A 411,488-nucleotide genomic window follows, 5' to 3' on the forward strand; every position below is an offset into this window, starting at 1 on the left:
CCTCTGAAATTCAACAAACTCAGATCTGGGCAAGACCCCCATTTGTTATGTTCCCAAATGATGTTGCTATGGGACAAGTCAGATTCCAGAATAAAATCTGGCTTGATACATTTTTTTAATGTGACAGCCTTTCATTGAAACATAAGCATGCAGGATGCAGATTTGACTTTAACAATAAAATATTTGTTTATTATGGAAGAAATAAAAACAAAACAAAACAAATCAAGCTTTTGAAATATAGATAAGAGTGTGGAGCTGGAGAAACACCACAGGCCGGGCAGCATCAGAGGACAAGGAAAACTGACATTTTGGATCCTCTGATGCTGTCTGGCCCACTGTTTTCCTCCAGCTCCACACTGTGTATTCGCTGACTCCAGAATCAGCAGTTCTTACTATCTCTGAGGAAGCTATTAAAATATAATGCCTGTAATTGTTCTGAACAATCTCCTTTCTGTAAGAAGCTTAGTGGAATTTTATAGGAGCCTGAATGATGTAGCTCAAGTGAGAATTGCTGTAGTATCATGTGAGAAGTCCAGCCAGGCCTAGCTTAATACTGGGGGCCACTAGCTTCTTTTATGCATTGCAGAGCAGTGTTTTCACTAAGAGCACGTTTCTCACTAAGCAACAATGAGTTAACAAACAAGCAGAATTGTAGCTTGTCAAATGTCTAATTAACAGCATGATTGACCTAATTAATATTCAGTTCCTTATCTTACCAAAATGCATCGCACAAACTGGACACGACCTCCTCTACCTGTCCGTTGAGGATTTCAGGCTCTACCAACATTCGCATCCTCATCATGATTCCTAACAAGAAGAGGTGGAACTGCCTCGATTGAGTATGAGGCTCCCTCCTTTATTGCAGTGAAATAATTCAACTTGCAAGCTGTTGCGTCTTTTTCTCGTCTGACATCCACTTTCAAAGGTTCTCTTTATTCTAACAGTCCTCTATAATGAGAAACAAATTCTTGATTTTTTTTAAAAACTCCGATCCTTTATGTAAAAGTAAAAAAACATAATTCAGTGATTTTTATGTACCCGTTGTCAAGGAAGGAATCGTTTTCTTCACGTTTTATTAGTTTTTTTTTGGTTGTTTGAAAGGAATTTTTTTAATATTCAATTTTTTTTGAAAACAGTATATCTTAACCCCCTTAAAAAAACATGTCACTTTTATTTAGGCGATCGGAAATACCTAAATTAAACATGGGAGGGTCGGAGAGGAAGAGAAAGGAGCCGTGCTAAGGAGGTGTTTTTGACCCAATGTGGTTGTGCGGCGGTTCATCAGGAATCTGCCAGTTTGAATTGTGTATTTCTTGAATGGATGCTGGTAGTTACATACACGCAGAAGTGATCCAATAATTGTGTAACCATATAAATATGTTTTGACATAACAGAACAACAATGTCTTTTTTGACGTCACCTTTATTTTTAATCGATTATGTAAAACTCGAAATTCAGTATTTGTTCCCGTATTCAGAGACCCCCAAACTGTAGGTTAGCTTATGCCTGAATCCAGCACTCTGGCTCGGTGCCTGTTCCACAAGCCATGTCACTCACAGTCGCAAGAGATATAGCGCATTTTCACTCGTTATTCAATCACTGGGGAAGGTGATATTGCTCGAATCAAAGTCTTAAATCGGACGTGGGGCGGTAAAAGAAAAGCGGGTACCGGTTTCCGTTGCACCGGGACGCTTATATTTTAAAAAAGCAGATACGCTTGAGTACGGTCTTCAATATGTTCCGCAGTGCCCGTCTGCAGTGCTTGAAGGACGGGGAGAGGAAGATGCGTCGCTGATTGCTTGCCCCGATGGATCGAAGATACAGTGTGTGGGAGAGAACGCAGAGAGTTTGCTGCCAGATGCAGTTGCTGTTGTATATCTGGAGTGTGGGAGGTTGCAGGTTATGTAACCGGGGGAGTGCAGCGCTGCCTCAGGTGCTGCTTCGTGTGACGCGCGCGGGACTTTGGTGGGGTGTGGGGGGGTGGCTGTTGTGGTGGTGATGGAGGAGGAGGCGGCACGTGGTGCGAGCGCGTGCCTCTCTCCTCCCCGGTTTGCTGGCCGGCCGCGCGCCGTTTTTCAGCTCGCGCCGCGCCCACAGGTAGGTCCCAGCCGGTGCCGTAACGGTTGCTGCATCCCAACCATAACGGTATTCGCTGTAAAATATATCGTGTTTAAACGTCTCTCTCTCTTTTTCTTCCCCTCCCTCTCTTTCCTCTCCCCGGTTGCCGCAGCCTTTTGGTTTTCTCTCGGAGAGACATCGGCCCTTCCGGAGTGAAGCTGCCCATTCCCTTTGGAGAATCAGTGGTATAAAAGGTTCAGTTCTCTTTTAATCTGTCAAGGCGCTGACCCAACGTGACTGTTGTTAAAGTCGGCTGTTTTCAGGTTTGTGTTGATGTCTCGGTGACAGTTTAGCATGGGGGGGGGGTATTTTTGGCTGTTCCTGTAACCCCCATCCACCCCGTTTACAGTGCAACGTGACTGGTGCAGCTGCCATCCTCCCCCCCCCCCCCCCCCCCGCTTCGTGCTACAAATGCTAAAAGACCTGTATGTTCGAATCAAGTGTTTTGATTGTATTTTGGCACGGAGTAAAACATGATTTCTTTCTCTCTTTGAAATAAGCCTTCATTGGTGAATTGGAATGTTTTCTCTTCTTTTCTCTTTTACCCCCCCCCCCCCCCCAGCATTTTAAGAAGGATCCAGCAGGTTTGTAACCAGGAATTGGGAGTGGTGTATTGCCTTCTTCGGAAATCAAAAACGTGTAACTGTCAGGTTTAAGAGCACATGATTTTATCTTCAACAGAATGCTTTGGAACAGACTGAGGTTTATAGAATTGAAATGGTTTTAACGTTCGAGAAATTCTCATTTTGATGTTTTGAAAGACGTTAAAAAGAGCATTGTTAGGTATGAATTTGGAATGAATTCCGAATTACAGAGGAGGGAATTAGTTGTTTTCACACTTATTCCTACTACAGTTCATGAAAGGAGGGGTGTGGGGAGACGTCTGTTGCTGGCCCCCACAAGTCTCTAGACCAACGAAATTGCCACTACACTGCTTCCTCCCTCAGTGTAATCTACAATGCACTCCTTTTATTCCCCAAATAGACTAGTATTCCCTGATTTTCCAGAATTACAAACCAGCATTTTGAAACATTCTCAGTCCTCACTTTTTTTTAAACAGTAGCCTGTTGTTTGTCACGATAAAACTTGAGCATCCCAGCAGCTCAGGAACCATTCTGAAATTTAATTCTTCTGTATATTATACAATAAGACGCTAAATGGGGTGGAGGAACAAAGATCCGGGAAAACACAGACATCCATCACTAACAGTATCACGGCAGGTAGATAAGACCTCCCAAAGCCTGACAAAGTACTGGCCTGTGGATGAATAGTATTCAGAAGCAGTGGGTTTTGTTGAAAGTTTACGATGTTAATCTCCATAGATGATGTCTCACTTAGAATTTTTCTTATAGGAGGGACAATGAATGCCTGGTTATTGCCTACCACTTCTATGCAATTAAATATTGTACATTAATAAAGTGTCTCTACCTAAAAGGCTGCTTTGGCACAGCGGTTATAGCTCTAACTCTGAGCCGTGAGGCTCTGAGTTCAAGTGTTACATGCTTTAGAAGTGTGTCACAGCATATCTGAACAGGTTTATTTAAAAATATCTACAATTATCAGACATGACACAACTCTAAAATTAAAATTACTGATAAATCAGCCCACAGCAATTGAGCATAAGTATAAAATAGCTGCTAATAAATCAGTAAAGAATTTAGGAGAATATTCCCTGTATAGTGCTAGATGGGCTTTTAAGCATATAAGTATTAACATATTTGAGGGAAACTTGGAACAAACTTGAGAGTCATGGAAGAATAAAAGGACAGTGATAAGGAATAATTATACTGGGCAAAAACTTGTCCTGAATGTGAGCACTGATGGGTGGAGTGTGTCTGTGTTAAATTGTGTAATTATTTCTCAATTTCAATGCATAGCTATCCTGGAGCTTTCAGTCAGTGACTCTGAATTGCTTATCCATGCCTGTACACCATCCTCTGATCACAGTTCAGGCCAAACACCAAATTCCCTTTGAGTTGATGCTTGTGTTGCTGCAAAGAAACAATGATCATAAACATAAAATCCATACTCAATAAACAAAGTGGATTTCAACTAAACATTTACACATTCCCTTTTAAAGGAATTATTAATTTTGCCTTCACAGAAACAGACCCTCTGGTCCAACTCATCCATGCTGACCAGGTTTCTATTTGCCTGTATTTGGCCATTATCTCTCTATACTTGCCCTATCGATGTACCCATCCAAATGTCCATTAAATGTTATAATTTTATCTGTCTCTACCACCTTCATTGGCAGCTTATTCACACAATTTGGCATAAATTTGGTAAATGTTGCCCCAGGTTCATTTTAAATCTTGCCCTTTCACCTTAAACCCATGGCCTCTAGTTTTGGACTCCCATACCCTGAGGAAAATGACTTTGGCTGTTCACCTTATTTTTGCCCCTCATGAATTTATAAACCTCTATAAGGTCACCCCTCGGCCTCCTATGCTCTAGAGCAAAAGGTCTCGGCCTATTTAACTTTTCCTAACTCAAACCTTCCGGTCTCAGTAACATCCTTGTAAAATTTTTGCACCCTCTCTAGTTTAATAACATCCTATAGCAAGGTGACCAAACTTGTACGCACTACTCCAAATGTGGCCTTACCAATGTCTTCTACAGTTGAAACATGATATCCCAACTCCTGTACTCACTGCTCAGACCAATGAAGATAAATATGTCAAATACTTCTTCAGCACTCTGTCTACCTGTGACGCTGCTTTCAAGGAATTATGTATCTCTACAGGTGTCTGTTTGACAGTGCGTCCCAGGACCCTACCAATAACCATATAAGTCCTGCCCTGGTTTGTCTTGCCAAAATGCCATGCCTCACATGCATCTGAATTAACCTCCATCTGCCATTCCTTGACCCAGTGGATCAAGTTGTACTCTTGGATAAACATCTGTCCCCTATATCACCAATTTTGGTGTCATCCACAAGCTTGCTAACCATACCTCTTGTATTCTCATCCCAATTGTTTATGTAAAGGACGGACAGCAGTGGACTCAGCACTGATTGTTGTGGCATACCTCTGGTCATAGGCCTTCAATCTAAACAACTGTACTGCCACCCTTTGTCATTACTGTCAAACCAATTTAGTATCCAGTAGGCTAGCTGTCCCTGGATCTCCTGTCATCAAACCTTACTAACCAGTGTGCCATGCAGAACCTTGTGGAAAGCCTTGCTAAATTCCATGTAGACAATGCCTGCTGTTCTGCCTTCACCTGTCGTCTTGATCACTTCTGAATCCTCTAGCACTGTGCAGCTAGAAATCAAAACTTCATTTAAGTATATTAACTGTGCCTCAGAATTTTTAAGTTCAAGATCATTTTCTGTTTCCTGCAGTGCAAACAAGTTGAATGCTATACATCTGTTTTCATGAATAAGTTTTATGTCCTCAACCTGACTTCACAATTTGCCTAAATATGATTGTGGTAGGATTTAAGTCTAACAATCTCTGTGAATGACATAGGCAAAGAAACTAAGAGTAAAGAATCAAGGTTTACAGGTGATGCAAATTGAGGTGAGAATACAAACCCGTGAGGAGGGCACAGACACTAGAAACGTGCAGGTTAAATGAGTGAGCAACAGGATGACAGATGTAGTCTAATGAGATTATTTATTCTGATGATAAAACAAGTAGGAACTGGAACACAAAATTAGCATATGTTTTATCTAACAAGTAGAAAGGCAAATAACATGTTAGCCTTTTCTGCAAGTTAGTTAGAGAAGAACAAGAAAGAGTTACTACAGTTGCACGTTAGTGAGACTACCTGGATTATCAGTTGGGCTTTGATCTCCATGCTTTAGGAAGGATCTACTTGCATTGCAGGCAGTACAAGGAAGTATTACTCGATTTGTTTCTGGGATGAGTGTGCTGCTCTGTCATGAGATGGAAGGAAAATTAGGCCTGTAGGCCTTGGAGTTTAGAAGAATGTGAGGTGGTCTTCTTGAAATATGCCAGATTCTGAAGGATCATGATAGGGAAGACACATGTGGTTGCCACTAGCTAGGGGATCTAGACAAAGAGGACACCATCTTGGAACACAGCACTGATCATTTAGAATATGAATTGTTGAATTTTATAGATAAATAGCTTGCCGGACAAAGGAGTCTCAGTTTCCAAGGGCAGTCGGGGAAATGGAGTTGAGACTATGATCATATCAGCCACGGTCTTGTCAAATTGCAAAGCAAGCATTAAGAGATGGATGGTCTGTTCCCTGTTAATTTTCTGTTTCTATGATTGAGATGAGAAGGTTCCTCACTAGAGTTGTTAATTTTTGGAATTCTTTACCGTAGAGAGTTGTCGTGGAGTTTAATTTAGATAAATGTAAGGAATTGCATTTTGGTAGAACAAACAAGGGCAGGACTTCTACAGTTAGAAGTAGGGTCTTGAGTAATGTAGTGGAACAGAGACCTTGGGATTCGGTACATAGTTCTTTGAAGTTTGCATCATGTGGGCAGGGTTTTTAAGGTGTTTAGCGTGCTTGTTTTACTACTCAGATCTTTTGAGTATAGGAGTTGGGATGTCATGCTGAGGCTGTAGAGGATGTCAGTGAGGCCTCTTCTGGAGTACTGTGTCCAGTTCTGGTCACCCTGTTATAGGAAAGATATTATTAAGCTGGAAAGGGTTCAAAGAAGATTTACCAGGATGTTGCCAGGAATGGAGGGTTTGAGTTATAAGCAGAAGCCAGGTAAGCTGGGACTCTTTTCACTAGAGTGTAGGAGGTTGAGGGGTGACCTGTAGAGATTTATAAAATCATGTGTAGATAAGGTGAATGACGGTTTTCCCTAGGGTGAGGAATATTGAGACTAGGTAGCATATTTTTAAGGTGGAAGGTGAAAGATTTTAAAAAGACATGGGGGCAACATTTTTATATGGACTAGTTTGCTCGTGTATGGAATGAACTTCTAGAGGAAGTGGTGGATGTGGGTACAGTTACATGTTTAAAAGAAACTGGGATAAGTATATGAATAAGCGATGTTTGGAGGGATAAGGGCCTGAAGCAGGCAGGTGGGGCTAGTTTAGTTTGGGATTATGTTCAGCATGGACTGGTTTGATCGAAGGGTCTGTTTCCATGCTGTACGGCTCTGACTATGCTGTCTGTGTTTCGAACGTATTTGGATTTTAAGTGTCAGGGAATTGAGGGGTATGGGGAGAGGCAGGAAAGTGAAGTTAAGACCAGTGATCTGCTTTGCTAGTGAATGTGGACCAAGCTGTATGGTTTACTTCTCTTTCTTGTTCTTAAATTTAAGATGTACTTCACTAAAACTTTACAGAATCCACAGTTCTTTTCTAGTGAGGTCATTGCTGCAAGAATTCAATAAATATAAACCATTATAACGATTTCTCCTTTAGTATCAGCTCTCCTCCAATGCCAATTTTGTTTCTAATATCACTTGTATCTAATATCACTTTGCAATTGTAACCATGCCCACTAAACAGTGGCTTTCATGCCTTAAATTATTTAGTTGCCTTTGTTGTCTAGTTCAGTTTTCTAGGCTTCAGAAACTGCCAAGCACGTTTCACTCGCTGTACACTTTCCAGCCATGTCTATACTTCCCTTGGGTTTTGCAGTAGCTTTTCCATTTGTTTTTATTTATTTCTGTCTGTTTCCTGGTAGCTCAGATTGATTATACTTATTTCAGAAATTGGAACACTTGTAATGTTTGATTTGAGTAAAAAGTTTAATTAAATTTTTCGGTTACACTATTAGTCATCCGTTTATACCAGACATCACTCCATAGACAAGACTTCATATGTTGCAAATTATAATTACAATTCAAATTCAGTCACATTGTCTAAATCAATATGTTTGCATTTAAAATAATGGTGTGATTACAGATATAACTGCTCCCTGGTATGCTAATGTCACGTCAAAATTAGTTTTTTTTAAGATTGAAAAGCAAATAACACTTCTTGAAAATAAATTTTCTACTGCTGTATTAATCACATTGGGATATTTTAGACTAATTCATAAAAAATGGATTTGTTCCCAGCTCAGAAAAACCAACAGAATTATTTAACCCAGCCAATCTCAATTATTCCTTTATTTTGGTTTGGCTATAGAATTTGCCAATTTCACACATCTTGTGCTCTTGTCCGTTTACAGAAGTATATAACATTTTTCAAAATAGGTTTTAAGATTTGAGATGTTACATTGATGGTTATATCACCACAATTATTCTCTAGAGCAGTTTTCTCTATCCTTTTTGGTTAAACTATGAGTAGAAAGAGACATAACTGCCACCTCGCAACTGTCTCTTGGCCACTTTGAATCTATCCCACATATGCCTTGATACTATTCAGAGCAGCAGTTTTATTTCATGATCCTTGTCGTTCCTCAATGTATACATGAATGAAACATATTTCACATTTAACTTCTCTGAACAATACTTTGATAATTTGGCCATCTGTCAGGGGAGTGTTTTATAGAAAATGACAACACTGCTCTGCAAAATTGCTATTTGGCAATGTACATCTTCAGGAACAATGGGAAGGAAATTAAGATTAGGGATAATAGTTTCTTTAATGTTTGCTGACAAGCATTTTTGTTTTAATTCCTTGAAGTCAACTGGCAAACTCAGCATTTGTTGCCATCTCTTAAGGGACAGTCAAGTCCATTGCCCTCATGTACCACCCCAACCAACCTCTGCATACAACGCGTCATACTCCAACGCTTCCGCCATTTGCAATCTGAACCCACCACAAAAGACATTTTTCCATCCCCGCCCTCGCCTGCCTTCCGGACAGACCACTCTCTCCGGGACTCCCTTGTCCACGCCACACTCGCCTCCGTCCACGCCACACCCGGCACTTTCCCCTGCAACCGCAGGAAGTGCTGCCCCCACACCACCTCCCTCACCCCCATCCCAGGCCCAAAGATGACTTTCCACATCAAGCAGATGTTCACCTGCACTCCCGCCAATGTGGTATACTGCATCTTCTGTACCCATTGTGGATTCCTCTACATTGGGGAAACCAAGCAGAGGCTTGGGGAATGCTTTGCTGAACACCTACACTCAGTTCTATCTAAACAACTGCACCTCCCAGTCGTGAACCATTTCGACTCCCTGTCCCAGTCCTCAGATGACATGTACGTCCTGGGCCTCCTGCAGTGCCACAATGATGCCACCTGAAGGTCGCAGGAACAGCAACTCATTCCGTTTGGGACCGCTGCAGCCCTATGGTATCAATTTGGCTTTCGCACATTTCAAAATCTCCTCTCCCTGCCACCTCCCCGCCCCTGCACTGCATCCCAAAACCAGCCCAGCCTGTCCCCGCCTCCCTAACCTGTTCTTCTTCTCACCTATCCCCTCCTCCCACCTCAAGCCGCACCTCCCTTTCCTACTTCCTAACCTCATCCCGCCCCCTTGACCTGTCCGTCCTCCCCGGACTGACCTAACCCCTCCCTACCTCCCCACCTATACTCATCTCTACAGGCTCCATCCCCGCCCCTTTAACCTGCCTGTCTTCTCTCCGCCTATCTTCTCCTCTATCCATCTTCAGTCCGCCTCCCCATTTCTCCCTGTTTATTTCAGAACATCTCCCTATCCCCCCTTTTCTGATGAAGGGTCTAGGCCTGAAACATCAACTTTTGTGCTCCTAAGATGCTGCTTGGCCTGCTGTGTTCATCCAGCTCCAACCTTTGGTATCTCGGATTCTCCAGCATCTGCAGTTCCCGTTATCTCTGATACATGTAGGTCAGATCTGGTGAGGATGTCAAACTTCCTAAAGGACAGTAGTGAACCAGATGAGCTTTTATTACATTCCGCAGTAGTATTATGACTACACAAACTAGCCTTCAATTCCAGCTTTCTTTTTAATTAATTGAATTTAAATTCCAGCAGTTGCTGTGGGATTTGAATTTCTATCCTCAGAAAATTAGGCCAGCAATCCACGTGCCCAGACTAGTGACTTTACCATCTCCTTACAAATATTTTAAACATAATTTTAACATGATGTAATTTTTTTTAAAATTGAGGGTTATTTTCAACAAAGCAAAAATATCAGTCACACAGAAGTCACTTGATTTCTGGACAGCTAATTAATAGCAGGAGTTTGACACACAGTTATCATAACAGTGGTATTCTACACTTTTCAGTATCCCACTTTTTCATCGCAGTATTTGTGAAGAATGTAAGGTCATCGTTGGATTTTCAAATGCTGGTACAGAAATTAAATATAGTTGTTGTGTTGTGGTGCTCGGAATTCCAACTATTTTTAGCCACCCTATGCAGACACATCATGATTGATCTTCTGGCAGGTGGCACTTGATTCTGGACCTTCGTGCCCAGAGAAAGGGACATTGCTACTGCCCCTAGCTCCCAGACTTGTGTTATAATCTTTGCTAATTATAACTTATTGTATCAATTGATTTTGAAAATCTGATTAAATTCAAAATCATATCCAAACTCAAGCAATTGAATCTGAGGTGGCAAAATATATAGGATTAGGATATACTGCACTGGAAATTAGCATTTTTCTGGAGTTGTTGGTTGGTTCACCGAGCTGACTGGTTTTCTTGCAAACGTTTTATCTCCCTTCTAGGTGACATAGTCAGCACTGTGTAGCCTGTGAAGCGCTGTTGTTCTGTCCTGCTCTGAATTTATATGGTATTGTCTGTTCTGTCATTGGTGGGCAGTCTTGCTTCTGGCTTTGTACCGTAGTGATATATAGTTGGGGTCTATTTCAACGGTTATTGCTTGCATCAGTGGTTGAAAACCAGGCCTCCAGGAATTCTCATGCATGACTTTGCCTTGCTTGACCTAGGACTGTAAAATTTTCCCAGTCAAATTAATGTCTTGGAAAACAAGGTGTAGAGCTGAATGAACACAGCAGGCCAAGCAACATCAGAGGAGCAGGAAGGCTAATGCTTCGGGCTTCGGGCCTCGACCCTTCTTCAGAAATGGGGCAGGGGAAGGAGGTTCTGAAATAAATAGGGAGAAAGGGACAGGTGGATAGAAGATGGATAGAGAAGACAGCTGGAGAGGAGACAGACAGGCCAAAGAGGCGAGGATGGAGCTAGTAAAGGTGAGTGTAGATGTGGAGTTAGGGAAGAGATAGGTCAGTCCAGGGAGGATAGAAAGGTCAAGGGGGCGGGATGAGGCTAGTAGGTAGGAGATGGGGGTGGGGCTTGAGGTGGGAGGAAGGACAGGTTAGAGAGGCGGGGACGTGCTGGGCTGGTTTTGGGATGCGCTTGGGGGAGGGGAGATTTTGAAGCTTGTGAAGACCATATTGATACCCTTGGGCTGCAGGGTTCCCAAGCAGTATATGAGGTGCTGTTCCAGCAACCTTCGGGTGGCATCATTGTGCCACTGCAGGAGGCCCAGGATGGACATGTCGTCTGAGGACTGGGATGGGGAGTTGAAATGGCTCACAACTGGCAGGTGCAGTTGTTTAGTGTGAACTGAGTGTAGGTGTTCTGCAAAGTAGTACCCAAGCCTTCGCATGGTTTCCCTGATGTACAGGAGGCCACAACGGGAATAGCGCATACAGTATACCACATTAGCAGAAGTGCAGATGAACATCTGCTTTGTGTGTAAAGTCTTCTTGGGGTGAGGGGAGAGATGTAAGGGGCAGATGTTGCACTTTCTGTGGTTGCAGAGAAAAGGGAATCCCGGGGAGAGTGGTCCCTCCGGAAAGCAGATAAGGATGGGGATGGAAAAATGTCTTTGGTGGTGGGGTCAGATTGCAGATGGCGGAAGTGTCAGAGGATGATGCGTTGGATCTGGAGGTTGCTGGGGTGGTACTTGAGGATGAGCGGGCTTCTGTTTTGGTTGTTTTTACGGGGAGGAGATGTGAGGATGATTGGTGTGAAATGCAGGAGACATGATCGAGGGTGATCTTGACCATTGATTGGGGGGATGTTGCAGTCTTTGAAAAACAAGGCCATCTGAGATGTTCGGGAGTGGAATGCGTCATCCTGGGAGCAGATGCAGTAGAGGCAAAGGAATTGGGAATAGGGAATGGCATTTTTGCAGGAAAGTGGGTGGGAGGAGGTATATTCTAGGTTGCTGAGAGTCAGTGAGCTTGAAATGTATGTCGGTTTCCAAGTGGTTGCCAGAGATGGAAACAGAGGTCCAGGAATACGAGAGAGGTATCAGAGATGGTCCATTTGAACGTACGATTGGGGTGCAAGGTGTTGGTGAAGTGGATGAACTGTTTGAGCTTCTCGTGGGAGCATGAGGCGGCGCCGATACAGTCATCAATGTAACAGAGGAAGAGGTGGGGTTTCGGTCAACTGTAGCTATGGAAGAGGGTTTGTTCCACGTAACTTACAAAGAGGCAGGCATAGCTTGGGTCCATGTGGGTACCCATGGCCACCCCTTTTGTCTGCAGGAAGTGGGAGGAATTGAAAAAGTTGTTGAGGGTGAAGACAAGTTTGGCTAAGCAGATGAGGGGTGTCAGTGAAGAGGGACTGGTCGGCCCTGCGGGACAGGAAGAAGCGGAGGGCCTTTCGGCCATCTGCATGGGGAATGCAGATGTATGGGGATTGTTTTCAAATGAAACAAATTGATGTATTTCTGTGCATGAAAACCAGACAGCACAGTGAACCAACCAGCCAACAAATTCAATGCAATCCTTTGTTAAAATAACAGATCTTCGTTTAAAATATTAGCACTTTCTGGCACAAAGTGGTTGTGGCTAAAACATTAAATGTTTTCAAGAAAGAATTAGATATTGTCATTAGGGGTAAAGAAATCAGAGGGTATGGGGTGAAAGTGTGAACAGGATACTGATTTGTGTGATTAGCCTTGATCACAGTGAATGAAGATAGCCTATTCCTGTTTGAGTTTAGATTGACCAGATCCCTGTAATGTCTTAGGTTCATCTTGAGTATGGTGATGTTATTTCCACTTCCAAAGGTCCAACTGTGTAACAGTGGGAATACAGAAAAGTTAATTCTGCAATACCAAGCCAACCACCAGATATCAAAGGGTTCAATTCTAATGTACTTCATGTTTCAGTGATTTCTCACCCTCCTGAAGTTAATGGACCTTCTCAAATGATCATGTACATTCTAATGAGGCACAGGATAGACCAAAAGAACATCAACTGTCATTGTTTGTACACCTGTTAAAAACGAGCCATGTCCTTGGGGTCTTTCATTTCAGTGCATGTGCTGATGTTGCTAGGGAGTTCTGATGCTTTATTATATAAATACAAATTTGGGAGATGAACCAGATGTTGGGAGCATGGAAGAAACTGGACTGACAGAAGTGACATTGAACTGAATCTACTTAATACGAAGACAAACTAATGAGTGAATCAATAGCTTAGACTGTTTTATAGATGTGTGAACAAATGAGTGTCACTACCTTATCTTCATGCCATGGACTTAGAGCTCTATCTCCGATTCCATGGCACTGGTCTCACAGATCCCAGTCCAATGAGTAGGACAAACTCCCTGATATAGTAATATTATTCTGTTTACATACTGTATCACCATTTTGTAGTACTTTCACTACTTTCCAGACATTCCATCATGCAGGAAACAAGTTGAAAACAAATCTCTCAGGTGGCTCCTTGTTAACTACCTAAAGACTGGTTTCTACAGACAGTCAAGATAATGCAGTTACATTCCAGCCAAACCTATTTTCGTGCATTTTTCCACTTTATTCATTTGCTGTTTGCCATGAGCATTCAACCCTTAATGGCTTGGTTTGATGACGTCATTTTTCAGCCCAACATTACACCATGTCAGTTGTGATTATATCTGGTTTCTTGACTTATATTTATAAATTCTCATAGTCGTCTTCCATCTTGCCACAACATATTCTAGTAGGCGTGCATTCGGTTCCCACATAATTCTTCTGAATCCAATCTGCACCATTTTTCTCCCTCCTTCAACATAAGAAGTGGGACCTTGTGTAATTTTGACCCTATCCTCTGGAATTCTGTTAACATACCTTCCACTACCTGTTTGATCAAATTATGAACAGATTGTTCAGACTGCTGCTGTCTCTTTACAAAAAAGAAACATCATACATCCAACGAGTGTCCATAATAGAAAATACATCACACTCCTTCCACGATTAGAGATTGTAAGATCTTGGAGTAGATTTGTAGTTCTGGTTGTGGGTGTTGAGGTTCGTTGGCTTGCTGAACTGGTTTGTTGTTCCGCCTGATTGTAAGAACTGCTGTTGCTGCAGTTAGAGATAATGCAGTGTGGAGGTGAAAAACAGCAGGCTAAGCAGCATCAGAGGAACAGGAAAGTTGACGCTTCGGGTCCGGAACCTTCCTCGGAAATGGGGAGGAGGAAGAGAGTTGGGAAAGACGATGGGTGGGGCTTGGGAAGGTAAGTGGGATGATGATAGGTAGCGAGTGGTGGGGATTAGTTAGTGAGGTGGGAGGGGCATTTAGGTGGAAGAGAAAATGGACAGTTTGTGTTGGGTCAAGGAGGTAGGGATGAAAGGAAGGAGTGGTCATGGGATGAGGCCGGGGCTGGGGAGATTTTGAAACTGGTAAAATCTACGTTTAGACCCTTGGCTGTAGACCCCTGAGGTGGAATATGAGGTACTGCTCATCCAGTTTGCAGGTGGTGTCATTGTGACACTGGAGGAAGGCCAGGATGGACATGTCTATTCCTATTTATCCACTTATTTATGTCCTTATTTTGGAGGTCCCTTCCCTCTCCCTATTTCTGAAGGGTCCTGACCCGAATCGTCAACTTTCCTGCTCCTCTGATACTGCCTGGCCTGCTGTGTTCCTCCCTTCTACAATTGGGTGCTTTGTAAGGTAGAAGAAGAAATATGCAGGCAAATTTGGAAATTAATAAATAAACCATGGACGATGGCAGCTACTCTGATTAATTGGACAGAGGAGGCAGTTAAAGGGGAAATGGAAATTCTGAGAAGTGTATAGGATTCTGTTGTAACCTAATCTGTGAAAAGCTCAACCAGTGATTTTACGATTGGATTGAGTAGTAAGGAATGAAGCAGAACAGGCAAGAGAAGTAAAAGGAAAATATTTCAGCAATAATTAATATAATATACTTTAAGATGATTGCAAAGGACTTGATGACAAAAACCAGGTTGTCAGGTTGGAATAACACTTCAGATCTGAGAATAGAACTTGTTTGGAGGAGAGCTAAAATGAGAACAGCATTGGCAAATGACTACATAAATAACAGTAGAAAATGGTGTTCACTAAAACGCAGGAAAAAAAACTTGTTTTTCCAAAAGGAAAGGACAAACAATACTAGTGGAACTCTGTGAATCAGTAAATATAAAAGAGCACATTTAATGTTTTTAGAAAATAAGCATAAAGGCATATCAGTTAGAAAGGCATGCTTTTGATGGAAATGGGACCATTACAAGATAGACAGTGTAATACTATTTATGATAATTAGTGTCAGAGATATTGAATAATTATTTTGCTTAACAAAAGATATGAACAAGGTATATCTGCCATTGAATGGTGAGTTGAGTAATGAGAACACATGTATTAAACAAATTGAATTCAAGATAACAACCCAAATGTATTCAGTTTGTTTGTTTATTTTTAAAGAATCTAGAGCAGAAGTATCAGACATTTCTACTCCGATGTGACAATTTGTAAGAAGGTGGTATAGTGGCAGAGGGCTATTTAATAGCTAATTCGTACATGACAAAAGGGGACTCGATATGCCCAGGGAATTAAAGGTGAGTCAGTGTAACATTAGTGTTGGGATAAACATAGACATTCTACTCTAGTAAGCATTCCATGAGAAATATGATAATGCAAAGCCAGCATTGAATTTAAGGGAAACACTTACTTGACCATTTTCATTGAAATTGTTGAAGTAACTGGGTAGTTATGGATAATGCAGAAAATGCATTTCTGTACTTCAACTGTCATTAATGAAATGCCTCATGAATAAGGTCAGAGAATGTGGGATCAGAGAACAATTGATAAAATTGGTTTAAAGTTGGCTTCAGGACAATCAAGGGTTTCCTTCCCTAAAGGACACTAGTGAACTGGATGGGTTTTTCCAACAACCAGCAATGGATTCACGGTCTTCATTAGACTCTTAACTCCAGATATTTGTTGAATTCATTCAGCTGCTTTGGCAGGTTTGAACCCAGGTGCCCAGAGCATTACTACCTCTCTGGATTAACAGTCCAGTGATAATACCACTAGGCCATTGCCTCCCCTCTAATACCAGTACTGCTCATGATTTTCATTAATTTGAATTTTAGAGTGGGGCTGGGGTTTGGTGGTGTAAAGATGTTTGAGGCTGAAGAGAATTTCAACAAATCAAGAACAAATGAAATTCAACACTGAAATGATTTGAAGGTTCAAATAAGGAAAAAGTGGGTTTGATTTAATTGGTTTTATGGAGATTTGAGTCCAGGGTGACCAGGATTTGGAACAAAGTATTCAGAAATTTTCATCACTGAAGAAGAATTGTTAGAGAGGAAAGGAGGTGAGGGAGCACTGTTATTATAGGACAGGATCTACACGTTAGTGAGAGGGGATCATTGTTTGAAGCATCAAGATGGAGAATGAGTTTGGGCGAGCTAAGACAAAATGGGCAGAAAATATTGGTGTGAGTTTTTTATATGCCACCAAACTATTGTGGTAATGTTAGCAAGATATAAATCAAGAAGTTAAAGCTGCAAGTAATCAGACTTAAAAAGTAAGAATTGACTTCCCTTTCATACGTACTGGGTAAATCTGATTAGTGCCAATGCTGTGGAGAATGTCTGTCTGTCTTTCTGGAGTTTACGTGGGTTTCTGGATCAGTACATTGAGGATCCAGCTGGATATTGGCAATATTTTGTATTTAGCATTATGTCATCAGAAGGGGCTAATTCATTACCTTGTTATAAAGGAATCATTTAGAAAATAGTAACCCCAATCTGATGAGAATTTTACATTAAGTTTGAAAGTGATCTATTTCAGAATGAGCTGTGAGTCCATATCTGAACAAAGGGAACTGAAGGTATGAAGGGGCGAGATGGCTGTGGTTTTGAAAATATGTTAAATATTTGAGAGACTGGCAATGGCTAGTATTTTTAAAAAGTATTACATGGTCTCTAATGGATCTGCATTCTTCTAAGACACACAAACCTGACAGGAAAAGTGGATTTACTGTAATTAACCAAAGTTAAACATTGCATTCAGTCAAAACAATTAGCTTGTAACAATGCCAGTAAGTGATAAGGCTGAGGATTGGGATCAATTTAAAATCCAGCAAAGGATGACTAAGAAACTAGTAACGGGAAAAGAGAACGGGAAAGTGAACTAGCAACTAAATTAAAGATAGACTGTAAAAGTATTGTTATGCATACAGAAAGTAAAAGATTAGCAAAATCAAATGCCCTTTACGGGTGGAGACAGATTAATTCATAATGGAGAATGGAGAAACAGTGCTCAAGAAAGAAATGTTTTTTGCCTGTCTTCACTAAGGATGGTATAGAATGTCGTCCAGAATGAGTCAAGGAATTTGTAAAAATGTGAAATTGAAAAAGTTTGTGTCAATAATGCAGTCTAAAATAGCCTTATTCTGATCGGATTGAACTTTGTGGGTTAAATAAACTAAACAATAAAGTATTAAATGAGGGAGCTATTATAACAAATGTATTGATTATCTTTCAGAATTCTATAGATTGGCTACTTTCCAGTCTGGAGGAACCATTTTACAATGTGCCCAAGACTGGCTACTTAGAGGGTTGGAGAGATAAGACAGAACTAAAGACCAGTTAGTTTGACTTCAGTAGTATTGAAAATATTAATTTATAAAAGGTGTGATAACAAAGCACTTAGAAAATGACCGAACAGAATCAACATGGATTTATGAGAAGGAAAATAGTCAGAATAAACCAATTTCAAGATGGCAGGTTATTACCAGTGAAGTACTAGAAGGATCTGTACTTGGATGTATGCCCAAATGTTCAGGACACAAAATTAGGTGCAAAATAGGAGTAATGGAGAGGCTGCAAGTCTTCAAGGAAATTTTTTTCCCTTTATTATTCACTAATGGGATGAAAGTGTTACATTATAGGCAGCATTTATTGCCCATCCCTAACTTCCCTGAGGGCAGCTGAGAGTCACCGACATTGCTGTGAGTCTGGAGTCACTTGTAGGCCAGACCAGGGAAGGATGGCAGTTTCCCGTCCTAAAGGACCAGATGAGCCAGATGGGTTTTTCCAACAGTTGACAATGGATTCGTGGTCATCATCAAAACATCTGGAATTAAGAATCTATTGAATTCAAATTCCACCTCTGCCATGGCAGGATTCAAACCCAAATCCCCGGAATGTTATCTGGGTCTCTGGATTAACAGTCTAATGATAATATCACTGCTGTCGCCCAACGGATAAGAACATGATGGCACGGTGACTCAGTGGTTAGCACTGCAGGACTTTGGTTTGATTCCATCCTTGGGCAACTGTCTGTGTGGAGTTTGCACATTGTTCTCATGCCTATGGGTTTTCTCTGGGTGCTCCGGTTTCCTCCCACAGTCCAAAGATGTGCAGTCTAGGTGGATTGGACATGCTAAATTGCCTGTAATGTTCAGGGATGTGTAGATTAGGTGGGCTATAGGGGGATAGGTCTGGGTGGGATGCTGTGTAGGTCAGTGTGGACTTGTTAGGCTGAAGGGCCTGTTTCCACACTGTAGGGATTCTATTTAAAAAAAAGACAGTTGGAATATAATGTAAATGAGTGAAGTTATCCACTTTGGTTAAAAAAAACAGAAATGCAGAGTATTTCTCAAACAGTGCAAAGTTAGAAAATGTTGATTTCCAAAATAACTTGGGTGTTCTTGTTTGTGACTCACTGAAGCTAGCACGCAGGTGCAGGAAGGAATTAGAATGGCACGTGATATGTTGGCCCTCATTACAAGGGAATGTGAGTACAAGAGTAAAGATGTCTTGCCACAGTGGTATTGAGACTGCACCTGGAGTATTTTGTACAGTTTGATCTCCTTATTTCAGGAAGGATGTTCTTGCTATAGAGGGATTTATAGCAAGACGTTCATCAGAATAATCCCCAGAATGGTGAGATTGCTATTTGGTGACGTTCAGTAAACTGGTCTTGTATTCCCTGAAATTTCAGAGAGCTGATCTCAGTGAAACTTACAAAATTCTTAATAGGGATAAGCTTGGGATCTTTCACTTTGCTGGTGACTCTAAAATATGGGGACACAATCCCCATAAAATAGGACAGGCCGGTTAAGACTGAGAAGAGGAATTTCTTCACTCAAGATTGTGAACTTCTTAAAATTTTGTAGAAGTTTGATAATACAGTATATTGGATTATAAACACATAAATCAATCAAAGGTGTCCTATAGATTGACAAGACCATATGTGACACTGCTTGACCTGGAAGGAGTGTGGTAGGAAAAATTTTTAATCTCTAAAATATGAGTGAAGTTAATTGTTTTTAATAACGTTTGAGAAAAATTTTAAGTTTGCATGAACTGTAACTGGATCAATTGTAATTTTCGTGGGAAATAAATACCATTACAGCCTGGCAACCTTTTTCCTGCAACAAGTACCATTAAGAAAAGTTAATGTGGGTGGCAAAAAAGCATGCTACAACAGAAAGGAGAGCTATAAACAGCAGAGCTTGAGGTCAATGTGATCAGTGCACAGATGAAGACACAAGGAGAAGAGATTTCTTTTGTTTGTTGGATAAGGATACAGGAATGCTTGGAGATACTCTGAAAGTTGACTAACAAATTCTAAAGCCTGAAAAGTTGTGTGCATAGCTTGGAGATGCTAAAGGATTGGGTGTTGTTCCAGAAGTGGCCTTGAACTGGGACGTTATTAGTCAGTTTAAAAAGAACTCTAAAGCTGCACTGAGAGGATGAGACACTGGCTTCACAGATTTTAGAAAAAAGTGCTGGAGAAACTCGGCAGGTCTACCAGCATCTGTGGAGAGAAACAGTTAATATTTTGAGTCCAATGTGACTCATTTAACAGGTTCATAGAAATGTGCCTTGCCTACAGTGGTTGTACTTGTGAAACTGAAAGGTGAAAGCTTTTGTCTGATCGGACTCTGCATGAGCACTGTAATTGTTTGTAAAGTGTACCTTTATAGTTGCTAAAATGAAATTTACTGCCTCATTTTGAGATGAAAGCTACAAAAAGTAGAATTTCATGAGGGTGTTATTCAGCAAATGTGATTTATTTTGTACAGTTGCCTTACAGGGATAGTAACTCAGAAAAGAAACCAAGATATTATTTCTAGACTGCTCAGATTGCAACATTAACAAAAATTTGAATTCTCACTGACTCAGGATCATACAAGATTTCACATACAATAAAGTCAATGTGAACTAAACATTGAGAAGTTATATTGGACTTAAAGTTTCAACTTTTTTTCTATCTCTCAGCTCTTGCAAGAGATGGCAAATGAGACGAGATTTTAAGATATCTGGTCATCATGGATGAGTCGAACCAAGGGGTCTGTTTCTGTGCTGTATTTCTCTATGATTCTATGACCATCGAGTTTTGAGAAGATTTGTAGCTCAAGTTCAGGTTGTGGATGTGAATTTGCTCGCTGAGCTGGAAGGTTCGTTTTCAGACGTTTCATCACCATTCTAGGTAACATCATCAGTGAGCCTCCGGTGAAGCGCTGGTGTTACGTCCCGCTTTCTATTTATCTGTTTAGGTTTCCTTGGGTTGATGATGTCATTTCCTGCGTTGATGTCATTTCCTGTTCTTTTTCTCAGGGGATGGTAGATGGGCTCGAAATCATTGTGTTTGTTGATGGAGTTCCGGTTGGCATGCCATGCTTCTGGGAATGCTCGTGCGTGTCTCTGTTTGGCTTGTGCTATGATGGATGTGTTGTCCCAATCAAATTCTACGGACTACCAAAAATTCACAAACCAGGAGCCCCCCTCAGACCCATAGTCTCGCTTCCTGGAACACCAACCGACAGATTAGCCAAGGAACTACACCATAGACTAAAACACCTAGTAGAAGACTCACGCCACTCCATTCACTCCACCCAAGAATTCCTGAACACCATCAAAGACGCCAAGATAGAAGAGGATGAAATAATGGTCTCCTTTTGACATAACAGCCCTGTTCACATTCATCAACATCAACCTGGCCAAAGAAACACTGACTACACTATGAGAAGAACCAAAGACTCCAGACACCACCAACCTCATCAGCAATGACAACATCATCAAGCTAGTGGACTTATGCCTTACCACCCACTTCACTTTCAATAACAAAACCTACAGACAAACTGACGGAACACCCATGGGATCTCTGATATCAGGTTTCTTAGCTGAGGCAGTAATGCAGAGACTGTAACAAGCAGCTCTGCCAATCATCCAACCCAAACTTTGGGTCCGCTACATGGACGACACCTTTGTCATGCCGAATCAAAATAAATTAGAGAAAACATTCAAGACCAGCAATAATACCCTTATTGGCATAACATTCACAAAGGAGGAAAACAACAACAAACTACCATTCCTAGATGTCACAGTAGAGCAAACAGTCAATGGGGAACTTCAAACCAGCGTCGACAGGAAAACAACACATACGGACAAAATACTGAACTACAGAAGCAACCATCCCAACACCCACAAACGAAGCTGCATTAGAACATTATTCAACGAGCTACCACACACTGCAGCACAGAGGAACTACGAAGAGTAGAAGAAAATCACCTATACACCGTATTCAAAAAGAACGGGTACCCAATGAACACAGTCCGCTGATTTTTTTATTTTTCTCTCAGCAACAAACCCAAACAGACAAAATGTGCCCAGAAACCAGAACCACTCTCCCCTACATCAAAGACATCTCGGAAATGACTGCCAGACTACTCAGACCTCTTGGCATCATGGTAGCCCACAAACCCACCAACACACTATAAAATGAACTTGAACTTAAAAGACCCTATACAGACAACAAGCAAAACGAACGTCATCTACAAAATACCTTGCAAGAACTGTGACAAACTCTACATTGGACAAACAGGCAGAAAGCTAGCCACCAGGATACATGAACATCAACTAGCCACAAAATGACATGACCCACTATCACTCGTATCCTTACATACAGATGAGGAAGGACACCACTTTGGGACAACACATCCATCCTAGGACAAGCCAAACAGAGACACGCACGAGAATTCCTAGAAGCATGGCATTCCAACTGGAACTCCATCAACAAACACATTGATTTGGTGCCCATCTACCATCCTCTGAGAAAAAGAACAGGAAATGGTATCACCAACCCAAGGAAACGTAAACAGATAAATAGAAAGCGGGACATAACACCAGCGCTTCACCGGAGGCTCACTGATGATGTTACCTAGAATGGTGATGGATTGTCTGGGAACGAACCTTCCAGCTCAGTGAACCAGCTTACGTCCAGAACAAAATAAAAACCCACTCTTTTGTGGACCGAGAAGAGGAGAGCGTGACTGTGTTAGAGGATTTAGGAAGACGTCAGGTTGGCTGTGCACCCTTGCAACCGGTGATCAGAGGAGCAGCCAACCTGCAACAATGGCTGCAGCAAGTGCTCGTGTCCCGGGTCAGGGGGTCCGGAACACCATCCGCGTTTCCGTGAAGAAGGTGGATGAAGGTGCACCTGTGGACCGCACCTTCTTCATTAAGAGGGTCCTATTGGACTGTTGTGGATTCGCTGCTGCTGACGTTTACTGCCTGCAGGATTTCCCTGGAGGAGGTTTCTACGATGTAACCTTCAGGAGCACCAAGCTTTGCAAGCGCTTCCTGGAGGTTTTTAAGGAAAAAGGTGGTGAGGGTCCCCCTCTCTGTACTGATCGCCGTCCCTCTGTTCGTGCTGCCGGTGCAGAGGAGCCGTATGGTCACTGTACGCATGTACAACCCGCATGTGCCAGCAGCTGATTTCCTGACCTTCCTTGGAAGGTACATGAAGGTGGAAGGGGACCCAACCAACATAATGGACCCCTTCGGGATCTGGACAAGTAAGAGGCACGTCAGGGTGACGATGAGGACGGGCGCGGACGGGAACATCATACACCCACCTTCCAGCTTCGCAATCGGTGGGAGCAAGGGCTACCTGACCTACACAGGGCAACCCAAAGTCTGCCATGCCTGTGGTAGGTCAGGTCACATGTTGGCCGACTGCAAAGTCACCATGTGCAGGAACTGCAGGGAGGAGGGACACCTTGTAAAGGATTGCCCAAAGGAAAAAAGTTGCACCCTTTGCGGGGAAGCGGGCCACATCTACAGGGCATGCCCGCGGCGGGGTCCACCCAAGCCCAGGTCGCTGGCAGGGGCAATGCAGGGCAAGCCCCCCCCCCCTCCCCTAGAGGAGAGGAAGGCACCAGGCCCCTGCAAGGACGACACCCCCCCGGGGTGCAGGAAGTCCAGGTTGTGCAGGAGGGACCAGCCCCGCAGGATGGACCCGAGGCCAGCAAAGCGCCCCTGCGGGCTCTGCTTCCCCCGACAACCCAAAGTCGATGGAGGACACGACAGGTGACTCAGGGGAGTGGACAACGGTCCGGAAGGCGTGTCGGAGTTTCCTGCTCCGCAACCATCCAGTGGGAAGAGGCAGCTCCAGGGGGGCTATAAGTGCTCCTCTGACGAGGGAGATTCGGAGGAGGCCTGCCCAAAGCAGAAACTGAAGACTTCCACTGAGAAGGAAAGCAGCACCCCGCTTCCAGGGGACGGGAGGTATCCTGAGGTTCCCTCTGACACCCAGCCACGTGCCTCTGGCGCCCAGGAGGACCCTGGAACCTGCAGACGGGAAGCAGGAAACAATGTGCCCCCAACCTGACCCAGAGCCGGACTCTCCTCCCTCCTTACCCCCAACGGGGGGATGCCCCCCAGAAGGCAGCATGGACAGTTTCCTGAGCCCGGAGAGCATCCAGCAGTTTACCCAGGCAATGGGCATGAAGGGATAGATGGAGGGGCTGGACCTTGGACTCAGGGACGGTACTGCGATCACCCCCCTCAATGGGGGTACGAGTTGCGAGCGTTAATGTGCACAGCGTCAAGTCCACCGCAAGATGTGTGTCCATGTTGGCCTACCTGACCACCATCAAGGCAGACCTCCTGTTTCTGCAGGAGTGCGGGATACCGCAGCTCAGCAGGTACGGGAAATGGTCGGGGCCCTGGACCTGTGGGCCTTCGATCTGGTCCGGGGGGTAACGACTGTCGCTCCTCGGACCTGGCTGTTCTGCGGGCGTGCAACTTCACCATTTCTCAAGTTCAGGAGGTGGTGGGGGGACGCCTCCTAGTGGCTGATGTCACCGACAGGAACGCTCCCCTGAGGCTGGGCAACATGTATGCCCCAGCGGTACGGAGTGAGCGGTTGGCCGTCCTGCAGCGGCTTCCACCCCTGCTGGTTACGTCCAGGCCGGTCATCCTAGGCGGAGACTTCAACTGCATCATCGATGTAGATGGAAGATCCGGCGGGTGGGGGGAGTCAACTGGACGTCACGTCCAGATTCCTGATGGGCACGATGAAGGACACCAAGCTGCTCGATGTCTTCAGCACCCCTGCGGACAGAGCGCAGGAATTACACCTGGTCGTGGCCAGATGGGTCTATCCGCTCCAAGGATAGACTTCCTGTTTGTGCCACGGGCATTCTCAGTCACGTCCACCGGCGTCAAGCCGGTGTTCTTCTCTGACCACTACCTCCTGCTGGCCGACTGTCACTTACAGGACAACCAGCAGGCCGGCAAGGGGCCGTGGAAGCTCAACACGACTCTGTTGACCCCAGAGAACGTCGAGGAGCTGAAGAGGGAATATGCCGGTTGGAGAACCATGAAACTTCTTTTTGAGTCTCCCGGTGACTGGTGGGAGACAGTGAAGGAGAACATCAAGAGGCTCTTTGTCCTCGAGGGTGTTCGGCAGGCGAGAGAGAGGCGGGGAAAGCTGTCGCGACTCCAGAAAAGGATGCAGAACCTGCTCCTTCTGCTGTGGATGGGGGTCGATGTCACGGAGGACCTCCGCGAGGTGAGGGGCCAGCAAGCCTTGCTCTTCACCGCAGAGGCCTCCAGGATAATCTTCCGGTCCAGGGTCCGCTCCGTGGAGCAAGACGAGACGTGCTCGCGTTCCTTCTTTCAGAAGGTGCACAAAGAGAGCTCTGTGCTTAGCCGGTTGAAGGAGGACAATGGCTCGGTGACGTCATCTTGGCCCGACATTTTGAGGATCAGCAGGTCCTTCTATGCCGGACTGTACGATGCGAAGCACACGGACAGCACGGCCTCCAAGTTGTTCCTGTCGTCTATCACGGAGGTATTAGATGACGGCACGAGGGAGTGGCTGGACCGGCCGATATCCCTGGACGAACTGACCAGAGCCCTCAAGTCCTTGGAGAGGAATAAGACTCCTGGGAGCGACGGCTTACCAGTCGAGCTGTATTCTGCTCTGTGGGACCTGGTCGGCCAGGACCTGCTGGAGGTGTACGATAGTGTGCTTTGGGCAGGGGAAATGTGCAAGTCCATGAGAAAGGGCATCATCACCCTCATTTACAAGAGGAAGCGGGGAGAGGGAAGAAATTAATAATTGGCGTCCCATTTCACTATTGAACATGGACTACAAAATCCTGGCCAAGGTCATAGCCAACTGGGTCAGGTCTGTCCTGGAGTCGGTGATTCACCCTGACCAAGCCTGGGCCGGGCAGAAAGATCGCTGAGAGCCTCGCGCTCGTCAGGGATACGATTGTCTACGTGCAGGACAGGCGGGTGGACACCTGCCTCGTCAGCCTGGACCAGGAGAAGGCCTTTGACAGGGTCTCTCATGCTTACATGAGGGACGTCCTCTCCAAATTGGGGTTCGGGGAGGGCATCCGCAATTGGATCCGGCTGCTCTACACCAATATCGTTAGCACAGTCTCGATCAACGGGTGGGAATCGGACAGTTTTCCCATCAGATCTGGAGTCAGGCAAGGCTGCCCGCGCTCTCCTGCCTTGTTCATGTTCTGTGTGGAGCCCTTCACCGCATTTGTCAGAAAGGATGTGAGCCTGAAGGGCGTGACTATCCCAGGCAGTGGAGGCCTTCAGGTCAAGACCTCCCTTACATGGACGATGTCGCCGTCTTCTGCCAATCGTCGGTCGGTGAGTAGGCTGTTGGACATCTGCGGCCAGTTTGAACTGGCTTCGGGTGCCAAAGTCAATAGGGGTAAGAGCGAGGCCATGTTCTTCGGGAACTAGGACGACCGCTCCTTCATCCCCTTCACCGTCAGGACAGACTACCCGAAGGTGCTGGGTGTTTGGTTTGGTGGAGCTGGGGCATGCACTAAGATTTGGGAGGAACGTATCACCAAACTGAAGCAGAAACTGGGCAGGTGGATGCTCCGGTCCCCCTCCATCGTGGGAAAGAACCTGGTTGTCAGGTGTGAGGGGCTTTCGGTACTGTTGTGTGTGGCACAGGCCTGGCCTATTCCCTGGACCTGCGCTGCTGCGGTCACCCGGGCCATCTTCCACTTCATTTGGGGGTTGAGAATGGACCAGGTCCACAGGGACACCACCATGTACAAAGACCTGGAAAATGGGGTAAAGGATGTACCGAACACCACCCTCGCCCTGATGGCTACCTTTGTGTGTGGCTGCTTCAAGCTGTATGTAGATCCTCAGTACGCAAACACCAAGTGTCACTACTTACTGAGGTTCTACCTGTCCCCGAAGGATGGGTCTGGCCTCGTTGCCGCGGAACGCTGAGTAGTTGGACTGTCCCGTACCACCTGTCCTTCGTGGAGAAATTTTTGAAAGGAAACACCTTTGACCGCAAGGCCATCAGGCAGTGGTCAACACGTAGTATTCTTGAGACCCTTCGGGAAAAGAAAGGGGGTGGATCCCGTTGTGTGGTTCCCCACGCAGACTGCCAAAGTCGTTTGGCAGAATGCCTCATCGCCAGAACTTTCAAACAAGCACAAGGACATTGCTTGGCTGGCCGTGAGAGGGGCTCTGCCAGTGAGATCCTTTATGCACACCCGGAATCTCTGTGCCACCGCACGCTGCCCTCGAGGTGGCTGTGGGGGGGACGAGACTGTCTATGTGCCGGAGGTCTGGAGGGAGATGCAGTGGTATTTGTCGAGGTTCATCTCGAGCAGCTCCGTGACACGGGACTTCGTGCTCTACGGGCTGTTACCCGGGACGCATACCGAAACGAACATCGACTGTGCCTGGAGGACCATCAGTGCGGTGAAAGATGCTCGCTGGTCTGCCACCTGAAAGAACTGACCCCGACCGAGTGTTGCAGACTAGCGCACTCCAAGGTCCAGGACTACGTGCTGAGGGATGTGCTAAAGCTTGGGGCAGCCGCCGCCAAGGCACGGTGGGGAAAGACCACTGTATGAAACCCCTCGTCCAGAATAGAAACAAGGGTCCTATCTGGTAAATGGGCCCAGCTGGCGCCTTCCCCAACTGGTCAGGGGCCCAACAGGCACTGTGCGGGGAGACGACTGCTGGGGTATTTTCTTTGCTTCGTTTTTTTTCCTTTGTTTTTGTTTTTTCCTTTAGTTGGTGTATGTACCCCCGGGTAACCCGGAGCAGCTTGCATGACTGGGTAGGTGTATAAATGTTTTATTTTTGTACATACTTTATTAATAGAATGTTTTTTTCAAATAAAAAAAGTGACGAAACATCTGAAAACGAACCTTTCAGCTCAGCGAGCAAACTCACATCCGTTCTATGACCATCTTCTTTATTTGTTCAACACTGTTTTTGTTTCAGATCTACAGTTTCTGAAGCAGTTAACTTTTCAACTAAATGTTACATAGGCAACTAATGCAGTAAACTACAGACCTTTCTACGGCCTTTATAACGTGAATGAAACCCCGTGTTCTTTTATTCTTTACACGGCATTTGGTAGAATTTTTCTCTTTACCAGGAACCAGTGCCGAGTTCTCCCATTTTTCCTCTTTATGAAATAAGAAGTCTTTTTTTTAAAGTTGTATGTTTGCCCAAAGCCGTTTTCCTCAGATTTCTGAAAATTCCCGAACTGACTTGGAGTAGCAAGGTCCAATCTAGGCGGTCCCTTTTCCTAAAGATGCTCGGGTGAATTTTCCAGTGTCTTTAAATCCCCAAATTTCCTGTTTGTTTGAGCAGATCTGAACTGCCGGCAGTATCCTTCCTGATGAACTGAGAATGGTCTTTATTTTCTTCGCTGCTATTCCGAACAGCTGTTGTATTTCTGTCTCTTCATCTTTCGAGGGCCTTTGATTTGATTAGCCTGCTCGCATTAAGGCCAGTAACTTTTTCCCCTTTTGTCTCCTGGTGTTACAAATGGCACCCCGCTATGAGCGTAGCTTGATCTGTGCTCCTAGCCAGCTGGATCACATGGCCTGCTCCCGTTTATTTTACACAAGGAGACGGTTGAAGACAGAGATAATGGGAACTGCAGATGCTGGAGATTCCAAGATAATAAAATGTGAGGCTGGATGAACACAGCAGGCCAAGCAGCATCTCAGGAGCACAAAAGCTGACGTTTCGGGCCTAGACCCTTCATCAGAGAGGGGGATGGGGGGAGGGAACTGGAATAAATAGGGAGAGAGGGGGAGGCGGACCGAAGATGGAGAGTAAAGAAGATAGGTGGAGAGGGTGTAGGTGGGGAGGTAGGGAGGGGATAGGTCAGTCCAGGGAAGACGGACAGGTCAAGGAGGTGGGATGAGGTTAGTAGGTAGCTGGGGGTGCGGCTTGGGGTGGGAGGAAGGGATGGGTGAGAGGAAGAACCGGTTCGGGAGGCAGAGACAGGTTGGACTGGTTTTGGGATGCAGTGGGTGGGGGGGAAGAGCTGGGCTGGTTGTGTGGTGCAGTGGGGGGAGGGGATGAACTGGGCTGGTTGAGGGATGCAGTGGGGGAAGGGGAGATTTTGAAACTGGTGAAGTCCACATTGATACCATATGGCTGCAGGGTTCCCAGGCGGAATATGAGTTGCTGTTCCTGCAACCTTCGGGTGGCATCATTGTGGCAGTGCAGGAGGCCCATGATGGACATGTCATCAAGAGAATGGGAGGGGGAGTGGAAATGGTTTGCGACTGGGAGGTGCAGTTGTTTGTTGCGAACTGAGCGGAGGTGTTCTGCAAAGCGGTCCCCAAGCCTCTGCTTGGTTTCCCCAATGTAGAGAAAGCCGCACCGGGTACAGTGGATGCAGTATACCACATTGGCAGATGTGCAGGTGAACCTCTGCTTAATGTGGAATGTCATCTTGGGGCCTGGGATGGGGGTGAGGGAGGAGGTGTGGGGACAAGTGTAGCATTTCCTGCGGTTGCAGGGGAAGGTGCCGGGTGTGGTGGGGTTGGAGGGCAGTGTGGAGCGAACAAGGGAGTCACGGAGAGAGTGGTCTCTCCGGAAAGCAGACAGGGGTGGGGATGGAAAAATGTCTTGGGTGGTGGGGTTGGATTGTAAATGGCGGAAGTGTCGGAGGATAATGCGTTGTATCCGGAGGTTGGTAGGGTGGTGTGTGAGAACGAGGGGGATCCTCTTGGGGCGGTTGTGGCGGGGGCGGGGTGTGAGGGATGTGTCGCGGGAAATGCGGGAGACGCGGTCAAGGGCGTTCTCAATCACCGTGGGGGGGAAGTTGCGGTCCTTAAAGAACTTGGACATCTGGGATGTGCGGGAGTGGAATGTCTTATCGTGGGAGCAGATGCGGCGGAGGCGGAGGAATTGGGAATAGGGGATGGAATTTTTGCAGGAGGGTGGGTGGGAGGAGGTGTATTCTAGGTAGCTGTGGGAGTCGGTGGGCTTGTAATGGACATCAGTTACAAGCTGATTGAAGGTTGAAGACAGCCGTCTTATAAAGCCCTACATTAATGACAAGGGGTAGAATTGAAAAACACGGACGTTATGCCAAAAGTGCAGAAATGTTTTGAAGTTCTAGTTGGCATATTAACATGCAAAGATTTACAAAGATGATACCAGAAACATACATGAAGAAAACATTGACACACTGATCTCCTGAAAGAAGGATGACCCACATGTGTTTGAAATTCTGTAAGGTTGGTGGGGTGGGGGAAGCGGAGGAGTTAAGATACCAGAAACTTAATCGGTCTGGTTCGTTATTTTCTAATGAGGTCTTAGCAGGGCAACAATCATAGCACTTTCTGTACGCCCCACCTCCAGAACTAAACCCTAGTCTACCAAAGCCTCAAATTTGATTACCGTCTCCAGGTGTTTATTGAGGTCTGATTGGACACCCGATCAAATGTGTTTTCAGCGTCGAAGATGTTATCTTATTGCACTAAGCCTCGTTTTTTGTAACTGTACCATTGGGGAAAATTATTTTCCAGCAATAGGAGTTTGTGGTTTACACAAAGGAGCCGTACTCGCGGGGTATGTTGTTAAGTCAGTTATTTAAGGGAAATTCATGACAGTTGTTACATTTTGTTTTGTTTTAAACTATTGAAGGACGGAAAGAGCACGAGTAATACTTTACACAAACTTCTGAAATGTATTATTTAGAACAAGCCATGTGTCATGCTTTGAAATAGTTCCGAGACGAAGTATAAGTTTTAATAACCAGATCAATTAGTCACTTTTTAAAGGAGCAGTCCGCAAACATGGTAACACAGCGTGCGGATCGCGAACGTCTGCTTCTGAGATTCTAACTGAATTTTCATCCGCTTAACTTCAGCTGAAGAATTTCCCTATTTAGACGAGTCGAATGGCGCTGGATCGACAAAGCTCAAGTAAAACCAACCAGAGGTGTCTATAAATCTTTTCAGTTGCCTAGCAACCAATACAATGAAATTGAAAGTGGAAAAGGAATCTGTGAAAGTAACTAATGCTTTACAACCGTAAATCCTGCATTTCTTAAAGCATACCTCGGCTTTCGGGACTACGTCACATTATTTGTTAATAAGGTCTTTTTAAGTAACCCTCACGCAATACTAGTGGCAGGTTATCTGACAAAAATGGGAAATATTTCAATAAATCTTTCGCAATTTACCCTCGGCTACTTCTGGCTTGATTAAGTTTATTCAATCTCAATCATGGAAAATAAATCATCAACTTATTTTCATTGAAAACAATTGACTGAAAACGCGAGGCAGTCAAAAGATAAAACTGACATTTTTCATATTGCATTCATGTTGCCTTTGCAAGGTTTAAATGTAAAGGTTTTATCTTTCATTTCCCACGGTGCAATACGCCTGACGATGTAAGCACGTGACTTTAAGTGCGGCTGAAATGTAAATAATTTATAAATCATTACGAGGCTAGAACATTCAGAATGAATCGATTGATGGGAGCGGTTTTAGAGACACTTTTAACAATAATTGGAATTTTACAGACTTTATTCAATGTGTGCGAACTATATTTCAAATGCAAATCGCTGTCAGCAGCGTTTGCAGAACAAATGTCCTGTCGCTTTGAGGAGAAATGCTGTGTATTTAAGGAGGTGCTGCATTTTTTAAGGAATCGACTGTGATAAATTTAGACTACCTTTAATCCATTTTCATATTAATTCTGGCTTATTTTTTCTCCCTTGAAATGGAATTTTTGCGTGCATTCAATCACTTATAACATCAAAGGTTTTTCGTTTTTGTTTACTGCCTCGCACCTTTCATCTCAACAATACGGACTATTTTAAACGCAAGTCTTCTAGTCATCAAAATTGCTGCTGTAACTAGGAAGGCCCTTTATGCACTTCTGAGCTCCCGACATTCTGAAATAATGGTGAAGAGAATCAGAAATGAACACCTGTCTTTCCCTGCATTTTGTTTTGGTTACGGATAGCGTTACTCCACCGAATCCACTTATAACTACTCCAATCACCACTGATGTGCCGCCTGCTGTAACTGTGTATTCTGTTGCGCCTCTGGTAGGAAACGAGAATTTATCATCTACAATTTTTATTCGATTATTGATATTGCTTAATGGCTTTCTTTTCAAAGTTTCCTTTCGTCCGTTCTTGTTTGCACAGTTTTAATTTCCTGTTCTAATTTTTCATGTCTCAGGACTGAGCTGTGGATCCCGTGATTGTTCGTTTCCTCTTGCAGTTTTAAAATATCTGAGGAGGGGGACGTTTTTGTAGTCAATTTGTAGTTTTGAACTGTTCGTCATCTTTGAGTTATTAATCTAAAGAACTTCCTTATTTGGCTCACTTGGAGTGCAGCTATATGCTACTTTTTCTGTTTGGAAGAGAATTCGTTTTCCGTTATCTCAAATTGATTTGAAGTAATCATAAGGAGCACAACCTGAATTCTGTGCATTTAAAGCAAAGTGCAAAACCAAATGTAAAATTAACACTCCCAGCTGATGATAGTGCTGCTACTATTAGTTACAGGGGCGGGATGAATGACCGGAAGACAGGGAATTTCCATTCACAATATTGTCGAGAGCCGGTCGGGAACTCGAGCGCCACTCTCAGGAGCTGTAGTTACGGCGTCGGCTATTTTTTTTCCCCCCTTATAGTATCGGTACTAATAGATCTCTGACTAAGCGACGGTGACCTATTTTGACATGTTCAGTCGTAGCACTAAAAAACGAAACTCGAGCAGAAAGGTGAGTATTTTGGCTCAAGCTGCGTTGTTATCGGGTACTCAATTTCACCTTGCGCGTTCGTGCCTTGCAATACCCTTCTTGCCGACCTCAGCCGCGGACATTACCGATACTGAAACATCCTGCAAAGATTAGGAAGTCGTCCGGGTACAGTGCAACGTCGTCACTGCTGTAATTGATTGGCCTGTTTTTTTTGGAATGAAGGGCGCGCACGTCGGATTTGAGAACCACGCAACAGGAATGGGCTGCATAGAGAGTAACGTTCGAACCTGGTGCCCTACCTTTCTGTTTTGCTTGCGCTAGCAAGTTGTTAACGCCATGGTGTGAACCTTTTCATGTACTCACCTTTCACTAGTTTGCTTTTGTGTATTCGCTAAATGGGCATGAAATGCGAGTCAAGTTCTAAGAACTGGCAGTTGCTTAGGGAGTAGTACAGTACGTCAATCAGATAGGGTTGTCTGGGACTGCTTCAATTGTGAATTGTAATGATCCCATTAAGATGTCTGGGAAGCGGAAAGAGATCCCATTGCGCGCACAGTACGTGCAAATTGTATTTTTGAGATGTGATTACACTATTCTTGTTAAACTGTTTGCACTCTTGCTGCGAGTTTTGCAAAAGGAAATGCTTTTTATTAAAACATACCGTTGCTTCACATTTTTAAGGTGTACGATGTTAAAGTCGGAACTTTAATATAGAGGGCCTTTTAATTGCATTTTGGAAAATTTTTAAAAATGGTTTGATAACTGTTTAGAAGAAAATTCCTATTCCAGTGATCAATTTCCATATATACAGATCGCATCTTGCGTTGAGTGATAAAATTAATTTTCCCTTTCAAGTCCCTTTTACATACATTAATTAGCCTTTCAAGATGGAGTCCTCGAAATTTGAGGATTAGTCAATATGTACCAAGCGGGAGGTAAAGGGTTTAAATAATCCAAATTGTTCAGGAATATAGAATTTAAAATTCAAGGTGATACGAACCTCAATCAAGAATGAAACACTTCAATTTTGGCTAAAAGAAATTGTCATTATTAACGTAGTCATGTTAGTAACTTCAAAAAGCCTTTTTAAAGGCCATTACAGCATCTCTTTTTTTTGTAAAAAGACTTTTAATGGCTGAATCAATTTCATTTATGCCTAAATATTTTGCTTCTGAAGTTGGTGAGTTTGTTTTGTTGAACCTTTTTAAAAATTAATCTCCCCAGCTAAATGGCTCTCTTCCATTTGCTCTGAATTCCCAATACCTGTACTTTGATAATCTCACACTTTCCGGAAAATTTAGTTGTTGACTATTGCCATTTAAAGCTGAAGTTTAGCAGAACTCCTTTAAACTCTTTTCTTTAGTAGTCTTTGCTGTTATTGCATGACTTTCTAACATCATTAATATTTAAAATGAACTCTGCATTTGTTTTCCTGATTTTTATCTCCACTTCTCAAGAAAGAATAAATTCCTTTCATTTGTGCCTTTTCCCTTAATGGGCTCAGGGCTAAGTATTATCAAGAGATATATTCCAAGGTAACAGCAATCTAATTGTCTTGAGGTACAGGGTAAGGTTATTTGTTTGCTGCTAGTTCATATTTGGTTAAATAAAGAAACGTGGAAGGAGGCTATTCAGTCTGTTGTGTAATGCCAGATATCTGCAAGAAAGCAAAGCAATTAATCCAATTTCTTCCCTTGTCTCTCCAGGTCTGCATTTTTCCTTTTTTTTGAAAGCTAGAGCTGAATCTTTTGCCACACTCTAATGCAATTAAAATAATTACTGTAATTTTGAATCCTAACTACTGTATGTGTTTGGGGAGCAGGGTGGGGACGGTTGGAGGAAGTACTCATTTCATCTTTGGTTATTTTATTCTCTCTGTAATAGTATTTTATGGGTCTTGCCTGTTCTGTCAAAAGAGAAAATTTAACTTTATCTGCTCTGTCTCGAACCCTCATGATTTTGGAAACCACTATCACATCTCGTCTTCACTGTTTCCGCAGGAAGGAAAGCTGGTCTAGCTCCTTTTAAACTCTCAAATAATTTGAACTCTTTCATCCTTGCCATTCCTTTTTTTAAAATCTTTTCTCTTTTTTAAAAAATATCTCCTTCGTAAATGACTTTTGTTTCGAATAATTGGTTAAATTGATTGGCATGTATAAGCCTATCCCTGTGCACACTTTTTGAACAAAGGTCTAGTATTTTTCTCCTTCTGTTCTCTGGTGTCAATACATCCGCAATATCCTCCCTTGTGTCAGTATCATTGCATCATGTTTGGTCCTCCTGAGTTTTCACTTTCAGATCAAATTAATTTATAGGCCATCCAGTGTCTGTTGCCACCTCTTTCACAGTAACTTCAACTGCATCTTCATTGGTAAGAATAAAAGCAAAATACTAATTTAGCAAATTTCTCTTCTCTTTCTTCACACCTTATGCTTTCATTATACATTCCACCCCCTCATCTTTTTCATCATCCAAGGACAAACCTTGCTTGTCCCACTGTTCTCTTTGCCCCCCCAAGCCCCCATAATGTGCATTGTCATAACCTACCCATCCCCACTTGTTAGCAGTTTATAGTTCTGTATAATTCTGTATGTTCCCAATTTACCTGAGCAATACTTGTTTCCACTCCATTTAAACTGGCTTCATCCAGTAAAGTATTTTTACTTTAGATTGTTATGGACTAGGATTAGGGAGAAACATAACCTTGTGGTACTGTGACCGCTGTTTCAGAAAAGTTCCCCAATTGTCACTTGATCCACCTCATTTTTCAGAACCAGATCTAGCACAGAAACACTGATAAAGAAAATTCTCGTGAAGACAATATTTTAAAACTATTTCCCCTTTGACCTGTACTATTATGTTTCCAGTTAACATTAGGGACAATTAAAGTAACCCCCCCCCCCATATCACTGTAATGTTTGCATATCTTGTCAATTTCCCTGTAAACTTACTTCCTTATGCTTTTTTTCTATTACTTAATGGCCAATACATTTTCACACAACACCTTTTATGAAGCACTTTTCACAATCTTTGGGATGTTAGCCAAATATGTAATTTTGAGGTGTTATTTTAAAAAAAGAATGATCATGATCACTTGGGGTTGTGAAACTTAACTGCAAGGGGCATTTCAGCCAATTAAGAGGGTATATTTAATTCTATTTAATATTTATTTAATATTTAGTCCTTTTAAGTCTACTAAATTATGCAATACAATATAAAACTATTTACATATTGATTTGTATTATTTTTCAGCTCTCCACAGTGGATGACCCAGAGAAAGGGCAGCCCTGTAATGTCTGTGGAGACCGGTGTCCTGGATTAGCATTACATAATTGGAGGTATTAATTTTTTAAACTGATGCTTATAAATAAACTGCCTATTTGTAATAATGGCATAATCTTGTTTGTCTTTTGTAATGCAGTTCTATTCCTGGGACTTTAGAGTACATGGAAGTGTATGTGAAAATTGTCTAAAGTGAACAGTTCCCTTTTTTCAACATTTTGTTTTCTGACTTTGGACATGTGCTGTTCTTTACTGTCTATATTGAAGTTAAATTTATTGTGAGGAAGTAACTGAAGGTATTTTATTTAATGAACTATAGAAGCTGTGCAAAGGTTGCTTACACCACAGAAATCTGAATATGGGCTGGCCTAGAAGGTTTTTGTAAACATTGTTTTTGCACACTTTAAAGTACATAATATTGTTACTTTGAGATAATGAAAAAGCATTTAAAATTTTTGAATTCTCTCTTAAAAAAACTGAACACTGTTTTCCAAGGAGTTGTGAATTATGGACAATAGTGGATAATTATATTCACCATTGAGGTGACACTTGAGCTGTAAAAGAATACCAGGAGGTTGTATCTTGAAAAAGAGCAAATACTGCATATTTGTATTGAGATCTGTTCTGTAGTGTATCACTTCAGTTGTAGTGTGGGTCATTGGATACCTGCTAAATATACGTAGATTGTATTTGTGTATATTTTGATAACACATGAGATAAGGTGAGGAAAATAAATTAGCAGCCCAGCTCTTGCAGTTGCCATAACTATAATTGGACCAGCTGGCATGTCTTTTTATAGTACTAGGCAAATATGTAACTACAGTAGTTTTGTTTTTGGTTTTAACTATGTACGAATCATGTGTGAAAATAACTGTAAATGGAAAGAAACTTCAGAGTGCTTCAGTGCAAAGGGATCTGGATGCCCTCATGCCAGAATGGAATTTTGGCATTTATTGCTAATGTAATAGGGTATAAAAGTAACACAGTGTGCACTTGTACAAGGTTTCAATGAGACCTCCCTTACTTGAGGAGAAATGTGGTTGCATTAAAGGCAGTTCGGAGGAAATTCAGTAGATTAATTCTAGTGCTGAGGTGTTTGTCTTGTAAAGAGAGATTGAGCAGTTTAGATATATACTCTAGTGTTCAGAAGAATGAGAGCAGGTCTAATTGGGATGTGTAAGATGCTAAAGGGATTGACAGAGTATACGTCAAAAGCCTATTCCTGTGTGGGGCAATCAAGAATGAGAGGTTGTAGTTTTAGAATAAAGGTTAACAGGTTTAAAACACGGATGAGGGGCACTTACTTCTCTCAAAAGTTCATGAATCTGTGGAATTCACTACCAAAAGTGCAATGGACATCAGGACATTGAGTAAATTTGAGGAGATAGACAGATTTTTAATAAGCAATGGGTTGAAGAGTTATGGAGACAAGGCAAGAAAATAGAGTTGCGGCTCAGATGAGATCAGTCATGACCATATTAACTTGAGCAGGCTCTGGGGCTGAATAGCCTGCTCCTGTTCTTGGTTCATATGTTTTGATTTTTTTAAAGTCAGAGGCCATTGCGTATGTTCTAAAAGATTCCAATCTACTGTGTAAGATTTCATAACCATATATGTTTATACCTTCACACTTTTTTGTTGGCCCTTTTGGACATCTAATTGCTTCACATTAGTTGGAATTTGGGAAGTGATTACTACATTTTACTGGACGCCTTCATTGAGTCAAGGATTAATGCAATGCTACACTAGCCTGTGCTGTAGACAATAGACCTGTCCTTTACTCAACATTTCTACTTCTGTTAAAAATTAGCTAATCATCTGAAATCTTTCTTCCTTCATTTGCACTCTATTCTGTGGCATGTGTATCTCTTCTCTAAATTTTCTAGTCAATCTAAAATTAATCTAATATTTATATTAAAATGCCCTGATGTGTTCATAAAATAATGCAGACAAAATATTGAGTCTGTTTATGGTTGAGATCAGTCAAGATTTCTGTAATATAATTTTCTAAAGAACATCCTGCTATAAACTGCTATCCATGTTTTACATTTCTACCTTATTTTAAATGTTATTGGCGGGAGCGGGGCAGTGGTGGTGGGGAAGAAGTAGGCAGTTAAGTTGTTGTTCATAATTCATGTCAAATATATGATGTAATTGTTTTATTTATTGTCTTGTGTACCAAGATACAGTGAAAAGCTTTGTTTATGAGCCATACAGGCAGACCATAGCAAGCGAAGGATGTACAGATCAAAAAGACTTGGACAGAGGCATTCACGTTATATTGCACAGTGTGTGGGCTAGGTGAGAGCAGTGTTAGTGAGACCAGCATTATTTGAGGCAAGAGAGTCCATTCATCAGTCTGATAATGGCCAGGAAGAAGCTGTTCCTGAACTTGCTCAAGCGTGTGTTCAACTTCTGTACCTGCTGCCTGCTGGAACAAGTATTTGGAGATTTGGGGTGTGATGGGTCTTTGATATTGGCAGCCCTTCTGCAGCTATAAGCCATGTAAATGGAGTCCATGGATGGAAGTTTGGTGTCTGTGATGGTCTGGGCCATGCGCTCCACCTTCTGTAGTTTATTCCAGTCCTGGACACAGTATTACCATACCAGGCTGTAATGCACCTGGACATTATGCTTTCGGTGGTGCATCTGTAGAAGTTGGTGAGGACCCTAATGGACGTGCCAAATTTCCTGAGCTGCATGAGGAAGAAGAGGCAGTATTGTGCCGCATTGACTGTTGCAATTACATCTATCTCCCCCATCTCCCGTCTATAGTTTGACATGTTATTAGATATCCGTCCCACTATGGTGATGTCATCAGTGAACGTGTAGATGGCGTACCTTCTGAATTTGGCGATACAGTCGTCGGTGTAAGGCGCTGAGGACACATTCTTGAGGGGGCTCTAGTGTTGACAGTTATTGTGGAGGAGGTGCAGTTACCTCCCTTTACTGATTGCAGTCTGTGGTTCAGAAATCTGAGGATCCGGTTAGAGGGCAGAGCTGATACTAAGGTCATGGAGTTTTGAGATCAGTCTGCAGCAGATAATGGTGTTTATGGTGGAACTGTAGTTGATGAGCAAGAGCCTGACGTAGATGTCTTTGATGTCCAAATGTTCCACAGATGAGTGCAGGGCTAGGGATGTGGCATCCACTGTGTGGACTCATTAGAATAGAATAGCAATTTATTGTCGCATCTATTTCGAACAAGAAGTTTTATAAGTCACTTAGATTGATGACAGAATTCATAATGGAGAGTGAAATAGAGTGGGGATGCATCATGGTTCAGTTGATGGCTCCTGGGTGCGGGTCATGCTGGAGGGCTGGTCTGAGGCCGTCCCACCATGCTGAGACGGAAGCTCTGCACCGAAACATTGAGGATGGATGTTTGTGGAGCCTCCTCGTCCAGTGGGTGGTTTGATTATCCACCACCATTCATGGCTAGATGTGGTGGGATTGCGCAGGTCTGGTCTTTCTGGGGAGGTGTCTAGGCCCGAGGTGTCGGCCTTCCTGCTCCTCTGGTGCTGCTTGGCCTGCTGTGTTCATCCAGCTCTGCACTTTGTCGCCGTGGATCTGATCCGTTGGTTGTGGGATTGCTTGGCTCAGTGTGTTGTGTGTTGTTTGCGCTGCTTGTCGAGCGGGTGGTTCTGTGTTGTGGTGCCATCGGGTTGATGCCAGACTTTTTTTGAAGAATGTGACTGGTGCTGTTTCTGGCATGCCTTCCTCCAGTCTTCGCTGGACCAGTGTCAGTCCTCTGGCTTATTTGTGATGGTAGATTGGAGGTATGCCAGGATATGACATCCAACTAGATGTGGTAGCCCTTCACCTCAGGAAGGACATACTAGCCCTGGAGTGTGTCCAGTGGAGATGCGCACGGATGATCCCTGGAATGGTAGGTTTAACGTATGATGAATGGCTATGGATCCTGGGATTGTACCCATTAGAGTTTAGAAGGTTGAGGGGAGATCTAACAGAAACTTACAAGATAAAGTGTCGCTTAGAAGGGGTGGACACGAGGAAGTTGTTTCCGTTGGGTGGGGAGACTAGGACCCATGGCTACAGCCTTAAAATTAGAGGGGGTAAATTTAAAACTGAAATGAGATGACATTTCTTCAGCCAGAGAGTGGTGGGCTTGTGGAATTCATTGCCACGGAGTGCAGTGGAGGCAGGGACGTTGGGTGCCTTCAAGGCAGAGATCGACAAATTCTTGATCTCAGAAGGAATCAAGGGCTACGGGCAGAGTGCAGGGAAGCGGAGTTGAAATGCCCATCAGCCATGATTTAAATGGCGGAGTGGGCTTGATGGGCCGAATGGCCTTACTTCCATTCCTATGTCTTATGGACTCGTTCTGTTGGTAGGCAAATTGCAGGGGATTAAGGTTGGCTGGGAGACTGGTGTTGATGTGGGCCATGACCAGCTTCTTGAAGCACTTCAAGATTATTGAAGTCAAAGTCACTGGGTGGTAGGCATTAAGGCATATTGCCAATTCCCGAAGGAACCAACATACCCTGATTCTACAGCCTCCTGAAAGCGCACAAGCTGGAAGTACCACTTAGACACACAGTCTCCCTATCAGGCACTTCATCTCACGGATCAGCCAAGAAACTACAAAGGAGATCTGGCAACATCTGTGGAGGAGAAAAAAAGAGTTCGCGTTTTGGGTCCGGTAGCCCGCCCTTTGAACCCTGTTCTGAGGAAGGGTCACCGGACCCAAAACGCTAACTTTTCTTTTCTCCTCCACAGATGCTGCCAGACCTGCTGAGCTTTTCCAGCAACTGCGTTTTTGTTCCTGATTTACAGCATCCGCAGTTCTTCTTCTGGTTCTTAACTACAAAGGAGATTGAGGCACCTAATCAACAAGTCACCCCACTCAGTCCACTCAGCCCAAGAATTCCTCAACTCCATCAAAGACAAAAGGATAGATGATGACGAGACCTTGATATCATTTGATGTCACTGCCCTATTCACATCAGTAGACATACCAGCAGCAAGAGAAATAATGACAGCACTACTGGAACAAGAGCAAGACCCCAGTGAAACCATCTGTACAGACAACATGCTCAAACTACCTATGTCTCACCACTCACTTCACTTTCAACAGCCAAACATATGAACAAATCAATGGGACACCCATGGGACCACCTATCTCCAGGATCGTAGCAGAGGCAGTGATGTAAAGACTAGAAAGGACAGCCATTCCTCTAATCCAATCAAAACTATGTATATGCTACGTGGACGACACCTTTTCATCATTAAACGGACCAAACCTGAGGAGATAAACAGCACCCTCATCAGAATAAAATACACTAGGGAGGAGAAAGAGAACAAACTTCTCCCATTCCTGGACATCATGGTAGAGCCCAAGACAAATGGGGAACTCCAAACGAAAATACACAGCAAAGCCACATACGTGGGCCAGATACTGAACTTCATCAGCAACCATCCCCCCACACACGCACAAAGCTGCGTGCGAACTCTATTTAAATGGGCAGCAACAAAGAACTACGCCAAGAGGAAGAAGAATACCTCTTCCAGGTTTTCAAGGATAATGGATATCCAAACAACTGGGTCAGAAGATGCCTACACGATCAACATCAAGAAGAGACTACATGCCCTGACACATTCATCACACTACCCTACATCAGGAACACATTGGAACTCAGCACAAGATTCCTACAACTGCTAGGCATCAGAGAGGCACACAAGCCTACATCAACCCTATGACAACTGCTCACTCAAATTAAAGACCCACTCCCCGCCATGGACAGGACCCAGGTTCATCTATAAGATCCCCTGCAGAGACTGAGAAACGCTACATTGGACAAACAAGAAGGAAACTAACAACGAGGTACATTAACAATAACTGGCTATAAAAAGACACAACCAATACTCACTCATCTCAATCCACATGGAAAAGGAGAGTCACTAATTCGACTGGGACAAGCTAAGCAGAAGCAGGCACAGAAATTCCTAGAAGCCTGGTACTCCATTAAGAATGCCATCAATAAACACAGAGCTCGACTCCATATGCACTCCACTATGATGGAAACCAGAAGTGAGGCAATCCAGCTCAACGGACTCCAGAGTTTAAAAACCAGGTTGGAAATCATTCTGATGCTTCATCGGAGGCTGCATTGATGTTACCTAGCAGGGTAATGAAACGTCTGTGGAACAACAAACCAGCTCGGCGAGTCAACCAACCTCAATACTTCCATCAGATCCCACATAGGATCCAATTACTTGGCTAGCGACACCGTCCAGACCCATTGCTTTCCTTGGATTCACTCCCAGGAAGACTATCCGACATCTGAAGTGATGATGGTGGGAACAAGTCTGTCTCGGGCTGTCAGGGTAGCTATGACTGTGCCACTGGCATTCGGCTCAAACCGAGCATAGAAAGCATTGAGCGCATCAGAGAGTGATGTGTCTTTGTCTGCTGTCTTGTACTGGTTCATACCTTATTCTGTAATGTTGTTTAGGCCTCACCATAGGTGGTGTGAGTCTGGCACGTTTGGGCTTCTAATGTAGTCTGGTGTTACCTCTTGGCATCCTTGATGGCTTTGTGAAGGTCATATCTGGATTTCCTTTTATTGGTCCAGGTCATCCCAACTTGAATGTTACATGTATAGTCTTAAGTAGGGACTGGACTTCTTGGTTCATCCGAGGTTTACGGTTGGGGAACACTTGGATTGACTTTAATAGAAATTGAAAGAACTGCAGATGCTGTGAATCAGGAACAAAAACAAAGTTCCTAGAAAAGCTCAGCTGGTCTGGCAGCATCTATGAAGAAAAATTAATGTTTCGGGTCCGGAGATCCTTCCTCGGAACTCGGAACTATTGACTCTGACTTCTTTGGTATGCAGTCCCCCATAGTTTGCTAATAAAGTCTACAAGAAAGAGACTGATTAAAAAACAAATGTAGGTCTCCTACAGACAGAAACGGGGGAATGTATAGTAGGGGACAAAGAAATGACTGAGGAATTAAGTACATGCTTTGGTTCTGCCTTCACAAAAGAGGACACAAATCAGATACCAGAATTGTTGAGAATTCTAGATTTAGTGAGAGAGAAGAGCTGAGGGAGATCAATATTAGTAGAGAAATGACACTGGAAATGTGGTTTTGAGTGAAGGCTGATAAATCTCCATGGCCTGATAATCTACATCCCAGAGGACGTAAGGAAGTAACTCTAGAAATAGTGGATGCATTGGTAGTCATATTCCAGGACGCTATAGACTCTGGAACAGTTCCTGCAGATTGGAGGGTGGCTGATGTCACTCCAATATTCATGAAGGGAGGTAGAGAGAAAACAGAGTTATAGACTGGTGAGCCTAGCATCAGTAGTAGGGAAAATTCTCGAATCCATGGTCAAGGCTTTTATAGCAGATCATTTAGGAAGTAGTGGCAGGATCAGGCAGAGTCAGCATGGATTTATGAAAGAGAAACCATGCTTGACAAATGTTGGAATTCTATGAGGTCGTAACTAGTAGTTGACAAGGAGGAACTACTTGATGTAGTATATTTGGACTTTAGAAAGTGTATGACAAAGTCCCACATAAGAAGAGATTAATTTGCAAGATTAAAGCGCAAGGCATTGGGGGAAGTGTATTGAGATGGATTGGAAACTGTTTCCTCTCTGCCAACCAGAGAGTAGGAATTAGCAGGCAGTAACTAATGGGATCCCAGCAGCGATCCATGTGGTACCCCAGCTATAACAATAATATATCATTAATTTGAATCAGGGAACAAAATGTAACATCTCCAAGTTTGCAGATGACACCAAGTTGGGTGGGAGGATGAACTGACAAGGATGCAGAGGTCCTTCATGATCTGGACAAGTTGGGTAAGTTGTCAAATCAGTGGCAGATGTTGTATAATTTGGATAAATGTGAGGTTATTCAGAAGCAATAACAAGAAAGGTGGGTTACTACCTGAATAGCTGTACTTTTGGAGGATGAGTGTGTAATGGGACCTAGATATCCTTGTGCACCAGTTGCTGAAGTTAAGTATGCAGACACAGCAGGCAGTAAAAAAGACAAATGGTGTATTGGTCTTCATTTGTGAGAAGTTTTGAGTACAGGAGCAGGGATGTGTTGTTGCAGTTGTACAGGGCCTTGGTGAACCCCTGGAATATTGTATGCAGTTTTGGTCTCCTTTTCTAAGGAAGGATGCTGTTGCTCTTGAGGGAGTGTAGCAAAAGTTTACCAGGCTGATTCTGGGGATGGCGGGTCTGATGTATGAAGAGAGATTGATTAGGTTGGGGTTAAAATTATATCGGAGATAATGGATACTGCAGATGCTGGAGAATCCAAGATAATAAAGTGTGAAGCTGGATGAACACAGCAGGCCAATCAGCATCTCAGGAGCATGCTCCTGAGATGCTGCTTGGCCTACTGTATTCATCCAGCTACACACTTTATTATCTTGATTAGGTTGGGATTGTTTTTTGTGGGAGTTTGCACGAATGAGGGGAGATCTCATAGAAACTTAAAGCTCTAACAGGACTAAACAGGGAGGATGTTCCCGATGGTGGCTGTGTCTTAACCCAGGGGTCACAGTATGAGAATTCGGGATAGATGATTTAGGACGGCGATGAGGAGACACTTTCTTCGCTCAGAGTGGTGAGGCTGTGGAATTCATTACCACAGGAAGTAGTTGATGCCAAAACATTGAACATATTCAAGAGGCGACTAGATGTAGCCCTTAGGGTGAATGGGATCGAAGGTTATAGGAAGATTGGGCTGTTAAGGTGGTTGATCAGCCATGATCGTGATGAATGGCGGAGCAGGCTTGGTGCCACCATCTCCCCCTATTTTCGATATTTCCATGACGGTTGGCATACTCGTCTAGGTTTTCTGCTGATCATTTGAACACTGTCAAGTTGACTGATTCCAAGCAGTCCTGGAGACAGACTTCTGCCTGGGACCAGCAGTGTACCACTTTTCATGAAGGATTCTCCTGTTTCAGCTTCTGCTTGTTAACGAGGAGGAGGAACACAGTGCTGAGATCTGATTTTCTGAAGTGTGGTCAGGAGATGTTTTACAGTAAGATTTTTGGTCATGACAAATGTCAACCAAACTGTATTATGACAAACTGACCAAAAATGTAGCTCCTATGAAAGCAGTTGAATGTGCCTAATACACATTTTCCTTTGAAAGACAGTCACCTTTTTAAATTCAGTTCATCCACTTCACTAACACCTTCCACCCGAACCTTAAGTTCACCTCGACCATCTCTGATACCTCTCTTTCCTTCCTGGATATCTGTCTCCATCTCTGGCATCCACCTGGAAACTGATGTCCATTTCAAGCCTACTGACTCCCACAGCTACCTAGAATACACCTGTTCTCACCCACCTTCCTGCAAAAAGGCCATCCCCTGTCCCCAAGCCTTTTGCCTCCGCTGCGTCTGCTCCTGAGATGAGGCATTCCACTCCTGGACAACCCAGATGTTGTCATTTTTCAGGGACTGCAACTTACCCTCCACAGTAGTCAAAAACTCCCTCAACCGTGTCTCTCGCATTTCCCGCAACTCTTCCCTCACACTCCCTACATGCAATAACAACCGAAACAGAATCCCCCTTGTCCTCACGTACCACCCCACCAACCTCTGGATCCAAAGCATCATCCTCCGACACTTCTGCAATCTGACCCCACTAACAAGGACATCTTTCCCTCCCCACCCTTGTCTGCTTTCTGGATGGACCAGTCTCTCTGTGACTCTCATGTCTGCTGTATGCTCCTCACCACCCCCGGCACTCTTCCCTGCAACCGCAGCAAGTGCTACGCCTTCCCCTACGCCCCCCCCCCCCCCCCCCCCCCCCCCGACCCTAAGAAGACCTTCCACATTAAACAGATGTCCACCTGCACATGTGTTAATGTGGTATACTGTATCCACTGTTCCTGTTGTGGCCTCCTCTACATCGGGGAAACCAAGCGATGGCTTGGGGACCACTTTGTGGAACACCGACACTCAGTTTGCAACAAACGACTGCACTTCCCCAGTCATTTAACTATTTCGACTCCCCCTTCCATTCCTTGGATGACATGTCCATCCTGGGCCTCCTGCGTTGCCACAGTGATGCCACCCAAAGGCTGCAGGAACAGCGTCTGTTATTTCGCTTTGATACCCTTGGGCTGCAGGGTTTCCTTTTGTGGACTTCGTAAGCTTCAAAATCTCCCCGCCCCTGACTGCATCCCAAAATCAGCCCACTCATCCCTGCCTCCCTAACCATTCCTCCCACCTCAAGTCACAACCCCCCACCCCCCCCCAGTCTCCTACCCACTGACCTCGTCCCACTCCTTGACCTGTCCGTCCTCCTTGGACCGACCTATTTCCCTCCCTAACTCCCCACCTATGTTCACCTTTACTGGCTCCAACCCCGCCTCTTTGACATGTTTGTCTCCTCTCCACCTACCTTCTCCTTTATCCGCCATCCCCTTTGTCCCTATTTATTTCAGAATCTCCTTTCCCTCCCCCATTTCTGAAGAAGAGTATCGACCCAAAACGTCAGCTTTCCTGCTCTTCTGATGCTGGTTGGCTTGCTGTGTTCATCCAGCTCTACGCTTTGTTATCTCACCTTGGTTGAGGGTGGGGAGTAAGTAAATGATTAAATGGATGTAATTTTGCAGACCATTGTAGTGTTGTATTCTTAGTAAAATAGAATTTCACCAGAGTATGAATTTGCATAACATTTACAATGATTCTAAATGGCAACATTCAATACTGGTATATTTTTAGTTTAGGTGGTAACCGTGAAATGTTAAAAAGTTTGCAGCGTTAGTATTGTACTGTTGCAAATGTGACTTTGAAGCACTGCAGTTCTGCACAGTGTCAGACCTAGAAATTTCTGTTACTTAAAAACCTGGCACAAATATTACCCCAAATAAAGTAGGAACTTTTAAAAATGTAAATGTGCATTGATCATTAAAAATGTAACACCTGCAGGAGTGCCATGTATGATGAAGATAGGAACATGTGCGTTTGGAGGACAAATAGGACGTTTTGCCCTTCAGGCCTGTTTTACCAATTTATAAGATCACACCTGATGTGATTGTGGCCTCAACTTCACTTTGGTTATCTCCCATAATCAATCATTGTGTTGACCAAGAATCTATCATAGTTAGCGTTAAAAATCTTCGATACTCCTACTTGCACTGCTGTCTGGGAAAGAGAATTTCACAGGCCTAATAAGACTTTGAAAGGAAAAGAAAATCTCATCTTTTTTAAATAAGAAACTCCACATTTCTAAACTGTTTTTGTTTCTTGTCTGCTCTGTTAGGGGAAGCATCCTTTAAGCTTTCGTTGTCAAGTATTTTCAGGATGCCACATCTTAAAAAGAACACCTCATTTTTCTGAGCTCCAAATAAAGTAGGCCCAACTTGTCTGTCCTTTTTCCCCCTAATAAGATTACTACTTTATCTTTGGAGTCGGTTAAGAGAGCCTTCTCTAAACTGCTATTACAATCCTGTCCATTCTCAAATGAGGTGATTAAACCTGTACATGGTACTCCAGTTGTGACTTTGTCAATGCCTTGTACAACTGTAGCAAATATTTAGTACATTTGCATTCTGTTTCCCTTGTAATAAGCAGTAATATTCCATTTACCTTTCTAATTACATTTTGTACCTATTTTGTATCAGCTAATTATGATTCATGGATGAGGATATCGAGAGCGTTCTACAACCTCTATCTTCATTTGCAGAGTAAAAACTTCTCTACACTTACTGCTAAAATGGACAAGTTTTCAATTTTCTGCATTATGTTCTGTCTGCCAGATTTTTACCCTCTTACCGAACCTAACTTATTCCCTTGCAGACTCCTTGTCTTCTTTGCAATATATTCTCCTGTCTATCTGTCGCATCAACAAATTTAACATCATTGTTTCCTTTATTCAAGCCATTAATAGAGACTGTAAACAGTTGGGTCTGCAGAACCTATCCTTGTGACACTCCAGTGGTTATATTTTGACCACCCCAAAAACGCACATTTTTGCCTATTTTCTGCTTCCTGTTAGCCAGCCAATCTTTCATTTAGGAGAATAGACTACCCCTTTCACCATGAAATCTATTTTCTGTGGTCCCCTTTATGCAGTACTTTATCAAATTCTGGAGATCTAAGTTCAGGACACTCTCTCTCTCTCTTTGGCACATTACACTCACTTATCCCTTAATCTGCAGCAGATGAAAGGAAGAATTCCAATAACACAATTTTGTTTTCATAACACCATGTTGACTCTGCCTGATAACTTGTTTCTAAATGCCCTAAATGTTCGTAAAAGCTTTTAACATTTTCCTTACGACTGATAAGTTAACTAGCCTGTAGTTTCCTGCTTTGTGTCCCCTTTTTGAATAAAGGAGTTATCTTTGTCTTCCAATCTGTTTGAACCTTTCTTGAGCCAAGGGAATTTTGGGAAATTAAAATCAAAGTATCAACATCTCTTTACCAAATTTCCTTAAGAATCTTGCTGATGCCTATAAGAACCTTTTGGTGCATGTTGGCCTGCAGCTCCAACAATTTACTCCATACCACTCCACTGACTCTTAATTTTCCCACTTTCTTTGCTCCATTCCATTTCCTGATGTATAGCTACTTCTTGGATGTTATCTATATCCTTTTATAGAGAAGACTGATACAAAATAATTCTTTAATTCATCTGTCACCTCCTTGTTATCCATTATTCTCCAAAAATCCATTTTGATGCCTCAGTTGTTGTCATTTGTAAACAGGATACTTCTGGTTTGGTTTTATAGGTAAATACAATATATTTCAAAGTGTAACATTTTCTTAGTCAAACTGGTGGGTGTTCTGGTTGTGTCGATTCATGTGTATGTCTGACCAAAGTGCAGCTACTTTGGTGCTAATGAGACTCATTGTAATTAGTTCTGACATAACAATTTGCTATTTGATCTGTGTACTGTGATAATTAGAAATTAATCTAAATTCTTGTTTCTAATTGGCCTAATCATGTATCGTTTTAGAGTTAGGTTTTCTTAAATTGTGGTTGAGTGTCTACTCAACTCCAGTAGGCATTTTACAGACATTAAAGTTTGTTAAAATTTGAAGAAAAGATACAGAAATTTTAAATGAGCATTATTAAAGTGAAAGAATGCAAGTTTATTTTAGATTATCATTGTGAAGATTTAACACATGCCTGTTTTGTTTCTTCTATATTATGTTCTAAGAGTCACCAGACCCGAAACGTTAACTCTGATTTTCTTTTTCTTCACAGATGCTGTCAGACCCGCTGAGCTTTTCCAGCGACTTCAGTTTTTGTTCCTGATGTACAGCATCTGCAGTTCTCTTGGCTTTTATTATGTATAATGCGTTAGTAATTTGGAAAATTTTAGTCTGTTTCTCATGGCATCTCAAGGTGTAAGTGTCTGTGAACTACAGTTGTTGGCTCCCAGTGTGGGTAGGCGATTAATGTGGCCTCAATTTGCAGAATTCATTACTATTCCTTAAATGTGAAGTCAGTATATGTCCAGAGGTATTAAAATCTGTTCAAGTATCTTGGAAGTTAGTAAAGCATTAGGAATCTAATTGCATGTACGACTTTGTTTTGAAAATTCAAGATGGCTTCTCAGCACTAAAGGGTTTCTCTGAATCCGGGTTCTTCATCTCAAATCAGAAAAATATAAGAAACTATGAATTAGTATGAGGGAAAAGTCACTTTGTCCCTTGAGCCTGCTCTGTTATTCAATAAAATATGGCTGACTGTTGCCTTAACTCCCCTTTCCTTCCTGTCTCTGTAACACCGGACACACTTGTAGATCACAGATTCTGTCAAAATCAGCCTCGAATGTCGGGCAATCATTCAACTTCCTCTGTTCTCTGGGGTAAAGAATTTGAAACGGAGCTAACCCTCTGGAAAAAAAAAATTCTCCTTTTGTGTGCCTTAAGTAGGAGAATTCTTTTGATACCATGATGTGTAGCTCTGTGTACCCCAAAAGAAAAAACATCCCTTTTCAGCATCTACCCTGTCAAGACTCCTCAGAATATTGCCTCTTATTTTTCTACATTCCAACGAAGATCTACCCTTTCCTCATAAGCTAAAGCATCACCTACAAGAATTAGCCTAATGAACCTTTCATGCTGACCAAAATGTGCACCCACGCTAACCCCATTTCCCTGCTCTTGGCCCACATCCTTTTAAACCTTTCCTATCCATGTATTTGCCCAACTGCTTTTTAAATGTTAATATACCTGCCTCAACCACTTCTGCTGGCAACTCATTCCACATGCATACCACTCTCTGCAAAAAAGAAAGTTGCAGCTCCGGTTCCCATGTATTCTTTCCTCTCTTACCTTAACCTGATGCCCTCTAGTCCTCGCTGGGGAAAGACTGAGTGCATTCACCCTATCCATGCCTCTCATGATCCTGTATGCTTTTCTGTAAGGTTCCTCTCAGTCTCCTATGCTCTAAAGAAAAAGTCCTGGCTTGTCCTACCCCTCCCTATTACTCAGTCCCTTGAGTCCTAGCAACATCCTTGTAAATTTCTTTTGCACTCATTCCAGTTTAATAGCATCCATCCTATAGCAAGATGACCAAAACTGAACACACGACTCCAATTGCAGCCTCATCAACATCCTGTACAACTGCAGAATTACTTCCCAACTTTTGTACTCCGTGGGCAAGCCAAGTTGCTGGAAGATCTAAGCAGGTCTGGCAACACCTGTGAAGGAAAAAACAGAGTTAACATTTCAGAGCTGGTGACTCCCCCTCAGAACTGAGAAAAGGTCACCAGACTCAAAATGTTAACTGTTTTCTCCTTCATAGGTGCTGCCAGACCTACTGAGATCTTCCAGTAACTTTGTTTTGCTCCTGATTTACAGCATCCGCGGTTCTTCCGGTTTTTCTTCTTGTACTCAGTGTCCTGACTAATGAAGGCCAGTGTGCCAAAAGCCACCTTCACTGCCCTGTCTACCTGTGACTCCACTTTCAGAGAACTGTGCATCTGAACACCAAGGTCCCTCTGTTCCACTACACTCCTTAATGACCTACCATTCAGTATGAAATTCCTACCTTGATTTGTCCAAAATGCAACACCTCACACTTATTAAATTTCATTTACCATTTCTTGGCCCACTTCTCCAGCTGATCAAGATCCTGCTGCAATTTCTGATAACTTTCCTCACTGTCCACGATACTGTATACTTTGTCATCCACAAACTTACTAATCGTGCCTTGTACATTCTCATTGAAATCATTGATATGGATAACAAACAGCAATTAGCCCAGAACTGATCCCTGAGGCACACCACTAAATACAGGCCTCTAGTCTCTCAAGCATCCTTCCACTATTACACTCTGCTTTCTACTATCAAGCCAATTGTGTATCCAATTTACCAGCTGTCCCTGGATTCCATGTGACCTAATCTTCCAGAGAAGCCTACCACGTGGAACCTTATCATAAGCCTTACTGAAATCCATGTCGACTATGTCTACTGCCCTGCATTCATCAACTTTTTTTGTCATTTCTCCAAAGATTTCTAACCAACATGTGAGGCATGATATTCCATGCATGAAGCCATGCTGGCTACACTTAATCAAACCCTGCCTTTTTCAATGCATGTATATCATATTGCTCAGTATCTTCTCGAGTGAATTACCTACTACACGTGTTAAGCTTACTGGTCTGTGATTCCCAGGATTTTCTTTGCAGCCCTCCTTGAATAAGGGCACAACATTCGCTCCCCTCCAGTCTTTCTGGGCCTCGCCCTTGACTAACGATGATGCAAGTATAGCAGCTAGGTATTCTTCTGTAGCCTCTTGCAGGGTTCTTGGAAATATCTGATCAGGACCAAGGGATTTACCAACTTTCATACATTCTGATATTCCAACACCACCTTTTACTGTGCTATGGATTGTCCCAAGATATTGCCACTATCTTCCCCAAATTCCAAAGTCTTTTTGTCTTTCTGCACAGTAAACATAGAGGGAAAATATTCGTTGAGGACCTTACCCATCTCCTGCGGTTCCACACGTACGTGTCAACTTTGGTTCTTGAGGAGTCCTATTCTGTAGCTAGTTATTCTTTTTCCTTCAACATACTTAATCTTCTCAGCCTGGGAGATTCTTTATGGTGAATCCAGAGCTATCTCGTACCCCCTTTCTATCCTCTTGATTTCCTTCTTCAATAAAGTCCTATATCCTCTGTACCTCCAGGGATTTTCCTTGATCCAAGCTGCCTGTTCCTGAGCCATGCTTACTTTTTTTTTCAGGTCAAAGCCTCAATATCTCATCATCCGGGATTCCCTATTCCTGAAACTTTTGTGAGCTCATTTAACAAATCCCACCCCATCTAGGTCCTAAATACTATGGTAGTCCTAATTTATGTTAGGAAAATTCGAATCCCCCACTATAACAACCTAATTTTGCCTCCAAGTCTCTGAAATCTCCCTGCGTATATTTGTTCCTATAATTCCTATTGACTATTTGGGGGCCAATAGCACGACCCCAATAATCTCACCATCCCGTTCTCATTTTTAGCCCCACCCACAAAGCCTCGCTGATGGTCCCTGCGTTATTTCATCTCTGACTACTGCTGTGATACTCCCCTTAATCAAAAATGCAGCTCTTCTACCCCCCCCCGGCCAAAAAACTTTTCTCTACCTCGGTCCTGCCTAAAGCACCTGTACCCTGGTATGTTAAGCTGCCAGTCATGTCCCTCCCTTAATCATGTTTCTGTAATGGCTACAATATCCCAGACCCACGTACCTATCCATTCTGAGTTCATCAGCCTTACCTGTCAGCTCTCTTGCATTGAAATAGATGCAATTTATTTCAACAGGCATTCCTTCCTCCCTGTCCTGTTCCAGCCTAACCTGCCTCTTTGACTTGCTATTTCTGATTACTATATCTGCTTCCAGCTTCACAGTTGCCTCTCTGCTGTTGAGTTCTCTGAACTGTTGCCAAAAGAACGAATAACAAGACCAAGACTCTGTTACACTTCAGTCGTGGTCTCAACCGTGCATTGTACAGTACTGCAAGCCATTCCTACTTTTGTATTCCGTTTCTGTTGAAATAAAGTTTGATGTCCCATTTGCCTTCCTAATTATTTGCTGTGCACGCATGTAAACTTTGTCACTTGTGTACAAGGGCACCACATCTAGCCATATTTTGGAATCTATTGTTTTCTACTTCCTTAAAGCATTCGAGCCTTTTCCCAAAGTCAAATGTTAGACTAACTTACCTAGTTCTGATTTCTGTCTTCCTGTTTGAATAGAAGTGTTACATGTGTGGCTTTCCAATCTATTAGGACCTTTCCAGAATCTAGGAAATGATAACTAATGCATCCACCATCTCTGTTTTAATATCCTAAGTTGTTAAGGAGATTTATCAACCTATAGTTTCACTGGTTTACAACATTGTTACATTTAGAAGGGAGAGTGGTTCAGCCCATTGTGTCTGTGCCAGCTTCCAAATAAGCAACTCAATGAACTTGCCTCTATTACGCACTCAGGCAGTGCATTTCAGATCCTAACCATTCTTTCCATAAACATAACCCCTATTATTTTTGCTTTTACTAATTAATTCTATGTTTGCTCATTCTTAATCTTCTGCTTGTTTCTAAAGTTTTATCTACACTCTGGCATAACACTAACTCTCAAAAGTAGTTTATGCTTTTTCTTTCAATCCATTGCCATCCTTAATTAGCCATGGATGATAGATCCTTCAAAGGCTTTTTTTTAATCAATGGAATATATCTTGGAAGGTTAAGTATCTCCTTAAATGTTTTTTTAAGTTAAGTAATTTTTCCCAAACCATTGAAGCCAATTCGATCATCAAACCTTTGTATATCTTTATTTAATTTTAGGACACTGATTTCAGGTCAGAGGTTCTCATCCTTTAATTGAAAGTGAAATTCTGTCATATGATCACTGGCTTGTTTAGAGGATTCTTTATGTGGTCATTAATCATATATAATTATACATACAAATTCAAATATAGCCTGCAATCTGCTTCCAGAAAATATTGATCGAAGAGACTGCGTGTGCACTATGCACCCATCATCTGAGTTACCTGTGCAGTTGTAATTCATCCGATATGTATAAAGGTTAAATTTGTCCACGATTATTGCATGAGAGGGGCTGTTGTGGCACAATGGCAGTGTCCCTTCCTCTGAGTCAGGAAGCACAGGTTTTGGCCCCATCTGCTCCAGAGATGTGTAATAACATCTCTGAAGAGGTTGATGATAAAGTATCTATAAGGCCCAGTATTATTTGAGGTGTATTTTGTCCTATATTGTTAGCGGATCCATAAACTACATTTAAAAAAAAATTCAGTGTGAACCTAGCTGGTTAGACGAGCATTTATTGCCCACTAATCACTGACCTGGAGAAGCTGCTGTCTTGAAATCATGTATTCCTTGTGGTATAGTTAGACCCCAAGTCATTGTTAAGGTGTTTGAGTATTTTACTCAGTGATGGTGAAGGAATGATGATACAGTTCTTGATCAAAATATTGTTTGACCCTAGACCATTAGACATTAGAAGCAGAAATTAGTCCATACAGTCCATCAAGTCTGCTCAGCTATTCAATCACGGTTGATAAGTTCCTCAACCCCATTCTCCCACTTTCTCCCCATAACCCTTGAATCCCTTGATAATCAAGAACCTATCTGTCTCCGTCTTTTTAAATGTACTCAATGACCTGACTTCCACAGCCTTCTGTGGCAGTAAATTCCATAGATTCACCACTCTGTGGCTGAAGAAGTTTCTTCTTCTCTCTGTTCTTATTCCCTATATGTGGTTTGGAGTGGAATATACTGTGGCATTTCCATACGTCCTGCTACCTTTGTTCCAGGTAATGGAGGTCATGCTATTGGAAAGTGCTGTAAAAGGATCCTAGGTGAATTGCTGCAGGGCCACTTGCAGATGTTATGCACTACTGCCACTGTACATTGATGGTGAGAGGAATGAATGTTAAAGGTAAGGAATGGGGTGGTGATCAAGTAAGCTGCTTTGTACTGGATGGTGTCGAGCTCGAATGTTATGTAGTTGCTGTAGTTCAGTTTCTGAGAGTGACCTAAGCATGTTGATGATGGAAAATTCAGAAATGGTTATTCTGTTGAATTCTCTTTTATGGATCATGTTCGTTGATGGGTACTTCTGGTGCCAATGCTACCAACCCTGGATATTGCCTTCTACTTGCTGCATACAAACAGAGACTATTTCAATTTCTGAGGAGATACAAATGAAACTAAGCATTCTGCAATCATCAACGATGTTGCCCGTTTCTGACCTTTATGATGGAATGAGCTCATCAGTGAAGCAGCTGAAAAACTTTGGTTCTAGGACAACATGCTGAGGAATTCCTCCAGCAATGTTCTGGGACCGAGATGATTACTCTTCAAACACCAAAGCTAATCTGCTTTATGCTAGATTGGTTGATGCTGTCCTTCCTCCATGACCCCCATTCCCATTGATTTCAATTTACGTGGGGTTCCTAGATACCACATTCACTAATGTACCTTTGATGTGAAGCGCAGTTAATCCCACCTGATATCTGGAATGTGGCAATTTTGACCCATTTAATACCAAGGGTGTACAGAGGTCAGGCACTGACTATTGCTGGTCTTCCTGATTCAAAACTGAGCTTCAGTGACCATTTGTAGCTCAGTAAGTACTGTATGATAGACTTGTTGACCGTTCCTTCTATAAGTTTTTATTGATTGAGAATAGACTGCTGAAGTGGTGATTGACCAGGTAAGATTTGTCCTGAGTTTTGTGGGCAGGGATGTACTTTGGCAATTTGCTATGTTGCCAGCTAAGTGCCAGTGTTGTATCTGTTTTACAACAGCTTATCCATGAGTGCAACTAGTTCTAGCATGCAAGTATTCAGTATTATTTCTGCAGTGTTGTCAGGGCTCATTCTCTTGTCAGGGGAAGGTAGGTGGAATAGTGATAGGTGAATACAGGTAGGCAGTGGTAGGGATTGGTCAGTGAGGTGGGAGGAGTGGATAGCTGTAAGAGAAGACCATGGAAGTGGTGATGATAGAGAGGGTTGGTCGTGGGATGAGGCCAAGGGTGGGGAGATTTTGAAGCTAGTCAAGTCCAAATTGAGACCATTGGGTTGTAGGCTCCCAAGGTGGAATATGAGGTGCTGCTCCTCCAGTTCCTGGGTGGTGTCATTGTGACAGATGAACATGTCATCCAGGGAGTGGGAGGGGGAGTTGAAATGGTTGTGACTGGACAGGTAGACTGGACATTTGTCGTAAACTGAACGCAGCTGCTCGACAAAGCGATCTGATATAGAGTTTGGTTTCACGATATAGAGAGCGGTCCCTAGGGAAGGCAGATAAGGGTGGGGAGGGAAATATATGCTTTGTGATGACATGTCCAGCATGGGCCTCCTGCAGTGCCACAATGATGCCACCCGAAGGTTGCAGGAACAGCAACTCATATTCCGCCTGGGAACCCTGCAGCCTAAATGGTATCAAAGTGGACTTCACCAGTTTCAAAATCTCCCCTTCCCCAACTGCATCCCTAAACCAGCCCAGTTCATCCCCTCCCCCCACTGCACCACACAACCAGCCCAGCTCTTCCCCACCCCCCCCCCCCCCAACCCACTGCATCCCCAAACCAGTCCAACCTGTCTCTGCCTCCCTAACCGGTTCTTCCTCTCACCCATCCCTTCCTCCCACCCCAAGCCGCACCCCCATCTACCCACTAATCTCATCCCACCTCCTTGACCTGTCAGTCTTCCCTGGACTGACCTATCCCCTCCCTACCTCCCCACCTATACTCTCCACCTATCTTCTTTACTCTCCGTCTTCGGTCCGCCTCCCCCTCTCCCTATTTATTCCAGTTCCCTCTCCCCATCCCCCTCTCTGATGAAGGGTCTAGGCCCGAAACGTCGGCTTTTGTGCTCCTGAGATGCTGCTTGGCCTGCTGTGTTCATCCAGCCTCACATTTTATTATCTTCAAATAATAGCTGATGCCTTTAGGCCCTCTGATCAGTGATGTCATATACATCTTCCATTTTTTCCACTTCTTCATGGGCAATTAATTGTTTATTCTGATTCACCTGAGGCTGTTTCCAGTCATTAGCCTGTAGCCCTCAAACACTCATCTCTGAGCTGACACGGATGGAATAAACAAAAGTGTGAATGACTAATGATGCTGTATAAGCAGAGCATCTGTCAGAATTCAAGGACCCCTCATTCATGCTAGCAAACCCTTTCATTTGGTTGAAAGAGTACCCAAAATTAATATTGGACTGTTTGACATGGTGCTGCATTCAATCTTACAACATGCAATAACGTTGCCGTAGGCTGGCAGAATGAAGATATTTTCTATCACCGGCTCATAGACCAGAACGTTTTTATTAATGTACTAATGTGTTTGTGTCACTTGCCTAAAAATCTGTTTCTGATGCTTGCTGCTGCCCAACATCCTGTGGTGCTGACTGCCTTCATGTACAGATTAGGTTGCATACATTTATAATGCCGCCTTTTGCAGATTTCTTTTTGCCATCTCATCTACTTTTTAAAGAATTTGGATTATTTGCAAACTGAACACTTCTGACATGGAATAGTAAGGGTTTAGAGGAATATGGGCCAAATGCTGGCAAATGGGATTAGATTAATGTTGAATATCTGGTCTAGAAAAATTTGCATCGTGTGTAACTATGGTTGAGGTGCCTGATGACTGGAGGATTGCTAATGTTCTACCTTTGTTTAAGAAAGGTTGTAAGGAGAAACTGGGGAACTATAAACCTGTGAGTCTGACTTCAGTTGTCGGTTAATTGTTGGAGATGATTATAAAATATAAGACTTATGGACATTTAGAGAGGCAAAAATTGATTTGGGGATAGTCAGCATGGTTTTGTGCGAGAAAAATGGTGTCTCATAAACTTGACTGAGCTTTTGAGGAAGTCACTGAAAAGGTTGATGGCAGAGCAGTAGACGTGGTTTATTTGGATTTTAGTGAAGCCTTTGAGGAAGTTACACATGGTAGACTAATTAGTAAAGTTAGTCACATGGGATTCAGGGTGAGCTTGCCAATTGGATACATTGTCTCCTGCCACTAAGCCAACAGAGTAATGGTGGAGGGTTGCTTTTGGATTGGAGACCTGTGACCAGCGATGCTCCACAGGGATAAGTTCTGGGGTCCCCTTTTTTTCTGTTGTCATTTATACGTCTCATTTGGATGAGAATATAGAAGGCGTGATTATGAAGTGTGCAGATGATACCAAAATTGGTGGTGTAGTAGACAGTGAAGAATGTTGCCCAAGATTACAAAGGGATCTTTAATGAAATGGGCCAATGGGCTGAAAAATAGCAGATGGAGTTCAATCTGGATAAATGCAAGGTTTACATTTTGGTAAGCAAACAAGGTTAGCGCTTATAGAATTAATAGTGGGGCCTTGTGTCCTGTTGTAGAAGAGGGACCTAGGGGTGCAGGTACATAATTCTTTGAAGTTTGAGTCACACACAAACAGGCTGGTTGAAAAGGCATTTGGCAGGCTTGCTTTCATTGCTTAATCCTTTGAGTGTAGAAGTTGCGAAGTTATGTTTAAGTTGTACAGGACATTGGTGAGGCCTGTTCTGGAATACTGTGTCCAGTTCTAGTCATCCAGTTGTAGAAAGGATATTATCAAGCTGGAGATGGTTCAGAAGAGACTTACCAGGATGCTGCTGGGTATGGAACATTTGAGTTAAAAAGCAAGGCTGGATAAGCTGGGACTTCTTTCACTGGAGCATAGGAGGTTGAGAGATGCCTTGATAAAAGTTTATAAAATAATGAGAGGTATAGATAGAGTTGATGGTAATAGTCTTTTCCCTACGATGCGGAATTTCAAGATTGGGGACACATTTTTAAGGTGAGAAGAGAGAGACTTTTAAAAAAAGACATGAGGTAAATTTTTTACGCAGGGGGTGGTTCATGTGTAGAATGAACTTTCTGAAGAATTGTTGGATGCGGGTACAATTGCAATGTTTAAAAGACATTTGGATGGATATATGAATAGGAAAGGTTAGAGGGATATGGGCCAGAAGCAGGCAGATGGGACTAGTTGAGTTTGGGATTGTGTTCAGCATGGACTGGTTGGACTAAAGAATTTGTACTGTGCTGCATGACTGTTTTGCTGTGAAGCATACAGCTTGTTGGCAATTGTGTTATTTAGCAGTGCCAGCAACTAGGTTTTAGCACTGGGTTTTAACAATCAATTCATTGTTTGTATCAGCATGGTGCACAGAGGCTTTTGTGGTGGAGTAGTAGTGTCCCTACCTCCGTGCGAAGAGATCTAGTTTCAAATCTCAACTCCTCTAGATGCGTTTAATAACGTCTGAACAGGTTAATTAGAAAATATCAGATTATTTTGGCCTCCTGTGGCACAGTCGTAGTGTCTCAGAAGGTTGGGTTTAAGTCACACTTTCTCCAGCAACATCTCTGAACAGGTTGATTTAGAAAATATATACATGATGGTGCATAGAGGATTTTTAAAAATGGCCTATTCTGATCATGTTAGTAATTTCTTTTATGGTGCTGAATTGGTGATCTGAGGATTCTGGAGTCGGAACCATTTGCTTCAGCCAGCTGCTACCACCACTACGCACAAGGTGCCAGTAACCTGGCGTAGGATGAACTTTTTGCCTACATACAGAAGAGTTCTACTTGCGTACTTTGCTTCCAGTCATACCTGTACATCATCGGTAGTTAAATTAGAGACTGACTGAATAATGTCTGAGCTATTGTGATTCTTCTTTTCCTCTCCTGTCTTCAAAAGCTGCCTTTTCACTTTTTAACCTGTTCCAAGTCTTTAAATTCTGTAGCATATGCCAGTTTCAATTATTGGTAAATACTCCATTTTAGATGGGTCAACAAAAAGAGCTGTCAAAACATGGACTAATAAGCTGACCCTGGAAAATCTGGATAGGTGAACTGAGGTACAGTGAATATGCACTTATACAGAATGTTTTCCATTAAACAAATTTGCACGGTCTGTTTTCTCCTCAAGGGCTACGTTTTGCGTTTTGGAGACTCCTTTTTCATTCTCACTAACACTTATTAGGTAACGTGCTCAAGTAGTAACATTATATCCTGTCTTTGTATGGGCATTCGTAAGAGTCAGATTAGGAGAATGCATCGATATCTTCAACTAGTACTTGCTGTACTAAACTTAACTCCAGCACAGAAGGGAGCATTAACTTTTTAGACGGCACAATATTTAAAAATAACAGGCATACGTTAGCAACAATTGACTTTTTATTAAAAATAAATGACACTCACTTCTGTACAAAAATTACCATCATCCTAAACACACTGGAGAAGTTACAGCTAAACATTTGTATGTTTGGCTGTAACGTAGTCACTGCACCACAAGTAATTCACAGTATATGACATGTGATAGCGTAGGCATACAATAGTTGAAGTAATAACTGTTCATCATTAAATTATGCAATTGACAGTGTTCTTGACAAAGGCATCCATTCCGTTCTTCTCCCACATACTTGATCCTGAATTTCTGCAGCCTTAAAGGAGTGACTCTCTGAACATTTGAAAGTAATTCATGATCTGAGAGTTCAAGTTTTTCTGGTTCCCACTTTGCTCAGTATGTCATTGATTGAAACGTTTTGAAACTGTTGTTTCTGTTTTGTCTCCTCCCACCCCTTTACAAATCCTGTCTTGCTTTTACAGTCCTTCACTTCGCTTTGCAGTCCTTCATCACTTTGCAGCTCCTTGTTCCAAACTCCATCCAGTCTACCAGTCTTCTTGATTCCAACCACACTGGCCTGGTAGCTTCTTGCCCTGGCCTCACTTCCGTGTTACCTTCAGCCTCCACAGGTGCACTCACTTCACCTTGATGTATCGGCTTCCTTCCCTGAGGCCTACAACATGGCAGCCTTGCATATTGCTGTACTTAACATCTCCTCCTCACTTCAACAAATTCAGGCTCCTTGTCTTCTGTGTTTGCTACTGATAGGCATGTAGTGATTCTATTGGCAGCAGATATGAGCGAGAACCAGCCTCTGATTGATGGATATCTGTTCGCCAACTCAGTCCAATCTGCTCTCAGGGTGATTCCATCCCCCCAACTTTTTGCTCCTGTGATTAATTTTTCTCAGGGCTTAGATGACTCTTGGGGACAAAGTCACATGCTGCTTATGATATTTTTGATATAGGTAACTTGTTATATATAGGTTGTGGAGCATATAGAGTCACACAGCATGGATTTGACCCTTCGGTCCAACTTGTCCATGCTGAATAGGTTTTACAAATTAAACTAGTCCTATTTGCCTGTGTTGGTCCACATCCCTCTAAACATTTCCTATTCATATACCTGTCTAAATGTCTTAAATGTTGTCACTATACCTGAATCTACCACTTTCTCTGACATAACCATCCTATGTTAGCATTGGAGGCAGTTCAGCAGAGTTTCACTAGGATGATTCCTGGAATGAAAGAGTTGACTTATCAGCATTAACTGAACAGGTTAGACCATTTTTTTTCTAAGAACGACGAGTTGTAATCTTATTGAATCATACAAGATTCCAGTGGCAGTTGTCAGGGTAGATGTTGAGAAGATGCTTCCACTGGAGTGGGGTGGCGGGGAGTCTGGAACTCGGGGACAGAGTTTTATAGGAGTGACCTCCTTATTCTCTTGCTAAGATACAAAGGAATCCCTCCTCCCAGAGGGCAATGAATGTCTATAATTCTGTCCTAGAGAGAATTGTGAAGGCTAGAATAGTGAAGGTATTTTTAGATTGCCCTTAATTCCTCTTGCAAAAATCTGTCAGGAGCTGTCATGAAAGAGTGGGGGCCAGGGACAGATCAGTCATGATCTTCTAGAATGACAGGGCAGTGTTGAGGGGCTGCATCATATGCTTCTAATTGTGTCCTTTAAGTCTTAGAATTAAAGTTAAAAGTGATACTCTTGACTTTACGTAATAACAGATTACCTCTTAAAGTTCTTGAGACACGGGGTGGCACACTAGTTAGCATTTGTTGTCTTGCAGTGCTGTGTACCCCGGTTCAATTCATGGGTGACTGCACAAACTCTAGACAGATATTCTCCTGTGTCTGTGTGTATTTCCACTGGGTGCTTTGGTTTCTTCCCACAGTCTGAAGATGGGCAGGTTACGTACATTGGCTATCCTAAATTGCCCTGTAGTGACCAGTGACATGCAGGCTAGATGGATTAGTTGTGGTAAATGTGGGATTGTGGGGACGGACTGGATGGGATTCTGTTCAGAGAGTTGGTGTAGACTCCAGGCTGAATGGCTCTTTACACTGTAGGGATTTCATGATCCTATCCAGGTAGTTTTCCTATGATATGGTTGTGTTCTTGTGTGATCTCGTGCTATAAGAAAAACATTATAGGGAAGTTGCTGTATGTGCGCAGCAGAAAGTTTGCATTCTCCAAACAGTGCCCACTATTCATCAATTGCGTTACAGCATATTCGTGTCAAGAAAACACACGTTGTAGTAGAACTACCTGTAATATGGGCATGGGTGTTTCTGCCAGCATTATTACCCTTTCTTAACTGCTGTCTTGGAATTAGTGGGGGTGAGTTGCCTCAGACAAAAAACAGACTTGAAGCAGGGTCACAACTCAATGTTAACTATTTTCTCTTCAGATTCTAGCAGGCCCCTTGAGTTTTTTTTCCCAACATTTTCTATTTTTTGATTGTTTCAGATCAGTATGCACAGTTCTGTGTTTTATCATAGTGGTGACCTGCTTTTCTAAACCTTCACAAGGGGCTAGATAAACCCACATTGCTGTTCAGGAGCATGTTTTTAGCATTCTGGCCCCAGGGCAGTGAATGAGCAGTGTTTAAAGTTCTAAGCCAGGATGGTGTATGTCTCGGATGGAAACTTGCAGATGAAACTGTTTTCATTCATCTCATTGACCTTAGATGATGTAGGTCGCAAGCTTTGAATGGCTATCAAAGCAGATGTAACAAGTTGCTGTCATACATCCTACAGATGATACACACTGCTGTCACTCTGCACCATAGTGGAAGGAGTGAATTTTATAAGTGGTTAACAGTTAATTAAGTTGGCTGCTTTGATCTGCATAATGCCTAGCTTTTTGAATGTGGTTGGAGTTGGCCATAATCCAGGTAAATAAACAGAATTTCATCACACTCTTGGCTTGCACATTGTTGATGGCGAACAAGTTTTGGGGAAACAGAAGGCAAGTTATTCACAGCAGAATTCCCAGTCTGTGACCTGATCCTGCTGCCACAGCATTTGTATGACAAATTTAGTTCAGTTTTTGCTCAATGGTTACTTCTAGAATGTTGATAGTGGGAGATCATTTATATAAGTAAAGAATACAAATCATTGTCAAGTCAAGCCAACGCCACATTAGCTTGGTTCAAAGTGATTACTTGCCACTTAATCTTTAAAGCGTAATGTACTAAAGCTTCAGTGAATAGGCTGGTTGCACAGGGACTCTGGATATCTTAAACATATTTGGCAAGAGTAGCGCTTGCTATAGCAGCTCAAACCTGCCAAGAAAGTTGTTAGTGATTTCATGGGTTTCCATTCCTTGATTCTAAGAATGCCTGCTGGTAGATCTTGCTGAAAAATATTGCTCCATTGGGGAAGATGGAAGGTTGCAGTAGGTGGTTAGAACATGAATTGCAGTGAAGGATTCGATGATGGTAATACCTTTTGAAAGTCGAAGGGAAATACTTCGATTGTCTTGTTGGAGATAGTGATTGACCACGAATTGTATTGCATTAAATGTTACTAGCCACCTGACAGCCTAAGCTGAATCCTGCCCATGTCCTACTGCATTTGGACATCGTGTTTCTATAGGAGTCTCAAATGGTAATCAGTGACTGCCCCACTTCTGACCTCATGACTAAGGAAAGGTCATTGAAGCAGCTCAGTATTCAGATCTAGGACGCTACACTGAAGAACTCCTGTAGTCTTATCTTGCAACACAAATGATTGGCCTCCAAAAACTAAATCCGTCTTCCTTCGTGCTATATTTCACTCCATTCCACACCCCAATTAACAGTGACATTGTTTGAACCCATGTCCAGTTAAATGCCACCTCAATATCAAGGGCAGTCACTCTTATATCGTACAGTACAGGCTCCTTTTGTCCGTGTTTGTACCAATGCCATAATGAGGCCAGGAGCACGGTGGCCATTGTGGAACTTAAATTTTAAAATCCATTGAGCAAGTTATTGCTGAGCAGCTGCTGCTTGATAAGGCAGGAATCAGTTGAATGTATCCCTCTTTCTGTGAATGGGAAGCACCTGTGTGTTTTCTTTCCCCACCTTACCAGGTAAATGCTAGTGTTGCAGCTGACCTGAAATAGCATCTAGCTTAAGAATGAAGCTAATTATAGAGTACAGTCTTCAGTAGTTTTGGCAAAATATTGTTAGGATCCAGAAACATTGCAGTATCTAGCGTCTTCACCTGTTGCTTTACATCGCACCGAGTGAATCAAATTGGCTGAAGACTGGCTCAGAGATAGTGAGAACTACTGATGCTGGAGTCAGATAACTCTATGGAACTGGAGGAAAACAACAGGCCAGGCAGCATCAGAGGAGCAGGAAAGCTGGTTTTTTGGGTCAGGACCCTTCTTCAGCTGAAACCTGGCACTGTGTTATCACTTTTGTTGCAGTGTAGTACATTCAGTTTCATTCCTTTTGATGTAAGTTTACAGTGGTTAGACACACCACTGAATTTCTGGGTCATTTTGGAAGGCATTTAAGAATTAAATAATATTGCTGTGGTACTAGGGTCTTTATATGAGTAAGAATGGACAATTTCTTCCTTCAAATGGCATTGGTAAACCATATGGTTTTTATGACCACTGTTTCATGATTGCCATGAGGCTAACTTTTAATTTCAGATTTGTAATTTAAATTTCACAAGCTTCTGAAGTGGTACTTGAACTCCTCTCCCAGAGCATTAGTCTGAGCTACTGGATTACCTTTCAAGTGACATTACCATTGGGCCTCTGTCTACCCATAAATGCCAACATAACATATCTTCTATGAATAAAATGCATTTTAAGTGATCAATTTGCCATAAACATTTCCAACTGAAAAATGGAACAAGAATGAAAGAGCAGAGATCTTATGAAAGTAAATCAGTTGATGTGGTGTATGTGGATTTCAGCAAGGCGTTTGATAAGGTTCCCCACAATAGGCTATTGTACAAAATGCGGAGGAATGGGATTGTGGGAGATACAGCAGTTTGGATCGGAAATTGGCTTGCTGAAAGAAGACAGAGGGTGGTAGTTGATGGGAAATGTTCATCCTGGAGACCAGTTACTAGAGGTGTGCCGCAAGGGTTGGTGTTGGGTCCACTGCTGTTTGTCATTTTTATAAATGACCTGGATGACGGCGTAGAGGGATTGGTAAGTAAATTTGCAGATGACACTAAGGTCGGTGGAGTTGTGGATAGTGACGAAGGATGCTGTAGGTTGCAGAGAGACAAAGATAAGCTGCAGAGCTGGGCTGAGAGGTGGCAAATGGAGTTTAATGCAGACAAGTGTGAGGTGATGCACTTTGGTAGGAGTAACCGAAGGCAAAGCACAGGGGTAATGGTAAGATTCTTAGTAGTGTAGATGAGCAGAGAGATCTCGGTGTCCATGTACACAGATCCTTGAAAGTTGCCACCCAGGTTGACAGGGCTGTTAAGAAGGCATACAGTGTTTTAGCTTTTATTAATAGAGGGATCGAGTTCCGGAACCAAGAGGTTATGGTGAAGCTGTACAAAACTCTGGTGCGGCCGCACTTGGAGTATTGTGTACAGTTCTGGTCACCGCATTATAAGAAGGATGTGGAAGCTTTGGACAGGGTGCAGAGGAGACTTACTAGGATGTTGCCTGGTATGGAGGGAAGGTCTTATGAGGAAAGGCTGAGGGACTTGAGGCTGTTTTCATGAGAGAGAAGAAGGTTGAGAGGTGACTTAATTGAAACATATAAAATAATCAGAGGGTTCGATAGGGTGGACAGGGAGAGCCTTTTTCCTAGGACGGTGACAGCGAGCACGAGGGGGCATAGCTTTAAATTGAGGGGTGAAAGATATAGGACAGATGTCAGAGGTAGGTCTTTGCTCAGAGAGTAGTAAGGGAATGGAATGCTTTGCCTGCAACAGTAGTAGATTCACCAACTTTAGGTACATTTAAGTCGTCATTGGATAAGCATATGGACGTACATGGAATAGTGTAGGTTAGATGGGCTTGAGATCTGTATGACAGGTCAGCACAACATCGAGGGCCGAAGGGCCTGTACTGTGCTGTTATGTTCTATATTCTATCTAAAGTATTTTGCAAAAACAACAAGTGTGATATCAGAAAAAAACATGTTTGTTCTGAGTAGTTAGGATATGAAGAGCTCTGCATTTAGTGTTGTGGACGCAGGTTCACTTGAGGCTTTTGAAAGTGCATTGGATGATTATTTTTATCCAAATAATATACAAGGGCATGGAGGAGGATAAAGCAAGAAATTGGCAATCGGAAATGATCTTCATTTCAAGAGCTGGTGCAGGTCTGATAGACTGAATGGCTGCCACCTTTACCAAAAGACTTCACAAAATCACAGAATTGATTAGTATCTGGAATTTACTGTTTGCGAATGCAGTTAAGACCAATTAATTTGTAACTTTCCAAAGAACTTGGTTAATTATATGAAGTTGTAATATTTGCAGACCTGTCAGGAAAATGCTGAGAAACAGGCTTAGTTGAGCTGTTCTTGCATTCATTCAACACAAACATGACCGCCTAAATGGTCATCTCCTATGCAACAACCATTCCATGATTGCGTGTGCCGGGTTGAACTGCGTTAACTGTGTAATTATATTTCAAGGGTGGGATATTGAAAAATTTAACTTCTGAGAACTTTACACCACTGTCAAAAGAAATGACCAATGTTATAAAAATAGTGTTAAATTAAGTGGGCAAGTAAGATAGCAATGTTGGCCTGAGGATCTCCCCATCAATGTTGGTCATCTGGGACACCCCAAGCAAATAATTTCTTTTGGTCTGAAAGCACAATGAATTCCTAATGAAATCCAGACTAAGAATCAGCATCACCAGCAGGATAAAACGATAAAGCTCCAAAAATAGGCAAAAATAAAGATGAGTAAATTCAACTTAAATATAGTTGAAATGTAGGTCATGGTTTTTACTCCTGGAAGTTGAATGTTTTCAGTGGCATAGATACTCCAAGAGTAGATTTCATGGCAATTCCATTCAATTGAAATCCATCAAAATATAAAGTAGAAGATTATCCACAACACAACTCTACACATTACAGCAATGCATCTACTGGGACTCTCTTTTTTTCATTCTAATTTTGGACCTGAATTTGGCAGTGTTTCGACAAGTATATGTTGTGTACCTACATCTTTGACAAAGTTAGACTAGTTAGTAAAATGAGGTCATGGGACCCACAGAGAGCTGACCCATTGGATACAAACTTGGCTTGACAGTAGGAGACAGAGGGTAGTGATAGAGGGTTGCTTTTTGAACTAGAGGCCTGTGACAAGTTTTGTTCTACAGGGATTGATGCAGTGTCCATTGTTGGTCATCATTTATAGTAATGACTTGGATGAGAATATAAGAGGCATAGTTTTTAAGTTTGTGAATGACCCCCAAATTTTGGTGGTAGATTGGACAGTTATCCAAGAGTACAACGGGATCTTGATCAACCAGCACACTAGGCTGAGGAATAGTGGATAGAGTTTAATTTTGATGAGACAAACCAGCGCCCAGCTTGCACAATTATTGGTAGGCCCTGGGGGTGATGTTGAACGAAGAAAAAAGGGTTCACGTAGATGTCACAGGTAGACAGGGTGCTAAAGAAGACGTTTCGAACACTTGCCGTTCGTGGTCAGAGCTTTGAGTACAGAAGTTGGAACGTCATGTTGCGGTTGTACAAGACGAGGTCCCATTTGGAGTACAGTATACAATTCTGATTGCCCTTCTATAGGAAGGATATTATTAAATTGGAAAGGGTGCAGAAAAGATTTACAAGGATGTTACTGGGACTGGAGTGTTTGAGTTATAAGGAGATGCTGGGACATTTTTCATGAGAGTGTAAGAGGCTGAGGAATGATCTTATTGGGGTTTATAAAATCATGAAAGGCATAGATAAGGTGAATATACAAGATCTTTTCCCTAGGGTAGGGGAGTCTAAACCTATTGGGCAAAGGTTTAGTTGAGAGGGGGAAGATTTTAAAAGGGATCAGAAGGGCAACTTTTTCACGCAGAAGATAGTGTGTGCATGGAATGAGCTGCCAGAGGAAATGGTAGAGGGGATACAATTAGAACATTTAAAAGGCATTTGGATGGGTACAAGAATAGAAAAAGTTTAGAGGGATATAGGCCAAACACAGGCATATGAGGTTGGTTTAGTTTGGGGAGCCCTGGCCAGCATGGATAAATTGGACGGAAGGGTCTGTTTCTGTGCTGTTCTGGATTTTGAATTTGCTAATTTGATTCTTCCTAGCAAAGTGCCTGACCCCTCCCTTTCCTGCATTAAATTACATCTGCCAAGCTTTTCTGCATTCAACTCATCTACATACACTAGCAGATTCCATATATTTATTTCGTAAAATGCCGTCACACCTATTTTTGTTATCAGCGACTGTCCCAGGATCTGGTGATTTCTAGAATATTTTGACTAATACTTCTGCTATCTCTGCAGCCACTTCTTTTAAAACCCCTGGATGCAGACCATCGGGTCTGGTGACATGACTGCCTTCAGTTCCAGTTTGTCAAATACTTTGTCCTTTCTGTTGGAAACCGTTTACAACGTCCTCTACCTATCCTCTACTATGAAGACAGTCCCAAAATATTTGTTTAAATTACCTACTATATCCCTATTATTAATTCTCAGTTGAATCCTGTTGGGATCCCACACTTACTATAGTTAATGTTTTTCTTTTTATACGCTGGTATAAAGTATTACTTTCTTAATATTGCTTGACAATTTACTTTCAAACTCCATTTCCTCCCTTTTTATTAGATTTTCAGTTATCTGCTGATTTTCTTAAAAACAAAACATAACTTTCTTGCCTATCACTCGTTTTGATCACATTGAATGCCTTAATTTTTGATTGGGTACTCTTTTTGTGTATCTTTGATAACCACAAGTGGTTTGTCCTTTTTGTCTAGAATTAGTTTTGGCTTACTTTAAGATTTAATTCGCTTCCTGTTGCACTCTGGGTGGGCTAATCTGAAAGGTCTTAAAATTGACTAGTCACAAGGCCACTCCAAAATGAGAGTGCTTCTGCACATGTCACAGAATTTAAGCTTATCACAAGTAATACAAAAATATGGTACTTATGATGCTAATGAGAGTTCATTAATCAATAGCATGAGACAAGCAGCTTTTGGTTGAAGTATCAGTCAGCAGGGCAGTCAAGATTTAGGGAAGTGAGGCTTGAATTGTTGGTATCTGGCAAGTAGTAGATGGGGTGTCAGGTGAGCAAAAGGCCTAGAGATCAGTTGTAGGTGATGAGGGTTGGTGGGGGACTAGCTGTTGACGGAGTGAGAGGAGGTAGATGAAAAGATACCAAGGGAGTAGTTGGAACATGAAATAGGAGAAGAATTCCCAATGGAGTGGGAGTTGGCAATGAGATGTTACCAAGGGAGGCAGGGGAGAAGGTGAAGAAGGACTGTTATGTCAGTTGGGGATAGTTGTAATGAGGAGAAAGCAGTCATAAGCCTTTCAACTAAGGAATACTTAGTTAACTGATTTCTAAGAGCCCAAGCAGGAAAAAAGGACCAGTGTGTTTTGAAAAAATCTGATTTTTCCCATTGATAGAAAGTTGCATTGTCCAGTTGGGACACACATTTCATTATTGCTCCCACTGTGCTGTGTTTCACATCTAGCCCATGGTGCTTACTGTAATTAAGTAGATCCCTTGGATATGTTCATCAACATCTGAACCGGTGCTCTCTACCCTGTTATCATTTTGTTGACATCAGGGCGTAGAAGCTTTGGACTGTGTAACTGTGGTCAGAAAAGCAACAGTTGTGCTTGCAGTGCCTCTGTTTTATACTGTTTTCCAATCCAATTGATTTATTTTGAGTCAGTGTTCGAAGGTATTGTTAAATTTTCACACTGTGACTAGGCCAGATTTAGTTTCATAAGTAAATTTTAAAAATGTTTTCTGAAGAAGGGTCTAGACCCAAAACATCAGCTTTCCTGCTCCTCTGATGCTGCTTGACTTGCTGTGTTCATCCATCTCTACATCTTGTTATGTAATATGAAATTGCTCCATTTTTATGTTAAAAGTTGTTTTGCATTACAGGGGATTTGTGGAACTTATAAACCACTGGAGAAGGTTCTCACAAGTAAAAATGCTGGGACCCTGAACTGAGCAATGGCAGCTTGACTATCTTCAAATAATACTGTAGTATGACAAATGTCTTTAAAAATCATAGTGATGTGCAACGTGCCAGAAATGTATGCAGTACTGCTAAAGCAATGAAAACAAATTGATATAAATTTGTAGGAGTTGCCTCGGTTCTTTACAAAACCTTTCAATTGGATTTTTTTTTGGTAAGGCAAAAATTGTCCCTCTTCCTCCACATCAATAATCTAAATTTTGAAGGAATCCATGAAGCAAAAATGGAATGGTGTTTACTAGCTAAACATTTAATCAACTAGTTAGTAAAGATAAATGTGAAATTTGGATTTGTTCTGCTTCCTAAAATAAATAATTCCAGGAACTGAAAGCTGCTCAAACAGCAAACATCAAACATCAGGTGAAAGCAATCACTGTGTCTTACAATATGAATATTACTCAAGAGATCATCACTTACTAGTGGAAACAGCAAAGCCAAGAGACTGTGAGATGACAATTTGTAGAGCTGGATGAACATAGCAGGCCAAGCAGCATCAGAGAAGCAGGATAACAAAGTGTGAAGCTGGATGAACACAGCAGGCCAAGCAGCATCTCAGGAGTACAAAAGCTGATGTTTCGGGCCTAAACCCCTCTTAGAGAGGGGGATGGGGAGAGGGCTCTGGAATAAATAGGGAGAGAGGGGGAAGTGGACCGAAGATGGAGAGAAAAGAAGATAGGTGGAGAGGAGAGTATAGGTGGGGTGGTAGGGAGGGGATAGGTCAGTCCAGGGAAGACGGACAGGTCAAGGAGGCGGGATGAGGTTAGTAGGTAGGAAATGGAGGTTTGGCTTGAGGTGGGAGGAAGGGATGGGTGAGAGGAAGAACAGGTTAGGGAAGTGGAGACTGGCTGGGCTAGTTTTGGGATGCAGTGGGTGGAGGGGATGAGCTGGGCTGGTTTTGTGATGCAGTGTGGGGAGGGGAAGAACTGGGCTGGTTTAGGGATGCAGTAGGGGAAAGGGAGATTTTGAAGCTGGTGAAGTTCACATTGATACCATTGGGCTGCAGATTACCCAACCAGAATATGAGTTACTGTTCTTGCAACCTTCGGGTGGCATCATTGTGGCACTGCAGGAGGCCCATGATGGACATGTCGTCTGAGGAATGGGAGGGGGAGTTAAAATGGTTCGCGACTGGGAGGCGCAGGTGTTAATTGCTTACTGAGCGGAGGTGTTCTGCAAAACGGTCCCCAAGCCTCCGCTTGGTTTCCCCAATGTAGAGGAAGCCACACGGGGTACAATGGATACAGTATACCACAGGAAGGCTGATGTTTCAGGCCTAGACCCTTCTTCAGAAAAATCAGAATATTTTCTGATTTTCTGAAAAAGGGCCTAGGCCCGAAACATCAGCCTTCCTGCTCCTCTGATGCTGCTTGGCTTGCTGTGTTCATCCACCTCTACACCTTGTTATCTCAGATTCTCCAGCATCTGCAGTTCCTGTTATCTCTTCAAGAGGCTATACAGGTTTTCCTTAATACAATGCAGTTGATATGAATATGCAAATTTGGGAGTCTGAAAGGTGACAAATGAGATTGTGAATTACACAATAAAGCTGCTGTCTCCAGAGTGAATTTTCTTTCAGTGATCTCATCTGGCATGCAAAAAAGATTTCAAGATTGTTTTAGCCACACCTTCTATTCTTTCCCCTGCTGGAAAAATTGTCTTTAACAAAGAACCTTGTATTTGTTTGAGGTCCAGAATGATACAAGTACTAAAGTAACATTTCAAAGCGGGACCGCTTTGCAGAACACCTCCGCTCGGTTCGCAATAAACAACTGCACCTCCCAGTCGCAAACCATTTCCACTCCCCCTCCCATTCTTTAGAATGACATGTCCATCATGGGCCTCCTGCAGTGCCACAATGATGCCACCCGAAGGTTGCAGGAACAGCAACTCATATTCCACTTGGGAACCCTGCAGCCCAATGGTATCAATGTGGACTTCACCAGCCTCAAAATCTCCCCTTCCCCCACCACATCCCAAAACCAGCCCAGTTCGTCCCCTCCCCGCACCGCATCCCAAAACCAGTCCAACCTGTCTCTGCCTCCCTAACCTGTTCTTCCTCTCACCCATCCCTTCCTCCCACCCCAAGCCGCACCTCCATCTCCTACCTACTAACCTCATCCCACCTCCTTGACCTGTCCGTCTTCCCTGGACTGACCTATCCCCTCCCTACCTCCCCACCTGTACTCTCCTCCACCTATCTTCTTTTCTCTCCATCTTCAGTCCGCCTCCCCCTCTCTCCCTATTTATTCCAGAACCCTCACCCCATCCCCCTCTCTGATGAAGGGTCTAAACCCGAAACGTCAGCTTTTGTGCTCCTGAGATGCTGCTTGGCCTGCTGTGTTCATCCAGCCTCACATTTTATTATCTTGCATTCTCCAGCATCTGCAGTTCCCATTATCACAGTTCCATGAACTGTAGTTTTTGAAATAGAGCCTTTTGCCTCTAATGTCTTCGTTTTATGATTTAGCAAGTTTTTTTTAAAAAATCTACAATCCTTTTGAGTATTTTGTCAACTACATGGGTTTCCCACCTCCCAACACAATAGTCTGTTTTGCCAGAAATACCCAGAAAATTATACAGTACAACATAATAGTTTTTGGGGGAAATTTGTCAGTAGTTATACTCTTCAAAATTATTGCTTATAATGAAAAGATCTCTTTTTCACTGTCAGTGCAAGAATGTTGTTGCACTCACCCTTCTCTTTACACCAAAAACAACTTGGTTAAATTTAACTTGCAAGACACAATGCAAGAGTAAGAGAGAATATTTTCCGATTACCTGGTTGAGTGCAGCTCCATATACTTGCATGACAAAACAGCCCAATTGGCATCTTATTCGCCATCTTCAATAATCCCAGTTTTCTCTACCAACGCACAATGCAGCAGCGTATAATCTACAAAATATCCTGTTGTGATTCACAAAAACCCCTCTGACTGAACCTCCCAATTCCAAGATCTCTGCCACCTGGAAGAACAAGGGTTGAAATTGCAAGTGCACACCACCACCTTCAAGTTCCCTTCCAAGCCACACGGTACCCTGACTTGGAAGTTTATTGCCATTCCTTCGGTGTCACTGGATCAAAATCTTGGAACTCCTGTCCTAGTAGCAACTTAGCTGTTGTTACACCAACAGTTGCTCACCGTTATCTTCAGATCAATTAGGTCTGAGCAATCAATATTGCCTTAAACAGAGATGACCAAATTCCATGAATGAACAAAAATCCCAAGAAAATCCAGGCCCATATTACGTGAAGTAAGAATCCCAAATACTCCATTCTGTTAATGTTACAAGATCAGAAGTTGAACCAATGTCATTTCATACATTCATCATACTCTGATGTGAATATGGAGTAAGCGGTTTATGAATCAAATTGTTATAATTTCTCATTTAATGTTAGCTAAGTCTAACCTTGTGAAATTTAAAAGACGACACATACTTAAGGCTGTAGATCACAGAGTAATTTCAAACTTATTACAAAGCAGAAAGATGACATTGGAGATCTTATGCTGTAAAATAGTACGCAACCAATCATAAGGAGCAACTATAGAAAAGAATTGCAGTCGACCTGAATTTGGAACAGAAATTAAACTTATTTCTCTTCTTAAAGAAATTTCCCAATTCTAGTCTGTGGAATTGGGAGGTACTGTACATTTTTCGTCTTAAATGCATGTGCAGCAAAGCCTGGAGAGAATATTGGTGTGTCAAGATACTGCTTGCTTACAGGGCATGCTGTAGATTGGTCGACTGCTTTGGGAAAGGAAAACAGTTATTAATGTATTTAAGAGGGGTAGTGAATGTCTGTTAAACGGTCCCCTTTTTGCATAACATCCTACTATTCTGCATGCTGTACCAGTAAACGAATCAAACCTCTAAATTTGATTGTGGCACATTGTAAAGTTACATTATTGCCCAAATATTCTTGTGGAGGATATGCAATAACTTGCATTTCTCTAGTGCCTTTGCATTAAAACGACTCTGGTCTTCTTGGGCCAAAATTTGGCATTAGCCTAAAAGAGATATTAGGGTATTTAACCAAAAATCTAAACAAAGAGGTAGATTTTAAGGGAGTGCCTTGAATGAAGGAAGAAAGTCACAATAAGCAGACATGGTAAGAACTGCTGATGATGCTGGAGTCTGAAATAACACAGTGTGGAGCTGGAGGAACACAGCTGGCCAGGCAGCATCAGAGGAGCAGGAAAGTTGACGTTTCAATTCGGGACCCTTCCCAACCTGAAACAATAAGCAGAGCCATTTGAAGAGGGAGTTACAGATCTTAGTGTCTTGGCATCTGACAACACTCTTCACTGTAATTGAATGATTAATATAAGGGTTGCTCAAGGCTAAAAATGAAAGAGTACAAAGGGTTGTCAAATTGCAGAAGAATACAGATGCTGGAAGAGGTGAAAGCTTTGAGAGGGATATGAATAAAAGGTGAGGTGAGACATTGCTTAACTAGCATGGAGTCACTGGCTAAACTGTGCAAATCAGAATTATCAGCAGGTGAGCTTTGGATCTCATTACATTCGCAGAAAGTAAATGTATGGAAGGCCATCCAATTGTGCATTGGAATAGTGAAGTCTCAAGTTGGCAAAGGTATCCATGAAGATTTTAGCAGGAAATAGAAGAAGAAATCATGTTTGCAATGTTATGGATGTGTAAACTGTTGGATTTGGTGTGGATTTGAATATGCAATTGTAAACCCATAGTCGTGTCAATAAGGAGGATACCAGGACTGTGAAGTGTCTCATCGCGCCTCACACTGCTGCCAAGGAGAGAGAAGTTGGTGTTTAAGAAATTATGTATGTGGCAGGACCAGAAGGGTAAAGCTTCAGTGATCCCACTATTTAATTGAGAAATTTTTGCTCCTGCAGTACAGGGTAAAGAACAAGCAGTCTGACAATTTAGAGACAGTAGAGTGTATAAGACAAGTAGTAATGCGATGGAGCTAGACATCGATAGCTAACGTTTTGGAATTTGGCACTGTTTTTAGATGATGTTACCGAGGGTTGAATGTTGATGAGAAAATGGAGAGGGTAAAAATCTTTGGGCAAAACAGAGCTAATGGTGCAGAGCAGGAAAAGAAACTGTTGCAAGTGATACACTGGCTACAGTTGAATAGACCAGAATGGGAACAAGGTGGATGCAGTCCACTTCACTAGACCATAGCAGAGAAGTGTTGGAGCAGGATTTAGCCAATACTTAGGTCCCTGAAAATCACCAAAACAGTTTACCTAGTCTTTGTCATATTACTCTGAGTGGGAGATCAAAAATACTTCATTGATTGAGTGCTTAGAAATACCCTTTGAGCACGAGGGCATTACATAAATGTAATCCTCTGTTCTTAGAAGGGTTTTACAAAATCATTTCTCTTTCTAGAATGATTCGCATTGTATCATGATTGATCTATCCACCACAATGGGGGTCATTCACATCTCATGAACTCTGAATGTACAAGGCCTGCGTAGTGGTAGTCCTGCCACTGCTGGCTCGTTGGTATCTGCTAGTTGGAGACTTTAGAAGCTGAGATGAGCTTGTGTATTGGCACTGCATTGTAATTCTGATAATGCACAGAATTAGTCATCCATTATATTTTTGAGACAATTTCTGAAGTTGTGCCATGGAGCAGCATTTGCCGAAGTACATGTCTTTTCAGGATGTGTAAGGGTAGTATGTTGACACCAGCTTCTGTGTTGATTTTAGAGCTTAGCCGTTTAAGGACAGCTGAAGTTAATGGCAGTAAAAGCTTCTGATTGTCTTGCATCAGCAGTGTGGATTGTGAGGTTAACAATATGGCAAGCTTGATCACCTTTGGAAATTTACCTTTCACTTGATTGACAATGCACTTCATTGATGTATGCGTGCATTTTCTTACTGAGTTGATCTACACTGTGTCATGGACTTTGGCCTCCAGCATGTCATTTGTACCTGATTAAGCAATATTTATGTGCGCTCTGGTAACACATGAACTAGACATGGGGAACGTAGTACTGAAAGATTCAGTACACATATATTACTGCCTCAGGGGTTGCGTGTACACAGTCATAGGCATTTGAGTGTCTGGGCTAATACAGTATTCAGTTATGAATAGCAGCATGCTTCTATCAGTACATTGAGCTTAACATGATCCCTCTTAAAATGGATACTCAGACCTTTTTACTCCCAAATTACATGCTTGTATATGATGATGACATAATTAGCATATCTCATAAAGTTACGTTGCATAGTTTCTGAGAGACGTAACACAGCATTTACCTTTCTCCTAGGCAAAATAATTGTGACCACAAAGGCATAGCAAGCCTGACCAAATCAGACTTGCTGACGCTGGATGTTGCAATATAATGAATTGAAAATATTCAGTACCCCTCAAAATTTCCCAATTGTTCCTCACCAGGCTTTATGAATAGCAGTTATTAGACACCAAGTTTATGCCCTAAACATAAATTATTAATATTGTAACATTATCAGAGCATAGTTAAATAACAAGGCCTATTTCATGTCTGATTTAAAGCTAATCTTCACTGAGCATAGCCTGCATTCTCTCACAGACAGACAGATGTAGTTAAGGGATAAATTTAAAGAAAAATAAGAGTTGCAAGTAGCCAGTTCACTTAAGCAGTTTTGAACAATGGTTGCTGGACTTTCTGTTAATCCTTGGACAACGTACAGTTCAAGCTTCAATGCAACATCGTCCTCACCCTGTGATCGTAATATACCTCTCTGGAGAAGTACATGTTGTGCTTGATCACTCTCGATTGACAAATTGGTTGTCTTCATTGTGTTGCTGTCAGTCAGCATCACTGCACTATCACCTGAGTTTTCTTCCTTCCTGTTTATGTTTGTGATTAGCGTGTTGTACTTTGGACAAAGCTAGCTTCGATTCATTTGCACCATGATCAGTAAAGGGTTTGTACAGTTTGAGCTGGTAGCATGCTTTGAGTCTTTGTAAATGGTTTTCTAGCTTGCACTCTCTGCCCAGTGCATAGTTGTGACATCTCTTTCTCTCTCCTCTGTCATTGAAGAAGAAAGCCCCTATGTCTTGGAATGGTTAGACAATTAATGGTTGGCAAGATCAAACTTGCCTTCTGAGCATAAGTCATTCTGGGGCTTGTAATACATTCTCCTTTGGGGTTGCATAAAAATGCAGTGATGTAATGCAAACAATGTTTTGTTGATCAATACTTGTAGTATGGCTCATACAATCTGAACATTTGAGCAAGGATAGCGGGGTAACTCTGAGTTAGATCACACCCTACTCAGTGCATATTTTGAAATTGTTTGTCAACAAATCCTCAGACACTATTCTAGCATATGGAATAAAGTGAAAGTAGTGGCCATTGCATCTTTGATGGTTGCACACTTTGTGTTGATAAGTTGTTGAACAATGGAAAATTTGGGGAAATAATCACTCACGAGGATTTAGTCATCCTCATGCACTGAAAACATTGCAGCTGCTTTCATCCAAGGAGTGGATGGAGCATCATGTAGATTTAATTTGGCATGCTTCACGTGCATTCATGAGTTGTTGAAAATCCTGATTGATCCGTGGCTAGTACACGGATTCATGACTAATTCATGCTCATGTGTTTCTGATGTGACATATTCATGACATCTTTGTTTAATTTTGGTATTAAGACTTGTTTGTCCCTGATAATGACTTGCTGAGATACAACAGTAGTTATAACAAGGTAATCTCTGTATGGCTAAAACAACTGGATGCTCTCAGCAACTTCTTTTGATGTTGTCAGGCCATCATTGGATAATGGTCTTTTGCAACTCATGTAGGTAGTCATCTTCAGCAGTTGCCAATTGCTCCTGTTCACATTGACTCTGGCCAAAGTATCAACTTTAAAAATGTCTTCAATTTTAACTTCTTCCATTGCGTCATGATTGATCTGTCTGCCACAATTGGTGTGGTTTGAATCTCATTAACTCTGAATGTACAAGGCCTGTGCAGTGGTTGTCCTGCCACTGCTGGCTCATTGGTATCTACTACTTAGAAGTTTTAGAAATCAAGATGAGTTTGTGTATTGGCACTGCATTGTGATTTTGACATTGCACAATTAGTCATCCGTTATATTTGTGAGAGATTTTTTAAGTTGTGCCATAGAACAGCATTTGCTGAAGTACATGTCTTTTCAGGATGTGTAATGGTAATATGTTGGCACGAGTTTCTGTATTGATTTTAGGGCCTAGCCTTTTGCGGACGGCTGAAATTAATGGCAGTAAAAGCTTCTGATTGACTTGTGTTGTCAATGTGGAGTGTGAGGTTTACAATATGGCAAACTTGATCATCTTCGTAAATTTGCCTTTCACTTGGTTGATATTGCACTTTTTGATGTATGCGTGAATGTTCTTAAGATTTTCCTTGCACTCAGTGTTATTGTGTTATAATACTATTGGTCATCTGTTTTCTGAAGGCTGAATTAGGTTTCAGAACCAGATTTTCCGTACTTGTGCTCAATATCCTTTGGTACCGTGTGTGTTTAAGGTATGACAAAATGCTGGATAATATTGACTAAGTGAAAGAAATTACATCTCTTGACAGATCTGATTTGGTACATTTTGGTAACTGTAGCACTGGTATTGGCTGCACTTAAAGCATTTAATTGTTATTATGTGCTGCTATGTTTTCATACCAGCATCCATCTTAAATAAACTGTCTATGGTATGGTCCTTTTCCTTGCTCAGAAGACCCTTCTTTAAAGCTGTAATTGATGTGGAATTTTTCTTTGGATAAATAACACTCATGCCCTTTGCTGTGGCATCGTTTGACAAATCTAAGAGGGAACTCTTCAGGTTTCCACCTGTATGACCTGAGTTGGAGTCCATTAATCCTGCAGTTAATTCTTAGCTTGAATAGTTGTATCATATCATTGAATCACATCTTGGATATCATTTTGCTGTTCAATCCACATGTATGTTTTCCACTGTTTCTCATTGATGGTCTGTTGCATTTTAATTTCATTGAAGTGGAGTGCAGGATTTGTAATATTTTCTTTCCTCTACTTGTTTTGCTGTTCTGACCGTTTACTTTTCCCCCGTTGCTTTTGTTTGACTTTATTTTCCCTGTTACCACCCCTTTACTGCATTTTAATGACATTTGGGCTGTACCTATCAGATATATCGACCTCTAGTATTCAGTTGTTTCAGTTGTGTTGTGATGATGTCATTCATGCATCCTGTGTTTTGGCATTGTGTTAGGCAGATGAATTGTAGGAACTAACTAACCTCTACATAAATGCAAGCAGTCTTGGATTAGAAAAGCGGTGTTTAGTGTTTTACAAGCTGTAAGTTTGATCAGGAGGACAACAGATTTAAGCTGAGATTAGCTTTAGCCTGATTTTTAAAAACTTAATGCTGTAAGAAATCTTTTGACATTTAAGTAGGGAAGCAGGCTGTTGGCTTTGTTCATTTTTAAAGAAGGCATCCCCTGGCTTCAGAAAGAAAATAATTCTAAATCCTGGCTGGTTAATTTACAGATCTATACTCAGTGTTGCAAGTTTTTGAAATGCTTTCATGTTCAAGGCTGTCTAATCTTCAGTGTGAAGTTCAAGAGCCTGCGACTGAGAACTTAGATTCTTTGTGAGCAGCTACTGCTGCTATCATGATCTGTGGTGGGTTTTCACCTCTGGTAGGGTATTTGTACCTGATGAAACAATGTTTATGTTTGGTCCTGTAACAACATAACAAGAGTTGGATATCATGGTACTGAAAGATTGAGTAGATGCTTTTTATAGTTTTTGCAATGTCACACAGATACTTCAGTTGGGGCTAATGCTAAGCTATTTGGTTGCAAACCGTATGCTTCCATCTGTGCGTCATAACACAAGATAGCATAAGATAAGAACTAGGAGCAGGAACGGGTAGATAGCTCCTTGAACCAGCCCTGCCATTTGATATGATCATGACTGATCTCACATCAGCCTCAGCTGCACTTTGCTGTCCACTTTCTGGAACCCTTCAACCCATTACTGATTAAAAATCTATCTGGTTCCTAAACTTACTCGAAGTCCAACATTCCACCACACTCCAGGGTAGTAAATTCTACGGATTCATGATACTTTGCGATAAGCAATTCCTTCTCATCTGTGTTTCCGTTGGTCCCAGTTATGATGGAAACTGAAACTACTATATCTATGGTCACATGCCATGATATGATATAAAAATCATGTCACTTAAAGATATAATGCATATTAGCTGTGAGATGTAGTACGCCATGAATAATATTGGCAGATTACAACAAGATGTGATGTTGTTTTATTTGGTCCAGCCAGAGCAGCTTGTCAATGTTTAAAATATTAATGAATGTATCTGTTCCATGCTCTTGAGCTTGAGAACTGTGGTGAAGGCCATTATAGGAGCAACAGACAGGTTAGGAGAAAATAATCACCACAGTGGGGGGTTGGCTTTAAATTTTGAGGGTGAAAATGTGAAGGAGCAGACTAGTAGCATCTTGATGAATGGAGGGCTAAAGGGTAGGGAGTTTGGATTTTGAAAATACAATTTTATGTCAGGTAGGAAAAGTTATTTTCCAGGTTGATGCAGGAATTAGAGTCAGGCAGAGAACCTAAGTGGAGAATGATTGAATGATTCAAAGTGAATGATAAGTACAAGAGAGTAGCCATAAGTACAGCTTGGGGAATTTGCAAAGTGAATGAGATGAAGGAAGGTTGGGAGGCAGAGTGGGGCGAGCATGCTGAATTGAGATGGAAATTAAAATCCTTGAGGATGGAAAAATTGCTCAATGCAGAAGCTGAGGAAGGAAAGCAGTGAAGATATCTTGATACAATTTTTTTTGATATTGGAACTAAAGATTTTAAGTGTAAGGCAGGAGGGTTAGAACAATGTGAAATACTTAAAAATTGAAGTTCCAAAGGAGTAGAGATGGGAGAAGGTTGTGATTTGGTCATAAGAGCCACACTGTCATAATGAAGATGTGGAAGATGTAACAAGGCAAGGAGACATATCAATTTCATAGTAACTGTTGAAAGCTGAGAAAGAAAGGCAAAACAACTAAGTAAGCAATTTACTGTAAATGATAATGCCACTTTATATTTTTGACCATTATCTTTATCAAAGAGCTTGATGGTAATTGGCATTGATCTAGCTCTGCTAAAATCAATGACAATCACAAATTTCTGCATTTAAACAGTTTTCACCTCCATGTCACCGAGACTTGATCGAAGTTACCTAGTTGCTAAAAATGTTATAAACCTTAAATGACTAGAATCTTTGAACAGCCAATTTATGCATTTAATATTGTAATATTAGCATGCAGTACATTGCATGAACAATGCTTAATAAGTAAACTGAAAAATACAGACCCCCCCCCCCCCCCAACCGAAGTAAGTCCATCTTATTAGGAAAGTCAATATATTAATCCTTGCTGTCTGCTCTAATTTTTAAACTTCAAGTTCATTGTATAAGCTTAAAAGAAGTTGAAAGTAGTTCAACTTATTTAGTACCCTCATAGTTCAAGAAAATAAAGCTCCATAACGATTTCATTCCTAAATTCTTCATTTAGAATATAGTGTCATGAACTGGCCTACATTCGTAGATCACACCAGAGAACAGATGAAAATCAGGAATTTCAAAGACTCAACAGCTCAAAATAGTTCTGAATTACAGTTATTTAAGAAGCTACACTTCCATGCTTTGAAACTTTCAGGGAATCTGAATGATGAATATGATGTCAACTCAGCTCATCACTGCCTTATTTGTTACACAGCACCCATATTCTATTTTGAAAATAAGCAAAAATTGGAGCGCATTAACAATGACGCCATTAATGCAGATTTATTGTGTTTGTTGCCAATAGTGCTGGAAAAATATAGGCTTGGGAGACATAGCTCGGTACTATAGCGTTCACATTTATTTTCCACCAAAGAGCTGTTAGATTTTTTAAAAATTTAATTTGCAGTTCATTAAATCTTTAATGTAAACAATTCTTAAGTGATCTTAGATGTAATATTATATAGAGAACATGGGAAGTTCTTTTATTGCTTTGCAAGCATGATTTTCCCAAGTAAATTATGTTTCTGTTCCTTGTATACTACATCGTTGTTCTAGTATCTGAGTTGCTGTTGAACTTCACTTTATATAATGGGTTACAAAACCATATAAATTTACATGGCCCTGCAGGTGTAATAATGCATAGTGTTTTGATTGTAGTCAGTGTAGTAATCTCCTGGCCTTAAGCCTAGTTCATGCATTATACTTCACCAGACAGTGTGTGTTGAAAATACTGTGAGCCAGAATTAAATACAAGAGAGCTTTGTGTTCCTAAAATCCTTGCCTTGTAACACAACCCGTAGCAAGCAGATAAAGTTCAATACTTGGGTAGCTGTATGATTAAATTGCATGTACTTAAATTACATGGGAACTTTAAAAACAGTAACTTTTATCTCTCTTACTTAATTTTCAATACATTCGCGTTTATATTTAGAAATGTTGATGACATCAGAAGCTTTACTAACAGTACCCATTCATGTAAGTAACTAAGCTTGTTAAAGGAAAGTAAGAGACTAGTGTAGTCATTAGTTTCTGCGAAAAGGGGAAGAATAGCCTGTTTTGACTTTGCATTCAGTCAGTGTGCTGTTGTAGATTACGAGAAGCCTTTCCAAACAGCGTTGCCTCCATGAAAATTAATGTAGCCAAGTGTGTTGCATTATGAAGTAATTATTAAGAATTACAAGGACTTTATTGGTAATTTTTGAGTACTTATTAGGTTTTGCATGTGGTTAAACTCACATAAGCTTACTACAAGCTCATTACAAGATCATTAATGCAATCAGTTTTGAAATTAAAGACATAATTTTTTATTGTAATTTTAATGGTATTCAGTTTTTTTATATATATATATATATATATATGTATGTATGAAGACAGTACAAAAGGAACGTTGCACTGCTTCACTAGTTCACACTGGCATATCTGCAGGGTGTTTCTGGGCTACTATGGAGATTTCACGTATGGTCCCGAGGGGATCTCACTCTATTTATATGCCTTTATCCTTCGATTTCCCTCACGCTTCTTACTTTGTGTCATGCTAATATCAACTCTGCCTTTCAACCCTCTTCTGTTTTCCAGTTGAGCACATTACAGGGCATTATGTTTCCTTTACTGTGTGGCTATGCTATTAGCAGTCATACAGTTCACATAATTAGTCAGATTTGTACATTGGCAGATTTAGCTTTTTGACATTACGTCTTCAGTTGCAAAATCAGGATATTTGGCCATGAGCCAGAGAGCAGAGAGAGGAAGGTAATGAAACTTTGTATCCTTTTGAACAGTTATAATTATTCAAGAATGCTCAATGTATATGTGATATTCACAATTTAACACTTCAACTTTAGTTTCTCTTTTAAGATTTTCATTATTCATAATTGTGTTAAGTGCTAGTGTTCTAAAGCCTCGGGTAATTTCTTGAATTATTGATGCTCATTGGGAATATGCAGCTGTATAACTCAGATTAAATTATGCAAGCCGAAGATACTCCACATGAATTTCTATCCAAGTATAATTAAAGAAAATTAATATTTAAGATCAATTCAGTTCTACAGGAGCGAATTGTTTGCACTGGGATACTGTAGAAATCAAACTTATTTTTGTGTTTTATTTTGACTGCTTTTGATATTCAAAATAAGATTTTTTTGTGGCAATTCTGCATTTTGTACCACAGTTGACAGAGGGATGCTTAATCTTCATTTTAATGGAAACTTCGAGATATTGGCCAAAAGAATTTCATATTGTTTTAATGATACAGATATGACTGTTCAGTTGAATTTCAAGGCTTTGGAATGCTGAAATGTAGAGAGTACAAATGATAGAGCTTCATATGATTCAAAATGTGCAAACTGTACAAGTACACTTATTAATTGTAACTTCAACATTGGAAAGTATCCAGTTAGGTATTATTTTAATTCATGCCTAACCTTTATCAAATGTACTTTGTTGACGTTGGTTGGCTCGCTGAGCTGGTTTGTTGTTCCGCAGACTTTTTGTTACTGTACTTGGTAACATCCTCAGTGCAGCCTCTGATGAAGTGTCGGTGTGTTTTCCCGCCTGGCTTTTAAACTTTGGGGTCCATTGCAATGGATTACCTCACTTCTTCACGTTCCATCGCAACAGACTGAGGATGTTACCAAGCACCCACAACCCAAGCTACAGATCTACTCCAAATCCTTAGAATGTACTTTGTGCTTCAGTCATGGGTCGGCTAGCTCAGTTGGCTGTACAGCTGGTCTAGAGTAATGCAATCAACATCAGTTCACTTCCCATACCGGCTGAGGTTACCATGAAAGGCTGTCCTTTGCAACCTCTCCTCTTGCCTGTAGCATGGTAATCCTCAGGTTAAACTTGGTGTCTCCCTCTCTAATGAGAGAGAAACCTGAGGTCTGGTGGGAGTGTCACAATTTTATCTTTTACTTTGTACTTCACAATTCTACCAAAGGAAACCTATCCAAGAATGTAAAGTAATAACACATGGTTGTTACTTTCTGAGCAGTTTTATTTTATACATTTTGGATTTACCTTTACGATTCAAAGTAGTGTATTTATCGAAGAGTACAAATGAAATCACCAGGTTAACCATCCAAGTGACATTTGATTCGTGAACTCTAATTTAATAAAAATCCCTACACTGATCAATTTTAAATTTTGCCGACGCATATAAAATTCAGTGGGCAACTGTTGAAGCGCTCTGACTCTTTTCTAAAAGGTAATACTGCAATAAGATTACAAAGTGTGAAGCTGGATGAACACAGCAGGCCAAGCAGCATCTTAGGAGCACAAAAGCTGATGTTTTGGGCCTAGACCCTTCATCAGAGAGGGGGATGGGGAGAGGGCTCTGAAATAAATAGGGACAGAGGGGGAGGTGGACCGAAGATGGATAGAGGAGAAGATAGGTGGAGAGGAGAGGAGAGTATAGGTGGGGAGGGGATTGGTCAGTCCGGGGAGGACAAACAGGTCAAGGAGGCGGGATGAGGTTAATAGCTGGGAAATGGAGGTGTGGCTTGATGTCGGAGGAGGGGATAGGTGAGAGGAAGAACAAGTTAGGGAGGCGGGGATGAGCTGGGCTGGTTTTGGGATGCAGTGGGGGAAGGGGAGATTTTGAAGCTTGTGAAGTCCACATTGATACCATTGGGCTGCAGGGTTCCCAAGCGGAATATGAGTTGCTGTTCCTGCCACCTTCAGGTGGTATCATTGGGGCACTGCAGGAGGCCCATCATGGACATGTCTGAGGAATGGGAGGGGGAGTTAAAATGGTTTGCGACTGGGAGGTGCAGGTGTTTATTGCGAACTGAGGGGAGGTGTTCTGCAAAGCGGACCCCAAGCCTTCGCTTGGTTTCCCCAATGTAGAGGAAGGCACAACGGGTACTGTGGATACAGTGTACCACATTGGCAGATGTGCAGGTGAACATCTGCTTAATATGGAAAGTCATCTTGGGGCCAGGGATGAGGGTGAGAAAGAAGGTGTGGGGGCAAGTGTAGCACTTCCTGCGGTTGCAGGGGAAGGTGCCGGGTGTGGTGGGGTTGGAGGGGAGTGTGGAGCGGACAAGGGAGTCACAGGGGCGGCCCATGAAGAACGTGGACATCAGGGATGCGCGGGAGTAGAATGCCTCATCCTGGGAGCAGATGCGGCGGAGGTGAAGGAATTGGGAAAGGGGATGGAATTTTTGCAGGAGGGCGGGTGGGAGGAGGTGTATTCTAGGTAGCTATGGGAGTCGGTGGGGTTGATTTGGACATCACTTTCTAGCTGGTTGCCTGAGATGGAGACAGAGAGATCCAGGAAGGTGAGGTATGTGTCACTTGCTTGTCTGCCTTCTGGAGAGACCACTCTCTCTGTGACTTCCTTGTCCGCTCCGCACTCCCCTCCAACCACACCACACCTGGCACTTTCCCCTGCAACTGCAGGAAGTGCTACACTTGCCCCCACACCACCTCCCTCACCCCTATCCCTGGCCCCAAGATGACTTTCCAGATGACTTTCCAGATGGCCCAGGTGAACTTACGGTTGGGGTGGAAGTTGTTGGTGAAGTGGATGAACTGTTTGAGCTCCTCTTCGGAGCATAAGGTGGTGTCGATACAGTAATCAATGTAACGGAGGAAGAGTTGGGATTTGGGGCCAGCATAGGTTGGGAAAAGGGACTGTTCCATGTAACCTACAAAGAGCCAGGCATAACTTGGGCCCGTGCGTGTAACCATTGCCACCCCTTTTGTCTGTAGGAAGTGGGAGGAATCGAAAGAGAAGTTGAGGGTGAGGACGTGTTCGTCTAGGCGGATGAGGGTGTTGGTAGAGGGGGACTGGTCGGGCCTGCGGGACAGGAAGAAGCGGAGGGCCTTGAGACCACCTGCGTGAGGAATGCAGGGTCTAGGGACTGGACATCCTTGGTGAAAATGAGGTATGGGGATCAGGGAATTGGAAGTTCCGGAGTAGGTGGAGGGCGTGGGTGGTGTCACGGATGTAGGTGGGGAGTTCCTGGACCAAAGGGGAGAAAATGGAGTTCAGATAGGTGGAGATGAGTTTGGTGGGGCAGGAGCAGGTGGAGACAATAGGTCGGCCAGGACAGGCGGGTTTGTGGATTTTGGGAAGGAGATAGAAACGGGCAGTGCGGGGTTGGGGAATAGTGAGGTTGGAGACTGTGAGTGGGAGATCACCTGAGGTGATTAGGTCATGGATGGTATTGGAGATGATGGTTTGGTGTTCAGGGGTGGGATCATGATCAAGGGGGCAGTAGGAGGAGGTGTTGGAGAGTTGGCGTTTGGCCTCAGCAATGTAGAGGTAAGTGCGCCATACTACAACTGCGCCTCCCTTGTCTGCGGGTTTGATGCTGAGGTTGAGGTGGGAGCGGAGTGCTGCCTGTTCTGCGGGGGAGAGGTTGGAGTGGGCGAGAGGGGTGGAGAAGTTGAGGCAGTTAATGTCTCGACAGCAGTTGGAGATGAAGAGGTCAAGGGAGGGTAGGAGGCCTGGGGATGGTGTCCAGGAGGAGGGCTTGTGTTGGAGGCGGGAGAAGGGGTCAGTGGTGGGAGTGTTAGACTCCCGGTTAAAGAAGTAAGCATGGAGGCAAAGGAGGCAGACAAACTGCTCTATGTCCAAACTGCAATAAGTATCATTTGTTCATTGATTTCCTTGAATTTTGCAAAAAGATATTCCATCTGTTTTCTAACTGGAGCTTTAGGAAGATTGAATTAGATTGGGAAAAGTATAGAATGGAGCCCAATAATCATGACATGAGAGAATAGCTATTCGACTTTAATTTAGTTTAGAAAGGGGCAAATACCAGTCTAATTGTCTGATATTTAGTGCAAGGTAATTTATTATAGCTATGAATTGAATATCCTATGACTTTTTTTAAGCATTGCTTGCAACTTGCATGATATAAGGAATACCTTGACTTTTACCTCCACACCATTGCACCTGGAGTCCTATGTGGATCCATGGTTCACTCAATTTCCTTTGTTGTCTCTGCAAATTGAAAGCAATGCAATCTACTCGAGTTTTTCAAGGATATAACTGGTAGAGTTGGTCGGAGAGACCCAATGGATGTTATATACTTGGACTTTCAGAAGGTATTCAATAAGGTCCACCTAAGAAATTAGGATGTAAAATAAAAGTGCATAGAATTGAGGTTATGTAATGATATGGGTAGAGAACTCATTGGCAGACAGGAAACAAAGAATCGGAAAAAAATGGGTTATTTTCTAAGTGGCAGCCAGTGACTGGTGGTGTAGCACAGTGATCAGAGCTTGGACAACAGCAATTCAGAATAGTTTCAGAGATAGTAGGAACTGCAGATGCTGCAGAATCTGAGATAACAAGGTGTAGAGCTGGATGAACACAGCAGGCCAAGCAGCATCAGAGGAGCAGGAAAGCTCAGAGATAGTAGGAACTGCAGATACTGGCGAATCCTGCTCTTCTAACATTGCTTGGCCTGCTGTATTCATCCAGCTCTACACCTTGTTAACTCAGGTATTCAGACTATGAATGATTAAGAGGAGGGAAGCCATTCAATATCTCCATGTTTGCAGACAACACAAAGCTGGCTGATGTTGGAATGCTTAGATTATTGTTTTGACCGGGACAGATTTGATGAGCTGAAGTGTCTTTTTTCTGTGCTGTAGACCTCTGACTCCATGAAAAGAACTTCAGTAGAAACAGATTCAGTATTTGCAAGTAAGCTGTTACACCCAGCATCTTTTCTCTGTCGTTTCCTCTTCAGCTGACTTCACCTGCTACATTTCCTTGCAACTAAAACCCCTTGATCCTTTTCTCAGGTTGAACCAGAAGCTTGTATCTCCCATGTCATACTCAAAGTATAGCTGTGCTTCCAATCCCATGTCCTGCACCACCGCCTACCACCCCAGTAATTATCTACCCCACAACTAGCCTTAGCCCCCTCCCAATGTTCACCCTCTACACCCTTCAGCATACCCAAAATTCTTGACATATTATTAGTAGCTTTTTGCCCATCATTCCATACACGATGAACTGCCTCAGCATCCAGCCCTGGTTGCCTCCAATTTTAAAAACTCATCCTTGTATTTTAGAAAAGATCAAGACTTTCCCTCTGTTGGAATGCAAGAAAAATGCAGGGTGTCATGGAGTGAGGGAAAGGTTAACCCATTAAAATGAGGAGGAAGGAACAGCAGCCTAGCTGATAGGCAGCAGAGAAGCATTGCCAGTTCTATTGGGAGCAGCAAGTACAGGTTCTCCCAGGGTTAATTCATGCTAGCCCTGATCACTGAGGAGGGGTAATGTGATTCACTAGTTGTAGTGCTTGAAACGAAGACTGCAATGGATGAATGTCATAGAATAGGGGTTCCTTGAGTGGGGCTATTAATCTGGTCCAATCAGGAGTACTAGCTAACAGATATAAAAAGGAGTGTCAGGGGTTCTGTTCACTCTCAGAGCCAGCTAGTACACATACCACACATGTGCAAATAAGGGGTAACTTGATGACTGGATACTGGCCTTCGTGGAGTTCTTTCAGTGGCGATGAGAGAAAAACATGCCCTGAAGAAATTCGCTCACAACAGTCGTCTTTGAATGGGGATAAGTATTTCTGGCTTCATGCGCTATTTGGGAGGCCTCACTTAATCTTGCCATCGAAGACTAGGACTAATATTGTGGAAAGAATGTGTTTTTTTACCAAGCAAATGACATTGCAGCTGATGAGAAACAGCAAGTAATTCTTCTGACAGCTTGTGGACTGGCAGCTTTTCTGGTTATTAGAAGCCTAAATTTCCCTGAAGCACCAGTTACTAAAACCTATCGAGTTGATGGATTTAGTTAAGGAATATTATCTACGCTAATTCTGAGACACTATCAGTTTTACTCGGCAGTTCGAGAATCAGGAGAATACGTATCAAGATTTTTAACAAGGTGAGGATGACTGGCATGTGATTTGGTTTAATCACAAGTGGGATGCTGAGAGACCATTTGGTGTGAGGGTTTAATGATGAAATCATACAAAATTGCCTACTAGCTGAAGCCCAACTGGACTTCAAACAGACACTACAACTGGCTTTGTCGTTAGAAAATATGGAGTTAAAGGGTATGCCTTGTCAGGCCACTTGGGACATATCCAGAACAGAGGGAGTCTAGGACAGCTCACAGCAAAACCCCAAAACAAAGCCTAGCCTCAGACAAATGGTTAAATTTTCTCAAAGATCTGGACCAGTAGTTTGTCGTAGTTGCTGCTAGTATGCAGACTCCAAACAGCATAAGAGTCCCTCTAGGGCTGAATTGAGTAAGAGGAACTCATTGGGCAGTGTCAAGGAGCGTGCACACCCTAGAAAGTCCATCTACATCTGGTTTTGTACAGTTAAATTGCTTTGCAACATTCAAATCAGGACCACTGAAAATAAACATCTTGTTAAATGGTCACCTAGTTCAAATGGAGGTTGATACTGGCATAGCTGTATTAGTGATCAAGGAACCAGTCTTTATGAAAATTCGTTCTGAACCCCAGTCCTCAATTTTGCCCAAGACCTTGGCTAGGCTGAGGGGAGCCCAGACAGATTAAGGGTATGACTTAGTTCTGGTCACTTATGAGAAGCAGTTGGTTCACTTACCTCTGATTGCATTAAAAGGCTTGGATCCAAGTTTCCTGATGCAAAATTGGTTGAGAAAGATTCTCCTGGATTGGCTCAACATTTTTCGATTTAAAAAATACCTGCCTGAGTTAATGATCTAATTAAGTACCTTGGCAATTTTCAGGAAGGTCTAGGGACTATCAAATGGGCCAAGGCCACCTTAGTATTGTCGACCAAGAAGCAATTCCATGATTCTGCAAGTCCTGCCATTCGCCTTGCGTGCAAAAATAAAGGCAGAAATCAGGAGGCTGAAAAGCTAAGAAATCATCAAACTGGTACAGTTTGCGGAATGAGTAGCTCTGATTGTACTGCTTTTGAAGCCCGACAGGTCGGTTTGCCTTTGTGGAGTTTTCAAACAAACAGTAAACTGCTTTTCGCTGCTGGATAAATATCCAATCCCTCGCACAGAGGACTAAAACACAGAACTGGTGGAGGGGGCAGGTGACTGTACTTCATGAAGCGAGACATGAGCCATATATACTGGCAATTGTGATTAGATGAGGATTCCCAGAAGTATGCTACCAATTAATATCCATAAAGGTTTGTACCAAGATGCAAGACTGCTTTTTGCGGTATCATCAGCCTGTGTCCTTTTACAGCAGACAATGGAGAACATTTTACAAGGTCTACTCCAGGTTGCTGTTTATCTGGACGCTATGCTAATAGCTGGAAAGACCAATGAAGAGCATTTAGAAAATGTGGACATAGTGTTTAAGCATTTTTCCAAGGTGGGTGTATGCTTTAGAAAGGGAAAATGTGTGTTCCAGGCACCCCAAGTGACCTACTTTGGCTACAGAGTCAACAAAAACAGGGTTACGCTCATTGGAAAATAAAGTGAGGGTGATCAAAGGTGCCCTGGCTCCCATGCCAACATTGGAGCTTATGTCTTATCATGGATTGGTGAATTATCATCAAAAAATCATGCATACCCTGGCCTCTATCCTGGCACCCTTGCATCTGCTCTTGAAAAGGGTCAGCTTTGAAAATGGTCTGTTGGCCAAGATGTAGCCTTTAGGGAAGTGAAGAAGAACCTATCATCTAAGGTGTTGGCACACTACAGCCCCAAGTGAGATGTAGTGCTGACCTGCAGTGCCTTTCCATACAGTATCAGGGTGGTGTTGGCTCACCGGTGGTCTGGCAGAGAGGAACACCAGCTAGTGTATGTTTCCCGGACTTTGGCTCATGTCAATCGAAGATACACGTATATAGAGAAGGAAGGTTTGGCGGTCATCTTAGGTGTGAGGAAGTTCCACCAATATCTTTACAGATGTAAATTTGTAAAAGTAATGGAACACAAATGTTTTCTAGGGCTACTTAAAAATGATAGGGCCATACTGCCTGTAGGTTCAGGTTGGCATTGGTTCTTATTCTGCATGCATACAATTACAAGTTGGAGCACCATGCAGGAGGGCAAGTGACACATGGGGATGCATTAAGCTACCTGTCACTGACGGATACAGCACGACTACAATAGTCTATTCTGGTTTTAAACTTTCTGGACAATATCAGACTGTGCACTATGGCGAAACTAAAACAGCTGATGGTGATATGGGAAACAACAGGACTGCCACAACCAGAATTGAAATGGTTTTGGATCCAGCAAGACCAGACCGCCATAGAGGACAGCATATTATTATGGGAGCAAAAGTAATTGCCGCAAGTGAAGGTCGCCGCCAGACACTGGCTGAACTCCACCAGGGTCACCTAAGACTTTTGAAAAGGTAGATGTTGGTGAGAACTTAGTCTGTGGTCAGGACTGAATGCCAACATAGCTGCGCTGATGTGAAGAGCCCAGACTGCCAACAAGGACAAAATACCACCAGTTGCTCCCCTAGACTTGGTTACACATCAACTATGCCAGTCCTTTCATAAGCTGTATGTTTTTAGTCATTATGGATGGCCATTCAGAGTGTTTGGACGTTCATAATATTTATTCGTCAAACATGGGTTGACAATTGAAAAGTTGCAAGTGTCTTTTGCAATACATGGATTCCTAGAAATGTTGGTCATAGACAACGGGTCGTCATTTATCAGCAGGGAATTTGAATATTTCTTTAAGTCAAGTGGCATTAGGCATGTAAGGACAGCTCCATACCATGTATCATCCAGTGGTCTGGCAAAAAGCACAGTCCAAGCATTGAAGGCAGGCTTAAAGAAACAGGCTTAAAAAATGCCCCAGAAGAGACTACAGGGAAAATAATGAGCCTTCATCCCAGGACTTAGAATGGAAGGGATGTAGTGATTGGAACGAAGACAGCCAGATGGATGTCATAAAATGAGTTCTCTGATTGGAACCATTAGCCTGGTCCAATAAGGCAATGTTTGCCAACAGGTATAAATGGAAGAGTTAGGGGTTCTGTCTACTGTAGGAGACAGCTCTGAGCTAGTTGGGTCAGTGCCAAGTACAATGCACAGTTAAATAAAGGGTGACTTGGTGATAGGATACTGTCTTTAGTGGAGTTATTTCACTCGTATTTCCAATAAAAAGCATAAACTGACCTGTGATTCTTCAGGCTTAAAAATGCCAACATTGAATTTCAAAATCTAGTTTCCAAACTCCCCAAGATCTTGGTCTCTGCTCTGCCCTCTGCAACTGGATCTTCGATTTCTCTGACCCACAGACTGCAATCGGTCAGATTAGGCAACAACACCTCCACAATAATCAACAACACTGGAGCCCCTTGAGGCAGCATACTCGGCCGCTAACTCTACTGTCTATACACTCATGACTGTGTGGCCAAATTTCCTTCCTAACTCAATCTACAAGTTTTCTGACAACACTACCTTTGTAGGACGGATCTCAACCAATGACAAGACAGAATAAAGGAATAAGTTAGAGTGCTTGGTGGCATGGTGTAAAAATAACAATCTGTCTCTCAATTTTAGCCAAACAAAAGAGCTGGTCATTGACTTCAGGAAGCAAAGTAGATGGAACGCCACTGTCTATTATCAGTGGTGCTAAGGAGAGCGTCAAGTTCCTAAGTGTGATGATCATCAACAACAATCTGTCCTGATCCACCCACATTGATGCTACCGTCAAGAAAGCACAATAATGCCAGTACTTTCTCAGAAGGTTAAGGAAGTTCAGCATTCCCATAAAGACTCATTGTTTTCTATGGTGCATCCATAAAAATTATTCTATCAAAATGCATCGTGGCTTGGTATGGCAACTGCTGTGCTGAGAACCATAAAAAACTGTAGAGAGTTGTGTACCCAGCCCAGTCCATCAGATAAGCCAACTTTCCATCCGTTGACTTCTTCTATACTTCTTGCTGCCTCAGGAAGGCAGTCAACATGATCAAAGACCCTACCTGGTTATCATCTCTTCCAATCCGTTCCATCAGGCAGAAGATAAAAAGGCTTAAACACACATATCAACAGATTCAAGAACGCTGTAATTAGGCTTTTGAATGGACCTTTCAAATTTAAAAGTTAATGCTTATCTCACTCTTTGTACACCTTCTCTGCTGCTGTAACATTGTATTCTTTGCTCTGTTCTATTGCCTTAATGCAATTTTTATGGTATGATCTGCCCGCACTGCCTGCTAAACAAAACTTTCCACTGTACCCAGGAATGTGATGATGATAAATCAAATAAAAAAAATACTTGTAGATAATGTATAATTTTTATTAACTTGCACTTTTGTGTATTTTAGAATGCTTTTTGTGTACGAAGGTTAACCACTTGGCAAGACATTTATTTTAAATTACGGTGCCCTGTGGCCAGGTTGGTTGATATTCAATTCCGTTGAGAATGGAATAAAACTATTTTCTTTTTCCATACTTGAAAACAAAACTCTTTCAAAATGGAGTTAATGCAAATAAGTGTTGCAAGGGTGTAACTATCTTCTGGAAGTACAGCAGATGGTGCTACTTGCTTTTGGCAAACCAGCCTGAATCATATTTTAAGAAGAAGAAAAACTGAGACAAAGCCAGTTTCACCAGAATATTATCAGTATTATCCATCTACTTTGGTATATCTTTCAGTTACTTTTATCCTTGAACTTTTGTTTCATGTTTGAGTGATCAGCTGTAGACGTTGAAGAGGTTCATGTAAGAGTATTGCAGTCTGCTCTAAAGTGACTGCTGTATCCAATCTATTCTTTCTCAGTTTTGAAGTTGCATTTGTTGATCACAATCAGTTATTATGACTTGAAGATTAGAGTTGTTCTGGAAATTACTGACAGGAAAGGACATACATATTCCAAAATTGAAAGAATATATCCTGAAAAGTGCAAGGCATCTGTAGCATCGAAAGCATGATTTCAAGGTTACAGAAATATGTTCTGAATCCTTTTGGAAAACATTTCCTATAATCTTGGTATCACAGGTTTAAAATTTGTTTTGTTTTCCTTCTGTTTCTCTCATGATTTGATGTCACCTGAAATATCAATCTCATTAACATTAATTATTTCTTGACAGTGCTTTAAGGATACTGAACAATATTCATTTTGATGCATAATAATTGATAGAATGAGAGTCTGACACAGACATCATTGTACCTCACTTCAGATATTTCAACACACAATTTATGCTCATTATTGATTGGTACGTAATGCTCATTGAAAGTACAGGACACTTCATAAATACTGCTTTTCGAATGAGACTAAAACTGATACCTTGGCCTTTTTTTTATGATTTCTTGGCTAATGGTTATGCCTCAACCAACATTAACAAATAGATGTAACTGCTTGCTTACTTCATCACTGATCTTGGGTATTTACAATTGTTTGCAATTGACCAACACAATGTTCATTCACGGTGAAAATTCTCAAATTTTTTTAAAGCAGTATTCTCATACTTGGCAGATAAACTCTTATTTTATCAGAAATTGTTGTTAGAAAGCAGTATTGCCACAACCGTTAATGTATTCTTTTGTCATTTATCAATTTTGTAATCTTACGTTTCTTAGTTTTTATTCAATCTAAAATAATGAATTGGGTTTTTCAATTTGCTCTGTAAGCCATGAAAAAGATTAGTTCTGTTGAATTATGAATGAATCAAGCATGAAATAATCTTACCTAGTTTGCCTAAGTACAAGTGTGACAGTACCATAAACATTTGAAAATGACATAAAATGCATAAGTAACACCATTCCAGTTACCAGTATGTTGCAGAGGTAATGGTTACGTGACTAGCAGCAGCTGCAGAGGTACTCTTGTTGTATGTTGCCTGCACCACTATATATAGTGCTTGAGGGACATCCAATATCCAATCCTTACTGTTCTGCTTATCCTTCAGTCCCACAAAAGTTCCAATGTATTCTGAATTTTGTTATTTTTATTCTGTACTGTACATGAATAAAACCTACTCATCTTTCATTCATGCAATTATTGACCTACGCTGGCTCTTTGTCCTTGCTGTTCTCTATGAAAATAATGTCTTCTCTAATCTGCCATACCCCTCTGCTGAATGTTTCATTCTTCGAACTCTGTTTAATAATACCTCGAGATGGTCATAATTTTTATCAGTCAGTACGAAGACCAGAGAAGAAATATTTGGTTTCATGTAATAATTACATCCACTGAGTAATTCAGAAGTGATTCACACCCAGAACGATGCTTTCAAAGTGATTATTATTAATCTGTAGGATAATAGCAGTTAATTTGTCCACAGTAAGGTCCAAATAAAGAGCAATTTTAACAATTGATCAGTTAGTCTGTTATAAAATCTGAAAGAATTATGGTGCTGTAAATCAGAAACAAAAACAAATTTCCAGAAAATCTCACCAGATTTGGCAGTATTTGTGGAGAGAAATCAGAGTTAACATTTCCGGTCGAGTGTAAATCGTCAGTGAGGCTACACTTGAAATAGTGTGTACAGTTTTGGTCACTTTGCTGCAGGAAAGACATAGCTAAACTGGAAAATGTCCAAAGAAGATTTACAAGGAAGCTGCCAGGACTAAAAGGCCTGAATTATAGGGAGAGGTTGGCTAGGATAGGAATTTATTGCTTGGAACATAGGAGAATGAGGGGTGACCATATTAAGGTGTATAAAATCATGAGGGGTGTAGATAGGATGAATGCATTTAGTATCTTTCCTAGGAATGGGGAATTGAAAACTAGAGGGCATAGGTTGGAGGTGAAAGGGGATGGATTTAAGAAGGACCTGAGGCGGCCAAATTCTTCACGCAGGAAGTGATGCGTGTATGGAATGGTCTGCCAGAGAAAGTCATTGAGGCAGGTACAATAGCAGCATTTAAAAAACGTTTGGTAGGTACATGTGTGGGGAGGGTTTAGAGGGATAATGACCAAATGTGGGCAGTTGGAACTAGCTGAGTTGGCACCGTAGTCAGCATGGATCAGTTTGGACCAATGACTGATCTCAGAACTGATTGTGACTAGGAATTTTTTTTTAGCAGAAGATAGAGTGGGGGAATGGGGCAAGGACTACAATGGGTAGGGATGGAGACCAAAGAGAAAAGCAGTTGGACAGACAAAGGAGTGGATAACAATTTAGCTAGGAAGGTGAGTAGCTATTAATGGGGACTGTTAGTGGCTAACAGAGGATTGTGTGTAATAGCAGGCCTTGTAATAACAAGGTCAGCTGTGTGGGGGTTGGGATAAGGACATGAGAGTGTTCAAGCCCTGAAGTTGTTGAACTGGATACTGATTCCAGAAGACTGCAAGGCTCCCAAGCAAAAAACTAGATGCTGTTCCTCATGCTTGCATTGAGCTTCGCTGGAGCACCGCAGCAAGCCTGAGACACAGATGTTGGCCAGAAAACAAGATGAAGTGGCAGGCAAACAGAAGTTCAGGATCGTTTCCCCAACATAACAGAAATCACATTGTGAGCTGTGAATGCAGTAGACTAGATTGTATGAAGCGCAGGGAAAGCACCGCTTCATCTGGAAGGTGTGTTTGGGACCTTGAGTACTGAGGGGGGGAGAAGGAAATGGATGGGTGTTACACCTACTGCGGTTACAGGGGAAGGTGCTGTGAGGATGTGGGGTATGTTGAGTGTGAAGGAGGAGTGGCCGTGGGGTCCTGGAGAGAATGGTCCCTGCGGAAAGCTGACAAGGGAGATGGAGGAAATATGGTGGCATCATCTCACTGGAAGTGGGTGAAATGGCGGCTAAAGAATCTCTGTATGTGGATGCCTCTTAGTAGAGCAGTTAAACATGAAAACTCTTAATAAATTAGTTAAAAATGTTTCATTTTCACAAAGCCATGTTGACTGACTGAAGACATTGTGATTTGTTTCAAGTTTCCTGCTTTATTAGTAATGCATAGACAAACATAGGAACCGTAGGCAGGTTTGCTAGAAGCAGTCATTCAACTGGATCGAAGGATGGAAGAGTTTTCTGACACTATTAAAACAGTAGAGTGTGTTTTTTTTTATTTTTGACGTATTTCCATAGTTCATGCCATTACCCATACCATTCAAGGGACTACCGATCTTGTCCATCAGAATAGATTGAAAGAGTTGCAACAAGTATTTGCTCAAGAGTAACTAGTGTTGGTACACTAAAGAGTGAGTTAATAACAGCTAACTGGCTTATTGTTTTATGATTTATCCTTTTTTGTAAGTATTACATTTGCTATTTCCCAATTCATTTCATTCTTCCCAGAATCTAAAGAATCTTGGAAGATTATAACTAATGTGTCAACAATCTATGTTGCCACATCTTTCAAAATCTAAGCATGTTGGTGATCTAGACCTGTGGACCTGTAAGTCTTTTGGCTTCATTACTTTTCCTAACACTTTTTCTCTGCAGATGGTGACTGTTTTATGTTCTTCCCTCCCTATCACAGCTTGATTTCAAATTATCCTTGAAAATTTTTCTAAGTCTTCAGTCGTAAAAACAAACACAAAATGCCCATTCAAAGCTACCACTGTGTCTTTACTTTCCCTGAACTCAGTCTCTAGTCTGTCTTCAACTTTAGGTGCTGAATGGATGATCCATCCTGACGTCCTCCTAATGTTTCTAGCAGCACAGATGTCAGGCCTGGACCTGAAACATCAGCCATCCTGCTCCTCTGATGCTGCTTGGCCTGCTGTGTTCATCCAGCTCTATACCTTGTTATCTTTAATTATTGCTGTATCAGTTTACTGTCAACCACGAACAGTGTGATGGAAGTGGTCATGTTATCAAGCTATACTTGCAAAGTAGTAAACCTGCTCACTGATGGCCTGTCCATGTATGTAAATTGTCAGAGCATGGATAACATCAATGTTTCTGCCTGAATCTGAACCTTATGATCATTTTTTTAAAAAAAAGAACGAGCCACATCACTACTGAAGAGAAACCAAGTCATGGCTTTGGCATGTCATTTCCTGTCAAAAATAATATCAGTGGCAAAGCACTTAATTAATTGGATACCAATGAAGTTTGGATATCCTGTTAATCTTCATGGATGGAACTTATGAGGAAGATAATATTTATTAGATTCCTCTGAGGCCTGATGTGATACTAATAGATTTCTGTGGAATCAGTTCTGACCACCAATCATGGTGCAACTGAAACTTTTCAGTGCTGTCATTATGACATTTTAAGATTATTTAGGTATGGGTCAGAGGTGTTTGTACAACAATACAATTACAAACAAAATGAACAAGTATGAAGACTCTTTTTAGCATCTGTGGCAAATGACCGAACCGCAGAATTGTTTGGGTGTAGAAGGATGTCATTTGGCCCATTATGCTCTGATTCTGCTGCCTACTGCCAATCCCCTGCTTTTTCTCCATATCTCTGCACACTATTTACAGCCAAATTATCATCCTGTGCCTTCAAGTGTCTCAATTGAACCTGCCTCGACCACATTTCCAGGCAGTGCATTCTGTGCCCTAATTACTGGCGCTGTCAAAAATTTTCTTTCCACATCTCTCTTGCTTTGTTTGCACATCATTTTAAGCCTATGCCCTTTTGTTCATTTTCTTTTGAGTGGGAACTTTTTCTTTCTTTCTATATGTCCAACCTGATTTTGAAAATCACCATCAAGCCTTCTCTCCAAGGAGAACAGTCCTAACTTGTTAAGTCTGTCCTCATAACTGAAGTTTCTTGTTCCTGGGACCACCCTCGTAAACTGCTTCTCCACTCTAATGCATTCACTTATTTCCTGTAATATGGCACTCACAAGTGTACACAGTACTCCAAATGAGGTCTATCAAGTATCTTGTACAGGTTGGCAGGATTGGAGCATTAGTAATACATGAATGAATCCTACGAATGCCGATGCAACAGTTACCAAGTGCTTTAGATCTGACTTAAAATTGTATCGTGCGATGACCTGCTCAAAGTGGAACTAAGTTTTCAAAGTGATGCTTGATGCAGAGATTTTGGAAGTTGAAGATGATAATATAGCAATTGTAATGGGGTCAGCCAGATAGAATAAGTTCCTTGTTTGGGGCTGCTACTGTGGTCCAATCACAGAGCCCTGGTGGACAGATATAAACAGGATTGTCAGAGATTCTGTTCACTCTAAGGGCTGGCTCTGAGGAAGCCATCACAGTGTCAAGTGCTGTGCATGTCTGAATAAAGGGTGACTTGGAGACGGGATGCCACCCACCATGGAGTTATTTCAGATAATGATAAACATGATGAAGTTGTACCAGTTAGAAGAGGCTTCATTCTCATAATTAATGCATTAATTGCAGATATATTTATCTGTTCCCTGATAATAAAATGTGAGGCTGGATGAACACAGCAGGCCAAGCAGCATCTCAGGAGCACAAAAGCTGACGTTTCGGGCCTAGACCCTTCATCAGAGCTCTCTGATGAAGGGTCTAGGCCCGAAACGTCAACTTTTGTGCTCCTGACATGCTGCTTGGCCTGCTGTGTTCATCCAGCCTCACATTTTATTATCTTGGATTCTCCAGCATCTGCAGTTCCCATTATCTCTTTATCTGTTCCCTGTTGGATTATGCTTACACTGTACTTTCATGAGTGGTACTGATTGGTTAAAATATTATTTAGATGCATTTAGTCATAAACATTGAAATAAAGTCAAGGAGTGTGAAATTTCTACTTGTCCCATATTCAGGGATGACAATATGTTCAGGTCACTTAGAGTAGTAATTCCATGCATGATAGTTTCACTGAGTTAATTTTCAGATAATAATCTGTAATGTGATAGCCTTGCTCCTGAATAAACCTGCAGTGAAAATGATACAGATGAAACTACACATAAAGCACACCAAAGCAATTGTGTTTTGGAAAATTAGCAGATCCACAATTTACCCCATCAAGGCACTCTTGCATTCTCTAAATAAAGCATTACATTTCTAATCAGAATATTAACATACTGTGATCAGTTGATAAGAATTTGAGAGGAAAAGATAGCAAATTGTCTAAAAGTTAGGTAGACAATTTGATTGTCCTTCTTGTCTCAGATGAAAAATTCCACTAAAGGATGCAAGAGTATGAGTATACAAGGTACAGTAAAGAGACTAGTGAAAAATGCAACAAATGTAAAATGTATTGAGGGTGCTGCCACATTTCCTTATTAGTTTTGCATTGTTACGTAGTAGTAATAGTAGCCACTGTGTATATGTGGTGAGTTCAGTTGAATTTCTGGTCAATGGTAACCCCAGGTTGTTGATGGTGGAGGATTCAGTGATTGTAACTCAATTCAGTGTCACGAGGCAGTGGTTAGATTGTCTGTATAGGTCATTGCGTGGTATTTATGTGACGAGAATGTTATTTGCCACTTGGCAGCCCAAGCCTGGATGTTGTTCAGATCTTGATGCATTTGAATATGGACTGCTTCAGTATCTAGGGGGTTGCAAATGACACTGAAGATTGTGCAGTCATTGGTGAACATTCCCACTTCTGTCCTTATGATGGAGGGAAGATCGTTGATGAAGCAGATGTCTTCATTGGCCTAAGACACTACCTGAGGAACACCCGCAGAGCAGTCCTGTAGTTGGGATTACTGACCTTAACAACCATGATCATCTCCCTCTGTGCTAGGAATAATTCTAACTAGCAAAGGGTTTACTCCCTGATACCCATTGATTCTAGTTTTACTAGGGCTCCTTGATGCCACACTTGGTCGAATGCAGCCTTGATGTCAAGTTCTGTCACTCTGACCTCACCTCTGGACTTCAGCTCTTTTGTCCATGTTTGAATCATGGTTGTAATGAGGTCAGGAGCTGAGTGGCCCTGGCAGAACCCAAACTGGGCATCACCTAGCAAGTTGTTGCTGAGCAGGGGCTGCTCGATAGCACTGTGGATCACACCTTCCATCACTTTACTGATGATCGAGAGTAGACTGATGGGGTGGTAATTGGCTGAATTAGATTACAGCAGTTTTCGTATGTACAATACATATCTGGGCAATTTTCCACATTGTCAAGTAGATCCCAATGTTGTAACTCTATTGAAATAACTAGGCAAGGGGGCAGCAGGTTCTGGAGCATAAGTCTTTAAACTTTTGCCCGAATGTTGTCAGGATCTGTAGCCTTTGCAATATTCAGTGTTTCCAAGCATTTTCGATATCACATGGTGTGAAGTAAACTGGCTGAAGGCTGTATGGCCAGGGCCCACTCGTCTGGATGAGTGCATCTCCAACAACATTCAAGAAGGTTGAATCCATGCAGAACAAACAGCCCTCTTCGTTGGCACTACATCCACATCGTCCATCACTAATACTCAAAAGCAGCAATAAGTATGATCTGCAAGATGCATTGCTGAAATTCACCAAAGATCCTTATATAGCACTTTCCAATCACTTCCCACAACCACTTCCATCTAGAAGGACAAGGACAGTGGATACCTGCATACCTGCAAGTTACTCTCCAAACCATTCACTATTTTAACTTGTGAATATATTGTCACTCCTTCACTGTTGCTGGGTTAAAATCATGGAATTTCCTCCCTTAGGGCATTGTGGGTCTACCTTCAGCAGGTAGACTGCAACAGTTGAAGAAAGCTGCTCAACCCCACCTTAAATTAGAAATAGATAATAAATGCTGGCTAACCGAACAATGCCCACATTCCATTCTCAAGGGGAAGAAACATTGAATAAAATACTCCAGCTGATTGTTGGTTTGATCCACATCCTGCCCCGGCAGATTTGCTGCTTGTCACTGCCATTGGCTAGGTTGATTCTGAACCCCAGTATTACCCAAGTAATAGAGAGGCGATGTGAATTCAGTTGGTTCTGCACAAAATGGAGAAATCTAGGTAGGGGGAGTGCGGCGAAGGATGAGGGATGAACAAGTGGGATCTTTGTGGGAATGGAGGGCAATAAATGGGATTTGGGTCATGAAGGTGAAAAGGAAGTGTTAGTGACTGAAAATGGATGGAAAGAGGGAAGGAATAAATGAAGGAGGCAGTAAGAGGTGCATGGAGGGAAAAGAGGGAAAATTTGGTGGTGTGGCGGTGGATAATGAGAGAGGGAAGAGGTAAGTGAATGTAGGTGAGGGGATGGGAGAGCATAAGTGGATGGGTTGAATCGAATAGAAGGACATGATGGGACTTGCCAGGACAAATTTAATGAGCGAGTGGGTTTTGGAGAAAAGCGCTGCTCTGTGGCAGAAGGAGACTAACCAATTACAATTTGTACTTGGTTGAAGATAAGAGGGACTTCAAGTCTTTCAGTTACAATGGACTATGGAGTGTGTAGCTCCAACATTAGCATATAAGATAATATTTCTAAGTATCTTAAAAATACAGATTTTCATACTATATGTTATTATTTATTGATCAGCACATGCTTAGTGTTAACCACAGTGCTGTATTTCTGTTTTGTTTTTGATGTTGTTTTGAATTACTTTTCAAGTTTTTTTGTGTATATTTGTTCACCTGAAATCACCCCTTGATAATGCAATAATGAGCTAAAATGGGATACTGTGGAAGTATTTTGTTGTGAAGTTAAGTGAGTACTTATGGGTTGGAAAGCAGGATGTTCAAATTTATTTGTAAAATGACAAGGGAGAAAGAGTGGTCTCTTTAAAAGATGATGGACTTTTTCTAGGGTTGGAGATTTTTTAAAAAGTCAGCAAACAGCAACAGGCACAGAAAATTCTTGAATTTGGAACATTTTGTATCAAAAGGCTATATGGTTAGCAATCCAGGCCTCGTTTTGTTATTAAGGCAACCAGTTTGAGTATCAGTCAATTAGTTTAAAACAGGCACTTACAGACTAAAAACCAATTAAATTTAAATCTGATGGTTTTTGACAACGATAACCAACCCTATTATAAGGAATTCATAGGTCATCAAAGGTATAAAATAAGAGGGTATTTGAAAATCAGTGTGAGACAAACTGCCATCTATTAGAGTTAACAACCAGCAGCTCTAAAGAGAAAATCCCTGGTTCCCACAGAAACATTTAAGCTATCAGAAAACCACTATCTGACTAAAAGTATAGCGGCAGTCTTATCTAATATTCCTGACACAAGAATTTGACAGAGAAAGGTGTTCCTGACTGTAGAACAGCAGAGAAGGCGCCAAACTTCCTGTCCAGGCCTGAAACATCAGCTATTGTGCTCCTGAGATGCTGCTTGGCCTGCTGTGTTCATCCATCTCCACACTTTGTTATCTCGGATTCTCCAGCATCTGTGGTTCCCATTATCTCTGATTCCGGAAGATGTATCCTGGCAGCAATTTCAACGGACTAATTTTTAATTTTGTTTCATTAATCTGGTTAATATAAGTGAGAATTGTATCTATTGGAACAGCATACCATTAAAATTTGTTTTATTTCGGAATAATTTGTAGTTGAAGGAGGAATTGTTCAATTTGCTAGTAGTTCTGTTAATTTGTTTACTGTTAGACATGGATAAATAAATTGTTACATGATGATTATAGAGTGAATGTTAGGAGTTAATTTCATTTAAGCTCCCCTTTAGAACAGAGAGACAGGTTATACCACTTTTCATATTTCCTTTAATAGATTATAAGGCAAGCGAACTTCTTTGGGTGTTTCTGCTTTAGTTGTAAGAGGGCGTATTGACCTCTGCTCCATAACAGTTTAGCTTCATTTTACAGTACAGAATCGAATGCTGTTATGTTCTCTTATTAATACAAAGTCCTTATTTAAAGTTTACTTATTTAATGTTGTCTCACCATAACACTGATAATAAAACAATGGCAATCTTTTTGTTTAAGGTTGAGTTTCAATTTAATATTGTTTTCTGCAGACTTCTGTGTGACTTTCCTGTTCTGAAGACCACTTCCCATGCTTCTAGTTGCACACTAAAACCCCAGCCTTTCTTCTGTTCCAGCTGTTCCTCTCAGTCCCTATAACTGTTTGCCCAGGCTCCCATTCCAAATAAGTCCTGGCCTTCACATTAGTGACATAAATTGCCCAGTCTACCTGCACTGACCAACTTCTATTACAAGGAGGAGGCTGGTTAATTAATTTCACCTGTTGAAATTTCAACATTTATAGTAATTACAATTATATTGTATTAAACATATATTTTTGAACGTCTTATTTTGAACATTATTTTATTCATGAACTTTGGCATTTAAAATTGTACACTATTTCAACTCAATCATAGTTTAAGGTTGTCTTTGTTGAAAACAGATTGGACATCCCTAACTTCTTCCTATATTTAGTAATTTATTTTGTTTTACAAGTTATTTTTAACTAGAAATACATAGTGTTGCACTATGGTACGGTTTTACAACGTGTACACAGTTTTCCCTGGCCAAAAATATTGTCAGAAACCTGACTTTGGCTTTAGCATTAATTCCTATGGGATACCATGCTTCACTAAAAATTGTTGCACTTAAATTCAAAATTTTTACCAGTGCGTCCGCAATTTGAGGACTTCCTGTACAGACTTCAGCCTACATTGCAATAAATAATTACTGATCTATCTAATGAAGTCCACGTCCCGTGAACATTTTTTAAAAATGCAGTAATTACATTGAAAATATTGGTAACCAGATACAATGCATTACCTCAGATACAGTAAGAACTGCCGATGCTGGAGTTAGAGATAACAGTGTGGAGCTGGAGGCACGCAGCAGGCCAAGCAGCATCAGAGGAGCAGGAAAGCTGATGTTTCGGGTCAGGACCCTTCTTCAGAAATTGCTTTACCTCACAGTATTGTTGATAAAGGAAAATAAAATTGGAGAAATTAATTAGTAAGATGGGAAGCTGAATAAGAATGTTGCAAATTGGATCATTAATAGGTGTTTAACAAGTTTTGATCTCTGTCAATTAGCAAGTTGCTGCTGCCTGTTGAGAATTTCATGACACCATTGTGAAAAACGTGTAGGATGGATTGTGATACACCCAGTATTGAGATGGGCCTCAGAGTTACTTAGCCAGGAAACAGGCCCTTCAGTCCAATTTGCCCATGCCAAGTTTATCAAACTTAACTAGTCCCACATGTCTGTATTTGGCCCACGTCCCCCTAAATCTTTCCTGTTCATGTACCTGTCCAAATGTCTTTTAAATGTTGTAGCCGTACTTGCAGCTATCACTTCCTCTGGCTGTTCACTCCATGTACAAACCACACTCTGTGTGATAAAGTTGCCTGTCCGGTCCCTTTTAATCTTTGTGTCCTTAAAAATATGCCCTTTCATTTTGAACTTGCTTAAACGAGAGAAAAAACTTTTGCTATCCATCTTATCTATACTACTCATGATTTTATAAACCTCTATAAGGTCACCCCTCAACCTCCTACACTCCAGTGAAAAAGGCCCCAGCCATCCAGTCTCTCCTTATAACTCAATCCTCAAGCCCTGACAGCATCCTTGTAATTTTTTTCTGAACACTGTCCAATTTAATAATACAATTCCAATGGCAGGATCATGAGAACTTTACACAGTACTCCAAAAGTGGCCTCTCCAATGTCCTGTACAAACTCAACATGACACCCCAACTCCTATACTCAATGGTCTGAGCAATGAAGGCATGCATACTGAGTACTTTTTAAATCCCCTATCGACCTGTAATGCAAATTTCAAAGAATAATGTTCCTGAACCCCTAGATCTCTCTGTTCAACAACATTACCCAGGACCTTACCATTAACTGTATAAGTCCTGCCCTATTTGTTTTACCAAAACGCAACACTGTGCATTTATCTAAACTAAGCTCCATCTGCCACTTCTCAGCCATTGATCAAAATCCCTTTGTAATCTTAAATAACTTTCTTCACTGTTGACTACACCATCAATTTTGGTGTCATCCACAAACTGACTAACCACGTCTCCTAAATTCTCACCCAGAACATCATACAAATGACAAACAATGGTGGACCCTGCATCGATCTCTTCTGGACACAGTCATAGGCCACAGGCCTCCAGTCTGAAAAACAGCACCCTCTTTCTCCTATCTCTGCCACACATCTTGTAGCTCACATGGTTCAGACCCCTCAGAACTTAAGATTCTGCCCCGTGTCACTCTGCTTGGGTACGTACTGCCCTACAAAGAGGACAGACCCACCAGAGAATGCAGCAAAGTGATATATATTCAGGAAGAGATGCTGCTTGGCCTGCTGTGTTCATCCAGCTCCACACTTTGTTATCTCGTATTCTCCTCCGTCTACAGTTCCCATTATCTCTATATTCAGGAAGAAGTTGTTCTGGGAGTCCTCAACATTGACTCCAGATCTTGTGAAGTCACGTACACAACTCAAATTACTTAACACCTCCCCAGCCCCACATCTGCTGAATTGGTACTCTGTCATGTTGAATGCCACTTAAAAGAAGCACAGAAGGTGACAAGGAATATAATCTGGGGAGGGGGACAACCTCAGTGCCCCTCACTGAGAATGGCTGGATACTCTCAGTCCAAAGATATGCAGGTTAGGTAAATTTGTCACGCTGAATTGCCCTGCAGTGCTTAGGGTTGTGCAGGCAGGTGGATTAGCTATGGTAGATATGGGTTACAGGAATAGGATGTGAGACTCTTTCTGGAGTGTCAGTGCAAGTGGATCAAGTGGCCTCTATTTGCACTGTAGGGATTCTATAACTCTACTCACTGCACTGCCTGAATTATAAAAGACATAGCTGCTAGACTGATTCACTGACGCAAGTTGCAAGTAAACCAACAAGAGGAAAAAACCTTTAGAGATGAGGGTGGAAGAAACAGAAGAACAACTTAAAATGGTGTGTATTAGGGTAACAACATCTTCCAAGATGACCCTGGAGTTTTGAGCAGAAGATAGTTAGACTCAAAAGTGCTTCTCATGGTTCACAATGTGGCATGGTTAGCTAAACACAGTTAATACTCTATAAAATTCTATAAGCCAGTATCCTTTGGAATAAAGTGAACGAAGATGAGGGAACAGCCAGAGTGGGTCAGAATAATGGGCTTTAGATGTTGGAACTTCAAAGGTAAAAGTGTGGGTGCATAAATCATTAGCTGCAAAAATGTTGCGGTGAATGAAAAACTAAAGAAAGGCAATTGGGTTTTAAAAGTACACAAGTATGTAAGTTGCTAGATGCTTGAGTTAGGGCCTGGAACGGGCTTGTGGATGTTGAATTATATAAGAAAGAGATCAGAAATTGACTGTTTTTATACAATGGAACTAGCAAGATCTTGTGAAATGGCGAAGCCCAGGGTTCAAGTGTGCTCTGTTGTGAGTATAGGTTGAGGATTTCATATGTAGGAGAGAAGTTTTCAACAGTAATCTCAAAAGAGAAAGATATGATGAGAAAGAGGTTGAAATCAAGGATGAAAAATGGTATGGTGCAAAGACAGAGAGAAGAAAACAGTGAACGTATCTTGTTATGGGCCAGTGCTGGGTGTCTGGATATCCCTTGGGAAGATGCCAGGAGAGACATAGAGTAGACATATCAGTAAACAGTAGACATATCTAAGAGGTAGTCAAGCTTGTGATGGCAGCAAACAGAATGTTGAAAAATTGAGATATAGTAAGGGGAGGTCATGACGCTTGAAATGAGAGATGATGACTATATAAGATGGTTGTAAAAAGAGGGAAAGAGGAAAAATGTTTTTAATAAGTAATTGTTTAAAATAACTGATAATGTTTAAATTTGATGCCTGATGGCTAAATCAAGTTGTTATTCTTAATCATTGAAATTACGCCTTAAGGCACGTCATGATGCACAATGTCAGAACCTAAAAGTATTAGTTTATGGTTAAAGTTTTGTACTAGTTGTATTTCTGATATATTCCATTCATAGTTGTTTTATGTAGTTAATGGGTTGTAAACTAATATGGGTATTTGAATGTAGTACTTGATTGTAGCAGTGACAGATGCTGTTGACATCTGTTCATATAAATTTAAATTTGATTTGTTTTATTACAGCTCCACTGGCCTTAGGTAATTTAACGATCTAGTTTTATTCTATGCAATGCCAAACATTGGAACAATAAGCTCCTTTTTTTTAATGTAATTTTTTCTGATGGTTTGTCCTCAATGTCCAACGTATTTTGGAATACTGACAGTGGGTTGGCCTCGTTCATGTGAAACTCAGTGGATATTTATGACAATTATTACTGTTCAGTCCACTAACAGCTGAAATCATTGAGGTTCTTTTGGGAATTTGCATTCTAATTTCTTCTCATGTTTGTTTCCCATAACAATCAGAAATACTTGTGATTGTTGTTCTTTGACGTTGCTGTCGCTGCAAACAATACACCACTTCTGCATTTATTGATCAGCCTTGAATAATGTAGGTGAAAATTACAGACCAATATATAAACTCTCAGTAATGATGATATCAAGTGATTGACTGCAAGACATGACCTATCTAACACAATATAATTTGGTCATAAACTCTAGGAGTACAAATCTCCCTATGAAAGAAGTGTGAGCTACCAGATTCCATAAATGTTTTGCCCTAATATCGGGATCGGGGGTATTTGTGTTTAGCTGTCAGATTACCAGATCAATGGGTTGGGGGGGGAGGGGCGCGGGGGTGGAGATGGGGAGGTCTTTCTCAATCATCTTGTTTTATTGGGGAGGTCTTTCTCAATCATCTTGTTTTGTCTGCATGTTTGCCTTTAGGTATTTGGTGAATACTAATCAAGTGAGCATCTGAGGAGAAAAGCATAGTTTTGTTTCATTTTTAAGGTACTGCTGTTATAAACTCATTTGATTCTATTGTGCTGTAGAAAGGATCACAGAAGTGGCATTGGAAAACAGTTTTAGACTTTAGTCACAGAGCTGTTCATTTCTATCCCTGTGGTTCTCCTTTCTGATGCTGTCTCTGCCCGTACTCTTGTTCTTTTTGCTGTGCATGTGCACATGCCTACAAATGCATATATTTAAAACCTATGAAAGATTTAGATGATTGGAATCCAAATCAGGCCACTATTGGAAATGTAGCAGGAAAATATTTGACTAAAAGTTGTTAAGTTTGTTGAACAGAATGTATACATAGTTGTGGAACAAGAAGCATTAAGAAATTTCAAGAAGGAATTAGACAAATTCTTGTCAGGGAATACAAATCAGTGCTCTTAGAAAAGTACCAAGGAAATATTACCAGTTGCAGGACTAGAAAAACAAAACATATTCTCTGGTCTGAAACTGTTCCTGTGCTACCCTTTATAAAATGCTCAATTTGGATAACATCTGGTTATCTGGAAAAAATCATAGAATGATAAAGCAAGGGGAAATAACATTAGCTCCTTGATTTGCAGCATTATTCATACGGTCCATTACTACTTCCCCAGCTTTTTCAATGAACAATCCATTTAATCTGACTTCCCTACTTTTCCTTATATCTCCTCATTCAAATTTTATTGTTTACTTTTGAAAAGTACTGCCAAGTCTGTGTCTTGAACCCCATTAGCAGTCTATTTCAAAGAATAACCACTCAATGAGCAGAACCTTGAATCTTTTTGGGGTTTTGTCAATTGGCTAGAGAGCCAGAACTGCAGTGCTTTCAGGGAAAGATTGGTGTAGGTTTTGGCAATCAGGCAGTGGCAAAGCCATGCTAGGCCCACTCCTGAAACTGAGACACCTGGGGTCAGGAGTCCTGCTTCGTGACAACTGCTAACGAATCATAGAACTCTGCAGTGCTCTCCAGTAAGCTTCGGCTGCTGGTGGAAGATCACCCCAAAGTTCCAGGATTGTTAAGGTCCCAGGACAAAGTCATATAACGCAGAAACAGATCCTTCGGTCCAACCAGAACATTCTGACCATAATCCCAAATTAAACTTAGTCCCACTTGCCTGCACCTGGCCCATATCCCTCCAAACATTTATTATTTATATACTTATCCAGTTGCCTTTTAAACATTGTTTCTGTACCCACTTCCTCTGGAAGTTCATTCCACAGTTAAACCATTCTGTCTGGATGTAAGTTTGCTCGCTGAGCTGGAAGGTTAGTTTTCAGACGTTTCGTCACTTTTTTTATTTGAAAAAATATACTTTATTCATAGAATGTACAAAATATAAAACATTTATACACCTACCCAGTCATGCAAGCCGCTCCGGGTTACCCGGGGGTACGTACACCAACTAAAGGAAAAAAAACAAAACAGAGAAAAAAAAACAAAGCAAAGAAACCGCCCCGGCAGTCGTCACCCCGCACAGTCCCAGTTGGTCCCCTGACCAGTTGGGGAAGGCGCCAGCTGGGCCCAGTTACCAGATAGGATTCTTTTCCCTTTTCTGGACGAGGGGGCTCATACGGTGGTCTTTCCCCACCGCGCCTTGGCGGCGGCTGCCCCAAGCTTTAGCGCGTCCCTCAGCACGTAGCCCTGGACCTTGGAGTGCGCCAGTCTGCAACACTCGGTCGGGGTCAGTTCTTTCAGCTGGCAGACCAGCAAGTTGCGGGCAGACCAAAGAGCGTCCTTCACCGCATTGATGGTCCTCCAGGCGCAGTTGATGTTGGTCTCGGTGTGCGTCCCCGGAAACAGCCCGTAGAGCACGGAGTCCCGCGTCACGGAGCTGCTCGGGACGAACCTCGACAAATACCACTGCATCCCCCTCCAGACCTCCTGCGCATAGGCACACTCCAGAAGGAGGTGATCAACAGTCTCGTCCCCCCCGCAGCCACCTCGAGGGCAGCGTGCGGTGGTGCAGAGATTCCGGGCATGTATAAAGGATCTCACTGGCAGAGCCCCTCTCACCGCCAGCCAAGCAACGTCCTTGTGCTTGTTTGAAAGTTCTGGCGATGAGGCATTCTGCCAAACGACTTTGGCAGTCTGCATGGGGAACCACACGACGGGATCCACCCTTTCCTTTTCCCAAAGGGTCCTGAGGATACTACGTGCTGACCACTGCCTGACGGCCTTGTGGTCAAAGGTGTTTCCTTTCAAAAATTTCTCCACGAAGGACAGGTGGTACGGAACGGTCCAACTACTCGGAGCGTTCCGCGGCAACGAGGCCAGGCCCATCCTTCGCAACACCGGGGACAGGTAGAACCTCAGTAAGTAGTGACACTTGGTGTTTGCGTACTGAGGATCTACGCACAGCTTGATGCAGCCACACACAAAGGTAGCCGTCAGGGCGAGGATGGCGTTCGGTACGCCCTTTCCCCCATTTCCCAGGTCTTTGTACATGGTATCTCTGCGGACCCGGTCCATCCTCGACCCCCAAATGAAGTGGAAGATGGCCCGGGTGACCGCAGCGGCGCAGGTCCAGGTAATAGGCCAGGCCTGCGCCACATACAACAGTACCGAAAGCCCCTCGCACCTGACAACCAGGTTCTTACCCGCGATGGAGAGGGACCGGAGCGTCCACCTGCCCAGCTTCTGCTTAAATTTGGAGATACGCTCCTCCCAAGTCTTAGTGCATGCCCCAGCTCCACCAAACCAAACACCCAGCACCTTCAGGTAGTCTGTCCTGACGGTGAAGGGGATGAAGGAGCGGTCGTCCCAGTTCCCGAAGAACATGACCTCGCTCTTACCCCTATTGACTTTGGCACCCGAGGCCAGTTCAAACTGGCCGCAGATGTCCAACAGCCTACTCACCGACCGACGATCGGTGCAGAAGACGGCGACATCATCCATGTACAGGGAGGTCTTGACCTGAAGGCCTCCGCTGCCTGGGATAGTCACGCCCTTCAGGCTCACGTCCTTCCTGATGGAGGCGGCGAAGGGCTCCACACAGCACACGAACAAGGCAGGAGAGAGCGGGCAGCCCTGCCTGACTCCAGATCTAACAGGAAAACTGTCTGATTCCCACCCGTTGATCGAGACTGCGCTAAAGATGTTAGCGTAGAGCAGCCGGATCCAATTGCGGATGCCCTCCCCGAACCCCAATTTGGAGAGGACGTCCCTCATGTAAGCATGAGAGACCCTGTCGAAGGCCTTCTCCTGGTCCAGGCTGACGAGGCAGGTGTCCACCCGCCTGTCCTGTACGTAGGCGATCGTATCCCTGATGAGCGCGAGGCTCTCAGCGATCTTCCTGCCCGGCACAGCACAGGTTTGGTCAGGGTGAATCACCGACTCCAGGACAGACCTGACCCGGTTGGCAATGACTTTGGCCAGGATTTTGTAATCCACGTTCAAAAGTGAAATGGGACGCCAATTCTTAATTTCTTCCCTCTCCCCCTTCCTCTTGTAAATGAGGGTGATGATGCCCTTCCTCATGGACTTGCACATTTCCCCTGCCCGAAGCGCACTATCGTACACCTCCAGCAGGTCCTGGCTGACCAGGCCCCACAGAGCAGAATACAGCTCGACCGGTAAGCCATCACTTCCGGGAGTTCTATTCCTCTGCAAGGACTTGAGGGCTCTGGCCAGCTCGTCCAGGGATATCGGCCGGTCCAGCCACTCCCTCGTGCCGTCGTCTAAGACCTCCGTGATAGACGACAGGAACGACTCGGAGGCTGTGCTGTCCGTGGGCTTCGTGTCGTACAGTCCGGCATAGAAGGATCTGCTGATCCTCAAAACGTCGGGCCGAGACGACGTCACCGAGCCGTCGTCCTCCTTCAGCCGGCTAAGCACAGAGCTCTCTTTGTGCACCTTCTGAAAGAAGAAACGCGAGCACGTCTCGTCCTGCTCCACGGAGCGGACCCTGGACCGGAAGATTATCCTGGAGGCCTCCGCGGCGAAGAGCGAGGCTTGCTGGCCCCTCACCTCGCGGAGGTCCTCCGTGACATCGACCCCCATCAACTGCAGAAGGAGCAGGTTCTGCACCCTTTTCTGGAGTCGTGACAGCTTTCCCCGCCTCTCTCTTGCCTTCTGAACACCCTTGAGGACAAAGAACCTCTTGATGTTCTCCTTCACCGTCTCCCACCAGTCGCCTGGAGACTCAAAGAGGGGTTTCACGGTTCTCCAACCGGTGTACTCCCTCTTAAGCTCCTCGACGTTCTCTGGGGTCAACAGAGTCGTGTTGAGCTTCCACGTCCCCTTGCCGGCCGGCTGGTCGTCCTGTAAGTGACAGTCGGCCAACAGGAGGCAGTGGTCAGAGAAGAACACCGGCTCGACACCAGTGGACCTGACCGAGAACGTCCGTGACACAAACAGGAAGTCTATCCTTGAGTGGATAGACCCGTCTGGCCGCGACCAGGTGTACCTCTGCTGCGCTCTGTCTGCAGGGGTGCTAAAGACGTCGAGCAGCTTGGCGTCCTTCACCGTGCCCATCAAGAATCTGGACGTGACGTCCAGTTGAATCCCCCCACCCGCTGTCCCCACGCCGGATCTTCCATCTGCATCAATGATGCAGTTGAAGTCTCCGCCTAGGATGACCGGCCTGGACGTAGCCAGGCGTGGAAGCCGCTGCAGGACGGCCAACCGCTCACTCCGTACCGCTGGGGCGTACACGTTGATCAGCCTCAGGGGAGCATTCCTGTAGGTGATGTCAACCACTAGGAGGCGCCCCACCACCACCTCCTGAACTTGAGAGATGGTGAAGTTGCGCCCCCACAGCAGAATAGCCAGGCCTGAGGAGCGACAGTCGTTACCCCCCGACCAGATCGAGGGCCCACAGGTCCAGGCGCCGGACCATTTCCCGTACCTGCCGAGGTGCGGTATCCCGCACTCCTGCAGAAACAGGAGGTCCGCCTTGATGGTGGTCAGGTAGGCCAACGTGGACACACATCTCGCGGTTGACTTGACGCTGCGCACATTAATGCTCGCAATTCATACCCCCATTGTGGGCAGTGACCGCAGTACCCTCCCCAAGTCCAAGGTCCAGCCCCTCCATCTGTCCCTTCATGCCCATTGCCCGGGCTAACTGCTGGACGCTCTCCGGGCTCAGGAAACCGTCCGTGCTGCCTTCCGGGTGGCATCCCCCCGTCAGGGGTGCGGAGGCAGGAGGGTCCGGCTCCGGGTCAGGCTGGGGACGCGCTGTTTCCTCCTTCCCGCCTGGAAGTTCCGGGGGGCCCTTGACTGGGTGTCGGAGTGAGCCTCAGGACGCCTCCCATCACCTGGAAGCGGGGTGCTGCTTTCCTTCCCCCTCGAGACCTTTAACTTCTGCTTCGGGTGGGCCCTCTCCGAATCCTCCTCGTCAGAGGAGCTCTTATACCCCCCCTGTAGCTGCCTCTTCCCGCCTGATTGTTGCGGTTCCTGGGCCCGTCGACGCACCTTCCTCCTCGCTTTCCGGACTGTTGTCCACTCCCCTGGGTCGCCTGTCGCCGCCTCCATTGGCTCCGGGTTGTCGGGGGGGATCGGAGCCTGCAGGGATGCTTTGCTGGCCTCGGGCCCATCCTGCACGGCCTGGCCCTCCTGCACATTAGTGGGGTCCTTGCTGGGCCCTGGTGCCTTCCTCTCCTCCGGGGGGGGGGGGCTGGCCCCGCATTTCCCCTGCCGGCGACCTGGGCGTAGGTGGCACCCGGCTGCGGGCATGCCCTATAGAAGTGGCCCGCTTCCCCGCAAAGGTTGCAGCTTCTCTCTCGTGGGCAATCTTTTGCAAGGTGTCCCTCCTCCCTGCAGTTCCTGCAGATGGTGGCTTTGCAGTCGGCCGCCATGTGACCTGACCTACCACAGGCATGGCAGACTTTAGGTTGCCCTGCATAGGTCAGGTAGCCCCTGCTCCCGCCGATCGCGAAGCTGGACGGTGGGTGTGCGACATTCCCGTCTGCGCCCATCCTCAGCGTCACCTTGACCTGCCTCTTACTCGTCCAGATGCCAGAGGGGTCCACGATGTCAGTTAGGGGCCCTTCCACCTTCACATACCTTCCGAGGAAGGTCAGGACATCAACTGCTGGCACATGCGGGTTGTACATGTGTACAGTCACCATATGGCTCCTCTGTGCTGGCATCACAAACAAAAGAAGCAACTGTTTAGTATGAAATAACTTTTTAGCTGTTATCCTTGCAGCAACTTAGGGACTTAATCTAGCACCTGATGTTACTCATTCACTGGGACAATCATCCTTTCATTAATAAGACTAGAACTGGCCATTTATCTGCCCGAAGGCATTCTTTTATCAGAACTGCCTCTGATGGGAACATACAGTGTTCTTTTACTGATCTTTTATAGCAGTTCTGTTCAAAGGTACCGTTGTATTTCACTGTGAGCAGGCTGCTTAGTTTTGTTTACCTTCTGTCTGCCATCTTGTAGGCAGGCATAGGCCGCTTAGTGTGGTCAGGTACAGGTCAACCACACATGATCCATCCACGTGTTAAATTGAGAGATGGGATTCCAGCATTGAGTGGTGAGAGGCCTAATAGGCACTGGCACATGTTAATATTATCTTTATTATATCTTTTTACTTCATCAAAATGCAGCTTCCTATTCTCACACCCACTACATAGAAACTGGTTTAGGCAAATTTCCAATAGGTACCAGGCAACTCCAGCTCAGCGCTTGTTCCTCCCTAATTCGGCAACATCACAGGGGACACTCCATGGGCTGTAACCATACACACTGTCCATCCAGCAGGACCTCCAGGTCCCTGTCGACAAAGCAGGTTGTCAATAATCCTTTATCTGTCAGATTCACGGGTCCAACGTTCCCAGGCTTCTTAGATCCCTTCTTTAAACAAAGACACAACATTTCACTCCCCTGTCATCTGGCACCTCACCCGTAGTTATAGATGATACAAATATTTCTGCAAGAGGCCCACAATTTTCTCCCTAACTTCCCACAATGTTCAAGGATACACTAAATCATGTCCTGGAGATTTATCCATCTTTATATGTTCTAAGACCTCCAGCATTTCCTCTCTTGTAAAGTGAACTGTTTTCAACTTTGATCTTTAAGGGGCCCTACTCTGTCTGATTGCTCTGAATTTCCTTTAAGAATCTCTTTAGATTATCCTTAACCTTACATTGCCAAGACTATATCATTTCCTGTCTTTGCCTTACTGATCTCCTTTTTAAGAATGCCCCTCCACTCTTTATGCTGTTCAAGAAACTCATTTGAGCCAATTGTCTATGTCTAATGTATGACGTTTTATTTTTGACTGGAACCTCATTATCTTTATTCATCCATTGTTCTGTAGTGATGTGAAGAAGGTGGTTTCCCTTGTTGGGAGTTTTGGAATGAGCATCAAACGAGTGTGGAATTGGCACCTGGAAGGCACTCCCTTCCTCATGTTTAATCTCTTAGTCAAGCACTGATTCCCCTCAACCCACCCAATCAGGTTATTCATCTTTCAAACATCAAGATTAATTTTCTTTTCTTTTTCTTTTATGAGATCTAGGTGTCACTGGCCATCATTTGTTGTCCATCACTAATTGCCCTTAAGGTTAGTGGTGATATATCAGAATTCAATGGTGTTAACGACTTTTAATATAACTCCATAAATCATGTCTATTAATCCATTAACCCACTAATTTGTGGTTATAATACTAACTGCAGATTTCCATGTACTAGCCAGACCCCATTCAAACTAATTCAGGGGTTTGCTACCGTTTAGTTCAAAAGCAGCCATTTTATACAGAATTCCAGCATACATTAACATTCTAACAGTTGAATGTTAAGCAGTAGATATTGTACAAAAATTGCTTCGCAGGAAATTGGAGATGTTTTAAACGTGCTAAATGTTACTGGTTATTGCTGGGCGTTAATAGTTATTTTAATGAAATTAGAGTGATCTTGCATAATTTAAAAGGTATTAGTCTTGTTTAGTTAGTTCATGGTTGCAACCATCTGTCGGTTCTATTTACTATCATTCAAGGTCATGCAGGTCTGGTCATAGCACCACTAGTTTTATTAGTAAATTACAGGTTGCTTACATACACTGCATAGTGTTTGTTAGTTCTATTAGTGGGGTAAAGTTTTGTAAACATGTTGAATAAAAACTTGGGACAAGTACCGAGCTACATAATATATAGGAAAAGTCTGCAGGGCTATCCAATTATCACCTTTGACTGATACTTGGAGTTAGTCTAGCTGGAGGGAGAAGACAAACGACTTGGTATTTGCAGCTATTCAGTTGGATTTTAATATCAAATGATACTGTTTTTGGTTTGGGGGTGCGAAAAGGTTCCATCCTGTAGTGAGATAACAAGGTGTAGAGCTGGATGAACACAGCAGGCCAAGCAGCATCAGAGGAGCAAGAAGGCTGATCTTTTGGGCCTAGACCCTTCTTCAGGAAAGGTCTAGGCCCGAAATGTCAGCCATCCTGCTCCTCTGATGCTGTTTGGTCTGCCGTGTTCATCCAGCTCTACACCTTGTTATCTCAGGTTCTCCAGCATCTGCAGTTCCTATTATCTCCATCCTGTAGTGTCTGTGCAGTTTTGTTAGCTGTCACGCCTGACTGCACCTTTGAATGGAATGTCAGTCTTGTTTAAATGGGGTTGTTTACATATTGTGTTATGTATGAGTGCACTTTCAAATTGGGTGTAACCTCAAATTGAAATGGTTGTAACCTGATATGGTAGCGAACCCCTGAATTAGTTTGAATAGTGGCTGGCTAGTACATGGAAATCTGCAGTTAGTGTTATAACCACGAATTAGTAGTGCGTTAATGGATTAATAGACATGATTAATCAAGTTATATTAAAAGTTGTTAACACCTTTTGAATTCCGAAATATCAGTGGCTTGCCTGGCTATTTCAGGAAGCAGTTAGGAATTAACCTTAAAACAGTGGCTTCGGAGCCACATGTGGGTCAGACCAGAAAAGGATGGTAGATTCCTTTCCATAAAGAGCCTTAGTGAACCAGATGGGTTTTTTTAACAGCAATTGACTATAATTTCCTGATCACCATTGCTGAGACTAGCTTTATATTCCATACTTTATTCATTGAATTTAATTCCATTAATTGGCATGATGGGATTTTGAATCCATGTCCTCAGAGCATTAGCTTGGTCTCTGATTGCTGGTCCAATTACACAGTGCTACCATGTCTGAATGTCTTTGTGATTTTAAACAGTCCTAGCAAAGCTCCTCTTAGCCTTCTCTGCTTTCAGGAGAACAGCTCCAATTGCTCTAGTTTATTCACAATTACAATAATAGTGTACCCCTGGAAATATTCAAATAAATTCCTTCAAAATGTTCAACTACTTCCTAACCAGAATTAATAAAATACTCACTTAGAAACAACTATTGTTTAATGAAGGGTCAGCATTCCTGGAACTTGTTCTCATTGGGATTGTTAATAAGCACTTAAGATCCTAGATGCTTGACTAACTACTTTGTTAAACACCTTGTTAACTCACCCTGCCATTTTCAAAGATTTGTACTCAAATACATCCCCTTTAAAATTGTACCATTTGGCCGTTTTTACATTCCCTACTTCTGACCAAAATATATTGCCTTAGACTTATTTCTGTGTTAATGTCATCTGCCATCTACATACCCATTCCAGTAGTCTGTTTATATCCTCTTGAAGTCTTACTTAATTTCTCTTGGTTTCTTATGCTTGGTAATGTTCTGTGCTATTTTTCTCGTCTCTGTAAGTTTGCTTTTCTTCAAGCACTTATCCAATCGTAGCCTTCAAGGTTGTATTGGATATGGACCTTCCACTCTTACAAGGTATTGCATTCCAATTCTTAATCATTTTCCCACCTCAAAATTGTGTTCTGTACTCCCAGGTGAAAGGCATTACAATATATCAGAGATAATTGGAACTGCAGATGCTGGAGAATCCCAGATAACAAAGTGTGGAGCTGGATGAACACAGCAGGCCTAGGAGCACAAAAGCTGATGTTTCGGGCCTAGACTCTTCGTCAGAAAAGGGAGAGGGGTAGAGGGGTAGGTGGATCGAAGATGGATAGAGGAGAAGATAGATGGAGAGGAGACAGACAAGTTAAAGAGACAGGGATGGAGCCAGTTGAGGTAAGTGGGAGATCGGGAGGGGGTAGGTCAGTCTGGGGAGGATGGAGAGGTCAAGGGGGCAGGATGAGGTGAGGAGGTAGGAAATGGGTGTGTGGCTTGAGGTGGGAGGAGGGGATAGGTGAGAGGAAGAACAGGTTAGGGAGGCGGGCGTGAGCTGGGCTGGTTTTGGGATGAGGTAGGGGGAGGGGAGATTTTGAAGCTTGTGAAATCCACATTGATACCATTAGGCTGCAGGGTTCCCAAGCTGAATATGAGTTGCTGTTCCTGCAACCTTTGGGTGCATCGTTGTAGCACTGCAGGAGGCCCAGGATGGACATGTCATCTAAGGAATGGGAGGGGAAGTTGAAATGGATTGCGACTGGGAGATGCAGTTGTTTATTGCAAACCAAGCGTAGGTGTTCTGCAAAGCGGTCCCCAAGCCTCTGCTTGGTTTCCCCGATGTAGAGGAGGCCACATCGGGTACAGCGGATGCAGTATACCACATTGACAGGTGTGCAGGTGAACATCTGCTTGATGTGGAAAGTCATCTTTGGGCCTGGGATGCCGGTGAGGGAGGAGGTATGGGGGCAATTGTAGCACTTCCTGCAGTTGCTGGGGAAAGTGCTGGGTATGGTGGGGTTGGAGGGAAGTGTGGAGCAGACAGGGGAGTCACGGAGAGAGTGGTTCCCCTGGAAAGCAGACAAGGGTGGGGATGGAAAAATGTCTCTGGTGGTGGGGCCGGATTGCAGATGGTGGAAGTGTCAGAGGATGATGCGTCGGATCCAGAGGCTTGCTTGGTTTGCTGTGTTCATCTAGCTCCACACTTTCTTATCACAGTATATCAAAAGGACAAGCTGGCCTTAACATTGACCATTGAGGATCTTCATTGCGTATTGCCCCTCTAGTCTTTAAAAAGACAGTCACTCATAAAACCTGCTACCTATCACTTAGTCATTTTTGGACCCATGTTATTATCACTTCTTTTCTCCCATGGGCTTCACTTTTGCCACGAAACCTAATAAGTTATACTTTACTGAATACCTTTTTCAAGTCTATGTATATAATATCAATTGTTCTTCCCTCATCCTTGCAAATAAACTCAATCAAATGAAGCAAACATAATATAACCTGACCAAATCTCTGCTGGCTCGCCTTTATTAGCCCAGGCTTGTCAAGTACCTGTAGGTGTTAATTTTCTGCCAGGTTATTAGATTATTGCTCTTAAAAACATTTGCATCACTGATGTTAAAATGACTGGTAATAATTGCCAGGCTAATCCTTCTTCCTTTATAATATTGCAAGCCCCCGTTCCTCTGGCACAACCTTATATCGATGAGGAATTGGAAGATTAAGGTCAGCAACTCCAATTTTTGATTTTCCTTTTCTCAGCAAACCGTGATGTTGCGCAGTGATTTATCCAATTTAAATACTGTGACAGCATTTCTAGTATCACCTGTTTCTCTATTCTTATTAGTGCCTTGGCAACCTCCTTGGTTACCATAGTTTAGGAAACATCATCTTCCTTGTTAAAAAGGAAAGATTTTGGATTCCTTTTTTTGTGTTAGTCACTGGAGTTTTCATACTGCCTCTTTGCTCCTCATTTTTTTGCTCATCCTCCCTCTATACATTTCATATCCAATCTGTTTTTCCATGATATTATTGTTAAGCTTGTGTAGTAACTTGAAGTCTACACTCAAATGAGAGAATGAATGAACATTACAGATTTTGTTGAACATATTACATAGAGGGGATAGCAAGAGATACCATTGTTTGGAACTCTACAGATTCCAGTTCTATTTCATATGATTTGACATCGTTATCTCTTGCTATGCATGTACTCAGTAACCATTCCAAGAGTGTAGGATAATAGTGGACCTTTACTCCACATTTCCCTACATGTCTTCATCCCTAAAGTCTATGTATACGTTACTGAATGTACAGTAAAGTTCTTAACACCACCACCCCTCTTCCCCCCCCATCACTCTCAAAAAAGGTTCTGTGCATCATGGGCAAAGTCTGTAGGTTGTTTTCATCCATCTCCCTGAATGTATACGGAGTTCATTTAGATGTTGAGAGGGCTGGTGAATGCCAGACTGTTTCTCAGAAGGTCCTTTGCCTTCCCTCAGTTGTTATTGGCTCTGTTGTCAAATGTTTCTCCTGAGAATTAGTGCATATATGTCATCTGTTTAATGACTTTTATATAGCAATATAGGCACTCCTGTTTTGAATGATGTTTCCTGATGTTCAGACAAGGAAAGATTTTTGGTGTTCAAGCCTTACAAACACCAGACCCTCATACTGCTGGCCCTTGAACAGCAGTTGAGCACTCTTGCACAAAATGGGTAAGTTGTGAGTTTGTGTCTCTTGTGAAGGTACAGGCTTGATGTGCCCTATAACACTATATTTTCCTGCCAGTGTTGTTCATCGTCCTGCACCATGACACTTTGCAATAGTACCTGATAAAGGAAGGGAAATTGAGTTTGCAACCTTTAACCCATTAGCACCTAACCACATTATAACCCTGGTTCAAACCTGGACAAAAGAGTCGAGTTCTAAAGATGAGATGAGAGTGACAGCCCATGACATCAAGATCACTTTCAAACTAGTGTGACATCAAGGAGCCCTAGCAAAACTGGAATCAGTGAGTATCGGGGCAAACTCCTGCTGGCTAGATCCATTCCTGGCACATCAGAGGATGATTATGATTGTTGGAGGTCAGTTATCTCAGCTGCGGGACATCTCTGCAGGAGTTCATCAGGATAGTGTCCTAGGCCCAAACATCTTTAGTTGCTTCATCAACGGCCTTCCTTCCATCATAACATCATGAGTGGGAATGCTTGGCAATAATTGCACAATGTTCAGCACCATTTGTGAGATCTTATACTGAAGCAGACCATATTCAAATAGAACAGGATCTGGCCAATATCCTGGCTTGGGTTGACAGGTGGCATGTAACATTCGTGGCATACACATGCCAGGCAATGATAATTTCCAATAAGAGACAATCTATCCATTAACCTTTGACATTCATTTATGTTTCCATTATTGAAACCTCCACTGTCAGCATCCTTCAGCTTACCAATGACCAGAAACTCAACTGGACTCGCCGCATAAACATAGTAGTTACAAGAGTGAGTCAAAGGCTAGGAATACTATATCAAGCAACTCACCTCTTGATTCTCCAGAGGCTGTTCACTATCCACAACACACAGTCAGGAGTGTGGTGGAATAATTCCCATTTGCCGGATGAGTACAGATACAGCAACAGCATTCCAGAAACACGACACCATCCAGGACAAAACATCCAGCTTGATTGGCTCCACAATCACAAGCATCCACTCCATCTACTACCAATGGTCAGTAGCAGCAGTGTGTTCTATCCACAAGATACACTTCAGAAATTCATAACGGCCCTTAGATAGTAATTTCCAAACCCATGGCCACTTCCATAGAACATAGTTTGGCCCTCGATGTTGCGCCGACCTGTGAAATCAATCTGAAGGCCATCTAACCTACAGTATTCCATTATTATCCATATGGTTATCCAATGACCATTTGAATGCTCTTAAAGTTGGCAAGTCTATGACTGTTGCAGGCAGGGCATTCCATGCCCTTACTACTCTGAGTAAAGAACCTGTCTCTGACATCTGTCCTATATCTATCACTCCTCAATTTAAAGCTATGTACCCTCGTGCTAGCCATCACCATCCAAGGAAAAAGGCTCTCACTGTCTACCCTATCTAATCCTCTGATCATCTTGTATGTCTGTATTAAGTCGCCTCTTAACCTTCTCTCTAAGGAAAACAGCCTCAAGTCCCTCAGCATTTCCTCATAAGACCTTCCCTCCATACCAGGCAACATCCTGTTAAATCTCCTCTGCACCCTTTCCAATGCTTCCACATTCTTCTTATAATGCTGCGACCTGAACTGTACGCAATACCCCAAGTGCGGCTGTACCAGAGTTATGTACAGCTGCAACATGACTTCATGGCTCCCAAACTCAATCCCTCTACCAATAAAACCTAACACACCGTACGCCTTCATAACATCCCTATCAACCTGGGTGGCAACTTTCAGGGATCTATACCCATGGACGCCGAGATCTCTCTGCTCACTTACACTTACCATTAGCCCAGTACTCTGTATTTTTGTTACTCTTTCCAAAGTGAATCACCTCACACTTTTCCACATTAAACTCCATTTGTCACCTCTCAGCCCAGCTCTGCAGCTTATTTATGGCCCTCTGTAACCTGCAACATCCTTCCGCACTATCCACAACTCCACTGACTTCAGTGTCATTCGCAAATTTACTAACCCATCCTTCTATGCCCTCGTCCAGGTCATTTATAAAAAAGACAAACAACAGTGGCTCCAAAACAGATCCTTGCAGTACACCACTAGCAACTGAAATCCAGGATGAACATTTCCCATCAAGCACCATCCTCTGTCTTCTTACAGCTAGCCAATTTCTGATCCAAACCACTGAATCACCCTCAATCTCATGTCTCCATATTTTCTTCAATAGCCTACCGTGGGGAACGTTATCAAACGCTATACTGAAATCCATATACACCACATCAACCGCTTTACCCTCGTCTATCTGTTTGGTGACCTTCTCAAAGAAATCAATAAGATTTGTGAGGCACGAACTACCCTTCACAAAACCTTGTTGACTACCCCTAATCAAATTATTCCTTTCTTGATAATTATAAATCCTATCTCTTGTAATACTCTTCAACACTTTACCCACAACCAAAGTAAGGCTCACTGGTCTGTAATTACCAGGGTTGTCTCTACTCCCCTTCTTGAACAAGGGGACAACATTTGTTATCTTCCAGTCTTCTGGCACTACTCCTGTAGACAATGACAACATATAGATCAAAGCCAAAGGATCTGCAATCTCCTCCCTAGTTTCCCAAAAAATCCTAGGATAAATCCCATCCGGCCCAGGGGACTTATATATTTTCACACTTTCCAGAATTGCTAACACCTCCTCCTAATGAACCTCAATCCCGTCTAGTCTAATAGCCTGTATCTCAGTATTCTCCTGGACAACATTGTCTTTTTCCTGTGTGAATACTGACAAAAAAATATTCATTTAACGCCTCTCCTATCTTTCAGACTCCACGTACAACTTCTGACTACTGTCCTTGACTGGCCCTAATCTTACTTTAGCCATTCTTTTAATCCTGACATACTGATAGAAAGCTTTAGGGCTTTCCTTGATCCTACCTGCCAAAGACTTCTCATGTCCCCTCCTGGCTGCTCTTAGCTCTCTCTTTACATCCTTCCTAGCTAACTTGTAACTCTCAAGCCCGCTAACTGAGCCTTCACGCCACATCTTTACATAAGCCTCCTTTTTCCTCTTGACAAGAGATTTAACTTCTTTAGTGAACCCCGGTTCCCTCGCTTGACCATTTCTTCCCTGCCTGACAGGTACAAACTTATCAAGGACACGCAGTAGCTGTTCCTTGAACAAGCTCCACATTTCAATTGTGCCCAGCCCCTGCAGTTCCCTTCCCCACCCTGTGCATGCTAAATTTTGCCTAATCGCCTCATAATTGCCTTTCCCCCAGCTATAACTCTTGCCCTGCGGTATATACCTATCCCTTTCCATTGCTAAAGTAAATGTAACCGAATTGTATCAGAGATAATGGGAACTGCAGATGCTGGAGATTCCAAGATAAAATGTGAGGCTGGATGAACACAGCAGGCCAAGCAGCATCTCAGGAGCACAAAAGCTGACGTTTCGGGCCTAGACTCTCTGATGAAGGGTCTAGGCCCGAAACGTCAGCTTTTGTGCTCCTGAGATGCTGCTTGGCCTGCTGTGTTCATCCAGCCTCACATTTTATTATCTTGTAACCGAATTGTTCTCACTATCACCAAAGTACTCACCTACCTCCAAATCTAATACCTGGCCTGGTTCATTACCCAGTACCAGATCCAAAGCAGCCTCACCTCTTGTTGGCCTCTATCTACATACTATGTCAGGAAACCCTACTGCACACACTGGACCAAAACTGACCCATCTAAAGTACTTGAACTGTAGCGTTTCCGGGCAATATTAGGAAAGTTAAAGTCCCCCATAACAACTACCCTCTTATTTTCACTCCTATCCAGAATCATCTTTACAATCCTTTCTTCTACATCTCTGGAACTTTTTGGAGGCCTATAGAAAACTCTCAACAGGGTGAGCACTCGTTCCCTGTTTTTAACCTCAGCCCTTACTATCTCAGTAGACGAATCCTTATCAAACGTCCTTTCTGTCACAGTAATACTGTCCTTGACTAACAATGTCACACCTCCCCCTCTTTTACTACCTTCCCTGCTCTTACAGAAACTGGAACCTGCAAAAACCATTCTCGGCCCTGCTCTATCCATGTCTCTGAAACGGCTACAATATCAGAGTCCCAGGTACCAACCCGTGCTGAAAGTTCAACCACCTTATTCCAGATGCTCCTGGCTTTGAAGTAGACACACTTCAAGCCACCTTCCTGCCTGCCGGTACACTCCTGAAACCTTGAAGCCTTAATCATGACCTCACTACTCTCAATCTCCTATTCATTGGAGCTCCAATTCAGGTTCCCATCCCGTGCTGAATTAGTTTAAACCCTCCCGAAGAGCATTAGCAAATTTCCCCTCCCATGATATTGGTACCCCTCAGACTCAGTTGTCGACCATCCCATTTGTAGAGGTCCCACCTACTCCGGAATGAGCCCCAATTATCCAGGTATCTGAATCCCTCCCTCCTGCACCGTCCCTTTAGCCACATGTTCAACTGCTCCCTCTCCCTATTCCTCACCTTGCTAGCATGTGGCATGCGTAACAAACCAGAAATAACAACTCTTTTTGTTCTAGCTCTAAGCTTCAACCCTAGCTCCTTGAATTTCTGCCTTACATCCCCACCCCTTTTTCTATCTATGTCATTGGGCCTATGTGGACCATGACTTGGGTCTGCTCCCCCTCCCCCTCCCCCTTAAGGATCCTGAAAACAGGATCCGAAACATCACGGACCCTGGCACCTGGGAGGCAGCACACCAACCACGAGTCTCTCTCGTTCCCACGGAATCTCCTATCTGTCCCCCTAACAATGGAGTCCCCAATGACTAATGCTCTCCTCCTCTCCCCCCTTCCCTTCTGAGCAACAAGGACAGACTGTGTGCCAGAGACCTGTACCCCATGACTTACCCCTGGTAAGTCACCCCCCCCCCCCCAGCTGCCCACGGCCAACAGTATCCAAAACTGTGTCCTTGTTATTGAGAGGAAAGGCCACACTGCACTGTCTGCCTATTCTCTTTCCCCTTCCTGACAGTCACCAGCTACCTTTCTCCTGTACCTTGGGTGTGACCACCTCCTTATAACTCCTGTCACCCCCTCAGCTTCCTGAATGATCCGAAGTTCATCCAGCTCCAGCTCCAGTTCCCTAACACGGTATTCGAGGAGCTGGAGTTGGGTGCACCTCCTGCAGATGAAGTCAGTGGGGACACTAGTGGTGACCCTTATCTCCCACATTCTACAGGAGGAGCATGCAACTGCCCTAACGTCCATTCCCACTGTTCTGAATTCCCAGACAGATTATTCAAAAAAAAGAAAAAAATAACCAGTAATCTTACCAATTCGGTGCTCAGGCCCTTTTGTTCTTGGTTAGAGGAGGAGGATGGTGGGAGACACTAACTCGGTAGTGTTTCGGGTAAAGCAACTGCCCAAATATATATATATACTGGAGAGAAAAAAAAACTTATCTTCCCGTCGACATTCTGGCTCACGCTGCTGCCGCTGAAAAACAAGAGGGCCTCTGCTACACGAGATAAATTTTTATACTGGAGAGAAAAAAAAACCTCGCCTTCCCATCGACACTCTGGCTCGCGCTGCTGCCGCTGGAAAATCTTCCATCCAGAAGACCTGGGAAGTTGATACATGGAAACACCACCACCTGCAATTTCCCCTCTTAGCCACTCATCATCCTTACGTGAAAATATATTGCTATTCTTTTACTGTCACTGGGACAGTACCCTGAAATCCCATCCCTACAGGCATTGTGGATCAACCTACAATGTGTGGACTCCTGTGGTTCAAGAAGACAGTTCACCACCACCTTCTAAAAGGCAGCTAAGGATGGACAAAAACTGCTGGCCAGCCAGTGATGCTGACATCCCACAAAGTGAATTTAAAAAAAGCTAGCATGGGTTAAAGCTCATCTGTGATGGTGTAGGGCAATAGTTGAGCAGAATTAAATGAAAACCATTACTTTTCAGGAAACTTTTTATGGTGACAGCACTCCATCAGCTCACTATTATCTTAAGAAAACCTCCGTGAGCTTGTAATGTAGCCAAATCCATAAAAGATAATAAAGGATTGACCAAACACTTTGGCAAATTGTGACCGTTCATCAGGGGTTACTGTGCTTGGGATTTGATGTGTAGAAAGGCCTTTACAGAGACCATCCTGGCCTCTGAGTTGGATCAGATGAATTCTGGACCTCGATGCATTGGGAATAATGGGCAACCAAGACATGCAAGCCCACCCCCTATTAACCTAGAAAGTCAATCAAGGCAGTCCTGTGACATAGCTAGAAAGGAGGAGGGCACAAGAGATTCTTTCTGCTCCAGTCTGTGAATAGCACAGGTGGCTCATTGGGAGACTGTGACCTTACATGATCGAGATTTAGCAGGACACTATATAGTTCGCTGCATCCTAGCCCAGCACTTGGAAATGCACAGATGATTCTAGTAAATCTTCAGAGGGAATGACCAGATGGCAAACTTGAGGAGCCACCAGCCTCTCATTTTGGCCTAAAAGGTCAGGGATAGTGCTGATGTGACAGCATTGTTCAAAATACTACCACAGGAAATGGTTATTAGTGAAGTACTTCACGTATGCCTCAGGGTAAAACTTATGACCTGCGCATGTGCTTTATCATATAAAGGTTCTTGAAGTTTCTTTCCTTGCCCGAATGAATGTATGGTTAAGGCCTTGACTGCTTGAACAAATTTTTTATCTTCCTTGCTTGGGCTGCTGATGGGGACTCTTGTTAGAGCATCATTGGTAGTGTACTGTTTTCCCTCTGTATATTCCAAAACCATATCAGACCATGTCAGCTCCAGCTAAAATCTGCATATTGCAAGCTCTTTTGTGATTAATAAAGAATATTCAACAACTTGTGATTATTTTCAATTTTGACTGACAGGCCTTACTTGTAGTCAGAGATTCCACGTCACTGTGCATGCCTCTTTCTCAATGACAGTAATGTCAGTAAGAGTTCCAGAGGAGTGGAAAACCGACCATCTCATCCCATCATATTGAATTTGAAATAAGATTGCTCCGTTACCTGGTGTATTTGCCACTATTATATTTGGGTTGGTAGGATAAAGCATGCGAGGACCTTATACAAATACAAATATCTTTGATTTGGCCAAATGAAAGATAGACCAGCACCATGTTTGATCATGCTTCAGAAGTTTCATGTGAGGCTTATTATGTTGTGCAGAATACAGTAACAGTTTGCTCAGCTGGCTCACCATTCCCATAAATAATTAGAATTCTGTAATATTCCTAGTGGAATGACTGAAGAAGCCAAGATCCCTTATGTCTGAACAATGTGGCTTCAGAGTTTCCTTATCTTGGTATTTTAGACTTTACTAGTCTCATGAATGATAAGTACCAGACATGTGGCACAGGGCATCTTCGGTATTTCCTAATATATAGGACGTTGTCCACTGGAAAGCCTTGTGTGCAGAAATGAGGCGAAAGAACAGACAGTTAAAACAATAACATCTACAGTTCCCGTTATCTGTAACATCTAAACAGTGTTATGAATGTGGTTAGCAATTTTGACTGGCCACTAATTGTTCAGGGCTTAGTGTAGCAGCAACACTGATTAGTAAGGGCTGAGGTTCACACACACACCCTGAGGGAGGTGAAACAGAGAAAAGCAAGGAGATCTCCTGAAGTTAGCTGTATCGATCTTTCTCTACTTCTTTTACTGTAAAATTGCATCCAATTTTCTGTTTATAAGAGTAAAAATAAACTACCTTCATAAATGCTGAAGGAAGTAATTCTAAAAACCCAAAGGCAACCAGAAAGACCCCAGGACTAACCAAGCAACCTTGAACTACAGACTGATCATTTGTGTGCTAATATGATTGAGAAATTATTGAAGCAGTGTAAAGGATTTTGAAACCAACTTGTCTACTTTCATGATTTTGAATTACAGGTATAGAACTTCTGTTCTTCTGACTATTGTTTTTCCTTCCACCATAATATTTGCTTTTTTTTGTGTGTGTCTCTGTACATGTGTGGGAATTTAAAAAGGGGTAACATTTAAATTATATAAATTATAAGAACCGGTTCTTCTATTGTTCTTGCTAAATTTGAGTGTTAAATAGTTATTTTTTATTGTTTGTGAACTAATCTATTGTGTTTTTCTTTCATATTGGGTAGCAGTAATTCAGAGGCAAATTGGGATTCATGACTGTTTCTTTGAATCTTCATATTTGTGTTAACTCCAGGCATAATGGGATTGTTTCCAGGGTACTAACTCATCGGTCAGCCAATTGTGTTTGGTCGTTCTTTGCTAGTTGTTATAGTCTGCCCAAACCTCTAAGCCACCTCTAATTTTTGCAGATTTGTGCAATATTTTTGTTTAACACTATCTTTAACTTACTTATTTCGCTATGGATGACACATCCTTCTTAAAGAACCTTGCTTCCTCACTGGGTTAAATTTTCACTGAGATTTATCAAATATCTCCTTAAAGGTCTGCCTCTGTAATTCTTCTGGCCTAACTTTTAATCTACTTTCTCTTAACCAACTCTGCCTTCATACTTCAATAGTTACGTTTTTCGGGGGTTATAATGCTAAAATAACCACACTTCTCCCTTTCAAACAACAGTTTTGGTTTTCATATTGTAAGGCTCGACCATGATGTTACTGGTTAATTCTGGCTTATTGCACATGACCTGAAATATGAAAGCCTGCTTTCTGGTTGACATTCTGCTCTAAGAAATTGTCATGAAGATACTCTATGAACTCATTTTCTTTTACCTACATTTTCCAATCCAATTCTTGCAATTTACATGTAGATTAAACTTTCCTATGATTGTTCAGTACTTTTCTTGCAAGCCCCATTTCTTTCTCCCTGTATGCTGCCTCCTACAGCATATTTCCTGTTCAGGGGACTTAGTTTTTTCACCTTCCAACCTTCATATTCTCTACAATTCATGCAATTTTCAGCAATTTCTTTACAATCTGTTCCTAGGAATCGTAGGCTGTGCGGTCCATGGAGGCTGTGCTGACATTAGTGACATATATGAAGCTTTACAAGCACTCTACTCTCCTACCAGTTTCCATTCCCCCTTGATTCCCTTAGAGCCTCAAAGTCTGTCAGTCAGCCTAAACGGTGCTCATCAACTAAGTGTCCATAGTGGTCTTGCTAAAGAATTCCAAGGATTTGCAACCATTTGAGGGAGGAAATTTTGGCATCATTTATTAATGACCAACCCATATCCTGAGATATTACCCTCGAATTAAAGACCTTTCAGCCAAGGGAAAACAGCTTCTCAGCTTCTGTCCTTCTCTGAACTTCAAACATTTCACAGGATCAAATTTTTCCACTTCAGAAAATCTAGAGAATGTAGATCCATTCTAGCTTACCTCTCCTCTTAGATAAACCCTCTCACCCTAAGTATCAATCTTGTGTACTTTTGTTTCACCCTGTCTAAGGACAACATATCTTTCCCTAGCTAAGAATACTCAAACTATGCAGAGAACTCTAGGTGTGGGTTCACCATTGCCCTGTGTAATTACAGCCTGCATTTTTTGCTGTCGAAGCAATAAAATCTGGTGTTCAACTTCCCTCCCTGTTTGCTTTATTTGCATGTAACTTTCTGTGCTTTGTAAATAAAGCCCACAAAATATTTCTGGATATGAACATTTACTGTGTTACATTTCTTAAATTTTTGTTTTACTTTACCTATTAAATGGAAAACTTCACTCTTTGCAAATTATACTAAATCAGCCATTTCTTGTCCCATTGCCAAACTGGTCATTATTCTTTTGCAACTTATTCACATTCTCCGTGTGGCCTACCTTCCAGCCTAATGTTGTGTCATCAGCAAACTTGATTTGCTATACCAAACTCCTTCAACTAATTAATTTATAAAGGTTGAAAATAGTTCATGTCCAAGCACTGGTCCTTTGGTATTTTATTTGCTGCCATCCCAAATTAATATTTCTCCTCCACTCTCGTTTCTGAGCCATTCGTGTTAGCTAATTCTCTATCCACTCTAATACGTTACCTGACACCTAGGAGCTATATACTTGGGTGACACCTTATTTTAAATCCAAATATGCTACTAAGATCCAGTAATCCTCTTTCTCTATCCTTTTACCTCGAGAAAAACTGTTAAACTCTCAGAGGCAATATTGAATGTATCAGTTACTTAAATTGCAGTTGCTTGATAAGCTCCTGAGGGGAAGAGATTGTCAAGTAAATTATCAGTTGATTTAAATTGAGATGAGCTTTGTGCAGTTGCAGTATCCTCAAACCTGCCGGTTGCATCAGACAGCCAGAACAATTTTCCAGAAAATTCCTAATCAGTCAATAATTGTTTTCTCAATGATAGTAGGAACTGCTGAACAAGGGTCCCGACCCGAAATGTCAAGCTTTCCTGCTCCTCTGATGCTGCTTGGCCTGCTGTGTTAATTGTTTTCTCATTATTTGGTTTGCAGCCTTTTCCAAGAGGAAATAGGTAATTTTTCTGTTACTTACCAAGAGGTAAAACCCAGGGGGTCAGGTGGAATACTGATTTTACACTACAGCCAAAACCAGCATGGCCCCCAAGCTTTTCACTTATCTAACTGGTGCATTGATTGAAAATGAACGCTATGTTTATAGAGGGTAGGAAAAGGTGTGCAGTACTGATTGATGTTCACTGTATTTTTTATTTGGATGTTTGAAGATTGTTCGATGAGAACTCTTAACATATTGGGAATTGTCATGGGTTTGTTAGTGATTCTATTGATGACTCTTAATCATAGCTAAGAATTGAAATCTCCCAGATTTCACTAAAAATGTTAACTCTGATTTCTCTCCACCGATGCTGCTGAGTATTTCTAGAAATTTCTGTTTTTGTTTCTGATTTCCAGCATCCGAAGTTTTTTCGTTTGGGGATTTATTTAAGTTGACTCCCCCATCTAAAAATCGTTATTATAATATAGCATAGGTATTGCTGTACTCAGTTTAGCCATGAAATAAAGTTTGAAATTTTGGCATTTCTTAGATTCTGGTTGTTTTGTTGAGTAAGGTGTTCAAATTTGTTTTTAAATGTTAATGTGTAAACCATTACAGTAAAAGGTTGCAGTATATATAATAGGCTCATACTTTCATCAAAGAACTACACCACACAACACTGTTGCTATGGAAACAAAAAAGGAGACTAGCTATAGCCATAGCAACGTCTTTATGGTGCTGTTGTTGCGTCTTTCGTTATGCATAGAATTTGAAGTGTCACTATCTATATCAGTGTTTTAACAAAATTATGATTAAAGTTAACTTATTTTTATTTGTTTAAAGGCAGTCCACTGATGATATTGTTGAGGATAACTTTACCTAAGTACAGATCCCACCCTTGTAAGAGAGTTGAGGCAATATGGAATTGAGCTAATCAGAAACTTGGCAGTCAAAATCTTGAGGAAGGTTATGGTATCAACCCACCAGTTAGATAAGTGAAAAGCACGGGGGCCATGATATTTTGGAAACTGGCCTAATTGGAAATAACCAAATGTGGATGTATAGTACAGGGGAGAGATGGGATGGAGATGATCTCTTCCACAATCATAAATGCTACTTCTAGTTGCAAGGTAAATGAAATTATTGAATAAATGCAGAACTGTTTGAGAGTGAGTTGGCTCAGCTAGATCATGTTTTGTGTTAGACAGGTAAAAACAACATGCAGAGACATATAATGTGGAAGTCAGTTCAGGTATTAAGTAAGATATCTTGAAGTTATTTTAAGTGCCACAATCTAGGTAATATAAAAAGGAGTGGATACAGACTAACATTTTACAACCATCAATGTGCATATAAGGCATAGCTTCTCAGAAAATAGCTCTCATATTAATTTGCTAGGATAATCTGGCACATCAACAAGAACTAACAGCAGTAACTTTGCATTTTCTGCCACTAGGTGTCTGCAGAATGTTTCTGTATAATGTACAGACTGAAATTATTTGCCATTCCAGTTCATGGAGAAACAAGATGAAGAGGAGCAAGTTCAACTGTGAACCTGGTGGCTAGGGGTCTAGTGCTGCAGTGTAATTTCCGAATCCCTGAGCTACGAGGCCTTCCTGTTTCAGAGTTGTGTAATAACATCTCTGAACAGATTGATTATGAAATATTCTAAACTCATGGTTGTAATACAGTGATAGTAACAGCATGGGATCAATTCCTGGTGGTGGTTAATGGTACTGGAGAGAAAAAGCATGTTCAACTGTGTGGAATAGCACTTCTAGACATGGCTGCTTGCAGTCATTGCTAATCTGAATTCCCCCAATCTCATACAATCTTAGAAGCGAAATTGACTCAGGCCTGGCTACTACTTGGATGGGAGACTGCCTATGAATACCAGACCCTAGGCTTTAGGGTTTTATGCGTAGGAGCCATGGGTTCTGTAAAAATATGTCTGAACAGATTGATTAGAAATATGTAATGAAACTCATGTGGAGATCTTGTGGTGCAATGATCATGTCCCACCTCTAGTCCAGGAGGCCGAGATAAAGTGCCACCCACTTCAGACATCTGTCATAATATATCAGAGTGTGTTGGTTTAAAAGATCTTAAACTTATGTCTTAACCCTTGGTGCAGTGATAGTGCCTCTGCCTCTGAGGCAGAAGGCCCAGGTTCAAGGCCACCTGCTCCAAAGGTGAGTAATTAAATCTTTGAACTGATTGAATAGGAAATTAAACTCATAGAATCTATGCTTCTGTACAGTGCAGAAAGAGACCGTTCAGCCCATCAAGTCTGCACTGACCTGCAGAGCATCCCACCCAAACCCAACCCCCACCCTACCCCTATACCCTGCATTTACCTTGGCTAATCCACCTAGCCTGCACACCCCTGTACATTACAGACAATTTAGCATACACATCTTTGGAGTGTGGGAGGAAACTGGAGCACCCAGGAGAAACTCATGCAGATGCTGAGAGCATGCAAACTCCACACAGACTCAAGCCTGGAATTGAACCTGGGTCCCTGGCAATGTGAAGCAGCAGTGCGAACCAGTGAGCCACATGCGTGCCATGGCTCAATAGATGATGAAACTGTAAAAAGGTGTTGTCTTTTTTGTGTGGTCTCCAAGACTCTTTAAGGATAGCTGATCAGCATGCAGAAGTAATGAAAAACTGGCAAAGTTCTACCCAGTTTTTAATCCATTTCAATTAAGATTCTGCCCTTAGCATGAGAGATTGATTTGCATATATAGTATGTATACACCCATTTTAGGTTTCTAATATGTTAATTGCCCATTCACATTCATCAGACCTCACTTTCTGATTAAAAACAGCAGGTAATATTTCATTTATTCTGTCCATGTTTTAATTATGTATCAATAATCACGGTTCTCATCACTAAAATAAGTGTAAACATGTAATTGCCCATGAAAACTAGCACATCTCCTGGATTATGTTATCATTTACTTAAACCAAAGCTTTAAATTTACAAAATGGTTTTGATTTGGGTTTACCATCAAAGATTGGTGAAAAATACATAAAATTGCCATGGAATTGTGCATTATTAAAAATTTTTGTAAATGCTTTTCTTTTTCAACTGCTTGAATCTCTGTGCAGCTCATGGTTTAACACCACTGTCTTCTCTCTTTCCACACCGTGCACCCGCAACCCCTCCACTGCTGTTGCAGAACTTCTGAAGGAGTGTATACCTCCAGAATTAGGCCACTAAGAATGTCTGTGCCATTATGCAGCCTAGCAATGGCCAGATACATGCAGGCGAGTCATGTATGTATATATATAAACACTGTTGAGCTAGCACAATTGATTGCTCTTTGCCAATCTTCAGACCTCACTGCTATAAGACCAGTAATCTAGATGTGTGCAAGTTTTCTTATAATGGATGTAGCCTTTCATAACAGAATTTTCTGTGGAGAATTCTTTATGTTGTTTTGTCTTCCCAGCCTTTGATAGGCAAGACTGTGCAAATCGTTAACCAGAGTACAGTTAAAAGATTTTGGGATATGTCCTGAAATATAAAATAGAATTTTACAACACTTTTTTTCTATTTTTGTCTGAACAAAATTGCACTGCATTACATTACAAGAAGCCTACATATGGTGTTGTTTAGATAGTTCAAATTACTTCTCTTTCAGTTCCTGCCAGCGTTGCTCTTGGTTAATATTTGGTTATCTTTCTTCTTTGTGTGGCGCAGTGTTTTACAAGGCATTGCAGTCTGCAGTCATCTTGGATGCCTTGGTCATAGTGCACGATCAAGTTGTTCCTGATAAGTAAAAGCTATTGTTAAGTGAACTATTTCTGCATCCTAAAGTTCTGCTGTGCCAGGATCATGACACCTCGTCACGTGTAATGAACTATAATTCTGTGCTATGAATTTGTCAAGGAATTTAGGAGCTAGAGCCTCACAGAGCAGCCGATCATGTTGAAAATAAGAAATTTTGTGGTGCTGAATGCCTCAACTGTTCACTGTACCTTTGGAGAAGTGTTGACATAAGATATCAAGAATTGGAACTTGTCACAACCAATAACAAACAAATTTTTAACAAGCCAAAGCAATAAAATAAAACAAAGAACTGAAGATGCTCTAAATCTGAAACATAAAAGGTCATTGGACAAGAATGGTCACTGGACTCAAAACATTAACTCTGTTTTCTCTCCACAGATGCCAGACCTGCTGAGTTTCTCCAGCACTCTGTTTTTATAACAAAGCTGTCTCTGCTTCCAAAGCAAATAATCAGAGTCCTGTAGTGACCTGTTTCATGAATTATGAGGAAATTTTAACTGCCAAGTACACAGGTTCGGTCTGGGTGGACAGTCAAAGTTATTGATGTTTACAGTAGAAGCACAAACCAGCTCCAATTCCATATATGATAGGATGTGCTTGAATGCTGATGAGAAACAGTTTCTCTGAGGCTTGGAATTTCCACTTGGATATCTGTGTGTTCCAGAGCAAACACGTCTGCAGTAAGTGTACTTTTTAACCCCACCTATTGGCATTACGAGACAAGTCTGATCCCAGACTGAAATTTGGCTTAATATATTGTATTTCTGTTTTTCTTTTGGTTTAAATGAGGTGGTCGCTCACTGGAACATGAACATGCAGTGTTGCAGGACTAGTTTTAACAATAAAACAAATGTTTACTATGCAAGATAAATTAAAATAAAATAGAATACATTAGATTATTTACACATAACACACTTGTAGAGATTTCAAGACATACAGTAAAAATATAATCCAATTAATCCAAAAAGCACCTTTCTACAGCACTCTTGCCAGAAGAAATTCGCTATCAACCTAATAAGTCTTAATTTAACTGTAGCTTCAATTCCCAGTCTTGAGAAACTAATAGTTTCTTCTTGGAGCCTTCAATGAACTGGGCTTTCTGTCAGCTTTAGATAACCCCTTCAGAGTTTTAACTAAACACTTCTGATCTGGAACTCTAACTAAACTTCATCATCTTTTTAAAAATTCTCAATGATCTTCCTGTTTTTGGGGCAACCATCATACACATCCACCTTCAGCTAAGAATGGAAACTGAAAATAAACTGTTTTTTAACCAAGTTATGGATGTTTCCCCGAATCACGTTATTACAAACAAAGTGTAAGGGCTCTGACCCAATCTTCTAAATTCCTTTTTTGTCACAGTAGAAATGCAAGAAAGGTTTTGGGAATAAACCAGGGAATTACGGACCAGTGAGCCACACATATCAGTGATTGAGAAGTTATTGCAGAAATTTCTGAAAGAGAGATTTAATCTCCACTTGGCAGGTAAGGTTTGATCAGGGAGAGTCAGCCTGGCTTCATTAGAGGGAGGCCATGCCTAATTGACTGCCTCCTTGAAAAATTCAGTCAGTGTGTAAATGAGGGTAGTGCAGCTCATTATGAGTGTGGTGGACAATGAGGAACCAGTGGATGTGGTGTATCAGGATTTCCAGAAGGCATTCAACAAGGTGTTACACTAAAGGCTGCTGCATAAGATGAAGGTGCATGGTGTTGTGAGTAATGTATTAGCACAGGTAGGAGATTGGTTAACTAGAAGAAAACAAACAGTGGGGATAAGTAGGTGTTTTTCTGGTTGGCAATCAGTGATTAGGGGTGTGCCTCAGGATCAGTGTTGGGACTACAATTGCTTACAATTTACAGTTGGGGACTAAGTGTAGCATGCTAAAATTTGTAGATGACACTAAAATGAGTGGTAGTGCAGAGTCTGCAGAGGACGCTGAAAATATGCAAGGTATATAGATAGGTTATGTGAGTGGGCAAGGGTACTGCAGATGTGGTGCAAGTTGATGAATGTGAGGTCATCTGTTTTAGTCGCAATAACAGCAAAACAGACTATTATTTAAATGGTGAAAAATTGCAGCATGCTGCTACGCAGAGGGTCTCTGGTATCCTTGTGCATGAATCACAAAAGGTTGGCTTATAGGTGCCACAGGTAATTAAGAAGGAAAATTGAATATTGTCCTTCATGGTTAGAGGGATAGAGTTTAAAAGTAGCGAGGTTGTACTGCAGCTATACAGGGTGCTGGTGAGGCCACACCTGGAGTGCTGTGTAAAATTTTGGTCTTCTTACTTGTCTCCGGCAGGTGAAACTAGAACTAGGGGGGCGTAGTCTCAGAATAAGGGGGAGCAGATTTAGGATTGCATTGAGGAGGAACTTCTTCTCCCAAAGGGTTGTGAATCTATCGAATTCCCTGCCCAGTGAAGCAGTTCAGGCCACCTTATTGAATGTTTTTAAGGCAAAGATAGATTTTTGAACACTAAGTGAGTTAAGGGTTATGGTGAGTAGGTGCGTAAATAGAGATGAGTCCAGGAAAAGATCAGCTATGAATATATTGAATGGCAGCGCAAACTTGAGGGCCAGATGGCCTACTCCTGCTCCTATTTCTTATATTCTTGAGTTCTTATGTCATTCTTTGGATTTTGGCAAAGCCTTTTGAGAAGGTCCCACATCAGAAACTAATAAGATCAAAGCACACAGGATCAAAGGTAACTTGGAAAGATGGATCCAAAATCAGCTTAGTAGTAGAAGACAGAGGGTGGGGGTAGAAGTCTATATGTGTAACTGAAGGCTGGGGTCCAGTGGCGTAGTGCAGGGATCAGTGTTGGATCCTTTATTGTTTATGATACATGTAAATCGTATAGTTGAGAATGAGGGGGCAGGGGTGGGGATAAATGATTAAGATTGCAGTTGATATTGAGGAGAAAGGTTACAGGAAGATATAGATGGTTGGATGGACAGGTCAGTGGCAGATGGAACTTAACCTTGAAAAGTCTGAGATGATGCACTGTGTAAGAAATAACAAGATGAGGGAGTACTCAATGAATGGACACTAGAAGTTCAGAGGAACAGAGGGTGGGGTGCATTTTACTGAAAGCATCTTGACAGGTTAATGGGGTAGGTAAGAAGACATACAGGACACTTTCCTTTATCAGCTGTGGCATAGATTCTAAGAGCAGGGAGGTTATGCTGTAGCTGTAGAAAATTTCCCATTGGACAGAATATAAAGAACAGCAGAGAACAATTTAAATATAATCCTGGGTGATTGTCCAGTGAAGTTTGATGGGTGGAACTGAGAAATAAGAAATGGATGATCACCTAGAATCCCTATAGTGTGGAAGCAAGCCATTGGGCTTATTAAGCCCACACCAATCATCTGAAGAGTATTCCAGCTGGACCCACCCCCTCCATCGTTTAATGGCTAATCCATCTGCCCTGCATGTTCCTGGACCATGGGAGGAAACTGGAGCACCCAGAGGAAGCCCACGCAGACATGGGAGAATGTGCAAACTTCACACAGACAGTCGCCTGAGGCTAGAATTGGACGTGGGTTCCTGGTGCTTTGAGGCTGCAGTGTTAGCCACTGAGCCACCGTGCCGCCTACCTTGTTGGGATTGTATTATAGGCCCCGCAGTAGTCAATGAGAAATTGCAAAGCAAATATATAAGGAAATCTCAGATATCTAAGAAAAATAAGGTTGTAATGGTAGAAGATATTAATGTTCCATGGATGGGGAGCGATTTGTTAAGTATGTACAAGAAAACTTTCTCATTCAATTTGTGGATGTACCTGCTAGAGAAGAAACAACACTTGACTTTCTGTTGGAAAGTAAGGCAAGGCAAGTGACTGGTCTCAGTAAGGGACCCCTTCACAGCAGTGATCATAATTCTATTAGTTTTTAAATAGTTTTGGAAACCGATAGAACTGATCAAAAAATTAAAGTTCTGCATTGGACTCAGGACAATTTTGACGGTACCAGACAGGAACTTTCAAAAATTGATTAGGTGAGGCTATTTTCAGGTAAAGGGATAGTTGGGAAGTGGGAGGCCTTTTAGCATGAGATAGAGAGTTCAGAGACAGTATGTTTCATGTTGGCATGAAGGCCAAGGCTGACAGGTTTAAGGATTGCTGGATGACAATAGAATTTGAGGCTCTGATCAAGAAAAAGGAGGCACATATTATGTATGGACAGATGGAATCGAATGAATATCTAGAAGAGTATAAGAACAGTAGGAGTACTCTTAGGAGGGAAATCAGGAGAGCAAGAAGGGGACATGAGATAGCTCTGGCAAATAGAGGTAAATCTAAAGAGATTCTGTGAAAACATCAATGGCAAAAGACTAACTAGGGAGAGAATAAGGCCCTGTAAAGATCGATGTGGCTGTCTATGTGTGGAGCAACAGGAGATGTTTGAGAAGAACTAAATGAATATCTTGTGTCAGTGTTTACTGTGGAGAAGGACACGGAAGAAAATCAACTTGGAGAAATAAATAACGATGTCTTGAAAAAAGTTCATCTTAAGTAAGAGGAGGTGCTGGAGGTCTTAAGACGCATAAAGGTAGATAAATCCCTGGGACCTAATCAGGTGTTTCACAGAACTTTGCAGGAAGCTGGCGATATGATTGCTGGGTCCCTTGCTGAGATATTTGTATCACAAATAGCCGTGGTGAAGTGCCGGAAGGCTGGACGTTGGCTAATGTGCTGCCATTATTTAGAAAGGCTGTGAGGAAAAGCCAGAGAACTATAGACTGGTGAGTCTTATGACAGTGGTGGGTAAGTTGTTGGAGGGGATTCTGAGGGACCGGAATTGCATGCATTTGGAAAGACTAGGACTGATTAGGGATAATCAACAAGGCTTTGTGCATGGTAAGTCATATCTCACTGGCTTGTGTGAGTTTTTTTTTTGAAGCGGTGGCAAAGAAGATTGATGAAGGCAGAGCGGTAGGCGTCTACCAGACTTCGGCAACGTGTTTGACAAGCTTCTGCATGCTCGAGTATTAGTAAGGTTAGATTGCATGGGTCCAGTGGGAGCTAGCCAACTGATATAAAATTGGCTTGGAGGTAGGAGACAGAGGATGGTGGTGCAAGCTTGTTTTTTGGGCTAGAAGGTATGCTACAAGGATCAGTGCTGGGTCCACTGCTTTTTGTCATTTAAGTAAATGATTTGGATGTGAATATAGGAGGCATGTTTGTGAGTTTGCAGCTGACACCAAAACAGGTAGTGTAGTGGACAGTGAAGAAGATTGTTTCAGATTTCAATGGGACCTTGACCAGATGGATCATAATTTGGGTGCATTAAAAGGATAGGTCTTAAGGGGATGCTCTGTTTTGAGTGGATTGGGTATGTGGGCATACACCCGAAACCTGGAAACATTAACTCATTTGGCCTAGGTATATGACATTTACAAAAAGGTATTTAAACGCAGTTCCCATTTCTTTTGTCTCCCTTTTGGTGCAGGGGGTTGGTAATTTTCTAGTAAGCAAACACTCAAAATACACATAGTTAGCAATATAAAAAATTTCCCTATCTTGAGCTAAATGTAACCATTCTTATGCATGGATACAAGTTTATTTACTTTGGACATCTTTAATTACGGGAGTGGCCAGCAGCATTTGGTTAGGTCCTTCCCAGTTGGCTGCTAGTGGTTCTTTATTGATTTTCTTTACATAGACCCACGTTCCTGGATGATATCATATCCTCCCTCTGGTGGATCAACCCAAGTGGCAGATACTGTTGGGAAGTAAGCTTGACAACATGAGTTAGGGCTTGACAATACTTCAACAGTGTGACTCTCATCAAGTGGCAATCAGCTTTCCATAAATCAGTTGTTCCTAGCAGTGACATAAGCCTTCCGGTGATGACTTCAAAAGAGCTTAGCCCTGTTGTCCGATTGGGAGTTGCCCAGATGCTACATAGTACAATTTTCACGGCTTGTGGCCAGCGCAGTCCCTCTTGGTGCTGCTTAGTGAGTCTTTGTTTATTCAACCTGTTGGTTCGTTCCACAAGCCCCGATGCCTGGGGGTGATGAGGGCTGTGGAGATCCCATTTAATGTTTATCAGCCTGCAAACTTCCTGGCAGACAGCACCTGTGAAGTATGCCCCATGGTCAGAGTCTGTCCTGGTCAGGACTCTTCACTGAGGAATGTAATCCTCACAGAAAACTTTGGCTGTGGCTCATCGGGCTGCAGAGGCTTGTACCCATCTGGAATTTGTCAACAATAACTAGTACTTCAGCATAGCCTTGACGTGGTGGGAGGGATATGTAGTTGACTTGTAGGTGTTAGAATGGTTCCGCAGGGGATCTTGTTTGGGGCACAGCTGTGATGGGTCTGGCGTTGTTATTCTGGCAGACCACGTAACAGTCTGCTACCACCAAGGCATGTTTTGTTTTTGAAACCCCGACCCCACCGGCTTTTCTGGAGTCATGTCATCATTCGTTGCGGACCAACTGTCCCCATGAATGGATTTGTTGTGCCAAAAGAGGCATTAATGCCTTTGGGGCAACGGTTTTGTCCATCTCTCTTTGTCTCCAGATACCCTTGTCACATAGTTTAATTTCCACTTCATTCCAAGTCCTTTTTTATCCCCTCTTGGGCGCATTGACTCTGCAGATACTTCATGCCATGTGTTAAAGTCTTGAGCATCTTTAATTTACACATTTCGGATCAAATGTTGTTCTTATCAAGCTTCAAGTTCAGTCACTAGTTGCTTGTTAACCTTATATGTGGGCTTAACAGTCCCCAGCTCTATTATCTGTATCAATCTTCTGGATACTTATTCGATATCTTTTCTTCACTGCCAATTTTATGAATGATTGTGTCATGGAGTGGTAACTACATCCAGTTTCAAGTATACCCGCAATGTCCATGGTCTCACATAATACAGCTCTAACAAATGATAGTGCTTATCAGGCCTTACCTTCATCCTATGCTTCCCCTGTATTTTTCTGAGGTATCTGTATATCATCATTTTGGGCCCTTTCATTCCAGCTCACTGTCACTGTTTTAAAGTCAGTTTCTCTGTGGATTATGTAGCAGTGTCTTAAACTATTTGTGCTCTTTCAAGCCACACTAATCTATTTGTCAAGTAGGTGTATATGCCTGAGATCCGTTCTTCAGCATAATCACTTTTTTAACCGTGCATTCCCTCATGTTTGTTACTTACGAGGTAACAATCACTTTTGCACACTTACATCACTATCCCAAGAGCATGTCACACATTCTTGACTCTCGTATGATCTTATCCAAGGATCTGAGATTTTACTTATCCATCAGTGTATAGTCCTGATCCCACAGGTAACAGCTCAATCACCAAGTTCAGTTCTCTTTAAAGGAAAGACAGGGACACAAACATCACCAAGAGAAAGCCATCAGTATAGTACTCTGAACTAAATAGCCTTTCACTAAGGTGCATGTTAAACTCTATTGCCATTACAGTTTATTATTCTGATTTATTTTTTTCTTGCCACTACTCCATCCCTAATTACTTAGGCTCATGCAATTTTGCAGTTTAACTATTACTGTGTATCTAATACCAGAGCTCTGAAGAAATTTGTAGTCTATGGAACATCATCTTATAATACTCTAAAACAAAAAGCAGACATTTCTGTTTGATTCAGGCAAAACATACTTTGTTTGTTGTTTCTCCAAGATGGCTCTTTTCTTTAAAATTAAAGTTATTTGTTAACTCAGTCTAGATATTTGATTCATCTCTCGGTAAATTTGTCTAAATTCAAACTTCCATTTACTCCCTCAAAATCACTAACAAGTTTTTATGCATTGAAGCCACTGAAACTGTGTGCATGCAATTTATCATTTTCCAGAATCTTTTAAAATTTTTGGATTACTATTCCTTTTAAACATTTTTGAATGTCAGGCTATATGAGTAAGTGTACCCAGACTTAGTGGTTTTCAGATTCCTGATACTTAATACATTTGATGTTTGAACAGTTGTTCTCTAACTCCTGAGATGCGTTGTTAATGAATGGCTTGATGGATTGAAGATGCCTCATCCATCACTGTATTGCGACATTGAAAGTCTGCAGACAGGTTCGGAGGTTCGTAGCCATCAGCGAAGGCCTTCAGTGTCTTTCAGCCTTTGAAAAATAAAACAATATCTATCCATTCCACTTCAAGCAGAATGGGTGAATTAGTAGTGATTTAAGAGATAAAAATTACTGGAGGTAATTATGTCAACCATCTCTATTCCTCATATACAGAAATAAGTATATTGTAATTAACAAAGGAAAAGCCCACTTTCACACTAAAATACATTTACAGTGAGTAAATTTTATCATCCAGAATTAAAGGTTCACTCATGTTAAAACAGTGTTTGGACATTCACTCTGGCCAGAAAATGGAATTCCAAACTTGATCATTTTTGAAATTAAAATTTACCCAAGGCTCTTTCCACTCCATCCAAACAACAAGGAGCCAATTCCAAGAGATGAAATTTTTACCAAACTTTACAACCCAAATTTTTAAATCAACATTTTGTTGCATATTTTTGCTTTACACAACCACTGATAGTTTCCTAAAAGGGCATTATATTAGCCGTACATATTCACACTGATACAGGCATACAACACTCTTTTAAATCAGAGATAGTAGAAACTGCTGATGCTGGACAATCTGAGATAACACGGTGTAGAGCTGGATGAACACAGCAGGCCAAGCAGCATTAGAGGAACACCTCAAACCCCACCCCCATCTCTGACCTACTAGCCTCATCCCGCATCCTTGACATGTCCGTCCTCCCTGGACCAACCTATCCCCTCCCTAACTCCCCAGCAACAGTCACCTTTACTGGCTCCAACCCCGTCTCCCTGACTTGTCTGTCTCTTCTCCACCTATCTTCTCCTTTATCCATCTTCTATCCGCTTCCCCCTCTCTCCCTATTTATTTCAGAATTCCATTCCCCATCCCCCTTTTTTTGAAGAAGGGTCAAGACCCGAAATGTCAGCTTTCTTGCTCATCTGATGCTGCTTGGCCTGCTGTGTTCATCCAACTCTGCACTCTTTTAAATCACTTTAGATTCCCAAAATGTAAACTAAATTCAAAACATTCCCAGATCTCAAGCTGTAGAGAATGAAAGCAGAAATATTGCATGAGACATCGTTTACCAACAACAGAGTTAACACTTAATTCAGCAAATTCATTCTCCCTCTCACACACGCACAGACACTCTTTTTTGTTCTCCTATAACCATTTTCTAACTTCCTTCCTATTTCGGTATGTAGCTTTAATCTTTGCTCGTAAAGAGAGTGAGATATACAGTAGTTTCACGTTCCACAACAATCGTGGAGATTACCTACGTAAATCCTGGATATGATACATAGCCACGAACCAAAGACTTTCTCTGTCAATTCTACATGAGCTTAAATTGTGAATCAAAATACTCATGCTATCAAATTATCCCCAGGTCTGTAAACCTCCCCTTTTGGCAGGGGTAGTTGTTTGGACCATTTATCCACCATTGTTGGCGGGGCAAGGTCCTGTCCATGCCAGTTGGCTCATTTATATTTGTGTTCAATACTGTTCCTCTTTTTCTCCTGGGATTGTGTTTTGAGTTGCCTGGTTAATGGGGTTAAACAGGACCCCTCGAATTCACTGGAGTAGTGGAGGACTCAGCTCTCTCTCCCTTTTGTATTTTGCTTTCTAATTAGCTTAGCGAGGGTAAAGAGTTGCCTTCTGTTGGGCTCTGGGATCCAGTCGTGAATGGTGGTAGACAATTAAACAACTCACTGGAGGAGGAGGCTGCACAAATATTCCCATCCTCAATGATGGAAGAGCCCAGCACATCAGTGCAAAAGATTAAGCTGAAGTATTCAAAGCAATCTTCAGCCAGAAGTGCCGAGTGGATGATCCATCTTTGCTTCCTCCAGTGGCCCCCAGCATTACAGTTACCAGTCTTCAGCCAATTCGATTTACTCCACTTTATATCAGGAAACAGTTGGAGACACTGGATACTGCAAAGGCTACCAGCCCTGACAACATTCTGGCAATAGTACTGAAGACTTGTGCTCCGGAACTTGCTACTCCCCTAGCCAAGCTATTCCAGTATGGTTACAATACTGGTATCTACCTGCCAATGTGGTAAATTGTCCAAGTATGCCCTGTACACACAAAGCAGGACAAATCCAACCTGGCCAATTACCGCCCCATCAGTCTCCTCTCAATCATCTGTAAAGTGATGGAAGGTGTCATCAACAGTGCTATCAAGCAACACCTGCTCAGAAATAACCTGCTCAGCGACGTCCAGTTTGGGTTCCGCCAGGGCCATCAGCTCCTGATCTCATTACAGCCTTGGTTCAAACATGGACAAAAGAGCTGAATTCCAGAGGTGAGGTGAGAGTGACAACCCTTAATATCAAGGCTGCATTCGACCGAGTGTGGCATCAAGAAGCCCTGGCAAAACTGGAATCAATGGGTATCGGGTGTAGGTGCTCCAGTGGTTGGATTCATACCTAACACAGAGGTCATGGTTGTGGGAGATCAGTCATCTCAGCTCCAGGACATCTGTGCAGTAGTTCCTCAGGGTAGTGTCCTTGGCCCAATCGTCTTCAGCTGCTTCATCAATGACCTCCATCATGAGGTCAAATGTCGTGATATTTGCCGATGACCGCACAACATTTAGCACATTTGTGACTCCTCAGATACTGAAGCAGTCCGTGTTCATTTGCTACAAGATCTGGACAATATCCAGGCTTGGGCTGACAAGTGGCAAGTGACATTTGCGCCACACACGTGCCAGGCTACGACCATGACAAATAAGAGATAATCTAATCACCGTCCCTTGACGTTCAATGGTGTTACCATCACTGAATCCCCCACTAACAACAACCTGGGGGTTACCATTGACCAGAAACTCAACTGGACTCACCACATTAACAGAGTAGCTATAAGAGCAGGACAGAAGCTGGGAATACTGTGTCATTTGGCTTTGTGATAATTTTAGGTCTCGGGTCCTGTGCTTAATTAGCCTTGGTCAGAGACTACCTGAGCTCCACTGTATTGCCCTGTTCGGAAACTATGATGTCAGCCCTGCCGTATCAACCTGGTCGGAGATGATACCTCAGCTCCACCGTATATAGAGGTCACATTTAAGGGAGCTCGGAATTCAGAATTACTTGAAGGGTGACACCGTCAAGTTTAGACAACTGACCTTTATGTGTATGGACAGGGGTCTCTAGTCTACGGAGGGGTCTGGGTTCCTTCAGCGATCCTGCCCGACCACATCAAATTGTTGGATCTCATATTTTCAATGAGAGTCCGAGTCTCTGTGCAGATTCAGGTGACCTTTTTTTAGCGATTTACAGCACAAAAGGCACAAACACATGCAGGCTTCAATGATAAGGAGGGGTGGGAGCCATTTTTATTATATGAAACTGGTTTGAATCTTTAAATGTTTTTTTTTAGTATATTACAGATTGATTACTAAGTTATAGGCATCCCTAGCAGCCATTTTGCGACTCAGTTACGGGTATCTTTAACCATAACGTAGTATTCAAGAGGGTGGGAGGATGAAAACAGGAATCAGTTCCAGGTAGCTTGATGTCTCTTGTGGGAAAATGGCAGAATTGATCATTAACGTTATAACTGCATATGTAGAAAATATATTATAATCAAGGAGGGTCAGCAGTGGCTTCTGAAGATAAATCATACTTAATCCATTTATTGGAGTTCTTTGAAAGAGTAACGTGATGTAGATGAAGGGAGTGTGTTAACATAATGTTTTCGGATTTTCAGAAGCGCTTGACAAGGTTATTGCAAAAAACAAAACGTCATGGTCCCAGCTAGCATGGATAGAAGATTGGATGGTAGGAAACACAGCTTTATGCTTAAACGGGTCTTTTCTGATTGACAGGATATGACAAGTGGAGTTCCACAATGTTGTGGTCTCAAATGTTTACAAGTCCTTTCAGTGACTTAGATGAGGGAGCAAAGGTATGGTAGCTAAATTTGTAGATGACAGAAAGATAAGTAGGAAAGTACAGGTAGTTCTGCTATAATGCATGTTTCATTAATGCGAATTGTCTGTAACGCGATTGAAGAACAGTGGACACTGTTTGATAACGCAAACTTTCTATGGTACTGTACAGCGATTTTTCCATAGCAATTTCCCTACAATGTGATTTTCTATAGCCCGAAATCACAAAAGAACACAACTATTATATTACAGGAGAACATTGAACATAAAATGATGTTCTGTTCAGTACATTGGTGAGATCACCTCTTGAGAACAAAGCTGGATGAGAGGGTGCAAGAGGATTTGAGTACAAGAGCAAGAATGCCTTACTGCAATTGTACAGAACCTTGCTGAGACCACAGCTGGAGTATTGTGTGCAGCTTTTGTTTCCTTATCTTAGGAAGGATATTCTGGCTTTGGAGAGACCATAATGAAGGTTCACCAGAATGATTCTTTGGATGGCAGGATCCTCTGATGTATGAAAAGAGATTAGATCAGTTTAGGACTATTTTTGCTGGAGTTTAGAAAAATGAGGGAAGATCTCGTAGAAACCTATCGAGTTCTAACACGACTAGATAGGGTAATCACAAAAAAAAGGTTTCTGATGGCTGGGCAGTCTAGAGCCAGGAGTCTCAGTCTTGTGGCTATGGGGTCAGCCATTTAGGACTGAGATGAGTTGAAATTTCTTCACCCAGAGAGTGGTGAGTCTGACTGCCAGAAAAATTGGTTGAGGCTCAAACATTGAATGTTATCAAGAAAGAGTACGATATAGTTCTTAAGGTTAAAGAGACCAAAGGGTATGGGGAGAAAGTGGAAACAGGTACTGAGTTAGATGATCAGCCATGGTCATTGAATGGTGAGTAGGCTCAAAGAGCTGCCAGATTTACTCCTACTCTTAACTTCTCTGTCTCTGTACCGTGTTCAGTTTCGGGCTCCTTATTTCTGGAAGGATAAGAATGCGTTGGAGGCAGTTAAGAGTTGGTTTATCAGATTAGTACCTGGAATGAGTGTGTTCCGTTATGAGGAAAGACTGAGCTTGTTTTCACAAGCTTAGAAGAGTGAGAGGTGACTTGATTCATGTATACAAGATCCTGAAAGGCCTTGACAAGGCAGATGTGAAAAGGATGTTTCTTGTGGGTGAATCAGAAGTGAGAGAGTTTTATTTTGATACTAGGTGTTGGCCCTTTAGGACAGAAGTGAGGAAAACTTTGAGGGATCTACAGCTTTGGAACTCTGTATCAAAAGGCTGTGGAGTTGGGGCTACTGAATATTTTTGAATCACAGGTAGACTGTTGTTGAGAAAAGGAATCAAATGAGAATGCGGTTTGAGAATGTAGAATTCATATCACAAACAGATCAGGCATGATCCTATTGAATGGCAAAGCAGGTTCAAAGGGTTAAATAATTTACTTCTTTTCCTAACTTATACTTGGCTGGAGAAATTGAAGTCAACGGGATGATAGGTTTCTTACAAACCAATATGGAGTTTCTAGCTTAAGGTTGCATAACTTTCAGAGCTACTGTATACTTATTATAGATGTTATTCTAAATGAAGACGCTGTTAATTGAATACTGAACAGTGTTGAATAACACAGTAGCATAATAAAGGTTTCCATTTATATGTTACAGAATATTTAAGTTATTGTGAATTAGGTGCAGTTAAAATCCACCTTGCAACCATTACCACATGTTAAGGTCCAAACTCCTTAAAAATGACCTGCATTTTAGAACGCTCTTTATGACATGAGAATATCTCATGTGTTTTGCAGCCAATTAAACATTCTGGAACCGTAGTTACTGTTGTATTGAAGGAATATAATGAAATGAGTTATCAAACCACTTAGGGAATCTAGGACTAGAGTTCCCCTGGAAACCAAAAAGTGGTTCTTGAGAAAATCTCAGATAAACTTCCCCCAAAAAAGATGCCTGTATGGCACACCACTATAGAAAGGTCCAATAGGGATAAACCTACATGAACCAACTAGCATTGATCTAACTATGACAGAGGCACACTTGTCCAGTTGATTTTATAAAGTTCTTATTAAATCTGGGGACTTGTGTCAGATTTGGTAGAGGTGTCCCACAGACTAGAAAAGCAATGGTAACTCAGAGAACCGGTATTGAAGATATTTCTGTCACCATCCCTGGGTTATACCGTGTGCAATTGGTAGTGTAGACCAACTGGAGTTGACAGCAGACTGATTAAAAGTCAAGAGGGAGTGGCTGTGGGAATTCTCAATGTTGACATGGTAACTGTGAAGTCTCAGGACATTGTGTGAGACAAGGGGAGGAAGCCTCCTTTTAAGTCTTGACTGATTAATCAGTATTGCGTGTTGAAGCCACTTGAATGAAGCACTAAAGATAGTAAGGGCACAAGAAGTACACTGGATGGACACATTAGTCCCCTTGTGGATATGGGTTTTTGTCTTTTGCTTCCAGGAGGCTTCTTTACCTGATGTGGAAATGTTTACGTTACCTCTTATAATTTAAGAACTGAACAAATCCAAAGAAGTTGAATAAAGCTAGCTAGTATATACAAACATTACATTCATAGGCATATAAGCATTACTATTAAGTTCTACAGAATAGCATGTTTTTGTATCATGTCATGCTTCAAATTTGTTACATCCTCCATTCATATGCTGTGGTACAGTGATAATATTCTGAACATGTCTGTTAAAGATATACTAACATATTGTATCTCATAAAAGTATATTGATCTGAGACATAACACAACATAACTCCTTTTCCCAAAGATAAAAAAGTTATCCCAAACAGATATACATTGTTAATTTGATAATTGCGCAAGTGGTAAAACAGAGCTTACAAGGTTAACAGTTCAGACTTCAATGTAATGCTTTGGAAGTTTGACAATTCATCCTAATCTGATTAACATAAATCCATCTGGAAAGATATTTGTTGTTACTTGTTGCACTTTTGACAATTTAGTTGTTTAGTTACAGCTTGCTGTCACTCATCTTCACTGCTTAGCCATCATTATTGGAATGTTCTTCATCAATCTCTTTGTGTTTGATTAGTAAATATTGGTCTGAGCTGGCTTTTGTTAATTCACAATATGGCAGTATAATCATAAATAATTTTGTACGATCTGGATTCATTGCATTTTCTGCCTAGTGTGCAGTCTTGGTAGTTCTTTACCTGTTTGCTCATTGTTTATCTCTTTCATTCTCCTTTGGCTTTGAAGAAGAATGTCCTCTGTCCAGAGAGACCTCAGAATAGATAGATAATTGCTTGCCAGGCAAAGTTGTTTGTACCAGCCTTTTGAGCATAAAGTTGCACTAGAGATAGTAATCCTTACTGTATTGGTGTTGCATGAAATGTAGCAAAGCAGTGTAAAAATTGTGTTCTGAACACTTAATGATCACTGATTTGATAGTATGTACCTTATGTTCTACTAGACTGTTTGTTTGGATGCTGGAGTGCTGCTTACTGTGATACGTATCTTTCAGGACATGTTGTGGTAATATTTTGATACCAGTTCTGAATAAATCTTTTATGGATCTTTCTGAGCATCTTATGGGAAGATTAGGAATGTTAATTATGTGATGCGTCTTTCAAGGGATATCAAGATTTTTAGAGGTTTCTTTTCCTGAGGATCATTTGTAGCCTGATCTGTACAATAAAACTTCATATGTTGTTTGCACAGTCAACTTTGAATGCCTAATCCATGATCAAAGTGTTTGCTGCCAGTTTCTCTTTCCAAGGTGTTTGCTTTTATTTCAGAAGTAGAATGTTGTGCATAGTTGATTTATTTCTTTTACTGGCTTTGCTTCTGTCATTTTATTTTGTCTTTTTTTTGCTTATTCTTATGTTTATTTTTCTCTTCATTAACCCTTTAATGGGCATGATCCTTTAAACTGCTAATTTAAGAGAGAGTTTTGTCACTTAAGAACTGCAGGCTTGTGGTTGCATGTTCCTGCCTGTAGCTGGCATTCACACCGAATAAGCAGTGAAGATGTCACATAGGCTCCAAGATAACAAAGTGTGAAGCTGGATGAACACAACAGGCCAAGCAGTATCTCAGGAGCACAAAAGCTGACGTTTCGGGCCTAGACCCTTCTTCAGAGAGGGGGATGGGGAGAGGGTTCTGGAATAAATAGGGAGAGAGGGGGAGGGGGACCGAAGATGGAGAGAAAAGAAGATAGGTGGAGAGGAGAGTATAGGTGGGGAGGTAGGGAGGGGATCGGTCAGTCCAGGGAAGACGGACAGGTCAAGGAGGCGGGATGAGGTTAGTAGGTAGGAAATGGAGGTGCGGCTTGCGGTGGGAGGAGGGGATGGGTGAGAGGAAGAACAGGTTAGGGAGGCAGGGACAAGTCAAAATATCCCCTTACCCTACTGCATCCCAAAACCAGCCCAGCTCGTCTCCTCCCCCCACTGCATCCCAAAACCAGCCCAGCTAGTCCCCGCCTCCCTAACCTGTTCTTCCTCTCACCTGTCCCCTCCTCCCACCTCAAGCCGCACCTTCATTTCCTACCTTCTACTTCATCCCACCTCCTTGACCTGTCCGTCCTCCCTGGACTGACCTATCCCCTCCCTACCTCCCCACCTATACTCTCCTCTCCACCTTCTTTTCTGTCCATCTTCAGTCCGCCTCCCCCTCTCTCCCTACTTATTCCAAAACCCTCTCCCCATCCCCCTCTCTGATGAAGGGTCCAGGCCTGAAACGTCAGCTTTAGTGCTCCTGAGATGCTGCTGAGCCTGCTGTGTTCATCCAGCTTCACACTTTGTTATCTTGGATTCTCCAGCATCTGTAGTTCCCATTATCTCTGATCACACAGGCTCCATATTTTTCACAAATCTGAAGAAAGTCAGTAGTGGAATTGTCCAATATCTGAACACAGGTAAGACTATAGAAAACCTCTCTCAAAATGTTCTGCTGGTGCATTTTCCCTTAGAAGGCCTTTGGAGCTGTAGTTTTAGGACTATGTAACTGGTTTATTTTTGGTTAATTGGATGAGCAGACTCTATTTTGTTTTCATCTTTTGATAAAAGATAGACAGGGAGGTATAGTGCTTACTGTATAATCTTTAGTTTTGCTTGTATTTGTATCATCAGCTTTTTTCAGTTTTTGACTAATGGGGCCGAGAAATTTCTTGAATGTTGAAAGACATTAGATTTCGGTCATGAAGAAATTAGCTCTGTTGTGGTGTTTCTATGGATCTGTACAGCTGTACATACTCACAAAAACTGTTGTTGCTTATTATCCTTATTCTCTGATGGCTAGAACTATTTTGCAGTTGATCAATAATTAGTTCTCTAAATGTCTGGCACCAAGCTTTTGATGTCTTTTTTTTCTTTGATATTCACCACTACTAGCAACTAAACTAACCACTATAGGTCTACACATTTATGAAAGTATTATTCAGAATGATAACAACCTGTCTTCATTTTGTTGGCTCTGTGTCATGTTGTGTGGCACTTCCAATGTGCCAAATTGGACAGAATCAGATCAGACCTAATTAGCTTAAGACTGCCACCAGGATCAGCAGAACTGTTTTCCTCTATAATCTGTAACCTCATGGTCCAGGATACCCTCATTCCACCATTACCATAGAGACATACAACCAACTGTGGCTCAATGAGACGGGCGTATCATAATTCAGTTCTATAGCACTGACTGCTTGCATGAAACAGACAAAGTAATTCCATAGCAATGAATCAGATCAGTGTTCTATAGATCTGTAATATCTAGTCATGAATGATCATGGACAGTTCAACCGCTAATGGGAGCAGAAGGTTCCATGAATACCCCGATTCTGTATGATGGTAGAGCCCAGCATCTCAGTACAAAAGACTAGACTGATTTGCAGCACTGTAACACCAGAAGGGCTGACCAGATGATCCCTCTTGGCCTCCTTCTAAACTCCTCTGCATTAGAGTTGCCAATTTTTAGCCAAATCATTTCAGTCCACATGATTTCAAAAAAGATTGAATGACTGTGGTACTGAAGACTTTTGCTGTAGAAATCACCATATCCCTTGACATGCTGTTTCATTAGTTCTGCAGTATTGATATCAATTCAACAATGTGGAAGGTTCATAGGTATGTCTGGTCCACAATAAACAAGACAAATTCAGACTGGAAAAGCTTTTGTGCTCCTGAGATGCTGCTGGGCCTGCTGTGTTCATCCAGCCTCATATTTTATTATCTTGGAAAATTATTGTCCCAGTGTTACATTTTCAACCATCTGCAAAGTGATGGACGGTTTGAATGTAAAATGCTGCCAAGTGGCATTTGCTCATCAGTAACCTGATCAGTGATGCTCAGTTTAGCTTCTGTCAATACTATTTAGCTCCAGACATCATTCCAACTTTGGTCCAAAAGTGGATGCAAAAGCTGAATTCCAGAGATAAGGAGACATTAACTGCCAACTGCTAACATTAGGACTAACGTTAGTATTTAATTAAATGTGCCATCAGTGAACCCGAATGAAGTTGAAGTCAATGGGAATCATAGCTGGCTATCACAAAGGAAAATGATTGTGGCAGCTGGAGACAAGTAATCTCAGTCCCAAGACATCACCATGAGTTCCTCAGAGTCATATCCCAGACCTCTCTTTCTCTCCATCATAGGATCAGACAGAGGGACATTCATGATTTATGCAGTCTTCATTCCCACTTGTAATGTTATAGAATCATAGATTCCCTACAATGCAGAAAGATGCCATTTGGCCCATTGACTCTCCACCAACTCTCCAAAGACCATCACACCCAGACCCATTACCTCAAACCTTCCCCTTAACCCTGCATGGTATTTATTCCCCCCACGGTTAGTCCATCTAACCTGCATGCCCCTGACACTACAGAGCAGTTTTTAGCATAGCCAATCCACCTAACTGCACATCTTTGGACTGTGAAAGGAAACTGGAGCACCCAGAGGAAATCCATGCAGACACACAGAGAACGTGTGAACTCCACAAAGACAGGGGCCCAAGGCTGAAATCAAATCCAGGACATCATTATGTCCACTTATTCCAAAAATATTTGCCGCAACTTTGTGCGGATGATTTAGCCACTCATCCTCGTAGACATTATGATTACAGGAACAGTAGCATGTATTTTTCATTATATGGATAAGCCGTGCACCTACTGCATTAAAATACCCAACAATTAAAGTGTAGTGGTGGGCATATGAAACCTACATAAGTGAAATACGGTCCAGTCACCCCACATTCTCACCTAGTTGATAATGGCAATCTCAATTTCCAATTTAGAGTTAAACACACAGATTTTAACAATCTGCCTAGGCAATGGGACAGATGTGGATTTGGTGCTTGTTTTACACCCAGCCTAATTTGGTGCTCCAGTGACCTGGCAGGCTAGGTTAGAATTTGCCTAACTTTGTTCAGAAGATTTTTATTTGAAGAATTGGGTAAGAAAGTTGGAACACAGTATTTTGCCTTTCATAAGACTTTACCATATTTTGTTCTCTATTAAGCAGTATGTAGAGGCTCACATAATTTGTGCTGTTTCCAAATTGTGAAGGTTGCTTCCAGTTTATTTTAAAGCAGCAAAAGGACTCTGCATTTGGAAGCAGTCAATTACTATTTGCAGAATGATCTAATAATTATATGCTACTACAGTAGCTTTCGTACAGTACGTCTCTGCCTTTTGCAGAAAGAATGTTACCTTTTTAATGTTAAACAACAAAAAAAACCTCTTAAACCTGTCTGTCTCCTCTTCATGGTCCTGTATTTAGTATTGTAGTAGATCAGCAAAAATGCAGGAATTGCATTCATCTGCTGTGGAAATAAAAATTTGCCTGTGAGCAATATTGCATGTAGGACGTATTACAACAATTAAAACCATATGTGGAGAACTGATCACTTTGAATTCAGGGCTGGTAAATTATGTACAGCTGTCAGGATTAAAGGTGCTCACAATTTAAATTTTGTATGCTTTTATTTGTCATTTTTTAAAAATACTGAACAGTAGTTCTGAATTTGAAACATAGTAAAAACAATGACAGTGGTGCTATTTCTTATTTTAGGAAATCATATAACAAATGTTATAAGGGATATTTGTATTGTTCCTCTGACTTGTACGGAGCAGGACCTCTTCCAGCAAAACCTCCCCTTAAAGCTGAAGGAATCAAATTTTGTAATAACCCAGCTCTGGTTGGAGAAGTGGGTTTGGCTTAATCTGATGACTTTTGCCAATAGGCTGGAGGTTAGCTGGGTGTATGACAAACGCGAGTCAGTCTGTGAAACCTCCCAACCAAGTGACCTGACTGGCATTTTTTATTACACAGTCCTTGAATAGCTAAGCCACTGCAAATGGCAGTTCGACAGACTGTGTGAGAATGCTTCTCCACCTCTTGCTGAGTACCCCACAGGGCCTCGTCAAGCGGTTTCTATTTAATGTAGAAGCCAGATTTTCCTTATTAAAAGGACATTGAAAACCTTTCTTTGTTTCTGCTATGGTGGTTATTAAATAGGCACATAGACAATACTGGTTAAAGGTAAGTGTTTCAGTTTTTTTAAATTAGATCCTCTATGTAAGAAGTAATTGACATTGTTACCTGAAATACTGAATTTCACAGCTATAATACAGGCAGTTTTTTTTGTTCTGAAACTGTTTGATCCTAAGTTATGTGGTGTTGCAGAATGTAAAGTGGAAGTTATATCTTTAAATCCTCTCTGCTTTTTACTGTTACTGCTTCTGTATGTCTTTTGATACATCAATTATTGCTGCAACAGAGTTATATAGTGGCAATTTTAGCATCGCTTGTAGTAGGTCTGTGTAACTAATTGGATCATGCCATGAAAGCTGATTGGCTTTTCATTAATTTTCAGAGTTACTGCAATTTTAAATGTTAATTAGAAGTCGGTGCAGGCATCTGGATTTTATATTCATTTCTAAGTTGCTTAGAAAAAAATGAACAGATTTGATATAGAAATGTGTAGCATTCTAGACACAACTAATCTTTTTCTCTTTTTTGGGTCAACATGGATTTCCATTAGGAGTCTGAGGTTTATTTAAGCTTCTGAGCAGAACTGTGTGTGTCAATTCAGCTGTTGTAAGGATTTAAGGGGAATGACAGAATGCAAATGGTGAACCTTCTGACACCTGGTTTTGCAGTAGTTTGCAGTTTACTTAAATCATTTTCACAAAATATCCTTTATATTCTGTAGCTAATAATCTTTCTAACTGTTCAATCTCGGAAATTGTCTACATTTTATAGTGACTGCTTCATGAGTGGTGTTAGCAGGGTCAAACTCTAGAAAACTAACATGGAAAAGTACAAGAACATTAACACCAAATTGTCAGCATTTTTACTTGTTCTGTAAACTGAATTTATTGAAGTGCTGTAATGTTAACAGTAACCTATATTAATTGGGTTTAATTTTATTTTCATTGTTCTTTTTTGCAAAAAGCAAAGTTGTCTGCTCGTGAGCACAGAATTCTTCGTCTAGTAGAGTTTCTTAATATAATTATTAGTGAACTGTATAGCTAGTCAATGTTAGTATAGCAATAGATTTGCTGTGTAGTGCTTATAGCAATGCTTTAAACTTCATAAACCTGAACAGGAGTTCTGAAGTAGCTGTGGTTCACATTCACAAAACAGGTTGTTAGTCAATATGTTTGTCAAATTTTTCATTTAAGTAGCATATTGCTTCTGAATTATTTTGTTTTTATTGTTCGGTGAATAAAGTTTGATTTTGAAAATTGATCATTACTGAATAGCAGTTATTTAGTTTATTTTATAGTTTGCATTTCTTCAAGGTTAGCATTCAGGGCTGCATGCCATGATTTTAGGTTGCTCAAGAAGCTAGCATCAATCAGGCTTGAATATGTCATCCAATTACTAAATGGAACCAACAAAAACAAAGTAAGGCTGTAACATTAATGGAAACTAATAATCATAATTGTGGTGGGTTTTATTAATAAGAATATTTCTGCAGCATAATTTGTTTTGCCTTCAGATACGATCTGTTACAATTTCTGAACTCAGCCGAATCCTCTGATTTCAGAAATGTGATAATACTTCAGGTTTCTACAGTAATTTATCTGTTGATCAGAACTATTTGATGCTTTTCTGTGATTGAAATTGATAATAGTTTAAAATGCTTTTACATCTAGTGAAAAGTAAAATATTTCGGTTTCTGCTCTGTTCCTTTTAATAACACATTTTTATAATGTAAAGCCGCTAATAATTAGTGGGCATGCCTGTAGGCCAGTGTTCTGGGTTTCTGACTACGGGCTTGGAAGGCACATTCCTTTGAAGCATACAAGGGAGAACAGACTGTGTGTGATGCACTGTTTTAAGTTTTAGAACTCCTGAGACAATTAACTTCAATTTAGATAATTCTAATTTCATCCTAACAGTCCACATATGTGTGTTTTTCTATTAATTATTTATTTTATAAATTTAGTTTGCATTAATTTAAGGACAGCATAACAATCAAAATTTTGGTAAATTTCTCTATATCTGAACACTGTAAAGCAATCTGCAGCATAAAAGGCTTACTTTGTTAAATAATTTGTTCTGGAATGTTTCACACAAATAAATATTAATATTAAAGGAGCCTGACAACTGCTAAATTTTTTTACTGTATGAAATAAGCCTTGCTTTTCTGTTTTCTGAAACACTGCATATCTGCTTTCCAGTTTGTAAAGAAAATGTATTTGGTGTAGTATCTCCCTAATTAATTAATAATTAATAGCTTCACTTTTCATAAATCCATTATCAGTGTTTACACTAAAGTGTGGGTGATAGTATCTGATTGCTGTTAAGCCTTATTATAGTATATCAGACAATGTCTTGCAAGCTGCTGTTGCTGTCTGATTTTGCTGACTGGTGATATAAGCTGGATCATTTTGTGAATTTTTTTTTGTTTTTCTTCATTTAACTATTAACAACAGTCGCCTCAAGGAATATGCTTTGATTTGTTTCTGCTCCTTTTCAACTAGTTGTAATAAAAAAAATGCAATTTCTTGCTCTTATTTCCAAGTTTCCATTAAATACCATAATTACAAAAGTAAGGAAAAATGAAGAATAATTCTACTGATAATAAAATGTGAGGCTGGATGAACACAGCAGGCCAAGCAGCATCTCAGGAGCACAAAAGCTGACGTTTCGGGCCTAGACCCTTCATCAGAGAGGGGGATGGGGGGAGGGAACTGGAATAAATAGGGAGAGAGGGGGAGGCGGACCGAAGATGGAGAGTAAAGAAGATAGGTGGAGAGGGTGTAGGTGGGGAGGTAGGGAGGGGATAGGTCAGTCCAGGGAAGACGGACAGGTCAAGGAGGTGGGATGAGGTTAGTAGGTAGCTGGGGGTGCGGCTTGGGGTGGGAGGAAGGGATGGGTGAGAGGAAGAACCGGTTAGGGAGGCAGAGACAGGTTGGACTGGTTTTGGGATGCAGTGGGTGGGGGGGAAGAGCTGGGCTGGTTGTGTGGTGCAGTGGGGGGAGGGGATGAACTGGGCTGGTTGAGGGATGCAGTGGGGGAAGGGGAGATTTTGAAACTGGTGAAGTCCACATTGATACCATATGGCTGCAGGGTTCCCAGGCGGAATATGAGTTGCTGTTCCTGCAACCTTCGGGTGGCATCATTGTGGCAGTGCAGGAGGCCCATGATGGACATGTCATCAAGAGAATGGGAGGGGGAGTGGAAATGGTTTGCGACTGGGAGGTGCAGTTGTTTGTTGCGAACTGAGCGGAGGTGTTCTGCAAAGCGGTCCCCAAGCCTCCGCTTGGTTTCCCCAATGTAGAGAAAGCCGCACCGGGTACAGTGGATGCAGTATACCACATTGGCAGATGTGCAGGTGAACCTCTGCCACATTAAGCAGAGGTTCACCTGCACATCTGCCAATGTGGTATACTGCATCCACTGTACCCGGTGCGGCTTTCTCTACATTGGGGAAACCAAGCGGAGGCTTGGGGACCGCTTTGCAGAACACCTCCGCTCAGTTCGCAACAAACAACTGCACCTCCCAGTCGCAAACCATTTCCACTCCCCCTCCCATTCTCTTGATGACATGTCCATCATGGGCCTCCTGCACTGCCACAATGATGCCACCCGAAGGTTGCAGGAACAGCAACTCATATTCCGCCTGGGAACCCTGCAGCCATATGGTATCAATGTGGACTTCACCAGTTTCAAAATCTCCCCTTCCCCCACTGCATCCCTCAACCAGCCCAGTTCATCCCCTCCCCCCACTGCACCACACAACCAGCCCAGCTCTTCCCCCCCACCCACTGCATCCCAAAACCAGTCCAACCTGTCTCTGCCTCCCTAACCGGTTCTTCCTCTCACCCATCCCTTCCTCCCACCCCAAGCCGCACCCCCAGCTACCTACTAACCTCATCCCACCTCCTTGACCTGTCCGTCTTCCCTGGACTGACCTATCCCCTCCCTACCTCCCCACCTACACCCTCTCCACCTATCTTCTTTACTCTCCATCTTCGGTCCGCCTCCCCCTCTCTCCCTATTTATTCCAGTTCCCTCCCCCCATCCCCCTCTCTGATGAAGGGTCTAGGCCCGAAACGTCAGCTTTTGTGCTCCTGAGATGCTGCTTGGCCTGCTGTGTTCATCCAGCCTCACATTTTATTATCTTGGAATCTCCAGCATCTGCAGTTCCCATTATCACTAATAATTCTACTGAGTTTGTTTTTGGAAAGAAAAATGCTTGCCTCATGCCTTTTATCAAATTTTTGTTTATTTTTAGTACATGTTTTAATATTAATGAATTTAATTGCAGTAAAAAATCTGGGTTGTGTTCAAGATGTTTTGCTTTCAAAATTCTAGAACTTTCCTTGTTTGAAATAATGGTGCTGATACTCTCAGTGAGGATGTTGGGGAATACAACACCAAGAAGAGACTTGGGGAGACTAATGGATAAGATGATATTGCAAAATCTAATAGGAGAACTTCATACTGTTCATGTTCTGTTTCCAACAAGCAGCCAGACAGATGATTAAGTGAGGTTTATGAGGTCATTTTTCACTTGAGAACGCTGCATGCTTCAGCACTAAACATTGAGTTCAATGGTTTTAGGGCCTGAGCACCTCTCGTCCTTAACTCAACCCCCACACACCAGGCCTTTCCATTGCATGGCTAAAACAGCAATGTGCCTATTCGCAGCAACTAATGGTTCCCATTAGCAGCTATTGATTCTGTCAGGTTGACTTTTACCCATTCCTTTGCCTGCCCAACTGTTTCTTTCTTTTTCTCTCTCTGGGTTCCAAATCCACCTCTCATTCACAGTTTCCCCCCAAACCCCAGTCAACATATTCACCATATCTACCAATCTTTGCCTAGCTATAATCAGTTCTAATGACAGGTTGCTGGACCCGAAACATTAGCTCTGCTTTCTTTCCACGCATGCTGCCAGATCTGCTGAGTTTGAAATTTGGGTCAATTGGATTTGGCGCGAATCAACAATGACTAATGAGAAATTAAGGCTTGGGTGGTGAGGAGAGGTCAGGAATAGTCATTGAGTGAGGCGAGGCTTGAATCAATAGAGGCTATATTTGGCAAAAGTGAGGCTTAAGCTTTTTTTGGGGTTAGGTGTCCCTATGGCACTCAAAGTGATGTGTAAATATTCATATTGAATTTATGGAGCCTCATCAAATTGGGCTTCCTATTACGCTGTTGAAGGCTATTTAATATATGATATGATAGATGTCCCACTTTTCTAAGACATACATATATTCATAATTGTTTTAAATTTTGAACTCCTTGTTCTCCCATCCATTGTAAAGCAACTTATTTTGGTGCTCATAATACATTCTGTTGTTTTCATGAACCAGGCATTTTTTTGTAAGTCCAAGATCATGTCACCTAAAAGAGGTCATCTGTTGGTCCATCTTAGGAATTACAGCTACTATACCTATTTCTATGTATTTTATGCTTGACATCAGGAGAGAATCATATCTGTACTAGATTCCACTCTGTATTTCTGTGACCCACACTTGTAGACCTATATTTTGTATTCAAAGAATTGGGCCTCAGAGCAGCAAATTCTTGACATGATGGAATGTAGTCACGCGAACGAACTCACTTCGTTGGGCTTTTATTCAGTAGGGGTATTTTAGGTTTAATTGGCAGATATGCGTATTACCAAAGGGAAGTGAGGAAATAGTTGTTACTTAACCACCGTACCCAGTATGCCTGTGATTAAAAATGCACTTTGATATTCATAGATATAGCATTTGCTACATGTCTTGTTCACTTACCTGATGCTTGCCCCTTGTTATTCCACTGCCATTGATGCACTGTCAGCACCAGACCCACCTACCACCAGAGCACTGTACACAAATGCAATGGTATCTGGACTGAAGATATAAATAAACCGCTTGGTTTTCCAAGGCCTGTATCACAGTCCAATGACCATGATTGAATGTAAGTATTTGACCTCTAGAAATGCTTCTGCGGGCATAAGAAGGACCATAACCATAAAATTGCAGCTAAATGTTTGATTTTGAAATTTTACGAATCAAATGCCAGGTGTAGAATAAGAGGTCAAATTTTTTCGACATCTTGGATGTGGGCGTCTCTGGATGGGCCAGTATTTATTGCCCATGCCCAGTTGTCCTTGAGAAGGTGGTGGTGAGCAATCTTCTTGAACCACAGCAGTCCATGTGCTTTAGGTAAACCGACAATGCCGTTAGAGGAGGAATTCCAGGGTTATGACTCAGCAATACTGGTGGAACAGTGATATATTTCCAAGCTGGGATAGTGAATCCCTTGGAGGGGAACTTGCAACTGGTGGTGTTTCCATGTATTTGTTGACCTTGTCCTTCTATATATAAGTGGTCATGGGTTTGGAAAGTGCCATCTAAGGAGCCTAGATGAATTTTATCAGTGTGTCTTGTAGCTAATGTACACTGCTGCAACTGAGCAACAATGGTGGAGTGAGTGGGTGTCTGTGCATGTGGTGCCAGTCAGGCAGGCTGCTTTATCCTGGATGGAGTAGAGCTCCTTGACTGTTGGTAGAGCTGTATCAGGTAAATGGCCAGGTTAGATATTGTGGAGGTCTTGCAGTATTTGAACATGAACTGCATTAGAATCTCAAGAGTTGCAAATAGCACAGAAGGTTGTGCTATCGTCAGCAAACAGCAAACACCCTCTCTTCTGGCCTTAAAATGGAAGTAAGGTCACTGGTGAGGCAGCTGAAGATGATTGGGCTGATGAAACTACCCCGATGGACTCCTGCAGAATTGTCTTGGAACTGAGATAACTGACCTTCAACCACCGCGACCATCTTTCTTTATGCCAGATATGAATCTAATCAATTGAAAGGTCCTCCTACCCCATTGACACCAGCTTTGCTAGAGCTACACAAATATGACCTTGATGTCAAGAGCAGTCACTCTCACTGACTTCTGGAAATTAGCTCTTTTCTCCATATTTGAACCAGTGCTGTAATGAGGTCAGGAGCTAAGTGGTAAGTCACACTGGGCATCAGTGAGCAACTGCTGCTTCATATTAGTGATGGTGATCTCTTCTATCTCTTTACTGATTCTCAAAAATAGACTGATGGGGTGGTAAATGGTCAGGTGGATTTGTACTGCTTTTTTTCTGTACAGGACATACCTGGACAGTTCTCCACATTATCGGGAAAATGCCAGTGTTGTCGTTGTACTGGATTAGCTTGGCTGGTGATGTTGCAAGTTCAGGAACATACATCTTCAGTGCTACTGCTGGAATATTGTCAGGGCTCACAGGCTTTGCAAGATTGGCTGCCTTCAACTATTCCTTGATGTCATATGGAGTGAATTGAATTGGCTGAAGGCCAGCACCTGCAATGCTAGGGACCTCTGGAGGAGGTTGAAATGGATCATCCATTTGGCACATCTTGCCGAAGCATATTGCTGGTGCTTAATCCTTATGGTTTGCACTGATGTGTTAGGCTCAAGGCTGGGGACACTGGGGAGTCTCATTTTCCACTGAATCATTTCATTGCCCACTAGTGTTCATGACAGAATGTGGCAGGACTGCAGAGCTTAGATCTGATTCCATTGGTTGCGGAATCATTTAACTGTATCACCGGCTGCTTATGCTGTTTGGCATTCAAGTAGTCCTGTTTAGTACCTTAACCATGTTGATATTTTTAGGAGTACCTGATGCTGCACCTGGCATGCCCTCCTACACTCTTCGTTGAACCAGGGCAGATACCTTAGCTTGATGGCAAAGGTCAAGCGTGGGATCTGACACAGCATGTGTCATGAGGTTGCACATTGCGTTGAGTATAATTCTGCTGCTGTTGATAGCTCATGGCACCTTGGGGATGCTCAGTCTTAGGTTGTTAGATCTGATCAGCGTCTGTCCCATTTAGCGCAGAGATAATGTCACGCAACACAATGTAAGTTATTCTCAATGTAAAAGTGATAGTTTATATCCTTAGTATAAATTCATAATATGAACAACAGGGGTTGCTTTGGTACTCCTCTTATGAATTTTAATGACCTCTTTCCTGATCTCCCAAGCATCTTGCCACCATTTTCAAAAGCCTATAGTTTCATGAGTTATTTGTGAATCTGATATGAATTTCCAAATTCATGACGTTAGCAACAAGCTTTAATATCTTTTCAAATTTAGCTTAGCTGTCATAAAGAAAGAGAAGCCATTCTTACCACTTCAGCTCTGTACAGCAAACCATAATTACAGTGCTAGTGCTCTGAATGTGCCTGAATATTGCAGAAGAGTACTTACATGCATCTCATGGGGAAATAATTGCTGGTATGCTGGCTGATGACGTGGCAACTGTGGAAATCTGATTTTCATTTCACAGTTGGTAGACCACACAAAGATATGCACCTATCACTGCCTATTTTGGAATGTAACTGTTTGAACTTTCTGGAAGATATCTGTCAATTACAGTAAAAATGTTACTGTGTTTGTAATGAGTTATAATGTTTGTTCTGATAAGATTTTGGTTGACAACTCTGAGTAGATTTTGTTTTCAGGAAATTTAGTATTCATTTCTTGCTGATGTGAAATTTATTGTCTTATTGTGTTTCTGCAGATATATTTTAAACGTTTTATTTAAACTACCGAATATGCTTTGTGTCTTTAATACCATGTAACACAGCTAGGGAAAAAAAACTTCACAAAAGAGAGATACTTATAGAAAAGTAAACATAAGTTTTGTTTTTTTTAAACCAAGCTTGCAGGCATTTTGTGACAATCTGTACTCTACATTTCTCCCAAAATTTCTTTTAGGAATTATAATGCAGTTCTGGCTCCTCAGTAGTTTAATTGTTGTAATGTTTACTTTTTAGAAAAATACATCAGTAATTACTGTTAGCTAGATATTTGTAACAAATTATAAAATTATTTTGTGCAAAAACTGATATATAGACTGCTAAAGTTTTATTTGGATCAATTTAAAATTGACAATTTTGAAGAAATCAGATTGCTTTTATGGTTTTAGCATAATTTCTGTGGTTAAAATTGGCCATTTTGTTTGGAGGTCAGAGAAACTGCATTATAGATATGCAACCAATAAAAATGATAAACTTCCAGGAGTTTAATTTTCCAAGTCTGTCCAATGCAGACAAGAATTGAACTCCTTAGATGATGTTTGCACAGCAATACTAGCCACCTAAATGTCATTTTATAACCACTGATATTTAAAATATTATTACTCATTCATGATAGCAGATATGAAGGAACCTTTGTAAGTGAATCTTATCTTATAAACAATAAGTGCTGTTCAGCACAATGTATAATATGGCAGTTAAATACACAGTTTATTTTGTTGCCCAAATATTTTATACTGCTTGTATTTATGAATTTTGAAATGAATGAACAAACCACCTTTTTTGTCAATCATGTTAATATTTGTATGTTACATGGTCAACTAGCAGTATTTGTGTGAAGTAAATGTTGGCTTCCTTTTAGAATGAAACTTATCAATTTGAACTGCTTTAGCAAGTTTAACCGACAGACAACTACGATCCATGCTGTCTGGTCAACGTTGAGCTGGTGATCTCATTTGGGTCAGCAGGGGTTTGCTAAAATTGGCCACAACACTGCTGAATTAAGGAAAGGAAGATTAGCCACAGTTTCTGCTCTTTATTACTATCCCGCAACCCTGCTGGAGGTGTGTGTGTGGGCGTGTGAGGTTCTTATAACATTGGGCTTAGCTGTGCTATTTCTTGCAATCAAATAGCCTCTGGTAACTGTCAGATCTCACACATACATGATGATTATTTGGCTGAGACGCAGGAGAGTGAGTAGTGCCTATCGAAAAGGGCGGAGGAAATTATTTGCATGGCTGGAGGAGACAAAAATACCCAAAAACATTTTATTACGTTGATTCGACTGTAATATACATTGCAAGATCTTTCATAAAAATATTTTAATTATACCAAATTCAGGATCATTTTCATCAAAATAGCAATTATTTTGATCATATATACAAATTTATGTATTTTTTTCTTCACATTCCAATCAAATGTCAGATTTTGTCTGTAGTTGCTTTAAATGCCAAAGTAGTTACAACGGAAAGGGAAAAAAAAGTTACTTTCTGGTTTTGTAAGAATCACAGCGCAGCAATTAGCAAGTCTGCCTTTCACACATAAGGCAAGTACGATGGTATGTTAATAGATGTGTGGGGAGCCTGCTGAAAGGAAAATAGAGCCACAGATGCAAAGCAGAATGTTCCAAATCATTCTTAAATATATTTGGTGCAAAGGACTACATCACTGATGATGCAGCCTTTCTGAGATCCAAACAAATGTTATGCAAATCCAAAATATTTAAAGCTAGCACAGCTAGAAGAAAAGTGAATACTAATGTAGTGGAATGCATTTCTTCTTATCCATTTATGCTGCATTTAAGCTTTGATGAAGCTGAATTTTCTAGAATCTGCATGCTTGTGGATGTATTTAGATTACTATTTCCAAATGGTTGCATTTCAACCCACAGAAATGGGGAAGTATAGAAATACCTTTTGAGTATTGTAAGTGATTTAGTCATCACTTCAGCATTATTTTCTGCATGGTAATCCTGCATTTATTTGAGCCTTCGTTAGTTACAATTTTTGTCTATGTTATTGTTGTGCTTTCATTGTTCAGTTTAGCACTCTGATTAAAACCAGTTCCAAGTGTTCAGTTTTTTGTTTCTCGTTATGAAGCAAATATTTTCTGATTAAAGTTACAATTGCAATTTAGTTTGCAGTTACCTTGTTTTATTTTAATTGTTCTAATGTTTCAATTAAATCAATATTCAGTTTTCTTCTCAATTTCCTTTGTGTATTTGATGGATCCATGGGAATGTTTATTTTTTGCATTGGAATTGCAAACCTAAAATAAATTATGTGCTATTGTAATTTGGTTACTTGTGCATTTTTTTTTAGAAAAGCATAAGACAGAATGTATCATGAAAATGGCTTTGCTCAAGCACAGAATTTTCAGAGGTATTGAAATATTATCATTATCTTATGGTGAAATCATCACCATGCTGTGATGATGACAACTACGTTGTTCACAACCCAGTTTAGCTGCATAAACAATTTCCACATATGAAAATTGTTACTTATAGCTGCTTTAGTAATTGATATTATGTGGAACGTAAATTATAATGAACTGAAGAAACAAGGATATCTTAAATGCTTTGTATACTATAACCTTTGATTTATGGTGTAATATATTATTTTGCATACCAGTTGACCTTTCGATGTACTCTTGTTATAGTGGCAAATAAACACTTTAACAACACAGTATAGAAAAGGATTTTATGAATGTACAAGCATTCAGGAAGTGTTAAAGTAACGAAATGACCTTGACAGGACTTTGCTTGGAGCAGTGCCAGGATGTCTATCACTTAAAAAGTCTTACATTTCTGGAATGCTCAGCAGTATTTCCACTGATGGTGAATATAAGGCAATCACATATTGTTTATTAACTGTCAGAATACAATGCTTTTTTATGTCCCGAACTCAATTTTATAATCTGCAAAATGAAATTCAGTAGATCATGGATAAATCTGGCTAATAAAATGACAGTTTATGTTATGATGATAATGTCATTATGCCTTCAAGAGACATGCTCACGATATTGTCACTGCGGCAAAACATGAGGCCTGAAGCTGTAAAGTTGTCATGTTCCATTTTACCTTGAATCACTTGAAGCATGATGCTCTATTGAAAGCAGACTTCTCTGTTGTGATCTAATAGCTTAATATTAGCCCAGAAATGTACATGTTTGAAGAATCTAATGTTTGTACATAATAGCCAGTTATAATTAATGTCTGTTGGATTCTTTAATACTGTGATATCCATAATTTTTTTTTAATAGTGCAGGAAATAATGTAAACGTTGCAATGTCAAGAGGCAAACTCAGTGGCATGAATTTAAATTGAATTCAGTTTCTTTGCATTTAAACCTGTGATTTACTATGGAACAGTATTACAATCTAAGTAGTTCTACACCATGTAACATTTTAACACAGCACAAATATAAATTACATATTATTGAGAAACCTGTTGTTAGGTGGTAAATATAGGTAAAGTTAATACCACAATTTAGACAAATATCGAATAATTGTGCATTACTGTAAACAGTGTAAAATTAAGCTTTAAAGCAGGCCACTTACCTTTCAATTTTCCTGCAACTGTAATGTGCCCTGGTTCAGGAAAAGCAATCTGATAATGCTATACTGGTGTATTATTTAAAATGGCTGCATATTTTGTATAAGCCTCTTTTGCAGCTATATTTTAAATGACTTAGTGACTGTTCCATGAAGAATCATGTAGCATCTATTGAGAGTAACAGTCAACATTTCAGGCTGGTGCCCTTCATTGGAATGGGAAAGTATTAGCGGTAAAGTGATCTTAGCTAAATACAAAGATTGGGGGATGAAGAAGAAAAGGAACTGTCTGACAGGATGGAAAGCATGAGAGATTAAATTGTAATGAGATAATAGAGTATGAAGAAAGAACATGTGATAATGGGAACTGCAGATGCTGGAGAATCCAAGATAATAAAATGTGAGGCTGGATGAACACAGCAGGCCCAGCAGCATCTCAGGAGCACAAAAGCTGACGTTTCGGGCCTAGACCCTTCATCAGAGAGGGGGATGGGGTGAGGGTTCAGGAATAAATAGAGAGAGAGGGGGAGGCGGACCGAAGATGGAGAGAAAAGAAGATAGGCGGAGAGGAGAGTATAGGTAGGGAGGGGATAGGCCAGCCCAGGGAAGACGGACAGGTCAAGGAGGTGGGATGAGGTTAATAGGTAGGAGATGGAGGTGCGGTTGAGGTGGGAGGAAGGGATGGGTGAGAGGAAGAACAGGTTAGGGAGGTAGACACAGGTTGGACTGGTTTTGGGATGCAGTGGGTGGAGGGGAAGAGCTGGGCTGGTTGTGTGGTGCAGTGGGGGGAGGGGACGAACTCGGCTGGTTTTGGGATGCGGTAGGGGAAGGGGAGATTTTGAAGTCCACATTGATACCATTGGGCTGCAGGGTTCCCAAGCGGAATATGAGTTGCTGTTCCTGCAACCTTTGGGTGGCATCATTGTGGCACTGCAGGAGGCTCATGATGGACATGTCATCTAAAGAATGGGAGACCGTCTCTCCGTGACTCCCTTGTTCGCTCCACACTGCCCTCCAACCCCACCACACCCGGCACCATCCCCTGCAACCACAGGAAATGCTACACTTGCCCCCACACCTCCTCCCTCACCCCTATCCCAGGCCCCAAGATGACTTTCCATATTAAGCAGAGGTTCACCTGCACATCTGCCAATGTGGTATACTGCATCCATTGTACCCGGTGTGGCATCCTCTACATTGGGGAAACCAAGCGGAGGCTTGGGGACCGCTTTGCAGAACACCTCCGCTCGGTTCGCAATAAACAACTGCACCTCCCAGTTGCAAACCATTTCCACTCCCCCTCCCGTTCTTTAGATGACATGTCCATCATGGGCCTCCTGCAGTGCCACAATGATGCCACCCGAAGGTTGCAGGAACAGCAACTCATATTCCGCTTGGGAACCCTGCAGCCCAATGGTATCAATGTGGACTTCACCAGCTTCAAAATCTCCCCTTCTCCCACTGCATCCCAAAACCAGCCCAGTTTGTCCCCTCCCCCCACTGCACCACACAACCAGCCCAGCTCTTCCCCTCCACCCACTGCATCCCAAAACCAGTCCAACCTGTCTCTGCCTCCCTAACCGGTTCTTCCTCTCACCCATCCCTTCCTCCCACCCCAAGCCGCACCTCCATCTCCTACCTACTAACCTCAACCCGCCTCCTTGATCTGTCCGTCTTCCCTGGACTGACCTATCCCCTCCCTACCTCCCCACCTATACTCTCCTCTCCACCTATCTTCTTTTCTCTCCATCTTCGGTCCGCCTCCCCCTCTCTCTCCCTATTTATTCCAGAACCCTTACCCCATCCCCCCCTCTGATGAAGGGTCTAGGCCCGAAACGTCAGCTTTTGTGCTCCTGAGATGCTGCTTGGCCTGCTGTGTTCATCCAGCTCCACACTTTGTTACCACAAATTGCGATAGGGTTAGGGGAAGGACACTTAGAATGGTTTCTGCACAGAGTGACTATAGAACGACTGCACTTCTCGAGCAATCAGTTCTACGAGTTACAGTGTCAGTTGGGACCTGCACAGAGATCATCAAGAACTTGGTTATTCATTACTTGGGCCTGTCCATTCAAGTCAGTTAGGAGAGGGTCCACTCTGTGGTAGGGATGTTAGGGAAGTAAAATCTGGGGATTGGAAGCAGCATTCTGGGGTGTAGACGGAATATTAATTGTGAAGGGAGGAAACAACATATAACAGGCGAGGTACAATAGGTAGTTGAAGGACATAGGTTACTGCAGGATGGGGAAGTCATTGATAGTCACAACAACCCATGCTGCAATGGGTGATGGTGCAGCATGATGTTTGGAATGACTAAGCTATCAGGGCTTAATATTGGGAGCTGAAGTCATAAGCTCCCTTTCTTGAGTGAAGTTGGGGTGGGAGGACAAGATTTCAGTAGTCCTACTGCACTTTCAATCTCCTACTTCCACAATGTGACTTGTTCTGCATTCATCGACATAAAGCCACCTGTGTCAACGGCCCGCACAGAGACTTTGGTCTACTATCACTTAAACCATCGTTTGTTTGTGCTGTGAGTACTGACAGCTCCCATTACTGAGGACCTGTGAGGTCTCAGGTATTCTCCACTCATGTTCATTGTAAGCGTGAGCAATGGATCCATCTACAGCAGGGGTTATAATCACTGAGGCCAGGGTGACTGTTTATTGACTGTCAGTTTGTTGTTCCTCAAAAGGGAAGTTTACTGTCTCTTTCCAGAGGCAAATTAAGCCTGTTTGTTTTTTGAATTTTTTCAGAATTTTTTTCACTTCTGTTGCTGAATAATAGCAATGTTTTCAACCATTTGAAACTTTCCTAGTATGTGATGCCCTATATTAAGGATAAATTATGCAAGAGGGACGGGTTGCACCTTAATAGGTAGGGGACCAGCATTCTGGCAGGCAGGTTTGCCACTGCAACGCATGTGTGTTTAAACTAAGTAGTGAGGGGGAGAGGACAAACTGGAAATGTAAGCAGGAAGTTAAAGGGAAAGTGAAAATAAGAGAAGTTAAGAAAGACAACATAACAGCAGAAAACTCAAGAAGGGATCATACAGAAAGGGCAGGTGAAATAGGGATTGATAGGAAGGGTGAGGGGAGTAACAAATTAAAAATATTATATATGAATGCACGAAGCATAAGAAATAAGGTGGATGAGCTTGAGGCTCAGTTGGAAATTAGCAGTTACAATGTTGTGGGGATAACTGAGACGTGTCTTCAAGTGGACGGGGCCTGGGAAATGAATATTCAAGGCTATACATGCTGTCGAAAGGACAGACTGATGGGCAGAGGGGGTGGGGTAGCCCTGTTGTTGAGGAATGATATTCAGGCCCTTGCGAGGGGGGACATAGAATCAGGAGATGTAGAGTCAGTATGGACAGAGCTGAGGAATTCTGAAGGTAGAAAGACCATAATGGGAGTTATCTACAGGCCCCCAAATGGTCGTCTGGATGTAGGGTGTAAGTGAATCAGGAGTTGAAATTGGCCTGTCGCAAAGGTATTACTACAGTTGTTATGGGGGATTTCAACATGCAAGTAAACTGGGAGAATCAAGATGGTACTGGACCCCAAGAAAGGGAGTTTGTGGAGTGCGTCCGAGATGGATTCTTGGAACAGCTGGTACTGGAGCCTACCAGGGAGAAGGCAATTCTGGATCTGGTGTTGTGCAACGAACCGGATTTATCAGGGACCTCGAAACAAAGGAGCCATTTGGAGGTAGTGACCATAAGATGATGTTTTAACCTGCAATTTGAGAGGGAGACGGGAGAATTGGAAGTGTCAGTATTGCAGTTGAACAAAGGGAACTATGGAGCTATGAGGGAGGAGCTGGCCAAAGTTTAATGGTTCAATACCCTATCAGGGATGGCAGTGGAACAACAATGGCAGGTATTTCTGGATATAATGCAGAAGTTGCAGGATCAGTTCATTCCAAAGAGGAAGAAAGATCCTAAGGGGAGACAGGGGCGGCCGTGGCTGACGAGGGAAGTTAAGGACTGTATAAAGATAAAAAAGAAGTATAACATAGCAAAGATAAGCGGGAATCCGGAGGACTGGGCAACTTTTAAAGAGCAACAGAGGATAACTAGAAAGGCAATACGTGGAGAAAAAATGAGGTACGAAGGCAAACTGGCTAAAAATATAAAGGAGGACAGTAAAAGCTTTTTTAGGTGTGTGAAAAGAAAAAAAATGGTTAAGACTTAAATTGGGCCCTTGAAGACAGAAACGGGTGAATTTATTATAGGGAACAAGGAAATGGCAGAAGAGTTGAATAGGTACTTGAAGGCATAAGCAATCTCCCAGATTATAATAGTGCCTGAAGGATCTAGGATAATGGATGAACTGAAGGGAATTTATATTAGGCAGGAAATGGTGTTGGATAGATTGTTAGGTCTGAAGGCTGATAAGTCCCCGGGACCTGAGGGTCTGCATCCCAGGGTACTTAAGGAGGTGGCTCTAGAAATCGTGGACGGACGCATTAGTAATTATTTTCCAATGTTCTATAGATTCAGGATCAGTTCCTGTGGATTGGAGGGTGGCTAATGTTGTCCCAATCTTCAAGAAAGGAGTGAGAGAGAAAGCAGGGAATTATAGACCGGTTAGCCTGACGTCAGTGGTGGGAAAGATGCTGGAGTCAATTATAAAAGATGAAATTACGAATCATTTGGATAGCAGTAATAGGATAGGTCAGAGTCAGCATGGATTTACGAAGGGGAAATTGTGCATGACTAATCTTCTGGAATTTTTTGAGGATGTAACTATGAAGATGGACAAGGGAGAGCCAGTGGATGTAGTATACCTGGACTTTCAGAAAGCCTTTGATAAAGTCCTACATAGGAGATTAGTGAGCAAAATTAGGGCACATGGTATTGGGGGCAAAATACTGGCTTGGATTGAAAATTGGCTGGCTGACGAGAAGCAAAGAGTAGTGATAAACGGGTCCCTTTCGGAATGGCGGGCGGTGACCAGTGGGGTACAACAAGGTTCAGTGCTGGGACCGCAGCTATTTACAATATACATTAATGATATAGATGAAGGCATTAAAAGTAATATTAGCAAATTTGCTGATGACACAAAGCTGGGTGGCACGGTGAAATGTGAGGAAGATGCTATGAGAATACAGGGTGACTTGGACAGGCTAGGTGAGTGGGACGGGTGCATGGCCGATGCAGTTTAATGTGGATAAATGTGTGGTTATCCACTTTGGTGGCAAGAACAGGAAGGCAGATTACTATCTAAATGCAGGGGAAGTACAACGAGATCTGGGTGTTCTTGTACACCAGTCAATGAAAGCAAGCATGCAGGTACAGCAGGCAGTGAAGAAAGTTAATGGCATGCTGGCCTTCATAACAAGAGGAATTGAGTATAGGAGCAAAGAGGTCCTTCTGCAGCTGTACAGGGCCCTAGTGAGACCGCATCTGGAGTATTGTGTGCAGTTTTGGTTTCCAAATTTGAGGAAGGACATTCTGGCTATTGAGGGAGTGCAGTGTAGGTTCACGAGGTCAATTCCCGGAATGGTGGGACTATCATATGTTGAAAGATTGGAACGACTGGGCTTGTATACACTGGCGTTTAGAAGGATGAGAGGGGATCTGATTGAGCTGTATAAGATAATTAAAGGATTAGACACTCTGGAGGCAGGAAGCATGTTTCTGCTGATGGGGGAGTCCAGAACCAGAGGACACAGTTTAAAAATAAGGGGTAGGCCATTTAGAACAGAGTTGAGGAGAAACTTCTTCACCCAGAGAGTGGTGGATATATGGAATGCTCTGCCCTAGAAGGCAGTGGAGGCCAAGTCTCTGGATACTTTCAAGAAAGAGATGGATAGAGCTCTTAAAGATAGTGGAATCAAGGGTTATGGGGATAAGGCAGGAACAGGATACTGATTGTGGATGATCAGCCATGATCATAATGAATGGTGGTGCTGGCTCAAAGGGCCGAATGGCCTACTCCTGCATCTATTGTCTGTTGAATTACCCTTCACTGAATATTAGGAAAAAAGTTGCACTCCCTGTGATAGTGCAAAGATGGGATGATGCTAAGGATGATGATATTGTAGCTTGGTTCTTATACCTGCAGTTACTATGACTGTCGATAAGACAAGTAGTGATGTGAAATAGCAATGCATTTATGAATATGCAGAGATAGTAGGAACTGCAGATGCTGGAAAATCTGAAATAACAAGGTGTAAAGCTGGATGAACACAGCAAGCCAAACAGCATCAGAAAAGCAGGAAAGCTGACGTTTCGGGCCTAGACCCTTCTTCAAAAATGGGGGAGGAGAAGGGGGTTCTGAAATACATAGGGAGAGAGGGGGAGGCGGATAGAAGATGGATAGAGGAAAAGATAGGTGGAGAGGAGACAGACAGGTCAAAGAGGCAGGGATGGAGCCAGTGAAGGTGAGTGTAGGTGGGGAATTAGGGAGGAGATAGGTCAGTGCAGGGAGGATGGAGAGGTCAAGGAGGCGGGAAGAGGCTTGTAGTAGGAGATGGGGAGGGGGCTTGAGGTGGGAGAAGGGGATAGGTGGGAGGAAGGACAGATTAAGGAGGCGGGACAAGCTGGGCTGGTTTTGGGATGCAGTAGCGGGGAGGAGAGATTTTGAAGCTTGGGAAGTCCATATTGATACCATAGCGCTGCAGGGTTCCCAAGCGAAATAGGAGATGCTGTTCCTGCAACCTTCGGGTGGCATCATTGTGGCACTGCAGGAGGCCCAGGATGAACATGTCATCTGAGGAATGGGAGGGGGGAATTGAAATGGTTTGCGACTGGGCGATACAATTGTTTAGTGCGAACCGATCGTAGGTGTTCTGCAAAGCAGTCCCCAAGCCTGCCCTTGGTTTCTCGGATATAGAGGAGGCCACAATGGGAACAACGGATACAGTATACCGCATTAGCAGATGTGCAGATAAACATCTGCTTGATGTGGCTGCCTACTAGCCTCATCCCGCCCCCTGGACCTGTCCGTCCTCCCTGGACTTGCCTATCCCCTTCCTAACTCCCCACCTACATTTTCACCTTTACTGGCTCCATCCCCATCTTTTGGACCTGTCTGTCTCCTCTCTACCTATCTTCTCCTCTATCCATCTTATATCCGCCTCCCCCCCCACCAACTCCCTATATATTTCAGGACCCCCTTCCACTCCCCCATTTCTGAAGAAGGGTCTAGGCCTGAAACGTCAGTTTTCCTGCTCCTCTGATTCCTCTTGGCTTGCTGTGTTCATGCACCTCTGCACCTTGTTATCTCAGATTCTCCAGCATCTGCAGTTCCTACTATCTCTGAAACAATTTTAATCCCACTGGGAAGCCACTTGTAAGGGTGCCTACCTTGAAGAAGTTACCCTCCTCCCTCCGGAAAGACCTCAGTGGATCTCTCTCCCACTGCAACTCTCTCAGAATCTATTCGGCCCTGAAACCAGGTACTGAAGCCACATTATCTTTCTTAGTACATGCCTATGGAACCAGATCATCCCCAATGGACTACAGTCCACATTTAGGCATTCCTAATTTGGCCCCAGCTGCGACAGTGTCTACATTCAGAGCATTGACATCCTTCAAAAACGTTTCTCCCTGCGACTCCTGAAACACACACTCACAGCAATGCACTGGCATCTCCTGGCACTACAATCAAGCCTACCCTAGCCCAGAGCCTCCCTCTTCCAGACCTGTAAAAGACCTCTTTTGTTTTTTATTCTTCATGGGATCCACAACTGAACTCTCAATTCTACTCAGCTTTATTGGACACTAAAAACCATAAGTACAGTAAAATTACTGGTGCCTGCCACCTAAAATGGGCTTCCTCCACCTCCAAAATCCCCAATCCTACCCAGGACTTTCCCCACAATGTGCCCGCAGCCATTAGCCATGTGGCCGCGGTCAGAGCACCCACAGACGATGTCACATCCTCTGCCGCCGGGCACACCGCTCCTGGTACAGTGAACGCCATCAACACCACTGCTGATGCCACTGCCTCCATTTCTGACGCCAACACCATGGACACTGAGGACGCACCAGCCAACACCGCTGCTGCTGCCGCAACCAACATCCAAGACGTTGCGACTGACTCCACCCCTCCCACCGCTGACATCGATCCACCCAACGCTGACTCTGATATCACTCCGTCCACCACCTCCACAGCCAGCAGCTCCAGTGGAGACTGTACCGCCCAGCGCTGCCGAGTCTTCACCATCCCCCCAGACCACCTGCTTACTGTGGATGAACGCTCAGTCCTCAGTAAAGGGCTCACCTTTGCCCCCCTCCACTCAAACATCAACTAATACCGTTAACACTTTGACATTGAACAGTTTTCTCCTCTGCCTCCACGCTTACTACTTTAACCGTGAGCCTAACCTTCCCCCTAAAGAGCCCTTCTCCCACCTCCAACACACCCCCTCCTCCTGGATACCCCCCCAAGGCCTCCTACCCTCCCTCAACCTCTTCATATCCAACTACCGTTGTGACATCAATCGCCTCAACCTCTCTACCCCTCTCACCCACTCCAAACTCTCCCCCACAGAACATGCAGCCCTCCGCTCCAATCCCAACCTCACCATAAAACCCGTGGACGAGGGAGGCGCAGTGTCGCATGGCACACTGACCTCTACATCGCTGAGGCCAGTCGCCAACTCTCTGACACCACCTCCTACCCTTGATCATGACCCCACCCCCGACCACCAAACCATCATCTCCCAAACCATCCACAACCTCATCATCTCAGGTGGCCTCCCACCCACAGCCGTCAACCTCATCGTTCCCCAACCCTGCACCGCCTGTTTCTATCTCTTCCCAAAATCCACAAACCTGACTGCCCTGGTCGACCAGCTGCTGCCCTACCGAACTTATCTCCACCTGTCTCAACCTCATTTTCTCCCCCTTGGTCCAGGAACTCCCTACCTACGTCCGTGACACCACCCATACCCTCTGCCTCCTCCAAAACTTGCAACTCCCTAGTCCCCAACACCTCCCCTTACCATGGACATCCAGTCCCTATACACCTCCATTCCCCATGCAGATGACCTAAAGGACATCCACTTCTTCCTGTCTCGCAGGTCCAACCAGCCCCCCTCCACTGACACCCTCATCTGCTTAGCTGAACTTGTCGTCACCCTCAACAACTTCTCTTTCAATTCCTCCCACTTCCTACAGACAAAGGGGGTGGCCATGCGTACCCGCATAGGCCCATGCTATGCCTGTCTCTTTGTAGGATACGTGGAACAGCCCCTCTTCCAGAGCTATGCTAGGCCTAAGCCCCACCTCTTCCTCTGTTACATTGATGACTGTATCAGAGCCGCCTTGTGCTTCCACGAGGAGTTTGAACAGGTCATCCACTTCACCAACACCTTCCACCCCAACCTTACGTTCACCTGGACTATCTCTGATACCTCTCTCTCATTCCTCGACCTCTCTGTTTCCATCTATGGCAACCACTCGGAAACCGATACCCATTTCAAGCCCACCAACTCCCACAGCTACCTAGAATACACCTCGTCCCACCCACCTTCTTGCAAAAATGCCATCCCCTATTCCCAATTCCTTCACCTCCACTGCATCTGCTCCCAGGATGAGGCATTCCACTCCTGGACATCTCAGATGTCCTCGTTTTTCAAGGACCGCAACTTCGCTCCCCCCCGCTCAGTGGTTGAGAACGGTCTTGACTGTGTCTCCCGCATTTCCTGCAACTCATCCCTCACACCCCCTCCCCGCAATAACAACCAAAACAGAATCTCCCTTGTCCTCACGTACCACCCTACCAACCTTTGGATCCAACGCATCATCCTCCAACGCTTCCGCCATCTGCAATTCGACCCCCACCAACAGACATTTTTCCCTCCCCACCCTTATGTGCTTTCCAGAGGGACCACTCTCTCTGTGACTGCCCGCTCCACATTCCCCTCCAACCCCACCACACCCAGCACTTTTCCCTGCAACCGCAGGAAGTGCTACACCTGCCCCTACACCTCATCCCTTGTCCCCATCCCAGGCCCCAAGAAGATTTTCCACAGCAAGCAGATGTTTACATGCACATCTACTAACGTGGTATACTGTAGCCGCTGTTCCCATTGTGGCCTCCTCTACATCAGGGAAACCAAGTGGAGGCTTGGGGACCCTTCTGCAGAACACCTACGCTCGGTTCGCATTGAACAACTGCACCTCCCAGTCGCGAACCGTTTCAACTCCCCCTTCCATTCCTTAGATGACATGTCCATCCTGGCCTCCTGCTGTGCCACAACAATGCCACCCGAAGGTTGCAGGAACAGCATCTCGCATTTCGCTTCGGAACCCTGCAGCCCAATGGTATCAATGTGGACTTGACAAGCTTCAAAATCTCCCCTCACCCTACTGCATCCCAAAACCAGTCCAGCTTCCCTAACCTGTCCTTCTTCCCACCTATTCCCTCCTCCTACCTCAAGCCCCACCCCCATCTCCAACCTATTAGCCTCTTCCCGGCCTCTGGACCTGTCCATCCTCCCTGCACTGACCTACCTCCCTAACACACCTTTACTGGCTCCATCCCCGCCTGTTTGATCTGTCTGTCTCCTCTCCATCTATCTTCTTTTCTATCCATCTTCTATCCACCTCCCCCTCTCTCCCTATTTATTTCAGAACCCGCTTCCCCTCCCGCTTTCTGAAGAAGGACCTACGCCCGAAACATCCGCTTTCCTGTTCCTCTGATGTTGCTTGACCTGCTGTGTTCATCCGGCTCTACACCTTGTTATCTCTGTTTATGGATATGCACTTATTTTTGCAATGAAGTGTCATCCATGCCATCTGTTTACCCCAGGGAGCATTTCTTTTTCATTTCCTTCCACAACAGGCACTATTGCTGGCAGCAGTTGGTATATGTCTGGACTTTATAAATGGCAGCACCAACAGAAATTCCAGGAGGTCCCATCTATGAGAAGTCCTTTTGCCGTTGTTGAGCAGAAGGTAACATGAGTGGGACGCCATTGGAGTGTGGTGTATAGCCATTTCAATGAGCTGCAAAGAATAACATGAGAAAACCTGCTAGGACTCGAAGAGAGAAACCTTCCATAAATCTCGCCATAATTGGCATTACCTGATTTGCGGTAAAATCTGCCGAAGCTTTTGAACACAAAACTCAAAAGAAGAGGTTTTCTGGTGTATTTCTTGAAGCGTTATTGAACTCTGATTGGGAAAATGTCATCCCATTACCTTCTAAGATCATTATATTACTTTGGATAATCATACAGCTGTTTCTCTTTTCCTGAGTTGACCTTGTTATAACTAACTTCAGCGACTAGTATTGACCAAGAGCACTAATTTGCAATAAAGGTTGAAAGTGCAGAATGTGATCCCCAGCAGATTAAAATTCCCAGAAACTTCCAGTAATCCATATGATAAAATTATTTAACTTATTCAGTCATCTTAATTGTAATTTGAAAAGATTACGGAATAGAACTCTGAAGCCAACAGTAATTTTTCAGAAGGCCACGTATTAAAAACAGAATTTTATATGTTTTACTGCTGTAAACAGTGGCCTGTCTAATAATTGTTTTATCTCTGCGAATAGCGGAGATGGCGAGATAGTGGTAAGTCATTAGCAGAGTAATCTAGAAGCCCAGGATGATGCTCTGGGTACTTGGGTTTGAACCACACCATGGCGATGGAATTTGAATTATAATAACAGATCTGGAAATGAAAGCTATCCTAATGGTAAATATGGAAACATTGCAGATTGTTCTAAAAGAACCACATGCTTTACAACTCTCTTTTGAGAAAGAAATTTATTTTCTTCAGCAGAAGGAAATCTGTCTTTCCGTAGTCTGACCTATATGTCGCTCCACCGCCCCCCACCCCCCCAGGTGCCTCGTGGACTCTTAAATGCCCTTATGAAATGGCTAAGCAAGCTACTCGGTTGTGTCTAATTACCACAAATTCACAGCACAGTGGCTAAGTGGTTAACACTGCAGCCTCACAGCACCAGAGACCCGGGTTCGATTCCAGCCTCAGGTACCTGTCTGAGCAGAGTTTGCACATTCTCCCTGTGTCTGCGTGGGTTTCCACCGGGTGCTCCGGTTTCCTCCCGTAGTCCAGAGATGTGCAGGCTAGGTGGATCGGCCATGTTAAATTGCCCATAGTGTTCAGGGGTGTGTGGGTTATAGGGGGATGGGTCTGGGTGGGATGCTCCAAGGGGCGGTGTGGACTTGTTGGGCGGAAGGACCTGTTCCACACTGTAGGGAATCGAAACAGAAAGGAATGAGACTGAGTTTTCTCACAGATTAGTCAAGCAATAGCGTGAAATAGTCATATTCATGGAATCATACCTCGTAGAATACTGTCAGATACTGCCATATCTATCATTAGTTAAGTCTGTGCCAACAACAGAAGAGACCCACCATAGCTACTAAACGTGGTCTGCAGCAGACACTGAAGGAACCAACAGAAGGAAAAACTTACTTGATCTTGTCCTCAACAATCTACCTGTATTTGTTCATGACCTTTCTGGGATAGACTTTAAACAAATCTATCAACTCAAATCTGGGCATCCATGAAGCATTATGGGCCATCAGGAGTAGCAGATTTGTTTCAATCACAGAAGTAATCTTACGGCCCATCATATCATCCATTCTGGCCTCTGCTATGAATCAAGCCAGGAGATTAACCCTGGTTCAATGAAAATTGCAGGACAGTATACCAGTAGTAGTGCTAGGCACACCTAAAAAATGGGATGTTAACCTGGTGAAGCTACAATAAAAGACTACTTGTATGTCAAATTGCAGAAGTAGCATGCAATTGACAGGAATGAATGATCACATAGACAGCTAATCAGACCTAAGCTCTGCAATCCTGCCACGTCCAGAGGTGAATGGTTGTGGATAATTTAACAACTAATTGGAGGCTAAACAGACATTCCAATTCTCAAACATAGGGAGTCTGTCATATCAGTGGAAAAGACCAGGCTAAAATATTGCATCAGCCTCCAACCCAAAATGCTAAGTGGTTGATCCATCTCAGCCCCCTTCAGAAATTGTCAGTATCACAGATGCCATTCTTCATAAAATTTGATTCAATCTACATAATGTCGAAAATCGGCTGAAGGTGCTAGATGCTGCAAAAGGCGGTGACGTTTGGCAACATTCCAGTAAGAGTACTGAAGACCTGTGCTCCAAAACCAGCCAGGCCCCTGGCAAAGTTGTTTCAAAACAGCTGTAACATTGCCATCCACCCAGCAATATAGAAAATATGTATGTCCAACATATGAGAAACAGAAATCAAACCGAATCACTTACTGCCCTATCAATCTACTGTTGATCATCAGAAAAGTGATGGAAGTGTACATGAGCAGTACAATCGAGTGTCACTTGCAGAAGAATAATCTGCTCACTGACACAGTTTGGGTTACTGACATAGAATTCACAAAAAAAAGAGGAAAACAACAACAAACTGCCATTCCTAGATGTCATGGTAGAGCGAATAGTCAATGGGGAACTTCAAATCAGCATCTACAGGAAAACAACACAAACGGACCAAATACCGAACTACAGAAGCAACCATCCCAACACCCACAAACAAAGCTGCATTAGAACATTATTTCAACGAGCCACCACACATTGTAGCACAGAGGAACTACGAAGAGCAGAAGAAAATCACCTATACAGCGTATTCAAAAAGAACAGGTACCCAATGAACACGTCCGCAGATTTCTGAGCAACATACCCAAGCAAACAGACAAAACGGGCCCAGAAACCATAACCACTCTCCCCTACATCAAAGACATCTCGGAAATGACTGCCAGACGACTCACACCTCTTAGCACCATGGTAGCCCACAAACCCACCAACTCACTAAAACAGCAGCTAATGAACTTAAAAGACCCTATACAGACAACAAGCAAAACAAATGTCATTTACAAAATACCTTGCAAGAACAGTGACAAACTCTACATTGGACAAACAGGCAGAAAGCTAGCCACCAGGATACATGAACATCAACTAGCCACAAAACAACGTGGCCCACTATCACTTGTATCCTTACACACAGATGAGGAAGGACACCACTTTGATTGGGACAACACATCCATTCTAGGACAAGCCAAACAGAGACACGCATGAGAATTCCTAGAAGCATGGCATTCCAACGAGAACTCCATCAGCAAACACATCGATTTGGAGCCCATCTACCATCCTCTGAGAAAAAGAACCGGAAATGACATCACAAACACAGGAAATGACATCAACATAGGAAATGACATCACCAACCCAAGGAACCCTAAACACATAAATAGAACGTGGGACATCACACTGATGATGTCAACTAGAATGGTGATGGATTGTCTGGGAACGAACCTTCCAGCTCAGTGAACCAGCTTACATGCAGAACAAAATAAAGACCCACTCTTTTGTGGACCAAGAAGAGGAGAGCGTGACTGTGTTGGAGGTGGAAGGAAGACGTCGGGTTGGCTGTGCACCCTTGCAACCAGTGGATCTTAATGCTGGCTTTGGCCTAACGCTGGTTCAGGGGGGCAGCCAACCTGCAATGATGGCTGCGGCATGTGCTCGTGCCCCGGGTCAGGGGGCCCGGAACACCATCCGCGTTTCCGTGAAGAAGGTGGATGAAGGTGCACCTGTGAACCGCACCTTCTTCATGAAGAGGGTCCTATTGGACTGTTGTGGGTTCGCTGCTGCGGACATTTACTGCCTGCAGGATTTCCCTGGAGGAAGTTTCTACGATGTAACCTTCAGGAGCGCCAAGCTTTGCGAGGGCTTCCTGGAGGTTTTCAAGGAAAAAGGTGGTGAGAGCCCCCTCTCTGTACTGAACGCCGTCCCGCTGTTCGTGATGCCGGTGCAGAGGAACCGTATGGTCACTGTATACATGTACAACCCGCATGTGCCAGCAGCTGATGTCCTGACCTTCCTTGGAAGGTACGTGAAGGTGGAAGGGGACCTAACCAACATAATGGGCCCCTTCGGGATCTGGACCAGTAAGAGGCAGGTCAGGGTGACGCTGAGGACGGGAACACCATACACCCACTATCCAGCTTCGCGATCGGTGGGAGCACGGTCCACCTGACCGACGCAGTGCAACCCAAAGTCTGCCATGCCTGTGGTAGGTCAGGTCACGTGGCGGCCGACTGCAAAGTCACCATGTGCAGGAACTGCAGGGAAGAGGGGCACCTTACAAAGGATTGTCCAAAGGAAAAAAAGCTGCACCCTTTGCGGGGAAGCGGGCCACATCTACAGGGCATGCCCACGGCGGGGGACCACCTACGCCCAGGTCACCGGCAGGGGCAATGTGGGGCAAGCCCCCCCAGAGGAGAGGAAGGCACCAGGCCCCTGCAAGGACCTCCCTAGTGTGCAGGAGGGCCAGGTCGTGCAGGAGGGACCAGCCCCGCAGGATGGACCCGAGGCCAGCAAAGCGCCCCTGCAGGGTCTGTTCGCCCGCCGCCGCCGCCCCACCCTCCCACCCCCACCCGACAACCCCGAGTCGATGGAGGAGGCGACAGGTGACCCAGGGGAGTGGACGACGATCTGGAAGGCGCGCTGGAGGGCCCCAGCTCCGCAACTATCAGGCGGGAAGAGGCAGCTACAGGGGGGCTATAAGAGCTCCTCTGACGAGGGGGATTCAGAGGATGCCCGCCCAAAGCAGAAGCTGAAGACTTCCACTGAGAAGGAAAGCAGCACCCCTCTTCCAGGGGACGGGAGGTGTCCTGAGGTTCCCTCCGACACCCAGCCACGTGCCGCTGGGGTCCTGGAGGACCCCTGAAACCTGCAGGCAGGAAGCAGGAAACAACGTGTCCCCAACCTGACCCAGAGCCAGACTCTCCTGCCCCCATACCCCCGACCGGGGGGGGGGGGGGGGGGATGCCACCCGGAAGGCAGCACGGACGGTTTCCTGAGCCTGGAGAGCGTCCAGCAGTTCGCCCGGGCAATGGGCACGAAGGGACAGATGGAGGGGCTGGTCCTTGGACTCGGGGAGGGTACTGCGGTCACTGGCCACAATGGGGGCACGAGCTGCGAGCGTTAATGTGCGCAGCGTCAAGTCCACCGCAAGATGCGTGTCCATGTTGGCCTACCTGACCACCGCCAAGACGGACCTCCTGTTTCTGCAGGAGTGCGGGACACCGCACCTCAGCAGGTACGGGAAATGGTCGGGCGCCTGGACCTGTGGGCCTTCGATCTGGTCGGGGGGTAACGACTGTCGCTTCTCGGGCCTGGCTATTCTGCTGCGGGGGCACAAATTCACCATCTCGCAAGTTCAGGAGGTGGTGGGGGGGGGCACCTTCTCATGGCTGATGTCACCTACAGGAACACTCCCCTGAGGCTGATCGACGTGTACGCCCCAGCGGAACGGAGAGAGCGGTTGGCCGTCCTGCAGCGGCTTCCACCCCTGCTGGTTACGTCCAAGCCGGTCATCCTACGTAGAGACTTCAACTGCATCATCAGTGCAGATGGAAGATCCGGCGCGGAGACAGCGGGTGGGGGGAGCCAACTGGACGTCACATCTAGATTCCTGATGGGCACGGTGAAGGACACCAAGCTGCTCGACATCTTCAGCACCCCTGCAGACGGAGTGCAGTGGAGATACACCTGGTCGCAGCCAGACAGGTGTATCTGCTCAGGGATAGACTTCCTGTACGGAAACCCACAGACAGCACGGCCTCCGAGTCGTTCCTGCCGTCTATCACGGAGGTCTTAGACGACAGCACGAGGGAATGGCTGGACCGGCTGATATCCCTGGACGAGCTGACCAGAGCCCTCCAGTCCTTGGAGGGGAATAAGATTCCCGGGAGCGACGGCTTAACGGTCGACCTGTATTCCACTCTGTGGGACCTCGTTGGCCAGGACCTGCTGGAGGTGTACGATAGTGCGCTTCAGACAGGGGAAATGTGTAAGTCCATGAGGAAGGGCATCATCACCCTCATTTACAAGAGGAAGGGGGGAGAGGGAAGAAATTAAGAATTGGCGTCCCATTTCACTATTGAACATGGACTACAAAATCCTGGCCAAGGTCATAGCCAACCGGGTCAGGTCTGTCCTGGAGTCGGTGATTCACCCTGACCCAACCTGTGCTGTGCCGGGCAGGAAGATCGCTGAGAGCCTCGCACTCATCAGGGATACGATTGCCTACGTGCAGGACAGGCGGGTGGACACCTGCCTCGTCAGCCTGGACCAGGAGAAGGCCTTTGACAGGGTCTCTCATGCTTACATGAGGGACGTCCTCTCCAAATTGGGGTTCGGGGAGGGCATCCGCAATTGGATCCGGCTGCTCTACACCAACATCGTTAGCGCAGTCTCGATCAACGGGTGGGAATCGGCCAGTTTTCCCGTCAGATCTGGAGTCAGGCAGGGCTGCCTGCTCTCTCCTGCCTTGTTCGTGTGCTGTGTGGAGCCCTTTGCCATCCATCAGGATGAAGCCTGAAGGGCGTGACTATCCCAGGCAGCGGAGGCCTTCAGGTCAAGACCTCCCTGTACATCGACGATGTCGCCGTCTTCTGTACTGATCGTCGGTCGGTGAGTAGGCTGTTAGACATCTGCGGCCAGTTTGAACTGGCCTCGGGTGTCAAAGTCAATAGGGGTAAGAGTGCAGCCATGTTCTTCGGGACCTGGAACGACCGCTCCTTCATCCCCTTCACCCACTTCACCGTCAGGACAGACTACCTGAAGGTGCTGGGTGTTTGGTTCGGTGGAGCTGGGGCGTGCACTAAGACTTGGGAGGAACGTATCACCAAACTGAAGCAAAAGCTGGGCAGGTGGACACTCCGGTCCCTCTCCATTGCGGGTAAGAACCTGATTGTCAGGTGCGAGGGACTTTCAGTACTGTTGTATGTGGCGTAGGCCTGGCCTATTCCCTGGACCTGCGCCACTGCGGTCACCCGGGCCATCTTCCACTTCATTTGGGGGTTGAGGATGGACCGGGTCCTCAGGGACACCATGTACAAAGACCTGGAAAATGGGGGAAAGGACATACCGAACGCCACCCTCGCCCTGACGGCTACCTTTGTGTGTGCCTGCATCAAGCTATGTGTAGATCCTCAGTACGCAAACACTAAGTGTCACTACTTACTGAGGTTCTCCCTGTCCCCGGTGTTGCAAAGAATGGGCCTGGCCTCGTTGCCGCGGAACGCTCCGAGTAGTTGGACCATCCCGTACCACTGTCCTTCGTGGAGAAATTTTTGAAAGGAAACACCTTTGACCACAAGGCCGTCAGGCAGTGGTCAGCACGTGGTATCCTCGAGGCCCTTCGGGAAAAGAAGAGGGTGGATCCTGTCATGTGGTTCCCCACGCAGACTGCCAAAGTCGTTTGGCAGAATGCCTCATCGCCAGAACTTGCAAACAAGCACAAGGACATTGCTTGGCTGGCGGTGAGAGGGGCTCTGCCAGTGAGATCCTTTATGCACGTCTGGAATCTCTGTGCCACGGCACGCTGCCCTCGAGGTGGCTGCAAGGGGGACGAGACTGTCTATCACCTCCTTCTGGAGTGTGCCTATGTGCAGGAGGTCTGGAGGGGGATGCAGTGGTATTTGTCGAGGTTCGTCTCGAGCAGCTCCGTGACACGGGACTCTGTGCTCTATGGGCTGTTTCCCGGGACGCACACCGAGACCAACATCAACTGCGCCTGGAGGACCATCAATGCGGTGAAAGATGCTCTTTGGTCTGCCTGCAACTTGCTGGTCTGCCAGCTGAAAGAACTGACCCTGACAGAGTGTTGCAGACTGGCGCACTCCACGGTCCAGGACTACGTGTTGAGGGATGCGTTAAAGCTTGGGGCAGCCGCCGCCAAGGCACAGTGAGGAAAGACCACCATATGAAACCCCTCGTCCAGAATAGAAATAAGGGCCCTATCTGGTAACTGAGCCCAGCTGGCGCCTTCCCCCACTGGTCAGGGGGCCAACAGGGACTGTGCGGGGAAACGACTGCTGGGGTATTTTCTTTGCTTTTTTCTTTGCTTTCTTTTTGTTTCGTTTTCTCCTTTAGTTGGTGTACGTACCCCCTGGGTAACCCGGAGCAGCTTGCATGACTGGGTAGGTGTATAAATGTTCTATTTTATGTACATTCTATGAATAAAGTGTATTTTTTCAAATTAAAAAATGCTGATGAAATGTCTGAAAATGAACCTTCCAGCTCAGCGAGCATACTTACATCCAGAACCTCAACCTGAACTACAAATCTTCTCAAAAGTCGCTAACAGTTTGGGTTATTCCAGATTCACTCAGTTCCTGAGCTGAACTCCTGAGGTGAGGTGAGGTGAGAGTCATAGCACTTGACTTCAAGGCCATATTTGCCGAGGTATGGCATCAATGAGCTCTGATGAAACTAAAGTCAGTGGGAATCAGGAGAAATATTCACCACTGGCTGGAGTCAGCCAGCACAGAGGCAGATGCATGTGGTTGTTGCAGATCAGTCGTCTTAGTAACAGGACATCACTGCAGGAGTTCCTCAGGGTAACACTCTAGGCTCGGCCATCTTCAACTACTTCATCAGTAACCTTCCCTTTATTATAAGGTCAGAAGCAGGGGTGTTTGCTGATGATTATGTAATGTCCAACATCATTCTTGATACCTCAGTTATTGAAGCAGTTCTCATCCATTGGCAGTAATTCAGGAGAAGTAACTGTTACTCCTTCACGTTCAATGGTATTACCATCACTTTATCTCCACTCTCATCCTGGGGGTTGCTACTGACCAAAATCTGTACTAGATAAGCCATATAAATACCGTAGCTACACGAGCAGGTCAGAGGATAGGAGCTTTGAAATGAGTAAACCCCCTCCTCCCTCCTTGATTCCCAAAGCCAGTCCACCATTCACAAACCACAAAGCAGGAGGGTGATATATTCTCTCTATTTGCCTTGATGAATGCAGCTGCAACAAAAAACTGAACACTTTTTAGAGCAAAGCAGCTTGCATGATTGCCACCCTCCACCATTTTTCACTGCCAACATCACCAGTACCCAGTGGTAAAGTATGTACCATCTACAAAATGCACTCTAATTCACCAAGGAAAATTCAGCAGTATTTTCCAAATCCATGCCCTCTGTCATCTTTGAAGGGCTAGAGAAGTAGATGAAGGCGAGAAACACTACCTGCAAAATTTCCCTACCTAAACCATACACAACCTGATTTAAAAATATATTATCTTTGCTGTAGAGTATCTAAGATGTTTTCTTCCTGACATCACTGTGGCTGTACCTAACTGTCCGTGGAATGCAGTGGTTCAAAATGATTTTTCACCACTCCCCTTTCACAAGGACAGTTAGGGATGGGCCCTATTGAGTTCCACAATGGCCAGACTTGCTGACTGAATGAATTGAATAAACTGTTAGACTTTCTTCATACAGAAACTAGAAGCAGGAGTAGGCTAATCGGTCCTTTGAATCTACTCTGACATTCAATATGATCACATATTCCTGATTTTTTTTTCTCTCCATGTCCTTTAATATCTTTGCTATGTTAAAATTTACCAGTCTTTTTCTTGAATATAATCAGTGTCCAGCCAGTCTTGTGTGGTAGCAAATTCTACAAGTGGATGACAATCTGAGAAATGTGTCCTTATCACAGACCTAAATAACCTACCGTGTATCTTGAGACTCTGGTCTTTGGTTTCAGAATCAGACGAGAACCTGAATGCAGTTGGTACATCTGTATATAAATTGCCACAGAATGGTAAGTAACAGATAGGCCACAACATCCTGGAATAGAAGAAGATGATGCCCAATACCATCAGTTTAAGCAGTTGTTTCATCAGTGGCAAAACCTACGGCAGTGTAATTAGAATTGACAATCCTGTGTATGGGAGCAATGCTGCCAGAGGCAGTTGACATTATGATAGTGTTTACAACAATTTAAGGCCATTTTATGAAAGATTTATCGTTGATTCATTGCCGGGCTTTGTTCTTGTTCATTGAAATTTCATCGGACGCATCGTGATTTATGAAAGTAGGCAAGATGACGGCAGGGTAAGATGCTCCAGTCAGTGCTCCTTTGCTCGTCTTTTCTTTTTCCTTTCGTTTTTTTCTCCTCCTGCATTACTCTTTTCCTTTTTGCGCATCCCCCCCCCCCCCCCCCCCCCCCGCCAAAAAATACTTTTAACTACCCAGAATAACAAACTGTGAAGCTGGATGAACACAGCAGGCCAAGCCTCATCTTAGGAGCACAAAAGCTGACATTTCGGGCCTAGACCCAAAACGTCAGCTTTTGTGGGAGGGTCTAGGCCCGAGACGTCAGCTTTTGTGCTCCTAAGATGATGCTTGGCCTGCTGTGTTCATCCAGCTTCACAGTTTGTTATCTTGGATTCTCCAGCATCTGCAGTTCCCATTATCTTTTAACTACCCCGTATCTGGAGAAAGAAGTCAAGGGAGACTGGAGCTCAGGTGGGAGCTGAGCCTGTGGGCTGTGCCCTGCAGCAGAGTGAGCACAGGCCAAGTACAGATTGAATTCCTGGAGCAGCCACTCCAGAATGAGCATTGGCCTGGCCGAGTCCTGGAGCAGTGGATGGGCTGAGTTCCAGATGGATGGCAGCAGGGGAGCCTTGAGTCCCGGAGCAGCACATGGGGAATCTCGAGTCTTGGATTAGCACGAGGTGAAGCGAATCCTGGTACAGTACGACTTACCTTTTTGCTGCAAAATGCCAGTGAGAGGCAGTCTGGAGGCTGAAGTGATGTGGAACAGTTGCTTTGGGCTGGTGCCATGTGCTGAGCTGCTGCTGTTTGGAAGTCTTTATCGGACTGTAATTTAAATCTTTTTTCACAATGCTATAACTACTTCATTCCTAACTCATTTTCAGACATTCTAAGTGATGCTTGTGCTTTCCTTTCAATCTTCTTTTGTGTAACCACACTATTTTTTTACTCTCTAAGATAGGTACAAGTACCAAGGTACATAAGGTGGCACCATTAAAAGGCAATAATTGTAAAAACTTCTCACTCTACTCCTGTACATCTATACTAGAGTACAATTGACAATAAAGGATACTATTCTATTCTAATGTTAGAGAAGGAACTTATTTTTAAATTTTACACAATGAGTTTTTGAGAAACAAAGCTATTGAAGTTGTAGAAGACAGTATATGTAAGAAGGATACGTAATTTGAAATTATCAATATATCAGTCACATTTGGCAATAATTGCTCATTTCACTGCAAGAGCATCAATGCTTTAGGAAGTCAGACTATGATCCTGCTGTTGCTTTAGGCATTGCAAATTTTATAAAGACATAGGGAACCACTTTTTTTTCTTTAAGCATTCATGGTGTGAGGTCATCGCTGACGACGCAGCATTTAGTGCCCATCCCTAATTGCCCAGAGTCAACCACATTGCCGTGGGTCTGAAGTCAAATGTCGGCTAGACCAGGTAAGGATGGCACTTTCCTTCCCTGAAGGACATTTGTGAATCAGATGGGCTTTTCCTGACAATCAACAATGGATTCCAGATATTTATTGAATTCAAATTCCACCATGAGCTGTGGCGGGATTTGAACTCAGGTCCCCAGAACATTATCTGGGTCTCTGGATTAACAGTCCAGCGATAATACCACTAGGCCATCACCACTATGACTTCTTATCAAGGCTCCATCGTAAGTCTACACAACATATAATTAACTTCTCACCAATAATCAATTACAGTGATATAATTGGTTTTGAAAATGTTATTTGGAATAGAATTAGATAGAGGGATTTGGGGGTTGAGGAGTTACAGAATGAAACACTGATAAAACCATGCTTCATTACAACATTTTGTTCCCAAGCATCCTCTGGCAATAATCCCAAGAAGAGCGGGCATCTCTCTCTATTAGAGAGAGACAGTTTAGCTACTTTTGGTTTGAAGGGCACAAGGTGAGGTAGCTGTGCCCCATGATTTATCACAGCTAATACATGGATTGGACTTGCAAGATAGGCAACATTCTGTGGCTAGCAAGCCAGCGAAACTACCCAGCATTCTCAATTCCCTTCAAAAGATGCTTAACTATACGGCCGCAAGACACAGATGCAGAAGTAGGCCATTGAGTGCTTTGCCATTCAATGAGATCATGGCTGATCCGATAACCCTCAACTCCACTTATGTACCTTTTTCGCCATAACCTTTGATTGCCTTACTGATATAAAATATGTCTGTCTCACCTTGAATGTACTTAAGGACCGAGCCTTGACACCCCTCTGCAATAAAGAATTCCAAAGATTCAGTACCCTCAGAGAAGGAATTCCTCCAGCTGTCTGTCTTAAGTAGGTAACCCCGTATTCTGAAAGGGTCTGGTTCTGGACACTCCCTCAAGGGGAAACAGCTATTTCAATAAGGTTGATTCTCATTCTTCTAAATTCGAATAGGTAAGCTCAAACTCTGGATCTGCTTGTTGAAATTCACCAAATATTTTGAAAGTATATATGCCTGGAAATGACAGGCTACATGAATACTCAAATTTAGCATGGTGGTATCTCCGTGTAAATATAATATAAATATTGTGTTCAAATTGAATTTAAAAGAGAAACAGAAACTTAGTATATACTTTCTGACATTTACTTGAAATTGCGTGATCTTTTCATGCACCCTTAGAATTATATAAAATGGACAGCTTAAAGCAGGTAGTGTTGCAACAGCAGCCTGTTAAAGAACTACTAGTAGGCCACTGTATCCACCAACTTATTCATTTTGAACTGAAACGATGCAGTGAACAAAAGTGGCACTAATACAGGGATTTCACCTCAGATTTCAGTGCAGAATTCTCAGAAAATGATGCAGCAGTGTAAGTAAGACATTAAACCAAAAACAATTTTAAAAATTGTGGATGCTGGAAATCAGAAATAAAAACAAACATTGCTGGAAAATCATAGCAGGTCTGGCAGCACCTGGACAGAAAGCAGAGTTATCATTTCAGTTCCAATGACTCCTCTTCAGAACTGATTTTAAAAAGGAAAAATGCTGATATATTTGCTGAAACTGGGGTAGGAGCAAAGGTGGACTTGGAGCCCAAGAGAGAGAGGAAAATGTTGAGCATACAAAGGACCATTAGATATCATTTCTGCCACCTCCACTGGAATGTCATGACCATACACACATGCCCTCCATGATAACTTGATCCAATACTCCACTCCCAACACTTCTCCAAGACAATTTACCATAAAATTGCAAAAGGGTGCAGAACCTGCTCATTTATTTCCATCCCCTTCACCAACCAAGGCCCCATTCACACCTTCCAGGTGAAGCTGGAACTTACCTGCACTTCATTCAATCTAGACTAATGTATTTGCCGCTCACATAGCGGTCTGCTGTACTTTGGGAAAACAAAACACAAACTGGGTGACTGCTTTGCAGCGTACCTGTGTTCTGTCTGCAGAAATGACTGAGAGTTTCCTGTTACCTGTGACTTTAACACACCACCATGTTCCCTGGCTAACATCTCTATCTCAGGCTTGCTGCAGTGCTCCAGTGAAGCTCAGTGCAAGCTGGAAGAACAGCATTTTTCACTTGGGGGACTGTGTAGCCTTCAGGTATCGATATCGAGTTCAATAATTTTAGGGCCTAAGCACCTTCTTCCATGTCAATGCCCCAACCCCCACATACCAGATTTTGTCATCACGTGGGCTGCTGTCAAACAGCCTCATTGTCAGCCACTAATGGTTGCTATTAGTAGCTGTTGACCCTTCCAGGCTGGCATTTACCCATTTCTTTGTCTGCCCACCTATATTTCTCTCGCTCTTTCTGGGATCCAACTCCACTTGTCTTTCACCCCCACCCCACTCCACCTCACCTTCAACATTTATACCAATGTTTCCTAGCAACGATCAGTTCTGAAGAACGGTCACGACCTAAAACATTAACTGTCATTTCTCTCCACAGATGCTGTCAGAGCTACTGAGTTTTTCCAGCAGTTTGTGGTTTTGTATGTGAAAGATTTGTCATGTATGTCACAATTAACTTGAGCTTCTTAACTGCAGTAATGGCGTATGCCAGCAATGTACCTTACCTGTGGTGAAAGTTTTCAGTAAATTCTAGGTCATTATGCTGATTGAAAAATGTAGCTTGCAAGGGCTGGAACTATAAAAGCAATTATTCATATCTTTGTTTCCATCCCTTGATTTCTTTATGAGTACATAGATGAAGACCACGATGTTCAAATTTCATTGGATTTGATTTTTATTGTGGCTCAAACAGACAGTGATACAATAGTAATTGTACAATCAACCTTGACATCTCTGGGTTACGGTGTACAAATTAACCAAAGCTATGCTTCCAATTGCTATCCAATGACCCTTGCTGAAATTGCGTGCATGGGGTCAGATGAAGACAGAACTGGGGGTCATCTGTGATGTTGATCTTCTCCTTTAGAAGAGAAGGTAGAAAGTTGGGAGGGATAATATCTTAAATATTACAACTAATTTATAATTATTTTTAATATTGAAAAACTTTGTTTATTCATAGTTTATTGGCTGAAAGAATTTTTCTGCCAAAAAATCAAGTGAAAATTCCTGCAAAATGGAAACTTCTGAAATTGATATAAAATGCAGCAAGGGATAGAACATCCCAATTAAGCTTTTATCTCAAAGTATGTTTACATTTCTGACATGCTTTGACAACAATGACATCTCTTAGATGAAATATGCATGTCCAAAGCCTAATAATAAACATCTACTAATAGGACAATGGATTGATAGTATCACTAATAGCTGCTTATTTAATCAGTCTATGCATTACATCTAGTGTTCACAACTATTTTCCATACATTTTTATATTACAGCTGTAATATGCTGCCAGATTATGGGATTTGTACACAGAAAAGAGTCCGATTAATAGTTAAACTGAAAAACCAAAAAATTCTTGTCAAGTTCCTGAATGTTTTTCATGGAATGTGGGCATTGCTGGCAAGGCCAGCGATTGTTGGCTGTCTCTTAATGCCCTCAAATGGAGTGGCTTGCGAGGCCATTTCAAAGGACAGTGAAGAGTCAGCTGCATTACTATGGGTTGGAGTGAATGAAGGCAGCAAATTTAGTAAACCAGATTTTCTTGCTAACAGTAGTTTTGTGGTCACCATCTTTGAGACTAACTTTCCATTTCAGACTTAGTAATGAAATTTCAAATATACTCGAAATTGTATTTGAAACTAGCTCCCCAAAGCATTAACTCTAGATTACCAATCCAAGACATTATCACTGTTCCACTATTGTTGCATAAAGTGTTAAGGCATTCCTCAGATAAGCAGACCACTGAATTGCATTCAAATTTTGTAAAATTGCTGTATCTGTATTACATTCATGCCCTCTGATTTACACTTCCTTCCCAGCTCTTTTGCTAATAATTTTATAGTCCTTCAACTTGGATGATTCAAAGAGATTAAAGGTACTTACCCTTGCATTCAATTCTCAAAAAGTTGCTGTTGTCACTGTGCTGCTTTCAGTTTACGGTTGCAGCAATATAGACTACAAGGCATAGGAGCAGAAGTAGGTTATGGAAAAGATTTTAAAACCGAAACATGAGTTAATATTTGAGTTGCTTTTAACAGTAGATGTCTTTGTACAGAAGATCTGGAGAGAGATGTAATTTATTTTGAGAAAATACCAAGCAGCTGCACAATGTAGGACAGTGCCCCAAGGGCTGTTCACGGATATATACCGAGGCAAATCAACTGTGCCCGAAGGACCATCATTCAAAGCTTGCTGGTCTTGTCTTCTACTGAGGTGTTGTCCTGTACTGAGGCATTGTCCTCAACACAATTTTGCAGACTGGTATCTTCCATGTGCAAGGACTATGTGTTGAGAGGTGCAATCAAAGTACAGAATAGCTGCCACAGAAGTTCATTGGGAAAGGTTGTTGTATAGAATCTTTCAGCTATGTCGTAAATCAAGAGTATTGAAAGTATATTGAGGCATGTCAGAGTGGAATATGGGTCAGAGACCTTTTTTTCAATATCTTTTGAACTTTCTGCAATTTCCAGTTTGGATTGCTTCAGCCCTGGGCTGTATACATGATGTGGAATGAAATTTGTGATTCTGGAGACTATGAAAGTTTTATAGAGTGGAATATTCTATATTGGGACATGTTGAACTTCCTTGCAAATTCTATGACGTTCATGTCAAATATTTTGGAATGCTTTTGTTTACAAAGTTTGTGGATAATGTACATTTTTGGGCACAGGTGTATTAATGTATACATAGGAAAAAATATACATCTTTTACACTGGCTGCAGTTTCCAATTTGAATTGTTCTCACTGTCTAGCTATATAGCTGACATAAAATATTTCTAAATGTAAATTACAGTCTATTAAGGTCAGTAAGTGAAAGATACAGTATGGGACACGTTGTTACAAATTTTGTAAGATTTAACTTGAAATATTATTGTAGAATTTTTTTGCAAGTTTATTAATAAGTATGCCTTTGGAAAAAACAGCAATTAATGTTAGGTGCCCATCTGCAACAAATGATAGATTATTGAAAAATTGTTAATGTCCAGGCACTAAGGTAATTGATACATTTTGATTCATGACTGTGCCCTCAAAATTTGATTTGGAGGTGTCACTGTTGCCCTGGGATGGACAAGGGCAGAAGTTGCAGGACGCCAGTTTATAATCCAACAGGTTTATATGAAGTCTCAAGTTTTCGCAGCGCTGCTCCTTCATCAAGTGAAGTCTTCAGCTAACAAAGGACTAGGGCTTCGAAAGCTTGAGATTTCAAATAAACCCGTTGGACTCTAACCTGGTATCAGAGATAATGGGAACTGCAGATGCTGGAGAATTCCAAGATAATAAAATGTGAGGCTGGATGAACACAGCAGGCCAAGCAGCATCTCAGGAGCACAAAAGCTGACGTTTCGGGCCTAGACCCTTCTTCAGAGAGGGGGATCCCCCATCCCCCTCTCTGATGAAGGGCCTAGGCCCGAAACATCAGCTTTTGTGCACCTGAGATGCTGCTTGGCCTGCTGTGTTCATCCAGCCTCACATTTTATTATCTTAGGACTCTAACCTGGTGTTGTGTGACTTCTGGTCTCAAAATTTGAGGCTTTAGAATTTAAGGCTTAGAACTTTTGATTACCCCTAATGTTTTGTTGTATTCCATAAAGAAGTATATTCTGACAGGCTAATTTGTTTGTAAGCTATTTCATTGACAAATGGCTATTATTATCTAAATATCAGAAATAATGAACTTATAGAACTTCACGATCTCCAGAATTTTACAATATTTTGCTCAATTAAATTCTGCTGTTGTTAGTCCCCTTCCTGCCACAGGTATCGATTCGCAGGGCAGGCAACATTATGAACAAATTTAACAAGCAGTAGAATAGTTTCACGATACCCAAAGGGGTTTTAACTACTGTTATATGGCCAAGTGCATTATCACCAAATGCAGAGGAAGCTAAGAATGATTGTTTACTGCTTAAATCAGTATTTAGGAAGATTGTCTACAATGAGAACATATTTGATTTAGTGAATAGGTATCAGTTCCAGCTCTTTGCAAATCTTTCTGTGCCTACCAACTTGTGACTATACTTTAAAAGCTTGTATTGGGTATTCAAAGAGCAAAATAAGATATGGTAGAAATCTTAATTTTCTTCCTTCAATGTTTGGTGGCAAGAGAACCATCAAAGAAGTGTTGTTTCTTTGAGTTTTCTCAAGGTAGGTTGCTTATCAAGATAATGAAACAACTGCTGAGCTAAATATATATTCATGGGTAGATTTTAAAATCCCCTCCCCTACCTATTGGAAGCTGGACAAAGGCCAGTTAAAATGAAGTAGAGGACTTGCCCACTTCATTCATATCTTATTTTGGCAATTATAGTTTCAGGATTGCCAAATACCAGGGTATCCACTGGATTGTCATTCTGTAAATATTCATTTGTGCCTTTGGTGCAAAACGGCTTTGTTTTTACCTGAAATCTCAATAGTGATAAATTAATGAAAGTACAGAAAATCACCATTTGATTTATTTTTCCTGTGCTGGCCCTTTACCAGATCTGTCACATTAAACTCTGCTCTTTTCTCATTGCCCTACAATTTATTTTCCCTTCATATAATCATCTAATTCCCTTTTGAATGTTAATATTGAAACTGCTGTACACTTTCAAGCAATGAATTCCAGGTCACAGCAATTGCTATATAAAAGAATGCTCCTTGATAGCACATCTTCTTTTAACATTAACTTAAGTCTGTGTCCTTTCGTTCCAACCCTCTTCAAACTGGAAATGGTTTTTCATTATTTGTTTTATCCCAGCCATTCATGAGTTTGATTATCTGAATTTTGAGCACTTTTTTCAAGTCTCCTTTTCACACATTCTGTGCTCTGTTTAAGAGCCACAGCCTCTCCACATAATTAAGTCCCTCGTCCCTGGCACCATCATAGTAAATCTCTTCTGCGTCACCCTGAAAAGTCTCTGTCTCCAATTTGGTATGCTGCACTCAAGGTGCCAATGGTTCCAGTCATGATTGAAGTGAATTTCCTAACTGTTGGGGAGGAGTGTGTTTGGATACACATGTTGTGATTTTTTATCTCTGCTGCATACATCTTTTGTCCAGTGGGATACCTCCCCAGAAACCAGCCTGATTGAGGGCCTGTACCTGTCAGCCATTGTTCAGAATTTTGTTAGGAGCAAAAACAAAAATTGCTAGAAAAAAATGTCTGGTATAATCCATGGTGAGAAAGTAGAGTTAAAGTTTTGGGTCTCGTAACCCTTGTTCAGAACTGAGGAACTAGGAAAAGGTGGTATACATGCTGGGGGAAGAAGAGTAAACTTTCTTTTTCTTCTTGGGGACTTGTAGCTTTCAAGCGTCAAAATAAAGTTCAATTATTTTAGAACCTGAAGACCACCTGTGTCTTTTACCCAACCCCATACCCACACCCTGTTATGACAGAGGCTGCTTTCAACACACCCAAACCACTTCACTTACTCATGGTCCCTATTATCAACTTTTCTTACACCCTGGCTTACTATCATTCATCCCTTTGTCTGCCTATCAGTGTCTCTCTATCTCTGTGTTCCATTTCTACTTGGCAGCTGACTCTTTTCCACCTCCCCACAACCCACCACCCCCTTCCAAAATCTTGTCTTTAGTATATGTACCTCATTTTCCTAACTCCCGTCATTTCTGAAGAAGGATTACTGATCTTGAATCATTACCTCTCCACAGATGCTACAAGACTTGCTGAGTTTCCTCAGCTATTTGTGTTATTGTTTCAGATTTCTAGCATCCACACTTTGTTTTATCTAAGCACATCTGTGGTGGCTATGCAGAATAAGAGAAACAGATCTCACATCAGTGAACTGATAATATAAACAGAAATGTTGAAGTCAATATTTGGAATACAAGCATCTATCAGTGCTTAGAAGGCATGAGGGTGATAAATGTGTGGGATTTTGCACTCTAAGGATGCAGGTGAGGGTGCAGGCTGAGACGTAAGATGTATGATTTATATATATTTTACTATCAGTTATTTTTAATTTTGGATGTTTTCAATAATGTGACCTTTTTTTAGTGTTTCAGAAGGTTTAATGATCAACTTTTTTTCTTATGAGACAGATGGCAGCTTGTACAGGTAAAGAATGAATATGTTTCAGTGGTAATGGAGAGCATCACAGCAAAATGAAGTTTACGGTTTTGATTTTCTATTGAAGTCTCTGTAACTGGAAGAAGTTAACTATATGTTGTGACCCAAAGGAATAGTAGGAATAATGTACTCTAGCCTTGGCCATAACACATTACTTGTTATTTCTTTATCTGCACTATCCATGCCTTCTTGGATGGATATCTCTGGATGGCTTAAACTAAAGGGATAGACATATTATAAACTGGATGAGTTTTTGCAAGTTACATCCCACTGTCCTCAAATTTCTGTTAACTGCAGTATCTATCTCAAAGATTAGAAGCTCATCTTTTTGATTCTTTAGCTCCAATCACTCCCTCTTCCAAGAGGCTCCTCAACCATTTAATTGCAGAGCCTATTTCAAATTATGAAATTCATTTCCTGACCCGCATATCTGGATCATTAATATGTGTTTCTGCACTTCTCCCAAGAGCATTCTTTTAATTACCTGACCCGGGAATGTCTGATGGGATCAGCTTCTCTGATTTTAGTTGTCCTACATTTTGAAAGATCAACTGTCATTTTCACCATCTCCAATGTGATTGTATAACTAAACACACAATTGCAAAGACATCAGTACTTTTGTGACAACCGGGTGCACTTTTCCATCATCCCTACCACATGCACACTTTTCCTGGCAGCTTCATGTACAAATATGAGATGCTTCACCTGTATATTCACTACTTAGCACAACTTCCCTAGTTTTAATCACATCCACGCACACACATGTACTTAATCCACTTGGCACAGCAATGTATATATACGTAGTCCATCAATAGTATTCTGAACTCTGTGATCATTTTGCTGAACATTTACATTTAAGAGCAGCCTCACGCCACTCTCTCATTTGCTGTCTAAATTCTCAGTCCCAGTAGTACTCTGGTTGATGTCCTCCATACTGTTCCAGAGAAGCTCAATGTCAGCTCAGTGAATGCTACCTCATTTTTCTGCCATGCACTTTAAAGTCCTTTGGCCTTTAAATTGATTTTAACAACTTAAGACCATAACTAAAACTCTAGTTTCTTTTCTGACAGCGTTTCTTGTCAGTAATTAATGTGTGGACTGCTAATCCAGCGAATGAGGAAAAAGGTGAATACATGCCATGGGGACTCCGCTTTACAATAAAAGCAGGTGATCTGCATTCTTGATGTCACCCTGATTCTCCTTTTCTATTATAATCCATTTCACTAGAGGTTGTTCACCTTGCTGGTTTTTCAAAGTACACTTTATACACCGCATTTTGCTATTCATGTGCTCTTAAGGCGTGATTTAACTTGAGTTGGGGGTGAACGGGGTATTGATCGATTGTTGTAGCAATGAAACAGAAAACAAAATTGAGTGAGATTTCAAACAGTTAAATGTTGCTATTAATGGAGGGTACAGTTAACTCTGTTTGTATTAACATTCTTATTTAACTTAGTTCTAAAATTAGAAGACCTCATAGCTGAGGTGTTATGTCCAGAGCTGCTAACTTTACATTCTTGCAGTAAAAACAATTTGCAGCAAAGTTCAGCTCAGGTTGCAGGGCCTTTTGGGCACACTAAGAGTTAATTTGATTTATTTATTGTCATGTGTACTTAAGTAACGTGAAAAGCTTTGTTTATGAGCATTACAGACAGGTCGTAGCTAGCAAGGACTACAGATCATAGGGTGAAAAATACTGAGAGGCATGCTGGTTACGTCGCATAGGGCATGTGCTAAGCAAGATGAATATTAGTAAGATCGGCATTATTTGAAGTTAGAGAGTCCATTCAACAGTCTGATAACGGACAGGAAGAAGCTATTCCCGAACCTGCTAATTTTTAAAATTCATTTGTGGGATGTGGTCATTGCTGGCTGGCCGGCATTTCTTGCCCATCCCTAGTTGCCCTTTAGCAGGTGATTGTGAGCTAACTTCTTGATCTGCTGCAGTCCTCCTGCTGCTGTGGGTTGACCCACAATGCTATTGGGGAGGGAATTCCAGGATTTTGACCCAGTGACAGTGAAAGATTGGCGATATATTTCCAAGTCAGGATGGTGAGTGACTTGGGGGGAATATTGGAAGTGGTGGTGTTCCCATATGTCTGATGCCCTTGTCCTCCTGGATGGAAGTGGTCATGGGTTTGGAAGGTGCTGTATGAAGATCTTTGGTGAATTTCTGCAGTGCATCTTGTAGATAGTACATAGTACACACTGCTGCATTGGTGGTGGAGGGAGTGAATGCTTGTGGATGTAGTGCCAATCAAGTGGGCTGCTTTGTCCTGGATGTTGTCAAGCTTCTTGATTGTTGATGGGGCTGCATTCATCCAAGCAAGTGGGGAATATTTCATCACGCTCCTGACTTGTGCCTTGTAGATGGTAGACAGGCTTTGAAGAGTCAGGAGGTGAGTTATTCGCCGCAGTATTCCTAGCTTGTGGCCTGCTTTTGTAGCCACTCTATTAATGTGGTGAGTCCAGTTGAGTTTCTGGTCAGTGGTAACCCCCAGGCTAGTGGGGAGTTCAGTAAGAGTAACACCATTGAACGTCATGGGACGGTGATTAGATGTTCGCTTATTGCTGACAGTCATAGCCTGGCATTTGTGTGGCACGAATGTCACTTGCCGCTTCTCAGCTCAAGCTGGATATTGTCCACATCTTGTTGCATGTGAACATGGACTGCTTAAGTATCTGAAGAATCACGAATGGTGCCAAACATTATGCAATCATTGGTGAACATCACCACACCTGACCTTATGATGGAGGTAAAGTCATTGATGAAGCAACTGAAGATGGTTTGGTCGAGGACACTACCCTGAGGAATTCCTGCAGAGATGTCCTGGAAGTTGAAATGATTGATCTCCCACAACCATGACCATCTTATGTGTCAGGTATGACTCCAACCGTCGGAGCGTTTGCCCATTGATTCCAGTTTCGCTAGGCCTCCTTGATACCATATTCGGTCGAATGCAGCCTTGATATCAAGGGCTGTCGCCCTCACCTCATCTCTGGAATTCAGATCTTTTGTCCATATTTGAACCAGGGCTGTAATGAGATCAGGAACTGAGTGGCCCTGGTGGAACCCAAACTGGGCATCACCCTGCAGGTTATTTCTGAGCAGATCCTGCTTGATAGCTCTGTTGATGACACCATCCATCACTTTACTGATGATCGGGAGTCCGTTGATAGAGTGGTAATTGGCCGGGTTGGATTTGTCCTGCTTTTTGCATACAGGATGTACTTGGGCAATTTTCCACATTATTGGGTAGGTACCAGTGTTATAACTGTACTGGAACAGCTTGTCTAGGGGAGCGGCAACTTTTGGAGCACGAGTCTTCAGTACTATTGCCAGAATGTTGCCAAGGCTGGCAGTTTTTGCGGTATTCAGTGTCTTCAACCATTTCTTGATATCAGGTGGAGTGAATCAAATTGGCTAAAGACTGGTATCTGTAATGCTGGGGACCACTGGAGGAGGCCGAGAATGATCATCCACTCGGCACTTCTGACTGAGTGTTACTGTGAATGTAGCAATCTTATCTTTTGCACTGATGTGCTGGGCCCTTCCATCATTAAGGATGGGGATATTTTGGAGCCTCCTCCTTCAGTGAGTTGTTTAATTGCCCACCACTATTCACGTCTGATGTGGCAGGACTGCAGAACTTTGATCTGATCCGTTGGTTGTGGGATTGCTTAGTTCTGTCTATCACTTGCTACTTTCACTGTTTGGCATGCAAGTAGTCCTGTGTGGTGGCTTCACCAGGGTGATACCTCATCTTCAGGTATGCCTGGTGCTGCTCCTGGCATGCCCCCCTGCACTCTTCGTTGAACCAGGATTGATCCCCTGGGTTGACGGCAATGGTTGAGAAGAGGATATGCCGGGCCATGAGTTTGCAGATTGTGGTGGAGTACAGTTCTGCTGCTGTTGATGGCCCGCAGCGCCTCATGGACGCCCAGTCTTGAGTTGCTAGATCCGTGCGAAGTCTGTCCCATTTAGCACGGTTATAGCGCCACACAACACGATGGAGGTTGTCCTCAATGTGAAGGCGGGACTTTGTCTCCACAAGGACTGTGCGATGGTCACTCTTACTGATACTGTCATGGACAGATGCAACTGCAGCTGGCAGATTAGTAATGATGAGGTTAAATATGTTTTTCCCTCATCACCTGCCGCAGACGCAATCTGGCAGCAATGCCGTTAATGACCCGACCAGCTCGATCAGTAGTACTGCTGCTGAGCTACTCTTGGTGATGGACATTGAAATCCACCACCCAGAGTACATTTTGTGCCCTAGCCATCCTCAGTGTCTCCTCTAAGTGTTGTTCAACATTGAGGAGTACTGATTCACTAGCTGAGGGAGGGACGGTATGTCGTAATCAGCAGGAGGTTTCCTTGCCCATGTTTAACCTGAAGCCATGAAACTTCATGGGGTCCAGAGTTAATGTTGAGGGCTCCCAGAGCAGCACCCTCCCAACTGTACACTACAGTGCTGCCCCCCACTGCTGGGTCCGTATTGCTGGTGGGACAGGACATATCCAGGGATGGTGATGGTGGTGTCTGGGACATTGTAAGATATGATTCTGTGAATATGAATATGTCAGGCTGTTGCTTGACTAGCCTGTGAGACAGCACTCCCAATTCTGCCACTCGCCCCCAGATGTTAGTCAGGAGGACTTCGCACAGTCGCCAGAGCTGTATCTGCCATTGTCTTCTCCAGTGTCTAGGTCAATGCCAGGTAATCCATCCAGTTTCACTTCTTTGAGACTTAGTAGCAATTGGTACAACTGAGTGACTTGCTAGGCCATTTCAGAGGGCAGTCAAGAGTCAACCACGTTGCCGTGAGTCTGGAGTCACATGTAGGCCAGACCAAGTGAGGGTGGCAGATTTCCTTCTCTGAAGGATATTAGTGAATGAGATGGGTTTTTCCGACAATTAGCAATGATTTCATGGTGATCTTAATTCCATAATTTTTTTGAATTCCAATTCCACCATCTGCCTTGGTGGGATTCGAACCCGAGTGTCCAGAACATCAGCTGCATTTCTGGATTATTAGTCTTGCGATAAGACCACTAGGCCATTGCCTACCCCATTGTGTATGTTCAAGTTTCTGTATCTTCTGCCTGATGGAAGAGATTGTAGGAGAGCATTACCAGAGTGCAGTGGGTCTTTGATGTTGGCAGCCTGGCCATGTCAATAAGCCGTGCAAATAGAGTCTATAGATGGAAGTTTGGCTTACATGATGTTTTGGCTATACACACAACCTCCTATAGTTTCTTACGGTCCGGGAGATTGCGGTTGCCATACCAGGCTGTTATGTGCCCTGTGGCAACATACCCAGACAGTATACTTTCAATGGTGCATCTGTAGAAGTTGACGAGGGATCTTCTGGACATAAATTTCCTAAGCTACCTGAGGAAGAAGAGGTGTTGTTGTGCCTTCTTGACCTGTATCCATGTGGAAAGTCCGGGACAGGTTGTCGGTTATTGTCACTCCAAGGAACTTGATGCTCACCACCTTCTCAACCTCAGCTTCACTGATGTAGATGAGAACATCTTGTCCTCCTTTCTTTCTGAAGTCAATGATCAATTCTTTCGTTTTGCCAACGTTGAGAGAGGTTGTTGTCATTGCACCGCGTCACCAGACCCTCCTATCTCATTTCTGTATTCTGACCTGTCTTTGTTAGATATCCAACCTACCACAGTGGTGTCATCAGCAGACTTATAGATGGCATACGTTCAGAATTTGGCAACACAGTCACGGGTTTACAGCAAGGATGCATCCTTGGGGGATCCGGTGTTCCGTGTTATTGTGGAGGAGGTACAGAGGGTTCTGGCTGTCCTTGTTCATGAGTCACAGAAAAGTAGCATGCAGGTACAGTGGATAATAAAGAAAGTGAATGTAAGTTTGGCTTTGATAGCTAAAGGCATTGAATGTAAAGGGAAGGAAGTATTTTTGCAATTATTCAAGGCATTGGTGAGTCTGCACCTGGAGTTTTGTGCGCAGTTTTGGACCCCTTCTTTGAGGAGCAATGTAGTGGCATTGGAGGCAGTTCAGAGGACGTTCACTGAATTGGTTTTGGAGATGAGGGGTTTGTTGTATGAAGACAGATTGAACAGTTTAGGCCTATACCCACTGAAATTTAGAAGAATTGGGGGAGATCAATTTGAGGTATTCAGGATGATAAAAGATATATATAAAATAGATGTGGGGTGGGTACTTTCTCTTTTGGGGCATTCTAGGATGAGCGGTCATAAACTTGGGATAAGGGCGAGCAAGCATAAAACAGATCTGAGGAGAAACTACTTCTCCCAAGGGTCGTGAATCTGTGGGATTCACTCCTCCAGAGTGTGGTATATGTTGGGACAGTCATTAAATTTAAGCAGGAATTAGACATTTTTAATTGGTAATGGGTTGAAGTGTTATGTGGAGAAGGCAGGAAAATTGGGGTGAGGAGCATATCAGCCATGATCGAATGGCAGAGCACACTTCGATGGGCCAAATGGCCAAATCCTGCCCCTATATCTTATAAACTTACGAAGAGGTGCACTGGTCTGTCTTCACTGACTGTGGCCCGTGGGTCAGTAGGATGAGAATACAATTGCAGGGTCCAGAGCTGAGACCAAGATCTGAGAGTTTTGAGATCACTGGTGTTGAAGGCAGGGCTGTAGTCGATGAGCAGGAGTCTGACTTAGGTGATGTTGTTGCCCAGCTGTTCCAGAGATGAGTGCAGGGCTAGGGAAATGGCATCTGCTATGGACATGTTACATTGCTAGGCAAATTGCTGGGGATTGAGGCAGGCTGGGAGGCTAGAGTTGCTATGGCCATAACCACCCTCTTGAAGCACTTCATGATTATGGAAGTCAGAGCCACTGGGCTGTAGTCACTAGGGTACTTTGCAAGTGCTTTCTTAGGTACTGAGATGATGGTCGCCTTACTGAAGCAGGTGGGGACTTCAGCTTTTAGGAGGGAGAGGTTGAAGATGTCAATGAATGCCTCCACTATTTGTGTTCATCCGGGGACTTCATCTGGGCCCATTGCTATCTTTGGATTGACTTCCAGAGAAACCAATCTGATGTCTGCAGAGATGACAGAGGGAACAGGTGGGTCCGGGGCTTTCAGGGCAGATATCACTGCGCTGCTGGTATTTTGCTGGAACTGAGCATAGAAAGCATCAGGGAGAGATGTGTTTTTGTCTGCTATCTTGCTCTGCTTTATTTTATATCCCATGTTGTTGTTTAGGCCTTGCCACAGGCAGCAGGAATCTGTTTGTTTTGGGCCTTTAACTTGGTCCAGTACTGCCATTTGGCATCCTTGATTGGTTTTCCAGAGGTCATGTCTGGATCTCCTGTGTAAGTCTGGGATCGTCCTATTTGAATGCTGCAAGTCTTGTCTTCAGTAGGAAGTGGACTTCTGATTCTGACCTCTCAGCCAGGAGACTGGGTTCAAGTCCTACCTGCTCCAGAGGTGGAAAATGATAACAGTTTTGAACAGGTTGACGTAGAAATAATCAAACCCTAGAGATAATGGAAACTGCAAATGCTGGAGAATCCGAGATAACAAAGTGTGGAGTTGGATGAACATAGTAGGCCAAGCAGCATCCCAGGAGCACAAAAGCTGATGTTTCGGGCCTAGACCCTCCTTCAGAAAAGGAGGATGGAGAGAGGGTTCTGGGCCTCCTGCAGTGCCACAGTGATGCCACCCGAAGGTTGCAGGAGCAGCAACTCCTATTCCGTTTGGGAACCTTGCAGCCCAACGGTATCAATGTGGATTTCACAAGCTTCAAAATCTCCCCTCCCACCACTGCATCCCAAAAACAGCCCAGCTCGTCCCCGCCTCCCTAACCTGTCCTTCCTCTCACCTATCCCCTCCTCCCACCTCAAGCCGCACCTCCATTTCCTACCTACTAACCTCATCCCGCCCCCTTGACATGTCCGTCCTCCCCGTACTGACCTATCCCCTCCCTACCTCCCCAACTATACTCTCCTCTCCACCTATCATCTTCTGTATCCATATTCGATCCAGCTCCCCCTCTCTCCCTATTTATTTCAGAATCCTCTCCCCATCCCCCTTTTCTGATGAAGGGTCTCGGTCCGAAATGTCAGCTTTTGTACTCCTAAGATGCTGCTTGGCCTGCTGTATTCATCCAGAATCATCAAACCATTCTTGCAGTTGCGTATCTTGCGGCTGAAGATTCCCATATGGGAATGGCTGAGGCTTGCCAACAGCTACGCTACTTGCCTTCAGGGCATAGAACACCTTGGGAAGTGAGTTGAGCAATAAAACAAAGTTAGTAATATGTTGAACTACAAAGCCAAACTCTCAGAATGGTGATTCTAAAGAAGCAGTGAATAAACTCCTTAAAGGCAGTGTCTAGATCTGATTGTCAAGCAACAAGGGCGTGAGCCAGACAAGTGAAGGCAGTACTGGGAAGTGCTACTTTGCTACTAATCTGTGTCACTGGCCTGAGCTGTGGGAGGCTATATTATCTTCAACTTTTCAAGTGAGAGAAGAGAGACTGAATTTGTCTGCTGTAGTTTTTTATGATGGACTTTGACACTGTTTATGGATTGAGAACCCAATCGCTGGATATTTGGACATTCCGTTTCTACTTTGGTGGAACAAAACGATTAAGACCCCTTCTTTACACTTCCTTACCATTAAGAAATGGTGAGCTGATTGATTATGGTCATTCTGTCAGAGGCTGGATTTCTAATTAAAGTGCTGTGGCATTTTTTCTTGTTATGCCACAGGAATGGTGGGAATGTCTACAATGGCTGTGCTTAGATCTCCATTCTTACTTGGAGGTGTGGCTGAGGGGCTGCAGCAAGGTGAGTGCTCTCAAAGATGGCAATAATTTACCATTACTTAATAAAAGAACCCAAAGTACTTCACGAAGCACTGTGCAACAAATCATGTCAGCAAGTTCCACATGGTGCTTATTAGTAAAATTAGGTGACATGGGATTCAGGGTAAACTTGCCAGTTGGATACATAATTCCCTTAATGGCAGGAGACAGAGAGTAGTGGTGGAGGGTTGCTTTTTGGACTGGAGGCCTGTCACCCAGCAGTGCTCTACCGGGTTTGGTTCTGGGTCCTCTTTTGTTTGTTACTTACATTACTGATTTGGATAAGAAAATAGAAGGCATAGTTAATAAGTTTGTGGACGACTCCAAAATTGGTGATGTAGTAGACAGTGAAGAAAGCTTTCTAAGATTACAAGGGGCTCTTGATGAAATGGATCAATGGGCTGAAAAATGACAGATGGAGTTCAATCTGGATAAATGCAAGGCATAGTATTTTGGAACAACAAACAAGGTTAGGGCTTGTACAATTATTGATAGGGCCTTGGGTAGTGTTGTAGATCAGCAGGACTTAAGCGGTTCAAGTACATAATTCTTTGAGGTTTGTATCTCATACAGACTGTGGTTAAAAAGGCATTTGGCACGCCTGCCTTCATTGTTCAAGTATAGGAGTTGGGAAGTTATGGTGAGGTTGTACAGGACATTGGTAAAGTCTCTTCTGGAATACTGTGTCCAGTTCTAGTTGTCCAGTTATAGGAGGGATATTACTAACCTGGAGAGGGTTCAGAAGAGATTTACTGGGATGTTGCCAGGCATGGAAGATTTGAGTGTTAAAGAAAGGCTGGATAGGCTGGGACTTTGTTCACTGGAGCCTGGGAGGTTGAGAGGCAACCTTACACAAGTGTATAAAATAATGAGGGATTCAGGTAGAATTAATGATACTTGCCTTTTATCTGGGATGGGGGATTTCAAAATTAGGGGACATTTTTAAGGTGAGACAAGAGAGATTTAAAAATAGACATGAGGGACTTGTTTTTTACAGAGTGTAGTTCGAATGTGGAATGCACTCCCTGAGAAAGTGGTGGATGTAGGTTCAATTACAATGTTTAAAAGACATTTGGCTAAGTACGTGAATAGGAAAGGTTTGGAGGGATATGGGCCAGAACAGCAAGTGGGATTAGTTTAATTAGGGTGGCACGGACCGGTTGGACTGAAGGGTCTGTTTCTGTGCTGTAGGATTCTATGACTCTATAACAAGCCACGTCTGGAGATTTTAGGTTAAGTTTTATGTCGTGTCTTAAAGGGGAGAAAATGAGGGTGAATGACAGAATGGTATCAGGAGGAAATTCCAGAGTTTAGAGCCTAGGCAACTGAAGTATTGGCAAATGATGAAAGAGCCATTTTATTTGCGAATGCATAAAATGTCAGAATGAAAGGAGACCAGCTATCTAAGTGGAGCTGGATAAGGTTGCAGAAATAGGGAGGGACAAGGACATGGAGAGATTTGAAAATCAGGAAGAATTTTGTTATTGATACATTGCTTGACTGAGAGTTCCTGGTAGATCATTAAACTCAAGGGAGTAGGACTTGCTACAGAGTTTTGGGTGACCACAAGTTTATGGATATTGGAATATGGGAGATCAGTCTGGAGTTGTCAAGCCTAGAGGTAACAAAAATATGAATGAGGGTTTTCACAGCGTCAGTGTTTTGAAGAAGAAAAAGACATCAGATTCCTGATTAACAGAGATAACAAGGTGTAGAGCTGGATGTACACAGCAGGCCAAGCAGCACCAGAGGATCAGGAAGGCTGATGTTTCGGGCCTAGACCCCTCTTCAGAAAAAATTGGCCTGCTGTGTCCATCTAGCTCTAAATGTTGTTTTCTCAGATTCTCCAGCATCTGCAGTTCCTGCTATCTTTGAAACAGGTTCCTGATTAACACTTGTTTACGCACTTTTGCCAGACTAATTGTGGGGTCAGGAACGTTGGATCTGGGACTGGGAAGGACGAATAGATTAAGTTTGTCTTTTATCAATTTCAACATGTGTAACAGGACAGAACACAATTTGTACAGTTATATAGAAGCAAATTGCTGAAGAAACACAGCAGGTATGGCAGGATCTGCCGACTGAGAAAGGGAATTAACATTTCAAGTTCAATTAGACTTTTCATCAGAACTGAAGGAGGTTAGAAAACAATTTTTACACTTGACAAATGGGAGGAGGAACAAGTGGAACATCAAACAAAAGGAGTGCTAATGGTGGGAGAGATATAGATGCATAAACAAGTGTGAATAATGGTGTGAATAGTAGAAGATAGGTAAACTCCGCTGAGAGAAAACCAGTGTAAACAAAATATTCAGGAGAGGGAGAGGATGTAATCAAAATTAAGGACAGCATTTATGCTCCAAATTTGTTCAACTCATTAATACTGAAAGGACTGTGAATGCTGTGAATCAGGAATGAAAACAGAAGTTAATGGAAAAACTCAGCAGGTCTGGCAGCATCTGTGAAGAAAAACAATCAGTTAATGTTTCAGATCCAGTGACCTTCTGATGCAGCCAAACCTGCTGAACTTTCCCAACAACTTCTGTTTTTGTTTAACTTGTTATTGAGTCCTAAAGACTAAAGTACCTAAGTAGAAAATGAGTTACTGTTCCTCTGACTTGCATTGAACTTCACTGGACCCAGCAGGCCTGGGCACCTTTATTTGGTTGGAGTTCACCTGTTTTGTTCCCCAAACAGATGGACCAACTGGATTCTTAGAATAAAAATATACCTTCTGAGAAAGGGTCACCCAATCCAAAATCTCTAATTTATCTCTTATTTCTCTCCACAGATGCTGCCACACCAGCTGAGCTTTTCCAGCAATTTCTATTTTTGGTCCTCAACAGATGATTGTATTGATAGGATGGCAGTATTTCTTTTCCTTCTATTGATGAGAAACTGACAAACACCATTAAAATCAAAAACTGAAGAGATATCAAACATTGTTACACCAAATTAGTTACATCAATGTTAAGTCATGCCATTGAAGTTTTTAAAATATCCCAGCTTTATTCCAAAGAAATATGAATCAAGTCATGGCTAAAGTGCCAAACTGAGTTGTTTATTTAGAGATAACAAGGTGCAGAGCTGGATGAACACAGCAGGCCAAGCAGCATCAGAGGAACAGGAACCTGCTGTGCTTATCCAGCTCCACACCTTGTTATCTTAGATTCTCCAGCATCTGTAGTGCCTACTATCTCTTGTTTATTTAGTTACTCTTTTCATATACAGTAGCACCTCAGAAGAACATGTCAAGTAATTAGAAGATCAGATTCATCAGCTACAGTTAGCTACCCCTTGGTAATAAATACTGCCGCGAATAAATTTGCAAAAATGAGGACAACTTACCTAGGGCACATTATAAACAAGGGCAAGTGTTGACAAGATCAGAAAGTGAAGGCTCTGATAGAAGTCACCATTGCTGAAACTAAAAGGGAAATCATGAGATTTCTGGGAATTGTGTATGTTTTATCAGAAATATTTGCCCAGCTTCAACACAATAGCTTTACCTAACAATGTGGTATGAAAATGTTCCATTTTTTAAAGAATGAAGGTATATAAGAGACTACACAATTTCCTTTTTGAGATTATAAACTGATAGAGAATTTAGACTGCTAGAACAGGAATTCTAAGCAATAAATTTAGAGCAGCACAGAAGGTCAGACAAGTGTCCGAGGAACAGGAAAGTCAACGTTTCGGGCTAAAACCCTTCATCAGGATTCAGGAGGGGGAAGAGAGCTCAGAAGTAAATAGATGGAGGAGGGTGGGGCTGGAGGGAGGGTTGGTGAGATGGCAATAGGTAGATGCAGATAGGGGGTTATTGTGGATGGTCAGTGGGAACAGTGGAGTGGATAGGTGAGTAGGAAGATGGATAGGTTGGGGGTGGAGAGATTTTGAAGGTGGTGATGCAGGATGGACATTAATGTGATTGGTCAGTGGGAAAGGTGAGCCAGAAAGTGGACAGACTGGGGGAGGAGAGATTTTGAAGCTACTGATTTTGCAGGATTTTGGCCCAAAACGTTGACTTCCCCCTCCATGGATGCTGTCTAACCAGCCATGCTTTCCCTGCTCCACATTTATTGATTGTAGCTTCTAGCATCTGAAGTCATTACTATATAGAATTCTAAACAAGTTTTGCTACTTCAAAATCATGATTTGTATGTATGTTGTTAAACCGTGCAACACAAAGTTACATTTAGTAAGCAGTAAGGAGAGAATCTGAGAAAGAACATCAGTGAGAATTTTTTGAGTTAAGGAAATTCTGCCGAGCAACATCCCTCTGTTGAGCTGTAAAGTGTTAAAAATCTGCAAGTGCAAAGAGCAGCAAAGTGAAGAAAACATCAGAACCTGCAGGCATAAAGAATCCATCCACCAACCTCTGCCCCCCCACCCCACCCAACCTACTCAAACCAAGAACATTTTTGTAATTCACACAAGGTAAGACCTAACTTCACTTGTTCAGCCAGCAAATTGAAGTATGATCATCACCTTATAGATAATAGGATATTATCATTACATAAGTCAAAAGGACTATGAGAAAAATGACTTTTCATTGTGTGGTATAAACTTTTGATCTTCGCAATTACAGCTGGGTTCCACAACACAAGCAACCAAAATTAAGGCAGGGAAACTGCCCATATCCCATTTCAAGGGGAGTAACATGGACTTCTGCCAGATCTCACATTTCAGTATCAGGCGAGTCACGAGTATCTCCTTTAAATGAGCGATTTAATTTATAGAATTCAACAGGTCAGTAGGTGCCGTTTCATGCCCCAAATGTTAATCCTTATGTTTATAAGAACAGGGAAAGCTTCTGTTCTTGAATCCACAACTCAGTTATGGAAGACTTATCATCTTGCATCCAAATTCACAACATGCTCGAATTTACACATTGCTTTTATAGTTCATCCATCCAACCTTTTCAATTGTTTCAACTACAAGCTTGCTGCTAAGCAACTGGCAATATCCATTACCTCCATGGTTTATGAGGCTGTTTAATCTTCAGTGCATCATTATAAAGCTGAACTTCGAAGTTCAGCAAACTATTGAACAGTCAAAAGAAGATGTTTGAATACAGGGAAGAGTGGCTGAAAAGGGGATTTTACAGTATGTATATTCTGTTGCCTGAGTTGCAGGTGCATGCATGCTTTCCAGCTTCACGATCAGGAAAGAACTGGTGATAGACAATGTATGTGGAGGAAGTCAGAGAGCCTGATGATGTGCTATAAATCCTGAAGATCCAGTCCATAAACAACATAAAATTATTGCACTGCCCTGGTTGTTAAATACCTGACAACTGATTCAACAGGCATGCTTTCACAAATCAATATTATTTAGACCTCCCACTCCTTCATAAACCAGCCTTTAGCTTGTGAAGCTACAATTTGAGTAAAATCATTGCTCCTCACAACTAATCCATTTATCTCAATCCATAAATTGAACACTAGTACGTTGCTTGTTCCCCCCATGTGCAAGTGGACTAGCTCCTAATTCAAATATACCAAAGATCTATTGGAACAATTATTTGGGGTTTACACTGTGTATATCCTTGTGAATACGGTTCTTTTTTCTTCCTTCTTCAAATACAGTCTGTGCTACCTGAAGATTTTGTGTTTATGGTTTAAGTGATTGCTACAAAATCTGCTGAACCTCTTGGGACCCCTAAGAGAAATAAAACCTTTTTTCCAAGTCCTCAGATGCACACAGAACAGATGTATGTCTTCTTTGCCATGTATTTGATGTGTATTACAGTACAAATCTGTGGAAAGAATTCTACATTACGTAAAAACATTTTTACATTGTGTGAAATTTGTGAATGTTACTGTTATGATTTTAGCCTTTATTTAGCTTTTTCTATTAGTCATGATACTAATGACCATTCATATCAACTGGAAGGTTTTTTTAAGCATACATTTTCTAAAAATGTGGCATTCAAACAGAAAGTCCGGTTACTACAATAATCAATTAAATTGGCGTAATCCACTTTATGTTCTCTTAACCAAGTACTGTCACTTTAACAATTAGCAGAAGAATAAATACGCTGAATCAGGCTATTGAAAGTAAAAGGCATACTTAACATAAAATGAATACAGCAATGTTCACTCAGTTACAGAAATATTAACTTGCATGTGTTCGAATACAAAAATAACATTGAACACATTTTACTTGCTGCCTGAGCAGCATCAGGATGAACCAACAGCATCCTTATCATGATTTATAAATTAGGGTTTTAACCATGAACATAGATTTTTCTCGCCTCTATTTCAAAGGGAATAGAAGAATTGGTGAACTGGGAAATCTGCTCCATGTACTTGTCACTAAAAATTGGACCTTAATTGTTGAGTTACATGCTGCCTGAACTCTGAACTGTGCAATTTCTATTTTCTATTTTACCTAACTCAGAAATGGAATGAGAGGAATCATGTTGATAAAGCCACCATAATACTACATCCACTGATCTGCTAAGTGTCTAACTTTTTTTTAAAGTTGGGCTGTCATGGAGTTTGATATTATTGTGACTGTATTCTCACACCATCTCAAAAAGTCTATTCTTGATTCCCCACTCCCAAATTTACCGTCCCATTTCCGATCAACCTTTCCTTCCAAAGGCCCTGAACATTTGCTTCCCAAAATAATGTTCATTTTTCTGGCAGTGCCATGTTTGAACCTCACCAATTAGGTTTCTGTCTCCTCTATAACCCTGAAATGGTCCTAACCAAAATTCTAAGTAATATCCTCACTGACAATAAATGTGATGTACAAGCAGGAATGTTGTTTTATCAGAACAAAAGTAACACAGAAGGAGATAATGGGAACTGCAGATGCTGGAGAATCCAAGATAACGAAGTGTGGAGCTGGATGAACACAGCAGGCCAAGCAGCATCTTAGAAGCACAAAAGCTGATGTTTTGGGCCCTTCATCAGAAAAGGGGGATGGGGAGAGGATTCTGAAATAAATAGGGCGAGAGGGAGAGGCGGACCGAAGATGGATAGAGGAGAAGATCGGTGGAGTGGAGAATACAGGGGTGGGGGTAGGGAGGGGATAGGTCAGTCTGGGGAGGATGGACAGGTCAAGGGGGTGGGATGAGGTTAGTAGGTCGGAAATGGAGGTGTGGCTTGAGGTGCGAGGAGGGGATAGGTGCGAGGAAGAACAGGTTAGGGAGGTGGGAGTCACGAGGGAGGTGCAGCTGTAGAATGGCGCACTGACCTTTACATAGCTGAGGCCAGGCGCCAACTGTCTGACACCACCTCCTACCACCCCCTCACTGAGCACCAAACCATCATCTCCCAAACCATTAACAACCTCATCACCTCAGGTGATCTCCCACTCTCAGCCTCCAACCTCATTGTTCCCCAACTCTGCACCGCCCGCTTCGATCTCCTTCCCAAAATCCACAAACCTGCCTGCCCTGGTCAACCTATTGTCTTCGCCTGCTCCTGCCCCACTGAACCCATATCCACCTATCTCGACTCCATTTTCTCCCCCTTGGTCTAGGAACACCCTACGTACATCCGCAACACCACCCATGCCCTCCACCTCCTCCAGAACTTCCAATTCCCTGGTCCCTAACACCTCATTTTCACCATGGACGTCCAGTCCCTAGACCCTGCATTCCTCATGGAGATGGCCTCAAGGCCTTCGCTTCTTCCTGTCCCGCAGACCCGACCAGTCCCCCTCCACCGATACCCTCATCTGCCTAGCAGAACTCGTCCTCACCATCAACAACTTCTCTGTCAATTCCTCCCACTTCCTACAGACAAAGGGGGTGTCTATGGGCACCCGCGTGGACCCAAGCTATGCCTGTCTCTTTGTAGGTTACGTGGAACAGTCCCTCTTCCGCACCTACACCAGCCCTAAACCCCACCTCTTCCTCCGTTACCTTGATGACTGTATCGGCGCCGCCTCGTGCTCCCAAGAGGAGCTCGAACAGTTCATCCACTTCACCAACACCTTCCACCCCAAACTTAAGTTCACCTGGACCATCTCCAACACATCCCTCACCTTCCTGGACCTCTCAGACTCCATCTCAGGCAACCACCTAGTAACTGGTGTCCATTTCGAGCCCACCGACTCCCATAGCTACCTAGAATACCCCTCCTCCCACCCACCTTCCAGCAAAAATTCCATCCCCTATTCCCAATACCTTCGCCTCCGCCACATCTGCTCCCAGGATGAGGCATTCTACTCCGATATATCCCAGATGTCCTCGTTCTTCAAGGACCGCAACCTCCCTGCCGCAGTGGTCGAGAACGCCCTCAGCCATGTCTCCCGCATTTCGCACAACTCATCCCTCACACCCCACCCCCGCAATAACCACCAAAAGAGAATCCCCCTAGTCCTCACATACCACCCCATCAACCTCCGGATACAACACATCATCTTCCGACACTTCCGCCATCTGCAATCCGACCCCACCATTCCCACCCTTGTCTGCCTTCCGGAGAGACCACTCTCTCCGTGACTCCCTTGTTCGCTCCACACTCTCCTCCAACCCCGCCACACACGGCATTTTCCCCTGCAACCGCAGGAAGTGCTCCATTTGCCCCCACACCTCCTCCCTCACCCCCATCCCAGGCCCCAAGATGACTTTCCATATCAAGCAGATGTTCACCTACACATCCACCAGTGTGGTATACTGCATCCACTGTACCCATTATGGCTGCCTCTACATCGGGGAATCCAAGCAGAGGCTTGGGGACTGCTTTGCAGAACACCTACGCTTGGTTCACAATAAACAACTGCACCTCCCAGTCATAAACCAGTTTAACTCCCCCTCCCATTCCTTACATGACATGTCCATCCTGGGCCTCTTGCAGTGCCATAATGATGCCACCCGTAGGTTGCAGGAACAGCAACTCATATTCCGCTTGGGAACCCTGCAGCCCAGTGATGTCAATGTGGATTTCACCAGCTTCAAAATCTCCCCTCCCACCACTGCATCCCAAAACCAGCCCAGCTCGTCCCTGCCTCCCTAACCTGTTCTTCTTCTCACCTATCCCCTCCTCCCAACTCAAGCCTCGCCTCCATTTTCTACCTACTAACCTCATCCTGCCCCTTTGACCTGCCACCTCCCTACCTCCCCACCTATACTCTCCTCTCCACCTATCTTCTCCTCTACCCATCTTCAGTCCGTCTCCCCCTCTCTCCCTATTTATTTCAGAATCCTGTCCCCATTCCCCTTTTCTGATGAAGGGTCTGGGCACGAAACATCAGCTTTTGTGCTCCTAAGATGCTGCTTGGCCTGCTGTGCTCATCCAGCCCCATACTTTGTTAACACAGAAGGAGAACTGGGATAATGGAATGGAATCCTTACAGTATAGTCCAGGGAGCTATGGAGTCACTTGGCAAACAGTCAATTCTGTTATTCACCCAGAAATGAAAGAAGGGAAGAGTTAAAGATGAACTCATGAATGTCAGAAAAGGGGGGAAATGGGAAACAAAATTGATGAAATTTTCAAGTTTGTTGCAAGAGCAGAGAACTGCAGCAGTGCAATCAGCAATGTACTGGCAATGTGTTACTTCAATTTCAGTGTTGGTGTAATGCGAGAAATGCAGGCCATACATCCCAAAAATGGTTGATCATGTCAAATAGCATATTGTTTCAACTATTTGCAACAATTTATTAATATGCTGACCAAACCCAATCACTTGCAAAACTCATAGCATGGTGTCCTGTAATGGAATGGCATTTACTATATAATACTGAGGTTGCAAAGAATTATGTTGACCCACTTTAGGATTACAGTGTGGCTGGCTCTTGTGTATGTGCTGGAAGCTACATATATTACTACACAGAGCACTGTTATTTATACTGAGAAAAAACGTATTCACACTGAACTAGTTTCAACACGATAAAACAAACCACAACTTTTTTTAAATTCATTCATTCACAGGATGAAGGCATCGCTTATTGCCTATCCTTGATTGCCCAGAGGTAAGGATGGCAGTTTCCTTCCCTAAAGAATGTTAGTGAACCAAATGGGTTTACCGTGACAATGGATGATGAATTCATTACCATTATTAAACTCTTTAATTCCAGATATTTATTAAAGAACATTACCTGGTCTCTGGATTAACAGTCCAACAATAATACCACTAGACCATTGCCTTCCCATGTCACATTTATTTTCAGGGAAATGCCTTGACCAATCAGAAAATCACTGTATGGTCAGAGATAGTCTTTTGATTGGAATATCAATGCTGTGGAATCAGCAACGCTCAGCAGAATAGCAACAATTTGATTAATTCCTGGGTGTTTGGCAACAATCTTGGTTCTGGATGATATGTAAAAACATGCAACCTGCAAAAAGAAAGCAGCTATTTCTCTCCTCTCTCGCATGCGCACACGCACGCACGCATGCACGCACACACACCACCTGCCCCCATCTCTCTCTCTCACCAACCCCTGCCTCCACCTCTCACTCTCCCTACAACCCCTGTCCCCACCTCTCACACTCTCTAGAACCCCTGCCCCGACCTCTCTACCTCCCTGACGCCACCTCTCTCCCTTTAAACCCCCTGTCCCCACCTCTCTCTCCCTCCCCCACTTTTCTCTCACTTCCCCCCACCTCTCTGTCTCCCACCCCACCTCTCACCCACTCACAACTCTCTCTGTCTCCCCCTCCACATCTCTCTCTATGGTTCCCCCCCCCGCCCCAACTCTCCCTCTCTGTCTCTCTCTTCCCCCCCCCCACTCTCTCTTTCTCCCCACAACCTCTCTCTCTCCCCACAACGTCTCTCTTCCCCCACCTCTCTCTCTCCCCCTGCACCTCCCTCTCTCTTAACCCCCCATCTCTCTCTCCACCCCACCCCTGTCTCCCCGTCCCCCTTTCTCTGCCTGTCCTCCTCCACCTCTCCTCTTCCTCTCCATCCCTACCTGTCTCGCTCTCTCCCCCCAGCTGTCCCTCCCTCTCCCTCCCCCACCTCTGTCTATGTCCCCCCCCCACCTCTGTCCCTCTTTTCCCCCCATCCCCCTCTCTCTCCCCACCTCTGTTTCTCTTCCACCCACGTCTCTTTTTCTCTCTCCGCTCCCTCTCCCACCCACCCCTCTCTTTCTCTCTCCCAATCCACCCCTCTATCACTCTTCACCACCCACCCCTCTCTCTCTATGCCCCATTTCTCATGCTCCCTCTCCCCCCACCTCTCTCTGCCACACCTCTCTCGCCCCCTCCAACCGCTCTCTCTCGCCCCACTCCCACCGCTCTCTCTCGTCCCCCCCAACCGTGTTCTCTCTCTCCCGTCTCCACCATGCTCTCTCTCCACCCCCGACCTCTCTCTCGCACCCCACTTCTCTCTTCCCCTCCCCACCACCTCTCACATCTCTTTCCCCCCACCTTATCTGTCTCTGTCTCTCTCTCTCTCTCTCTGTCTCACTCACTCACTCACTCTCTCTCACTCTCTCTCTCTCCCCCGCCACGATCTCTCTCTCTCCCCCACCTGTCTGTCTCTCCAACCCCCCCCCCCCGCCCCCACCTGTGTCTCTGTCTCCCCCCACCTCTCTTTCTGTCCCACCCCTCTTTCTGTACACACCCACCCATCTCTCTCTCTCCCCCCCTCCCCGCCACGCCTAGCTCAACCTCTCTGATTCTCTTCCCCCACTTCTCTCTCTCCCCCCCCACCCCTTTCACTTCGCCACCACCTTTCTCTCTCTTACCCCCAACCACCCTCTCTCTCCCCCCACTCCCTCTCTCTCCCCACCCACGTCTCTCTCTCCCACTCCTGTCCCCCCGACCTCTCTCTTCCTTTATCTCTGTCTCTGTATTCAGCCTTATCTCATTCTGTCTCACTCACTCTCACTCTTTGACCTCTCACTCTCCCCCCACACTCTCCCTCTCTCTCTGCCTTCCTCACCCATCCCCCCCTTCATTCACCCCCTCACTCATTCCCCCTCACTCATTTCTCCTCTTGCCCATTTTGCCTCACTCTCTCCCCCTCCCTCCCCTCTTTCCCCTTTCTCCCCGCCCCCACTCTTCCCCGCTTGCCCCCACCCTTCCCCGCTTGCCCCCACCCTTCCCCGCTTCCCCCACTTCACTCTCCCTCCTCTTACACACATTCTCACATTTTCATTCTTCCCCCTCACTCTCCGCCCTCACTCTTACCCCCCTCACACTTGCCCTCTCACTACCCCCACCTCTCCCCCCCATTCTCCCCCCTCAGTCACACACATACTCTCCCCCCTCACTCTCCCCTTGCTCACTCTCCCCTCTCAATCTCCACCCTCACTGACACACACACACTCCCCCCTCTCACTCTTCCCCCTCACTCTCTCTCACAGACATTTCCTGTCACATGCCCTCTCCCTTCACACCCCTTCTCTCCCTTCCACCCTGTCTGTCCCCATCTCACTCCCTCCATCCCCATCTCACTCCCTCCATAACACACTGTCTGTCTCTCCCCATCCCTCTCTCTCTCTCCCCCACATCTCTCTCTCTCTCCCCCACATCTCTCTCTCTCCCCCCCACACCTCTCCCTCTCTCTCTCCCCCCCCACCCAACCTCGCTATCTCTCCCCGACCTCTCTCTTTGTCTGTCTCTGTCTCTCTCTCTCTGTCTCACTCTTTGCCCGCTCACTCTCCCATCCATTACACTCCCCCCCCGTTACTCTCTCCCCCCATTACTCTCTTCCCCTCACTTTGCCTTCCTAACTCAACCCCCCCACTCACTCATTCCCCCATCTCTCACTCTCTCTCTCACCCTCAGTCTCTCCCCTCTCCCCGTCACTCTCCCCTGCCCCCCACTCTTTCCCCCCCACTCCCCTGCTCTTTCCCCCTACCCCCCACTCTTTCCCCTCCCCCCCACTCTTTGCCCCAACTCTTCCTCCCTGCCCTTCACTGTCCCTCCTCTCACACTCTCTCTCTCACATTCCCACTCTTCCCCTTCACTCTCCGCCCTCACTCTTGACCTCCTCACTCTTTCCCCCTACTGCCTCGCTCCCCCCAGCACCCCCTCACTTTTCCCCATTCTCCCCCCTCACACACACACTGTCCCTCACTCTCCCCCTCACACATACACACACACACTCTCCCCCTCTCACTCTCACACAGACTCCTTCTTCCACACTCGTGCCCTCTCTTTCCCACACGCCCTCTCCCTCACACTCCCTCTCTCCCTCACATCCCTCTCTCCCCATCTCACTCCCTCCATCCCCAGCTCACTCTCTCCATCACACACTCTTTCTCTCACTGTCTCTCCCTCTCACACACCCTCCGTCGCACAATCTCCCCTCGCACTCTTTTCCCCCTCAGTCTTTCCATCACATACTGTCTCTTTCTCACTCTCTCTCTCACACACACGCCCTCTCGCTCAATGTCTCTTTCTCACTCACTCTCTCCCCGCCTCCCGCGCACTCTGTCTCTCGCACACTCACTCTCTTTCTCGCGTACTCAACATTGACGTTGGAATACGGGGAGTAGGCTTTTAACATTGGCACTTTTTGCATTGTTTTGCTTCAATATTGCTATGTTTTTAAGCATTCTGAGATTCATTTTAATGTTGTTTACTGCACTACCGTGCCTGACCCGATTGGCACCATTTTGAAGTGCCTTCATCTTCTCTCAAATATGCTGTTTGAAATACCTATTTTTCTGATTTGTGACCTTTATCAGTGCTGCACTCCACCCGAAATTTTTACCGGAGGTCCCCTCCCTCCAGATCACGGCCCCGACAGAGTCACAACTCATCCTCAGCAATATATCTTCTGACACCAGATAGCAACCCCCAAAAGAGTGCATAGTCTGTCATTCCACCTGTACAGGACAAAAGACCCACTGCACAGGGTGCTGGCCAAGCCAAGCTTGGCAGCAACTGACTCTGCCTTGCACTGTCCCACACTGCTGTAGCTGCAGCCGAGCTCATTGTACTTTAAATAGTTAAATTCCAGATATTACTGTATTTCAAGTTAAATGGTACAGGTATAATTTTTTTAATCTTTGCTAAAGAGGACTCTGTGGAACCTAACTCCAATTTTAACATTTTGTCTTTTTGTTTAATGTTGCAAATTTCAGGAACATAATCCTGACGCTGTGAGGAAACCCTATGTATAATTTAGGAAACATTCATACCAGTAAAAACTATATTTAATTTGTTTTAAAAGGACTGGACTGGTAGATCAACTAATCTTTGCTTCTTCCATTTCTTCATGAGTTCAAGTCAAAATTCTGAAAATAGTAACTTTCAGAAAAACCTTAATGTTGTATATGGTGAGAAAGAACTTCCCCAAGGACTTGCACATACATGTTATCTGATGTACGCTCTGGAGTGTTAAGTAAGAGGAAAGAATGTAAGTAAAACTTTGGATTACAGGTAATTTTAGTGGTATTGTTTGGCGGGTTCAGTATATTTTAGTTTCATTAGTTAAATGATGGATGTACCATCTTTGCCTTCTTCTGAAGTTCTCGTCTTCACCATGTTAGTCTTCACTCAATGCAATTCAGCACATGATATCAAGTAATAACTGAATACGGTAGGATCAGCAAAGACTGAGGACCCTAAAAACAAAATCCTGATTATAGTGCAGAAAACTTGTAAATTCCTGGCCAAGCCTTTCCAGTGCATTTATAACATTTGCATCTAGCCGACCTTTTTGGAAGATTGCTCAGGTGTGTCCTATTCGCAAAAAAGTGGAAGATATCCAATCCACCCAACTACTACTCCATCAAACCACTCAATCACCGGAAAAGTTATGGAGGTGTCATCGATATTGCTATAAATTGGAAGTTAATTCAAAATAGCTTGCTCACATTGCTCAGTTTAGGGTTAGCAATGGATCGTGCGCTATTTCCTTGCTTTCTGCACATAAACCTTAATGTTGTTTCTCTGATTTGTGTGGGGTAGGTACTGAGTTTGTATTTTATTGCTCTTGTCATTTAGATTGCGACAATCAAATCTCATTATACTTGGGATTACTGAAAAATCGTGTAAGCTGATTTGCATGGGGCTTGCCACAAATTTGTGTTTCGTGGAGCTTCGGGGTAGCTCAGGAGGACTCTATGCAACTCACTTTTGCTTAAAAACATGCAGTGCCCAGAGAATCAAATGAAAAAGCAGTTGAGCAGTAAATGTGTGAAAGATTCCTTTATTTTCCATTTCTTCATACATTATGAAGGCATGACCTCATTCAATAAAAGGCTGAAAAATGTTGGGAACTAGCTCTGGAAAACTGAGAAATCAATTTCTGCTTAGCATTCTGCCTTGATTAGGTCAGATATAGTCAACATTGCAGTGAGATATCTTTTTTGTGTTTTAGTGCTACAATGCAAAATCTCAGACCAACTCCACAGCCTTTGCACCTTCATCTAAGCAAACAGTTGTGTGAGTGGCCAAGCATTCGTCAGACTCATCAGGGTCATCAAGCTCTCCGTTTAACAACATTTTACACCTACAACTGCCTCATCTATCAATTCAACATACAGTGTTGTCTATCTCATCATGCATTTCTATGGTTGTCTTCGTTGGATTTTCCATTCCAGCATCCATAGAAACAGAAGATAGGTGCAGGAGGAGGCTGTTTGGTCTTTCGAGCCTGCTCCATCATTCATCATGATCATAGCTGATCAACCAATCAGTAGCCTCACCCTGCTTTCTCTCCATAACCTTTGATCCCATTCACCCCAAGTACTCTACCAAGTCGCCCCTTGAGTACATTAAACTTTTGGCATCCTCTGGTAATGAATTTCACAGGCTTACCACCCTTTGGATGAGGAAATATCTCCTCATCTCCCTCCTAAATTGTCTACCCTGACGACTCACACTGTGACCCCTGGTTCTGGAGATACTCACCACTGGCAACATCCTCCCTACATCTACTCTGTCAAATGCTGTTTTGCTCCTCATTCATTTGAACTCTAGTGAAAACAATCCCAACCTAATCAATCTCTCTCCATGCATCAGACCTGTCATCCCTAGAATCAGCCTGGTAAGTCTTCACTGCACTCCCTCAAGAGCAAGAGCATCATTCCTCAGAAAAGGACATCAAAACTGCACACAATATTCTAGGTGTGTTTCACCAAAGCTGTGTGCAACAACAACACATCGCTGTTCCTGTATCAAAACTGCTCGCAATAAAGACCAACTTACCAATTGCCTTCTTTACCGCCTGCTGCACCTGCATGCTTACCTACAGAGACTGGTGCTCAAGGATGCCCAGTTCTGCTACACACTCATCTCTCCCAATTTACAGCCATTCAGGTAGTAATCTGCCATCTTGATTTTGCTTCCGAAGTGAAAAACCTCACATTATCCAAATTATACTGCATCTCTGATGATTTGCCCACTCACCCAACCTGTCGAAATCATGCTGAAGGATTTCTGCAACCTTGTCACAGTTCACCCTCCCACCCAATTTGGTATCATCTGCAAACTTGGAGATGTTACATTTTGTTCGCTGATCCAAATCATTGATATATATTGTGAATAGCTAGGGTTCCAGCAGCAATCCTTGTGGTACTCTACCAGTTACTGCCTGCCAATTTGAAAAGGTCCCATTAATTCCTACTCTGTTTCCTCTCTGCCAACAGTTTTCTATCCATCTCAATACACTTCCTCCAATCCCATATGCTTTAATCTTGCACATTAATCTCTTATGTGGGGCTTTGTCATACACCTGAAAGTCCAAATGTACTACTTCAGGTAGCTCCCTGTTATCAACTCTACTGATCACATTTTTGTAGAATTCCAACAGATTTTCAAGCATGATTTTTTTTAGATTAGATTCCCTACAGTGTGGAAACAGGCCCTTCGGCCCAACAAGCCCACACCGCCCCTTGAAGCATCCCACCCAGACCCATCCCCCTACAACCCACACACCCCTGAACACTACGGGCAATTTAGCATGGCTGATCCACCTAGCCTGCACATCTTTGGACTGTGGGAAGAAACTGGAGCACCCGGAGGAAACCCACGCAGATGTGGGGAGAATGTACAAACTCCACACAGGCAGTCACCCGAGGCGGGAATTGAACCTTTGTTCCTGGTGCTGTGAGGCTGCAGTGCTAACCAGTAAACCACCATGCTGCCTCTTCATTTCCCGCTCATAAATCCATGCTGACTCTGTCTGATCCTGCCACTGCTTTCTAAATGCTCTGCTATAAAAGCTTTGACAATGGATTTGAAAATTTTCCCCACTACCATGCTAGGTTCAGTGGTCTATAACTCTGTTTTCTCTCTACCTCCTTTTTTGAATATTGGAATGACATTAGCCACCCGCCAATCTGCAGGGTCTATTCCAGAGTCTATAGATTCCTGGAAGATGACACCAATGCATCACTATTTCGAAAGCTACTTCCTTAAGTAGGCCCTGGGGATTTATCAGCCTTCAACCCCAACAATTTCCCAGCACCATTTCTCTACTAATATTGATCTCCCTCAGCTCTTCCCTCTCACTAAATCATGTCTACTCCAACAATTCTGGTAACTGATATGTGTCCTCTTTTGTGAAGACAGAACCAAAGTATGTATTCAGTTCCTCAACTTCTTTGACCCCCATTATACATTCCTCAGTTTCTGTCTGTAGGGGACCTACATTTGTCTTTACCAATTTCTTTCTCTTCATGTACCTGTAGAAACTCTTAGTGTTAGTCTTTATTTTGCCTGCAAGCTTACTTTTGTACGCTGTTTTCCCCTTCTTAATCAATCTTTTGGTCCTTCTTTGCTGAATTCTAAACTGCTGTCAATCCTCAGATTTATTATTTTTCTTGGCCAATCTGTATAATTCTTCCTTGGATCTGACTCTATCCCTTATTTCCTTTGTAAGTCATGGATTGGCCCTCTTACTGATTTTGCTTTTGTGACAAACACGAATAAACAGTTGTCGCAATTTCCCCTTGCATTTCTTGAATGTTTGCCTTTGCCTATCCACTGTCATGTCTTTAAGTGACTCTCCCCAATCTATCAAGGCCAACTCATGCCTCATATCCTTGTTTCCTCTATTAAGGTTCAGCACCCTAATCAACAATCTCACTCTCCATCTTGATAAAAAAAATTCTATCATGTTATGGTCGCTCATCCCCAAGGGTGTCGCACAGCTAGATTGGCAATGATTGCCTATTCATTACACAGTACCCAGTCTAAGATTGTGTGCTCTCTAGTTGGATCCTCCACATGTTGGTCAAGAAAACCATCCCGTATACACTCCAGGAATTTCTCCTCTGCAGTATTGTGGCTGATTTGATTTGCCTAATCTCTGTGCAGATTGAAATCTCCCATGATCACATGCATCTCTAATTTCCTGTTTAATGCTATTCTCAACATCACTACTGCAGCTTGGGGCACTATATATGACACCTACTAATGTCTTTTGCTCCTTGGTATTTCTCAACTCTACCCATACAGACTCCACATTGCCAGAGTTAATACCCTTTCTCACTATTGTGTTAATTTCCTCTTTAACCAGCAAGGCCACTCTGCCATCTTTTCCTTTTTTGCCTGTCCTTTCTAAATACGGAATACTCTGGGACATCCAGTTCCCATCCCTAGTCACCCTGCAGCCATGTCTCTTTAATTCTAATTATATCTGTCTGCACGATTAGTTCATCCAATTTATTGCAGATGCTCCGCACATTAAGGCACAAAGCCTTTAAGCTTGTCCTTTTAATAGTGTTTGTCTCCACCTTATTTTCTCAATAGCCCTGTTTGAATCTTGCCCTTGGTTTCTCAGCCTATCACTATTTCTTATTCCCCTTTCTATCTTTTGTTTTGTCCTTGCTGCCTTCTTCTCTGACTCTTTACATAGGTTCCTATCTCCCTGGCATATTAGTTTGAAACCTCCCCAACTGCTCAACTAAACACTTCCCCCTAGGACATCAGACTCAGTACTGCCCAGGTGTAATCCATCCAATTTGTACAGGCCCCACCTCCCCTAGAACCAGTGGCCCAGGAATCCTGAAACCCTCCCCCTGACACCATCTTTGCAGCCATGTATTCATTTCATATATCCTGTCTTTTCTACCCTGACTAGTACATGGCACCGGTAGTAATCCTGAGATCACTGTCTTTGAGGTCCAATTTCTTAACTTACTTCCTGGCTCCCAGTATTCTGCCTTTAGGATTTCATCCTTTTTTTTAACCCATGTGACTGGCTGCTCCTGCTTCCCCCTGAAAGGTCATTCACCTCAATAGTATCCAAAACGGTTTATCTGTTTTGCAGGGGAATGGCCACAGGAGACTCCTGCACTACCACCTAGCTCTGTTGCTCTCTCTGGTGGTCACCCATTCCCTTCATGCCTGCAGAGTCAGAGCCTGTGGTGTGACCACCTCTCTGTATTTACTATCCACGATGCTGTCTGCCTCGTGGAGGCTCCACATTGTCTCCAGTCACCACTTCAGCTCTGAAACTCGAGCTTCCAGGAGCTATAACTGGAGACCTCTTGCAAAGATGCTAACCTGCGGGGCTGGAACTGTCCCCAGTCTGCCACATGGAGCAAGATGAATAAACTGTCCCTTGGCAACACTTATTCCTCAAAGATAACAAGGTGCAGGGCTGGATGAACACAGCAGGCCAAGCAGCATCAGAGGAGCCGGAAGGCCAATGCTTCGGGCCTAGACCCTTGGTAGTGGTGACTGTGCTAACGCAAATCTTCGCTCCAACTGCCATCAGCGTTGCTGCCGTCTTTTGGACGTCCAAAGCAAGCAAAAAGCACCTCATCAGGTTGGTTGTCACCCCCCTCCTCTCCCTCATTCTTGGCACCTTGCACAATTGCAGCTTATTTAAACTTTGTGTGGGAAAAACAGTTGGCAGTTGTAGCTTCCATCACCATCATCCATACCTCCTTCAAAGTGAACATACCTCTAGGACATCCTCTCTGATGAAGGTAATAAAATGTGAGGCTGGATGAACACAGCAGGCCAAGCAGCATCTCAGGAGCACAAAAGCTGACGTTTCGGGCCTAGACCCTTCATCAGAGAGGGGGATGGGGGGAGGGAACTGGAATAAATAGGGAGAGAGGGGGAGGCGGACCGAAGATGGAGAGTAAAGAAGATAGGTGGAGAGGGTGTAGGTGGGGAGGTAGGGAGGGGATAGGTCAGTCCAGGGAAGACGGACAGGTCAAGGAGGTGGGATGAGGTTAGTAGGTAGCTGGGGGTGCGGCTTGGGGTGGGAGGAAGGGATGGGTGAGAGGAAGAACCGGTTAGGGAGGCAGAGACAGGTTGGACTGGTTTTGGGATGCAGTGGGTGGGGGGGAAGAGCTGGGCTGGTTGTGTGGTGCAGTGGGGGGAGGGGATGAACTGGGCTGGTTTAGGGATGCAGTGGGGGAAGGGGAGATTTTGAAACTGGTGAAGTCCACATTGATACCATATGGCTGCAGGGTTCCCAGGCGGAATATGAGTTGCTGTTCCTGCAACCTTCGGGTGGCATCATTGTGGCAGTGCAGGAGGCCCATGATGGACATGTCATCAAGAGAATGGGAGGGGGAGTGGAAATGGTTTGCGACTGGGAGGTGCAGTTGTTTGTTGCGAACTGAGCGGAGGTGTTCTGCAAAGCGGTCCCTAAGCCTCCGCTTGGTTTCCCCAATGTAGAGAAAGCCGCACCGGGTACAGTGGATGCAGTATACCACATTGGCAGATGTGCAGGTGAACCTCTGCTTAATGTGGAATGTCATCTTGGGGCCTGGGATGGGGGTGAGGGAGGTGGTGTGGGGACAAGTGTAGCATTTCCTGCGGTTGCAGGGGAAGGTGCCGGGTGTGGTGGGGTTGGAGGGCAGTGTGGAGCGAACAAGGGAGTCACGGAGAGAGTGGTCTCTCCGGAAAGCAGACAGGGGTGGGGATGGAAAAATGTCTTGGGTGGTGGGGTCGGATTGTAAATGGCGGAAGTGTCGGAGGATAATGCGTTGTATCCGGAGGTTGGTAGGGTGGTGTGTGAGAACGAGGGGGATCCTCTTGGGGCGGTTGTGGCGGGGGCGGGGTGTGAGGGATGTGTCGCGGGAAATGCGGGAGACGCGGTCAAGGGCGTTCTCAATCACCGTGGGGGGGAAGTTGCGGTCCTTAAAGAACTTGGACATCTGGGATGTGCGGGAGTGGAATGTCTTATCGTGGGAGCAGATGCGGCGGAGGCGGAGGAATTGGGAATAGGGGATGGAATTTTTGCAGGAGGGTGGGTGGGAGGAGGTGTATTCTAGGTAGCTGTGGGAGTCGGTGGGCTTGAAATGGACATCAGTTACAAGCTGGTTGCCTGAGATGGAGACTGAGAGGTCCAGGAAGGTGAGGGATGTGCTGGAGATGGCCCAGGTGAACTGAAGGTTGGGGTGGAAGGTGTTGGTGAAGTGGATGAACTGTACGAGCTGCTTGGCCTGCTGTGTTCATCCAGCCTCACATTTTATTATCTTGGAATCTCCAGCATCTGCAGTTCCCATTCTCTCTGATGAAGGGTCTAGGCCCGAAACGTCAGCTTTTGTGCTCCTGAGATGCTGCTTGGCCTGCTGTGTTCATCCAGCCTCACATTTTATTATCTTGGAATCTCCAGCATCTGCAGTTCCCATTATCTCTGATACCTCTAGGACAGTTGAGTTGTACTCTGCTTCTTTATTAGTGGCCTTGACCGTGGAACTCACCTGCCATCAGTAGTTGATTTTTAGTTCCTAATCACCCTCTAATCAATTGGCTGGAGCTTGGCACTGATTTTGGGGTGCAAAAACATCAGCTCGATGCCTTTTATGCAAATGACATCAGGGTGTGCTGGCAGGTGTCTAATATTCTTTTTCTTCAATTAATATATTTTATCCACTTTATTGATCCATGCCTCGCAAATTCTGGCAGGCCTTGTTAACATCATTCTGAGTGGGTAGTAGTAGCATCTTGGCATTTGTAAAGCAAGTAGTTTATTGGACTTTCCTATGGCAAGGAAGTGGCAGCCTTTCAATGTTAGTACAGCTCAAGCAGTGACACAGTTCTTGCTTTGGTTTGCATTTTAACATTAAACAACAATCTTGTAAAAGATGGTGAAACAGTCCAGTTCAACCACATTGAAAATATCCCTGGCACATACTCATTCAGGACATCATCTGTCATTGTTGCAGTACCTGCCATGTACTTATTATTTCACATGTAATTATTATATGTCTTGTAGTGCAACAATTCAGCCATACATCACTGCAGGTAAAGTCCTTATGTCTCAGCCTCTGCCATGACTGAGAACATTTGCCCATCAAGCTGCATTGAACTAAGAAAGCAGAGCTTTTTTGACATTGGTATAGGCAGTAGTCCTCAACCTCTTCCTCACTGGACAGAATACCTGCTTTTTCAACTGTTCCAATATTTTGCCTCATATTTCAAAATGGTTAACAAGCCTAGTGGTGGAAACTCCCACTATTTGATCTATGGATTTCCACTTGGTGTATCAGCTTCACTTTGTCTGCAACTGAAAGTGCTTTTAAATTTCTCATAGGTTTAGCTATATTTGCAGGGTTTCACAGAGAGATCTCAAATGTCAAAGTAATAGTTGCCTTTGACTTTGCACCTTCACTTGGCCTCATTCAGAAAGTTTATGAGAATTAGCTAATCTAGAGTTTTCAATCAGTTTTGATTTATGACAGGTGTCTTTCTGTTGGATCTTCTATTCTGCCAGTAGGAATGGCTGATTTCTTTGACACAGTGAGAGTTTTGAGTTTTCTGGTTTTGATTCATCATGATTTTAACTGCAGAATATAAATCTAAAAACACACAACAGGTCTTGCAGCATTCATGGAGTGAGAAAAACAGAGTCAATGTCTTGAACCAAGAAATACTTTTATTTAGAACTGAAGGAATGTAGAAATTTGAATACCATTGAAAGGAATTAGAGAGAGGTAGATGGTAGAAGATTGGTGAAATGGCAGTGCAATCCAAAGGCCCATATCCAAAGACTCATATCCTATCATGGCAGATGTTGAAATTTAATGTAGAAAATCTGTCATTGAAGACTAATTTCAGTAATGGTGACTATAAAACGATCATCGGTTGTTCTAAAGAGGGTCTAGGCCTACCTGCTCCTCTGATGCTGCTTCGCCTGTTGTGTTCATCTAGGTCTACATCTTGTTATCTCAGTCTGCTTTACTAATGTCTTTCAAGGAAGAAAATCCACCAGATTTCTCTGTTCGTAATCCGTTCAGTCAGTGCATGTGACATAATGTTTTGAATTTTGTCTACACAAGGTCCTACAGCTTAATGGCTGTGCCAATTACGCATTCTGTATCATGCAATGTTTCTTTATATTATCTATGTTTTTCTCACCACCAATACTGCTAGATTTGCTGAGTACTCTATTTTTAGCCCTTTGGTTTTATTTCAGATTCCCATCATTTACATTATATTGCTTTTATTTTTTCATCAGTTTCATTCCTGGGATGATGAAATTGTTGTATAAAGGCAGAACGAGTAGGCCATATCAATATTCCATGAAGCTTAGACAGTGAAAGATGATCTGATTGAAACAAGCAGATTTTTACAGAGTGTAACAGAGTGGATATTATTGGTGTTTCCCTGGACTGGTGAATCTCAAACCCAACGTCAGAGTCTCAGAATTATCTCAGATCATTTAGCGCTGAGATGAGGAGAAATATCTGTAACCAAAAGCTTGTGAAGTTTTTGCAATTCTTTACCACAGAGAGCTGAGTACACTCCATTATTGATTACAATCAAACCAGATCAAACAGTGTTTCTATACTAAGGCATATGGTGATAATATGGGAAAGTGTGTCATTTTAATTGGCAAAATAGTCTCAAAGACCAAACGGTATACGCTAGCTTTGAGTGTTGCTGAATTTTTCCTTTATTGATACATAGTGATTTTATATTTTTAAAAATTCCAGTCTTTAGATACAGATGTGATTCGAACATTTGCATCATGTTTCATTTTAGCTGTAATCCACTAGAGGCCTTAAATTCTAGAATGATTAAGGGAATAGAATCTAGGAGCATAGCAGTATTGGTATCACATGCTATGACAAATGCATATTAATGAGTAACATTGTTTACTTGGTAATTAATAATTCATGTAATTCTCATTGTGAAAAATTTGAACAGGAAATTCAATGTAATTAGAGATAACAAGGTGTAGAGTTGGATGAACACAGCAGGCCAAGCAGCATCAGAGGAGCAGGAAAGCTGACGTTTCAGGTCAGAAATTTCTGAAGAAGGGTCTCGACCTGAAACGTCAGCTTTCCTGCTCCTCTGATGCTGCTTGGCCTGCTGTGTTCATCCAGCTCTGCACCTTGTTATCCTAGATTCTCCAGCATCGGCAGTTCCTACCAACTCATTTCACTGAAATTGTTGATTTTTGCCTGATTATATTTCTGATTAGTTATCGCTGACCTCATTGTTCAGTTTTTCAGGAATAATTATGGTTGGATAGGTTAAGGAAAGCACATGGCGATTGTTTTGGCTCTTAATATATTCCAATCAAATTCACATTTTGCTTTGAAACCTGTCTATCTCCTTCAGAATATTTGAGGTCCTGCAGTGACACTTATCAGACACTTCGAATCATTGAGTGGTTTTGTCAAATGTTATTTTTAGGTTGAGGGAACTGAGAGGTAGCTTATTATTCTAATGTAATGACATTGACTTGCTGACATCACTATCTGCTTTAGCATTTAGGACATGCATATAATGCAGAGCCAAGCACTTTGATTCAATTGCTCAGTTCACAGCTATTAATAATGACATATTTATTCCTTTAAAATTTATATTTAAAAGTTCATGTAAAGTAAAATAAATATTTATTTAATGTCCAATAGGAGTTATGCATTTAGCCCAAAGAATTGGAGTTAGCCCTGGTTTTGTTTGACATCCAGAGGTGCACAAATTCAGAAACAAAGCACAAACTCTCGATGACCTGTAACAAAGTAGTATATTCTGTGTTCTGTTTAAGCAGAGATTCAGGTGTATGTGTACACAGCTGGTCTTTACTATCTAGATTTCCTTTCAAAAACAGATCGTACAAGCTTATTTGTCTCAAAAATGTCATAAACAATTGGTCCTTAATCTACATAGGTTACTATGTGTGTGTGTCTCATAGCCTTACAGATGGGTATGAACAGAGTGGTTATCATAAGGCAGCCTGCTACTTAAAATGCCTGGTGAGGGGGAGTGAACTGTGAAAACTAAAAAAATTATAGAAAATATGCCATTTTGACTGCTGTTCTGGCTGCTAAAGAGGTGGAATTAGTTCCTTCTACATTTCCACTTCCACTTTATCAGTATAATCAATATGAGTTAATGCATTTAGTACAAATGGGCTTAAAGTTTGGGCAGTCATTTATGGGAAAATATTTGCTACATTTTAAATAGGGAGCTGAAAGATGCATTCATACCGAAAATAGATTACCGTTCAAAATTGGCTACACAAAAAGAGAAATCAGGTTTCATGAATGGGAGAGAGGTGCAAATTGATGCTTAGGGTAAGGAATTGCAAATCTCCTACTCCCCATCATTAATCTATGCTGAAAGAATGGCTACTTTGATCCACTGGCTACATGGTCACTGGAATATCATTCATTATGACAGTTTTTCATAATTTTTGCTCTACTTAACCAATCCTCTTTTAGCTCTTCACATCTTTGTTTATATCATTTTGAGTTTCTCATGATGGTTTCTATTTGCTACCTGTCATCATTTCTGCCCCTTCACAATTCTCTAATCCTAACATCACATTTCACAGGTCATTGTGTGTGTATTGGAAGCATCAAAGCAGGAAGAGTCCTTGAGCCTGTTGCACCATTCAGTAAGCTCATTGTTGATCTGTAACTTAACTCCATTTGCCTATATTTGACCAAGATTCCTTTACAAAATGAATCAACCCAAGATTCAAAATTAACAAGTGATTGAGCACTAGTTGCTGTTTGACGAAGGCGTTCCCAAACTTATACTAATCCTTGTGTATAAACCTGTACAACTGTGTATAATTTGACTACTGAAAGGTCCAGCTCTACATTTTAGACTAGGCTTCCTAGTCTTGTATTACTGAAATTCCCAAATTATCTTTTCACTTACCTAGTCTTTGCCATAATATCTTGAAAACATCAATCAAATCAGCCCTTAAATTCCTTCATGCCAAAGCATATGATCCTAGTTTGTCTATTCTCTCAATTTGATTGAGCCTCAGCATACAGATATTGTTCTGGTAAATTTATGCTGTAGGTCCTCCAGCCATAGCATATCCTTTCTAAAAAGTGAGTCAGAACAACTCACAGTACTCCAGGAGTGCCCTAACTAACACCAGGTGTTAAGGACTTAAGTTCTGCAACTTCCTCCACGTATTTTTATAATGCCTTCCACAAAATCTGAAAATCATTCTGTAATTAATTTCTTTCATTGATGAGAACTTTCCTCAGCTAGTCTTCTGTAAGCTTAAATGAAGATCTTTGTTCTCTTTCTGGAGAGATTGCTTTCAGCCGTAAGATCATCACTTGTGGATTGGAACAGAATGTTTTCCTCAGCGAATAATTCACAGCATCTTTGAGTTATGAAAATTTTATTAAAAGGGACTTCTTCTCCCACCAAGTTATCTTTGTGCATGAAGTGTGAAAGCTATCTGGCTGACTCCTGCACAGGATTTGTGGAATTCTGGTGAAAGCTTTTTCAGTTATGAGTTCCAGTTTTTCTGTAAAGATTTTCTTGTTGACTGTTAACAACACTGCCTGTTCGTGAAGCAGTCGTGTTCATTCTATAGCTTTACTGTTGTGTTGAACTGCTGCCGACTGTTGGTTGACGTTGGAGCACAAGAGTTGGAGGTCATTATTTTCCTTTGCCATTTCTCGTAGTTGCAGCAACTGTTCGATTTTCATAAGAAACAATTCCTTTTCAGACTTTGTAGCTTGATAATGCTGTGTGACTACTAATAGCATTCTCTTTTAAATAAGTGGACACTTCTCTAACTCTTGCTTACTGTTAACTTGGTCAAATCCATTTGAAGCTCAAAATTGCTTTTCTAGAGTATGCCTCAGATACAGGAACTCTGTAGTTGATCTTTATTGAAAGACACCTTGACTGTTTCAGTGGCTCAGTGATGAAACTCACTTGCAGACTTCAGCTATTTTTATGTAAACCAATTCAGGGCTAACGTAAGAACAGAATTGAAGGTAGAATTGGAGCTGAGGTGAGAAACGGAATCAGAGCCAAAACTGAATGGGAGGAGCTTCTGAAGACCCCAGTGTTCGCAATAGACATTAGGAGCTTTAAATGTAAGAATGCAAGAAAGGCATGGAAGTTGGGGGAAGAGGAGCTTCAGGACTGAGAGCAAGCCTGAAAACAGTAAAGTTCATGTGCACAAAACAGGGAGTCTGTGGCAAATAATGTAAAAGTGCAACATGTCAAATTAATACCTCAACATTTGTTGTACCTTAAAGCTAAACAACCTTAAGAGAGCTGACTTTAAGTGTGGACTTCCTGTGCTTAACATTTGTTTGTTACAAACCAGGAACTAATTCCCTTCCATTTTCATGCATAAGTATTAAAAAAAACTTTTATGCTGAAAAGATTATATTTGAACCCAAAGCAGGCACGAGGTAATATCGTTCCTTAACATCACCGGTTATACTAGAGTCACCCAAACCTTTGCCATTCGGGGGTTTGGCTTTCAATTTTTCTCTCACTCAGATGGCCCGAGAGCAAATTTCTAATGGATGAGATTTGTCACAACAGTAAACATGAGTTTCAATTTTAAACAGAATCTATTAAAATCAGAAAAAGTTCGTTAAATTAATAATAAATGATATTACTATCTAAGAAGTACCAAGAAGCAGAGCTAACTCATAAAAACTTTTTGTTTTGCCTCTTCAGTTAAGAAGCAGAATTAATGAGCAAAGAGCTTGCCCTCGAATCTCATCCATCTGAAATTTGCTTTCCAGCCCACTGAGTGAGAAAAAAATTGAAAGGTAGACCCCCCGATGCAAAAGGTTAGACCATGCTGTTATACACCAATGGTAAGTTATGGAAATATGCTATTAGTGTTTGCTTTGGCTTTCAAACAGATTCTTTTAGCAGAAAGGCATTTTTTTTGTGAGCTACCTTTTTGTTTCGACTTTACAGTTATGAAGCAGAGCAAATGTGAGAAGAGAGCTAGGCCTTAAATCCTGATCTTTAGGTTGGGGGGTGGGGGGGGTGGCGGCGGCGAGGTGAGGTTTTGGCCAAGCTCAGGAGTGGGATTTAACTAACACTGACACTGAGATTGTCTCCTGTGGATCACGTTCTGAGCTAGTTCAATGTAATTCACTCAGCAGTGAGTTGTGTTTTATTATGAGTGTTCCACCTGACCCAGCCTGCTTTGTAGAGGCAGGAGGAGGAGGGAAAGGGTGGCATACGCCAGCTCAATCTTACACACCGTGCTAAAATAACGCACATGCCTATTCAGCCACTCGCACATTCATTCACTGATACCCATGCATGCACTAACACATCCAGCAACACACCACACCCACTCATCACTGAGACATCTATTCACCCACTCACCTTTTCATCCAACCTCCCTGACACCCTTTCACTCACACCCAGCCACATACCAATTCACTCGCTTCACTGACACTTACCCACAGATCTGGTTATTCACCACACCTACCCATTCACCCCATTCCCAACCCCAAAACCATCCAACACCCATTTGCTCATATTCACCATTCACACACCCATCCATTGGTTACACACACCCACCTATACATCCACCCAGCCAACCACTGATTCGCCCATTTATTCACTCCAACTCTCTCAACCCATTTGCTCAATCACATTCATTCACCTGCAGAGGCTGAGGACCTTTAGAGATGATTATCACTGAAAAATTGTAATGGACAGTTTTAATGATACAATCATGTGTTTACCCCTGCTCTACCTCGCACGCCGTCTGCACAGGGCAGTACTGTTGCTGCCGGCACCACTCCTTGTGACTTCACTGTTTCGTCCACCTCCCAACCGTGGACGATTGACTATCATGCCCCCATCCCATGCACACATACCCAGACAACTGTCCAATTCTCATTCCTTCCACACCCAGCCAGCAGCTTGCCTATCGTTCCCACCACAGAAATGAGGATAGTAGATGGATTTTCATCCTGCCACCAGGCAGCAGCCCAAGTCTTACTGCCGCAGCCCTAGATGCTGATCTGACTCTCATTCTCGACCTCACCCCTCCCAGGTGATGGCTGTACTCTCGATTGTCTTCGCCCCATAACGTTTCCAGTCTCTGTTTTGTTGTATCACTGCATCTCTCCAGACGTAAGTTTGACAAAAACCACTCACATTGCAATATTTGCTGCTCCTCCACTCACATGTTGTTTCCTTCCTAGTGCAAGAGAGAACTGGCTCCTGATTGGAGGAGCAGTGTCTTGCAAAATCTTCCAATCACATTTACCAGTTACATTTCCAGTTGGTGGACCCAAGGTTGGACCTTTTGTTGGCAAATGTTGGGCCGTGGGTCACCTGTTAAACAAGCCTAAGTTAAACCTTCAATTCATCAAAAAAGCTTTTGAAAAGTCAATAACAGTATTGTTTAGTATGGTACTTAGCTTATTGTTCAATGAACAGGGGTACCTTTCTTCAGTAAGGGGCATGTAATATTTTTTCTTTAATTACACATTTAAAATTTGAATCAATATATGTAGTTTGTTGGTGACAGCAGTGAATGCATGGCAATTTACCCAACTTCCTTCAATAGTCTCCACCATTTAGAAGGATAAGGGAAGCAGGTGCATGGAAACACACAGGTTCCCCTGCAAACCACATGTCATCCTGACTTAGAAGTAAATTGTTCCTTCACTGTTGCTAAATCATAAACACAAAATTCCGTTTCTGGCAGCACCTTGGGTGTACCTACATCATTTCAGCTGCAACAGTTCATAAGGGCAGATCGTCACCAGCTTCTCAAGAGCATTGGAAGATGCGGTTGACAATTTGCATATTCTCCATATTGATAAACATAGAAAGATTAAGTTACAAAAATAAACTCCCAAAGAATAATTTCTTCAAATGCATGATTTAATGTTCCTAAGACTGGCAGCACTCCAACATTTTACAAATAAGTATTGAGAGGATGCTCTAAGCTGTTCTCCATTCCTGTACACTTTCTTTATTCATTTTCAACATTAGTTTTTGGGAATTCAGTAAAATAGTATTAGGAGCTGGTTGCTTGTTGAAGGAGAAAAATAGTGTAGCAGCCAGATGCTTATTTATGGAGAGGAAGCTCTGTAAAATTTGTCTGCATCCTATACACTGTGCATTTTCTTACTTCTCCAAGTAGTTTTGAGTCACGCATGTTCTCCCACTACCCCAGTAGTGCCTGATACGCTGCCAGGAAACCAGCTGGATGGTACTACCTTGGCAACATTCTACAGCCCAGCTTTGAGATTGCCAACTATGTGCTGAGCAACAGTAATCTTATGACATCCAAGCTAAAATCACTTGGTAAAAATCTTACAGGAGTGCAAATTTATACAAGCATTCACTTGGGAAGAGCATTATGAGTTAAACGTTTGGCGAAAATATTTTTGATAGAAATGATACCATCCATTAAAATTGAATTTTTATGCATTATGGCTTTGGGTGTATTGTGATTCTGTCATTGTCACAGAGTTGGCATGAACAGATAGTTTCTATTATCAATGATGGTTGGATAGCCAATAGAAAGGAATGTGAACGGGGAGAGGTGGGGATGGGATGATTCAAAACTTTTACTTCTTAAAGGTTGTGAGGTTACCCACCTCAACCCGCCTCCATTGCAGCACATTCCAGATCCCCAGCCGCCCTCTGAGTGAGAGATAGTAGGAACTGCAGATGCTGGAGAATCCAAGATAACAATGTGTAGAGCTGGATGAACACAGCAGGCAGAGCAGGAAAGGTAAGCAGCATCACTGGAGCAGGACCCACCTCTTCCTCCGGTACATTGATGACTGTATCGGCGCCGCCTCTTGCTCCCCAGAGGAGCTCGAACAGTTCATCCACTTCACCAACACCTTCCACCCCAACCTTCAGTTCACCTGGGCCATCTCCAGCACATCCCTCACCTTCCTGGACCTCTCAGTCTCCATCTCAGGCAACCAGCTTGTAACTGATGTCCATTTCAAGCCCACCGACTCCCACAGCTACCTAGAATACACCTCCTCCCACCCACCCTCCTGCAAAAATTCCATCCCCTATTCCCAATTCCTCCGCCTCCGCCGCATCTGCTCCCACGATAAGACATTCCACTCCCGCACATCCCAGATGTCCAAGTTCTTTAAGGACCGCAACTTTCCCCCCACGGTGATTGAGAACGCCCTTGACCGCGTCTCCCGCATCTCCCGCGACACATCCCTCACACCCCGCCCCCGCCACAACCGCCCCAAGAGGATCCCCCTCGTTCTCACACACCACCCTACCAACCTCCGGATACAACGCATTATCCTCCGACACTTCCGCCATTTACAATCCGACCCCACCACCCAAGACATTTTTCCATCCCCTCCCCTATCTGCTTTCCGGAGAGACCACTCTCTCCGTGACTCCCTTGTTCGCTCCACACTGCCCTCCAACCCCACCATACCCGGCACCTTCCCCTGCAACCGCAGGAAATGCTACACTTGTCCCCACACCTCCTCCCTCACCCCCATCCCAGGCCCCAAGATGACATTCCACATTAAGCAGAGGTTCACCTGCACATCTGCCAATGTGGTATACTGCATCCACTGTACCCGTTGCGGCTTCCTCTACATTGGGGAAACCAAGCAGAGGCTTGGGGACCGCTTTGCAGAACACCTCCGCTCAGTTCGTAACAAACAACTGCACCTCCCAGTCGCATACCATTTCCACTCCCCCTCCCATTCTCTTGATGACATGTCCATCATGGGCCTCCTGCACTGCCACAATGATGCCACCCGAAGGTTGCAGGAACAGCAACTCATATTCCGCCTGGGAACCCTGCAGCCATATGGTATCAATGTGGACTTCACCAGTTTCAAAATCTCCCCTTCCCCCACTGCATCCCTAAACCAGCCCAGTTCATCCCCTCCCCCCACTGCACCACACAACCAGCCCAGCTCTTCCCCCCCACCCACTGCATCCCAAAACCAGTCCAACCTGTCTCTGCCTCCCTAACCGGTTCTTCCTCTCACCCATCCCTTCCTCCCACCCCAAGCCGCACCCCCAGCTACCTACTAACCTCATCCCACCTCCTTGACCTGTCCGTCTTCCCTGGACTGACCTATCCCCTCCCTACCTCCCCACCTACACCCTCTCCACCTATCTTCTTTACTCTCCATCTTCGGTCCGCCTCCCCCTCTCTCCCTATTTATTCCAGTTCCCTCCCCCCATCCCCCTCTCTGATGAAGGGTCTAGGCCCGAAACGTCAGCTTTTGTGCTCCTGAGATGCTGCTTGGCCTGCTGTGTTCATCCAGCCTCACATTTTATTATCTTGGAATCTCCAGCATCTGCAGTTCCCATTATCTCTCTCTCAGCATCATAGGAGCATGTTTTCTTCAAATCCCCTCTAAACCTCCTGCATTTCAACTTAAAGTAATGCCCCCCTGTTATTGACCCTTCAACTAAGGTGAACAGGTGCTTTTTGTTCACCCTGTACATGCCTTTTATCACATTGTCCACCTCTATCAAGTTCACCCTCAACCTGCTCTCTTTCTAAAGAAAACAACCTTAGCTTATCCAGCCTATCTTCATAGCTAAAGTGCTCCATTCCAGGCAACATCCTGGTGAATCTGCTCTGTACCCCTCCAGTACAATCACATCCTTCCTGTGGTGCAGAGACCCGCGCAAAGCTATCAAAGATGCCAGGAGGTAGTACCGGACCAGGTGAGGGGCTCAAACCGATCATATGGACACCCACCACCTGTGACAAGGCCTACACAACATAACGAGACACAAAATAAAGCAGAATAGGATAGCGGACAAAAACACATCCTTCCCTGATATGCTGAATGACTTCTATGTTCAGTTCAAGTAAAATGCCAGCAGCATGGAGTCATCCAAAGGAACATGATGGGCCCAGATGGAGATCTCCGCTGTGTACTTAGATCCTGTGCAGACCAGCTACCAGAGGTGTTCATAGGCATCTTGAAACTCTCTCTTCTACAAACCAAGGTCCCCATCTGCGTCGGTAAGACCACAGTCATCCCAAAGAAAGCAGGTGCAACATGCTTTATGACTGTTGCCCAGTCACTCTGACCTCCATAATCATAAAGTGCTTCAAAAGGCTGGTCAAGGCCCACATCAACTCTAGCCTCCTAGCCTGCCTTGATCCCCTGCAATTTGCCATCTGACCAAACAGGTCCACAGTGCGTACCATTTCCTAGCCCTGCACTCATCCCTTGTTCAAATATTTATCCCTGATAAGTACATGAACTGGAAATGTTTGGAGAGATATGGGCCAAACACAGGCAGATGGGACCCGTTTAGTTGGGAACATGGTAGGGGTGGATTAATTGGACCAAAGGGTCTGCTTCCATGCTGTATGACTCTATAAACTCTATCCACCGCTTTCAACATTGACTCCCTTCACCTCTAAAGCAAATATTGACTGTTGTAAAAACCCATCTGGTTCACTAATGTTCTAAGGGTCACTAAAAAGTAGCAGCAGGGTGTACTATCTACAAGATGCACTACAGCAACTCAGGGCTCCTTCAACAACATGTTCAAATCCACGATCTCTACCACTTTGTGGAACGTTGGCTTACCATCACACATCATCCTGACGTTGGAACTGCACCACCTTTCCTTCACTGTCACTGGATCAAATCCTACAACTCCCTTTCTAAAAGCCCAGGTATTCCAAACCTACCTGGATTGCAATGATTCAAGAAGGATCAACACCTCCTTCAAAATGATAAACAGGGATGGACAATAAGTGTTGGCCTACCAGTGATGTCCATATTCCATACATATTTAAGTTAAAAAGCCTCCAACTGTATTCAGGTAGCAGAAGTATTCATTGAACAGAAGATGGCTGTAATGCCTCAGACTGTGTACAGTTATCATCTTGGCCAGTGTGGCTGAGTTGCTGTAGTGCATCTTGTAGATAGTACACGCTGCTGCTACTTTTTCATTGAGGTGGTTTTCACAGAGGTGTCAAAACCAAGTAGGAATAAAATAGTTCTTGTCACCAGTCAGTCAGTTCCTGACAGATATTGGTGGGGATTGGTCTCTATCAAAATGGCAACCGTGAAAGCAAACATTGATTAAGCGGGTAGCATTGATATTTGGTTTTGCATACAGATTACAGACATGCTAATATTGCTAGTATCTTATGCTGCATCCTGAAGAGAGGGAGGAAGTTGAATAACACAGCTTACAGCTGAGAGAGATTGCAGGTCCTGCATAGAAAGGTTTAAAGTTCTGTTGCAGCCTCCCTGGAGATGCACAGCCTTATGCCTCTGTTTCACATAAAACTTAAGGGGGTGGACATAGGGAACCATAGAGCTGAAACAAGAAATGGAAACTAAAGAGACTGAGAGCTATGGCACTTTTGTCCATGTTAAGAAAAAAATGATCAAGCAAGTGGGAACAGCAACTCTCTTGCAGCTTGTACTGTCTCAACAATCTTGTCAAGATTTGATCCATGTGTCTACAAGGCAGAAACTAAGTCTAAGGCCCAGAGCCTGTGAGGCATCCATTCAGGTTCCACCGTAGCTGCAAAAAATTTCTTCAGCACCGACCACAATGCAGAATACAGTTGTTATGAGAACCGACTCCTCTATGTTTTCATCTCAGTTCCAAAACAGAGCGTGAAAAGTTTTGCATTCCCTGGTGAGCTGCTGAACTGTCCTTACTGCCACTTCCTGCTGCTCTTTAATTGTGCTAAGTATTTCCTTCATCTGCAAACCAACAAACTTCTCTAATTCAATTTGTGTGGTAGTTTCTAAATCTCCTTCTGAATTATTTTCTGAAAGATTGGACAGTAACAGATGGAAGGCATTGTAACATACCTGAATGCAATTAATACATGAATGCATTTCTTCTGAAATTCATACGGGGTTGGAAATTGTGGAGGCTTTTTCTGCAAAAGTTCCCAACCTCCAAATATCCTCCTCTCTCATCTCTGGACTGGCCACTTATTTTCTGTTCTTATTTTTCCAGCTTGGCAAGGCAAAGTCTTGTCATGTAAAGTGGGAGAAGAGGGTGCAAATTAGTACTCATCTCCTACAAACAAGAAATCCATGTATTGGAGTTTCTCCTTGTGCAAGTATTGAAAGTGAATAGGAGCAAATTGAGTTAAGATGGGAGTTCTTATGCTTAAACATTTCTAAAATGAGATAATTTTTTGTTTTACATGCATCAAAGCTAGGTTGCAAGAAACTGAATCAACAGCATGTGAAGATGGTATTGGTTACTCTGTCTATCGTCAATATGGAGATGTAGCAAAAACTGTTAACTGTCAAACTCAATTCTCAGACAAAGCAGTTAGTTTTTGATTGGTTGAGGTGTTGACATGGAGATACAGCAGAAACTGGCTGTATAAATGATCCTTTCTTATGAAAATATTGCAATATATCTACAAATTCCTTCTGCCTACATGAAACAGGGATCTGTAAATTAATATATATATCTGCATAGTTTGTAGCACATAGAAGTGCAGCATGCTGTACACTTGACTAATTATTTTAAATTGGTTTCCAGTATAACTCTTAGCGCAGTCGGCATTATTTAATAAATGATTTCCAACAGTAATATCACGTCTAATTGTAGGTGTACAATTCAGAGGGCTGTAAACACAGGTTGTTTGAGAAAGTCAGCTTGCTGCCCTGTGCGAATGATTATTAGAACAGGTTATTTGATATAGCCCTCCAGTTGGGACGTACGGGCCACGTACATGTCACCACCTTGATAATGATGACGGCCAACAGCACCATAAATCATAGAATCTTAGAGTCCCTACAGTGTGGAAACAGGCCCTTTGGCCCAACAGGTCCACACCAACCCTCAGAGCATCCCACCTAGACCCATCCCCCTCGAACCCACCTAATCTACACATTCCTGAACACTATGGGTAATTTAGCATGACCAATTCACCTAACCTGCTCATGTTTGGACTGTGGGAGGAAACCGGAGCAAACCCATACAGACACAAGGGAAATGTACAAACTCCACACAGACAGTCGCACTAGGCTGGAATTGAACCTGAGTCCCTGGCGCTGTGAGGCAGCAGTGCTAACCACTGGTCACTGTGCTGCCCCGAAGTCATGAAATTTAATCATGAACTTAGTGATAGACCAGAGAAAGCAAAGTGCAGAAGTTCTAAGAGAGGCAGGTGGGACTACGTGAGGGGAGCAAACTAAATAAGACAGCTGAATCACATTGGCAGTTCTCAATGAAGTGAGTAAGTGCAGGTAATTGGCCAAAACGAGGGATCCAAGTTGAGGCGGACTATTGGTAATCGTTGACAGGGTCCATAGAGCAGGACAAGGACACCGTGCCCATTTCTTTAGACAGGAGAAAAAGCAATGTAGAAGAGTCCAGTATAGCACTGAGGTGGGACATAAAGGGATGAATCAAAGTCCTTTGCTGAGCAAAGATCATTCCACATTAGAGACCAGAAGGTTAGTGTGTATAATGAATACATGGCACAGGATGAAATTAGAAGAAGGGGTGGAGTAGAGGGCAGGGAGGAAGAAACCAGAGGGGAGGTGTTACCTGTGAGATTTTGGAGCTTGTGTTCCTTAATATCTGAAAGGCAGATGAAATGTTCCTTGTTAAAGTATCGAATGAAATGGAACGGGGTACAGGAAAGCTTTGAGATAGCCTGAAGTGGTCCTGATGGACAGAGAGGTCATCATTGTGCATGTGATGATGTGTGGCGCTGAGCGTAAATCTCTCAGGATGTGGGAGGAATAGCAGTCCGCAGAGTGTGGAAAGTCTCAGAGATGCTTGTACTCTGAGATGGGCACAAAACATGATGGATGGAATTTCAGTTGGCATCCGTGTTGGGTAAGACCGAGCCAGATATGGTCACTAAGAAAGATGATGTGCATGTGAAACACTTTTAGCACATACTTCATCAAACACAATGGGAAAGGTCGAAAGCAATGATGGTGAATGACGTGAAAGACTGAAACAGAAATCCCACTAGAGAGAAGAACTACTTCAGCATCCATATGATTGGTCTCAGGCAGGTGAACAGTTTGTGGGGGTGAATGATATCGTCAGAAAACTTTGGACCTTGGAAGGTAGTGTTCTTTACAGAGAAAAACACCAAAAGCCTGAAGAAAGCTAGTTTATTTTACCTTGCCAGTTGCGGTAAGCTGTGGCTTTTAACCAGCATGTAAATCATTCTGTAAGCAAGTTAAAGTAGCTAGCAAGTTTGAGGAGTAATAAGTCTTGCTAAGCCAAAAGGATCATCTCAGGGAACCCTGTTGAACGGGACCATTGAACTTGCAGTTGTTTCCCTCCACACATAACAGCAATGCTTTTTGTTCATGTGTTTGTGTGTGTGTAGGGAGAGTTTTAGAGGGGGATTACTGTTTTACTAGTAGAGTTATGTCCATGTTCGTAATTAGTTAACTGTAGCTAAAATTGATCTGTTTATAATAAATAATAGTTATATTTAAATACAGAAACCTGATCCATGCTTTCTGTCAACCTAGATCTAAAAAGGCAATAAATCGACAAACTTTGGAGTATTTTTATAAAATATTTAACTTTTGTGATGGCTCTGGGGTGAGTGGGGCTTGATTTCTGGCATGAAACCCCAGTGAAGTAGGATATGACTTCAAGTTGGCAAATAAAGTAGCACCTGTACTGTAAAATATTACATGCTTAATAATTTGTGTGTGAACTGTATATCACTTGGTTATATTCAAACAGTTGTCAGAAATTGGAAGACAGTGAAAGTTATGAACACTTGAACAAAACAGTTCGAAAGGTTTGAACAAAAAACACAAAAATATCATGTTTTTAGCTCTTTATTTTGTTTTATTAGGTAATAAATGGACAGGTTAACTAAATTAAAGTGAAGCTCCACATCTCTGATATATAGCATATCCACCATGTGAACTATCAGGCAGTCTTAGAAGCTTGAGCAGTTGTCGTTACAGATACAATGTCTTCTTCTAATCAACGTACTGTCAGTATAGTGCAAACTGTATATACCTGCGAAGATGTAATAAACCTAAGTGAGTTACCTCTTGTTACCCCTTCTGGGCATATTTGTGGTTCATCCTTCACTAAAGGGTACCTCCACTAGCATAGGGAAAAGGATTGGTGACAGTATTCCTGGGTCTCTAGGCCTGATCATCACTATAAAATGGAGGCAGTGGTACAAATCTGACCCCATTCACAAAGAGACCAGCAGTGAGAAGAATCTGAAGTGAAAGGAACAGAGAAAATTCTACAAAAATAGTGTGAATCATCACTTCAATATATACAACTTTAACTAAGGGGCAGTTTGTCAGTCAGTACCTGAAAAGCATTTAAATGACATCATTTAGCATCGCTCAAGGAATCTGAAATAATGAGTGGCTGCACTCTGAGGTAAAAGTGCTGTCAGACCTAGGAAAAAAAGAGTGGAAAAAGCTAATGTGGTTGACAGATAGTCACACTTAGGCAGTATGGAAGTAGTTTAAAGTTACAATCTGACATGAAGCAGATGACATCAAGCTTCTTCTGTATGGGAAGCCCCTAAGGGAACCGGTAGAAAGCTTACGTGAACGTCAAACTCCTGGGTCGGGAAGCTGAATAAAGGGAGAAAAGGGGCACTTAATATGATGAGCTTTGCTACTGTCATGAACAATGCTACAGCAAGTGCACAGAAAATTCTGTAAAGCCTTAGATTAAAATTTTATTCAAACCAGCAATATCAGGAGCAAAATTAAGAAAAATAAGTCAAAGGTAGAGATAGATTTAAACCACTCACTGAATTGGGTGCAAGAAAAATGTTTTATTAAAAATTGCAATATTTTCAAACCTGAAAAAGCTCAAGATGCTATTTTGTCAGGGAGCAAAAGTACAAATTGCCCCAACAAGAAAAGTGTGTGAACCCTCCATTTTGTTCCAAATGGCAGGAAACAACCTAAGAAGAAGCAAAAAGTTGAGAATCCTCCATTTTGCTTCAGAAAAATGGAAAGATTATACTAATAATACAGGATGAGGTATTTAACTGAATCTACAGGCTTTGAAGTACTTTAAAAATATTAAAAGCTTCATTAGAAGGATACTGCTATAGTACAGAATTGCAAAGCTTGTAAACATCTCTAAAAGTGCAAGTGCAGTATAAAAAAATGGATTTCAGAGGTGGAGACAGTAACGTCAGTAGAGCAAACAGTACATATGGTTTGAAGTGCCATTCAGAGATTTAATAGAGTGCAACAGTGGTAGAGAACTAACAAATACTGCTGAATAAAAAAACTGAAAAAACTTTACAATAATTTAAAACTATTCTTAAGAGCCAGGGAGACAAACTTAGAAATCAGATTTGACATGAAATTGAAATTAAATGTATTAAAGTACTTCTACAGCAGTAAGATTAATCAATACAACAAAAAGAATGGGAGACTTAAAAAAAAAGTTCTCCAGCAGTTGTATGAGCAGAAGGAAACACAGAGAACAGCAGCCAGCAGTAAATCTAGTATTAAAGGATATCGATGAGCAGAATAATTGCCTGTAAAATTTTAAGATATACTTGTTGATTTTTGATGCTCAGAAGTAATAAAGAAATACAAGACAAATACTGTGGTGTTTGTGTCATGGTCAATGAGTTGGAAATTTACTTTATTTGCAATTTAGATCTCCAAGGTCCATTCTTCTAATTCTGCGGACTACCTAGGACGTAAGAAACAAGAAGCCTTCAAGCTTGTTCTGCCATTCAGTAGCATCATGGCTGATCTATGTTTGTGTTTTGAATTTCACATTCACATTGTTATGACCCACTAGACGAGGAGTGATAGAGATAACAAGGTATAGAGCTGGATGAACACAGCAGGCCAAGCAGCATCAGAGGAGCAGGCGAGCTGACGTTTCAGGTCTAGACCCTTCTTCAGAAATGGGGGAGGGAAAGGGATTCTGAAATAATGAGTTATGATTCTCAAGCCCAACTACTCCCACATAAAACTTTAATGATTTAATGAACGTTTGCAAAGTCTCCAACTTACCTAGTTAAGGAATTAGGCTAATGGAAAACACAGAACAGGTCCCCAAGAACTACTGTTTATTACAAATAAATATGTTCGAGTCATAAGTAAACAAAACTATGAGTTATCATATAACTATTAGTTGAAACAATAATTCCCTTTTTAAACTTCTACAATGATACAGACAGAAATTAAAAATGGTTTTATGGCTGGAGGCAAGAAACACCGGGGAAACAATTCAATAGGGCCAGTCCACAGGATTCGCTAACATTGTTTCAGAGATAGTAGGAACTGCAGTTGCTGGAGAATCTGAGATAACAACTTGTAGAGCTGAATGAACACAGCAAGCCAAGCAGCAGCAGAAGAGCAGGAAGGCTGACGTTTCGGGCCTTGACCCTTCTTCAGAAATGGGGGAGGGAAAGGGGGTTCTGAAATAAATAGGATGAGAGGGGGAGATGGATAGAGGAGAAGATAGGTGGAGAGGAGACAGACAGGTCAAACAGGCAGGGATGGAGCCAGTAAAGGTGAGTGTAGGTAGGGAGTGAGGGAGAAGATGGGTCAGTCCCGGGAGGACGGACAGATCAAGTCAGCGGGAAGAGGTTAATAGATAGGAGATAGGGGTGGGGCTTGAGGTGGGAGGAGGGGATAGGTGGGAGGAAGGACAGGTTATGGAGACGGGGACAAGCTGGGCTGGTTTTGGGATGCAGTAGGGGGAGGAGGGATTTTGAAGCTTGTGACATCTGCATTGATACTATTGGGCTGCAGGGTTCCCAAGCGGAATATGAGTTGCAGTTCCTGCAACCTTCGGGTGGCATCATTGTGGCATTGCAGGAGGCCCAGGATTGACATGTTGCCTGAGGAATGGGAGGGGGAGTTGAAATGGTTCACGACTGGGAGGTGCAGTTGTTTAGTGCGAACTGAGCATAGATGTTCTGCAAAGCTGCCCCCAAGCCTCCACTTGGTTTCCACGATGCAGAAGAGTCCACAAGGGGAACAGCAGATGCAGTATACTACATTAGCAGATGTAGTATTATGATCTTAAAGCTCCAAATCAATTCATAAAATAAGTGAGGGTAGATGACTGATATTCTTCACCACAAGGGGTCAGAGACCACTGACATCATGTATGTTATTAATGATTAACAGCACATGGACTTGTTCAGCTTTGAATATTAATTGTTCAGCAGTTAATAACACATATTTCTTGCTTGCTTATCCTGATGCTAGACATCCTCCAATAGAGGAAAAGTTAACAAAAAGTTTTAAAGCAGGAAGTTATCTGTAAGAACAAGGACTACAAAACCATGGATGTCATAGAGCCAGTGTTCGAAGAACATAGAAGATATTTTGATTATTAAACCAAGAGTTAAAATACCATCCAGAGATAATTTCATAGGGATTCCAAGACTGAAGGCTGAAAAAACATCTGAGGCTGCAGAGATTAAATGTGTTGGTGTCTGAAACCTGTTTCTTTAAAAAAGGCTTCACCCTGTGGAAATCTCTTACGTTATGAGTCCAGTATTTATTTTGCACTATCAGTATCGAAGAAGTCACAGATTTCACTGGGCTACAAGAAATGCTCTCCATTCCTGATACCACTAAGAATCCTCATAGAGTAACTACCATCAAGACCGAAGACAACACTCAGTGTATTGCTGAAGAAAAGTAATGCCCGAAACATTGATTGCTCCTTTCCTGCGGATGCTGCCTGACATACTGTGTTCTTCCAGCCTCCTCTTTGTCTACCTTAGATTCCAACATTTGCAGTTTTCTCTAATATTGCTGCTGTAATTGAGCATTGCAGTCCACCTCAGATCATTGCATTTTTTAATCAAACTGGTACTGACACACAACACTCTGCTTCACAGAACAATCAATATCACTGATAAGTGATAATGGGAATTGCAGATGCTGGAGAATCCAAGATAATAAAATGTGAGGCTGGATGAACACAGCAGGCCCAGCAGCATCTCAGGAGCACAAAAGCTGACGTTTTGGGCCTAGACCCTTCATCAGGAGGGTCTAGGCCTGAAACGTCAGCTTTTGTGCTCCTGAGATGCTGCTGGGCCTGCTGTGTTCATCCAGCCTCACATTTTAATATCACTGATAGCATTGGTTTGAAAGAAATCCCACCCAGACCCATCCCCCTATAACCCACCTACCCCTGAACACTGCGGGCAGTTTAGCATGGCCAGTCCACCTAGCCTGCTCTTCTTTGGACTGTGGGAGGAACCTGGACACCCGGAGGAAACCCACGCAGACACGGGGAGAGCGTGCAAATTCCACGCAGGCAGTTACCCGAGGCTGGAACCAAACCCAGGTCCCTAGCATTGTGAGGCTGCAGTGCTAACCACTGAGCCACCGTGCTGCCCCAAAGAACCACTTACCTTAAACAGTGCTACAACAAGCTGATTGGTGCAAGTTACCTTTAAGCAATTGTGAACCAGGTGCTGACTTTATCAGAAGTATAGGTCTTTATTGAAAACCATTTAATACAAATATGCATCCATGACATGCAAGTATGTACCTGGCACAAACGCATCATTGACTTTATCTCTGTCTCTCAACCTGTTGTCAGGTGATTAAAGTTTAGCCTCCCAATTAAATAAAGTATTCCATAAGCCACATTTCCTGCTCTTACGAGCTCCATAAAATCCCGCCCACACTTATCAAACACACTGCATTGTTTTACTTATTCTTATTTTCCTTTTTCCAGTTTTTCATCATGTGGCAATATTCCCAGTGATTTATTGCACACAGTTTTATCACTTATACCACAGAAATATCAAGAGACCCCAAACTAATACCACTGGTGACAGCATCCATGGAAAGAAAGCAAGCTGACATTTTACGTCTAGTTGACTGTTCTTCAGAGTTATGTGAAGTGTGGAGGAGGCAGCATTTATGCAGTAGTGGCGGGGTTGGTGCTAAGGTAAAAGTGCCTGTGTGGGACTACAATACTCGTGATTGTTGACCCCACTGTAGAGATGCCAAGGATCAACTTCAGTGGCTGCCTCCAGTAACAGGACGTAAAGAGATAGATACTCGGTCCATCAGAGGAGCCGTGGAATATGGCATGGACCCCTCATCACCAGCTGTTACCTCCTTAGTCATATCCTGGCATCCTTGATTGGCAGAGAGAAACACCAAATACAGAACAGCTTCACTGCAGACGATCTGGCATCAGTTCCATGGATAATAGCATCCTTTCTGTGCAATCCTTTCCCTGCTCCTGTCTCCACTCTGGGTGATATTGCACATGGTTCTCAGTGAGGTTGGCCACCCTCTCAAAGGAGGAGATCATGTTTTTAAAGCATAATGACACTGAAGCACATGAGGTGAGTAGACCCAACAATCTCATTGAATGACGCTGCAACACTTGAGGAACTCTTGAATGTATCTGTGCCTCAGATTCTCCAGGTTTTGTAATTTCAGACATCTTTGCCATACTGCCGTCCATCCTCTCAGGGGACTGACTACAGTGACTCTGCTTTCCCCATCTTTTGCTATTTTAAAGTAATGAGCTCTTCTCCCTGTGTCTGTCTGTCTAATGATTTGCATGAAAGCTACCTTGGTACAGGCTCCAGTGTGTCAGTCTCCATGAATTCTCAAGAACATTTTAATGGTCTGTCAGCTCTTTCCATTCTGCATTTGGCCCATGGGTGACACAGAAAGGTGTTCATGGATATTAGAACAATCAACAGATGATTTCCTTGCTTAAATTAATGAGATAACAACTTGTGCCTTGATAGCTCATTGCACAGGGTTGCTTAGAGTTGATGAAATCTTTTTATTTTATCTATGTTGGACTCTTATTTCTCTGTCTCTAATATCAAGATGGCTTGTCTCATTGCATAGTGACACAAATTGGGGACCTCAGTGATAAATGTACCCTCTCCCTAGCATTATCCTCTTAGACGCCAGTCAGACACAAGGTGACAATCTTCATACATGACTGTCTAATAGTGCTAAGATTATGAACAATGCTTATAGTCATCAATACTGCTGTGCTTTTTTCCTCCTATGGTCAGAAAACCTCGTGTTCTCAGGATTCTCTTCTATATACTGGTGGCTGCTGATCAGGACAAATACCAACCTGTATCTGACTTTGGACCTAGCCAAGCAGCCAATTAAAGCATGTCCTACAATGGAAGCATTTCTTCCTCACTTCTCATATGCTTCTGATCTTGAGGGCCTTCTCCAGTCACTCCTTCTGGACTGTTTTGCGGGTTTTCTTGTACCACAAGCAGGAAAGTGAATACTTGGAGTTAGCAAGAACTGCGGGTGCTGGCGTCGGAGTCAATACAGTGTGGAGCTGGAGGAATACTGCAGGTCAGGCAGCATTGGAGGAGCAGAAAAGTCGATGTTTCGGGTCGGGCCCCTTCAGGGCTAAATATTTCTAGGTGAAGTCATCTCCACCAATAGCACATCATGTTCTAATAAAGTCACCAGATCTGAAATGTGATTCTGCTTCCCTCCCGTAGGTACTGCCAGAGCTCCTGAGTTTCTCCACCAATTTCTGTTTTTGTTTCAAATCTACAGAATCCTCAGTTCTTTGTTTAATTTAACATGCCTTTTTGATTTATTTTTCTTAGCTTTCTAATGCATTTTTAAATATACATAGAGTAATGTTAGAAAGCCATACAAAATAAGTTTGAATAACAGTTTCCGTATGGTCAGTAGTATTTTATATTATTCCAAATGATATAAAAAAGGTTATTACAAAGGTCTGATTTTAAGAAATATTGCTTTAAATGCCACATACAAATGTTATTACATCCTTGCTGCAATTTGAACTCAATTTCAAATGTGCATGCATGCACAACTGTAAAACTTCCCTTAGCAACAATCACAGCGTGTTCAGCCGAGATTCACATGGATGATCCCTGGAATGGGAGGTTTAATGTAAGATGAACGGCTAAGGATCCTGGGATTGTATTCTTTAGAGTTTAGCAGGTTGAGGGGAGATCTAATAGAAACTTACAAGATAACGTATGGCTTAGAAGGGGTGGACGCTAGGAAGTTGTTCCCGTTAGGTGGGGAGACTAGGACCCTTGGCCACAGCCTTAAAATTAGAGGAGGTAAATTTAAAACAGAAATGAAACGACATTTCTTCAGCCAGAGAGCGGTGGGCTCGTGGAATTCATTGCCACGGAGTGCAGTGGAGGCCGGGACGTTGAATGCCTTCAAGGCAGAGATTGATAAATTCTTGATCTCAAAAGGAATCAAGGGCTATGGGGAGAGTGCAGGGAAGTGGAGTTGAAATGCCCATCAGCCATGGTTTAAATGGCGGAGTGGACTTGATGGGCCAAATGGCCTTACTTCCACTGCTATGTCGTATGGTCTTATCTTAACGTAAATGGATGTGAGTTTGTTCGCTGAGCTGGAAGGTTAGTTTTCAGGCATTTCGTCACCATTCTAGGTAACATCATCAGTGAGCCTCCGATGAAGCGTTGGTGTTATGTCCTGCTTTCTATTTATCTGGTTAGGTTTCCTTGGGTTGGTGATGTCATTTCCTGTTCTTTTTCTCAGAGGATGGTAGATGGGCTCCAAATCAATGTGTTTGTTGATGGAGTTCCGGTTGGAATGTCATGCTTCTAGGAATTCTCGTGCGTGTCTCTGTTTGGCTTGTCCTAGGATGGATGTGTTGTCCCAGTCAAAGTGGTGTCCTTCCTCATCTGTATATAAGGATACGAGTGATAGTGGGTCATGTCGTTTTGTGGCTAGTTGATGTTAATCTATACTGGTGGCTAGCTTTCTGCCTGTTTGTCCAATGTAGTGTTTGTCACAGTTCTTGCAAGGTATTTTGTAGATGACGTTCATTTTGCTTGTTGTCTGTATAGGGTCTTTTAAGTTCATTAGCTGCTGTTTTAGTGTGTTGGTGGGTTTGTGGGCTACCCTGATGCCAAGAGGTCCGAGTAGTCTGGCAGTCATTTCAGAAATGCCTTTGATATAGGGGAGAGTGGTTATGGTTTCTGGGCCGTTTTGTCTGTTTGTTTGGGTTTGTTGCTGAGAAACCGGCGGACTGTGTTCATTGGGTACCCATTCTTTTTGAATACGCTGTATAGGTGATTTTCTTCTGCTCTTCGTAGTTCCTCTGTGCTGCAGTGTGTGGTGGTTCTTTGGAATAATGTTCTAATGCAGCTTCGCTTGTGGGTGTTGGGATGGTTGCTCCTGTAGTTCAGTATTTGGTCCATATGTGTTGTTTTCCTGTAGACGCTGGTCTAGCAGAGGCAGTAATGCAGAGACTCTAACAAACAGCTCTGCCAATCATCCAACCCAAACTTTGGGTCCGCTACGTGGATGACACCTTTGTCATCACTAAACAAAACAAATTAGAGGAAACCTTCAAGACCATCAATAATACCCTTACTGGCATAAAATTCACAAAAGAGGAAAACAACAACAAACTGCCATTCCTAGATGTCACAGTAGAGCAAACAGTCAATGGGGAACTTCAAACCAGCGTCGACAGGAAAACAACACATACGGACAAAATACTGAACTACAGGAGCAACCATCCCAACACCCACAAACGAAGCTGCATTAGAACATTATTCCAATGAGCCACCACACACTGCAGCACAGAGGAACTATGAAGAGCAGAAGAAAATCATCTATACAGCGTATTCAAAAAGAACGGGTGCCCAATGAACACAGTCCGCCGGTTTCTCAGCAACAAACCCAAACAAACAGACAAAACGGGCCCAGAAACCATAACCGCTCTCCCCTACATCAAAGACATTTCCGAAATGACTGCCAGACTACTCGGACCTCTTGGCATCAGGGTAGCCCACAAACCCACCAACACACTAAAACAGCAGCTAATGAACTTAAAAGACCCTATACAGACAACAAGCAAAACGAACGTCATCTACAAAATACCTTGCAAGAACTGTGACAAACTCTACATTGGACAAACAGGCAGAAAGCTAGCCACCAGTATAGATTAACATCAACTAGCCACAAAACGACATGACCCACTATCACTCGTATCCTTACATACAGATGAGGAAGGACACCACTTTGACTGGGACAACACATCCATCCTAGGACAAGCCAAACAGAGACACGCACAAGAATTCCTAGAAGCATGGCATTCCAACCGGAACTCCATCAACAAACACATTGATTTGGAGCCCATCTACCATCCTCTGAGAAAAAGAACAGGAAATGACATCACCAACCCAAGGAAACCTAACCAGATAAATAGAAAGCAGGACATAACACCAACGCTTCATCGGAGGCTCACTGATGATGTTACCTAGAATGGTGACGAAATGTCTGAAAACTAACCTTCCAGCTCAGCGAGCAAACTCACATCCAGAAACTCAGCCTGAGCTACAAATCTTCTCAAAACTCACTTAACGTATATCCTGCCAAAAATGAACCCATATTGTTAGCATTTGCAGAAGATGTGAAGTGTATTTTAAAGTTTTAATTAATTTTGATCATTAAGCTTTTTAACTGGGTTCTGTTTTACAGAGGCAGGAACCTTGTGTTAAAAAGCATCCCCATGCTGAGTGGATGCAATCCAGATGCCCGTTGTCTTGTTTGAGTCTATGTACTCATATGATCTATGATCTAATGAATAGCAGGAAATTGGGAAAATCTGGCATAAGTCCATAGACCAGGATAAATTATTAACTACTATAAAGATACCTGATAAAAGAATATTAAAACAGGAATATATTTTCCATTCTTGCAGTTTGCTTTGCTAATTTTTGACATATCTACAATAAGTGCCTGTATTTATTCAAAATTAGTTGATCAGACATTCATTATTAAGCCACAGGACTGATTATGTTATGCCCTGTTTAATTTTATTCATGAAGAACATTGTTTTGAAATTGAACAGCATTGAACATGTCTATGCCGGGTGGGTATCAGTTTTGAAACTCATGTGCCTTTGTGATTTTCCACTTTATGCATGCATTCCAATAGTGAGTCACTTCACATTTTTACTTCAGTCTAGCTTTTTAATGTTTTGCTAATTGAATTGATTGCTCCTGGCAGCCTGTTTCCCTGACAGCAAAGCCAGCTTAGCTCTGACAGCTTGAACAACCTGACTCGTCTTACAGTCCCTGACCTTCCTGGTTGTGCAACATGTATAGAGCTATAAACCACAAAAGGCACACACGCAAGAATATAAAACTGGCTTGAATGCTCTCAGCTTCTGCCAGAGGCTGGTTGCCAAATATGTGTTTATAGTTAAGTATTCAAGCCTTGCAGCTTGACAGTGATCGTTTCAGTAGTTTCCCTAATGCAGTGAGCTTACAAATGGCTATTTTACTTTTCACAGAAAGATCTGTCTTCACTGCAAGTGCCCACGTGAGGAACACATCGTGACAGTGATGCCTTTAGAAATGGAGAAGACTGTGAATAAACTAATGTATGATTTTCAGAGGAACTCCACATCTGATGATGATTCTGGCTGTGCTTTGGAGGAATATGCTTGGGTTCCTCCTGGTTTGAAGCCTGAACAGGTAGTGTTATTTTGTTGACGAATTCACCATTTAAATATTTTCTTTAATGCCTAATTGTTGTAGGGCAGAAACCTATTTCTTTTAATCAGGTACAGAATGCAGTATTACTACTATGGTTACTCTATACAATAAAATTTATTCTGTTTGTACTAATTGTTCAAACTAATTGAATATTACTTTCCAGAAGTACAGTCTCATTCTCTCTATTTAGAATAGATACATGACAGTTTTGAATTCCAGACTGGAAAGTATTTGTAAAACAACACATAGCAACCAAACTCTGTACACTTCAGAAACAATAGTCACAGTTATTGCCAACCACCACATTGGGATCAACTAAATGGACATATAAGAATATATTTTGTACGCCCTGGTTATCATTTTCTCTTCTATTTTGTTGTTTATATCTCATGTTAATTAGCTAGTCTACACTTAGCAACCAAAGTTTGAAAGTGGAAATCAGCTTTGAAGCAATAAGAGATCATTTTGACAGGGAAGTAATTGTAATATAGGATTTTAGAAACCCTCTTGGAGAAATTGAATGCCTTTATTTTAATGGCTGACCAAAACCTTAGTCATTAAAGCAATGGGTGCAACAACATTGAATTACCGGCATTTACACTGCAGAATTTTCGTAGTTCTTCCTCAAAAATTAAAAAAGGAAAATGGCAGAACCCCTCAGAAATTCCAGTCCGTACTGACCTATTTCAAAGGATCATTTTTTACAAAAATTGCATTCTGTTGAATATAGCATTTTACAGGAATTAGTTAGAAGGTATAAACTATTCTGTATTAAATCAGTAAATGCAAAGGATTGGAAGTGTGAGTCATAACATGAGAAAGCATCAAGGACATGTAGAGCTTTCTCACTCACTCAACAGACAGAATGGAGTATTGGTTTTAAAGCCTGTGTAGAGGCATGGTACAGTTGGTATGGAATAGAACTTATTTTTGCTATCAATGAAAATCTTATGATCTGATTTAACTGATCAACGCCTCAGTCAATCTGCACATTGACTTTCTCTGATTTTACCTGGTAGACGATTCCAAACATTTGCCATTCTTTGAGTAGGAACTTTTCTGTAAGATTTGCTATAAGTTTTCTTTCACTAATTTTAATTATTGCTGTCATATTCCACTGTGTAATTGAGTTCACTTTATCCACAGTAACATACATTTATTGTATGATCTCCATAGTGACTAGAAAAAAATGAATTTCCAGTGACTCATTGTGTCTGATTCTTTCAATTTCAAATTAACAGTTGTTTGCTATAACTAACAAACTAAAACAGCATTGACTAAACAACCTCCAGCAAGCTACTTGTACTCTAAATTCTAAATCCTCGCAAACTCAAAACCCTCCAATCTGAACATGTGCAGCAATGCACATTCTATGGATTGAGCAATGAAGTAAGCAATTTCACTGCTTCAGGTGAAGGGCTGTCTACCTCTCTTCTTCTGTCTGCCTCTCAGATTCTTGAAGCCTAACTTGTGTCACTGATAGCTTAGAGTCTCTATAGCCTAACACTTCAATATCTTTGAATGGATTTGACCCTTAGCAAAATCCATCCCCATGGGTATACAAATCACATGGACTTTGTATCTAGGTAGAAATGATCATTAGTTATCCTGTAACACCCCATATCATTCTATCTTAGAATTAAACACAGTAAGGTATAACTACTTGTAAAGCATTCATAATACCTCTCTGTGAGAGTGGAGACCACCAATCTATCCACAGTCCATAAGACCATAAGACATAGGAGTGGAAGTAAGGCCATTCGACCCATCGAGTCCACTCCGCCATTTAATCATGGCTGATGAGCATTTCAACTCCACTTCCCTGCACTCTCCCCATTGTCCTTGATTCCTTGTGAGATCAAGAATTTATCAATCCCTACCTTGAGGACATTTAATGTCCCACTTCCACTGCTCTCTGTGGCAATGAATTCCACAGGCCCACCACTCTCTGGCTAAAGAAATGTCTGCTCATTTCCATTTTAAATTTACCCCCTATAATTCTAAGGCTTTGCCCACGGGTCCTAGTCTCCCCGCCTAACGGAAACAACTTGCCAGCATCCACCCTTTCTAAGCCTTACATTATCTTGTAAGTTTCTATTAGATCTCCCCTCAACCTTCTAAACTCCAATGAATACAATCCCAGGATCTTCAGCCGTTCATTGTACGTTAAACCTACCACTCCAGGGATACCTGTACAGTCAATACAGTTGTTCATGCCATTGTCTACAAGTGTGAATATCTTCTATCATAATTCAATAAGTCAGCATTCCCTATGTCAAGCAAGCTACGCAGAATTTGGAGTGGATCACCTCCCACCCACCCCCCACCCCCCACCCCCCCCCCCCCCCCTCACCCTTTCAGCTTCATTTTACCTTAAATTAAGGAGACAGTTCAAATTATAATTTTCCATAGTTCACATTCATAACATAATATAACATTTCTTGATGCATCTAAGTCCCTACTAGCAAAACTTGAAACCCTACAAATTAATGACAGCGCTACCTCTCAATGGTATACTTTCGAGTTCACTACAGCCATCTTAAATCACATCTTGGTAACTGATCAGAGTAGCAAAGTCCCAAGTTTCAAAGTTCCGCAGAAACAACTGCATCAGGGAAGATGTGGATGCATGAAGAACAGCTCAAATTGTGACCGAGGCCACCCAAATCAGACTATTGCTCATGTACTGAATTCCCATCCTTAGAGCTTCATTCTTGTTGATGATTCAATCATTTATTCTACCTCATCTGAAACTGTTGAATGGATTGTTAAACTTGATGCCAAATTTTTTCTTCTTTTAAATATATAATTCCAAGCAGCACTTCCCAGGAAAAGAAGAAGCCAAACAGGAGACAAAAGGAATCATAGTTGTGGAGAGGGAAGCTTGCTTTCATCAGGAGTTTTTAAGATACTGATGAGATAGCAAAGTTTTAGAAAGAATTCCTGAGGATGGCGCATACGAACCAATAGTTGAGCAGAGATAGCAGGCATTTAAAGAAGCCCACTGGCCAAAAAAGTGGATAATGGGCACATAAGCACACAGCTGGAGAAGATCTCAGAATTAGGATGGAGATTATGACAGATGTGAAAATAAAAATTAGAATTTGAAACTTGATCTATTTAGCCAAGGAAAGTCAGTGCAGTTTATTGATAATTGAAAATATGCAATGACATCTGATACTTCTTGTGCCACCAAGGACGACACAATAGCTCAGTGGTTAACACTGCTGCCTCACAGCACCAGGAACAATTCTACCCCCGGGTGACTTCTGTGTGAAGTTACACATTCTCTCTGTGTCTGCGTGGGTGCTATGGTTTCCTCTCACTCTCCAGTAATGTGCAGGTTAGGTGGATTGGCCATGCTTAATTGCCCGTAGTGTCTAGGGATGTGCAGGCTAGTTGGGTTATCCATGGGAAATGCAGGGTTTCATGGATAAGGTAAAGGGGTGGGTTGGGTGGGATGCTCTTCAGAGAGTCGGTGTGGACTCACTGGACCAAGTGGCTTGCTTCCAAATTGTAGGGATTGTATGACTCTGTGATTGTGCCTTAATGAGGCTTTTACTTCAATAGATCAATAAGTAATTAGTTCAGTTCCCTTAATTTTGAATACTTCTTTTTATGCGCGTCAAATGCCATTACCTCCCTTCAGAAATATTGAAATTAGACTTGTTTACTGTTACAGTCTAATCAATGCAATTTAAATGCCACACTCTTATTTGTGTTTGATACCAGGTGATGGTACTACTGATGAATTTGATCACACAGCAAAATCTGGCCTGAAAGTCACATTTCTTAAAAATTTTGGTTAATGTGGTCATCGCTGAAACATAGTCACATGAGGCTATGACAACAGAACAAAAATTTATTGCACAAAGTACAAATACAGTTACTTGTATTTAGAACATAATTTTAAAAATTTTCATTAAGCAAAACAACCAATTTCCAATACTGTCACTTTGCAGTGATTCAAAACCAGAGAAATTATGCCTTGATTTCAAATCTTTAATGGTGACTCAACTGATTCTCCTCCTGTTTTTGTCTTGTAAACTGTGGATTCTTCTTCCATGAATGCTCTCAAAGCTGAGAGTTTAGTCTTTATTAGTTTCTGCAATATCCTGCAGATTTCTAACCATTTATCTCGGTCTGGAATTTATACTAAGTGCACTTTACCCCAGACTTGCTTCTGACCATTCGGATCTCCTCCAAACTGTCCTAAAACTTTTCAATTTCTGGATTTCCGAAACTAAAATTAGTCTTTGATTATTCTTAACTAAAAATAAGCTAATAGCCTTCAATTTCTACTCCACCTAGCATAGACCACCCCAGTATAAACAGTTTCCCATTAACATTCGAGTGGTTCCCTGTTGACTGATTCAAACTTGATTAGGTCACTGTTCTGGAAGGACCATCTGACCTGGTTTTTATCAAAATCTTCACAAAGATAACAACATTTGTCTGTGGATTACTTTAAAATTCAAACTGTAAACAATATTTAATACATAAATTACATTCCTTTCAACAAAATTGTGATATAATAAAGGGCTTCAGTTCAATTGATTAATGGCCAGATTAGTAAATTGGTAAACTGTTATCCTTAGTTCCAGTTGCACAAACAATTCTATTAGAATTTTGAAAGCACTGACTTGTAAAACATGCAAAAATTATGAGCCGGAAAGGACCACCTCATCCCTCCCCATTCCCTTGCCCTAACCTATGAAACCTTCTTGGAATGGCAAAAGAAAGAATAAAATCTAGGACTACTAAGGGAAAATTATTCCGGAAAAATTCTCTTCAACCCCTAAAATGATTAAAGGCACTCTAAGAGATAACACGGACTAGCTGTTATCTGTGAGCCCACTTACCTTCCATATGGTACCATCTTATGCCAACTGGTTCATCTCTCTTTTGAAGAGATACATAACCTGAAGATCTGAATATGTTAATACCCTTTCAGGTCACCAAAGGAGTTCTACCATCTGTCCAAACTTTAAAGCAGTTAAATAGATGCCTGAACTGCTAATCAATGAAAATAATAAATCTCAGGACAACTGAAACAGTCAAATCTGAATATCCATATTATCCTTTGCAGAAAAGCATGTTATCCAAGGGATAAAGAACTCTAATGCATCAATGGTCTGGTAAAATTAGTGATCATTACTTTTATAAAAAACAAAGACTTATTATTATAATTGCATTAAAACATATTTAACTCCACATCTTTATGTAATGCTATATAATGTCAAGAGATAGTCAACTTCAGACTAGGCTTCCCACATGATTCACAAATTTTGACCTGGCATAAACCATGTCATTGTCAGAACTTAGCCTGAATCTATTAAAATTGTACTTGTTCTAAAATACATACTCCCACAATAGAATCACCACCTACTACACCAGCCAGACCTCATTACTGCCTGGGAAAAAAGAACTACCTAATATCAAGCCAATTGCTTGTGACACCTCACTGGTCTAGTACACTGGAAACCAAGCCCACTATTCCTGGAGTTGTCACAAAAGTTAAAGATTTTTAAACGTACACTGAATTCCTCAGTTTACCTATCTTTTAGTCCCAGGTTGACAAAAAGCATGAACCAGTTTTCTGTTCTTAACAAGAATGATTGTTAATCGTAAATCAATGGATTCTAACTGTAGATTAACAATTATGTTGTCATTATATAACCACTAGATAAAAATCCAACCTATTTATAAACTACATTTCTACACACATAGGGAGAGGCGATGGTATTCTCGCCGACTGGTATTGTAGCTGGACTATTAATCTGGACTGGTTAATCAAGAGACCTAGATAATGTTCTGGGGACCTGGGTGCAAATCCCGCCATTAGATGATGCAGTTTGAATCCGATAAGTATCTGGAATTAAGGGTACAGCACTGGCCATAAATCCATTGTCAATTGTTGAAAAAACCCATCTAGTTCACTAATGTCCTTTATGGAAGGAAACTGCCATCTTTACCTGGTCTGGCCTACTCCAGACCAACAGCAATGTGATTGTCTCTTAACTAGGGATGGGCAATAAATGCTGTCTAGCCAGCAACGCCCTCATCCCGTGAATGAATAAAGAAAAAAAAACACATATAGAAGGGTGCGGACAGACACAAAACACATCAGTGTGATGGGTGGAGGGTAAGACCGGGAATATGGTTCACTTGTACCTGTCTGCAGGATTTGGTGAAATTGATCGTTTGGTGATTTTAATATTGCTTTTTGACCTTGCTTCTCCAGTTCCATTCATTTGTTTGTCTGAGGCCCAGGGTGACAGGGCCACACAGAGATCTCAAATCATTAATTAAAAGTCACAGTTTACAGCAGCTGATGAGAAATAAACTGGCTATCTTCAAGCTAAAGATGCTTTCCACTGCAGAGCAAAAGCAGCTCCTTCCTTCCAGAGGTCTGAAGGCTTCTGCCCAAATATTAACACGCATAAGTTGTTCATGTATATGGTAATCAATCACTCAGTTGTTCACAGGCAGGAGACTAATGCTATTGATAACTGTTTACCATTTCACAGACCAATCAGCTACTTGTTGCCAGATAAATTTCCATACACAATCCCCTAGCTTCAGCTCATCTATAACTTGACTTTCCCCACTGCTTGAATCAGCAGCTATGTAAACAGCACTTAGAATTACTCGCAAGAAAAGTGCAACAATCATTAGACCTTAAGATATTGGAGCAGAATTGGGGCATTCAGCCCGTCAAGTCTGCTCCACCACTCAGTCATGGCTGATAAATTTCTTAATCCCATTCTCCTGTATGTTTCCCCATTACCTTTGATCTTCTTACCAGTAAAGAACCTGTATGCCTCCGTCTTAAGTGCACTCAATGACTTGGCTTCCATAGCCGTCTGCAGCAGTGCATTCCACAGATTCACCACCATTTGGCTGAAGAAATTCCTCCTCATTTCAGTTCGAAAGTGTCTTCCCTTGCCCTGAGGCTGTGCCTTCCGTTCCTAATGTCTCCAACTAGTGAGCACACCTTTTCCATCTCCATTCTATCCAGGCCTCTCAGTGTTCTTTTAAGTTTCAATTCGATCTCCTCTCATCTTTCTAAACAGACCCAGAGTCCTCAGTTGCTCCTCATATGACAAGCTCTTTATGCCTGGGATGAAAACCTCCAATACACCCCCTCCAATGCAAGCTCATTTTTCCTTAGATAAGGGCCCAAAACTGCTCACAATATTCCAAATGTGCTTTGACTGGAGCCTTATAGAGCCTTTGAAGCACATCTCTGCTCTTGTATTTAAGCCCTCTTGAAACTAATGCTAACATTGCATTTGCCTTCCTAACTGCTAACTGAACCTGCATGTTAAGAGAATCTTGAACTAAAACACTCAAGTCCCTTTGTGCTTCAGATTTCGGAAGTCTTTTCCCACCTCTTCTTCCTGCGAATGTTCATAATCACATGCTTTCCCACCATCGTCTCAGCCTGCTCCTGCCCCACCGAACTCATCTCCACCTATCTGGACTCCATTTTCTCCCCTTTGGTCCAGGAACTCCCCACCTATGTCCGTGACACCACCCACGCCCTCCACCTCCTCCAGGACTTCCAATTCCCTGGCCCCCAACACCTCATATTCACCATGGACGTCCAGTCCCTGTACACCTGCATTCCGCATGGAGATGGCCTCAAGGCCCTCCGCTTCTTCCTGTCCCGCAGGCCCGACCAGGCCCCCTCCACCGACACTCTCATCCGCCTAGCGGAACTCGTCCTCACACTCAACAACTTCTCTTTTGACTCCTCCCACTTCCTACAGACTAAGGGGGTGGCCATGGGCACCCGCATGGGCCCCAGCTATGCCTGCCTCTTTGTAGGTTACGTGGAACAGTCCATCTTCCGCACCTACACAGGCCCCAAACCCCACCTCTTCCTCCGGTACATTGATGACTGTATCGGCGCCGCCTCTTGCTCCCCAGAGGAGCTCGAACAGTTCATCCACTTCACCAACACCTTCCACCCCAACCTTCAGTTCACCTGGGCCATCTCCAGCACATCCCTCACCTTCCTGGACCTCTCAGTCTCCATCTCAGGCAACCAGCTTGTAACTGATGTCCATTTCAAGCCCACCGACTCCCACAGCTACCTAGAATACACCTCCTCCCACCCACCCTCCTGCAAAAATTCCATCCCCTATTCCCAATTCCTCCGCCTCCGCCGCATCTGCTCCCACGATAAGACATTCCACTCCCGCACATCCCAGATGTCCAAGTTCTTTAAGGACCGCAACTTCCCCCCCACGGTGATTGAGAACGCCCTTGACCGCATCTCCCGCATTTCCCGCGACACATCCCTCACACCCCGCCCCCGCCACAACCGCCCCAAGAGGATCCCCCTCGTTCTCACACACCACCCTACCAACCTCCGGATACAACGCATTATCCTCCGACACTTCCGCCATTTACAATCCGACCCCACCACCCAAGACATTTTTCCATCCCCACCCCTGTCTGCTTTCCGGAGAGACCACTCTCTCCGTGACTCCCTTGTTCGCTCCACACTGCCCTCCAACCCCACCACACCCGGCACCTTCCCCTGCAACCGCAGGAAATGCTACACTTGTCCCCACACCTCCTCCCTCACCCCCATCCCAGGCCCCAAGATGACATTCCACATTAAGCAGAGGTTCACCTGCACATCTGCCAATTTGGCATACTGCATCCACTGTACCCGTTGCGGCTTTCTCTACATTGGGGAAACCAAGCGGAGGCTTGGGGACCGCTTTGCAGAACACCTCCGCTCAGTTCGCAACAAACAACTGCACCTCCCAGTCGCAAACCATTTCCACTCCCCCTCCCATTCTCTTGATGACATGTCCATCATGGGCCTCCTGCACTGCCACAATGATGCCACCCGAAGGTTGCAGGAACAGCAACTCATATTCCGCCTGGGAACCCTGCAGCCATATGGTATCAATGTGGACTTCACCAGTTTCAAAATCTCCCCTTCCCCCACTGCATCCCTAAACCAGCCCAGTTCATCCCCTCCCCCCACTGCACCACACAACCAGCCCAGCTCTTCCCCCCCACCCATTGCATCCCAAAACCAGTCCAACCTGTCTCTGCCTCCCTAACCGGTTCTTCCTCTCACCCATCCCTTCCTCCCACCCCAAGCCGCACCCCCAGCTACCTACTAACCTCATCCCACCTCCTTGACCTGTCCGTCTTCCCTGGACTGACCTATCCCCTCCCTACCTCCCCACCCACACCTTCTCCACCTATCTTCTTTACTCTCCATCTTCGGTCCGCCTCCCCCTCTCTCCCTATTTATTCCAGTTCCCTCCCCCCATCCCCCTCTCTGATGAAGGGTCTAGGCCCGAAACGTCAGCTTTTGTGCTCCTGAGATGCTGCTTGGCCTGCTGTGTTCATCCAGCCTCACATTTTATTATCTTGGAATCTCCAGCATCTGCAGTTCCCATTATCTCTTTCCCACATTGTATTCCACCTGCCATTTCATTGTCCATTTTCCTCGCCTGTCCTTCTGCAGCCTCTCTGCTTCCTCAATACCACCTGTCCTTCCATCCATCTTTGTGTCATCTGCAAATTTAGCAACAATCCCCTCAATACTTTATATAGATCATTAAATGTATACTGTGAATAGTTGTGGCCCTAACCCTGCTCCACTAATCAGGCATTCTGAAAAAGACACTTTAATCTCTACTGTCTGCTTTCTGCCAGTCAGCCAATCCTCTATCCATTGACAATCCTTCAGCAATCTTTGGCCTTTAAAATAGTCCTTTTCCCATTTCCGTCTACGAACAAAAATACAGAAAAATAAATAAAGATCTTTAAATAGTTTCAATATTTACACTTACCTAGTTGAAACTCTTGTTGTCTCTTTTTTAAGCCAAACTGAAGTAATCTGTCAAGGGGCATGCAATTCAGATCTTTATTTTGTAAACTTCAATCAAATTATCCCCATGCTCCGAAGGCTTCTTAAGACTGACTGAGTAACTATGGTTCTTTAGTCAAAGGAACTTTCTCGTAGTTCTCCTTTGAGCCTTTCTCATGGCTACTGTTACCATCTAGCTTGTGAAAGGAGCAAACAGGGCACATTATTCAATGTAAAATAGGCCTATTCAAATAGGAGGGAAATGACATTATTTATACTTCACTGCGTAACAATACTTGCTGTTCATTTCTCTGTTTTATGTAAATAAAACACATGTTAGTTCAACGTCTGTGTCCCAGTCTGGTAAGAGTGAATATTCAGTGTGCTTTACAAAAGTTGAGAATTATATTGTGGTTTGCTATGTATTCGACAGCTAGAACTCAGAACATGAATTGTCTGGTAGTCTTGCTGGAGTTTATTAGGAAATTAAATGTGTCTTTGGATAACAGGAATGGTCATTGATTCTGAGAAAATGGATCATGTAGAAACCCATTAAGGTTGTGATAATATATCCAAATTCCCTGCAAAGACCCATCCCTGCCCCTACACACTATTCATCTCCATGTTTAACAGGCTCGAAGTTGGTGGTGTATCTACCTAGGATATTTTTTCATGTATCTGTTTACATATAATAACAAGATTCTAATAATTGAGCCATTTTATACTCCACTCAGTACTTCTCCCAAACACTCTGTTTAATGTCTAATCCCTGTATCCTACCTGGATTCTTATGAATTTAACATTAATATTGTCTTATATGTTGGACTTGTAAAGATCTTTTGGAATTCTAAATATGCTGTCACAGAGATTTACATCATCTGATTTATTGGCATGAGGTTAAATCTACTGCTGTACATTTGCTACTTCGACCCAATATTTATTTTGGTTTCTGTAATAATATCTGGTATTAATATGTGGTTAATGAACTTTTAGTTACTTGGGTCAAATTTTTCCCTTCTTAAATACGGAAATAAAGGTCAGATTTTTCCATTTGAGGTGGAAACCCAGCGGTCAGACATTTTCTCATGTGTTCATTCTGCCTTCTGGGTGACCATATTGGTACACAGTATTATCATCCCTCAAAATCAGATAGCAAGCCCAGAGTCAGAGCTGCTGTCTCCCAAAGCAGAAGACCAGATACCAAGGTGGGTAAATTAGAAGGCATTCCTCCATTTACTAGGTTATCAACTCAATTTTGTAGATATGTCTTAAATCACCTACGCCTTGAGCTCTATTAATGACTTTGGGATGTCTTTGAGGTAATCATTGCACCTACAAGATAAATAAGCAATCATTCAAAATACACTTTAAAGTTTTATCCTATTAATTGTGATAATTTTTTCAAGCTAAACAATTGTACTTTTTTTAAAATTATACCTACTAGATGGTCATAGAACTGACAAGATAAACAAGTAGACAGTCCCCTTGACAGCTATATCAATAACCCCTGCTGAGCTGAATCCAATAGTTTGCTTTACAGTTCAGCCAAGCATTCATGTTGGGATGCTATTGTGCAGCTCTATAAACAAAACTATCACAGCTGAATAATTTAGAGTCTTTGAAGTCATTGGAAAGATTAGCCTTCAGTCCAAGTTTTAAAGTAGCCAAACATATTCTAAACTGTCATACAATGAAAAGATTAAATCATGGAACAGTTGGTAGAATCATATCTGAATATCACAATTGCTGAGTGTAGAAGGGCACTTTATCAAATGGAAAATATGTTCCAATACATCTGAAGACATTTCCACTTCCATTGTGTTGGTCAAATGCATGGTCATTTACCTTTAAAGACAAAGCTGTGTCACTAGTATTTGTATTAAAAACATATTTAATTTCATATGTCTTAACTGTAATGCTGTATGGTGTCAATACCTTTTCAACTTACCTGTCAAAGGGTCCTGAGTCCAAACTAGGATTCCCCGTGATTCACAACACTTCTTGAGCTGGCATGAAACACCATTCATAGAGTGGCCTAACTCCAAAATTTGAATTGTTCCAAAGTGCCTAATTCTGCAATGAAACCAGCAATGCCAGGATTTGTAACCCACTGTATTTAATCTGCTATTCAAAACTGCCTACAACAGGAACAGAACTCCAAAAGGGGGTCCAATTCACTTGATGTAGGTTTGTCCTGCATCCGGACAGGGAAATCTGGTCTTTTACTTCCTTACTATTAATGCTCACAGGCAAAATAATGTAAACTTCCAGACAATTTTAATATCCATCATCACTGATATGTCTCCTTAAGTATCATGCTACTTCTCATGTTTGCAAATCACTTGTCTTTTGGTTAAGTTTCAAGTTGAGAATTCTGTTAAAGGCATTGCTGTGATAAAGGTTCATGTTAATGACAGATGTGAAGTCATTCTCTGAATTTTAATTGCCCATCCACCTCTTTTCATTCTTTTAAATAAAACGAAGGACTGTGGATGCTGCAGATCTGAAAAAATTACAGGAGATACTCAACAGGTCTGGCAGCATCTGTGGAGCGAAAACAGAGTTAATGTTTCAATTCCAGTAACCAGTCTTCAGAAGTTCTTGAAGGGTCACTGGACTTGAAACATTTACTCTGCTTTCTCTTTTCAGATGCTGTAAGATCTGCTGAGCTTCTCCAGCAGTTTCTGTTTCTGTCTTCCCATTCATATTCTTGCTTATCACCAGACAACTAGAATGAAATTAAATGAGCGAACTTGTTATTCTTCATATGGTGACTACATTGCACTGACGCAGCAACATTAATACAGCTCATTTCAATTAAGCATTGATTTTTTTTAACATCTAATGAGGGCAATATATAAACTTTAATCCAAACTACATGTTATCTAATCAACTGATTTGATTGAAACCAAATATTGTCTTTTCTTTGCTGTTGTTTAATTACAACCTTCAAACTCTCCCTTTAATTGTGTCACAGGAATGTTTGTACCAAAAGCACTGCAGTGGCTAAAGAAGGCAGCTCACCCACACTGCCACCCCTCAACACGACCACACACACACACACACACACACACACACACACACACACACACACACACACACCTTCTTAAGGACAATGAGGGAGAGGCAACAAAAAGTGGTATTGCCAATGAACCCCACATCCTAAAAATAAAAAATCTAATGTATTGTTTGTTCACTATCAGTACTGTTAGTAAATGGACTGTCAATTCCAAACACCGCTTAATTTAGTTAACATTAACCTCACAAAAGTCACTGTGAGTATAGCAGATACTAAATGAGGTCAAAATCTGTTCTGTAGTTGAAATCTTCCTTGGAATGTCCTGGAGTTGTTTTCACTTTTTTTCTGGAGGATGTTTGTGTTACATCAATAACAACGTATTAGCGCTCCTTTAAATATTGAGCTTGAAAACACAAATGACTTTGAGTTCATTGAAGACCTGCCATACAAAGAATGAAACATCATTGTCATTCTAGTTATTCAGATTTACACAAAAGTCACAAAAGCTAAGGAGCTAAGCAATAACTTTTTAGTTAATGTTATATAATTCCACACGTGGAAGCAAATTGCTTTAAAGTATAAGGAGGACAGAGAGTCAAAAGTTTTTTCTTTGAAACATAATTGTCATCGTAGTTACTCAGATTTGCACATTTTTTCTTTGGTGTGATAAGGAGAGAACTGCAAAGGAAATACCTTATAGCTGATGGAAGTTACACAAAGCAAGGGTGGAAAGTTATGGTAATTCCAACACAGTAATTTGTTCAAACAGTCTTAAGGAATGGTATATATCTTGCTGCAAAGCAAGATAGTTTAAGCAAGTGAAAACAGGAGAAAAACACAGTCATCTGGCAATATGCAGACTAAGATGCCACAACTGTAAACTGAACACTGACATTTGATTCAAGCCATGTGTCTCTGACTAAGGTTTGAAGCAGTTGATCATTGTCTCAAAACGCACATTATAAAATTATGTGAATATTGAATTTTTATTTTTTCTACACTAACCAAGAAAGATGCAGATATGCATGTGAAATTCCATGTTATCCTATTACATTTGTGTATGGGTAAGTAGTTTTAGTAATTCTGATCAAGTAAATATTCTCTTGTGTTTAATTTCTAGACTTCATAGTACTTATTACTAATTAGTTTGAATTTTGTTGAATTAGTTTGAATGGTTTATTCCATCATTACCAATAATTACCTTGCTACACTGGGAATTACAAATCTATATGTATTTGGCTTTATGCTTGAATATTATTTTCTGTTACTCAGGCAACTTCCAGTTGTACAGTGTTCCTTTAGTGACACATGCCTTAATTTTATCAAGACCGCTCATATCTGAGAGGAAGGATGTACTAGCCCTGGAACGTGTCCAGCGGAGAAGGTTATGTGACATTACAATAGCAATTTATTGTCACAGCTATTTTAAACAAGAAGTTTTATAAGTCGCTTAAATTAATGACAGAACTCATAATAAAGAAGGAAATAAAGTAAAAGTACATCACAGTTCAATTAATGTCTCCTGAGTTCGGGTCATGCTGGAAAACTGGTCTGAAACCGTCCCACCATGCTGAGACAAGAACTCTACACTGAAACATTACCGAAAATAGGATATTTGTAAAGCCTCCTCCTCCAGCGAGTAGTTTGATTGTCCACCACCATTCACAACTAGATGTGGTAGGATTGCACAAATCTGATCTTTCTGAAGAAGTGTCTAGGCCCGAAATGTCAGCCTTCCTGCTCCTCTGATGCTGCTTCACCTGCTGTGTTCATCCAGCTCTACGCTTTGTTATCATAAATCTGATCTGTTGGCTGTGGGATTGCTTAGCTCAGTATGTTATATGCTACTTACGCTGCTTGTCATGCAAGTAGTTCTGTGTTGTAGTGTCATCAGGTTGATGCCAGACTTTTTTTAAAAATGTGACTGGTGCTTTTTCTGGCATGCCTTCCTCCACTCTTCACTGAACCAGTGTCAGTCCTCTGGCTTATTTGTAATAGTAGATTGGAGGTATGCCAGGATATGACATCAACTAGATGTGGTAGCCCTTCACCTCAGGAAGGACATACTAGCCCTGGAGCACGTCCAGCAGAGATTCACACGGATGATCCCTGGAATGGTAGGTTTAACGTATGATGAACGGCTAAGGATCCTGGGATTGTACTCATTAGAGTTTAGAAGGTTGAGGGGAGATCTAATAGAAACTTACAAGATAACGTATGGCTTAGAAGGGGTGGACGCTAGGAAGTTGTTTCCGTTAGGCAGGAAGACTAGGACCCATGGCAACAGCCTTAAAATTAGAAGGGGTAAATTTAAAACAGAAATGAGATGACATTTCTTCAGCCAGAGAGTGGTGGGCTTGTGGAATTCATTGCCACGGAGTGCAATGGAGGCCAGGACGTTGGATGCCTTCAAGGTAGAGATCGACAAATTCTTGATCTCAGAAGGAATCAAGGGCTATGGGGAGAGTGCAGGGAAGTGGAGTTGAAATGCCCATCAGCCATGATTTAAATGATGGAGTGGACTTGATGGACCGAATGGCCTTACTTCCACTCCTGTGTCTTATGGTCTTGTATGGCAGTTTCTAAAATGTGTTTTGAAATCCACATGTGGGATGATCTTTTCATTTCCTTTGTGACTGCACATCATTATTTCTTCAAAGGGCTCTATTAAGATTATCACACACATATTGCACTTTGCAAGTATCATTTCCACCATTCAGTGGCCTATAACTCCCAGGTGAATTACAGTTCCCTTATTATTTAGTTCTTACAAAATAAACTGAGCTTTCATTTCGCTACTTATGTCATCTGTATGTTGCGTTTAATATATCCTGATAATATTGTTACCCCTCCTCCCTTTTCCCATATTCCCGCTCTGAAATATTCTGCAACTACAAACGCTCTTTTATTCATTCTATAGGTGTGGATGTCACTAGTTTGACATTTATTATTCATCACAGTTGCTTTAATGCAACAGTGTACCTTGCAACATCACTTCAAAGGGCAGTTAGGAATCAACAATATTTGGGCGTAGCTGAAGTCGCATACAAATCAGAGCTACTAAAAGCAAAGGGTTCCTTCCTTAAAGGATGTCAGCAAATCATTTGGAATTTAATGGTCACTTTTTTTACATGTAATTCATTTAAACGAAGTTCAATTCTCAAGTTCCATGCTTAGGTATCCCTCATTTTCTAGATTATTAGTCTACACTTTTGTCTTATACTGTCACCCTTACTATTGTAAACTGTATGCCTGCTAATACAGTTATGTTGTGCCTGCCATAGCAGGCTGTGCCAATTATAAGTTTGTATTTGTCATAGTCAGTTTCTTAGTTTTTATGGCATCATTCAGACCCTTTTAACCGTCTGAACACCTTGCCTTTGTTGATTCCATTTGTCTTATTGTGCAATAGCAAGTTTTAATATTTTCTAATAGTAGTTGTTTGTGACCTGAACTCTCTTCATGACTTTTGTGACTTTATTTCTTCAATCTTTCCAAAAAGCGTCTAATCAACTGCTTGATGAGACAAGATACAAGTCATTTACCTATTTGTTTCATTATAATGTAAACATAAAGAATAGACATTATGACCAGATTTCCCATAATTCATTTCATAGAATTTATCTTATTGTAACTGTATAAAACAATACATATATATTTATATATCATAAAACAGCACCAGATCAGTCCACATTACTGGATCATCTTAATTATCATAAACAAAATGATGCCCACCCTCCAGCATTTCTGACCACTTTAACTCAGCAAAAGCTTCTGCAGTCTTTAGTTGGAGACAAGAGAACTGCAGAGGCTGTAGACCATGATCAGCAACCGAATTGCATTCAACACTTAACTGCAACTTCATGTCCTGGCATACTTCCAATCTACTATTACAATAAGCCAGAGGACTGACACTGGTTCAGTGAAGAGTGAAGGAAGGCATGTCAGAAACAGCACCAGTCATATTTTTTGAAAAAGTCTGGCATCAACCTGATGACGCTACAACACAGAACTACTTACATGACAAGCAGCGTAAGTAGCATATAACATACTGAGCTAAGCAATCCCACAACCAACAGATCAGATTTATGATAACAAAGCATAGAGCTGGATGAACACAGCAGGTGAAGCAGCATCAGAGGAGCAGGAAGGCTGACATTTTGGGCCTAGACACTTCTTCAGAAAGATCAGATTTGTGCAATCCTACCACATCTAGTTGTGAATGGTGGTGGACAATCAAACTACTCGTTGGAGGAGGAGGCTTTACAAATATCCTATTTTCGGTAATGTTTCAGTGTAGAGTTCTTGTCTCAGCATGGTGGGACGGTTTCAGACCAGTTTTCCAGCATGACCCGAACTCAGGAGACATTAATTGAACTGTGATGTACTTTTACTTTATTTCCCTCTTTATTATGAGTTCTGTCATTAATTTAAGCGACTTATAAAACTTCTTGTTTAAAATAGCTGTGACAATAAATTGCTATTATATTCTAATGGCACATGACATCAGGTTATAATCCAACATGCTTGTTTGAAATCACAAGCTTTTGGAGTGCAGCTCCTTCGTCAGGTAAAGTCACTTCACCTGACAAAGGAGCAGTGCTCTAAAAGCTTGTGATTTCCAAACAACCTCTTAGACTGTAACCTGGTGTCATGTGACTTCTGACTTTGTCCACCCCAGCCCACCACCAACACCTCCACATCACGGCTACCATCAACACCACAAACTTCCAGCTCAAAGTAGAAAGGATCTCTAAGAAAATCACGCATATTCTATTCGAAAGGGGGGTTCCAGTGCATTACTGCAAACATAAAGTTGTACATTTGCAACCATCGTGAGCCAAAAGTGCCAAGTGAATGATCCATCTCAGCCTTATCCAGAAATCCCCAGCATGATGGATGACAGATTTCAACCAGTTTGATTCACTCAAGATGACATTAAGAAATGGCTGGAAACAGTGAAGGCTTATGGAACCTACAGCATTCTAGCAATGGTATCAAAGACTTCTTCTACAGAACTATCTGTCGCTCTACCCAAGTTGTTATTGGGCAATCACGATACTAGCAGCTACCCAGCAATAGAGAATATTGCCCAGTTATGCCCCATGCACATTTAGCAGGGTAAGTCCAAACCAGCCAGTTATCACCCATCAATCTATTAATTATTAGCAAAGTGCTGGAATGTGTTACTGATCATACTATCAAGCAGCACTCACTCAACAATAACCTGCTTACCAATCCAAATAACAAACAAGCCAAACTTGACAGCAAGGCAACCACCTATCTTCTCCTCTATCCATCTTCGGTCCGCCTCCCCCTGTCTCCCTATTTATTTAAGAACCCTCTCCCCATCCCCCTTTTCTGATGAAGAGTCTAAGCCCGAAATGTCAGCTTTTGTGCTTCTAAGATGCTGCTTGGCCTGTTGTGTTCATCCAGCTTCACACTTGTTAACTTGACAGCAAGGCAGCATGTGACCAGTTTGACATCAAGAAACCCTCGCAAAACTGGAGTAAATGGAGATCAGTGAAAAATTTTCCTAGCACCTTAACAGTGTCTCAGACTAGTGCCCTAGGCTCAATCACCTTCAGCTTTTCTATCAATGGCCTTCCCTCCATCAGCAATGGGGATATATGCCAATGATTGCACATGTTCAGTACCTGCCACCTTTTCAGACACTGAAGCAAAACTTGAACAACGGTTTGGGTTGGTAAGTGATGAGTTATATTTGCACCACACAAGTGTGGAGTAATGACTAAGTTCAATGAGATATCACTCCTTGCCATTCAAAGGCATTACCTTTACTAAATTCTCACCATCAACACCTTGCGGTCACCAATGACAAGAAACTGAATTGGATCAGATATGTATGTACTGTGGCTACAAAAGCCGTCAAGTTTGGAATTCTGCAGCGGGAAACTTACCTCCTGACTCTTAAAATCGGGTCCACCACATTCAAGGTACAAGTCAGGAGTAAGATAGAAAACTATACTTGTTTGCATAAATGCAGCTCTAACAACACTCAAGAAGCATGCCACTATCCAGGAAAAGCATCCTACCAGACTGGCATCCATCCACCACTTTAAACATTCATGTCGGTGTTGTGTGGGCTGCAGTAATTCATAAATGATCACAATCTTCTCAGGAACAGTTAGGGATAAGCAACAAATGATGACATAGATAACAATGCCATATGACTCTTTTACAGGGCACCAATTCCGTTTTTCCTACACCATTGGTTTGAACCTGAATTGTTCATTTTATTTATTTAATGTGCTGTCTCCAGAATCACTTGTGCCTATTCTATAAGTTACCAATGGGAGAATGTTTCTCTGGTGCTATAAAATCATGCTCTCATTGTTATGACTATGGAATTTTCTATTACCACTACATTTGCTTCTGCATATAGCAACCCATTTTCTTCGTAATGCTGTAATATTGCTCATAATCCAGTAATGACAAGTCAAAAGCCTTAGGGACACAGAAGCTGAGCTGTGGACTTAAACACATCCAAGTAAAACAGGAATACAGGTAATTTTCAAGGTAATTATAGGTTTTTACAGTAATTTTAATGTCACCTATTGGTGAAAATCTCAATAAATCATTTAAGGTATAACTTCAGATTTAACATTGGTTATGTAAACATTTTCAAGGATGGTAAATGGAAGACTTGTAATATGCGTCATCTTTAATCATAGCAAATGTCAGTTGAAGAAACAGTGCTACTTTCTATAGCACAGCTTGATTTAATTACAGCTAGTGTCAGTAGGAGAACAATTACCTATTACGACGGTGCCTGCAGTTTTCAGTTAAACGCTCTGTGGACTAGAATAAATTAAACTGCATGTTTTTTCAGGTATAGCATGTTGTTAAGCACATGCCTTATGTTTGCAATTATATTTCTGTTTAGCTACATCTTTTAAATTCAACTGCACGGCAGACAAAAGAAGTATCAATAGAAGTTCTAATAACCTTATAAAAAGGTGGATAGAAATATTTATAAAACTACAATCAAACTAAGGAGGCTGTTTTTTGTAATCTTATTCTGCAAACAAAGTTCAATTCTGTCTTGAATTTTTATCTCTTTTATTAGTAGGAATGAAAAATGCTTCATGTGCTTCAGATGTTGTAATTTGGCTTTGCTTTATTCTTTTCCAAACTCAACTAGGTATTTGGTATTTAAAGTACGTTTCTACTTCACTACCAGGAGAAGGTAGTTTGTGTCAATCAAGAAGTGGGACCACGAAATGATCATATTCTGAAAATGTTCTAAAAAGTTGAATTATTTTTGGTAATAAACCATAAATTCAGAACACTCCAACCATGTAAACAGTAACAAAATACACTTGTGGCGAATGAAATATATTGTACTAAAGTAATTAGCTACTCTAACTTATGGTAAGCTCCCAAAAACAAAATTGTGACGAAGATTTTTACATAAAAATGTAAATGTGCACTTTATCCTTTGAGCGGGATGGCTGTAATATTAGTCATACACTGTGTAACAATCAGGAGACCGTAATTGAATGTGGGAACAAGGATTTGCAAAGAGATTGTTAAAAATTGCTAATGCTAGAAACTGGAAATAAAAACAGAAATGGTAAAATACATTGTAGACATTAAGGTTTTTGAAATAAGAAAAGGCACATTGATATTTGTTTAAAAACCAATGTGTTCTCTTCTGAAATACCACTGAAAGGAATCTACAGTTACTTTCAATTACTTTCTGTTGTCATTGTCTGATTTATTTATTTCCAACTGCCTTTCTGATTATTGTTAAAATTAAATGACATCTAAAAACATGATAATAACTTTATTTTTATTTTGATACTAGTATTGAAGTGAAGTTCCACATTTCTCCTAACTAACCACATTGCACTGTGCAGGTTCACCAATACTACAACTGCCTCCCCGAAGATAAGGTTCCATATGTTAACAGCCCGGGAGAAAAATATAGAATCAAACAGCTGCTACATCAACTACCACCACATGACAATGAGGTAATTGTCGTGTATGTATATAGAGTCAGTTTTATGAATGTTATCCAATACATTGTGAGATAACATTATGAAAAACATGCAATGTACCTTTGAACTATTGTGTTTCAATATCCTGCATTCTGCATGCAGCATCTTAACTGCACGGTGCTCTTGTGTTGAAACTCTAGGGATGTCTACTGTTAGTTACGAAGCATACATTATACCACCACTACTGTGAGATTGCACAGCGCCGTTGCTGTCTCAGGGGAATTGCTTCAGTTCTGAAGCTGTGACAGAGTTCTAGCACTTGCTGTTTTCTATGCTTTCTTCTATTCTCCTCCATTTCCCAACCTATATAGATAGTAGAATTCTACATTCAGCATCCCAGTGACTTTTCACCTGTCTTTACCTTTGTTTGCATTTCCTAATGGTACTACTTTTGAGTACAGATAAATCTACAAAGAGGAATCATGTAGTTTTATTATTCATTTATGCAATTTGTGTGATATTGCTTTAGCAATCCTGTATTATTAATCCCCAAGTGCCCTGGAGAATTTGGTAATGAGCTACTGCCTTGAACCACTGCAACTGTTGTGCTATAGGGTCTCCCACATGGAAGGGAGTATCCAAATTTTATTCCACTGATAATGAAAGAATGGTAATATAATTGTAATTGTGTGTGATTTGGAGGGAATTTGCAGGTAGTGGTTTTCTAGCATATGCTATCCTTGTCCTTCTAGACAGTAGAAGTCAGGAACAGGAATTTGAAAAGCGCTGTCAAGTGTGTTTTCAGAATGCTACTTTGTGTGCATTTGTGGTGAAGGGAGTGAATGTTGAAGTTAATGGATGGGATAGCATTCAAATGGATTGCCTCGTCATGGATGGTATCAAGCTTCTTAAATGTTATTGAACTTGCACCCATTCAGGCAAGTGGATGGTATTCCATCACACTCCTTACTTGTGCCTTATAGAGAGCGGGCAGCCACTGGGGAGACAGGAGGTGAGTAGGTTGCTGCAAACTTCCTAAACTATAAGTTACATCAGTAACTGGTATCTCTCATTAGCCACAGCCTTCCTGTTTTTGAAGTAAAATGACAAAATGGATGGACAAAACAAGTTGTGTGAGTCTCCAGCATACTGATTATTTGTGCAGGAAGCGGTACTAATATCACTAGTGTGCACTTTACATTTCAGTAAATTATGAGATTTATCCTAGTAAGTTAATTCAACAATCTACCTAACCTTCAGATTTGGCAGTTACGAAAGTACCAACTTCCAAGTCATCTTGATGAGAAAGTTATCATTGTATAAACTGAGCTGCCTTGGTGAAGAGAGAAATGTTGATTTTCCTTACAGAGTAATACACAGAAACCAGCAAGAGATAGAGCTCTGCCAAAATGTTGTGAATGAAGAAAAGCCTTCTGAGGCAGAGCTCCTATGGAGTGTCTCAAAGTGTACTTTTGTTGATAGATCAATGCCTGATGGTAGTACCAGCATATTCTGGCTTCACTCTAATATTGTTTTTTGATATAACTTGTATTTTTGCCTCCTCTTTCCCTTGTTCCTCCAATATGTTTATCATGAAGTGTTAGGTTCCTGTGGGAAGCCTCTTATGCAGCCGTCAAGTGCTTGTTCAATAATTCTGTTTAAAATGTGTTGTCAGAAGGTAAAGCCAAATGGAGGGGAAGGCATCCTGAACAATACCGTAACTTTATCTTCCCTCAATTACTGCTTGCAGTGAATCAGAAGATATGGCTGAAAATTTCAATTAACAATTTGAGTTCAACGGTTTCCTCTCAATCAGGCATTTCTATATTGATGAGCATGCCCTGACGCCTTCAAAATAATGGCGCACATTCTTAAGATTAGGTGGAAAAATGGAAGCCGCAGATTTTAATGATGTCGCATTCCTAACACTATTCATTATGTTCTAAATTCAGTAATGATAAAGTAATTTTGGAACATTACTTTGGTAAAAATAATGAGCCTCATAAAGATCCAATTGCTGAATAATGTTCTCCCATTTGGGGTCATGACATCTCTGCTTCTGATTTAAGAAGTATTAAAGATAAAATAGTTGCATATTGCCAAAGTTACAAATATCACAACATTTTCTGCCAAAGTAATTAGAAACGCAATATATTGTGTTCTTAAACCATCTCACAAAGTTGGTTGAAAAAATATCTTCAATTATGGAATAATACATTGCTAAATTTCTTATGAATAAGAATCAAGCACTAATAGTGAGAACTTAATAACCCTACCAAAGTTAAATATGAAAACTGAGCTTAGACTTCTGTCAGATTCAACTTTCTACACTAATATCATAAATACCACACGTGAATAAAATTCAGTAACCTTACCATCCCCATTTTAAAAATTGCAACCTAACATAACTCACATGGTATATACTGGAATATATATCTAAATTATCCCTACTGTCTAAAGTGCAGGAAAGTCGAGCAAAGTGTTCAAGGTTTTAGCAAAGATCTGTAGCTCGGGTTGTGGTGATGTTGCCGACTTGCTTGCCAAGCTGGCTTGTCTTCATTCGTCACTGTGCTAGGTAACATCATCAGTGAGGCCTCCGATGAAGCGATGTCCGCTTGGAATTTCTACTGCCCAGTCCCTAGCACAAGCCCACCCACTCTACAACAAACACTCAAGGATTAAAGACCCCATTCCCACAACATGCAGAACCGAGATGGGGTGTTCCACTCCCAAACATCCCAGATGTCCTGTTATTTCAAGGACCACAACTTCCCTCCTTCAGTGGTCGAAAATGCTCTCAATCGCATTTCTTGCGTTTCCCGCGCCTCTGCCATCACACCCACTCCCTGCAAAAAAAGAACAAAGACAGAATCCCCGTTGTCCTCACATATCACCCCACTAACCTCCGGATTCAACGTATCATTCTCTGCCACTTCCGCCACCTGCAATCTGACCCCACAACCAAGGATATATTTCCATCTCCACCCTATCTGTCTTCCATAGGGACCACTCTCTCCACAATTCCCTTGTCCACTCCATACTCCCCACTAGCCTCACCACCTCAGCACCTTTCCCTGCAACCACAGGAAGTGCTACACCTGCCCCTATACCTCCCCCGGCACCTCCAGCTAAGGAATCAAAAAAACCTTCCACATCAGACAGAGGTTCACCTGCACATCCGCCAACGTGGTTGACTGCATCTGCTGATGTGGCCTCCACTAAATTGGTGAGACCAAGCGGAGGCTTGGAGACCATTTTGTAGGGCACCTACACTTCGTTTGCGACAAATGACCACACCTTCCAGTCACGAACCATTTCAACTCTCCCTCCCACTGCCTCAGTGACATGCCCATCCTGGGCCTCCCCCAGTGTTACAATGATGCCAACCGGAAACTGTAGGAACAGCCCCTCATATTCCGCCTCGGGAGCGTACAACCCAACGGACTCAATGTGGACTTTATCAGTTTCAAAATCTCCCCAACCCCGGCCTCATTCCATGACCAACCCCCCCCCTCTTATCTCCACCCCCTTGACCTAACACAACCTGTTTATCTTGTCTCCTACCGTTCCGCTCCTCCCACCTCACTGACCAATCCCCATCACTGCCTACCAGTATTCACCTATCAACATCACACCTAACTTCCCTAGCCCACCCCTCCTATTTATTTCAGAGCTCTCTTCCCTCTCTCCCATTTCTGAAGAAGGGTCCCGACCCAAAATATCAACTTTCCTGCTCTTCTGATGCTGCCTGGCCCGCTGTGCTCCTCCAGGTTCACACTGTGCCATATCTTATACATGCAGAACCAATGTAGTTTACAAAATACCATGCAATGACTGCCACAAACATTACATCAGACAGACAAGCGAGAAACCAGTCATCAGAATACACAAACATCTGCTAGCAGCAAAATGACACCACAAACTTTCCTTGGACAATGAAGGCCATCAGTTTAACTGGGACAATGTAACCATAGTAACCCAAGCCAAACATAGATACACGTGGGAATTCTCAGAGGCATGGTTCTCAACCCATAATGCAATCAACCAACATATAGAATTGGACTTCATATACAAACCCATACAGAACAAAACGAGGAATGACACTACTGACCATAAAGAGGTGTAGATTAGGTGGGTTATAGGGGGATGGGGCTGGGTGGAATGCTCTGAAGTTCGGTGTGGACTTGTTGGGCTGAAGGACCTGTTTCCACACTGTAGGGATTCTATAAACAGAGCAGACAGTATAAATTCCAACATCGCTTCATCGGAGGCCTCACTGATGATGTTAGCTAGCATGGTGACAAAACATCTGAATGAAAACAAACCAGCTCATTGAGCAATTCAGCAACTTCACTCTAGCAAACTTTTGAGGGGTTTTATAAAAGGTGATGAATATTGCTCATTTTGTTTTTACCTTGAGACATAATTTTTTACAAAAGTCTAAATAAAACAATTTGCCATTCAATTAGGTCAACATAGACTGGGCTGGGAATTTCTCCATTGTCACTGATCAAGTTGCTGTGAGATCCATTGCAGGCTAGACTGAGTTTAAAAAAAATTACAAATGGGTATAATGTCCTATGATTATCATATGATCCATTGCCAGGTGCGTTATTGCAATTCACTTGATGAAGAAGAAAAGAAAGAACTGCGCCTTTTCAGCACTCAAAGAAAAAGAGAAAGTTTGGGAAGAGGCACAATTAGACCTTTTCCTATAACCATGACTGGTGCAATTTGTGAGCAGGTAAACACTTCGTTTTAATTAAAACTCTTGCTTAGAAAACTCTAAAATTCAAATAGTAGTCGATAAAGTTTATAATATTTCTGTTTTTGAAAAGTATGAAGACAGGAGACATAAAGATCATTGTGGACCGATTACCAAAGGAACTGATTCTGTGCTATGTGGTTCATGTGTATGCCAGAAAAAATGACAACTTTTAACCTTTTAATAACTTTTGGCAACATTGTAACATTTTGATCCTTTCTATTCTCAACCTTAAAACTACTTACTGTTAACTCGGGTACATCTCCACTAACACTGAAAATCAGTCAGCAACCATTTCCATGCCTTCTGTCTCGGTAGTACTTCCTTGCAACAAAGATGGAAAAGTCAGCAGCATGGTGAATCAACAATGTATGCCACTGGACTTTGGGAAGTACCGTACTGCACAAAACATTGTAATTTTAATATTATGTGAGATGTCACATGAGGAGTACAGTATGTTGGAACACATTTTGTTGACGAAAAGCAGCTGAAATGATAAGGAAACTGTGTCTTGATGGTTGCTACACAGCGAGAAAAAATCTAAAAATTAATTTGCTCTTGATATCTAAGTAACGGTTAGCATTTAAAAGAAAATTTTCATAAGTATTACAAACACATTTCAGTGTTTGTTGGCTTTTGCTGGTTTCTTGAGGAGCAAAGATGTTTGAAATAAAGACTTATTGCAAATTTACACAGCTTTTTGGACTCCCTTTCTCTCTAGCTTACTTAAAGTTTTTTTTTAATGTTGGATTTTCAAATCTACATCAGGCAGGCTTTTGGCAGGGAGAAAATAAAATGTGCTGCAGTATAGGAAGGTAAGAACAGAATAGCCTATTCAACCTGTCAATCTCCCTCAGCCACTCATTTGGATCATGGCTGATATTCTATCTCAACGTCATTTTCCTCACTGCCTCCATATCCCTTAATGTCATTAGTCTCCAGAAATGTGTCTTGAACTTGTTCAGTGATTGAGCTTCCACAGCCCTCTGGGCTAGAGAATGCTGAAGATACACCAATATCTGAGTGATGTATTTTCTTCTCACCTCTGTCTTAAATAGATTATGTCCCTTGATTTTAGACCAACCATCCAGACAAAATGACCTATCTACCAAAGTGCATAACTTCACATATTCACCTCTTATTCCAACTATCATGTTCTTGCTCATTTATTTAGCCTGTTCAATTTCCGTTTAAACCTCCTTTGTCACAACTTACATTACCATTTAGTTTTGTTTTATTGACTAATTTGGAAATACCCAAATGATTTATGTCAATTGTGAATAGCCGCAGCTATAACACTGATGCTTGTGGTATCCCCTACGAACAGTCTGGCATCCTGAGAATGAACCATTTATTCTTATTCTGTGCTATCTGCCTGTTAAATAATTCTCAACACATTACTCCCTGCTCTGCCTATTCAATGCCATCTAATATTTTATTTGCTGATATCCAATGTGGGACCTAATTGGTTCTTGAATGCACTGCTCCAGTACTGATTTGAATTATCCAGTCTATATGTAAATTATATCAATTTTCATGATTTATTCCATGCCCAATATTCCCACTATTACTTAGTGGCCAGTAAACAACTCCCACTATTGCAGTTAAATGACTCCAACCAAACTGATTATACATTTTGGTCCTCGGATCTTAGATCTCCTCTCACTAATGTGCTAATTTAAGGGTAGTAGCTCACAGTTTTCCCACGCGCCCCTAAGCCTGTCACCATAAAATGGGGTAAAGGCACAGGGTCACCCATCATGAGGTCTTCTGAGGCCCTAAAGTGTTGAATTAAGGGCCATTTAAGGACTTGCCTGACGAAGACCTGTCGCCATGATGTACTGGCATTTCAAATTAATAATGAAACAGGCTTTAAAGGTTCAAAGTTAGAATTCCTGGAATTCACAGTCAAATTCATGTTGAAACCTGGTTGCTATGTTTATCTAAATAGCAAAATAAATTTACAGGATTTTTCCTCATTGTTGAGTAGGTTGAGTGGATTTCATAATAGATCATCTTTTACATTGTCTATACAAGAGGCATGTGGCTTCAAGAGCTAAATATTATTATCTCTTTTTTTTTGGTATTCGTTGTAGTAATCATTCCGTTGAATGCACCAACATATGTGGGTTCCTCTTGTGAATGTCCACAGACGAGTTATTACCATCTGGCCCATCAGCTAAGAATGAGAGTAGCAAAATTGTAATACTCCATGCTGATCTAAAAGGCAGACTTCGTCAAATTACCTAAATCATTTGAAAGAAGTTTTCTTCTTTCAGTCTACTTAATTCTTGTGAATATTTCATGGTTTTTGCTATAATTTTTAACCTAAGAGAGGGGTTTACATATGACATTTATCCTGATCAAATTGCCTACCTTATGGACCATCACCCTCATCGGATGATGGGTAATTTTATTTATATGTAGAGATTCAATTTCTTTTAATAATTGGGGAAACCTTACCTATGGACAGTACTTAATTGCCACATGCATGAAACGAAGAAAGATCCATCTGCCCTCCTATGACCTTTCAACCCTTTTGAGATCTGTTTAGCCATATAATGGTATTAGAGACATTGATCCCAACAATACAGGAAGCCTGTGACAAAATTATAATACATTTGCTCAGCTCCCTGTAGGTGTCTTTGGGCTAGAGGTAGCTCAGTTGTCAAATATTGTTCATGTTTCTTGGAACAATGTCTGGAAATTAATGTTTTATTATACAGTACTTATTTCAGATTTAGCTTAGAAGATTAATGAGCAAGCATGGAGACAGTAACAAGATAAAGGATGAAATTAAACCTTGAAAATATGCTTGTGTGATGGGCTCAGTGAGGATGTTTCCAAAGAAATTGCTATGAATTGTCTGGGATTCTAAAAATATTATGGAGATAATGAGCTCTGCTGGCTGCCTTCTCTATTTCTCTGGCATAAAAGTAAGGCTGCAATTGCTGACACCAAAGAGCATGCATATGAGCAGTGATATCTCTAAAGAATATAGTTTAACAAAGAGTGACAAATACCAAATAATGGTATAATTTAAATGAAGAGTATTTGTGCAAGAAAAATAATGTTAAACAAAGTAGAATTTCCCTTCTATGTTTTTAAATATCGTCTCAATATTGTGTGCATGCAAAGCAGACAGTCATCATCAAAGTGTTGGTGTTTGCAAGGAGATCATAAAAATAATTTGGTTAGCAGTGTATTTACAAGATGACCATAAGCAAGACTGTCAGTAACAAAAACACAAGGTTTATTATTAAGAATAGTTATTCAAATTGTACTTAAATATAGTAAAACACTTAAAGCAGTTAACTTTCAAAAGAAAGATGCATCTAACTAAATTGTATTTTTCAGTTAAAATGAGTAACACTTCATAAGGCTGGCCACTGAGGTACCAGTATTTTTAAAAATTATTTATTATCTGAGATGTGTTACCTACTTCTCTTAATGTTGAATATACTACAATTTTATTTTAATTTTAAACTAGTGTGGAGGACAAATCAATGGTGGAGACATCGCTGTATTTGCTTCACGAGCAGGCCATGGAGTTTGCTGGCACCCTCGATGTTTTGTCTGCGCCACATGCAATGAACTATTGGTGGATCTGATTTATTTTTACCAAAATGGGAAGATATACTGTGGGAGACACCACGCTGAATGTTTGAAACCTAGATGTGCAGCATGCGATGAAGTAAGTTCACAAAAACAGATCTAATCTTTAGATTCCAATAAAAGTGAATGTTAGATTAAAGTAGTCCACTTTAATCTAAAATATGACAGCATGAAGACTATGAAAATGACATATTTAGCATTTAATGTAATTAATAGTAACAATAAAGAATATATTGCGTTTCTCAACTTGTAAACTTCTGCATGTTATATAGAATTAAACTTTCAACACTTGTTCCACTGTTTACTTTCCTCAAAGGATTTAGGCAGTCAGAGTTAGCTACAAACATGTTTTGCATAAATAAAACAGATTCAAGTTATAATTCATAACTGCAGGACAGCATTCTCTAAAATTTTAGTGTTGCATTCAGTTCAAGGTTGTGGACATCTTCAATGACTACTTGCATTTAACTTTTGTTATGACCTCAACAATATGCCAGTGATTCACAGAAGTGCCATCAAAAATTGGATGCTGAGACAAAGAGATGTTAGGAATAGTGTTCAAAAAGAATGGCCAGTAGATGTAGATTTAAAAAGGGGTATTAAATGAGAAATAGGAGGCAGCCAGATAGAGAGTTTAGAAAAAGAAATTTTAGAGTGTTCAGTTGTAATCCCACTTAGTTTAATGGGTCAGCTGAGCAACAACCTGAAACATACCATGTTGTGTAACAAACAGCATACAACAAATAAAAACCGGGGGACCATTGTGTAGCTGCAATCATGTGGCATTTGTTTTGCAATAACTTACTCATTGACACAGTTTGGGATCTGCCAAAGACAATCAGCTTCTAACTTCATTATAGTCTTAAACCAAAAATGGACAAAAGAGCTCAACTCTTGAGGTAAGGTAAGAGTGACCTAAAGGTAGCACTTGACCTAGTACTATATCAGAGACCCTCCGAAAAACTGAAGTTAATAGAAGTTGGGTTGGGGGTGAGGGAGTTATGCATTGGTTAGACTCATACCAAATTCAAAGGAAGATAATTGTTGGTATTGGTCAATCATCCTAGCCACGAGATATCACTGCAGGAGTTTCTCAACATGCTAACCAAGCCTCAACCATCTTCAGCTGCTCATCAATAAACTTCCCACTATCATAAGGTCAGAAATGGAATGTTCACTGATGTTTGCACAATATTTAGCATCATTCACGACTTCTCAGTTACTGAAGGAGGCATGCCCGTATTCAGCAGCACCTGGACAGCAATCAGACTTGGGCTGAGAAGTGGTAAGTAACATTTGCACCACAGAAATGAGAATCTGATTATCCTTCCTTGAATTTAATAGCATTGCCATCAGTGAATCCCTCACTTTGGTTACATCCTGGGTATTAACCATTGACCAAAAACCGAACTGGAGCAGTAAAATAAACATGGCTATAAAATAAATGTGGCTATAAGAGCCAATCAAATGCTAGCAATTCTATGGCAAATAACTCACCTTTAACTGTCTGAAGTCTGTCAACCATCTTCTGCAATATACAAATTCTCTTACTTGCCTGAATGGTACAGCTCCAGCAATATTCAAGAAGTTTGATAGCATCCTGGACGAAGCAGCCCACTTGATTGGTAGCTCATTCATCACCTTCAATATTCACTCCTTCCACCACTGATGCGATGTGCCAACATTTGTACTAAGGATCCTTGATAAGTTGCTGCAGTGCACTCTGCTGTCACCAAAGCTCGTTTGACAGCATCTTCCAAATCCATGATCTCTGCCACAAACACAGACAAAGCTAATGTGTGGAAGTGCCATCACCCGCAAGTTTCCTTCCAAACATCACCATGACATTAATATATCGCCTTTCCACCTCGATCACTGTCAAAATCCTGGGTATCTATTGGATCTATGCATCCCAACCTGTGCATGTACAAAACAGTTCAAGAAGCCTGCTCACCTCTCAGGGTTAGTGTGACACACATTCTTTGAACAGATACAAAATAGTTATTGAAGTGATAAGGGCAAAGGAGGAAGTTGCACAAGAGTAAAAGCAAAGTTTCTGGAAAAGCTCAACAGGTCTGGCAGCATCTGTGAAGTAAAAACAGAAGATCTTCTGAGGAAGGGTCACCAGACCCGAAATGTTATCTCTGATCTTTTTCTTCACAGATGCCAGACCTGTTGAGCTTTTCCAGCAACTTTGTTTTTGTTCCTGATTTACAGCCTCTGCAGTTCTTTCGGTTTTTATTATGTTGCACAAGACCCTGCCGTTCAAGGGTCTTGCAAAAATGGACATCACACCTAAAGCTGGATTCAAACTCATTTCCCCATTTCTTTCATCCTGAGAGTACCCAACATTAGTAGAGTTCCTTCCTCTTCCTGGGTAAATATCTTAAAGTTGGAAATGAACTTCAGTTTTGGTATGGGCACAAGAATGGTGAAAAAATCAACTGGAAAAAAAAGTGGACAGTGTATTTGATAGCCACCCAATCCATTCCCTTTGTTCTGTCCTCTTATCAAAATTGTATTTTACACAGAGGCAAGTGTTCCCTGCCAGGTATGATGACCTATCTTCAGCTACAGTTAGAGTTAAAGAAGTTAGAATTTCACTGGTTAACATTATCTGCAGCAGTAACAGGTGTCATGTTGAAATGTATGTAAAGATTCACCCCCAGTTGCTTGGAAGCCGATTTTTGACTGAATGCATGTAAATGTGAGATTGCAGAAATATTTTCAGGCATAAGGTGAAAATATAAAGGGCACTTTGCTGCAAACTAAACATTTGTAGTAAGGTGTGAAATTACTCTAAGACATTGTGAGAGAGAACTAATGGTAAAAGATTTAAATGTTTCATACACTCCTTTAATAGAAGATCAGGGGGTAACATTACCTTAACAGATCTGACCTTGACAGGGAGAACATTCTTGATCTGTTTGCCTACTTTAGCAAAAAAAGTCTCTGCAGCTGCATCAGAAATTAGGCTGTTGTACAACCTAAATAAAAGCGTAAAACTACTGGAAATCTAAAGTAAAATAATAAAATGTTGTAGAAATTCAGCAGGCCTGGCAACCTCTGTGGAAAAAGAGAGTTAACATTTCAAGTCTGACATGACTCTTCTTGAGTATGTCAAATGAAGTGAAGACATTCCTCCTCACCTCAGTTTTCAATCTGTCATCAAAAACTGATCCTAGTGATTAACCAGGTGAACATCTGTTGCACTCCCCCTTTTGCAAATATATTCTTCCTTAGATAAAAATAATCTAGATGGGGTTTCACCAAGGTTGTATGTAACTGCAGCAAAACATCTTTACTCCTACAGTTCAATTCCCTTACTATGAAAGCCAAAATACCATTTGAAAGTGCCAGAGAAACTCACCAGGTCCGTCAGCTTCTGGAAACACAGAAACACAGTTAACGTTTCTTGACCAATATGACTGTTCTTGTATATTCCAATTTTCAGTCCGATGTGAATGTCAGTTACATAAAATTAAAGCTTAACAAATTTTGTTCTTATCTCCAACTGTTAATCCAGTCCAGGTCTTGGAGCTGGTACTCATCATTCTGTGCATGTTTTTCTTTTCACAGATCATCTTTGCAGATGAGTGCACAGAAGCTGAAAGTAGGCACTGGCATATGAAACATTTCTGCTGCTTTGAATGTGAAACTGTTCTGGGAGGCCAAAGATACATTATGAAAGAAGGTCGACCCTATTGTTGTAACTGCTTTGAGTCTCTTTATGCTGAATATTGTGATACATGTGGTGAACATATAGGTAAGTCTAATATACTTGACAAAAGAACAAATACTGTTGTGCTTTACATTCTCACTAGACCTATAAAGCATGTTAAATTTAGAACATTACAGATAGGAAATGATGATTTTGGCCATCATGTTAATGTTGACGTTTTGGTCAGGTGTGTAAAACCTACATGCACTTGACTCACAGACTTGCAGTTTTTTCAGTTTCAAGTATTCATCCAATTTTCCCTTACAAGAAAACATCAGCATCCTTGTGAGTTAAAAAAATCTATACCACAACAATCTTTTACAGTTAACTTGCTCCTGGTTCACTCTTCAGTCTCCTAAGATTGATGTTAAATTGTTAATTCTCCTTCACAAGTTCTCTAATCATAGAAAATATGTTCCCCTATTCACCTGTCATTTAAATGATTTGGTTGTGAATATAGGAGGGAGGGTTAGGAAGTTTGCAGCTGACACCAAAATTAATGGTGTAATGGACAGCGAAGAAGGCTGCCTCAGAGTACAATGGGACTTCGATCAGAGTGGCAAATGGGCCGAGGATTTGCAGATGGAGTTTAACTTAGATCAATGGGAGACGCTCTATTTTGGTAGGGCAAGTCAGGGCAGGACTTAGGCACTTAAACTCATGAGGGTCATGGGTAGGGTGAATAATCGAGTTTTTTTCTCCAGGGCAGGGGACTCCAAAGCTAGAGGGCATAGAATTAAGTTGAGAGGGGAAGGATTTAAAAGGTACCTAAGGGACAACCTTTTCATGCAGAGGGTGGTGTATATATGGAATCAGCTGCCAGAAGAGGAGATGGGAGGCTGGCACGATTACAACATTTAAAAGGCATCTGGATGAGTATATGAATAGGAAGGGTTTAGAGGGATATGTGCCAAGTGAAAACAAATGAAACTAGATTCATTTAGAATGTCTAGCTGGCACAGACGAGTTGGACCAAAGGTCTGTTTCTGTGCTGTTCATCACTGTGACTCCATGACTTCATCAAATTCAACATCATTTTTTTAAAATTAAATTTCATCTTGGCTTTCTGTCCTCCAGTGAAAATAATCCTAGTCCAATAAATGTAATAAACAATCCTTGTTATCATTCCTGTGAATCTTTGCTAAATGATTCCCATGGTTTCCAAATCTTTTGTATAATATCAAAAAAATCATATGCAGTATTCTAAGTGCGCATAACCAATGTTTGCCGGATATTATCAATTTTGGCTGTATCTCAAAAAGCAGAAATTTCCAGTGCCCTATCAGGCTTGTGCTCAATGACCTGCATTGCTCCCATGAGCTCCCATTCAAATGACGTCTTGATTATAAAATTCTTACCCTTCTTTTCTCTTCTAGGCCTCAACCTTCCCTATATTTATAATCGCCTCAAGGTCCACAACCCTCTGAGTTATCTGTGCTACTGTTTATTTCTGGCATTTATTGCAACCCTAATTTTAGTTGAACCACCATTGATGGTCATGACATCTATTGCCAAGCTCTGAAATTCCACCTCTACATTTCTTCACCTTCCTAATTTGCAATTCTGCCTTAAGATATTCCTTAAAATCGACCTCTCTGACCAAACTTTAGGTCATCTGACCTTACATTTTCCTCAGGGTTGTACTTTGTTTTATACTGTGCCCGCATTCATGATGTTTAATTTTATTGTCATTATAATTGTCCATTTTTCTCTAATTCCCACTTTTGATATTTGCTTCACTTCCTTTCTTATATTGGTTCTAATACACTGAGAGAATTAAAAAATGCTTACCTCAATACATTGAAAAGCCATTTGCTTCTGAGAAGTTTATTTTAAACACTGGGTGGAGGCAGCATTACAGAGGCCTGGTGCCATCTTGCTGACGTGTGCTATTATCACCTGTTGCTTTGGGGCAGCTCAATCTCTTGTGAAGAACACCCATACAAACAGTCTAGCATGCACTGGGAGCCTGTGAAGGAGTGCTATCTTGATATCACAAGGTGCAGAAAACTGATACAATGCAAAGATATTTCACCTTGACCTCATAGGTCCTGGTTGTGAATTTGTATGTCACTCTGCAACGAACAAACAGTAACCTGTAGCGATTGTAATAGGGTCAGTCAGGTGGATATCATAGATTATGAGTTCCACAATTGAGGCTGTTAATCTGCCAGATTTAAACAGGAATGTCAAAGGTTCTGTTCACTCAGAGCTGACTCTGAGGGAGCTGGATCAGTGTCAAGGACTCGCCACATGTAAATAAAGAGTGACTTGGTGATGGGATATTAGTCTCTGTGGAGTTATTTCAGTGGTGTCAAGAGAAAAGCCTGCTCCTGAATAAATTCACTCATGGCAATCATCTTTGAATTAGGATAAGTATGTATGACATCAAGCCGTTACTTTGGAAGTTTAGCTCATTCAATTCTGCTGTCGAAGACTGACCTAAATATGTGGAAAGAATGCATTGCTTTTTCTGGGCAGAAGAAAGGCAATGAGCAATTCTTCTGATAGCTTATGGACCCACAGCTTCTTTGGTTTTTAGGAGCCTAACTTTCCCTGAGGCTCCAGATACTAAAACCTTTTAAGAGTTGATGGATTTAGTTATGGAATGTCACAACCCCAAGCTTCGTCTAATTCTGTTTTACTCAGCAATTGGAGAACCAGGGAAACTCGTATTGGGCTTTTTGACTAGGTTCAGGTAACTGACACGTAATTGTGATTTAATCCTTATTGAGATGCTGAGAGACCATTTGGTATGTGGAATTAATGATGTAACCATGCAAAAACACCTAGCTGAAGCCCAATTAGACTTCAAACAGGCACTACAACCGGCTTTAATATTGTAAAATGTGGCAAGTGGAGTATATGAGTTGCAGGGTATTCCATTGGGAGTAGGTACCCTCGCCAGTCCAACTGAGATAGCCTCACTCAAAACATACCCTGAACAGAAGGACTCTAGGTCAGCCCACAGCAAAATCCCAAAACAAAGCCAAACCTCACCCAAATGGTTAAAATTTTCTTCAAGATCCAGGTCAGCAAGCCCTTGTATTTGCTGTCAGTATGTGGACTGGAGACAACATAAGAGCCCCACTAGGCCTAAATTGAGTAAGAAAACTCTTAGGCCTGTCTACAAGACAGTGCAGTCTCTGGAAAGTCCACCTGTATCTAGTTTAGATCAAATAAATTGGTTGTGATTTGGATGATGCTAAGCAATCAAATAAACGTCTGGTTAAATGGTTCACAGGTTCTAATGGAGGTCAATACCAGCGCAGCCGTATCAGTGATGACAGAACGAGTCTTTAACAAAATTAGTTGTGGACTCCAGTCCTTAGGTTTGTGTAAGACTTTGAGTAGACTGAGAACCAATATCAGGGAATGTCAATAGATTAAGGGTACAACTTCAGTTCCAGTCTCTTAAGAGAAGCAGCTGGTTCAGTTACCACTGATTGTAGTAAAAGGCTCGTGCCCAAGCTTGATGGGTTGAAATTGGTTGAGAAAGATTCACCGACTTTGGCTCAACATTTTTCGATTAGAAAATGGCTGCCTGAGTGAAGTCCTAATTAAATAACAGGAAGATTTTCCAGGAAGGTTGAGGGAGTACCAAAGGACCGAAGGCCATTTTACATGTTGACCGAGAAGCATTTCCACAATTCTGCAAGGCCTGTCCAGTGTCATTTGCCTTACACCAAAAGTAGAGGCGGAAGTCAGCAGGCTGGAAAGCAAACCAATCCAGTTTGTGGAATGGGCAGCACTGGTCTACAGTTTGTGAAGTCCGCCAGTTCGGTTCACCTTTGTGGGGATGTTAAACAAACGATAAACCGCTTTTCACTGTTGGATAAATACCCAGTCCCTTGCATAGAGGATTTATATGCAAAGCAGTTGGGAGTCTGTCCTTCACAAAGCTGGACATGAGCCATGAGTACTTGCAATTGAGTCTAGATGTAGTATATGCTACAGTTAATACCCATAAGGGTTTGCACCACTACACAAGACTTCCATTTGGTGTATAATCAGCCTGTACAACTTTTCAGTGTCTGATGGAGACCATTTTACAAGGTCTACTCCACGTCGCCATTTATCTAGGTGATGTACTAATAACAGAGAAGACCAGTAAAGAGCATTTAGAGAACTTGGACATAGTCCTTAGATGTTTCTCACAGTTGGGTGTATTGCTTAGAAAGAAAGAATGTGTTCCAGGCATCCCAAGTGACCTACTTGGGCTACAAAGTCATCAAACTGGGTTACAATCAATGGACGGTAAATTGAGGGTGATCAAAGGTGTCCTGGCTCCCATATCTGTACAAGAGCTCAGATCTTTCCTTGGGCTGGTGAATGATAATGGAATTCATGCCCAACCTCACCATCGAGAGCAAGATTACAATTCAGGATAGCCAGGGGCACAGTAAAGTGGGAAAAAACTGCTGGTTTAGACGCATGAAGCCTGACTGGTAAGGCAGATGAGCTAAGATCATGGATTGGCTATAACACCTGGGCTATTATAGCCATAACAGAAACATGGCTGAGAGAAGGGCAGGCCTGGCAGCTCAATGTTCCACAATATGTAAGTTACAGGCATGACAGAAGTACAAGTGAGCAAGGAGAGGGAGTTGCCCTTTTGATAAAGCACAACAGTGCTTAGAGTAGATACTCTTAAAGGGTCATCAGATGAGGCCATATGGTTAGAACCTAGGAACAAGAAGGGGATGGTCACTTTGTTGGGACTGTATTATAGACTCCCAAATAGCAAGCAGGTACTAGAGGAGCAAATGTCTAGAGAGATTACAGATACCTGTAGGAATGATAGAGTGGTATTGATTGGAGATTTTAATTTCCACTGTATTGACTGGTCCATCTCAAGTGTAAAATGGTGGAATTTCTTAAATGTGTCTGAGAAAATTTCCTAAATCAACAATTAGAGGACCCTGCTCAAGAGGGTGCAACACTAGACCTCCTCCTAGGAAACAAGGCCGGGTGAGTGGCTGAAGTGTCAGTCGGTGAGCACTTTGGGTCCTGTGAACATTGTTCTCTTAGTTTTAACTTAGTTGTGGAAAAAGAAAGGACTAGTCCACAGGTTAAGGTGCTGAACTGGATCAGGGCCAAATAGTCAAGATCCAGCAGAGGTCAATTGAGTGAGTCTGTTTGAAGGAAAAGGAACAACTGGCAAATGGGAGGCTTTTAAAATTGTGACATAAGAGTCCAGAGACAGCATGTCCCTATTAGGGTGAAGGGAAAAGCTGGGAGGTTTAGGGATCCCTGGCTGACAAGGGATATTGAGGCTGTGGTCAGGAAAAAGAAGAAGGTATACATTGGGTTTAAGCTGTTGGTTTCAAAGGAATCCCTAGATTACTATGAAACGTGTAGGACCACACTTAAGAGGGAAATCAGAAGAGCAAAAAGACGGTATGAGATTGGTCTGGAAGATAAGGTTAAAGGTAATCCCAAGAGGTTCTACAGTGATATGAAGAGTAAAAAGGGTGCCTAGGGGGAGAATAGGTCCCCTTAAAGATCAGCATGGCCATCTATGTGTGGAGACGCAGGAGATGGAGATTTTTAATGAATATTTCTCCTCAATGTTTAATGAGGAAAGAATCATGGATGTTAAGGAAATAAAGGAAACAAGTGGGGATGATTGGGACCACATGCATATTACTAGAGAGGAGGTGTTTGCAGCCTTAAAACACATTAAGGTCGGACTTGAAAGCAGAATATAGGGTTAATGGAAAGATTCTTGGCTGTGTGGAGGAGCAGAGGGATCTTGGGGTTCATGTCCACAGTTCCCTGAAACCTGCAACCCAGGTGGATAGAGTTGTTAAGAAGGCATATTGTGTGTTAGCTTTCATCAGTAGAGGGATTGAGTTCAAGAGCTGTGAAGTTATGCTCCAGCGATCCAAAGCCCTGGTTCAGCTCCTTCTGGAGTATTGTGTCCAGTTCTGGTCACAGGAAAGATGTGGAAGCGTTGGAAAAGGTGCAGAAGAGATTTACCAGGATGTTGCCTGGAATGGAGAGAAGGTTTTACGAGGAGAGATTGAGAGAGCTAGGGCTTTTCTCTTTAGAATGACAAAGGATGAGAGATGACTTTGTAGAGGTTTACAAAATGATCAGATGTATAGATAGACAGTCAGACTTTTTCCTAGGGTGGAGGTAACTATTACAAGGAGACATAGTTTTAAAGTGAGTGGAGGTGGATTTAGGGTAGTTGTCAGAGGTAGATTCTTTACTCAGAGAGTGGTAGGGGCATGGAATGCATTGCTGGAGAAGGTAGTGGAGTCGGCCTCATTCGGGGCATTTAATTAGCAATTAGATAGGCATATGGATGATAGTATAAGATAGGAGTGGAGGTTCGATAGACCTTACGCTTAGGGTAAAAGTTCGGCACAACATCGTGGGCCAAAGGGCCTGTACTGTTCTATGTTCTAAGCATTGAAGATATCTCAGAATGAGAGATGGACACAATAGATGTCGCATAGAGGGATGCCCTTGCCTTCTGAAGAGGACAGTGAATTTTTTGTGAGATGCTCTGGATACAAGAGGCGAGCAACTGTACATTACACACTGCCCATAATCAACAACAGAGTTGGAGGAACCTGACCTGGTGCTAAAGCACCCCAGGTGGAGGTATCAAAAGAAAGAACTGGCCTCGGTACTTTGACCCAGACAGTGAGAGATGTAGTTATTGTAACAAGGTCAGCCAGGTGGACCTCATAGAATGAGTTCTCTGTTTGGAACTGTTAATCTGGTCCGATCAGAGATCCATGGATGACAGATATAGCAGGAGTGTCAGAAGTTCTGTTCCTTTTGAGAGGTGGCTCTGAGGGAGCTGGAATGTCAAGAATCCCCACATGTAAATAAAGGGAGTCTTGGTGATGGCACACCAGCCTCTGTGGAGTTATTCCATAAGCTATGATGTGGGGCTATCAATGTCATGCAAGAGAGAGAGGAAAACAGTGTCACTGATTGTGTAGCACAATGTTTGAGTGACGTGCCTGTTGTAGCAGAATGGCTGGGGATTTCTGGAGGCAGGGTGTAAGATTGGAAGAATTGGTAGATCAGTGAGGGTAAGGTGAAATATCTGGAAATTAGGCCTGACTTCAATGGTAGTGAGTGCTGCAGGATGTCTGCCAGGTATATGATGTAGTCAGCAGAGTGAGAGATTAGTATGGTGCAAAAGGGGCATCATTTAACTATGTGTTCACTTAGGTGACTTTGAATTAGACTTGTGACATTGCCTCATGTCCAGAGTTCAGGAGTTTACTTGCATAGCCAAGCCACCTGGTTGTTTTCCGTCCTAAGGAAGGCACTTGAGGATATGTTACTCTTCCACAGAATCATGGTATGCAAATTTCCTTCTGAACATCCTTATGTATCCGGCGTTACTACTGTCACCAATAATGCAGAATTGTCCTGGTGTTCCATTTTCTGCAACTTAAATCCCATCAGTGTTATGCAGTGCACTTCACTTTTAAGAAGAAAAGGCTATTTTTATGAATACCAGACAGGATGTTGTATGTACGATCTACACAATGCTGATATATCCTTCTCTTCAGCAATGTGTTGGCTGGCAGCATGGTCAGGTAGCCAGTAATGAGGAAGATGGTCAGCTCATGCTATAATCACGCTAGTGAGTGGAAACCCAAAATGTGTACATCCTGCAGAAATGATGGTACCCAGATGTAAATTGTGATTCTAGCCCACTGTTAAAAAAAAATACACCAGCATATTTTTAGCATCTGTGCAGGTCATTGTGCGCAAAGTGTGAAAAGTAGGAAACTGTGGCCTAGAAATCTGAGCACCATGGATTTTCTGCTTCTTGGTTTGTTAAGGCAAATGCTGAAAGACTTGGGATGAAGATTTACCGCATGTTCAGTGTCAGAGTTCTTCCATTCAGCTTGCTTTCACTGCTCTCACCATCAGTGGACAAAGACATATCCCTTCCTGAGTGCTCAATGCTTTCTATGCTCAGTTCGATGAGAATGCCAGTGGCGCAGTGTCACCTGCCCCAACAGCTCCAGATGCACCTGTTCTCTCGATCATCACTGTGGATGTCAGATCAGTCCTCCTCAGAGTCAACCCAGGGAGAGCAATGGGCCCTGACAGAGTCCCCAGCCATGCACTTAGATCTTGTGAGGACCAAATGGCAGCGGTATCACTGACATCTTCAACCTCTCCCTGTCACAAGCCAAAGTCCCCAACTGCTTCAAGAAGACCACCATTATCCCAGTACCTAAATAAGCACATGCAACATGCCTTAATGACTACCACTCAGTGGCTCTAATCTCAGTAATCATGAAGTGTTTCAAGAGGGTAGTCATGGCCCACATCACCTCCAGTCTCCCAGCCTGCCTTGATCCCCTGCAGTTTGACTTCTGACGTAATAGGTCCACAGCGAACACCATTCCCCAGCCCTGCACTCATCCCTGGAACACACAAGAAAACCTACGACAGACTCATCAACTACAGCTCTGCCCTCAACACCATTAATCCCTCCAGCCTCATCTCAAAACTCCTGAGACCTAGATAAAAACCAAAAGCACTTAGGATGATGTAAATTAGGAGCAAAAACAGAAGTTGCTGGAAAAGATCAGGTAGTATCTGTGAGGAAAATGTTTTTGGGTCGGGTGACCCTTCCTCTACAGTTCTGAAGAAAGGTCACTGGATTTGAAACATTAACTGTGATTTTTTCTTCACAGATACTGCCAGACCTGTTGAGCTTTTCCAGCAACTTCTGTTTTTGCTCCTGAGACCTAAGCCAGCCCTCTGCATCTGGATCCTCAGATTCCTGATCAGTGGACCACAATCAGTAAAGATAGACAACAGCACCTTCTCCACAGTAGCCCTCAACATTGGTGCCACCACCCCACCGGTTGCATTCTTATCTCCTTTCTGTACTCGCCCTACACCACAAATGTGTAGCTATAGTTCTGAACAAGGGCCAGCTACAAGTTTGCTGATGACACCGCCGTGGTAGAACAGATATCAAACAATGTTAAGTCAGGAAAGGAGATAGAGGGCTTGGTGGCATGGTGCAATTATAACAACCTGTCTCTCAATGTCAACAAAACAAAAGATCTGATCATTGACTTCAGAAAGAAAGGAGGAGAACATGCCCCCATCTTCATCCACGGAGCAGAGGTTAAGAGCATCAAGTTGCTAGGATGATGATAACTGACAGCCTGTCCTGGACTTACCATGTAGATGTGATGCGATGAGCCATATTAGCTAAGAAAGTCTCAGGTAACATCTTTGGCCTCTGCTGGACTGCAGTTAGGGTGATACAATTGACAACAGGTTAGGAAAAACAAAACTTGCCCAGTGGTGCCTCTTGATTATTATCCAGTGATTCTTTCAGGAATTGTGAAATGTTAATGTGCCTTCTGGGTGAGAACTCTAGCATGCTTCATAAAAGTAGTGATAATATAATGTCAGCCATCATGTTAAAACTTACATGTTAATAATAATGATTTGGACAGGATACGAAAAGGCACTTACACATTTGAACCATATCCTAGGAAGGATTCTCTCCTTTCAGGGAAGTAGAATAATTATAGATAAAATTTACTAAAGAAATAGATCTCAAGAATGGTCCTACACAAATATCTAAGATTTGTTTCTCCTTTTGATGTTGGCTATTTAATGCTGTGTGTACTGAAACCAGCATAAAGCAACAGAAACTATATTTTCCCACAAAAGGAATGTTAAAGTAGTGTAACTTCGAAAGTGGATCTCTGAAAATCGATATTCTATTTGCAGCTCTTTTCATTATCACACTGAAGACCTCTTTTATGGATACACCATTAGTTGTGCATATAATTGTGATTGCAATATTTATATAGTCCTGTTATGTGATTAAGCAAATACTGTAAGCAGATTAAGAAACTCAAATGGATGTGTTGGCTCTCTAAATATTTTAAATGAAGATTGCCTTTATCAAAACTTTATTTTTTTAAAGGTATTGACCAAGGGCAGATGACTTACGATGGTCAACACTGGCATGCCACAGAGTTGTGTTTCTGCTGTGCACGTTGCAAGAAGTCATTACTTGGACGACCTTTCCTACCAAAACAAGGACAGATATTTTGCTCCAGATCCTGTAGTGTTGGGGAAGATCCCAATGGCTCTGACTCTTCAGACTCTGCATTTCAGAGCGCACGATCAAGAGAATCTCGGCGCAGTGCTAGAATAGGTAGAAACAGCAATAAGGTAGAAGATAAAAACGTAAGACCAAATATATCACAAGCATCAATGAACAGATATTCTACAGATATTGATCCTCTTTCTCAACAAATGGATATGTTAAGTCTTGCTGGTCAAGCAACCAGTTTGAATAAAGAGACTCTTTGGAAAACCAGAGATGTCTACCAATTTGAAGATGATTCTGCTGAGAGGGCTAAATTTGCAGAAAGACCTTCTCAAACTTTAAATCAGTATAGCGTCAGGAATGAATTTAATCCAACACATTGTGTAAGCAATCAGAGTGATATATGGGGGAAAGAATTTAATGCAAAGAGAAGTTCAACTGCTGCCTTGAAAGATCATAGTGATAGTTTTATCCAAGAAGATAAAGAAGATTATTATCCTTCAGCAATCAGAACTCAAGAAAGCTTTAGTAGTACATCAAGCCACAGTGTTACTGAATCCCGATCAAATCCAACTGTACAAGGATATGAGATGGAAAGAGATTTGGTTTCTCATCAGTGTCGAACCAGACATCCAATCAGTGCACTTAGTTTTACCGATCAACTTAGCTTTCTTGAACAAACCCCAAGGGAATCAATAGAATCTCTTGCACTTTCAAATGCAACAGGTACAGTATACTTGTGATTAATTATCTTGTATTATGCTTGTAATTAAGTATCTGCAGTTCTTGCTATCTCCTGGCTTACCCAGAAGCAACTTTGAAAAAGAGGCCAAGTCATTTTGGAGCCACAGAGAGCAGTAGTCCCAGTGCTAAGATGGCAAGAGCAGACCAATTGGTTCGTTCTCAAAATAGCTGCAAAATCATGACTATTACTACTCTGTCATTATCTTCAGGACCAGGTTTACAAAAATACCCTCATCAGAATATTGCACCTTGGAAACATTGGTGTCAGAGCTGCTTGGCCAATGAAATTAGCCCTGGAAAATGTGGACCATGTATTTGCTATCCAGTAATCTGTTTACTTTTTGTTTGGTACAATTTCTAATAGCAATCAAGAATAAGCCCAGCTGCCTCTTAAAGGCATGCAAATGAAGCACCCATCGCATCAGCTAACAACGCAACCAGAAGGTCATAACTGACTGGGGAATGATCAGCCTATCATCTAACCTATTCCTACTTTGCATAATTTCTTCTCAAATTTTTAAACCCCTCCCCCGCCCCCACTCCTGATGCCCTCCAGCGGATTTCACTCTAACAAACTAGAATATCCATCCATAGATGTGCCATTCAACCCTTTCATTATTTTCTAAATTTCCATCGGGTCAATCCATGAGGCTCACAGAAGAATAGTGTTCATTGAACTAGTCTTCTGTCTTCTGAACTTTGCCCCAGACCCCCAAATCACCTACATATAATGGGCAAAAACTGTCCACAGTACTCTACGTGTGGTCTTGTCAGTGGCCTTTAGGATGATTGAAAGGTCCATTCATTTATATTGAATGTTTCCATTGATATAATTCAATAGCCTGTTAAATTTAGCCGTAGTTTCTCCAATTTATTGCCTGATGTGTTTATCATTGTTGATGATGGAAATACTTTGTTTGGTCTTACACAATTCAGTGGGCTTTTCTTCCATACTTTTGCAATTTACCTCTTCAAGTCTTTCCATTGCTTTCTGTCATAATTTTATAATAATTCGGAGCATATGACCAATAGTTTCAGTACTATTGGATAATATTTGATTAATGATTGTTTTCATAGATTTATGCACATCCAGACTAATTTCTTTTTAACTTATTGTTAAATTAGCCCTGTAAAACAGTTTAAAGAGCTAGCAGCAGACTAAGGAAAGGTGCATTTTGTACTGTCCTCATGTAGGTCAGCTATTTATTAACACACCAATAAAATTTCTATGGTTACCAATTATTTCACTCAAAGGCCAGAATCTTTCAGAGGCAACAGAGGCCATTGAATGCGATGAAAGCTGGAGTGGCAGGGTTTTATAGTTAGCAAGCAATTAAGTGGCTAGCCATGGGCTTGCTTTCTCATTCAGAATGGTGGCCTACTCCCAACTACCAATCATCAGGTTGGTAGCTCAGCAGCCAACATGAGTGTTGCCTCTGCTGTAAATGCACTTTGAGCAAGAGTACATATTGATGGATACACACCCTCACAACCAAGTAGATAGGGTCTGGGGAACTAGGGCAGTCAAACAATCCCTGATGAACCTAGAGTTGGGATATCACCAAGATCAGGCAGAGCTGATATTGCATGAATGGCCATTGCAACTAAGGTGAAACTGAGCCCATAAAGGAGGTGAATCCTCCCTGGGGCACACTGGGAGACCTGACATCCTCCCAGGCTGAGGAATACTGACTTGCCACAGGTGAAATGCCAATGGAGGCAGGAACCCTTATTTGGCCATTAAGGTGTCTCAAATGGGCTCAATTTAGGAACTAAATCTTTCACTTTCTCACCGCTGACAAAGTGACAAGCTGATGGAATGGAAGCAGACATACCACTGGAAGTCTTGCCATGCTATTTTGCCAGCCTTTCTACTTAACCTCATGCCCAAGGACCCTGAAATTCTGGAAAAGGAATATGAAGCCTGCAATTAAATTATTTTGGGGGCTTCAGATTTTAAAATTTGCTTAAAAGTACTTTTGCTTAATTTGATTTTCAGTTTCATTTTTGGGAGGATTTATTTTTCCTTGAACAAATTGATTCTTGTTATAGTTAATCTTCAGACAAGGTATTCTTTTTTTTAATCCTGCCAACAAATTATATTTTCAGCAGCTTCTGTGGAAGGTGGCACCAGACGCCAAGAACATTTGTCCAGGTTTTCAATGCCTGACTTGAGCAAAGACTCTGGCATGAATGGATCAGAAAAACTTAGCAACATGGGTACACTTAACTCTTCTGCTAGATTTAGAAGCACAGAATCCATTAGAAGCCTAAACTCAGCCCAGCAATACCAGGATCTTCAGCCACCTTTAGATAGGCTCAGGCACCCTTTGCAGTATCGAGAATTATCGACTCAAAGAAGAATGCCACCAGGGTTCGACTGTCCAGATGGTGCCATAAGTAACAGAATGCAAACTAGCATGAATGCTAGAATTGCACCCATGAGTGAACGAACCCAAAGACGTATGCATAATCAGGAGAATAACTCTCGCCATCATCGCCACAGGCCAAGGAGATCCAGACGATCTCGTTCTGATAATGCTCTTCACCTAGCTTCAGACAAACGTTATCAAATGAGAGATAGGTCTCAAATGTTTTCAGGTGAAGATTATGAACAATTAATGATGCGAAGAAGAAGCAGGGATGCATTTGGAAATGGTCAGTTGAGAGATCCATACAGTCGGTATCCTAGAACTGCCTCTGACCTGACGTTGCAGAACCAAGTAGGTGATAAATTGCTCAGACCTTATTTTAATGACCATGATGATTGGTGTTCTACCTGTTCCTCATCTTCGGAGTCTGAGGAAGAAGGGTACTTCCTAGGGCAACCTATTCCACGCCCTGTTCAGCTTCGTCCCATTACTAACGATGAATTTATGTATGGTTATAGTTCACCAGTTCCTATATCATCCAACCTGAGTGGCAGGTACCAATCACATTATAGGAAGAGACAAAAAAGCAAGAACTGCATAATCTCATAACTTTTTGCACAATTTATTTCCAGCAAGAATGTAAACTATTAGAAGTTGCACTCAAATTAATTATTAAGAAATTAACATTGGCAAAGGCAATATAACTTAATCAGTATTTAAAAGCTGTTACAATATTCCTGAGTTAAATGAAGGATTCTTTGCTTGCTTTTTTGGTTTAAATCAATTTATTTGTTATATAATATCATCTAATATACATTCTACAGTTATAGTCATCAAATGAATTGTATACGTTTTACTAAAAAACCCCATTTACATAGCTGTGAGCATGTTTACAACTTAAGATATTGTCTATGTTCTTATATTGTGTACTGTAATTCCCCTTCCACTGCCACAGAAAGTTATATCAAGCTTAACAATCAATATGTTATACCAAACAAGTTACAGAACAGCTTAACCTGTTGTGTTTTTAAATGCTAATGTGTTGTAATTAAACTTGAAAATTCATTAAGTTAAATATATTTACTGTACATATCATGAAAATGGAGGATTTCTAACAAAGTATTTTTATATTTTGTATTGTATAAAGTGTTTTGAAGTAGTAGTCCATGCATGTTTACTTTATTTGTGGTGTTTTCAATGGAAGTTTATTAAAATGTTGCATCCTTTAACAAAATGTTCTTTTTTTTTGGCTGACAAGTATTTGAATATGTTTTCTATATTTATTATCAAAACATCCATACTACTCAGGAATGCAACCTTCACCCAATTCTGAAACTCATGTCAATTCTTGCTAATCCAGCTTGCTGAAAATGTTTTTACTTTCTTGTGAATATTTTGTGGTATGAAGGAACACAAAACTATTTTAAAAAAATAAGTGACCTGGATGGGTTGGTCCTTCTCTGCTGTTCAACTTTACTCTTTAATCAGTCACTGTAACCTTATGTTGTAAACAAGTATATAATTCTGCAAATAAGAGGGTATGATTTAAACAGTGATAAGCCTCATATTAAACTGGTGTACATTATGTTTAAACATTCGGCGAAGCTACCAAACTTACTGGTTATCCTATCCATTTTTAATTGAAAGAATCATCCTCAGGAATGCCTGAAATATGTAGACCTTACAATACAGTAGGCTGCTGTTATCAGAAAGCAGAGATCAAAAAGCAAAGGACAGTTTTCAGAATATTAATAATTTAGACTTTGGAATCAAAAACATTGAAAGAATCTTGCCAAAAATTGGCTGTCAGTTCGAGCAAGTTTTGTGAATGGTCTGTCTCTTTGTGCCCTCGTGAGTGTTGTTGCGCATTCTCCCCAAACATATCCCATTACCTATGCACCACATCCTCACGGCACTCCATTTGTCTTACTCCTGCACTCACCACAGGTGGAAGTACTGCCCACTGTCAGCACCTCTTAGGGCTCCTGGTGCTGTCTTTAAAGCCCAGCCATACATCAAGACAAGCACTGCCAGCTCATGCTGTCCTAAACAGTTCACTTTATTTGCCCCTGAAATGCCAAAGGTTAGTTGGCACCTTAGTTTGCCAAGAGGGACTTAGTGGTCCTCATGGAGGAGGTGAGGGGGGTTGTGCAAGTGAACATTACTCGTGGAGATTCAGTTAGTGACTGATGAGGGTCTGGAGGAGCAAGCAGTAACTGGTGAGAGAATGGGAAACTGCATGTTAATGAGATGAGATGAAGTAGTACTGATGTTAATATATCATAATAGGCCACTCGCTGCTCATTAGTGAGTCTCGTTTCACTGTTCAAAACTTGGTTGGAAAATAAGACCTTTTGTTCTCAATGCCAAAATACTTCTCACTGCCAATCTCATACCATTCTCCCAATTTCCATGTCATTTAAGGGCTGGGAAGATTCCACACACTACTCTTAAATGTTTAGAGGACAGAAAAGTAGGGAGTGATGTGAGAAATAGTCAGAACTGAGGATTGTAATAAGTTATAAGAAAATACTTAAACTTACAGAAGAGACATATAATTAGCAAACTAATTTCAGCATAACGTGATGCTGTATGTAACACCTTTTGGCAAGGAAAATAAAGGATGTAACTTTTTAAAAATAATCTGATATAAATGGGGTAGACGAACAAAGGAAACTAGAGGTATAAAAAATGTGTAACTCACTAAAGGTTGTGAATGGGTTAGTGAGAGTGTTGAAGAAAAAACTTCAAAACCAGTAGAGTTAATTTTGAAGGGATATAATTGAAAAGTAAAGAAATTAAGCAAAACTCATTGAACCAATCAAACATACTTGGAGTACTGTTTCAGTTCTGATCACCTTGCTAAAAAGAAAGACCCTGAAGAGGATTTGCTAAAGGTCTACAATGTTACAACAAATTTAGAGGTGTACCTACCAGGAGAGAATGAGCAGGCTGGATCAATTAACATTGAAAAGAAGAAGCTGAGGGATGACCTAATAGGTAACTTATGAAAAGTTTTAATTGAGTGGAAACAGAAAATAATTCCATTTTGGCAGGAAAAGCAAAACTAGAGCCATCATTATTAGAGCATCACTAAGAAATCAAATAAGAAACTCAAAGGAAAATTATACTTTTCCATGTAGTGGTTCAAAGGAAGAATATAGACCCATTTAAGGGATATTAGACAAGTATACGAAGGAAAATGAAGAGAGGCTTATATTGACATACTTAAATGGGGATAAAACAGAAGGAAGGCAGAAGTGAAGCATAAATGCTGACATGAACTTGCTAGGCTGATTGGCAAGTTCCTGTGGTCTGTATCCTGTGTCCTGCCCATTATAACAAATGCTTTGAAGCTCTGGTGTCTCTGGTGTTAGTGTCCTGTCTGAGCAATTGCACAATAAGTTTAGGTAATGTAACAGTTGCCCATTCCTACATTAGCAATATCTTGCATTTATTTCAGTATCTAATTCTGGTAGTTTTTGTTTGATATTAAGTGCTGAAAATATTCAGGAGTATGTGTGAAGAGAGAAAAATAAAGTTGAGCTTTCAAGTCCAATAAGAGTTTTTATCCAGTGCACTCCATTTTTATTACATTTTATATTGTAAGCCCTGTGACTTTTAAGTTTATTGCCAATTTTAGCACTATTTTATACTATATGTGAATGCCCTAAACTGTTAGGAGCTGCAGTGCTACTTTTCAAATCCATTTCTTACAGGTTTTACACAAAAATCAGAGTTAACATTTTGGATCCGGTAGTATTGCTATGTTATTGGTATTATTGCAGTAACATCAATAATTATTAGAGTCAAAATTTCTCCCGTTTCTTCACCTTTTTCAAAGCCCTCGACCATCAAACCCCCCTCCCCCGCCCCCCAACTCACTTAGCCCTCATCACATAATAATATGCTGGTGTAAAACTGTAAGCCATTATATTTGGTCCTACAGTGCAACACAAATTACAGTTCAAATGTACTAAATGTGCTTCATTGGCTATAAAACATTGTGGGACATACTGGAATAGTGAAAAGCATTATGAAAAGTGTAATTTTTTTTAATGTGATCAAATCTCCAACCAAAGCTGACAGCTCTAAGAGATAATAGGAACTTCAGATGCTGGAGCATCCAAGATAACAACGTGTAGAGCTGGATGAACACAGCAGGCCAAGACAGTCCTAAGCTATGTGGTAGTTAAGATGGAGTTAATGAACCATCAATTGCACTCCCACTTGGCTAAAGGTTTTATCTAGTCATAGTAATATACCATGGAAATAGTCCCTTCAGTCCAATTCATCCATTCCAACATGATGTCTGAAATAGATCTAGTCCCATTTGGCTCATATCCTTTGAAGCCTTTCCTATTCATATACCCATCCAGATGCCCTTTAAATATCGTAATTGTACCAGCCACCGCCATCTCCTGTGGCAGCTCATCGCTTACACACACCACCCTCTGTGAAAAAATTTCCCCCTTAGGTCTCTTTTAAATCTTTCCCCTCTCACTATAAATCTATGCCCCCTAGTTTTAGATTTGTGTACCCTGGGGAAAAGACCTTGACTATTCACCTTGTCCGTGTCACTCATAATTTTATACACTTCTTTAAGTCACCCCTCATCACCAAACCATCACCTCCCAAATCATCCACAACCTCATCACCTCAGGTGACCTCCCACCCACAGCTTCCAACCCCATTGTTCCCCAACCCCGCACGGCCCGCTTCTATCTCGTTCCCAAAATCCACAAACCCGCCTGCCCTGGTTGACCTATTGTCTCCGCCTGCTCCTGCCCCACCGAACTCATCTCCACCTATCAGGACTCTGTTTTCTCCCCCTTGGTCCAGGAATTCCCTACCTACATCTGTGACACCACCCACGCCCTCCACCTCCTCCAAAGCTTCCAATTCCCCGGTCCCTAACCAAACTCGTCCTCACCCTCAACAATTTCTCTTTTGCTTCCTCCGACTTCCTACAGACAAAGGGGGTGGCCATGGGTACCTACGTGGGCCCAAGCTATGCCTGCCTCTTTGTAGGTTACATGGAACAATCGCTCTTCCGCACCTACACTGGCCCCAAACCCCACCTCTTTCTCCGTTACATTGATAACTGTATTGGCATCGTCTCCTGCTCCCACGAGGAGCTCGAACAGTTCATCCACTTCACCAACACCTTCCACCCCAACCTCAGGTTCACCTGGACCATATCCGACACATCCCTCACCTCCCTGGGCCTCTCTGTCACCATCTCAGGCAACTACCTAGAAACCAATAGCTATTTCAAGCCAACTGACCCCCACCCACCTTGCTGCAAAAATGCCATCCCCTATTCCCAATTCTTTCGCCTCTGCTGCATCTGCTCCCAGGATGAGGCATTCCAGTCACCTATGCCCTCCTCCCACCTCAAGCCGTACCTCATCTCCTACCTACTAACCTCATCCCGCCCCCTTGACCTGTCCCCTCCCTACCTTCCTACCTATACTCTCCTCTACTGGCTCCATCCCCGCCCCTTTAACTTGTCTGTCTCCTCTCCACCTATCTTCTCCTCTGTCCCTATTTATTTCAGAATCCTCTCCCTATCCCCCTTTTCTGATGAAGGGTCGAGGCCCAAAATGTCAGCTTTTGTGCTCCTAAGATGCTTCTTGGCCTGCTGTGTTCATCCAGCTCTACACTTTGTTACCTCTACCACCATCCTCTGTTTCCTACCTTCAAGTCAATTTTGTATCCAAGTGATTAGTTTTCCCTGTATTCCATGTGATCTAACCTTGGTAACCAGTCTACCATGGAAAACCTCGTTGAATGCCTTCTGAAGTCCATAATGATCACATCCACCGTTCTGCCTTCATGAATCTTTGTCACTTCAAAAAACTCAGCCTCTCTCTGGAGTTCAAACACTCCAATCCCAGCAATATCCTTGTAAATCTTTTCTGAACTATTTCAAGTTTAACGAGAATTAGACTATTCAGCTCACTGAGTCCATACCCACCCTCCAAACAGCATCCCACCTAGACCCACCCCGTCCCTGCAGTGGTACATTTCCCATGGCCAATCCACCTAACTTGCACATCTTTGGACTGTGGGAGGAAACTGGAGCAAGCCCAAGCAGACACAAGGAGAACATGCAAACTCCACACAAACAGTTGCCCAAGGGTAGCATTGAATCCATGTCCCTGACGCTGTGAGGCAGAAGTACTAACCACTGATCCACTGTGCCACCCTTGGGTAGTGGATTTTTCCATTCACGCAAACAAAGATCCCACTATGTTCCACTAACAAAATCCTGAAGGCATCTTATCCAATAAGGAAGTTGGGTGCCTGCAACAGTTTCCCAATAGAAACAAGCGATGAAAAGGTTCACAAGCAACTTCTGTATCATTACCGATGCGCAGCAGCAACAGTGTGTACAACTGCACATGGGATGTACTGAGCAACTTGTCTAAGACATTCTGACTGTACCTTCCAAACTCATGATCTCCAGCACTGAGAAGAACAAGAATAGAACATACTGTACTACCCCACTAAGTCTCACACCATCTTGACATGGAAATATATTGACATTACTACACTATGTCAAAATCCTAGAATTTTCTCAATAATAATACTGTAGTTGCATCTAAATACATGGGCTGCAATGTTTCAAGGAGACAGCTGCTCAATACCTTCTCAAGGGCAGTTAGGCATGAGCAGTTCCTCGTCATGAGGCCAGAAGGAGCAGTTAGCAAAGTATGGGCAGGTCTGGCCCAGAATCAACCTTCCGTCCTGAGCTAATGATAAGCCTGAAACCATCATTCTGTACCATACTCACCTCTGATTTAATAAAAAGTCTCCATGCAAGCTGATTTACTACTGGTGGTTATATCAGTAGAACAGTTGACCATATATTAATATTGTTTGGGTCTCCTGTTGTTGCTTCTACAATTAATGGCTACCTATTGTGTTGCCTGGCCCTGAAAGACCAGCTGCTTTGGCTATAGAGATTTTCCTAAACACTCGTTCATATTTATACATGAACATCTTTAGTGTAAAACAAAATTAAAAGGTCTGTTATGAACGATATCAGTTTCAATACATGACAAATAAGTTTCAACTTCTCAATGAAGCTTTACATTTGAAAGACTGGCCATTACTGGAATAACTGCTACAATACACAAACACTTAGATTAATAATAGACAGATAATAAAATAAGACTCCGCTCAGTCTTGATAATACTTTATAGCTACTTTGCTATTGTAAAAGTATCCCACCAAAGTTAATATTACATACACTAATGCATGTCAAGAGAAAAGATGAAAATTACAATTCTAAGACAATGTTTATTACAAGCCAATAGCCAAATGTTACTCATGCTATTTATGAAAATCTGCACAAGAAATGCATTTGAAACATTTAAAAAATATTATTTTTTAATCTAAGTATAATCACAGGAGAAATTGCCGTCAAAATGTACTTTTAGCTGAGCTTAATCAGCCCTGTCCTGCTAAAGGCTGTGCATGTTTCTGACCTGAATGTATACCTACCAAGTGCTCCATCAAATGGAAGGTGCTTTATCGGAAATACCAGATAAAGCGGACCACAGCTGCATTCTGAACTCTCTCCCTAGGGATTTCAAAGGACAGCTGTATGCATGATAAACACTCCAAAGATGTTGTGGTTGGCATTGAGTCAGTAGTTATGCTTATCAGATGTGGGAGTTGAAGCTATACATTCTTTGTAGGAGTCAAAGGCAGACTTACGTTTCAATGCAGCAAACGTTTTTGTTTTGTTTGTATATGTAAACTGTTCCGCTTACATTATAAACTTCATAATACCATAAATACACAGAGACTTGAATTGAAGTGCTTGATAGAATGTAAGAGAGTGTGATCTGATTTTTTTCAGTTTTCCTTTGTACACTGCTGCTTTGAAAAAAAGGGCAACATGCCAAAATAAACTCTTGCAACACAAAATTCTGACAAATACCAATGAAGCCATGAAGTTCCACCACAATTTTGAAATAATTTTATGTCATTTCAAGGAATATAGATCATATCTTCAAAACAGTTCAAAAATATCCTCTGTGTGGGTGTAAAGCCTCCATTAATGATTAATAAGCATGAACAAAGAGCTCATGCAGCTATTACCTGCACGGGTAAATTGAACCAACTAACAACATGTAGTTGTAGCTCAAGGGGTTAAGTCTGACTGTGCGATACGCAAATAAGCCACACAATGCACCATCACAGTAAGTAATAAAATGTCACATGATCTAACCTTCTTGTAGCCTCTTGTCAAGATGAAGCCATAATTGGATATGCTTATTAAATGAGGTTAATGTTTACCTCAATTGCACATTGAGACCAAGGATAAGGCAAATTCAGCAATGCAATCACGAGAAATAAATCAACTAATATGCGTGCTCTGTTATCTGTTCTTTGTTTATTTATCAGGTTTAGCCTTAGTCTTCAACTTTCTCCAACTGTTCATATGGCCTTTAAAAAATTTTGTTCTCATTAAATTTTTTACTTGCTTGCTCTTTACTTTAAGATATTGCCAGAAATAGTGAAATTGACAATGTCTCCTCTGGAAGAAGAGCTATTCACTGTTTCCTCAGCTTCAGCTTGATGATGATGCTTTATTTTGAGTCTTTTGATGATAAGGGACATGTCAGATGAAATGTCGGGTGGCTCTGAGTCTGTCTTTTGTCCATTAAACTGAGAGTGGAATTTACATATTTCCCTATCCCAGATATTGGCAACCACTCAACCAGCACTGATTTGAATTCTGATCAGTGCTGATGTTTTGAAATGAATTCGTGTCTGCAGTTCAGTACCTGCTGATGTCAGCTGCCTTGCTTGTAGCAAAATGCTGTTTAAAGACTTTTCAGTTAGGCAAAAGGGAAATTGAAAGCAGCATTTCCAGGACAGTTTATTTCTCCAATTTCCCAGTAGCCAGTTTTGCTAAGATCATCCAGGATCGTCTTGGGATGCAACTCCACCTTACACTACTGCAAAGTATTTTCTTAAACTCCTCTCCGCTGTCACCTCCACGGTCACCTCAAGTAAGTGTGAAGAGTTCATAGACTTCTGTTGCACTGTTGCACTGTCAAGACCATCATATCAACTGCTTCTGCTACTTACCTCACTTTCTCCAACAGTTCATACTTCTTCTCAAGCATCCGCCTACTCTAAGCCTGAACTCATCCCTGGTCTATTTCTTATTTCCCCCCTCTCCAAACTCATTTTGCCTATGAGAGCCACCATTTGCTCCCTCCTGCAACTTTATTCTGACTAAATATTTTTCCACCCAAACTAACCTGCTGGCTTCATGTCAACTGCTACTCAACGGTTCTCAGTAGATATTGTTCTTCTGTCCATTAAAACTGCCTTCAAAACAACTTCATGAATGAGAAAGAGTGATTCATTCATCTCATTAGTTTTCAACTTGCATATTGAAGCTTGACCCTCCAGCCTCCTCTAGTTTAGTTTCGGATGATAGTTGGCATGGACTGATTAGACCGAAGTGTCTGTTTCCATGCTGTATGCTTCTATGATTCTATTGTTCCATCTCCAACCACCTGTTACTCCTAAAAATCATTGAATGTGTTGTCATCACCCAAATCTGAGCTCCATTTTCCTGCAACCCCATGTTTGAATCTCTCCATCAGGTTTTCATGCCTGGCACACTTCCAAAGCAGTCCTTAACAAAGTCATAAATGACATCCCATGTGATTCTGATCAGAACAATTGACCTGCTATGTCTCCTTAGACCTGTGTGCAGCCTTTGATGTTGTTAATCACACCATCTTCATCCAGCGTTTCAGCACTATCATACAGCTAGTTGGATTTCTGTTATCTGATTCTGTTCTTATTTAACTGATCCAGAGTATCATTGACAATAGTTTCACTTCCTGATCTCCCACCATCTATCTCTGATGAGTAGATTGACCTCTCCTTCTACATGTATACTGAAAACATCCAGCACTATGTCATTGTCACATCTCTTGACTCCTCCACTGTTGTGAAATTATCAAGTTTCTTATCTGACATCTAGCACTGTTTGAACAGAAATTTCCCCAATTTAAATATTAACAAAATGAAAGCCACAGATTTTGGTCCTCACTCCAATTCCATTGTCTAATGACTGAATTCATTCCTATCCCTGGTAACTTGTCTAGGACCAAGCTAGACTTTTGTAACCCTGTGTCACATTTGACCGTGAGTTGAACTCCTGACTTCATATGTGTGCTCCTGTAGACTGGGCATGTATCCATTGAAGTTCAGAAAATAAAATGTGATCTGATTGAGACAGATAAGACTTTGCGAGGACCTGACTGTGGATTCTGACACTATATTTCCCCATTTGGAATAGGCTAAAACAAGAAGACACTATTTAAATATAAAAGGACTTTTATTTAAGATGGAGATAAGGAAAAACAATTTCTTCAGGTCAATTATGAGTCTTTGCATCTCTCTTCCCCAGAAAGCCTTAGGCTATGTCATTGAATGTATTAAAGATAAATGGATACAGATTCTCAACTAAGCAAGGGAATCAGAGAGTAGTTGGGAACGTGACATTGAGGCCATAATCAAATCCATAAGATTTAATTACTCCTGCTCCTAATTCATACATTAATCCCATTCAAATTTTACCCCTGTGTCCCTGAAATGCATTGGTGCCTGATCAATTATATCTTCATTTTAAAATTCTCATGCTTGGTTCCACATTCCTGTCTGGTATTGCCTTTCCCTATCTCTGTAGTCTCCCCCATCTACAGAACCCTCCAAGATTTCTGTCTTCCTCCAATTCTCGTCTCTTCTACATTTCCACTCATAACTGATCTACCATTGACAGTGTGGATTCTGTTTCTAAGACCCTATGCTCTAGAATTCCAACCCTGTATCACCTCACAATATTCCCCCTTTAAAAATCTTCTTAAAACTACCTTTTTTTTCTGGGGATTTTGGCCAGCTAAACTAATACCAGCGGTTTGTTGTTTATTGTTTAATATGCCCCTGTGAAGCATCTTGGGATGTTACTGCTGTTCTTGTAGTCCCCTCAAGCCTGATAAGCCTCCTCCTAGATATTCACACTCATCTAACTCTCACACCCTGAGCAATCTGATTTTAATCACTCCACAGTTGAGGTCTGTGCCTTCAGACAACTAGGCCCTAAGCTCTGGAATGGCATCTTTACACCACTTCTCTCCCTTAACCCAATCCTTAAAATTTACATGTTATGGTCATCTGACTTAATAATTCTGTATGTAGCTTGGAATCATATTTTATTTTATGGCTCTCCGATGAAGCACCTAGGTTGTTTTATTACATTACAGGCGCTATGTGCTTTCTTTTAGGACAGCATGAGGACAGGCAACAGATGGTGATAGATGTGTGAAAGGACAAAACGGGAATAGCAGGAATTTACATCAGTTCTCCAAAGGAAAATAAAATATGAAACATTAGATCAGCAGTTGAATAAAATGTATGCAAATAACAGAGACAATATGAAAGGACCAATGCTCCTATTAACATTCAAAATAGCCTGCCAGATAGATTGACTGGACAAGCCTCAGATTCTAGTCCTCAGTTATGTATTAAGCTAATTAGCTAAGCTAATAGTTATATCACCCCCCTGCAAGGAAATACAAGGGCATAAAATGTTATGGATTTAGTGCAAATGAATGGGATGAATGTAGTTTGGCGTATGTTGATAGCCATAGACATGCTGGGCTGAAGCATCTGTATCAATGCTCTTTGACTCTAGGTGTCCAATCAAAGCACATGGATAACCACATTCCATGTGCATCAAACAATCATTGCAAAGTAAACTTTTAAATACTTACTGATAATCATTCAACTTGATGGTTCCTTAAGGGGTGAAAATGTAGGAACCATAAACCTGGTCATTTAGCCCATCCATTTTCTTTCACCATTTAATTGGTGGTGGATTCACCAGCAACACCCACATCCCCTGAACAAATAAGAAAAGTAGATTGTGATTAATCCGTAATTCCTTTTACCTGCTTTAATTTAGTATTTTCTAAATCCCTGACTTACAAATTCCAGTTTTGAGCCCTGAACAATCTTCCTCTCAATTTAGAATTAAATGTTGTCCCTGTTTCTTTCTCCATTTGCACTGTCAAATCTGCCAAGTTTCTTCTGTGTTTATTTGAGATTTTATCCAATTGCACAGGAATTTTCCTCCGGGGAAATGGTTTCTCTATCACCTATTGTATAATTTAGTAATCCGAAACAACTCATTTAGATTGCCCTCAATCTATGTTGCTGGGAATTCAAGTCTAGCCTATGTAACCTATTCTCAGAATTAGCATTCACTGATACATACCTAAAATGTTTTCTTACCAACTCACTACATACGTCAGATTACTACGTGCATGTATATTGCTCATCCTTTCAAATCAAGTGCAAAACAGACTTCACATACTACTCCCTATTAATTAAATAATTTGTTTCTCTTTTCAAAAGTGTGTATAACTATAGGAGAGAACTGCACTGGTATGGCTTAGCCAACCTTCTTTCTCAGCTAAGGTGCAGGTCTTCTAAGTAATTGTATTGGAAATCACCAAGGGAATTGACAATGGGGAGCCTGGTGACTTTATGCTAACTCAACAAGGTAATTGGTTAATTGTTGCTTTTTTTCCCCAATGATTAATTATCAATGTTAGATGGATATCCATATTGGCCTAGCCATGTTAAAAAGAAGACCGGTCATAAGTCATCAGATATCCAAAGTGCTTACTAGCCAATAAATTACTGTAATGCAGGAAAACACAGTAGCCAAATTAGACAGAACAAACACTCACAAGCAAACCACAAATTATATAAAGTGACAAATTAACCCATTTTCATGGTAAAAATTTCCCCGTTCTTCAAGTAATGTCATGGGATCTTTCAGTAGAGTAGAAAAAGACTTAGTTTAATGCATCATTTGAAAGGTGGCACTTTACATTTCTCATGGTCCCTCAGCGTTAAATGTAGTTCAGCCTGGGAAATGCACCACCTAATAAGCAATGACTAGCATACAGCTACAACTCTTTCCCCATTCTACATGAACCAGACATTGATGCTTCTTTCTTCTTATAGAATTATAGAGACACAAAGGCAGCAGGGTGGCTCAGTGGTTAGAACTGCAGCTTCACAGCACCAGGGATCCGGGTTCAATTCCAACCTTGGGTGACTGTCTGTGTGGAGTTTGTACATTCTCCCCTTGTCTGTGTGGGTTCCCTCCAGGTGCTCCGGTTTCCTCCCGCAGTCCAAAGATGTGCAGGCTAGGTGGATCAGCCATGCTAAATTGCCTGTAGTGTTCGGGGCGGGGGGGGCAGTGTAGATTAGGGGAATACTTCAAGGGGCGGTGTGGACTTTTTGGGCCGAAGGGCCTATTTCCACACCGTAGGGAATCTAATCTAAAAGGAAGACATTCAGCCTGTTGAGTAAAAGTTATTTCTCAGCACAGCAATCTAAGCAGCTCCATTCTCTGCTAACATAAACATAAATTGATGGAGAAACTCAACAGTTCTGGCAGTATCTATTGAAAGAAGGCAAAGTTAATGCTTCAATTCCAATCACACTTCTTTGAAGGGTTCTGGAGATTTGAGAAGGGATTTTCTTCCTATCTCCATTACAAGCCTAAACAATTTTCTTGTAAAATTATTCTCCTTCTTCACTTGAAACATCCTTATTGAGAATGAGTACCAGATCATTTGTCAATCACTGTGTAAAAATGTTTTTCCTCACATCTGGCGTTCATCACTTTCTCAAAACATTAAATCTGATTCCCTTTCTTCTTGAAAGAGGTTTTTCTCATCAGCCTAAACTGATCGCAATCTTGAACACCAAAATCAAATTTTCACTTCAATTTCCTTTGCTGTAAGAAGAGTAATCCTAGTTTCTCCAAACCAAATTTGTTACTAAAATTGCTCCACCCTGGAACCATTCAGACATTTTTTTTTCTGCACCCTCTCATAGAAACTTATATCCTTCCTAAGATGAAGTTACCAGAACTGAATGCGGTACTTTTGTTGTGGCATAGCCTGATCCTTATGAAGTTTCAGCATGACTTCCCTGCCTTTGTACTTGATATTCCTGTTTCCGAAGTCCAGGGTCCCATATTCTTTGAGATTATTCTTTCAAAATGACCTGTCTCCTGCAAAGATTTATGCATGTGCAGGTTCCAATATACAGTGTTTAACCTATGTCATTTAGTCTGTGTTATCTATTTCTATCGCTTTTGTTAAAATTCTTCACTTAAGAGTTCCCTGCATTAAATTCCATTTGCCATTTTGCCAGTCTAATTATGTCCTATTGCAGTCAATTCCTGTAATGTTTAACGTTACTCATCCTGAAAGTTCAGTGCCATTTGCAAATTTTGAATGTTTTTCTATGTTCCAATCTAAGTCATATGTCACTGAGGTAGTTATCTTAATACAGAATCTTTCAAAGCACAAGCATCCAGTAGCTAATCTGAATCTTCCAATCTGAAAAAGAAAACCGTTTACTGTACTTAGATAACAAAGTGTGGGGCTGAAAGAACACAGCAGGCCAAGCAGCATCTTAGGAGCACAAAAGCTGACGTTTCATGCCTAGACTGTTCTTCAGAAAAGGGTCTTTTCTGATGAAGGGTCTGGGCACGAAACGTCAGCTTTTGTGCTCCTGAGATGCTGCTTGGCCTGCTGTGTTCTTTCAGCCCCACACTTTGTTATCTTGGATTCTCCAGCATCTGCAGTTCCCATTACCTCTCTCTCTCTCCATTTACTATACTTGCTGTTTTAAGTCCTTAAGCCAAATTTTTAAATCAATCTGTAGCAATCCTTCAATTCCACAAGCATTATTTTTTCTTTCATGTGATACTTTATTAAAGGTTTTCTTAAAATACGCACAGATGACATGCATTACATTTTCTTCAACAACCTTTTCTCATACTTCATAAAAATATCAATTAAGGATGAATCTGTATTTTACAAATCCACATTGACTTTCCTTAATTATATCAAAATCCTGAATCTTCCTTCCCTACATCACTGTGAGTCCAAATTCTGTTGATCTTTTCTTCATTCATTGTTTCTCAGATCTTACCCAGTGCTGATGTTACATGGATCATGCTGCAGTTATTAGAATTTCTTGTACCTCTTGAATCAAGGTGTCACACTTATCACTCTCTAATTCTTTTGCACCTCTGCATATAAGATTGGAAATTATAGCATATGCTATATAGCATTAGCTCCACTCACAGCTCCTTTGGTAACCTGGGACTTTTACACTTATTACTAATAGAGTGTGGAAAACACTGGCAAGGCCAGCATTTATTACCCATCTTTAATTGCCCTGGAGAATGTGATGCTGAGCCACTTTCTTGCAGTCCATGTGGGGTAGGTACACTCTCAGTGATGTTAGGAAGGAAATTTCAGGATTTTGATGCAGCAACAACCAAGGAACAGTGATCTAATATCAAATCAGGCATGAAGGGGAACTCATGAGAGTTGGTGTTCACATTTTTTCCTGACCCTTACCTTCTAGTGGTAGAGGCCGCAGGTTTGGAGGGCGCTATTAGAAAAATAGACCATCAAGACCAGGCGACATATTCTGTCTAAGCATAGCCAGCCTTTCCAGTACGTTCTTTCAGCCAATTTTTACCCTATACGTTAATCACCTCAATCTCCATTTCTGCTGACATTTTGTTGGCCTTCAGTTATATTACAACTAGTGTACATCCTTCCTGCCCCCTCCATGTCTATGTGCAATGATCTATTTCATGGATTTTTTTGTGGGCATGGCAAACTGGTGACCAGAACCCCCATCTCAGTACAAGCACGGAAGGAATCCAGCAATTCTAGATCCATAGAACATGCTAAGAAACTAACAAGAAGAATTGCAACAGTGACAGATCTGAGGACTGTCCTAGTTTCAGACTTTTAAAATCACCATAGCACACGTATTGACTTACATTTTAAGTTGGCCAATACTTTGAAATTTCTAAAGTCGATTTCAGCCAGCAATTCCCTTGAGGAAGCTACTGTTTCCATAGCCTAGGGAAGAATGTTTAGCAAGTTATTCATAGGTTATTGAACAATAAGTATTTCATTTTAAAAATTCTTATCAGACAGGTGTCAAAAAGTGTCAAAAGAACAGATGTGAACTTATTGTTTGTGCTGGCTGTCTCACGGGGTGGGGGGTAGCCGTTGACAGACAGGCAGGCATTATCTCTTATGTCCATTCAGTCTTTGAATTTTGATTTTGAATGACAGCTGTATGCTCAGGGACATTGTAACAAAGACACATACTGCAGCTTTTGGATATTTTAGTCAGTCATATCATCTGACCATATGGTACCACAGTGCATTGGTCATTTGGAACCCCACAGCTCTTTGAGTAGGCAAACAATATGAGGATGCTAGGTAATCTGATCAAACTTCTCTTGAGGGATCAGTGTTTTATGCATCCAGCATGACACTGTCGAGCATGGCATGTGCCAACGCGTAAATGATCTAACCTCGATAGATAATAGGAGGTGAACTCATTAACCAAAATGTTGACAATCTGAATGTATCACTTATGATATGGCATCATGTTTGGAAAGTGAGAGACCAACAGTTACTGAACAGATGTCAGCTGCAAGCCTTGGACCAGCTGATTTTCCAGTATGGAAGGGAGGTGTAATAGGCCAGAACATGTTAAACAAAAGTGCCAGAATATTTTCTGCAGCTCTTAACAGTATCCCTGCCGTGCAATTCTCCGATGGAGCAGTCACTTAATCTATATTAAAGTCAGAAACTTCTGTCCCAATTTCACACACTGTATGACTGGTCCCAATTTCATATGTATTGGCCATACTGTGCTGCATTGGTCACTTTGGGTACCTCATAGACCTTACGGGCCGAATTTTATCAGCCCTTTGGGGTTGGGCCAAGAGTGGGGAAGACTGACAGGGTGGTGCAAGAGATCAGTGGACTGCTTTTCCATTGACATCCACCTGGCCTTTTTAATGCCAACAGAAGGAAAGGTAGAAGATAGCCAGTCCACCTAAAGCCCCTATTAAGCCAATGAAGTGACCAAATAAGGGAGAAGTAAATGGCACTTCCCACCTCTGCTGGCATTGAAGTAGTAACTTGGCCTCTGTGTTGCCTTGGAAACCAGCCAGGTTTGTTGACAGGTTCAAGGTGGGGTCTTCATTTTCAAACAATCAATGTGCTTTGTAATATTAGGAACCTGCCTTTAGTGTTCAATATGTTAGAAAGAGAACATTGTATGGTGAATGCATAAAAGTTAACTGAAGTGCAGGTATATAATTTGCTGCTACCTCTATAATTTTATTAATAAACATGAATTAATAGCTTCAACCTGATTCACATAATAAGGCAGTTTTTGGTTTTCTTTTTTAAAGAGTTCTGGACAATACTCTGTGCCATTTTGGTGCACAGTATACAAAGCATCATTATTAAGCCTGTTAGCTCAGTAACAATAGCTGTATGTCATAGGTTTAATTAATACAAAGTATGGATTGGCTGTTAAACTTTATTTTTTTACAAAGCTTGATTTGAAAAGTTGTTAAGAGAGAGAGGAATTGTAACTGCACAGTAATTATGCCTAGCAAGGAGAACTTGTCTATCTGAGATGCGCAATTCAGAAACACATATCTCACATAAACATTTAATTATCCCCACAATTAATCTGGGTAATATCAACAATATTAAATAATTTATGCAGATGTTATTGAGATGCTTTATATCAATTACTCAGTTATGTTGTTTCTAATATCATTTGGAGGCTCTTGCATACTTTGCTTAATAGATTAATTTGCCAAGTCCCTCAGGTTAGCTAGTTAGTGTTATAGGTAGAAAGAAGCTGCCATCATCCCTCTTTCCTTGACTTGATCTAAGGACCTATTTGATTGATAATGATAGACAAACAACTGTCAGTGAGTCTGATCAAGAGACTCTTGTCTTAAAAAGACATGGCTAATTTTAACAATTAGGTACAAGTTACATTAGCTTATTAAGACATTGCTACAAAGGCTTTCGGGAGACATGGTGACTCTTTGGTTCCCATCAAGATACTCGTCTGATTTCCCTCCCCAAGACTATGACTTCTTGAGATTGCGTGCAGCTGAATATAGTCTTCAACATTAGCTCCATCAGAACGGTTACCTCATTAAAAAATATGACTTTGTAGTTTCTGGAGTTGCTACCACAAGCAACAATACAACTTGTAAATTTATATTATTCTGTTGCATTAAGCTTAAGTATGCTTCAAGGCATGTATTATGCCAAGATGTTTTTATAATTACAAATTAATATTTACCATTAAAATATCAAAGGTTGCTGTGAAATTTTCATGTGCTGGCTTCTGAAGTCATGACTAAATGGCTTTGATATTTCAGAATAGGTGCTTTACATATAGCTTGCTTAATGTTTAATGCACGATTACCTCATGTTGCCATTTGATAACAAAAGTAGAAAATCAATCTCCTGGATATCAACAACAATAGTACGTATTTATATGTGCCATTGGTGTTGCAGGATCTCAAGTAATTTTTGGTTTTATTTTTAAAGCTCACAAAATGTCTGTAGGCAGCTAAAAGCATGATGAATGGTGTATACCATTCCTTTGTGGTCATCTGCAAAATCCTGGCCGAGTTAAAAGAGTGAATATTGATTAGATAAGGTTAGGGTAATGCAATGATGCCACAAGTAAAAAGGATAGTCATGCAGCAAGACTGGAAAAATTGACATTTTACTTTGGTGGGTGAAGTAATTTAAGAATAACCTCAACCAAAATGCATTAAGTTGCTGAAGTATGATAAATCGAGATTCATGCTTGGATCTAATAAAATGGAACAGAAGTGCTACTGCATTGAGAAATATGTGCCACAATCAGTCCAGACTTAAGATACAAATTAAAATACAGTGTTTCTTGATCTGAGAACACTGATACACTGACAACACAGGGTGTCACATCTTCACTATTGATCATTCTAAAGAAGTGGTTAGTACATTGTTCTACCTTAAGGCTTTGCTAATAGACAATCTGTTTCTCGACGCAGAACACAATATTCACACAGAGAAAGCACCTATTAGCTTTGGCTGACTCACAAAATGTGCATAGGCTGATATGAAACAGACTCTTTGGGGCAATATGTACCTTTATGAGACCTGTGTTCTCAGAACTTCATTTTCTGAAGAAGTATGGAATAGATACAACTATCGAGAAAGGATGCTCAACAACTTTCATCTTCACTTTTTGCAGCATATTCTGGGCATCTCATGGGAGGACAAATTCCTGAATGTGGCAGGTCCCAGGTATGCCAGCATCCAAAAAGCCAAAGTGGCTTTGCTGACCCAGGCACATTAACAGGATTGAAGCCAAGGATGTTTTCCAATGGTTCGGTAGTCGGGGCTAGAAGACCGGGACCCCAATTTCAAGGCTTGTTTTGCAGCATGAAAGCCTTAAATGTCAACATTTGCTGTTTGGGGACATTACAAAGTAGAATCAGGACTAGGCCATTCAGCCTTCCAAGACTGCTCCACTATTCATGGCTGTTAATGGCACTGTTAAAGTGCACTGTTTTCTCCCTATTAGCCATGATGAAGGAAAATAGAAGCATTGTCTGTGACCCTGCATACACTACTGATGATATGTGGCTATAATGGCTTGGCAACAGGCACCAACACCAAAAACAACAGCACAACAACACCAATAAATATGCTACACTTGCGGTAAACCTGCTCCGCATGGATTGATCTCTTCAGTTACATGTCCATCATATTGGGATGGGTGGGGGGGATGACAAAAATGTGTAAGAAAATCAATATAAAATGCCAGAACTGCAGAATCATAATGATGAGCTACTATATAAAATATCTAAAGCTAACTTAGATAAGTTAGATCAAATTATGCACATAAATATTAGCTCTTTTAATTCAAGTAAGTTATGATCTAATAATGATGTTCAAAATTATCAGCGATTTTGATCAGATCATCATGAAAAAGCATATAAACCTATTTGTGCTGGTAGGTTTGTCTGTAATATCAGCACAATCAGTGTATTCCCAAAGAGAGGTATTGGCAGTTCCATTTTTATACCACAAAGATGTTAGAGGATAGAATGCTGTAACAGAAATGGACCTGAAAATAGGTTCTGTAATAACTTTTAAAATAGGAAATGAGCATTTGATGAAAAAGAAATCCAAATGATATCAGGGAAGATGAAATACAGGAAAATGAAATATAGGGTTAAGGGAAAGATTCTTGGCAGTGTGGAAGAGCAGAGGGATCTTGCAGTTCAAGTCCACAGTTCCCTGAAAGCTGCCACCCAGGTGGATAGAGTTGTTAAGAGGGCATATGGTGTGTCAGCTTTCATTAACAGAGGGATTGAGTTCAAGAACAGTAAAGTTATGCTCCACCTGTACAAAAGCCTGGTTCAGCCACATCTGCAGTATTGTGTCCAGTTCTGGTCACAGGAAAGATGTAGAAGCTTTGGAAAAGGTGCAGAGGAGATTTACCAGGATGTTGCCTGGAATGGGGGCAAGGTCTTACAAGGAAAGATTGAGAGAGTTGGGCTTTTCTCTTGAGAATGACGAAGGATGAGAGGTGACTTGATAGAGGTGTATAAAATGATGAGAGGTACTGATAGAGTGGACAGCCAGAGACTTTTTCCTAGGTGGAGGTAACTATTACAAGGAAGCATATTTTTAAAGTGAGTGGAGGTAGATATAGGGGAGATGTCAAGAGATAGGTTCTTTACTCAGAGAGTGGTAGGGGCGTGTAATGCGTTGCCGGAGAGGGGAGTGGAGTAAGCCTCATTAGGGACATTTAATTGGCAATTAGATAGGCATATGGATGAGGGTGGAGGTAGCTATTACAAGGGGCCATATTTTTAAAGTGAGTGGAGGTAGATATAGGGAGGCATCAGGGGTAGGTCCTTTACTCAGAGAGTGGTAGGGGTGTGGAATGCTTTGCTGGAGAGGGTAGTGGAGTCGGCCTCATTAGGTGCAGTTAAGCGGGAATTGGACAGGCATATGGATGATAGTATAAGTTAGGGGTGGAGGTTACATAGACCTTAGGTTTAGGGTAAAAGTTCGGCACAACATTGTGGGCCAAAGAGCCTGTACTGTTCGATGTTTGATGTTCTAAATGGAATGAGACAAAGCCGATTGCTCTTTAAAGGCACAAGCTAAATGGGCACCTTCTGAGCTGAGAAATTCTATGATTTTTCTTTCAGTGATAACTGACATGTGTGTATGTCCAGAGTATGTTAAATGAATACTAAGTTTAGGATAGGTATCGGGTAAAACTCCTTCAAAGAGTAATAAATGTTGGGAATAACCTACAAAGCAAGTTATTGAAGTGAAAAGTGATGGTTTCTTAATAATTGCAGTTCACTGCCATGTTGAGAGATTGATCTTGCTGGATGACTATGTAGCATTTGGAAATGAAAGAGCTCTTTTATTATTCCAATTAGAATACATTTGTAATGATGCATAATATTAAGGTTGTCTGGTTATTCCTGTTTAACAAATCATTTTGTTTTCCAGCTAATGCCGCATGTTTTTCATTAAACCAGAGCAAATGTCATAAGTTAGCTTCTCAGCTGGAATAAGACATAAGTAGTATTTGATTTGAGCCAAGATTTCCTGAGTGGTAGAAAGTAAGTTCAGCTGAAGCAGTAACGAATTGCTTGAGATTGGCAATTGCGTGTAGTCAAATTGAAACTCAATATTCCTTTCAACATCCCAGAAAAAAGATTTGCCTGGAATTAGGTCAGGTACTGGTGAGGCATGCCAGCTTTTCTCCAATTTCCTTTAGGTGATCTGGAAATTTAGTCAATGCCAGGTCTAAGTATCTATTAGTTTGAGAACCAACCAGCAAATTGATATAATTAACAATTGACAAAATACAGGGCAGTGGCAGCAGTCAGCTTTTTGCATTTTTGCCAACCCTTGTGGTTAAATTGAATCCATCAATTTGGACAATGATGCATTTGAGATAGATAATTAAATTGCTTTGATTGAATCTGATAGGTAGATAAAATTGAATTATCAGCAGATGGCAGATGTTAAGCCTTTACCAATTGAGCCTTTCACTCCATGAGGAGAGTTCTATCCAAAAGGCTCCAAAACCAGTTGATTTAAATTTTGGCAGTTGGCGGTGCCAACTCATGTTTACTGTATAAGCCACCATCTGTGGTACACTGTCACTAAAAGGGATCATGGCCAGGGATAGATACAGCCTCATTTAATAGGTAATACACAAAGAATCAGTCATAAAACATTGCTACATCAGCATTACAAAAACTGCAGTACCCACAAAAGCTGACAGATTCGCCTGCCTGCCAGCAATGTTTATACATTGTAAATTTACAGTCCACATATATTATAAACAGCACTGCATGTGCTTGGCTACCTGTAATTTCAGTTGCACTGTTCCTGCAAACCTAACTTTGACAAGAAGGAGACAGAGAGAGAGAGAGAGAGAGAGAGAGAAAGAGAAAGCAGCTCAGAGAGTGATTAATAGGAACCCAGCCCGGGTGGTTCCGTTGTGAACTGAAGAAAAACATGGCTTCAGGGATTATATTTTTGCTGACTACACAGTTCAACTGTGCTTCATTTGGCTCTAGGTGCCAACAAAAATCTTTGCTGAAGCCAGCAAGGCAACTCAACTGAATGGTAGTGCTGCCAACTTTTCACACAAGCTGCAAAATAAAGAATGTGTGTGAAAGGAAAGGATTGAAGCTAAAATGCTGTGAGAAAGAGAGACGTATTGAACTGCTAATATTAGACCTGGAAAACTGACTGCAAGTAAAAAGCTTTAGAGCAGTGACTGTAATATGATACATATGTATTAAGAGGAAAAGAGTCTTATCACAGGAGGTCTTATGCATCTTCTTAGAGAATATCCTTTCCCCTTTTCTAGACTTGCTTGACTTTCAGCTACACTGCCAGTTCTGTGGGTTTCAGGCCGGCTTCATTACCTCGCCATCAATGTTATTCTTGTGTGTGAACCAAAGCAGCAAAGCCTCAGATTTCAAATACTTAACCTTACACCATTGGAACTGAAGTGAGATGTGCTCCTGTTGAGGTGATGGTGCTGACCTACTTGTGAATTGTGAAATCAGCTAATATATACAAGGAGATGCAGGATGTTTAAAGATAGCCTGCAATGCCTTAAATAAGCATGCTGCAAGAGTTAACCCTCAAATGAGGAATCTCAAATGAGAAATGGGCATGGAGGGTGAGAGTGGTGTTGGTGGAAGATGCATACATGGAGGATTTGTGAGAGGAGATAACATGTGTAGAAAGAGAATGGAAATGAGTAGGAAATGCTCAGAAAGAGGGATTGAAACTATTCGGAGCTGTAGAAGGAAAATATGTAATGAATCAACAGTGATGAGGTGTGACAGCAGGATTTAAGATCTGCAGCCTAAAGTGGCCATGTCAAAACTAGAGAAAGCTGGCTCCAAATGGGCATTGTCAAACAAGCAGCATCATCTATAGATCCCTGTTGGAGAATACCTTTGCCTTCGGCCTGGAGTTTTCCGATTTGTTTCAGCCATTCCCACCACCTCCTACTCCTATTTTGCCTGCATTGCAAATAAATGTGCAGGAATGCATTTAGTCACTAGTCTGGTAAGGACGCAAAGGCAGCAGGCTTGAAAATGTTCTTTGCTTGAAACTGTTGCAAAGCAGTTTACAGCAGTTACCCTGTCAGCTTAGCAGGTCTGTGTTAATGTTTCAAACAGAAGCCTTGATGGTTATGAAGGAACTCAAATATAGAGGGAGATGCTGCCGACTTTGCTGGGAGTGTGAAGTGATGGGCGGAGAAATCAGATTGGCATCAGATCAAAAGGAACTGATAATTGGACAGTGATGGTGAGGTGAGACCACGCAATTGCAGGGAGAGAAACAGGCTACACCACAAGCGGAAAACTCTCCTGCTCCACCTGATGCACCAGCTCCCCTGGGAGACTACCTGCCTCTTTGATCTGGCCATTTTCATCACCTTTCAGCCACCAGGTGAAAAATCGTCACACAGCCAACTGTTAAAACCTGAGGCTTGAGACCTCCCTTGCATCTCATAATTGAGAATCCACCCTGCAACAACAGCTTACTGGCTTTGCTCCAGTCTGCCAGGAAGAAACCACAAGTGTGAGGGCACAAGAAAAAGGAGTAAGCGATTTGGCACATCATATCTACTCCTCCTGGCATGAGTTTGACTTCAACAGGTTGTTTTATCTCGTGTAGAATTGCTTCTATTATCTCCTGTAACACATGAAATAGGCCATGACTATCATGGTATTGAAAAATTTAAAAGACATTTATTACAATGAGCTATTAAATAACAAAAATATTCCATTCTTCAGATACATGAGTGGAATAGTGTTGAACCATTGGGTTATGACAAAGGGGTCTGCTTCAAGCAATCTGAGATAAGTGGAAGTATGAAATGATTATACCCTTAGGTCACTTGTGATAATGTTGTGACGATGTCATGAGCGCATCTCTTAAAGGCACACTGACATACTGAATATGAGTCATACAGGATCGGTGTTCAAAATCATCATGGCTCCAACTGTGTCCTCAACTCCACTTTCCTGTCTACCAGCAACACTGCCGCAACCCCCTCCCCACAACTCACGTCCCACCCCCAAACACCACCACCACATGACTCAGCTGTGGATCAAAACTCTGCCTGCGGTGCTCTCCGGGGTAGGTAATTCCAAAGATTAACAGCGCCCTGAGAGAGAAAATTCCTTTCAACTGAATCTTAAATGCTGACCCATAGCAGTTTGGCAATAGTTTCCCCATTTTTTCCACTTTAATACTCCCTTCCATCAATCAAAGTGGTGGATAGCAATTAAACTCACCATTGTTTTTTGAACTCAACCAGTGTGTTTGCAGATACTTCTATGCTTTGTTCTTATAGGCTTAACTCAGCTGCATGGCCAGCATGAGTGATGAAATTTCTAGGATGGGGTTTATGTCTTCATGATCTCGTCATTTGTAAACAATACAATAGGGATGAGCACAACTTTTAGAAGAAGGCCGCTCTGCTGCCTTCTGCTAAATGTGATATGTATTTTAGAGAGACGTAATTCACAAATATGGGATTAAAATTTCATCTTTTTTAGGTGGGGAGCAAGCATTTATGACCTGTTCACAAGTAGGCAGCATGGGAATTTGGTGTTTCCAACTCATTATTATGACTGAAGTTGTCTCTGTATTAGTCAAGTTGTGGATCAGTGTTATACTGATTGTGTATAGTGCAACTGGTTGGTCTTTTGAAAGTATCCTGTCCATCTTCAAGGTGAAAGTGTATTGAAGAACTTTTCTGCAATTGAAAATGTGGAAAATGGAACAGGGCAGAAAGAAAGTGCTTGGATGATATTTGTGGCACTGAGGGCACTAATGAAGAAAGTGAACAGGAAGAATAAAACAGAATCTTAAGGGGAAACAATACCCAGTAGTATTTTTGCTAAACTATTAATCCAAAAAGCCAGAGAATGTGCTGGGGACCCAGGTTTGCAAACAGTTGAATTTGAACCCAATATTTTTTTTAAAAACCTAGATTTACGACACTAATGTTGACCATGGTACCATCATTGATTGTCAGGAAAAACCCATCTAATTCACCTTAGAGAAGGAAACTGCCAGCCTTATCTGGTCTGGCGTACATGTGACTCCAATTTAGCCGTTGACCACCCCATCAGTCTACTCTCGAGCCTCAGTAAAGTGATGGAAGATGTCATCAACAGTGCTATCAAGCAGCACCTGCTCAGAAATAATCTGCTCAGTGGCGCCTAGTTTGGGTTCCACCAGGATCACTTAGCTCCTGACCTCATTACAGCCTTGGTTCAAATTATGAGCAAAAGAGATGAATTCTCAGAGGTGAATTGAGAACGGCTGCCCATGATAACAAAGTTGCTTTTGGCTGACTATGGCATCAATGAGCCCTAGTAAAACACAAAGCAGTTGGAATCAGGAGGAATACACACTGCCGGTTGTAATCATACCTCGCATATAGGGAGTTGGGGATTGTGGTTGTGAGAGGTCAGTTATCTCAGCACTAGGTAGTGTCCTAGGCTCAACCAGCTTCAGATGCTTCATCAAGGACCTTGCTCCATCATAAATGTCAGAAGTAGCAGTGTTTGTTGATGACTGCCCAAATTTCAGCACCATTTGTGACTCCGCAGATACTGAAGCAGTCCACATGCAGCAAGACCTGGACAATATCCAGGCCTGGGCTGACAACTGGTAAGTACATTTACACTCCACAAATGCCGGGCAATCATCATCCAATAAGAGACAATCTAATCATTGCCCCTTAACATTTAATTGTCTTACCATTACTGAATCGTCCACTATCAATATCCTGGGTGCTACCATTGACCAAAGCCTCAACTGGACTTGCTGTATAAACACAATGGCTACAAGAACAGTTCAAAGGCTAGGAATCCTGCAGTGAGTGACTGAACTCCTGTTTTTCAAACTCTATCCATTATGTAGAAGTGTGGTAGAATACTCTCCATTTGCCCAGATGGGTGCAGCTCCAAAAGCATTCAAGAAGTTTGACAGCTCAGGACAAAGCAACCCACTGATTGGCACCACATCCACAAACATTCACTCCCTCCACCACTGATGTTCAATAGCTGCAGTGTTTAACATCTACAAGATGCTCTGAAGAAATTCAACAAGGCACCTTAGACAGCTCCTTTGAAATTCACAACCAGCTAGAGAACAAAGAAAGGAGATACATGGGAACGCAGTCACACACCACCCTGACCTGCAGGAGATAGGGTTTCAAGGCAAATGAGTCATTTTACCTTAACCTATCCATTGGGAAACTGATGAACTTAGATCAGATGCATACTTTCCATGAAGCCAAAAAAAACACAAACTCAGGAGTGAGAAAAATAGGTACCACACCAAACCTGTCAGGAGACCAATGGACAGGAGTCTGCTCAGTTTCTAATAAATTCAAGTTAGTCAAAAGAATTTAGAATATTTATCTTAAGGCCTTAGAACATAGATAATTACAGCACAGTACAGGCCCTTCGGCCCTCAATGTTGTGCTGACCTGTCATACCGATCTCAAGCCCATCTAACCTACATCATTCCATGTACGTCCATATGCTTGTCCAATGATGACTTAAATGTACTTAAAGTTGGCGAATCTACTACCGTTGCAGGCAAAGCGTTCCATTCCCTTACTATTCTCTGAGTAAAGAAACTACCTCTGACATCTGTCCTATATCTTTCACCCCTCAATTTAAAGCTATGCCCCCTCGTGCTCGCCATCACCATCCTAGGAAAAAGGCTCTCCCTATCGACCCTATCTAACCCTCTGATTATTTTATATATCTCAATTAAATCACCTCTCAACCTTCTTCTCTCTAATGAAAATAGCCTCAAGCCCCTCAGCCTTTCCTTGTAAGACCTTCCCTCCATACCAGGCAACATCCTAGTAAATCTCCTCTGCATCCTTTCCAAAGCTTCCACATCCTTCTTACAATGCAGTGACCAGAACTGTACACAATATAACATCATGTTCAGTTTTAGACATTTGTGAATATTTACCAAGAACCATCTGTGAATGTCATTGCTACAACAATAGCATTCCCCATTTTGTATTTGTCTACCAAAAAAAGCGGAGCGTAAAATTGAAGCACAGAAGGAGGCTCAAAATCTTATTGAACTGCACGCAATGATTTTCCAATCTCAGTAGAGCCTGTGGGAGACGCTAGAGCTAACGGTCTGTCCAAACAGAGAAATTGAAATAATCAGCACATGTAACCCTCGTTAATAGCTGGTGATAGAGCACACTCTGTAAGCAGATCATTTGCCTGTCGATTGTTTCAAAAGATGGTGGATGTGTGCATCTTTGCTGTAGAAATAGTGGCAAAACTCAGCAAAAATGTAAAAAGGACAACAACCTTGGGCAGATGCACGTGTGCAGTTAATCATGAAAGTTAGGAAGATCTATGTGCATGCTTTTCCAGAAGCTGTGCTGTATTAGTATCTCACATATAGACTTGACATGGAAGGAATGACGCTGTGTAATAGATACTCCCTTCAGTCTCCAGAACAGTTTCTGCTGAGCTACTTCAGTGAGTGGTGTCAGAAATCTTAAATATTATCAAACACATCAACACAAGGAATTGTAAGTTAGGATATTTAATTTATTGTAACAAATACCAAAAACAAATTAACGAAAGCAGATTTGAAAGAATGATAGATGAGATGGGAAGAGAAAGGGACAGTTTAGTATTCAAGATTGTATATATTTAATAGTTCTTGCCGTAGGAATAAAAATTCTAAACCGTGTTTACTTCAGTTGAGATCCTCCAATTATATAGATAATGGCCAAAGAAGTAAATTAGTTTCAATTATTATTTTATCCATTAAAAGGCTTTCAAAGCTCACAATGAAACTATGTATTGGAGCAGCTATTCAAATGGGAAAAAACCCACAAAACTGTTTAATAATCTGTCAAAAAGGATTGTCAGAAAAATCAGATGCATGTGGTTAGTAGAAATATGGCAGGATAGATAAAAAGTTGGTTGACAAACACACAAGCAGAGCTGGGCAATTAGGTGTTGCTTAATTTGGACAAGAACTGCCTGGGTTTTATCCCATAGCTGAGTGTGGGATCCAATGTTGTGTACCATTATATATAAAGTATAGTGATTGGAATCAGATGGATCTCAATAACTATGAAATCCTTGATTGTTAACCTGGGGCAATCAGGAAGCCCTGGTTGACCACTAAAAGCAGGGGATTCAGAATCTCCTCAGTTCAGGGGCCTGACTCCAAATTGACTGACCACAGCTGCCATACTGTGCACAAGTAAATAAAGGCTGACTTGGTGACAGGATACCGGGCTCCCTGCGGTGGTAATCGGAGAAACCAATGTGTGGCTGAGGAACATTAGCTCGCAACAATATCTATGAGTTGGGGTAAGCATTTCTGGCATCATGCTTTAACTTTGGAAGCTTGACTGATTTGACCCTGCTGTTGAAGACTGGGCCCCATATGTGGAAAGAATATAACTATTTTTCTGGGCTAATGACATTGGGGTAAATGAAAAGCAATGAGTAATCCTTCTGACTACTTGTGGATTCTCAGCATTTTTGGTTATTGAGTGCTTAACTTTCCCAGAGGCACCAAACACTAAAATCTTCTAACAATTGAAGGATTTGGTTAAGGAATATTAAGACCCCAAATGTCCTCTAATTCTGAGGTGCTATCAGATTTATTTAGCTGTTCAAGAACCAGTGGAATCCAAATTGAGATTTTTGATGAGGCTAACACAACTGGCAGAGGCATGTGATTTTCGTTTAACCCTGAAAGAGATGCTGAGAGACCTTGTAGTATGTGGGATTAATTACGTAGCTATGGAGAAGTGCCTACTAGCTGAAGCCCAACTGGACTTCAAACAGACAGTACAACTGGTGTTGTCATTAGAAAATGTGGCAGGAGGATCATGGGAGCTACAAGCCATCTCAATGGAAGTGAACACACTCACCTCTCTGGCTAAGCTTGGCGAACACCATTTGAGAGTAAGCAATCACAGAGCCTCACAGAGCCAAAGAGATGTACAGCATAGAAACAGACTCTTTGGTCCAACCTGTCTGTACCAACCAGAAATTCTAAATTAATCTAGTCCCGTCAACTCAAGTATGATTTTTGACACACTTAGCATTGTTGCCTACACCTGTCCTCAGTTATCAAGGGAGCTGAACAGTTACCTTGTCCTGTATGAAAAATTATTTCCTAATTGACAAGTTTTCTCTCATTTAAATTTTGCAAGTAAACTACCTAAGTCCCAAAAATTGGCTCATTATCATAAAATACAGTTTCAGATGAGACATTACCTCATTCTCTTTTGATAAGGTTCTGTGGTCTATCGCAGCTAATTTTCACTTGTAAAGATCTGCACAATTGTTTTAGTCATTTATGGGTCTTGGGTGTTGCTGGCTAGCCAGCACTTATTTCCCATCCCTAGTTGCTCAAGTAGATGGCAGTGAACTGACTTCTTGACGCACTGCAGCCCATCTGCTTTAGATTGACCCACAATCCCGCGTATGCTGCTTAGCCTGCTGTGTCCATCCAGCTTCACACTTTGTTATCTTGGATTCTCCAGCATCTGCAGTTCCCATTATCTCAGGTATATTTCCAAATCAGTTTGGTGAGTGGCTTGGAGTGGAACTTGCAGGTTGTGAGGTTGACATGTATCCGCTGCCCCTAAGTTGGAAATGGTCATGGGTTTGGAAGGTGCTGTCTTTTTGGGGAATTTCTGCTGTGCATCTTCTGGATAGTGCCCACGGCTGCTACTGAATGTTGGGGGTGGCCATTGTAGTTGCTGCCGGTAGGCGAGCTTGAGACAGCAAGGGGAGTCTTACAAGGCCTGTCTTGAATAAGAAAACTCGTAGGCAGATAGCCAGGAGAGTGCACGCCTTTGAAAGTCCTTCAACGTGTGGATTGGAACAACCAAATTGCTTAGCAACATCCAAATTGAAACCGGTTTAAAATTAAGGTTTGATTAAATGACCACGCAGTTCCCATGGAGGTTGATACCGGTGCAGCTGTTTCTGTGGTTATAGAACCTGTCTTAAACCAGAGTCAGTCTGGACTCCATCCCTTAAGTTTGTGCAAGCCCTCAGCCAGACTGAGCACATACAGTGGGGAACCGCTGCAGATTAAGGCTATGAATGTGGTTGCGGTCCCCTATGGGAAGCAGTTTGTACAGTTACCACTGATGGTAGTAAGGGAATTGGGTCCAAACCTATTGGGGCGGAACTGGTTGAGAAAGTTTCACCTTGGTTGTCTCAACATTTTTCAATCAGAAAATAGCTGCCTCAGTGAAGTCATAGTGAGATACCCAGAAGTTTTTCAGGAAGCACGAGGGGCTATCAACGGAGCCAAAGGCACTTTACATTCAGGAAACAATTCCATGATACTGCAAGACCTGCCCAGTGCCATTCGGCTTGTGGGCAAAAGTAGAGGCAGAAATCAGAAGAATGGAGAGTGAAGGAATCATCAAACCAGTCAAGCTGGAAAGGTCAGCCTTCCTGCTCCTTTGATGCTGCTAGGCCTCCTGCGTTCATCCAGCTCTACGCCTTGTTATCTCCTTAATCCAGTTTGTGGGATGGGCAACTCCAGTTGGACCAATTGTGAAGCCTGATGGCTCAGTTCACCTTTGTCGTGATGTTAAGCAAATGGTAAACTGCTTCTCACAGATGGATAAATACCCAATCCCACACATAGAAGACTTGAAGGCTAAGGTGGTGGGTGGGGAGAATCTTATCCTTCACGAAGCTGGGCATGAGCTATGCCATCTGTAATTTTTTCTCTTCATTTTATGGAATGTGGGCATTGCTGGCTGGCCAGCATTTCTTGCCCATCCCTAGTTGCCCTTGAGAAGGTGGTGGTGAGCTGCCTTCTTGAACTGCTGCAGTCTTCCTGCTGTGGGTTGACCCACAATGTTATTCGGGAGGGAATTCCAGGATTTTGACCTAGCAGCAGTGAAGGAACGGTGATATATTTCCAAGCCAGAATGGTAAGTGACTAGAAGAGGAACTTGAAGGTAGTGCTGTTCCCATATGTCTGCTTCCTTTGTCCGCCTAGATAGAAGAGGTTGTGGGTTTTGATGGTGCTGTCTGAGGTGAACTGCCTTCTGTGGTGCATCTTGTAGATAGTACTCCCTACTGCTACCGAGCATTGATGGTGGAGGGAGTGGCTGCTTGTGGAATATAGTGCCAATCAAACAAGCTGCTCTGTCCTGGGTGGTGTCAAGCTTCTTGAGTGTTGTTGGGGCTGCACTCATCCAGGCAAGTGGGGAGTACTCCATCACACTCCTGGCTTGTGTCTTTTAGATGGTGGACAGGCTTTGTGGAGTCAGGAGGTGCAGTATTCCTAGCTTCTGATATGCTGTTGTAGTCACTGTATTTATGTAATGAGTCCAGGTGAGTTTCTGGTCAATGGTAATCCCCAGGATGTTGACAGTGGGGGATTCAGTGATGGCAACATTGTTGAATGCCAAGGGGCATTGTCTCTTGTTAAACTGTCTCTTATTTGTGATGGTCATAGCCTGGCATTTGTGTGGCGCAAATGTTACTTGCCACTTGTCAGCCCAAGCCTGGATTTTGTCCAAATCTTGTTGCATTTGAACAAGAATTGCTTCAGTATCTGAGGGGTTGTGACTGGTGAACATTGTGCATTCTTCGGCGAGCATCGCCATTTCTGACCTTATGACGGAAGGAAGGTCATTGATGAAGAAGCTGAAGATGGTTGGGCTGAGGACACTACCCTGATGAACTCCTGCAGAGATGCTCTGGAGCTAAAATGATTGACCTTCAACAACCACAAGCACCTTCCTGCGTGCCAGGTATGACTCCAACCACCAGAGCATTTGCCCCGAATACTGATTGACTCCAGTTTTGCCAGGGCTTCTTGATGCCACACTCGGTCGAATGCAGCCTTGATATTAAGGGTTGTCACTCTCACCTCACCTCTGGAATTCAGCTCTTTTGTCCATGTTTGAACCAAGGCTGTAATGAGATCAGGAGCTGATGGCCCTGGCGGAACCCAAACTGGACGTCGCTGAGCAGGTTATTTCTGAGCAGGTGCTGCTTGATAGCTCTGTTGATGACACCTTCCATCACTTTACAGATGATCGAGAGGAGACTGATGGGGCGGTAATTGGCCAGGTTGGATTTGTCCTGCTTTGTGTGTACAGGGCATACTTGGACAATTTACCACATTGGCAGGTAGATACCAGTATTGTAACCATACTGGAATAGCTTGGCTAGGGGAGTAGCAAGTTCCGGAGCACAAGTCTTCAGTACTATTGCCAGAATGTTGTCAGGGCTGGTAGCCTTTGCAGTATCCAGTGTCTCCAACTGTTTCCTGATATAAAGTGGAGTAAATCGAATTGGCTGAAGACTGGTATCTGTAATGCTGGGGGCCACTGGAGGAGGCTGAGATGGATCATCCACTCGGCATTTCTGGCTGAAGATTGCTGTGAATACTTCAGTCTTATCTTTTGCACTGGTGTATTGGGACCTTCCATCATTGAGGATGGGAATACTTGTGGATCATCCTCCTCCAGTGAGTTAATTGTCTACCACCATTCAGGCAGGACTGCAGAGCCTATATCTAATCCATTGGCTGTGGGATCGCTTAGTTCTGTCAATCACTTGGTGCCTATGCTGCTTGGCATGCACGTTGTCCTGTTTGGTGGCTTCACCTTCAGATATGCTTGGTGCTGCTCTTGGCATGCCTTCCTCGCTATTGAACCAGGGTTGATCCCCAGCTTGATGGCAATGGTTGAGTGAGGGTTATGCTGGGCTATTAGTCCAATTCTGCTGCTGTTGGTGGCCCATTTTGCAACTCGATGAGGAGTTGCAGAAGTACACAACAATTAATACCCTAAGGGTCTATACCAGTATAGAAGACTGCCATTTGGAGTATCATCAGCCTGTGCCCTATTCCAGCAGACCATGGAGAACATTTTACAAGGGCCACCCTTGGTTGCCATTAATCAAGATGACATACTAACAACAGGGAGGACTGAAAAAGAGAACCCGGGACATTTGGACATAGCGCTTAAACATTTCTCCCAGGCAAGTGTACAACTTAGAAGAGAAAAATGCGTGTTCTAAACACCCCAAGTGAGTTGGGGTACTGAGTTGACAGAACCGGGTCACACCCATTGGGAGATAAATTGAGGGCAATCAAAGGAGCCCTGGCTCCCACGCCTGACCGGAGCTTAGGTCTTTCCTTGGGTTAGTGAATTATTACAGAAAATTCATTCATAAACTGGCCTCTATCTTGGCACCCTTACATCTGCTACTGAAAAAGGGGCAGCCTTCGAAATGGTCAGATAGCCAAGAGGCAGCCTTTCAGGAAGTAAAAAAGCAGCTGTTGTCATTTTACGGTGCTGGCCCACAATGATGCGAGGCGAGAGATGGTGCTGACATGCAATGCCTCCCTGTATGGTGTTGGGGTAGTGTTGGCTCACCAGTAGCCGAATGGAGAGGAACACCCAATAGCGTACGCTTCCTGGGCTTTGGCCGACGCCGAACCCAAACACACCCAGATAAAAGAGAAAGGTTTGGCAGTATTGTTCACTGTGAGGAAGTTCCACCATTGCCTTTACAGACGGGAATTTGTCATGGTAACCGATCACAAACCTCCTCTAGGGCTACTGAAGGATCACAACGTGATGCCACCCAGAGCTTCTGGTATAATTCAGTGTTGGGCCCTTTTTCTCAGCACGTGCAAGTTAGAACACCATCCAGGAAGCCAAGTGGCAAATGCAGATGCCTTGAACTGTCTCCCACTGGCAGATACTCCACCAGTGGTGCCCCCCCGAAATAGTCTGTTCTGGTTCTAAACTTCCTGGACACGCTTCCAGTCAACGCTGACAATACCTGACGCAAAAAGATCATGTCCTAGTGAAACTGAAACAGCTGGTGGTAATGGGGGAAACAGAAGGGCCATCACAACCAGGATTGAAACCTTTCTGGACCTGGGGAGACCAGATGACCATAGAGGGTGGCATATTACTGTGGGGAGCAAGCGTGATTGCTGCCAGATACAGGCTGAACACCACCAACGTCATCCAGGGGTTTCCAAGATGAAGATGCTAGCAAGAACCTATGTCGGTGCCGGCATAGCTGCGCTGGTGGGCAGTGCCCAGAGTGCCAACTAAGACAAATATTGCTGTCAGTGGCGCCCCCACATTCGTGAGAATGAACATGTAAACACTGGACTCGGTTGCGTGTCTACTATGCCGGTATTTCCATGAACTCAATGTTTCTGGACCTTATGGACGCCCAGTCAAAGTGTTTGGACATGCATAAAGTTCCTTCGTCAAACTCAGGGATGACAATTGAGAAGCTGCAAGCATTGTTTGTAATACATGGACACCCGGAAATGTTTGTCATGAAAAATGGGATGTCATTTGCTGTAGGGAATTCGCGTCCATCATCCAATGGCCTCGCATTAAGTGCAGCCCAAACATTGAAGAAGCAGCCTACAGTGTCAGTTGATACCAAACTGTCCTGGTTTCTGTTCGATTATAAGACCACCCCTCAGACAACCACAGGAATAGTGCCAGCAGAGTTGCTGATGGAGAGAAGACATTGTACCAGGTTAAACCTGATAGTTCCAGACCAGGCAGGGGAGGGTGAAATTGCACCAGGAATACTTATGCCAGCCACCTACTTCCTCTAAGTGAGAGAGACAGTTTAATTCAGGGGATGAAGTTTGGTTCCTGAACGATGGAAGTGGCCCCATGTGGGTACGAGGCAAAGTTGATGCGAGCTCAGACCCTGTCACTTGCAAATTTTGAGAAGGTAACACAGTCGTGAACAAACACATGGATCATATGAAAGCTGTTACCACACAAACAGGGCAGGAACAAAACATCCCTGACCCCTGAGAACAGCCAGAAGGCCTGGCAGAAACCATGGGTTCTGCCCCTCCATCTAGTGCCAAGGAAACCTCAGAGCCCAAAGTAGATGCAGCCTCGATAGCATTATCACTGAAAGAAGAGAAGGAAACTCTTCTGAGGCACTCTGGATGCAAGACACATACCCGCTGTGTCAGAGTCTGACTCAGAGGATCCAGACCTGAGGCGAAAGCATCGCAGGAAAATCTACAAGAGAAAGACTAGGCCTACACTCCTGTAATTGGTGAGGGGGAAGGGGGAATTTTGTGATTAGAACCAGGTGGATCCCAATAACTACAAAATCCTTGATTAGGGTTGTTAACCTGAGCAATTCAGGAAGCCCTGGCTGACCAATATAAACAGGGCATTCAGAATCTCCTCAGCTCAGGGAATGACTCAGAGCTGGTTAGCCACAATGAGTGAGCTGTGGACAAGTAAATAAAGGGAGCCTAGTGATAGGACACCAGCCTTTGTGCAGGTGTTTCATGGCCTGGGTATATGCTATCTCAAAAGCTTGATGATCATTGCAGAAGATCTGAGAAACTCTGGAGAAGACTGGGAATTCTTCAGGACACTATGGATTAATAGAATGAGCAGGGAAGATGCCAATGCAATTTAATATACAGAGGAGTGAGGTAATCCATTTTAGAAGAAAGTAAAACCCCAAGAGTTATAAAACAGGTGGTCTGGGTCTGTGCTTAACTCAAAATTACCCCTAGGAAATAGGAGTATACAGTTAATGTAAAAATATTCAAAGAATATAGAGGCCCAAAGGTTCAAAACACAAATGCAGGTAAAAAATGTTGGTCAAAAAGATCAATATCATTTTGGGATGTATAAATACAGCACAGGGTATAAGAGTAAAGAAGTAATAACAAGTTAGTGCAAAGGAAAAGGTTATGAAAAGAAACAAAGGTGCTTTTGTTTTGTGAGTGGTTAGAATCTAGAATGTGTGGCTATGATTCCATGATCAAACTATTTTGTGACCCAATGGGAATATGGAGGGTGAACCAGAAGTGGGTGGCAAAGACTTCCTGCTCCGACTGCCATCTGTAGCCCAATCCAAGCAATCCATTTATGAGGAGACTGAGGGTCTTCCTGATTGTCATGTTGATCATAGCATGGCTTACATTATGATGTTCCTCTGGTTTACTCCATGGCTCCTCACTGCTGTCAGCAGCCATCTCAGTGGGTATATGTTGTTGATGAGTAACCATCCTTGTTGGTGAATAGTGGAGGTGAAATGCTGTAGTCCTCTGAAGTGCCAGAAAATGCTAATGTTGTGATTATTCCCTGGATAATGAGTAAAACCCTGCAGGACCCATTGGTGGTGGCCATGTATGAGTTGGATTTTGAAGAAATGAAATTTCTCCCAGTTAGTGAAAGCCACAGGCTGGTCTGATGGTAATATACATCTAATGAATTAGACCTTGCGCAAGGATGGATCCAATCATTGCTCTGAAACCTCTGACTCTCTTAGTCAAACTGTCCTCTCTAAATTTCATGTACCCATTAGCTATCCTGAAGACAGAATGTGTCACAACATTGACATAGTGATATGCAGCTAACTGGGAGAGACTACAAGTCTCTAGCAGGCCCCTAAACAAAACCTGAGGTATTGACCTGAAAGCCATTGGTGTCAGGTACAATCAGAGTCCAGTTCCTCTTCTATCATGATACGGAGATTGGCCCTCAGTGACACTGCCAATCCAATCTGGAGATTATTCTTCCATTGTTTGTACACCCTGGCCACTGAATGTCCTTGTCACCTTGACAAATTTTGTGACCAGAATCCTCTGCAACTTTTTTGCCACTTCCCCATCACAAGGCTGCCTCTGCAGGGGGCCAGGAGGTAGCTGATGTCCATTTCTGTTTGCTGGCCCCTACTTTTAATCTTTCACTGGATATAAGCATCACTGACAAAGTCAGCATTTGTTGCTAATTCCTAATTGCTTTAAGAATACAACAATGAGCTCCCTTATTGGACAACTGCAGTCTATCTTGTGTGGGTTCACACACAATGCTATTTTAACAAAAGTGTCTGAGGATTTTGACCCAGTGATGGTGAAGGAACAGGGGTATAATCCCAAGTGAAGATGTTGTGAAATTTGGAAGAGAGCTTGCATGTGGTGGTCTTCCCATGTATCTGCTGCCCTTATTCTTCCAGGTGGTAGAGCTTGAGAGTTTGGAAGGGCCTATCAAAGTGCCTCAGTGCTTAACTGGCACCACTGTATGCCAGTGGTAGAAGGAGTGAATGTTTAAGGTAGAGATTTGGTGCCCTTTCTTCATCCAACAAATGTTCATAGAGGAGTGCTTATTAATCAGCTGAGGGACACCAGAAGTGGTAAACAGCAGGAGGTTTCCTTGCCTGTGTTTGACCTAATACCATGAATTTTCATGTACTCCAGCGTCAATGCTGAGGACTCCCAGAGCGACTCCCTCCCGAAGCAACCACTTTGCTACCACCTCTGATGGATTGCTGCTCTTAGGCAACATGACATAACTGAGGATGGGAAGATAAACAGGATTTTTAAGATACAGTTTGGTGAGTATAACTATACCTGGCTTTTGCTTTACTGTGTATCCAACAGCACAGGGATCAAAGGAGGACACTTTTCTACAGGCCTATGTGTTCTGTTGTTAATTTTGGTGCCTTAATTAACTCAGGGAGCTCAGTCTGGTTTGATTCCATTTGGACTTCTCTGTGGCATTTTTACATAACTAAATATCTTGCTTGGCCATTTCAAAGGGCAGTTAAAAGTCAACCACATTGTGAGATATAGATATAGGCCAGCCTCAGCAAGGAGGGCAACAGATTTCTTTCCCCAGTGGGCAATAGTAAACCAGGTGATTTTTGTAATGATAATGCAAAAGTTGTGGCACTGGCATTTAGTTTCTGATCTATTAATTAATCAACTTTAAATTCTCGTAGTAACAATGTTGGAATTTGAACCCATTGATTACTACTACAGTGATATTAATATTGTTAAGGTTCAATTGTGAATTCGATGGGATATAACAAAAATACTCCTTGAAATCGGTGATCCAAATTTATTAGTGGTAATTTATACATATGTTAATCAGTAAATATGTTATATAATATAATCAGTAAATTTATATATTAGCCGGTAAATGCATTTTAAGTAGTAAATATACATGTGAATCAGTAAATGTATGTTAACAATGAGTCTCACACCCTTCTGCCCGTCAGGGATCTTGCTTTATGACAGACGGTCCGGAGAGCTTAGGGCTCCTGCCACCTTTCACGATCCCGGTCCAAGATGAAATCTGATAGCAAGCCAGCAACAAGTCTCACCACCTTCTCACAGTCACAAATCCTACACCACTGTGAAGTCCACAAAGTTGGTCAGCATCCCTGATATTAGTATTAATCGGAATCTAAGATTCCAGCCTGCATCACCATTCCGTGGCACTCGCTGTACTTTCACAGACATTCTAGCATTCAAAAAAGCATCTTCAGGTGGCACCGTGCGATGGCCCAACAGAACAGTTTTCACATTCAGTGTCATATCTGCAATGAAGAGTCGTCTAGACTCGAAACAATAGCTTGCTGTCTCTCCATGGATGCTGCCAGACTTGCTGTCATCTCCAGCATTTGTTGTTTTCTGCACAGACTCCAGCATCTGCAGTAATTTGCCCCTCACATTGAAGCAGATTGTTTTTGGATTGGGCATGTTTCCACATACTCTTCATATTATTTCAATTCCTCAATGGCTTGTTCAACTAACTCTTAATGATTAGCCCCTAATGGTCTGTTTTGAAGATATCATTTTTAATCCGACCACTACAAATCCCTCCTCTCCCTCCATCCAGACAGGGGGAGCATTTTATCGACCTCCACCCTGACTCATCCTGTAATACTAAAGAATGTGAAACCCATAACCACAGAAAATAGTTGAATCCAGCAGTATGTGTACTTGTGGGGAACTAGACAACCAAATGAGGATGATAGAATAGTTGGTTAATGTAATAGATTTAGATGAGACACATTGAAAGTAAGCTGAAGTGGAAATTCAACACAGAGATGGCCTGGTCTATAACATGATTCTAATTCTATGTGCAAATGGGATTAGTTAGTTCTGTTGCCTGGACAGATTGTTTGCGATATCACCAGCAGAATCTTCAAGTTCAATACCAGATGAGATTACCATGAAGGGCCCTCCTTCTCAGTGTCTGGTTAAATCACCACCAGTCATCTCTCTGCAATAAGAGAGCTATGGTCCGTCAGGCCTCATCAGCGGAGCTGGAGAGTCGATGTTTTGGGCCTAGACCCTCCATCCAGACTGGGGAGGTGGAAGGGAGGTTGGATGTAAATAGAGGGAGGAGGAATGGGGCGGGGGAAGGTAGGTGGGATGGCGGTAGTTGATGCAGGCAGGAGGTAGTGGGGATTGGTTAGTAGGAAGGGTGGGATGGACAGGTGGGACATGTAGTATCAGATCAAGGATTCAAACCCTCTCAAAACCCCTCCTCTAACAAAGGTAAAGCCAGAGTCCCCTGGCCCTCACATGCAACCAATATTCAAGTCCTAATCTGGGTCATTCCACTGACGTGCCTAAGTTATCATCAACAAAAACATGGTTGCTGGAAAAGTTCAGCAAGTCAGGCAGCATCTGTGAAGGAGAAAACAGAGTTAATGTTTCGGGTCTGATGACCCTTCCTCAGAACTCAGGTCACTGGACCTGAAACGTTAACTCTGTTTTCTCCTTCACAGGTGCTGCCAGACCTGCTGAGCTTTTCCAGCAACCATGTTTTTGTTCCTGATTTCCAGCATCTGCAGTTCTTTTGGTTTTTATTTCAAAGTTATAGTCATTAGATTGCACTTATTTATCTCAGTTTGTATTATTTAATCATGTTTCATTTTATATGCTTCACGTATTCACATACAGTGCCTTAAGCTTTGTCCTTTCATTATTTTTACAATCTCTAGTTGGACCTGCTGATTTGCGCTCAGATCTGCATGCACTGACCTTTCCCGTCATTATCTGTTTCTCATTTCCCACATTAATTCCTTCCTCTGTTGCACTTTCTCCACTCTTTGATTCACCACAACTCAGATTGTTCAGCAGCCATTGTCTAATGCAGAATCATGTTTCACGTTAGACATTATTTTTTGCAAATAGAAGCTTGCTGAGTATGGTCACTGCTTTATTTCTTCCGAACAGCCTCAAGAATATGCTATTTGCACTTATCTACAAGTCATTTGGCTATATGGCCTGTGTACCTGGCATTGCACTCGCACTGAAATTCATATATTGTATTACTTTTGGGCAGAATGACTTTTTGGCTTGACAACAGCATCCTGTTAGAGCAAAATACTATTCATGTTGTTATTGCATTGGAGTAGTGAGAAACAGCTGGCTGCACCCATTGCTCACATTTTGGAGATATCTTGCCATCTAGGATAGCTGAGGATGATTGTGCAGTATCCTGTTGGATAGCTTTGACGCATCCTGTTTGAGCATTAAGTTTGCATAGTAAACAAATGGCTTGGACTCGCTTTACAAAGTTGCCAATAAGGCCAATCTTGCAACTTTATAGCACTATAGCTGTTGGAATCGCAGTGCCGACAATAACCAATGAAGGTAGGTTTGCTGTGGACAATATTTGAGAATGTATCAAGGGATTCTTCAAGTAGCATCTTGAGGAAAAGGAGTCCATTAACCTTCTTCATTTCAGAGGTGAATTTGATTGTGGGATGGAACCGGTTGCAGTCTGCAAAGACAATCAGCTAAAGATTCAAATATATCATATTGGGAAAATGCAAGGGGCAGGAGGTGAGGGGTCATTCCAATGAAAGTACATTTCTTGTGGAAATTCCTAAAACAATGAGCAAGAGATGGTCCTATTGGGGATCCCATGCACATACCATTTATTTGAGCATGCTTGGTGATATTAAAGCAATGTACAAACACACAAAACGCTATGTGCATGATGCCAATGAATACCAATGCAGAAAAAGGTGGGGTATCTAGATTGCCATGATACAATGGCATGGTGTGAACATGTATGGTTTTCTTGAGTAGGACATTAGCAAATAGGCTTACAATATTGTACAACATTTTGGATATAACAATATTATTGATATGCAGATCTTGAATGGTGCTCATGAAAGTGAAACAATCCTTCACTGCACATGTAGAAAGTTCATTCACAGCTGTTCATAGCAGGTTGCTGAATTTTCTGGCTAAATTATTTTGTGAAGGCTGAGACATAAAATGGGGTACAATGGGATATTACACTTGTGCAACTTGGCAACTCATGCATATCTGGACACAACAAATCATGAGGAAGGATTCTCTGATATATGCCGCAAGTTGCTCTTTATTCCTAATTTGAACAAATGTTTTTGGGTTTAACTTTCAAACATAGCTGTCTGGTCTTGTTTAACAGCAGGTTCAATGGATATGAACTTGGACACACTAAGAACAGCATTCATTTTGTCAATGTGATCATGGTCATTAAGGGTGATTATTCCAGTCCTTTGTAGAACTTTCAAAAATCAACATGTATTAAAGGGTTGACCTAGAGGTCTTGGTATGCCAGCAGACATTGTGAAAGTCAGATATGTCATTGGGCATCCCTCAACATGCATGCACCAAATCAGACATTGTGCATTTGCAGACACCTTCATTAGATGAAATTTTAGAATGGGATAGCAGAAAATAAAATAGTTCAATCACAGCAAATACCTTTTTATTACCTCTTCCATAATTGAAATGCAGCTGCTGAACAATCGGAAAGTGCTCAGAATCACACTAAGAAACAATTCTTAATTATTGGTCAGGCTTGCAATGCGGCTCAGGTACAACTGCACCAAGTTACATATATTTATCCATTGTAAGCAGAAAGAGCATGTCCAAGCATCATTCCTTTTTAGAATTAAAACCATTGTGGGGGTGGAATAGATCATTGGTTTATTCTCTATGGCAAAACGTCAATCAATTAGAGTCACATTGCCAACCAATCTGCACCCTTCTGTCGTGCCATGTAAGTTATTGCTACCAATGAAATTTGCCATTCTTGCACCTGTCCTAATTGGTACAGCAAAAACTTCTACAACTTCTGTTTTTTCAGGTTATTATCCTCTTTTGAATGGCTATACTTTAGAAATGTTTTAGAGCTGTTCTGTTCCAGAAACATTCTTCAGAACATCACGTTTTGAACCTTGCTGCATGCTACATTTTCCCCACTGGCGCAGGCAGCTAGAGGTAGAGAATCAAATCAAACATTCTTGCTTTTTGGCCACTGAATGACACCCACAGTTTGTGACTTCACCCAAAATAGTTAGGAATATAATTTCCTAGGTAAATGCAAGGTCCTATACCTATTGTTGGATTCCATTTACAATTTTCAATATTTGTGAATGAAGTACACATGTTACACACTCAGTCTGGTACAGGTATGAAGTGGCTTAATTGGTTGTCCAGAAAAGTTCTTCAAAAATGAGAATGGAGCAGTCAATATTGAGGGCTCAAAAAGTATATGTTATGGCTGCCTGTACTTAACATCATCCAACCCACACATGCTAATCTATCTGACTGGCCTTCATGTTGGAGCTGCTGGAATTTTGCCTGTCTCCAGTCAATGAGCAGTTTACACATTTCAAACAGCCCACAGAAGGTATGGAATAGGAGCATGAATAAAAAATACCTGGAAAAACCCAAGAGAGCAGGAAGCACCCTTAGAGAGAAACATAGTTAATGTTTCAGGTTAATGGTCTTTCATCAGACCTGAAGACTACATGGCATGAAAAATGCATGGGTTTTTAAGCAAGTAGGAGAGGGGAGGAGATAGGAAGAACGAATGAAAGAATCTGTGATAGGATGGAGGCCAGTTTTGTATGGAAATGTGGTTTGACCATGAAAATTGGTCAGATCTCTCACTGCAGTCCCTTGCCTGGTACAGCAGATGCTTGCTTCAGGCAAATGTTCTAAATCAGCCTTTCTAACTGCAATATTTTCTAATTTGATCTGATTTAAGATTGTTATCAATTACAGTTTCGTTTTGCTTTGTACATGATTAAATCTTTGTTGTCAGCTTGACAATTTTTGCTGATGGAATGCGCACAATCAATAAGAACCAAAAACAAACACAATATACCAGTCTTGCGTTGCATTTACGCATGATATGTTTCTCTAAGAATTGTGTCTCATTTCACAAATTCTGAGCTAGTCTGTAATTTCAGTATGCCAATTCTGTCGAAAACTGACACAACAAAATTGTGTGAACAAATAGCCCGTTTATTTTGGCTGAAGGTTGAAGCTTTGTATTGGGAGTGCATCCACACCAGGGGACCTCACCTAACTTGGAAGTGTTTGCTGGGTGAAATTATTTAACTCACTCTCGATCCCAGTTAGAAATCCCAAAACTCAAAATATTGAGCTAGTACTGAATGACTAAGTTAATTTATCAAGAGAAAATGATGAGACCATTTGTAATCATGTTCCATCAGTATTAATATTTTATAAGTAGAATTCACGAGGGAGACAGTTAAGAATAAAATCAAGTGCATAGAAATATTCCCACAGTGTATATGTAATCTGTTGCACATTCTTCTCACTTGTTATTCTGCAGTTTATGTATATTTGTATAACAGTATGTATATACATGAGTTTGTATTTACATTCTGGATGAGAGATATTTTTGGTATTTGAAAATAACAAAATACCAAGGTAACTAATATTCTATTTATCTTGCATCGTCCACATTTCTAGAATAATTGTTGCAAAGCACATATAGATAAGGAGGACCATTCAACGCCAGCTGACCCTTATCATTAGCATGCCTGCAACGACATCTCATTAATTATTGAAGAGTTCCATGTGTTTTGCCTCCACCATTTTACCCGAAATCTATTCCCTCACTTTGAACATTCAGTAGAAAAACCTTTTTCTCATTGGTCTTTCATTTGGCAATTGTCACCTTAAACCCATTTATTCTTCATTTCAGCACAGAGTAATGAAGTGGGTAAAACATTCATTTGTTTTTGTTCTATGATGACCTCTTTCTCTCAAGTCAGCTTGGTATTTTCCTGAATGTTCACCCCTGGTAATTGATGGAATTTGTCACCACTAATAGCATGTGCCAGGTACTGGATAAGGATTGTTTGAGGCAGTTTGCTGCCACCAATCCTCTTTTGTTTTGCCCTGGCATGATTATTGGTAAAAGATACACTGCTATAGACTATTTACAAAATGGGCACTATCCTTAGATAACAGGAAGAATTTCAAGAAGTAAGAAGTTCAACAACGTTTGGTTAGGCATAGTTACCCCAGGACCTTAGAGAGCTGATAACAATGTCTGATCCCACTGGAAGCTGAATAGAAGTCCTTGCCTTCAACCATAGATTGTATTTGACATCTATAGAATGGATGGAGCCAACGTAACAAAAATATTAAGCTCTTCCGGGCTATTACTACTTAAATCATCAGACACCTTACTTAATGTGAATAGGCCAAGATTTTCAGTTTTTCCCCATAATGCAGTTTTTTGATGCTCAGGCTCAGCCTCACACATTTTCTTGCACTAGTTTGGAGTTTTGGAAGTTTTATAAAAGCATCCTTTGACTTGTTCTTGATTGTTTCACTTCTGTATTGAACACTTTTATTTATTGCTGAAAAACATTGATCAGGTATGATTAGTGTTAAGGTAACTAACTCCCTATACCTCTTTCATCATCGTTTCTCGCTATTCCAACACACTTCCTGGAGTGCTTATATAATTTATCTTTGCTTTTTTTTAACAGTGCAATTCTTTCCATTTCATTAAATTCAATGTAACCCACTGCTACTGTCATTGTACCTCATTGGATCACTACAGCTCAAAGATCAAACTTTTTCCCCAGAGTTGGAAAGTTGCAGGTCCAGAGTCTAACCTTAAACCAAGTTGGCATGTTCACTGTAGCACTGTCTGGGATGATTCACTTTGATTCAGATTTTAAAGCTGAGATCCTGTTAACAAGCTCTGGTAAACATTAAAGATCACACTGCACCTTTTCAAAAGAATCCAAAAAATTGTATTAGGGTCCTGCCCAAAACTGTCTCAGTAGATTAACTAACTATTTATTTTATTTTCATCGGTCTAAAGAAGTATTATATCATAACATAGGCTTTGTTTCAATATCCACAAAAGCAGCCAGACATGCTGAGTATCACCATTATTTTCTGTTTTCATTTTCCATGTTCCAACATTGCTTTACTGTGCTTTTTACCTTGCTGTTTGTTCGGCACTTTTTTTTCACACTGATTGTATCAACTCGACAAAGCAACTGTGACTGACTACCCTTCTGAAAGTGATTGCTCATTGTGAAGAAATTTGGAATGACCTGAAGATATGAAAATCACTATGTAAATGCAAATCTATTTTTTATTGAAAAATTGTCTTTCTATTCTCTTTGCAAATATGCGTGTTATGACAGTCTTAGGTCTTTTCAAGCACATCTATTTAAATTTTGTCAAGTTAATTTTCAATTATAAAGTTCTCTCTGATCTAATTTTAACCAATTTTACACTTGATTCTTTCTTTTCAATCTTGTACTAAAATATACAAACTGCTTTTCTAAACAATTTAAAGATCTTATTTCAGGGCCATCTAACAGTTCTTTCCACGTATTGCCTCACCATTGTGAAAGTCTTATTTACATACCACTTTCCTAGTTTGTACATTTAAAAAATTTATATCATTATGCTCAAGTCTGTTATAAATAATTGACTGGCTTCAATTCTGTGACTTCCTTCAGATACTCTTATCAAGTCTCCCTCAAGTATGTTTTGAACAAAAGAAATCCCTCAGTATATCTTCATACGATGAGCTCGGGGAATAAACTTTGGGGCTTTTATGTGCACTTTCTATTAAAGTATCTATAATTTTTGAAAGAAAGCTAACAACAAATTTGGACTAGTACTCTAAACATAGCCCAACTTATAAATAATGTAATGACACCATTTCCTTCTCTGTTGTCATACTTGATGTTTGTCCAATAGGCTTGAGCAATGTGTTTACCCTTTTGCAAACTATTTCTCAGTATTTCCATCTATTGTACATTCCTTAAGATAAATGAAGACCAAAGATTCTTTCTCAGAAATTAACGTTCGGGTAATACTAATTCAAATGTGAACACAGGCAAAGTGTTTAAAATAAGTGCATTTATTTCAATTTTTCATACAAAGTGTTTGCTGCATAAAATTTGCTTTAAGAGATGTATTCAAACACAGTCTAGTCCTATCGTATGCAATCTAGAATGGTATTAGTTAATTGGCCACAGTAAAATACAGTAAGTATGAGCACACCCATTCCCAACTAAAGTGCAACTTGGCATATGCATACAAGGTACAAGGGTAAAGCGTTTAAAAGTATCTTCAAACAAAATGCCAAGTGGTCAACCTGCTTGGCTTCATCTGAGGATCTCCGACATTGTGATTGCTTATGTTAAACCAACAGAATTCAGTAGACGTACAATTAAAAAGAGACACAGCACACTGGATGCAGGCAAGGCTATGAGATCAGGTGACATTCTATTTGTAATGCTGATGATCTACACTCCAGAACTATAATGTCTCACTGCTAAACTACTTCAATACAGCAAAATGCTAGAAGAAAAGTGTTGAACATTGTCTACTCTTTTTTAACTCAGTAAGGGGGGAAGGTGGGCATCATTGGCTAGGCCAGCATTATTCCCCTTTCCTAACCTGGAGAAAGTTGTTGGGCTGTCTTCGTGAATTGCTGCAATTTGTGAGGTGCGGGAACATCCATATTGCTGACGGAAATGTACAAGATAGAATCAGGAGTAGGCAATTTGACCTATTGAGCCTACTTCACCATTCAATATGACCATGGTTGATCTTCTTTCTCAAAGTCACATTTTGGCTCTTTCCCCATGGTGTCTTCAGTGTCTAAGAGTCAATTTCTTTATTAAAAATATTGGGTTACTCAGCCGTCACAGGCTTAAGTGGTAGAAAATTCCACGTTCACCTCTATGAATCTAGTCTGTTTAGCCCTGTTTGCATTTTATATGAGATTCCATCTCTACTAAACTCAAGTGAATACAAGCCTAGTTGAACCAATTTCTCAAGGAAGGTTGTTCCCAGGTTTTGAGCCAATGACGGTGAAGGAACTGAGATTTGTTCCATGTCAGGATAGTATGCAACTTGCACAGGAATTTGCAGATTTTCAGGTGGTGATGTTCCCATGCACCTGCTTCCCTTGTCCTTCCAGGTGTTAGTGGCTGATTCTTTGGTAAGTGTTATTGAAGGAGGTTTGTTGAGTTACAATGGAGCAATTTATTGACAGCACACACTGTTGCCATTCTGTGTTATGATGAGGGAAGTGAATCTCTGATGGTGGATGAGAAGCCTTTGCTGTCAAGCTATGGGAGTGTTGCACTCAGCCAAGCAAGTAAAGAGTATTCCTTCACAGTTCTGACTGTGGTATTGTTAATGGATTATTAATGCCTCAGGGGCTGAAGTTCAAAACCAGTCAAAGGCAGGTTGTGGAATTTGAATTCAGTATCCTTAAACTCCACACAAAAACACAAAGTTCAGGAAAAGATTTTTAAAAATAGATTTCTCTGCAAAATCAGCATTTTTTTTTAAAAAAAAGCACCTTGGTTATACTTGAAAGCAAAAGGATAAAGCATAGACTATTCCAGAATCTCTTGGTCTGACACTCTGGCACATGTGGTCAAGTCACTCTCAAGCTTAGTTATCTCTGAACAGTGGCAGACATACCTTGCTACAGGAACTACAACTCTGAGGTGTTCTGTCAATCAATCTTTTAAAGGAACTGTAGTGATTGGAGCCAGGTGGATCTTGTTGACTATAAGATCCTTGATTGGGGTCATTAGCCTGGGCCAATCAGGTAGCCCGAGCTGACCAATGTAAACAGGGGATGTGGAGTGCTTTATCTTCTCTTCCAATTCTATTTTGATTTGATCTGTACCCTCTCCTTTATCTTTTTCTTCACATAGGCATTTCCCCCGAGGGGCTCTGCCTGCAACTGGCTCTCTTGTCACACGGGTGTCTTTCCTGGCAGTGTTATGTTAATAGCTATTTTGCACACGTGGAATTTGTTTTACTGTGTCTCACGCCTGCGCACACACAAAAAAAATATAAATGTAGGATTCAGAATCTTCTCATGTCAGGGCCGGACCCCGAGTTGGCTGGACACAGCTGGCATACTGTGCACAAGTAAAGAAAGGGTGACTTAGTGACAGGATACCGGTCTTCCTGAAGTTATTTCAGTGGTAATGGGAGGAAACGGTATGTGCCCGAAGAACAGTCACTTGTAACAGTTATCTGTGAGTTGGGGTAAGCGTTGCTGGCATCATACTTTTATTTGGGAAGGTTAACTCATTCAAACCTGCCGTCAATGTTTGTGCCCCATATGTAGAAAGAATGCAATACTTTTTCTAGGCACATGACATTGGGGTAGATGAAAAGCAGTGAGTAATCCTTCTCACTGCTTGTGGATCCTCAGCATTTTCAGTTATAAGGGGCTTAACCTTCCCAGAGGCACCAAACACAAAAATCTTCTAAGCGTTGAAGGATTTGGTTAAGGAGTAATATAACTTCAAACCTTCTCTAATTCTAAGGCACTATCAGATTTATTTAGCTGTTAGAGAACCAGGGTAATCTGTCCTGAGATTATTAACGAGGGTAAGGTGACTGGCATAGAAATGTGACTTTGGGTTGACCCAGAAAGAGAGGCTGAGGGACTGTTTGTTTGGTACATAGGATTAATGGTGTAACCATGCAAAAGCAACTGGACTTCAAACAGGCACTACAACTGGCTTTGCCAGTAGAAAATGTGGCAAGTGGAGCACAGGAACTGCAGGCGATCCCAATGGTAGTGATCACCCCGACCTGTCCGACTGAGCTTGGGAACACCCCTGGAGTGTAGGCAATCACAGAGCCTAACATAGGGCATATCCTGAGCAGAGGGTCTCTAGGCCAGCCCACAGCAGACACCTGGTTCACAAAAAAGCTAAGCCTTAGCCAAGTGGTTAAAAAGCTCTGCAGGAATTTGGCTGGCAAGCCATTGTAATTGCTGCCAGTATGCGGACTCCAGACAGCAAAGGAGTCCTAAAAGACTGATTTGAGTGAGAAATCTCATGGGCTGGTAGCCAGGGGAGTGCAAACTCTGGAATGTCCCCCTACATGTTTGTCGGACCAAGCAAATTGCTTAGCAACATCCAAATTGAAACCGGTTTAAAATTAAGGTTTGATTAAATGACCACGCAGTTCCCATGGAGGTTGATACCGGTGCAGCTGTTTCTGTGGTTATGGAACCTGTCTTAAACCAGAGTCAGTCTGGACTCCATCGCTTAAGTTTGTGCAAGCCCTCAGCCAGACTGAGCACATTTAGTGGGGAACCGCTGCAGATTAAGGCTATGAATGTGGTTGCGGTCCCCTATGGGAAGCAGTTTGTACAGTTACCACTGATGGTAGTAAGGGAATTGGGTCCAAGCCTATTGGGGCGGAACTGGTTGAGAAAGTTTCACCTTGGTTGTCTCAACATTTTTCAATCAGAAAATAGCTACCTCAGTGAAGTCATAGTGAAATACCCAAAAGTTTTTCAGGAAGCACGAGGGGCTATCAACGGAGCCAAAGGCACTTTACATGTTGACCAGGAAGCAATTCCGCAATTTTGCAAGGCCCGACCCATACCATTTGCCTTGTGGGCGAATTAGAGGCAGAAGTCCAGAGGCTGTGGAACAAACGAATTATCAAACCAATGCAGTCTGCCCAATGGGCAGCACCAGTTGTAGCGATTGTAGAGCCCGGACAGCTCCATTGACCTTTGTGGTGATGTTAAGCAAACGGCAAACTGCTTCTCACAGCTGGATAAATACCCAATCCCTCACATAGAGGACTCATAGACAAAACAGGCAGGGGTGGGGCGGGGGCTTCACAAAGATGTACATGAGCCATGCCTCCTGTAATTACAACGAGATGAGGAGTCCCAGAATACGCCACAATTGATACCCATAAGGGTCTATGCCAATATAGAAGACTGCCATGTGGGGTATCATCAGCTTGCGCCCTTTTCCAGCAGACCATGGAGAACATTTTACAACGGCTACCCCAGATTGCCATTTACCTGGATGACAATTGAAAAGCGGCACGCATCATTTGTGATACACAGACTCCAGAAAGTAATGGTCATGGATAATGGAATGCCATTTAAAAGGAGGGAATTCAAGTATTTCCGAAAGTTGAATGGCATTCGACACATAAGGACAGCTCCATACCATCCATTATCCAATGGTCTGGCAGAAAGTGTGGTCCAAACATTGAAGACAGGCTTGAAGAAACAGCCTTCAGCATCACTTGATACCAAACTGTCCCGTTCCCTGTTCAATTATAGGACCACCCCTTGTGCAACTACAGGGACAGCTCCAGCAGAGTTGCTGATGAGAAGACTCTGCACCAGTTTAAACCTGATAAGCTCAAACATGCGAGTAGGGGGAGGGTGAAACGGCAGCAGGAACACCTATACCTGCCATGCACTCCCTCTAGGCAAGAGAGACCATTTACTCTGGGGGACGAAGTTTTGTGCCAGAACCACATAAGTGGCTCCATTTGGGTATGAGTCGAGGTTGACGCAAGCTCAGGTCCCATGACTCGCAAAGTTCGGTGAGATGTGGCAGTCCTGAACAAACATGTGGATCACCTGAAAGCTGCAACCTCGCAGACTGGGCAGGAGCAAAACATACCTGGCCCCTCATACAGCCAGAAAGGATGTCAGAAACTGGGGGTGTCCCCATCCATCTAGTGGCATGGAAACCTCAGAGTGTGAGATGGATGCAGCCTCGACACTGTTACTGCCAGAAAAAGAGGAAGAATCTCTCCTGAGACACTCCAGACACCAGAGACAGGCTACAGTCCAGTACATGCCACACATATCAGAGCAGAAGAACTAAACCTGGGGGGAAAAAGCATCACAAGAAAAGCTACAGAGAAAGACCAGGCCTACATCCCCAGACTTGGGTAGTGGTGGGGTGGGGTTTGGAGAAGGGTGTAGTGACTGGAACCAGGTGGATCTTGTTGAATAAGTTCCTTGGTTGGGCTTGTTAACCTTGGCCAATCAGGGAACCCTGGCTGACCAATATAAACGGGGGATTCAGAGTCTCTTCACTTCATAGAATCCTTTTGGCCTAACAAGTCCACACCGAACCTCAGAGCATCCCACCCAGACCTATCGCCCTAATGTACGGCTCCCTGAACACTACGGGCAATCCAGCTAACCTGCACATCTTAGGATTGTGGGAGGAAACCAGAGCACCCGAAGGAAACACACGCAGACTTTGGGAGAATGTGCAAACTCTGCACAGACAGTCGCCCAAGGCTGGAATCAAACCCAAGTCCCTGGCGCTGTGAGGCAGCAGTGCTAACCACTGAGCCACCATGCTGCCCCTTTGGGGTCTGTCTCTGAGCTGGCTGGTCACAGCCAGTGTACTGTGCACATGTAAATAAAGGGTGGCTTGGTGATGGGATACCAGCCTCTGTGCAGTTATTTCAGGAACAAATTGATTTCTGCCTGAACTAATATAGAGAATTGTATTTTCAGAAACAAGGGAGATCAACTGGGCAGCTATTTCGCATATCCCTGACAGAATTTGAGACACTGACCCCAAACCCTCATAGCTAACTCCATCTTTGCAGGTTGAGCACCAAGAGTCAAACTGTAGCCCAGCAGAAAAGACAGCGAATAGTGGTCTGATCACATATTAAGAAGTTTAAGTGACACTGGACCTCATAGAGGCATCTGGTCTGGTGCTCCAATGTGGAGCCTGTTGAAAATTTATCCCTGACAGCCAGAGCCCACCCACTGAGAGTTATAACTCCACTATTAGAACAATGCAGGCAGCACTGCATGCTGTTGGTTCCATTTTAGGAATGAACAGACAACCTGATTACCACATTACTGATGCAACTTAGTTTACTCCCCAGATAGTTGAAATTTCTTGTCTTATCAGAAGATGCTCTATCTATCTCCTGTCTTTAACTGCCATCTTCGATCTACTGGCTAAGAGTGGTTCACAAAATAAGTCTTCTTTTTGTTTTCATCTGGCTCACTCCCAGTCCTGCTGGCCTCTACAAACCTCTACAACCTTTCTCTTTGTTTTCCAGGTGGTCTATTTTCACAATCAGACAATATTCTGTAAAATCGTTGCATGTGCTCGATCCTCACTATTTAGACTTTTTTCAGGTCAGGATTCATAACCAAAAAGAAAATCAGCAATAGGTAACAGAAGAGAATTAGAGAAGGTGGAAAACCTGGGAGCACCCGATAAAGAATGGGAACAGTAACAGGTACCACCTTGATCATTGAACACAGAATTAAGCACATATAAGGGACATCATTGCAATCACCATTGTGATGCTGCTTTCACCATCCACCCTTCTGAAGTGCATGGTTAACCAGGATATATGAGGTTTTCCCTACTAGGCATGGGTGAGGGTGAGGATGGTGTTCTGTGGATGCTTTCCAATTAAATTGTCAGGTTTGGGTATATCAACCAGTGCACAAAAGGGTGAATGACAGCTTGATCTATTGTTAAAATATGAGCCAAACATTGGCCTTCGTGTACTTTCCAATCATATATGTACCAGCAATATATTGTTCATCAACACTGTTGTTCTCTGTTGTATTTATTTGCTAGTATTTACTTTCGTACTTTCAATTGCTGATTTATAGTTTTGGATAGTTGAGGCTATCAACCTGGGACCCAGGTGTTACGGAGTGGAACAGCAAGTTCAGATTTTTGTGATCCTATTTCGCTGATGCCCATTTGGAATCAAGAGGAGGGTTTGAGGCCAGATAGCCCTGGGCCTAAATAGCTAGGTCCAAAATCAAAATGGGCAACATTAGAGCAGCCAGGCCCAATGGGACTTTTAGGACATGCCATGCACAAAGCATCTGCAAAAGACAAAGGCAGGCAAGGACAAGCCCAGCCTTGCCCTGGATAACAAGATTTGTTTGTGCATTGGAATACAACTAGCAGACTTGTCAGAGCCCCAGGTTCCTGCCATGATTGTGTATTGAGAGATGGATGCGCCGGAGACACATTGGGAGATGGATGCCAAGGACAGCCCGAGCACCTTCGATATTTAGCATCAGGACTTCTAATGGACACTGTGACCTTGACTTGGAAGATTGATCTGCTGAGTGCCAGAGAATGTTCTGGAAGGGAGGGATAAGTTGGGACACTTGGCAACTATTCTCTTAGTGAAGACTTGACTTGGTCTCAAGCAGCAGCGCTCAAATCACCTAGGGAGGGAGAGAAAGACAGAGAGAGTGGGAGAGAGAAACAGACAGAGAGAAGATGACGACATATGAGACCAAACTTCATTAGTTTAAGCTGAGTCGACTGTAGAGCCTGGTGAGGTTTAACTGCAAGGTTAGTACCTCCTTCTGGTCTGGTATCCAGTAGTAGCTTAGGTAAGTGTTGCAAACAAAGATCAAAGTTGCACGTGTTACAGTAATTAATATAAAAATTAAGTGTTTTATCGCGAAAGAGCAGGATTTTATATCATATTCAGCCATATGGTCCCTTTTGTGTCTTTAGTGTATTTTGTGAACAAAATTGCATTGAATTGCAAGTTGCATCTGACCCTTTTGTTCCTCTCACTTGGGTATAGTACCTAAGTAAAACAAATTTACATAACAGCCAGTCAAAGTGTCCAAAGTACAGACAACAAAGTATATTTCAGCTAACTTTAAATAAAGATGTACTTTTTGGCTCTATACTTACTGCTAATGCACTTCATAATCATTAAAAATAGATGCCAACCCACATTTTTCCTATGTTAGAGATTGAAAGCTGTAAATGAAATTAAGTACTCAAAGGAGTAGAGAGTAGCAATGGATTACATCAAGGATCTTAGGTCTACATCAGCAAATGCATATATAGAGTTTTTGTAAGTTATGTGGGAAGAGTTCTTTTTAAAAGCAGACCTACTTTCCCTCTTCACTGCTTTTTTTTCTGATTCAGACATAAATCATAGAATCATTGAATCTGCAGTACAGAAGGAGGGCATCTATTGCGTCTGTACTGGCTTCCTCAAAGGGATTTCAAAGAGTAAGGTTCTGCTCAACATATATCCTCTAGGTATATGATGTAACATAGCTATTAATCATTCAACTTCTGCCCACTGACTTATCAAGTGATGCTTTGAGGAATCATCAAAGGGAAGTGAGGTAAACTGAGAAAAGAGATCAATACTTTCTTATTTAAACAAAGGTACATAGGATAGTGAAGAAGGCTTTTAATATGCTTGCCTTTATTGGTCAGAGCGTTGAGTATAAGAGTTAGGAGGTCATGTTGCAGCTGTACAGGACATTGGCTAGGCCACTTTTAGGATACTGCATGCAACTCTGGCCTCCCTGCTATAGGAAAGATGTTGTAAAGCTTGGAAAAGTTCAGAAAAAATTTACAACTATATTGCCGGGGTTGGAAGCTTTGAGCTGTAGGGAGAGGCTGAATAGATCAGGGCTATTTTCCCTGATCATCGGAGGCTAAGTGGTTGACCATGTACAGATTTATAAAATCATGAGAGACTTAGATAGGCTAAACAGACAAGGCCTTTCTCCTGGCGTGAGTAAGTCCAAAACTAGAGGGAATCGGTTTAAGGTGAGGGGGGGCAAGATTCAAGAGGGATCTTAGGGGCAAAGTTTTCATACAGAGGGTGATGCATGTATGGATTGAGCTGCCAGAGGAAGTGGTGAAGGCTAGTATATTTACAACTTTTCAAAGGCATTTGGATGATATGTGAATGGGAAAGTTTATAGGGATATGTGCCAAATGCTGGCAAATGGGACTAGATTGATTTAGGTTATTTACTGGGCATGGATGATTTGGACCAAAGGGTCTGTTTCCATGCTGTATATCTCTATGACTAAAATATTGACAAACTATTTGTGAAATTACCTATTATTTGAATTAGTTTTCAGGAAGAACTACTTACTTGATAAAGCTCCTTTATGTGATATAATAACATAAGCATAATAGCTGCACAATACCATGAGCCCCAGGCCATGAATAAATCGACAGGTTTGTGAAAAAAATCTGTAATACAAGTTCAATGAAAAGGCATAGTTCTCATCAGTCACTGCCTTAAAATTATTACAGGTTTTGCACCAACCTACTCAGTCTTCAAAGGGATCCCCGTCTGCTCCGTCTAAAACACCTTTCCTGTGCTATACATTTCAGTGTAGCTAAAACCAAAATGACTAGGTATGGGAATTATTTTCTGAAGCTAACTTGTGGGTGACCTTTTAAGCAACATTGATCAAATTATTATCATTACTGAAAATGGTTCTTAAATTTATCCTGCAGATTACTCAGGCAGATTGTAGCAGTGTTGGTGTACTTTAACTAATGATTCATAATCTGATGGCAGATTTAGCATGTTGTCTTAACTACTGCACTGATATCATCCAAGAATAGATAGGTCTAATCAATGACTAAACCCTGCACCTCAGCTTCTAAGCAGAATCCAGTTTCATCACAAAGGCCATTTTCCAGTTCAACAATATGAGGCTAATTGTACAGAGAAATTTAAATGAAGCGCACATAGATTTGTGCATCTTTTGGATCATATTTCAGAATTTTTGCATTTCCGAAATGGCAGAATCTGTGAGACTTTAAACGATGGTGTTACTTAGAGCTGGAGGCTTTTTTTGCATCCTAGCCACCAAACATGAAGCACCAATCATTTCACTAAAGGGATTTTGATTCTATTGTTATGTATTCTGCAATAACAAAAAACTCACAAAATGTTTAGTGCTTCGTAGAATTGAATGCATATTTATTCATTCTAATTTTTTTATATTATGCTCATTAAAAAATTCTATGCCCAGAAGAAAAAGCATTCCTTGGTCAGATTAGTGGGTGATTTTGATGTATAAAAATTAAATCCTATACCATCCCAGAAAGCATTCTCAACATTATCAGAGAAATGCAGTGATAAATTTGTCCTCCATTTGGTTAGATTCTGTTAAGGTACAGCAGCTGCTGTTGTCTTTCCCTTGTCATCTAGGAGTCTGAGGCATTAACAGAATACTTAAGATTCTTTTCCAGATACATAAAGATTACTAACAAAATACACTAAAATCTAATTTGCAGCTTTTAAACCTTCCATTTTAATATTTGTTACTAATATTACTAAATGTTATTAATACAAAATATTACTAAATATTACTAAACGTTATTAATACAAAAGCTCCCTGTTGTACAAGCTGCAGAAAAATGACTGTCATTTTAGTCACTGTTCAATGCAAGATTATAAATAATGCCCTTTAGTCACAATGGGTATGCTAGGAAGTTTGTCAATTAAGGCTTGTCATCCTGACAAAATGCATATTTAGTTAGCTGTTCACTTTACATGGTCAATAAGTTATTGTGTAAAGCATCAATTTTATATAACAAAATTGCTTAGGTACAAGTATGAAAAAAAATGTAACCCAAGATGTGCTCTTTCATTTTAACACCATTTGAATAATCTTATTTTAGCCAATAACATTTAAATATTAGTATTCAACTCTTTACTCTGTTCCCCTCACCCACTCTAGAAGCTTTTTTTCATTTGAAATATTAATCTCTAACAGCATTTATATCCAATTTCTGTGCTCCTATATTATTGTTTGGGAAGGTGGACTATGATGACAGGCAAGAACATTTTTGCAATCCCCTCAGGAAGTTGAAATGCATCATCATCAAAGGGGAAATAGATTTCTAGAAGATCTACAAGAGGTTCCTGCACAACAGCATGGTCTGCAAGACAAACCTAAATTCATGGAAAATCTCAGCAGATCTGGAACATCAATAGAGAGAAAACAGAGTTAATGCTTTGAGTCAAGTGACCCTTCTTAAAAACCCTTTTGTTTTCTTTAGCGTGGTCTGCAGACTCAACAGCAGATCAATTTACATCCTTATACATTCCTAAGGTTTTCTTTGAAAACTCATCCTTATGCCACAGGAATTTCCACAGAAACCATTAACAATGGCTTGCATCTCCAGAGTCTTCTGTGAACCTCAACTGAGAAATTTATTTTCTCTCTCATGTCATTTTTCACTCACTGATTATAGCAATAAATTTTCATCAGCTAATGGTTCACAGTGATCCTGAAGTCTAGAATATTTCTGTGAAAAAGAAATGTTTTCTTCCATTCATGTGTGCCTTTGCTGTGTCATTGTACAAGAACATTGGCTGTTTCTATACAAAATTTTTGAAGACCTTCTGTAAACTTTCCCTTTCAGTTTCCAAGGCTTGACTTCATTGAATTGTGTTGCGAATATCTGGCGAGTTTAGATCAGCATTGTCTTTGAAGTAGGTAGACTACTCTAATTCTTGTTGAGCATGAATCTGTTCCAGCTCCTTCTGACATGCAACTTTAAGCTTTACAAAGGCATTATTCTCCTCTCAAAGCTCTACAACGCTGCTGCTTAAAACGTTTAGTCCCATCAGATTTTAATTGGCTTTCTTAGTAGATAAATAACTTTTATATTATAATTTGAATATTGGCCTGATCTAATTGTATCCTTTCCCCTTTATGAGCCACCTATTTTGAGCCATCACCTTTTCTCCAAAGAACACCATCTCTTGGTCCTTGATTTCTTGGATGGTTGTAAACTGAGGTGTTTGTCTTGAAACTTTCTTGCCCTAAGTTGAAATCCCCAACTGTTATTTCACAAACTACTTGAAAATGACCTGTCTTAAGGCATGCATGGTGCTCAACATTGCTGGTTGAGTAAGGCTGGGGCTTGATGTGGTGGATCTCAGTTTGAACAAGAAACAATGGCAGGAACAGTGCTCTGTCCTTTTGCTGCTACTGACAACCTTCTGATTAATAAATTAGGACAAGTCGGGGTCAGTGGGGTGGTCATAAGGAAATTATCTGTCTCCTCGGATAATAGGTTTGTGCTACTTGCAAAGTTGAACAACTGGGAAACTTTGCTGTTTAGAATTAGAACTAACTGTTTTTTATTACCATAAGAACTTTGGCCTGTAAAATTTCTGGGAGGAGTTCTTCTCATACCCCATAAGAAAATGATCACATATGAGTGCTTCTGTTAAGGTTTCATTTAGCAATTATCCATGGTGTTGTATAAATCACTTACAAAAGAATCAACGATTTCCCTGTCTCTTTGTTGCGCTGCTTAAACTTTGTGCAGGCTACAATGGGGTTTTGCCTTTAATTATACTGGGAGCCAAAGGCTTTAATTACACTGGCGTATGTTGGCGTTTCTCCTGCCATGGCCAGAGTTTCTGATAGGCCTCTGGGGTGAGATTGAAGATGGCAAGGCTAATGATTGTGTGCAATAATACACTGCGCTGGCCTTTGTCTTAGTTTGCATCTAGGCCTGAAGCAGCAGTATCTAGTAATTTGTCTGCTTGTTGTAACCAATGCACAGCCTGACCAGAGACCTTTGCATTCTTTGGAGGGTCTGGTGAAGGCAGCATTCTTTCCATCATTTCTGTATTTTCTATATGGGTAGTAGCAGGGAAAATTTTTCTTTTCAATCCCATGCTTTTTCAGCTTTTACATAGGTTTTCCCTCTCCACGGTCCATCTAATGCATCTCTTCTCTTGTGCAGCTATCCCTTTTGGTTTCTGATCTAAAGGAATTTATCACTGTGATTGACTTTTTTTTGTTTCTTGGTGCATTCTCTGCTCTGAGCTTTCTCACATGGTTTTGAAGCTTTTGTGTAGGCTTTCCCTCTCCTGCCTGTGCAAGCTGAAACCTATCACTCACTATTTTTTGTTTCTGAGTTCCTCATTTGTGGGGTAAGATATTGACTGGTCTTATTGCCAGATCCATTCAATAGCTTCACACCAAGTGTTCCTTGCTGCTTGTTTCTGGTTTCTTGGGTCTGGACACCATCTGTAATCAAGTAAGATGTGGTCTATACTCTTGTAATTGGATACTAACAGGCTTTATTGAACATCCAATCTGCTGGAACTTCTTCCAAACTTCCCCTCCTGCAGAAGAAATAATGAGTACTTTGATGGAGTGACATGAAGGAGAACTCTGATGGGAGTGCAGACTAGGATGCTGAGGACATTGGTTTGCCTGTCAAACAGCCTCCTATCCTGCCAAGGAATATAAAGGAGTCCACAGGGCCTTCTCTACACTCTGTCCTCTCACTCTTTCAGAGGCAATGCAACTGTAGCCTCCATACCTGTTGGACTCTTTGTGCAGACAGATCAGAAAACCGTCCCTGAGAGGATGCAACAACACTTTCTGAAAAATCAAGGAAATCACCTAAACATCCCCAGAAGCATTCCTGAGTACTTGTAGAGAATTTTCGATCACAGAAGTTCTTCCAAATGACTTTAACTGCAAGTTGGTGCCTGGCCTTGAGCTTACATTGGTGTTCAACCCCTGCTGCAGCTGAGTACTTATTCTTTGATGAATGACAAACAAAAAGACCCATTTGACTTACATGCTCCAGATTGGCCCTCATAACAGCCAATAGAGCTAAGTGACATGAGGAAAGCACCACTTCATCTCTGACTGGCTCCAAACTGAACAGTAGCGCAAACAGTGAGGTGTGTCATTTGACTTCCTTTACACTGTCTCCACAGTGGTGCTACAGGTCCAAATTCCATGCCTTCAAAGTTGTCTCTTAAAGGCCTATTGGGTCAAATGTGGGCAGTAGCATGGAATTACATTAGCCACCTCTTATTTTCCTCACTGAACATTCAGTTCCACTGACTTCATTAAATATTGGGCAGAGTGTATTACAAAAGTCAATGTGTTAGCATCTGTTTATATGCAACCGCCCAAGATAATTTTTACCCCGATAAGTCTCTAACAAAACATTTGCTTAACTAGTAACTAAAACTGACAGGAACACCCAATGAAAGGAACTCCCACACAAGCAACACCAGAAAAAGCACAAATTAGCAAAACAATGCACAACTAGTTCAAATCAAAGGCCAAAATGAAAAAAACCCCTAAAGAAATAACACAGCTTGGAGACAGAAATACTGGATACATTTATATTACAGCTGAATGTTGTTGACTTAAGACTTTAAAACATCCTTGATTTGGAATGCTTGCATGTGGATACTGGGTCTGTACTGTTTTAGGGTGATAAAGGTCACAGTGCTGTTTCCAGATGTCTCAGCTGGTTAATAAAGTGAGTTGCTGAACTATTCAGCACAAAAAATTCCTGGCTTGAATCTTCCCCTGTACTGAGTTAACATTAACAGTCTGGGAGGAGTAAGCAATCTGCAGACTTAGCAACAATCTATTAGGGAAGGGAAAATTGGACAGGGTTATCATTTCCAATTGCGATCCAGAGTGTTTATGCGCAAGTTAGATGAGGGTTATGACACCTCTAAAGGACAAGTGGGTTGTGGACACTGTCCATCTAGATGCAAATATAAATAAGGAGAATTAGGGTGGGGTATGAAATGGTATCTCGCAGTTGTGTAACTTTGGGCTTGTGGTGTGGGCTTGTAGATAGGAAGACTTGCAAAATGATGTGGGAAGACAACAGATGGTGTGCCTGTTATTTTTCCATTCCCATGTCATCTTACCAATTGTCTTGGCAATTGGCTTGCCTGTCCAGAGCCCAATTGAGCTACACAACTGGCAACGAAAGGCATCTTCCTGCCTATACTGGCATTTCTTGGGGGTAGCCCCCAATATGACAGATCGGCAGGTGAGCCCTAATGGCTTTCCAGTTGGCTCTGGGAGTTTGGAGTCTTCCTATTCCTGCTGTCTTTTACTTAGGAGGGGATTCTTGAAGGACCGGGCTGCTCTGGTGCTAATAGTGCTGCCTAACTTCAGCAATCTCTCCAAAGTCCCGACTGAAAAATGCCTGTCTGGAATCATATTCCCAGACCGCACCAACCCAACTCTAAGTAGTGGCTGGCCGTTGAGATGCTCTCATTCAGCATTCCCTGCAATGCTTGCTGTAGCAGTGGTGCTGATGTTGCTGCTGAGATATTGGACTTTGAGTGGACCAGCACCTCTGGGGTGATGGGGGTGGGAGGGTGTGGTGGTAGTGGAAACTGGGCACTGTCCTTAATATGTGGCCATATTACTAGCTATTGCCAACAAAATGCAGGCCCAAGTTCCACTCCTGCTGAAATGGATTCACAATGGGTTACTGCTCCCTAGATAAAATTTAACCATGTACCCCAACAATGAGTTACTGGTTTCAGGAGCTGGGTCAGAGAAAATTGTTACAATCAGAAGAAGAGTCAAGAAGGGAAATATCCCTGTGCAATGGACATATACGTACAGCTCCTTTTAGGATCTCAGGACATCTCAAAACATGCTATTGTAATGTAATGAAAAGCACTATATATTTTACGTACAGCTCTCACCGCTCGCAATGTCATGTAACATTTGCACTCAAGCCAATGTGCTAGACTATGGCCATTTCCAACAAGAGATAATCTAACCATTGCCCTTGACAGTCAATGTTATGACCATAACTGAATATCTCACTTCTCTTTGGTGTTACAGACCTGTTAAAATAGGAATCTTGAAATAGACTGTCCAACTACAATGGTCAATGCTCAACTAATCCACATCAGAAACAATTTAGCTCATGCTTTCAAAGCTAACTTGCAGAAGTTTATGATTGATATCTCTGCCACTTTCTGTTATTTATTCCTAAGGCTGTTTGTAAGGCCTGTTAACGAGTGACCAGAATGGTTATCCAGTCTCAGTGATCTCTTCCTTATTGAGCCATGGTGTTATTCACAAAAGTAATTTTTACTCTGCTAATTAAATGATGCATTTCAACAAGAATCTCAATTAGGCGAGGCTAAATGAGGAGTCTCACACAGCTTTGTAGTATGATTGTTGTTGTTTTAAAAATCTGCCAATTGTCCTACTATGATTTCAGATGCCTCATCACACCATAACTCTTTCCTGAGCTGGGTACTGCTGTTACCACCTAAAAATAATCATTCGACTAGCCCTGTTTCCAGGGAAATGAAACCTGAGCAGATTCCAGTAGCACAAAGACACAGCGCTATCCTATTTGTTTACCTCTTCAGGCTGATTACGCATTTATTCCAAGTATATTTCACACAGTAATAATTTTTTTTGTACCTACCACGTTTGCTTTCAACTGGAAGACTGAATCCATCTGAATTTTTTTATGATAGATCATGAGATTGGTTATTCAGGGAATACGCTGGGATTTCATTTGTGAAATTACTGAAAATGAAATCTCCAGGGAAACAAAATCAAAAATAGGGGCGCAAAATTAAATTGATGCCAGAAAAGTTTTGAATCGCTGTCACATTGGTTCCTCCAATAAGAAGGGAATTTATTGCTTAAAATAGAAAAATGTTTAAAATTCCCATAGCATTTTCTTCTGGATTTATAGTGATTCTAACAATAATTTGTCGAATAGCAATTTCACTTGGAGATTAGGCAGTCCCTGGGAAACCTTAAAATTGTGTAAATTTCATTTCATGGGAGCCTTAGTTTCAATTCAAAGGAGCCCAACAAGCTTGTAAATGGTAAGTCTCCAAATGCAGTAGCGCAGTATGGATGAATTGATGAGGAGGAAGCACTTTGTACGCATTCAAGGTTACCTCTCTTGTGAATCTAATTAACAGAGCCATATTGACAATCAGTGGGAGAAGGTTTTAGCTTGACAGCAAAATTAGACATTGACAGAGCATTCAATGGTTTGCTGTTTTTAGCTCTTCCCTCTTCTCCATTCCTGCTTATTGATGGAAACTTCTGCAGATGAGAGATACAGGGGACCTCAGTGTCCTTGGAATTTCCATGATTACCACCAGCATTTGAGATCCCTTGCAACCTCCCCATTCTCCCCATAAATATCAGGCCAGTGGCTTCAGAGCAATGAAAGAAACTAGACTTGTTTTATTAACACTTCAACATAAGGTCCAGCTGGAACTCTTCAGCAGCTCTTCAATGCGTCAACAAATGAATCTTTGCACTTTAAAATTTGGATTGCATCATATCAGGAAAGCCTCAGAACTGTGCTGAAGATTCTAGACTGCTGACAGAAACAGATCAACTTGCAGCATAGGATTATTAATCTGTTAGAAGACTCTTGCTAAATTCATCATAAAAATGTCCATAATCAAGATCTCTGCAACAACGTTATTCTATTAAATTTATAGAATTTTAAATATTGTGAACATTAAAGTTAAAATGGGATCAGAATTCAGAGAAATCAGGCCTTCAAAAGTACACAGCCAAACTCTTAATACCACTCAGATAGATAAGTTCACCAGCACCACCAGCAGGAGTACAAACTGAACTACAATCATTTCCAGACGCCATCAGCTAGATTTTCTATGGGGACATAAAAAATCCTGCCACTTGAGTCAGAAGGTGTTGGCCCCAAGTATGGAGATGTGTGGTTTTCCAAGAGATGGAGTCAAAACTGACTAGATAAGAGCCAGAACTTGCAACGGTATCCTGTGTGGTGGGGACAAGTTTTGGATTTTTAATAGCTAGCCGATAGCACAAGCTAATGCAGCAGTGCTGAAGGGAGCAGTGAGTTAGCCCTGGAAGCCGCGCTCTGGGAAATGCGGGAAGTTGAGTTTTCATTGGTAGAGCCTCCCTTGGGTATTGTCATTGCGAGTGACTGGTTGTGTCCTCCTCATTGCTCCAGATTCCAGATCCTGAAGTCCCTCTGGTTGCTGCTGCCTTGTTGCCTCTAGCTTCAGTTCTTTCCCTATCTGATTCTTCTTCTCATTAGAGATCTCAAAGTGTTGAGCAAATGCCTTCTCAACTTTTCAAGCAATCCTTTGGGCTTGTTTCCACCATAGCATGGTGGGTTCTGAGAAAGCTGATAAGCTCAATATACAACATGCAGAGCCTATCACCGGTAGGGCTAATTGTGCTTGAAAGTTCAGTTAGATGGGTTCTTTCCAATGTTCCAAATTTGCCTCAGAACATTTCCAACAAAGTTTCTGAATGTATCTGACACTCTCCCAAATGAACATCCTCCATGCTTGTCAATCACAGTCCAGGCCCTCCCAAGGATCAGTGGGTATGTTGGAACTCTTCGGGGATACTTTGAGAACCTCCCTAAAGTGTTTCTGCTATCTTCCTGGGAGTCTCCAGCTTGAGAGAAGACACTACTGGTGTTCTGCCTTTCTTGGCACTTTATTTAGAGGATCCTGACTGGGCAAGACTCATTGAGAGGAGATAATGGAGTGTTCACGTCACTACACCAATAATCCAGAAATCTGAGTTAATGCTCCAGGTGCATGGATTAAAATCCCATTGTCACAGCTTGTGAATTCACTGTAGTAAAACTGAAACAAAACTGTAGTATGAAGCTGGTCTCAGAAATGGAGATGAGCTAACTATCATCAAAGTTATGAAAACCTATCTATCTCAGTAATGTCCCGTCAGACCTTTAAATTTCAATTCAAAGGAAGCCCAAGAAGATCGTAAATGATACGTCTCCAAATGCACGAGCACAATGTGGATGAGAAGGAAACATTTTGCATGTATTCAAAGCTGGCTCTCTTGTGAACCTGATTAAGCACTATACTGACAAACAGGGTTTATCTCGACATCAAAATTAGACATCAACAGAGTGTTCCATGGTTTGCTGATTTTGGTACTTACACCTTCTCCATTCCTGCATATTGATGGAAATTCATCAATTTTGTAAACATGCATTTAGCTCAGTAATATCCCTTTTGGAAGGCAGTTTGCTGTCTTACCTGGTCTAGCCTACGTGCGACTCCAGATCCATGACAATGGGGTTGAATCTTAAATGGCTAGCTCCGAAAACTTTAACCTTTAAGACTCTGACTCTGTTCTGTGGGACCCACTGAAATATTTGAAACACCTCATAAGATTGGTTTTGGGTGCCTGTTTAACAAGTAATTACCCTCTTGCCCTGTTCCTGAACAACTTCCTCCCGTCAGACCCAGCTGTCTTTTACAATATCAAAGCGTGACAGAAGGGCATCAGACCTCTTTCAGATTGCCATGCAACAGTGTATTATGACATCCTTTCTGCCAGCCTATGTCCACTTAGCTGGTAAAATTCAGCCTGTTATTTATTTAAACAAACTGGAACAGCTGTTTTCCCTGACACCTACTAATTTCATGGAGGTTTAGGATCAAAGTTGAGAGCCTCCTTGTCTACATAGCTCAATTATTCAGGGGATAAACTTATTGAACCAACAGAAAGTCTTCAAATGAGATTTCAATCATTTTACACCAGTATAAAATTGTGAGCACATTCTCCAAAATCCTTGTTTTGATGATCATAAATTTTCATGCGCTGTAACGCAGAGTACTATTAACTATCCCATACTGCCTGGTGTTGTCTGGACATGATGTGCAAGTTTACAGTTCCGTTGTATCAGTATAGATTTTGCTATTATTATTCATATTTAAAATAATTACATTTCCTTATCAGAGCTCCCCTTGTGACTCTTGTCTAAATAAACAACTTCATTCCATTCTTGTTTATACAGATTATGTATAATTTTGTTCACTGGATGAGAAAATGAATTCACTGGAGTGGGTGTACACAGGAATTGCTTGTAGGGAGGTGATAATGTAGTAGTATTGTTCCTGGACTAGAAATCCACAGATCCAGGTTATACTCTAGAGACTTGGGTTTGAATCCCACCATAGCAGATTGTGGAACTTGACAACGTCATCATTAGATTTTTTAAAATTCAATTCTCATAAAAATTTATCTGTTTTACTAACATTGCCTTTGGGAAGCTAGGGAAGAGATTGCTGGTCCCCTTGCTGGGATATTTGAATCATCGATAGCCACAGGTGAGAAGACTGGAGGTTGGCTAACATTGTACCACTATTTAAGAAAAGTAGTAAGGAAAAGCCAGCGAGCTATAGGCTGGTGAACCTGACATCAGTGGTGGGTAAGTTGTTGGAGGAAATCCTGAGGTACAGCATATACATGTATTTGGAAAAGCAAGGGCTGATTAGGGATAGTCAACATAGCTTCGTGCATGAATAATCCTGTCTCATGAACTTGATTGAGTATTTTTTGATGAAGTTACAAGGCGGATTGATGAGAGCAGAATGGTGGACATGATCTAATTGGACGTCAGTAAGGATTTCAACAAGGTACCTGATGGTAGACTGGTGAGCAAGGTTAGATCACATGGAATAGAGGGGGAGCCAGTCACTTGGGTATAGAGCTGTCTCGAAGGTAGAAGACAAAGGGGAGTTGTGGAAGATTGCTTTTCAGACTGGAGGCTTGTGATCAGCGGTGTGCCACAAAGATTGGTGCTGGGTCTATTGCTTTTCATCATTTATAAAAATGATTTAGATGTGAAAGTACAAGGTATGGCAAATAAGTGTGGGTGACACCAAAATTGAAGGTGTGGTGGACAGCGAAGAAGGTGACCTCAGAGTACAACAGGGTCTCAATCAGATGGGCCAATGGGCCAGGGAGTGGCAGATGGAGTTTATTTAGATAACTGTGAGGTGCTGCATTTTGGAAAGGCAAATCAGTGCAGGATTAATACACTTAATGGTAAAGTTCTGGGGTGTGTTGCTGAATAAAGAGACCTTGGAGTGCAGGTTCATAGTTCTTTGAAAGTGAGGTCACAGGTAGATCGGATAGTGAAGAAGGCATTTGGTACACTTGCCTTTATTGGTCAGTGCATTGAATATAGGAATTGGGAGGTCATGTTGTGGCTGTATAGGACATTGGTTAGGCCACTTTTGGAATACTGCTTGCAGTTCTGGTCTCCCTGCTATAGGAAGGATGTTGTGAAGCCTGAAAGCGTTCAGAAAGTATTTACAAGGATGTTTCCAGAGTTGGAGGGTTTGAGTTATAGAGAAAGGCTGAATAGGCTGGAGCTATTTTCCCAGGCGCGTCAGAGGCTGACAGGTGACCTTACAGAGGTTTATAAAATCATGAGTGGCATGGATAGAGTAAATCGCCAAGGTCTTTTTCCCAGGGTGGTGGAATCTAAAACTAGAGGTCACAGGTTTAAAGAGAAAGGGTAACGATTTGAAAGGGACCTAAGAGGCAACTTTTTCAAACAAAGGGTGGTGTGTGTATGAGCTCCTATGAGCTGCCAAGGAAGTGCTGGAGGCTGCTACATGTATAACATTTAAAAGGCATCTGGATAGGAATATGAATAGGAAGGATTTAGCGGGATGTTGGCCAAATGCTAGAAATGGGACTAGATTAATTTAGGGTATCTAGTCAGCATGGATGAATTGGACCAAAGGGTTGTTTCCAGTCTGTAGATATCTATGACTCTAGGACTCAATGACTCTAGCGTAACCATTCTCAAAGATCAAGCTTTCACAGTCATCTGTGGTAAAGAATTCCAAACATTCACAACTAACAAGTGAAATAGTTTCTTCTTATTTCAGACCTAAGTTGACCCCCGTTCCCCACCCCAATTCTAGTTTCTCCAGCCAGGAAACATCTTATTTGCATCTACCTTGCCTATTCCCTTCAGTATTTTGTAAGTTTCAATGAGACCACATCTTATTCTTTGAAACTCTAGAGAATGCAGCCCTGGCTTGCCTAATTTCTTGTTACTGGACAGTTCTGTCATCCTGGGAACAATGCTAAGGTTGTTAAAAGATGAGTAGCCCTGCCATAACCCAAACTGTGCATCAGTGAAAAAGTTAATTGTTGCATAAATGCTGCTTGAAAGAATTACTGTCATCATCTTCCATAAATTTTTGGTTAGTTGAGGGTACACTGATTTGACTGAAATTGGCCATGTTGGATTTGTGCTGTATTTTGTATACAGGACCAATTTGCCACCTTGTCACACTGATATCAGTATTATAGCTGTACAAGAGCAGCTTATCTATGGGTGCAGCTAGACTGGAGGTACGATTATTGGGTTGTTGTCTGGGCCCATAGCCTTTATTTCATTTTTCATTTGAAAATGGCATTAAATTGTTTTAGAATATTTCATTAAAATGATATTTTACAATATATGTAATATTAATTTTCAGCTTGCATTAGTGTGGTTCGTCCTGTTTCAAGTTCCCATTAAGTTTGAATGCTTCAAGGGTGCTCATTATTTGCTAACCGACTCATTTTCTCAGAATATGCACTTAAATATTGAATATCCTTTTATTGTCACATACATTCAAAATAAAATGCAGTGAAAATTGTGCACTGTCACCAATACACACCATTCACAGAATAAAATAAAGAAAGATAAAAAATAGTTTAAAAAGGGGGACAACATGGTTTGTCAGTGGTCAGCACAGCAGTCTCACAGCACTGTCGTCCCAGGTTTGATTCCACCTTCAGTCTGTGTGGAGTTTCCACATTCTCCCTGTGTCTATGAGATTTTCCTCCCACAGTCCAAAGAAAGTGCAGGCTAGGTGGAAATATCAAAAAATATAGCCATGCTAAATTGCCGGTGGTGTTCAGGGAGGTGTAGATTAAGTGGGTTATGGGGGATGGGTCTGGGTGGGATTCTCTGAGGGCCCGTGTGGACTTGTTGGGCTGAAAGCCCTGTTTCCACACCATAGGGATTCTGTGATCACGTAAAGATAGTTCAACTTTCCTTCTTTGCCTCTATACCACCACTAGAGTCCTGCTCCGGGCTTCCCAGCCCACCCTAAGCTGTCAAGAGTTTCCTGTTCTGGGCTTTAACAATCCACGCCATGCCACTCTCAGGTCTTTCTTCACAAGGAAAGTGAGAGCCACGATCCAGGCTGGCTGACTGACTCAGCCACTTCCTCCGAAAATGCTATCACCACCCCGGAGCCCATCGAAGAGCTCATTCGGGTACACTGCCTCAACTTCACTCTGGGACTTGGCCCCACCATCAATCTGGGACGCGACTCCTCCGCTGCTCCGGGACATGGTCCCCTGATCCTTCCATCACTCTGGAGACTTGGTCCCTCTGGCACTCCCTCCAACCCACGTCCGATCTGCCAGCATTGCTCCAGCCCATGCTCACTCCGCTGCCAATTCAGGACATGGCCCATGCACTCAGCTCTCGCTCGGTCACCAAAGATGACTCCTTTCTTCAGGTTAGAGTTATAAATAGTTCAAGTTAAAAAATAGTTAAAAGTTGGTGGGTGTGGTGGAAATGCCGTAAGGGGAGAGGAAGAGAGTAAGGAAAAAAGAAAGGAGAAGGACAACCAGAGGAGCTCTGGCTGGAGTGTTTTACTCTGCCGCCATCTTGTTTGGTGTAGGTGGGTCAAGTATTGTCAGAATGGAATGCCATTTACACAAACACAGTTTATTTAATTTTATGTCTTCTGCACATGTAAACTCTTGTTGATTAATGTCTGTACTTGTCATATCCAGTAGAAAATAAAGTGTTGCATTGGGTAAAACTATACTGCGACATGATTAACACTCTCTCAGTATTGACCCCGGAAAAACTACTACATCATTAACTGACATTAGCTTTGATGTCTGCCGGATGTTACCATATATGGACTGCCAAATAGGCTCTAGAACCACAGTATAGCATTGTTGCCCCTAGCAACTAGAAAGCTGATCTTTCCAGAAGAACTATAATGTTGTTCAAAAACCCTAAAATATGCTTTAAAATCCAGATTCCTTCAGTAGTGTCCTTTGCTGGAAGGCAGTAACACAAAAGAACAATGGAGGCTTTATGAGGATGTGTCATTATCTCATTTGCATTCAGCTAAGTGCTTCCATTTGAAGTGGACAAGCGTTTCTGATCATGGCAGGTTTCCCCGTGAAATACAAGTGAAGCATAATTATAAGCCTCTGTCCTCTCTACCACTCTGGTTTCGAATGTGTCATTTCTTGAAGAAAATTGATCTCAACCAGTGAAGTAAGAATGAAAGAATAAGAGGGGATTGAAAGTGTATTATATCTACACCGCAGACCCTTAGGTAATGGAGTTATTGCAGCAAAGTAGAAAAGGCCAAATCACAAACAAAGCTTCAGTAACATAGGCTTTCGCAATGGGCAGCAACAAAATTTTAGAAGTAGAAAATTGATTATTTTGCAGATGGCTTTGTGGCTTATTTTCTGCAAAGGTTTGATTCTGGTCACCACATGGTGTTATACCATCTTTCACTACCTGAAGATTGGAGACATCTGTTTCTTTTTACTGCAGGGAGAGCTTGCATTATTCATCAATCTCTGGTGTTATTTTAGTAAGTTTTTGACTGGTTTGTTTAATTCTGGGAACTGGAAATAACATTTGTTAGATCAGGGTTTGTGAAGGTCATATGAGGCTGAGTTAAGTTTGCATGAGCATTTGTAGTTACAAATGGTACTGGCTCAGCAATGTACTTCAATCGTCTCAGTCAGCTCTGCCTTTAACCAAAAACATAGTACATAATGTAATTTGTTGTTTTATTAAATCTTATGCAAAGGAAACATTAAATCCTCATATGTCCTCAATATGAACTTGGAAACACCATAGATTTGGAGGGCTTAAGGGCTGTTCAAATTGTGTTTATGAGCTGGAATGCAACAGACACTATCACATAAAGGGGACAGGGATTCTGCAAATTTACACTCGGACGCTGCTTACGTGGTTTCCTAGACTTCATCTGTTGGAATGGATTGAAGAGTCACTGAACCCGAAATGTTGGCTCTGTTTTCTCTCCACAAATGCTGCCAGATCTGCTGAGTTTCTGCGGCAACTTCTGTGTATTTTTTAGATTTCTAGCATTTGAAACCCTGTATTTAATGTTAATCTAGGTGAAAAAGAGAGATTCTGACCCAAATTAAAGTGGGAGCGAGAAACAATGTCAGTGCTATACTGTCACAAACTGTTGCAAGATTGGTGTTGTGTGCATGATTTCCCTACCCATCACTTCCATAGTGGGGTGCCTGTAAAATGAACTTTATATAAATACTTACAGAATGTAAAAGTTTGTTTTCACACAGACCATTTGGAGACAGTTCAATGTAACTAATTTCTTTAAAATCAATGAGGATATTACTTTAAATAGAAAATTCATCAGGAGATACATTATTTTATGTCAGCATAGTTCTTGAATTCTGAGCTGATCAGATACTAAGTGAGTTGACATGAAGAAAGAAGGGTGGGATGTATGGATGGCATAAATTGGCACTAAATGGACTGAGTATGGTCACAGGTTGACATAGAGAAATGATGGGCCATGGAGCGTATACAGAGAAACGGATTAGCTTGGGGAGTGAGAGCTTTTGGGGATGGGTAAAGGGAAATAGGTTGACATGCAGGTAGTGGGAGCTACAGGAGATGGTGAGAAGTTTGTAGTGCCTGGAGTAAGGTGCAGAGCATTGGGTGGCACGGGTTAGCATGGATGGGGCTTGGGGAGTGTATATGGGAAGAGGCAGGTGCCATGGATGAGTGCTTGACAGCTGTTTTTGATTTTATAAGTCTTTTATTCACCCTTTTCTGGGGTATGGAGACACATCTTGTGCTCAATCCCATTTGCAGATGGCAGTTTCACCTTGCACCTGGGTCACCCAACTCGTTTCCCAGGGAAACCCATTATCCTGAAACCCATGTTCCCTCTAATTTTAGTTGTTCCTGCTTGGCCTTCCAATTTCAGTGCACTGTATATTTAAACCGGAGTGGAAGTTATATGGTGGAGGATGACAGCCTGTTTGTGCTGTTTCTCAGCTGCAAATTTCAGGAAACATTGTCTGGAACCAAAATGAAATCTTTCCAACCAATTTTTCCGAAGTTAGGTTCATGGAGCCTGGAGACAGAACAAAGAAAATTACAGCACTGGGACAAGCCCTTCGGCCCTCCAAGCCTGTGCTGATCCAGATCCTCTATCTAAACCTGTTACCTATTTTCCAAAATGGATCTTCCAAAATGCATCATTTCGCATTTGCCTGGATTGAGCTCCATCTGCCACTTCTCCATCTAATTCTCCAATCTATCTATATTCTGCTGCATTTTCTGACAGTCTCCTTCACTATCTGCTACTCCACCAATCTTAGTATCATCTGCAAGCCATTTGGGACAGATATCCTGTCACAGGCCAGCTACTGGAGCTGTACTGGACAACTTACAAGATTGATAGCCCCTCTGTTTGGCCATATTATGAACACATCTTTCACGACCATCAAGCCCTGAAGCTGAGTTCAAACTCTAAACCTTTGATCTGAGGCAGAATCCACTGCACCACAAGACCTCTGTGAAATGAAAAGATAACAGCACATTTGCACAATACATCAAATATATTTTAGGTAATGCAATTTGTTCACTATTTATATTGCTTATAATGATATGCAGTATTATGTGAATAGAATAACAACATGACTTATATAAATGTTGTACCTGTAATTGTAGCCGCCTCCACCACTTCCTCTTGCAGCTTGTTCCATACATGTACCACCCTCTGTGTGAAAAATTACCCCTCAGGTCCCTTTTAAATCTCTCCCTGAAAATGCCCTCTAGTTTTGGACTCCTCCACCTGAGGAAAAAAAGAAGACCTTGGCTATCCACCCTATTTCATGCCCTTCACAATTTTATAAACCTCTATAAGGTCACCCCTCCATCTCCGATGCTTCAGGGAAACTATCCCCAGCCTATTCAGCCTTTCCTTTATAGCTCAAACCCTCCAGTCCAGCCATATCCTTGTAAATCTTTTCTGCACCCTCTCAAGTTTAGTAGCATCCTTCCTCTGGAAGGGTGACCAGAATTGTATGTGGTATTCCAAATGCTTTTAACATAATAAAGCATCTCAAGTGACATCATGCAGTCATTATAAACCATGATCTGACAGCACACCACATAAGGAGGTGATAGGTGAGCTGATCAAAAACTTGGCCATAGATTTGTATCCTTTACAAACCCTGCACTATCAACACCAAACCTGGGGATAAAATGATATTCATGAACTGGCTTTAATAACGTATTACTCACAGATGTGCTGAATGCGTGAGACTCTTACATGACATTGGAATTTGATTACAACACACTGAGCTAACTGAGTAAGGGGTTAGGGCGTGAAGTGGCTGAGAGGGTCGGGTCACATTTGGGTAAGGGTGTAGAGTGGCAGCTGGGCGAGGGGGGCACAGGTTGTAAATAAAATCGTTGTGTATGGTTGGTCAGGTATCGGGAATTTTGAGAGGGGTGGGGTGATTCTAGTGTCAAATCAAGGAGTGGTCAGTTATTGGTGGGGAGGTGGTTGGGTTTTGGTGTAATTGAGGGAGTAAGTAGTAAGTGTCCACAGGCTGTTGGGATCGGTCGGGTGTGAGAGTGTGTTTTTCAGAGTCGTGGTGGAGGCGTGCACAGGTCAAGTGTTCAGGACATGGAGGTCAACATGATTGACTGGGGAATCACTTGTACAGTTACTTAGGAGTTGGAACAGAATTTAGTCCCTCTAATCTTTATTGGTAACAAACCAGGTATTTAAGTTGAACTCTCTGAAGTCTCCAACTCTCACTCAGAGTTAGAAGCTGGTTAATTCCCCATTAGAAATGTAAACTTCCCAATCAATTATCCTGTAGTCAGTGCGTCAGGACTTCCAAGGTATTCTGATGTGCATCTGTTAGGATTTCTGGCTATCTGAAGACCAGAAGATCTGGATCTTTGATTAAGAATTCTAAACTGCAAAAGATTTAATCAGTAAATTAAAATCATAGAATGCCTACAGTGTGGAAACAGGCCATTCGACCCAAAAAGTCCACACCCAACCCTCTGACAGAGCATCGCACCCAGCCTCACACCCTTACCCTACCCCTGTAACCCTGCATCTTCCATGACTAATCTATCTAGCCTACACATCCCTGTACAGTATGGGCAATTCAGCATGGCCGATCCACCAAACCTGCATGTGCTTGATCTGTGGGAGGAAACTGGAACACCTGGAGGAAACCCACGCAGACAGGGGACAATGTGCAAACTCCAACAGGCAGTTGCATGAACCCAGGTCCACAGCACTGTGAGGCAGCAGTGCTAACCACTGAGCACTGAGCCACTGTGTTGCCACAATGAGTTGTAGAATTAAACTGCTTGAAGCAAAAAAAATCAACGTTCCATTGTTATTTTTTGTTTTATTAACACTCTAGTTAACACACAGAATAAAACAGATACATCTTTGATCATGTGCTTACGAAGATAATCCACACTCATCCCTTTCTTAATGAAATGGACGTAATTTCTTTATTCAAATATAAGCAATGTGATATTAAAAGATCATGGTTGATTTGCGGGTGTGCTGCTTGCTGACCTTTCATTTAAATTTGACTTTGAAATATTTTTCCTTGCACAAACTAATTATTCAGCTTCTGTGAATATATATTGAATATTAATGTGAATACAACTGTAATAAATTTCTTCATTTGATCAATTTTAACACAGATTTTATAAATTCAAAGATAGTTTTAAAATGCATGCAAAAATCAACAAATTTAAAACTATTAGTTTCTGTACAGAATAGCCCAAGAGATGTTGCAATTTTACAGTAAACTATGACAGACATGTAAGACATGGTTTGTTACCTTACATCTTGTGGCTGGTGTATATATGATCTCAGCTACATCATGCAAAGAACATGTCATAGAGTCATACAGCATGGAAACAAACCCTTCTGTCCAACTCGTCTGTGCTGATCAAGTTTCCAAACTAAACTATTCCCAATAGTCTGTGTTAGGCCCATATCTCTTCAAACCTTTCCTTTTTATGTACCTGTCTAAATGTTTTATAGATGTGCCTACATCCAACACTTCCTCTGGCCATTCATGTATTTTTCTCTGCTAGTTCGGTGAGTTTATTCAGTCAGTAGCTATGGCACATTAGCAACGACAGTCCTAGATTTGATCCTAGTGTTGGGTTTGGCTCTTTTCAGCTGGAGGCACTAGTCACTGTCAGTTCCCTGGATTGAGAAGGAGAAGGTTAGACAATTAAACAGGGATTTAACTTACAATTGGTTTCCAGTGGCCTCTGCGGCCTACCCCTAATAATCTTTCAAGTCCTTGCTTAACAATAATCTACCCTTGTCAATCTTAAAAATATTTAAGAACTCTGCTTCCACCATAAGAACATAAGAAGTGGGAACAGGAGTAGGCTATCTGTCCCCTTGAGCCTGCTTTGTCATTCAATAAGATCATGCCTGAAGTTTTCCTGGACTCAGCTCCACTTCCCCACCCGCTCACCATAATTCTTAATTCCTTTATTGTTCAAAAATCTATCTTTATCTTAAAGGCATTAAACAAGGTAGCCTCAACTGCTTCACTGGGCAGGGGAATTCCACAGATTCACAACCCATTGGGTGAAGAAGTTCCTCCTCAACTCAGTCCTAAATCTGGTCCCCCTTATTTTGAGGCCATGCCCCCCAACTCTAGTTTCACCCACATTTGCTATTTCCTCCACCATGTCTTTCAGTACCCCGGGATGCAATCCATCATGATGAGGAAACTTTTCTACCTTTAGCCCCATTAGCTTGCCCAACATTACCTCTTTAGTGATAAATAATTGTTTCTAGGTCCTTACCTGCCATAGCCTTGTTGCCATTAACTATTGGTATTATTTTTGTATCTTAATCTATGAAGAGTGACACAAAATACCTGGTCAACGCCTTGGCCATTTTCTCATTTCCCATTATTAAATCCCCCTCCTTATCCTCTAAAGGACCAATGTTTACCTTAGACACTCTTTTTCATTCATATATTTGTAGAAACTTTATTATCTGTTTTTATATTCTGAGTTAGTTTACTCTCATAGTCCATCTTACATTTTTTATAGCTTTTGTCATAGATTTCTGTTGAAAGATTTCCCAATCCCCTAGTTTGCCACTAAATCTTTGCCACTTTGTATGTATTTTGATACCTTCCTTTACTTCCTTAGCTCCTCATGGCTGATTATCCCTTTTCCTACAGTTCTTCCCTGTCACTGGTGTCTACTTCTGCTGAGTACTGTGAAAAATCACTTTGAAAGTCCCCCACTATTCCTCAATTGTCCCACCATTTAGTCTCTGCTCTCAGTGTGCCTGAGTTAACTCCTCCCTCATTCCACTGATTAAGTACAAGACTGGTATCGTATCTTACCTTCTCACCCTCCACCTATATTTTAAATTCAACCATACTGTGATTGCTCCTTCAGAAAGGAATCCTAACTATGAGATCATCAACTATTTCTGTCTCATTACACAGCATCAGATCTAAGATAGCTTGCTCCCTCGTGGGTTCCATTACATGTTGTTCAAGGAAACTATCATGATACATTCTATGAACTACGAACAAGGTTACTTTGGCCAATTTGGTTTGACTAATCAATGTATAGGTTGAAATTCCCATGATAATTGCCATGCCATTTTTACATGCATCAGTTATTTCTTTGTTTATTGCTTGTCCCACTATGAAGTTGTTATTATTTGATGGCTTACAGACTAATATTACTATTTCTAATTTCCACCAACATTGATTCAATCTTTTTCTCAATAGAACCCATATCATCTCTCACTACAGCGCTGATGTCATCTTAAATATCAGAGCTACACCATTTCACTTTCCTTCCTGTTCTTCCGAATTGTCTGATCTCCTTGGATATTTAACTCCCAGCTGTGACCACTTTATCTCTATAGTGGCCACCAAGTCATAACCATTCGCCTTGATTTGTACCATTTTACCTTGTTTCAAATTCTCTGAGCATTCAGTTAAAGTGCCCTTTTGTTAGATTTTAATATCTTCTTTATAAATCCTGACACGTCCACCAGAAGAACCTTTGTTTTCAAACATTTTGTTCCTACCTGGTTTTCACTCATTTTAGTGTTACACTGCTCAGCTGCTCCTAGCCTTTTATTTATTGTCTTGATTCTCTTTTTCCTTAAGCCCTCACCCACGCCAGCTACATCAGAGCCTTCCGTTAAATTCCCATTCCTCTGCCAAACTAGTTTAAAGTCCACCCAACTGTGCTAGCAAAACCACCTGCAAGAATATTGGCCTTGTCATTGTTTGGGTGAAGACTGTCCTTTTTGAACAGGTCCCAACTTCCCCAGAAATGGTCCCAGTTATTCAAATATTTAAACCCCACCCACTATACCACTCTGCCAGCCATGTACTAAGCTGTTTCACTAGCACGTGGCACACGTAGTAATCTCCAGATTTCAGTCCTAACTCCCTAAGTGTAGCCTCCAGGATCTCATCTCTCTTCTTACCCATGTCTTTGGTACAATGTGTACCATGACCACTGGCTGGTTCCCTTCACCTCACAAAGTGCCCTGTAGCCACTCAGTAACCTACAGGACCCATGCACCAGGCAAGCACCATACCTATCCTGTTGTCGTTACAGCGGTTGCCGAAGTGCCTCTCTGTTCCCTTAACAATTGAGTTTGCTATCACTATAGTCCTAACTGCCTTTTTCTCCCCCTCTGTCTGCAGCTGAGACACCTGTAGTGCTGTGGGTTTTGCTTTGGCTGCAATTCCTTGAGGCATTAATACTGTCGCCAGAACTCGGCACAGAATACTCGGCTACTGGGACGGCTGCAGGGGAATCCTGCATTCCTTGCTTTGCCTTATGCTTGCGTGTGATGGGCACTCATTCCCTATCCTCCTGCACCCTTTTACAATGTGGGGTGACCACTGCCTTCTATGCACTATCCACATAACTCTCATTCTTCCGGATGCTCCTCAGTGCCTCCTGACCACACTGAAGCTCCATAACCTGCTGCTCGAGTTGGAGGTACTGATGGCACCTTCTGCTCATCAGGGCCACCAGCATCCAAGAACTCACATTAAAGGTGGAGCATATCGCATGAAGGAGCTAGCCTGCCATCCCTTGAATTAAACCAAAATGTATCCACTTCAAAAAACCTAAATCTAATTCTCACTAACAGTTAACTCAAAGTATTGTAATTTCAGCAGGTTATTTGATTGGTAAGGGCATTAAAGATTATACTCCAACGGCCAATCATTTATCAGCTTGGCTATGATGTCACTGTGGGATCTTGGTCCCTCTCACCAGAAGCAGCTTACCCCCTTACAGGTTGCTGAGCCTTGGCCATCCAACTGCTGCCAGCTCCAAGGTAAGTTCTGTTAGACTTGTCTTTTCTCTTTCTTCTGGTTAGAGGGGGAAGAAAGGATGGAAACACTAAAGTAATGTAATGTTTAGGGCTCACCATTCCTTGACACTGGATTCTTCCACAATCCGCTGTTCATTTGTAGTGACTGAGCCAACTTCTCCCAGCATGCTCATCAGTGACATCTCTGTGCCCTGGACAAATGCGGTAGAAAATGTATAGTCTAACTGTGATCAATTTTTCAGATTTTTTGTACTTGCACAGGTCTGGCTGCTTTATAACTCAGAGCAATCATCAAATACAAGTCATATATGTACAAAAGAACAGGAAAGAGCAAAGGTATGCTTTAAATGTGACATTTGATAGCTTCTACCAGAACTGGACAAGCCCAGGGTAAATTCTCCTGACAATTCTATACAAAGTACTGAAAATAAAAATGGAATTTTGATGGTCAGTGGGCAAACATTGCCATGGATTTGCTGCATGTCTTATGGAAATAGCTGTAATGTGCATGGAAAATATTATAGAAATGAAATTCTTAAAATATAGTTAACAAGGAGCAATATTTTAATTTTACAATATAAAACAGATAATCATTTGAAAGCAGTTGCCTGCTTTCTCCAGGCAATATACCCACAGTCTGACAACACGTTTAGGAAGCTTGGGCTATCTGATGTTGTACATTTACTGCTTATGCTCTGTAATATTAAACAGAGACTGATATCACAACAAAAAGCCCACTTAAATATCAAAATTGTTTTATATTTATGTTGATCTGACTCTATTATAATATGTAGTTAAAAATTAATTAAAAATAAAACTTGTAAACATTTTCATTCCTCTTACGCCATTATCTATTTTAAGTTTTGGAAGATAATTTGGTATTCAACCTAATCTAAGAGTATTGACCATTTTCATTCCTTATTGATTCTGGCTGTCACCATCTGCTTTGAAAATAGATGTGACATTGTGGATGTCATTTTAGTTGGTAAATATTGTTTACCGAGATTTTTTGACTACTAGAAGGCAAACTATCTATTTAAAGTAAAATAAACTAGACAACTAAGGAAATTTGTTTCTAGAAGTGGTTTTACTTACAGCTAAATCAATGTAGTTATAAGTGATTGACCTAAAGGAAGTTGACTTCTCTTTAATGTCTTTTAATGAATAACCACACAAGCAGGAACATACAAAATATAGTTGTAATTGACCTCCAGACACTCTCATGGATCTCTCAGCAATTAGGATCAAAGGGTCACAAGTCATTTCTCAGCTAGAAATATTGGAATAAGGATGAATGCTAAAGGAAGAAAGAAAATAGCTTTAGACATCAGGGAATTGATAAAATATTTATGTCAAAAGTAAGACCATTATATCCTTTGAATAAAAGTCAGAGCACAACACAAAATGCAGTGGATACTGAAGATCTGAATTAAACCAAAAATGCCAGAAATACGCAGCAAGTCTGGCAGTATCTGTGGAGAAGAGAGACAGAGTATGAGCAGAACCTGGAAAAGCGAGAGATGTCAAAGGTTTTAGGAAGTATAGGGTCAAGGATATGTGAAAGGAGGGAAGATAATGGGAAAGGGTGATAGGGTGCAAGGTAGGAGGGATTAAATAGCAAAAAGGATGCAATGCCGAAGAAGGTGGTAATATAATATGGAAAAAAGCAAAATGTGCCAACAGTATTTCCTTTATTCATTAATGGAATGAGAGCATTGCTGGCTAGGCAGCATTTATTGCCCATCTCTAATTGCCGAGAGGGTACTACAGAGTCAACCACATTGCTATGAGTCAGGAGTCGCATGTAGGCTAGACCAGGTAAATATGGCAATTTCCTTCCTTAAAGGACATTAGTGAACCTGATGGATTTATCTTGACAATTGACAATGGCTTCACTTTCATCATTAGATTCTTAATTCCAGATATTTTCATTGACTTTGAATTTTGCCATGCACTGTATTGGAATTTCAACTCAGGCCTCTAGAAAGTTATTGGGGTCTCTGGATTAACAGTCCAGCAATAATACTACTAGGCCATCACCTCCCGCTAAAGCTTTGAAATTGGTAAACTTCTTGTATTTTCAGCTATCAATGCCCGATATCGGTTTCTCATATTGTCTTGTTACCAACCATTGATGACTTGTGCCTGGAATAATTCACTGCTGTGAATCCTGCTTTCTACTGTTTATGGTGAGTCTAGGAACCTATCTGATTACAAATAGTAGAGGATAAACCACTTCAGAATCTTATATAACATTATGTAGTTTATTGCATGATATCACTAGGTACAAGTAACATTAATTAGCTAGACATAATTACAGCATTCAGGAATCAGGTATATAACTCAAATAAAAGCAAAATACTGCAGAAGCTGGAAATCTTGAAATAAAAGCAGAAAGTGCTGGAGAAACTCAGAAGACCTGGTGGCAAAATGTCAGCTTCAGAACAGGCTGGAAACATTAACATTGTTTCTCTCTCCACAGGTGCTGCTGAACTTCTCCAGTACTTTCTGTTTTTATGGCAAGTATATCACACCACTTTCCATCAAGGCCTCAGGCATGAGTAACGATTACGTGTGCTGTGTAAGGAGAATGTGTGATAGGGAGGATATTCAAAGAAGATTATATAGAAGATTATCAAGCCTGGGGAAGTAATCTGGAGGAAAAAATGTGACTGAGTGATTGACGATATGTCACAGAATAATGGAATATGATTGTAAGGGGTTTGTCAATTGTCTTTGACTCCAAATCAATTTTTTTAAACTTATCTTTGTAACAATTGGCACCACTGTTCCTTTATCTGATTTAGATAAAAGAATCTAAACTCTTTTGAGGCCTGGCACTTAAATGCCTGTATGACATTCTATATTACTAGGGTGAACATGTCATTTCTGGCAAGAACTGTGGATCTAACACACCCTTCTTCTATGGACACCCTATGGTACACAGGCCAGGGGACCCCCTCAGGCCCATTGTCTCACCAGCAGGCACACCAACATATAGCCTAGCCAAAGAACTACAACGAAAACTGAAATACTTAGTTGACAACACTACCCACTCCATCCACTCCTCACAAGAATTCCTCAACATCGTCAAGGACACCAGGACATAAGAGGACAAGATAATGGTGTTCTTTGACGTAGCAATGCTATTTACATCCATAAACATTGACCTCGCCAAAGATACAATTGCCACACTGCTGCATGAATCAGGGAGGCAGACACCCCATGACGGCAGCAGTATCAATAAGGACAGCACCCTGAAACTGCTGGATCTTTGCCTCACAACCCACTTCACCTTCAATGACTGTATATTCAAATAAATCAAAGGAACACCAATGGGTTCCCTAATATCAAGATTGATATCGGAAGTGGTAATGCAAAGATTAGAATGGACAGCGCTCCACACTATCCAGACCAAACTCTGGGTCCACGACAAAGATGACACATTCTTGATTATCAAATGCACAAGACAAGAATAAACCCACTGACACATAAACAACATCCCCACTGGAATAAAATTCACCAAAGAAGAAGAGAATAACAACCCAACTACCCTTTCTGGGCATAATGGTGGAGAGTGAGAACCATGGGGAAGTCCAGACTGGTGTATGCAGAAAGACCACAGAAACAGACCAGATACTGAACTACATCAGCAACCACCCCAACACCCATAAATGGAGTTGCTTCAGGACATTATTCAAATGAGCCAACCACACTACAGAAATCCGGAATTGCACAAAGCAGAACTGGACCACTTATGTGGAGTTTTTAAAAGGAATGGATACACAAAAAGCACAATCCACTGTTACCTCCGCAACAGTCCGCAACCAGAAGATACAACATGGCCAGGCACCCTAGTAACCCTACTGTACATCAGGGGCATGTCCAAGATGATCACAAGATGGCTCAGACCCATAGGTATTAGGGCACCCACAAACCAACAACCACCCTGCAACAGCTACTGATGAATGTAAAGGATCCCATACCCACAACCAATAAAACTAACATAATACAGAAAATACCATGAGAGGACTGTGAGAAATATTACATAGGCCAAATTGGAAGAAAACTGACAAAAACTGACGAACACCAACTAGCCACCAAGAGACATGACCAATACTCACTGGCCTCAATACACACGGACAAAGAAGGATACAAATTCGATTGGGATAACACATCCATAATAGCATGAGCCAAACAGAGACATGCCAGGGAATTCCTGGAGGCCTGGCATTCTAGCCAGAACTCCATCAACAAACACATTGAACTTGACCCGATGCACAGACCGCTGAAAAATAGAAACAGAAGTGATGCCAAACACCCCATCAAATCGAGGCGTACAAATAACAAGTGGGACAGAACACCAACGCTTCACCAGAGGCACATTGACAATGTTACCTAGCAGGGTGACGAAACGTCTGCAATCAAACACACTGCCTCAGAGAGCAAGTCTCCAACCTCATTCACGACCCAAGCTACAAATCTTCTCAAAAACTTTATACATGCTGCCTACCATATTGCACACTTAGACATCAATTTTACATCTGTAAAACAGGCATGGGTCAATTCATTTTTCTATCCTTTATCTTTTTAAAAGCAAGATCATACTCCAGATGTTCCAGAGTTCTGTGACAGTAAAGTGTGTGTCACTTTAAATGAAAAAGATTACTTCTCTTTGGGCCCTGTGCCACTTTAAGAAGAATGCCTATATTTCATATGTTGCATTTACAAGAAATCTGCCTCCTCTTTTGCACACATCTTGAAACAATGTGACAAATACACAGCATAGGCCCAAACATTTACGTCAGAACAAAAGGTGTTTATATCCCTCAATGAGTCACTAATGTATTTTTGTCATGAGAAAAACTGAATTAAATCTATTCTGGTACCAGCAATTTCTAAACGTATTTTAAAATTTCCATCACCTAACCTTTATAGTTCTTGACAAATGCAGTAGCTATCTCGATAATTATTCATGAGCAATATTTAATATGCCACCAGGCATGTTGCATTTAGTGATCACAACTCCTACCTTCATGATTCAAATGTAATGGTCACACTTTAACCAAATTTAGTCTTATTAACAGCAAGTTTTTGCAAATGATCTTTGATAGTGAAACATAAAAAGATGAAACTACTTTATGCCTGGGTGCCGTGGAAACAAATGAAGACTGCAGTTACATTCTTCCAGATAGGTTTCAAATGGAAATCTGAAATAAAAACAGAAAACATGGGAAGTACACAGCAGGTCTGGCAAAATCTATGGAGAAAGAAACAGTTTAAGTTTCAGATTGATGGCATTTCATCTGATGCACTCAATTCTGTTGGCTATTTTGAAATCTAATCTAGAAGCAGCACTGGACACTTGAATCAATTTAACTTCATGTTATCTAGTGCTTTGGATCCAATGTTAACATAGGGAGGGGCAGAATAGAGAACAAATCATCCTAATCTCATATACAAAGTGCACATGTACATAAGCCCCATCAGTCTCTTGTCTGAACACAACTACAAGGGTTACCTAATAAACCACAACAGAAACACCCGTGGATGCTGTAAATCAGGAACAAAAACAAAAGTTGCTGGAAAAGCCCAGCAGGTCTGGCAGCATCTGTGAAGTGAGAAAACAGAGTTAACGTTTCGGGTCTGGTGACCCTTCCTCAGAGACGTTACCTGTCTGTAGGTGGGAGTGGAGTGTTAGCCAGCAGGAAGAGACAAACAGGAATGAAGAAACAATTTCTGATCTTAATTGGCAAGTGTTTGGGATGGAGTTTGGGAAAGTATCAGAATTAGAGGAGCGAGAAAGGGGAGCATCCCTGCTCCTCTTGGCCCCACAAGGTAAGTCAAAAGAAAAGAAAACCCCTTGCCCTTTGGCTCCTTTACCTATAAGAATGTCCTGGTAGTTTCCCATACAGACCTCATTAACATAGTGGTTGGGCTCAGACTGTTCATACTCTGCTTATCTGTTAAGAAGAGCAGGCTTAAATTAATATCAGCAGGAATATTACAGGACCATGATGTTAAATCCCATTGACAGTATTAAATGCCTACTCACTACATTTGTTCTAAGACTAACAGACAGCAGTCTGGTCAGAATGATTTTTTTATTGAGGTTGGTGAAATGGTTTTGTGTAGTGTGTACTCCTACTGGAAGAGATCACATGACTACAGGTGACAAAGAAGAACATTTGTACATGAATGTATTTTAATTCAAACATCTCCCTTTCTATACATAAATAAATTGAATGCATTATCGGGTAATAATGAATTACCCGAGTTATCCAATGTATACATTGCCATTCAGTCTCTGCACATACATTATAAATAATTTTTAAATCATTCTGGCCTCTTAATGATATGTTTACATGTTGTTACTGACTAATATCTGATTGATGTTTCTTCACTGGACATTTTTTTCAGAGACATACAGCACGGAAACAGACATTTTGGCCCAACCCATACATGTATTGTTCCCATATCATTTGTTGTGGTCTTATTTCTATTTTTGGGTTACAGTGGATATGATGGTTGACCTGTGGACTATGCAGATGATGAGTTAACGTCTTCCCGATTGGCTACCTTCAATTGAAGAGCTCTTCTCCAATTATGCGTATGTATCTGTCAATGAGCCAGTATACTTAGTTTTTCTCTTGGACCATGTATAACAAAGATGACAACTGCTGTACATAGGTCATAACTTGTCGCTTGGGCTTACCTTTGCTGGGAGTATTGAAGATATGTACTCTGACTAACCCTCCAATACTCAACTCTGGTAATGGTTTAGCAGTCTGTTTGAAGTGAAACCTGGCTTCTTAACATTTTACCTTGATTTTGTCACTCATCCCTGTTTCTACTTGTAGTTTCAGGAGCTTTTTTGCTATTGGAAGGGTAGCTTAGGTGCAGCATTACATTGGTCTTTGCACTGGGTTACCGTCTATGTATTTGATCATTTGCGAGTTGTCTTGTATACACCCAGGTGGAATCTGCTCAAAGTTATTCTGATTCTTTGTGATTTTCACTGCCATTTCAGCATTTCCATTTGACTGGAGATAGTGGGGAGATCAAGTGTGCCATTGACCTTTGCAATTGTTTATGAAGCAACTAAATTCTTCACTCATGTACTGATGGCTAGTGTTGTTCATCATAAAATCAGCAACACCTTAACAGTCAAAGTGCATTTTCAGGCATTGGACAACCTCAGTTACACTGGTCAAATCAGCTGGTCCACTTCCAGGTAGTCAGAATAGTAGCCTAGATAATCTGTTTCTAAAAGCCACTGTATATTTCAGCATCAAACTTCAGAGCAAATAATTGCAGAATACCATAATATTACAAAAGCATAGCTACAAGATGGTAAAGACTGCAACCTGATTATTCAAGGTTATGTAAATTTTGGTGATTTAGGAAAGTCTGGAGGCTGGGAAATGTGGAGGAGTAACTGTTAATTAAGGATAGAATTAAGATGATACAGGGAGAAATGAGCTTAAATTTAGAGATCAGGATATAGACTCACTTTAAGTAATGATGAGAAAGAGGAAAGGCTAGAAATTACTTGTACATTTCTGAAGAAGGACCTAGGCCCGAAACATCAGCCTTCCTGCTCCTCTGATGCTGCTTGGCCTGCCTTGTTCATCCAGCTGTACACCTTGTTGTCTCAAATTACTTGTGGGCCTGGTTTTTAAGTCCCTTAACAGCAACATCAGTCAATAGGATGGGGTATACAGGAAAAAAGAATGGGAACTTGTGAGAAGGGCAAAGCAATTGTTCTGAATGATATTAATTCACATTTAGATGAAGGAATAAAATTGGCAGGAGGATGAGTTCATTGAGTGTTTCAGGGACAGTTTCCTGGAACATGCTCTGGAGATGCACAGAAAGTAGGCTATATCAGGTCTGGTATTGTGCAATGAGGCAGGATTAGTCAATGTCCTGATAATAAAGACACCCCTAGCTGGTAGTGACCATAATATGATTGATTGTAGGGCCAACATTCAGCCAACATACGAGCAGCCTGATATGGGCCCAAAGGTTACATTGACCATGTCGACATTTTAAGCAGAAAGTACACATCTCATTCACGGCGTTTCATCCCAGATTAGTATTTCCATGCCACATGTTTGAGCAGCTTAGTCCAGCAGTTTTTTGTTGCTTTCCTAAAGTTAGGAAGAAGGACATGGACAGACAAGAAGGGAAGAACAACCAAAAAACAATCACACACAAGATGCTATTGCGACAGGGAGGCCAGCACTTTTAAAACTATTGAGCTGTCTACAGAGAAAGGGTTTACAGAAGGAGTTTCTGCTTTTTGCATATGACCAAAAGTTGTGTAGAACGCATCTTTATATCACAAAAGAAACCATCACCTATATCTGCTGCCTTTTGCAGATGGATCTGCAGCCAGGTGGCTTGGCAGGCAACGCTATGCCTGTGGTGCTGAAGATCACAGAAAGATTGAACTTCTTTGCAACCAGTTCCTTTCAATTCTCAACTGAACATATATGTAGTATCTTCGAATTGCCAAACTGCAAGTGTATTGATGAGTTCACAGATCCCCTTTAGAGGAAGGACAATACAATTTGTTGAGGACAGCCAAGGTGCCCAAGCAGTTAGATTTGCAGCCGCCACTGAGTTCCCTCATATGCAAGGGTCCATCAACTGCATTTGTGTGGTTTTCAGAGCTCAACTGTAACATCAGATCAGATTCCTGAACATGAAGAGATCTTGCTCGTTTGAAGTCCACCTTGTTTGTGGCCACAGTGTTAGGGACCTAGCACCTCTGGGTGCTCTGGTTTCCTCCTACAGTACAAAGATGTACAGGTTAGGTAGATTGGCTGTGCTTAAAATACAAAATTGTCTGTATTATTCAGGGATGTGTAGGCTAGGGTGGATTAGCTATGGTAAGTGTAGGAATATGGTAGGGGTCTGGGTGTGATGCTCTTTGGAGGGTCAGTGTGGACTTGATGGGCTGAATGGCCTCTTTCAGTACTGTAGAGATTCCATGAAATCACGCAGGAATGCAGATTCTATGCATACATTTTGCACAAATTCCAAATTCCATGAATTTTCAGTCCTGCTGCCTTAATGAATAATTATGTCTCCCACTCATAGAATTGGCACGACCCCTGACATCAAGGTCAGCTTCTTTCAGCAATACCCTCCAAACCACTCTGGTAGATCAACCTTAATGTCCCTAAAGTCCCTAGACCCCACTGACCTGGCTCTGAATGCATGGGCCCTTTTGGTATGTCCTCTTCACTCTTGGTGGCACAACTGAGGTAAAGATTAATATTCTTATAAGGATTGCATCCCTGGGCATTGCATGTAAAGTTCAGTACGCAGTCTCACCACCTAATGAAGATGATAAGTCCCAACCCCCATTACTTCAGCTATGGCAATACAAATCTTGTTGTCTCCAAAAAAAAGCCAAATCCCTTCCCCCTCTGCATCTACCCCATACCCACCCCCACCTCCTCACAAATCACCGTTTTATATTGAAGCTTTGTGTGGCAAATGGGAGACAATAACAAAATTACCCATCATTTATCTCCAATCTTTATTTTCTTTCCTTTCTCTTTAATGTCAGTCTGTCTCCAGAATTCACAGCCCACTGACTGTCACCCAACTGACTCTCATCGTGACCCAGAGCTGACCTCTTGGTTCTGATTAGCATTAAGCTGACTCTCTCTTGTCATTTGACTGCTTAATTATTCCATGTTTCTTTATTTCAATCCCACCTAATTGTTACTGGCTTTTGTTATTTATCTCTGCTGTTTTTCTCTTGGTCCTAATTTCCTTAAATACCTCTGTGGGTGTTTTGCTTGATCACATTTCCTTGTCATCAGTCTTTAGCTCAAACATTTCAGTTTTTTTATCTGTGAAGTTTAACGTTGCCAATTTCTGCTGTTTAAATATTGCTATCCAAAAAGGAGTTCATGCTAATGTGGACAAAAAGCTTTAACTTGTTCCTTTAAACAGTATTGTTATTCATGAGCTTATTCTGCAAATAGAACTATTTCTAGATGTAGATTCTGTCAATCATCATGATCTTTATCATTATATTTTGAAAGTTTTCAGTCAGAGCTATGTTTAACTATCTTACATGAGTGATTAAATTCCCTGTCATAAACGCAAGGACAGTAAAAAGGTTTTTGCTTTCAACACCAGTTTTAATTATAGATTTCCAGCCAAATTCATGACAGTGCTGTGAAATGTTTTCTTTATTCTTACTCAGGAGGCACTAGTAGTTGCAAGATTTTGCTATAAATGTATATTACTAAATGTACTTGAAGAACCAACTGGGAAAATGTAATCTTAATGAAGAATTCATTAAATATTTTTCAGAACAATTTCTTAGACAGGTATGATATGGTACTAACAAGAGAGTGACTGTACTAGACCTGGTTTTGGTCAAATTGTAAAGATTAATTAGTGGCCTCAGTGAAAGTGCCCTGGGTATCAGTGACAGTAATACGATTAAATTTAACACACATTTTAAGGAAGAGAAATCAAAATCTAAAACTTCTATTTCAAGTTTCAACAAGTGCGATTCTGAGAGCATGAAAGTAGACATGGTGAAAGTGCAATTGGTTAGTTCAGTTGGCTGGATGTCTGGCTTGTAACAGAGAATGATGCCAACATTGTAGGTTGAATTCCTGTACTGCATAAGGTTACCATGAAGGACTCTCCTTCTCAACCTCTCCCTTTCCCTGAGGTGTGGTGACCCTTGGATTAGACCACTACTAGTCATTTCCCTCTATTAAGACACCAGTCTTATAGTCTGGTAGGATTTGGCAATTTTGCGTTTACTCAGAAAATTATTGAACTGTAAGTTGATAGTTCCCCAAGTCCTGGTGGATTTCGTCCGAGGGACTTCAAGAAAGTAGCCAGTAAAATAGTTTATATATTGATTTTAGTTTTCCAAAACTCATTAGATTCAGGGAAGGTTCCTTTTGATTGGAAAGTAGTTGACGTTACTGCTGCATGTAAAAAGGGAAAGAAGCAGAAAGCACAAAACTACAGGCCAATTAGCTTAACATTTGCCTAGGAAATATGTTAGAAGCTGTTATTAAAGACATTATAACAGGACCCTTGGATATGTTTCAGGTAATCAGGCAGAGTCAACATGCTTTTGTCATATTTGACTAAATTATGGGAGTTTTTGAACAAGTAACGTGTCCTGTGGAATAAAGGGGGACGAGTGAATATATTGTGTTTAGATTTCCAGAGGGCATTTGATAAGATGCCACATCAAAGTTTATTGCAGAAGATAAAAGCTCATGGTGTACAAATAGCATATTGGCATGGATACCAGAGTGGCTTGCTAATAGGAAGCAGAAAGTAGCAACAGGCTAGTCTTTTTCAAGCTGGCAGGGCATCATGAATTGTGTGTCACAGGGTTGGTGCTGAGACTTCAACACTTTACAATTTATGTATATAATTTGGATGAAGGGGTCAAATACACGGTAGCTAAATTTGCTGATGACATAAAAATGGATAGGAAAGTGAATTTTGAAGGGGACATGAGGAGCCGATTAGAGAATACAGGTTAATAGAGTAGGCAAAGATCTGACAAATGGAGTACAATGTAGGAAAGTGTGAAATTGTTCATTTTGGCAGAAAGACTAAAATGGAAACATATTATCTAAATGGCGTGAAGTTGCAGAGGTCTGAGATGCAAAGAGATGTGAGTCACAGTATGTTAATAAGTGGGTACAGCAAGCAATCAGGAAAGCTAATAGAATGTTATGATTTATTGTGAGGGTAATTGAATGCAAGCATCGGGAGGCTATGCTTCAGTTATACATGGCATAGGTAAGACTGCGTCTGGAGTACAATGTACAGTGTTGGTCACCGTACTAATGGAAAGATATTGGTGCTTTGGAAGCAGCTCAGAGAATGTTTACTACCCTAATACCTGGAATGAATGGATTGCCTTATAAGGAAATGTGAGACAGGCTAAACCTGTACCCTCTGGAGTTTAGAAGACCCTGAGGTGACTTAGTTGGTACATACAAGTTCCTGAGGGCACTGGACTGGGTGGACGTTGAAAGGATCTTTACCCCTGTGGGAGAATCTAAAACTAAGGGTTCTAGTTTAAAAATAAAGGGATGTCCATTTAAAACTGAGATGAAGAGAAGTTTTTCTCTCACAGTTGTGAGACTTTTGGATTTGCTTCCTCAAAAGGCATGGATGCAGAATGTTTAGATATTTTCAAGGCAGAGATGGATGGATTCTTCATTGGGGATGAAATATTATCAGGTATATGCAAGAATTTGGAGTTGAGGTTAGAATCATGTCAGCCCTGAACTTATCGGATAAGACTCAAGGAGCAAAGTAATCTACTTGTTTTCCTTGTTTATACGTTCACTTTGTAGCTGTTGCCAGTGAGTTCCAGTATGTTGGCTAGCTTTTCCCTATAAGAGAAATTATCAATTTAAGAGTGATCCTTTTCTGAGCTGATAAGGCTGTTTTCATGTCTCATCTTAAAATGGTTGATGACTGGAAGGTGTTATTGCTTGTCGCATACAGAGTTCTGTTGCTCTACAAATCAGTCTCCAAGTCTCTGCTTGGTCTCACCGATATAGAGGAGACTATATTGGGACCAGTGGGTAGAGTAAACCAAGTTGACAGATGTGAGCCCCTGACTAATGTTGAAGGTTTGTTTTGTGCCTTGAATGGAGGTGGGAGGAGAGGTATAGCACTTCCTGCGGTTGCAGGGAAAGGTGCCGGGGATGGTGGGGTTAGTGGGGATTCTGGAGCAGACGAGAGAGTCACAGAGAGAGTGGTCCCTACAAAAGGCAGATAAGGGTGGGGAGAGAAATATCTCTTTGGTTGTGGGGTCGAATTGTAGATGGTGGAAGTGGTGGAGAATGATATGTTGGATGCAGAGGTTGGTGGGATGATTATGTGAGAACAAGGGGGATTTTGGCTTTGTTTTTGTTGCAGGAAGGGGATGTGAGGACAGATGTCCAGTCGCGAACCATTTCAACATCCCCTTCCACTCCCTGGGTGACAAATCCATCCTGGGCCTCCTCCAGTGCCACAATGGCGCCATCTGCAAACTGGAGGGGGACATCTCATATTCTGCCCTGGGAGCCCACAACCCAATGGCCTAAACATGGATTTCACTAGTTTTAAAATCTCCCCAGCCCTGGCCTCATCCCGTGTCCAACCTGCCGTCTCATTCCCGTCTCCTTGACTGGAAACAACCTGTCCATTTTCTCTCCCACCTATCTGCCCCACCCACCTAACTGACCAATCCCCACCACTCTCTACCTGCACTTACCTATGACCATACCACTGACCTTCCCCAGCCCCACGCCTCCTCTCTCTATTTATTTCGGAAATCCCTTACCCCTCTCCATTTCTGAAGAAGGGTCCAGACCCAAAATTTCAACTTTCCTGCTCCTCTGATGCTGCCTGGCCTGCTGTGTGCATCCAGCTCCACAACGTGTTGACTCTCACTCCAGCACCTGCAGTTCTTTTTGTCTCTACTGTCAGAAGATGGAGTGTTCTTCCACTTCATTGGTCTGGGCTGAATACGAAGGCAGACTGCACAGACAGAATGTTGACATTGTCTCACCAAGCTTCCTGAAAACACAGTCAGAACAACAAATCAAACATACATTTCTCGGACAGTTTATGAAAACTATAAGGTCATAGCCTAGATATCAACAGCAGATCTCAGGTGGTGATTGGTGGTAAAGAAATTATTATTTTAATTAATGTATTGTGTGAATAAGTATCATAAAATGAACTATAGATACTTTTTCAAGGCAATGAGTTACTGCATGAAAGAATTTATGTTGGAAATTGTAGCTACAGCTGTTGCCAGGTTTGGAGAGTGGCAGGTGGAGCCATGTGACTTATGGTGAAAAAGTCACTGAAAGAAGAAACATTTTTTTAGAAATCAAATTGCAAAAGACAAAACTGCCCACAAAAGACAAAAGAAATATTCTTTTGAGCCTGCCCCTCACCTAAGTATTCTGAGCTAGTGGGCATTGCCTATTGCATTCGTTAAATTCACTTTGAGCTTTGCATTAGGTATGTATGGGAGAGGCTACATAGTGTGGAAGGGGAGACAATTCTGAGCCAGTGACACCCATCCACATGTTTCAGGGAAGGATTTAAGGCATGCATTATCCTATCATGTGCACATTTACAAATTATATCATCAGGAACTTGACTGGAGACAGTTGCTCACTAAGGTTGTTTACAGACTCCCAGGCTGACTGCGTTTAAGGGCTCTTGAGGATTTAATAACCCGCATTTACACAGGTTGCATCAGATTTCAAGACAATAAAGTGTGAAGCTGGATGAACACAGCAGGCCCAGCAGCATCTCAGGAGCACAAAAGCTGACGTTTCGGGCCTAGACCCTTCATCAGAGAGGGGGATGGGGAGAGGGTTCTGGAATAAATAGGGAGAGGGGGGGAGGCGGACCGAAGATGGAGAAAAAAGAAGATAGGTGGAGAGGACAGTATAGGTGGGGAGGTAGGGAGGGGATAGGTCAGTCCAGGGAAGACGTCAGGTCAAGGAGGTGGGATGAGGTTAGTAGGTAGGAAATGGAGGTGCGGCTTGGGGTGAGAGGAAGAACAGGTTAGGGAGGCAGAGACAGGCTGGACTGGTTTTGGGATGCAGTGGGTGGAGGGGAAGAGCTGGGCTGGTTGTGTGGTACAGTGGGGGGAGGTGCGAACTGGGCTGGTTTTGGGATACGGTGGGGGAAGGGGAGATTTTGAAGCTGGTGAAGTCCACATTGATACCATTGGGCTGCAGGGTTCCCAAGCGGAATATGAGTTGCTGTTCCTGCAATCTTCAGGTGGCATCATTGTGGCACTGCAGGAGGCCCCTGATGGACATGTCATCTAAAGAGTGGGAGGGGGAGTGGAAATGGTTCACGACTGGGAGGTGCAGTTGTTTATTGCAAACCGAGCGGAGGCGTTCTGCAAAGCGGTCCCCAAGCCTCTGCTTGGTTTCAAGCCCATTTCAAGCCCACCGACTCCCACAGCTACCTAGAATAGTCCATTTCAAGCCCACTGACTCCCACAGCTACCTAGAATACACCTCCTCCCACCTACCCTCCTGCAAAAATTCCATCCCCTATTCCGAATTCCTCCGCCTCCACCGCATCTGCTCCCACGATGAAGCATTCCACTCCCGCACATCCCAGATGTCCAAGTTTTTCAAGGACCGCAACTTTCCCACCACAGCGGTCGAGAACGCCCTTGACCGTGTCTCCTGCATTTCCTGCAACACATCCCTCACACCCCGCCCCCGCCACAACCGCCCAAAGAGGATCCCCCTCATTTTTACACACCACCCCACCAACCTCCGGATACAACGCATCATCCTCCGACACTTCCGCCATCTACAATCCGACCCCACCACCCAAGACATTTTTCAATCCCCACCCTTGTCTGCTTTCCGGAGACACCACTCTCTCCGTGACTCCCTTGTTCACTCCACACTGCCTTCCAACCCCACCACACCTGGCACTTGCCCCTGCAACCGCAGGAAATGCTACACTTGCCTCCCTCACCCCTATCCGAGGCCCCAAGATGACTTTCCATATTAAGCAGAGGTTCACCTGCACATCTGCCAGTGTGGTATACTGTATCCATTGTACCCGGTGTGGCTTCCTCTACATTGGGGAAACCGAGCGGAGTCTTCGGGACCGCTTTGCAGAACACCTCCGCTCGGTTTGTAATAAACAACTGCACCTCCCAGTTGCGAACCATTTCCACTCCCACCCCCATTCTTTAGATGACATGTCCATCATGGGCCTCCTGCAGTGCCACAAAGATGCCACCCGAAGGTTGCAGGAACAGCAACTCATATTCCGCTTGGGAACCCTGCAGCCCAATAGTATTAATGTGGACTTCACCAGCTTCAAAATCTCCCCTTTCCCCACCGCATCCCAAAACCAGCCCAGTTCGCACCTCCCCCAACTGTACCACACAACCAGCCCAGCTCTTCCCCTCCACCTACTGCATCCCAAAACTAGTCCAGCCTGTCTCTGCCTCCCTAACCTGTTCTTCCTCTCACCCATCCCTTCCTCCCACCCCAAGCCGCACCTCCATCTCCTACCTACTAACCTCATCCCACCTCCTTGACCTGTCCGTCTTCCCTGGACTGACCTAACCCCTCCCTACCTCCCCACCTATACTCCCCTCTCCGCCTATTTTCTTTTCTCTCCATCTTTGGTCCGCCTCCCCCTCTCTCCCTATTTATTCCAGAACCCTCACCCCATTCCCCTCTCTGATGAAGGGTCCAGGCCCGAAACATCAGCTTTTGTGCTTCTGAGATGCTGCTTGGCCTGCTGTGTTCATCCAGCCTCACATTTTATTATCTTGGATTCTCCAGCATCTGCAGTTCCCATTATCACTGCATCAGATTTCAGTGTCTTTCATTATTTGAAGGAACTGTTGCTTTATTTTTGGTTGCACTGTAGCCCCACACTCCTGATATTTTGTCTCTAGTAGAGTGGGGAGCAGGTTAAGTCAGAGATCCTCCTCATGTGTCTGCTCGTGGGCCTGACCAGATGGCCATTGGCAAGTCCAGGCAGTGAGCTGGGGCTGGGACTGTAAAGCTTGATTGCCTGCCATCTTCCATGCTTATGTCTGAAAAAGAACTTTAAGGCAAAAATTTTGATGTTATTGTAGAGTTCTTCATGTCATAAAACAGGCACACCATGGCCCAATATTTCAGGTTATAATTCTGCCTTTGTCAGATATTAACAGGAGGCAGAATTATAACCTGAAATATTGGGCCATGGTGTGCCTGTTTTATGACATGAAGAACTCTACAATAACATCAAAATTTTTGCCTTAAAGTGGTAGGTTCATGCTAAAATGCACATCAGGCGATACACCATCTAGATGGAGTGTCTTGCAACAGTAACAGTGCATCTCAGCTGAAGTATAAAATTGTTCATGTAGGGTCAAATTTTTAAACAAATTGTTTTTCATTAAACAGATTTTAATGATCCTCAATTTGTTACCATTTAATTGGTTCCTTACAGTCCCTAAAATAACTCATTTCTTTTCGTAGTGAACAAACCGTGTGTTTGAGAAATGCTGCACCAGCCTACCTTCCTACAGATCAAGATGTGTTTCTGCATTATTGTGAAAATGAAATTGGACACAGAATGATGCCTATGAAGCACAAATGAAGTGCAGTCATTTTCCAAATTAAATGGTAGAGCAGAAATTCTGAAGTGCAACACTTTTAAATATTCATAAGATATTTTTAGTTTCCCTTGTTAGTGAAGCTGACAAGTCATTGAGTAATTAAACTCAAAAACAGGAGAAAAATCCAAAATGTCTTTATTTGAATATTGATTTGCTCTACCTCAGCCCAGGTGGCATTAAGGTCACTTAAAGTCTCCTGAGGTAGCAGAAATGAATTGGTCCTGAAAATTTTCCAGCAGCTTCTCTTGGATGCGATCAGATTCTGCTGTGATCACTTTGCTGCCAATTGGCTGACTGAACCTTATCTGGTTTACACATGAAAAATAATCAATTGGTCCAAAGAAAGAATTATCCTTGATACATAGAGAAACGTATGTAAACAAGGGAATGATATTTTCAGAACAAAATAGAGAGATTATCTTTGATGAAGAGAGTAAAATATTCTTAAGACATATAAGAGTTAATAGTTAACAAAACCTACGGATGAGACTTTCAACTGCAACAGTGGCAGAAGATTAACCATCCAGGAAGCACCTTTCCCCATTTTCCTCCTGCGCAAATCATCTTTCCAGGTGGGACATACAATGGGTGGTGGCAGATCCACTCTTCCCTTCTAAAATGAAAATTCTAGCCTGCAAATTTCTAACACCTACTCTGAAATACAAAATACCGAGAAATATACTGCTTAATTTTTTTTTGAACTCTCACTGCTCATACTAGGAAGTCTCAGCAGCTTAAGACTCATTAAATCACTCATTTGCTTTGAATATTTCAATATATAAACATTGCCTCAGAGGACAGAGAAGACACATTGTGCCACTTATCATTGCCCATATGTTCAAGGCTGATTGTTTCTGAAACCACATTAAGTTTCTTGCGATCATAGCACCACCTTATGACCATTTGTGATAGTACCTAGAAGATACCCAAACCAACTTGTCAGTGGGGAGAAACATTATTGAGAAAGAATGAGGAATCAAATAAATGATGCGTGTGACACATTTCTATTAAAGTAAAGTGTGTCCATGGCCACACGCTTCATTTTATTTCCAGATTTTAAAAAGGTTCCCTTCTCTATTAATGCAAGAAGAAAGCATCTGATGCTGTGGACAAAAAATGAAGAATTGTGGACAAAGGAAAACTGAAAGAGAAACAGAAATAGCTGCAGTAATTCAGCCAGTCTGGTAGCATTGTAGGAAGAAAGCAGAGTCAACATTTCGGGCCCAGTGACACTTTTTAATAACCTATTGTAGTTAGGAAAATATTGAAGGCATTGAGTGGGTGGCAGGGTATGATGTAAGCAGTAAACAACAAAAATGGAGACGGAGCCCAGAGAGAGAGAACAGCAGCTGAGCAGACAAAAGGATGGATAATAATGAGGTGGAGAGAAAGAAAAGCTGCAGAACTGGTGGAATGAAATGTGAGGACTGGGTGGACCAGTGTTGTGGGAAGGCAGAGAAGGGATGAGGGCAGAAGCGCAGGAAATGTTTCGGAAATGACTGAGAATCCTATCAACCACAATGCTGGAGAATCCCCAGTTGAGGAAAAAGGTAATAAAGTGTGAGGCTGGATGAACACAGCAGGCCAAGCAGCATCTCAGGAGCACAAAAGCTGACGTTTCGGGCCTGGACCCTTCATCAGAGGAAAAAGGTAGATATTTTTGACGCCACCACACCACCTCCCCAACCTGTTGAAGGTGATATCATTGGAACAGACGTAACAGAGATGGAAAAGCTGGGAGAATGAAACAGAGTTTTTACAGGACTTGCAGTGTGAGAAAGTATATAAATAAATCAAAGAACTGTGAATGCTGGACGACTGAAACAAAAACAGAAAATGCTGGACAAACTCAGCATGTGTGGAGAGAGCAGAGTTAAGGTTTCATGTCCAGTGACTATTCATCAGAACACAGCCCAACACACTCCAAGTAACAGATTATTGGGCTCAATTACAAGCTTTGGAGTCGCCATCGAAAATTTTCAGTTGGGAGGCACAGGGGAAACAAGGGATCTGGGTCATGTATGGCTATCTGTTTTGAACACTGTGGTGATGTTCAGCATTTGTCAGATGCAGATTGTTACATCCAAGTGCACAGCCAGTGGCACAGAGTTGGTTTGATGATGCTGAGAAGCTTTCACTTGTGAGCAGTGAGTGGTAGAATCATAAAAAAGGAGGATATGGGATTTTTTTTCCCCATTGGCTGTGGACCTGTGTCAGTGAGACACTTACCAGATTGTGTCTTTGAGCCAACTCTTGCTAATGTGCCCTGCCAAGGTGGCAGTCTCTGTGCTGCTGGAGGGTGCCATTGCCTCACCAGTGCATCCTATAAGGGTTTACAGGCTTCATCCTCTCAGGCAGTGATGCTGGCCATCCTCTGTGGCCTCTTGTGTCTCGCTGTCTGTTGACTGCTTGTACGAAGAGAAATGAGAAAATTAGTTGGTGAAGAAGCTTGAATCCTGAAGTAGAGGAATATAAGACAGTGGCTGCACATCTGGGAATAACAAACAATGTTCCTTACTGGTTCCTGCTGGTAACACGCACTGACACAGGACCAAGTATTGGTCTTCACCTGCCAGCTAGACTCCGTCTTCTTCAAAAGCAATGAGGATACAGAAATCAAGAAGTCTTCCACCAGTCTGTACCAGATCTTTTCTGTTGTGGACAAAGTCAGAAATCACACAACACCAAGTTATAGTCCAATGGGTTTATTTGAAATCACAAGCTTTCAGGGTCTTATTCCTTCTTCAGCTGTTAGTGAGAGAGGTAATATCAGACACAGGATTTATAAGTAAAAGATCAAAAGGTTACACCAAGGATGAGGATCTAAAGACGCTGTTAAATCTTTAATCAGCTCAAAGGTTTTAATTGATTAACCTGTTGGGCACCAATGCAATCTGCACTGAGAGAAAGAGAAAGAGAAATTAAATGGGACTGTGAGCATTTGATGAGCTTGGATAACCCTGCCAGCTGATGATGCCACTCCAGTAGGTGAGGAGGGAACACAGTACCCCCCTGTTGTTTAGAGCAAAAGCAGGGTGAGAACCCTTCGGTGTACATCATGCATGTGGTGGTAAAGTCAGCAGCCAATGTGACATGGCTGTATGGTGGCAGAGTTAGTTTAACTGTTGGTCCTATGACTGTGTAATTGCAGGGGCAGGATAGTTACATTTACCCTTGAAAATACAACAAATTGTTCATTCTTTTCCCGCACCAGGGTGCACTTCTTAAATTCCTGCCAGAGGTACCAACCTCATGTGTAACTCAACCAGGCTGCTGGGACTGAAGAGAGATTTTCTTTACCCATCAGAGGTGAAGACGGTCACCTTTCTGACTCAGATAGAATGGAGCAGACCATTCAATGAGGAATACATGAAACAGGGAGCCATCTTCTGCCAACTTGCAGGCATCTCCAAGGTATATGGGAGAGATGCCCAAGGAAGTCACCTTGCTCCTGGTTTGAAGTGAGTAAAACAGCCCAGGTGGCCTTTCAATGTAACGCCAGAATCAATGACCTCAGAAGACGAGTGCCTGTCAACACGACCTGCTGAATAACCTTCTCTGCAGCTAATCTTGATCTGACCCTAGCCATCCAGAACTTACTTGCCCTACAAGGACACAGTAGGAAAAAGCTCCCTTTCTCACTGGACTTTCAGATTCATGAATTGATAAATATTTTGCTGGTTTACACTTGGAAAGTGCATTTAGATTTTGGTGGGTAAATGTGGAAATGAAATATCCCCTTTGTTTCAACCCACAAGAGACTCCTGGTGTTGTATTTTAATTTACCACACATGAACAGGGGTTTGGAATACACCCATCTATCTTTTCAAGAATAAATCATACAGATTACAGGCAGGAGGAATGGGAATTGAGGTCTCAAATTATCTCTCCTCTCCTGTCCATATCAGGCTGGTACACACACTAAATTGTCTTTCTGCTGTAATAATTTTCTCATACGTTTCTTATTTCTCTTTTTTGGTTTAATTGATTTACATCTTTTAGGTTTACTTTTATTTGTGGTGCATAAATTACAAACTTGGACCGTTATTCTCTGCTATATGTTTTTGAACTATAAACGACCTTTTCTGTCTGGGGCACTAGCTGTTGTAGGAGTAATCTCATTGCTGACACTTGTTGCTTGAGGCTGTCTGCATTATTGCGCACCACGGGATAAGTTTGTTGCTGCTGAACTCTTTTGGGTGGAGATTTACACAGCCTGTTTGGTCTAGTGTCATAAAGGAAAATTATTGCATAATTTGATGGTGTTTGATCTGATGGTGTTTATGGCACTCCTCATAATTACTTTTCCAGGCCTTCACACCCTTATACAACAAGTGCCACAAGGATAGGTTGAGGCAAATAGTGTAGATGCGTTTAAGAGTGAACTAGATAAACACAAAGGAGAAATTAATAGGAAATTTATACCTTTCAGTAGGGCACTCATTTGGCACAGTATCAGTGGCAGAGATTAGTCAGATTGGTTTCACTGTTGAACATCCTAAGGAAATGTACCTTAGTGGCTGGGTTCTAAGGCCACACAGGGGTTAGGGGTCTGATGTAGCCATTGTTGATTAGCTTCTTGGAAGTTCTTTGCTTGGGATTATTGCTTCCCAAATTCCATTGTTATGAGGGGGCAGCCTAACATGTACTACTGTTCTGCAACCACATCGTGCAACTGTAGTGCCTGGATTTTGCCCCCATCATCCTGTTGACAATATGCTTCCTGTGTAATCTGTTGTTGTGATACATGTGCAGGAAAGGAAGGCAAAAGCCTGAAATGGACAAAAGAAATACTGAAAAAGATGGAAGACTGTGATTGTTTGCTGCTTCATTAGGTTGCTAGGGCAACAGATTACAACCTTAGTAGACACATAAAAGCTCACCCTAAGCATTCAATTAAAATAGTTTTTATCCATCATTGTACACTAACCCGGCTCCCTTCAGAATTCTAAAATTTGATTTTGAAACAAAGATTACGCCACTGTAAAAGGTTAATGACTACAGAGCAAATATGTCTACCCACAAGATGAAGAAAGATGAATAGCATTTAATCTATATCAATGTGATTTATGCCAGTTTCAAACTACCTTGTTTTTTTTTAAGTAGAACTCCAACTGCAAATGCCTACCTACACATTTTAACTCTGATGGAAAAACGTCCTTAGACTGTTTCAAGCTACCTAAGTCTGGCCTAGCACTCACTAGCTTCAGAAGTGTGCAATTTTGCACTTTAATACTGTAACAGTGCTAACTGTTAAGAATTTCATTGTCTTTTTAAAAATCATATAGTTGTTCATTTGTATTGCACATTTGGTCTGTGGGTTCATATTACAGATGTGTGCCCCGAAGTATTTGTTGTGATCAAGTCTGGGGAATTAATAAATTCTTCCCTTTTCACCCCTGAAGTTCATTTACTACGATGTGATTTCCAAAATCATGTAGATGACCATGTGTAAAGCTTTATAGAAAAATAAGCCAGAATAATTTCAAGTTAGTAAAAGGAGCAGCTAATTATTTTGTAAAAATCATTTTAAAATGTATTATAATAGGTAAATAACTTAATAAAATAGATAAAAACCACCCCAAATACTGTAACATATACATAAACAAAATAGCATACAAAATAGAACAAGATAAAGGGACAGGAGAGATGGAGTTGAAAAAAAATCAAAGTCCATAGGTTAAAAAAAATGTTCACCAGATTCCATTGGCTAGCCTTGAAATTCCAGTGGTGTTGTTACCAATGTAAGCTGTTTGCTTTTAAAAGAGCCTGTCTCCAGGAGGACAAACTGTCCTTTCCAAGAATGGGGTTTATGGCACTTAAAAGTTCCTTTTATTTTTATTTTCTCCATCTCTGACATATTCCAACTTATAACAGAGATAGGGGCTGAGCTTGAAAAAAAACCAGAGAGCCAGTGTTATTATTCATTCCTGAAGACCATCTTGAAATTATTTGCTGTAATCAACAAGCGAGCTTATAAAAATAACTTATCTCTAGGGAGAGTTTGGGTCACTTGATGATGACTTATCAGCACACAATGCTCTTCCATTGTCAAAGCTATCAAAATACCACTGCAGTAGACATGGGAGTCTTCAGACCCATTTAGCAGAATGAGAGTTTGAAGGTTTCCTTTGTGTTTTGAAAAGAGTGATGTGCACATTGTTTTTTTAAAACACCTTCCACAATGTGAGTCCACCATTCTTGATTAGTATCCAAGTGTAAAATAGCACCCACCTCCTGGGTTTTTAAAGCCTGGTTCTTGTGTTGTTTTTCATATAGTTGTTTGACTTTGCTCCTCCAGGAGCAGCAAACAGTCTTGATTTAAAATGGCCTCCTGATTTTTCAGCAACTAAATGAAATCAGCTGAAGAATTTTGATTAAATCTAGTCAGGCCAGAGGGTCTGCTCTTTTTTTTACTTTTTAACATACTTCTTGTGTAGTTATTGCTGTCAATGCAATTGTTTCTCTCCCTCCTCTACTCCTTAAGATGACCTTTAGGTTATTCTCCTGTTTGATAACAGAATACCTCTCTCTCTTTCTATCTTCCAAGCTGTGGACAGCAGCAGTTTCTCCGAGCCATAATCAAGAATTTTGATCAGACCAGGCCAGGCCAGCGAAACTGCTGCTGCAACTAACCATACAGCGCCAAAAGGTTATTGAAATCCAGTCACTGCACCATCAGTCCAGTCTGTCTTCTGGAAGTTCATTCAGTCTTGAACAAACCTTTCTCAAGGTCTTATGAGATTAGATGTGGATTGGGTGGGTGGTGTGAAATATTCTTTAAAATTAGTTGAAACAAATTAAACCAAGATGAATCAAATTAAAAGGGAGCAGCCTTTTGAAACAAAAACCAAATATTCAAATTTGGTTAAAAGTGCCATTTTAGGCTGGGTGTGGGGAGGTGGGGAAGCTAATGCATTCCATCCCCTATAGAGGTCATTGGCCTCAGAAGACCTCAACTGTTCCAAAAGACACTAAATGCTCCCTCTGCAGGGACATCGAGGTAGGACTGTGGCCACAGAAATGTGGAAGGCAATCAGGCTGACTGATCCATCCACCCAACTGCTGCCTGGAACCACTTTGGGCATGTAGAGGAGCACGGCAGCTCAGTGGTTAGCATTGCTGCCTCAGCACCAGGGAGCCAGGTTCAATTCCACCTTCAGCCTGTGTGGAGCTTGCACAATCATCCCTTGTCTCCGTGGGTTTCTTCCGGGAGCTCCGGTTACTTCCCACAGTCCAAAGATGTTCAGTTTGGGTGGATTGGCCATGCTATGTTGCCCCATACTATCCAGGGATATGCAGGCTAGGTGGGTTAGCCTTAGGAATTGCAGGGGTGGGTCTGGGTGGAGAGAGATAATGGGAAATGCAGATGCTGGAGAATCCGAGATAACAAAGTGTGGGGCTGGATGAGATGCTGCCTGGCCTGCTGTGTTCATCCAGCTCCACACTTTGTTACCGTGGGTTTGGTTGGGATGTTCTTCAGAGGAATAGTGTAAATTGATGGGCCAAGTGGTCTGTTTCTACACTGTAGCAGCAGACTCATGAGGATGTCCACTGATCTGTTTGCAAACTTCCATTCCCCCTGTACCAGGAGGCCAAAGATTAGGAGCATGAGGCTGATGTGCAAATAAAATTTGAGGAGTGGTATCCTTAGAAGGTGAAAGAGAATCTGAAAACAACTGCACCCACTGAACATGTGCAACACAGATTTCTCATTGCCACAAAAAATACAGCTATTCAGAAGTCTGTAAACACTTTATCCTTTAATCCGACCCCACCACTAATGACATTTTTTCAACCCCACCCTTGTCTGCCTTCCGGAGAAACCACTCTCTCCGTGACTTCCTTGTCCGCTCCACACTTCCCTCCAACCGCACCACATCTGGCACTTTCCCCTACAACCGCAGGAAGTGCTACACCTCCCCCTCACCCCCATCCCAGGCCCCAAGATGACTTTCCATATCAAGCAGATGTTCACCTGCACACCTGCCAATGTGGTATACTGCATCCGCTGTACACGGCGTGGCTTCCTCTACATTGGGGAAACCAAGTGGAGGCTTGGGGAGCGCTTTGCAGAACACCTAGGCTCTGTTTGCAGTAAACAACTGCATGCCCCAGGTGCGAACCATTTCAACTCCCCCTCCCATTCCTTAGATGACATGCCTATCCTGGGCCTCCTGCAGTGCCATAATGATGCCACCTGAAGGTTGCAGGAACAGCAACTCATATTCCGCTTGGGAACCCTGCAGCCCAATGGTATCAATGTGATTTTCACAAGCTTCAAAATCTCCCCTCCCCAAAACCAGCCCAGCTCGTCCCCGCCTGCCTAACCTGTTCTTCCTCTCACTTATACGCCCCTCCCACCTCAAGCTGCACCTCCATTTTCTACCTACTAACCTCATCCCGTCTCCTTGACCTGTCCGTCCTCCCCAGACTGACCTATCCCCTCCCAACCTCCCCACCCATACTCTCCTCTCCACCTATCTTCTCCTCTATCCATCTTCAGTCCCCCTCTCTCCCTATTTATTTCAGAATCCTCTCCCCCTCCCCCTTTTCTGATGAAGGGTCTATGCCCGAAACGTCAGCTTTTGTGCTCCTAAGATGCTGCTTGGCCTGTTGTGTTCATCCAGCCGCACACTTTGTCACTTTTAATTGCAAGGGATTGGCATGTACCACATATTTCACATGAAACCCCAAAGGCAAGTTCTCCTGCACAGAGAGTCGGCCACTGGGGTCACTGCCACCACCACCGGGTATGTTGGCATGCGGCTTAAGTGTAAGCAGAAGACAATGATTAGCATAATGTAATTGAGGCGTTCCTGATTTTTGTAGCTGCTCTTTTAAAAAAAAATCAGTCACTTGTTTCTTCTTCTGGATGTTGCTTGTTGATATGGAAAGCTTATTGCACAGTTGATTTGTTAATCAATATACAAACCTCAGAAACTGTGTTTGCTGTAGTGAATTGGAGATTCTTCACTTCCCCTCTTTTGAGATTTGTGTTCCTGCTGTGACCCTTCACCTTCCTCCATTTGGCTCAGCTCTCTTGTTAACATAAACATCCATCGTTTATCCCCTGAGCCCAGACAATCAAGCCTCAAGGCCAGAGCGACCATGACTCGCCTTGTCTCTTCATCCTCTTCAAACCCATTCTGTTCTCTCCTGTTTCCTTCTAGATTCCACTATATTCAGTTAGAAATCTCACTGCTTATGTACAACTGTACAACACCACACCCCTGAATGACCACAGCCCATCACTCAACAGAAATGGCAGGACATCCCTGATTCACCACAACCTTTCCCCTAGACGGAATTTGTATGAGATCCCCTACTAACTGACCAGGAAGGCCAGGACAGACTTTGATCAACAGTCAGTGCTGATGGTAGCTCTGACTGAAATTTGCACTGACCCCTGGATTTAATTCAGACCAACTGTCTGACTGACCATAGCCAACTCCCAGACTAGAAATGGTTGTTTCTATAAAATGCTGTTCCTTTTCTAAGTTTATTTCTTGCACCCTAGTCTTTATGAGTTCAAGTCAAAATGTTTTAACCTCAGATCTCCTTTTAGCAATGTTTACGTTCTATGCTGCCAAGTAATTATCCAATTTGACATCCATCACAGCTCTTAAGATCTTGGAGTTTTTGTCTTTGCAGATCCTCTTGAGTGGCACTAACTCATTCTTTCATCAACATTCTACCACAAATGTCAATGCAGTAGACAACAATAATAGATCCTTTGGGAACAATAGAGTTAGCATTGCAGGGATGTGAAAACAAAATAGTGCTGGAGAAGTCCTTTCTATGATATCTATGATGTAAATGTAAAATTGATGATGCCAGTGTAGTTGGCTCAGCGATTACACTAGCCTCTAGTCTCAATGTGCTTACTAATCTCATTCACAGTGGTTTGAAAAGTATGTTCCATCTTTCAGTTTCAAGCTCTTTCTACAGCTTTGTCTACTTGTCCCTGAATCTAAACCCAGGCGTAACCTATTAAGTACAGCCAAACACTTGCATAATTAAACACAGAACAATTGAACATTAGAGTGTGGTTCACCATTTCAAATGCTGCATGATGCCAGGAGGTCGCAATTCCAAATATTACAAAGTAAAAGGAAAGGTGAGAGATGATGGAGGTGATAAGTTCAGTATGAATGATAAAGGATGACCTTTATAGTGACCTCAGCCAGCACAGGAATTGAATGCATACTCTTCGTTGGCATGCTGCAGTGTAAGCCAGCCATTCAAACAACTGAGTTAAATTGTGATATTGACTTGAGGTATATTGTTTGTGCAGAAGAACTGGAAACCTTGTTCAAAGGTTGTGGGTTGTGAGAAATAGATCTGGTGGATAGCAATATGTTGTCAGAATTATAGAGGAAATTTTTGTGATGAAAAATGACCACTATTGGGTCTGCATGGTTCAAGCAAGCAAAGATTTTACCTGAACAAATGTAAATGACAAGTTCATCTCCATTATCATCTCCAAAGAACATCTCAAAAATGTAGAATTTTCAGCGCACATTCATAATTTTCAATGTTATCTGCTTTGGGTATGCTATTTTCCGTGGTAACTTTACTGTCTTGTCTGCATTCTCAGTTCCCCTTAACTCCTTGCACACTGTAGCAACTAAATACATAGGCTGCTGTTCCAACATCGTGGAAGTTGAGCATAATTGCAGCGCTTACCTCAAGACTACCATGTACTGTAATTTTAATATTGCTGATGATAATTAACTTGCCCCTACTTCACTGGGAGGGATAATGTTGTTGGCATGGTTCCTGAGAAGATGAATTTTGGGATTGATAATAGAATCATACAACCCCTACAGTGTGGAAGCAGACCATTCGGCCCATCAAGGCCACATCGACCCTCCATAGAGAATCTGACCGAGATACGTCCCATCTTTCCTATCCCTGTAACCCTACATTTCCCATGGCTAATTCACTTAGCCTGCACATCCCTAAACAATAGAGCAATTTAGCATGGCCAATCCACCCAACCTGCACATTTTTGGACAGTAGAACAAAACTCAAGCTCCCGGAGGAAACATTTGCAGATATGGGGAGAATGTGCAAACTCCACATAGACATTTGCCTGGGGGTGGAATTGAACCTGGGTCCCTGATGCTGTGAGGCAATAATACTGACCACTGAGCCTCCATGCCACCCTTCTGCCCAGTCTGAACTGCCCCATTCAGACACCCAGACTGCTCTCTTCTCCCCTTCCTGCGACATCTCAGTGCTCGCTACCATTGGCTACAGGGAGGGGGTTAATTCCACAATTACCAGCAGCAGTTTTAACCCCCTCCAGCCCCTCCACTGTTTCCCAGCTAGTGCCCTCGCTCCAGTTCAGTAGCTCATTATGTATTGAGCCAGTTACGTGTTATAAACCAGCTCAAAGTGTACTCAATAGATTAAGTCAACCTAATCAGACATGTTATGTCACACATCAAGGACATGTGGGACTTCAAATCACACCTTCTAGCTCAGAGGTAGGGAAGCCACCAACTCACCCAAGCCCTGACGTACACTTTGTGTAAAACAATCTGATTGAACACATTGTGACACAATGTGTAAAGAGATAATGAATTTTAAAGGAAATCACGGAATAGTGAAAGAATTTATACTTACAATGAGAGCCTTAATTGATCCATATAGCAGTGATGTAAAGGGCAGACAGAGGCAAGAATTCCTCGAGTGTGTTTGGGAGGATTTGCCACCTCGGTAAGTTTCCAGTCCAACAAGAAAAGAAACATTGTTGGCCTTGGTTCTTGGGAATGTAATGGGCTAGGAGAATCAAATGCCATTAAGGGAACATTTAGCAAATAGTGCTCAATGTATCACAAGCTACATTCCCTGTAATTTTGTTTTCTTGTGCAATGTTGCAATGATTACTGAAACTAGAAATAAATGTGTTGGCATTGTTATGGACCAGACTAAACCCCCTCAAATATATTAAAAAGATAGCCTAGACCCCAACTTTTTCATATTTCTGAAGTACGGGGAATGGTATTGTGTTCCAGACGCAATTTGAGTGGACAAACTACCAGGCTTGAAGCAAAACACACATTATTTCTACTCTATAGCTAAAATACAAACAACAGAAAGAAGAACTGGAACAACATAGCTCTACTGGAAAACTTTACAGAATAATAAATTACCTTACTCATCAGCAACTGTTCCAATATAGTAACGTCCCATAAGCACACCCTTGGCAAAGGCAAATTCAGTAAAATAGATTTTCTCACATGCAATTCTAGCAGCAGGAAGAGAACCTCAGCTTTTAGCTGTAATAGAGAGAGGAATAGTAGCTTCCACATTCAGCATCAAGACCCCAGCAACCACCGAAAGTTAAACTAACCCAGACCCACAAGGTCAGCTTTCCTGCTCCTCTGATGCTGCCTGGCCTGTTGTGTTCATCCAGTTCCTACTATCTTGAACTAAAATCCTGGTTCTGTGGGAGCTTGATCCCACCCCTTCATGCTGCTTCCACTGTTCCAATTTAAAAAGAAATGCAAAGCCTCACAAGCTGTTTACTTCATTGGCTGGCAACAGACCATTCTGCACCTCTGTCTCAACCTCTTTTCATAACAAAAGCATGACAAAAGATAGCTCTTAAAGTCACAGTATTAACACAGCATGCTAAGCTGATTGCCATGCACAGACCCTTGGATTGGTTGCACATCAACTTTAAGGGAATATTGATGATCATAGATAATGGCAACTGCAGACGCTGGAGAATCCAAGATAACAAAGTGTGGGGCTGGATGAACACAGCAGGCCAAGTAGCATCTTAGGAGCACAAAAGCTGACGTTTCGGGCCTAGACCCTCAGGGAAGCCTTCATCCTCCAGGCTTTCCAGCAGCATCCTTCCACCTGCACCGACTCTCCCTTTGAATGACTCCGACAGGTGGATCCTTGGGTCTAGGCCCGAAACGTCAGCTTTTGTGCTCCTAAGATGCTGCTTGGCCTGCTGTGTTCATCCAGCCCCACACTTTGTTATCTAATATTGATGATCATGTTTAGTTTGGCAATTGAAAAGAAAAGGAATAATGCAAAGTAAGAATGATCAACTGGGTAAAAAAAGGACCAGAGGCTGATAAATAATGTATTTGATAAAGTTCCACAAAAAACTAGTGGGCAAAGCTATATCTCAAGGAATTAATGAACAGCAGTAACATGGGTATCACATTTTTTGAGTGACAAGAAAAAGGGGCTTCTCAACAGTTTGTTTTTCTCTCCACAGATGCTGCAAAACCTGCTGGGTTTCTCCAGCATCTGCAGTATTTTGCTTTTATTGTAAATGGGATTATTTGTTAGAGTCATAGAGTTTTAGATATTTTATAGCATAGAAAAAAGCCCTTTGACCTATCATATCCATGCCAGTTATCAAGCATCTATTCAAATCTCATTTTTCAGCACTTGGTCCAGAGCCTTGTGTGTAATGTTGTATCAAGTACACATCTAAATACTTCCTAAATGTTTTGGGTAGTGGATTAATTAATTAATAGTGATTTTACAATGTGTCATGAAGCCATCTGATTGCAGGTCATCAACCAAAAAGAAAGCAAAGAACTGCGAATGCTGGAAATCTGAAACAAAAACAGAAATTGCTGGAGAAACTCAACATGTCCAGCAGCATCAATGGAGACAAATTGAGCTGAAGCCAAACTTCCAGAATTTCTCCATCAACTTCTTTTTGTTGAGGAGAAAACAAGAATTAATGTTTCGGTTCTGAGGAAGGGTCACCGGGACG

General features: G+C 42.1%; 1 protein-coding gene across 13 annotated transcripts; it reads left to right on the forward strand.

Moving 5' to 3' along the window:
• The first annotated feature begins 1,497 nt into the window (after positions 1 to 1,497).
• prickle2b (prickle homolog 2b) lies at positions 1,498 to 303,390 on the forward strand. 13 transcript variants are annotated; one of them, XM_048547909.2, is made up of 10 exons: positions 1,498 to 1,933; positions 2,231 to 2,381; positions 35,750 to 35,835; positions 255,850 to 256,033; positions 276,804 to 276,917; positions 281,491 to 281,628; positions 285,140 to 285,343; positions 288,844 to 289,030; positions 298,932 to 299,786; positions 301,914 to 303,390. In XM_048547909.2, exons 4-10 carry the CDS (start codon positions 255,902 to 255,904, stop codon positions 302,783 to 302,785), a joined length of 2,502 nt encoding a protein of 833 aa, XP_048403866.1. In that variant the 5' UTR covers positions 1,498 to 1,933; positions 2,231 to 2,381; positions 35,750 to 35,835; positions 255,850 to 255,901; the 3' UTR covers positions 302,786 to 303,390. The 13 variants fall into 13 exon arrangements, with proteins under 13 accessions (XP_048403866.1, XP_059505918.1, XP_048403867.1 ...); XM_059649935.1 differs by having other exon boundaries at positions 2,231 to 2,312; XM_048547910.2 differs by having other exon boundaries at positions 1,498 to 1,823.
• The last annotated feature ends 108,098 nt before the right edge of the window (positions 303,391 to 411,488 follow it).

This window comes from Stegostoma tigrinum, chromosome 11, assembly GCF_030684315.1.
Source record: "Stegostoma tigrinum isolate sSteTig4 chromosome 11, sSteTig4.hap1, whole genome shotgun sequence".
In the NCBI taxonomy this organism is placed as follows: domain Eukaryota; kingdom Metazoa; phylum Chordata; class Chondrichthyes; order Orectolobiformes; family Stegostomatidae; genus Stegostoma; species Stegostoma tigrinum.

What these genes read in the sequence shown, in the direction of transcription:
- prickle2b (XM_048547905.2), top strand. Translation starts at nt 31,707, where the DNA reads ATGAACACCTGTCTTTCCCTGCATTTTGTTTTGGTTACGGATAGCGTT. An exon ending in TTAGCATTACATAATTGGAG is followed by an intron (nt 35,836 to 255,849) that starts GTATTAATTTTT and finishes TACTTTTCACAG; the next exon opens with AAAGATCTGTCTTCACTGCA. An exon ending in CTGGTTTGAAGCCTGAACAG is followed by an intron (nt 256,034 to 276,803) that starts GTAGTGTTATTT and finishes TGCACTGTGCAG; the next exon opens with GTTCACCAATACTACAACTG.